The sequence below is a fragment of the Zosterops lateralis genome, assembly GCF_965231275.1.
Source record: "Zosterops lateralis genome assembly, chromosome: 1".
NCBI lineage: Eukaryota > Metazoa > Chordata > Aves > Passeriformes > Zosteropidae > Zosterops > Zosterops lateralis.
The window spans coordinates 54,614,865-55,146,165 of NC_139762.1; the positions used below are offsets into that span (position 1 = coordinate 54,614,865).

At 37.9% G+C, this 531,301-nt stretch overlaps 3 protein-coding genes across 13 annotated transcripts; 1 reads left to right on the plus strand and 2 right to left on the minus strand.

The window, feature by feature from the left end:
* Nucleotides 1-135,054: 135,054 nt before the first annotated feature.
* Nucleotides 135,055-452,566, minus strand: SUGCT (succinyl-CoA:glutarate-CoA transferase). Of its 8 annotated transcripts, none has more exons than XR_014589484.1 (15): nucleotides 451,393-452,560; nucleotides 447,736-447,787; nucleotides 447,566-447,639; nucleotides 445,361-445,446; nucleotides 444,491-444,541; nucleotides 439,889-440,009; nucleotides 415,796-415,887; nucleotides 407,742-407,885; nucleotides 391,565-391,660; nucleotides 336,840-336,911; nucleotides 332,100-332,197; nucleotides 320,313-320,415; nucleotides 184,720-184,783; nucleotides 156,171-156,272; nucleotides 135,282-135,394 (listed from the first exon to the last, which is right to left on the minus strand). XR_014589484.1 is itself a non-coding variant. In XM_083856369.1 (14 exons), the coding sequence occupies exons 1-14, from the start codon at nucleotides 451,874-451,876 to the stop codon at nucleotides 135,231-135,233; spliced, it is 1,701 nt and encodes a 566-aa protein (XP_083712495.1). In that variant the 5' UTR covers nucleotides 451,877-452,558; the 3' UTR covers nucleotides 135,055-135,230. The 8 variants fall into 8 exon arrangements, 6 of the variants coding, with proteins under 6 accessions (XP_083712495.1, XP_083712499.1, XP_083712498.1 ...); XR_014589485.1 differs by lacking the exon at nucleotides 156,171-156,272 and adding an exon at nucleotides 183,934-184,001 and having other exon boundaries at nucleotides 135,284-135,394; nucleotides 451,393-452,559; XM_083856369.1 differs by lacking the exon at nucleotides 156,171-156,272 and having other exon boundaries at nucleotides 135,055-135,394; nucleotides 451,393-452,558.
* A 1,765-nt stretch (nucleotides 452,567-454,331) lies between these two features.
* On the plus strand, nucleotides 454,332-465,101 carry MPLKIP (M-phase specific PLK1 interacting protein; the record flags this gene model as incomplete). The annotated part of the gene is made up of 2 exons (XM_083856438.1): nucleotides 454,332-454,685; nucleotides 459,506-465,101. 2 exons carry the CDS (start codon nucleotides 454,332-454,334, stop codon nucleotides 459,707-459,709), a joined length of 558 nt encoding a protein of 185 aa, XP_083712564.1. The 3' UTR covers nucleotides 459,710-465,101.
* Nucleotides 465,102-477,451: 12,350 nt separating this feature from the next.
* CDK13 (cyclin dependent kinase 13) lies at nucleotides 477,452-520,693 on the minus strand (the record flags this gene model as incomplete). Of its 4 annotated transcripts, none has more annotated exons than XM_083870591.1 (14): nucleotides 477,452-478,844; nucleotides 479,976-480,536; nucleotides 483,513-483,664; nucleotides 485,713-485,844; nucleotides 486,770-486,886; nucleotides 488,978-489,055; nucleotides 489,173-489,274; nucleotides 491,946-492,002; nucleotides 494,484-494,673; nucleotides 502,980-503,150; nucleotides 505,136-505,275; nucleotides 505,534-505,701; nucleotides 508,888-509,496; nucleotides 519,501-520,693. In XM_083870591.1, 14 exons carry the CDS (start codon nucleotides 520,691-520,693, stop codon nucleotides 477,988-477,990), a joined length of 4,527 nt encoding a protein of 1,508 aa, XP_083726717.1. In that variant the 3' UTR covers nucleotides 477,452-477,987. The 4 variants fall into 4 exon arrangements, with proteins under 4 accessions (XP_083726717.1, XP_083726719.1, XP_083726718.1 ...); XM_083870593.1 differs by having other exon boundaries at nucleotides 479,976-480,356; nucleotides 483,459-483,664; XM_083870592.1 differs by having other exon boundaries at nucleotides 479,976-480,359; nucleotides 483,459-483,664.
* Nucleotides 520,694-531,301: the final 10,608 nt, after the last annotated feature.

Sequence of the window (531,301 nt, forward strand, 5' to 3'; positions counted from 1 at the left end):
ACACTTTGCAATCTGCACTTGGCCAGGAAAATTATTTTTAAAAACCTTGAACTATGAGTTATGATAGAGCACAAATGGAAACCAAGTAATTTCTTACAGAGACCCCAAGTATAGAATAGTGAAACAGTTAATGACTGATTGAAAGAGACTGTGTGCTTTTTCTGGATGACTCTGAAGTAAGAGTTGCTGAATATAGGGTCTCACTTTAACTGCATCATTAAAAGTTCAAGGGAAAAGTTATGAATAGAAGGTATTGACTATTTTTCCTCATCTCTATTATGAGAAACTCTTTCCTAGGTCCTCACACAGCCCTTCATCAACACAATAGTCTTTCATTTATGAGAGTACTGAGGAAACCTGAACTCTTTCTACCAGTTCTTCTTGCACTTATGGTCAGTCAGATCCATCCAGAACTGGTCATGCCTAAGTAACTTTGCAAATGTAGGTTCTTTTGACAGTTAAATATTCTGAAGTCTCTGTTTAAACCTACATCTATTCACAAAACATGAATCAAAACCCACAAATATACACTGTTAGAAGAACATCCTATAAGTATAAACCTAGGCTTTTAGCCATGCAAAATGCCCAATTACCTTCTATTCCAAGTGTAAAAAATGTTTCCAAGGGGAACATAACTTTATTTTGATGGCTTTGTACAACTTTTCAACTTCTTTTCTAAAACAGCACAGTTTGGGTTCAGCATATGGATTGTGAATGCTGTCCATTCGCTCTCCCCTTGAGCTCAGGAAAGAACAAGTATTTGACATGGTTTTCAAAAGCTCACACAACACTGCCAGGGCAGATGTATCTATTTGCTCCTCTTCTCTAACCCTGTGCTCTCTCACTCCCTGGTTCTCAGATGACCACAGTGGGACTGGAGGAGCAGGAGTCACACTGCAATAGAATTTTACAAGAAATCTTCTTTTGGGTTGAGGTTAGGGGTGGGAGGAATAGTTATGCCCTAGGCAAAAGGGTGCAGACAAGAACTGATTTGCAAGCAGCTGATGTTGTACAGGCAGTGTCTTCCCATGTGCAAAGAGAATGAAAATATCAAGCTGATCACTACCGTAAATCAGTGTCCTGACAGCTTTTTTAGGTTTGCTTATCATAGTAAATAAACACATCCAGTAGCATGCAGAGCAGGATCAAACCTGTAGCAGCCAACTATTGTGACTGTGTATTAAAAGCAGTAGAAGCAACGATAAATTAAAAAATAACGTCTATCATGAAAATCAAGTATTGGGAGGAAAGCCTCCAGATTTAGGGTTGACTATGCATTTTTGCTTCAAGCTTTGTGATAAAGCTTTCAAATAAATCTCACATTTGATAGGGTTTTCCCCCTATATTTTAACTTCCTGTGTTGCATGACGCAGGAATAAAAGAGATTTTACAAAGTCCCCAGAAGACTGGCATACTTTCCTCTTTCCTGAGAGCATTAAATGAGGTGATATCATGCCCACATGCCCTACTTATTTTTATTAATTTGTAATTATTTTTTTAATCACCATTTATCATGGTCACAGGTAATCCTACACCTGCCGAAACCCACTTAAACATGCAGAGTCAGGCATATAAAATCATAGATGTTATTTGTTTATTTAATCAGACATTCTTTTATGATTATACTTAATAGTTAGGACTTCAGAAGTATATTACTTCTTGTGAAAAGCTTCTCATTAATCTTAGGTTGTTGCATTTGCTCCATAATAAGAAAGTATACATTTAATTTTGAGAGAAAAAGTTATCTTTGGATCCATTATAAATTCAGACCTTCACAATTAGACACACTTGCAAAATACATCCCACACCTACACCTGCGGGTGAACCTCAGACCTGGATAGGATGGGTTATGTTATGATACTTCAACTCAGAAATAATGTCTTCACTTCATAGAAGCTTTATCCTCCTTTTTGGAGGATAAAAACCTTACTGGACAGCTTTGGAGGCAGAGTGTGTTAGCTGCTGTTGAGAACCTCCGGGCAGTTACTACGACCTCCCAGAAGTGTAAGCCTAGAAATGTCCAGGGATGTCCTGGTGGTTTCAAACTGAATTAAATAAGCTTCTCCATTTTCTGACAGCCTCTAGCAAACTACTGTCTAGCACCACAGAACCAAGCTGAGTCTGAAGGGTCCATCTCTGTAACTATATGCTGTACAAAGTATCCCACATAATAGACTATGCAGCAAAGCAACTTTCATCTGTGTTATTTTGGCTTATCAATGTGTAACAGCTGGGTGCTACTTGTATGAGCTACCTGTAGCAAAGAGAACTACTGTTTTGTCTTTCTTCAATACTTGGAATGGATGCTCCTCTTGTGCCTCCTTTCACATTCAATACTCCTTTAAAAAATTAGGGATTGGAGGAACTCCAAGAATTCTAACACCATGGCATTATCATAATTTGTGAGACTTCTAGGAAAGTCCATTCAAAATTTGTAACAAAGTCATGATAACAGATGAGTTCACACTGGATTAAAAAAGACCAAGAAAAAAGAAAAGAAAGTTTATTCTCTTTTGTGGGATTTGTTTTCTTTTTTACTTATTTGCCTGGGGAACTTAGCTTAATTTGTAAGAGGTAATTAGAACTTTGACATTATATGCTTGAAGTTCTTCATATTGTTAAAGGCTTTCTAGTTCAGGACTTTAGACAATATAAGTAATCCTACCTTCAAGCTAAGTCTTTTAAGTGAAACAATCTGATTCTTAGATCCCTTTCCTCAGCAAGCCAAAACTGTATTTTCTCCAAATGACTTTTTAGTTACATATTTTTTTTCCCTTTGGATCAGAGGCATACATTAGTTTGTTCCTAGGCAGTCTTTTCTAAGGGTGTCACTGTTCTCAAATTCCAGCCTTTTAGAATTCCAGACTTTTTGTACCCAAAGGCTACCTTGTCCATAGAAGAAAAATGTGGCTTTCCTTCCAAAGCTGTCTTTGCATTAGAAATTCAGTGTTGCATGGTAAACTACTGTTGACAGCAGGTTTTCAGTGAAGTTTGTAACTAAACACACAAAGAGACGTGGAGAACATTGCCAAAGCAGACTCAACTGTGTCCTTGCTGTTTGAATGTCTGCCGAGGGGTGTGAAAAGGGAAACCAGCAAGTTAATCAGCTCAATTTCCCCACTGAAACAAAAGTCTAGGCCACAGGAATGCCTCCCTTCCTCCTTCCAGTTTTCTATAATAGTCAATTAAACTACTTAAGGCCAAGCATTGAAGCAGCATCATGCACACTTCACAGGTGAGCTTTGATTGCAGATGGAAATGGCAAACCTGAGTTAACATTGTTTTTTATTACTTTTGTCTCCTCAAATTTCTAAGCAGAAAAGGGAGGATAAAGCATATTTGAATCTTCCTACTCACATCTGGATTTACTACCCACCTTTCCATAGCATGCACTTGTGCATTCTCTCAAGCACAGGCTCTATACAAGTGTGAGTCAGACTGGGAAACTTGTCAATGCCAGGTGAGATATGAAGAAAAAAGCATACAGCTTTATTTGGGGTTTGGCATTTTGTTTCTATTTTCCAACCCTTGAAGCTCAGTGCAACTATATATGGGAATGAAGACTGTGTGATATAAAAGTAAAAGGAAGCAAATAAATGTAGTTTTCCCACGATATTTTCCTTCTAGCAAACTTCTCAGACCTGAAGCAAACTTTTAGTTTGAGTAGCCTTCAGGGAACCAACTTGCTGCCCTGCCATCCTCAAATGGCTCTGTGTATAACGCTGTAATCCCTGTGAGCAGATCAATTATGCACTGGTGGAGAAGCTTAGCAAGCCTACACAAAAAGGCAGGACCTGTCTCAATAGTCAATCTAGGCATTCCTGTCTGAACACAGGGGAAAAAAATGAAGTATAGCATCCCTTCTATCTGTCTTTTGTATTTGCAGTATAATTTACTGATCTTTTTACTCTCCTTATTGCTGTTGAGATAGGTGTCTCCTGAGATGTCTATTATTGCAGGCATTGCAATCAGCTCTCCTGCTAACAACTGTTCACTGAAGCCTTTTACACAATCCCACTTTTCTTCACTTCTGACAGTGAAAAATTATTATTTCTTGAATTGTTTACTGTTTTCTTATGTGGGCTGAATAATATGTTATCACTAATTTCAATAAGATGGGTTTCATTATTTCCAAGAGTGCAATTTTTAAGGGGAAGCAGAAATATATTAAGTCGTGTTTGACAAGATACAAGTTTAGTAATCTTTCTTGCTATAGCTCCAAGGCTTTCTAGTCTCCATGAAAAGACACTCAAATTATGGCCTTTGAGTTATCATGTAAGCTTTTTATATGTAACTTGTCAGAGTTAGTCAAAAGTTCTGTTTGACTCAATTTCTGGATGCCTGCTTTGAAAGCTGATTATTAAATTACCAAGGTGCTGGTCAGATGTGACTGCAGCCATTCTGTGTTGCAGAGATCAAGCTAATTCATAGCATTGGAAAAGAAATCAGGTCCTAGACCTCTCAGATTTCCCAAAAATGAATGGATACATTTAGCTTAATTTCTCTGCACATCAGTTTCCAGGATCCAAACACTTCCTTTGTTTCACTGGTATGGTGAAGAAAGAATCCTTGACACAATTTGAAAATGCACTGATAAGGATTATTTTTTTTAAATCACTTTTTGAGGAAATTAAAAATGCAGTATTTGAAGCACAGTCTGAATGCATGAAACTGTCTTGAACAACAACAAAAAGTATTAATTGTGATTAGTTGGAAACTCCAGGACTAGTATCCATCAATAAATATTGAAAAGGTTATGCAGAAAAAGACAAGCACAGGACTGTGCAATTGCATAAATCTTTTTCAACATAGGTACATAAGGCACTGACCCAAGTTCATTCTGACAGCCTTACAGAATGCGATTTCCAACCACTTGAGTAATTGAATATGCAAACTTAGTAATATCCTATGTTAGCAGAGGAAAGCTTTATGCACAAACTTTACACCGTTGAACTTGGAAGACCCCAAGAAAATTGTGATGACTGTGTTAAGCACTGTATGGGCATAATCATAATCTCTATGCTAGTAAGGCCCTGTACTGTTAAATGTTATTACAAGGAAAAAAAGTGACACCAAGGCCACAAAGATATATATTTTTCTTTACTCTTCACCTTCTCAGACTTTTTAATTTTGATTTCTTTATGTTTAAACAGTCACCACTTTATTTGTGGCAAAGAACATACTTTAAACTTTTCTGGCACCTAGAGTCAAAGACAGTGTATTTAAATTTAAATTTAAATAAATAGATCTATCTCAATATCTTGACAAAAAGTACTCTAGCTTTTTTGCCTTATTCCAGGAGAAAGAGTCCATTCCCCATAGAGATTTACATTAATATATTAATATTGAATTTGTCACTGTTGTATGGCTAAATAAAAGCAGCTTTAAACTAGTTTTGTTTCTATATTGCTACGGTTGTGCCCATGAAGATGGGGTTGTTCAGAGACACCTTTTGTTCCCTGCAGATAATTCTGAAAGAGGCTATACATGTTTCTCTACTGCTTTTTGTGTTCAGAGCCATTGTGTAAAACTGTAAAAATGTATCATCTGGCATCCCTATTGACCTGTGTCTTCACACTGCTTAGATTGCTGCTAAAAACTATGTACTGGATTAAATAGATTAGTATTTTTCTAAATGAGGTGACTCATTGCTTTTAGAAATAATAAAATCACCCATTAATGAACTAAGTTCTATTATAAACACACAATCTGTACACATACAAAGGTGAGCTACTAAATACTTTTGAAAATTCCACTTGCAGTGGATTCTGCTTTAGAATATTTTTTGTCATAGCATTTTTTCTGTCATCCCTTTAGTTCCATATTATAATTGGAACTAAAAAAAAATGCAGGAGAAAACAGTTCGAAATTATTCCAACTGCAATATGAATGCACTTAGATGTTTTGAAATTAAAAAACACCCAGACTTACTTGTAGTATAGAGCACAAACTGTGTTTTAGTGTATCTAGTTATGAGCAGATAGTGTAATGTGACTAAAAGCTATGGCTGCTTATTCTTTGAAGCTGCAGTTGAAGAACAAAATAAATTTGTTTAACAGATGGGGGAGGAGAGGGGGAAGTGGGGACAGGGAGGTGGGGAGTGGACAGGGAAAAGGGAGACCAGATAAACAAAACTTAATGAATTCTGAAGAAATAAAGCTCCCTGGTAAAACCCCGACTGACATTTTTAAACAGACTAGAATAAGAAAGAAAATAGGGTCAAAATACAGTCAGGAAAGAAAAGTAGGACAGAAAGGGGATTTAGAAGTTTAGAATACTTTGTGAAAATTAGAGATGGACCATAGCGAGAAGGCTTGATCCAGATACCTCTAAATTTTGGAGGACCCTTAATAGCTTGAACAGGATTTGAGTTCTACCAAATTGCTTTTTTATAAAGGACTTACAGCCAAACTCCACTTCCAAGCTCTGGGATAGTTTGAGAGTGTCTTTTGATTCACATCCTGAATCTTCCACCCATGTCTGCTGGAAATCTTACATTAACACAATTGTTGAAAAACAGTGTGGTGAGCCAAGATTCTGTTTTCACCAGTTCGGTCTCCTGAGCTGTTCTAGGCCACCACTTTCGTCTGCTGGAAATAGTGTGTGAGGTTTGACCTGGTCAGTTTGAACGCCTTTCTGCAGCACACAGACAGAGGTTTTATTGTAAGCTTCCTTTTTCAGGACTTCAGTCCCTCCTACACAGTTCAGTAACCAGTTAATTTATATATTCTGCCTGAAGCACTCCCTCTGGCTTCATAATACAATCTCTGAAATGAAGAAAACGTACCTAAAAGCAGATACAGCCATTCCCAGGCCACTTATTCAGCTCTAGGCTGCCTGCTGGTGTGAAGACACTTGTAGCCATCTCAGTGTCCCACAGCAGTCTGCTACTCTGAATGATGGTCAGCCCTCTGCTGTGCTCTCCAAGCAGCCACCTTCCCAGCACACAGCACTTTGCTACATCAGTTTTTCCACTGTATTCCCTCCGGCATCCCTGTTCTTTCCAGGTCACTTTGGAATCGGCCTGCTTGCAAACAGGTTTTATACTTGGGGAGAAAAAAGAGAGAAGGAGGATGGGTTGGTTGAAACAAGTAGCTTATGACTACTAGAGATAATTTCTACTTTTTTTTTTTTTTTTTTTTTTTTTTTTTTTTTTTTTTCTTGTGTAAAGTTCAAATAGTGGCTTAGGAAGATGTAAACTCCAATTCCTTCTTTTCCCTGCAACTTTAGTGATTCTGGTGGCTTCTGTACCCTGTGAATTTTCTGATGTGTACTGTGGGAAAGCTCACACCAGCTCCCTTTCTCATGTGGGGACATTGACAAGGCCTCTGCTTTTTCTGCTACCTAATTCCTCTAGCAAACTTACCTGAAGTAAGCCAGTAGATCCAAAATTATTTGGGGGACATATGGTCATGGACAGTGCAATGAAAATAATAGAGCTGAAGATCAATATAATTATTATACAACACCATTCTCAGCTCCCCAAAATGCCTACACAAACAAACCATGCAAGAGGAATTGAAAGGACTTTTGGTCTCGTTTAGGTTTAAGAAGTTTCCAATGTACTCCATATGTAGCACCCCTACAGAAAGGTGAACAATAGGGACTGGCACTTAAGTTGATCACCCAGCATGTTTGCTAAGCAGCTTTTTCTTAGTTCCTAACTCTTACATACTAACAGTTAACTCCCTCATATCATGAAGGTATTTGCAGATATATTGGTAAAATAATACTAAACTAATATAGTGCCTTTTTTTTTTCCTATAAATAATGTGTTGTGCTGCCACAGGTTTGTACCTCTGCATGCAGGAGTGGAAAACAGATTTCCTGTATTTCTAGAAGGTTTACCATCTCAAAAAGTTGAACTGAAAAATTGAAGCATTAAGCTTTTCCCACAAGCAAGAAACGAGCCTGTGTAACCTAACTGGGACTACAAATTTTTTAAAAGAAATATTCAACTTTGAGATTATTTTTTCTTTTAAAATATAAACTGTTCTACATTTTCAAATGGATAATAGCTTTAAATTAAAAAGAAAATAATGAATGTAAATTTGAATGTTTTTACAATTTTTTTATAACACTAATTTTTTTAACAGGAAGATTCATCAAATCTTATATATAAACTGAGGCTCCAGTATAGGTTCAGTTACAGGGAACTACTCTTTCAGATAACTTCAACAGCAAATCCCACAAAATTCTGGAGTTACCATTTCTATCATGCTTCTATCAACTCAAAACTGCAGCAGACTTATTGTTTTATATTTTAATGTTGCACAATTTTTAAAGCTGCAGTCATTTTTTGTATTTTGTACATAAAAAATATTTTAAATGGGGCATCCCTTACCTAATTCTGAAGGGATAGGAAAAGAAATAAGTATTTCCTTTTCTCAGAAAAATAGTCACATTCATTTTTGGGCACATTTCAGTTTTAGAAAGAGTCCCATCAGAGACTTATGGAGGTCCTTCTGCAGTGTTTTCCTGGATGCCTGTCATAGACTTATTATTCCTGTACCTCCCTTGTGATCCTAGTGAGATTAACTCGGGAGTGAAAACCTCGAGCAGTATTTCCCACAGAAACTGGCTGGCAGCTGAAGAAAGGCTGATGCTTTTTTTTAGGATGGGAGTACAATGTAAGAAAGACAATAACCTGCAACTTTTGGTTGCCTTTTCTTATTATGATTTTTATTTATTACCTTCTGAGCAATTCCTTTTAAGAAAATATGTTTTATGAAAACACTCTGGCAGGAATATCAGAATATGTTTTTGAATCTCTAAGGAGATTTTGTCTCATGATTCATCCTGCACAGTCTGATTCCAAATTATAGCTTTTTATGTTCAAATATTTTCTTATGTAAGCAGGAATTCATATACTCATGGCATGGGAAAAATGTGGTAAATCATATTCCAATGCACACATACAACCTGTCATGTTTAACTCCCAAGGATTTTTAAATAGCCCAAAGGAAAACACAAATAAAATGAAATGCAAATAAAGCTAATTCTGGAAGTAGAAAGAAAAATACTGTTCCCCACATATATTCCTGAAATTTCTCCAATTGTTTATTATATAATACTTAGATATAGATTGTCATAGTTTTATTGACAACAATGACCAGCAGTTAATTTTCAAACCCTACATGTAATTCACCAATCCTCAAAATCTTTCTGTAATAAGAAAACAAATTTTATTTTAGAAAGATTTAAAAAATCTCATCAAAAAGTACAGTGAACTACTTCATTATGGCTAAACTTGAAATCAGTGAGAATCAGTTCTGAAACCTCTAAGAGTCATCTCCAGCATTGAAGCCATTGGTTTCTTTAATTGTGTGTGGGAAAGGTGGTGGATTAACCTCTAGAAGGGCCAACCCCAGCTTCCCTCTCTAAACAGACTGGAAGCTCAAGGAGGACACACTCTGCTTGGGCACATCTAAGCCTTTCACTGACCAACATGAGTGTGCTGCCATTGCAGCCAGCACAAGGAGGATTTTGCTCTCCACCCCTCACTTCCTTTTCTGCAGTAGAAACAGGTTTCTTTGGAAACGCATCCAGCTACTGAGCCTTACTCCTTGCTCCTTCCCCTGTTCCTCAAAAATTCCCCTAATCATTTAATAAGATTAGAGTATGTTTAACTCAAAGAGCTATTAAATTTGGATTTCATCCCATCTCAAGGCTTGCTTTTGCCACAAGGCCTACCAAACACTGCTAGACAGTAACACGCAGCCAAGAAGATAGATTCATTGGTTGATAGCTATTCTGTAAATGAGCTCATCCTCCCACTATTCAATTCTACCAATTTCTTCATCCACATGTTGTTTCTTGTAATTCATCCAGGTTTTAATCTTCTGGAAGCTTTTTTCCATGAGCTCTTTTCAATATCTTGGCATTATCTGTATGAGAATCCCAGCTCCAGAAAGGGGGTCAAGGGTGCTCCTGCAACATAAACCTGTACTTTGTTCCCCACAAAATTACTGTCCTATTATAATACAAAACAATAACTGATGCCATTATAATCAAATCTTAGTAGTTCTCTTTGCTGTCTTTAAATGTGTTCTTATGGACTCCTCATCTCGCTGACGAGTGTTTTGATTTTTTTGCTAGTTCTTAAAGCTTTTTATCTGATGATAGAGAAATAATTTTCCTCACAGCTGACTGGGCTCTGCAAGACATTTATCTTCACAGAACTACCATAGGCCTGTAAAGGATCCTAAGGGCTCCTCTAGCCCCTGATCCAGTCCATAACACACCCACTAATCCACAGTAGTTCCAAAAGTCCATTATTGACAGATGTTCATCAAGCATAGCACTGAAAACTCATCCAAAGTGTCTATGAACAACATAAATTTTTCAGCAGTCTACAGAAATTCACCAGTATCCTTACTGTTAGAAAAGTTTTCCTAACATCTAATCTGTGCAATATAAACTCGTTATTTCTACTACATGGACATGCTAAAAAAAGAGTTCTTTGCAGTTTGCATCGGTCTTCCAATTATTTGAAGACTTCCATCATATCTTTATCTTTTCTACTTTAGATTAAACAGGCCCAAATTAATGCAATCACTTAATTTAAGTCCATCACTTGGAATGCCTTAAGTCATCTGACTGTTGCCTATAGGATCCTACAGGATGCTCCCACAAGCTTTCTTTACATCCAATGGAGTCAATGCCACTGGCCACAGCTGAGCCCATCAGCAACAGTGGCAGAGTCTCTGGGAAAATATATGAGAAGAGGAAAAATACTGCAGCCCAACTGCACATGGAAGAGATGAATGAGGATATTGAGAGAAACAGCTCTGCAGACTCCAAGTTTAGTGAGGAAAAGGGGGAAAGAGGTGCTCCAGGCATCACAGCAGATATTCCTTTGTAGTCTGTGGTGCAGATCATGGCAAACCAGCCTGTGTCCCTGTAGCATATGGAGGATCACAGTGGAGCAGAATCCACCTGTAGCCCCTGGAGGATCTCCTTTTGGAGCAGGTGGATGCCTGAGAGAGGCTGTGACCCTGTGGGAAACCTGTGCTGAAGTAGGTTTGTTGGCACAACCTGTTGACACACGAAGATAGGAGCCCATATTGCAGCAGGTTTGCTGGGAGTATCTACTATACTATAGTAGATAATCTAAATCTACCCCTTTTCACAGTAATTTCAAGGTAAAATTCCTGACCCCATGGAAAGGACTCACGCTGGAGCAGTTTGGGAAAAGCAGCAGCCCATGGGAAGGACTCACATTGGAGAAGATCATGAAGGACTGTCTCCTGTTAGTGGAATCCCATGCTGGAGGGAGAGTGAGTGACAAGGTGTGATGAACTGAATGTGACTCCAATTCCCCATCTCCCCGTGCTACTAGTAGGAAAGAGGTAGGGAAATCAGGAGTGAGGCTGAGTCCAGAAATAAGGGAGGAAAGGGGGGAACTGATTTTAAGATTTGAGTTTATTTTTCATTACCTTACTCTGATTTCGATTTGCAATAAATTGAATAAATGTCATTAGTGTGTCCCAGTCAAGTCTGTTTTGCCCTGTTGTTATGTCATCTCCTGATAAGACTCAGGACTTTCATTATATTTTGTCTCCGCTGAGCAGTTGAGGAGCAATCGGAGAGAGACTTTGGTGAGGATCTGGCAACCAATCAAGATCAACCAACCACACTCGTTTAAGGAAATCTGGCTTAATAGGGATGAACACTCAGTCCTTTTTAAAAAAAAAAGTCTATCAGATCAAATAGATCTTGATTTTGGCACCATAAGGCCACTAAATCTTTCTCAGTTTGGAGTCTCTTTAAATGTGTGTTTCCTGGGTTTTTTTGTATTTTCTTTTACAAATGTCTGGGTTTGGGAAAACTGTTTTTCTACACTTCTTTCTACTGTACATCTTTCATAAAGGCAAAAATGAAAAAAAAAATATTCAGAAATTAATCAAATACCTATTCAAGCTCCCAACCCCAAAATTCTCCATGTCTTGTAAAATTATGCATAAACTAAAAGCATAAGTAAACTAACATTGAGTTAGGGCAAAGATATGTGCACTTAAATATTTTCTTTTCCCAAAGTTTTGTAAGGCTGTTGGAGATAGAAGTAGAGAGAGGTGGCATCTAATTTTGTTATTTATTTTCTTGACTCAAGATTTGTGACTCTTCAAAAAATTTTTCAGTTTGAATATGAAACATTCCTGCATGCATTAATACACTTAAATTTCAAATCTTAGCAAGTTTTATTCCTCCACTGATCCATTTTGCAATCATCAAAATTTATTTTACAAGTTTTTATAATCCAAACACCAATGCATATCTAATTAATCTCAACATTCCTACAATAACATGAGATATTAAAATAAAGACAAAGATACCATAATAGATAGTCTAAATCTGCTCCTTCTCGCAGTAATTTCAAGGTAAAATTCCTTGAACACCACAGGTTCAAAAGATTATTTTAAAAGTTTGGAAAAGAAATAAAAAACTTACATGATGGAGAATAAAAAGGAATCATCACTTTTGTCCTGTTTCATCAACAGAGAAACTGGTCTCCTTAGCTCAGAAAAGAAAAGTCAAACATTAGCAGAACAATACAATCTCATTATCAAGAGTTCTGAATTTCTGTTCTAAGTAAAAATATCTAGGGTTTTTTTGTTTTATTTTTTGGAGGGGAGGGTTGTGGGTTTTTTGGGGTTGTTTTGTTTTGTTTTGTTTTGTTTTGTTTTGTGAGTGTGGGGGTTTTTTCACATGTATTCTCATAACTTACAGAATAAGAGCCCACTGCTAGTTCCTCTGAATCAGAATTTTATCTGGTTTTATATACTTTTTCACATCTTTGAAAATCAGAAACTATGAAAATAGAAGCATTGTATCCTCTGAAATACAAGAAATCAGAAGCTGTCTGTGAATTCCCTGAATATTACAATTAATTGTGTTTAGTGTAATGCTTTTCCACCCCTAACTCCAAGCATTATAACCCCTTTCCCTGGGGCCTAAGATACCTGTTCCAATTTCAGACAAACTCTTCACTTCTAGAATAAATGGCAGCAACTGTTATTACTGACTGTAATGTCACCACATGTATCTGTCACCATTTCATTATCTATACAAACAAGAAAATTGAAGACAGGCAAGAAATATATATGTGACTACCACTTAAATCCTTGGGAATGGAATCATTTTCTGTCATGACTATTTTTAGTGAAGCTTGTTTCCAATCAAAGGCAAGAAGCATTATCAAGGAAATAACTTATCCTAGCATCACATTACTGGTCATTTCTAGACAAATCATTGTTGCTTCAGAAAATAACATTATCGGAGGTCCCAAGATCCTTTTCATTCACCTACTAAGAGTTTCTCTCATTTAAGAGAAAAGACAGGGATCTTTCAGAGGCAAAGATCTTACTTACTCTTACTTTCTTCCAACTTGTCCTCTTGAATTTAGGCAGTTTAAGGGAACAATGACTGCTGACAAGTTCCTTATTACCAGCAATTAATGGCCAGTTTGTTAATTAGTGCCCTGAGGCAAAATTAATGTAGCGTTTCCAGCAGAACCCAAAACAAAAACATAGAATATTTTTGGATATGGGCTAACAGTTCCGTTTTATTCAGTATTTTTCTTAACAAGGACAGATTTTCCTGTCCAAACCAGTGGACTGCAAAGTGCACATACTGGGAAAAGAAATCAGCTTCATTAAAAGGAAAAATAATAATAAACTGGCTGTGGTCTTTTTCCTGACCCAGAACATGGCAAGTTCCCAGTACAATCAGGAAAGAATAAAATTCAAAAAGAAGATGGAAAAAAAAAAGGAGGATGTGAAAGTGTTTTCTCTGCCTTTTCAGTGAAAACTCCAATCAATCTCAGAGGTTTCCTGACAGATTCTTTCCCTACCCCCGATTATTCACAGACAAATCATCATTGGACCAGATGACCCACTGTCCTCTCTTCCAACCTTACCCATTCTGTTATTCTGTAAACCATCAACTACTGAAAATGCCTTCAATGATCTAACAACTTTCTTTTCTCTTGCAAAAAATCCAAACCAAAACATCCCACAAACTCGTGGAGTTTCAGCTCAGAACTGCTGTTTGCTTTGAGGATATCTCTGCTTATTACAAAATTATGAACTTTACAAAGGAAAATTCAGAAATTATCACATTCTCTACTCTGTCCCCCACTTTCCCCTGACCTCTCTGAGCTGTGATCTTCACCTTTTTCTCCTCTAATGAGCAGAGACATACAGGACATCTCTCTTATGAGTAAGGGTTCACCTGGAGCAGTGTCTACACTGGGCATCAGAACTTTTTGGGATTTCCTATAGGTTTCCCAACAGTGTGGTACTCTGTGTCCTCCAGAGAAGGAACAGAAACAATTCTTGAGCTGGTTGTAAAACCTACTTCCAGTTTTAAAGAAAACAAAAAATCCTCTAACAACCACATGGCAGAGGATCACGAAACTTTCTAGGAGTGACCTCCATTGTCACCATTTCTACATCCGCTAGACTGTTCCTCATGTTTCACTGAGACAGTTAAATAAGGCAAAACTCCTGCTGGCCTCTGCTGTATGTAAAAGACACCTTAAAGGCCACGGATTTCTCAACTTTCCATAAGGCTAACAGCCAGAAATGAGAGCTGACCCATCTGGCTCCTCTATGAGCCACGCAGACAGTGGAGCCGAGGCAGCCGTGCCAGTGAGAATGACTCTGAACAGCTCACAGTGAGGTTTCTCCAACAGAGAGGCTGAATTTTCATGCTGCAACAGCTCATTTCATGACTCTCCAGGAAGAGGTGGGCTACAGCTGGCAGCTATAGTCACTTCAGGCATTGATGAGAACATACTCCCTATCACTGAGTGATAAAACCTTACAAAAAAAAGTAGAATACTATAAATATGATTTTTTTTTTTTACTATGGCATAGTCAGGCTGATTTAACTTCAGACTTTGTATCAGCCAAACACAACTTTCAGACATGAAACATTTATAAATGTCTGCATTTAATTACAATGGTAAAACTTCTTAAAATAATTCTCTAAACATGTTAAACCACAAGAAATGCAATCAAAGTTGTACCACATTTTTAAAAATTGCACAAGTTTTTAATTGTATAAACTATATTAAATTTTAATACCAGCCAAGATGTACTTAGAACAAAACCAAAAAGGCTGGTTGGTGATTGAGTGGATACTTTCCCCACAGAGGGGTTCATGAAGTATAATGTCAGAAGTCTTCAGAGAGTAATCAGGGTTTCATTTGTTTGGTTAATGTATTCATTACTGACGAGAACTGCGCTATATATAAAAGAAAAATAATCAAGAGCCATCTTTTACATACTTTTCTCCCCATCCCATCTCCTAATGAATTGTAAATCATTTAAGTTATGGATGACATAACGATTAACTTAAGGTAGTCTATGTATTTTTATATATGTATTTATAGTTTATAACACAATAAAAAATTAGGATTTTTAGGATTTCTCTGTTACTCTTTCCTTTTGGGTTTTTTATGAGAGTGTCTTTGTGAAGAAAGCATTGTCATCTGATAATATGTCAAGAATTGGCAACACTGATATTGTTTTGACACAATGATTTGGCATAAATTTCTGAGTCCATTTATGTAACATCAACTACATTTATAAAAGCAAAGAAGAATAGCCTAAGAACTCTCATGTGATTTATGTACAATTTACTCCCCAAAAGTGCAGCCTTAAAAATCTGGAGTTTCACCATCTTACCATTCATTTTTAAATAGGAGGTATTTTCTTCATCCAGTTACGGTTTTTATCCATGGTCAGTGTGGGGTTGACACATTACAGTGGGAGTGGAACTGGCAGGAATGGACAGTGGACTGGCCTCAACTGGTTATCCAGAAGGCATCAACTTAAGACCCTGGGAGACAGGACACTAAGAAAGGAGACACCTAGACAAGTTCAGGCGAGAAGAATGGGATCATGGGAGCTATGCTAATTAAGTTGTTTCATATTGGGCAATGTTTCCAGTTAGAGTAGATGATTGGCAGAGTTTGACATATTTGGTAATGTTCTTAATTCACATTTGTGCTTGGTTCTGGACCTCAACCCTTGCCCTATATATTGCTGAGCTTATCTGGTTGCTTTGTCTTCGAGGATCATCCCATACCATGCACGGCTTTTGTTCTGTTGTTATTTTCACTCATTTATTAAAGTTCTTATTTTTCAGATAGCCCTCATCATTCCCATTCCTATCTTTTTAGCCACTCCCAGCTGGTCTGGTCCTGAGATTGCGCAGGGGCAATGCGACATGTTACGTGTGAACTGTAAAGCAAGACAGGTCTATTTCTCAGATCTGATGTTCAATAGGAGGTCTCAACCAAAGCCTGAAGCTAGAAAGGACATCTAAAGAGGTACTAAAGTCTTACTTTGATTCTGACTGTAGTTTCTGTAAGGATTTTGTCAGGTGGCCTAAAGAAAGAGGCTTATGCAAACACAGAAGGGTTCTGCAAAACCACTATAATGTTCTCCAAGGAGTATTTGATAACACTTTGTTTATTAAACATGCTAGTAACAACCATGCTATTGACTAATTAAAGGTATCAAAAGCTAGCTAAATTGTAGCACATCTTACATGTAAGCACACAAAAAATTTTTCCAATACAATGTTCAGGGGGCAGATGTCAGACTAGTTTTGCCAAACCATACACTTTCATGAAGCAAATGACCCGTTTCTGTTTTGTCTTCACTTAAGGAGTGTGTATTAGGTTAATTGACATAACTTTATAGTCCTGACATCTCATGTTTGAAGCATAAACTCAAGTCTAATCTTTGCCACTGGGTTAGATAATTTTGGAAGACTGAACTGAGATAGTCTGAACTCTCCTCAAATAGTGAGGACGTCACACTGAATGCTCCCAAAACATAGGATGAATAGTGTTTTTCAAGGGTTGGCACTGGGACCAGTGCTGTTTAACAGCTCTTTCAGTGACTTTGACAGTGGGATTGATTGCACCCTCAGCAGGTGTGCCCACTGCACCAGCCTGTGTGGTGCAGTCACTGGAGGAAAGGGATAATGCCACCCAGAGGGACCTTGAAAGGTTTGAGACATGAGCCAGTGCAGACCCCATTAAGTTCAACAAAGCAGAGCACAAGGTCCTGCACATGGCTCAAATTGATCCCACAAATGAATATAGGATGGTTGAAGAATGATTTGGGAGCAACCCTGAATAAAAGGACTTGGTGATATTGGTTGACAAAAAGCAGGATGTGACCTGTCAGAGTGCACTGGCAGCCCAGAAAGGCAACAGTGTCCTGGGCTGCATCAAAAGCAGTGTGGCTAGCAGGGAATGGGAGGGGATGATCTCACTTTATTCTGCTCTGGTGAGACCCCATCTGGAGTTTGGCATCCAGGTGTGGGGTCCCCACCATAAGGATATGAAACTGCTAGAGTGGGTCTAGAGGCAAGCCACAAAGGTACTCAGAGGGCTGAAGTACCTCTCCCATGAAGGCAAGACAAGAAAGCTGGGGTTTTTCATCCTGAAAAAGAGAAGACTCCCATTATAGCAGCCTTTCAGTACCTAAAGGGGGCTTATAAAAAAGCTGGAGAGGGTTTATACAAGGGCATGTAGTGCTAGAATAAGGGGGAATGGCTCTAAACTGAAAAAGGGGAGATTCCCTTCAGACATTAGGAAATTCTTTAGTGTGAGGATGTTGAGACACTGGAATAGGTTGCCCAAATAATCTGTGGATGTCCCATCCCTGGAAGAATTTGAGGCCAGGAAGGACTGGACTTTGAGAAACCTGGTCCAGTGGAAGGTGTCTCTGCTCATGGCAGGGGGCTGGAACCAGACGATCTTTATGGTATCTCCAAACCCAAACCCCTCTATGATAGAAGTTCATGAAACTTTTGTTCAAGTAGCCTATTCATGCTCTGTTAATTAGATGTTCCAGCTTCACAATAGAAAAATATGGCACAAAGCTACACAAAACAGAAGTGGCAGGGAAATGACAAAATTTTTTACACATAGAAGAGAATTTGACTCAGAGAATCCACACCACAGAACTGGATTTATTGAAAATAACTTTGTTGGAGAATAGAAGAGCAACTGGACAGCAAGACAGACCTACTGTGACAGAATGATAATGATAGGCTGGAATTTTGGGAGAGTTGCATCAGGAGTGAAGGATGACATATGGCTTCCTTCTTATTCAAAGATGATCCATTTCCTAGCTGGACATAGCAACTCTAAACTATAGTGATTTTAATATTGTTTGCTGAAACAAGCACAATTGTACTTTTCATTTTGAGAGTGGGGGAAGAAAAATGCCTTTTCAGTTTTTGATGCCTTTATCCTGTTATGTGAAGCATGAGAAATTCAATTAAATCATGTAGGCCTATACACAGGTAAGTCATCCCTGTGAAATGTGTACTACTCCATGCAAAAAAAGTTGTCTATTTTGTCTGGGATATTTATCTATTGTTATTATTATTAATGTTAATATTATGAATGTTAATATTGAGTCATATGGTAAATACCTGGATAATGCTTCTATCTCTGTCTCCATGCAGTTGATCTGTTCAAGGGATTACAAAGAAAACTTTAGTTAGCAGAAAGGGTATGTTGAAAATATAGCGATAGCTACAGTCTAACCTGCCTCCACCCGTCCACCCACGCAGCTACCTGTATCAGTCAGGAAATAGGTGACTAATATTTGCTCACTTTTGGGAATTTGTTTAACATTACTGAATGATTCATAGAAACAGAGATGTGGAATAATAACAAGTTTTAAGCATAAATGCAAAATAAAGAAATCCTTTCATTCAACAGATACACATTATTTGGTATAGAATATAACTGGGTTGTCAGCCATGATATCCTCTCCTCTCCTCTCCTCTCCTCTCCTCTCCTCTCCTCTCCTCTCCTCTCCTCTCCTCTCTGATAATGGCTAAATGGCTGTGGAGCTATGCTCTAAAAGTGCATTTCAGCTCCAGACTGTAATTATAGTGCATGTACCCATCTGCCCTTCAGTTAAGATATAACTGACAAAAAAAGACTTGCTACTTGAGATTAAGTGACTGAGTAAGCAAAACATCAATTTTTTTCTAGCTTCAGAGTGGTTCTGTCATTTCATCAGAGCATGGGCATGTGAACTGGGCTTTACACATGTGCTTTGTCCCATTGAACCCTTTAAGCTGGAGAAGACCTTTAAGATTATCAAGTCCGACTGTAAATTCAGCACTGCCAAGTCCAATACTAAATCGTTTCTCTCAGTGCCACATCCACGTGTTTTTACATACTTTCAGGGATTATGTCTCACTTACTTCCCTGGGCAGCCTGTTCCAGACCTTGACAACCTTTCTGGGGAAGAACTTTTTCATAATGATTAAGCTAAACCTCCTCTGGCATAGCTTGAGGCCATATCCTCTCATCCAATCACTTGTTACCTGAGAGAGGAGACCTACCTTCAGCTCTTTTTACAACATTCTTTTAAGTAGTTGTAGAGAATTATAAGGTCCCAGCTGCAGCTCCCTCAGCCACTTCTCAGCAGACTTGTCCTCCAGACCCTTCACCATGTTTATAGCCCCTCTCTGGGCACACTCCAGCAGCTCAATATCTTGTGGTCAGAGGCCAAAAACTGAACTCAATATTCAATGTATTTTGCCTTGTACTGTGTAATTGAAGAAACTGTGATTCCCCAAGTGTCCTTATAGAATACACCTGTTCTTCCTCTTCCTTTGCATCTTCAAGGTAGCACTTCAATTATGTGATTTTAAGAATACCAAAATTTGTCTTGTTTTATAGAAATCTACTGACTTCTGTGATGAATTTTTCCTCTCACACAGAAGCTGGTGACCACTCTCAGCCTCTCTGTATAGTTATGCACTCTTTGTTTCAGTCCTGTTGTAGATATGTTTCTTGGTATCCTTTCCTGAATTAATCTGGGGAAAGCTTAACGCAGGAGAAGATGTGTGGCAGTTTCAATAAGGCAAGTATGCTTATTCCTTCAGGACCACTGAGGTTCATGTTCAGACTTGATAATGCCAGCAATAATGAAAATTCATAGTGAATTTTTCAATTCAACATTGAAAAATGTTTTCAATCTGTGGTCTTTCCTAGCTGAATAACCATTAAAAAAAACCTGAGGCAAAAAGAGCATTGGGTTTTCTTGTATGTTCACTCCACTAAGTGTCCCAAAAGATTCTCAGGAAAAGTCCAAGTAATTATTTAGGCATTCAACAAAACTCTCAAAAAGTATTGACATTCCTACAAGTACCTTGTAGGAATTTGGATGGTAAATCCTGCCTAGGTGAACTGGTTGCTGTGTCTGTAATCCAACTTGAGTGAATCAGTAGGTACACAGTATAAATAAGTGTCCTGGTTTGAGGCAAATTCATGAGAAAACCACTAAAAGGGTTCCTCCAGAAAGCAAACTCAAGCGGCCCCTCTCCCAACTGGTTTGTGAAAAAGATTTCTTCAGAGAGAAGCGGAAAAACACCTGTTTATTCAACAGGCAAAGCACTCCCCAGCACAAAAAATGAACAAAACTAAACAACAAAATCTGCTCCGAAGAGATGACAAATTCAGAAAGTCCCTTTTGTGGGTTGTAGCTCAGCTTCCTCAGTGTGTTACCAGTCCCTCTGGTGCTGGAAAATGCTGTGGCTTGGGCCAGGCCCCCAGTGGGCTGTGAGCTCCTGGTGCTCTTCTGGGCTTTCAGTGCAGAGCAGGTTCAAAACAGTTCCCAGAAAAAGAAAATCCACAGTTCAGGGAATTTCTTTGCCTCATCTAGCTAAAAACTAACTAAAAGCAAAGGAGAGCTCTCTCTCTCTGTGTCCACTGCAGAAAACACAGTCCAGGAGAAGGATGCAGGGGAGCAAGTGCAGCCTCTAATAACAGACTTTGCACCTCTTCTCTTCCCCTTCACTCTCAGAATCAGTCTTCAATTTGCAGAACTCAATATCCAGCACAAACAGAACCGATGACTGGGGATACAAGCATCATCATATAGTCACCCCAGGACATTCCACATCTTATCCCCATATGTCAGCTTACTACCAAAACTAATATATATTCTAACTCTACACACACATACATTATATGTACATATATATACAGTATACAACTATATACAGACAATGGCAGTGACATTCAGCAAACAGTGATATTTACACATGGTTCTCACCCAACAATCAGATCTCCCTGAGGTACACATCATGTTGTTCCATCTTTCTGCATTTTCTACCATGTGCAACCTGGTCCCTGAGCAAAGACAACACCACAGATGTGTTTGTCTGTACTCGAGGCAGAATTGATCCAAACTGTTTTCCCTAACAAACCTCTGACATGCACCACTGGGACTTTGTCTGCTGTATGCAGGGGCTCAGATTGGGCAGAGCCTGCTTCTTGGGTGGAGTCCTGGATGTTAACTAACCAGGTGGCCTTTGCTAGATGTTGCTCCCAATTCTTGAAAGATCACTCACCCAGTGATTTCAAGGTGGTTTTTAACAGTCCATTGTACCTCTCCACTTTGCCTGCAGCTGGTGCATGGTAGGGGATATGGTACACCCACCCAATACCATGTTCCCTAGACCAGGTGTTGATAAGGCTGTAAGACCAATAAAGACTCATTCTCCAGACAAAGTAATCACTGAAATGAGAAATGATTAATTATATAAAGATTTGTTGATGTCAATTCTGAATTTTTTGAGATATTTGTATGAATAAACAATAAGAATAATATCAAACTTGTGCATGCATTCTAACACCTGTAGGCCTTAGAAGAGATTCTGTAATACTGAGAAATTTTGAAAAATTCTGAAGGTGCTTGGCATTTCCCAATAAAACCTGATGTGAGAGGAGTATTTGGCACTTGCTGGCCTACAGTATATCTGCTAGTAATTGAAAGATAGAATCAGTACAGCTCATAAAGGTGAAAATAATAGGAATAAATGGATTTAGGTTTATGGTGAAGTTGATAGCAATACAAACTTTGGATCTGTTGCAGTGAACAGCAGTGATGAGGGTAATGAGAATGAGAAAAGTTCAGAATTAAGAATAAGCAAATTTTTATTTCCAGACCGTAACTACACATGCCAAGAACACTGCAAATTCAGCAGAACATACCTCTGAAGTAAGTTTCCTCAGCAGAGATTACTGTCACCTTGTGGCTTCAATTGTTCTCCATATTATAAATGCTGTTTTAATTTATTCCAGTAACATTGTGATTATTGTACAGGGTATTTTTATATTAAATGTTTGACATTTAAGCCTTATACACCAGAAATTATAATACTTTTAATCATTTTTTTCTGGGTATTATTAATACTACAGATATGGATGGTGGTTTGTCATGGACTGGGAACAGGGGAGTAAGATCCTGCTCTTACATTCAACCAGCAGCTTTAGAAGTCCTGTGGTTAGAAGATGACTGAGAAAAGACCAAGATGGAGAAAGCATCTCTGAGTGGTGGGGTCACACAAACCTTGATAGTGTCAATTGCCCTTGGATAGGATTTGTTACACACATGGTGATGTATTCAAATGACAGCCCTTTGATTTGCACTTCAAAGTAGTGGACTATTTTCCAGTATCACTAATTCTTAACTGCAGTGCTTTATCCTCCTGTCCTGTTCTCCAGTTTCTACCAAGTATTCTCAAAATCACTTTGTCACTCTCTTTCATCACTTCTTTGAGACACATCTATGTGATATTCTCCAGATTATCACATAATACAGAAAGTTGAAGCAGAAGTTCATAAATCAACCTATTTTAAGGTGTTTTCCTGTATTCCTATAGACCAATGCAACATGGTAAAATTCCAGAGCAAACTGAAGAACACCTCAGTGTGCAAAGCAATTGCACAAGTCCGATCCTTCCTCCACACCAGGCTCATTACAAAAGTGAGGCACACCAACACAGCTTTAGTGAAAACTTCTGAGCCCAGCTGTGGTAGAGATGCCAACAGCCATTCTTCCTGTAGTTCCACACATCCAGCACATCCTCCAAGGCAGATGAGTAGTATTGTTAGGAAATGGTTACTGAAATGGATGGGATTGTAAGGCTAGCTTCCAAACAAGAAAGCTACACGATATGGACTATACATAACAGCCCAGTTTAGCACCTCTAGTAAATCTGAGGATTAGTACATTTCTGCCTGACAGTTGAGCCATACTAACTAACTCAGCGTATGTGCTTCACCAAAAAGAGTAGGTGATGTTTGTTACCTTCAATGCAGGGTGACTCAAAAAGTACCCAAGCTAATGTCTTTCTCCTTTTCCCATGGGCTGTATGTGTATGCATCATTTACTGTGACCTTGGACAATGCACAAGATAATACACCTTGGTATTGAAGCTTCTGTTGTCACCTTACGTATCTAGTAAGACTGAAAAATCTGAAATTTTGGGGTATTTCCCTGTTTTATGTGCAACACAGGTTTTCTTGCGGTGCTTGATAATAAAATTCAGATCTCCAAAGTATTCATCAATAGACTGTGCTTACCTAATCTCATAATTTTTAGCTAGCCAAAGTGAGGTATGTTCATATAGAGTAATATTCAGGAGTATACCTCAGAATACACTTCTTCCCTCAGGTATAACTATTTTGAACAACAAGACAAGTCTTTTTGGGCATAACGTTAAAATATGATCATTCCCTCCCAGGAATGCTTTGAAGTAAAGTGTTTATCCTTAGTTAGATTTACAAATGTCTAACACAAATACATAACTTCCCAAGATGTATGTTATGCTTCAACAAAACGATTAGTTATGAAATTGTGCATTAATAAAAACAGTTGGTTCTCTTTGTAGCTCAATTCCTTTTGCCCTTACTCTATATACAATAATGTCAAATAGCTCTCTGTTGTACTTCTGAATGACTATAGCTACACTATAATCATAATATGTGAATTTATATTATGCATGAAAGATCATGACCTATGAGGAAGTCAGTTTCTTTTCATGCATGTACTCCTTAAGAGTTGGAACTTAGGGAAGTGAGGCAAAAAGAGAAAAAACAGGCTCTGCATTGCTACTGTGAGGGCACCCAGGACAATTTTTCCTTTCCTCAACTTTCTGGCTGTGTCATGTTTTTGTTCAGTGACCCCACTTTCCATGCCCCTATAATTTTAACTCCCCTTTTCTTTTGGCATGTGTGCATTTCCCCCTGCAGCCTCAACTTACTCTTTTCACATCCCTTTCAGGATTATGGGGTGTTGAAACTGCGATGGCTCAGAGAGTCACTGGGCAGCTGGAATTGCAGCAGAGCTGAGCACTACTGGGGGAGGACAGAGGGCTTAGGCAAGGTATGATGCTGAGCTCTGGGGTTGGGAGACTGCCTCGCAGCCTTACAGGCCACCAGGGCAGCTTTGGAACTTCTGACCCTGTTTTTTTGATTCTGGCTGAGCACTTTCTCCCAGTCAAGTTTTTTTAACTTTCTTCTGTAATCATCTGAGAAAAAACTGAAGGATTTTTTTTCATTTGAAAAAAAAAGACAAAAGAAGGTAGATATAGGCAGATTTTCACCAAATCACATAGTTTCTCAAATAAGGCTCTAGGAAATAGTTATCTCTAATGATAAAATAATAGGAACAGAAAGACTTCTGGTGGGCTGCTTGTGGTTAGACTTGGTTAGAGTGGTACCATAGATAGCAGATTTGGAGGAAGTTTACCCTCCCAAAGAGAAACAAACTTCTTTGGTGTTCCAAAGTTTTCCCTCTTTTTTGCTACTTGCTGGAAGTTATACTTGATGATACTCAGAAGGAATTGTACTGGTTGGTGGCCAAATAAAGGTTCAGATACATAAAGCTAATGTAATATGGTTCAGATATATAAAGATTCTGAAAAAGAAACTATCATTCTCATCTCCCATGGCTTTATCAATGTAAAAAACCTTCAATATATGAAAAATTTTGATTTTCAAATTTGTATTACTTGTTTTAATCATGGCACTGTAATACTTCTTTATCTGGGTTTGTTTTAATAATGTCTGATTCAGTTATGCTGAAAATGCAGCTCTTCTGTAGTAATGAGGCAGTTTGTCCCTTTTATTACAAGATTTCTCTTGGTCCCAGATTTATGGATCAGTGTTGTTTTCTTGTGTGAGATTTTCTTGCAGTCAGGCTATTTGTCTGAACTTCTTTTCCTGTTAAGGAAAGGTAATACAGTTTGCTGAAGTATGAGTCATCTCATCCTTCAGTAGATTTCTAATGCAGGTCAGATGAATAATTTTTCTTGGTACCTGCTTGTCCCTGCTGACAATAAAAAGAATCTGAAAGAGCAGCTCTGATATATCCCATACATATTGTGTCTAAAGCTACTTGAGATGAAACTCACTTCCAGTGTTTGTGGAAAATGTACACAATATATCAACATGAATTGGTTTCTGGCTGAAACGGAAGCTATGGGAACACAGCCTTCCAGCAGAGGTCTGTCCTCCAGTAAGGGAGTCCACGTAATCACCTTGGTGACTTTTGTCTCTTCAATAGGTTTGTTGTGTACCAACCCTATGCAGAAAGGCTTCCTGCTATGTTTCAGGGGAAATAAAAAAGAGTATTTAGCCTGATGAATTTCATTAAGCGTATGGCACTTTTCCAGCAAAACCTCTCATGCCTCTTCTATTTAATTGGAAAAATCCTGGCCTATTTTAGTTGGGGCATTTGCTAACCTGTAGGAGCAGTAGCAGTAACATCTGACTTAGATGTCGGCCATAATTCTGAATAGCTGAACTTGGGGCACCTGCATGGTACCTAATTAATGCAAAGAGTTACGTTGTGGGCTTAATTAAGCAGTAACAGACCATTCAGTAATGTTAATGCACACACAGAGAATCAAAAATACTAACTAATCTGCAGTGGTTCGGCTTTCCAATGGGTGCAGTTCCGGCCAGCCCTGCCGCCACTACATCCAGGGGCTCACTTTGCCAGAGGCGTGGGCAAACTCGACCAAGGTGCGGATGGTGCGCAGAATAGAAAGGCGGGACTCTCAAGAGGTGCAACAAGGGGATGCGTGTCCCCGAGGCAGCGCTCCGAAGAGAGACGCTGGCCTCAAGATGGCACGGCTTTTTATTGAGTAGGTTCGGGGGTGGGATCGTGTGGGACCAATTAAAACTCTTTGCCAACGTATAATGAGGGGATGCACAACTTTTGAACCAGTAACAGGTAACTTGGGGAGGAGGAATACATAATGAGGGGGTGGGGAAGTTATATAACTTAAAGATTGACAGGTAACCGAAAAGTGGTAAACAACTATTATGGGATGGGGTTACCAGGACAACCAAGATTTTGGCGGGAAGGTTTGAGGGGGGGGGGGAAGGAAAGTCTGAGGGAAGGAGAGAAGGAGAGGGAAGGAGAGGCCATCTTAAACAATAGAAATAAATACAAAATTATAAAACACAAATTATAAAACCAAACTGGAGCAGTAAAAACCCAATTGGAATTGAATTTAAGCACCACCACACTAATCTGACCTGCAGCTTCCTTCATCATTTATGATTAAACATTTGAGAATACAGAAAAATGCATAAGGGGCTGATCAGATGCAGCCCTTTAAAATAAAAATATGGACTACATGAACTGAAGACCAAAACTGTAAGACTTGGAACCTTCCTCTTTGAATATTAATCAACACTGGCTCCTAAAGAAAATGTGTCCTAACTGTCAAAAGAGCTAGAGATTTTCTAAAAGTCACAGTCTTAAGTGTTTCTGCTAGCAAAAAAGACATTCTGTTACCAATTCCATTCATAATCACAATTTTGCAGTCAGAATTGTTGCATTTTCCCCACACTATAATTTGTAATACTTTTCATGGATTTGTTCTGCACTTAGACCTTCCTTAAGGAAATGGAAATATATCCAGTGGCTTGCATAACACAAAGGAATCATGAGAGAATTTATAATTGGCCTTCCATGGAATCTCTCAGGTTGGAAGTGATCTTAGATAGGCATCTGCTCTAACATCCCCCTTAGAGTTAAGAGGGAATTCAGCATTTAGACCAGGTTGCTCAGGGCTTTGTTGAGTCAGATGTTTAAAGCCTCCATGGCAAAAACTCCACAACTTCCTGGGCAGCCTATCCCAGTGCTTTGCTATCCTCACAGAGATCCTTGGACAATTTGTTCCAGTTGGAACTTCTCTTTTAGTCTGGGACTGTTGTTTCTCATTTATCTACCATGCCCCTACATTAGGGGAATTTGCATTCTTGCTAACTTCCCTGTGGATATGGACAGACTGCTGTAAGATGTTCCCAAAGCCATCTTGTCCATAGGTTGAACAACCTCTCCTGAAGCTTCTGCTCACAGGGCAGGTGTGCCAGCCCTGACCATTCTGTTGGCCTTCACTCATCTCACTTCAGTTTACCAATGTCTTGCACTGGGAACAAGAACTGGGAGTATTCAAAATGTGATCTAATGAACATCAGATAAAGGTGAGTAATCATTTTCCTTTGTCAATTGGCTTCAATTTCGTTAACGTAGCTCAGTAAGCCAGGAGACTGACACATGCTTAGACACAAACATACCAGACTGTCCTGCTGCACCTCAAGGATTTGCAGGCAAACACTGGTTTGGAGCCAAAAATAGCATCTTTGTCAGAGAGTCTTGGATTTTTTATGACAAAATATGTCAAACCTACCTTGCTGTCTGACATCAACCTCAATAATTCAGATGATCTCACACTGAGCAAATCTATTGTATACCACATGTTCCAAGTTTATTATTCCTATGCAAGTATAAAATGACTTTGATGGTTCCCCTTTTTCTTTGGCTAAAGGGTAAGACATACCTAAGAAAACCTTCCCTAAATAAAAAAAAAATATTTCCACACAGTTGTCCATTATTGACAGAAACTGGCTAGAAAACTGTTTAAAAGAAGAAACCCAGAAAATACTGGATGAGCTCTAATTATCTTAACAGGAAACCTAGCCCCTGATAAGTCACAGGTGCACTAATTACCTAAGCAGAGAAAGAGCCTTGCCCTTAATGGCTCACAGCTGTTATAAAGAGAAGTGTGATAAAAGGAGATGGGGTTGGCTGGCCTTCTCCTCTTTCTCTTATGGAATAAAAAGAGCTAACTGGATAGGGAGGGTAAGAAACTTTCATCTCTTCTCTTGTCAAGTAGGAAGAGCAACCTAGAAACAGAAGGTGAGAAACTTGCACCACACCTGTTCTCTCCTTCATTCTCATTGTTTTTATGCAGCTAAAGAGATTTGCTTGGTACCTCTGTGGCACCATTTTAAAAACTGCATCAGGTCAAGAGTTGCAGGAGTGGCAAACTTCTCCATGATCACAAAATGAAGGCAACAATTAAACCTTTTTTCCCCTGTCATACTGTAATAGTAAATCCAGTGCCAAATATCTCTTGGATTCACCTTTTTCTTCTGAGTGGGGAAAAAAAAAAAAAAAAAAAAAAAAAAAAAAGAAAAAAAAAATAAAAAAAAAAAAAAAAAAAGGAAACCCTATGATGTGCCTCAAAAATATTTAAGGATTAAGAAATCAGTACCAAAAAACACCTCTCATACTCATCCTGATGGACAAATTATGACTGGTGGGCTAGTGATAGTATTACTATCACTAGTGATAGTTTCTAAACCCTACAACACTGACAAAAGGAGGACTCATTGATGTTCAATGAGTTATCAAAGCACTAGAAAGTGATTTTAATGAGCAACAGGTGATACAGAGATACAGCTGGATAACGTGTTGAGGTTTGAATGATTTTTTTGTGGGATGATAAACCTAAAGCTCTTTCCCTCTTGTGGAAACCCCAGTTCCACCTAAAGTCACTTGTCACAAAGATACTGATGATATTTCCATCAGGTGGGCTTCACATTGATTAACGTCACACTACTCAAAAGCATAAGTAAAATGGCTCAGGTTCTTGTGTAGGATATGGGTTTATAATTGTAAAAGTGTTTAAGGCTCATGCATAGCAGAAGTCCCTGTGGGAAAGGCACAGCCCAGGCTGGACAGTTGGGAGTGAATTGAGGGGTGAGAGGCAGATGGGAGTGAGGAGAGTCAGTTGAGTGACAGCTGGAACTGAGATTGTGATTGGCTGGAGAGACACATGGACAGCGTATGAGCAGAAAGGTGATTGGATGATAGAAGCGTGGACAGCAGCACTGAGCTGGGCCAGCCAATGGGTGCCTTTCTTCTGTTGAGTTCTGTTTGGTCTCAGTTTGGTTTCAGTTATGTTGGGTAGAGATAAAAGGTATAAAAAGGATGCATGTTCTACAATAAAGGGGTCTCGTTCAGGTGCATAAGGGGGTCTGTGTTGCTTTGTTCCCCATTGTTACTTTCTTGCAACACACAGTTTCATATAAATAGAAGAAACAGAATACAAAATGGTGGTGAGCTTTATAAAACATGTTTTATTTATTTATTTTATTTATTTTTGTAGGACTGAATTCAGGAGAGAATCCCTTCTGGAGAGAATTGGAGAGACACTTGTGTTAGTATTTGCCTACTGGAAGGTGTGTACTTCAGCATTCCCTGAAATATGGCGTTAAGATTGAGATGGTACGTTGAATCCTTTGCTTGCTTGAAGATGTTGAACTAGCCAGAACAATCATTTTACTCATAAATGAGGTTTTTAAAACAGGTCCCATTATTTTGTAGCTTATCAATCAGTTTTTAAGTCACAGGCACTTTAAAAGACGCCTTGTGTAAGGTCATAGAAACAGGTTCTACTGACATCCACACCCAAGTTACTGGATTGTCTTAGCTTGCCAAGAAAATCCCAAGCAAACAAATAACAAAAAAACCACCCCAAAACACCAAACAAACCCCCAAAATTCAAAATCAAATACCCAAAACAAACACCAAACCCCCTCACCCTTCAAGATTAAAGAACTTTTAACTTAGATTTAGAAGCATAAATTTCAACAATGAAGTTTAAAAATGCCTCTCCACTTTCAAAAAACAGAAACTTGACATCATGCTCTAAATCATTTCCTCTTAAATAATAATGTAAACTAATGCTGACTCTCTGCAGACGTTAAATTAGGTGATCAACTGACGGACAGATGAAAACATCAAGCTGTGCTTTGCACAACTGGAAAATTCTACCTTTTTATTAAGCAATCTAAAAAATAATCATCCATTTCACTTCTGTTCCTCTTCCTTCCTTTCATAAACACTTCAATAACTTTGAAAAAAGATAATAAAAAGCAATTTGCAGAGTTGCTCTTATCTTTTACAGTAAAAATTCCTTTCATGGTTTGTTATACACACATGCACACAGATGTTTCATCAAGTTACCTTGTGGGTATGCTCAGATGTGTTTAATGTCTGGCAAATTGCAATGTCTGTTTATAGCAAACACTAAATAGAGAACACAGCAACTTGTGGAGTCCTGTTCCATTAGGAATGTAAAACTGTGTATTAGGAAACCACATTCTTGTATCTCTCTCTTTGGAAATACAGTACATCCTCCTGATTCATTCAACCTCAGAAAGACCCATATAGCCATAGTTCATGATTTCTTTGAGTTAAACATTAATGTTTATTTGAACTGGCTTTGATTCAACTATTTTTGCTTCAACAGTAATTTTGTAGCTCTACTTTTTTCTGGTGAGGCCACAAATACAAAATGGATGCAGGTTTTCAGTATCATGTCATAGGATTAATTGAGGCAAATTTCTGAGACCAGGAAAATGGCTAGCATGAGAAAAAGATGAAGGAATTGGTCATTTTTGCTCTGGGGGAGACAGGGAAGCAAAAACATAATGACAGCCTGCAAATAAGAAAGAAGCAGTTACAGAGATGATGGTGACCAAGGTTTTCCATATGCACTTGGAGTAACTTGAGAAAATGGGGCTTAATTTGCAGCAAAGTTTTCTCTACATGTCTATTTATAATGGTTATGAAGCACTGGAAAAGCTACCTAAAGGGACTGTAAAATATTATTTATAGGGAATTTTATGACCTGATCCAGAAATGTTGATTCCAAGCAAAGAACAGTGTATATTTTTTTAATGTTAGATGCATCGTGGCACAGACCATGCTTCATGAGCACTGCAGGGATTACTTCAGATGTGATTACTGCATTTCCAATTCCAAGAAGAGAAGGACAAGAGCTACTGAAATTTCCAGAAGAAATTCTCTGTTACGCTGATCCTACTGCTCAAATGAGCCTCTCTTTCAAGAGAGAAAAAGAAGCCAAGACTAAGCATGATCATGCAAATCCACTAACCGAAAAAAGTAAAGCAAACAGTAAAGGGAGATGTAGTGTAGGTTACTTCACCAAAAGAAACATCTCCCAAGTTCTTCAGCAGAAAATTACCAGGGAAACAGAGCAGTTGCATGGAGAGCCCAAACCTCCTGGCATCGTTGTCCAGTGGATAACAAGTATTGAGTTGTTAAGTATTATTTGATGAATTATTAGTTGTCATATGGGTTACAATAATCTGAAGGATGGCAGTTCACCCCGAGGACAGAAAGGGTTACATATCTCCGTCTCTCAGCAGTATCATGCTCAGGCTGAAACCTTGTCTTCATATCTAAGGCACTCTTAATTCCACCTACAAGCATCAGTGGCTTAACATTCACAAGCATCACAAGATAATGTAGTCACCCTGGACTTTGCAAACAAAATGCAGCACTTGTGTAACAAATAATAGAATCAATTAAATATAAAGCAGAAGTAATTAGACTTGTGTTTTTAAAGCTGTCTTTCAAAAAATGAAAATAAGAGAATCAGTTTTGATGAAGGCATGAGCTATCTTTTTAAAGACTCTACAGACCATCAGACCCCCAACAAATTAGGGATCTCCTACTTTAAAAAATTACCATGTAATTTCTGATACAATTAATAGCATTTCTCCCCATAAAGGCCAATACTAAATTATTTGGCAAGAAGTTACATGAAATTTGATAAAGTGTGACAGAATTTGGCCCTGAAGTAACTGTCTCACTAACTTGAAGAACTTGCTGCCTAAGCATACTAATTACATGTCCAGTAAATGAAGAATTATTTTTATTTCAATGAGTTCTCTTTGTGACATTATGAGAAATGAAATATAGGACCACACAATTACATTTCCTCTTTATTTGTTATTCTGATGTCAGTTTGTGACTTGAAGAAATGGGTATAAGAACAGAAGTAGATACCACCCACCATTTGATAAAAGTAGATGTTCCAATTCCTGATCACAATTGTAATGCGGAAAATACAGAAAAAAGCAGAACAGAAATAACTATTACTTTCATAGCACTTTTTTTTGAAGCTGTCAAAGCGATTAGCAAGCATGTATTAGTCTCATAACAGCCCTATGAAACACTTCAGATAAAATATTATTTTATGGAAAGAATTTTATCACAGTTAGTCCAACATGTGAACTTCTGTATAATATATAAATTCTTCTTTTGTTTTTCACTACCTGCTCCCTTTTCTGGGAGTGATTTTTATTTATTTTACATGATCAACTACACAGAGTTCATGTATTTCTGTACTGACTTCTTACAGCTAGCTCCAAACTGAACAAAAGTTTATGGGTATGAAACAAAGAATATGGCCTATGTAGAAACAAACACAGTATGAAGTAGCAATCCTACTAATCTCCCTGGAAGCCAGTAGGTGATAAATACCACATTCCTGCAGAATTACAACCTCTTGCTCCTTTTGAGGAGGAAGGGAGGGGAAAAGGAGGTCATCTGAGGTGACAGGAGAGGAATGCAATCAGAAGCCCCCATGACTCAGGGGTATAAAAAGAACTTGAGCCACACTCAAGAGACCCATCTCAATCCCCTCAATCACATAAGTGTAGGCCCTCTTAGAGAGTTAATACCTGCTCTGCAGAACTAGTTAAAGGATTACATATATTCTTGGAGTTTATAACTGCAAAAGCATAGGCTGAGACCAAACATAGCCTTAGCTTATTTTTTAAAAATTTTTTCAAATAATTTCATTTGCCTAATTTTGATGGAATATAAAATTTCTGTTTGTGTAATATTTATTATACCAACATTTTATAGTGTTTTACCACATGACAGATATCCATCTGCAGATTCCATATAGACTAGGCAAGTTTTCTGCCACAGCTGATGTGTTGTTCAAAAACAGTACAAGTAGTGAACATACTGGCAGTTTCTGGCCACATGATTTTTCCTATGCTGCACTTCTCTGAGAATTCCTATGAGAGATTTAATTCCTGAGGAACTGAATGGATAAGAGGGCAAAAGCATCACCTCTGAAGTTAGGCCAAAGGTCAGATGGGCCCTATCTGGCCTCCTGGGGTGCCAGTGTTCTCTGCTCCTTCAGCAGGGGGCATGAACCTGGTACTGATGATGTCAGAAATCCACTGCCACTGCTTAGCCATGAGGGTACCAGCCTGGCGTGATCAACCATGGCACTGCAAAGTCATCCTTGTAAATCTGGAATTTCCCATGAGAGCCCTTATGGGGTTACAAGCCTAAAGCCAGCTTTTGTCCTTGGCTTCCCCAGTGAGGGGTCCCACTGGACGTGGCAGGGCAGCCACCACCTGCACCAAGCAGGGCCCTTGTTACCCTCTTTTCACTTTGGCAGAAAGACCAGAGCATCTTGTGCTCTCCCATCTCCATTTCAGCTTTCACCTGTCCCTCTCATCTCATGCATTAGGCAACAGTCACAGCTACAGCATGGTCTGCACATACATTGTTAGAAACCCTCCATTTCAAGTGCTGACTTGGATTGGTGCCACACACCCCCTGGAAGCATCTGCATTTGAATTTAAAGGGGTGGGTGAGTGACAGCAAAACTAGCTTCTTCTTCTGAAAAGGCTTTGGCAGATCATTGGTTGTCATCAAACCTATTGCATTTCTTGCCCACTGCCAAAAATTCCACCTACATGCCTGATGGCAATTAGTCCTTTGTAGGTGCTAATGAATAAAAGCAGCACGCACACTTTACAGACTTTAAAAGAATATCCCAATCCATATATTAATTCCATATATAAACTCACACACACACAGTCCCCCCTTCCCCTATCCACATGCCACTGTGCACCCACACCCAAATTCGTGCTTAGAAAAAAAGCAGGTAGCAGTAAGATGATCATCCAACTGTGTGCAAGTAGGATTTTTTTCGTGAATCATTAGCTATTTCCCCAGAACTCATCTACTGAAAAAAGTACTGTTTTATGAATGCAGAAGGCATCCTACATTTGGGATAATGAAGTACATTCATTGCATGCTTGAACCTTTCAGAGGTCCAGACATTTCACACACTCCCTCTAACCATGATTTTTCTGTGGTGTCCAAAATCATCTGGGACACAACAGTATGACAAAACCAGCCTTCAGGAAAATATACCAATAATTTCCATAGAAGGGAAAATGAATAAAATAGGGGTACCATGAGACTTCACCACAGTACTTTCAAATCAACAAACTGAGCATTGCTTTCATGTTTTCTGTGTAATTATGGGGGTTCTGGTTTATGTCAATTTTGGAAGAGAAGGTATCAAAACAGTATGAGGTAATTCACTCTATATAAATCTAATTAAAATGTCATTTTAAACATTTCCCATCAGAAGAAAAAATCTTTTTTTTTTTCAAAAGAAAGCTATTTTAGAGAATTGCATCAACTCCAAACCCAAAAATTTAGGGGGAAACATTGCATTTTGACTTTCATGTTATTGTTACATAGATAGAATATAAATACAATTAATTTTGAAAGTCAAAACAAATTTAATTAAATATTATAGAAAATATTTAAGGCATCCTGAAAATGACTGCATTCTTTTTTCTCAGACTATTCCTTTTGCATGAAGTTTTCAATTCAAGTTTACAACATTTTCCTAAATAAAGGAATTTCCCAACTACTTTGTAGGGTGCTCATGAACTAATCAGGAGAGTTCAGTATCTTATTGTGATATTTCCAGACAAGATTTCACAGCCTCCAAAGTGCTTCAGAAGGTCAGCTCTAAGCCAGCACATTGATATTTCAGCCTCACTAGATTACAGATGGTTTTACCCTTTTTTGCTGGCTTAAGTGCAGGCAGGAGCAGTTGGAGAAGGCAGTCAATGGCTCAGGAGTGGAAGGAAAGTGGGCAGAAGCTGAGTGGCAGTGCCTGACATCAGCCATAGTGGACAGCAGCCATTGCTGCATCGCTTTGTTTGGACCAGCAAGTAGCAGGATCTTTCTGCCCAGTAGACCATAAGGAGGCAAGGAGCCTGTAGTGTTTCCAGAGCAGGTGAAGACAAATTCACATGCAACTGCAGAATAAAAAGCTTCTCTACAGCAGCCTCTGGTCATCCCTGCCACAGGGGCATGTAGCTTCTTTTGTCTTGCTGTTGCACCCGGGCAAATCTCTTGCTTTGTAAACAGTTTTCAGCATTTGTAAGCATTAAATATGAAGGGAAAGATGAGACAAAAGTCAAAATATACTTTTGTGAGAGGCCTGAGCTGCTATGTCTTCATATTTTAGTTTCTAGATGAGATCTGTAACTTTTCTGCCAAAACAATACTTTCTAGAATTAATCCGGACTGGGCAGGGAACCTTTTTTCCATTTTAATTTCTTTTCTTTCAGCTTGTAAGAAGATCACTGTCCTAGTCTATTCCAATCCATAGCATATGCAAAAGTGCACTGGGGATCAACAGTTTACACACTCTGGTTTTTTTAATCCCCTCTTCAGAAATTTCTCCTGCAACTTACACTTGCAGGTGAGAAAATCAGACAAAAAAATCTGACCATTTCTCTCTCATCAACGTCCATTGAATCAGCAACTTAAGCATACACAGGTGCCCATAAATAACAGTATCAAGGTAACACTGATGATAAACAGCCGAATGCTCTGAAAAGCACAAATTCACATTTCACTGGCAGACAGGACCTTACCACCAGGGTAGGCAATTGCGTACTTTCAGAGCGCCGCAACTGTAACTTTAAACCCATTCTTCAAAAAGGTATTTCCATCACAGGTGTTGAATCAATGTTTCTCCAAATAAGGTTTTATTAATATCCATTGGGGTAAAACCCAATAATGCAGGGATTGCTTGCAGGGCAATCCCACCTGTGGGACCTGTGTGCTTAGAGGATACCCCAAGGTTTTGGGTGCTCCTGCCATTGAGACAGGCTCCTCTACATGTGCTGCAGAGCTCCATGGATACAAAAAGCTCCAGCATGTCTGTCAGAATTCCTGGACCTAGATGTTGTTTTCTCTCAGCATAAAGAGCTAAACTCTCTGCCTTTTTTTGCTCTAGGATGCCCCAATTTTTGGGTTATACCACTCATTCCCTGGAAGGACATTTCCCACAGATAGCAGGTGGCCAAGAAGTCAGGGCTCTCACAGCCAGGGCAGCAGCAGGCAAGACACCAGATCTGTATCCTGATGGGCAGAACACACCACTCAAAGGAGGAAAACTGCTTTTGGAAATTATCGCAGGACATTTTTTTATTATTATTATTCAATGACTGTTTAATGTAAAATGCATTAAAAGCTTAGGGGCAAAAGATGAAAACATATGGAGTGAAGATATTTAGGCAAATTGACAAATACATCCCTACCCCCCTGGGGACAAAAGTCTTCAAAGCTCCTTGGATTTAAATAACCCTTCAGCTTTCATTGTCCCCTATTTTGTTCTAGAGAGTTTTGGGGAATATGACTGCTCAGAATATTCCATTTTATAAGGTTTTGAATATTCCCTGAGTTCCACTTATTTTAAAAATTGTCAAATTATCAAGGCCATAGATATAATCCTAGTGTTTACAGAAAACATAAACTTTTAACTGGCATACTCTAAGGGGAGTTCAGTTGCAGCTGGCATTTTATCTGTACTCTCCATTCAGAATCCCAAAACTACATGACTACATTTGTAATCTCCTGGTCTTTTTCAGTTTTAAAAGTTTGCTATTTTCCCCCTTGCCAAGTGGTTGGTAAAATGGAAAGTTACACATAAAACAAAGGCAAAGACATAAATTAAATCAATATTTCTGGAAATTGATTTATTTCAAAGTACTTTTAATATTTACACAATTCAATAAAATTTCATGTACAGTAACCACTCAAACCAACTGACTCATCCTGATGTCCACATGCTTTCCTTAAAACCAGAAAACTCCTTTTTAATGTTCAAAACATAACATTTTCCTGGAACAGATGCCTTATTTGAGCAAAGTGCCATATTTCTGTAATATTTAAAATGATGTTTCAGTTTAACCAAGATGCAAGTAAGAGTCAATGAGTAGGAAAAGTTATCGTGACAGGGTTTTCACCCAGTATCAATGAGATGACTGAAACATTCTGATAAAAAGTGTTTGATACCAAGTCATGACTGAACAATATGTTTTGCTTTCTTAGTTATTAGTTTAATTATTAGCTATGATTAAAAGAGTTGTCATTACAAAATAATGAGGTGAGTCTGTAACCTTGGGCTAATATCATCTTTTAATGATTCACTTGTAATTCTCTCTAACTTTTATAATCTACATCTTATCCCTCCTGCTTTTAAACTTTGTGACAAACTATCTATTCTAATAGCTAAAAAAAATCCAGCCCCCTGTGAAGAACTGCTTTTAAGTGGGTTTTTGCTTTTCTGTTTTCCAGCAGCAGCACATCTGTCCCTGAAAGGTTTTAAGTGTCTTTGTAATTGATACATGAGGAACCTCAAAAAGATTTATTTGCTTTGGCTCAGTTAAAGGCTTTGGTTTCTAGCGCTTGTTCAAACCTCCTGAAACTGCAAAAATAGATGGGGAATCTCAAAATGTTTCACTGTGTTTTTGTCACCTCCCTGTATTCAGTAGGAAATTTCACAAGAGCCTTCTTTACAGTAAACTGACATTTCTGTTAATGGATTTACTTCCTAACTGTAGACTTAGCTACAGACTTACCCTGGCCAGCTTAGCTGTAATCATCACAAGACATAGATGGAGGCCATAACAAGCTATCCGTATCCCACGTCTGCTCCTTTTGGAGTCTAACCCAAAAACCCAGGATTTCCACTGTGACCGTGACTTTTTTTCCTCAAAATTCTTGATCTTCTTGATCACCAATGTAGTTGAGAATTGAGTCACTAGTGTTTACTATCCAGATGTTTTCTAGGAATTTAAAATTACAGTTTAGAACATATTTTTCTTTTGGCAGCATATTTTCCCACTCAAATGACAAAATCATCATAAAGAGAAACAACTCAGGCCTCATGTGCTGGAGAAAACACATGGAGAAGGATCAGCACAATAGTGTCATGAGGTTGCAGCACATGTGCCATCTGGTCACAAGAGTGTAATGTCTAAGCTCCAAGACCATCTATGTTGACTAAAGGCATATCTGGGCACGTAGGCAAGGCACACATACACACACATATATATAAGGGTCCATATATTATGAGGATACATTAAGCATTGCTGGTTGGCAATGGACCATCCCTGTACCCTGGCCTGTGTTGCCTGCTCCCCAGATGGCTGATGCCAACAGTGCAATTGCCCAGCCCAGCCTCTGTCACCTCGAAGTCAACAAATTAATTGCTCAATCTTGAAAAGGCACGAAAAATCCATGTAGTTGTTTAATGTCTCAGAGCTGAGAATCCGATCTAATAAATCCTTCTAGAACAATGTAATCCTTTTAGTCCTTTGAAAATGGAGAAAACAAGAACTCCTTTTAATGCATCTTTAGTTTCCAAATCCTAATATATATGCAAGTTTTATATGTCTCTGTAGTTTTCTTTTTGCATAGAATATTAAAGAAGTTAATAGGTAGTCTAGAGTATCTAAAGATTTCTAAAGGTGGATGGCATGGACCAGTGCCAGAGAAACTTGGGCAGCTTTACACCAGGCAAGGAAACCAAATTATTTTTTAATAATATTCATATTTAGGATCACTACAGTTGGAAACTCAGAGTTATATTCTCTGGTTTTACCTGTGGAGGAATCTGCCTCAGAATACCCATATCCAGTAATTGTACTGGCAAGACCCACACTTAGCTGCCAATGATACGTCTCACAGTAATAATGAGACTGAAGTTACCTAGGAAAGAGAAGGCAACTTAGATCATCTGGATAGCTGATGTGGAACACTATGGTGTACATTGGACATTGGCAAAACAGAATAACAAGCTGAAGACAAAGAAAAGTTCTCACAAGAACACCTACATTTACATTTATTTAAATCTAACTGATTTATATCCAACAGATTTCACTTATCCCTCCAGGTATCTGGCTTGATTTTCACAAGCTCCAAATGCTCACACCTCCATTGTGTCTTCCATTAAATAGGAAAATACAAATGCTAGCAGTTGTTTTATAATCGCTAATACCTGTTTTCTTAGACCTCTAAAAAACAGTGTTATTCAGGCTTGTTTCTACTCTCATTGACATCAGCCTTAGGTATGTTTATACACATACTCTAAGATGATACATTAAGGCACAAACAAAATGAGATAAATAAATGAGGCTTTTGGACTGTTACTGAATATAACACCTGATGATAAGCTTTCTCCATTTACCCATTTCAAAGACAGATCTTGAAGTACTGTGCCAAATATGCATTTCCCAGCTTGCTGAAATCTGGAATCAGATCCAGAACAGAATTTAAACACTTTGGCTCACATTAGCTCACAGCAAAAACACCTTAATACAGACAAAGGCCCCAGGTAAACTGTAATCTTTCAACACAGTGCAGAGCAGTTCTAATCCTGGTGTATTAGTTCCTAACACTAAGTAATTGGAGTTCTTAAAAGAGCTCATCACACAAGTCACGTATAACAAATGAGGTAATTTTTTAGCAGATGTTTATTTTTGTCATTTATAGAAATACCAACAGAAAGTCTTATATCACCAGGTGAGTCAGCAGCAGTGAGATGTGTCATCATAAGAACTGCAGGGTATCTCCTTGTTTGGCTTCATTATCTAGTCATTGTTGCTAAGGGGAATTGAAAAAAAAAAAAAAAAATCTTCCTAGAGGGCAGGAAAACCCCATTACATCCCAGGATGATGAAGAAAGGAAACTACATCTTGTGTCATTGAAGCAAGACAGCCACCAAAGTACATACTGTGAAATGACACAGAGGGATTTCTCTGTAAGAAAACCCATGCAGTGATTAACTGTCACACACAGGAAGCAAGGATAACACATTCCCTCTTTAAACCAACTTGGTTATTTTAAGTATATCAGATCCTTTTCCTGTTTACCTCAAGGGTAGCAACAGCAGTCACAAAAGACAACTACAACCCTTCTTATGCTGAATTTTTCCCTTCCTCCGAGTAGTAAGAAACTTCCCAGAATTTACTAAAAGCTTCATGTTAGTGTTGTGAACGGGAGCTCTTGGATGATGGAAAGGGAAGTATTTCTCTGCTTACTTTACCATATTTGGACGTCCCTTAAAATCTGTGGGGTTTAAGTTCTGTTGTGAAATCAAAAATCTTTCCTCAGGAAGGCTCATATGCCTGCCCTGGCTTCACTAAAGTCAGCATAGCTCGTCTGAGCAGAACTCATTTAAAAGCATAATTCAAGACCTGTGGTTCAACTTCCATTTAGCACTGGCTAGATGTGGTGACAAGACTAGTCTATGGTTTCTGATCTTATTTCCTTTCTTGCCCTAAAATCACTCAAAGAAGTGTCTTTACAATTTGCCTAAGAGTAGGCTTCATTTTAGCAATTTTCAACTCAGAAGGGAAGAGGAGAGATGATATGGTTCAAAAGTTGAAAATTAAATTAAAGAAATTTAGACTGTAAATATATACAAACATTTAACAAGAAAAGCTTGTCGCCACTGAAGCAACTAATCCTTCATCCTTTTCTGTGTTTGAACATGGCCTATATCTGTCTTTAAGAAATATACAATCATTCCCAAGCTTCCAAACTGTGATACAGATCACACCAGTGTGCAAGCCATGCCAAAGCCAGGAACTGCCCTTGCTGGCTAGCCCTCGATATTGACATTAGGTATGGGAACACATTAAAAAACAATTGCACAGACACACACAGAGGAAAATTTAGTCTACCTTTCCTCAGGAGAAAATGTTACCCCCTGGAATGGGAGGTGATTCATACAGCCCAAAAAGATTTATCAAGTACAGAATCTAAAAGGTAAACTCTGAAGCATCTTTAGAAGGTCTGTCAGCAGGATACTTAGTCGGTCTTACTCAGTCACGAGTCAGAAGAAACTCCCGTGGAGGGGTATGCTAAATTTGCCTAATAGAAATGACTAAGAGAATAAACTCACAGGTCTCTTTTCAGATCCCTCTACCATTAAAGGCAAATCAACCACATGCCACAGAATTAAAATGTCTCTTCTCTTTTCTGACTGATGGATGACTCCCAGAGTGGAGGCTTAGACTTTATAACCCTCTACGGAGTCTGGCAATGAGGCATCTGAAATCTCTTTATCTATTTGAGCTTTATTCTGACCTTCAAAATTTGACAAGGGATGAACCATGAGATTCTACCACCACCAATTCTACTCTCCCCAGTTGCCATTAGAATAAAAAACACCCACAATTTCTGTATTTCCAACTTTCTTCTTGACCAGAAGTTGTAATTGAAAGTGGCTTAACATTTCATTAATCATTCTAATTAAAAAACCAAATCTGAACATAGAGCAAAAGCTGGACTTCAGTGTCAGGCTAAAACCTTTGCTCTGGCTGCCATGACCTGAATGCTATGGGGATCAAAAGATACTGATCTCTCTCAAAATATTCTGAAAAGTAGATCAAATGTCTGATTTTCATAAGAAAAAAAGTCCTCAGAATGGAGCGCCTATTAAAAAGAAGATATTTAACACAAATACTAACTTGAGATTGCAAGATTGTTCAGAACAGTCTCTTGCATAAGTACCTGAGAAACATTTCTTTTTTTTTTTTTTTTTTTTTTTTTTTTCTTCAGGAGCTGTTATTTTGAAACCAAGAAGTTTCCATCTCTGTATTTAGGTGCATGTGCTGGTTTTTTAAAGTGAAAAGTAACATGCATTCTATATGACTGTATGTATAAATATCTTTTAATACATTTAGTTCCCATCATCTCTTGTATCATCAATAAAAGAATAAATTAATAGTTTCCTCATATTTTCTCCAAATAAAAAGGAAAGGAAACTTTGATCCAGGATGAAGCAGAGGAATATTCTAAGCCTGTCAGAGTCTGTCCGAGGATGTGTTATGCCTCACAACTGTCTCCGATGGTTGAAGACCAAGACCCCCGGAGAGACTGGGGAGAGCCCCTGGCCTGGCTGAGGTGGGGCGCCTGCCGAGGACTGATACGCATCTCCACGAGAACGGAATGCAAGAACAATAGCAGCTCGTTACAGTGGACTGAGCTGACTATACTGACCGTGCTAGAAGGGTACAGCTTGCCGCTTGTTCCTGAGCACCCAACTTTGACGCAGGTGCCTGCACTGGCCCAGTGCCCTCTTTGGCTCCGTTCCACTCGCCTTGGTCCTTTTCCTGACCACCCTATAAAGACTCTGCGGATCCCGTGCACCCTTTGTGATCACCCCACTGGAGAAGATCGCGTCTATGGGCATCTCTACGTCTTGAGGACCTCCGACTCTCCACGTGGTAGCTATAATCCCCCTTCCCCTCTTTCTCTATCTTTCTCACTATTCTCTATTTTCTCTCCCTACTATCGCATTGTGGGCACTAAATAAAAGTGCATTTTTTGTTTAAGCAAACTGGTTTGTCCCCTGCTGTGTCTTTTGCGCTTTGAGATCTCCAAAACGAACCATCAGGTTCCCCGCATATGTTTGCGGACCCTGACATTTAAATTGGCGTCACGGACAGGATCTTGATAGACTGTGGAGTTGCGCGTTTTATATAGTTTGTAGAAGGGGAAGGACCCTCGTCTCAGCCGCACCTAGCACGCCACTTCGGTGAGCGCTGTTAGAAAGCAAGGGGGGCAAGGGAAAATTCCCGCAAACTGTATACACCCAGGCGAATAAGCACTCCCTGTCGTCAGGATATTTCAGAAACGATCTCACTGTGCAAAAGATGGGACTCTGTGTTTTAAGCTGCTTGGTGTAGTTGAGGAGACAACAGGCGTTTTTTGTGAAGAAGTGCCTCCCAAGCAGCTGGGTCTCCTCTCCCATTCCAGGGAAGCGAAGGGAAACACAGTATTAGCTGTGCCATTGTTTGTAACTTTAAGAATACCTCCCTGAGAGTGGTTTTTGTCCCTTCACAAAAAATGAGTGAAAATTCTAGTACAAAAGATAAGGATATTCTTTTTGCTTTGCTAACAAAGCATGGTGCTAGACCTTCTCCAGCCGGAGAAGAGTGGGCACAAGATAATTGGTTTAAGTGTGAAAACATTGTAGATAGAATATATTCTTTGCAACATGATGCTAAGTATAAACTGGGCAGAAATAAAACCATTCTTTGCTCAGTTTTGGGGGCCTGCCTTTCGGCAGCCATAGAAACCCATTTTAAACGGGTAAGTGAAGAGAGAGCAGAAATAGAATCCCTGCAAAAACAATTGGAACAGAAAAGAAATCAAGAGGGAGAAGTAATAGAATCCCTGCAAGATTTGGTAGAAGCTTTGCAAAAACAATTAGAACAGGAAAGAAATCAGAAATATTTGCTGGAGATTTCCCTTGCAGAAGAGCGGAGCAAAAATTCAAAACTTGTAGATTCACCAAAGGAAACAGGAGGAAAGGAGACATACAGCATTAAACAGATATACCCTCAGAAAGAATTAGTACACATGCAAAATTGTGGGGAACTCTGTTGCTCCAATTTGAGACCTCTTGTCAAAACAGAATTTAATTATATAAATGAAGAGGTTCATAACCTCCACATAACCACCAAAGGAACACCAAACACAGCCACTGAATTAGCTAAATTAAAGAAAGAATACTCCCGACTTTCTAGCAAATCAGAGACGGAGTATGTCTTTAGAGTTTCACTCACTGGGGGAGACCAAATTAAATTAAGTGAACAAGAAGCAAGTGGCTATTGGGGACATGGAATTTTCTTAACAACAAGGAATGCACATGTTCCATGGTCCCTGACACAGCGTGCAGCTTACTGGGCAGGGGGACTAAGCCCCCTTGAAAGGGGCGACCCTCTGGCAATAGTCGGCACCCCGGACCAACTCCTAGAAAACATACACAAAACTGCATGCTTGCAAATGATACATGAAAGAAAATTGATTTCTGACTGTGAGTCACCCATGCAACAGCCTGTCAAACCTGAGATTGTGACCCCCCTAATTCGAGGTTTGCTGGAGTCTCTTAAACCAACAGTAATTCTTTTTCAAAAAACAATAGCATCTACCACTCCGGTAGACAGGCTTGAAAGATTTCTTGGACACACAAGTGATCAAACCGGTTCCACTGACTCCACTGACTTCTCGCCTTTTGCTACTCCTAGCACACAATCTAACAGCAGTCATAACAGTGGAAAATACGGACCAGTGAAGCACTTAGAGGACAAACCCGAAAAACCCAGAGAAGTCAGGCACATTGCTTCTCCTAATGAAAAACCAGAAAAGGAAAGACAAATCCCTAACCAGCAGCAGTTGTGGTTGCTAGGGCTGAAAAGGGGACTACCTCGAGAAGTAATGGATAAATTGCCTTGTGATAAATTGGTTAAAATAAAATTGCTGCTTTTTGAAGCAACTGCTCACCAAGCCCTTGGCTTTATCCACCCAGCAGATCCTTTTCAGGCAGAATGGGGATTTGCCACCTCAGGATTGTCAGTACATATATGGCAAAGGGGTCCTGAAGGCCCGATTAGACCTGTCAGCTGTTACTCCTGTGGCTTTAAAGATGCTGAAAAGAGGTACACTACCTGGGAAAAAGGCTTGTTTGTGGTTAGCTTAGCTCTCATAGAAGTGGAGAAAATTGCACAGCAACAACCAATTGTTTTGAGAGGCCCCTTCAAAGTTAAGTCAGTCACTACTGGGACCCCCCCACCTGCCGGGGTGGCCCAGAGGGCCTCAGTAACACAGTGGTCTGCTCAGATTGAACATTATTGTAACATCTTAATAACTAAAGGAGCTGTGAAAAATCTAGCACTACAAGAAGCAGAAAACTTGGATAGCATCCAAGACAAACCTGCCTCAGCCATTACCCCTCCCTTTTCCCCCGAATAGCCAGCAAATCCTTGGTTTACTGATCCTTCTGCCTTTTGCCTGACAGCTCCAAGCATAATTCCCTCACTATGGGGACCAAGCGATTCCAGCAATCCAGCACATTGCCCTGGACAGTCTGTTTTGGTGGACCTCCCTACTGTAGGGGAAGTACCACTAATGCTGAAATCCCCTCTGAATAAATATACATGGGCAGCCTTTGATGCTCTAGGGAAAGAGCATCGAATAAATACAGGATGGGCAATTTTCATCATTCTAACCTCCTGCCTCCTCGTGGCAGATTCTGTTGTGCTTACTTTCCACAGGAGAACTCCGAGGGACATGAAGGCCGTATAAACCATGATAAATATTTTAAACAGAAATTTTAAATAGCATTGATTCAGAAATATTAATGAACAAATTGGTTGCCACAATCAAAGATTTGACCAAATTATAACAATTATTATAATTGTCCTTATTGGCTTTGAGGACACTTCAGTGATTGCTATTAAACATATTACCAAATTGGGAAAAGATAAATGTGAATGATAGCAAATTGGTAATTGATACACCTGATGCTACACAAAACAATATTTATTTGGCCCTTAGCTGCATCCAGGCACAGCTTTGGATGCAGATGGTTGTTGCCTCAATTATAAGGCAAGAAGAAGAAAGAATTCTTCCTACTGAAATTTGGAAAATAATTTGGAACAATTCAAATTATTTTCAAAGAGAATTCCAATCCTGGTGGAAATTAGTGAACTTTACCTACAACCCCAATACTAACACAGTTACAGCCTTTGTGTTAACAATAGGTAATGCTTCAGTACATTTGATATTCCCTATCATTGCATTAGGTATAAACCATGATGGAGCTATTCTCTATCCTTCCGAGCATAGAGAATGGGCCCGTCAAACTGGTGAGAAATGGCAAACTGTCAGTTTAGAATCTTGTGTTGTTAGGGAGCAGCAAGGTTTGATTTGTGAAAGTAATGCAATCATAGCTCAGGACATTTGTTTAGACACAGCAAAATATTTGTCATTTTGAAGTACATCCTAACGAAGCTCCTGGAACAGTGCTCATGTATATAAGCAATGGGTGTGCATGCTTTAGGACTGTCTGTGATGTTGTAGTTGTAGAAAATGCAATAGTAGATACTAAAAATCACTCAAATTTTTGTGTTTGTGATTTTACCACAATTACAGGATGTGACTTCTCTTATAAAGTCCCAGCCACGTCCTCCTTTTGATTTTGGTTTTGATTGGCCTTGTTTTAGTTAACATCCCTTTTGCAAAGGACACTCCTAAAGTTATTGACGTAAAATGCACTACCCAGACAGCGAAAGTTAAGCCTGTAACAGCAGTTTGATTTGAAATGGTTTGTTGTTTTGATTAATGTTGCTTTGTCTTAGTCATGTTAATTAAAAATTAAGGTTTGTTTTGTTTTGTTTTCTTTTTTGTTTTTGTTTGTTTAGAAATTATTATCATTTTAAAAATTTAAAGAATTTTGTGAAAGAAAATTGTTTTAAATTAAGTATTTGATTGAAAATTGTAATTGTTGATCTTAATTGATGGTATTATATTAATTATTTAGTAATTTGAGTTAATATTTTGAAAAATTGTTATATTAATTATTTGGTGATTTATGTTGATTATTTTGAAAAAAATTGTTAAAAATTGTTAAATCAATTTCTTTAATTTTTGTTTCATTTTTGCTTCTATTCCCTTTCTGTATTTTTCCTTCTTTCTCTCTCTGTCTCTCTGTCTCTCTGTCTCTCTCTCTCTCTCTCTCTCTCTTCTACACCCTCTCTATTGTCTCTGTTTTTCTGGGATATGCTGCCAATGTGGATGAGTCCTGAAGACTTCACGAGATTACGGAACCTGCTGATGGAAGAACACCTTCGTCGTCAGTCGTGAGTCACGGGGTGGTGTCAGAGTCTGTCCGAGGATGTGTTATGCCTCACAACTGTCTCCGATGGTTGAAGACCAAGACCCCCGGAGAGACTGGGGAGAGCCCCTGGCCTGGCTGAGGTGGGGCGCCTGCCGAGGACTGATACGCATCTCCACGAGAACGGAATGCAAGAACAATAGCAGCTCGTTACAGTGGACTGAGCTGACTATACTGACCGTGCTAGAAGGGTACAGCTTGCCGCTTGTTCCTGAGCACCCAACTTTGACGCAGGTGCCTGCACTGGCCCAGTGCCCTCTTTGGCTCCGTTCCACTCGCCTTGGTCCTTTTCCTGACCACCCTATAAAGACTCTGCGGATCCCGTGCACCCTTTGTGATCACCCCACTGGAGAAGATCGCGTCTATGGGCATCTCTACGTCTTGAGGACCTCCGACTCTCCACGTGGTAGCTATAATCCCCCTTCCCCTCTTTCTCTATCTTTCTCACTATTCTCTATTTTCTCTCCCTACTATCGCATTGTGGGCACTAAATAAAAGTGCATTTTTTGTTTAAGCAAACTGGTTTGTCCCCTGCTGTGTCTTTTGCGCTTTGAGATCTCCAAAACGAACCATCAGGTTCCCCGCATATGTTTGCGGACCCTGACAAAGCCTCAATTAATATTTTGGTTTTGTTCAAAGTTCAATACCTAAAATTAAGTACTTTAAGGAGATAATTTTGATTTCAGAAGAAAAATATTATAAATTTTTCTTCCAAATGATATATTGATGGAAAATCATCATATTCCTCTCTCTTACAGGAAATACTCACTGAAATTCTACTTTTTTCACCAAAATGCAGCGCATATTTATTTCTTTGTCAGTGATGTACAGAGGGAGGAACTATTTATCAAAGAAACAGATCAAACATTCAGAAGCTCTGAACATGAGGAAAGTGGAGAGGCAGGCCCTGATCTCTTCTATGTGGTGACCAAGAGAGCAGCATGAAGCTATCTTAGGGGAGATTTAAATTGGATATTAGGAAAAAATTCTTTACCCAGAGGGTGGCTGGGCACTGGTACAGGGTCCCCAGGGAAGTGTTCACAGCACCAATACTGACAGAGCTCAAGAAGCATTAGGGTTGTCAGGAGTTGGGCTTGATGACCCATACGGGTCCCTTCCAAATCACGATATTCTGTGATCCCATGACTCTATGAACATGAAAGGATAAATATTGCAATACTGAAAAGTTGGTTTTCCTTATTTTCTTTCACAGTCTTTCTGTGGGAACAAGATTTTTGCATATTCACACCTTGTCTAGGAAATGGAACTCAGTTCTTTTCATATATTATAAATCTTTCCCATGAAACTTTGGACTAGGCTCCAGAAGAATTCAAATTGTGAGTGCTTTCCACTCAGTAAGCACCCCTCATACATGTCTCAAGTATCCATACAGGCTGACACAAATAATCTTCACTGATCAAATACAACTATCTAAAGTAGGAGAAGAGCAAACACTCCTATTTACTCCACAAACTGTTAGAAAAATGAGATGCTCTAACAAGAAGGTGTGGTTGTACCAGGAGACTGGGATATCCTAAAAGATGATGCAGGTCACAGCGCAGAGTCACCACAGGAAGTCAGGCAGCATGAGGAGGACCCATCCTGGAGGAAGGCTTGGGGGATATGCAGAGGCTTCAGCTCTGGCCTTTTGTCGAAGAAACACTCTCACATGTGTTTGAATACTGCATCATTTCAGCAGAGAGGGAAAGGCTTCCAAGCTGCACAATTATGCTATTGTAATCACAAAGCACAGGCCAAATTAGACAGAGCAGCTCTGTTTTCCTGAATCTGGTTTTATAAGCTACATTCTAGCAGCGCTCCATTACGCTGCTATGCAGAAGTGTCTGGCATTGTTTCCACCACAAACAAATCTTTATGTCCTAAATTCATGCTGGACGGAAACTTGGCTTCCATGGCACAAACCTAAGAATTACATTTGTTTGCTTAAACAAATTTGAGGGAAAACATACTTGGCCATCTTTGAGCTATATGATGACAAGATGATTTAGATCTCCCATAAAAGATATAATTCTTTTTTTTCTCCTCACGCCAAACAATGATGCTTTCTTATAGCTGGACAGTTGCTGGCTAGGAGTACAAACCTGTCAAGAAAAGCCAACTCTCAGCTGTATTGATTAGGACAGCAGATGCTGAGCACCTCACAGGATGTGGTTCTTCCTTTGGAAAAGTGAGGACAAAGGTTTATCTCCTACATTTATAAGACTGCATTTTCATTTCACTAATGCTTCTCTGTGTAAAGCTAAATTGGAATTTATGTATTTTCACTATATTGTGTAAACGATTTTAACCTCCCTAAACAGTGCCTATTTAGAAACCACTACTATAATAATACATCCTTGAAAGAAACATCTGAAGAAAGATAAAACTGAAATATGTAAGAAATGCAACCAAAACTCAATTTTTCACTTTTACCTATCAAATGATAACTTATGCTTATGTAAAGTACAATCAAAAGAAAATGAAGATGACATTCTGCAGCCAGGATCAAAAAAAATCAGAACTTTAAGTAATTGAAGAGATACATACAATTTTTACTGATGTCTTTATAGAATATAATGTCTTATGTCATTTAGTTAAGCAAATTGTCTCTCACAGAAAAAAATTGTAGTCTAAATATATTCATAATTTTCTGTTTATAGAGCAGAAGTTGTATAATTTTGGGTTATCTACATGATTTCATATATTGATTCAATCCCATTAATAACTGGCACTAAGTATCACATAGGAATAGACAAAATTATAAATCATTAATAAAGCTTTCTCTGAAACAAGAGACAAAAGGGACCTTAGTAAATGCTTCATTATCATTCCGCCTTTATTATCTACTTCATTGTTTTTACCACTTTCATTTTTTCTTCATTTCATTCAGTTGTGATCTAGACTCTACAAAGCTGCATCAAAGAGAAGGTTAAATAGGTCCTTCATAGAACAAATGAATGCATATTCTCAGAGAAGTACACTGGATGATACTAGGAACAGATCCATTTGGATATATTTTAGACATTCTTCTTTTGAATGTCTTAAACTGACTTGTTTAAGCTTAAAAGCCATGGAGTCTGAAGACAATAGAAGCATATTTAGAAAACAGAAGGAAAAATTTAAAATTTATAAAATGCGTAACTTCACATGAAAAGCTGGAGCTCTTCTCCTTTACCGAAATCAAATCTGTAGTGTGTAGGTATAAGCAGAAAAGCCATGCAGTTCTTGCTCACCTGGGCCCTAACTGAGAACTTTCTCACAAACCACTTTTTAAAACTCAGCAATGCCTACAAGCTAATTATCTTTCCCAAAGTATCTCTTAAGATTTAATTTCCAGTACCAAGTATTTGTTCTTGGCATACTCAGAGGAACTCAGAAACACTGATTTAACAAACCAATGAATAACCTGCTACACTATGGCATACTATTAACAGAGAGACCATAATGGAATACCATTAACAGACAGAGTCAAGTCTCAACAAAATACTTTGTTTGCTCCTTGTTGTGTTTAAGCAAGTGCTTGCCATATAAAATAAATTCTGAGCAGTTTCCACTGTGGAGTTACTTGTTCTTAATGTCATCATTTGCTACAGCAGTGGCCAAAAGTGGATTTTCCATCCTGACTAGTTTGTAGTTTACTTTGTCACAGTAATTACCTATTACTCCCATGTATACCATTTGTTTAAAAGTTCCATGCCACATGCTTCTTTCCAAACCAAAGTGATGGTCTTTGCAGAAGACAAACCAAACAATGGGTTAGAAAGAAGAAATATACTGGTAGTCACTGAAACTCTCGCAATTGAAGGATCTTCAAGCCAGACATGCAATTGCTTTTGGATAGAAGAAGGGAATTAGGAGGCTGGATGGTGAGCTAAGAAGCTGACATTAGCCAAAAAAGGGCCTTGCAAGATGTTTGGAAAAGGTTACCCAGTTTTCCAAGCCACTAAGGATCACCTGGATCTCCCACTAGGCTTACAAGTATCTGTCTAAATTCACTGAGTCTTCCACACTTCTCTGATTTTGGGATACATACCCACACTCTTCCCCTTGCAAAGGCAGCACTTCTACATCTCACAAGCTTACTGTGCAAAAGCAACCTGTAGTCACCTTCTTCCTAGTGCTACAACCTTAGCAAGTACTGAGAAGCATGTTTTACTCATCAACTCAAAATACCGAGTCTCACTCTTCCTCCCTGGGACGTTTTTATATTCCACTATTTTTTCTGGCTTGCTTCTACTAAGAAATGCTACAGATCTCCTCTTCAAGAACCAGTCTTTAGTTAACTTCTCTGAACTTCTACCACTAACAACCATCCCTTTCAGGAGTGTTATTTTTCCCCTCTAGTCTCCTCTTAATTTTTTTTTTCCTCAAAAAAATTGACAGGGTGAGCAATTGATTTGTATCTTCTTCAAAAACTTCTCTTATTAGCCATTGCAATGTCTGATTCCATGATGTATGCACTGCTTGTTGCTTCTTCCTAAGAAGGGAAGTCAAAATTAATACAGTTGACATTCAGCTCTCCCTGAAAATAAAATCCTATTTCCCTTTGTGAAATGAAGTAAATATGTACATTAAATCTTCCATCACTAGCTAAAATAATTCATTACAGTTTCATACTGAAGGGAAATGAGGAACGTGAGCTCTACGTGAAAGCATGACAAAGTAACACCTGTGGATTTGATGTGATCCGCCCCTAATATTTGTGAGTAAACCAAGGGCAAAATGCAAGGTAATTTCCAGTCAGACAAAAAATAGGTCAGAGCAGCCTGCATTGATTTGCCCCCATGTTTCTAACAGTTCCACATGTTAAAAAAATAGTTTTTAAGTTAAATTTGAAACAGGGAAAGGGTATCTTGATAAGAAGCACGTGTGTGCACACCCACTTGCAGACACACACACATTTTCTTGACACAAACTGTCACCTGGATATTGGTTTCAATATTCAGCATCTCAGTTCTCTGCAAACATTTACAGAAAAACAGCATGCATGAAGTCCTGGGATCAGTAAAAGCCATGGCAAAACTCCCACAGAGCTTCAGCTATCCTCATTCTTGCACTCAACCTCAAGTCAATGTGTCTTTTTGTTCATTTTCTTGTTCCAATTCTTTCCTCTAATGATATTAACACAGGAGAAATAACTTCTTGTCAGCACAGCTCTACAGAAATTGGCAGGTTCTGTTTCAAGGCATTTATGCAAGCTTCTTCTTTGGTTTGATTAGACTATTCTTGCTTCAGCATTTGGACCCAGATCAAGAAAGAGATTTCAAATTCTGCCCACAGAATGTTCATGTAGCATCTGAATTGGAATGAGGTCATTCTGTCTTCATTTTCATGCCTTGAGGTTTGTTGCTAGCTTTAGAACTAGAAATCTGCAGCAACACTGAGCTTCTTTCACCTAGCTTCAGGACCAAATCATCTAACATCAGGAACTACTTACACTGGTGAATACATGCCAACAGCTATCATACAGTGGTATCTGAGATGGAGCATTTATTTCCTCTTTTAACCCTAAGGAAATATTATGATAACAAAATGTCGTCACTCCTGGAAAGTATTGACTTTTACATGATGACCACAGGATCCATTTTCAGACCAGCTTGTCTGAAATTCATTACACTAACCAAAGATTGGTGGGTTAGGCTTTTTTTCTGTTGTGTTCTAAGAAACTGAAACCATAAAAGCTTTGTGCCATGTGAAATTCAACAAGAGAAGCTCTGAGAAGCTCTTCTTAACTGTGCAGCTGTAGCCCAGACTAAGAGAGAGCCCAGACTAAATTTACAGAGATGTTGATTTGTGGGTCTCTCAAAATCAGTGGTCACTGCTGTAAAAGAGCCTATATGTCCTTCTAAAAAACATTTCAAGCTGGAACCAGTGAAACCCTGAAGCTTACTGTGAGGGCCCAGAACTCAGCTGGCATGTCCAATTTATTACTGCTGCCTAAATATCCTGAAGATGATCCCGAAGGTCTCTCAGAAGCACCAAAGTAACAACCAATACATTTTTTTGCTAATTTCTTGTTATTCTTATTTTCTTGTCACTCTCAGTTTCTAATTTTTGTTCTCCTTACAGCTGCTTCTCTCTGATCAATCTTCCTTCCTGTGTCACCATGCTAATCAAATACAGCACTGTCCTCCCAGTGATGCCATTTGTCAATTCATGTGCACATGATGCTCAAAGGCAGTTATGTGGCAGCATCACCTTAGACAAGAGCTAATGTTGCAGTATTTCAGACAAGAGCTCCTCCAGTGTCACCCCAGCTAGCAGTTTGGGTAAAAAACTCATCCCCATCAATTTGAATGGAAAATCCACAGTATTGCTTCACTTAGGCATTTAGGTATATGCAAAGGGCAGAGAAGTTTGGCACCCTGCAGAAGACTGTTGCTGACTTGGGCATGTAGGGCCTGGTTAGTGAGTGTTCCCATAGACTTGTAACTACACACATAACACCATTCTGTTTGACTTTTTCCCCCCTTGGTTCCATTTTCCAAATCAAAATTTAAAGGGTTGGATCTGACCTTCTCACCCTGAGAAACAGTGAAAGAGCTCAAGCAGGAATACCTGGCCAGTCACACTATTAAAACAAAAACAATTACTGCCTTATTTAACAAAACAAGCCACAATCTCAAAATGGTAGAGGCCGCCTATTTTGTTAGGGTCTTAATAGCATATTTTATGGTTCCCTGAGGAATAATTCTCCTTATTAAGAGAAACACTTATTAACCTTCATAATTTATTTGTGGCTTCACTAAACACACACATACTGTACTGTATGGCCATTAATCCTGGGAATGAACTTAATAATGATGGGTTCAGTTTAGCTCAGATAACCACCCAGATTTCTGGATACCTTTTTGAATATATATTAACTGTTTGAGACTCACTAATACACTTTTTCCAAAGTCTCTGTTACATGCCACTCTGTTTCTAGTCAGCCCTCCCAGAAGGTCCCTTTTCCTCCCATTATATTAGGTGAAGTGTTCAACTATTTCTCAGCTGGCACCACAACTTGCTTATTTGTATTTCTGAGATAAAGCCTTAGCTGTTAGCCGGAAGGTCCTAGAGAAATGCAGCCTGTATTGTAGTCCTAGACTTTGCCATCAAATATACATGTTGACTCTCTCCCATAAAACTTGTTTCAGTGTTCTTCTTCTCTGTAAGATGAGAATACTGGAAATACAGAAGCTACCCCATCTGACTACTATAAATTTGGCGTGTAGCTTGTCTGTGCTTAACCTCATATGGCTTTTGGTTGCATTTGATACAGGGTGTTATGTGTGTTTCTCCTGTCCCTATCACTGCAGGATTCTGAACCTGTTTAGGGCTCTAAACACAGACATATCATTAAAAATAGTGATTTATCTATGAAGCATTAAAAAAAAAATAAATCCCAGAAACATAGTCTTGCTACTAAAGAGAATGGATGCCCAAATATTGAGAAGTTGGTCTCTCTACTAATGCTTACTGTAATCTTTTTTTTTTTACTACTTCTTATTATTTTGACTTCTTCTGCTGCTTTTAACTAGTTATCACAATTGAATATGAAGAAGTCCTCCTTAACATATTCCATCATTTTCATAAAATGGACAAACCAAATACTAATGATGTTACTCCCAGAATTTACTGGCATAGTGATATTTCTGTGGAGCCTGTGGACAGAATAGCCATACCACGGCTATGTGAGCAATTACTGCTTGAACCAGAACTAACTTTAGAGAAAGCTATAGTTATTTCTAGCCAAATTGTGACTGCAGTAGCAAGGGCTAAAATAATTGCTCAAGAGGCTATAGACCATGTCCAAGCAGTTCATTCATTAATGGGCCTAAACTGGCATAAGCGTGGGAGGCGGAATGGTGGTAAACAGCACGTTTGATACATCTAGGAAGCATCATGCCATATTAACACCCTCTAATACTTCAAAGTCAAGCTTTGATTGTGAATCTCTGCTGTATATTGTCAACTGCACTCTCAAATAAAGCCATCGCCTGCAGGCAGCTTCTTGATGAAATTATGGGTATGATAAGGGTGAGATAAAAGAATCACAAATCTGTGCTTTCAGTTGTCACAGTCAAAGACACTTGCAGACATTGGATATTCAATTTCTACTAAAACAAAATCAATAATTAAGTGATCAAACAAAAACGCACTAATGCACCTGGGCTTCAAGCCTACAATGATTAAAAAAGAAAACTTCAAAAACTTGGTCAGATTAACCAATGTAACAAGCCTGACTAAATCTGGAGATGGGCTGAAATAGCAACACTGAAAGATGTGAACTGCACTGTTAACTAATAGAATAAGCACTTCACAGGACCTTATCAACACCACTGTAATTTATGCATCAATTATTAGCTTACCCCTTGGAATGACCAGGGAAGGAAATATGGAGCTCTTGTTACTGTCATCTTTGCCTGAAGATGTATAAAGGACAGATGAGCAAGAGAAACTTCTGAATGGCCTTGGGAAGAGAAGAAGGTTGACTAGTCTGGCCAAATCAGGAATGAACTTGCTTGTCCTGACAGCTCAAGTCCTTGACAGAAGGCTACACTTCACTTCACTTAACTGCACAAGAACAAAGACCCCAGTGGGACCATGCAAGAGGATGCTGCTGTTGGAAGTGAAGCACTTGATTCTGTTTAAGTACCCAAAAATGGTGAAGTTCTCTGTAGGTTGTACCAGCCAATATCAACTCTGGGTGAATGAGCAAGGCAAGATAAACATACACTGTGTTATGTGTTCAAATGCATTGGCTAACTTTCCTGCACCAAATTAAATAGAAGTCCTGAAGTGAAAACACTTCCATAGCTTGCTCATGGGAACAGGCAATTACCTAAGGTGGGGAGGCCATAGAGTCTTTGCTCCCTAGTAAATCACTCCATCTTGCTGAACAGTACAAAGTACATTACTGAGTAGGGGGAGAACATCTGAGAATACCTCACTCGCAGAAAATGCAGGAAGATCCCCTGACATAAGAGTGATGGGTCACCTCTGCCAAGCAGACTTGTAAGGGACACTGCTCTGTATCTCACTGAACACCAATGCCAGGTGCCTTCAACTTGTTCAGGCACTACTTAGTTGGCTGCAAGAGCAATGGCTCAGAATCAGATTCAAGTCCTAGGAAATCCTGTTACTTTGCCAGAGAAACAAGAAAGGAACTGTAACACTGCTGGCCCAGTTGTATCTGTTGTTCCTGACATGGTGTACTGGGACCTTTTGGAGCACCATCAAGAGAGCACGGAGTACACTACTGCTTGTAATAGGCTATGCCAGCCAACACCTAGAAATAGGCTTTTTTTTCTGCCTCACTTCTATAACTGTGAATCTATAAAATACTCCTGTGTTGTTAATTATGCTCCTATTTGCAATTCAAGCCTTGTTAGGTAAAACCTCCAAGAATAAAATAAACAGAGAAGGTAACTTGTTCTTTTTTCTCTATTTTCACAACAGTCAAAAAAGTGAAAGTAGGAAAACACAAAGGTTTTCCTAGAAATATTAATTTTTCACTGCAAATATGTTTTTAATTATTTTTAGTCATTGCTTCAACATTTTAAAACCTCTTGTCTTTTATGCACTTAGAAATTAGGGGGACATCATTCTCAGTAGCAATTACTACTTTCCATTGGAAGTGTAGACAAAATTACTCTGACAAGGAGTACTGAGTAAAACATGCAAATATTTGTTTTATTTATATCATGGTGATCACCACAGTATTCCCAGTGCACCTAAATATAGATGTAACCCTATATTATAATTTCACAAGTTCCTTTCCTGTTTGTTATTATACATGCTAACCACAAAAAAAGTTTTCTGATTGAAAACTCCGTGCACCACTACTATGTGAACATTGACTACAATTAATTAGTAATGGGCAATTGTTGTAGCTTACAGACATGCTATGTGTACACTGTACATATGCTATGTGTCACATAGTGTGTACACTATGTGTACACTGTACACATGCTATGTGTCACTGTACTGTGACACTGTACATAGTGTCTGCAAAGAATGAGTAACAGGATAAGATCAACGTTTTTCATGGATTTTTCGTGGATAAGGTTGACTGCGACTGTAAGTATTGTCAATAAATACATTAAAATGTCTCATTTAACACAAATCGCACCCTCTGTCCTAATTCTGGGAGGATAGAAATGGTCCTTTACTGACTTGTCCTGCTGGCTGGTGGTACAATAGGGTCATGAGCAATGCAGCCTAAGTAAATGGAGAAGACTGACATTTCTATTTATTTACAGAGGATAGCTTCCTTCCTTTGGTCTGCCTTTCTCCCTTCTTCACCCCCGCAGTCTAACCCTGCCCTGTCTGGTACGTGGGCATGTTATTTATCTTCCAAACATAACAAATAGAAGTTAACATTCACCAACTGTGACTTATCTGACAGCTCAGCACTCTGTTTCAAGTCGTTCACTGTTGCAACTTGATTTCCACAAAGCCCTGCGTCATACTGGGGCACCCTGCCAGGTCATAGGCTGCTCCATTTCTTCAAAATGGAAATTTGTTAAGTTTCTGAAGTCTTTCCTCCTTCTCTTATGCTGTTTCATGTATTAATGGAAGATCATGTCAAATGGTATTATTGCAGGGAACAGCAATTCATAGTTCAGAAAACTGTCGCTCCATTTTCAGTGTGAATTTTTGCTACTCTATTTGGCATAGGAATTCACTCAGTTCCTCTCCTGTGAGGATGCTGCTTTCCTAGTATTCTTCCTTGGACTAGAACAAAAATCTTCCTATATGGCTCAGATGTCAATTACTCCAGTCCAGGGGTAACATCCTCTCCCTCTCTCTACCCAGACTTGTTTCAGACATAGTAGGGCATGGATCCAGACTCCTGCTATGATCAATTACTTCCTGACCTTAGCTGCACTGTAGGAACTCTTTTTTTTTTCTTATTGTTTAAAGGGCCAATATATTTTATAGGTTTTCCCTTCCCCCTTTTAGACTTTGGAATAGATCAAGGACTACTTAGGACTCACAATGTAGCAATCCGTAACAGTGACAACAACAAAAATTGATGAAGAAGTACCTTTATGTTCCATATATGGATTTTTCATTATGGCAAAAGTTGTCTGCAAGTGTTTCTCTAAGACAGCTAGAAACATCTTATTTTGTTAAATGTCTGCTTATTTCAGGAAGAATAAAAACTTCTTAATCCCTTGGTATAACATCTAAGTCATCATGAGCCAAATTCCATACTCTGGAGGCTTTTGAAATCTACACAGCAATGGTCAGTTCCTTTCTTTGTTACTTGCTCACATATCCAATCTTCCTGTACTATTACCTCACACCAAAACCATGCCAGAACCTGCAGCTTGCAGGTACACTCCCAGATGCCTAAATCTGAAAGCAAGAGTGCCACATTGAATCCCACTGTGAGGCTGGAAAAGTGCACTACAGCCTTTTCTTGCTTTTAATGCCTCTGTACCACTTCAGAAATGCAAATGAACCTGAAAACCTTTTATGTAGCCATTTGGCTTCAACACCTAAAGGCTGCCCTATCTGCTGCACTGCAGGTTACAGCTGCCATACGCAGAGCCAGTTCTATATCACATCACTCTCATTATCTCCAGAGAATGTGAGAGCAGGGGAAGGAACCAATGGATGGACCATCACTAAACTACTGTTAGGAACATCCCCTAACAAGAATTTCATGATAGTTAGAGCTGCTCTTTGGAAATTGAGTCTTAAATGAAGGAGTTTCCCGCAGGTTGTAAGTCACCACAGAAAAGCAGAATAAAGCCCTGGCTTCCTTCATCAGTCATTTGCAAATCAAGATAAATAAATTTCTAATAGCATATTGCTGTGTTCTGTGCTATTTTCTGGTTATTGAACGGCTACTCTCTGTGCTATGGTGCAGTGTTGATGAAGAATGGATAGTTTGAATAAGGAGCATGAACTTGTTGGTTATTTCTATCTTTGTGTCCTACCTAACAATGGGAAGAAAAAGTTTCCTCTGTTGAAGTGGAATATATCCCCAGTCCTGCTGCATACACCTTTCACATGGAGCTCTGTATTATGAGGATGCAGTCACAACAATTGTCCTCCTTGTGTAACACAAAACTCCTTTCTCGATGCTGGGGCACCTGTTCTTGATGAGAGAAGCAGAAGAGTTATGGTCCTATCCATAACTTCATTTCACCAATGTCTCTTCCAAAACACCACCTCCTCTCTAATGGAGTACTTGGTGTTACTCAGATACAAGGAAAAGATCAACCAGCCCTGACTCACTTTATTTCTTGGTCCTTGCTTAGATAGAGGACAGCTGAACAAAACCTCAGTAAGGAGAAAAGGATGTGGCCTACAGTGATTAATTCTCTCCCACAAGTACAAGTCAGTGAGGGTGGTGCCTCACCATATGTACCAAACCCTTCTGTCTCTCTCTAGGGCAGGAAGTCCTCACCCATCTCCTGAAGAAGCAGGGCACCCCCTGCTGACCCTGCACCTCGGAGACAGGAGGTTTTGCATGTCCTCAAACCCAACTGAAAGAAACCCCAAACATATCACTGGAGGTCCAACACACAGTCTTAATTTTGTTGTTTTATGTGTATATTCTTTTCAATTTTCAGAGAAAGATGCTTCTCACAACTCAAGAGTTTAATCAGGTAGAAAGAAATATGATTGCTCTTTGCCATACTCAGCATCTTTGGGGAAATTGTCTGAAGTCACTGGTGGTGTAGCAGAGAAAAGCTGACTTTTACACACTGCTACTATGCCTTTTGACCGCTGTTATAGCTGAAAAATTGATCCAGATATTCTTCATAACAATGAGAATAATAATAATAGTGATTGATATGAAGACAGAAAAAAATTTACTTATTCCTTCTCTATGAGGAAGTAAGTTAGGAGTTTGGAGTTAGGAGTTTGCTTGATTCACAGTTCAAAGTACTCCTAATTTCTGTATGTCATTATATCTTTTGCCCATGTGGGATGTTGTTGAAGCAGATAATTAGCATTGTTCGCATCTAATCTGGCCATGTGCTCAACTCCAACGTTTACACATCTTGTCTCACCAATTAAAGGAATTTTTGGAAGTATAGAGTAAGACCATTATGCTTTATGCAGTATATAGGGAAAAAGAGGAGGGTTTATCTCTGTCTTTAACTTGGTTTGGAGCAATTTAGCTTGAGGACAACCAATGCACTTGTAAAATCTAAAATACTTCACAGATGCCAGGTCCCCAATAAATTCTGGAAATCAAGATGCACATTTTAATATTAACACTCTCAGCATTTTACATGACATGCTGGAGATACCAGAAAACTTCTAAATTCTTTCTTCTTGTATTTAATTTACTCCACATTTCTCATAGCAGAACTTTAAAGATCTGTCTTAGCAACAAGCAGAATAGGTGAGGGACAATTACAGCCCATAGGAAAAAATGTGGGAATGAAAAAATTTCATAAATCTAATCCAATCTGGACAATCTTGATTATTATGTATATCACATCCTCTCTTTTAATATAATATCATGTAATTCATTTAAATTCATTGCATATTACTAAAACTGAAGGAAAAACAGATTTGCTTTTATTCAGTTTATGACCTTTGGAAGAAGGGTCAGGCAACTCAGGAGGACTACAAGGATGTTTTGACATTAGGCAGGTACAAAATTACAAGGGCTAGAGCCCAACTAGAACTTAATCGGGCTTCTGCCATGGAAGAAAACAAAATTACATCCAATTACATCAGCAACACGAGGAGTGCTGGAGGGGATCTCCATCCTTTACTGGATGCAGAGGGGTACATAGTGACAAAGAATGAGGAAAAGGCTGAAGTTCTTCATGTCTTCTTTGCCTCAGCAAGACTAGGTGTTCCCAGACCCCTGAGATGGAAAAGAGAGATGTAGAGCAGAATGAAGCCCACATAACTCAGGATGAAACAGTCAGTGACTTGCTGTACCATTTAGACACACACAAGTCCCAAGGGTAGGATCCACCCAGCATTCAGAAGTGCTCACTGAGATGTGTTTCACCATTTATCAGCAGTTCTGACTTACTGGGGAGGTTCCAGATGGCTGAAGTCAGCAGATGTGCTACTCATCTACAAGAAGGGCCAGAAGAAGCATTCAGGGAGCAACAAGCCTGTCACCTGACCTGAGTGCCAGGGAAGGTTATGGAACAGATCACCTTGAGTGCCATCACATAGCACTTGCAGGACAACAAAGAGATCAGGCCCAGCTAGCACAGGTTTATGAAAGGCTATTTGATCGTCCTGCTCTCCTATGGCAAGATGAAGGAAAGGCTGTGGATGCTGTCTACCTGGATTTTAGTTAAGCCTTTGACACACTTTCGCACAACATTCTCTTAGAGAAATTGACTGTTCATGGCTTGGCTTGTGTAGTCTTCACAGAGTAAAATGCTGGCTGGATGGTCCCTTGTCACCACTGGCCACCCATCACTCTATTCACCAGAGAGTTGTGGTGAATGGAGTTACATCCAACTGGTGGCTGGTCACTTGTTGTGTTTCCAAGGCTCAGTATTGGGACCAGTCTTGTTTAATATCTTTATCAGTGATATCAGTGAGTGGAAAGAGAATGACCCTCAGTCAGTTTTTATGATAACACTAATCTGGGTGGGTGTGTTGGTCTGCTGGAAGGTAGGAAGGCTTCACAGAGGGATCTGACAGGCTAAAGCCAAGTGTAAAAGGTTCAACAAGGTGAAAGGCGCGGTTCTGCTTCTGGGCCAAAACAAGCCCATGCAGAGTTACAGGCTGTTGGCAGAATGGCTGGAAAGCTTCCCAGTGGAAAATGACCTGGAGATGTTGGTTGAAAGCAGCTGAACATGAGCCAGTGTGTGTCCAGATGGCCACACACTGAAGGCCAATGGCATCCTGGCCTGTATCAGCAGCAGTGTGGCCAGTGGAATCAGGGAAGAGATGGAGCCTCTGTACCCAGCACTGCTGAGCCACACCTCGAATACTGATCCAGTTTTAGGCCCCAGACTCCAAGAAGTGTCTGAGGGAATGGAGACTTTTTAGCCTGGACAAAAGACAGTCCAGGGAAGCTCTTTTCACTTTCTACAACTACCTGAAGGGAGCAAGGTGGGAGTCATTCTTCCAAGTAACAAGTGTTATGACAAGAGGAAAAGGTGTTAAGTTGTGCCAGGGAAAGTTTAGAACCAATATTTGGAAAAAAATCTTCACTGAAAGGGTTATCAAGCAGTGGAACAGGCTGCCCAGAGAACAAATTGAGTCACTATCCTTGGAGGGATTTAAAAGACATGCAAATGTGGTACTCAAAGGCATGGCTTACTGGTGAATTTGGCAGTGTCAGATTTGCAGTTGGACTTGATGATCTCAGAGGTCTTTTCCAACTTAAATTATTTATGATTCCATTATTAAGAGGAAGACAATCACAAACCTTATACCTTCTTTATTGTATTCAGCATGCCTTACAAAGGCATTTAGAGTTGCCATTCTATTTCACAAGTTACATTTTTCCCCTTGCTACATAAAAAACAGAAATACACAAAAGTTTTTAATATCAAACACAGTTTGATAATTGCTTGTTGTTAATATTTTTATTATTATTTGATAATTGAAAGTTTTAAAGTAGTAGAAGCTTCCAGTATTATCGTTCATGATTTTCAATTCAATCTAATTTTTGGTTTAGAATTTTATGCAAAATTGCAAAAAAAACTTTGAGCAGAAAAAATATCAAACAAAGCTATGGAATTAAGAGCTGTTTGAACTATGAAATATGACAGATGGAAAAAAAGACAGCCTCTTTCCTGATGATCAGTCAGACTGAGGGTTTGTCTGATCTTCTCTGCAAGACAATTCCACATTCTCCAATTCAGAAAGTCTTGCATCTGGTTCTCACATACTTTCTTCTGGGCGATGTGTTCTGCCTCAGTTAGTAGAAGTACAGTTCTCATGGTGGTTTACACATCAAAATTTGGATTTGATTAGCTGGTTTTGACTCACTAACCACCCTCAGTACTGAAAGTGACATCAGAAGCTCACCAAGCATCAGAAGAGGACTTGAATGTCTAGATTGGCATGCACCACAGAAAGAGGCAGCAACATCTACAGACATTACACACACCACGACGTGGTCACATTAACTTGATCCTCAGTGTAAGCATCATTTGTCAGATAAAACACGTCCAGGTCAAAGAAGTTCCAATAACCCAGGGCTGTGTACTCCTGCCCTCAGGTTATCATTGCCTGGGAGGAAAGAAGGGGTGTTTCCCAGCCAGCTGTGAAACCTTTAGAAAATAATGCTACCTGGCCATTGAAGCCAGAGGCAGGACCCACAGACCTTGCTCAACTTTGATAAATAGAGTCCATATGTCTTCAATGAATGGAAGGTGGAGACAGTGCCTTGGCCCATTCTTCAAAGCATTCCCCCTTTCTGACTAGAACTGCTTTGGTCTTGCCTGCATTCAACTTGAGCCAGCTGCTCTTCATCCAAGAGTTTATTTCCTGAAGGCATTCCAAAATCCTATGGCCAGTGTGAATATATTGTCAGATTAGACTATCTAATAGCCCTCTGTCTACCCTCGAAAACCTCAGAACTGCTGAAGTATTAGCACCTACAAGGCACAGCTGAGATTACAACCCATTCAGATTATGCACAGGAAGGCAGACCTGGTCTGCAATAGCTTACAGATGAAATTAATAAAGTAAAAGCAAAGGCCAGGGGAATATAGGATGGCCACAGGTTACTCTAAGAGCATCAGATATGTGTCACCATCCCACTATTTTATCTGCACTGTGAGACCCCTGGTATTTCTCCTCAATGAACTTTGTTTAAAAAAAATTACAGCTTCTGAGCCCTGAAAGTAACTCAGTCATAAAACTCTTTTTGCCCTGTAGAAATACAAGGTTTTCTAAATTAGATTATTTTAACAACCTAAATTATTTGTACCAAAAGTCCACCAACATTCTGGTTTGTGTAAAAGCTGCTTTTATGAAAATATTGCAACTATCCTAAATATATTCACCCAGCAATATTCCTTTAATCAGATTTTTTTTTCTTTTTTTTTCTCTAAGAAGAAATTCATTTAGCCATTTCTTGAAAGACTGTGTATTTTCAGATCAGAAGCAACAAGTTGATCAGACAGTAACAGGATTTAATTTTCTTTTTAAAATCATCTTCAGAAATTTCTGTCAAACACAATAAGCCTGCTCAAGTCAGAGATTTTCTCCCAGATATTTGGCAAATTGGAAAAGCATTCTTGTGGTCGGTATTAGGTCACTGAATCACTTCAGACAGAAAAAAAAGTAGTAATAACTAGCTCCAGTTTTCTAATTTTCACACACTCACTGTAGGCAACAAATATCACATCCTACTTGAATTTTCATTTCCTATTTTCCTATTTTCCTATCTTCCTATCTGTCTCATAGAATTAAATGCTAACCAGTCAACCAAAACTTCAATGCATTAATGTTCTCAATTTGCACAGATTAACATTAACCATTATCGTGTACAACCTGTTGATTTTATGTTTTAACTCATCAAAACTGAGAATGAAAGAACTGTTTCATGTCCTTCAGGACAAGCTCATGTACCAAAAATCATTAAACCTTTTTAATATATGCCTGCTGCTATTACATTTTTCCATGGGAACTTCTTTGGTCAGTGTTTACCTATGGTAGCTGTTTACCTACTTTGGTCAGTGTTTACCTATGGTGGCTGTTGTAATTTGGCTAAGAGGAAAAAGGTTCTTGACACAGGAAATACAATGGTGGGTGGTAAAGAGACACTTTAGGGTCTTCCATGCATCAAGTCAGGCCCACTGATGAAACACTGGTTTCGTCTCACTTGGCATCTTCCCAATTGACTTCCAAGTTGATCATCATAGAACCACAGATGCATGGACCCTTGCTAGCATCATTTTCCCTATTTTGAGCCACAGAACCTAATAAGGATCTCTCCCAGTGGCTTTACAACTTGAACTGTGGTCCTGGGGCAGGCATGCAGAGAGCTGAGCCACAGAAAGCACTGTGCCTTCTCATACCATGCCTTTGTTTTAGTTCCTGTTTATAAACACAAGTCCCTCATTTTAAAAGAAATAATAATCTATTAAACAATACTATACCTCTTTAGGATTTTTGCTATCACTGAAAATAGTATGGTTGGTATGTGTGAAAAATAAAGCTTATTGAACTCTGTATATGCAGAAAAACTAACTAATCATGAATAATAAGGAGTTGACAGTTTTAATCTTTTACCTTTTTTATAATATTTAGGTTTTCAAGCTTTTCTTTCCTTTATAAGTCAGATATTGTCCTCTTCTCAGAGGTGTCCTATTATCCCATGAGTTCAAAAATTAACAGTTATAAAACTGGAAGAACTTACAACATTTATTATTTCTGCAACCTTGCAGATCACTCTTCAAAATTTTAAGTCGGTGCCATGACAAACAGAGTATATGACCTTTACAGATGTCAGTGATTTTTAGTAGTGAATTTGCCATGGTGGGGGAGGTTAAAAGCAGAATAAGTTTATGAATAAACAGTTTTCAAGACTTTATAATTAGCCACTGGGCAAGATAACACAGAACTACTGAATGTCTTCTATACCCCTGCATTTATATTTTTAAAAAATGGAAATGGCTTTCTAAACAGATATATTTCCCTCATTACTCCAGCCAGCTGGAGAGCTGGTATGACTTTTGTTATGTCTAGCAATGGCTTTTGGATGGCTTTCTGTCTCTCATTTATTTCCTATACCTTTGGCTTAGAACATGCTCAATATTTTGGATGAGGGAGCAACCAGGCAAGTCATTAACTTTATAGATCAAAATAAATAATGTTCTAGTGTTTCAGTTATATTAGCTCTCCCCTTGTTCACACTCTGCTGAGGTGATGTTGGGACAATGGATGAGCCTTCTTGATCAAAGCTAAGAAAAAAAGAACTCCACAAAACAGTAATTGTCATGGCTACTGGATACTGCTCAAGAAATTCATGGGCTTTATTATATAAAAAGAAATTGAGTAATAAACATAATTATTTCAAGAAAGAACACAGATCAGGAACTAGAACACCATATCAGTGAACCCTCTAAAGTATAATTCTGTACAAAGGCCATAAAGACCAATAATAAATATGTTTTTCTTTCTTTTTTTCCTTCTCCTACTTCATCAGTCCCATTCTATACCAACATTTTATAATATTTTTGAGGAAGGATAGGAGAATTCTCAATCTCTTTATTACATTAAATTCATATTTAAAGAACAGACTAATGAAAATCCTACTTCCAGAGCACCTCAAATTTTGCAGGAAATATATACTTAGCTCCTGACTGTCATGGCTCAGTCCACATCCCATAACATGTAAAAGTTCAGAAAAAATGATGGTTAAAATGATGGACAAAAAATGATGGTTATTTGGTAAAGGAAACATTTGATTAAGAGCAGTGAGGGCATATATCTCTGTTCAAGAAATGCAACACAAGGCTGGTGTAATTGCACAGACTTCTGTAGGGCCAAACCAAGGCTAGACAGCACAGAAGCAGAATTTGGAACAGGAGGTTGGCAGCACTTATCCACATCTCAACACATTTTTCCACTAGGTCTTTCCCAGCAACAGTTCTACCTGATACTTTCCCGTCAAATGATAAAATTTTCAACATATGATTTTTCAGTTCTCTGTCTCAGTCCTTCCCTGCCTCTCCCCCCAGTGCTATGATCACTGGAAATAATATTAAAAGTTCAAGTCCTGAAAACACTTACTGCCATGATTAATTTTTACAGCTTAAGGAAATCCAATATGACATATAGTAATTTTACTTATTCATGCAAGTGACACTAAGAATAGTTAAGCTGGCACAATATTCAAATAATAGTGAGCTCGTATTCTCAAGAGTATGGAGGACTCAGCATTTTGCCAAAAGATCAAGAGAGACTCTCTGAATCACTCTCTGGTATAATCCATAGCTGTTTCTTTTAGGAACGTATCAGCAGTTTCCTTTTGACTTTGCTATTAATTAATAAATGTGAACCTGTGTCCTGATTTTCTGATGTAAAATATACTCCCCAGACTAGAGCAACCAAACATTGCACAAAGAGAAGGACTACGTTCACAGTCAGACCTCCGGTTCACTGGAAAATACGTTATCCACAGAGGTGTAGTTGTGCCAGTTAGAGGCTTTGCAAATATTGTAAAGCAAGTACTCTGAGAAGTTGGGAAGAGCACAGAAGTAGTTCAGCATGCCTGTCTGAAACGCAGGCATAGCAGGAGGATTTTCAGTTGGAAGGATCAGGTTGCGCTGGGCTTGCTTGCGCAGATGCTCTGGAGCCGCCCCAGTGAATCAATGGAACAGCTTTGGTAACTGCTCCCTAACGTAAATGAAATGCTTCTCCGTGTGGCTCCACGTTTTAAGTTTACTCCTGACCAAAGCTAATTCGGGTAACAATAATTAGCTCCTTTTCTCTCAAATGTCAAACCGCAACATTTGCTCTTCTGTTTCTGTTGCCACCAAAAAAAAAAAAAAATCCCTCTCTACTGTTTAATGTACCTTTAGCAAAATACTTAAGATAAAATAAGATAAGAAAAAGCTTCAAAACCACTGTAAGAGGCAGCAGAATGAGCTCAGAACCCAATTCTGTAAACATACCTACTTTTTACTCACACAGATCATTCCAATCTCAATAGGACTATCTACAGAAACAAACTGGTTCCCAGGTGCTTAGAAGTTAGCAGGGGTGGGCTATTACAAAACAACTGAAATTTGGGATTTAAGGACCTAATGAAAATACTTCACGCTTCAAAAAATACCTTCTGCATCCTTTAAGAGCTGTAAGGCCATCCCCAATAACCCACACTCTGTGGAACGTATTTCTTCTACTGACATATTACTGGAGGCAGGAGCCTTCCTGGCAGGGCAAACCTACTCCCTCTTACTCCTTCTTACCACAAGTGTGTTTGTACTCTAACAGGGGGCCTGGACATGCAGGGGGTAAGCATCAGTTGGCAAAGGGAGAAGTAATACTGGCTCCTACTTCCTCTTGCTCTAACAGCTTGAAAAACAACAGGAACATTGTGGTGCCCTGCAAACTGTAAACCCTGTCCCCCCACTCCAGCTTGGGGGAAGCAGAAGAAACGTGACTCAGGTGGCTCCTGCATAGGTGGATCCCATTCTGCTTCTCCTTATGCAGAACTGGGGTGAAAGCAAAGGTTTAGTCCAAAAAACATGGAGTTAGATATTCTCCAGGCAACACATTGGGCATCCTGTCAACCATAACACCAAAGCTTACTCCACACAGGGCACCAAGCAGTGGCCTAGGGAGTCATTTGCAGAGGTATACCAAAATGACAGGGTTGAAGGCTGATATATTCTGCTTGCAGCTGGCCTGAAAACTCAGAGTATTTGTACCAAGCATTACCTCCCTTTAAAAAATGCACATAACCTCTGCCATCAGTTTCCTATTTGTATATCCATGGGAAAAGTCATACAGGAGTAGTAATTCATCTCCCATTTAGAGATGTTATGCCCAGGCACTGAGAGTGTACAGGTCATTTATGAGCATACAGCTCATTTGCAGACCATTTATTACACCCATCCATCTCATGGCCTCTCCCTGGCCTTGCCAATACACAATAGCTACTTTTCTAGTTCTACCAAACTTCTTATTCCCAATGCATTGAGCAATGCATCCTCACAATATTCCTGTGAGGATATTATCACCATTTACAGAGGACTTGCCTATGGCTATACAATCTGTGGCAGACCTGGGAAGGAGACCAAGAAATCTGGTGCTTAAGCCCAGTGCAGTAACCACAGTGCTCTTCCTCTGCTCCCTTTTATGAGCTGGACATCTGTTTGCTGGTTGAGGACCACCAAACAAATATCACATGGTAATAAATGTTTACAATCACAACAGACCTGAGCTGGATTTGAACCAGCATATTAGAGGTGCAAAAGCCTCATGTACAGCCTATTATTAGTCCCCTGAGGTAGGTATTTCTCTGGTGAATGCTTGGTTACCCACCATAAAGATGAAGTTACCCACCATAAAGATGAGTTTGAGATGCCAACAGTCTCCAGAAGCAGGTATTACTGAATATTCTGAATTATTTGAGTTCAACAAAGAATTCACACGGTAAGGATGTGTGTCTGTATATGTGTGTTTGCATTCTCCTTTTTTTTTTTTTTTTTTTTTTCCCAAGGAAACATTAGAAATCAACCTTAAGGATATGAACTTAGTTTAAATGTCAGCTGAAAAACAGCTGCTTAAAAGAGATATGATCCATGAGCCAAAAAAGTGGGGCTGGGAGGAAGTTGAAATGAGAGATATTTAGTTTGCTAATGCTCCTGTGTGAGGATAAAAGAGTGAGATGTGGGGAATCTTCTCTGGCATGAGGTCCTGCAAAGTGTTCTGGAAGATTCAGGTTAGCAGAATATGATCTCCCCATATGGCAAGTTTGAAAAAGTGGTGAAAGAAGTCCAAGGATATGCAGCAGTGAGGTAACAGGGCCAGAAGGGTCAGGCACCTGTGACTTTCTAGCCACATTAAGTTTTTCAGAAGCTGCTTTTTGACTTAACAGAGTAGAGTTTTCCATCACATATGTGTAAAACATTTCATCCATTACAGGTTTCTTGGCTCTTCTAGATTGATTTTGTTCATGTGTGGGGAAATTTCAAGGAAGCAAAACAACAACAAAAAAGCTTCTGAAACTCATTTCTTCTCCTGTTTCAAGATTTATCACTCATCCCGTTGAAGCACATGACTTGTCTTGCATTTGAACGATCAGTTTTTCAGTGCTGCATGTTGTTTTGTGTCTGAAGGCTGCTTAGCACAATTAACATGCAGGGCTGCAGGAGACTTCACCTATCATTATGCATCTTAGGTAGTGCTATAATACAAAACTACTAATAAATCACTGCCTTCTCTCCACTATAAAACTTTACAGAGACAATGTGTGAACTCTGGCCACAGGCAGAAAAAATCCAACTGCCTATCCCTCCTCATATAAAAATGACTTAGAGCAGAGTTTACCCCAGATAGCTATAATCCACAAATAATCCTCACTTGCTGCAACAAAAATGACAGAAAAAAAAATATTCACTGTTGCAGCACAGCTGACTCCTTTACCTCCTAGTGTACTTGAGGAATGAGAGAAGGAGAGGATATGGGGGCTTCAGGCCAGCTATGTGGGACTCAGAGCTCCCCACAGACCTTGGACTGTTATTCAGGTTCAGGTCACCACCAAGGAGAGAATGAAAATGCAGCCTCTGAGGAGCCCAGTCAGGCCTGGGATTACACTTGAGGCCATTCAAGTATGGTACTGCAGTCTCCAGAGTGGGCCAGAATTCCTCATCTTCCACAAGTTCAGGTCAATGTTCAGGGTAACATATGGCCAAGCACAAGCAGTGACACTAAAATACCCTAAAAAAATAGGATGTCTGACTTCATAATGTATATATTACTCCCACAATAGATGTGAGAAGGGAGGATCTGACACCACTGATCCCTAATCCTAACCTCTTGAAATTCATCCCTATGTAAAAGCAAAGGTAATGCCCATCCCCATTTTTCTGTCACTAGGGATTAAATGATCTTATTGTGCCTATCCTCTGAGCTTGTACATGATATTCTTGTCATCTAAAGAACCTAGGGTTATCATGGTCTCTTGGCTCATCACTGCTTGCCTTCACCATTGTCGCCACTCTATTTAGTCCATTAGCAGCCCCCCATCAAGATAGCAAATTTTAAAAATTAATCAATTTTTATGCAGCACTTCAGAAAACCAGTTATCAAGACTTCCACAGCCAAACAGCCAAAGCCATAGGACCAGAGTTCACACCTATCCCATCCTAGAGTCTCTCCAGCTAGAAGAGGTGCAGGAAACACAAGCCAGACTTTATACATACTTTTGCCTCACCTTTTGAACTACCCTGATTTCACAAGTCCCTTAGTTTCAGGAACACGTTAGAAAAAAAAAAAGCTGCTGTTAAATGAAGCCAACTCCTCTCTCATCAACTCACTCCTGAATTTCTGGATGTGTTTTATCCTGAACAATGTCACAACACTGAGTGTCTTATGATACCACAAGAGATTCTTTCAGTTGGTATAGGCAATTTCACAGGCATCAGGAGAGGTACGTTAGTTTGCACACTTCTCCCTATCATGACTATGACTATTTTGCAGCAATGCCACTCACAGATCAAGATCTTGGTAAAAAAATCCGTTTGACACCAAACCCCATTACAGCTGATGGATGTTGCTGTTGGTTTTCTCTCCTTACAGCCTTGGCAGCAATGAACATCAGAGAGTGCAGTGGTTCGGCTTTCCAATGGGTGCAGCTCGGCCAGCCCTGCCGCCACTACATCCAGGGGCCACTTTGCCAGAGGCGTGGGCAAACTCGACCAAGGTGCGGACGGTGCGCAGAATAGAAAGGCGGGACTCTCAAGGTGTGCAACAAGGGGATGCGTGTCCCCGAGGCAGCGCTCCGAAGAGAGACGCTGGCCTCAAGATGGCACGGCTTTTTATTGAGTAGGTTCGGGGGTGGGATCGCGTGGGACCAATTACAACCTTTTGCCAACGTATAATGAGGGATGCAGAACTTTTGAACCAGTAACAGGTAACTTGGGGAGGAGGAATACATGATGAGGGGGTGGGGAAGTTATATAACTTAAAGATTGACAGGTAACCGAAAGGTGGTATACAACTATTATGGGATAGGGTTACCAGGACAACCAGGATTTTGGCGGGAAGGTCTGGGGGAAGGGGGGAAGGAAAGTCTGAGGGAAGGAGAGAAGGAGAGGGAAGGAGAGGCCATCTTAAACAATAGAAATAAATACAAAATTATAAAACACAAATTGTAAAACCAAACTGGAGCAGTAAAAACCCAATTGGAATTGAATTTAAGCACCACCACAAGAGAGGACCTGTACCACAAATCACGCTCTCCATCAACAGCAGCACCCACCAGACATGCACCAGTGCAGGCTCTTCCCTGTAGAAAATGCAAAGGGAAACACACAGACTGAATATTCTTCAGGGATTAAGGTTTACTTGCTTATTACAGAATTAATCTCTCAGACACATGGTGTAATTTTTGGGGTATCCTGTGCAGGGCAAAGAGTTGGACTTGATGATCTTGATGGTTTCCTTCTGACTCATTATGTTTTATAAGTCTATGATTCTATGACTGGTGAGTTGAGATCACCCACAAGCCCAGCAGCACCCCAGGGAACCACCAGGCAGCTGAGGGAATGGGGTGAGCCTGCTGATACCCCACCCAGCACTTCACCCACACAACCGTCTCAGCCTGGGCTGTGGGGCAGGCCAGAATTAAGGCCGTTCTCTGGCATTCCATGTTGTTTATGACAACACCCGCAAAGCATCACAAGTGGATACTATCAAGGATTACTATTTGTGTATTAGTGAGTCACAATACGCCAGATTCATAAGAGCCAGATGTCACAGCTGACCCAGACAAGGCACTCAGACAGATCCCACGCGTTTCATGTGTCAGCCTTATATCCATTCATAAAACAGCTCCTTCCCAAAATATAAGTCTTGGGAAAATTTAAGATCATTGTGCAATTCTAAGTCAAGTTTCAATCGGTTTCTTGGGTTTATTTTTCCCTTCTTTTTATTTTTTTTTCAACAGTGGTTGAAAGAAAGGAGGGGCAGGAAATGATGTCCATCACAGAGGAGGATATAAAAAATGAAAAATATGGGTAGTCTGGCTTGGAAAAATAACTTTTTTTCCCCCTGCTTTTCAAAATTCTACAGCTATAGAAACAATCTCCCGGACAAAGTCAGACAGATGTTTTTCTCTCCCCCCCTCCCTCTCTTTCTTTGGATGGAATGACTTTCTCAAGAGCACAGCTGAAAAACCTTTGGAAAAAAAAAAACCACACACACAGTCTCAGGCGTTGGAGGTGTCTGGGGCTGAGGATTACAGAAGTTCAAATTGGCTCCCCCTGTCAAAATTACAGCTGCACAAAAGATGGTACAATGTATCAGTCCAGGGCTCAAAAGGACTTTTTCCGGTTCTCAAGAACCTTGAGAAAATGCAGCTGCACTGTGCACAGCCAGGCTCCGCTGGCCCAGCCAGGGCCTAACCCTCCCACGCCCCACCCTACGACAAATTAGTAAGGGTGCCAGCCTGCTAAAGAACATGATTAAAGAATACCTTCCTGTGTGCACTTGTCATTTAGGGATGATTTACTGCCAGGGCGTACCCTTTGTGACTTCTTATAATATGTTTTCTTAGTTTTCACACTTCCCTCTTAAGACTTGAAATTTAATATGTATTCCAGCAGAGTTCTTGCTCCCTTGCCCCCCCTGACTCCCTCTCTCTCTCCTTCCAGCATATTATCTTTGTCCATCGCCCAGATGAAGTGAGCTGATTAAAATTTATGTGCATTGTCACTGAGGTGCTGTTTTAACCGTACAAATGTGTTACAAAGCTGTTGCACTACTCAAGCCCACCCCACCAGGCTGACCCTGCTAATCTCAAACTGCAGTCCTTGTCAGGTGATGACTGCTGAGAGATCCCTTTACAAGCTGCACCACGCCATGGTTTTGTGGCTCTGTGTGTGTGTGTGTTGATGTAAGGTTCCTGTGTGTTGCACTTGGACACTGCAGCCTCCACCAGTCAAATGCAGGTGCAGCAGTTCAGGGATCTACACATAGCATGGATATTCTCAGTACAGTTTGCCAGATATTTTTCCCTATCTGTTTTAAATGACACATTTCCCCTTCTTCCTCCTTAAAAAACATAGAGAGTTGACTGACTATGGAGAGCCAGCTACACACCTAGGTTAGCAACTCCTAAACAGATAGACCCACATAACATGGTCTGATTGTTGCTCATGCTGCAAATGCTGCTGTCTAACACACAAGAGCAACACAACCTCCTTCTAGCAAAGTCTCAATACTTTGGCTATAAATCATGTCAAGGTACTCAGAAACTATTAAGGAAATATAAATTATATTCTTCAGTGGGAAAGGCAGCTAAACTATTCATTTGAAATTCTCATTTTGATCTCTGGACAAAACAGCAGCAGACCTGAGAACACAAAGATCTTACTGATCACTGACTAGCTGCTCAAAATTTTTAGTCTGATTATTTTCTACAACTTCTGTTTCTGTACAGCAAGTTTTAAAAGAAATCTCTGTGATTTGCAGATGTGGGAGCACCTGTAAATTTTGGGTTCTTCCCTTGATGTTTGTTTAGGTCCAAAAAATTCTCCTTCCTCTAAACATTTTCTTCCTGAAATACTGACATTCTTTGTAATATATTTTGCCAAGAATTGATTAACTACTATTGTCTTCTTTCTTCTCATTCAATAGTACCAATTATACTGCTAAAAAAAAAAAATTCACCCTTCTTCCCCACCCGTCTAATCACATTCTTCTCTTCAAATCCTTCTTTCAGCTTTTCTGTACTCTGAGGAATTTTCTCACGCTTCCATTATAATCTCCACTTCTTCTTATATCCCTCTTCTTCCTTGTTTGTGTTCTCTGCCCACTTGCCTGAAATTGCTCTCTAAGATCCTTCTGGTGTCTTTCACACGTTGTTCCTGCCATCAAAAGTCTTCTTGACAATACAGACCCATTTCCCATCTAACTGAGCACCAAATGGTCATCCCCTTCTCACTCTTACTTCTGGGACATGTATCAGCCTGGAAACAGCCCATGTAAATCATGCTCATCTAGAGATGAATATTTAATATGTAAAATATTATATTCCTCTCGGGCTAGGTCATTTTCCTGATAACACACGCATTATCTGAACATCATTTCCTTTGATTTAAAATGCTGTCTCAGATTTCTTGTAACTTGTTTAAAATTAGCTATATATCAGAATTTTTCATTTTGCAGGAGAATAACTCTCATTCAGTCCATGGTTAGTGGCAAAGCATAACCATACCACTAGATACTCTGTGTCACTTTTGAAAAGGCACTTTCTTTTTCCCTGTAGTTTACCTCCCTCTGTAAAGTAGAGGACAGCAGCTCTTCTCCAAGCTAGCACTGATTAAGGAATCTTGTAATTTACTCTCATCTGTGTGGTCTATTTATAAATTCTTCAGAGACTTGGTATATCAAAGTACATTGCCAGGTACAATAAAACCTCCAGTCGGTCAATACTACTGTACCATTTCTATAACAACAATTTCATTAAATTCAATTATTATTTTTCCAGTGCTTTGAGCATGGAAAACACTGCATTTTTGCCAACAAGGTGCTTCGTTTGCTTTTGGTCAGGGCTGCTCTGCAGCAGGAGTACTAGTAGAATAAAAGAATAAATCATTCACCAGGAATTGTTCTATCAGATCCAGTTTTATTACTGTAGTCATCTGCATACAATTAAATATATTCAAAAATTTACAGTCTTTATTTTATATTATATATTCTGGATTACTCTCAAAACATCCTCAAATTCAGACCACTGTGTTTTACAGCAGCTACATTGTATAAAGCATACATTAAGTAGACTCCATAATACAGAATTTTTGATCAGTGATACAGAGAGCATATTGCACAAGGCATATGTTTTCTTTTTTTCCCCAAAAAAATTTTATCCTGAATTCAAAGCTCTTGGAAACATTTCGAAATGAAGGGGATTTTCTACTGCTGCTAGCTCATTTTAAAATTAAACATCAGCTGCCCCTTTTCCAGATCATATTTCCCTCATTGCTTTCTTAGGAGATACAGGATTAAATCTGATGCTTATTGAATTTATAGATTATTAACACTAGTTATACCCAGGGACAATGTCTACAGATTCCCCTACAATTTTTCTTCTAACTTCTGTGTATAAATTCAGTTCTCATGGAAGCAGTGAGGAGAAAAATCTGATATCACTGATTAAAGTTAATATAGTAGAAGCAGATGCTGTGCTAGCTTCTACTCAAATCTTTGCCAGTACTTCTAATTCAGTTTCTTTTATCCTCTCTTGCACCAAATCTTATCTCTTTTCTGACTAGCTCAGCGATTGTCTTTCGTTCCAACTTCTGTAAGAGAGCTCTGTAATTTTCCAAATGTCCTGTACAAACTAAAAAGGCTTCTAAATTTAAAAAAAAAAAAAAAATAAAAAAGTAAACATGCCTGTGATCAAAATTTGTGAAGGCCAAACCTTTCACTTGTCTCCAAGACCTGTCAAACATAGATGTGTCAACAGTGGTATTTTAGTAGGGTTGGCCCCCCTTGTTTACACCTATGCTGTGGGTATGTGTGGATGAAGCAGGGTCAGAGGCAGAAGTGCTGAATTCTATATTTATCTCTTACACCAAGTAGCAAACCATGCTACTGTGTGCTACTACACTTAGCATGTAGAAAAGTGCTACCAGGTCAAATAAATCACATTTTATCTTGTTGTAAAGCTGTAGATGGTGACTTGCAGGTTCAGCACTACTCTTTCCTTTACATCCATTGCTTACACCATAACTGAGAATTCTACATTGGCATTTTACAAGAATACTGAAATATAGGCCTCTTACACACTCTTAAATGCTGCACACTTCCTTTTATCATGTTTTCAGTGTCACATAACTTGCCAAGATAATCACTTGCACTAAAAAAGGCAGAAATGTATGGGGAAACAAGTTGCATGTGATCACATAGAGTCTATGTAAATGTGCATATTCATGGTGTACATGGGAACAAATAAGGGCAGGCAAGGCTGCTTAAATATTCCGCATTTTTGAGTTACTCAGATGCAAACAACACCAAGTGTAAGACAGTCATGCTAATTCTCAGGATTCATTTAGGGAAAGACACTCTATGCTCACTGTCAAATCCTGAGGAGAGTAGCACTATATGCGCTTTTGCTAGTGTTATCCTGATAGGGATTATGGACACAAAACCAAATTATCTCCAGTCAGCTTCTCTTTAGTAACCACCTCCGTGAACACTGTGCCTTATAGATGTGTTATAGCTTATTCTTCTTTCTCTTAGTAGTAAACACCTCAGCCTTGAATTACCTCACCAAGATTTACACAAGGGCAGTTACACACTGGATATGTGAAAGGCTGTTATGGAAGCCTTCTCTATTTGGAAAACACAACTAACAGATTTTAAATCAATAACAGAAAGCAAAAGTTAAACTTTAATTCAAGAAAAAAGAAATTCAATATTAATCATTGTGCGTATGCATACTCAACTAAGCCCTCTTTTTAGCCACTCATGTGGGAGTATTATCTTCTTGGCCCACTCCATCTGGGATGAAGAAAACCCACTACTTAATTTTATTTACTTGTGGCATTATCTGTGTGGTTTCTTAAATCTTATTGTAAAAGGGCGTGCCTCCAATCAAAGATGACATGGTGCTAATGTGGCTTGATGTTGTATAGTAATTACAGCATTCCAAAAAATGTTAAAATCCAAAAATGGACAAAGCCACTAGAATAAAACAATGATCTTGGTAACAGAGGTTTGAATAGTCCTTGCCTGAACAGAACTGGCAAGTATCATACGTTTCACCTTAAGCAGAATACCCAACCTACCTCAAAGCTTAATTTTTCAATGACATATCACAGCAATAAAATAACCTTTAATATTGAATGTATTTTATCTTCCAGCACTACCACAAAAAACTTCTGTTAATAACATTAAAGATAAGTTGGAAAATAGAATCTTCAGGAATTTACTTATTAGAAGATTTTTTAAACAGGAAAGTTGAATTCTCATTGGCTCCTATTCCTGTAGAATGTGCTAATACAGCTCCCTCCCTGCTGCTTACCACAGCTAAGGCTGCATCAATATGCCTATTATAGATGCCATATTTCCAGTACTTACAGCTCAGCTGTTAGTATTTTCCTTTGGACTAGCCATGGAAATTCAAGCCTGTAACCCAAAAGCATGTATAAATACTCTATTTCCTCACAGAAAACCTCTCTTGCCAGCTATTTAAACAGAGAGCTTTAGGAACAACAGCTAAAAGTGAGTCCCTACAATATTGGCTTTAACCACCTGCTACTGCAGGCAATTTCCAAGTATAACCCTAAACGTGACAATAGATCAGGCTACAGTATGGTCTGTTACAATGTAATTTTGAACTTTCAAATATTGCTGTTGAGCAGTAGTGTTTAAAATACCTTCGATCAAATCAGCATGCGATAGCCTACCACAGTTCCAAAGGAGAGTGGTAGAAAAATAGCCTTTGACTCAAGAGCTCTCAGATTAATTTGTGCTGTGGTCACACATGTAGCCACAGCAAGTTCACGGTGGTCACGGTTGCCAGACACATAACAGAGTTATAAAAAGTGAGCTTTTAAACGGTGGTTGCGCACAAAGTCCCTGGTGGCCACATTTGGAAATTGCTGGTTTGACAAATACAGCCCTTTAAGAGACTGGGAGCCTCAGTTCCTCTTTTGATTCAAAAACAAATTCATTTGGACAAGTCATCTTTACTTGCTATTCTTGCTTAACTTGCCAGTTCCTCCCTCAATTCAGCACCTCCCTCTGTGCAGTTCTGTGGGGTGGGCTTTTTCCATCAGTGACTGGAATTGACAGAAAGCCTAAACACTGCACAAGCATCTGTAGGAAAAGAAGAGGCGCCTTTGAAGTTAAACATTTACCAACTCTGTATCAGTTTTTCCCCTCTTCATTTGACAGTTCTTGGCAATGTCAGGGCTTGTATGAAAAGCACAGTTCTTAGTTGAATCCAAAACCAGTTCCACTCAAGAGCAGGTAGTGCAAGCTTTCTAAGAGCACCTCACAGATGTTGTTCAGCAGTGACCTTCATACCCCTCCCTGTGGATGGAAAAATAAAGAAATAAATCACAGCAATGTGTCAATTGGCAACACCCTGGTACCCACCTCAAAAATGTTCTGAGTCCCAGGACTGATGCCTAAGAGGCTCTTCTAATCCACTAAATACATGTTCTCAAATGACCTTTTGTACTGGAAAACTCACCAAATAAAAAAAAAAAAGTGACCCCTGCCTAGTCAGTTCTGGACCCCTTTATTGTGAGTCTCACTATAATGCCATTTAATGCCATTTAATACTAAATGTTTTAACAAAGTTGATCATTAAAGTCACTTTTCAAGGACTGAGCCATCAATGCATTTCAGTAGTTGCCTTTTCTCATAGAACAAATTATCTCTAGAAATGCAAAGTATTCTCCTCTTCCAGTAACAGATGGTCCTGCAACATTAGAGAACTGAGTCTTATCAATAACACTCTCAGCTACACAGGAAAAAAAGAAAGCTTCCTGAGTTACAGTGTAAAGTACCATTTACTGCCACAAGGGAATATCTGGAAATGCCAGAGCTCCTAGAGCATGCTGGTTTAAAACAGGAGATACAAGATCCTGGGGGAGGCAATTCATGGCAACTTTCCAACCTATGGAATGTTTCCATGGGGAGAACGGGAGGAAGAAGGAATGTGATTGTGAATTTAAAAGCAGTGTTGCAATCTGAAGGAGAGATAGGGTTTGGCTGATGGTGGCTGATGGCCTTACCCTGGGAGTGGCACAACTACAGAAGCGCTCCTGTGTTGCTGGGAACCCAGCAAGGGTACAGCTTGAGTGTATGATAAGAAAAAAAACACTGGAGAAGTAGCAAAAACTCTGATAAATGAAGAAACTTCTTTTCCCAGCGGCCCCCAAATGAAGGTACTTGTAATTTCCTTCTAAAAAGGGAAAAATGAGAGGAAGAGATGGAGGAATGGGACTCTTTCTCATTAAAATCCCTGTTTAGGCTGCCAACTACACACCCACATTCCAACCTCCTATTTAACACCCTGCCACAGGGTGGCTGAAGAACATATTACAGGAAACCCAAGGCCCTTGGTAGCATGTTATCTAAATGGACTATCACAGCTCTAATCCAACATGTGCCTGTCTTTGCACTGACCCTTGCAGAGGGCAGTAGTCACAGAGATGGCAGTGTAAAAATTGTAATGTTAACTTCAGTATCTGGAATATGGTTACTATTAGTGGGATTATACCCTCTCCTGTACTTCACACCACAGAGGTACTTCATTTCCCTTTGAAGCAGGAGCCCTTCCTGCTATCCTGCTTCCACACACATATCCTTGCTTTAACTCTGCTCACAAAAAAAGGGAAAGAAAAGGCACTAGACACTGCCAAATGAGACACAAAATGGTTTTGCTCTCGTGGGAAAGGCCTAGCATTTTTCAGCTAGCCCAAATATGTTCTATCAAATGCCCTTTTTATAGTTGAACTTCTTAGAAGAACCTAAAGATTTTCTTACAAGCAGTTCTTCTAAACTGAGTTTGCTCTCTTTCAAAAACAAATGCACAAGTGCTACCAGAATTATGTTATACAACTTTTCAATATTCCTACACTTGAGAAAAATCAAGTTCAAATCTGCTCTCTCCTACCACCCTTTAACGTCTTTTTCTCTCGCAGAAAAGCAGCTTAGTGAAAGTTCTGCAACTTTTCTTACATTTTAATACTTGTATCTCTTTTATGGAGTTGGTTTCAAAGCACACCTGTTTTTAGTAATCTCCTCCAGTGAAAATAATGCTTGCTTCTAAGCCAAATTCAAAATGGACTGCAGGTTGCCTGTGGAAAATCTCTTCTTGGTCTTAAGTAGAAATGTCATGTCCTTGGTTTGTTCTAGGTTAGTCCCCCAGCTATAGGTGCACGACCCTACTCTGAGCACAGCTGAAGACTAATTTTAGGCACCTGACCCTTACGATCCGATTGAAACTGCAGCTCTCTGTTAGTTGCCTGAACTTTCTATTTTATGGATGGAGAGACTTGTGTCAGGGTGGAATTTTCCATAACCCATGTGGTAAGAAAAAAAAACCACACAAAAAATAGCTGTGACAGCTATTTGTTACATTTGCCTTTATGAAGGGAGTGCAAAGACTTACCTGGACAGGTACTGAACCTGCAAGGTGCATTAGCAAGTAAGAAGTTCTCAGATTCCATGGGTGTTTAGGATGATAGACAGGGGTCAGGGTGTGAAGAAGCACCTTCTTGTGACCACCTAATACTTGCTGCTACTAGGAAAATTGCCATGCTAGCTAGAAGCAACAACCAACCTGGTGAGACATTGTTCAGAGAAGAGGTGCATAAACTTTAAAGAAAATTCTATTCTGATATCATTACTTTATTCTCTTTCTAATTAAAAAAACAATTGGCTTTTGGTTCAGTCAAATTTGGGGTTGATTTTTTTGTTTTGGTTAGTTGGGTTTTTTTTAATTTAAAAGTCCTTTTTTCACTTTGGGGAGGTCAGTGCTGGGACAAGGTCTAGCCATGGCCAGCAAAAGCTACCAGTATGCTAATCGTGGGAAATGGTAAAAAATGGGAACAATTTTTAAAATTTTTCTGACTTCACATTATGTAGGTTCTTTGCTCACAAACCTGAGTCCTGCCTTGAACTCCTTTGTTTCTTAAAATATTTGTGCTGCTAGTACTGTCTTTTTTGTACCAGAAACTAGTAAGAAACTGACAGGCATAGGGAAGACACAAGTTAACTTTCCAACTTGATAAAGGAATGGAGACTCCATGAATTCGTAAGAGGCTGTATTCTGATCTTTGCCAGTATCCAACACCAAAAGATCTTAAGATACCTTCAAAAGCAAAGAGAAGGAGATACATTATTACAAACCAGAATTAAAGCCCCTAATGAAAGCTTGAAGAGGGAGAATTCACATAATCCCCAGTCAGTTAGCTTCTAGCTGCACTTTTACCTAGGAATAAATGCATGCAAACTGAGCTTACCAACTCCCCTCATACATGACTATTAGCCCACTTCCAGTCACAAAACACATAAATTTGTTCCTTTACTGCTGTATCATTGAAGACAGCTGTTGTGAATCCTACTTTGAAGATTGCTCCCACTAGCAGTGCATACAGCCTTGACTCCTAACTCTAGGCTGAGTCAATAGTACCAAGGTGCCTAAAAATTAGAGGTTCCTTGATGGTTTTAGCTCACAGCACTCAGAAGCACAGTGTCCTGGGTTGCAGTGTAGGATGTACACAAAGTATTTATTCTATCACCATCTTCATGAACTGTTGAAACCAGGTGGGCTAGTGTTTTCCCAAGCCCCCTGCCTCTTCTGCTAATGGCCTTTGGAGTGTCTTCTGCTAATGACTTTTGGGGTGTCTTCTGCTAATGGCCCATGAGTCACAGGTAACTCCCTCCAGGGGTTATCTCTGTTAATGGGCCATCAAGGACCCATTTCACACTTCTCATGCTATTGTGAGATGCTCTGCCCAGGGGGAGGAGCCAAGCATTCTCACCTGAATATAAGCTGGTATGTGGGACAGGGCAAGGGCACTTATCCACTGGATTCCCAGAGGAGCAGGGCTGCCAGACCTTTCTCCAGGATCACTGCTTCAGGAAGAGCACCTCACCTGGACTGCTTCCACCATCCTGCTCAGGTTGTATTCTGACTCTGTCAGTGATCCTTCGTGTTATTGCATTTATTTTATTTTACTTTTACCTTTTTTTACCATTCTTCTTATTAAATTATATCTCTGACTTGGAGCCTCTCATTCGTTTTGCTTTCAAACCACAACACACAGTTAAACTCTTGCAGATCTGAGGATTAAGACACCCTGATGATATACAGAAAAAAGGTGTTTTTAAAAATTTCTCAAAGATAGTTGAGATTGATCTGTTATTGTCCAGAAGGTGTGCAGATAGTCCAGAAAAGAAGCAGTCAAAATTTTCTTATTAAACATATTATACTAAGAATTGAATCTCTCTAGATTTGAAAACAAGCAGCTTGGCTCAAATGTGGGGTGTTGGAGACTTTTAAACTAAATAGAGCAAATTCTCCTTCTGTATGTTTTCCTACATATTTAATCTAACTAATTTTCCTGTTATCATTGTGGTTATATTACTCTAGGTAATGTACATAGTAATTAAATTCATCAGTAGAATATACTGCATATAGAGCTTTTCTTTCCTGTCTGCCATATACCAACAGTACACACATTTTCTCATGTCTTAATCCAGTCAAAAGGGCAAGAAAATCTGTAAGTATAGGTTTTAGTGTCCACAATCCTGTTATCATTTCTACCTATTTTCTACCTATATATAAACGTGTGTTGTCCTTCCAAAACAACAGGTAGAGTTGATAAAATAAAAACAGTCTGAAAAAAAACCAAAAAAACCCAAACAAACAAACAAACAAACAAACAACAACAACAACAAAAACTTTTCAACCACCAAATATCTTCAGCATAGTAATGAAAAGTACTTAAAAGACTTTCAGTAGTGCTTCACTACTGAAAGTAGTGAACGTACTTCTCTAAACTTAAGGATTTGGCACCACATTTACTTTGGAACAATCCTTTCAGGTCTGTGCCCTTGGTGAATGATAAGAGCTAAAGTGGACTGCTGCTGCAGCTGCTAAACAACCACCTGAAAACAAAAAGAATAAAAGATGGTTTAATTGCAATCCTATGTAGCCAGTGCTGTCAGGCTCTCTCCCATACAATACGAAGTACACAGCTTTGGTCAACCCACTGAAGGCAGTTTTACCAGTTTCTCTGGCTGTGTTGAAGGTCTTCTAAGACACTGATTATATGAGTTATCAGGAGAATGGTGACAGGGAGGAATATGTGTGTAGGAAGATTATATTAAGGCACATGAAAAACGATGGTAAAATTCAGGAGGTGAAAAAAGGACAGATGGATTTTTTAGCAAATACTGTTGCTTCACATCTCCTTGGCTCCATAAGGGAAAACATTTTCTACTAAAAATAGTAGCTGAACTGAAAAGGTACCAATCTATATGAGGGTATAAAATGAGGTGTGAATTATTGAAAAAGGCAACTCAAACTGTGTTTGCCAGAAAACAGTCTGCATATCATACCAGAAGGATGAGGGTTAATCTGGTGGTAAATACAAGGTACATGCCTTGGGAAAAGATTTAAACAGCAGAATACCTAAATGATGAGGGGAAAATCTGGCAGTTGCACCTTCAACAACCTACTGAGCAAAAAAATATTGGTATAGTTTTTGCATTTACTGCTTAGAGCTCTACTTTGTTTGTTTGTTTGTTTTTGTTTTGGGGGTTGTTTGTTTGTGTGTGTGTTCGTTTGGGTTTTTTGTTGTTGTTGTTTGGTTTGGCTTTTTTTGTAAATAAACCTCTTTACATTTTCTTCTCTCTTTCTGTTCCCAGGCCAGTCAAAGCACTGTCTTATGGACAGCAGACTTCTGTTTGAAGAGGAATCACACAGGTAGATACACAAATGAGCAAGCACACACACCACACCAGGTCGATATGGCATCTATACATGGAATGGAATTATGCATGTATGCTGCTCTTGTGACAACCACAGTGTCTACCTTTTAGAAATTTATCTATCTCCTCTGGCACTGGGATGAGATAAGTGTGGCCTTGTCTTGGTTGAGTGTTTCTAAGTTTTGATGAACAGCATTTCAGGCCCAGAGATGAGTCATATATATATTTGTAAGTATGCCATGTAGACCCAAATGCTTAAGGGTAGGAGTACATCTAAGTACTTACATAATTTCAGTGGAATGTGTAGACAGAGAAGCACTACTAATTAAGATGTCATATTTTATATATCACCTGTGGAAATGCAAGGAGTTACTCTCAGGTACCAGGAGTAGCCAGGGTTCTGGCTGGGTACCATTTTGAAAACAGTTTCCTTCAGTCAAAATTTAGCCAATTAAATTAATGCACTACCTTGAAAAGCCTAAACCTCTGCTAGCATCTGTAGAGAAAGAACCACACAGTTGCTCCAGAGCTAGCAGTAGCAGCAATGGACAGGCATACAAGCAACTGGCAAGTGAATGCTATACATACTGCTGCCTGTGGTTCTGAGAGAATTAGAAGCATTTGCTGTGATGACATTTTCATTAACAAGTTTCCACTTTACTCACAAGGGAATATAAACCAGTTGTCTTCACTGGAAGAATCACATCATGGGATCAGGAAAACATTGGAAAGGAATAGACATAACATGGATGAATTTAATTTTAGAAAAGTTACATAAAGACTGTGGGATATTCATGGGAGAAGCTATTCAGATTCTTTCCTCTTCTTGAAAGGAAAACTCTCACTGTGGTGTAGATTTAAGGCTCTGGAGTGGGCACACATTTATTTCCAGTTTCTTTAATGTAATTGATGCAACAGACTCAGAGGAGGAAGACTGTTACAGGAGACAGGCAGTGGTGATGGAGAAGGCAGTAATGACCCAGTGACAGATCTATTAGTGCCTGGCTGTGTCACACAGACAGGCAAGCAGGGCACCAGCTGTCACAAAGCTGAGCAAGGGAAGGGTGACCTGCAGCAAAACCAGTCTGTGTACTGAGGGGAAAAGGTATCAAAAGCTTGATGAGCTACATGTCTTGAAAGGAAGACATGTTAATATTATTGAAGTAGTTGCTTTAAAAGAAGGTTTTCAATAGAAAAAAGAAGCAATCAGTTGTTAATCACAGATTCATTTTTATCTCTTTTCTCTAAGGATTTTCATAAACAAAAGAGATTAATTTCTAATTCCTTAGCAGAAGAATTCAATAATGTTAATTTTCTTGGTCTAGAAGCTGACACTGAAAATACATGCTTTAGCCCTCCCCACTTGCTCCAAGGCTAGAGAGAGCAAGGAACATGACATACCTTATTACAGCATTCTGACTAATGCAAAGCTGCAAGGTGCATTCATGAAATCTTCTTACTCTGGAGGTTGAATTAAAAAACCAAAACCAAAAAACACACATAAAAAAAGAAGAAAAATATAAAAATATGAGAAATCTGAGGGAGAGTTTTTCCCTTGGGGGTGGTCTGACTAAGAAATGACTAAGAGCTCTAAATGAGAAATTACAGTAAGCAAAAGAGCATCTTGGGGTATATCTGCAAGTAATTGGCGTAAGCGTAACTTTTAGTTAGGCTGATGACTAACATGCACATCACATAACTGTGTGCCATGGCTTTTCAGGTCAGCTCGTGGTGTGTAGGCTCACACTCTGGAAATCTCAGTGAAAACTACAAAGGTAACCAAGGATGTGCAGGCGGAGGAAGCACTAAAATTCAGGAGTAGAATGATAGAGAGTGATGGTGATATAAATCTTATTGGGTTGTATGATACATTGCTGGCCCATAGAGGCAAGAAGTTCACATACTCTGAAAGGATAGCAGACTTCAATAAAATTTGGAACTCTCACAAGGTATGGCAGATCTGGGGGAGATAATACACGGTGTGCTCATGTTTCAGGCTGTTGTGTTTGATTTATGAATCTGAAGGGATGGCTTGCACTAAGGCAATTGTCCTCATGGTTTATATGAGTTCAGTACCAAACTAAATATGCTTTCAGTTATGGATTTACCATAGCGTTTCTTCAATCATCTCAACCAAAATGATAGGATGTGTAATACACATTGTTACTTTTTTATAGTGTGTTTAAACCTAGTACAAGAGGGAAATGAAGACTATAATTTCAGTTGTTTACAACCAAGTCTGACTGGGAAACAAAAACACAGACCCTCGACTTTTTCTCATGGCATACTTTTGTGCAGGAAAATGTATTAGAAAGGACACATTATTTTCCTGACACCTCCATCATTATTGGAACTCTATTTCATGTGTCCATTTATTTTGAAAGGACCAGACCTAGGATTTACACAACAGTGCAAAACAATGCCTAAAGCTGAGCTTGTAAACCAAATTACATAGCACTTTGAATAGCACTTTAAGAACTACACTGGCTAGTTGAATGAGGGGGGGGGGGGGGTTTATTATTATTATTATTATTGATGATGATGATGATGTGTTCTTTGCTTCCTGTTGACATAGCAAAGGTATCATTTGAGACATGAGTCTGGGAAGTCACCAAAAAAAATCAGGCTGAGCAAAGTAGGTTCCCCCCTGCAATTTTTTCCTAATCTATCATACCTTACCAATGTCCCTGGGCAATTATTAGTACACGAATTCATCATCTGTGCCAAGCATGAAATTGGCACAACTGAATATGATGTCTCACATTTGCATTTCTTCTTCATTTTTAAGCCTACTTAAAGTGTTCCTTTTATTTAGGAATGAAGTAAGGAGTATGTTTTAAAGGATAGCCTCAACTAAACCCTTAAGTAATGAATGTGTTTTGAAAGATAGCTTCAAATAAACCTTGTAAAACAGCAGGAGTCAGGACTGAGAATCAGGCAAAAAATATCCATTGCCATATCTAAGTGAGCAAAGAAAAGTTAATCAGGTAGAGTAAAGAAGCCCCTGTGGTCTAAAACCGAGCAGCTCAGGACTCAAGATTAGGAGACCTAATATGTGGAGCTGTAATTCTTATTTTGACCATGCTGTTAAACAGGAGAGCAGTAGCTGAGACACTTGGGGTCACATCACTCAATTAAAAAAACAGCAGAAAAACAACCCCCCTTCCTTAGATAAAATAAATACTATTTTCTCATTTATTGGTTCAAAATGTTGCATGTTTTTTGTAAGTATTCAGATTCCAGTGGAAGGATTCTTTAAGTAGCAAAGTGTTGAAGTGCTTCATCCATACAGAAAAAATTAGCTTTTCTCTTAGGATGATAATCCTTCCATTCACTCCCCATTATCTCTTGTCTATTTATATTATAAACTCTTAAAGAACAGGGCCTACTCTTTTCCACATGTGTATGCAACATCCCTCATAGTTCATCTCCCATTTCAAATGGCACCTTTTATTCTAATGACAACTAAGCAACAAGAAATTGAAGAACTGTTCTGCAGATGCAAATGATTACTAAGGCCAGTCAGGGACAGAATGAGAAACAGAAATCAGGATTTTCCACTCTCATTTAATTCACAGATTCATAGACTTTCCAAGAAAAGGAGCAAGATGTCTTTTGGCAGTATGGCTTTGAGCATGTTCTTTAATCTCCAAATAAAAAAAAAGAAAAGCATTTTGACAAAGTTCAACCAAGAAAATAAAAATTAAACCTATAAAACTGTCTCAAGTTTGTGGATACTGTGAGCCTACTAAATGGCTGTTGAAACGACTGTAAGTCTCTCCAATGACTTTTGTGAACCCTCAGCAAAAACCTTTATGAACTCAAAGCCAGAGAAAGACTGGGAAGTTGGGGGGGAACCCTTTTGGTACACGTATTTTGCTCTGCCCTGGGATTCAGTTTCTGCACATAGATGAAAGAGAGTTCAAGATAAGATAGAAGGGAAGCTCCCTCCCATTACTTTATTTAACAATCAGAGGAATCTGAGAAACATTCTTGTATGAAATAAATCCTATCCTCACTTACACCCATGCAAATGAAAGCAGCATTTGGCTGCAAGACAAGTGTATTTCTTAACTATTTTGAGTGCCATATGCTATATGAGTGCCATATGTTAGCATTTCTTAACTATATATAGCCATTTCAAATGGTACGCTGAGTTAAAGGAGAGAGCACTGCCCTGATCTTCCCTTCACCTCTTCCACCTCTCCTCAGATCTCTCCTCTCCCCCTTCCTTTCCTTTTCTCTTCCCTCTACACTCCTCTCTGACAACACTCAGCTTCTTTCATCACTCTTCCTACTATTTTTTATTTAAAAAAAACAAACCAAAACAAAAAACAACAAAATAAACCCTCCTCCCCCCAAAAAGAAAGAAACCACTAAAACTTCAGTATTTTGTATTTCTTAAAAACCTTCTTCACCCTCCTTCCCATCAGACATCTGGTTCTTTGCTTGCCTCTCCCTTCCTCCATAGGGCATACAGCATGGATTCCCATCTTGGCAATGCCAGGGGGATGTACCACTCCTGGGGTAAGGGCAGCAGCTAAGGGAAAGGTACAGTCACTGATCCCATAACTCTCCACCCCATCATCTTAGCTGTTACTCTCCTCTCACTCCCTGCTCCCTGCCACTCTCCATTTCTTCAGGACATCTAGATTTCTTTCCTTTTCTTCCTTTCAGGGCTGGTTCAGCAGGTATATTCCTCCTGGCTACCACATTATTTTTTTGTTTTAAACTTCCTTTATTTCTTTCCCTTTCTTGGGTGGCTTTAGGAACAAGCTTTCCCTTTTCAAAACATAATGAGTAGGGCAGCCTGACTGGCATAAAAACACTGCAGGTTTGAACACTGTATGCTGCAGGTTAAACAGCTTCCAGCACACAGCTATGGGGCCTGGAACTCCACAAAATAAGAGAGAAATCACGTCTAAGAGTGTGTCCCTAGTCCTCAGTCTGTATCACCCTTTTGCACAGTTTGGCCATCAAAAAGGTAGTGGAGAGGCATTTTCTCTTCCAGAAAAGCACACGGTATAAAGTAGATGTGAACAGGCAGTGTCCAGAGATTGACACAACATAGAAACAGTGACACTACACAGAAACACAACCAAGCATAAGATGTGAAGGAGGAAAAACCTGCACCTGAGAAGGACCTAAGGAAAAAAACCATAAAATCTGCATGACTGCAAAGAAAAAATCTGAGATTTTTTCATCGGGCTGTGGTTTAACATAAGGTCACCTATTTTTGCTGTTGCTTTCTTTTCAATTTGATTGTGGTAATTAATAATTGGAGATATTTTGATTGCTGCGGTGGAACAAACACTTGAAAATGTTTGTCCCTCATAATCAACAATTCCACAAATCTATCCTTGGAAGCAGTGTAGTAAAAAATGAAATAAAAGTTTACAACACAAGGGAAAAGCCAGGCCCACCATGTTACAAATGTCCCTTCACAACCCATACCAAGTAAAGCAGAGAACAACAATTATCCAAGAAAGGATTAGGGCAGGGTAAAATTCAACTCAGTACACACTATGAGCACGAAATTACTTCAAAATTTATGCTTTTATAGCATAGGTCAAGATCAGTGCAATTCAAGGTGTATATATTTTTTTGTCCCACATGGGAATAGATGCCCCTGTTTCTATATGAAACATTTGCAGGCTGCTGATGCTGTCCCAACTCCTGATGGCAAATGTGAGCCCACCTAAACAGGCTGAAGCAATTGCTCTGCTCCAGCATTCTAAACCAGCTTCTTTCTGCCATCAGAGCCCTCCTTCTCCCTCAGGAGCTGGATGGAGCCCTTGATGAGAGGAGCCCTTGATGGAATAAATGTTCTCTATAAGCAGCTGTTCTGGGAAGAGGGAAACACTACAATATGTTGGAACCCAAATTGGATTTGTCTCCCTTCATCAGATCCCAATGATTTGCATAACACCACAGAGCAAGAACACTCACCTGAATATCACATTCTATTGAGGTTTAACTTACATTAATACCTTTCAAGGAATTATATTACATTACATGTAGCTGATGTATTTTCAAAAAATACTGTTATTTATTATTTGCATGTTTTATTGCCTTATAATTATAATCCAACAGTGCCATCCACTGCTTCTCCAAATAAACTTTGCTTACAGTTTCTTCCTGAAGTTTTCTTTCATAAGTCATGGCACTATAACTGAACAATTTGACTGTATATACATATAGAGCATATACGAATGTGTGGCCAGATGTGGGGATAAAAAACTTAAAGAGCAAAATCAAAATTGTAGTCTGGTGATGTTCATAAAAGATTACCAGAACTGTCAAACAAAACTTTTCTGCGCTGTAGATAACACCACATTTCATAGTTGGAAAAACCACACTCCAAAGTCATACCAAGAAAGCTGTGTGCATAATTGTATCATACTGCTTGAAGTCAATCCAATAAAATAATGCCTTTCAACTCAAACTTTTCCCAAATATAATCATTGAGCCTAAGGGAACAGAACACCCTATGCTGAGAAATGCCAAGTAATTCTTGCTGATTCTTTGGGATTGATGCTTTGGCTGACAGTGGTCATTACCCCAAAGAACCATAATTTCAACACTGCAATTTTCTGATATGTCCTGTGATGATTGGGCCTCCAGATCTATTAGATCATAAAGATTGATAAAGATGCATTGAAGGAAGTGGCAAGCATGTTCCCAGGACACCACTAATGGTAGTAAGAAATGGCCTTTCCAGCAGGAGAGGGTAAAAACATAGCTTGAGTTCAATCAAAGCATTGCTATTTTCTCATATTTTGTATGTGCCTTCATGCGATATATGAGATGTTGTACATGCATGTATACATACACATCTACATAGGTAAATATCCAAGTACCCACACAAACACCAACTTGCTGTTCTTCCACAGACACCTATAACTATACAAAGTAGCAATTACATGTACTTATTTTAAGTAGTTCTTAAAATTTTGCTTCTAGCTCTGTATTTGGGAGCTCTAGTTAGTATTTTTACTTTTGTCAAACTAACTCAAACTAAAAACTTATGTAAATGGTAAAAAATTCTTTTTTGTGAAAAATCATTACCATATAGGCCTACAAAGGTTTTCATGGTAGGACATAAAAGAAGCTTCAAGTCAAGCATTCATTGAATCAAAATATCAAGCAAGTGACCAACAAGGTCATTCCCAGATAGCAAAAGGCATGATTATCTTTCATTTTTTGTGCAAGTTGGATCTGAATTTGGGGGCCACTAACAAATGCTGCATTAAGCAGTTATTCTATCTCTGCCATGAAAACTTGATGCTGTGGTAACGGTTAAGCACAATTCACATAAGGAAGTTTCCAAATCAGTGGGCAACTAGATTGAAAACAAACAACAACAAAAATACTACAATTAAGGTTTTTGTGTTGTACTGCATAAAAACTCCTGGGCAGGGAACTACATCTGGAAATGAATCAGCAGCCTTAGTGTCAATAAAAGACAACTATTACATGTAGGTTTACCAACTTTGCAAGGATGCACATGGACACACACCACGTATCAGTTATTTACAAGTGATCAATTGACCACCTTAACAAAGATGAAACCAAAGCCAACATCGTTGTATATCTCCATTACTCTCCTTGACACTGAAAAGCAGGATGAAAATATACTGTTTAATTTGGTTTGCTAACCCATTTCTTAACAAAATACAACAATTCTCTGCACTTTAAATAATCTTCTGAAAGTAAATCATGACCAGAAAGGACTTACCAAATCTTGTCCCAGGGGATGAGAAAGAACTTCTGGATGTGTGCAACTGGGAGCAAAGTGATTTAGTGGTAGGTTTTTTTAAAAAACTAAAAGGATCATGTTTATACAAGTATTACTTCTGCCAATACCTCCCACTACAGTAAATTTATCTCACCCTTGAATCATCAATAGCACATGAAAAAAAATACAAGCATCTATCTGGACTATTCTGAGCCAAAACTCAGGCACATGGACTTGTATATTCTGTCATCAGGAAGAAAGCATTGCAGCACGTTCCTTCTATAGTTCAAAGGAATTAATGAGAAAATTATGAACACTTCAGTGTCAGCAAAGGGAGCTACAAAAACTGCCTGGGCTTACACTGCTCATGACCACAGCTTCACCATATGCAGTTAAAAAATAGTAACTCTGATTGACAATATTTATCAGTTTTGTTTATGTGAAACTAAAAGGAAGACTTGTAATACGCTGTAGAATGTCTAATCTGACACTGTATTGTATACTTGGAGGGAAAACAGTAACAAAATGTGGGCAAGTTCAGTAGCTAAATGCATGGTTTATGACTGAGAAAACTCTTTCAGAACAAAAGCTCTTTTTTTCCTATCATGTACCAGGGCCATGCTTTTAAAAGATGAAACCCAGTGTGTTTATGAGACCATAAAATTTTGGAAAATTATTCCTCAAATATACAGACATATATATACACACCTAACAAAAAGCCTTTTCAGTCCCAAAGGCCATGCAGAAAGAAGAAACAGCCTTCCCTTCCTGCTTCTTTTTATTTTGCTGGTCAGACAGACAGATTCTTTATATTACTCAACTATTTGTAGTGAGGAGAGTGGCAAAAAAATGCTACCACAGCTATGGCAGAGAGCACACTAATGCAGACATGAATCCAAAGGCCACATCCTTAGATGGCCTCAGCTGGAGCAGCTCTGTGGATCTGAAAAATGAGAAACTGAAAAATAAGCTCAACAAATTTCCACAGATCTTCAAAGAAGATCTTGTGGAAGACATGGCTGGCAGGGATCTGAAGACACTATTCAGCACATATTACTGACCAAAGGGAGGATCACATTTCCTTAACCAAAAGTCATTAAATACAATGGTTCAGGAACATTTTTCAGCTCATTCCTAAAATTTGCCAAAAGCAAGAGGGATATAAGGAAACACTTCATTCTCCTTATCTTCTTTTCAAAATACTCTCTGCTCACTGCCATCAGACTCTGGGACAGAAGAGGTTCTGGTCACCTGCTCTTCTTGTCATCTCTCCTGGAAGACTTTGAAATAGCCCCTTTAAACATACTTTGTCCCTCCCTTTGGCTCTAGAGTTTATAATTTCTAATGCAAATCTGTCTCTCTTTCATCAACAGAGTATGCAATAAAATCTCAAAGGCCACCAACATAACAAGTTGACAGCAAAGCCAGACTGGTAAAATGATTAATTTATGTACAGAGAGTTTACAATCTACCCGTAATGAGGCATCCAGCGTGTGCTCACAATCAGATGCAGCAAACAGATGTTGGGTATAAAGGCATATGAGAAACTAAAGTTCAGAGGAAAACACAGAAGTGGTGCCAAGGAATTTTTTTCCCCTTTTCATAAAGATTCAAGGAGATAAAAGTTCTCCTTCATATATCTGGCAGATTACAGTGCAAAAAGCTATAAATAATCAGGAGAGGTATTCCTGTCACTTGATCTTTAACATGCAATGGCTATCCTTCCCCTTCAGTGGGAGAAGGCAGCCTAGCTTGCACTGAGACCCCAGACTCCAAGGATCTGGGATTGTTTTGCCAACAAAGCTGGCACATAGAATACCAAAATCTGCTCTCAAATGCACCTGCATGGGTCACTCCACTAAAAATCACACAGTAATGTGGCTTAATCTTCCCAAGCACCAAGAATATTGCCACATCAATGACAGGAAGAGGAATACAGTCCACATAACAATGAAACAGCAGGTTTTAGCTGTAGAAATAACCTACCACAGAGTAATTTTTCCCTTTTAAACCCCAGGCAGGCAAGGAATCCATGGCAGGGTAAGCCTTATATTATCAATGTCAGTGACAGAGATCTGGCCTTGTAACCCATTATCCAGCCCAAGACCTTTATGAAGGTCTTCAGCTGGCAAAGAAACAATCACTAGAGAATCCCTGCACGACACTGATAGTCTTCACAGCTGTGCTTTGGACACATTGCAACTCAAGACAAATTAAAGATTGGAAGCTTTCTGTCTGCCCCAGCACATAGGAATACAAATTTTCAGGAGTCATCTGCACTTTCTGGGTTGTATTGAAACTCTAAATGGTAATCTCACCTTAGGTCACAAGGATGGGCTTTGTGTGGGATTTGCACTGCATGGTTACCACTGTCCAGCCCATATTTGACAAAGTTTCATCCACTCTGTGATCTAGACTGGCAGTTTCCATGAAGGTCAAATGGTATCTCTCACCTAGCAATTCCAGGCTGGCACTTATTTCTGTCAATGCCTCATCTGACAGCACCATGAAGAGCTTACCCTCAAGATTAAGCTTTTAGTTTAAAATACGTATTTCTCCCTCACTGTTGCTATGGGAAGATTTCTTTTTTTTCCATTTCTATATCTCCAGTATTTGTACAGATTTATACTGCTCCAATATATTTTTCAGTTTTATAGCTGTCAATGAAGATCAAGTTTAATCTTTATAACAAGCTACTGTACATATGCCTAGAAACTACAGGCAACATGTGCTCAGGTCCACACCTGTGAAACAAAATTACTGCAAACATGTTTTCTTTTCCTTTTCACTTTTTGAGTGGTGTCCTTTAAGTTTTGGTAGACACTCTGCAATTTGTTATTGCTGTGGGAGGGAACTGTTTTTGTTAACATGTTATAAATGCACAGCTATCAGGAGTTTAAGTAGTGGGAAAGGAAGGGCTGCTCCTCTTTGCTATCTCAGGAACTACAAAGTCCCTATATGGTGCCAAATTTTATCATTTTGCAGAGCATTGCTATAAATTTCTCACACTTAGCCATCTTATAAGGCAGCATTTGTATGGAGAATGGAAAATAAATAACAACCTCTCCCTCAGCTCAATAAAGGGTGTACACCTGCCTTTGATTTTGACAAATTTCATGTTTATAAGAACTGAAACAATAGGAGAATATGATTAATTTATAAAGAAAATATTATCGGCTAAGCATCATAGGTAGAATAAAATTGCTGGAGCAGAACTTAGTCTTCTCCCTTAGAGAAATAAATCAAAATATAATAGCTTCAAATACCAAACAGAAATGGTGGATTTAGTTACCTGAAGAAAACGATGATAATACCAGATTTTTAAAAAACTAATTGTAGGATATTTCTGATAGAGGCTGTGGATAAATCAATTATCAAAATGAGATTTCATGTTAAGGGGACTAGTTTCACATCTGTCAATTACTGAGAAGAATAAATGTCTTGATACTGTGACCTTTCCTTTCTGGTGTTCTACAGATACTGCATTAGACATACAACCAGCTTCACTTACATGTGTAATACCAGCAAGTTGAGTGGAAATGTAAAAAATGTTTGATTACTGTAGGGGAAAGACTCTTGTCACTCCTTTGAATCTGAATAAGTTTGCATTTACTGAAAGTTAATGACATCCTAAATGATTTGGTTCACTAAAGGAATATTATACCATTACCCATCATAAAAAGCAACCAGGGGTATTTTCCAAATCTCAGAGTCATTTAGAAGCTCAAATTTCATTTATTTGAATCATATTTAAAATAAGTCATGCACTCCTAAGGCCTTCAAATTGTTTTGAAAAGTGTAAACAGACTAGTTTCTTCTGAACCTTAAAAAAAGTGCATTTTAACTATCAGAAATGTCATTAAACAATTGGCAAATTTGCCTTTTTCTGTGTTTCCCTCTTAAAGTGCATGGGAAAAAAAAAGTTGTTAATGAACCTTTGAATAATATTTTACTATGAAGGGTTATTTTCTTAAATATTTGTATAAATGCATATACAATCAGATATAGGCACCAAAATTTCAGGTGAGGCATAGCAGAATCTATTGTTCTGACCTCTCCTTTCTGCAATTTGAAAAAAATGTGCTGATAATTGAAAAAAAAATTAGGACAGTTAAAGAAAAGATTAGTTTCGCATTAAATGACTATGTGAGTTCCACCAAAGTTGTAAGAGCATGCTCTGTTATATCAAAATGTCACTGATGTTATTAAGGAGTGATGGCAGCTGCTTCAAGTTTAAAATTGCAGCAAAGTCCCCACTGGACTCAGTTTGGACCCTATCAAAAACATTCCACTAAAAGGAGGTTTCTCTTCTGCAACCACAAGGGAAATGGCAGAAGAAAAAAAATTTTGTACAATCAGGACCTATGGTCATGTTTCCTGTTTGGGTTGCAAAATGTTGGCTTTCTTTTTCCCTGCAAAAAGCGAACAACTTTTACTTCCACATTAGAGACCTACCTTTCATTTTGAAGTGGGGGAAAAAAAGAAACAAATCCATTGTACATAGGGCAAGTTTAGATGCTTTGGTGTCCTTCCTACAAGGCTGCTGCCACAAAAGTCAATTCAATGCTGCTTTCAGTTTCCCAAACTTACCCTGTTTAGCACAGTTCCCTTGGTAATAAGGATTCAAGATTGTCAAACAGTCATTTTTTCATATCAGTTTCCTCCCAATGAATTTCAGCTTCCTTGTTCATTTTCAGCCAAATATGACAGAATGGTGGGTGTGAGATGAGTGAAAACTGGCATGTGGAGTCCATGTGGGAAAGGTTGCAGCACATACCTTTACCATACATTGGAGGATACAGAGAGTACACTCATGGAAATGAGGAGAGCAAGAAGAGAAGTCTCTTAGAGAGAAGCCTGTGGTAAGCAAGACTCTCTGGGTTGTGCTATTCATTAACTACTTGTTTTATGAAACGTGGATTTGACCTGGCCCTTGTTGCCATATAAACAATGTAGATCCTTCCCTATTCTTTGGAGTTGAGCATGACTGCTTTGTCTTTTCTTGGATGAACTCAATATTTCACATGCTATTAAAGGTGAGTCTCAAGTAAAAATGTGGTGGGCTTATGTATGTCTAACTAGGAATTTGCTTGGAATCAACACTTGCAATATTCCTTCTCAAGGCCTTGTAACTAATGGTCAACACAGATAATCACACAGATTTTCAAATCAAGACACTGATCTACCCTAACAGTGAGAGCAAAAAAATACTACCAGCAAAAAAGTTTTATAGGAGAAGCTAAGTCAAAATATAAAGAAAAAAGATTTTAAAAATAATAATCCACAGTCATATTTAGATGAAAACCAAGGAGAGCAAAGCCAGGCAGACTCTGCTTCCTCACATCCTAGACCAAAGCTCAGCCTCATCAGCACGTCCTGTGTGAACCAGACCCGGACAGCTCTCTCCTCTCTCTCTCCACAGAATGGTTTTAAAAAAAATATTTAGTGTCCTTTTGATCTTTTGGCTCTTTGCCTCGGCATGTCTTATGACTTGGGCCGGAACCTGGAAGAGCATCTTCCTAATTAATAGCTCAGGAATTATTTCAGACTGCCACCCACCAGGACTGTTTAGCTGGATGGATTGTGTGACCTTTCGGCTGCTTTTCTTCATCCTCTTCCCAGGGCGCTGCAAGGGACCAGTCTGTGGCTGTGCCCACAGAAATCTTGCCTACCCCAGGCAACCCCTGTTCTATAGTGACCCTAAAAAAGACATACTAGGGCCTGCACCCAGCTTTTGCTATGCTTCAGACACCAGCAATGCCCCATTCCCTCTTAAAATACTTTGTGTGGGGGGAGTAAACAGCTCTGTATTCAGGACCTAACAGATGAGCTCTTTCTAAGTCTCCCAACCTTTCAGACCATTACGACTGTCTGCTTCTAGTAAAGTGCTTTTATATACAGCATCACTTATAAAACAAACTGTTAATATTTATTTGTAAGGCTATATACAAATATGTGAAGATTCACAGACTGATATAAACCAGAAAACAATGTCCCTATGCATAACTTTGTTGTCAACACTTTTAGATGAAAACTGATTTTGATAATCTCTGGGTTTTCTTGTTATCCATCATATATATCTGTAAGGACCCTCAATTTCCAGATTATGGAAGCTTATTTTCCAAAGCACAAGCCCTTTTAAGGTATTTTTAATGGATCATCCAAAGCATAAGAGACCTAAAACGATTAGTCACTCCCAAAAAATCTTGACCATTTATGTAACCTTATTTTTCTAGTTGTGAATAATTGACCAATCTTGTGAACTCACACACTCAAATTCATGGCATTTCTTTGTAGGTTTGTCTGTCTGCTTGTCTGTCACACAACAGCTTGGGAATGCTGCATTTACTCCATTAAAAATGTTAGAGACTATTCCAGATGTTCCCAGCCAAGGAAAACCAGTACAACAGTAATGGGGAACACAAGGAACCTTTGTCATCTGCTCTGTGCTTCCACCACTCCCTCTCAGGTCAAAGGTTTGGCTGACAACATTCATTAATGCTTTCTGAAATAACAGTATCACTCCCTCATCTATTTTCATCCCATCTTTCCAATAGAGCTTATTATGTAGTCCCCCAACAAATAATGGGAGGAAGGATGTGGAAGGGAAGGGATACAAATGAAGGCCTTCACAGGAAAAGACAGTGGGAGACAAGTAGTAGAATGAGCAACCACAGTATGTACCTCTCTGTGGAAGTATGATTTGCAGTGTAACAGAGATGGAAAGCCCTGGAAAAGGGAAGTGTGGGGGAGGATTAGGGTGAAGAGTAACTCTGGACTGAAAGTCTCCAGGCCAGCAGGTACAAATGGAAATAACACAAACGCATATTATACGGAGTTCTGAAACCTTCCTTCAAAAGGAAGGTCAAAACTGACAGCTTAGAAGACTTGATGGTAAAATGTTGGAAACAAGGGCCAGTATTAATAGTTTTGGGAAAATATTTCCATGTTATTTGCAAAGAAAAAAAGTGTAAGTGTCATAAGAAGACCTACATAGTGTTTCACTTCATGGCTTTTCCTTTTCCCCACTGTCACTCAAGCTAAACCACACTTAGCCTTGAATCCTGATCCAGAGAGTTTTGCCTTTTCAGGATTCTTTCAACAGTGGGATAAATGCCTTCTCAGCCATGAGCTTACCACCTTCAGCAAAGAACCAAGAATATTTGCGGCCAACATTGTTTTACCCCCTAGCAAGAGACAACATTCAGTTTGTCACTACACATTTAGTCTAGGATGCCAAATTAGCCCAGTGCAGGAAACAGAGCCGCATACTTGACTTTTACATGTTTAACAAATGCTCTGAAGAAAACTTACCTAAGGTCTACACTACACAGAAGCCCACAGAAGATGAAACAACCTGATGGAGCTGATGACTGCATGCCTCCACTGATTATGCTTTCAAAACTTAGAACAGCGTGTACGTGTGAAAAGCGGATGGACATACTTGACATTTTGATATGGCAAAAAAGAAAACATACAGATGAACTTTCCATAAATACTGTGCAAATCTCTGTTTTGTCCACACAAATCTGATAAGTTTGTGCACAGCAAAGAACTTACAATGCTGCAAGCTGAATCATGCAATCGGAGTTTCACAAGTGGATGGTTTTACTGATGTGTTTGGAAGATAGATTGGAGACATGGGCTTTAAACTTTTGTCTCTCTAAGCCAATCCCAAAATGCTTTGTGGTTACACAGGTAAGCATAATTATTAACTTTACAAGTACTCCAATCCTGTTGCAGTATCCTGAAGGAATGTAAGAACTGTCTCTTTAGCACTACTGGTGTTGTATAGTATGAAACTTGCCTGAATAAGCAGCAATAAAGTCCGTTGCTCAGAAATTTTGATTTCTACCATTTAACAAATTACTATTACTAATTTAAAAAAATAAGTGATCATTTAATAAAGCATTTAGGTCTTCTAAAGTATTACAAACACTCATTAGGAGATCTCCTTTCTTGAACTGAGTATTCTAAACTGAGCACAGGGTTACACTTACCAAGTACACTTTTGATTTCAGCTGTCTGGAGCTTACACCATCTCCATGCACAAACTGTTCGTTCCAGCTGTGCAGTGCATTGCAAGGAGGTACATGTTAACCTGGTTAAACTCAAGACACTTGACACAAAAGATTTCCAACACGAAGAAACTCAGATGTCTCCTCTGCACTCCTATTTTGGGTTGGCCAGCAGCCCGGAGGAGCCCTAAGATGCACAGGGCAGCAAAAGATGGGCTAGAAGAATGTTTCTAATGTGTTTGGTCTAATACTAGATTTTATTTCCATCCAGAAGTCCTGCTTGAAATAGAAGGGTGGTTTTTGGGAGTGGTAGGTGTGCCTGTCACATGGAAGTGTACACTAAAGGAGCAGGCTGTTTAACTTACACTCTCTTCTTCATCACTTTTCTGCAGGACTAACATCTCTACTGAACTCTTCTTGTCAGATTATCCTCCTGACATATTCCTGGCAGTTCCTCTTTTGGCTGGCTTTGCCAGCCATCCTTCCCCATCTCTTTTTTTTTTAACTCTGAATACATTCAGATGCTTTTCTGTACTCAGATTAATTTTGAGCACTTCAGCCCGTGTATTTCACTTTCCATAATTCAAATCAGGATCTCACCTCAGATATTATCTGCTGCTTTTAAACTTGGCATTGTATTAGTAACACATGTTATTAATGGAGATTTTCTAAAGCAATAACTACTGGTGCCTGCATTTGGAGCCCAGTCATCTCAGTGCCCTTGGAAACCAGGCCCACCCTGCCCCAGATGAAGAAGTAAAACTAATGCTCAGAATTCAAAAAGCCTCTTTGGGTCCTCTTCACGCGTATACCAGTCACCTCATCTTTGAAGGAAGGAATCATCAAATCTCAATCTCATGGGCAGCTGAAAACATTGACCCTCAGTTCTGGTGGACATTGGGCTGGCTTTGGAATCTAGGATGGGACAAGTTCAGATGGCAACATTTTGTGTGCTGACAGTCTCTATGTTAGTACTGCAAGTAATGCAATGCATGTCTCCGCTTTTCCATTCACTGACCACCCATTTGCATGTAACTTATGGCACCATAAACAACTCAGAGACTTTCAGTCCTCTTGGCCGTACATGTGTTTTCCCCCAATGGTCAAAAAGCTCAAATATCAGAGGGAAGACAGACAGACAAAAGCATCTTCATACTAAAAGACCTCAGTTAAAGTTCCAGGCTGGGATTTTGACAGGATATTATGCTTGAATCCCACTGAAATGGGAACAGAGTATCTCACTTTCCTAAAGCATACAAGCCCAACAAAAGATGACAAAATCAAAGATGATAACAGTTTTTATAAGTCTCATTTCTTCCCAAAACAGTGTGAACAATGACACCAGGATGCTGGCATGGCTGAAGATTCAAGAAAATCAATGTTAACTTTAAACTGCCATTGTTGTTACTCCAAGCCCTTAATTTTTCCAGTCAAACTGGTTTGACACATTGGGAGGAGCTGTTCCAGTGGCAAAGCCACTGCTGACATTTAAGCAGCTGACAATACTTTTGCTCTTATAATAATACTTATAATACTTTTGCTTCTGACAGACTGAGAGAGTTGGGGTGGTTGTTGAGGAGGTTCTAGGAGACCTTACAGCAGCCTTCCAGTACCCAAAGGGAGCTTACAAGAAGGCTTTTTTTAAAAGGGCATGTAGTGATAGAAAAAGGGTAATGGCTTCAAGCTAAAGAAGGATAAATTTAGATTAGATATTAGGAAGAAATTCTTCATTGTGAGGCATTGGAACAGGTTGCCTGGAAAAGCTGTGGATGCCTCATTCCTGGAAGCATTTAATGCCTTGCTTGGATGGGGCTTTGAACAAACCAGTCTAGTGGATGGTGCCAACCCAAACCTTTCAATGATTCTATGATCACCATTGATGCTTTTATCCTATTCCTTTCAGGCTAAGGAGCAGCCATAAAGACTATGTGTGTTATAGTGTAAAATGTGGGGAAGGAACTCTTCCCCCTTTTGCCTGTGTACAATTTTTCCAATTTCATTTCTGCATCTTTACAATTTCTTCCATCCAACACTTAGTCCAGCCAGGGAGGGGAAGGTAAAAATGTAACGTAGGCTGCTTTCTTAGCTAAGCTCAACACATAACCTACAATTTCAGATTCAAGCAATAGCAGTAAACAGCCATTGTGTACAGGAATGATTACATAACAGAGCAGATGAGTTCAGGATGAAGGGAGAGGAACTTTCCTTCATAATGGAAAATTAACTCAGAAAAGGTGGAAATTTTACAAGGAAACATTAAAATGCAAAATGAATACCCTTTGGTACTTTGCCTCAGAATTTACCCTCCTCCAGCTTTATTCTGCAAATAGGAAGCAGGAAACAAAAATAAAAATATTTTTGGCATGAATAGAGTTAAAAGAAAAGAGGCAGAGGGAGGGGGCAGAATGACTGCTAAAAGTCGAAATTTCCACATCTGCTTTCAATTATACTTATGTCAAGTCATTTTATTATTTGACAAAACCAATCCAAGGAATTAAGCTTTTGTCGGATGCCTTGAAATGTCATTAAGTGTTCATACACAAACATACACACACAAATAAAGTCATGTTTTCCATCCAATATAAACGTGATTACAATCCTGAAGGAGAACAGGAGGAGCAAGATGTTACCAACTTGCAAACCGCCACTTCCCACTCTCCTGCCAACCTTGTCCTCTCACATAAGGCCAAAGCCAGGGCGAGGGCCCCCTTTCCCCAGCACAACCCAGGGTACATGGGCTGGGACCAGCAGGAGGAGGAAATGGGGAGCAAGCACTGCCGAGACAAGACTGGGAAGGAGGACGGGAGAAGTGTCCATTTACAAGTTATAATTTTGTCAACAATCCAAATTTGGTTTTAAATTAAATATTAGCAATAAACTCAGAGAGAAAAGATTTCCAAACTGCATGACAAAGGAAGTTCTGGGAGCATATGTCTTTTCAACAACTCAGCAGATGTCTCTCTTTCTGTCACAGTTATCCCAGCCCATCCATTTAAGGTTCTCTATACTTTTAAGACCTGGAGCCCTCAGACTGCTGTTTGTATATTAGCTCCAGAAGAAATCCCTATAGAACTTCTGATGCTTTTATACAACACAACGTATGGCTTTGGTGGAAGGAGTAGAATTCTTTAACACGTTCTGAAAAGAAATCAGTTCCAGTGGATGTGCCTCTCGCTAGGAACTCCAAAATGGGGATTTGACACCAAGAGTCAACTAGTCACTTTAAAAAAATTAGGAAACTAAAAAAAAAACCAGAAAAAAAAGTGCCTCTGATCATTTGATTTGTAGCTCATTTTAGAAAACACTGTTGCTTTACTGCTCAACAGGATTGTGATCCCATGATAACAGCTGAGGAAATAAAATCTCTGTTTCTTTTGGCATTTTCTCATTTCAGGATCTGCAGGCTTGGTGACATTTTTCAATCTTTGTGCTGATATTACTGCAGATATTTCTCTGACTTTTCAGTATCTTATCAAAAGGGCAGCCTGATGAGTCCACCACTGTCACCTACTTGGGCCATAAAGCATAATCCACATCCTGAAGATTTTCCTTCCTCTGCTCTACAGACTCTCCCATGCAAACTTTTGCTTCAGGAATTTTTTGACAGAATAAGGTCATAAGCAGTTCTTTCTTGAATGACAGTTAATGGTTTGCAAAATGAGATTTTCTCAGACAGCTTTCTTTTATACATTTGTATGTAATCTATTTTGTTCTCCTTGTAAGTATTGGCTGAAAGTCTTCTTATGCTGCTAATATTACCCCAGGTCCCACATCCCAGTCTTTGTTCCCTTGATTCCACATGCCAGCTCCAGATACAACAATGCTCATGCTTTTGTTTATCCTGCCTTTCCACAGCGACCCATGACCATTTTCCTTCCCATATCCTAAGTAACATACATGAAGTCCAAGCTCTGACAGATACGTTTATGACAGCAAATAGATGACTTGACTGCACTGCACACGGAAAAACAGGGTTGATCCCAAGCAGTAAAATACAGATCTTAGCACATGATCCTGAAACATATCCCAGTGATACTGCCATCACATCTGTGGTGTAAAGCATCAGGATTTATTTGAAACCAAATGAATAAATAAATAAATAAATCTCCAAGAAACTATCTTATGTTGGAAATTTAAAAAGTCTATCCTTATTAGTTTTCTAGAGGTCTTTTCTAGACAAAAGTGGGGAGGGGGGGAAGAACAAATTCAGGGGACATGATGGAAAATAAGTAAACAGACACTGCTTTAATATACATCTAATTTCACTAAGAATAGGAGCATGCAAGTCTAAGATATTAGAAATTAATAGAAGGAATAATTGCTTCTTGTTTGGTTGGGTGTTTTTACATTCTAAACAGGGAGGTGAGAAGACCTATCCCAAAATATATGCCTAAATAATATGTTTCTCTCAAAATCTCTCCTACTCACAACCTAATTAACAACTTCAAAATGACCCGTCAATTCTTGTAAAACCTGGCTCCAGATCTTACCCTGTAAAGTGGGCTGTCCATCCAGAGGTGTTTGAGGTCTTCCAGACAGATTGGAAAAGTTCATCCAACTTCTTGAAAAAAAGTCACTGCAACAGCATGATTTTACCTTCTCAACAAAACTCCAAATGGAAGAGAAGCTTCCTTTTGAAAGATCTTAATCAGCCAGGGGACACTGAACATCAGAAACTTGTTGCAGTGCAGCAACCCACCTACTTTTGCTGATTGGAAACATATAGAAAAAATACATTTATTTCCTCTTTGAGACTTTTGATATATCCCATCCCTAATTTCATAATGTATACTTATTTTTAAATACTTAAAGAGGCTGCAAAGTTTTCAGGATAAAGCATCTGTGGAGTGCTAGACACTGTCTACACAAAACATCCAGATGCTAATAGAATAGGAATAAGTGACTGTTTTAATAAAAATTACAAAACATATCAAAAGTGGGGGACCAGGAATTACTTAGACACATGGAACAATTGGAAGTCATTTACCATACTTGAGATGCTTGTGTGTTGCATAAAGCTTTCTCTGGTTACAAATACTGTTGTTTTTCACTGGAAGAAGAGAGGAGAAGGTAGAAATTTCCAGTGTGCTCTTGCTGATTGTGCTCACACCGTTTGTCTCTTTTGACTACTGCATAAACAATGGGTGAAAGCAAAAACACAGATCAGGGGTAAGTTTGAGACATTTAAGTCCAAGGTGTGTCTACATGCTCAGGCTGCAAGCACCGCACCAGAATATAAAAAAAATACTCAGAGAAGTCACTTGAACAGTAAGAGAGGAAAGGAAGATGAAACAAGAGGCAGGGGGGTAGCCCCCATCCCTCCCCCCCCCCCACCCCACCCCCCAAAAAAAAAAAAAAAATCAGGCAGAGAATGCAGCTCCAGAAGCTCTGGGTGGAAACATGGTCTGTAATTGTCTGTTGGACAATATGGCCCCAGGGCTTTGTTTGGGACCAAAAAACTGAACTGGGGGGTAGGGGACAGAGGGGAAATTTGTTTGTGGGTTGCATTCCTTTAATAATAAAATCATGACTCACTGAATGACTGACACAGTTATGAATTAAATGGTGGTATAGTGAGTTATCTCACACCTACCTTGGAACGCAGTCAGGAGGAAGAGTGTTTTTCAAGGGACAAAAAAAAATAGTCATTGAAATTGAAGGCTAGAACTAATGGGGAATTAAATCACAGTAAACATTCATGATGTACTTCTGAGTTTCGGTATGATCTCATATACCATATCACATTCACTCAGGAGTAGGGGCAGGGTAGGATGGTTCCAGAAATCCTCTTATTACAGCAAGGATTTGTGGTCTCACTTTACAAAGCAATATTTATTCAGCAAGGCTAAAACCAGTTGAATTCAAGGACTTGCATGAGTTCTCCTCTGCTGGAGAGAACTCAGTCTTTAACTGAAATAAAGTGTTGCTGCTTCACAATACAAATGCAGCACTGCTACCCTATTCCAAGTGAGGATGTGGCTGGGTCACATCAGGACAATGTGGAGATGGGTCCTTTTCAGGGACCCAGGCATGGCAGATGAGAAGCAACAGGGCGAACACAAATTAGGTGGATGTAACCCTTCTCTTTTCCTTTAATCTCTAACTCTTGGAGCCAAAGTTAGAGAGTGGTGATAATCCAGGAGAAAAGATAAAATTGGGAAGAGGATATTTGGAAGGGATGTCAGAAATTAAATGTTTTCACAGGACACACATTGGTGTTTTAGAGGTGGCTCAACCCAGCTAGACCACTATCAGACAGGAAAAACCTAAGTATCCTGACCTTTTAGAGCTACTCACGAGGATCTTTAAAATGGATGAGTTTGTATAGTGAATTCTCTACTCCTAGCCTGTTAACTAAACAGTGATTTGAAAATGGGCCAAGATGTGGGATGTTGAAGAACTGGGAAGACAGAGGGCAAAATACAAAATAAAATGAAAACCTAAAAATGCACCCTATTTTTATAAAATGAACATACTCCCTTGTGCCTGTAACACACAGAGACATCAAAGAAACCTGGTGGTCCCAAATAACTTTTTCTACCAATTTTGCAGCCCTGACTATTTACATACAAGTGAATTGACAGAAGTGGCTTTCCATGTTCTTCTCCCTAAGTGACTTGAGTCACATGGGGATGAATGAGATTTTTCCCACAAAGAAAACAAGTCATTTGACAAGAGGGGCAGCAGAATCTACCAGATCTGGAGCAAGCCATCTTATTTACTTCCATTGCATGATGTCAACTGCATGCACTGGCAGTGTGCCTGTCATGACTCCAAACTTAACAAGTGCTGCACTGGGAGACACTTCTGCATGTTCTTGGTCTTGTTCTCTTTGCTCAGAACAGATCCTGTCTCCAAGGATATATTCTCATGCATTTGTCAGCCCACAGCACTCCAGCTTATCTCCAGTACTCATTTGTCTCCTCTCACATGAGGCCTAACATCTCAGATGCATTCATTTTTCACGCTTTTAATTCTATTTCACAGTGAGGCAGTTGGAGCAATGCAAGGACCACTGCTCAGGTGATCATCTGGAAGCCTCAAGCTCTGTCACCCTGTCCAAGGCCAGTGCTCTGTCAATTGTATCTTCTTCATCTCAAGTTTAATGAAACTGAGACTTTGACTTCAGGAGACAGTCCTACCAGATTTGCTTACCAGCCCTATGAGCAGAACATGATCTTTTGAAGTGGAGCTTTATTCTGAGTACAACAAAGAGCACTCTGGTACACACATTCCTAACACATGTATAGTACCGTGGCCTCTCTTAAGACTCATGGGGTCAGAGGTTTCTGATCTAACCCTAAAACACAGAATAAGTTCAAATAGAGCAAAGTAGATACTATTTCTGCATATTCATTTATTAAATTCGTCTCTCCTATAGAGCCCTGTAAGGCTGTCTTCACTTTTTTACTAAATAGGTACATACTTTAAATTTTTTGCTCTAAAACAGTAGGCACACAAACAATAATCAAGGATTAACCAGGATGCTATACATTTAGATACTCAACAACAACCTATAGATATCTCATCTTCTTAAACAACTAATTTTCTATTTACCTAGTTAGAATTTTGGGTCAGAATTCCAATTGTTTTTTACTTACTGTGGTCTTTCTTTTTTTTCAATCGACTCTTAAAAGAAGTCGGAAAAAAAGCTAGATGAAAGCTTCAGTTTACCACTCTATCAACTGAATAATGAGGCTGGCACAAGTGAACAGAGATATTTTGCGGCTCTATAAGCAGAACTGGAGCCAGAATCCTCTTCATAATTCTGTTTGCTGCATCCTAAGCTGTTGTTATGGGAAATGAAGGTAAAATTCAGTAACTTTCACAAAATCATAGAATCATAGAATGGTTTGGATTGGAAGTGACCGTAAAGATCATACAGTTCCAGTGGAAAGGGACACTTTCCACTAGACCAGATTGCTCAGAGCCCCATCCAGCCTGGCCTTGAATATTTCCAAGGATAGGGCATTCACAGCTTCTCTGGGTAATCTGTTCCAGTGCCTCATCACCCTCTGAGAAAACTATTTTCCCCAACATCTAATCTAAACCTCTCATTTTTTTAGTTTAAAACCACTCTAGTCCTGTTGCTATCTGGGTCTATAATTACAAATTGCCTGATGCCAGCATAGTGTCTAGTTTTCACTTGAACATACATTTGTTATTAAAATTAGAGCCAGGCAAACCTAGAGCTAAAAAATCATCCAGTGTGTGTGCTATAGGGGGTTATCAACTTCATCATTCCCTTGCTGCTGCAAGTGAAATATGAATGAGCATAGGAATAAGGAGCCACACTATTCCAATGCTGAGATCCAGATTTAAAAGTACTTAGAACCTGAGGCCAGCTCCATTTCAATGCCAAACCAGGAAACTTCATACTCAAAGCAAGACCTGAACTGGAAAGGCCATGCCGGATGCTTTCAACCTGCCATTAGGAGCAGAAGAGGAGAGGCAGCTCAAGGGGCTGCTTGGCACCTAACATTTAAGGGGATTGCAGAGTAGGAGACCACAGGCAGGGGGATACTGCAGGATACTGGGGATACTACCAGTAGTACCCAGTAGTTCAACCAGGTGCCCGATGACACCTTACCTGCTGCTTGTGCCAGGTTACTGTGCTTTCCCACAGTGCTCTCCCCTTCTCTCTCTCACACTCCAGCATCCAAGTTCTCTGCTAGCACAGGCTGCTGGTGTTCTACACTGGATGAAGCAGACACCATCACTGTGCTCCAGCTTCCTGCTTGGGATGCAAACCTTTTCAGGTGCCTGTAAAGAAGACCAGCAGTCACAGTGCTAGCAGCAAGTCAGTGCTTCTCTAACCCTAAAACCTGCTGCCAAACCAAACAAAAACACCCAGTGTGCAAACACTGGATATCCATCAGGGAAAGAGGAGGAAAGAGACATTATCTGTCATTTCCCTCTGTCATCTGTACAGCTGTTAAGCAAATACCAACGAGTTAATTCTCTGGGTCTGTTGATAATATAAGAAGCACTTCCAACTCTAAAGGTTGCTAATGACCAACTGCATCCCTCAGCTGGAAAACACTTAAATCCCACTTCAGATGAACATTGTCACACTAGTGTAAAGGCTACACTTTGTAGGTGCTTTTTAATGCTTTTTTACCTCATCTTCTGTTTTGCATAATGCAGCAGCTTCCTCTCAGCCCATCCAATTTTGTGACCCCTGAGAGCTAAAATTCTCTTTTTTTGAAAAATCACCTTTTGTTGCCATCCAAAGGAACAGAATTCATGAACAGAAAGGCAGTCCCACTGTCAGACCTGCTAGAATAAAACATACGTAAGAAACTTTTCAAAGTTTCTCCTAAAAAAACCCTGTGAACCTGAAAGACCAAGTTTTCTGCAACTACTTTTTATGTATGACACTTGTCAAAAATCTGGGGAAAGTTTAGAGCAAACTGGGAGCTTTTGGATAAAACAGGTTTTCAAGAAACTGTACTGATTTGTAGAATCAGTGAGGATACATGGACAAGCGGCAGCTTTGGATTAAGCAGAAATCTTCTGGTTTTGATCAGAAGCTGACTTTACAGACTCCTCATACAGTCCTTCATAAGGACACCAGGGACCTGGCCTAAGCCATGTGTGCCTTCTTCAGGCCAAAGAAACACTGACAGACTTCATAACCAGGCACTTAGTCTGGACACCTGTCTATATTCAGGGAAGTCTCTGGCTTATTCCTACAGGAACTTCACTGCATTGCTAATCAAGCACACTCAATCACTCTCCTGCAACTCAGCTGAAAGCCCCACATCTATACTGGGAGACTACTGTCTTGCTCTTTGTGAGGAAAAATAAATAAATTAAAAATGTTTTTTTTTAGAAAGGCCTTGGATTCACTTCCATGAAGAGAATGTATCTATTTAATGAAATTAATTTTTTAAAAAAAATTAAATATCCGAACATTTTAATAAGAATGGAAAACTGATCTGTCCTCTGTAATCCTGTTGTTCTGCCTTGGGCCAGCACTTGCGATAAACATAGATATCCCACAGTATGATTTTTACAAACAGTATTAACAAACCCAGAACAGATGAAGCAAATGGCAGTGTATTCTATTGGGCTGTGTGGTGAAATTCATATACAATACTATGAAATTTACTTGCATGTAACATATCCTTCTCATGATACAATGTATATGCATTATTTTGTTTGTTTTCAGGGAATGGTGCAAAAGAGAGGGAACAAATATTTTTGCTCTAAAGGAAAATTGTGTTTATAATAATCTACAGAGTAACAGGGGTTGCTATGAACTCATCAGACCATCAGTACCTTCTCCAGGCTGCCTCTTTGCAGAGGCAGCATGCAGCTCAGAGCCTGCACAGCAGGCTGTCACCATCCTCACAGAGATCCCAGCAATGCACTAGAGATGTGGTTTCTCTTTCCAGGACATCCACTCCCCTGCACTAACAAAACTGCCAGCCAGCAAAGGGGGCTTTTACATCTGGGCAGGAGGATTTCCTCCAAACCTGGATTCAGACTTCAGAGCAGATCCCCAGAGCAGCCACAAATCTCACTACCACCAGTCAAAGGTAAAACTCATTTCTTTCTTTCCCTTCACCACATTGATACACATGAACATATTGTCTGGCAAATGGAAGTTACACAGCAATTTCAGCACAGGGAAAGAAAAAGATGGCTTAAAATAAAAAGGGTCCTGAAACATATGGGACATTATGCCTGCACATAAATAAATACATTAGGAGTAAGTATGTATTCCAGCAGTCTAAACCACGTAATTACCTCTAAGTGTAGATAGGCCACAACCCTGGTCTAAGTGATGAAATTTAAAATCTGCCATTACAAAACAGTGGCCTGAAACATTATATAAGTGACGTGAGTTAAGGATGGAGTAACAGTCTTTACACTCAATTTCCTGGCTTTCCTTGGTTTGCGTCACACCCTTAATGTTATTTCAACATTGCATTTTATCCTCTAAATTAAATGTACAGTAGGTGTTTTGTATTTAATTTCCTTACTGTTTTTTCCCCTCCTAATGGAAAAAGAATGGAAGAGATTCATGAAAGGTTATAAAACACACATTGTGTACTAGAGAGGCTGGAGTAGCTCTTTTGGAGCCTTTTCATTCTCCTGGGAAAATACATAATTAGGTAGTTTTTTAACATGTGTATTATATACTGAATTACATGTATTTATATATTTCTCAAAGGAGTATTGCTTACACAATAGCCTGGAGCAACTCTTCTGGAGCCATTTGGGTCTATCATGTAATTATGTACTTAAGACCCATTTATAGTAAATTTTGTTGTGCCTACATAGTAGGTTTTTATTTTTATTTAAGATTAATTTTAAGGCTTGTGAGGGGTGCTACACTGACAGCCATAGAGACTGCAGGCTTCTGTTTATTTACAGAAAGGGAAAACATGGGTAATGAAGATATCTGTGGACATCCCCAGACTACCCCTCCAAAATTTATCTTATCTCTGGCTTTGGGAAAAACTCTCCAAAGTAGGTGGTAAATGAGTCAGTATTCAGCTTTCTTAGCAATTTGTTATAGCAGGTTTGGGGATGAGGACATCCATCCGCCTGGAACTGGACTAATACCAAAAAATTATTTCACATAGGCTGCTAAGTATTTGCCATCTGCTAATCTGCAATTTATCTCATTTCATTTTCTCTTCTTATATAGGAAAAAAACCCACACTTGGAAGTTGGATTACTGTAAGAATTTAGGTGCTATGAATCAGACATAGGCCCTATAGAAAATGGTAATTACATATGTTTGTATTCTCCCAAGATACAGCTTTTTCAAAAAAAAGCTTCAAAAAAATTCTTCAAAAAATCAGAAATAATTTAAGACCTCTGTGGCTTTTTTTCTTTCCTGGGAAGAAAGAATGCAAAGCCAATATACTTTTCTGCTGAAATCATAAACAAATAAACTCTCTTTCCTCCTCCAAATATGCTAAATGACAATGTGATGCTGATAAGAAAGCACAGTGACAGCTGTAATGTAAATGCATGGATATGTGTAATTTTATGTCATTTAAAGTCCTAAGAAGGAAAATGGCTTGCTTTGAATGATAGAAAGTGGACATTACATCAAGCAGTAGTGCTGGACAAATAACAGACTTTCTTAACCAAAAAAAAGTTGATACCAACTCTGAAACTGTTTGATACCTCTCCTCCCAAATGTAATTCCATTTTACATGGATTTATTTTTCTTTTTAAACTATCTTGGTTATTTAAGATGTGTCTGTCAGATTTTTCTTTGTTGTTTCTTTTTTAACAGCCTTGTTTTAAACAAAGCATAAGAAAATATTTTTCAAAAATGTTGAAGGAATTTGCATTTCTCAAGTAACACTTTTTATTTAAAGTGTTGAAAAAGGCTTACCTTTCTACACAATTCTGTAGTATTCTACAGAATTCTCTTTCTTTAATTAAAATATGACTGGCATTCAGCCCAATATGTGATGTTTTAAAACCTTCTAAAACTAATTTTTGGGAAAACCTTATATACACAGAAAAGCCTTCATCACAGACTGCTAAGGAGCATTCAAGAGCAAAATACTCCTTTCCTTTTCTTAACACCATGCTGTGAGGGAAATGCATGGAAAGCAGGGTTAATGATGAAGGTCAGGACCAGAAAAGTTAGAGGTTTTTTATTCTCTCGGGGCAATGTTCTCTAGCAGAAATGTTGTACCTTTTCCTTACTGAGGTCTGGCAATGGCATGACACAGTAGCACACCATGGACAATGTGAATACAAGGCACATTTCCTATCCTACATAGAAGGAACATATGATGTGCAAGGAAAAGCAATCAAAACCCAGAGAAAATTACTATAATTGACACACTGCTGTCTGTGTACCACTGCAATCTTTTTTAAAGTTGTCTTTAGCTATGCATTTTACCAGATTAACTCTCAGTACAGAAAGTACCTTTGTGCACAGAGTACAAATTTCAGCAAGTTACATCTGACTAAAATCAAAGCTACCAAAGTACTATGTGTCAATCTGCTTCCCAGGAGGCTATTTCTGTGCCTGCTTCAGATTTTTATCTTCAGCTCTTTCTGCAATAGAAAGGTCCACCACCAAGTTTACAGGCATTTATTTTTTGAGTTTTAGGAAAGAGAGAAGTGCCTAAAATATCACTGAAAAATAAAGGAACAAGCCTGGAAAATTTCAGCTCAAAAGCCAAAGATTCCAAATGAAATTAATGACAGAAAAGAGTGGGTAAAAACAGAAAGGCTGTTAAGTTTCATGGGTGCTGTCATTCAAGAGGATGAAGAGCGCAAGCAGCAGACCCTACACTTAAAAACCAAAAGCTTGGCATCTTGACATCATCATGCCAACCTCCAAATCCCCAAATCCTCTGCACTCTGGTTTCTTTATCTGTTAAGTATGTACAATAGTGTTAGTCTAACTGCAGCATAGAAAGAAATGTTTAATCATGAGCATGAGCTTTAAAGATCATAAGATTTTTTAGCAACATTAAAAAAAGTCATTTTAGTTATTTAGAACCCCCTTCTTCTCTGTGCTGTTACTTTTGAGACTTTTCTGCCATTTTCAGTCAGGGAAGCTAGTTTTCCTTCCTGGAGTTACACGATTAAAAGCCTAATCTTGCATCCCTTCCTTACAAGAGGAATCTTATTGACATGAAAGGTCCTAAAATATCAAGTAGGCATTTTAGCATCAACAGTTACAACAAGCACAGGTGCAAGAGGTGCAGGAAACTTCCCCAGACCATTAAATGACACTTAAATAGAGCTAGAATTTATCACCAGTGCTTCATTTTCAGCAGGAGAATGTTCTTCTCATGTCAGGGGATGACCACCAGTGGCAGGACAAGTCTGTCACTGCTGTACCAGTGTGAGTGCTTAGGAACACAGGACCAGAATGAAACTATTTAGCCATGAAGTTTGGGTCACTATGGGTGCTGTAGAACATAGTCCCTCTCTTTGTCTACAAAAAGTACTGCATGCCCTTGTTGTTCCTACTGGGAGGCAGTTTTATAACCTCACTGTACTGAGGGGTAGAAATCATCTGATTTCCATTTTAATCCTACTCAGGGCCAAGTTTATGCCCACTTGTTCTTATGCAAATATTGCTCTTGGGTTTAAATAGCTTTTTCCCCTCTCTGGCATTTAGCCCTGGATGTATTTATAGAGTGCTGTCAAATAGTCTCTCAACTCTATTTTGCTAAACTAAACAAGCCAATCTCTTCTAGTTCCTTCCCATAGGATAGGATTTTCAATCTTTTAATATCCACAGTAGACTTTCCATATGTTCTAGTTTTATTTCAACTTTAACACAGTTATTTTAAAATAAGTATGCAATATTCCAAAACATGCTTTCCAGTGTTCTGTACAATGGTACAGGCCTTGACTACTGTCTTGCCCAACATACTTGACTTCTCTGCCATTTTATCTCTGTCACATCATCACCATGTTGCTAGCTAGAATAGGATGGACAGACCTAACCATGAAGTTTTAGCCCAAAACTCAGCCATACACAGTAGTAGCGCTGTTAGGTAAGCATTAAGTTTAGGGCATTTCCATGGTTAGGAAAGCATTTCCAATCCTCAGCACTCCAATTTCCTAATATGTTGAAAAGAGAATTTTCACTGGCACATGTGCAACATCTCCTTTTCAAGGTGAATGCTGACAATTAAGAAACAAGAAAGTAAGATGCTCCACCAAAGTTGATCTTTTCTCCTCCCCCAGCCTCCCCCAGCCCTAACTAGAAGAGGCTCTTTGTCCAGCTATCTGCTTTTATTTTGAAACTAGAGAAATATGAAGTTGTCACCAGATACTAGTCTTGATGAATCCATCTACATCCACAGATTTAGACAGGAATAGTTCAGCCCACTGTCTCTCCCTACCACTGCTGTCCCTGCATAGCAGAGCACCATTTGAAGTGCTGGAGGCTGGTGAACCTTTTGCTGTCACAACAGCAGTTCCAAGACTGCATTAGTTCTGCCCAGCTTTCCAGCATGCTTCCCTTCAAACCACAGCTAAGCTACAGGCACTCTGTTCTACTCTCAGCCACTCTGTGCCAAAATAAAAATCAGTCGAATGGAACAGAAACCCAGAGCAGTAGCCAGCTCGTGTTGCTCTCACCAGCTGTGACAGCCATGAAGTAGGAGTGGAGCAGCAGGTAACATGTGCACATACATGGCAGTGCTACAGCAGCAGCATAAACCCAAGTGCTATTGATGGGTGCACCACTCTCTCCTCTCTGCCACCCAACTGCTCCCCAAGGCCCTGAAGCATTTTGTCTTGATCTTAATTTTATCTTTCCCCTCTCCAGAACTAGTCCTCAAGCCAGTGCCCAAAGAGGCAATCTCTTGGTGACAAAGTAAATGTAGCTGCCCAAATACTACAGGTCTGATGAGCATTTAGCCTGAATAAGTATTTCTTCAAGAATCCTCAGCCACTCACCTTTACAGAGCATGTTTTAAGAATACAAACGTATTAATAGCATCCACAAGATGCTTCTCCTTAACGTTGTTTGCCCTGTGGTGCCAGTGAAGGATGCTTCTTAAGGAACTCACCAGGGAATGCATTTGGCAACAAGACATCAGCCTATGGTGCTAAGAGAATAGATAAGTTAAACAGCTAAGAGCAGATAAAAAACACAACAACGAGCAGTAGTAAAGCACTGTAAGTTACCAGTTATCAGCATTACTTGATGTGATCTAACTAACTGTGGTCTGTTTTCTCTTCTATTTCAACTCACATACACTGCCTTTACACCTTCACAGGCTTGGATTTCTTCAGAGTGTAAATGTAACTTTCAGTTAAAACATTCCTTTAATATTTTAACCACACATCACTGAGCAGTGCAAATATTTAACTTTCTCGTTTTTTATTCTTAAAGGAAAGAAACCATCATACAAGAAATAAAGAATTTGCTTCAGCATCACCAAATAAACAATAACATATGTCAAATATAGTTTACCTTGAAGTTCAGGCCTTAGATTCACCCATCCAATCAAGTAGGATGCTAAGTGCAGCTAATCAGGAATTTTGAACTTCCACAGCACTAGAAGGTGGCTCAAGTCCTATGAATACACATGAACACAGCACTGAAGAGAGCAGTGACCAACAGAACAGCAACAACAAATTATTAATGAAAATATTATTCTGATAGATTTTATAACAACACTTACAACAAGCAGAGCTCTTGCACACAAGTTGGATGCTGAGGGTAGCAACCAGATCCCCATCTTATAAATACAATACATATACTAAAACATTACTGTTTGATATATTATATGTTTTTAGTGATTGCATACAACTGCTCACCTCTATGTATTTTTTTTATATCTAGTGAACAGAAATTTTACTATTAAATTTTATGACCAATAATTTGAAGAGATAGAAAAGGATACCTTTATTTAAGAGATCTTGTTTGGGTCCTTTCAGGTCAATAACTTCCTTACTATTTTTTACAATATTTATTCGGTTACTAAATAAAATAAAAATGTGTTGTGTTTCCACTCTTAATTTTCAGTAAAATAAGAAGGTTAACATCACAGATTTGGATGAAATCAGAACTCATCTTGAACCAGAGATGATCTTCACTACAAGAAAGAGCAGAAAGAGCACATCAAACTTACAGATTTTCCTTTTTATTTCAAATGCCTTGTAACTTTTTGGAGGGTTGGTACAGGTGTTGTTTCAGGGTTTGAGTTTTTGGTTTTTTGCTCGCTCGTTTTATCGCTTTTAGTAAATCTGGGGAAATATTAGTTGAGTCACATGAATTTCACTGTATATTGTCCCAGCAGCAGCTGATATTTCTTTGAAGAATGATCTCTAACACAACATAAATATCTGGCAGTCATCTACACTGAAACTTGAAACACTCCAGAAATTCTAAGGAATGGATATATCAAAGATACTCTCAAATCTGGATGCTCAGTTCCCTTGCAAAGAATCTCTGAAAAAATATTCGTAAAAATTTGGAAACTCAGCATTCCAACACAAGAAATTTCCAAAAAATCCTGACAAAAGATTAAAGTCATTAGATGCAAGAATTCAAAATTTATACGCTTTTCTTTTTTATTCATCCTTCTTAAACGCATAAATAAAATCTGAAAATCTCTTTATTCCTAAAAACAGAGTCTTTATTCCTAAAAACAAAACCTGATTACAAAGAAATCTAAAAATCTGCCTACCATTATGGCTTGAAGTGTAAATTTCCATCTGGGAGAAATAGGCATTTGCTTTTTTTATCTCCTTATAGCCAATATTATAAAAGATTATCCATACATTTTAGGGCCTTTTATTGTCAAGTGTATGAGAATATATGCTTTCCCCTTCCTGGATTAGATAGTGAAATTAAAAGGCCTTTGTGAGATTTTTGATGTCCTTCAAACTTTCCTCTCTCATCTTTGGGGGACATCATCCTCCCCTCAAAAACAAACAAATAAAACAACAAAAACCCCATAGCAAACAACAACAACAACCACCAAAAAGCAAAAAAGTCACACTTGTAAATCACTCTAAGCAGTTGCCACTGATATTCAGACAAGTTTTATGAAGTTTTTATTACAAGAGAAGAGTGCTACTGAAGTATGTGCTTGATAAAGATGGTTCAGTTTCTGAGCTAATCTGATTTCTGGGACTTGTTCTACTCTATCTTATTGTGACTCACCAAATAGCTTTCCCAGCTTCCTCCTCCACCATAGCATAATTGAAACTCAAAAATGATAGTTATGGCACAGATCACTGCCATGAAGTGTGGAGTTTTTGCAGCACCACAGTTGTAATTGTCAAGCAGCACTAACAAGAGCTAAACAGCATAGAGGATTAGAAATGCTTTTGACTGCCTCATCTACCATTCTTATGCTTATGGGTCTCTCCACTGAGAAGAGCAGGATCTGAATCCAGGTCCTAGGTATTAGGTACATTGTATTATGGCTACTTATAATTATGGCTAACTATTGGGTAAAACTTGATGACTCCAAGCTGAATGGTGCAGTGGACACAGCTGAGAGGCAGGATGCCACTTAGGGAACCCTGAAAAAGCTCAAGAAGTGGGATCAGGTCAACCTCAATGCTCAACAAGGCCCGGGGCAAGATCCCCAGCCTGGGTCAGGGCAACCCCCGACATCAATGTAGGCTGGGGGATAAAGAGGTGAAGAAGGACTTGAAGATGCTGGTGGAAGAAAATCTGTACATGGCCTGGCAATGTGGGCTTACAGCACAGAAATCCAGCCGTGTCCTGGGCCACAGCAAAAGCAGCTTGACCAATAGGGTGGGGGAGGTGATTCTGCCATTCTACTCTGCTCTGTTGAGATCCCACCTGGAGTGCTGCACCCAGCTCTGAGGTCCTCAGTACAGAAAAGACAGTGGACCTCATTCACCTGTTCCAACTGAGGATGATCAGAGGGCTGGAGCACCTCTCCTGCAAGGAAAGGCTGAAAGACTTGTGGTTGTTCAGCCTAGAGCAAGAGAAGGCACCAGGAAACTTTATTGCAGCCTTTCAATACTGAAAGGCTTTTAAGAAAGTTGGGGACTGACCTTTTATTAGCGCATGTTTCAAAGGGACAAGGCACTACCATTTTAGAGGAACATGGGACAATTGTTTTAGACTAAACTAGGGTAGATTTGGACTAGATATATTGAAGAAATTTTTTTATTAATAAAATAATGAAAGACTGGGACAGGTTTCCCAGAGAGGTGGTTGATACGCCATCCCTGGAAACACCAAAGGTCAGGTTGGACAAAGCAACCTCATCAAGTTAAGGATGTTTCTGCTCATTGTGAGAGGGTTGGACTAGATGACATTTAAAGGTCCCTTCCAACCCAAACCCATAATTGGGTTTTGTGTTGAAAGCTCCTAAGCTATATTTTGTTATGAGGACGTATTTTTGTTTTAAAAGTCATTATGATAAAGAGCCTAAATGTACTCAGATGATAAATACAGGCTCAGTAAAAATTGACCATGCCTTTAAAATAAGTGTACATGTCTGATAACAGTTCATAAAAAAATATTGGTGTTCCTTTTCTTAATAGAATAAGCCAAAAGCAGGAAGGGAAGGGAAGGGAGGCACCAGGGAATCTTGGGATGTCGAATTTACTGTAAGTGGGCTCAATTTCCTAGTGTTCTTTGTCTTGCCAGGGGCAAGAAGGTTGAATAGCATTTCAGTGGGTATGGCTGCTGAAAAAGCAGAAAAGCAGTCTAAGGCATGAACAATACTCTTAATAACGCTTTATTTTTATGTTTTTCCACACAGATAAAAGACTCTGCTTTGCAGCCAGAGTGACAGATAGTTGCCACACCAATAGTTATCATACCAAATCAAATCTGTTTATCTTAATTTAAACAAGCTAGATTTCTAAAGGTTTTGTTATCCCTTGAGCTGGAAGAAGAACTTCTCTTATTTATATTAGTTGCTTAAAACTCCCCTGTGTTATGTGCTGCACAGTGGTATAGTAAGAGCGTTCCATCCCGAATCACTCACCATATAAACACAGGAGATACAGGAGATATTTTTCTTGCTTCTAGTAATACAGACTCAAATCAGGGAGTGACCTAAGCTTGCTCAAGGTCATATAGGAAACCTGTAGTACAGCTGCAGTATTTTTTTTTTTCTCTGACCTGTCAGATGCTGCTGTTGCTCTCTACCAACAGGATTGGTGTCACCCCTTGAAAGAGATTGAAGCTGTCACTACATGTTCATGGATGTAATGTTCACTTGCATTTGTCTGCCAGCCCTACCCACATGCAGCCCCAGATTTATTCCAAAGCATTAGGTCCCAGTGAAGCTGTTGCATTTGTATGCTGGAAGCATTCATAACACTTTAAAAGATAGTTCCTCCATAGCAGTCTCCTACCACAAAACCCAAGGTGCCAGTTTTCCATTGCAAGTGTAAGAGCTGCTCTAAAGGAATGCCTATGGATATTCCTTGAAACACGAACCCAGTGTAATTTTACAAATAAATTGAGATACGGTTCAATTCCCAGCACAGACTGGTTACTGTGCACAGTAGAAGGGAAAACTATTGACCAGGGCAGCTGATACAGCTGCAGTGATACAAATCCTTTAAGAAAAACCCATGCTAATGAATCCACTCTTCTCAGTAGTGCACTGTGAGTTTGGAGAACACAAAAAACACAACATGAATATTAATTAAACACAAGGTAAAGCTCTAAATATCTTTAACAGCAATCATGGCACTCTCGAAGGCCTGATTACCCATTGTGGATGTGTGGCCTCACCTGGCATGTTCCTCAAGATCTTCTTTCCATTACACCCCTGCTCATAGCCACTATCACCAACATTTCCAGAAGAGATATAGTTCCAACATGTATTTCAAGGAGAATTCTGGAAATAAGGATATGCCTGCCACTTCCACAGGCCATTAATTCTGGGACACAAAATCACTGAGTGCAAGCTCTTGGCATTTTAATGCTCTGAAAAGCACTGAAGAGCCAAAGTGAGTGCCTGTCCAGCTGCTTAGCAGAATCAAGGCCTTCATCACAGGCAGTATCACAGCCATTAAAATTAGGCGTGGGCTCATAAAAGTCTATTGCATGCCAAAGTTGCTTGATAGAAAGTAAACATTGACTGCATATTCTGTTACAGCACATGAACAGCAAGGTACTTTTTTAAGGCCAGTACAGCTATTACATATGTACTTTTTGTAAAAAAAGTCTGAGCTAGCAAAAGTCACTTCAAAATGTATCAAAGAATCATCACCACACTCATTTTAAGAGCAGGACTGACATAAGTGCTAGTGCAAAACATCAACAAAGCAGAGCATAAATCTTTTGAGCCCAGAAAAGACTCTTTAGAGAGGTTATTTTTCCTTCTATAGAGCAACAATGTAATCTTCAAGCAAACAGAACAAGTGAAGGAATGACTGACTGAAAGCCAGGCTTGTTTTTCACCAGTGTAAAAGCATTCACATCCTGGAACAAACAGTAAGTTATTCCCTTCCTTCATCTTCCTGTAATTACAGCTTTTGGAAAGAAAACCTATTTTGAAAGGATGATATCTTCATACATGTACATTCATTTTACATATAGTATACATACATATTCATATTCACATATATGAATGTCCATTGCAGGTAGAGGTGTTTATACTTATTGCCTCAACATTCCACCTTCTCTGTGAATCACAGTGATGCACACAACATCTGTTTCATCTTTTTAAGTATGTAGTTACTGTGATTAAATAATCACAGAATATTAAGGAGCTGGAACAGACCCATATGTGAGGCTGTTCTTTGGATCAGCAGGGAAATAAGGGACAAATCCAAAATAAAAGTTTGGGGAATCCTAACAAATTTTACACAGGCAAAAGCCTCTCCAGTAACACGAGGCTGATTACCAGCATGTGCTTGTTTACTGAGGCATGGATTGTTGTTTCAATTACCTTTAAATTCCCAGCATGCTGCAGCCTTCAAACCTCTGACACAAGGACTTCTACTAGTAAGGATCTGGGCAGCCTCCCTCCAGCCAGGGGGAAGCGTGAAGCATGGGAGATTTCAAAGCAGCAGACAGAAAAGGCTTTGCAGGGAAAAGGAGACAGATCTTTATACAGGACCAGAGCAGGCCAGGTATGTAAACATTTGCACAGCTATAAGCTGTGGGAGCACTCCCGTTGTAATCAACAAGATCTCTTAAACACGCTTAACATGAGGCTTGTGCTTACATACCTGGCATAAATGGAGACAGAACAAGCAACTGCGGGGCCTGCTTACAGGGGGCCTCTTCAGTGCACACCCACAGGGAGCAACGGGGCCAAAGACCCAGATCCACATGTTCCTAAAAGTGACTGATAGTTCTGGATGGTCAGTTAGGGTAAGGCTGATATTTACAGATATGGAAACAAATATCTAAGAATATATATATATTCTATATGTGTGCACATGTACACTTTTATATATATATATATATATATATATCAGGTCATAAGCTACTCATAATTTCTGAGATTCCCAAACCTAACACCAGATGCTGCTACAAACTGGGCCCTAAATATCAAGTACCAATGATGTTTAAGTGCTACTTAATTAAATTAGAAGAGAAATAGCATTCATGTGTCAATTCAGTCATTCAGAAGGATTTTATACATTCACAGCAAGAACATAACTTACTTTTTAAGCACTCCAAGTTTTCACCTGGTGGCTTTTTATTGGCAAAAATGCCTCATCTCTGCATTCAAACAAAAGAGCTGTTGTTTTATCTAGTCTTTTTAGGTTAGGTACCTACTGCCTAGATACACCCCATACCTTTCTCTTACATTCTGTAGCTCAGAGCATCATAGCACATAGGGCACTTGCTCCACAAAAGTGACCTTTGTTCTCAACAATATCCTACCAAGGACACTAATGGCAGAAGCCATCACAAACTGAGTTGATACTCTGAATGCTTCAGTGAAACAGAGACACATTAGTGAAATGCAGATTAGCATAAAATATATTTATTTGAGTCCCAAACAGACCTGTGAGGCTCAGTTATCTCCGAAACAGGAGCAGAACTTTGACCAGAGCTTTTTACGGATGGAAATACTAAAGCCTGCACTACATAAAAGGAATACCTGATGCATCACATACCATGAAAAAGAACAAGTTAAAATTAATAGACATATGGAATACACATGTGTAAGTAAAAATTGAGGGTTAGTTAATTACTCATATAGTATTATACAATCAATGAAGAGAGCCTAAAAGTCAGCTTGAGCTCCAGAATTTTCAAGTCAACAATAGTCCACTACTCATCTTGAAGAACTAGATTAATTGCATACAACAAAATGTTTTAATAACAGTATGTAACAAGAAAAAAAAAATAAAAAAAGAAGACAAAATTAATCAAGACACATAATCCAAACCTACCCAAATTTCTAGGTAATAACAAGGGAAAAAAGAGAAATATTATGTTTAGAATTTGATTTAAAAGATAATTCTTTTTTTTTCTTCAAGAAATTAAGTTTAAGGAATTTTTCCTTAACCAGAAACCAGAATCCCAAATAAAAATTTAGGTTTTTTCATGCATTAGCTGATTTCCTTCAATTTTTTTTTTAAACGACAACTACACCACATGCATTGAGTAGCATTTTAAAAACCAAAACAAACAAACAAACAACAACACAATAAAATCACCAAACCAACTCAAAACTCCCAACTCTTTCTTCTTCTTTTTATGAAGAAAGGTCAGGAAACACCAACCCCCTATTTCAGCATGCAATTTTTTTCCCTGCCTCTGTAACTCTTGCCAAAATCCATTCTTTATCTAAGGCAGATAAAGAATGTGTTTAATGTAAAGCACCTTATTTTTCTAAACACCCACGTAGCTTTCTGAAGGTTAACAGATGCATCAGAGGGAGTAACAAGACACTGAACTGTATCAGAAAGGTTTTCAAAGTTTGATTGCTTTGTTATACTGCTATTAGCTGCCATGCAACCAAACAAAACCAGTGCTTCTTTTGAGGAAAACTTTCGCCATCTACATCAAACTAAGAAGAGTGAAGTGTCATGATATAAGTTCACCACAGGTTACAGCAGCTTCTGTTTAGATATCTTCCAGGAATCTGTTTTCAAAGCAAAAATGTATGTCCTATAGTAAGAGAAATAGCACAACTTCACTCTAGCATCACTGTTACACCAGCTGTGTCCCTCTGACGTGGATGGATGCTTGTCTAGCAATGATACCAGAGTGGAAAGGATGGCTGTTGAGACCACACTCCACACTTCCACTGAATTTGGGACTAAATGTGCTCTTAAACAAACATGGCTTTGGCTGTGTTTCACTCTGAGGTTAAGTTTCCATCCTTCAACAACTAAGAAGTAGTATTGAAAGAAAGGACATTACTGTCTAGTGGTGAGTGCTGCCATAACATTTACCAAACTATGAGTTATAGCTCTCTAGTCATCAACTGTCTGCACAGAAGTGCCCTGCTGCACACTCCCATCAGTACCATGGATGGGCTTTCTCTGGGCCTGGTTCCTCCCACACAGTGGAAGGACCAAGTAAGCATAATCTGTGCAGTTACCAGGGGTAGAAAATGGAAAGCACAAGTCCAGCTACTGGAGTGATCAGTTTGAAGAAATAGACTTAGTTAAGTTCCCACTACCTCTGCTCTGATTTGGCAAGAGTTAAAGAAGTTAGAGAATTAGCAAAAACAAATGTCCTGTTATTTTAGAAAAGTTAAGTCCTAGAATGATTGCTGCCAGGGGGCCACAGCAACAGAAAAAACAAAAAGAGAGAGAGTCAGGGCAATTCTTTCCTATCAAGTTGGCATATACCCCAAAGATTGTTCAGCAATTCTCCAGGATCAGTGAGAAAAAGTCAGATGTGGGAACATAGCCTTGCCTTTGCAAGCATCAGCAACCTTGTAAACACTGAGTGTACGCGCTCTGAAGTGAGCCGGAACATGGAACCGGGCTGTGTTCCCAGCTGGTGTCAGTCCACCCACAGAAAGCTGAGCTGTGTGATACAGCTCTCCTCTTGGGACTGTGCTCCCAGGTACCACCAGGGCTTCCAGTTGCAACACAACTGCGTGCAAAGGCTCTGTGGGAATCTCCCTGTCAAGCCTGCATAGGCAGTTGTTCCCTAACTGCAGCAGCTGGAGGACACACAATTCTTTGTCACTGTCATAGATATCACTAGGGGTGAGAAACTAGACTTAGACAAGGCACCCATAAATTGCTCCACCACAGCACTCAAAGCACTGGAAGAAGCATATTTGCTCCTTTTCAGCAATAAAAATGTGTCATAGGAAGGTTAATTTTAAGTTAACCACACAGCACCATGAGGCAGAGGTAAAAGTTAGGACAGAAACCAAACAGTTAAGCTGCATTCCTCACGGAGTACTCATTAAAAGAAAAGCCCTTCTCTTTAACCAACTTCAAATCCAGTATTCTGCAAAAGTGAATTAGAGTGGCTGGAACAGAGCTTTTCTAAAGCAGTTTACATTGGACAGATCACAAGAACAATAATCACAAAACATGCTTTCTGTGAACCTTCCAAATTATCACATTTCTTCTTTTGACAACTGAAAACATTCATAGGGTAGGGGGAAAGTCTGAAATCTGAGGGATAAGTATAAGGCAGTTTTAAGAGCTGATGATCTGAAATAGGAACAAAAGCAAAAAGAAAAAAAAAAAAAAAAAAAAAAAAAAAAAAAAAAAAAAAAAAAAAAAAAAGACAGGCCTTTTGAGTATAGCCCAAACCCATAGTGATAGAAGAAATCAAATACTTTCTTGGTAACAAATTCCAAAAGCACAAGAAAGACAGCTACTTTCCTCAAAATTTATAGCTATGAGAAAAGACTAGTTATTCATATCACTGTAACATCCAAGTAAAATCAGTACTCATTTTTCTGATTAAACACACAGGAACGTCTGTTCAAGGTCAGTCCTTGCCCAGAGGCATTGCAAAGCAACTGGATAAACCAGAGAACAAGAGGAGGAGGTGTGATAAAGAGAAATCATGGGTGAAGCCAGTCAGCACAGAGCTCAGGGGATGCCCTTTTATGCCCTCAGATTACCTGCCTTAAATTTCTGAACATAAGTGTCAGGTGACACTTGTCATTGTAACCTGGTCTTTTTACACTTACACACCTGCAGTGTTGTTAATGCTTTGGCAGTTTTACTGACTTTCTTTCTCATCAGTAGGCACTCAGATTTGGCATGACAGAGTGACCCAAATCCTACAGCTAACAGCCAGCAGGACCTACCCTGCTCCACAGCCTAGAAGCTTTCCTTCATCCCTGCCTCGCTTTGAAAGGCATCTTGGCCTCTTGGCATCTTGGAAAGGAATCATCTCCTTTCCAAGAGAGAGACAACCCCAAATTTCAATTTCCAAATACCTCACTAGACCTCCCTCCACTGGGTCCTCCAAATTGCTGTTCCTACACCCCACGCCTGCACTGAATCCTCCCTGCAGACCTACTTCTCACCAGGGGTAAGGACTGTGACCCCAGCTGGCTCCTAACACACCCTGCTGTGTGCTCCTCCTCCCTGCAGTGCCCACCACCACCTTCCTTGCAGGGAATGGGAGGACACCACAGACACCCCTCACCTCTGCCTTCCTGCTCTGTTTTGGGCTTGCTCTCAAAGGAGTCAAACTGCAAGTCCATTGCTGGTATACCCACAGACAGCTGCTCTTCCAGAGCAAATCCTCTTTGCATTGGCAGCGTAGTCTGGAGATGTAAAAGCAAGGACACTTTTAGAAAAAGTATCTCTTGAGCCCAAATGCACTTTCACATACTTTTGGTCTCTTCAGGACTTTAAATGGGAAAACAAAGATTTGAGCATGATGGGCTTAAAGATAAGTTAATGACATTAGATTTGAACAATACCCTGAGTTCCTGATTTTTCTTTCTTTGGAAGCTGTTGCATTTCCACCCTGACTTGCATGGAAGCTGAACATTTAAACTGTATGGTTTGGTGTGACTGTGTAGGTCATTGAATTACTCTTCATTTTTCACTTTGAGTGCAGATTGCAAAACTGGGTATTTGTGAAATCAAATGGACTTTTTGTTTTGCTCTGACAGGCTGATTTCAGTAACTAATCAGCAAGGCTCAAATGACAGGTTTAGCACGTCTTCAGGAGTTATAAATTTCTTCTGCATTTCAATGTGCAAGGTTTCCACTTCTCATTGTTATCTGTTCTTCCAAAGTTCAAATATGTCAGTATTTTCTGGAATGCATATGAGCGTTACAAATAAAATCAGATTGAAGCTCATTTTCAAAAAGTTTGGCAATATTGAGACCTACTTTTAAGTGTAGGCAGATTTAATGTTCATTTGTGTCCAGGAAGTTCAGAGGGCTCCACACGCACACCTTGAAAGCAGAAACAAACCATCTGAAATTAATGAGGTAAGTGTGGGTTCCAATTTTTCTATCTGGGAAAGGTGGAGTGAAAAGTTCAAAACCAAAAGCTTTATAAAATCAGGACTATTAATTAAATGCTGAGCCAGAATGTTTCAAAGGCAAGGAAGTAATTCCATGTGCTCCACTTGGCATGGGATCAGGCCCTTCATTTGAAATTTTGCAGAGTGAGGAATATGGAAAACAACACAGTGTTACCTTCTGCTTTTTAAAGGGCAAAGTCTCTTGTCCACCCTTCTAGAGAAATTATCTTACTGGGAAAGCAGTGAGCACATATCTCCAGATCAGGGAACTGATCTAGAATAATTGCCCAGATAATTTGAACACATTCTCCAATGTGTTGAAATTCATTTACAGTTAGACGTCCCTGGGTTCCTCCCTGCCCTGGTTGCAGAGGTAGCTATGCCTGATGGTCTGTCCATGTGTCTCTCCTCCCCCATGTAATTTCACCCATCTGCTTGGTAACCACCAGGCACACTCCAGTGACCAAACAATGCAGTGCCTAAGGCCTTCCTGAAACCCTACTAAAATTCCTCCACAAGGCTATCCATGTCACTGCTAGTGTTCTCTGCCTTTTCACAGCTGGGATCATTCACCACACCTTTAAAGCTACCTGTCACTATTTGACCTACCACAAGGATCCATCTTAGCAACATGTATACGACAGATTTTTCTCAGTACACCAAGGCCATTCCCTTTCTTCTCAGTCTATCCCTTTCCCACTTTTATTTCTTCTCCTATACTTTGCATATATTTTATCATCTCTTTTCCCTTTCTTCTCTCTTCTCTTTTCTGTTTTCCTTTTTTTCTTGGTTTTTTTTTTTTCTTTTTCCTTTTCTTTTCTTATTTTCTCTTTTATCACTTGTCTTTATTTTTTCTACTTATTTTGTCTTGCCTTGCTTATATTTTTTCTCTGCCTTAGATGTAAAATCTTTTCCTTCAGCTTCTACTAGAGCTGTCAGTAGTTCTTCCTGGGAATATACATTGCAGCTAATCTCTTTAACCTTAAATTCACTATTCCAGTCAGAAAATGAGATTAACTTCCTGAACTTTTTGCAGTTGCTGCCAGAAAGGCCAAAGTCTAAAAGCTTGTGATCTCGTTTTTATACGCAAGCAACCACTAGGTACAAAGATACTATCTGTTTATACCCAAATGATCTGTGGAGGTCTTTCACAAGCCCTTTGGGGAGGCTTCTCTCTGTTTCAGTAATGGGAGATTGGGAAACTGCGGTTGTTCATATTGGTTTTACAGGAAAAATAGAGTGTCCTTACTTTGCAAAAGAATTTAACTTCTCTGCTATGCTGCAACACATGCATTTTTAAATCAACACAATGCCTCTGCAAGACAGACAATGGATTCCATCTGTCTAAACAGAGATGGCCTCTGCTATCAGGTCAGTTTGCAATCTTTACTTTGTCCTTCTGAATGGAAAGTACCAAACCACATACAGATAACCTAAAGGAAGGGAACAGGACTTGCCCAGCATCAAACAGGAAATCTGTGGTGTGCAGATTTTCTGATAGCCCTCAGTTTGCCCAATGACCACTGGACCAGTCCTCTTCATGTGAAACTAAATTTTTAAAAACTATAGGAGTCAAAAGAGCTCTGATAAATTCCATCCTTCCAAGAAGTACTGCTGTATCTGCTACTATTAGTCTTCATCCTCCCTTAAGGATTTTGTTCCTCTCTCCTTTTTCTGTGAAGAATTTGAAGAACTGTCTTTGATTTTACTTGTAGAAAGAGGTGGGGAATGCAGTTAAAACTGTTTTCAGTCACATAAAGCTTATTTTCATAGCACTGTAAATGTTCATATCCAACCTATTCAAATACATGCTGCATAACATGAAAGAGAACCCATTTTCAATTTAGCTAATAGCATCAGCTTGATCCCAGCATCCAGCTCCTGATATCAACAACCAGATATTTCAAAATCATCATTATAATTCATTTCCAATGTTTTCCTAGAAATAACTTCTAAAAATATCAGCTCCCTAAAGCTGAGAAAACCAAGCTGGACAAATTCCAGGCCTGTAAGGAAGCCTGGAATGACCTGCAGCAATGACCTGCATTTTGTTCCATGGACAAATATGTACAAGAGGTGTTGCCAGCTCTGTATCAAAAATCTTGCTATAGCTTCTTCTCAAAGAGGATCTAGGTACATTGTTCTATCATGATATTTTCTTTTGAATTTTTAAACCATTATTGATTATTTTAGGGTCTGACTGGAGTTTTTTGAGTGTTCCAGCTGGCAATAATCAACAGTTCTTGCAAAAAGCTACACAAAAAAGGTCAGAATTCCTCTCTTCCTCAAACACAGTTCAGTAAATGAGTATTCTACTGATGTCACAAATATTGCTAATTGCATTAAGGCAAGTACAAATACATATAAAGCCTTGTGTGGCATTTGATGCAAGAAATGCATCAATTTTTATATCGTGATTTAAAGTGAAAGTGCAGTGACCCTTCTGAAAGAATAAAAACCCTAATGATTTAAGGCTGAGAGCTTTTACCATAGGAACTTAAAGCAATGAGGCTTTGCATACCTGGAATGCACAAATTCATGGTACTGAGGTTCAGGCTACAACCCTACTGAAATCAATGTGAATGCCCCTTCATTGCCTTCAAAGGACAGTGGATTAGGTTTTTATTTGTCCAATATTTATGGCACAAAATAGATCTGTAATGTATTCAAACAATTTTCATGCTTTAGGAGAATTAATTCAATGGTCAGAGATACAATGTTTTGGAAATCTGTGCTCCAAAATTTCACAAATGCAGCTGTAAATACGAAGGAGAGAGGACAACCAGTGCGTTAGGAGGCAATTTGAAGAAAGCAAGTCCATAAAACCACAAAAAATGAGTCAGCAAACAAGACAGACTCTTCAAAAGTATGAACAATTGCAAATTTGTTAACAAATTAATGCTTCTACCTATTTAACATCATTGATTAAAAGTAACAGGCCTCACCAGGTCTTCAGATGAATTCAGGTAGTTCATATTGTTTTGCAACCAAGATCTGTGGTCCTTCAGTTTGGTCATGTAAACTTTTGTCAGCTCTGTTAAAATCAGAACTGTTCTACAGAGGTACAGGGAGACTTGGGCTGAACTCAAGGCCATGGGCCCTACTACCACACTACAGAATCTGGAGTTTTCTGTCAACAGGGATGAAACTAAGTGTCAAGCAGTGTTTTCTCTCTTTAATCCTAGTTATTCTTAAGCTTCTTTCTCTATCTTAACCTGTTCCCCATCAAACATGGAGAGTTTAGTAGAGTGGACATGATACAATGAGTGGGCAGAACTGCCTCCAAGTACAGGCAGCTGGACAATGTGGTTTGTTCCTGAAGTATTGAGAAAAAGGCCACCCAAGTAACATCTGTAGAGGCTTGTAGAGTAACTGCTTCATTATCCCATTTTTCTCTGACTAAACTGTATAAGCAGCACCATACACTCACGGGATGAACACAACTCATATATCCCTGGTGTCCCAAGGCCATCTGGCCTGAAGATGATAGGGGCACGAGACACTTAAACTGTGACTTGCAGAAACCTCTGCAGTAGCTTTCTTGAATCAGTGCTTCCATCTTTCTGCTAAAAGTCCTTACTGTTGGCTTTGGGAGACTGAAGGTTTTGATTAAAAGACCAAAAAAATTATCAGAGAACTGTCACTTTTCTCACATGTTTGCTTTAGTCAAGGCTCAATCCACCCAGGAGAAGAGAGTCTCAGTGGGAAATGTACACACTGCTCTGCATTTTTATACAGAACTTTTTAATGTGAAACTTTATCTTTACTTTATCTTACTTTACCTTCCATATTCTCCTAATATGGATCTCCAAGTAATGGGAGATACATATGCATTCCTCTACCAGGTTACACATCTTCAAATTTCTTTTTATACTTAAAAGATCTTTTGGCTAGTTTGGGGTAGTTGTTAGACAAATATTGAAATAGCTAGCTGACACAGAAGCAATTGCAGTGAAGTGAGCTCCTTCCCAGTTTGCTTCCCTGAGTACCTTGTAAATAAGCAGTGTGACACTGCTCACTGTAAATTAAACCATAATGAGTTTTTTTTAAGGCAGGCAGTTTAGTATACTCTTCACGCTATGATTTTTAATAATTTCTTGATAACTAAGAACTAATTGGTACTTAGTAATTCATTTTTAGTTGTAGCTCTAGGGAATAGAAAAAAAACTGAAAATCAACAGTTCATCTCTACCTTAAGCCTTGCCTGGGACCTCCTTCATTGTTTGGCACAGTCTGAGCCAAAAAAATAGATCTTCTTTCAAAAGTTTCTTTTGCCCTTGCCATATGTAATCCCAGGCATTTTTCTCATGTCTGTTCCAAATTCCAGTCACAATAGAAACATACAGTAATTTAATTGATTGGTTGTCAGCTTTTAAAAGGTGACTGCATCACTGTTTATCACTGTACTTTTATCCCATTGGCCAGTATCACAGAGACCTCTGTATAGGGAGGTTACTTGATCCTACAGGAACTGCTCTTGGGGTTTTTTCACCAGCTAATAATCTTTAGCATTTCATCAGGCCACATTAAACTCAATGTACAAGCAGTTAAGAAAAGTACTGTATCTGGCACTATTTAATGTCACTGACATGAAATGTGAGCAGCTGTGCCAGCATTCCTGAACTCTGAAAGTACTTTACCTTTCCTCTGTCTTTTGGAAATTAAATCCTTTTTAATATGTTTTGAGGAAATAGATACGTTTTAGTACAGTGCTGCTATGTTAGGAAGGTCAAAGGATTAACTGTGTCTTGTCACCAAGTTAGTAAAAGAAATCAAGATCATTTTAATCACAGAGCTGCCTATCTGCCTTTCATCTCCAGGTTCACCAGGGTTGAGGATTTACAGTGCTCTTTCTAGAGTGGCAGAGCTATAAGGCAATTTAACGAAAATGCTCTCTCCAGTTTTTGAGTACACATGCACACTCCCTGGAAGAACTATTTCTGACTGCTACTTTAGCCACAACATATTGTCACTAGACATGTTTGGGACAAGCTTTAATCTCTGAAGAAGCAAGACCAAAACTCTGATTAGCATAATCAGTCATCAATCTATTTCAAAGAATCTAGAAAAAAGGATTTTCAAATTTTGTATGTAAGTCAAGGATAGGGATGTTTTCCCTTTTTCTCTCTCTCTTTTTTTTTTTTTTTTTTTAATATTAAAAGATTAAAAAATGACAAAATAACATTTTTATTTTGATTTTATAGACTTGAGAAGAAAAAGAGCCTTTCCTTCTCTTCATCATAATTAAGTGGTTCTCTTTAACAGACCATTTTTCATAACAATATGGCTTCACTGGCCTTTGCACATTTGCTGATCACTGCTGAGGCTGGTGAGCTTCTGATAGTTAGTAGATTGTTCCTCCTGGCCACTAATGAAAAAACACCAATTTTGTATGTCACCTCCAGGGCACTCATTGCAGACAAGAATGCAAGGACTTCCCAAGTGCATGGGAAGATTCTGGGGAAGAGTTACCAGGAACAAGATCCATGCAGAAGTAAGAAAAATCCATTACTGTCCATTTAACTGTTATTTGATTGGATTTTTCTTTTGATGCACTAAAATATCCCTCAGTGAGATCCTCAGGCTATGCAAAATCCTCCTGACTCTGCCTGACCAGTTTTGCAGTCTTCCGGGCAATTTATACTCGGACTAGAGCTTTACTAGCTTGCATGAAAAAGAAAGGAAGACAGTTATATGAGGAGGGCTGGGGAAATTTTTTTGATAGTGAAGATAATACAAGAACAATGGGATCCTCCAATGCAGACAACAGAGCCAAAGTGGCCATGGACCATGGCATCAAGAACAGAAGCCAGAATGGAAAGCTCCTTTTCCAATGATAGCTAAAGCCCCCTGGCAAACACCTATAAGTAGATTCAGTTTGTAACTAGACAACAGGTGTGTCCTGTACCACTCTTTTGCTTTTGGGGGCTTTTTCTTCAATTTTTTTTAATACAGTCATGTATAAATCAAGTCAAATTAAAGCAATTACCACACACACTCTCACATCATGGCAGCACCAGAAGATTCTTTTCCAATTTAAGCAGAGAAAAACAAATATTTATTTCCAGAGGCAGCTGTGTATAGTCATCACAAACTACATTTCTTCCTCGAAAATGGAGGGATCACAGTTTATGAGTTTCAGAATCCCATGTGATGGCTGATTCCAAGTTTTGAGGTACAAGAGAAAACCATTTTGAAATTACAATATTGCCAAAATGCAACTGAGCTCTAGAAACACTCATGAAGATTCTTGGGAAGAGTGCAGTAAATTTCTTTATGAATATTTTTTCTGCATTTATTTGTTCATTTTTAAAGGCAATATGCTTTAAAAAGTTTAAATATTATCATGGTAATTATTTAAGTGTCTTCTAAATCATCCAAAACCAAAAGACCAAACATTATGAAAGGGTAAAACTTCATGATCAGATGTTGGAAGCTGTTGGAAGGACTTTCTAGCTTCCAGACACCCACCTATTTAAAGGCTTCCATTTATTTCTCACTTAAAGAGTAAGCATCAGTCTTCGTGTGAGTCTTTGACTTAAACACTGAGAAATGGTATCTGGATTGCTCCTGTTGCAGTAGTTATTGGAGGTGAGACAAAATAACGTCTCAATTATCCCTTTAGCCATTTGACTGTCAACACAACAAACTGCAAAGGAAAAACAGTAATGAAAAAAAGAAAGGGAAACACTGTTTGCGTGTGAACTCTGCACAAAATACTTTATGGAGTTTAAAGCCCAATATTCAGCTTATTTAAACCAGCATTACTATGTTAAAGTTAAAGCAGCTCTGCCAATTTACTGTAGCTAAGGATGTGGTGATTAGCTATTTCCGTTGCTTGGAAAAGCACAGGAAAAAACTTGATTTTTTTTTAAATCCTTTAACAAAACTGAGCAATATTTTACTAGACATTGTGTATGTGATTCTTAGAAATGTGAAGAAAAAACCCTTTGGAAAGTAAACCTAGAAAATTTATTTCTGAATATTACTGACAGCTTTCTTCATTAGTAAACAAAGTTTAGTTCAATATCAGATCATCCATTTTATATGAAGTGGAATTCAAACGTCTGCTTTTCTCATTAAAAAGGGGATGTTCCCCTTAGATTAAAAGGAAGGTGGACTATATCAAAACCTCTTCCAATTCAGTTTCAGTTCTTCCCCTATGGTGTCCCAATTCTCAGTTCTGACTTATTTCTATATTTATTTTAGAAGTCACTCTTCCAGGATCTCATGATGTCTTTAGCACATGGATGGAGTATGGTGTTCGGTGCCAGGAATGCAGTGCAGAAAAAAAAAGAAAAATTAAAAGAACTCAAAAACCAGAGAAAACAAGCAAAAAAAATGAGTGAAAACACTGGGCTTCAAAAATGAGCAACCACAGTGGGGGTCCACTGCAAGCTGATTATGTAATAATAACCTCATTTCTTCCCCCAGAAGGTAACGCAGAGTTGTGAAGTTCAAATGTAGTACAGAGGATTTGGTTGTTAGAGTGGAAAAAAAGTGACAAGCTAGTTATAATGTCAGGCCTGTTTCTGATACTTTGAGAGAAACATGGATATTGTGTGTTGAGTGTTGATTTTAGTTTTATTCAGTTCTAGGAATAGAAAGGCTTTGCCTTGCTATCAGTGTGCACACAACAAAGGTTAAACCCTTCCCATACACTGAGTTTACTTTAGCTGTAAATTATATACTGTCACAGAGGAGCCTGGGATGTCTTCTGTGAGTAAAGAACTGGTTTATAGACAAAAAATGGCTCTCTAATCTTTTCCTTACTATGTCTCATGGATCAAATTCTTCCACCTTCTTCCACTGCATGGTGCCTTACTCTCAAGAGCAACCCTACTGAAGGATACAGTATGACAAAATTTGAGGAAGATCTGTCAACTCTCACAATGTTTAAATCATGGGGGTTGGACTGAGTCAAAAGTGGGTACAGATTTCAACCTGCGCTTTCTCCATAATGAAGATGGTTTGGATGGTAACTAGAGTCCGATTTAGGGATCAGTACCTACCCACAGAACCAGACTGAGCTATCTGGAAAGTTTTGGTATTGGACATTCAGCATGTAGTTCTCTGTGAACGAGTGTTTAATGAAGAGTACTACCCTGAGCCTTTCTGAATAAAATTACAGAAGACTATTGAACCATACTTTGTCTCTCAGCTGGTCTTGGAAAAGGAATTTTTGATAACTGAAGAACTGTGACAATTTGAGCTTCTTTCTGCTAACACATTGAGATTGCCATGACTATGCAATGTAATATAAAGACAAAATAATAAAATAATTTTATATTAAAATACAAAGCAGCTTTCTGTGAGTGGATAGTCTAGTATACAGAATTTAAAGGTTCTGCTTCTTTTCACTAACATCATGTCTTTCCGGGGACAAATGTTTAGGCAATTACAGTAATTATGATATGGACTCCATTTTCCATGTGAAATGAGTAGTCACACAGGACTGTATAATTACATGTATTCCCAGCCCCAGCCCCAGCCCCCCCCAGTAAATCTTTCACTCAGACAGCATGAGATTGTTTCTTTGATTTGTTTATTATTTACATCACTGTCAAAATCATACAAACACACGTGGAAGAAAATTGGAAATTAAATTACGTGTTCTCTTTGAGTCCCATTAGGGAAACTGAAGGGAGCAAAGAGAGGACAAAATAATGTGAACTCAGTGCGAAGGAATGTAGCTAATGTTCCTTATCTGACCTCATGCTGAGCCACAGCACCAGTGCGAAGCAGCTCTTCTATAGCGTCATCCTCATACCCCAGCATGCTCTTCAGTATCTCCACTGTGTGCTGTCCAACAAGGGGAGGGGGTTTTGGATGTGACATAGCAAATTCACTGTATCTGACACCTGGTCCTGAGAAAAGAAAACAAAATCAAATAGGAGGCAAATTATTTTCCAGAGTACCAATATTTATATCGAATTGTCTGTGTTAGTTTAAAGGAAAGTACCTCAAAGTACCCCATTTTCACACCAGTTCTAATCGCAGCCCTTATCATAGAAATGTTATACTCTGAAATTACAGACTAAAAAAAGATTCCAGTTTGCAATAATATACCAATAAGCCAGTTTTAAATAGTTCACTCAAATGCAGAATTGCTGGATAATCACCAGTTTTAAGAAAGTCTTCTACTTTTTTCCAGTGATATATATACCAGGGTGCTTTGACTCATTATATCACCATCTTCCACTCTCTGCTACCTGAACAGCAATGCTCAGCCCACTCAGGATGCGATGCAGAAATCCCACATTTCTACAACACAATGCAGCATAAGCATAAGGACACCATGAAATGTCATGTTAGCACACTTTTACTGATGTCATAGCAGTGCACAGACAATGGGTAGCACCATCTCCAGTTGGCAGCAGCTCAAGTAACTCTGTAGTGTGCTCCATTTTCCTGCAGTGACACAGAACTGACAGCACGCATAGACATGGTATTTCCCAGCTTGGTTTACTTTTTTTTTTGTCAAAACTACAAGTAGCAATAGCCATAATAAAATCAACAATGATTTATTTGCTCTAGTAGAAATAATTTCAAAAGTGAAAATCTGGAAGCTGGCAATGATATGAAGATGTCTGTGTCTTCTATTGCAGGAAGTCAGATCTCACGTTTAGTGATGCTCTGTAGTGAACTGATTGCAGTGTAGTTCCCTGCAGAGAAGTAGCTATACCCCTACTACTGGACTCAGAAAGGAGAATGAGCCACAAATTTACACTGGGATCAGAAGTGAGGTACGTACTCAGCACAGGCATAGAAAGATTACCTGCCTCATAGAGTAAGAGACAATAATAGTTTCCTTAACTGCTAATTGAAAACTCTTCTTTAACACAAAACTGAAAAACCTTTGATCCTATTGGCAAAAGGATTCCTCTATTAATAGTAATGGCTTTTATTACATATTAAAAAGAATTTACAAAAAAGGTTGTATTTCATTCTATTTTTGCCTGTGAAACTACAGCTTTACTTCAAAATGCAAAGAAATACAAAGGACATTTCAAATGCCAGAACAATGTTTGTTTTATTTCTGAAGAAATAGAATACTGACCAACAAGGGAAGCAAACAACAGCATGAACTGATAAATTTACTACATGAAGCTACTACTTATTTGAGGAGAGATACTGACAAAGGTCAGTCAGGATGCCAAAACATGACATTTTGTTGTTTTTTGCCAGTCTTCATGAACTGTAATCAACTGTTTAATACAGTAAAGTATCCACCTCTGGGAAAGACAAAATAAGACAAAAGGTGCCTAGAAAAATATTTTTTTTCCAAGATGATTTGGTACATTTCTGATAAGTATGCTCCTGGAAGAAGTAAGGGTTGAACTTGATGATCTTAAAGGTCTTTTCCAACCCAGATGATTCCAGGATTCTACATATGGCCTCTGAGTTTAAAAAGGAAAGTAGCTAGAATTAGGGAACTGCAGACCAAATAATTTAACTTCAAGTTCCATTCAATACTGGAAAAAATATTCACGATGAAAATACTTAGCAGATGAGTAACAGCCAGCATGTACCTCTTAAGAACAAATAGTGTATGTGGTCTAGATACAGAAGTTTAGTTACTTAGACACTCTTTAGAGACACAGGTAAATGAGTAAACCCGGCCAGGTGAATTGTGATCACCAGTGTTTCTCCATCAAGGAAAGGGTGGACAAGCACCCTAGATGGGGAGCTTTATCATCCAGACATCAGGTCAGGTGAGAGGACCCTCTGTTATGGTTTAACTCCAACCAGCAGCCAAGCCCTACACAGCCACTTCCTCACTCCCGCACCACTGGGGTCAGAAAGACAATCAGAACAGGTAAAAGTAGAAAATTCACATGTTGAGATAAAGACAGGGAAAGTAAAAGCATGGCACACAAACAACAAGAATTCTCTTCTTCCCATGGGCAGGCAGGTGTTTAGCCACTTCCAGGAGAGCAGGGCCATGGAAGAGTGACTTGGGAAGACAAATGCCAACATTCCAAAAATCCCCCACAGTCATCCTTCTTTACCCCGCTTTATATACTGAGCTTGATGTCATACAATCTGGAATGTCACTTTGGTCAGTTGTGGTCACCTGTCCTGCTCATGTCTTCTCCCAACCTCCCATGTGCCCCCAGTACTACCAGTGTGGCAATATGAGAAGCAGGAAAGGCTTTATGAAAGCCCTGCTCAACAATTAGGAAAAAAAAAATCTCTATATTATCAATCATGTATTCAGCACAAATCTGAAACACAGTCCCATACCAGCCACTGTAAAGAAAATTGCCTCTACCCCAGACAATACCAGCACACCCTTCAACCAGTAGGACACCAAATCAAGATTTGACTTTCAGAAAAAATTCTCTGCTATTCTCCATAAACTGACTAAAGAAACAAGGACTAGATAACCCCAAAGCCAGGTGCAATACTGAGAGGGAAATCATATTCAGAGAATTGCTTCTTGGGATCTCTAAAACAGAACATTTTAAGTGAGCTCCAGAGGAATCTGTTCAGCATGAAGCACCTATCAATTTTTTTTTACCTGGATGGCTGATGGAACTTAGATCTTACCTGCTCAGCTTTCTGAGGACTTCAGAAGTTAAAACTTTCTGTGAAGCACATTTCACAATGACCTGGCTACATTGGAGAAATGATCTGATAAAAGAGGGTGAAATTCAATACCGTCAAGGGGAAGGAATTATGTTTCATTACATAAATAAAGGGCAGGGGACAAACAGGAAAGTAGGAATTGTGAGGGGTTATTCTAGATCACAAATTGAAGATGAGTCAACAACATCATACTGTTGCAAAAAAGGCAAGCATCATACAGGGGTGTACAAACAAGAGAGATGCCTGCAGGACACATGAAATAATCTTTTTGCTCTAGTTAGAGCTGGCAAGTCACAGCTGGAGCAGTGTCTGTTGTGGGGCCCCCACTGCACAGCCATCTGGAACACCTGAGAGCTTCCACAAGACAGCAACTGAAAATTTCACAGCAAACATGACAGATTGAACCAAATGGGATCATGGAATTAGAGAAAGGCTAGAGAAAAACACTTTCAAAACTGTTTTCAAAAAATGTAAAGAAACCCCACACCCCACCACTACCACTAAAATAAACCCTAACCCCACACTCCCCCCAAAATCCATGCAAACTTCCTGGAAGGAGGAAAGAAATCCTTTTTCATGTCCATGATGAGAAATACTTGACTTAAATTGCAACAGAGGAAACTGTAGGAAACAAAAAATAAACTTTTGTAATGGTAGGGGTAGCAAAATGCTGAAACAAGCCATGGGAGGAGGCTGTGGAGTTTGTATCAATCCAGTCTTTAGGAAGGAGATTTATTCTAGAATAGTTGATCCCCCTGGAGCTGATGGAATAGATCTCTCACAGACCCTTTCACCCACTAATATCTGTCCCTTTCACCCACTATAAAATGAAAGCTAATAAACAGTTCACATAATGGATAAGTTTTCTATTAACTTGTTCCTCTGATTCTAATAATTTCAAACACACTGAGTCCAATTTTCAGAGGAAACCTTCAGTGAGAGATCAGTAAATTTTAAACGGAAAGGTGACATCACTAGGCAATATTTGTATTAATTCCTCTGCTTAGGAGTGAGTAGGAGCCCTAGGAGGACAGAACTGGCACTAATCCAAGCCACAGGAATGATCTCTGTGCCAACTGAAATGTTTGTGATGATAATTTCAAAATAAAAATGCCCTTTAGAGATTTATTAGTCTAGAAATTCAACATAGCCACAAAACTATTATGCAATTTTTATTAAAAAAAATATATATAAAGCAATTTTATTCCAGGTGTATGTATCTGGGAGCTCTTTACACCAAGAAATCAGCAGACCCTTAAAGTTTAGTAGCTAAAGACTTTTCATCTGCTTGTGCAAACTTTTGCTAACATAAAAATTGTGGATCTCAAAGCCTGAGAGTTTTTGCAGTGATATTGAAAGATGCAGAATAAAATATCTAAAGAGAGAAAACCAAAACTGACATTGTGTTCAACAGACAGAATGCTTCATGCTTCTCAAAGAAAATTAATCTTACAAACTAGAGCACGCTAGAAAATTGCACAGCAATTATAAAACTGATGTCTTCCTTGAGCTTTTATTGTTTGATGCATAATTCATCATGCTGCTTTTCACTTTGATAGAGTTATAAAGTTATCTGCATTCATTCAAAGGAGTTACTTGCTAATGATCCATCATTAACGATTCTCTGTTCTTTCCTTGTGTAACTTCTACTTGGCTTCTGTGTCAATTAGGAGGGTGCAAAGCTTGCCAGTCAGGCTTCAGCAATCCCACGCTCCTACTGAACAACGCTCCAGGAAAGCAACCAGCAGAATGCTATGCAAATGCTAATTAAACACAACTGCCTTATGAGGAAACCATCCCTAGAGGCAGAGAGAGGTGAACTGCTTTAATTAAGGTCAAAAGCATTTGCATGTGGGTGAGTTACAAGAGCCTTGCAGATGAAAACAGGCCTTTGCTGGGGTAGGAGCAGGGTGACTGGTGAGAGGGTGTAAGGTGGTGGTCACCTGTGCATCCATGCTGTCAGCAGGACACTATACTCCATTTAGGCATGAAGTTAAGGGGACATTTATTGTCACCCCAAAAAAGCAATGAAAGAATGAGTGGTAGCTCTAATTTACCTTTGTCCTGTTAAATTAAAAGGAGTCTGTTTCTCTTTTTGCTATGATCATCACTGCCAGAAAAGCAAAGAGCTCTTTCACCACGTTTAGATTCACAGTTAATATTTTATTATTATTATCATCATTTTGATTTTGACACGTTGCTAAAATACATGCTGTGCATACCACATAACCTACAAGAATTAATAGTGTGACAACAAATCAAAATTTTTATCAGTTGCAACCGCAATGACAATTGTACAAAGACATCTTGAACACTTGAACTGAGCCTAATCATAATAAATTATTTTTCTTTGGGGCCTATCTACTATGGCACTGCTAAGCATCACACTGAGCTATTAACTAAAGACATACCAAACACATTAAAGCAAAAGAGAAAAATGAGATAAAACCACAGAAACAGGTCCCAAGGAAGGATTCTGCAAGAATGAAATGCCTTTAAACATTCACCATAAACAGGTGAAATATACAGCAGTCTTTGGAACATCCCTGGGCATTGCTGAGATTTGGGACTGCAGAAGCAAAGTCAGTTTCACTCTACAAGCAGCAGAAATTAAAGTTGAATTTGAATAATATTAACTGTATAAAGCATATTATATAAAAGTGGATAAAGGTAATAACTTGGCTTTGTCCTGACAAATTGCAGTCCTGCAGCATTGTCAAGCAGTCACCAGATAGCACATTTTCTACAGTAGAGCATATTGAAGCAATATAACTCTCAAACTATGTAGAAAAAATCAGGACTGGGGACAACCAAGCTCAGGAGAAAAGTCACGATTATTTGTTGTTATTCAAGTGGGACAAGGGAAAAAAAAAGGGAAAAGTCGAGCTAGTGAATGTGTATACATTCTGCTTGAAACATATGATCTACTTTTGCAAAAAAAAGAGCAATGAGAAACACAGCACCACTTGTTTGTTAGTTCTACCCTACCATACAGGGTATTCTATACAGATGTAGAGGAATCACATGAAAACAAACATTATTTGGTTTGCATTGTAAGTTTTTGGCTAGAGGGGCAACTTCTGGCAGGCACCAGAAATTTTCCCTATGTCCAATGATGCCAATGCCATCCAGCTCCAAGACAGATGGCCTGCTGAACAAGGCCAAGCCAGTCAGGGGCAGTGCTAGTAGATCTGGGGGTACATATTTAAGAAGGGGAACAAAACCTGCAGAACAGCAACCAGAAGACAGAAATCATAATGTGTGAGAGAAATAGCTCTGCAGATGCCAAGGACAGAGAGGAAGGAGGGGGAAGAGGTGCTCCAGGTATCAGAGCAGAGATTCCCTTGCAGCCTGTAGTGAAGACGATGGGGATGCTGCTGTGCCCCTGAAGCCCATTGGGGTCCATGGTGAAGCAGAGACCAATCTGCAGCCTCTGGGGGACCCCAAGCCAGAGCAGGTGGATGCCTGAAGGAGGCTGTGACCCCATTGGAAACCCACACTGGAGCAGGCCCCCAGTGGGACCGGGGGACTGGTGGAGAGAGGAGCCCATGCTGGAGCAGGTTTGCTGGCAGGACCTGTGACTCTCCTGATATCCACACTGTAGCAGACTGTTTGAAGGACTTCAAACCATGGAAGGGTTGTAGCAGTTCATGAAGAACTGCAGCCTTTGGGAAGGACTCATGTTGGAAGAGTTGGTAGAGGACTGTATCCCATGAAGAGAACTCCATGTGTGAGTCACACATAGAGTGTGAGTCCTGCCACTAAGGAGGAAGGAGCAGCAGAAATTTGTGAAGGACTGTTCACAAAACCCCATTCCCCACCCTCCAGCACCACTGTGGGAGAGAAGGTAGAGAACTGGGAGTAAAGTTAAGGCCAGGAAGAAGTGAAGGGTAGGGGGAAGGTGTGCTTAAAATATAGTTTTATTTCTCAATATCCTACTGTGACTTGATTGGAAATAGATTAATTATTCCCCAAGTTGAGTTTGTTTTGCTCATGACACCGAATTTTTTGTGTCCTTATCTCAACCCCTTCCCTTGACCAGCAGAGGAGGTAAGTGCTAGAGCAGCTTTGTCAGGCAGCTGGTGTCAAGCCACCACACAAACCAAACATGTATGCTTCTTTCAATAACACGGTGTTGCTACACAGCAGTTTTGCAATTCCAATGAAATATCATCAACAGTTAAGAATGATGGCCCAGAGCCAACATATTTGCACGCAGATCCCTTATATGCTACAGGTCAAGTGTTTTGGAGCATGCAATCAGTTGGTTATGAAACTGGCCTGAAGGAGATCAGCACAAAAGAAGCAACAATTTTTAAGGCAATGAAAAGGAAAGCAATACAAAATAAGTCCATGAGAGCAGCTTCATGGCTACTATGAAGAACATATGTGTGTTGGAAATTATGTGTGCAGGGATATATATGAGGAGTAGACCAGGGCAACTGCATTTTGAGTGTATGGTTTCTTCCCATTTGTCCCAGCCATGACTTCTGTCAATCTATTACTCCCAATTGAGAAGAGGGTGTGCCCAAGCACACAGCAGAGCACAGCTTGGCTACACCACTTTTCACCAGGCTTTTTCCACTTGATAAAACTCATAGCAGAAAATTACACAAGATAGAAAAGCTCAATATAAAGTACTTGCTAGTATGAGTAGTGCACACAGGCTTCAAAGTAAGCTCCAGGATTAATGACATGCTCCATCCTAACTGGAAAATTCTCATATTTTTCTTTTTCTTACCATAGATCTGAAAGTTTAGGAGCTTGGGAGATTTTTTGGGAATCTATTCAACTGCTGGGAAAAATATTTTTTTTTTACATTACATTAGAGCAGGTGATTTACCTTTTAAGAACAACTCAAACTGGAAAAAAGTAACTAAGGAAATAATAACATTCAAAGTCCTGCTCCTCCTTCCTTACTGTTGGTTCTACTTCCTCCCCCACTTAGAGCACAGTCATACAAAATGCTCACTTGGCATTCACCACACCTGTGGTGGAAAACTTTTGCAGGATTAGTAGGAATCAATAACTGAGACTGGAGAGGATGGACAAACTTACAAATGGTAGTTAAAAAAAAAAAAAAAAAAAAAGTAAACCTTGTTCTAGTTGCCACAGAAACACACATATAAATCATCAGTAAATCATACTAAACAGTAAAATTGGTATGGCCACAAATAGTGTCAATACTACATATCTACAAGCCACTTTTTCTCATTTGGACAATTCTGACTTCTGTGAAAGAGGTGTGAGGACAGTTCAACTGCACACAAGTCAAGAATTTTAAAACAGAAGCATTGTGAGAAGAATGACTTGACAGGCAGAGTGCAAATACATATTATCTGTGATAGCCATGATGAGTGTTTAAAAATGAGACCACTTTTAAACCAACACTTAGGCATTCAAAGCATCCCTACACAATTCTGAAAATCCTTTGCCAAGTACATTTATAAAAGTACTTTCACATCTGAAGCTGCATATAAAGAAATGCATTAAAAACCATTTTATGTATTTCCTATCAACCAACTTCCTAGATATAATCAGTGTAAATACCACTCAACATTTATATGACTCTTTACTTTTTCAGAGACACAATACTAACTGCTAGAGAAAAGGAAATAATTTATCAGTCATTCTGGTTGCATATTTGAGAGTAATCCCCACAATTTTGCAATCCAAGTAACATAATTTTGTGATAGGACTCTTGGCACCCAAAAGCTTTTAAGAAAGTTACAGTATGGTGGTGTCTATTCTTCCCACCTGCATCACCTCGCAAAGCTGAAAATTTGACCCAACTTTTTGTATAGACTCACGTGGTTCCACTCCTTCCTGAAACCCCCAAAGACCTCAAGAGAATATTTAAAGACAGGAAGGAAGACAACCAGTAAGGATACCCAGAGTTAGCAATTTTAAAGAAGCATAAATTCCCTGGGCAATAATCTGTGGCTCCATTTCCTAAGGAAACAAGTTTATGTGTCTGTGCTGTCTTTCTAATCATCTGTTTGTCTGCCTTGTCCCTGCCACACACAGTAACTTCTGAATCTGTCAATCTTGACATAAGTGTAGAAATCCCAAGATAAATAAAATTCTGAACAGTGTTGTGAAAAATGGCAACTGCTGAAGGACAGGTGCCCAAATTACTGCCCTGATGACATTAAAAAAAAACCCAAAGAATGCAGCTGTTATGTATTCTGTTTGGCGGCAAATGGCTTACCAGTAAGTACAGACACAGCTCTGTCTGATGCATCTAGCACATCCTGTACTCCTCCGGGGAGACAAGGCTTAAAGGACATGAGGATAGTTCAGATTATCATAAGGACTACACATAAAGTTTATCAAGAATATAAATTTGAAGGAAAATGATACTTAGTTCCAGAACTTCTTCTAAGTATCTTTTCTACAGTACTTGGAAGGTGTGTTCCAGGGGTTTTTATTGTTCTTGCAGGAAGCAGCTGAAGAACTATGTGGCAAAGAGGAGTTACTGGGAGAAACCCTGCAAAACTCCAAAAGGAAAATCCTGCAGGCATAAGCCTAAACTATTGAAAATCCAAGCTAAAAACATAATTCATCTTAAGTTATAACCTAATCAATACAAAATGCAATATATAATCCCACCACAGGATGCTTGTTAATCACAGGCTGTGTAGCTAATTCAGAAATTACAGAGTGAAGCTGAACTTGAACTACACAGGAGGTCAGATCATAGTATGATCACAATGGTCATTTCTAAGCAAAAAAAGTATGAATTTCTGAAATGCCCATGGTGGTTCCACGCACCAGGGCTATGGTTAAAAATGGTCTATATGAATCCCCTGTGACACTTACAAGGTCAAGCCACATTTAGTTTTGTGTTGCATATTTACTGTAAGCCCAAAGGCCTTAGCTGCTGTATCATATGGAGAGTAATTAGAGAGAACTGTGCTTACATGCATGGAACAATAAAAATAAAAATGCTTCCTAAAATGAGCCTCTTGTAAGGACAGAATATTGCTTAGTTGCAAAACACTCACATGATCTGGAAGGTGAATCATGCCCCCAGCTGAACAGGAAGGCAAGCAGCTCCTGGAGGCTCTCCTACTGAGCTTGGTGAAAACTATTTCCAAGCCCCATGCCTTGTGGTTAGAGTGAGCCTGTGTGTTGGAATAAGACACACCAGCCAACCCAGAAAGTGTCTGTATCTCCTCAGTACACCAATTTGTCCTTTCCTGTGTCCTGTCTCCTGCTATAAGTTAGATTCTTTGGCTCTTCAGAGACCCAAAAAGTAATCCTCTTGGCCAGCTGTGCATCATCAGGAGGGAGTGGGAGCAGATGAGCTCTTCCTTGCAGATGAGCTTTTCCTTACTCTTTAGGCAACCAGCTGAAGCCCAGATACATGAAGCTGATAATTCAGGGATGCCAGACAACGCACACTGAAGGACATGCATAGTCTAATCCAAAGTCTGGGTATAATTTGTCTTGCTTACTCAAGGGGCACTTTTTCTGGATAGGAGGCTTTAAGCTTTCTCCAAACAAATGGTGAAAATAACTAAAAATTAAAAACATTTGGGCCTTCCATTAAGACAAATTCAAAAGAATACTCAGAAAGCTCTCACAATACTCACAAGCCTGATATTACAGCTCTAGGGAACACTTTTCTGTGGCCTGTCTTTTAAGTATTTCCCTAGTTATTTCTGTACCCTTCTGTAAGCCTAGACATCAGAACACAGGACAGATTGTTTTGCAGGAGATAAATAATTTTACTATGTCCCTTTTTTATGCCCCTAAAGAGCAAACGAGCTCTTTTCAGTGCACCTTGTAATGGGAATTATTAGAATGATTATTTTTCATGGCTCCCATCATGCTTCTTTAAGTCTCTTTTCAAAACCAGAGGTGTTTGTTGCACAGTTCTATTCTGGCATTCCTGTCTGATAGTATTAAACCCCACTGTAACATCTCCTTTGACAGCAATGGTTGGCAGCCAGAATAGAAAGTGAACTGGATGGCAAATGGTTTGTGGCAGGAGCAGTTTACCAGATTGCTCTGCTTAAGTTCTCTAACCTCACCACAACCCACTTGTGTATTACTACAGGTTACTTATTCATTTATATAGGATGATTAATGTCTTGCAACATCCACCTTAGCCCATCAAGTGAAAGAAGCTGAAAAATGAAAGCCTTCCTCAGTCCGCCTGTATCAGAACTGCTTTCAGTCACTTTTTAAGACTTTTACATTGATTAATTCTTTCCTCCACAATTCCTTGTTTTAGCCAAAGGCTTAACTCTCAGAAGGAGTATATGATTTTTAAAAGGCAAAGATTAGACATTTAGATAGATGTCAATTCATATGTCTGTTATGTGCTGTATGGATATTGCCACGCTCCTTTATTCTATATGTCTTTAGATTGTTCCTCTGTGGCCACAATACACAGGCATATAAACCTCCACACTCAGAAAATTCAACAGTCAGTTGATACTTTCTTGCCTGGTTGATGACCCACACAGAATAAGTATCTTCAGAGCGAGTATTAAAACAATAGGAAAAGCCATCAGTTGCAGCACAGCCAAGGAAATTCCGTTGGTTGAAATTCTTCAGCACAGACGAGAGCCAGGTAACTCTGTTTGAGCACCATGGAAATATGTGGAACTCAATTTTCAAGCAAGGCATCTATGATTAAGTAGGGCTGAGCACTGTGCACAGCCTGATCATTCTTCCAAAAGCTCTCCCACTTCACCCTCCATTTACTTCTGCTGTCCCCTGTGTTGCAGAATGAGGCCCCTTCTACTGCACAGGGACTTTCCCTGGCAAAGGAAGATGGGAAGGGATTTGATACTTTGTTTCGGATTACTTGAAGAACTGCAAATTACATTTTTAGCTCTTTTTGGGTAAGGTGCCCAGACTCCTTGAGGCATAGGCTACTAAAAATGCTGGCTGAGTTTTGAAAAGCTCTGTGAAATCTGGGATGATTCTTTGAGTGTCATACTCGAGACATCTTTAAAGGGGCCCAGTTTCCAGTAAAAGCTTAGGATATTTGAAAATCTTCCCCTTTCAGGATGCCTCAATTAGACTGTGCAGAGACATCTGGTATTCAAAGTAGACACGAAGAGAGAGTATCTTTCCTTGAGCTGAGGAAAGTAAAATTCTAGACTTATAACTCCTCTCAGCCATTTCTTTTTTTTTTTTTTTTTTTTTTTTTTCCAATTTCATATTTAAAAGAAATCATCAGGGTAATCTTAAATTCTTTAAATGGAAGCAGTTTGCTTAAATCAGAGTCTGTAAATGGGGTTGGAGAGAGAGCCCACTGCAGATTAGGCTGGGTTTTTCCATTGATTTGTAATTTGTAAGTGACAACTTGATAATTCTGTCTCAGTGTGGAGGGCTGGGAACAGTTTTTCTTGCTTTCCATTGTCTGTTGCCAATCCCTGACATGTGATATTCAACTCAACTTCTTACAAATATCAAAGCAGTATGGGCAGTAGAAACAACCATGTCAAACTAAACAGCCTTCAGTATGGTTTTGGTTCCGCGGGTGTGCCAGCGCGAGCGTGTGAATGTCACTTAAGTATAGGCTGGTTCTCTATCAAACTTCTTGTGGTTTCTAACATTTGGCAGCCTTTATTCCATCAGAAGGATTTCAGTTTTGTGTTCTACCCTACAGTGGGCAAAAGAGTCAGAAATCATCTCTCCTCCTCCGCAAAGACTAGAGCAGGATTAACAACCAGAAATTTAAGTCAGACACACCCATGAAGAGGAATGAGGCACAAGGTTAGGAAGCCATCCAAAGAATGGTTGCCTACCTCCTCACTAAACTAAATTGAACTAAAGTCTCTTTTTGCTCAAGAAGACAACTGAGAAGCTGAGGAATAAAAATTAAAATCAAATTGAAACCAGCCATGCTTAACCAATACCTCACCTTAAATGTGAACAGATTAGTTTCATAAAATATTTCCCCATTCTCTCTTTTTCTTTCTCTTAATACTTTGACTGTTTCCTTCAGTTGGCCTTTAGATTGCAAAGCAAAATACTTTTACTGACATGGTTTTTAATTTTGAAGCCCAAATCTTAAGCAGCAGGTGCTTAGTTTTAATGGAGTTTTTCCATCACCAAATGTCTGGGATCATCAGTTGCACTTCCCTCCTACACAGCCCCTCACCTTTTATCCTTTGCCATTTGTTTTTGTGGATTTTCATTTAATGTATTTCTTCTGCTTTCAGCAATCTGCTTTTTCACTGCAAACCTTTCAAGCACTCTTCTTTATTTTACCTCATACAATTGGCAAGTGCTGTCTCCTAAAAATCCATATAAAATATGAAAGGCCTTGCTGCCTCTGGTCTTGCTATCTCTGACTTAATTTTCAGTAATGCTGTGTCTCCTTTACACTGCACTGGCAATTTGAAGGGGCCTTAGACTGGTTGTAAATATTTGCACCACAGGAACAATTGCATTTTTATTGCCAAAGATTCTACTGCTTCTCTGCACACACACACACACACACACACACACACACACACACGACCCACAAACCAAAATTAAAATAAATAAATAAATAAATAAATAAAGCAAGAAACAAAAAGAACAACAAAAAAATCAACTTTTATCACAATAACAGTTGGGTTTAGTTCATATAATTACTTTGAGCAAGTCTGTGTGTGGGCACATTTGTCCATACTAACGGGTTTCCTTTCCATTTAATTTTAGTTTTTTTGGTTGATTTGCTTTTAGTCAATTTTCTCTCATAATTTCCTTTTTTTGAGGTCATGTAAATTATTTTTTACAGGCCTAATCTTAAGGAAAATCCAAGGAAAAAGCATCCATACTCAGGCTGCAGTAGCATATATAAAAGCATGGATTAAAAGTAGCTGTGTCAATGGCAGTTTGTTGAAACAATAGGATTCACATAATGACACTGGAGCTGGAGATGCTGAATAAGTGAATGCCTGCTCTGCCATGGTGCTGGTAGATTGCTCCTGAACACGGAATTTAATGAAGTCTAATCATCACTCTAAACATCAGATTACAATTCCAGTATGAGGAACTGATTCCTTCTATCCAGAAATACCTTTTCAAAGTCTGTGTTTTAGTTAGTCTTTCAATTTTATTTGTATTTGACTATAAAAGAACAGTTTATTTTTTTATTTGCCTTTCTACTTCTTATCAGATACAGTTACCTATCAGTATATAGCTCTTGTCTAAAAAGAAATTAAATGCTGCAGAAATGACCAGAACCTTATTTGCTAATAACTTTTACACAGATTTGACTGAAAACTCTGTCTTTTAAAATATGAACTTGCATTGTGCAGCAGTAAATCACAAGGGCTCCCATAGGTTTCCCATAACTAAATTTTAATTGAGCTTTCCATTCCTAACAAGGCAGCCCAATTTCAGAAAGCCATACTAGCCACTTCCTAATCCACAAAGCTCAGAGGCTATCTTCAATACTGAGCATACAAAAATGTTTAATACTAACACAAATACCTTTCATAGATTATTCTGATTCTCAGGGTGATTTCTAAGCCAGCTGTTCTCAGACTGATTCAATGTGCAGATTTAATTTTAAACCAGAGTAATTCCCTAGTTACCTGCCCTATAACTAGATCTTACAGGTGTAGGGCCTGTTTGTAATGTTTGTTCATCTAGTTGCAGGGAAAAAATCATAAAATCAAATAATTTGTGTAGCTTTCTTGGATTCTAATGTGTTCTTCCTAACTTTCAGATAGTATATCAACAGAAGAATGCCAGGAATTACTTCATGCTTTATATATGTACCTGTTACAGATTATGTTCATTAATTTCAAAGCAGATGCTATTTTTGTTTAAAGGAATCCTTAATGGTACACTTTTTAAACATACAGCATGTATGTATTACATTCTGGCAAGAAAAAATGCTTGCTATGGGATAGAAAGATTTAAATCTACTTTGATTATAGATCTATTACAGTTTTGTTCTTTTCCACATAACTAGTGTCATTAGTTTCCAGCTCCTCCCAAAGCTTATTCTCTGTAGGGCAATTTTGATAGAGAAACAACACCAAGTACAAAGTAAAATGATGAAAATACATGAAACTCATCAGAAGAAACTAATCATCATCTAATAGTAAGGTCAACCATAGTACAGACTATTGAGCTGGGAATTCAAACAATTGGATTTTAACTGATCAAATCTGTGATCACAGGCAAGTCATACTCCATTGCCATATCTTTGTATTTCCTGTACAGTTGTGATAGATTTGTCTATTTAGATTATGAAATGTTAGGAACTCCAGTCACTGCTTACTATTTGTTTATACAGTGACTGAGAGAATGGCCTCACTTTGTATTGGAATGAAACACAATAATTTCCTTATATTCTGTCTCCCAGAGATGCTTCAGAGGAATATGAACCACTGTCCCAAGTTATATCTGATAAATTGCGCATTACTCTGTGGTGAGAAAGATTTCTTTCTAATCCAAAATACATCTGTCTTTCCATGCTGCAAGTGATATTTTCTGGGCAGAGAGCATACTAATTGCAGGATTAAATTCTTAGCTAACTCTTGGGTGGAAACAGTTTCCCATAATGTGGTAGAAAACACATGTTGGCCTCCGTCTGCAAACTCTTGAATATCATAGCCCTGATCTTGATCGGGATATTTAGGTACTCTATTGAACTATGTCTGCACAATATAATGCAATTAAAATTAAATAATGACTAGCTATCAGAAAGTATTATTGAGATTTTAGTGGCTCCAGTACTGCTTAGCATGGCTTAGTTACTCTTTGAAGGCAGAGACAATTGTGATGAATGTAATGAATTCGGCACCTCCTTCAAATAAATAGAACACAAACTTAGAACTGAAAAACAACCTGAGATTTCTGCTAAGCCTCTTAGGATCATTTTAACGTTACAAAGACACAGAGGTTTGAAACTTTTAAAATTTAAAGTATACCTTTGCATATAATATTTTCTGTAATATTTCTCATTTCTGTGGATGTACACATTATATACTATTCCCAAAGGTGAATGACTGACACTGCTGATATGACACAGATCCCATTGGCAAGCCTCTAGAACCAGCTGGCCCCCAGCATCTTTTCTTCCCATGGGTATGTAGAGCAGGCAGATACCAGACTGCCAAACACAAATGTGGAGGAAGTATTTCAGAAATTATTCTACATACAGCTCATCTTCTTAGGGCTGTCCAGTCAAAAGACATCTTGCTAACAAAATACTAAAATCCCCATATTGTTAAAATGTACTGAAAATGCTGGAGGTAAACACACTTTTCAAAAAAAGCTAGATTGTTTGATGAAGTTACTTGTTGTTTCAATCTAATTTTTGTGGTTGTGGTTGCAGTGCTAACACAAGCAGTACCATTTAATCAAGAGTTCTCTATTTTGAAATACTGAAGCAAATCCCTATGCCAGAAAGCATTAGTAAATCCAAGAGCAAAGTTAGCTTGTGAAGGAGGTGAAAGGAGTTGGATCAGGTGTGCAGTGGGTTGTGGCAAGAAATGTTCTTTATACTCAGGATATCACAAAAACAGATTTGTGTTTGGGAAAACACAACTCTTCTAGAGAACGGGATTAAATATTCTAGAGGAGAAGATAATGACTCCCATCTTTATCTTCTAATCCCAGCACTTTCTAACTCCTCTCTGCCCTTATGCTAAGGTGGCCTCACCAATCACGTGTTACTACAGAGAAGTCTGCCTTTCCAGCTAAGCCATTTCCATATTTCTCTGCTTGGCACTACTCTTTGGCCACGTTTGCCAGCTATAACCACACGTGGACAAACCTTCTCCCTTTCACAGAGACTATAAAAGCTAACATAAAAGCAGAAAAACATTCATAATGTCTTAGTACATAAGACCAGTCTCTGAAAATGGTTAAAAGTAGATGCTCTTGAAGGCATGAGAGAATACAGGAGGAACAGCCAATATTTCCCCATGACAGTTTTACAGCCTCTAGCAACTCACCATCTAGCTCCAGTATCCCACCCTCTTCTTATCCATACTGCCCCATTTTTCCCAAATCCCTCTCCCTGGTCTCCTATTTACCAATGCCTATTTAAACATCTTGAGGTTAATCAACACAAGGAACTTAATACACCATGAGATAATCTATCCCATATAGCTCAATTACTCATCAACTTTTAATGCTCTTTTTTGTTCCCAAATCCCACAATTCCCCACAGTATTTTCCACTGAAGCCTAAACCTTATTCTCACTTGCTCCTTTTTCCACTCCTTCTCCAAAACCTTTTACTGACCTTAAATATAGAATACTCTAAATGTCTGCTATTCCTCACTATTTACATTTTCCTGTTTGTTCATTAATCAATGTACTCCCTCATCTATTTCTTCCATAAAGCTGGCCAGTTGCACATCTTACACTGAAAGTAATGCTTGAGACAAAGGTTAGCAAGTGTTTCTGACTAAATTGACCACATTTGTTGAATTCTTCTTCTGGATATTTTAGATCTCTGCAGCTGAGATTTATCCTTAATGTTAAGCCAAGTAACCCCACTTTGCAGCGTGCACTTCACCAACATGTTTGAAGCAGGTGTGGGAAAATTCAGCACAGCACTAATGATTCCTAAAAGCGCTAACAGAACCTCAATTCATGATGAAAGATGTAATGCCAATTTAATACATAGAGAGAACTTTTTATAATTTTTGCCTGGGTCATCCAGTCTTCTTTAGAGGCTGACCACAAACCAAATGAAACTGGAATCAGATCAAGAAATCAAATACAGTGGACTTGTTTCATTTTACATTATTTTGAACTTTCAGGGAAACCATACCATTTATGTACATGCAACAGCAATCTTAGAGCACCACTGACTTCTGTATCAGATATGAGAAACAGCCTTTCTTGTCAGGGGAATCCAAATGCTGTTTCCTTGAGTGACTCAAAGGAAAAACTTGGCCAATGCATCTTTATTCATGCTCCTAGGTCAACCAAGAGGAGTTGACTCTTTTATGTAAAAAGTCTACATAGTCAGCTTCATGAGCACAGCACTGCAACAGACTAATCCAGGAGAGCAAATGCTTCCTCTCCATCTTTATTCTCAACCAGCTTTGACTAATAACATGACTAGAGAGAAATAAGACCACAGTTTTCACAAATGACTGCGTAGGAGCTCAGGATGCTTTTACTATTAGATCTGACCTGATTGTGGTAGCCCTAATTGAAAGAAATTGCACTCTCTGAAGCTCAGTTCTTAATATAGCTTCAAATGGGTAACCAAAATCAAAAAACCAAATCACTTATCAACATTGAAAAGTTTGTCCCAATTAGTATTTTTGTGCTCCAGATGATCTCTTTTGTAAAGACTTATGAATCCTTTTGAAAATATTATACAATATCAGTCTGAATTATCTTAAAATAATTGTTCTGTTCAGAGAACACATCTGATTTATATGGCGTATTTCCCATGACACGTGGAAAATGCTGTTGAAATCTATAGCAAACAACAGCATGCAGATAATCCGTACATCTGTATACAAGCAAACACACAAGTTTCACAGAAGATGCTCACATTGGATGTTTATAGATTGACAAAGACATAAAGGAATATTCTGATTTTTAAAAAATTATTTTTAATGAAAGCAGTGATGATTTCCTTAATTCCACTCATACTAACTCATATTTTACAATTAATTCCACCCATACTAACTTATATTTTACAACAAGTACAGTTTTTGGTGGAGCTCAGATCTGAGTTTTTAAATTAAGCTTTGACTCTCGCTATCCACATTTAAAGACCATAAACAGTGACGCTTTGAAATAAAAGATTTAGAACCAGATTCAAGAAATATTTAGTCATTTAAGCATAGTGTAAAATCAATTTAAAGGATTGTAAAAAATAACTTAGGAACCAACATATTTTGGTAAATCTTGCCTTTCATTTCTTTGAGTACAGAAATAAGGCCCCTTTCTGAGAGGCCACAAACTGATAATGTCAGGAAAGTAAATCACTGATGACTTAAAATCCTTTATTTGTGGTCGAGATAAAAATGTTAATGAATAGCACAAATAATGTGCTATTTTCATTTCAATCTAGTACCAAGTTGAAAATAACCTTTCAGGGAGAAACTGCAGCTAAAAGAAAGTTCTTAAGAAAGGAAGGAAAAAGAAAGGGGGAACGAGAAAGCAACTGTATCTATGGAAAAATAATGGAAGAAAATGCTATTATAATTTAGGAGAAGTGCTTATGTTCATCCACATCTGAATTCTCATCCAGATACATCAAAATCAATGGTAATAACAGTGACATGACCATGTGGAAAAATTCCTTGACTGCACTATAGTACGGTAGCATAGGAATGGGAATACATTGAAATCAACATCTTTCCAAGATCTGGAAATTTTAAATTAAGTGGTATAAACAGTGAAGGTCTATTAGGAGACTGATCTTCAAGGTGTACTGGTATTATATAGATGTATTCACACTTGCATTTACAATGAGATGATTGCAAGATAGATAGATAGATATAGATATTGATATAGATATAGATATATACAGCAAACATACAGTCACTTCCATTTTTAAGACACTAAGATTCTCGGGTGCTTGCTGTCCACATGGAGGATATTAACAACATGGTTTCAGGTTGCTACCTTCTCAAAAAAATCTGATTCTTATCAAATAACATCTTTGACATTCCCAGTACAAATCTGATGGGGAGCAACCATTAGATAGAAACATAAAATTCTAGCACTCACTTGCTATACAGCTTTACATAAAGCAGTTACTCTTTGTGATTGTGATCCACCAAACCATTTCAGCATCTGCTTAAACAACCCAGCCTCCTCAGCTGCAATGAGTGATGATCCTATTTGATGACTTAACTCTTAGGTTATTGTGAAGGTCTCAGTAACACTAGCATAGAGAGAGGAAGTTTTTAGAGCAGCTACAGCATTATAACTAATATGACCAATAAAATTTCCTCTAGAACAACAATAAACTTGTTATATGATCCATGCCAATCTGCCTGGCTGCAACAGGCTTGAGAATTTTACACTTAGTGAGTACCTTCCCTTCATGGTATGTGTCTTACTTAGCCCTACTCTTCATACTGACCACAGTCTGGCTAGGCATGCCATTGGCTCATTTGCACTGGTATATCCTGTTTCCTTTCCAAAACAAACTAGGGCAGGTGAGAGCAAGGTGCAATGAGAATGCAAACCACAGAGAGTGGGGATGTTTAGCCAGCCACATCTGTGAGCTGTGAATGTCCCTGGGTTGCAGAGAACAGGCTCTTAGAGATCAGACATAAAGAGCAGGAGAAGAGGCAGTGATAAACCAGAGCCTGGAACAAGTCATTTCTCCTCTGCAGGGGAGAAAGAATGACTCAATGATGAGTATGTATTCAAGGACAAGGAACTCAGTAATTGTGACCTTAGGGAAATTGCTCTTTGTCCCTGTGAAATGGGGATAACAGTTCTTAAGTGGTTCCCAAGATGAGGTTTATGATTTTATCTGTTGCTTTGATGAAATAATAATAGATCCATTAAAGTATCTTAGGCAAAACAGACCTGTATTTTGCAATTAGGTTTATGCAAAAAAATGTTTAACATTGCTACAAATGAAAAGCCAAACTTATTTTTAAATTTTGTATGAATAAAAGTAATTACTACTTGTGACAAAGATAAAATAGACTGCTATGATTACTAAGGACATACTGCAATACCAGAATGGACACTTCCTTGCTTCTTTCAAAGAGAAAAGCAAGGTCATTTTGAGCATTTTGCCCAGGCATTAGCTTTCTCCTATGGAGAAGAATTTCTAAGAAAAACCAGAACTTTATTACCAATACTGACTGAAAGTGCCAAATTATTTAGAGACATGTGAAACTGCTATCTTTTTGATGAAGGTACCTAGTCAGGAATGTGCCTAGTACCTGCCTATTAGATCAGAACAGAGTCCTTGAGGTGATTTTATGCAAGTAGCTTACAACTGCTTTCAGATGGATATGATTTAATAACTTTGAGAAAAGATTTTTGGCAATTCAGATCTCAATGGCTGTATTTTTGTCATACATGATAATGATCTAATCATCATGTTTCAATTAACACCTCTTACAGCACAACTTACTGTCCTTGTCTCAGTTTCCTCTCAACATACAGATGGCAGATTCTGAAAAGGATCAAATATTATGCAGTCTTCCAAAGAACACCTTGTACAAAGGATGAGATACTGAAAGCAAAGAAAATGAACCTTCATTTTAGCAGTGCGCCTTTAAGGAATAAATAACAAAGGCTAAAACAGCAACAGGAAACTTTTCCAAACTGGTTATGTTTAGCTGTTCTAATTCTGTATACTGCCCCAAAGAATTTGAATACTCATTGAAACCAAGGACCTTCTGTTACATAGGGAGACATAAAACATAATCCCATTGACTGTAAGCAAGTAACTTCCAAGAGATTAGCTAGAGCGATTTATTTGCAACAGGTTTGCTGCAATAATAACTTTTCAAGTTACAAACAAGTACACATTTGTCTTTTGCAAAACAGTTTCACTTCATTTTCTATCAGAGGGCCACCAATCCTTTGTGCCAGGATTTCATAAAATTAATAAATCTACCATAAATAAATCTTCCATAATCTTTGCTGCTTTTACTGACAAATGTAATAAACTACAGGATGCAAAACCCTGCAAGTCTACTGGGATTCATTTTCTTTTTTTTTCCTTGACAAGCTTTACAGAGTAGCACTTCTGAGACATGCTCATGTGCTGTAAACCTAATCCTTAGCAATTTCCCCTTTTCCCAAATAATCCAAATATTTTATGAATAGTGAAGGATTTCCTCTATCAGACAAGACTTGTTGTTTGTTTTGGGTTTTCTTCCCTATGTGAGTTCTTCTCAAGGAAATGCACTTTGAAATGATTGGATGTTCTCAGGCAGATTTTCAAAAGATACACTCCTAAGAAAACAGGTAAAACTTGACTAAAAAGGAGGTATTCTACAGTTTAAAGAGAACTGAGAAGAAATGAGAGAGAGAACTGAGAGAACTGAGACAAAACCTGATGGGACCTACAACCAAGGGAGTCTTTCTAACCCTCTCACAGGAGGCATTTCAGTGCCACTTTTTATGCTTTTATCTCTGCAAAAGATTTGCCTTTTTTGTTGTTGCAAATCACACATAGATTGATTTTTCAGCACTGATGAGCCAGTGAGGTCACAGAGGCTCCTAATATTTTCTGTCCCTAGACCTCCCCAAAATCTGGGTGATGCCCATCACTCCATCTGTAAGAGAAGGTGTTGTGTTTCTCATAGAACAATCATGCTTCTGCAGCCAGGCCTGCACCTCTGCCTCTGACCCCATCCTTTGCCTCCTGTAATTTTAGTTGGCAAGTGTGTTAGTGCACACACATTGGCCTACAGCAATGGGATGTCAAGTAATCTTGTGGAAACAATGCCAACACAATGGAAATCAAACTACACTATAGCATTGATCCATCTGCTAAAAAACTCTGATTTTTTTGCTATAGAAAGAGTAGTCTGAAATACAGCTCTTCAGCAAAAAGCACACTGATTCTTATCACCTTCCTCTTACACCACATAATGGCTCTAGTCACAACTTTACCTTATCCTTCTGCTGCAGAGAGACACCCTTGATTTGCTTGGGAAGTGGGGAATAGGGCATTGTAAGCACAACTATTCCATTATTTCTTGTTTATTCTGAAAGGACCAATAAAGGGATAAATGCAAATCTTGGCTGGAACAGCTGTAACAAAAAAAAGTTGAGTATGTTTTTTGATAGTTGGTCACCTTCAGGAAGTTCTTAGTTTAAAACTACCTCTTCATCAAGAAGACAGATTGCTTAAAATTTCTTTAAACTGACAAGAAACACTTAAGAAATTAACCAAATTGAAACAATTTTCATTTTGCTACGTATCCAGCTCCAAATTAAATATTACAGGAGCACTGAAAATCTGAAGAAAATGCCCCATGAGGCATAGAAAACAATTAGTGGGCAAAAAAGGAGGCACTGGTATTCAGTGCACCTCTCACCCTAGAAGTCCAAGCCAATTACAGTAGAAATAGTCAGTGATTCAGCACAAAGGTTCCTTGGCAGCCTAGTGAGGAAAAGGCACAACTCCAGCTGGGTCACTCAGAGAAAAAAAAAATGCAACAGTGCATCATAAGGGCAGGATTTGAGTTCGCAGCCCTTAAAAGGGGGGACATTCAATTCATATAATTTCTAAGAGGACCTTCTTAATTTATATTTGCTTACAAAACATAAACTGAAGAGTCATTTACTATCACAGGGTCAAAAAATCCTGCAACCATCAAGGGTCTCTCCCATAGCTTAAGGAATGATGCATTTATGGAGGGGCATACTCTGATACTTCTGGGAAGAACAGAGTGCAACCCAAAATTTAACCATCAGGGATTTTGTCATCCCTTCTCCTGAAAAAAAAAGGAAGGCCGGAAAGAGGAGCTCCAGATAGTTGCTCTGAATACATGTTGAAGGAGCCTTGATTTTAACTGATGACAGAAATTATCAGAAAAGGAAGCTTGGGAGTTGTTTGGGGTGTTGTGGGGGTTTTTTTGTGGGGTTTTTTGTGGGTTGTTTTTTTTGGGGGGGGGGGGGGGGTTGTTGGTTGTTTTTTTTTTTTTTTTCTGACAAGGGAGCCAAAATTTTGGCCATTGTCAGAGACAAGATGAGATGCAGACCTTCTATCTGCCATAGGCTGAGAACTCCAGTACTTGACTATGCATGAAACATTTGTAAAATTAATCTTGGAAGAGCTGTAAATTAGAAAAATTACAATGAAGATAAAATAGAGGAAGGAATCACAAAAAGTGGAGAGAGTACACAGCTATGGAGGCAAAACCAAACCAAACAAACAAAAACAAACAAAAACAAGCAAACAGAACCCCAACCACCAAAAAAGAACAGTTAACTGTTTAGGGCCCAAAATACTAGAAAGAGCAGGAGGAGGAGAGGAGAGTTTGATGTTAAAAGTGATGAAAAAGGTGACTGAGATGCTTACCACTGAGATTCAGAAAAAATACTGGAGTAAGCAGATGGGAGCTATGAAGCAGAGTCATCACCTGCAGCTGAGGAAGTTCTTGTGATCACAAGAATTTTTCATAATGTGGTCAGCCAACTGTGGTTGACTCGGTGAATAATGCAGTTAGGAACCGGAATGAGCTAAGGGACGGGGTGGTAGAGGCCGATAGCTGATTTGACAAAAGACAACAAGAAGAAAAAAGCTAATTTGAATGGATTATGTCTGAAAAAAGTCAACTGCATGGGCTTAAGCTTTGCACAGAAAGAAATGGAAAGCCACTCCAAGATACATTCTCAACTTCTGCAGTTGTCCAAGAAATGCTTTTAGCAATGAATTTATCTCGAAGATAAGCTGTAGACAGAAAAAAAATATTTATCTTTAAGGAGTATTTTAAGAGAATATGATGTATGTATGATCTTATTTGCCTAAAAATAAAAAGATAATATTAAAATAAAGGCTTTTTCTGTTTAAAAAAACCCAAACAAACTCCAAACAAATTTCTACCCTTCTAATAATAGAACCACAAAATACCACAATACAAATTCTTGTAAAACTATTGTCCTTACAGTGATACCAATGATTCCAGAAGTACAAGGTTCATAAATTTTCCAGTCCAGCTGGGAGAGTATGTGTATGTGTTCCTGTTCCCCAGCACTCATATAAAACATTTAGAACACAACCATTTTAAAGTGATACTGTCAATATTTAAATAATGCTAGATCTCTTAACTTTTTTTTTTTTTTTTTTTTTAATACAATTGTTTCAGAAAAACACTTGGCAATTTGGTAACTAAAAGAGAACAAGGGTTTTATTTCCTACTGCTCCAACATGGACTAACAGAAGAAGGCAGGTTTCACAAAAGTTTTCAGGGGAGGCTGTGTAATCTCCATCATTGAGGTTTTCAAGGCTTAACAGACAAAACCCCAAGCAACCTGGTCTGAATACAGCACTTAGCCTGCTCTGTCCAGCAGGATTCTGGAATACAGAACATCCATTATGAACATTTCCAATATTTACCTCCTGGCAGACCATCTTGGTAATGGACCCCTAGGCAAGCATGGTGTTCATGACTCACCTGAGCAAATAAGATTAAAGGACATGCAGAGGTAAACCTGGTAGTTGAACAACTTCATTTGATGAGGGAGTGAGAATGATAAACTCGGTACCTGACAAAGGGAAATGGGGTAAAATCTGACAAAGAAATAGCAGAAGGATCACAAGTAGTAATCTCCATCAATGTTGTCTTCTCTATTGCTCTGTACTGAACTTGTGTATCACATAAAAGATTTAAAATATGGTGTTACTTCACTTTTTATAAGATTCGGTTCTACCTGTGTCCTGGTTCTGGCCAGAACAGGGTTGATTTTGCAGTAGCCTGGAGGAAGCATGGCTAGGACCTGGAGGTTATTATGTACCACCTCAGACCATTGCCAGGGACAGTGGAGGGGACACTGTTCCAGGGAGAAGGGGCTCCTTCTAGTTGAGAGGATGTGGCAGAGGAAGCTGTCTGGTATTGTCTATTACTGAGGCTATTTTCCGTGTGAATATTTTCTTTTCTAATACCCTCTGTCATTACCATTGTTGCTGTTAATGCTTGTTTTCTTACCTCATTGCTGTTTCCAGTAAATTGTACTAAATCTCAGCCTGTGATCTTTACCCTTTATGCCTCAAATTGGAGGGAGAGAGCATGGTTTTAGTGAGAGTACTACACTGGAGATTACCATTCCTAACTCACGACAAGCGGCAATGTATGAGATTAACTGACTAGGCTTCAAATTGATTTTTTTCAATCAAATAAGGCTCTTCCTGTTTTCACTGGAGGAAAATGTGAAATATTTAAGGTTTTAAGGCTTAACGTTTCCCAAGGTGTCATGCAAAATTGTCTTCTTGAATCTCACAAGACTTATGGGGCCTGCAGTCCTTTCCCTTTTTCATGGGGGAAATCAGAGTGGGTGAAGTATCTTGTTAGCAGTAAATTGTGATTCTGGAGACCTCCTGGATGTCCCTGTCTCATCCTTCATTGTATGGTTGAGGCCTGTTCCATCATTCTTGGTTTCAATTAGGCCAGTAAGCAGTGCCTAAAAATCAATACACTTCTCAGAAGCACCTCAACCATGACATGCAAAAATTACTTCTTAAAAACTCACGTGTTTTAAATATACTAAATACTCGCAAACCTGAGAAAACAGAAACAGGTGAGCCTTTAAAAATTATGATTGTGCAGATTTTTCTCTCTGCCTATGGATTTACATTGCCCCTGCCATTTGCCACAAACATTAAACTTTCAATTGGAAGAAAAATTCTCAGCTACCTCTTTCATAAAAACCCATCAATCATTTGCAATGTTTTCTGACTGATAAATAGTAGAGCTGGTTCACTGAGCTATTTAAGTCATATTATTTACAGCTGGAGAAAAATGAGGAACAACATAGGGAGGCCAGAAAATATGATACATTCATGCAAACTAAATTAGATTTGTATATTTTTTTTACCATTAGTTTGAGAAGATAAAGGATAACATTTTCAAGTTTTACTTTGCTTGGCATTGCATTTATATTTTCAAATGAAAGATATTGAACACAACTTCACGAGTGTTAATAAGTTTCAGTGCTATTGCTGATGTGCTGAGACTAAATCCAGATGGAACTACTGAAGTATTGCTGTATTTGGAATGTCTATGCAGAGTCTTTTAAAACAACATTCAGTTGGACTTAATTTTTTTTTAATCATATGCTGTCAAATTATACACCACTGTGCAAAAACTTGTTAAGCTGACTCTTGAGAAAGCATCTTTGCAGGTTTTGGGGTGCTTTTGTTTTGTTCTCATTTGGTTTAGTTTTTTTTCTTGGGTTTCTTTTTAAGAGGGATTGGTGGGAAGAAGATAAATCGGCAACTCTGACATTTTCCTCTACAGTCTCACTGCTGTCCTCCTGTGTGCGCCAGATACTTTTGCAGTCTCGGTGGCTGCAATAATGACAGTACACAGACATGGAGAGGAGCTGGCAGCTGGGACTGGGTAAAAGACCATTCCTCACGTTGGCCTTGCACACACAGCTCTTCTCAGAGAGCACAAGGCAGAGAGATATTTCAGCTATCTGTTTGTACAGTTATAATTGGTTTTCAAATCCAGTATTTTGACCTGAGACTCACATTGGACTAAATCTGGCCACTGTATAGCATGTCTCAGCAAAGCTTCCCCACAAGCAGTTCTAATGAACAAACAGGGCTATTCTCCAGTAGCAGTCAATTCTTATGCTGCAATGCTTCCAGAATCACCACCAAGGGGTTCAGGAAGAAGAAAAGTTAAACAAGGGAAGCATAGTGGATCCATTGTATTCTGAACCTCCTGCCATTTTCCATCAGTTTCACATTAAAAAAAGGAACATTTGAAGGCATCTTCAGGGTACATACTTATTTTCAGTTATTGCTATTGTTTTTAAACTAGACAGAGGCTCAGCTGAACCAAGAAGTGCACAGACAATTGGAAGAAAACTACTCTTAATCCAAAGAGTTTACAGACTGAGTTTACACTACCGAACTGGGCAGGAGTAGAGTCTCAAAAATATGGCAATAGATATCAAAATACCTGCATTAAAATGAAAGGTGAAATTAATAGACAGAAAATGCTCAGCTTTTCCGCATAATCTAAGGTCTATGTTTAACCCTGGCAGACAGAACCTGCTCTTTTGCATCTCACACTCTTCCTTAAGAGATAGTTTTATGGGAGAAGAGTATATTGTCAAATCACCCATGACATAATCTCTTCTGTAAATTTTACCTTCACTACCAGAAGCAACTCAGGAGTTTCTCAGAAAACTAATCTTCAGTGAATAACTAAAATATTCATAGGAGCTGCAACCATTTGCTGAATGCTGACTTTTACTATTTCAATGCTTCTTCATGATCTTTATCAATTTTTGCTCCTGTATTGCACTTAAGATTACAGATTTCATGGGGAAGAGGACATTTATTTTATTTTATTTTATTTTATTTTATTTTATTTTATTTTATTTTATTTTATTTTATGTATGCTGAGGGAACAGCACATATGGGGATATGTTCTTCAAACATATATGTTATAATAAATAGATTAGTAACTTCATTATCACAGATAGTTTATCCTATACAGAATTCAGATTTCTAAGTTAACTTCTTCAGCAATTTCATGTCAATAAAATAAACAGAAATGCTTAATCTAATTATATTTAAGAATAGCCAGAAACTTTGAAGAGTTTAAGTAATGAGAAAAAAATATTCAGAAAGGTTACTTATTGCATTGTACAATAAGCTGACACATTACAAGAAACATCCATCTTGCATTAACAATAGGTATTTGAATCCTTCTTCTGGAAGGAACTCATAGCAAAATAAAAGTATAAATTCATTAATCATCTGTGTGCTGGAGGACATTAAAGAATTAATGCTTGCCTCATTTTATCTTGAACTAAACATTATGATGTTTTTCCGAGAGCAGGAGAAGTGAAGAGTACCAATTATGGTCCTCTCATTTAAACAAGATAGCATCTTTCTCTGATCAGACAACCCAAATGTATGCATGAAACCACTCTGTAACAGTCACAGTGAGTGTCAGTAACTCTGACTTCCAAGTCTGAAAAATGTATGCAAGTTAGTTAACAATGCATATTGTAGATGCAACCTCAAATAATTGTTTGCCAAGTAAAAATTTGGAATATGAAGAAAAATAATATTTCTCAGCTGTGGCGCTGGCTGTGGTTTTAGTTTGTTTTGCTTTTCCATTAGGAATCTGGTATTTGTGGCTGACATTTTTATTGCATTAATGGCAGGAAACAATACGAAAAGAATGCAGACAGAAGTGGAAAACATTAACAGAAACATTTAGACTCATTGCAGGAACATTCTAATTACGATGGTGAGTAATAGACATGTAACAGAAAAGGCCAGGTTCAGTAAGTGTTCATGGAATGAGCTTCACATTTTAAATTTGAGTTTCATGTCTAAAAAGCTGAAGACTTGCAAAATGTTGGAGAGCCTTTGTTCTCCATTTTACTAGATATGGGTCCCTTCAGTTCTGCAGACTACAAAGTACAGTAGCACAAGACAGCAAAAATTTAAAGCCATAATCTCAGTTGTATCATCACACGGCTTCCCTGAAAGTCTGATTATTAGAAAACATCTAGTCTTTAGTCTTTAATTTAAGGTGCTGTTGGCTGCTTTAAGTTGTTTGTCTTTGAAAAGACTGTCTGAGTTTCTGGCATTTGCAGTTAAAGGCTGAGACATGATGAAAATTTGGGGTCAATGTGTCATGCTTAATTTGTTATAAGAAGCACAGTATATTCTGTACTAATTGCATTTACTCACTGCCATATTTACTTTCATTAAAAAGCAATGACAAAAACAACATCACTATTTAGTTTTACTCAACAATGCAACGGATCTTGCCATTTGCTGAGAAACTGAACACACAAAAAAAATCCTTATCACATGATTCATGTACAGTTGGAGATGCATCTAGCTTTATCTTGTTAAATGAGGACAAGATCTAACCACCAGTGAAGTTAACAGAAGACTTCCCCTTACATTACAGCAGGCATTGGATTAAAGCATCGTTTTTTGGTGAGTCACAATTTGCTACAGCTGTCATTTTATCAGTGTTGCAGACCTTATTTGTGTGTTTCAATGCACACGTTTTTCTTATTTTGAGCTTTAGATGTTCTCTTGTGGGCTAGGAAGGATGACTTTTTCAGGAACTGATATATTTATTTTTTGAAGACAACAGAATGTGAAATGTGTTGAATTAAACATAAGCTAATTCAGCTGCAAAGGTTAGCAGCTAAACTTTGTAGAGCAGCTGCATTGAGTCCTACAAACCTGTAGAAGTTATTAACTGTACCTATTGACCAGTCCCACAGGTTCAACGGGACTACTCACTTCAGGAATTACTGATGTGCATGGTGTTTGCAGGATCAAAGCCCCACTATGAAGCAGAAAGAAAACATCCCCTTGGAGTGAGCTACCAAACAGAAAATACATGAGGGGGAAGGAACAAAGAGATATTTCAAGATGAGGTACGGCACTGAGAATAGATGAGTCATGGAAAAGATGCTAAGTGATTCATTAATAACAAGAAGCTTAGCCAATAAGGAATGTACAAGTATGAAACTAATGACTGTGCTTTTACAATTCTACCAAACTATTTGCTTTTGTAAACTTAACATAGGAATAATTTTCTCCCATTGTGAAAATTTATTATGCAATTAGTTGTCACTTTAATAAACTATATACACGGCTGTGATAATGGTTGCTCAAAATACTAAGGACTTTCCAGTTTTTGTTTTAAAAAAGAAAAACACTAGGAACTTCAAGTCCTGCCAATTTTTCCTCCCTGCCAAGTCCTATTAGCATAAATGAACGGTTTATTTTAAGAAATGCCTGATAAATTACTCTACACAATCAGTAATGAGGGTACTGTCAGCAAAGGAGAATCATTTCCAAAATTTACTTGGCACAAATGAGTAGCTGACTAGCTCACAATCATGTTACATGGCCTGAGGCCCTGTTTAATTCCATAAATCTGCCTGACCTTTTCAGGGTGAAAATTAGTGATTCTATAGAACAGGTAGCTGGGCAAACCTGGTCTGTTTGTGCATTTTCTCCTTTTTTTTAAAAAAATAACACAAACTATCTATAGGATAAGCTATTTCAATAGCTTCCTCTTTTTGGCATACTGAAGCTCCAACTTAAAGCTACTGCCATAGGTTGCATGTTAGAATCACCCATCTTTTTATCACAAATTACACGAAACAAAAAGACAAGACTTATACCATTTCTTAAGAAAAAAAAATGAGTCTCTGTCATGCTTCAATTAATCTCAACATTAGTGTGTTATCTAACAAATCAATTCTCTTTTCGTTTTAGAATATAGTTTCAAAACTAGTGAGGAATCCCTTGGCACAGATTATTGTGTCAATTAGCAACTGAAGCCAATAATCATTCATCATCTCTTCTAAAGAATCCCTGGTAAAAGTCCCTAAATACTTAATCATCATTGCTATGGAATTCATTACATTAAAGCAGGGAGAAAACCTTTCAAAGAAATAATTTAAGATAATAAGGTTTTTTTAAAAAGGTCTAAGAAATCACTTATGCTCTGCTCTCCCACCACTGCAAATTACTTCCAATTGTTATTCCTCTTTTTAAAAGGTTTGATTGTTACTACTCTGTCCAGTCTACTCTTCCAAGTCCCAAATGATAGTTTTCCCATACTCCCTTGCAGACTGCTTGACTAGTTCAAACATTTACTCCAATTTTCAGAATATTTTAAATATAATTTAATCTGCACATACTTTGTATATCATCTGCCAAGTTCTTCACATCTAACAATATGTTATATATGTAGTTAAACATTCGTATCCAAATACAATGTCTAACACAATACAAATATGCAGGCAGTCTGTATAAAGCACAGACAAAAATAAAAGGTCCCACAAGTCTCATGAAGTTTCATAGGAAAAGAATACACACCAACACCCTCCCAAGTGGTCTGATATGAACCCAAATTTGCTTGTCAGTGCACAGCTGTGGTGCTGTTAGTGAGATTTTGCACTACCTGCCATTTGACAAGGAAGGGTCTGGAGAGCTGAGGAAAACACCCTGAGAACAGGAGAGTGCTGTGCAGACTCGCTTCTGGGGCTGAACCCACACACTGGCAGACAGATCTAGAGTAAAAGTACTCTGTGACACATCCAAAGGTATCCATAACTACTATTAAATCCAGAGTGGGCTAACAGTCATGACACTTAGGGGCTTTTGTTCAACAAGGAGTTTCAGTCCTGAGATGACTGTAACAAAACCATTCTCTAGCAAGTTTTGCAAGGACACTTTCTCTTCTCTGGAAGAAGGATTTTAGCCATGGCAAAGTTCTCATTCTAAGAAACACACACAGGTTAAAATGTAGCCTGAAGTTTCAGAAAGTTTATCTCTGCATAAGTGTAACTGTGTGAAACAGCAAGAAATTATGTACTCAGAGACTCTAAAATCTCTCAAGCTTTCTCACTTTTCCATTTTAAGTTGATTCCAGGCAGCTGCCTAATGAAATGCTTCTTTTCTAGAGTGAGATTCAGAACACAAAACTTTACTTAATGTGTGTAAAGTACACAGCACACACTTTCTCAGAGCACTGAGGAGCAACAGAACAAACCTGCCAGGTCAGACACCTTCCTGGAAGGCTGCATTTCCTCTCTCAAGCTCAGGATTTGACATCAAAAGGGAGGAATGTTTTTCACTTTTTGCATTTTATCCTGAGGTTGCAAATGGTACAGGGGATAAGCAGAAACAAATCTGAAGTGTCCTTAATTTTTTTTTTCTAGTGTTATGTAAGACTCTATAAACTGCTTACAGATACACTGTAAAGGAATGGTGAGAACATTTACACCATTCCAGTGCTGAATTCTCCTGCAGCTACAACTGTACAGTCACCAGTTCTGACCACAGAACAGCTTCAAAATGGCCTGCAGAATAGTTCTGCTGAAAATCAATGAATCAAGACTATAACTTAATACTGCCATTGCCATGGCCATATGTATTTTTATCTTACTTTTCCTACAAGCAAACTATAACAAATTTTGAAATAAATGAGATGTTGAGCTTCTGTTGGCATAAAGAGTATACTAATTTCTTTTTTTTTTCTTTTTACTTCCCTTTTTATTGCTTATTTACTTTGATTTGGATTTTGATTTTTATGGGTTCTATCTTCAGATTTCCCTCTGCTAGTAACTTCAGCCTTTCGTTTCTATTATTGCTGCAAGTGGATTTTTAATGGCTGAACCAGACCTGTTCATCTTCACAATGGTATCAAATCATCAACTTTTTACTGATTTTTTACTAGTTCATTGCACAGTCTATTGTTTCCTTTTTGCATGGTAGACTTGGTTTATCTGTGTCAAGGTAAAAATTAGAAAGGGAGATGGTAGAGTGAAGGGAAAGAGATGCAGGAATGTGAAAGCTGAACAAGGCAAAGTGAGAACCCCTTACCAGTGCTGTTCTTGCTCACAAGCCCTTCATTGCCAGATTGACTCCTGTTGCCCTTTGAGCGTCCATGGTAATGTAGACCTATTTTAAGCTGATTTTGAAGTCTATTGCCAAGCATCCTAAGTTTTCAGACAGTCTGGTACTTCTGGCTTTGCAAAATATGCTTTCACATATGCCCTAGCTCCTGTTACTGTCTTTGTTTACATGTCCTCCAAGAAGTCTTACAGCAGCTGCAGCAGAAATCTTGTCTCTTGGTTTTATTTTTTTATTTTTCTTTGTTTTCTTCTTCAGATTTTTACCAGGGCTGGTATTTCATGAAGCTGTGCAATCTCCTTTGGTCAGTCAGAAGTCTGAGCACCTCAGATTGCTATTTCTTTGCTCCTATCTGGGCATACAGTCTTAGTTGAGATTTCATTCAGATCTATATTAGTAGGTCTGAAGTATATTTCAGGCACACTGTAGCACCCTCTAAATTTTCTAGGACTGCTGTTAGGTCTCCTTCAAAAAAAATCTATTTTGCATGTACAGTATATCCTTCACAGACTAAAACAGAGTAACTTCCTGTGATAAGGGCCCATTCAGACTGCCATGGTTAGTACAAAAGCTGATTTACTACTGCCTGGTCTTCATGGGGGTGTGTGAAGCCCACCATTGGAGATGCAGTTTTTGTCTTATAAAATCATGTCTAGAATTCTGAAAGGCATGTCTTGTTGAATGCATTTATCATATGCAGGGATTTTCTGGGGAAGTGCCTTATTTTCATATTGTACTGCTAAAGTTTTACAAAGAAAAAACCCGAGTATAAACCCACCATTTTGCCCAGTTCCTTCTAGCAGATTTTGGGCTAGTGCTGAAAGGTGAATTGAGGGAACTGCACATCAGAAAGCATGACTCTGTGTTTCCTTTTTATTTCTTGTCTTCAGTAAATGTTCTGGGCTGTTTGGTGTGCATTAGCACTGGGCCTAAGCTCCTTCAGAACAAAATAATTTTGCTTTAGCTACCCTATAGAGTCTTAGGAGCAGTACTTCCTCATTGTTTTAAAGACCTTGAGTAATTTCAGAAAAAAATCACTCTGTCTAATAGACATTGGACTGCTTTCATTTTGAGTGCTTTCCTAATTGCACTGACTTTTCCAGGGTCTTGCTGACATCTCTCCAGATGTCAACTAACAGAGAAAACACAGTTTTACTCAAGTTCTACATGTCCACATTCAACTTCATATTTTGCTTATTACATAGTGACATTGACTGTCTCTTTTGTCAGATCATTAATTTTTAATAGCTCTGTCATCAGCTTCAAGCCACATGCTTGGGAATCCTTCCCAGCTTCAATTTACATTACAACACCTTAGGAGTTGGGCACAGGTCAAAAGCCTTTACACCAAGCCATTATCTTCCAAAAGGTGTAGTCAGTGTCGTTACATGGCTCAAATCACAGAGTAGTAAAAGTCTTAGCCTGACAAATAGAGGTATAATAGCTTAGAGAATCTATTGTCTATTAGTGCTGACATACATACATGCAATTATATGTTTTAGGATTTGGCTAAAAGAAGACCCTCAGTTTACTCCAATTTTTCCTTAATAATTAGACATCTGAGTACTTCTCTGAAAGCTTCAATAGACATAATAATTTTGATTCTTGTAGAGTTACCAATTATTTGCTATTCTGCCATCATCAAAAACTGTATTTTAGTCATCTCACTGCATTGAGGTTTATTTCTGACTTCTAGTTCATTTTTGTGTGTCTGATTCCCTGAAGAATAACCTTACATTTTCTGAAAAGGAGAACATGCACAGAGAACACTCTCTCCTCTACCATGCTCAGGAAATTAATACCTTGCGTATGTAACATCTCTTGATTGTCAAACTTTTTCTCCACAGGCTCTATTTGCTCTTTGACTTCAAATACCTGCATCATGAATTCTAATTCTCCAGATTAAAATTGTCCAGTTTGGTAGGATTAGGCTGCTGATGGCTTCACCATCCAACTGGAGACAACTGATTAAGACCTCATAGAACAGTTCTGAAAATAAACGGGCTGACATCACTCTCCTGCGTCCTTCTGTGCAACTGATTTATCTGGACTTATGCAAGACAATCAGAAGACATCTTTATTTTAACTGTAATACCTATGTCCTCCATACCTGTTACCACTTTCTCTGTTTCCTGAGCTACAATACACTGGACAGAAGGTCTTGCTATGCTCTCTGTTTTTTCCATGTTTTTGCTGGGGACCAGATAGGGTTAGTACTGTCTTGTGTATTGTTTCACTCATTACATACCCTGAAACACAATACTTACATTCCTGTCCAGTTTGTCTTTGTCCTGTTTCTGAATTTCCTTTAGTTTGTCCCTGTTCTGCATGGATAACACTGTTTTGATCCTCTTGCTAGACAGTTCAGCTGCCCTTGCCATTTGAAGAAATTTATCTGTTTCTTTCAGCACCATCCCCTATATGCTGGAATCATTTGCCCCATATATGTTTCTGTCTCTCATTAAGTGATCTTTTATATCTCCAAAAGTATATGTGGATGCCAGATTATGTGACTGTGAGGCAGGCATATATTGCCCCTTATGTTTCTTGCATTCAGATAGAAACACAGTCACATTCCTCCTAGGGTTACAGTATATCAAATACCTTTATCAGCTGCTATGATGTTTTAGGTATTATTTGTACCAGCTATGTCTCATTCACTTCTCTTTTTCACCATAAGTGGTAGTAGAAATATTTTATTATACTTTTCTTGTCATTACGCTCCCCAGCCAATGCTTCATTCACTATATATTAGTACTGTTACGCTTGAGTAAGGATTTTTTATATGGGAATTCAGCTTTTTTAGTAGACTTAAAGTCTCATAACTGTTCATTGCCTCATGGCTGCTTCTTTTCTCTCTCTAAAGCTCCTGTTTTGTCTTTCAGTAATGCTTTATTCTTGTTGTTAGTGTCATCTGACTGATTATTGTATCACACTGTTCTTTACAGAGTGAAGATGAGAGTGCCCCGCTCTCTTACAGAGAGTGCCCCACATCTAAGAAGTCCAATGTACATTACATTACTTGCAGAGATCATTTAATTGGCATTAACATCCCAGCCACAAACACACAAACTGGCTCCTTGGTGACTTCTCCATATCCATTTTTCCTCTTAAAGTCAGTGTTTCTCTGTGCCAGCACCATGTCTTACTCAGCATGGATAAACTTTTGAGAAGACCAGAAAATAAGAACCTAATGAGCTTCTCTATATTGGTAAAGTAACCAATGACTTCTCTACACTGCATGCTGCCTCACAATAACTGCTATCTTTATTCCATGGTGGCTCCCTAGTCTCTCTTAAGAAGTATTCCAATGATTTATTTTAAACTAGTTGCTGAGAAAAATGTTTTAATACTTATACAAAGCACTGAAAGCTGAGTGTAAGACAAACTGTAAAAGAGTATCTCCTTTGAAACAATAAACCAGAGGGTTTGCCATTTAGGACCTTGAACACTGCAGCCAGAACCAAAAGGTGAAGCCAATGTATTATGTCACTGACTGATGACAGCCCCTATGACAAGCAGAATAAAAGGGGTGGGGGGGAATCCCCAAAAGATCTCTTTCTTTTTCAGATATTTGTGCATTAGCTGTTCTGCCTGCCCTGTAATTTCTATGACCTCCAAGCCTCCCAGGATTATGAATACCTATTGTTGACTTAATTGGCAGAAAAACAAGAAACATCTGCCAAACAAACCCAGTTTCTTAAACTCCAATGGTCTTGGACACACTATGACTGTGAGAGAGAACAATGCATTTTGTCTCTATGAAAAAGCCTGGAATAGATCTTTCCATAGTTCAGGGAGACACTCTCAGTGTAAATCAGAGAACCAATATACAGCACAAACTTCACAAAGGCTGTCTTGTTGTCAGGTGCCTGTATGGTCTCTAATATGGTCTCTGATATATATCCATAACACTGATGCTTGGCTGGAAGGGAAGGGTAAAATTAAGCTGATGAAATAAAAAGGTCTTTCTTGTTAGAAAATAAATTTTGAGATAGGTGGGTGGACACATAGGTGGACAGAAGGTCTAAGGAAGATGTAAATTAAGACTTTTAAAAATAGAAGACAACAAAATGGGATAGTTGAGTTGATATATAGGTATCATCTAGTCTAACTGCCCCACCACTTCAGCTGTCTACTGGAGGGCTGTATGTGCTGGTTGTGACTGTGTGGAGCTGACTCCATCAAGGTAGTGGTGGGTAGAAGCCTCCTTAAAGCATTTCTCAGGCTCCATCCTTCATGGTTTGCTGTCATCAGAAGTAGGAAACAGGGAAGTTCATGGTCCGATCTTTTGAATTTAGATTTCAGAAAACTATGAAGAAATGTAGGTTTCATTTTCCACATCATATTCTGGATTTCATGGCATTCACGAGGCAGAAGAAACTCTGTCTCATGGTACAGTTCTACAGCCCCCATTCTCCCCACAGAAGAGACGTCTCCTACATCAATAAACGCTCCTTGCATGAGGAACTGCAGGGTAGAAATAGGTACCTCCACGGCAGGTGGAGTGCCATGAGTTTCTCCTCCTCCTTAGAACTATTAGAAAATATTCCCAGAGGCATGAATAGATCACAGGATGACTATAATTTAAATATGTGATACAAGCAAATACATTCTTGTGTGTAAGGCAATATATTTCCATAGGAAAGGCAGGCATCGTGCAAAGCCCTGATGAGAGCTCACCTGTACCTATGGACATTTCTCATTTTTCAGGTTCAAGGAAGTCAACGTCCCTCTGGAGTGAATGCAGGCAAAAACTAACTAACCCCTGACTTATGGCCTAAAGAAGAAAATGACAATTGGAAGAAGCAATACAAATGCTTGGAAACCTACCATCACTTTCAAGAAAGGGATAAATTATTTGGGCCAAGGGAAAAAAAAGAGCTTTTGAAGTAAATAAAAAATATAGTAGAGAACACAAAACATTTGGGACTTCTTTCCAAGAAGAAAATAATCATCATAAACAGTGTAGTGGCAAATATTCATTGGTGAATTGGTGGGAAATCATGCATGCTCTTTATATCCCTGCATGCCCAGGGAACCAAAACCCTGCCTTTCATCTCTGGCATCACCAAAGTAGAGTCAGCAGCACAACCTAGTTAGATAGAACCACCAAACTTACTCAGCCATGCATCAACTCAACTGCAACCTTCAGATCACTGGCAAAAAGATTGAACAAAACTGGCCCTAGGATTGAGACCTGAGGAACACCACTGGTAGCTGGTCACCTGAGAGATGTTGCCCTGTTCACTGATGTTGCCATTCAGCCTCTCCTTCACCAAGTGCACATATGTTAGTGTTAGTCTATGCAATAAAGGAAGAAACATTTAAGGAGTAACATCCCTTCATGTTAAATTACATAATTCCCTCTAAACTAAATGGACAGTGTAAATGGCACTCTCAGCATATCCTTTTGTGCAGGATCTCCTTTAGTATACAATATACAGAGAGTGTATATGTCTACATTATAGATGTCTGGGACAAATTAAATTACTGAAAAAAAAATGCCAAAGAAACTAGGGTGGATGTGGAGGCAGTAAACTCTAATACCCAATATTGGAAAAATATAGAAAAACCCATAAATTTAACTTACCTACTTTTTTACACAGACAAAATAATTTTCAGTATCATATAGGTAACAAAACCACAATGCACAATATGTACAGCTTAAATCCATCCTTTAAGCCTTTGAAAAAGAAGTACAAATGAAAGAAAAAGTAATTGGCTATATTTTCCTCATTTTTCTGCCAATAGATGCAATAGCATTAGAAACATTCATTAGAAAAGATAATTTATCTCACATCCTGATGGTGAGTGGTTATATTAGAGTGTACGCTGGTGCATGTCTTAATAATTTGCATTTTTTCCTATTATATAGCTCTCTTATAGCTACACAGATGTGAATCCATTTGATCACCTGGGGTTTTATTGTAGGCTGAATGTTACCAGTGGAAGAAGATCACTTGTGAGTGAACCTTATATTCATTGTATCTTAGAATTCAGGGCAAATTTGTTTTCTCGACCAGCATGTCTCATTATTTTCCAGTTTCAATATCTAGGAAAGACTGGAAATAAGAGACCTGTGGAAGAAACAAATTTGTAATTAAAAGTCATAAATCTTGCAAAGGCTGAGTTTTACACCAATGACATCCACACTCAGAAATAACTCTGGAATTAAATTTAATCACATTTCTGCCTGAATCAGTGTCTTTGGGTAGATATTGTTAGTTAACTAGCTAAAAGCAGCAAGGCAGTAGAAATCAGCTATTATCCTAGTATGATGAGCAAACGAAAACACAGTCATTCCTCCCCAAACTTGGGTTCAAAAGTCCTGGTTACTAGGAGCAGGACTTCTTTCTTTTTATAAGATAGGATATGGTAATGGTTACATTATTAAAATATAAAACTAAATCTTGAACTACTAAAATCTCTTCTGGTAAAGATATTAAGCACTAGAACACAGAAATATTCAAATTATGATTGAGCTTTCAATCTTATTTCTTGGTTTTTTAAAGAGCCTCTTCAAATGGATCCTTTTAATATTTCTGTGTAATTATCAGTCACTATATTAAAAAGTGTATGATGGATTAAAATCTTTCATTTTGTTTTGCATATATTAGATTCCCCATTTTACTACATTTCAGTTTATTACTCAGAGTAAATTTCAAAAAATTGTATGACAAAGCTCCAAACAGAGTCTTCAGAGAAGAGCAGAGCACTTTTACTGAGGACATATCTTACTGCAAATAATACATTTGTTTAATTCATTCATCCTGAGTTTAAAAATTATCCACAATTTACTAAGGCATTTAATATCAACAATGTATTCACAACAAATCAGAGCATGTAAGTTCACTGAATGTATCTAATAGTTGAAATCTGGTTTAAAAATAAATAGTTTTTTTCCTGCTTTCAATTTATTTTTTCTCGGATATCAAAGATAAGTAAAATTACCCATAAATACTGTTCAAAGGTGAGAAGGTAAAAATTCAGTATGATACCAAGGATTAACTTTGTTTTAAATTACCAAATTTTCTTTATACAAGATTTTGTTAAAGAAAATTTTTAAAAAGAAAAACTTTTATATATTAAAAAAATTCAGATTTCTGAATTTTCTGAATCACCTCTATTTATAAATTATATGCCTCTAATGACCTAATTCTTCTCTCTCTCTACAGTTTAACACCAAACAGCCTCCTTGGGTTGTCAAGTGTAGAAGAGTTTATAATATATTCACATGTGATATACAAGTGTAATGCATAATAATAATAATAATAATAATAATATTAATAAATTATATTTTATTGAAGTATATTATTATATTTCATTGTAACCAGTGCCCAGTATAAGATTAAATTCCAAGAGTAAGACAAAACTTTAGATGTATAGCTTCCAAATACAATCAATGAAGCATTTTGATTCATTCTGTGTACACTTGGGGAAAAGAATACCAACCTATGAACACACCTGAAAATGAGAAGTATATGCTATGCCTCAAAATACAGGAACTGAGTCAAAACTTTTAATACATTAAAAAAACCCAAACAAACAAAACCAAAACAACAAATACAAAAAATACTGAAGTAAAAAAGTAAATTCAAATTCATGGAAATGGTAACATTGACTCATGGATATTGTTGGTAGGTGATGCTGCTTTTGGGTGGTGAATTTCTAGCAATGATAATCTGAAGGCCATATTAAAGTAGTAAACAGGGTATTACTTTCTTTCTTGAAGTCAACTGGAAGGAAGATTCCAAGGTGTCACCACACTAGCTAACACTTTGAAAAGCTTTAAATCTTCCAGAATAATAACTCTAAGAAGATGAATGACCTAACTGGAAGACACCAAGGGTTTTCTTTCAAATTCTGAGCTACTCCTGCAATTTGTTCTCCTCCAGTAGGTTTCTCTACATTGTCATCCTTACAAAAGTGCTTGAAGGGTATGTTAAAGTGCTCTCTTGCAATCTCATTGCCATGCAGCCGTGTCAAAACTACACTTTACCCATGCATTCTCACAACACTTTTAAAGGCAGTAAAAGCTAGAGCATGGTACCTGAATCTACAAAAAGCAAAAGGAGAGGTCAGCATTTCTGAAGGTTTTTTTCCTCAGGAAGTCCAAGCAAAAATGAGGAGTAGAAAAGTAAGCTATTAAACTCTACATTCAGTTTTGAGATAAAACAACTACTAAATTATACAGTGGGGACATTGATTTGTGAGTAGTGAGGGAGTCAGAAAGTAAAACTTTCCTTTCAGGATCTACAACACACATCCTTATTCCAGCCTTTCTTTTCAGAAGGTACCAAAGGCAAATACTACCAAGACAATGATCTGTGGCTCTTTTTTATATTTTCTATCGCCCTATGTATGAAAAAATGTGAAAACCAGAATGTTTCACATTACAGGAGAGTTTTCATCATAGATTCACTCATACAGGGATCTGTCTCATAATCAAAGCAATGCAGCTTAATTTTTTAGCACTAATCTTGTGATTTCTTTAGAATACTATTAAACTGCTATGAGTCTATACAAGTTTTTCCGTGTCTGGGCTTGAAATAGCAGATGTGTGCATGAAGTTGTGTGTTGTATAAACTGAATGACTGGAATTGGGTATTTGTGGATCATCAGCCTTAAAACTTTGTTTGCCCCACATGTTTATAAATTGTACTGCCTCTTTTCACAAATGGGCCTGATTTTCTGTTCCTTGTGATGTTTCTATAAAAAGCCTGCAAAGAATATTAAAAAGCTTGTTCTAATCTGCAAACTTCTGCTTCATTTTATCTCTGCATCTAGTTGAAAAACAATGAGGAACACTCCACTTACACCCAAATCAATTTTTTTTATCCTACCAAAGGGACAATCCCTAAATAACTTTAATTCAAAGCAATGAATTCACATTACATCTTAAAATCCATTCAGTTATCAATTCCATTTAATAGATCATTTATTTGCTTTTATATGGGTAATCTGCTTTTATTTTCTCTGTTCAGTGTAGTTTCAGAGAGCCAGACAAACAGGAGTTCTGTGTTTTCTTAGGGAATTCTGTTCTGTACCTTAACAAACTCTGTGTCAGGAAGATTTTTCTAATCAGGTCTCAACCCAATGCCGAGTCTTTCAATAGACCCTGGATTAAGCTAGTTCACATCTATTTGTCTTGGTTTACATTTTTTGCACAATGTGTTAGGATGGACAAGCTAGTTTTATTTGCCTAAAAAAAAATTTATGTTTAGCAAAAAAAAAAAAAAGTCAACATTTGAATCAAATTTGGTGACCACTAGCAGACAAATAAAAGTCCAGTTAAAAAAAAATAAAATAAATTGAATGCCTAGTCATAAAACATTGGAAAAATTCTTGGGAATTTCCTTCTCTCCCAGAATCACAAAAGAACTTCAGATTAGTTAGCAAAATGGCAGAGGGCAAAAGAGGTGGCAGCAATGCTTTATTTTTGATAGCCCAAAATATTAAGGCTTATCATTTAGAATATTCAAGACTCACGTCAAAATCACCATTTTAGTTTTTGATTCTGATGCAATATGGCATTAATTTCTGGGCTGGACTTTACTAGAAAGAGTGGTAAGTACAAGGAAGAGGAACAAACAAAATCTCAAGTTCACAGTGACTAAAAAAGATTTAAATATTTCCTACTTCAGAAGTTATACATAAATTTACTAATGTACAACAGGTACACACTATCTACTGGTGGTTGGCTCTTAATTAACTGAACAACTAAGTTAACTGTATAAGCCCTAATTTGCCCCTTATTTCTATCTAATGGTTTGTTTCATAAACTGCAAGGAAAAATAGCATCACATTTCAAAAATCATAAATATTACAATTTGGAAAAAAAAAAAGTAGTTAATTGTGAGTTCTATTATCTCAATCTTTTGCATGAAGAAGTGAGAACCATAACTTCATGGACTAACAGACAAGCCTAGAGTCAGTCAGGAAGTCTGTGATGCACTCTATACAACTGCAGTTTTTTCTGTATATATACAGTACACAGACTGCAATAAAAAAGACCAAGTTACAAAACTGTAACTGCACTGTGCTTACACAAATGACCGAAAAGATCTGGGCAATTTACCCTACATAGTTTGTGAAAAAGTTATCTAGATAAAATTTTGTTCATGTAAGTACTTTCATGGTAGGAAAAGTATTTAAACCTCACGAAAGATACAAAAAAGTATAGTTTCTCTATTAAACTGGAGATCATGATTTTTTAAAAAATAAATTAATCAAGCCTTTAAAGACAAATGCAAATATTTGGTGAATTTTCCATCTCTTGACAACTTCTGAAAAAGACCGTCTATAATCAAACATATGTGAAAGAGTTGAATTGATGATATTCTATGGTCCATGTGATATAAAAGGCAAAGCACATTACCTAATGGCCAGTGCTGATCACAAAATTGTTCAGTCTAGATTCACAGAAAAGTCCAATCACTCTTACTGTTGATGGGAAAACAGGGCTTGGGTCAAGATTATATGGAGGAAACACAAATGAGGATTAGTCTACTCAGTGTCCTAGGGATTAAGTACAATTGTCTAAATGTTTAAAACACATTTTTACATTTAATGAAACCAAGCCTTTCTTAACTGACAGCAGATTCCTTTTCTTATCCAATAATTATTAAAGATCATAAAGATATATTATATGAAAAATTTATGGATGTTGAAGTAATTTGGCTATTTTACAACACACCTGAGGCATGCAGACATATCTTTATAATCACACACCCTGAACTGTGTGAGCACCTGGCTGTGCTTGCTACAGAGTGAGGGTTAAGAAACTACTTTCTAAGTTATTGTTATTTATAAAGAATGAAGGGGGAAACACATTCAAACAGAAGACAAAACCACATCATTTTAGACGAAGTTGAATTTTAGGAAAATGACACTGGTGGGAAACTCATTAGTTTATTCAGCTATTCAGTCAATACTTCAGCTTCCCCCCGCTCCCTCCCCCCACTATGTGACAGCAATGAGTTACTCTTGAGTTAACTCTCCATCAGAATTACATCCAGTTTAAAGAAAATCCTAGTATAGCTTAGGACACATGGAGGAAAATACAAAGAAAATATTCTCTGGTAGTGAGAAGTATAATTACCAATCAACATTCAATACTTCAACCACAACTTTATTTGATTTATTATGTACAGAGCATGAAAATGTCCCCACTTGTCCCCTGAATTTTTTTTATTTTTCCTCCCTATATAGCAGTGCGAGATACTGGAAAAAAAATATGCGATGCAAGAAAAACAACTTTGATTGCCAGATCCTAAAGATCAACAAAGAAACCTAGGGTCTGATGGGAGAAGAGTCTGGCTCAGAGACCTAGAGCAGCAGTTTTAGAGAGCCATTGCTTGAGTCACACAGCCAGTACTGGTCCCAGTCAGTACTGCTATTCAGTTACTTTGAGACTGATGGAAAAGTCTTCCACTATTTCTTGATTCCCTCCAAGAGCTGAAGTCTGAACTAGGTAAGAAACAGCTGCCTCTTCTTCCTAAAAATAACTTTAAAAGTATTAAATGTGGCACTAAGACCATTCCAGAAGGTATAAAAAATTTTAAAAACGTGGTAGAGAAATACTGTGGAAACATATGACAGGAGCAAAAATATTAAAAGTTTTGTTATTCACATTTTACTTCAAAATGATTCTTAAAAGATTCCAAATTAAAGCATCATTCATTAAAAAGATGCCTAGCCTTTCCACATAATCCTGAAGCCAATAACATATTCCTGGCCATTTCCACTATCCCTTTCCTGCTTTTCAATCAGTATGAATATACTGTTTATATATTTATAAATATTTTGAAGTATTTTAGGTAAGATGTCATACAATATTTGTGTAAGTTCCTGTAATGGTCATGGACTCCTCAATACTGAAATCAGCTCTGTGAATGTAAAAGACATAGTCAGTCCTGATGACTAAAAAAGGTGAATGAGGTAACAGTAATGCTGGTGAAGCTGTTTGTCTCCAATGTACCATAAAGAGTGAAGTGAAATTAAAATTATTCAATCAACATTGGTTAAGCACATGAATGCATGCACACAGACACTCACACACATATGAAAAAAAACACCTGATGAGAAGCAGACAGGATCACAAGTTCAAGCAAAGGATCTCGAAAAAATTGTTGAGATTTTTTTATGTTGTTGTTCTTATATTGAATGATCTCCTAGCTGCAGAAAATAATGGCTTGGAGTACAGACTTCCTTAATTTCCTGCAAACTTCCTCCATGTGGAAGTCACTTTTCTCTGCTTTACATCTGCCCTACTGAAGCTTCCTCTGCTACACTTACATTAAGTGGTGAAAAAAGGTGGTATGTATCACTAACAGCCGTATTTGCTCCCTGTATTGAAATGCTCTGACCAAATACATCCTACTGTTGTTTCCTTAACTATAACTTGTCTTCCACATACATGAAGAAAACAGGTTTAAATACAAACATAACAAACAGAAATAAATATTTAAAATAACAGAGTTTTCCCAAGAAATTTCTTCCCTCAAGAATCAAAGTAGTTTTCAACTATTAAACAAGATCCAAAAAAACTGTAAACAATTAGTTTGGTAAGACATAGAGTGATTTTTCCAAGGTTAAGGAAGAAATCTGTGGCACAATAGGGAAGTTCTATTAGATTTCTTGCCTCTTTGTCTTATTTTTTAAAACCATTCTTCTAAGAGATTGATAGCAATTAGTCTCCATGGAACCATGACACCATTTAATGAATCATACAACAGGAAAAGCCTATCTCTGAAAAAAAAACTCTCCTTCCTCTTTCAGTAGTATATTTGTAATGCACAGTGACAGGAGAAGACCGGAAAAAGGGACATTTCTCCTGAGTGGGTTGATTAATTAACATAAGTTGCCTGAATTCAGTCCAAGAAATCTATGACAAGGAGGAATCCTGCACTATTTTTCCTAACTGAGCTTGGGGACTGAGTAGTCCCCCAAACACATCATCTCAAGAGCACAGAAGGAAATTATGAAGCCAGGTATGAAACTGGCCTTTCTGAGCAATAAAGTCATCCTTGATGCACATCATGGGCCAAAGGACAGGCATTGTGTTTATCAACTCAGGAAATGGGGATGAGAAGAACATACAATATAAACATTATCAAAACTAAGAATATTTGTTTTGTCTGGAAGAGGTGATTTACACAATTTCTACAGTTATATTGTTTCCTGTTTGATCAGAGTCTAGGCTTATATCCAAATCCCCAGTTTGCTAAGGCTTGGAAGGGGTCAGAAATGAAATTTAGTTCACAAAGGTTCCTGCTAGACAATAAATTCTAAAAAGGTTAGTTTGTTAGGGACAGCATTGTAATTTTTTCATTTAAAAAATAATATTACAAACACTGTTTTGACTTTGAACAAACAACCAGCAGCCTTTAAAAGTTAACATCAGAGACTAGATAATGCAGAAGCTAGGAGTATCATTATCTGAGTTTCCTAAACCTTATAAGTGGACTGTAATGGAAAATGTTTGGGAAAGTTTGCATCGCATCCATCAGTTTTTTCTATGTAATCAGTATGGGTTGGGAGCACCCATTGTGCTCCATATTGGCACTCAGAATACTCAGTGGCTTCCAGAAATCCACATACTACCACTCTTTGTAAAAGTTCCTTACTTGTTGGCAAAGTAGTTCAAGACTAACCCAGATGCTAAAACTTCTTGAAATTTTGTGCCTTTACTCATCTGTAGTGTCTCTTTGCCATCCAGTATCATCTGCAATTTGGCACTGTATAAAATATAAATTTTTTGTCCCCAAGAATACATTTTGTGCTCTATATTTCTCATTTGATTAAAGTGTGTCATTTCTCCTTCAGATCTCTGTGGAGAGGGCTAAGCACAACAAAGCTGAGGAAGAGATACTAATGTTAATCACAGAATAAGAACATAATTCAAGTTGGAAAGGACTTCAGGAGGACTCCACTCTTACTTGGATCAGGTCAGAGTCATGTCCTAGGTCAGATCAGGTTGTCCCTGGCTTTATCTGGCTGCTCCTTGAAAATGTCTAAGAACAGAGTCTGCAGACCTCCCTGGGCAACCTGCTCCACTGCCTGGCTGTTGTCACGATCAAAAAGATTTTCATGATGTACAGGCTGAATCTCTTTTGTCCATCATGCCCCCACCATGCACTGCTATGAAGAACCCAGCTCTTCACATTGATAATCTTCCTGTAGGTACTGGAGGGTTTCTCACAGGCTCCCAGAGGCTGCCTTTTCCCCTGGCTCTACATTTCCAGCTGAGGTGCTCCCACTGCTGATCATCTTTGGAGCACTGCCCTGAACTAAAAATTATGAGGTTGCCTTCAGGTACAGAAACAGAAAAGATTCATTAGTTCAGCCCTAGAATCAGATGAACCAGTTCTGGCAAGAATGACTCAAGCAGGGATCTCTCACAGTGTCGCACATTCTATATAAGATATGTCAAGTGTATTTGTATGTCAGTTCTAGAATAACATCATTACGTGAATATATGGAATTATAGAGATGCAACATTAATGAAACCACTGAACTATCACAGAACCACATTTTTCTTCAGAATGCTCTCACAGTATTTTACAGAGTCACTCTTAGTCAGAGTGACTTTTTCACATTCATTCTTGAATCTGAGATAACTTGATACTAGTAACCACAACACAATGTATTTGTGCATAAACTTTCGTGCATTTATGCATTTTCATGAATACTTGAAGCAAGAGATATCAAAATGCAAGATCTCCTTCTTTCCTACCATAAAGATACAGTCTGAAAAGAAAAACTACTTGAAAAATATTTATTGTAGTACAGCTTCTCCCACTCCCTTTTCACCAGTCTCTATAATGCACTTACCAGCACACAATATACCTTAGGCTGGGAATCACAAAAACAGCAAGGGGGAAAGGTGAGGAAAGAACCAAATTCAGCAATCATATCAAAAGATATTTAAACAAAGGAGGAGTATTAATTACAAAGTCCAACATTGAAAATGTAGCCTATACTAATGTCAATGGCAAAAATGTCTCAATTTCAAGCTGCAGGATCTACAGTGGAGGATTCATACACAGATTTGAATTGACTCTCAAACGGGGGGCATGCCTGGAGAAGGACTACTGCAAATCAATATGCTAGACAGAGGCCACCTGTAATACTTGGATCTGAAATTGGCATGCTTCACTTAATAAGTGCCTGTCACTGCACTCACAACTTTATTTGGCAGCAAAAGTCAGACCTCTGTCAAGAGCCTGAAGTGCGATGTCCAATTCAATTACTAAAGGACATACTAAAACCTGGCTTATATGGGTAAGAAATAGCAGCAATCTATTTTTATTTTGGGATTAGAATCTCCCCAATCTCTTTAAAGAAAAACATTTTCAGCTTATTCAGTTTCAAAATTTACTTTAATAACTTAATTTCTCTTAATAAGCAATCCTGAGACAGAAACTGAGAGCTTAGTAAATTGTTCTCAACCAAATACAAGACATTAAAATATAACCAAAAAAAAAAAAAAAACCTTCTATTTTTAACTGTCATTGAGAATAAATTATCTGCTGTAGGCTTTCTTTGCACACTTTTCCCTGTACTCTTCAGATATATCATTAAGCAGGACAAATCCAGGGTATTTCTATTACCTATCATCAACAGTGGCCAAATCGACTTTAGTTTTGGGACAGAGGAATGCACTGTCTTTCCAGTGATATCAATAGATCCATTCTGCTCACACTGAATGAATGTTCTTCCTCCTCTCCTCCCCTGTCTCTCCCCTCCTTATCCTCCCATGCCAGGAAAGGAAGGAATTCCACTTTACCTGCTCAAATATCCAATAATCATTTCAGCCATCTGTTTCAACACAAGAAACTCTTCATAGAAGTTCATCTAAATGGCAAACCATTAGAGACTAAGATGATTTATTTTAGTTCAGTGCAGTGACACTAGTTTAATAAAATAAAAAATAACTAAGGATTTGGGAAGTACTATGGCTTACCTATGTAAAAACTCACTCTCTTGCCAATACATTCTATCGCTGCCGACAGACATTAGAACATTTCTTTCATCTCTTTCCTCTTCTTGCAGTTTAAGCTATCCCCTTAAGGAGTATTTGCTTTCTCTAAGATAGATTATAAATTGTATGCAACATGAAAACCTTACACACTTCCTCTACCATCTGAAAGGCTCTTATTTCTATTTCTTAAAAAATAATTAAGTCAAAAACCTTTTATTTGTGTTTTCTTTTCTTTTAAACAGAAATATCACTAAAAGAAGCCTGGGTAATTTGCAAAATCAAATTAAATCAAAAACAGATTTACATATTCAAGTGGATGATTTAGAAGTAACATTTCTAGCAGTGGGAGTTTGCAAATATTATCAAATTCATGTTCATGTTGTGACAACTGACCAATGGAAACCCGAAGCTCTTCTGACACATGTTTTAACCCATTTTTCTCCTACTGGGATGACTATGAGCACAAATATCAGCCTATTTAAACTCTTATTCTAGTGAAGTGTAAAGATGCGTCATGTTCTCAGCTGAGTTCTGGAACCACCCAGGATGTCATGTAGCATTTAATTTAGCAAAAAGGATTAAACATCTAACCTGGAACAGCTATCTTCCCAGCTGTAGGATGATTCATTTCCATCACAAGTCCATTGTGTAGTACCTAGGAAAACAAAACAAAACAAAACATGTATGTAATATAAAACACAATCACTTCCTAAACTCAAGAGGGAAAAAAGAGATAAACATTATCATGTTCTTTCACAGACTTTCTGAAAATACAAGGAGCTAGAACACAAGTAGTCTGCTTAATGTGTAAAATGAAAGCTTTGATGTCTGACACTACTTTTTATTTATGCAGCTAAATAAATGCTTCACCAAGACTGCACATACTGTTGATCTAACTTATCTTTAAGCTCTTACAGTCATCATTAAGTATAAGAAACTGAGCTGCAAGCATGCTACAATTTCAACCACCAACAGAAAACTGGTGCCAACACAAATGATTATTAAAACCTTCACACCCTTTCATATTAACTTGCAGTATGTACTAAAGGCCTATACATAAACTATATTCTCTTGTTCGTTTTTGCACTGTTAGTTCTGAGCTTGTGATGCGAAAATGCTCATACTGTGATGTTTGAGCTCATACTGAAAAATGCTGTCTTAGTAGCTTTTACAAACATTTTGGAAAGATTAAATTATTTTGATGTTTTTACTGTTCTTTTGAGTGGGTATGCCATGCTTCAGGCCCTGTGTATATCTATACGGGATGATTATTCATCACAATTTTCAGATCCTTGTTATTAAACTTAGCAAGGTTATGATACCAAAACAAGGTATGATACCAAAACTGTCAAGTAACGAAGAAAAAGATATTCATACTAGCAAACTCGCTGCTCTTGTTTATATAATTTTGCACCCAAAGCCACTAAAAAATATTTATAATTTCTTTACCTATTATCCTTGTAACAGTGTACCCATATCATACAATCAGAATTATTTTTTAAAAATAAAGTCACCCACTAGGCAGTTACTTTCATATCCAATGTAACAAGTCAAGAACGTCTTGCCAAATGTATCAGCTATATAAAATGAAACGTGGGAGAAGTTTTTCAAGTGATCATGTAATACATCTACCTATTCACCTTGCACCATGAACAACACTAGCAGCCTTGACTATTAATGACAAGTGTTGGTCTAATTAATCTTTAAAATTTCAAGTTAATAAGATGAGAATTTTCTTCTGTAGTCTGCACCTTATTCTGCCTTTTTATTATGAGAATTTTTTCTCCTGATACACCATCTAAGTGTCTGTCTATTAAACATCTTTATTCTTGACTTTTCCCCAACTGAACACAGAAAACCAATCACTATCATCTTTATAACATTATTTTATGTACTGGAAGATTGTAATCACATCCTCTCTCAGTCTGCTCTTTTCTAGACTAAACAAAACTAATTCCTTTAGCCATTCTTTCCAGGTCAAATCTTGTGAACCCTTTATCTGTGCAGAATAGCCTACTTAAAAAATTCTCATTGCTGAACAGGTGGTGTCAAAAGGTCAGGTCAGCTTTTTCTTAGCTTGTAGGGGGAACTATTTAGCTGACATTTAGAAATCCAGATATTTCCGATAATAGATGCTGGTGGAACAATGTCTCTTCACTGGTCTAATTGCTTGGCGGTATACCAGATCATTAGTTCTATTTCTCTTTCAGAAGGTTAAAGGCAATTTCGGTAGATATTCAAGTGAGACATCCAGAATTTTTTTTTCCAAATGACAGAATTAGAAAATATAATTGCCTGATTTAATTAATATTTAGAATCTTTCCAGTCATGCCCTTAATCAAACAGTATTGAAAGTTTGGCCTCCTCTCTCCTCAACTTACTTACACGAGCTTGCTTTATGCATTTAATTGGTTATTTGGGACCTGAACACAAGAAAACACACTCATTTGAACATGAAATCCACAGCATGCTCTGGTGAAAAAGGAGTTTTTTAGAAGGCAAGTTAAAGCATGTACCTAAAAGTGGCTCAATTTGGTTAAAGAAAAACATACAAATTGTCTAGCAGCTACTCAGGGTTTCACAAAAATCATGTTTTTCTTTGTTCTGAGTCTCTAAATTCTTACTCTCATAAGACAGACCTAAATTGTTTTTAAAGACTTTTTTTGTTAGACACAAATTCCAGATCCCTTTTCTTCACAGAATGAACTACAAAACCCCTGAAGTATCTTTGAGGATCACCACTACTCCTTTTTTAAAGAATTTCTTAAGATGCAGTCAAGCTTCCTTTCCTTATTTATTTTCATTATTAGTATTGAATTTCCCTCTGAAATATATTCTTTGCTCAAAAAACATTGAAATTTCTATTAATCTTATTTCTATAGCAATTAAGCCTATATTGATATACTCAGTTCCAACTTTTCTTTTGAAGACAACAATCACCAAGCAATGACTGGTCAACAACTATGGCTTTTTTTTTTTTCCTACGTCAGGAATACTGTTTAAAATAACTGTGTAATTTCCCATTCCATGCATTCCACTATTAGGATTCCCAAAAACAAATTGAAAAAGAACTTCACCAACTTCTCATGTGCATTCTTAAAAAACATGAAGGATTACTGCATTCTAGCCTTGGGAGAAAACAACATTCATGTCCTTTATCATGAAAGACAAGGAAAACCAGAGGAAAAAGTAAGAGACACAACTCAATGGCTTTCTCCTCCATTGGCCTGTATAGCTGAAATGGTCATGATATTTCTGATGTGGTAGAGCCCTCTACTGTGTCTATATTCACCTGAGTTCATAATAAGGAACTGATGAACCAAAAGAATCATAAAAGATGATGGCAATCAGTAGATCAAATTTTTTTTTTTTTTCCATTTGGCTTATTTTGCAGGGTAGAAATACTATATGATCTGTTTCCACGAAAGATTTTCTGAATTAAATAATGTTTGTAAAATAATTTTACAGTGAGATCATTGTAAAGAAATCAGATGTACAATCTTCAGTCTTTCAGTACAAACCTTTTCATATGTATCAGGAAAGGTGTGGCAAGCAGGACTAGGGAAATGATTCTTCCCCTGTACTCAGTCTTTGTGAGGCCACACCTTGAGTGCTGCGTCCAGTTCTGGGCCCTTAGTTTAGGAGGGACATTGAGGCACTGAAACAAGTTTAGAGAAGGGCAACAAGGCTGATGAAGGATCTGGAGCACAAGCCCTATGAGGAGCAGCTGAGGGAGCTGGAGCTGTCAACCCTGGAGATAAGGACACTCAGGGGAGACCTATAACTACTTGAAAACAGGATGCAGTCAGGTGAGGGTTGGCCTCTTCTCCCAGGGAACCAGTAGCAGGAGAAGAGGACAGTCTCAAGCTGCTTCAGGGAAGGTTTAGGTTGGACGTTGTGATGTATTTCTTCAAAGAAAGGGTGATTAAATGCCGCCGTGCGCCTATCCGATGCGGCTAGCCCAGGCGCACGTGACAGTATACCAAAGCTTTGGGTTCTCCACCTAAGTCAGCTGCGACCTCGCTGCAATGGAGTTGGCGAAGACAGAGAGAGGACTCTCACAGAGTGGGTACAGGAAGGTTTATTCTCTGTCCCGGATCTCTGAGAGAGACCCTGAGACTGCTTGTGCACCGGCTTAAGTACAGGTAGATAAGTGGGTTGGAACAGGCTGCGGCAACCAATAACAGGGAACCAGGGAGTGGCATGCATGAGGGAAAACCCAATGGGGAGGTATCAGGAAAAGAGCGGGAAGGAGCCCAGCCAATCCCCAGGCCCAGGCCTCATGGAGATTGACAAGGGGGGAGCAGGGTGATGGACAGGACAGGTGGCGGGAAGGAGCAGCCTATCAGGAGCTGTCTCCGGGGTAGGCAGGGGAAGGGTTATATAACTGAGGAGTAAACAACAAAATGGAGGACAGGGAACAAGAACCAGGGGAGCCATCTTTAACCATAGGAAACAATGAGAACTGGGGTACAAAGAACTTTAACAGTACATAAAACCTCAAAAGAACACCCACAACTCCCCCTTTTTTATTAACTAAAAGAGCGGAAAAGCTCTTAAAAAGTCCTTTAGACGACTGTTTCCGCTTCTCTCAGTTCGTCTCTGAGCTCTTCCAGTTGACGAAGGGCGCCTTCAAGCTCTTCGAGCTCGATGTCCAATTCTGGATTGGTATCAAGGACATTCACCGAGGGGGAGGTGTTCTCTGAAACTAATCTTAATAACATTCTTTTAATCAAGGCGGCAGCAATAGAAACGATGACTATAACGAAAACAATAGTTAAACACGTTTCTATAACAGAACTGGACCATGAGGTTTTGGGAACCCCCCATTTGTCTAGCAGATTGCCTAGCCAGCCTCCGGTTTCCCTTTTGATGTCACCGACCATATCCCTAATTTTAACAATGGATTTATGGATGTCCTCCGCCTTGCTCGAGAGGTTGAAACAACACAACCCCTCGAACTCCTCGCATGTATGCTGATGGAGCAGCAGGAGATAATCGATGGCCGCCCTGTTTTGCAGGGTGGCCTGCCTCGTTATTTTCTCTTCTGCAAGGAGGTCCGAAAGCGCGTTAGATGTCAAATTTGCCTGTTTAGCTACCCAGCACTCCAATTCGGCCAATTCCCCCATATTTTTCGCAATGGAAACCCAGGGCAAGAAAATTGTGACGGCCGTGGCCTTGGCCCTGGACCAATGCAGTATCTCCGATTCGCAATCAGGGTGGAGGTTTGCCAGGCCTCTCTTTTTGATTGTTGCGTGCTGTGTGGAATTTTTTCTGATCCAATTGACAATTTGGGTTTTGTTGGGAGTAAACAGGCCTAACCGCCCGAGTGTACATGGGCCTCCGTACACAAGAGAGGGGATGCCGTTGTAAGCCCGATCACCACAAATCAAGAATGTTTTAGGGGGAAGGGTAAGGGGTTGGGAGCTGGAAATGGCGGCTACTTGGACCAGGGAGGAACACCATTTTCTGGCCCAGTAGTTGTCAGATACCTGTTTGATTTCCCGGTAATGTTTTTTAATGTTGGCCGCTGGCTGGAAAGCAAAGTGGATACAAAAGGTGGCTGGAGAGGACCCCAGGAGATCCAGCTCCTGAGGCTCTTGGGTAGTAACTGGGAGGTGGGAGGTCCACTCTTTCCAGAGCGCCAAAGGGTTCTTAATTAGGTGTGAATTATGATCGATCTCTTTCCAGTGATTGACTTGAACGGGCTTACGATTATACCTAGCACGGAAATCAATGAGTTGGGGGGGAAACTCACTTTCTACTGACGGGATCCCCACGAGGCATGATGACAGGGGATCTCCTGCTGAGGCGGAGGACAGACAGATATGGTCCTGTTTTAGGGATTTTGCTAAGGTTCTCCATACATTAGCTTTGGGTTGTGGGACCATCCAGGTGGTAACGTGTCCCACGAGGCAGGCTAGGAGCATCATCCGGATAGCGGTGGAGATGCTTGGGGGCCCTCCTCTCATGATGTAACGGGTGGTCCGGTCCATGGCTCTCCTGGGGGGAAAACTGAAAAACATTGAGTACAACTTAACTTGACTCAAACAGCCACTTTGGAATTCCTGGTTCCTCGTTATGGGTTATGTGGGAAAAGGGAAAGGAGTTTTCCTCCTTCTGCTCCGGGGGGAACATCCAAGGGGGTAAGGTGGAAACAACCCTAACCAGCGCTCTCTCTGCTGGGCTCTTCTTTTGCCAATCAGACTTTGGACCGGACTTCTTCTTCCTCCGCCAGGAGGCAACGGTGACTTGAGCCATTTGGGAGCCCTCCTTGGAGGGTTTGGGGACATAGGGCCTCACATTGCGGGAGGGGATCCATCGCAAGCCTGCGGGAGTGGAGACGCAGGCGTACCCGCGTCCCCAGGTAATTAACTCGTGAGGTCCCTCTGTCCTCAAAGACTCCGGATCTTTGATTAGGACTCTCGGCCTTTCGTGGGGCGCTAATCGTGTGCTCCCTCGAAAGTGCCTCGTCACCGGCGGGTTCATGGTTTCGAAGGAGCAGTTCAAAAAGTTTAGCGTAAAAAGGGCACGGGAGAGTCGAACTGCTGGTGGCTCGTTCTTAAAGATTGTGGTCTGCTGGCTGAGGACCCTCTTGATGTTCTGGTGGGTCCTTTCCACAATCGCCTGACCCGTTGGGGAATAGGGAATGCCCGTCTTATGCTCTATTCCCCACTGCTGCAGGAAGTCGCGGAACTCCCTGGAGACGTACGCCGGTCCATTATCAGTTTTTAGAGCCTTAGGGATACCCAGGAAGGAGAAGGCAAAGATCAGATGCCGTATGGCATCTGCCGACTTCTCCCCTGTGTGGGCAGAGGCATAGACTGCACCCGAGAAGGTGTCCACCGAGACGTGCACGAACTTCTGCCTCCCGAAGGGGGCGAAGTGCGTGACGTCTGTCTGCCACACCTCACAGCTGGACAGCCCACGAGGATTGACTCCTGTGGGCATAGGGGGGACCGAATTTTGTTGACACGTGGGACAGGTGGCCACAATCGCCTTGGCCTGATCACGGGTGAGATGGAACTCCCGGACCAGACCTGGCGCATTCTGATGGTGGAGCTGATGGCTGAGCTTTGCCTGCGCAAAGGTGTTGGGCAAAGGAACCGCCTCCACAGGGGCAGCAAGAGCGTCAGCCCTCCTGTTCCCCTCGGTGATGATTCCTGGCAGGTCCGTGTGTGACCTGATATGCATCACATAAAATGGCTGCTTCCGGTGGGAGATCAGCTTTACAAGTTTCGAAAGCAGCTCAAACAAGGCAATGTTGTCAACCTCCTGCAGGATGGAACTCTCTGCTCTGGATACTACTCCGGCTACGTACGCCGAATCGGTGACTAAATTGAACGGTTCAGAGAACCTCTCAAATGCCCGGACGACAGCGGCCAACTCTGCAACTTGAGGGGATCCCTCAACTTCAGTAACGTCTGACTCCCACTGCAGAGTCTTTGGATTCCTCCAAGTCATTACTGACTTATGAGTCCTCCCGGACGCGTCTGTGAAAATTGTCAGGGCATCGAGGGGCTTTTTGCTCTGAACTGATTTTAACTCCAATTGGAATATCGGGTCCGAATTGAAAATTTTGTGGGCAGGCCGAGTTATTGAAATTTGCCCAGAGTAACTATCCAAAGCAAATTGGAGTGATTCATTCTCCATCAGGAGGTGTTCCAGCATCGCCTTTGAAATTTGGCCCGATGACAACCGAATTGGCATGTGAATGCATTCAAAGTCACAACCGGCTAGGTCTCGAATTCGAAGCCTAGCCTTCCGGATAAGGTCGGCCATCAGCTCTTGTGGCCTCGTCATCCTCTTGGACCGATGGTGACTGAGGAAGACCCACTCTATCACCAAGAGAGGATCATTCCCGTCCCGGTCCTTCTTGGGTAATTTTTGGAGGACTTCGTCCCATTGGAAAATCAACCCCTGAAGGTGTGGCAGTCTTCCGAAGATGGCGAATCGGAAGGGCAGGTCAGGTCTGCACCTGTGGGCCTGCCTGGTGGACATTGCTTCCTGCACCCTTTCTAGGGCCAGTTTTGCCTCTGGGGTGAGTGACCTTGGGGAACTAAGCCCCTCTTCTCCCCCTTTCAGTAAACTGAAAAGGGGGGCCAGGTCCTCGGTAGAGAGACCCAGCCAAGGCCTCACCCAATTCAACGTCCCACACAGTTGCTGGACATCCGCTAGGGTCTCAATTTTGGTCTTTATCTCCAATTGTTGCGGCACAATGGTCCGCTGACTGATAATGAGCCCTAGGTACTTCCAGGGGGGCATTTTTTGAATCTTATCTTCCTGCAACTCGAACCCTGCAGCAGCCAGTGAAGCCACTGTGAGGTCGAGCGTGTGGGCCAGCAGGTCGTCGGTAGGGGCACACACCAAGACGTCATCCATGTAATGATGGATAACGGCTTGGTGCGCGGCTGCACGTACGGGAGCAAGCAAGGAGGAGACGTACCACTGGCATATAACTGGAGAGTTTTTCATGCCTTGAGGCAAAACCCGCCAGTGGTACCTCCTTCTTGGGGCTTCTCGGTTGATGGTCGGAACCGAGAAGGCGAAACGTGGGGCATCGTCCGGATGTAGGGGAATTTGGAAGAAACAGTCTTTTATATCAATCACTGCCAATTTCCAATTTTGGGGGAGCATGGTTGGGGAAGGCATCCCTGGTTGGAGGGACCCCATGTTTTCAATGACCTCATTAATTTTTCGGAGGTCGTGGAGGAGCCGCCACTTGGTCTTATCGGACTTTTGGATTACAAACACCGGGGAGTTCCACGGTGAAGTGGACTCCACGATGTGTCCTTTCCGCAGCTGCTCTTCCACGAGCTCATTGAGCGCCTTTAATTTTTGATTGGATAGTGGCCATTGTTCTACCCACACTGGTTCATTAGATAGCCAATTCAGCTTGAGGGTAGGGCGCTCTTCAATGGTCACTGTATTAACTTTGGGAGGGTCAGGAAAGCCAATTGTGACCCCCCACTGCTGCATGAGGTCCCGTCCCCACAGGGGTGTCTCATAATTCAAAACGAACGGGCGCACAGAGGCCAATTGCCCGTTCGGCCCCTCAATTTGTACCATGCTCTTTGACTGCTTAGCCAATTGCAGCCCTCCTACACCTGCAACGTGCTTTGCCACGTTCTGCAGCTCCCAATGTGACGGCCACAAACTCTCCGGGATGACCGTCACATCCGCTCCCGTATCCCAGACCCCTCTGATGTTCTTAGTTTCCCCACCCACACTGACCCTGCAAGTGTCTGTCGGCTTGGCTAGTGTGATCTTCCTTACCGGCAGAACACTCACAGGTCCCTCTTCTGCACAACTCATCCCCGTCGTCTTTGCTTCGTCCTCTACCTCCTGGCACACCGAGAGGAGAGGCTCTGGAATGAGTTGCGCGATGATCTGTCCTTTTGGTAGGAATGTGGGTGGGTGGTCTGTGTGCAGCCATAATTCAAAGCGGCCGGGGTCGGTGGTGATGACCCCGGGCGCGATGTTTATGTCCGGTGGTGTAAATTTACAATCCCCTACGACGACATACTTACAGCCGATCTGATCCCATGTGCCCCTGTCCTTCGAAACCACGACTGTGTGCCAATCCCGGTCCCGCAGATGAAGAGGCTCGGCCAGTTTGAGCCTAAAGGGCTCGTACCTGGAGTCCGTAGTCAAAGATCCTTCGGGCTCCGGCAGGAAGATCTTCTCCTGCGGCTTTCCGTCCTGGGGAGGAAGGTTCGTCATGTCCCTGATGGGAGTCTCGTCCTTGTCAATGGTCTTGCCTGGGCAAGAAGTCATGTCCGGTATTGTGCCTGACTGAGAAACAAAAGAAGAGAGGTTACTATCGGTGTTTTTCAGTTCCCCGGCAGCGCGGCCCTCCCTTTTTGTGTCATCGCGCTGGGGGCTTTCGCGCTCCTCCTCTAGTTTTTTGGAGGAGGCTTTCCCCCTTTCCCGTCTCCCCCCTTTTTCAAAAATTGCTGGAACTGGTCCCGCTTAGGACACTGGCTGGACCAGTGCCCTCTCTGTCCACAGAGAAAACATGGCCTGTCCGAGGCAGGCCTCCTCGGTGTTCGAGGCGTCTTGTTGGCGTTGTCCTGCTGTGACACTGCGGCGGCAACCTTCGGGGCAGATCTCCTCCGCTGCAGGGTCCTTCCTCTGGCGTTCGCGGCCATGGCGCTGACGGCCTTCAACATTTCATCCAGGGTGGGGTACTCCCCTGGAGCCTTCGGCACTCGAAGGATGGCCTCTCTGCTCTCCTCATTGGCATTTTTCATGGCCATCTCCTCGAGCACCGCCTCTCTGGCCTCCACCCTGGCGACCTGTTGTTCCACGGCAGCCGTCAGCCGCTCCACGAACGCTACGAAGGACTCATTGGGACCCTGCAAAATCTCCTCATAAGGAGTTAGTGGCCCCGCCGGCCGCATATCACAGAACGCCTTCTTGGCTAGATCTTTAACAATTTCCAAAACTGCCTCAGGGATGTTCTCTGCCTGATCAGATGGTGATTTCCAATCCCCCTCCCCCATCAGGTGGTCAAGGGTGATGGGGTCCCCACCATTGTCCGTAGACGTGACTGGATCCCTCAACAGGCTAGGCAGTGATCGTCCAAGCAGATCCTTCCAGGTGCTCTGCCAAAGCTTGAACTCTGTCTTATTCGACAGGCACCGGAAGATCTGCCTCAGGTCGTATGGGACGACCACTTGACCCGCTAACGAAGAATCTAACAGGCCTTGGAAGTATGGACTGTCACGTCCATACTCCTTAAGGGTCTTCATGAGATCCTTTATCACTGTCTGGGACATGGGTCTCCAGGTGGCTGTGCCAGCCGCCCTACCACGATGGCGGTAGGTGACTGGGGTGACCGTGGGAAAGCCACCCGGATCGGGGCTTCCGGTTTCCAGGTCTTCCCCTTCCAGACTCCAACTGTGGGAACCGGAAGGGTAGGCGTGGGAACCGGAAGAGGGGCGTGACCAGGCAGAGGGTGGAGCCGATGGAGTGGGCGTGTCTTCTGTGGGGGTGTAACTGGGAGGAGCGGTAGGTGGAGCAAGGGGAGGGAACTCCTTGTGGGAAAGGGGAGGGGTCTGGAGAAAGGGGTTGGTGCTTTTGATGGACGTCCCGAGGGTGGGGGAATGGGAGCGGGTAGGGAAGATGGAGGAAAGGGATGACGAACGGGCAAGACCCCGTCTGCCATTTTGTGGGGAAAGGAAAGGGTTCGGGGCGCCATCTTGCGCACCAGGGGTGCCGGGTTCAGCAAACGAGAACCTAACTTTGGGACGACAACCTTGGAGAGACTGGGGAAGGGAAGAGTCCGAGGCGGTCGGGGTACGCTCGCCTTGGCAGTCCCGAGCCGTCTGGCCAGGACAGCTCGGGCGGGGGGATTTGCTGGTCCTCAAGGGACCAGGGCTAGAGGATCCCTTGAGGATTCCCGGACGTGGAGAAGGGGGTCGGGCAGGAGGGGTAGGACGTGAACTCTGCAAACTCAGAGTGGACCCGCGAAGGCTCCCTTTCTGCACCTCCTCTAATCTTATACAGGCAGAACGTAGCTGCTTAGCCAAATTTAAAAATTCTTGTGCGGTCTTGTCTCCCGACCTGGCCAAATTCGTAAATTTTACATACACTGCCGTCCAAAATACAGCAGTGTCTATGAGTCGGGAGCCGGTTTTTGGAAAGTGCAGGAAAAGATACCTTATGAACCTTTTCAGGTCCCTTTTAGCGAACTGAACATGCATAACAATCAACAAACTTTTAACTCTAGAATAAACTTCTCTCTGGGGGCCACTGAGTCTCGCACCCATGACTCGAGCTGTTATCTGTGGCCACCAAATTCCCGAAAAGCCTCAAAATCAAAAACCAAACAAAACTCACAACCACCGCGCAACACAATCTCGGCCAGGCCACCAACCTCGGAACCGAGGGCGGCTAAAACAAAACTCCGAAAACCAAAACCAAGGCACAAACACAAAACCGACAAAGCAGAACCAAAGCTGAGGACGTCAGGCAAACCAAACCCGAAAAAGATAGAGGAGCAATCCCAAAAGCGGCGATCTCCCCCCCCCACCTCTCCGGGGGCTGCGCAGCCTAGGCGCTCAGGGGTTAACCCAGAGCACCCTTCCCCTGTGGAACCCTCCCCCTCCCTCGGGGGACAGTTCCTTCCCTGGGCAAGCTATACTTACCCCTGCCTGAGCGGTCCTCAGGAAAAGAATGAGGCTTCGGGGGAATACCAACTCCGAAGGGGCTCCCGGGTGCTGGAGTTGTCCCCTTCGTCCTCTGGGAGCGCACTGCAAGAGCAGCTGCTTCCACCAGAGGCACACAGTCCGCGGGTACCTCGAACCCCTCGCGGTCTCCCAAAAGGTAATCCAACGCAAGCCCGATGGCTTGCGTTCCGCGTCCTGTGCCGCAGCGACGATTCGCAGCCAATCAGAGGGGCCCCACGTTGGGCGCCACCCCTGCCGCCGTGCGCCTATCCGATGCGGCTAGCCCAGGCGCACGTGACAGTATACCAAAGCTTTGGGTTCTCCACCTAAGTCAGCTGCGACCTCGCTGCAATGGAGTTGGCGAAGACAGAGAGAGGACTCTCACAGAGTGGGTACAGGAAGGTTTATTCTCTGTCCCGGATCTCTGAGAGAGACCCTGAGACTGCTTGTGCACCGGCTTAAGTACAGGTAGATAAGTGGGTTGGAACAGGCTGCGGCAACCAATAACAGGGAACCAGGGAGTGGCATGCATGAGGGAAAACCCAATGGGGAGGTATCAGGAAAAGAGCGGGAAGGAGCCCAGCCAATCCCCAGGCCCAGGCCTCATGGAGATTGACAAGGGGGGAGCAGGGTGATGGACAGGACAGGTGGCGGGAAGGAGCAGCCTATCAGGAGCTGTCTCCGGGGTAGGCAGGGGAAGGGTTATATAACTGAGGAGTAAACAACAAAATGGAGGACAGGGAACAAGAACCAGGGGAGCCATCTTTAACCATAGGAAACAATGAGAACTGGGGTACAAAGAACTTTAACAGTACATAAAACCTCAAAAGAACACCCACAATTAAATATTGACTGGGCTGCCCAGGGAGCCAGTGGAGCCTCTGTCCCTGGAGGTGTTTAAGGAAAAACTGAATCCAACATAGTTGATGTGATGGTCTTTGGACTTATGATCTCAGAGGGTTTTTTTCAACCTAATTGACTGATTCTGTGATACCATTTCATTTTGTTCCGAATACAGACATAATTTCAACTCTGATGACACATAACTAGCCACCCATGACAACATGGTTTCCTCTTAAAACTGCCAGCGAAGTTTTAAGTTTACCTATTTCAATTCAACCTAAGGTAAGCTTCCAAATCCCTATCAAAGGAGATACTGGAATCAGAAACATAACAAACCTTGTAGCTCCCACCTCCCTCTTTCCCTGATCCAAATCTTAAAAGTTCTATTTAATCTGGAGCTATGCACTCAAAATATGTATTTGTACAGGTACTACTCTTTCACAGTTTCATCTAGAGTTTAATGAAGAGGATTTTCAGGGCCACAAAGGAAATGATGCAACCATTTTCTCCACATTTTTGTAGCCACAAGATAGTTGGCTGTTGGTAAATGTAATTACTACTCGTGCCTCCAAACCACAAAAAAGTAATAACAGTTTTTCCTGTACATGCTGAACATAGAGCAATGGCCATAATCACCCCCTGAAGAAGTAACAGCACGTGTTGTGAAGAAAATGCCATATTGGAATTGTATCCCATATCCTAAAAGTACCCCTTTCCAAATAAAAATATTTTGAGTCATTTGAAATTTGGAAAGGATATTAAATATATCCTTATCTGATGCCTGGTTCTGCTTGGTCTTGCATTCCTAGAATGTTGCTGCACATCGGAATGGTTTGCATGTCAGCATATTTCCCCTCCACCTTTTTCCCCACAGCAGAAATCCCAGTATATTCAAGTTCTGTTGCAAAGTTTGTCTTTCATCACTAATAACTTTACTATTCTTCTTTCCAAACACTTCTTTCCAAACAGTTTCGAATATACAGGGGTCACTTGGAGAAGGTATTAGCTCTCTATTATGCCTAAGTATTGTATTAATGAATCACATCTATCTCTACTTTATCTTCATCTATCTCCCATATTTGAGGTTTCTTACCATTTCATGAGACAGGACATAATTTAAAGAAAAGTTGCTTTCTTAACAAATTTTTGAATGAGTAAAATCTGGCTTTGTTGTTTCCAACTGCCTATTAATTTATGTCTTTTCTCCTATTCCCTAATTCTGACATAGGGAATGATGTATGTTATAGTCTCTTAGGTCCCTAGAACCACATCTGTGATATCTATAAATACAAACAGGAAAATCACAGTTCATTGGAATGTCCCTATTCTCTACTGCTGCTTTCTTCTAGGCCAGTGTCTTACAGACTGTTTTCTTCACGAAACTTTTTGGGTATTTTGTGCAAGTGAGGTGATGTCACAGCTTCATAGCTATTTGCTACCATATGCTATAGAAAAAATTACTTTTCATTGACATCCCTGGGGATGGGGTTTTGAGGCCTGATGTACACATCTTTATCCTCATACATGTCACATTATTCAAATACTTCATGCTTTTCTGCTGTATCTCTTGTTCTACTACAGAACACCTCACCTAGATTCCCTCTTGATTATCAAAATTTAATTTCCTTACCTTTTTATCTCTTGTCTTTGAAGAGTTTTTATATCCTCCAGCCTAGTGGCTCTTCAACATTGAACTTAGGTTTTACAGTGGCCATGACTTTAATCCAAAAAGACGCACTCTGATACAGGAGTTAAGAGCTTCTTATCAGCATTCTGCTATGTCACTTAAGTCAAGAACTTCCATTTGCATACTCTAGAACTAGATGTTTCAAAAGGCAATCACTAAGAGTGATGAGAAATTGCTTCCCTTACACTCCATCCCAATGTGACCTTTGACCAGCTGAAGGCAGTTGAATTCACCCATCATTACTACTTCATTAGGCTTAGAGAATTCTTTTATCTCCTTCAACATTTTAGACTCAATATCTCTTTCCTGATTACAAGACTCAACAGTATAGCCGTAATATAGCTCCCCCAGCTTTATGACCCAATATGTCCATCCTGTTCAGTTTATAGCAGGTATTACACTTTCCTATTAATTTTTGTCATTCCAGTGTTCTTCAGTAATGGCTAATATGTCAAGATCCTTCTTCTTTGCCAAGAATTTCAAGTGACCTTTTTTAATCTTACACATCTCATGTTGGTATAGAGATATGTATAGGTTTTGTATACATTTAGGGAAGCAGACAGTTGGCCAGATAATTTTTTATTTAACTCTAAAATTTGATGCTGTATTACCCTTTCCAGAATTTCTCCTCTTTCTGTTTTCCTGCACATTTGATTCTTGTCGTGTACAATTTTTGTATGACCGACATCACTAACAGATGTCTTAAAATGGTGTGAGCCCTCATATATCAACTTTTTGTCAACTCCTGCAAGGGACACACTCATTAATTTCCTGCACCAGCTATCTATTCTAACTACTATTTTAGGTAAGTCCTTCTACTGAGGTTCTTTCTCCGCAAAGCTCTGTGTAAGTATCCCAGTGGAGATCCTATTTGTCACCCATTAACTGAAATATCAAAAATCAGAAATTATGAAACCTGCACATTAGACTAAAAGTAGAGCTCAGTTCAGAAGGGAGCATAAAGTTGGTGAAATTGGATAGGTTTCCAGGATTATTTTAGTGGTTCGTAACACTGGAACAGAATATACGCGCCACAGTGACGTCTGCTCATGCACCCTATGAAAGTCTGCTCTTCCCAGATTCACCTTCTTCCACCCTGAGAACCTCCTCAAAAAACTGTTCCTGGGGCCAATATGAACAGGCAATTCCTCAGTAATTCAGTTTCCTAAATCATCTTTCAAATTTGTAATTGCAGTTAGATATGACCCTGACACTGAGAATAGTTCTCATATTAATGTTTTACTTCCCCTAGCACTTCCTGCTACAAAATTAAAAAGGTCATTAGTGCTAAGTCAGCCACAGTATAATGCACAAAAGAGACATTAAACAATCCAAAAAGTATTAAACAATGGAAACTTTTTCTGATAGAGCAAAAAACACTTTTGCCATTATCTAATCATCAACACATACTTATTTTTGAGAAAAAAATACTAAATTCAATTTATACATCACAGTCTAAGTAAATATGAGAAAGCTGCTAAATAAGTCCATATAAATCTCCTAAATTTTCATCAGACGTATTGAAAAGTAATGAAAGTAAAATAAGGTATTTTTATTCTAACAGCAGACCATATTACAGTAAAGAATCAGGTTTTTAAATCTTGTGGAGAAGGAAGTATTCCCGAGGGGTTTATTAGCATGTGATATGTTTAATATTTGTAAAGAATCACAAGGAGATTAAGAGAATAAATATTTATAACTTGGGCCAAAATATACATGGATACAAGTCTGTATTTAATCGCATAAATTCTCCGATTTTCAAGGTTGCAGACCAGACCCAGATTTCAAGGGGCTGTCTGGGTGCTTAAAAATCAGGTTGCTTCACTCAGATGACCAAGTATAGTTCCCTGACAACTTCTCGCACCATCAGTCTGGAGACGTGGCAGAGGAAACAATCTGTCCTTATTTGCAAAAAATACATATATTTTTCAGATGTGCTTTTTCCCTGAGAACTGGTGTGATTGTAAAACCATACTTTTGGTGGGTTTGAATGTGTAAATTCACAGAAATATTTTAGCAAAGATGGTTGGCTGTACTGCTGCTTGGGTAGAAGACCTGGCTCATGGTGGTAGCAAGATGAGGTGTGGCTGTTTTCAAAGCACTGGCTCTGTGACCAGAGTCTGTCTCCAACTGCAGCATAGCTTTCCTAACACTGATAACTCCACACTGACCACCTGGTGCTACAAAAACAGATTAATTTTATTACTGTGACAGTCTGAAATACTGACTGTTTCTTTCCCTTTTTTCAGTCAGAATTGCCAGTAATTTTCTGCTAGCAATGGTGTTAGAAACTACTGGGTTTTGATTCTGCTTTGGATTATTACAAATACTATATTCAACATTTAAATGTTATGTTTGTAGTTTATCTGAAAAAAAAAAGCTGGAAAAAACCCAATTACAATTAATATTTAAAGATGCAAGTGAATGCAAAATTTAAGAAGAGTATCCCAGACTGTACATAGATTATATTATTTTGGTGTCCAGAATGGCACATGAAAGGCTTTATTTTATTTTATTTTATTTTATTTTATTTTATTTTATTTTATTTTATTTTATTTTGATTTACCTCATATCAAACAGCAACAAAATAAGTTTCCAGACATTTTCTTTCATGGAAACTGATGTGTTAACAAAATGCAAGCGTATTTCCTAACTTATATTACTATAATAATAAGCTAGAACTGCCACACCTTCAAGCACTGTGTGCTGTAAGTGGGAGATTGGCGGGGCAAAAATACCAAGAACCTTTCCACTGCCATTGTTTTCATAACAACTCTGTGAATGTTTGTTACACTCATCAGGGATCATATACAGACTTGCCTACGGAGCTGGAGATGACAAAAATTCTGATAGGGCTTTGGATAACTGAAATTTTGCAGAAGTCACTTTTTGCCATGTGGTATTGAAGTAATTCACATGCAGATACAACTCTGAATTGAAAAATGACTGAGGTGTTTGTCCTCATGTAAGGAAATGTGAGGGAATTGTTATTTCAAAATGTACAATCTTCAACCAAACTGCACAGTGAACACTACTAAGAGTTGTTACAGAAATCACGCTTTTACAGATAGGCATGCATGTATATGTATATGTATACATATGTATACAGATAGGCATGTATGGCAAGAATAAACTTATAGACAAAAAAGATATCTCAATGCGCAGAAAGCCTCAAAAATTCACAAATTTACTATCAGGCTAATAGTACCATTAAACAACATCATTGTACATTATGTTAAAATATCACTTGATTTCTGATGGTCCTTGGGAGTGTCACTTGTTTTGCTAAATACAGTGTACATAATCAGTATATGTATTGTGACCTTGCACACCACACTGAGTTCCCAAGAGCCTTCTTTTAAGTACTCCAACCATCTTTTACCTCCCATGTAAGTGTTATGGTTTATTTATACATCAGTGTTTCAGTAGAGCTAGTCTGTCAGCTCAGATTACTTAACCCTTCCCAGGACTGCAAAACTTGCCCATCCTCAGAGGAATGCCACTTAACAGTGGCACCTGCTTAGTATTATAAAGTACATCCAGATGAGACCATCTCCCTGCACATCCTCAATCTACTGCAGGCAGAGATTCACCACACTTCTCATAAGTGGTTTATTCCTGCTTGGTCTTGCACTGACCTTTGTAGCCCTTTAGCAAAGGAACTGACTGTGGTTTGAAACAGAGCATTTTAAATTAAGTCAAAGGAATTCTGCATAGCAACATGTGCAGACAACACTGGTAAACTGTATAGATGCTGTTGAGTGTTGCTAGATGTCCTCGGCAGTCAAAGGAACTTTCATCAACAGAAACTCTGGCACATGGAGATTTTTCCTGATTTATACTCTGCCTCGTTAACATTAGCCTATGTAACAAATCCACTTAAGATAGAGAATTCCTAACCAAGGAATTGGGATTCATGAGTGCTAGATGCAAGATGTATGTGGAGAAGGTGAGAGTAAGTTCTCACTTTGTATCAGTATCTTCAACTCCTTTCCAGCAGTTCAGCACTTAAGTACTGTCATCTACGTTTCCACCATTAGCATTTAGTTATTAATTTTATTACCCTACCATAATATTTCTCTCCAAGTTCCTGTAAAGCAAAAAGAAACTAAAGCCAGGAACGTATTTCAGGGCTATGAGTGTTTACACAAAAGAAGTGATTTCTTTCAGAGACAATCATCATTAAAAAAACCCCAAAACAAATTTTTGAAAAATACTATATTTCGCAGTTATTTAGTAATTAGTGTGCATTTGTCTGTAAGAATTTAATATAAAAAGCCATTAGTATGTGAATACTACAGATGCCACTGTGAGCAAAACTATAACACCAGTTTTTAAATATGATGCTTCCAATGAACTTTGCAATACAACTTGCTACAGAAGCTGAGAGACCAAGATGGAAACAGAAGAAGGAAAATACAAAGGACAGATTTTTCCACTTAAAATCTTACACAAATTTGCACAAATACAGGCACCAAATAGTTCACCTGGGTGTCTTAGGGATGGATCCCATATCCATTTTTTGTTTTGTTTTTATTTTGTGTCTGGGATGGTTGCTGCCTACCACCCTCCCCCACCAGCACCCCCAGCCCTGGCTCTGGGAGTTTTGCAATGGACGAGAGCCAGCCTGGGATTTCCTGTGAGAGATGGGGGGGGCGAGGGGCGATTGCATCCTTCTAGTGAGGCGAGTCCTCTCCACAGCCAAGCAGTGAGATCTGTCTGACGAGAAATTCTTGTTGCCGTGTGACTTTTTGCCCTTTTTTATGTTATTTTCCTTTGGCATTGTAACTAGAGCTTACTGGCTTGCTTCTCTGCTTCTCTGCTGCTTGGGAGACCAGAGCCAGTGCCTGCTACACGGGGATCTGCGAGCATCCCGTTCCCCGCCAGCAACTGCCCTCTCTGCACAACCAGACGCCAGGATCAGCCCTCACAGGTGAGCTACCCAGGGGATTCCCTCCTGAGCCCTGCTGTTCTCTGCTGCTGCTTCAGAGCTTCTTGTGACACTGTAACCAATAACCCCACAGCTTCTGGCAGGGTCCAGACTTTTCTGCTACACTTTGTCATCCCAGATGTTCCTACCTCTGCCATTCCATCTTGCTGCTTCCAAGGGTTCCTGCTGCAGTCCATTCAGTTTCCCGAGCAGCACTGAGACTGGCTTCCCACTGTCAGTTTGCAAGGAAAAGCCCCTTCTCTCTTCCTCTCTTCGGCTCACCCACCGTTAACACCTGGCGGGATGGCTGGGCTCGCACCACAGCGCCCCCTGCAGCCGCAGGGGATCATCGCACCTGCCCTGCCCGGCCGGGAGCCACCAGCGCCCCTGCCGGCTGTGAGCGGAACTGCACCAAAGGGGAAAGTGCCTGCAGCTGAGAGAAGAATCTCACTGCATTTCTGGTTCTGTTTGTTCTTGCTGCTGTTGTTGCTGGATTTTCGCCTTGTAACCCTTATACATACTAGTAAAGAACCGTTATTCCTTTTTCCATATCTTTGCCTGAAAGTGCCTTAATTTAAAAGTTATAATAATTCAGAGGAAAGGGCGTCATATTTTTTATTCCAAGGGAGGCTCCCACCTTCCTTGGCAGACATCTGGGTAAATTCATATCTTCAAACATTATAATGTACTTTGTAAGTTATATCAACTTTGTCTCTTCAGGTTTGTGTTGAGGATTTCTTGTCTACCCCAGCAGTGACACCCGTTGCATAATAGACAATCAAAGGAAGGATTTCTCATTTTAAAAATGAACTCACATTGTGGGATTTCTTCTCTGTCATCCATATATAGGATAATTTTGGAAATTAACTGTATGATCCACATTCACTTCACATGCCATTAAACACTTGACTGAGGATTGCAAGATGGCAAACACATTTCCCTCATATAGGCAACAGAGAAAGACACATCCAGAGGGTAATTATGACTCTGATAACTGACTAAAATTATCATTACTATAATTATGACAGTACTTCATTAATGATGGAGCGATCTTACAATAAGAATATAACTACCTCAAAAATCTCAGCAAATGCTTGGTTTAGTACTGAGACATATCCAGGACTGTGTTTATCAATTCCTTGTCTGCAAAATAATATTTCCGCAATTTTTCAAAAGATAAAAGGCATGTGGGACACTAAAAGATACATAAAAGATATTGTGTTGGGCTGGTTTCAGTTCACTGGACATTAGTAATCTGCCTTTTGATTTACAGCAGCAGAGGTGAGACAGGTCGCCAAAATGAATTTTCACTATATAATAAAATCCTCAGTTTCTCTGGGATTCACTATCACAGCTTCCATGTAGCCATTGACACAGATGTTCCTTATCAGGGATGTTTCCTTTTTATGTATAATAGAATATTCACAGGCTTAGAGTCAATATTCTGTGGGTTGAAGGAAAAAGCAGTAATGCATTCAGAAAAATGTGCCCTGAATAAGTGGTGTCTAATGTGCTTAAGGACAGCTCAGATGTGTGTACAATCCAGTTTTCCCTTTCAGCACTGACAAATGCTCAATCTTCAGTCAAGCTCTACTTACAGGCAGTTGACGGTTGGGACCTGCCTACATTCTCCCTTAATCCATCAACACATACTTGAAGAGAAAAGAGATGCTCCATCTCCAGAAAAAAATCTGGAGTTTTTTCAAGTAGGCCTCATGGAGATACAGCTTACTTATTTGTCTTGCATAAACACATCAATCAAGAAGACATCAAAGAAAACAGAGCTGTCATAAATATGATGCTCGCTTTTTTGTTGGTATTATTATTGCTCAGCTATTCAAGGTGATGAAGTTTTGGTGAACTTCATGAAAATAAATCATGCTAAGCTAGGACCATTTTCAAACTTAAGAAACATAGTATCCACACAAAAAATTATTCAGAAATATTCCATGTATGTAATTGACACTCAAATGTAGACACAAGGTATTTATCTTATATTTACATTTTTTTTTTGATTACTAAATTGTAGGTGTTTAATTTTGATTGCAGTCTTTTAAGAAAAAAATGTAAATTAGTTAGAATCCAGCCTGCTTTCTCTGAGTTAGCTTCACAATGTGAACCACAGCATAGTAAATGGAGATTTGCTTAACAGACCTAAAATGCTTAATTCCTACTGTAAGTGGGAATAATTTTACAAGAAGATATCATTCATCTAGTTAGGTGTAAGTTCTAAGTGACAGGATCAAGGCATCCTTCAGGCATGTGGAATGTTTCCTTTGTACTGCTATGCTAGTGAGGTTGAATCAATGTGATATTGTCATGGAAGCCTGAATCTTTCTCTTGAAACTTTTCTGTTTGCAAAATTTGACAGAGTTTGAAACTGGTTTTAAATTCAGATACAATTGATATTTCAAATTTGAAATAAAATAACAGGCTTGAAAATATTTAATGTTTTAAAACCATTTCTTTTCTCTTAGAAAATATATGTAACCACAGAATTATTTGAGATGCAAATAGAGTAAACACAGAAACCTCTCCAGAACTACTTCTTAGTCCAGTTCTTGTTCTCATAGTAAATTACTAAGAGGAATCTAACAGCAAAAAAAGTCTTCTTTTTATACCAGTATAAATGGTTTGGTTTTATTTTTCAAATTTACAAAACAGCATTAGTTTTGATGGATTATGGATATGATTTGAATTATTATTTTGAATTCAGATTTATAAATAGTAAAACACACAACACACAATAGTTCATCAACCTTGTACTACTGTGAAGTACTGAGATGTCTTTTGAAGTGTAGCTTCTTTTGCTCTTTAATGCCAAGATTTGCAAATTAATTTGAGAAAAACAGGAGAACAGTATGTTAAAATTTGATGGCTGTCAATAAATGACAATAGAGATAAGTTAGCTTTCTCTTTAACTTTGTAAATATATCTCAAAAATGCTTCCCAAAATCATCACAAAGATTAACAAAAGTATCTATCACATGTAAAGACAGATGTCTAGAAATCAGAAATTAAAATTACTATCAATAATACTGTCAAGGAAGGAACTTAACGCAAAAAGAAAAAAAAGCATTTAAGCTTCAACTCAAAAAAGCAATAGCATAATTCACACTTAAAAATTAAGAAAAGCTAATTCTAATCAAAAAATTATCTCTATTAGCTTTAACTTCTCTTTATTGTGACACTGAATGGAAGCTTCAGAATACTATTTTCTATTTTTAATATTTTTCTTAATCTTTGAATATCACTAAATAAACCCTAAATGCTTCATAATCCTATCTTCTGCTTGAATGCACTGGTATCTCAAAGAATTCTTTTTAATTTTACTTGGTGATGATGGAAGAATCCTCTTCCTGTCACTAGAGATATAAAAGCAGACATAGCATTAAGTGCATGGTCCTCATTGAATAAAGTGCTTTTTGGTGTCTTGATTTAAACTCTGGTTATAATGAAAGGCAAACACAAGTGTTGTTTTCTCATCAAGACATTGGCAATCTGAGCAAAAGAGTTCAACTCCATCATTTTTAAATACACTGGTTGATTAATGGATTCTAGCAGACATAAAATTTTTTCTGGGATACTCTTAAAAATTTCTTGAGACTTTTTCTCTTATATACTTGAGACTTTTATATATAGCTAATTGTGTATCCTTGTATGCAGATTGTCAGATACATAGTTTTATGTAAAATGTACTTTTAAGATGCATTTCAGCCTTAAAAAAGAATTAGTAGAGACATCATTCTCAGTATTTGTTCCCTCAGCAATCTGAAAAGTCAATAAAAGATCTATGTCATTCGGCAGCACTGAATTGATGAGGTTTGCTGCCAGTGGTTGACCATGACATGCAGTGAGTGGGCAACTTGCACATGAGTCAGGCAGAAAGGGTTACAGTGAATGGAGTGACATCAGACTGGTGACCTGTCACTAGTGGGGCTCCATCCTTGGCCCTGTGCTCTTCAAATCTTCATAAATGACCTGGACAAAGCATTGGAAGGGATAGTAAGTAAGTTGGCAAATGATAGTAAATTGACAGAAGCTGTTGATTCCCTCAAAGGCAGAGAGGTCCTACAGAGAGAACTGGGCGAATTAGAGGGCTGGGAAGTCAGTGACTATATGAACCAACACAAGTGCTGGAGTCTGCACCTAGAATGGGGCAACCCTGAATTTGTGGACAGACTGGGAAATGAGAGGCTGGAGAGCAAAGGGAGGGATGAGAGGCCCCAAGGAAAGGCATCTGGGGGTCCTGATTGATGTCAAATTAGATATGAGTCAGCAGTGCCTGGCATCCAGGTGTGCCAAGTGTGTCCTGGGTGCATCAGGCACAACACTGACAGCTGTGCAAGGGAGGGGATTGCCCCTCTCTGCTCTGCACTGGGGAGGCCTTGCCTCGAGCCCTGTGTGCAGTTTTGGGTGCCAAAATATAACAAAGATACAAAGTTATTAGAGCGCATCCAAAGGAGTATATGAAGATGGAGAATGACATAGTAGTGGAACTATTAAAGGAGTGGCTGAGGTAATTTGTATTGCTCAATTTGGAGAAGAGAAGGCTGAGGGGAAACCTCATAGCAATCTACAGCTTTCTCATGAGGGGAAGCAGAGAGGCAGGCACTTCTCTATAGTGACCCATGATAGAACCTAAGGGAATAGCAGGAAGTTGTGTTAGGGAGGTGTAGGTTGGGTATTAGGAGAAGGCTCTTCACAGAGAGGGTGGCTGGACACTGGAACAGGCTCCCCAGGAAGCACCAAACTTGACAGAGTCCAAAAAGTGCTCTCAGGCGTATAAGGATGTCCTGTGCCAAGCCAGGACTTGGAGTTCAATGATTCTTGTGGGTCCCTTCCAACTCAAGATATTCTATGATTTTAACAAAGGTGACACTGTCTGAGGGACAGAACAAGGATTTAGAAGAGGGGCAGACATCCCCGTGGCTTCTGATCATATTTACGCCTGCTGATACTTAGTTTTATGTGCTAACATGATAAGGTCATGAAGAAAGTCTATGGTTGTTAAGGAAATGTTTTCCTCTTAAAGGAGAAGTCTCAAATTACATAAATCAGGGGGAAAATAATCTGAAATTATTTGACTTATAGACAATGAATACATTATTTCTAAATGTATTGACATTCAAATATTCTACAAGAAAAAGCCCAAAATCAAGTCTTCTTGCCCTAAATCAATTTCAATAAAATAAGTATCAAATCACAGGGCTTTGTCTATTTGCTTCACTGCTTAAGTTAATTTCACTATGGAGAATGAAAGTCCTAATTTTGGAAACCCATGACAATTTGACTGCAATTCAACTTCTTTAGGAAGGACAGTACTTGTGCTAATGTAACCTTATTAATAAGAACCAGAATTGACTTTGCTATCTTGATTACATCAATACTTGTAAGGTTTTCTAAAGCACTGAGGAGAGATTTGAATGGAGGGACTAGAGAGAAAGGAGTAAAAAATGAAGCAGGCACATGGTTTTAATTTGGAGTGGAGGGAGACTGTTATGAAATTTACTTGACTGCTGCAGGCAGTACTGGAGGATTAAATGGAAACTGGCTGAACCTCAGCTTCCAGTTTATAAAGAGCATTCACTCTATAAAGTTTCCTTATAGCACCTTTTTACATAATGAGCTTTAACTAAATTCTGTCAGCACGGAAAGTGGTTCATATGGTTTAAGATGTGTCTTACTTGAGGAATTCAGAAGATTTTCCTTTCAAAGGCAGAGAACAGTTTTAAAGGACAGCTTGACTTTTGAAGCAGTAGAAGATGTTGTACCTATCCCATTTCTCATGTTTTCAACTACAGGCCTGAAAAAAAAAATCTATGGCAGGATGTTGATCTTGTCAGCTATAATTATCTTTCATTTAATTATTCATATGCTATTTTACATAACTCTCAGCCCCTTGAGAAAGTGAGAATTTTCCCGATAGCTTTGGAATTGCTAAGGAAAAAAGGAAGGACAAAATATATAAACTGATGCAATTTACATTTAATTTTCTTAGTTTTCTTTACTTCTGTTCTAGGCTCAGAAAAAAAATTATCAATAATGGTAATTTCTGATATCTACTTTACTTATCAAGACAGCTGCCCCTCTTTTTCTTTCTGCATTCTTGATCTTCAAGAACTTCCAGCAGCCTCAATGCAGCAAAAGTACTAGTTATGAGGAAAAGCACACAAGGAGCATCAGGATTCATTTGACCTTTTCAAAGGATTTCCTTTGTAAGTACTATCCAAATTAAATACTTTATAAAAATTTGGTACTTAATGTCTTTTGATTGAGAAATCTATTATTGTCTTTAGAAAGACAAGGAAAGGCTATAGTATTGTAAAATATAGAGAAATGTATAATTTTATTTGTATTTAATTGTTACTTTTGCTCTTAGAGGGGCAACACGTTGTGACGTGGGAGCGGACCCTCACAGAGGACAGCATGCAGCAGCTTGGTGAAACACGGAATGCTCTTTTATTATTTGACTTTAATAGCTTATATACATTTTGTACAGAGGGCCAAGATTGGCCCAAAGAGGTTACAACCTCCTGACTCTATTGGCCAATATGAGCATTAGTTAAGTTCTCTCTCAGAGAACAAGAATGCAAAACATACAGATAAATTTTAAGAATACAATATTGTTTACATGAAGCAGCGTGAGAAGCTGCTGCAAAGACTCAAACACTTGAAACTAAGAAATGCAGGGATGACATTTAATATGTCATAATATGTCATATGTCATAATGCAGCAGAAGTTAAAACTGTATTTGAACAAAGGATTTGGCCAACGCAAACAGGTGATAAGTGAAGAAGGCATCAGCCAAAGAATATGATACTGACACATGTATTTGTTTGTTTATTTGTAATTTTGCACCCAGAATTATCCCCTTGAACTCCATATACAATCAGCAATTTTTTGGGTATACTAACTCAAAGGGGAAAGAATCAATTTTACAAGTGCAATATAAAATGTGATATTTATATTGTTTTCCAGTTGTAATCAGCACTATCTGATGTGCAAGTAATTTGTTGAATGCCAAAGACATTCCTGTCTGGCTAACAGTTGTTGGCTGATTTTGCTGAAAGCTGTGTGTCAGAACAAGAATCTGTTTGTGGTAAAATGGTTTGTGCAGGAAGGTAGGCAGCCTGCTTCCACATACTGCGCTGATGATGCCTCTTCACAGCAACCACATTTTCCATTTTGGAGTCTTGCTCTAAATCATCCTGAAGTCTCCACTGGGAAAACATGGGGGAAAGAGGGTATATCCTTACCTCAAAACCTCAGTTCCCAAATTCATTTATGTACTAAAATGAAAACAAGATGAAAATAGCTCTCTCAGCTAAATTCGTAATTTTTTATTTTAAGCAAACTAGTAGTCATATCCTATTTTTCTTTCTCAAAGATCTCAATATTCTTTGCACTAGATAAACAGGCCTCAGATGATGTTAAGCATTACCTTTTCCAAATATTCTATTGGGTTATGAAGAGACAGTGAAAGGGAGGGATGCGAAACAGAAGAATATGCTGCCATGTGTGCTGCTTTACAGAAACCTTGAATAAGAGCTTTAGCCCTCCCTAGCTGAATCACAGCTCCTCCTGGCAGCCCTTTAACTGAGGTGGTGGTCAGCATGCAGGATGGAAAAACTCAGCAAAGATGAGCCTGACCAATTCCCAGCTCAACTCCACCTGCTGAAATTGAAAGAGAAGTACCAACAGCAAACCCACCAATGCTTTTGTCTATCCCTTTCCCCTGATGGCCAACCCAGACCAGTGATGAAGGGAACACTAATATAATCATCCTGCTTGAAGAGATGCTTTATGCCCTTCAAGAATGTCCCTGTAAAATATGCAATCCAGCCCTTAGCTTCATGCCAGAGGAACTACAGGAACACACAGGAACTACATGGCACAAACTGGGAACAATCCCAGGTTTCCCAGTAGAGAGACCTAAGTCTTGACCATAAGACAATACTTTCTTTCTCCTCAGTCCTCTATTTTATTTTCAGTAATGTAGAAGATTTTAATCCCCTCATAACCCCATTAAAGTGCTGCATGCCAGTCCCTTGCCCATCATCAGCAGACCGCCCTACAGGCTGAAATCACTTCAGATGGCAATTTTTCAAGCCACTCTAATCAAAATGAAATATCTCTCAATTAATTATCCCTCTACAACCTGCATTCCAATCCCACTCCATAATTGACAATTACTTGCTCATTCTTCCTCACAAAGCCTGGAGTAAATTGGATAATTTTAGCATTTGTTTTATTTTGACTGTTCCTAAATTTAACGTGGGAAACTCTTTGCACCCACTCCCCCTTCCTGTTTTGGTAAAACAAGTTAGTTAGAACCAATGTCTTCACAATTAAATTTTCAACAACACACCAGGAAGGGCTTTGCCTCAGCTCTTTATTGATCTCATTATTACAAAAAGCATGTGGTTATAGCTATGTCTGGCACTTCATACTTTTTCTTGTGACTTTAGGAGGTACTAAACAACATATTCAAAATATCATATTTAATATAAAAAATACATATTAAGGCTTCTGCTCCAATTTCTTCCAGACCAACATGTTGCAAAGTATTTCCCAGTTCATATTAAACACACATGAGAACATTTGCACTTATGGTTAGGAATCAGATCTTGACCCTCTAAACTTGAATTGTTCCCTGATGAACACTCTGGTTCTAATTCCCTAAAAGGCCATGACCTGGTGTGTATCCAAGGTCAATTAAAATGAAGTCCTTAAAGCTTTTTCATATGAATTCTAACAAGTTTTCTAAGAATTATAGTCTCTGACTAAACTTTCTGCCGTTTAAGATTTTTTCCAATATGAGTTTCTGATTGTTCTGAGCAGCTGAGTGTGCTGTATTTTCTATCATTATTTCCCTGCAAAAAACAGCCCTTACGGCTTATCACCTTCCTCTTCATCACTCTCAGAATCAGAAGAATGAGAAGCATCAAAAATCTGGTCAGCCACCAAGGCCATTCTCTTACTTAGACCTACTTACTTCTTACAGAGCTGTTCCTGCTGAAGTTTTCCAGTCTCATTTGAATCTCCTATGGTTTCATTTGCAGGGTAATGGTTGAAATTCAGCAGCACTTCTCTTGCTGTTCAATCTACATTCTCCCTTTAAAAACCCTTCTTCATCGCCCATTACTTGACCATGTCCCACCACACTTAGGCTGCTTCTGTCTGAAGAGTTTTGCTGTACTATGTAACATCCCTATTCATGCAACCCAAGATGACAAATAATGTGGGGGAAAGTAAGACAAAGAAAAGACACAAAAGGCAAATTATGAAACACAAAAGACAAGGCACTAGAGAGCTTCTAGCTGGGTGACTTCAGATGATAACAAGGGAGAGAAAACCCCCCCACCAAAAACCAGAACTGAGATTTCAGACGAGAATTAGCAAATGTAGCCAAGAGGGGACTGCCAAAACTGACATACATAAATAACCCAGTTGAGATTAATCAACAACAGAGGATTAGAAAGGAAAATAGTGAGAGGACTGTGGGAATTGGATGTGAATCTTGAGGAAAGGCAACTGGAGACAAGAGCTGAAGGAGGTTATGTAAGGTAGAGCTAACAGAGAGCAGAAGCAATAGATTGGATAACTGATGTCTAATAGCAGGACTGTGACATGATAAAATATTTTCACTGAGCACCCATGTGAAACAGCCAGCCAGGTAAATCTCAATTGGAAATGTTATCAATCCCATTTGAAAAATCAAGGGACTGGAACAAAAGAGATTTCTATTATTCCAGTGAGATTAAAAGGCAGAAACACTGCTTTTGATTATTAGGTGCTCTTAGAATAACAATGTAGAACATGGAATGGTAATTATTACATACAGCAGGAATCAGTAAGAGAGGCAATATCTTTTATTAGCTCAACTGACACAGCTAGAACACAAAATCTCAGAAGCACACAAGCCTTTTTTAGTAATTTTTGTTAATTACTAGCTCTTTTTAATTGGTTTATGAATATTTTAGTATAAAGTTCTTTCTAGTGTTACAGCTATTACTTTAAAAATGGCATATAACTTGATAAAAGTGTTTTTGACTTATCCTCTGTACATTTAGTTTACATTATAGTCAAATCCTAAGCCACTGTAATTAAATCTTAAGTCACTGGCCTGACATAGTTTTAAACTAACTTTTTGATTTGTATATGGATTTTTCAGCTCACTTAAAATTTCCAAAATACAGCTTTTAACTGACAGTTGTCCTGGGCTAATCATCCATAAAAGCAGCCAGAATAGCTTTCACAAAGTGAAATTAAGATAATAAAGAAGATAAGCAGGAACATGCAGTATTTATCAGTATAAATTCTGTATTTATCGGTATTTTAGTGCACTTGTGCACTTGCAGTGCACCAAAGTATCAGGGACTTATTAAGCTAGTGGTTTAATAAGCTAGTTCCTTGGATTTGTGAGATTTTTTTTTTTAATCTTTAGTAAGACGGGAGTAATGATAAACTCTACTGTGCTGTCACACTGCAAGTTTTTTGCAAGTCAGACAGGCAATAACACTCCTGATATTCAGGAATGTCTGTACATACTCAGCTGGCATGCAGGTGTTCAGCTAATAAAACATAAATAGAAATTTGAGAGTTAGGCAGAAAGTTACCAGATGTTTCTAAGACATAATTAGGAGAACAAAAGTGAGAGATGCACAGATATTGGCAAAAAGAAACATCCATCATCTTTGCTTGTCTGGTATTTTGAAAGTTTACATGGTAAAAAGAATTCCTCTTTATGTTTAAAAACCAAGAGATTGTATACAATTTTAGGGAAAAGGATGTAGGAGACCCATATAAAACATATAAAAATAACAGTAGAACTGCAACACTATAAGGCAAGTAATTTTAAAAATGGGCAACTAAGTTGGAAGAAAGTTAATGGCTCAGTTTGAAATGTGCTGAGTAACGAAGACCAGTTGCTTTAAATATTCAGCCATGGTAACCACAAGAACAGTAGTGATTAGCAAGAATTTTCTAGGTAAATTGGAAATAAAATATTAATATCATAGGGTTGAAATCTGATCTAATTTCTACTCTCACAGCACTAGCATAACTCATCTGACATTGCTGAAAAAATGTACAGCTACAGTTCCTAAGTCCAAAATTCTGCTCCAAGCACAATTTGCAAGAACATAGAGGTTTTTATGCAGTAGCTTTACCAAGAAGCTCTTTAAAGTTTATAACTATGGTCCCCCAAGCATGTCTGTTGTTTCAATAACCCTGCCTTTATCAGTCCCATCAAAGCTGCTGTCCAGCATGAGGTTGCTAGGAACTATAATGAAGTGATGCTGCTGTGGATTTCCTTATAGCTCGAGATTTTCCACTACAAGGCAGGTGACTGCAATTTCCATCACATCAGGACAATTACTTTTAAGAACGGAAGGAACCTTCAACCTCCCTCCTTTTCCTCTACCCCTCCCAGCTTAGGTTGCATATCACAATCCACTAACTTTCAGAGAATACTTTGCTTGTGATTCTCAACATAACCAGTACTACAGGAAATTGAACTGCAAGACAGAAAAGTATTTTTTAAAGGAAATTCTCTTTGTAAACCAAAGGCTGGGAAACAGATCATGGAAAATACTGTGAATAAGCTTTTTGATTTTACCTTTTGGACAGATGATACTATGGGTCCCTATAAAACAAGTTTTCAGAAACAATCCTTAGAGAATACATAAAAAAATCATGGTTTCATTTTAGTACCAGAAAAGGTTGAGAAACATATTTTAATTTGTGCACAACTGCGAATCTCCAGAATATCACAAGGTTTTCATTCTTATGACAAACCTTGAACATACAGAAGATTTCTATTTTATATTGTGAACTCCCTAAGCAAAAAGTTGAAACTGTAAATCCACAACTAAAATAATTTCCTTCATGAAACAGAAAGTGAAGTCAAACTGTAAAGGCATTGGAATCCAAAGCTGTGCCAGGCACAGGTGTTCAGACTATCAGATATAACTATTATCATAACTCCTTTTTTCCTTGACTTTTTGAACCGCATCATGACTTTAAAGATTATCATGATGGCTATCCGACAATGGTAAGAACAAATATGGTGGCATTCATCTGCTCAGTTCTCATATTTGTTCTAAAGAAAAGGAATTACAACCCTTTACATTAGTGTAAGTAATACATAAAGGGCAATGCAGCAATGCAAAATATGAAAATTATTGCATTGTAATATTGCAAAAGCATATAGAGCTTCAATAAACTGTTGTCATTATCTGACTCTATATCATTTATTTATGCTGTATTTTCTTTAAAGGCTAAATACAACACCTAAATTCCAGAGCACAGTAACCTGGAAAAAAGAATATGATAGTATCCTCAAAATCTGTCTACATCAATTTTTTTTTTTCTGGAAGTCAACCTACAGCACAGTTATCTGACACTAGGTTATCACTGAAGCAGTAACAGAATCACTCCTACCTCAGCTGATGACAGCACATATCTCAACACATCCTGTTGAATTACTTGCAGAATAAGTTAGTCTTACATTGCAGACTTACATAAAATAGTAAGAGGAGTTTGAATGAGCAGCTCCACTTTGAATAGCAAAGAGGAGTTCCTAATTTTAAGCTAAAATGTTGTTGAAATGTAAGGTCGAAGTCAAGGAGCAGAACATGTCTACCTGATATCTGGCAAAAGTACTGGTCTCCAATTAACTACCAATAATGTCAATCAATTTCAGGAAAACAGGCCATACTAAGAAACTGTTACAGTAAACAGTCACAACAGAGATGTTAGGTTCCTGAGAAGAATGTTCTGGAGATGGTCTTTATTCCTTCCGGAAGCAAGTCTCACTGAAAAAGTTTGTCTCATTTATTTGACTGCTACACCATGTTGTATGCAAACAGGGCCCTTTTACCAAGTACTCACTGCATCTTAGACTGAATTATTTACTTTGAAGAATGGCTACATGGGGCTTAAATGTTTCCCTTTGATGTACAATGGGAATACTGGTAGACATTACTAGAAAATACTATTTTCTGTAAGCTAACTGCAATGTTGGAGTGATTCTTTGCAAACTGATTTAGTTCAGTGTTTTATTAGAAGTTATTGGAGAAAATCTTCAAATATTAATTAGAGAGCTGAGATATCCAAAATTAGGTGCCATAAAGGGGACCATATTCCAGAAAGCAGTTCCTTAGCATTTTCTTAGTATTTTTAACAGAAAATACATACATTATCATACTTTCATTTCTTTCTTTTTTCAAAGCATTATTTTTATTTATTGAGAATACTAATTCTTTTACATTTATGATACAATTTAGCAGGATGAAATTATAGAGAAAAACATAAACATAAATACAACTCACAGCGTATGGTTCTAAAGTAACCAAGTTCAGTCATTTTTAAATGGGAAAACATTAAACAAATCCCCAGATCATCTAAAATTATGGTCTTCAACATTATTTTTAGGATAGACAAGGTTTATTTTTCTAGATGTTGAACAACAATCCTCAACAGCAGCTCAGGGTATCTTCCTGCCAGCTATTGAACCCATCCTGCCTTGGTTAAACTGTAACCTCAAAACACTTCTAAAACTGCAACATTCTAGACTCTGGAATTCAACAATGAAATCTCCACTGACTTCAATGAAGTCAGGTTTTCACCTTCATTTTTACTTAATACTACATGCTGCATTTCTAGAGGCTTGTACTTCTAATAAGTCTACTGAGACCTAGTTTTTAAACATATTTCACTTGTATTCATCCAGCAGTTTGGAACAAAAGATTTCTACATCTTGAAATGAAATTTTCCTTCCTGTTTTCTTTCCTTCTAGTTTTTGCGATTGTGTTGTTAGGGAATGCTTGAGCTATTCAGGAGGTTTTGCTGCTAAACAGAGCGTATCAGCTCTTCTGACATTAAAAAGGAATAAAACCTTTCTTCTTTATGTGGCAACTCTGGTTAATCCATTATGAATCTACTTTAAAAATTATTTGAATCCTGTTTTCCTGGACAGTGATCAATCAGACTATGACAGATTTCAAAGCCAACATTTGCCTAGAAGCTGAAATAAAAGTAATAGGCAGAACAGCTATGTCTGCACCAAAAAATGCTTAAAGGTTGTTTTGTTTTGTTTGTCATCACAATGGTAATGTTTGGAAAATGTTCAGGGGACATTAAGAACATCTTTTTTACAATGGAACTACCACAAGTGTGAAGCTTAAAATAATGTAAAGTGTATGTCAAACAGGGAGTGTTGTAATAATGAACATTAAAATTGAAGCAAGCAAAAGTATGAATCCTCAAAATTTGGATCCTTTTTGAAGGATGGACATAAGAATTGCTATTTTGAAAAATCAGAAATTTACACTCCAACAGTAATCCATTCCTTAAAGCATGTATATGAAAAAAACAAACCAAAAATACTCCTACCAGCATGTGCTAGAACAAGCCTTTAGAATATTCAAATCTCAGAAAGCAATAGGACATTTTCTATTGCGTTGTGGTGGACAATATCCACTAAGCTCTGTTCATACCTTTTACTTCTTATTCAAGCAAACACTGAAAGTAAATAGATAGCACATGTGGGAACATAACTCAGGTACTGACCTCAGACCTAACCTTTTGGAAAAACAATTCAGGATTCCAGACTCAGGGTAATGAAAAAACATTATCTGAATCTTAGTCCTTTCAATATTTAAATATGATAATAGCATTTTAAGTACAATTTTAATATTTGATGAGTCTTTTTCTCAGAGTGATATGAAAATCTTCCATAATGCTGGAAAAAATTAATACAGTTTCTTTTATTTGCCCTTAAGTATGTCATTCAATAGCACAATAATAGTAGCGCAGAAATACAATTATTTTGTCATCATAACTAATGGTGCTATCAACTAAAACATTAGAGGCCATAAAATATAGATAAGACTAGTTGTAAATTCCCTGTCTTGAGTTATCAACTCTTCATGTTACCAATACCATACCTATATAAGATGGGTATAGCACAGCAGGACTATGAAGTTTATACTAGATGATCATCAGCTTTCACAATAGGGATTACCAGATGTAAAGCACCACAAGTACAAGAAGCTACAAGCAGCTATCAGTTGCAAGCTTATAAAAAGGCTACAACTTTTAGCAGCTCAATTTGCTTTGACACACATAAGGTGTGAGAGCAAGATTACTGTACTAGTACAGTACTGGTTCCTTCAGTACAGCTTCCTGTGTTTACAATGAAAACTTCAGTTTCAACTGTTCCATTGTTTAGACAAAGCTAGTACTGAAAACTTAGATTAAGTTCAACACTCACTGTTCATTGCAGTTAAGTGAAACTCATTTTTATAGCCAAAATTCCATAATTTTTGGTATTAGTATGTATATGAATCAAGCATAAAGATAAATTAAACAGCATCCTAAACACTAAATCAATTCTGCAAGTACAATTGACAGGAATATAGGCTGAAGCAGAGATCAGGTGGTCTCATCCCTAATAGTTACAAAACACCAATCAGAACCTGCATTTTAGCTGTAAATCCTGTAAAATGTACTTGTTAAACAAAATTAAAGGTTCTGCTACAACAAGAGAATGGGTGAAGGCAAAAGAGATTTCACTGACACTGAAAGAGACACAAATACAGAAGTACTAGCATCCATGAACTTAAATTCATCAGACACAGATATTGCAGGATCAAAGCAGGGTGCAGAAATAGATTGTATAGTACTCTAACGTATGCTTCTTGATTGTAAAATGAACAATCAAGATGATTGTTCATTCAAAATGTACAATCAAAATGATTGTACAAATTCATATAAACAATCAACTAGGTAAGTCAGCTGAAATAATGCAGCTGAAGATATGCATTAATTACTGATAGGCTGCAAAATACAAATATTGTTTATGTAGAGTACTGAACTTCTGTAACGAAAAAAATCACCTTTGATCACCCCAAGTTAATTGAGCACTGGCAGAAGATGCCAAACTCCTATTCCTGGATGTACACATGCTCTGTTTATCCACAGAAAGGAAATCCACCCTGGATAAGTTGATCCTAGCCAACTACCGCCCAGTATCAAATTTCCCACGAGCAAGCCCACAGAGAATCTAGTCGAAGGCCAAGGACATTCTAATCTGGTAGAAATTAACCTTTTAGACACAGCATAGTCTGGAGTTAAGCCAGGACACACAAAGGACACCACCTAGGAGACTGATGAATATTCTCCACCCATCAGTGGGCAAAGGACCGATATCCGTTCCCATCATCTTGGACCTCTGCAGTGAGAGTAGAGCTCTAAAATTATGAGTCCTTCCTGAAGAGGTACGCCCAGTCAGTAGTGACAGGAAACGACCTCCACCAATGGACTCCTCCAACTGTGTGGACAGTCACAGAAGCCAAGAACTGTGGAAATTACAATTATCCTAAATATCACATTGTTCACACAGCTTTTGTCTCATACCTCTACCCCACCCTACTCCTGCTTTATTTGGACTGTGAGCTCCTTAGCTACTGATGATGGACACCTCTTTGTTTACCCAGCATCCAGCACAAACAAGGACTTCTGTGGCAGTCCTTTGCATAATCGAATAAACACTCTTAATAATAACGGTATTTGCAAGGTTTCAAAACTATTAATTTCTCCTCAGTTTCTTTTCAATATCTACATAGAACAACAAGCTGAAACAATGCTAAATCAAGTCCTACCAATATGTAGACAGTAAAGAACTTTATCAGTAACCTCCCACATATATAACTACTGCCACAGCAGACCATCATAAGCAACAGCCAAGTACACTGGAAGAAGGACAGAGAAAAAATGTTCAGAAGCTGTAGCCACTTTACAATTTCTATGCATATCAATGGTTAGTTGGTGAGTACTGTAACAGTACACATTTTTAAACTGATCTCTGTTTTGACCAGAACCATCATAAATTTTCTGTCAGCCTAGACAAAGTACAATACTGCTCCGTAATAACTAACACTGTCAAGGCCCTTTAACTCCTCACTAAGCCAGCAGCAAGACATGGATATCCAGACATGGATATTTCAGAGACTCAAGAATCCTGACTGATGTTGAACATGGCATATTCCCTAGACTCATAGCTGCTACAGTAGATTCCACTTAATTTTCAAATCATGTTCAGATTGCAGTTTTATAATCAAGGCACTTAAGGGCCTTTCTTTACAAGAATGAACATGAACATATATTACACATATATGTGTATATATATGAAAAAACACAGTTATACAATGTTGGGGTTTGTCATTGTTTTGTACCTGTTTTATGTATATTTGTGCATGTTTTATGTACATTTCAGTTTATTGTACCCCAGTTTATGTTCCCCAAAATGGCTTCCCTGGGCCCTGTCCCTCAGACTCCATTTTGTTGTTTACCCTCTATGTTATATAACCCTCTGCCTACCCTCCCCGGAGACAGTCCCTGATTGGCCCGTCCTTCCCGCCACAGGCCCTGTCCATCACCCTCACCCCCCCATGTCAATCTCCCTGAGGCCTGAGCCTGGGGATTGGCTGGGCCCCTTCCCGCCTTTTCCCTGGCCTCTCCTGTGTGGTTCACCCCTCAGCCTTGCCACTCCCTGGTTCCCCCTCATTGGATGTTGACGCTGTTACCACACCCACTGATTGTACTATATAAGCCGGTGCACTGAGTTGCTCGGGGCTCTCGTTGGAGTGCCCGGGCGAGAATAAACTTCTCCGTTCCCAACCTCCCCGAGAGTCCCTCTCTTTCTTCGACACCGGCTTCGTGGCTGCGGATCAGGCGACTGGCCTAGGTGGAGGACCCCAAGCGGTTGGTGTACTGCCACGTTGCGCACAGGGCTAGCCTATCGGGCAAGCGCACGGCGGCAATACAAATTTTGTTCTGACTCGTAACAATAATAATAACAATAACAATGATGATGACGTTTAGATACCAGAGATACTAATCTGTAGTGAAAGGAATCCATGAAGGGGAAGAAAAAAAGCACTAAAAGAGAACACAGGCAGTGAGAGGAACTTTATCAATTATATAGTAGAATAGCTTTTACCACTGTATTTTAAAATTTCATTTCAATTTTGATCCACTAATTTACATGCATTTCTCTACTCTGTATTTAATACTTAGTTTAGAAAATAATCACACAGCTATTTCCAAAGAAGATAATACCATGTGTTTTTCAGCTGACATTTGAATAAACTTATGAATTTTTGAAACTCCTAATTATGTCTAGATTTGTAAAATTCCTTCACCAGTTATTTTCATGAAATATATAAGCTCATTTCAAAACTAAATTTCTTTGAGACTGGATGACCATGAAGATACAACAATCAGAGTGAGGAATAGTTTATCCTTTTCAAATACAAATCACGAAACTAAGGAATATAGGCAATAGTTATGCAATATCTAAGTTACACAATATAAACTTCAACTGACCAATTTGGAACAGTTGTTGATGAAAGATAAAACAGGCAAAGTGTTTAGAGTTGTTAACCTGATATATGGTACTTAGAGCAATAACAATATTCAAAACTATTGGAGATAAAACCCCCCTAATATTACGGAGTCTGTGCAGATCTTATATTGTTTGAATCTGAAATGTTAAGAAAATCACTTTGGTTTTAATTGTAACGTGTTTTATTTTCATAAAATACTGGAAAGAAAAATGAACAAACATCATAAACATTAGCAGTAGGATTTTTTGTGGTTGAATTTTTTTTAACATTACATACATGTGTCTATTATGAGAACATTCCAGAACACATCAGGCAGACTCAGACAAGATGCAAACTTTTTTTGCTCTGCTAGAGAAAATATTTAAGTTGTTTTTTTTGGGTTTTTTGTTGTTTTATTTTGTTTTGTTTTTTTAATAAAGGTGACTTCTACACATAAAGTATTTATATTGAAATTTTGTAGTATCTGGAAACACTTTCTGAGAACAAAACCTGGCAGGAGGAGCTGCAATGCTGTCAGGGCTGGATGAACTTGTATGGGAATTTGAGAATTACTGGAGAACTTATTTTAGAGATTGTATGTATATAATGATACAGACATCATGAATATAGCAAGAGCTGTATGAATCCTGAGGGCTGGTAAAAAGGTAATCTTACATGTGATATTATTTGTTTGTAGTTGTCTGGAATTGCAAAGGAAGGAAAGAAAGGGTTTTGAATATGGTTTAAATCATAAATTTATGGATCTCTTCAATAGTTGCTAGAAGTAAAAGTAAATGCTCAAGACTTCCAGAAAATCAAATAAAATTAATTAAAAATTAATCAAAGAATCCTGCAGTTGTCTCTATAAAAGATTGCCTTAGAGCCATTAGAGTCACTGAAAACATTTAGAGAGATCTTTGTAATGATTATATCCATCAGTGTCCATGTACAAATTCTGTCTTAGGCACATACAATTTGTTATCAGCAGAGTGGTAAGTGGTAAAGCATCCTTTTTTAGGGTGCTGTGAAGTGACAGAAAAAAAAAAAAAAAAAAAAAAAAAAAAAAAAAAAAAGAAAAGAGGAGCTTTTAATGTGATTATGATGTGACTAGGAGAAAGAGTTTTTAATAATGAGCTAGAGGAAAAAAATATGACAGAATTAATGTATTTACTTCTTAAGCATTGATACAAAGAAGTTTCATATGATTACTGATGAGTAAGGACACAGTCCTATTCCTGTGCCAAACACAAAAACCAACAAATAAATGTACCCGAGGAACAAATGTGATGACAGTTAAGACAGTACTGCCTTCCTCCCACAGGGACACTCTATCATGATCACTTCTGAAAGTGTACCTGAATATCTTCTCTGTGTGTATGAATGTAAGTGAATGTAAATATAATGAAAAAATATTGTCAAGCAGGAATAATGCTGGTTACCACAGCAAATTCAGGCGATAAACAGTTTTGCTAGATAAACTTAAAGCTGATGTGAAATGCAGGAGTAAACAGTCAACTAATCTCTCCAGACATACTTTAAAAAGACCTTAGTGATGAGGAAAAGTTGATTTACCAAAAAGTGATAGGCAAATATGGTTCACATAACTGTCCAAAATTTGGAATTATCTTGGGAGCTCGATCCCAATCCAAAGAAGCCAAAAGGCCTAGTGAATGACTGTCTCTTGAGAACTCTTCTCCAGGTAGACGTTCCCAGGATGAAACACATTTGTTTATTTTGTTTCTTGGTAACAGAAAATTCAGTCAATGGCGTCTGACTACCCATCCTGTTTCCAGTCCTCACAATATCTAGTAAGCTATTGGGAGAATTTTTTTTTCCTCCTGCTCAAGAAAATCACCCTTTAAAATGTCAGAGTGATTAACAAGAGAATTATGGACTCAGCTCAGCACCTCATCTGCTCAAATGCCACCTTTTGTGGTGTTTGGCTGTTCTCTTTTCCTGAAGGACACAGAAGGTGACAGTCTTGATCAGAAAAGAGGCACCCAAGTGCACTTGTTGGCACATAATCACAGACACTAACAATTTTCAATTTTAAAGTTAGCAAAAAAATGGTTTTATCTGAAAAAATGTGTAACTCAAGCCTTTCAGTGTTTGTGATGTTATATCTTGCTGAACATCATTAATTTGAATGATTATGTTTGTTGTGTATTGAGTGATTAAACATATTTGCGTCAAAAGAAAATCTTGTTAGTGTTATATGGAAAGGCTTCCTTTGTTCTGCTGAAACTCTGTCTTCATTAACCCCTCATATAAGTAAGGAGGATTTTATACATGAATATCTGGGCAAAGTGAAAATATCTTATTTCTTACAATCTGAATACCTTAGGCCATCATTCTGCCTAGGCCTCAGCACTGATCTCGTATCTGTTAATCAGGAAAAGGCAGACAGCTACCAGCTTTTCTGAGATCATAACTGTCTTGTAAGACGTGCCTCAAAAAATGACACGACTTACCTAAAAATGGAAGGTTTTCATTCAATACTCAGTTTATTTACTGGATACAATCAAAGTTCACAAGAGTTAAAGGCACCAGTATTATAATACACATATTTTTGAAGGGGAAGAAAGTCTACCATCACCAAAGATAAAAGCCAAGAATAGTCAAAATATTGTTCATGCTGTAGTATGGCATGTATGTCAAGAGGATGGAATGCATCTACTGATGATAGAGCTTTACCATATTAACCTGAAGTCAATGGGCAAAACTGATTAGAAGGATCAGAAGTAACAACAGTAAAGACAACAGCTCCATTTCATGGCAAATTTTGAGGTTTCATTAAATTATTTTATTCTGTACGATAAGAAATGCAAAATCTTTTGTGTATTTTTGTCAAAATTATATTGTAATCACAATCTGATTGAAACTTGAGCTTTATCATGAAATAAAAGAAAGAAAATATGTTTCTCTTTGTGTTGTGAGAGGAGGCAGTTGTAAAGCATTTTTTTTTGTGTTGATAGTGAAGTTGTAATGTCAAAAGATACAGATTCAAACTCCCCTTCTGCCCTGTTTAAAACATAATTAGTAATCCCCAAAACATTAATTAAGGTAAAAAGGTTTGATTGACTGACAAAACTGAGAATCAAAGAGACTGGCTTTAGTGTTCCAATTAAAATGGGACCCATAATGTAGCACAGACATAAAAGCATCTGTTTATGCTTAGAACTCTTTTAAAAGATATTAAATTATTATTCTGACAATAACTTACATTTGTACAATCTACATAATTTCAATGTTCATAATAGGATTTCTGGGGAACCCATAACAGGAAAAAAAAAAAAAAAAAGATAACTAGTTTGAGATTTACAAAGCTGCGCTCTTTATAACTTCACCTGGTTGGATTAATGTCTTCTGCTATGGGTGGTCATATGTTTTTGTAGAGTAGGATTCTGACACAGTCATTCTCAACTACTGAATAAATTATTCAAAAAATAAAGCTTAAATTTGAACATACAATCCTGTATACAAGAGATACTTTTGTCAAAGCAATGCAGGCCTCCTCTCAGCAACAAGGATGAATGCCCATAACCTGCTCCATTGAAATGATTTATAATATATATAAAAAGTGTGCTGCATTAATAAAAATACTTTGGTAACATAAGAAAAAGACTTACAAAAAATGTGATCAAGGAAGAGGGACAAGGAAGAATAAGGAGAAACACATTAACAAATAAACTTTTATATTTCTGTGTAAAAAATGCATATTAAACTCCAGGACTAAAGAAATGGGTAGAAAGAGGTCAAATTTTTCCTAAGTGGAATCTTTCAATTTCTCAGTTGTATCTTTGTGTATGCACAAGAGGCCAGACTGGAAAAAGAAACAGAACATGTTTTAATATAATAATTAGAATGATGGCCAAAAAGGAATTATTCCACTGAATTAACCAGATGGGTTTCCATGCCAAGCTATGATGCTTTTGAATTTCCATCCCTCAACACAAACAGACCAAATAATTTTTTTTTTCCCATAGCTATCCCAAATGAGCAGAAGTACAAAGTTATTTATTAAACATTTAAATAAAATTTTAAACACTGGAACTGCCATTAAATATGGCGACCATATGTATTAATTCTTGAAAACATAAAGCAAAATATAGATTTCCTTCTCTTGTTGGAAAAATTTTGATTGCTGACATAAGCAACAATTATTTTAAGTGGTAAATTATAGTGACTATTTTTTAAATATAAGAAGTTATGGGTACAATAAATGAGAGATGGAAGAAAACTGACAGATTCTGCGGATTGAGTCAAAAAAATCAAAAAGTCAAAAGACTTGTTTCTTTGGGGAAGGGTTAGATTTTCTTACCATTCCACAGGCATGTCATGTGAGATTTCTGTGATGGGTATTAAATTCTTGTCACAGAACTTATCAAAGAGAAAGAAACAATTTTTTTTACTCATTCCAGAGTGCTAGTAACTTCTGCTTTCAGCAACTGAAGGTCTTTGCTAGACAGTGTCCTTTTTCTAACATGAGGGAATGAAGTGTTCTGTCATTTGAGGATTCCATCTTTATTATAGGCCAGGAGATTGTGCCAGTAAGAATGTTATTTTTACAAAATAGTTCTTCTGCTTAGATTCCTACACAATATCTTTTTTCTTATTTTCTACTTTTCCTTCCTTGTCGACACTTTTCATAGAAGCCAATCTTTTATTTTGCAAGAGGGCAGAGTTCTTGGAAAGACCATGCAGCTCTTTCAGTAGGAAATTTGTGTTTCCAGGCTGACTAGAGACATAAAACAGATATAAGGAATTAAGTATTCATCCAACTACCCTGGCCCTTCTCTTCCTTTAGACAGCATTAAGTTTTCTGGGTTCACCACTTGCCATTCAGTGCACATCTAAGGCTTCAGCTCCAACTATCAAGTCTATGCTCGCTGTAGCTGGATTTTCAATCATTCAGTATGCTAAAGTGAATAAAAACAAGAAAAAAAATAGACCCCAGAATGATGGAATATGTATTAAAGTAGTTCATGGGCTCCACAAAATACCCATTAACAATGAGTTTTAAAGAAAACTTGAATTTTGGTCTCAGCACCATGGAATAAAAATAGCTGGGTTTTTTGTTTGATTGTTTGTTTGTTTGTTTGGTGGTGGTAGTGGTGGGGGGGTTTTTTTAGGGGGGGGGTTTGTGGGTTTGTTTTTGGGGGTTTTTTGCCTTCTGGCTGCCAAATGTGAATAAAACAAATTCTATATAAAAATCACATTTTAAGATTATTATTGTTCATGCTGATTTGTTCATGGCTTTTTTTTTTTTTTCAAAAAAAATTTGTCTCATCTATCATGGCAGAAATACGCAGACTGTTCAATAACATGGCTCTAAAATTTTGACCTTGGAGCTTGGAGAACTTTTCCTTACTTATCTATGCTACACAACTTAAAAATATCTTTTTCTACACAAGTCCCATAAGGTTAGAATTTAATTCAGTTTAAAAAGTCAATATATCTATCATATGGAAAAAAAATAGATCATATTTCATTTTGTGACATGAGAAACTCATAAGGCTGAAAAAGGCCACTGAAAGACTGGACACATCTATTTTAAAGACGCCATTTGCTTTGATATTAAAAATCATCTTTCTCTTGCCAAGTAAAGACAGAAAATATTCTGTTTACATTACAATCTTTTAATGAGGCTTTTAAAAATAAGTTAAAATTTATGAATCACTGGGAGCAAATGAAGATTTTAAACTATTTTTATAAACTCTATGTCAAGTTAATAAACATTATTTACTTTATTTATCTGTCAAGAGGAGCAACAAGAAAGCTGATGTCAAAAATCCAAACCTTGTTCATATCTGTATTGGGCTACTTTAAGGACAGGCTATCTCTTCAAAGGCTTTTCGTTTTTATTTCTGGCTAAATGAAAAGACTTTTCCACTGGGTGAGGAATTGAACAGAGCTGTCACATAGTTATTTGGAAAAAAATAGATGAAAACCATCCCCAGATTCAAAGAAAACTTTTCTTTTTCCTGTTAGCCCAAGCTTGCATGCCTTGCTCTCTTGTTGCATTGCATTGGCAGTATTTTGTGTTCTGATGCAAAAGTCTAATTCAGATGTAGATCCTTTTCCCTCTCATGTATATACACATACATACATAAACACACAAACACACACATACAAGGCGCTCAGAATATTTGGCCTCTTACCAAAACCCTTCTCTCTAGGATTCCTAGGAATTTTCACCTTTGACATTCCAGAAAGTACTACTAATATAATTACTTAAAAATTATGTTTGCATAAGTTAATTATAGAAAAAGGGGTGTGGTGTTTTTGAGATAATGCATGATTTTCAATCCACACATTACTTCAGGCAAAATTTGCTGTTCCCTGATGCGTTGACAAGATTGCTCAGAATGAGATACCATCTGACACTGTAAATCTGCATTTTAAACATAAATTGGCCTGTTCACACTGCCACTCTTTTAACTTCCAAAAACAGCTACCAAACTACCAAAGTGAACAGCTTCTGTGGAGGCAACAACTACATTTCTGGTTTTTTCCATGTTATTGGAATTGAAAGATAGACTATTTTTATGTGGGGTTTTTTGCAGTTTAATACACAGAAGACTTGAAATTATTGCTACTGTGAGACCTTTAACTATGAAAAAAACATTGGAATGTGACCAAAATCTTTGTTAGCAGTCAGGAATAGCCAACGGCATGGAAAACTGGTGTTACAATATGGCTTATGACAGTCAATGCCAATGCTGTTCATTGTGCCCACTTCCATCAGTAAGAACTTCCTACAGTGATCTATCATTTCTCTGCCTGCCAGTTATAATGTTTTAGCCATCCAAGATTTTCTTTTCCTAAACAAGCTGGTTTATGTATTTTATAAAAGATCATCATGACATAACTGCTTTAAGTTACATATTATATGATGAGGATTAATTATATTAATGAATATCCCATTAACATCTACCAACATATTGACTCTTCAGTAAAAGAATACATGAAATCAGTTTAAAATATAATTTCTTTGTGCCATCTACAGTGCACAATGTAAATAATACATCAGTGAGTATATAACCCATCAATTTTTCTTGAGTGTGAAGATGATGTTGATAAATCTTTCCTTGCCAAATCTCTTCCTGAAATAGGTCAGTTTGCCCCCAGTTATCCCTTAGCAGATAGTTTTACACATCTAAACTATAGAATATAGAAATATAGAGAAGTATATTTCATATATCTATAGTGAGGCCATTCATTCATTCTGTGTCTGTAAAGAGTCCTGACTGTGCTTAAGAGCTATAACAAAGTCATAGAAATGCTGGAAGAAGAGATTGCAGTTATAAAACACCTAAAACTTGGTCTTGCAATATGCTTCGATTTCCCACCACACTTAATGCTGCTGATGACCAGTGGAGTCTTGGATCAGAATCACTATAACCTATTGTAACAAGAACCAAACCCATTCCCAGCACACAGAAGAGGATGAAACAAAAGTTGAAAGGGAAAAGTTTTCTCCTTCACTTTTAAGATGTTAGAAATATTAAAGCATATAATTTTGTAATGGCTGTGTTTATTTCAGCAACAGTGGACTTCTTTCCTTCATTTTGAGTGCATGTACTAACCTCTTGTTTAAATGATCTATTTCTGACTGATGGGAAAAAAAAAAAAAAAAAAAAAAAAGCATTACTAACAGGTGGTTTAAATCTTTAGGTCAATCATAACAAAGTAACAACTTTTTCCAAGGATGTGACATCACCCTGTATCCAAAATTTACTCTTGCATTCTCTTTGAACAAGAGGGTGTTGCTGAATCTTTCATATATCTTTCGTTCTTGGGGCATGGACAGCAGATGCGCATTCCCCACTATCTCCACACTGAATGAGTGGAGATAACAGAGATAACAGAAGAGCAAGATATACTAAACAGCTGATCAACAATCACATAAACTGACAAGTATTCTTTTTTATTTCAGTTGGCGGAAAATCAACTATAAACATAGTGAAGATTTGTATTTTCCTCACTACCTGAGCAGTGTCAGACAACGGAATTGCAAAATGCCAACACAGCCCTTCTGCACAGTCAGGTTTTCTAGACAAAAATTATTTGAAGTCAGTAATAAGGCTGTTTAGAACCTTAACCATAACACAGTTCTTGATCTAGTCACTGAAATGATAAAGATTTGTTTGCATATTTGAGGTAAATTCAACTTGATTTTTTAATGCTGCTAACTAGTATGTGAGTGAGAATGTGAACTAAAGTTTATTATTTTCTATATTCATTTGTTATTTTTAGCTGAAGGCTGTTTCCAAGGAAATATAAGCTTTATGTTCAGGTAAAAGCCTACAATTTGGATAAATTATTTCACCAGCACAGAAGAGGCAGAACAGGTTCTATATTCACCTTCAAATTTTAACTGGAAGCAAATCTTGAAATCTGGTAAAAGTGTATACAGTGCATGTGAGTACACCATGCATGTGTGCTCACAAGTGGCACAGCTGCCACCCATTTTACTCTGTTTTATATCATGGCAATCCAAAGAAGTGATATGGCACAGCAGAGGTTCAGTGAGGAACCCAGGAAAGAACTTGCTGTGTTCAGGAGCGCTGGCATTCACTCATACCAGATTCTTTTTTCTCAGATTACAGGAATTAAGTCCAAGTTAGCCATAAAATTTTAATGCAAGTACTATGCTATGTCACCAACAACTTGTCCCTCTCCAACAACTGTCACAAATACCCTCCCATAATTCCTACAGGCAATGGTCTTACAGATAAACACCATTTCCAAGGCTCAGTGAAGTGCTTCCCTCCTGTTTTTGAAATGCATAAAGGACCAACTCTGCCCTCCACTTCTGACCACATTTATTCCTCTGCTTACTATTTTCTTCACCCGAGGCCTCTTCTCCATCTGTCCATCTGCAGCAGCTGGATGTCATTCTCTTTCTGGGGCTGCTCTATCGATCTGGTAGGATCCTGAATCCCTGAGTCACATCCTCTCCCTAAATCTTCCCTTCCTTTTTCTCTTTATTTCATTACTCTTCTGTGCAATGAGGATGGTACATGAAAAATTATATTGTTCTGTAACTGCACATTTGGAGATAAGGCATCCTACTTAAACTCAGAGATGAATTCACAAACATCATTTGCAAACTTGTTAGGGTTTTTTTAGGGCACTGTTCTATGAGGGTAGCAATAGCTTGTCAGTTAAAACCAGGAACCACAGCTGGCAAAAAACCATGAATTTCAAAAAGTCTTTAATTTATATACCCAAACTCCCTGCCACCATTTTTTCCTCATAGTACAAGAGCTGCAAGAAGTTTCAGAGAAGTAAATACAGAAGGATGCTTCAAATTCCAAAAACAAGCTCTCAAAAAATACATGAATTTACCCAAAGATTAAACCAGATTAAGCAGGATCTACATTTTAAAAGCTTTCCTGTAGGTGCATGGCTTGCTTTTTTTTTTTTCTTTCTTTTTTTCTTTTCTTACCTCCCCCCTTTTTTTTTTCCTTTCTGAAATCTTTCTGAGGAGTAAGTTTGTAATTATCTGACGAAGAACAAAATAGCAACTGTGTTTGGAAAGAATGCATATTTAGAGAGTGAGTACCTAAGAAAGAAGCTTTCATCACAAGATATATTCTGTGGAAACACAGTTTACCTTGTACTGTAAGCTACTTTAGTGCAACTCAAGCCCTGTCTTGACACTCAGTTTTCAACAAAAATAGACCATGACTATTCTTGCCAAGCAAGTCTCCCCTCAAAAACAACCTCCTTCCCTTTCCCACGAAAACCACAATCTCTGAATGACATAGTAAAACTAATTAAAAAAAAAAAAACGAAATTACTTTTTAGATTTTCCTTGAATTAAAGCAAAGCTTACAACAGATCATTTTCCAGCCACCCCACATAAGGAAAGAAGTTACTTGACAAACTGGATGAACATTAACATGTATTTGGGAACCCTTTACTCCCAGGCATCATGATGTAAAAGAATAAAAACAATTACTATGGTATGAAAGTGTGAAATATCAGTTTCCAATAACAGTTCCTTGATGCAGAAGAAAATTCCCATCAGCATAAGTATCAACATTTTCTATTACGGAGGCATTGTTGACATAACTCAAACTGTTTGTCTTTCCACTTAACGTGGATAGATGAGACTGAACTCTTAATTTCACTGCAGTTGCTAAGTACTAGCTCATTCTCCTTCTAAAGCCATCTTACTGAAATGAGCAACAAGAAGAGTTTTAATGCCAAATCTTTTGGGTTTGTGAGTGCTATCACACCAGACACTCTCCTGTGCAGTTTTACTCAGGGAAGGCTGGGGAACACTGTCCGGAAGCCGTTTATAGCTCCCTAATTCTGTGAGCACCTGGTTGAGACCTAGCCAAACATAGCTGCAGCACACCCTGACACCCTCCCCTTTCTTGCCTCCAGTATATGATGAAGGGGTGGTGGGACAATTGGGCACAGTGGCAAACAGCTTCATGCACCAAAGGGATTCTGAGGGGTCAGGTACAAGCAGGTTATAGGCCCTTTCATTTGCACACATGCAGCAGAGGTGGCTAGGGTGGTCTTAAGGAATTCAGTGCACCTAAATAGGTGCATCTGAAGAAAGAGGATCAAAAGCAACACGAATATAAAGCTTTTTGTGAACAGGGGTTTTATGATGTTGCTGTTACAAATAGCAAACAGGAAGTGATTAATGCTTGCACATTGCCATGGTACTATTACAAACATGACACTTCCAGCTTGAAGACTATATATGGAACACCTTTTTCCCCTTGCATTTAAAAATAGGGTATTTACACCATGTTAGCAGCCATCTGTCTTACAGATTTTCCTTTCTTCTCTGCTTATAGCATTGTAACCTACAATGTACCTTGTCCCTAATGCCATAAACATACCTTCAGATTGTTCTTGGGAAGAAAAGAAAAACACCAAAAAAACCCAAACAAAAAACTCTCAAAAAAACCCCAAGCAAACAAACAAACAAAAAAATAAATACCACAATGCCCTTCCTTCAAAAAATACAGTAATTCCATAGCAGGTGGAGCCAAAACCCCCTAAATTATCTCATTTTTTTATTCACTCTACACTATTCCCCGAACACAAACGTCAAATTGCAGGTGCATGCAAAATACTTCTGTTATGACAAGAGCTGCGTATCTTCATAACCAGTGCTTCTCATAACAATGTGTGAAATAAATGCTAACTGAAATAAAATGGAAAAAAGCCAAAAAAGTCCCAAGTGGAAGTCATGTATAGAAGAGGGACTAAACCATGTGAGAACAAAAGGTCACGTGGCTGATAGTCAAAAGGGATGCACCATTTCCCTTTATTTCTTAAACTTCGAGGGCTCCAGCAGTAGTGTTTGCATAGTAACAGGATTTGAGCTCACAATACTGATGTTACACTGCTGGTATCAAAATCATCTGAGTGACTCACCAAGTGAAGAAGAGAACACAACAAACAGGAATAAAGGTTAAGGAGCAGAAACTGTCAGATTCTTAAAGTACTGCAGCTAACAGAGTTTATATCCACAACCTATAAAAAAGCATAATTTTATCCAAGAATTTAGAAAACCCAAGGCTTCTCAGAAGAAAACCTCACTCTGTTCTTTTCTACCTTAATGTCTGTATCCAGGCCTTTGAACTTCAAAATTATAACCTTCCCCATAAACTCATTCTTAAAAAGCTATCAGTCTCAGACATAGCCAGAATGTTAATGTCCACTACCCCATGGAAATGTTCTACATCACTCTCTAACTTTCAGCCTAAATATACTCATGAACTGTTTTACTATGCCTTTACTTGCAAAAATGTATCTTCCAGTCCGAAACTTTCCCCTTTAATTTATTTATATGGACTAAAATTAATCACTATCATTTCTGTTTTGTTAACTTAAACAAGAAGTGCTCTTTATAAAGAGTATATATTGCTAGGAAAATGAAAGTCTGAATGCAGTACAAACTGGAAAAGCTTAAGGAATTAACTGTTACAGAAAAGAGAGCAGATGACAACACACAGGTACAAGCTTATTTGTGAGTTTATAACAGATGTTCTGGTTTCTAATCCATGCTGAAACAGTGCTACTGTATTGTACTTTCATTGCTTGTTACTTGCTTTAGTGAGAGAAAAGCAAGTAAAGGCATCCCTACTTCTCTGACAGTCACAAGCTCTGGCAAAACAGACATCAAAAAGTTTAATGATGTAAGGTCCCAGTGCATCTCCTTGGATACTCATAACATTCTAGCTAATGCAACAGAGAACTTAGAAAAGGACTTCTCAAACACTGCACTTTTATTCAGCCTCTTAAGAAATTTTTGCCTACACCACTTGTAGTACTTAGTACTTTTAATCTACAGTAGGTGGAGAAGTGCTGTGCCAATATGACCGTGAGGACAAGAACACTAGGCATTAGGGACAAGGTACATTGTAGGTTACAATGCTATAAGCAGAGAAGAAAGAAAAATCTGTAAGATAGATGGCTGCTAACTTGGTGTAATTTTTAATGGCAAGGGGGAAAAGGTGTTCTATATATAGTCTTCAAGTTGGAATATCCTAATCACCAAAATTATGATCAGAAATCATCCTCATAGTGTGTGCCAGTCTCCTTTTAAAAACATAATTCAACATGACATTTTGTCACTATAAATAAAATCTTGGCTATTTCCACCAGAAAAGGAAACTAATACAAATTGTAAAAAGAAACTAATAAAATAATTTAACATAGCCTTCTGACTGTAGCTAGATGCATTTTATTTTAGGATTTGACACATATTTACATTTATAAATTTATGAAAAAGGCAACTTCACAGAGTAAACTGTTCGCTGTACTCTTCTTTAACCCGCATGATTTGTATACAGAAGAAATCCTTTCCATGGACTTAAAGAGCTAAGGAAATAAGTCTTACTTTGAATTCATGGTATTGGGAAGCATCTTCCTCTGTGCTGAGTAATAAAGGTGAGGTCCAACCAACCCAAATTTAGTCAGATGGAAAGTGAGCACCCAATCTCACCTAGATATGCGGGATGAGCTGCCATCTAGAGGTGTCTCCACTCCTTTTGTCTTCACTGAAAATGGGGGCTATACAAACTGCTGAGACCATTGGCCTAACTCATAGCTAAAATCAGGCAAGATGACCTCCCACAACTCATGATATTTAAAAAGATGCCTTGCTTCGGGATTTTTTGGCAGTTATTTATATATTTGTGCCTTTACTCACATGCTGCATCTCAAAGTATTCTATTTGCTCTATGCTACAACGCACTGACAAGAACACCTATGAAAAATGCTAAAACATCCTGATTATGGACAAATGGTACATAGTAAGGGCCTTATCATTTATCCCCTTTGATTCTTTACCCTGTAAGCTCAACCTGAAGCACAAATTACAAAGTTCACTAACTTGCTAACTGTGAAGCAACTACACTCAATTTACAAGTCAAACATTGGACACATACCAAGGCTGGCGAGGGGGATTACAGTCTTTCATTTTTGAGAAACTGCCTTGTGATCTTTTTATGAAGACTTAATGCCATGACTATGAAGTTAACACTACCAAGCAAAATGTTTTAAGTAATCTCATCAGTAAGAGTCATTTAATAACACCTTTCCACTGAATCAGCCCAGAATCTTTTTCCTTCTCCTCATGGAAATCTTCCATATATTAATATTGCTGACTCAGCTTCCTTGTTAACTTAAGGAATAGCTGAACTCTACAGAGATACAATTCCTTAACTCTGTTTTGCAAGATCTTCCACAGATTTCATTACAAAGTAAAGTTTCTTGGTATGCTGGGGTTAAGGTGCAGTGGGAAGGGTGTGGGCAAACGGGGAAGGGAGATGACATTTTAAAATGCTTTATAAAACACCAGATGTTGCAGAACCAACAGAGTGGAACAATGTATTTCCAATTATCAAAAAGAAGAGAGTTGTTTGTCCACATTTTTAAAAACTCATGGGATACTTTTAAGTCACTTAGTTGTGGTCTTTCTGTGTGTGAAGAACACAGCAAACGCCCTTATAGATTTGATATTTAAATGACATGCACGACAAGGGAACAGCTTGATGTGGTTCAGCATTTGCTCTTGTTACACTCTGTACTATGCTGTACACATTCCAGTTGTGTGAATAATATGAAAATTATGCAAAAGCATTTTGCCTTTCTTCACATATCTTTCTTGTGCATGTTTGAGTTCTATAAAGTTGCCATTGGAATATTGTAAGGCAATGCTGGACATGTACTAGTGTACAGTTCCAATAACAGATGCTGGCAGCTGACAATATGTCCAACTTACTAACTTGCACTTACAGCTTCAGTTTCAAAAAACTTTTTAGCTGGAAGCCTATGAGCCATGTAGATTTCCTATTCCACAGCTGAGAGTAGGATAATATCTACATTTTTTTTATCAATGGGAGATCTAAATATTTTAACACTTAAGCAGGTCTTCCCTCTCGCCACTAGAGAAAAGACTACATACATTTAAAATTATTCCGCTCTTGAGAACAGAGCATGTTTAAAGAGCTGTTGCAGATATTTAATGTAACCTGACAGATATTTTTGTTTGGAAACAATTCTGTTTACACATTACATCACTTCAACATTGCTCTAGAAATGTTTTGTGGAGTCTAGGAGACAGAGATGGAAATCCTGAGCTCTGTGTTCACTCTCCCATTAACCAATCGTGCTCTTTTAGACAAGTCATATAATCTCTCTGCGCCTTGGATTTTCCATCTGTAAAAGGCAGCAGTTATAAATACTCACATGACAGAGGTGTTGTGAATGCCAAAAATATAGCAAAAATCTGAAAAGTGACTGTGCAAAAAGGCATCTTCTGACTCAATGAGCTTCTCCCTTGGTGAAAACCACATGTGAATTCACATGGCCTATACTCTATACAAGCCCCATTTTGAGCACTTAATGGGAACATCACTATAGAGTGGGCTTGAGTAGAGTATTGGGTTTTCTTCCCTAGAGGATACATAGCCACATGTGCTGACTTCAGAGGCAAAAATGTATATATATATATATTTTCACCCAATGCAGAACATAGCTGAGATTGATGCAGCTGCAGATTCTATTCCACCTTGTATTCCATTGATACAATTATTCACTGTTCTTTCACATAATGTGAGGAAACAGTGACGAAACATTATTGAAAGTGTCAAAGGCAAAAAATCTGAAGGTAGAGGGATAAAACAAGCCTTGAAGCAAATTGGACTGCACAGGTGAAAATAGCTTGGTCAACAGGATTTCTATAAGCAGGGTTAATTTCTGTTGCAAGCAACAATGATTTGATCATGAGTTACCAAGGATAACTAAGATGGAAGGTTTCAACACCATTTCTGCAGCAGCTTTTCAAAAATCTTTAATGTATTAATACTTGAGAAGTACTGTAAAATCCTGAGATGAAAGACAATGCAGAAAGTATTACAATGACCCTCCTTTGGGTTGCTGGTTTTGGGGTTGGTTGTTTTGGGGTTTTTTTGGTCATTTACAGGAAAACAAATCTTTGCTTCTTAAGAATTCATCTGCTCCTTATGTTCCCATTGTTTGTGTTTGTGACATAATCATTTCCACAGCAACTAATTAGGAGAAATCAAGAATTATAGCCTGAGAGGAGGCCTGTAAGGAGCAAATGAAATCATACATGGGTTACATAGAAGATTCCATTAAAAAATCTGGCTAAAAAAGTGCAACGAGGAAGGCACAAGCTAATTTGTTTAAACTGAAGAGCAAATTTTCATCTAAGACAAGGCTGTGGGTCTTATTCAATGACACACTTTTTTTTTTTCTTCTTTTTTTCTTTTCTTTTTTTTTCCCCCCACATGTAGTGCATGTTAAGAACCAGGAATGCCTGGACCAAGTAAAATCAAAAGTCCACGCCGTTCAGTCCATGCAGTGGCCAACGGAAGAATGTCTGGTTGTACAGAGGACAAATATGTGGAGACACTTTTCCAGCATATTCTCATGCCAAATTTTGGCCTGCAACTTCCATCTGGAGCTTCTTCAATGCAAGTGAATCAATCCCACTTCATGTGACACCCCCATAAAAAGCAGGCTAAAGTGTTCCTTTGCTGCCTCTTCTGGTGGCTTGGGATAAAGTGAAAGGAAGAAGTCCATTAATGTTCCCTATTAGAGAACATTAAGGACCTCTTTTAGATCTTTTAATGTTTTCTGGCATACTCAGTTAAGCTATTAGTATAGAGAACTGCTAAACATCAAAGTTATGGATGTCCGAGTAGTATTTAATTTAAAGCTATTTTTCCTGTGGTTGGAATGCAGGCTGAAAGGGGCACTGGAGCAACTGCCATCACTATCAGTTCAGCTCCATCTAAGGATGTTTGTCATAGAAATTTTGGCCATCCGGTGGCCCACCTACCCTTTTAGCAAAAGCTCAGGGAGGGATAATGACATGTATCAGTAAGATGAAATTACGACTGAGAAAATTCTGCTTTGGCACATTCTTTTAAAACCATTTTGGCTCCCCTCATAACAAACTGGTACTTTCCTCCAGAGCTGCTGAGCAGCTCTCCTTCTCACAGTCTCCAAGTCACAAAACATCACATCCTATATTGCTTTGTGTTTTAAACAAGCTTCAATACACTCACAGACAAGTCAATGTTAAGATCTATCAAATCAAAGTTCTTTCTCAAAGAAACAACACAAATAGCCAACTAGGAGGGCAATTATGCAGGTAATAAACCACCTCCTAAGGAAAATCAGTTTACAATATATTCTACTTTCTTCTTCCTGTCCCTTGTACTGTCCTTAGAGACAGGAGCCATTGGGAGTGAAATGTAGAGGGCAGGAATACCAAATGACCTCAGTGTTATGGGAATTCAATGAAAGGATATAACAAAATGGAGAGAGTATCCTTGCCTACATTTATTATGTAGTACTTGGCCCTTCAAATGAGTGAACATCATTGAGAGAGATAAAACTCCATTGTACAGGCTCCATTTCTGAGGTTAAAGGGAGGTTTTATTAAATGAATTCAAAGTTTTGCTTACTCACTATAAACATTTCAAGGATACACTGTGTCAAACAGCTTCTCATGTTAAAACCAATATATGACACTGATGTTTTCCATAATTTATCATTGATAGAACTGGAAGTGTAATGGCAGCGAGTTTTAACTTTCTGGGCAGACAAAGTCATTTTGATAATAGTGGCCACCAGAGACAGGAAGAAGTCTAAACATTCTTGATCTTTGGGGTTAGTGGGAATTCAGATGAATGTGAAGGACCACACATGTTCTCTTGGGAGAAGGGTGCTGGCAGCCTTGTGCAAAACACAGTCCTTTTTTGGCTCAGGCACAAAGGAACAGGAGAATCAGCTCTAAGAAAGTCACACTTCTGGACAGATGCAGATAATTGTAACTGTGTGTACCATATGTGGGGAATGGTAAGGAAGGGACTGAACACAAAAATCAAAAAAGAAAAGTGACAGAGCCCTAGAAAGTGGGTTCCTCCTGAAGCAAAAAGCCTTTAAATACCATTTACCAGGCCAAGTCAGCTCAGGAAACTCTCCCTGCTGCCAGCTGAACTCTCTGGCAGATGAAACAAAGAAAAAAAAATTAACAAAAGGGCATTAACAATAAAAGACAGGATTCAGTGTAGAATCTAGTGAAATTAAGCCTTTTCTATGTCAGCCTGCTCTTGTTAACCTAACTTGAACTCCCCACATGACTGCTTGGGTCAGGAAACAGAGCAGTTACAAGCAAAGAACCACTGCTGCACTAGGCAAGCAGGCAGCCCAGTTCAGAAAAGTATTTAACATTCATGTGCAGCTCTAGCGCTGTGAAAGTTGTCTGCTGAACAATTTACAGGTAGAGTGGTTTATTCTGCTACCAAAACAGTAAAGAGATAAAAACACGATCCTGAATGTGTTTCACAACTGTTTAAGTGCCACATCAGAAACCAAGGTTTACATTTCATTCCTCTATGATGTACTGGCAGGATGCAATCCTTCTCTAAGTGAAATTAATATTATCTTTGTCATTGATTACTTAGGGAATATACATTTGGTTTTGTGCACTTTCACCTAGAAGCTAGTTACAGCATCTTGCATCATAGATTACCTCAAAGTTTTCAATTTTTCCAGAAACAAAAAATGTTGAAGCATATTGAAATAATGAAAATATCGGTTTGGAAAGGATTGCTAACAATTGACCAAAAGGTTAATAACAGTTTAAAAACAGCTGAACTCTTCAAAATTTTCAACACAGTGTCCTGGCAAAACAAAATATCATTAAATATGCCTTTAAAAAAGAGAAATATCTAACATCAAAGAGTACTAGGCATTTATCCTCAAAGCAGTGCATTACAGGTGACCTCTATAGATTGAAAATAGGATTACATCAACAAACCTTTCACTTTTAAGTGGTGGATGGTGTGAGATGAAAGGGTGGTCTCCCTAACATGTTGCAGTGCTACTGGCTCAGGTTTAAAGGAGCTATGCAACTAGGTATTCCTTGTCACATTCTGATCTGCAGTGCTGACATGGATGCAACAGGCAAAAGCCTTTGAAAATGATACTCTCATATGATGAAAGAAACATGGAGAACTCTGAGCAAAGGGATGTGAGAAACATGAGAGTGAATACAGGTAAGGAGACAAAGAAGAACCTTTATGTAAATATGGCCATACACTTATGCCACCAGCAATAACTCATATCTGTAACATTGTGGCTTAACATCAGATAAAATGATATTAGAGTCTGAGATTTACACTTAATAGCTGCACTTGGTGTCTTCTTCTTTATGTAAAGGTTTCAAACATACAGCAAGCAAAGCATAGAAGTTTTCTTGTGGACTACATCTGACCAAAAAACCACAAACTATATATTCAAAGATTGAGCAAATCAATAAAAATAGACAACATTAATTAAAAGCTCCTTCCATCTTTGTATTCCCTTCCATAACTTGCATGGTCTGCTAGACATGCTAAGTTGGCTTGCACAGCTCCTACTTATTGAAGTCAGAAATTCCAGTTTACTTTGTATTCAGTAGGTTTCTTCCACCACCACCAAAAAAAAAAAAAAAGGAACTGACAACTTCCCAGCACTCTTTTTTGAAGGTTCAGTGCTTTCCCTGAGGAAGCATTCGGATTTGATAGACTTGAGACATGCCTACAGTGTCTAGAACAGACTCAGTTCTGTACATTGAGACTCAATATTGTATACGTAAAGCACTCAAATAACCCTACTTCAACAAGGTATTATTTTGGAAATAAATAAAAGTTAGGAGAGGAGAATCTTGAGCCACCAAGCTACAGGTACTGATTCAGCACTGCAAAGGTCGAGTAGGCTTATTAAACAAAATGTGAGCAGCAAGTTATCCAGCCAAGCATTTGGATAACTAAATGCAATACAAATACAATTCTAATAAATTTTTTAACTTCCTGCAATTAAACTACACTTCCCCAGAAGTGTCATATTGCATGCCATCAATCTCACTGTCCAAAAGAGTGATTGTAACAAAATGATCCATCATTGCCTTCCAGCACTATATGATGGTGGTACAGAATGGGTTAAATATATAGTCATAAAATCTTTGTATATGCCTTACTCAGTGATACAAAAGAGAAAAGAAAGCTTCTAAAAGTATTCTATTATAATGTTCAATATTTTTAAATGCTTTACAACACCCCTTCACCTCAGGGTTTGGTGGTACACTGACTGCAAGCCAGTTGCTAGTTCTGTATAAAGGAGGATAAACTTCTGTTGGCAGGACTTCCTTAATTCCTGAAAATTTTACTTTTGCTGGAAGAGATTTCAAACCTGACCACAACAGTTAAGGAAGAAACTTGCACTCCAGTATAAAATATACAAATCAGAAAACATATACAACTAACAAAAACAGTTTCAGTACTACTCGATGAGAGGTATTTGGTTCCCCCTCCAACATTCCAGTAATGTAAAACCAGCGTGTAAGGTAGAAAATAGTTTTTCAATTTCAGGAAACATCATTACTAGCTGCCAAAAGTCTATCCATATAATAAGAACTATTTGCTAAAGCTGAACACCTGCAGTTTTATAGAAGGCCTCCAAGGACAGCTGTAAGTATTCCAGTCTACTGATACAGCAGCCAATCAAAACCTGAAGGTTTTGTTTGAGAAAACAATATGTTTTTCTAGCTAGGTCTACATGCACATTTGCAGACATTTGATATGGACAGGTAGACAGATAGAAAGATGGACAGACACCTTAATCATGATATAATGCCCTGTATGCAAAAGACAAGGCTAGTGAATGATGTCTTAACTGAGTCCTGAAAGTGGACTTCTGCTCCCAAAATGCTCTTGGAAGCAGTCCAGACTGTTGGAACTTTACATCATAGCAAACCATCACACAAATATGTGTGTATTAGTTGCCTTCCCAAATACAAGGCAAATGATTGAATAGTAAAAAAAGATAAGTACAAAGGAAAAATCTTCCTCATAGTATGCATAAACAATATATCCAAACCCCTGTCTCTGCTGGTTTCCACAGCTGAAAGTGTGACCATCATTTCATGTATGAAAAAGATGTTCTTTTTATTATTTGGTATGCAACTTCAGTAGCAAAGCTTTGCTCCTGTTAGTTACACCCAGGCTGTTACTATAAAGGTTATGCTCCTTTAGGGGAAGTTTACCTAGAAAATATTCAGTCCTTCATGCTTAAAAGTCCACAGACAGTTGTGGACTACCTAACTATTCTTAATTGATCTCACATGGATGAGGTGACTACGACAGAGCATAACCAGAGTTTACGTATGGAGAGTTGGGAAGAAGTAGGACTCCTTTCTCACTGCATGAGTGAAAAAAAAAAAAAAATCCCACTATTCTGCTGTGATCCTTTTCAGCTGGTGATGGTTCTGCCTTAGATCTCAGGCTGTTTTAACCATTGCACAAATGTTTTGTACATAACATGGTACCTTCACCTCGAGTAACCAACCTGCAAATACTATCAGAAATGTTAGAATAAAGATACATTCGGAGAAAGAAAACATTTCTTTCCCCTGAAATTTTGTCTTGCTGTTTGGAGATGAGCTGAAACAACAGCTACTTAACCTGGGGCTCTGCTTCTCACCTCTTCTACAGGCAGAGGTCATGAGCACAGACAGTGCAACACAAAATTCTTTTAACCCCTTTCCACTGAATGAAGAAAACAGATTATCTCTGAAAATATGTTTCTGAGCACACAGTTTTGCAGCTGCCACTGGCTCCATGTGATGCAAAATGCAAGTAGCATGAATTTCAGAGAAATCAAAATTTGTCCTTTAATAATTCACTATGCAGAATCTAGAGGGCACATACCTGGACACACAAAAGAGTCTGAGACAGAAATAAATAAATAAATAAATAAATAAATAAATAAATAATAAAGAATTAAATACTCAATGATTTCAATAGATGTTTACGAAGTCAAGGCTAGCATTCATTCTTTTAATTCATTTCCTGAATTAAACCCAGAAATTCTTTCCAATGTACATCTATGTAAACAAGATCAGCTCAGCTCTTATCTCAATGTAAGAAGAACACACACCATCTCCCAAACTTAAAGGAAAAAATTAGTGCTGTTAATTGCTCTGAGAAAAAAATCAAATGTATTCCCTTGTTGGCCAGAAATTTAAAACTTCAGCCACTATGTGATCTCAAGCAACCTGGGGTCACTACACCTTTTGTACTAATGGAAAGATGTGAGTGTAGATGCAGTTTCAAGGAAAGTTCCAGTAACTGCACACTGTGAGAGCCTCCCTCTGTGCTGGCACTTGGGTCCCTTTCAGCCCTAAGTACAACCAAATGAGAGCAGAACAATCACTTACCAGAAGAACCACTGTAAAACTGATTTGAACCACAAGCTGATCTTTCTGATACGAAGACTGACTATCGTTTTTTTCAGAAAAAGGGGTTATACCAGATAAGTTAGCCTGCTTCCAAAAGTCAGGGTCAAATTTCCCTATATGGGAAAGGAAAGTCTAAAAGCAATTGAGAAACTTGAAAAAACACTCACTGGTACCTATTCTTATTTCATTTATTATGGGCCAAAATCTGCGTACTCATCTATAATATCAACTGATACAAAAATCACACTACCTGAATTTCAAAAAAATGCTTTTGGGTAAAACCCTTAGTCCTACCAAAGTAGTTACTACTGACTGACTACTTTCCTAAGACCAGATCTTATCCTTGGTATTTGGAGAAGCCCAAATTGCCCAAAATCTACATTGGATACCTGGAGATATCAGCCCAAAAAAAACACCAGACAAATAATGCAGTCTGCATTAAATAAACACACCTTTTGTTTTGCTTTGGGAGGGTTTTGGCTTTATCTTTTTTAACTCTATATTTCCAGTGAGATCTATTTATTACACGAAAACTGTTGCTCTCTCTATATTCTGCTGGAATGTGACACGTATCTCTTGTCCTAAACTCCATCAATGAACATATTTCACTATGGCTAAGACAGATCCACAGAATTTAAAAGAAACTATATTAATACTACAGAGGAATAGTTATCTATTTTATCAGTCACATCAGAACCCTGTTGTACAGCAAGGTACTGTAGAAACAGAAAAATTACAACATCCAAAGAAATTGATACGGTCTTTGCTGGACAATTTTCATACATTTTGATTTCAGGCAAGGAAGTCTATACCAGTACCATACCAAAACAAACAAACAAACAAAACCCCCAAACACCTCACAAACAACAACAACCAAACAAACAAAAGTTTCCCACAACAACTCATAATTTTTTTCACTCTGTAATTTTAAATTGTAAATATTTATAGTCCATTAGCATTCAGAAATTCTGTTACAGCTGACCATCCATTTTCTCCAGTAAAAGTAACAATTTATTTCTTGGGTCCAGGTTCAGTTAGAGCTCAGTGCGATGTTATTATGAACAGAATTAGTTAGGAAGAAAACCCTTTATACTACTGTGCACGTGTAAAAGTTGACTTTTACAGGAGCACCTGTGTCTAAAGGGTTAAGTTAAACAAATTATTTTAATTATGTTCAAGAATGTTTAAAACTTAAGACTAATGAAAGATTTCATTCCATAGTTTGATCACAACAAAAGCAGGAAATTCAGAGTTGACATTCCCACAGCAACCTATCCCACTACGTATATTCATTTCAACTGAGTCTTTTTTTCTATGACCTCATAATATACATGAAACGAAGGAAGGTGCTAGGAAAAAAATCCTAAAATTCTTATAAATCAGTGGTATGTTGTTAAGTTCTATTATTACAGCAGTAGCAGTTGAGTGGAGATATCATTCTGGATTAAAAAAAAAAAAAATACACATTGACATTTATGAATGCTATTGCCTGTGAACGCACATGCTCTACCAGCATTTCTGGTTGCTTGCCTTTCACATTAGGAGGGGTACCTTACCCAAACCTGGATGCAAGAAATACAGAATCTGACAGGGGGCTCCAGACAAATCTTACTTAATTTCATCCAGAGCTGTCTCCTGGAGGAGTACAATCATTTGTGTTCAAGCTCGAAACAAATAACCTGCCAACCCCCATCTGGCTCCATGCATACATAATCCAAATATTTCTGCAGTGTTTCCTCAGAATCAGAGCACAAGGAAATTCATTACAGCTGCTCCCCTGTGCTTCTACACTGCATCAGAGCAGGTTTATCTCAGCCTACAAGCTCTAGCTCTTCTGCATATTGACCTGCCCTGGACTAATTTCCTCTTGTCCTGCATTTCACGTTAGAGTGGATGCAGAGTCCAGATATGACTATTACAGACCTGGTACGTACATCCTAATAGGACTATTTGTATTGAAGGTAAATGTGTTGCAGAGCTGCCCTCGGGACTTTTTCAGGAATTGGCCCAAACCCAAAAAATCCAGTGCTGTGCTGCACCTCATAAGTCATCATTTTGTATTAACCATCAGACCTGAGCAGGTTTTGTATATGTTACCCAAACAGCTTGTGCTGGGAGACACTGCAAGGTCTCCACATAGTACTTCTCATGCTACATGACAACAATTTGTATTTTCTGAAACTTGAGTGCAAGTACTTCTACATCTGTATTTAGGCAAACAATTTCATATGATGCTGAAAGACAGACTAAGTATCAAGAACTCAAGTTTAAAAACGCATTAGATAAAATGAGTGAAAAGCATATATAAGAGAAATACTTTTAGCTGTAGAATATGGGTATTTCACACCTGAAAACTCAAAATGGCATCTCATAGCACCTCATAAAGCAAACCACGCACAGGTTACAGACATGCAGAAATAAAATGTAGCATACATAACCACCAAGCAGGGAAGGCAATACAAGTGACTTTGCATTTCTCTGTGCTAGCAATGGCTGGAAGTGATTCGGGGTTTAAGAGTAACTAAGAGGAATCTCAAAGCTCTCATGTCAGTGAAAATTGCTGCTCTTCCGAATTGAAAAGTTTGAGAAATTAATGAATACCAGCACAGCTCTGGCCATGCTCCATACATACCTCCAAGGTATATTGTAGTTATTATTTATCAGGAAGGTCTGTATCACCTTAAGATTTGGAGATTTATTTTTTTTTACTGGAATGGTGCATCAAAAGCCTCTGCACAAACCTAGAATCTGCATTTTGTTTCAGTGAAAAAGTCAAAATGTCACTCAAACCAAATCTTTTTAGCTGGAAACAAGGATCTACACAATCACACTTCTAACTTGAGTGAAATTAAAGGGTGAAAATTCTGACGCCACTTTGCACACTGCTCTCTTGGGTCTTCAGTACTGAGCTCTTGCTTTGCAGACTGAGGCACAATTAATTTCTTACTGGACAGAACTATGAACAAGAGCTTCCAGTCATGAACTATTTGTCATAACACTAACAGATTTTAAAACCAAAATATGCAGGTGGTGTACCATGAAACAAATCACACAATGAGGTGCACATGAAAAATCTGCTAATTGCAATTCTGGTCACCAGGAACTAGATAATTTTCTAGAACTCCTTACAGATCTCTCCTCATCAATGGTGGAAGTTCATTGTACAGATGAAAACTGTACCTAGTCCAAAATTGTTGCAATGTTGCCATTGCTATACTCTTTCAAAATATACTACAGTTTACACAGAACATAGAGACCAAATTAATTTTTTTTTTCATCTCTGCAATTTGGTATAGGTTTTTTTCCTTGCTCAGCTGCAAAAATGTTCATTATTTCTGAGTATTGTTAAATGGATTGGTTATCATCAGTATTTCAGGGAGATAATAATCTGCTGCTTCCAATGGGCAACTATATAGTGTTTTAGATGACCATTGCTCAAAATTTGGTTTCAGTTTTTTTGTTGGTCTGCTTCTGAAACAACTTGAAGACTATAGAAAAAACATGGTTGGGGAAAGGGTTAGGCTTAGGGTAAACAGAGAATATGATCTGATTTAAGACTACTGAAAGCAGGTGAAAGATTCCTACAAACTTTAATGGCCTTAACAATGTGCTGACATTGTATAACATAGAAATTGATTATACTGGTTATCATGCTATTGAAGACATGCTGATCTTTCTCCTGATATTTAAGCAAGTTTAGCTTTTTGTTATTGCATTACAGCAGCAGCATAGATAAACACTTGGTAAGGCAATTGCTACTCAAAAAATCTAGATGTGGAAGATTATGTGAGAAACGGAAGAAGGATGGAAGGTAGAAAACTGAATAAAAAGCACTAAATGTCCATGTAGGCAAAAGATAAATTTGCCTCACATAAAAATAGCTATCTATGACCTATTTTCCAATTCTGTCAGAATTTTATTAAAACCTAAAAGAGTTGTATACTGAAAGTATTACAGGAATTGTAAGAAAAAAGTGCAAATCATAAAAAGTGACTGATTTTTCGATCAATTCCAGTTACCAAGAGGCTTTGGATATTTTAGAATTATTAAATGTTGCACTGATACCCATATAATATCCTGGAAACAATAATCAAAAACATGTATAGATGAAGCATCCAGCCTGCAGATTTGGTTCGCCTAATGAGTCAAGATAACCATAATGTTTACAAACTCAGATAACTATTTCAAGCTGAAAGGAAAAGGGTTCTATTCACTCTGCTTCTTTCAGGTGCCAAAAAAAGATTATTTTAAAATGGTTTGTTTCCTCTTTCACATGACAGGAATTTAACACAGACTATATGGGCACTGACTGTGTAAACACAAATCGTTTTTAAGCATTGTAAATATATCAACACAGAAATTATGCGATTTTTTCTCATTGGAAAGGCAGCCAGCAAAACATAAAACTCATCAGAATCTAATAATTACATATAGAAGTATGTTTCCCACTTGCGATAAAGCCAACCTTAATAAAAAGTTCCATCTTGTATGGCTACATATAAATGTTTTTATGTAAAGCAAGGAAGTTAGTGAGGTGCCTACTTCACCTACAGACAGAAAATATAAGCTTTTATTCAGTATTTCTTTACAGAATTAGTGCAGCTGAATAATGGCCTTGGGTTGACCCAGAGGAAACAAACAAAAAAACAAAACAAAAGTCAAATCAGTTTATTTGAATTTGGTAAAAACTACTATAATATGATATGCAATGTTGTGAAAGTTTAGGAAAATTATGGACTTTTCAGATTCTGCAGGATAAGGAACAGTCAAATTAGAATTATTGGAACTCATGTCACTGGAAACAGCACTGAGCAATAAAGACTTTGTTTTATCTTTCCATTCCAATAAAAATGTCTGGAACTGATTTCAAAAATCCTAAATAACACATAGCAGCATACTAACAGTTCATATAAGAGCATTTTTATCTGGCATCCTTGGGCACCTTCCTTCCCTATTCCTATATGTTACTGTCTTGTAAAAACTAGTACAACATACACATTAAAATAATATCTTTTAACAGATATCATAATTCAAAAGTCTCATGATAGAAAATTCCTTCTAGATAACAGCATCTACAAAAGCAGTACTGACAGAACTCAATGACTAAATAAATGGATTTAGAACTTGAAAATTAACTCATAAATGCAGTAGATCACAAAACTTTAATTATAGTGTTGCTAAAAGCATAATATTTTTGGTATTCTATATAATGTATTTCTATTAAAATGGCCATTCTTCCATGATTTATTTCCACTTGTTTTCATCTTATAACATTCAGTAAAGAGGCATAATAGCACATTTAACTCCACTGCTTGTCTTTCCTTTGGACCGCTGTGGTGGATTCAGCACTTGGACCACTAAGTGATAACCACCTTACTCCTGACCTCACTTACTGAGACTAAGTCCCAGTGAATCCCAATGCTGCAGGAAATTCAGGCAAAAATAAAGTTCTAGAAGCTAGGAGATGGTGTGTGGGGTAAAGAGAAGATTGGTTGAAGTCTGGAAGCTGATAGATATGAATGTATGGTTGTGAGTTGTCACTGGCTGCCCTGGACAGGTCATTTCCACCCAAACTTACTATCTGCAAAAACGATTTCTATTTTCTTGAAAGGCAATCACGTTCCCAAACAGCACTGTGGATCTGGACTGAACTTTCTCTGTGACTTTACTTTAAAACAAGGAATTTACCATTTCCTCAAATTTTTGGAAGGATAAGTAGACTAAGGGCTTAGAGACTTGAAAAGATAGAACAAGGGGAGGGAAAGAACTTCTGATTCTCAATTCCAGTATCAAAATCAACTTAATGGTCTCCTAAAAGAAAATTAGGTTATTCCAAATATTTCATAAAGGAGAATTTAGTATTGATAACTTTCTCTTCTTGGGTGATTTTCCAAAGTCAAAAAGGAACAGATGTGGGATTTGAATTGATTTGAATACTTCAATAAAAGATAGATGAAACAGTAAAATATCCAAGATCATAATTCAATATTAAAAGGGAAAATAAGTACATCAATTTTGAGTTTTTTTCTGAAAAACTTTTTACAGAATAACTAGTTAGCTACAAAATTTTCAATCTTATCAACTTCCTATAAGAGGAGATGTTTGTATGTCCACAGAGAACGTGTGAAAGTTCAAATAGAAATTCTTATGTTTTCACTACATAATTTAAAGAGAACAGGAAGAGAAACAGATGGTAAGAAAAGATATGCAAAGAGGAAATCAACTTGCACAATTTCGTAACTACACCTTAATATAGCAGCGGTATCAGAAACTGAAGAGGTACAGCTGAACCTCATAATACAGCTTGCAACAGATGTATTTGTGCAATGCTCCAGTGACCATATCATACCTACAGTGTCGTTATACTTAGCTATGTACAAGTGAAAAGGGAATATAAACCGTATCAAAGCCTAAGGGCAGATAAAAGGGAATATTGTGCACTTCACTGACCTTTTCACTGGTAAGCCCATATCCAGGAAATACCTAATTTCAGTGGCAAAGAAAAGGTAGAATATATCAGCCTGTGATTTTATCAAAAGCATTAGAAACTCCTTAATAACATCAAATTTTCAGAAATATTTAGGGATTTCTAATTCTTAAAATTTATCTAAATGGAAATTTCTTTTTAAAAATAAAATGTCTTCTTAAGCTCACTAATGACTCTTAGCATATGCAGAAGCATTAATACAAATCTAAGACAAAGTAAACTACTTAATAGTTTTATTATTAGTTTACAGTCGTATTTTAGTGTAACTTGTATCCAAGCCTTGACTTAAATCAGACTTAATTGAGCAGCGATATAAACGAAAAGCAAAAAATGTGTCAAGAATGGAGAACTCTTCTGCCCTTGCTCTGGTAGTCAGTGTTCTTAACAGGAAGGAGAGATAACTGCTTTTACTGTCACCAGTGTACTATGCTGCAAAAATGCACAACCATTTGCTAAGGGTGTTCACTTTACCTTTCTAGAATTTAGATTCCTGTGTCACAAACTGGTGTTCAGAGGTCTGTCTTACTTTCAAACTATTTTTAGTAGTTATTTAAAAACTGTGGTAAGTCAAAATACATGTCTTCTGTGTAATCCAGAGATTAAATGAAAAAATCCACTTTAGTTTTTATTTTCTTTAAAAGACACTTAAAAAGAATGCTAGTGTTGCAGTATCAAATGAATTGTGTGGGAAAAAAAAATCAACCTAACCACAAACCCAAAATACACAGATGTAGGAATGGAATGCAGAGTGTTAGCAGCAGGGAAAAATAAAAAGAAAATTGCAAATGTATTCAGCAGATGAGGAGTATGGAAGAAAAGGAGGCTAATCACAATAAAAATTATGTTTGTATACATATTGATAATTCTAAGTGATTCATTAGAGCTGAATATGTGTTAGGCTTGACAAAGTATTGCAGGTTAGGATTGTTCCATTTGTTTTCTTTCTCTCAGGGAATTTTCTCCAGTATGTTCCTAAGAGACAATAAAGACCAGTACAGCAAGACAAAAGCAGTTGCCAGGTTCACAGGAACACTGTGGCTGGCCACTCTCTTAGCTGAAGGGGTTTCTCTCAGAGGAGCAAAGACACCCCGAGATTTGGGCTGGGGGAAGCGGCTGGGTGCAGGTCCGAGCTCTCTCTCACTGTTGGCATCGGGAAGGAAAGAGGCTGCGGTAACTGTGGGGAGAATGCGCCACCACTGTCAGGCTCCATCTCCTACAGAGATGTTCTCCTGCCATGAGTGAACCTCTCCTTGTGGGAGCAGCTGTTGCACTGGAACCTTATTAAAACTCTACCTCAATAGAAAAGAACTCTTCACCATCTTCTCAGGTGTCCCAAGGGAAACCCTGGGACCCCAAGCTCCTTTCTCCTTTAAGGGAGTCTCTCTCAGCCATGTTTGGGAGCTGGGCTGCTGCTGCCAAGTCGTCACCATTTCTCTGCCACTGCTCCGAGGTTTCTTTGCTACACTATAGGTAAGCACCTATAGCACCTGCAGCTCCTCCACAGCTGCTGAGTTTTTGGTACCTCTTGCTGCGCCAGGTGAGCCCCCCCAGCCATTCCAGCCGCTGGTGTGAGATTCCTGCTGCAGCCCATTCTCGCCATCCAGCCCATCCATCATTACCAGGTGAGGGAGACAAGACTAAACTGGGACCACAGCGCCCCCTGCAGCTGCGGGAGAATCACCGCACCTGCCCTGCCCGGCCAGGAGCCACCAGCGCCCCTGCTGGCTGTGAGCGGAACTGCACCAAAGGGCAAAGTGCCTGCAGCTGAGAGAAGGCTCTCACTGCATTTCTGGTTCTGTTTGTTCTTGCTGCTGTTGTGGTGGTTTGTCTTGTTACGTATATACTAGTAAAGAATTGTTACTCCTTTTCCAATATTATATACACATTTCCGGTATTATATATATAAATTCTGATACCCGGGCCCTGAAAGACTCGTAATTTCAAAGCTGTAGCAATTTGGAGGGAAGGGGGTCATATTTTCCATTCCTAGGGAGGTTCCCCCCTTCCTTGGCAGACACCTGTCTTTCAAACCAAGACACAAAGGTACAAGCCAAGGAAAGCAGGATAACATTTTTTTTTATTCAGTCCATTTTCACTTACAATATTTCTATTGGCTATGCTTAGATTGAAAGTGAGGTAAACTAGATTCTAGTATCAACTTTCAAAATACAATAGTGTAATTAGAAACAAGCAGAAAAATAGTCTATTACATATATTATTATAGGGGTTTTCTGGAATGCTACTCCTTTATGGTTGTGTCCATTTTTATCAACTCCTAAGTTGCATCTACTGTGTTTCAAATATTCATAGGGAAGGGGTTGTTGTGCTATCTGAAGTATGATATCTGAGTGTGGGAGGAGGGAAAATAGTAAGCGGTACCTTCAGAAAAGGGTCTGCCAAAGGTTTCACTCATCACACATCATATTTGGACACGCTAGTGGGAATATGTTATTGAGGATTCTACCAACAGCTGGATAATGGGACCAGGCATCAACCACGTGGTTGTCTTCAGAAGGCAGCACCACAGGAATCAAAGGATAAGGAAAACAAAAAATTTTTAAAAATCCTGGGATGGAACTGAGTGAGCCAAGTGTAGATAACCTGTTAAGAGCAAGAGGAGAAGCTACAGCTGGGTGACATTTTAGGAAAAGGAACAAGACCCTTATTTGGAAATACCAGAATGAACAATAATGGTTTATTAGCAAGTATGTGTGAAATGTAGCAGATGATATTAAATGAAGGTATGCAAGCTTAATGAGTGACTAGGTATTCACAGGGGAGAAAAGGAAAGAAAAACAATGTCTGTAAGAACGTGATATGAATGTAGAAGATGATTCTGACCTTTGACAGCAACAGGACAAGGGGTGAATTCATTGCACACCTACTAGAAATCAGGAGAAATTTTTTTCAGAAGTGAAATAAAATAAAGTAAAATTCCAAATTGAGGGAATTGACACATGTAAGCCAAAAATAAATAACAAGGACATGGCTCAAGGTAACACAGTGCCAATCTTATTTAAAGTTGCCTAAAAGCCTGATATGGTAAAAAAGAAATAAGCTGTCTGGGACAGGTTGTAATGCAAATAAGTAAAGCACCACAGGAATAAAAAGAGAATTTAGTTGTAACTCCAATACAATACATCACTCCATGAGTACTGAGCACATGGAGAGAGCTGACAAGTTTATTCATCAAAGTAAATGATATAAATGAACCTAAAAACACTAGGACAGTTTTATGGTGAGAAACAGAAAAGGGTATTGAAGGATACTATAGATATAGAACAGATAGAAGGAAATATAATAAACTTAAAGAAGAACTTTCTTGGTTCAGATGTACCCTTCCAGTTCAGAAATTCCTTTTTTACCATACTAGTGATTAAATGAAACCAAATTCTTTCATGTTAAGCATTTCCTAAGTACCATAATCATTGCTCCAGGAGTTATTATACACAGTCGCATGCAGAAACCCTTGACAATTTCCCTTTCTTTCTGGCCACAAAACAATGCTGTGTTCATTGCCTGACAGCATAAAATGTAGCATTAAGAGCAGAACTCATAAGATCCAAGAGCAACAGTTTCTTCTCATCTGACTTGCACAGAAAGGCCCAAGTAGGCTGAATATATTTTTCAGTATTGACAGAACTACTCACATATATTCCCTCCCAGTAGTATAATGGAATAGCCCAGACACATAAAGCAAATGTATCATGGCAAAAACTTTGACTTAATTCTCACTTGTCAGTTTTAACTTACTATAAGGGCAGAATGGGCACAAAATTGTGGAAAAAAAAATGAAAGAAGTCAGAATTCTTTAAGCAGAACAAGTCAACATTTACCTTGCATAAGCCTTTTAATCATGATCACTTGGAAATATTAGAAGCTGCTGGGAGGGCTAGTAGATAGTCATTCCACATAATAGCCCTGCTTTTGTTTAAAGGAGAGGTATACACTACAGAATTTGACATATCTTTGATATTTACACCTCCTGCACTTTACCCTTTTACTCCCTCTTTCCCAAATAACTCCACAGAACTCAGAGTATTGCTAGGCACACCATCCAAGGGATTAACAGTGCATCAGGCACTCTAAAAGCTAGCCTGACTGAAGCACATAGAATTATTCTATTTCTCTAATTAGTTGGAAACTAAAAACAAAGTAAGACTTCGCTGCTCTAGTGTGGCAGGGATGCACCTCAGAAGAAACACAATTATTATATCAAAATTTGCATCTTGTCTACCTTCACTGTATGAACTACATAGACCTTACCACATGCACTTAATTCTTACATATCTGCTGTACCAGCTTTAACAATGGTTGGCAGCTTGTAGCTCAAAAGAAGGTGAAGAACAAAGACTCTCCTATTTTCTGATGCCCTCTGACATTTGAATAATTTTTTTGTCTGTACACAAAGTTTAATTTTCATTCTTCTTTCTGTTGGAAATATAGTAAGGAGAATAATAAAATAAGATCAACAGCTGCAACAATCTATCCTTGCCTCCTATGTCCACAGGACTTAAGTTTTCAAAAATAAAAAAAAAAAAAAAAAAATAGAAAACTCAAATATTGTTAGGCTGGAAAAATGAAACATCTGATTTTATTCTCAATTCCCTTTCTTTCAAGCTGGTTCTTATTATAGTATTAGCCTGACAGGCCTAAAATCTGAAAAATTCTGTTTATTCCAAAATATCAGCAAGGAGAGCTTAACTTACTACTTTCTCTTGCCCATAAGCTTCAGATATGACAGGGAGGAATCTCTGTCAGCCAAAAGTAGAGTACTCAGCCTCTAAAACAAGCCAAATAACCATTTTTCATTCCTTAAACAGCAAAAAAAGAGTGTTTATTATGTAGATGGCTAATGAGAGATTACCAGCAATGGCCACCAGCTCAGTACCTCCAAATTTATGCAACTTTCAAAAAATGGCCTGACTTCCCAAAGCTAGAAGCAAACATGCCTTAGCCAGGGTTCCAAGACTTTGCCACTACTTCTGCAGTGACAAACACCAGTAAAGATTTTATTGTAAGCCCACAGGGAACACTTTTTAACTTGTACTCTTGCCCTCCCAAATTCCCCACATAAAAACTCTCAAAGCATAACCATGCCTTGGTTCCGTTCTCTATATAACAGTCACTTTTACTTTGTCTAAATAATTTCCCACTGATCATTCATGAAAACAGAATAATAACTTCAGTTTTACCTAAGTTTGTCTGGCATCAACTGTATTTTTTTGCACTACATTAAAAGACACAGAGAAAATTATTTTAAAAATCTCAAATTATTCTTACCACAGCCTAGATGATAGTCTCAATATAACTTGTATAAAAACTAAATAGATAATGTAATTATGTAACAATACACAAAAGAGGAATTTAAAAGATTATGCAATACTCAAAGCAAAGAACTGGAATTCAGGAAGATTTTATATATATAAATATTTATATTTATATATATATATCCAAGCAAAAAATTGGACAAGATTTCAAAAAGACACTTGTTCTCTGTGTTTTCTGAAGGGTCATGGTAGAGCCAGACAGAAAACCTTGGGCTATAAGTGAAAAGCAGATTGCATATTGAGTACAAACCTTCAAATATCCAGTCTTCACTCACCACAACTTACATGCTTTCTACCCTTTGTTTCTCAGACAGCTGCATTCATATTTGGCAAGGCACATACAAAATTTCACCCTATAGCAAGTGATGGAAACAATTAACTTCTCTAAGTCAAAGACCCACTCACTTCAATGACCTGCAAGGTCCTTGGCAAGTATTAGGCTGATGCTCACTCTGTTGTGCTCCAGGATCTGAGCTGTTTCACGGACGGTCTCAAAAAGGCAATTGCATAAGGAAAACTTCTGCATGGAGAAACACCACAATGTCATGGTGCATACTTAGCTTGTATATGAATTCTCAGACACTTTTTTCTAAACTTTTAATTTCAGATTTGGTTGCTCTTTCTCTATTTCTTTTCTCCACCATCACTCCTCCTGTTAGGAGGGTAAATGAGTCAAATAAACTGTGAACAAATACTTGAAAATAGACTCCATTACTGTTTAGTGTCTGGTAATTATGTGCAGGTTATTTAGTGTTCTTCAATCCCTTACTGAAAAGACTCTGTAAGCATTCCAGAAATTATGGAACTGTCTTGAAGTGCAAACAGCAAATCTCGTATTGATGTTTGAGATGCACTAATGACTTGACACCAGACACAAATATTGCAAATATGTCAGTTCCCTAATTTGAAGGGCATAATTACCACTGCCTCATGCATAGAAAGACATCTACTTCTTCAGGCTTCATGATCCAAGACACTCTGTTACAGACACATTTCTAAGCTGTTGCTAGATCATTGCAAGGTGAGCAAAAGGCTCCCCCCTCTCCACATAGCTGTATAGATGCTGCTCAAAATAACTTGTCCTCAGAAATGTGTGGCCCATTTATTTCTTCCCAACCCTAGAAATCAGAAGGAGATATAAGACTCAGATCCTATTTACCCCCATGCAGGGGGTAAATATCAACACACAAAATAGTGAAACTAATTTGGAAGTATATCACACATGTACTGCATTCCTCCACTTGTACCCATAGTGGCACTAACTTGATCTCTCTAGTTTTACTAGTTTATTCTCTTAATGTTCCCTATTAGAATAAATATTCATTCTAGCCAAGTCATACTGCACAGTTCTTAATGAACACAAGCATTACAAGGCCAAATGAAACCAGTGTTTTACATTTAAGAGATTCTTCCCCTCTAGCTTCACCTAAAAGACAGTGACAACAAACCTGAAATTAGCTATCTTATTGTCATTGATAGAAGTGGATGCCAAAAAAGTGGAAAGGAAGAGAGCATGGAAAGTAGACAGGAGAATGCAAAACTATCCATTTTAAAGCTTGTCTCAGATCATGTAAAGCTGGCACTGCATTTGGTAAATCCCTCTAGTGCTTCAGTGGAAAAATCACAGCAGGCAGCTGGAGACAACACTGAAGGCTGCTCTTTCTTGTGTGGTTTTTTTCTAGCAGCATATTGCCATACATGCAACATCTGTCCATTTCCACAGATTGTGGCTGTACAATCAGTTGAACTAAAACAGTTAAAGGAAAAAAACAAAAGGTAAGTTTCAAAGGGCAACAAATATCCAGGGGTCTTGGAATTCTGCAGGTGTGGGACTCCTGATTCTGGCTAGCTAATCCTGATGTAGAAAACATTGCAATCATTTTCAGAGCTTTCACATCTGTCTGGTTCCACCCAACCAGCATTCAAATTTCAAAAGCTTGAAAATCAAAGTTTTTTGAAAGTGATTTTTACAGCCTGGTCCCTGATCTTGCATAATAAATGTGGCAGGGAGAAAGAGGGGCAATCATCATTCAATAACACTGCATTATTATTATTATTTACACAGCAGTGTAAGTACCAGTGGGGTAGACCCACAGCACAGTCTCCAGGATGTATTTTTAAGGATAAAACACAAATTCCTCTTTCTATGACTGCTATGTTTTTTCTCCAAGAAATATCTAAACATTGCAAGTGTCAGCTCAGGCAGAAACCTCTTCCTCATGTGTTGGAAATCTGAGGCACTATGCAGATGTAACCCAGTATTTTTTAGGAAAACCATATGAGATTAAGCAGTACAAATCTGTTACACTACTATGTCTATATTGCTGCTTGTTTTTTAAATATTTTTCACTGTATCTCAGTGTTTCTGCCAGGAATATATTTGAGCCTGGTACAGTTAAAATACAAAAAATAAAACAAATAACTGTTCCAAAAAGCTCTCCAGGTCAGTAGATTAAATGGATAAATAGTGAAAAAGGAAGTAGGATTACCCCAATTTACACAAGGAGAATGAAACTCATAGCTCTATGTTCATTAGCACTGGGTTATCAAAAATAGTAAAACCCAGAAAAGCACCAGAAACAAGACCAGCCTAAGCACAAGCATTTTTTTTTTCCCTCAAACTCAAGCTCCTGTCATAATAAGGAAGTTACACTGGCAGTGGAAGGACAAGTTTGATCTAATAAAAAGATTTGCCTGAACTTCACTTAAGAAAGATGACTACCTTCCATATACTATTTAAGATGCTTTGCCACATATTTAATATTTCTTAGACTCACTGAAAATAAAAGTGCTCTCATGATGCTGAAATAATCGTTTATATTAAGAAAAACAAAAGGATCTTTTTTTTCAGTGCTATAGTAAAGGAGTTAAAAGCAGGAAATGATGCAAGCATGGATAGCATGAACATTTGTGCTGTGCTTTGGGATTCCTACAATAAAGGAAAGAAGTCCCAGCATGTCTTTTACACTGTAAACACTTATTTGGAGTTAGTCATTCAGACTAATACAAAAATATATTTGACAGGAAAATAAAAAAAATTAAAATTATATACTTCAAGTTTTGAAGTGCTTATTATAAATATTCATTAGGTTGATCAAGTGTTTGCATAAGTGATGAATTCAGGTTAAAAGAAAAGTATTTTAACAGCCTTTGGTCGGATTCAGTATTCTCCACCAATTGACATATAAACCAAAGAGGCTCAGCAGAGAAATGTTTGAACATGTTTCTACACATTTAATATCCAAATCATTATCACAAGTTAGAAGAAAAATAAATAATACTTTTATTCACAGGAATTTTATTTGCCAATGGCATTTTAGGACTTTTCTACAAAATTACACCCAGACTAAACAGAAATATAAACAAAAACAGAGAAAACAAAAGACACTAGATTAAAAGGAGAAAGCCCCTTAAAAACATTTAATCACTATACTTCAACTACTAATGTTGAAGGACTCAAAAAATTTCAAAACTTCTTAAACTTCATTGTGGTTCTTAGACAAAAAAAAACAGGTTTTTAATCCTTAAATGCAGGTGTTGTCCATTATGCTTCTAAGTAAACTTAACTCTAAGACACCTTTTCATCCTGCTGGCACTAACACTTCCTTCTTCACTTGAAAATAAAAAAGAAATAACAAGAAATTATGCCCCATAGCAAGGTGAGAATTGTGGCTCTTCATTAGTTAAAGAGCTGACAATTCCATTTCAAACTTTCTTGGTTAATGCTAATCATCCCCTATAACTGACAAGAAATTAATTAGTAAGAAACAAGCTGTATTTCATTACTGTATTTCAGTGTTGTTAGTTTTTATCAGACAAGTTTATCAAGCATAACTTTTTGTCACAGCCTCCATCAAAGCCTTTTATATCTAAACTTAACTATTTCACTTGGAAGCACATCCCTTTAAAATAAAATGTAGAACTCTAACAATAGGCTGTAAAAGGTGTATTCTGAAACTTTCAAACAACAGAATTTTAAGTTAACTGACATACAAAATCAGTGCTCTCATTAAATACACCACAAAGAGCAGAGCTGCAAAAGAGCAGCTGAGGACAGAAGGCATATGACTTGAGTGAAATCCTTAGCTATTAAGAAGCAATAGAAGAGAACATTGCCATTAGATCCTGTTTTCTAATAGTTTTTCAAGAGAAAAAAAAACTGCCTTTACTTGTAAATATATGTCATAATAAAAATAAATTCCATAAATTGCTTTAATACATTTTTTTAATTTCCAAGTAAGATCTATACTATTGATTAAGTTGGAAATTCAATATAGGACAAGCTGGCAATTGAAAAAATACCTTGTAATATAAAAATGTTTTGTTTATAATGGTTATGAAGTTGCAATCTCCTACACAACTGAATAACTGGGAAAATTTTTAAGTACACTACAACAGCACATCCAATTTGAAGACAACATTCACTAGGTTTTTAAAGTAAAATCTCTCTTGATCACAGTTCCTTTAAGCTTCAGTGGGCTCTCCTTAATCTTGGAATATTTTCATTTTTGAATTAGCACCAGGATCCTTGGAGCTATACATCTAGTGGGCATTTTTCACCATGTAAAAGAGAACCCAACTTTGCCAGAAACCTCAGGGTTTTTGTTTTTGTTTAAAATAAATAAATAAATAAATAAATAAATAAAATATTGCACTTCAATAGTGATAACTTTCTACGCATTAGATGATATATTAAGTCTATGTAGAAAACTATAATAAATAAGGAAAGGAAGAGCAAGATGGAAGCAAGATTTATGGGCTAGAAGAGCTATATTATTGAAAACTGTGAATGAGCTGTCTTTTCTTGTCTACTGCTATTTTATACTGAAAATCTATTAATTTGGAATGTTCTGGACTGAAGGAGAAGCAAATCTTGTGTACCTTACCAAAAACCAAAACAAATCCTTGATGCACTTTCTGCTACAGTTGTTCTATACTCTGTAACCCTCCCAGCAAAGCCCATCCATCTGACCACTTCATAATCAGACTTCTGACAGAAGCCTAAAGCAGGAGTTGGAATTTAATAAGTAACTGAAGTGTAATAAATTTAAAATATATATTTTCCCTACTTTTTCTGTCTCTAGTGAATGTTTCAAGAAATATAGTTGGATTTAAAACCAGGATAGTTCACCTCTTAGGGCAATGACATCATCTGTAGGTCAGTTTTTGAGGAGGCTAAACCAGACCTTATTACAAATAGGGAAAAAAATTTACTGTCAAGCTTTTTCAAACTGTCAGCTGGATACATGTCATTAAGAATAAGGTTGGGAGTTTTTTTCATTAACGTAGCCTTTAAAAGATTATGAGCCTCCACATATGGGGGCTACTTTTTGACAAAGAACTTTGAAATGAACATGTCAGTTGTGTGTGGTAAATTATATGCATGTATACATACTGTGTTTGGAGGACATTTGTAGGCATAGAGACACAAAAAATGGATTGCAAAAAGGGGAAGAGGAAGGATTTCAGTCCTAGAGTACAATCTACATTTTATTCATGTGAATAGTAGTCTTCACTTTGATTTAGAAAGAAGTTGCATTCTTCCCAAAAAGGAGCTATAGATACCAACCTCTAAGCACATTTACTTGTTACAGTTAGCCACATTTGAGTCCATCTTAAGACTAATTTCTGATGTATCAGTGTGTTAGTATTGTGTTATATGCATGTAATATAAACTTACATGAGTCACTTTTATTGATTTAAATTTTGACTGCAATACTTTTTTTGCATACATTTTTATAATGAATAGTAGGAACAGTGCTGCAAGCAAGCATTCACACATTTCTTTCATAAACATCAGCATTAAATGTTTACTTGAGCACGGAGGTTGGACTACATGACCTCCTGTGGACCCTTCCAACCTTAGCCATTCTGTGATTCTGGAATTCTGTGAATTACTGAGGTATTGTATTATATACTTACATATTTTAACCAATATTCTTAATGCTGCAATTACAGGAATCATTCCATTTTATGATCAGTTGATAAATTTAGAAATGCATATGTTTAAGTATCTGCCTGTGTAAAACTGCATAGGCAAAGGTTCCAGATTTTGGAAATGAGGTATACAAATCATGTGTTCCAAAAGGTAAGCAAGCGACCACCATTCAACTACCAGAGATAATTACAAATTATTCCCTATTTCTACCCTACCCCTTCAATCTTTAATACCACACAGAGAGCAACTTAATCTGAAAGGCTCTGGCACACTGAATTTTGAGACTCCATCAGAACATGATATTCAATACAACAGATAATTTGTTTGATAAGAAACAATGAATATTGCAGTGTGACTTGCTGCGCTTTCCCTGACACTGGCATACACAAATTTACACCAGCATGAAAACTATTGCAAAACATACATCAGGTCATTTGTTCATAAGCAAGTGAAAATAGTTCATCTATTCAGTAGACAAGGAGGAAATACTATAAGCCAAAGAGTGGACAGAAATCAGGATGCCCCAAAGCCTTCCTGGAGTCCTACCAAATAAACTTTAGTGTGGGGAGATTGGCTTTCCACAGCCAACGTTTTACAGTCCCTCTGGATTTGAGTGAGCAACCTTAAACAAAACCTTAAAGTACGTAGCTTTTAAAAGAGGGTGTTGGACTGAAATGCTTAACCATAAAGACCAGCTCATCTTTCTTTTAAATCAACAGTTGTGTCCACTTAAGAGGCACCAAAGGGGCACTGTGGTTTTCTTTTAAAGGTTTAAAAAGAGAAGCAGTGAAAGAAATATATGCTCATATTTCCTTAAAATTGCTTCTACTTCAGGAGCTTCTGAAGCACTGGACTGTTTTATTGAAATTGCCTCTTGGTAGTATAATAATGTTGCCAAAAATTACTGCTCACTGCAGTGATTAAAAAGTCACTCTTTTACTTAGAAAAGCTTTGAATTGTTTAGTCCCTCCCTGCAACAGTACCAAGTGAACAAAGGGCACGTTTTTAAAAAATAAATTAAGACAAATAACAAGCTTAGCACAATCAAATTGGACCCCTGTCTTGCCCCAGTAAATATTTCTAATACCACATACTTGTTCAGAGAGGGAAGAAGGGATTTCCCCTTAGTAACCCCGGGGAGGAGGGATGGAGGCAGAGAGAGAGAGAGAGAGAAAGAGAGAATGTAATTGTTCCCCATCTCATTGTATGTGTTACTAAGCCGTGATGCCAGCCACATGCTGATTATCTCTCCTGTTACATAAAGTGCTCTCCTGCGGTGCCAATTGCCTGCCTGTATCCTGTGGTCTGTATCCTGTTACATAAAATGTTATCCTGTACCGCCAATGTGCTGTGCCAAAGTGCTGTTCTTTGCTACCATGCTCCCAGTCTTTGGAGCTCAGACGCCCTTTGTTTTCATGCCTACTTCTGCCCACATCTTAAAAGCCACCTAATGATTAAAAGAAAACAAGAATACTTCTCACTAAACAGTGATGTTTTAGTTACACTGTAAAACAAGAAACAACACAAATTACTGTTGCTCAAAGAGACAAAGTTGCCACAAGGCCCTCTGTGACTCAGAGGTTGCACCTTCATACTAGTATCATTTTTGGGTCGATCTGAAAGATGGAGTTTTATTTGTCTCAACATATTCCAAAGGCAGTCCTGAGATCAGCTGTACTGCTTCTGATGAAAACACCCTTGGAGTAAGACACTGAGAATAGCTGCCCCGCACAACGTATTGCAATAACACATTGTCAAAGAGTTCTGCTGCTCCAGCAATCTGTAAACATGCTACATCATCCAAACAGTGCAGGAGTGATGATGTGTTACTGGAAAGATGGCAGCAGTATAAGAAGAGCACATCTACAAGCAGAGCACACCTGACTACAGGCTGACAGCCAACCCACTGGTTTTTTGGGTGGCCTAGCAGAAATAACACCGCTAAATCAGCTGCACTGGAACTACTGTTTCTGGCAACCAAAAAATGACAACTCTTACATGCACAAAGATAAAGCGTAGGTAAAGGGTCTCCTAGTTGAGGAGAGACAAGAGATATTGAATAATCAATTTTTTGTGAGGCCACAGAAAATAGAACTTTATCTCCCTTGTAGTCTTTTCTACGACAACACTTTGTAAGGAGGGAATAAGGGCCATCAAAACCATATATGAACTCCTTTATGAGGCTAAGGGGCATTTTAGTATAAATCCTACAATTTGTTAGTTTTGGTGCTTTTAAAATATTTCTCAGATCACAAATAACCATCTTGTGTTTGGTAACATGTTCATCAAATATCAATGCAATCTATTATAAGGAGCAAAGAAATCCCCCAAACAAGAGCAAAAATAGCTCTGCCTGGTCAGTTTCACTTATATAAGGACAGAGATTAACTCAAAGGATGAGATTTCAGCTTCACAGAATTGAACAGCCTCAATTCCAGTCACATGATGAAGGCTGGGGAAGGAAGATGCATTATTTCTCCATTCAAATGGTCCCTTGAGACTTACTACAAAGACACAGGGCAAAGTCCTGATGCCAGACATAAAGCGTGCAAAAGAGTTTGCAAATATCAGTTTCCCCACAGTTTTAAATCAGAGCTCATACTACAAGAGACAACTACAAAAAAAAAAAAAAAAAAAAAAAAAAAAAAAAAAAAAAAGGAAAGAAAAAGTGAGAGAGAGAGGGAAAAAGAAATTACAGCCTCAATGAAACCTTTTCACACTGTTAGTCTTACAAATTCTTATTGGTGGATTCTGTTTCTGTGAAAACATGAACAGTGTCTTGCAATATTTAAACAAAAAGTTTGCAAGAAAATAATGGCAAGGGTCTGCTTGAAAAGATTAAAAGAGTTCAAGAATCAAATAACATGAAGAAAATCCCAAATCCTGTCAAAAAACCTTTAGTTTATACAGAGAAACTAGCAGAAAAACAATATTCTTGCCTTCATCCAAAACCCACATCAGACACTTTCTATTTGTTACCACTAGCTTTGAATTAGGACAAACATTGCCTAATTTTTGTGCTACAATGACTCTCTTCAAGAAAATGCATTGGCTGTGAAGACAGTTTAATGGGGAAAAAAGGGAAAACATCAATGTAGTCTTATGGTATATAAACACTATGGAAGTGATTTTTTGTTGTTGTTTTTACTTGAAATAATGCAATCGGTGTGTCTTTTCTAAACAAAATTCCTGCTGTAATGCTCTTTCTCCTGCACTTTATATTGTGTCATACTATACCATACATTCTTTATACCCCGCTATTGCATACCTAGGGTCAAAGGCAGAAGATAGAGAAATTCCTGGAATAATATCCCCAATAAATTACTACTAACTATTATAATTCAACATGGGCATATAAACGGCACTTTAAAGAAAATTGAATTTGTTGAAAATTAAAGGAAATCTGGTGTTACTTTGAACAAGAGGCTCGCTGATTGTTTTCAGATTTCTATAATAAAATAGGCTTTTTTGTTTTATGTTTTACATACCCTCTGAGGAAAGGAATTGTACCTCAAAACATATGGGTGTTCAGAATCTTTATTTTTAAATACAATCCTCCATTCTCATAAAACCCTGATTGGAAGCCAAGGAATTTATAACAAGGTACATAACAGCAAGCCTGAAAGAAGGCTAAAGATGAAGAAAAACAGAGCTTTCACTCATTAATTAAAATAAATAAGAAGAGACCCCAGAAGTGAAAGTGACCTTAATCTAGGGACAAATATCTGTAGCTTAATTTAGTGACATCTTCTCACCATATGTGGGTGTATGGGCACTGAAATACACAAGAAGACAGACTAATAAACCAGCATTTATTTTGTGTAGCAGGCATGGTTTTTTTCAGTCTACGTCATAGTCCTTTCCTTTTATTGCTGTAATATGTTGCACTGAGAGCATGAAGAAAGGATTCTTATATCTGAATTTCAGGGAACATTTTCATGCACAGCTTTTCTTCTAAAATACATGTTCTGTTAGAACAACATGCCTTATTTTAAACTGTGTTATATAACCTAGAACGTTTTTAAATATGCTCTTATACACCATGACCAAGTGTGCCTCACTAGGATTCAGTGTATGCCTCAAGTGTATGTCAGATCTGTGTATTACACCACCTGTGAAGTGTGCTTCTAATCCACTAATGCACACATAAGCTTTTTATTATTGGGGAAATGCTTCATTTTACATTAAAAAAACGAAAAATTAAACACTCATTTTTGGTTGGGTTTATGCAGCTTCTCCTTTTATTACAAAAAGTAATTTTGGGTGAGGGGCAACAGCATGAAGATTATAATTTGGTTTTAATTAGATTGCTCAAAATGTTTTTTTTCTGTTGGCTGATGTATTTATTCTCTCTCTCTCTGCCCTTAACTGAAGAATCTTTAGTACTTATCTGTGCTGCATTCTGCATTTATCCTTTCATTAAAAGGTGAGACTAATATGCCAGAGAGGGCACAGACCTGTAGTTTAAGAGAAAAACTTGCCAATACAGTAAGAAGCAATTAAAAATACTGTCCCTTTAAAAGGAGATGTCCTGCCCCCTTTCCTTGCTCTACTGTCTATCACATTCTCATACATTAATACCTTATGTCAACACATCAGATTCTTCCCACATGAACAAGTTTATTCGAATGGAGATATGAAACCTCTGCCTGCATGACTAAGGAGAGCACTGGTGTGATTTTTATAAAGAGACTCACACCAGCAGTCAGAGTGTGCATGGTAGAGCTGAATAGTGAAAATCCACATCCAGAATCTGAGCTCTTATATTTGCAAGTGTTTTCTGATATTCCAGATCTGTCTCCTCTTTAAAATCCCTTTGGACCTAGCAACCACCAACTTTCTCGTGGATCTAAGAGCAGGTGAAGAGGAGAAACTGGAGAACACTGCAATTCAAGAACATTCATATTACATTAAGGCACCAGCAGTCTGCCTGCATGCACAAAAAGCTAGTTTGTACAATCAAAGTTGCACAGTTAAGCTACATGCACAACAGTTTTATGAACAATCCTGGACTTCACAAGTTTTGGAAGTTGGGCTCAGCAACTATAAAATTATACACTTGATATATATTAGTAAGTACAGTAAATAGAGTATAATCAGAACCGAATACAATGTACTATTTTTCACTGCTTTTTATTCTTACTTCCCTAGAGCTACAAAATGAGTTTCTAATGAGCTTTGGGTAGTCACATAAATAGAAAACTTAACGTTGTAATGCCTGATAGTGATCTAAACTGCTTAGATATGTTTTGTATTACACCACAAAACAGTGGTTTGTTCATGGAATGGAACAAAAAATTTCATGTTACTCATACTTTGGCCCTAGGCATGCATGTGTTGAAACCATAATCCCCCAACGTATTTCAGAATATGTTTGGACAACCTAGGTTTCTCTGTGAAAAAGGAAAAAACCCTATCCATTAAAACCATAAATTACTGAGACCTCAATGTTTAAGTGTAGCCTACAGCACATAAAGAAAAATTTCCAATACACTGTCTATTTTCACATTTAAAAAATAGTAAGGAAGATGAGAAGGATGTAATCAGGAGCCATATAGAAAGGCTGTAAAGTAGCTGTGTATGGAAAAGCATTCTATATAGCAGAAACAAAATATTCTATGTCAAGGCAGGAAATCTCCCGACTAAAATATCTTCAAACATGGTTGTACAGATATATACTGGTTTCACATGCAGGAGTTCTTCCTTAAGATTTGCAACAGCCATTTTGTTTTCCTCTGGTGGGGAAATAACCTGAAACATCAGGGAAGATTGACAATAACATAAAGCATTTTTCCCCAATCTAGCAAATCCCTACAGGTAGTAGGTAGAATCCTGTACACAAAGCATAAGCGTCATTACCTTTACACCACCTCTACAAGGCAGAAGGATTAACAGACGAGTGGACAGACAGGCTGACAGACCAATAGGGAGGTGAACAGAGACTAAATGAATTACCAAGAGTCAAACAATGAATGTGCTGCAGTCAAGAAATGGATCCAGATACCCCAAGTTCTTGTCTAGTGTTTCAAATACAATGTCATCTTCAAGAAGCGATACTTCTTTACCAGGTAAAACTAATACAGTACTTCTAGCTGTTAGCTGGTTTTTTTTGTAAAAGCTGAACCATGGAATCATTAAGGTTGGAATAGCCCTCTAAAGACCACTGAGTCCAACTGCGATCCCAGAACCACCAGGTTCACCACTAAACCATATCCCCAGGTACCACATCCATATGTTTTTTGAACACTTCCAGGGACAGCGTTTCCACCACTTCTCTGGGAAGCTGGTTCCAATGCCTGGAGACTCATTAGGTGAAGAAATTATTTCTAATATCCGATCCAAACCTTCAGTGGTTCAATTTAAGACCATTTCCTCTCATCCTGTCACTTGTTACCTGGGAGAAGATGTTGATACTCACCTCCTACAACCTCCTTTCAGGTTATTGTAGAGAGTGATATGGTCTCCCTTCAATCTCCTTTCCTCCAGGCTAAACACCAGCTCCCTCAGCCACTCCCCATCAGACTTGTGCTTCAGACCCTTCCCCAGCTCTATTCTCCAGGCTTTCTCTGGCACCTACATGTCTTTCTTGCAATGAGGGACACAAAACTGAACACAGGATTTGAGGTGCAGCCCCACCAGTGCCGAGTACAGAGGGACAATCGCTTTTCTGGTCCTGTTGGCCGCACTATTCCTGATATAGAGCAGGATGTCATTGGCCTTCTTGGCCACCTGAGCACAGCTGACTCATGTTCAGCAGCTGACAACCAGCACCACCAGGTCTTTTTCCACTGGGCAACTTTTCCAGCCACTCTTCTCCTGGTCTGGAGCTCTACAAGAAATTGTTGTGACCCAAGGCCATTCACCTTGTTGAGTTTTGGCCCATCAACACAGACTGCCCAGATTCCTGAAGCTTCAGTAGATTATTTTTGTAGCTGCTTAAATGCTTTTTTTATGCCTATGGACCAGAAATGGAGCTTAAAAACAAAGCACAGATTTGAGAATGTGTAGACATAAAAATCTATCTCAATGTTCTTCAAAAATATGGTTTTTATGCATTTCCTTCCATTTCCAAGCTGGGAGCTAGAAATAAAAATAAAAATAAAAATAATAATAATAAAAAAATCTTTAAAAAACCCTGCCCACCAGATTCCCATTAGCATTATGTTCTTGGTTTAATCCTTTTTGTTTTTCGCTTCTTTGAGGTAATTCAAGAAATAAGAAGCCTTTTTACTGTTTATATGAACATTGCTTGCAGGTAAATAGAAGAAATGCTAACATTTGATTAAAACTCACAGGATAAAATCATCAACTGCTAATCATAGAAGGCTTACTACAAGATGGTACATTAAAAGCAAGAAAAAAGTTGCGGTGATTAATTCTATTGTATTTTTATTACAGGAAAATAGAACAAAAAGTTGAAAATATTGCCTTGAAATTAAAAAATCTCCTTTGGGAAGGGCTCCATTTTGGTTTACATGGAGCACCATTTTACACAGCATTGGCTGTGAAAAGGGATTTTTCAACTGGTCTTTAATGGAATTTATGCCAGTTTTAAGGCCTTTTGCAAAGCCAAAGGAGCACAAAGAGCCTTGATGCAAATGAAAATCTGTTCTTTAATGTGCACACTACTCAAAGTAATAAAAGTTTTATTATTTTTTAAGTTATGTACACCCACTGTGCAATATCAAATACGTATGTTGTAAACACAGTGGACTGAGTTCAGACATGATGTAAGCATGTGTAACTCAAGCAACTTCAAAGGGACCACTTGTGAAACAGAATACTATTTAGCATGGCTGTGAGTTGCAGGATTCGTGCTAAATTCCTCAATCATGTTATTTTAAACAGATTTTTTTTTGAGCAGGATAGTGTTACACAGCATCAGAAATAAAGGAGAACTGGGACGTCAGTAATCTGTGGGGTCAAGTATCAAAAGAATTGTTTGACTTCATGCAAGACACACAAAACATTTCAAGCAGACTGAAAAGAGCAGGGAGGGAGCACATTGAGATGTCATTTCAGAACAAGAACTGCCACAGCTGCTTTAAACAAGAAAAAGCTAATAGTTCATATACACTAGTGGTGTATATAAGAAAAGCAATTATTGTTTGAGCAATGTATGGAGAAGAGAGTGCAAGGAGCAGGACCCATCAGTCTTGGAAGATGGGACCAAAATCAGAGAAATGTCATAGAACCAGACCAGACAGAACGCTGTCACATACAGTAATAACAGAGAGAAGCAAAGCAGGTAATAGGGGGTATTGATCTCATAGATCATTTACAGATCTCCACTCACTCTTAAACATTTCATCTTGCATCTATTGCACTGCTTGGCTGCATTCTTAGGAATCAAAATGCTTCTGGAAAATATACAGTGAAAGTGCAGTTTGTAACACAATTGCTTACTTTTTTTTCTTTTTTTTTTTTTTTTTTTTTTTTTTTTTTTTTTTTTTTTTTTGTGAAAGAAAACTAGAGCATTAGACAATTCACAACCACAAAGACATTTCATCATGGATCATCAATCTGCAGACTAGAAGCTTGAAATCAAGTGGAAAAGAAACTCAGCAGAGAAACCACAGGGAAGCAATATTGCTGGGGAAAAAAATACATTCCTGAATGGAACAAAAGAGATGGTCAAAGAGAAAAGACCTTTCTGATATAACTAAATGGGACTGAGCTTCTGACTTTTTACACAGAGGAGCCTCATTCCCAAATGTTACCTTTTTAGCAGTGTTGATCAATGAAGACCTCATATGGCAAAATTACTGCAATTTTTGTAAAGTTTTTCTGACTTATGGGACAAAGGCATGTGAAAGTTGGACAAATTATTGTATCCTTTCAAATCCCACCAAAATCACTGTTTTGCTGTAGAAAAACTCCAGAGGCACTTTATTTTGTTAATTTTTAAGTCACAAAAGCAGTTCAATTTCATGGAACAAGAGAGGATTTATTTCTTTCAGCAATAAGGGAAATGCTACAAGAGTTTTTTTTTCACAACATGAGCAAGTGGCTGACTTACTATTCCTCTTCTGTGAAAAAATACGGTGACAGGAATAATCTGTGCCCTGGGTAAGAATGTGAAAATCCAACATGAAGATGGTTAGCAACTCAGTTTGAAAAAATCACCTAAGATGTCTTGCCAATTTAAGATCAGGTGTGAATCTCAAAGTAACATGAAAAAGAAAATCTAGTAAATACTCATATAAATATAAAAGCTATCTCTTCAAATGCCAAGTATTAATATATGAGAACAGCCGTACATGATCACACTACACTGGAACATAACCGAGAGAGAGGACGACTCAAATACCAAATCACTTTTAAATCATATTTATTGGCCTCAACAGCATTACAGCTGATGTAACATTTGAATTTTGCCTATAGTAAAACTCTTCCTGCTTGAACGCGTTTGGTTGTCTCCATGCTTTGATGATATCCTGAAAGTTTGTACATCTTGCTACTTAACTGATATTTTTACCCAGTCAAAGACTGAAAAACCATGCAAAGTACAAGAGAGTAATGAAATCACACTTCTAAACACTGATTCTGGGTAATCGACACATAAATGAAGCTGTTTTGTCACACTTCATACCTTAGAATTGTGCCTGAGAGCACCTTCTCTTCAAAATGAATACAGGGATTATCCATGAAAATTTGACAGTGATCAAATAACTTTTGTATGCATAGTTCCCCATGGAATAATGTAGTGATGAGTGTATTAGTAAGTCTTTCATAGCAGCAAGTAGTGACATTTAATACTCATCTTAAAAAACATCAGCTATTTTTGGAGTCACTAAAGACTATCCAATAACTGACCTCAGGAAAAAGGGCTGTAGCTACATTTATATACTTGGCCCCTAAAAAAAGGAAATAAATGTTTGATGCTTTTTATACTGTCATACTTACACAACAGTGGATTTTCAATGTGTGGCCTGTTAGTGTAAAGGACTGAGCCTCCAGCTCCCATAGTTCTACAATTCCAGGCACTTCCAGTATCACAGAATATTATTCACTAAATGAAATATATACATATATGGAAAGATGAGCACACAGAGTTCTAACACTATTCTGTGTATACAACTTTGAGGTAACCACATATTAAAAAAGTATGTGATCACAAATAAGCTGATAACTAAGAGGCTGAAGCAGACCAAGTTTTATTTTAAAGACTGTATAATTTTGAATTCAGACTTATATTACAATGTGAAGAGACATATGCTACAATTTGAATTCTCAGTAATACAACACCTACTGGCTAACTGTCTTCTCTTCCTGGAATTCAGCAAAGGCAATTGCAGGGTTCTGTTCCTCCGGAAGAATAAATAATCCCCTGCACCAGTACAGGCTGGGGGCCAAACTGCTGGAAAGCAGCTCTGCAGGGAAGGACCTGTGGGTCCTGGTGGACAACAAGCTGTCCATGAGCCAGCAGTGCCCTTGTGGCCAAAATGGCCAAAGGTATCCTTGGGTTCATTAGGAAGAGCATTGCCAGCAGGTGGAGGGAGATGATCCTGACCCTTTTACTCAGCCTGGTGAGGTCACATCCGGAGTTTCCAGTTCTGGGCTCCTCAGGACAAGAGAGACATGGAGCTCCTGCAGTGAATCCAGCAGAGGGGATGAATATTAAGGGACTGGAGCATCTCTCTTACAAGGAAAGGCTGAGGTGGCTGGGCCTGTTCAGCCTTGAGAAGAGACAACTAAAAGGGGACCTCATTAATGTCTGTCAGTACCTGAAAGGAGGATGTCAAGAGGATGAGGCTCTTCTTAACAGTACCAAGCAACAGGACAAGAAGCAACAGGCAGAAACTGAGACACATGAAATTCCACCTGAACATGAGGAAGAATTTCTTTACTGTGTGGGTGACTGTGCACTGGAACAGATTGCCCAGAGAGGTTGTGGAGTCTCCTTCACTAGAGATATTCAAGAATGGTCTGGACACATTTCTGTGCCATGTCCTCTGGGATGACCTTGCTTAAGAAGGGAGGTTGGACCAGATGGCCACTGTGGTCAGTTCTGAATTTACCCATTCTGTGATTCTGTGATTAATTTTAAAAATTCTGAATGCCTTTGAATGGCAAATTCTTGTCTCTGTGTAATTTAGTATTCATCTATTTGCCAATACATTACCATTTTTATTGTCCTCTCATGCCAAAACAAACACTTCTCTGTGTATTTAAATGTCTTAAATATCACAATACTGAATCCTAAAATATTATAATAAGGAAGCCTATAAAGAGTAAGATGTCATTCTGAATTTTATTACTAATTCAGAGTGTTGAATGATTTGCATGATGCTTTACTTCTTCTGCAGTCTTGTTTGAAATAACAGTGTCAAAAGCATCCCAAGCTATTTAACAGAATGTCACTGTTTATGCTTTTACTTCTAAGTAGCAAGTAATGAAAGAAGAAAATCTAAATTTGCCCTCTTAGGTATAATTTCCTATGTGCTCTTTCTTGAAGGAACATATCAGAGAAATATGATTTTAAGGATTGACTCTAAGAAGAATTTAAATTATTCTTTGCTTTTAGCTTGATGATCATGCTACAAAGGGAAAGCTAGAGGTAGAATTCAATTCACATAACTCAACTACCCAAAGCAGCCTTCAAAATCATGACCCTGAAGCCAGAGCAGCTCTAAAGGGAGCAGGCAGATATTGGGGGCAGTATAAGAGGGCCTGTGGAGATCCAATCTAGCACCTCTCCTCTACTGTTCCCCATCATAGGGAGAATTCTGTTTGTTTGCAGGCCTCAGTCAGATGGGCAAAGCCAGAAGTGGAAAGAGAAGGGACAGGGAGGTCCCCTAGACAGCTGTTTGTGTGTGAAGTGCCACCAGTATACACTGGGAGGCATCTCAACTGCTTCCTTGCAAAAGGAATTTTGTAGCCTTGCAATCTGGGATTAAATATATACACAAATGACAACCAAGCATATATTGTTAGAGTAATTCAGAAGTCAACAGACTGCACAGCTAAAACTTTGAAACTTCTTGGTATTGAAAACAATTCTTAATGAGATGTATCAGTCAGGAAGACAAAGGAAGTAAGGGATGGCATGTCCTATCAGGTTCCCAGCCAGCCTGACTTGTTGTTCTCACTTTTTGAAAATCATCAATTTCTTAAAGAGACCAAGCCATCAAGTAGTTTTAACAATGATACTTGAATAGGTTTATTTTCCTGCTGCCTGAATAGATTTGTTTGTATTATTTTATTTTCATTTATTTGTTTATTGTTATTATTTATGTTCTGAAATATACTGTACAATAAACTTCATTCAGAGCACTTGCTGTGGATTGATCTTTTAGTGTATCACAAGTAAAATCTTAAACTCTCCCATGATTCAAAAGAAACTGGGGGGAGAGGGAAAGTGTGGATCATATTAACTTAATTCAGAGAAATGATGTAAAAACCCCAGGGATTAAACAGATGCATGCAGGTTCTCTCATACAGTCCCAAACCAGATCTGTGCTAACAAGATTAAATTTCATACCTTGGGATGTTTGGGAGTTCATTTTGCATGCCTCTATTCAGATAAATGTTCTTCTTTACTTCACTGGGTCTAACTGCATGAGCAACAATGGCTTGTGAGTTTGCATATGTAAAGGTGCCTCTATAAGGTATAATAAAATATGTCCAACCCTAATATATACTTTAAAAGAGTCTTTGAGGAAATTAGGATCAGAAAGGCTAGTACAGAATCTTAAGAGCAATAGGAATGAACCATTAAGTATGAAAATTTGTAAGTAGGAATGCTCAAAACAAAATAATGATTCACATTTGAAAAACACTACAACATAAAAATCATTACTTATGCAAAGAGAGGACTAGCTGCTATTTGAGAAAGTTAAATTATTTCCATTCTCCATGCAGGAAACCTTGGAAATTTACATACATTTATCATAGAATTACAATCTTGAGATTAATCCTTCAACATGGATTGCTGAATGATTCCATGTCATGCCTTGACAAGTGCCTAAAATTTTTTTAAGCAATGGTTTGTTTGCAAAATCAAAAATCGATTCTGCTAAAGTCTTGCATAGTAACCTTCTCCCTTTTTTTCAAATGTGTTTTGCTCTGCCATGACAGAAAAAAAAAGCCTCTTCCAGTTTTTGTAAGCAAAATAAACATTATTGGGGAAAAAACCCCCAAATCTATCTATCTATCTATCTATCTATCTATCTATCTATCTATCTATCTTTCTATCTTTCTATCTTTCTATCTTTCTATCTTTCTATCTTTCTATCTTTCTATCTTTCTATCTTTCTATCTTTCTATCAATATCAGAATGCAGATAAAAATAACAGCTGCATTTATCTCAGCAGCTAGTGGTATTTGCAGACTGGATTCTGCCTGAAGAATTCCAAAGTATTTCTACCTATTTCAGTGGAGCTAGACAAAGCAATGCACAAATAGAACAAAAGGAATAATCTAGTCTGGAATTCCATATCTTGAAATAATTAAAATTTAAATACATTAGCATTAATAAATAACACTTTAAGGAAAATTTATTGCATTTAGTCCCACTGCAAGCTTGAATTTTACAGCATCACTTCTGTAGAGTTCAACTGTTCTTGGAAGTCCTAGATAATAAAGAGGAACAAAGATATCCAGGTGAGGTAAAGGGTAAACTTTCAAAATCCTATAATATACCTCCTAGAAGAGTGAATTTGCATTGTATTTTTGCCTTGCATAGGCTGTAGATACACTGTCAAGCTCTGAAGTGACACTAAGAACAAGAAGTTGATGTTTGCTATTTTACTTGGAGCTTACATAATTTCTTTCACCTCATGGTATGCATGTTCCAAGAAAATCCAGATACTACAGAGAGTGAGTTCCCATCAACTACTCTGCAATCTTGCTAAAACAAAGAGACAGAACATGAGATGAAATAGGAAAAAGCACAGGTACAATTTATGAGGGCATTGGCACGGAATGTACACTTCTCCAAAATTAGCTAGGCATGCTTAGAAATGATAGAATGTTGTCTTCTCTGAAGCTGGCATAGATGATTTCAGTTATTATGAAGACCAGATGGTCTCATTACTTTTCATCAGCTATGTGATAAGCCAGAACTTCCTCAAGGCTTCAAATGCTTTCTCGGTGACTGGTGTAAATCATGTCAACAGAGAAAGGCTTGGGATGCTTAATTTCAGGTTTTATTGCTTCCTTGGTCACAGCAAGATACTCATCGATTCTGATGATCTGATCAGAAATTCCAATTCTGAAGGCATCTGGAGGTATTCCAAAGAAGTCTTCTTTTTGTAAGGAACACTTTCAGATATTGTGAACTAGCAGCCATAATTATGACTAAAAATGTCAGATTCAGTGCAAATTTCCAAGTAAAGTGTTCGCAGTTATTTCAGGACTGGCTACATTCAGGTTCACAAGTCACAAGAACAAGCATATTCACTGAAAATCAGCCTGTATGAACAACATCAAGATCTTCAGGAAAAGGCTGCTCACATGCTTGACAACCATTCAATGGTGCCTTATTCACTAGCTTCAGAATATCACAAGTACTTTCCTTTCTTCCTCGTTGTGGAAAGACGTGAACAGAGATTTAATTTCATTGGTGTTTTGGGGTTGTTTGCTTTTGCTTTCTGTTGGGTGGAGTCTGTTGGCTATTTCAAGATGAAAAACTGAAAAAATGAGCTGTATTTAAAGTGATTCTATTAGATTTTATTTTTTTTACCATGACCATTGCTAAATAGACGATGAATCATCTGCTACTGATCACTTGTTTTCTGTCCATCCCTGAAAACTCTTTCAGCTATAACAGATTTTATAAGACGACCTCTTTTTGTGTATTTCCATACAGAACAGTGGACAAGTTTGTTTGTATTATAACAGACATACTATCAATCCAGAAAGAGTTTTAACTTTCTTATACCAGTATAAAAATGTACTCAGTTGGTAAGAATTATTTCAATGTAAAAATAAAACTGTGACAGAGTATTCCAGATGGATCATTTTCATGTGAAACAGGAAGGCCTACAGAGAAACAGGTACTAAAATAATGAGTTTGTAAATTAATAGTGATTGCTATATGTCCCTTGATAGCACCTAAATCAACTGAAACTGTTAAAGGAAAAAAAGAGCAACTTTCACATATAATGGTAAAAATACTGCTAGTTACTTCCAAAACTCCTGCTTAGCCACTCTGAATTTAATTTGTTTATACTTAAAGAACTCTACCAGACTGAAGACATGACTCAATGTACAAATTTCATAGATATCAGAGAAAATTATGCATTGTGTTCATTATTTATATTGATTCTTTTCACTGCTCTTCCAGAGTCATATGCCTAACTCAGGTTGAGAAGAATAGCAGACTTTCTCAAATTAGAACAACATCAGAGTTTAGAAGTTTCTGTTAATTTTCTCAAGCCCAAAGAAGTGACTTCCCTTCATAGATGGAATTGTTGATGTTATTAGCTAAACTTCAATAATGCCTAAAGTCTTGCCTGTCCATTTTGGTTTTGTTTTGGGTTTTCTTGTGATTTTTTTGTTTCTTGTTTTTGGGGTTTTTTTTAAAAAAGTACTACAAGATGTTTGTAAGATGGACATTCAGTAAATGGGAATCTCTTGAAAGGCTATATGAGATACTTGCTACATACACACACTCTCTGTAAAATGCACTCCAAATGCTAATTCTCAACCATATACTTATCTACACATATATGGGTAACATTAATGCAGACAAACATTACTGCTAGGAAATGTTACCCATCATACTATAAATAGCTATCCCAAAGCATAGATACTTTTCAGTTGTAAAATCCTTAATCCTCCCAGATGGATTATGAAGGAGGGAGCAGGAGAGGGAAAAGGAGAAGGGGAAGAGGAAATGATGGGGAAATGGAATACCTCTAAAGAAACCAGTTCCACAAAGTCATAAACAGAGAAGATAAAAAGTGTTTAATTCAACACAGAGTCAACTTTTTCAATTGGGGAAGAAAAAAAATCCTGGCAAGAAACAAGTCCCTATGGCTTCAATTTTTCCCCAGATAATAACCATCAGATCCTCTGCTACTTCTTATGAGCACAATTTCCTCATTGTTAGCAGCTGTTCATTGGGTAGCATTGCACAACTGGCCAGGTGCATTACGGAGGGAGTGAAGGAGGAGAGGGGGTTGTCTGCCTCCAAACCATCAGATAGACTAACAATATTCTTCAATAAAGCAGTAACTGGCCCAATTCCTAAGCTACATTTGAGTTTTACTAAATGTAAATAAATAGCTGAGGGAAAAGGACCCCCCCCTTTGTCCTGGACGAAGTCAGAAACCTTCAGGCATTTGTAGGGTTGTTTTCTTGCCCCCACTTCCCCAGAAGTTGGGAACTGCAAGACTATGCGATCCTTTTTTTTCCTCCTAGCTTCCTGAGGATTCCCAGGAATGCCTCAGGGGGCTGGGCAGGCAACAAGCTGGCTCACATGGAGCCCTGTCACACTATACACTGCAGCAGCTGATATTAAAATGGACAAATAGAAGTTAGCCTGAAAGCTGTCTAAATTGATTGTCAATTTATATTTTCAACTTCTCTGTGCACTACTTAAAAGAATTCTTGATGTGATAAGCATTTATTTTTAGCAGTTTTTCCATATTTCAAAAACTGCAACTGTTTTTGCACTACTTTCACTGTATACTATTAAATGGATGATTCCATCATGACTTTGTACAGGAATAGTCAATGGATACAAGCTCAGGCACAGTAATGAGTAATGAGAGTAATGAGTATAGTAATGAGAACTACTGAAATACTTGAACTTAAAAAACACTTTATCAACGGTATATTGTCCTTACTACCCTGTGCAAAATACATAAGGCAGAAAAATGACTAGCACCCAAGAAAAGAATAATAAGAATAATAAAAATACTTATGGTATATGTAAATATGAAGATGTCTCAAATCTAAAGTTTTCTCTGTAACTGTTATTCTAACATAGGCCTCATTTTTTTTCTTAATTTTAAACTAGCTGATTTTTTACATTATAACTCAGTTGAAATGGCAAAGTTGTAAAAAAATCAGACTGAAACAACACTTTCAAGGAAAAATCTGAAAACAAGACATAATCCTAAAGGTCTAGGATCTAACACATAACATGATGAAAACTGAACATGAAAAACCTATTTTAACCCTGCTTTGACAGAGGATAATGTATCCCCGCAGGAACATTTGTGCTCGCAATACAAATGTATATCAAAACTCAGTGAATTGATTTGCTAATCAATTATGCTGTCTGCATAGACACACTTTCATACCTAGAACTCCAAAAGCTAAATTAGGTGAATAGAGGATGAAACACAAGGAGTCCCACTTGCTATACATACCATCCAATGCATGTCTTGCTGATCTCTAGCTACATGGATTCAGATTATAAAGTTCATAATACAGTAAGATCACACATACTCAGTTTTAGATTGATTTTACTGCTTTGATCTCTATGGAAAAGAGAGAAGTACGAATAGAGATACCTACAAACTATCACATAACTAATGGAAGACACAAGTTTTAAATAAAATCTGTCTTTACCACCACAAAAAGTTACCATCTTTTCATATTTCATCCACAAAATCATGTGCAAAAATTTTACCTAAATAGTATTTAAACAAACCTCTACCAAAAAATGGAAAGTTTGAAAGAATAGATTTTTTTTACCTGATATGCTGACTAAATTATCTTTGTTCGACTTCAAATGTTTTTCTATTGAATTTTTATCACTTTTATTGTATTTTTGGTTATTTTCCATCATATTATATGCATATTTAAACCACACTTTTCCACTGTTAAAACTGAAAGTTTCAGGTTGCTCACCTTTTTAGAAATCCCTAATAATGTTGCACTTGTGATGGGAACCAATAAACAGCTGTTAACAACAACGAGTTTGTGCACTTAAGAAGTAGCTAAATATCTGACAGCTATTCCCTTGAGAAGTACTAAAGTTGAGCAGTTCACTATTGTACTCAACTGAAATGCAAAGAGATTTGTTACCAAGTACAAGAGGATGACAAGAAATTGTTTAACCCATTGTCTTTAACATACTTTAAATGCTCGATTGAGATTTTCCTATTTGAATATGTAAATGAACAGTCTAATTAAATATCTCGATTCATGTTTGTATGGCTTAACTGGTGCTTCTGGATAAAGCAGACAAATCAGAATACCTATGTCAGTAGGTGCTAACAACTATAAATTTTCAACAATTTCTAAAGCCCAGTGACAAAGATTATTCAACCTAAGGTTTGATTTTGGCTCTAAAAATCTTATACCTCAAGGCATAAAGAATCTGATTTTTACTTTACTTTACTTTTACAGACTACACAAGACTTAATGGTTAATTTCACCTATTTGTAATTTAAATTAGATTAGTCAAGTCTTTCCTTTTAGATCATGAAATGAGTAGAAAGATTTATCTCAATCTAACCTATTTCTCCCAGCGGCCAAAGTGACTATATCTGTCTTTTAACAGGATGGTTACTAAACACTATCCTTAAGCTCTAGATTTCTATAGAGATCTTACTCTATAAGATTGGTACCTTTTGCTTCCAGCAGGATGCTGTCAGCCAGCTGCTACAGATATCAGCACCTCATTTCTCTGAGTTCATAAACATATTTCAAGTTCCACTCACTCTGGGTTCCAGGGTGGCTACCAGAAAATCCAGCAAGAAAGCAGACTACTGGCTAAGCAAAGGAATGTGCATTAATGATTGATGTCACTTACTTGAAACAGTCACATCCAGAGGGTAATGGTCAATGGCTCATAGTCCCAGTGGACATCAGTGACCAGTGGTGTTCATCAGGGGTCTGTATTGGGACCAGTGTTATTTAATATCCTCATTAATGACACAGACAAGTGCACCCCTCAGGAAATTTGCCAATGACACCAAGCTGAGTGGTGCAGTTGCCACACCTGAGGGATATGATCCACTGGGATCTGGGCAGGCTCAGTAAGTGACCACATGGGAACCCCATGGGGTTCAACAACACCAAATGCAAGGTTCTGCACCCGGGTCAAGGCAAACCCCCAGTATCAGCACAGCCTGGGGCATGAACAGATGGAGAGCAGCCTTGAGGAGAAGCACCTGGGGCTGCTGGTGGATGAGAGGCTGGACATGACTCAGCCATGTGCACTCACAGCCCAGAGAGACAAAGGTGTCCTGGGCTGCCTCCAAAGCAGCGTGGCCAGCAGGGCAAGGAGGAGATTTTGTTCCTCTGCTTTTCTCTGTGAGACCCCACTCAGAGTACTGAGTCCAGCTTTGGGGACCTCAGCACAGGAAGGACATTGACCTGTTGGAGCAAGTTCAGAGGAGGATCACCAAGATGATTAGAGGGTTGGAGCACCTCTCCTATAAAGAAAGGCTGAGAGAACTGGGTTTGTTCAGCCTAGAGAAGATAAGGCAGTTTCTGGGTGAGGTAAATGCTGCCTTCCAGTACAAAAAAGATGGAGAGGAACTTCTTACAAGAGCATATAGTGACAGAACAAGAAAGAATGGCTTAAAGCTAAGAGTAGGTTTATGTTAGATATTAGGAAAAAATTCTTATCTGTGAGGGTGGTGAGGCACTGGAACAGGTTGCCCAGGGAAGTTGCAGATGGCCTGTCCCTGGAAGTATTAAAGACCAGGCTGGATGGAACTCAGATCAAGTTGGTCTAGTGCAAGGTATCCCTGGGCACAGTGGGGGGTTGTAATTAAATGATCTTTAAGGTCTCTTCCAAATCATAACCCATGTTATGATAACATACCAGGAAATTAAAAGGAAGAAGTGATCCCCAGACTTGCCTCTACCCTGTTCCCACTCAAGAATCTATTGTTTCTCTGGATGGGCTCATCAGATGGGCTCATTCCTTTAATTCCATTAAAGGAATAACTGCCAGATTGTGCTGATTTTTCACAAAAGAAAACATGTTTTAGTATAAAATAATCTGATATGGAGCTACTTGAGACCAAGTCCACCAAAGAACTGCTTTGATGATTAAGGGACTGGAATACCCCTCATATGAGAAAAGGTTGAGAGTGCTGCAATTGTTTAGTTTGGAGAGAAGTCATATCAGGGTAAATGTGATCAATGGATACAAATCCCTGAAGGAAGGGTGTAAAGAAGAGAATGATGGGCTCTTTTCAGTGGTGCTCAGTGACAGAAAAGAGGTAAGAGGTACAAAGAGGAGGTGCTGTCTGAACATCAAGAAACATTTTTTACTGTGACGGTGACTGAGCATTGAAACAGGATGTGGAATCTGCCACCTCTGATGGATATATTCAAATCCACCAAGACATTATGCAGGGAAACTGATTGTAGGTGACCCTTCTTTAGCACAGGGATTGGACCAGAGGACCTCACAAAGTCCCTTTCAATGTCAAGCCTTCTGTGATTCTGCAACGGAATTCAAGAAAATGCTCTCAAATGGAGGTGATAACACAAAGTGAAATAAAATGCCATTCAAAAAAACCCAAATTAAGTTCTTGTTTCTGATACAGATACAACCTTTGCTGTAGCAAATGCACTCCAGATTTCTTGCTACTTGAGTCACACCGTCCCTTTTTCATGCTTCCTCAGGAAAGGAAGCCTAATTATATAAGAAACAGAGTAGATAAATTGGAGATTTGACAATCATTATTTCAGTCTTAGATCATCAGCTAAAATCTAGCTTATATCCAAAATATTTTAAAATCACTGTATGCTTGTTTTGTTATCTGTAATGAGTATGATTTTAATAATAGTGCATGCTCCATACTGCATAGGAACCAGTGACATAACTCTATCAAGAAGTTCTAATTTTCCCCACAATTTAAACAAAATGCAATCTCCATTCTCTAGCTTTCGTGGTGTTTCAAATAAAAAGTTGTGGCCCCACAATATTGCTCTCTGTCTAAGAGCAATACAAACACAAGTAAGGCCAAAGTTGTATATGAAAAACAAAATACTGGCCAGTTATTGCCTTGGTCATGACTATACACAATGGGTAATAATAAATGGAGGATTCTCAAAATATCCTTTTAAAGTCTGAACAGGATCAAAAACATTTAAACTGCACTAGTGGAATCTTTAAAACAGGATGTTACACTTAAGGTATAATGTAATGTGTTTGTCTTTCATGGAGCAATTAATCACTGGATGGAGTTAAGACCCAACCAAAACGGAAAGGTGTTTATTGCTGCAGCTGGTCATTAAATTATTTCTATAAAGCTTAAACACTGGATTTTATTGTTTTTATTACAGATCTGCTCCTATAAAAAATACATTTAAACTTTCCTTTTTAGATTTTGTGGCTAATTTCTTGTGCTTCTGTTAACCAAACAAAACCAAACCCAAAGAAACAGCATGTTATTCTGTTATCAGTGATAATAGGAACCAGAAAGATAGAAAAACATGTCACCTTGCATTCCAATATGTGTACCTTTTATCTATGGGAAAAAAACCATGAATGATGGCAGTAACTCAAAATAATCATGATGTGAGTTTATTTTTCTTTGGGTGGGAATTCCTTTCATTCAAGACAGATAGTTGATTTAAAAAATATTTCTTGATGTATGGAGGTCCTTCAGAAAATTCTTAAGTATCCTTAAAATACCTGTACATGAAGTACTTGTAATGAAGCATTTGTCATTTTGGATAGACACCTTGGCTGGTAGTAAAGGAATGAAAGAAACTTCTCCGCTACATTTAATCCTTCAAATGACTGCACTAAAGGAAACATCTGCAAGGAAATATCCACAGGACACTCATCCTCTTCACTGCACTATCAAAGGATTTGTTGTCTTGATTGCTTCAATGAGGTATTTTTAGCAGATGCAGGTGCTTTGTGGGATTATCTGTTTATATGAAGAGGACACATGAAGGCTCACAATTCTGATCTGAAGCAAAACCTAGGGACTTCCCCAAGAGAAAAATTGAATCCCAAATTTCATCACCCTTGGACCAATTACCATGATGAATGTCACAGAATTGCCACATGGGAAATAAAACCACAGAATGAGTTTGGGTGACATCTTAGGGAAGCAAACCTCTCGCTTGAACGTTTTCTGAAGAAAATGAACAGGCTACAAAGGGTAGCCTGAACTAATATAAGATACTGACTATATACCAATTTTGAAAAAAGCTTGCTAACTGCTATAAATGGCAGAACCAACACTGTCTGGCAATTGTGGCTAACAAAATAATGTTTTTTGGAATGAGTCAAAAGTATTGAGATAAAAGTTCACACCCTTTTTCCTGGTGCTGAGGAAAAGAACAGAACTCTTGTGATATATGCACAGAAATGTTAGTAGACAAAATTCACAGTTTAAATATATCTGGCTGCAAACAAATCAACAGCATACCATGTACACATTCTCTTAAGAAGCAGAAGCAAATACTATCAAGATTTATTCAAGACCTTTTTAATGTGCTACATGCACATCAATCAAGAGGAATTAATTCCTGATAAATTCATCCACAATTACTTCAATGCTTTCCATATGGTATTAAATCCATATTTTCTTTCCCTGGTATCCAAATGTAATTTGTTCTCAGTTGCAGCTAGAATTTAGAAAAATTACCGTCAAATATTAAACCTCCTAGAAATAGCTTTGTTAGTTTGACTCACAAACAGTTTTTAAGAGTAGTAAACATACACATAAATCAGAATTACAAACTAGTATAGTTCATGATTTGAGAATTTCAGGAAAAAATATTCTCAGGCCATCAAATTTCAGGGTGGAAATGGACAGTAATCGAACATTAGGAAAAGAGAAGTCAGCAAAGTCTCTTCCATATTGCAAAAAGCACGATTTTAACCTTTTGGAAACATTTTTTGGAATATGAGGAAAAAGTTATATATTTGACATCATATTGCTTATGGGAAAAGTAGAGTGGATTAAGCCACACCTGGTTCAAAATGGAAAAACTGTATTTGAAATGTCTGCAGAGCTCATTAGTACCTTGATACCAAATGATTCAAAGCTATCTTTGGCTTTGACTCAAGATGCTGTCCCCTAAGCATGGCGGCACAATAACAATCCAAAAAGCTCCACAGATGTATACTAGAAAATGATAGTGCTTCATTAATTACCAAAGTAAAAACTTGCTAAATAGAGGCCCATTTTAGAAAATAAAAAAGAAACAGACTGTTAAAGCCAGATGGGAAATAGACTATAGTGGCCATTCATTACCTTAACATTTGCAACCAAGAGGGAGTATTGCCAAAACAGTTTGTTCATTTGTATAAAGAACTCCATGCTTGTATAACTGCATTCAGTTATACTGAAAATTCATTATAACACATAGAGCATTTAAAAAAAAAAAGAGCAAATAATGCATAATTTAGGCAAAAACTTTGGTCAGCTTATAGCAAGATAGCAATGGATTGATAATTGATGCCTATGTACAACACATACAGCACTACCCAGCTACTTGAACTTCTACTCACTGTAAAAGGTAATGCTAGAAGCTTTACAATATGCCGACCAGCAGCACTGCTTTCTTCCTCATCCTCTGCTTGTAAAAATCATATTCAAAGTTTAAGCTTTACAAGTTCAAAGTGCAATGGGTAGTGGGGAGGGGGAGGGAGGGGGGGGAGGGTGGAGAAGTCCTCTACAAAAATAACAGAAAAACACTGGACTGCCATAGACCCAGAAATTGAAAATTTCACCCAATACTTTCCTTTATATCACAAAAATTCATGACATAAGATACAGCTCTTTGGTTTCTCAACATAGCTATGGTAACAAGACAGGCCAGAGGAATTTTCCCCTAGTTATGTCTTTTAAATTGAATCACTAATGAATTACTTTCTGATAACCCCTTAAACTCTCTCTAGCTCTAAAAATCCATAGACTACTTCAAAACCACTTTTTCTAGTTTTTTTTTTACTCACAGAGTACATCTCTATTTTTAACAGACATCATTAAAAAATGAACTGAGGTGACTGAATGATTTATGTAAACTACCTCTAGAACAGTATGTTGAGACAGAGGATTGCTGTTAATTTCCCCTTGTACCTTTAACTTTCTTTAAATCATTTTGATGCCTTCATTCGTTTATTCCTACATTTGGAAAGAAGAATAGACCTCGAACCTACTTAAGTCTACTGTGTGTCAAAGTTAAACTATACAATATATTAATGAGAAGGAAATTGTCAAATCTCTAGGTCTATAATCTCCTATATGTTCAAGGTTTTCCATACACACTTTCATCCCATTTGGTTGCTCAGAATCATGTTCTTCCCTCGTTAAAGACTTTTCACAGCCAGAAAATACTGCCAAAGAGATATTAATTAAAGTACATCTAACAACAGCTGCTGCAGTTGGAAGAATATGTGGGCTATTTGCACCAAGTAATCTGCTTGAGACACTGAAGAGGGCCATGTCTTAGTTTGAAAGACAGGGGTATGCCAAGGAAGGGGGGAACCTCCCTTGGAATGGAGGTCCAAATTACTACAACTGTGTACCTTGAACTATTACTTTCAACTCTGAAATTATGGGGCTTTCAGGCCCTGTGTATCAGAATATGTATACAATACCGAAAATGTGTATATAATATTGGAAAATAAATAACAGCTCTTTACCAGTATATATGTAACAAGACAAACAACCACAACAGCAGCAAGAACAAACAGAACCAGAAATGCAATGGCAGCCTTCCCTCGGCTGCAGGCACTTTCCCCTTTGTTGCAGTTCCGGTCACCACCGGCAGGGGTGCTGCTGGCTGCTGGCCGGGCAGGGCAGGTGCGATGATTCCCCCCGGCTGCAGGGGGCGCTGTGGCACGGCCCAGCTGCCTCTCCCCTGGTCAATGGCAGCGCTGCTGGGGGAAGAGATAGAAAGGGGATTCCTTTACAAACTCACAGACAGCAGCCGATCCCAGTGCCCCTCCAGATGGCAAAATGGGCTGTAGCAGGAAGCTTGGAGGAGCAGGCTGGAACAGCACAGGTGAGCAGACCACGGTGTGGCAAACAAAATGTAGCAGAAACTCCACAGCCATAGCAGGAGCTGTGTGGTATCTGGGAGGACATGGGGTGTTGGCTTAAAGTGTAGCCAAAAAGCCTGAAGCAGCAGCAGAAAAGAGCAGAGCTGGACAGTGGCAGCTGGGCTCCCCCTAACAGCCAGGAGACACTCACTTGGAAAAGGAGGGGAGGGGATTGGGGTCCTGGGTTTTCCCCTGCAGCACCTGAGTAGAGGGTGAGGGTCCTTTCAGTGAGATCAGGTATTGGAAAAAAAAGGTCCCAGTTCAATGGCCACTCTTATGAGCAAAGTCTCACTCACTGTAGAAGCAGTAAAGGGCTGGACTCAACAGCAGCGGTGAATTCTCCCTGCGGTAGCAGCAACTCGACCATTCCTCTCTGGTACCGAGAATGACAGAGAGCAAGGAACTGAGCCCATCCCCGTGACCACCCCAGCCAAAATCCTGCAGTATCTCTGCACTTCCCAAGAGCAAGCTCCCCAGCTGGGAGGGTAGACAACTGCACCCTTCCTCTAGCCACATCCTTTGTCTTTTAAGTATCAGTCATTCCCATTTCTTAGCCAACAAATGTGAGAAAATTCCCTGAGAGGAAGAAAAAGGGAAAAAAGAAAAAAATCCCAACTTCCAACAGGCCTTGACTTGTTGTTCTTGTTACATCTTGTTACATGCTCATAAAACATTATCATAAATATATCATTCTCAGCTTTTGCTGTTTGAATCTGTGTTCCAGTTTTGGGAGTGACGGAGCGTAACAAAGAAAATAGTTCCATTTCCCTCAATATAGGACCTAAAACCTATAATTCTATCCGTAGATTTTCTTCTTTCTGAAAAAGAGAGTTTCATGGGAAAATGCAAGCTTATATATTTCTTTAGTCCAATATATGCAATTGCACAATTTTTGTGCTTTCACTATGAAAAAAATGAGTTAAACAATACTAAGACATTTCATCCAGATTTACTCCTGGGAAGCTACATATTTAACAAACACAGCAAGTTAGCCAAGCTAAGGTCTTTTGTAATGCTAAACAGAGGTAATTAACCAGTTTCTGCCGAAACAAATTTTAAATGCTTTCTTCTCCACCTCATTGTGGTTTATCCATATAGATTCTGGCCATTCTCTTGGAATGGATCTAGCCAGAACTATCATACCAACCCAAATATAAGGTGACTTCAAATATAAGGTGACTTCAGATACAAGGCCACCCTCATTTTTCAAAGGCCACATAAAAAATCAGCAAAATTTATTAATAAAAAATAAATTCTCTCCTGGAACTTCTTAGACCGTCTTCTCCAGCTGCAGCTTCCAAAATCCTTCCTCCATGGTCAGCTTGACAGGCATGCTGAGGGAGGGCCGTCTGCACATCTGTTAATTGAGCTCTTCACATGCAGGGCCTGGACCAACCACACCAGTTGTGCGTGTCCACAGCTGGATCTGGACTTTGGCAGAGCAAACAGATGAGGAAGGTGAATAGATGGATGAATTCCAAGCCCTCCAAGCAACAAAGTAGACTACCAACCTCTACCTTTCTTCAAAACCTTGAACTGAGTGGGCCTGGGCTGCTGCCTGCACTACCACTGCCTGTGTGAGGCTGGGAGATTCAGAAGGCTCATCATATAAGTGGAGTTTAAGAGGAGGCCAGACAGTGAACTCCCAGAATCACAGAATATACTGAGTTGAAGGGACCCACAAGTCCAACTGTTAAGTGACCGGCCAGTACAGGGATAGAACCCACATCACACAACCTTGGTGTGATAAGCACTGTGTTCCAGCCAGCTGGGTTAATCTCACTTAGTTCATGCCTTCTCAATACAGGAGTAAGTTGTGGGATTTTTACCTTCAGTTTCGCCTTTCAAGCAAGCTTCATAGAAATGTAATGGAGTACCACTAAAAGCAGTACTTCTACATTTTGCCAAGCATGGGAAATGTTTTTTCTTCTTTTACTCCATACTCTGCCCCCTCCCAAAGTATATCTAAGCAAGCATAGTATTGTATCACTCCATGAATCTGTTGCTTCCAGATTCAAGCTTTTAATCTTCAAGTTAAATCCATTATAATTATTTCATTAGTTACTCATTTGTTGTTTTCTTCATTTCCCTTCACAGCTATGATTCTTGTTTAAATTTTCATAAATGTCATGGTCATATCTTAGCTAAGGGAATATAAGAACAATCCTGCACTTACTACCCATGTAATAACTACCAAGGTGAACTGAACTATAAAGACTAAGAAGCTGGCAAAATTAAATCCTCCAACTTCTGAAATAACAGCAGTCAGTTCACAGGCATATAAACATATAAAAACCTCCTTGTACCATTTACCTCCATATTACCAGTGCCAACCAGTGAAGATAAATTCAAGACACTGGATATGATCCTCCACATTCTCAGAATTCACTGTCAGGTATCTGGTATCTGAATACCTGTCAGGTATTTTGGTTATTGTGCCAAATAAGCTTCTTTAGGATAATTAGCTGAAAATAGTAAAATATGCACATACTATTTTCCAAAGTAAAGCTGATATCATTTCCTATGATCAGAATTTTATAGGAAATACACAATCAGAAGTGACAGAACTTCATCTATGGAATATAAAAATCAGCTGATCTCTGAGTGAAATCTGTGATTCCGGAGAAGCAATTAATTTTTTTAGATAATGCTATTTACATATAAAAGGGAAACTTTCCACAAAGAAAGGACAAAGACTGCTTGTTCATGAGCTTCCATAAAGATCCTGATCATACCAAAGCCATTTCCCTTTACAGACAGGTGGGCTAATGCCTGGCAAACAGCAGGGAAGAGTAAACATTTTAGTACTGGTATATGAACAATGTCAGTGATTTCTCAGATAGTATCTCGGAAATTTAATGACTACAGTGTGGCCCGGAAATGAGCTCTAACGAACAGCATTGAATCATTTCATCTTTAAACGCAGCAAGAACAAAGCCTAATAATTATCCACAGCAGCTTAAATTGAGAAAACCACAAATGAAATTGCCTTTTGAAAATCAGGGGTAAGGGCTAAGAAAAGTTGCAGCCAAAGGCTAAAAGAGTTAACTCAGGTCTCTGAATGTCAGACTCCTGCTTTCTAAGCACTGGCTCAGAGGTTTCGGATTCAAGTTGATGGCAGAAAAGCCAGCATGCTTTTATCAGATGTTAGTGTTTATAGAAGCAATACAAAACAGGATTTTGTTAAATGTATATATTATGCCAGATCAAACTATAAATTGAACCATCTGTGTCCAACTTAATCTCAGATACAGCAAGGAGATTATTTGAATTGTGTGTTTCCTTTTGTGACCTTTTTAGATGCGGCTTTGTATGAAAGGGGGAAGGGATAACTTCCTTAACTTTTTATTCCTAAGCATTGATGCCAATAGTCCAGTATAACAGCAATATCTTTTAAAATCACCCAGCTGAATAGCAAAAATCCTTCAGTTATTTCCCAGTATTGTTACACAGGGAGCTCTAAAAAATAAACTATAGTCATATAAATAGAGGCATGTAGTTTTAAGCATGCTACAAGCTATTCATGACATAAGTATTCAATTAAAACTGCTTTTATGAGCAATAATCACATTCTGAAAAGGCAAACATGAATAGTTTGTGGATATAGCCATAATGCCTGCAAAATTAACTTAAAAAAAGAGCAGGTAAACAAAGTTCCGTCTCTCTACGTAAATAAGAGATTGTTAAATTCTTTTGCCCCTGCCTCCAGGACACAAGGGACAGGAAGAAAAATTGAGAATTAAATTTTTATTATTTAAAAAATAAGGAAATTATTTGCGTTTATGCATTAACATTATCAAAAAAGCAATCTCGGTTTAACTGAAACTATGATTACAATAAACGTATTTCAGTTCCGGAAGTAATAGAACAGAATAGCTGTAGTTTCCAACAGTATAAATCTGGTTAACTGGCAACAGCATAGCACTTTAAAGAAGTAAGACAGAAACTTTTAGCTTTATAGGTCACCTCATATTTACTCTTGAGTTGCAAGTAATTTAGGCTAAAATTTCATGCTATCTACCTCTTCTCTAGAAGTACACGTTGGTTTAAGACCCACTCTTAAATCCATAGAAGCCATTTTTATTACACTGACAAAATATTTACGAAATAGCCAACAAAGTTTGCAAGGAACACCTCTTCCCCCATTCTCCTGACTCTCCCCTTTACTCTCTTTGCTTTGGTTTGTATTTCATTCTCAGCTCCTAACCCAATGCCTAGCATGCAAACTCTGACTACTTATGGTAATTTGTCATAAATAGAAGGAAGTCAAAGCTGAAAAGGGCTTACATAATATGGAGATGATCAATATTTTATGAGATGAATTGGATGGAGTGATAGAAGGAATTTCAGAAAAAAAAATTCTGGACCACAATATTTTTGTAGGTATTTTACAACATCTACAGAATATGTACAGTATACAGTATGAACCAGAAACAAGTCCTCTGAAATCCAGTTGCTTAAAAAGACCATGACAAGCCAGCTCCTTATCTGTTAAAAGGCATTTTCTAGTGTTTAATATCATACATAGCATGAGCTGTGGTATCACACCTGCCAGCAAAGCTGGACTTGGTATTGCTGTGCCATTAAATAAAGCTTCTTGAGGCCACATTCACCTCTTAGTGAATAATGTTGAATAAAATATTTACTAGATTTTATCCCTAAATTTATTTCATAAATTCTTCACTCTTCAGAAAGCAACAGATACAGAAACACAGTTTAAGGCATAAAACAGCATAAATAGACAAACTGGATCTTTAACATTGACTTGAGATGTGAGACCTAGCAGTCTTGTGGCTTTAACAAAAGCTTATTATTTACGTGCACAGAGTTTAGACAGTAAAGCTGGAGCTTTTCTGAGTCCTTGGTCACTTTCAAATGTGGCTATTTTTTTCTCATCTGTTCAACAGCGATTGTCTATATCCATCAATCCTTTCCTAGGCAATATTAAAAGTGCAAAGTGAAAATTAATTGGTCTCTTGATTTATCACAGGTCCTTCCTCATACAGACAAGAATATAAAATCAGTAGAAACTTTTAGGAGAATGAGGTATTCTTTCCTTAAATATATAATCAAGCACAAGGATGATAAAATTACAGGGGATATAATTTTCCTTTAGTCTTGAAATAAAGGAAATATTAATTCAGCCTGACGGCGTATCAGATGTTTCACACTTACCAATCCTGTTGTTTTTCTGCCCTACACCAGACCACTACTATTTCAGCAATTAAGACTAAACACACTTTTGTGACATGTAGGTGACCAGATATCCTTCACTGACATAGCTAGAGCCTTCACTCAACCCACTTGGTCACTATCAGTAGGTAGCGGTAATGAAACAAGTGTCAAGCCCATAGGTAGCAACACCTTCTGAGGTCAAATCTATATCATGACAGTGAAATAAATTAAAATTCGTTCTGAACAAAGATGGAGCATGATATGCTATAAAAGATTTAGGGCTTGAGGAATAAGGTCAGCGAGTGGCAAAATTCCCAAAAGCAGTTACTGACCAGTAGCTCCCTCCGCTTACTTCAAAGAGTACATATTTATATTGTTCCACTTAGTCAATTTGAAAGGAAAACCACAAAATGGCTGCCTTTGAGAATAAAAGCATCCACATTGCATGCTAGAATTAAACACTTAGGAAGTTTTACCGTCACTTCTTTTGCCAATGGGTTTTTTCTCAGAAAAAAAAAAAAATCCGAAGTTTTTAATTCAAAGCAGTTTTAGTCTCTAGCAGGGTTTGTAACTGTACATATAATTAACCTCAGAGGCTCAGAACACTCTGTGGTCCACAGTGGCTGAAAGCAGAAGAGATGCCATAATCAAAACTATGAAAGCACATGCAAGGCTGGCTGGAGAAGAAACACAGCAAAGGATCAAGAACACACTGCCCTTGGGTAGGATCTGTTGAGAGATAGAAAAGGCAGGAAGGATGAAGGCTGCATTTGCCTGAGGGAATACAGTAGCATGTATTTGACCTATCCTCCCTCTATTGCAGGACAGTTTGTAATAACGCTGCCATAATTTGCTTCAACTCCAAACTGTTTTTCCAATGAACTAGAGTCCTGAAAGGAAAAAAAAAGAAATAAAAATTCTCAGTCAAACCTTAATTTGAACTGCTTCTGAAATTTCAAAAAATGTAATCATTGCCCCTTCAAAATTAGATGCATTTCCTACCTCTATTAAAACAAGAAAGATCATTCCCAGAATACTATAAGAATGGTTGTTAAAGCACAACAACAACAAGAAAAGGTCAGATGCTTTACAAGAAAGTACATTATGAAATTTCCAGTATGGTTTTACAAACTTTGTAGAATCCAAACATCTTCTAACATAATCCAACCTTTTAGTAATAATAAAATAACAATACTTAACCCCCTTTTGGGGGTTGAATAAATACTAGAGTATTCCAGAGAATGATAAAAATGGAAGCTAATTATTTCCAGTTTTGATCTTGAGTCTGAATCAGATAAAATGAATTTTTATATTTTAAGGGGTATTTCTGGGTTTCTTCAGGTGAATCTAGTGATAAACAGTTTAGAGGTTATGTGACAGAGTATCAGTTATTTTGCAAGAGCCCAGTTTTGTGACCTTATTTTCATTGAACACTGTCTTGTGTGTATTGCTTTGCAGATTTAATGTCATTTCAGCATTTTTCAGGGTTTGGATATCTACATAAAAAAAGTACACAAGAGAGAGGAAGACAAAACAAACCACAAAACTTCCAGTTTTTCATGCAGACATTCAAAATAGACGTCCTGTACAGTGATCTACGTGTAACTTCTCTCAGCGCTATACGCTGCAAACTCCTGTCATTGTTACAATCCCAGTATCAAGACGAGGCTATTGGGTGTGAGTCTGTGATCCAACTACCTTTACTGCATACAGTCAAAAAAACCCCCACATGCTCTCCTTTGGTGCCTTCAAAGCACCACAGGAGAGTAGAGAGCACACTACCACCTTGGAGATAATCTCGTGTTTTCCACAACATAGTAGCTTTTTGCCTTGTTAGACTGGTTTGACAAAATTGCACAGATATCTGAGGTTTACTGGGGTTGCACAGCTTGAAAGAGACATCTGACATGTATAACAAAACATTAAACAGGCAGAGGCCCAGCAACAGGTTACCATGGTGCAGGAAGAGAGGAGGATTACATGGTATTCATTTGGAGGCGGGAACAGGGTCGGGAAATCATGTTTCGTTACAACTATGTTGTTCAAATTAGCCAAACTACCTTCTTCATTCAACCAATTCCTTTTTGAATACTGGCTCATAAAATAAAGTACCCCTCCTTTATATTTCCCTATTTATGATACAAATGAGGATTGTTGGAGATTTTGAAGAGGGAAAGAAAAAGGAAAGAAATCTTAACCAAAATGTGACCTTAGCAGATGCAATTCAATCTGATTTCCACTACATTAGCCTACGGATGCTTATGCAACTGCATAGCACAGCAACTGAGAGACAAAACAATGGAAGTTTTAAAGCTTATTTATTGCTCATTCCCAAAACATTCGATCGCCATCATACTTCAACTGCCAAATCTAAATTAGAGAGCTAAAAAAAAAACAAAAAAAGAAAGTACTCTTCAGGGGAACATTAGAGCTCTATAGAGAGGTGCAAGCTCAAGGAGATGGAGTATCTGGCTAGAGACCAACTCGCCTATAAGTCCAGACCAAGTGGACCCATATGGATACCTTTTAGAAAATTGTAAGTGGTTACAAGTAGAAAGATTCCCTCCCTTCCAGGTTCGGCCTCCTTTTTTGGCATTAGTAATTAAACTGTACTCACTGCTATTAGCAGATTACAGAAACTTCCACCAGAATCTAAACAATTTTCATATAATCTAATTACTTCCTTATTTATTCATGTTTATCCACAATTTCCCTCCTCTTTCAGTTGACTGCTATGTAATATTACAAAGCATAACAAAAGCTGATTTGCTACTAATTAAGTACACCAGGTTTTTTATGTGCTACATCTACAAATTTTTAGAAAATTAATAATTTGCACTTTTGCTAACATAATTATTTTATACAATGTTTGGCAACTAAGTTCTAAATCTGTGCTAGTGATCAATAATACATTTAAACTTTTACAAAAAAATTGGTGCAAGCCACACCTTTGTAATTTTTGCAGCTTTCTTTCCCTCTGTTTTCTTACTCAGTATGCAACTGTGCACTCCTTCCTTTCTTTCCTCTTATCTAACTATTGAACACATGCAGGACATTGTTCCAACTGTTAATACCAAAATCTCATAGAGTGCCTTCCGAAAGCCAGGATTTATCATAGATATCCATTGTAGAGGAAATTGCTCATTTACTTTGGTTGTAAATTTTCTTTTTTCCCATCAGTACTTTGCAGAGGAAATAAATTTGGGAACTTAATTATGTAAGACCATTACGCGCTCTCTGATCTATCTTTTGCATAAAATGAAAATTAATCATTTTTATACTTCCTAAAAATGAGTTTACTTTATAAAAATGAAAAAATATAAGGAGAATTATGCAAAGATAGCTATTAAAAAAACAAACAAAAAAACCCAAAACAAAAACCAACCCCACAACTAATCCCCTTTCTAGTGAATTTGAGAGGCCTTCACTTTAAGAAATTAGTATCTTCTTCTCTGAAACTAATTTTATATAATACTACAGTATTATATGCACATATGAATAAAAATTAAGTATAAATTCTAAAAACATAACATAGGAATGAAGTACTGTATCCATTTTCCAAAGACAAAAGAGTATTTCACAGAAGTTATTCATCACAAAAAATAATAATATTGCATTCCAGTTGCTCATAATGTTAGTCATAAAACACAGTGAAGACTAAGGATATTCTACAAGTTGTACCTGGTTAATTGCATGAGCCAATCCTAGAATCATGCTTAGCATTTATTTTACATTTCCTTCCATCACAACACAAAAATTTCTAAACTGACACATCTTCAGTTAGCATCTCATCATAAATTAACTTCAATATGTTCTTTCTTATGTTAACTAACACACCTTTTTACCTTTTGGAATGCACTGTTAAGTGAATTTCCTAATGTCAAACAGTACATCATCCTCAAAACCAAATTGGAAGCCATAATATTGCTGGACAGATTTATTCTTAATCCCTCAGATACCACAGTTCCCTACACAGCATGCAGTAAAGATCTGTCTGCATGATGAAGCTGGAAAATAAACCCCTCAAGAAAGGAAAGAAATAAGATAGGTGGGAGAAGAAAAGGGAGCAGGATGCAAACCCAGTGGAAGCTGGACTATGATTCAAAATGAGGTATGTTCTCCTCTCCTCCCCCTAAAAGAGTGTTATTGATAAAAACATTGCACAGACATATGTATTAGGATGAAGTCCTGGTTATCATTTATGCATTTAACATTATTAAACCATGCAGGCAAAAGGAGGGAAGCAAAAATCGAACAAACAGGGCAACCCCCATGACACATCCTGATGGCGATGGATGAACAATGAACTGAATACTTCCAGCTGGACAGGAGCATCATCTCCACACTGCGTGATGTGTTAGCAAAAAACCAAGCAGAGGTTTCTCATTTCAGTCCAGAGTTAGACAGTCAACTCCACTCTTTGAGAAAGCTGTTTTCATAGGAAAGCAGATTTGAAATACTAAATTCAAATACAGAAAAAGAATAAAACAAAATGTAAAAAAGCAGTTCAAAATCAATCACTGCCTGACAGAGTTGTCACAACACACTCTCTCTCTTCATTTTCTTAATGACATGAACGAAGAACACAATTCTCTGCTGAATAATTTTGATTCATTTGCATTCTGCTTGCATTTTCTTTATCCAACAGAAAGGTATACTATAAAGTTGAGTGAGACTTGGGTATTTTTATTCCCCAATCACTCTTTCTGTCAATTTTTTTATACTCTCTCGTTTTGCTTCAAGCTTCAGATGCAAGAAAACTTAAAAATAAATGGTAAACCCCAAATTGAAATCACCCTGTTTTACTACATTAACAATCAACCAGTGATATTTGGCACAATTCTAGTTCACAGCAGTTTAACCTTGCTGGTTTAAATACTGGTCACATTGTAGAAAAGAATCCAAACACACCAGAACCAAACAAAAACAAAAAATCCACACCAGCAAAGAAAATTTTGAAATATCCTGCATCTTCTCAGTATCTTTAAACTGCAGAAAAAATTAAGCAATACTTTACACACAAGAGATAACCATTTTTTATCCTGACTACCATTCAAATGATGTAAAGCCATTTCAGTGACCCACTGCTTCCATTTCCTGTACATAGGGATACTGACACTTACTTATCTCTTCAGCAAAAAAGCTTTGAGATGCAGTTATACAAAATGCTAGGGAATGGATAAATTATAGAGTTGGTTACTTCATTTTAAAGTATATACTTACATCAAACATAGCTGTAAAAACAGTCAAGTGGGAAACTGTGAAAAAACATTTGATCATTATAAAAATTAGTACACTATGTACTTCCAACTCCATCCTTGAAATTGTCTACAGTACTGCCCATGTTTTTGGTTACTTAGCAATACTCTATGAATTCTTGATATGACTTCCTCTTTAAAAGTTTTAAAAATTTGGTTACTGAGTTCACAGCCATGACCAAGAAAAAGGTATTCTTAAATTTAAGATTGATACAACTGCAGTACAGGGTAATTTTTCCTTCTTTTTGTGACTTTTGTACATACTGTTCTAGACACAAGAAAACAATCAGGTCAAACTCCTCAGAGGGGAAAGTGAAGCACTGAGTACAAACAGCAGCTGGGACAGCTACACTTCCCATGTGGTAAGTGTTATCCAGTGGCAATTATCATCATCAGAAATTCCCTTGTCTTTTGATGCTCTTTAATAACTGTAACCTGAACACCAACTAGGCAAAGTAAATTGAAATATTTCTTACTGTCTGTAGGTCAAAAGCAGAAAAATAGTGGAGGGAACTGCATTTTTTTGGAACCGTGGATAAAACATGTCCTATTACAATAGTAATATACTTCCCTATAGGCATTTTCCTGTTTCTAATTTTTTTCTTCCAGTAGCATGGATCTTAAGGGCAACACCTTGCCCACAGGGAGCATTTGCGCCGAAGCATCTTTTCTCTGAATGTGTCTGTCTTTCAATCTGCAACACTGTGGTCTAATTTTGAGAAACAGGATGTTTCTGACTTTAGCAGAGACTGCAAATGTTTTTTCCCGAAACTATTTTTATTAGTTCATCTAATAAAACCATCACTTTTCCCTCTGAAGCTCGTCTCTCAAAGTGAAGTACTCAGCCTCTTTCCAATGCTTTTGAACTACCTTAACTCAGTGGATATTTAGATGAACACTTTGCTCAGACTACCTACCACCTGAAACTTCTAAACTTCAGAGACAAATATATATGAAGAGGTATTTCTACCAAGCACTTAGGACTGATAACAGTTAATGTTTCCTCTTGTATAACTTTTCTCCAGTTTGTCCAGAGACAGATAGTAAAATCTTGGACAGACACTCAAATGAGACACTAACAGCAACATTCAGCTGAGTAGGAGAACATGTAAGGCTTCTACATCAAGTCTTACTCTTTCTGGAAAGATGACACAATAGCAATTTATTAAAAAAAAAAAATAATCATGGCTTCATTAACACATTGTACATTCTTATACTCAGCAGCAAATGGAAAAAATTCTGCTATAGCACCTATCAAGTCCTAATAACAAAAGGCAAATAGAGAAATTTATAAATACGTATAATACACACACAGATACATAGAGATATATAAACACATATATATTTACACATAATATATTAAAAAAAGGTAAACAGTAGTAATTGCTATTCCCAGGATGAACACAGAGGAAAAAATGAAATATAAGAAGAAAAGACAACTTCTCCACAAAAATGCCTTTCTGTGGCTTTCACATTACCTAGATCCATCTGTCAAAGCATATTCTGCAATAGGTTGTGTAACTGACACTTCAGAAATTATGGCTCTGATTCAGGAAAGACTTAGTCCATCCCTCTCCAGTTAAACATTTAAGTATTTTAAGTACATGCTGAAAGTCTTGCTGAAGTTACGGACTTGCCCAAGCAGTTTTCTAAAATGGAAAATGTTGACTTCAGTGAAGCTTATATGAACACATTTACTTCTGTGAATTAATGTCCTCTCTCATTTGAAAACAAGACCATGAATAACACACAAGACTGGGGATCAGTGATGACAACACAGCAAGTGTCAGAGGAAATGGGAGAGATTTGTCTTGATAATCTGCAACCAGTGTCAAAAGTGACAGATGCAAGACTTTACATAAATGCAACAGAAATTAGAGAATGTTTAAGGTACCAATGACTTCAGCCTCCAGAATGTGACACAAGGCAGCACATGTCCACAGTGAAGCTCCCACTGCAGATAAACACATCTCATCTTTAAACCAGCTCAGGCAAAAATAGTACCTGAACCAGGGTGTATGGTGCCTCTACAATTTAAGATAGAACTGATGCACATTGAAATTGCTTCCTCAAAGCTGACACCCAAGTATTTAGGAGCGGGTAAACATTGAATTGACAGCTGTGGGACTGTATTATATGTGCCTCCAATGTAAGGATCTATTATCAGAGAAACACCTTTCACATTTAAAATGCACTACACTGCAGGAATGAAAATTCACAAGTAATAAGTTCAAAGTGAAAAAATGCTTGAGTTACCCTTTAGGCAAAATATAGTACTTGTGAAGGAAAGAGAAAAGGCCACAGCAAAACAAGGCCGATTATATGACTTAGAATCTGTGCCAAAAACTGTCTTAGATGGGGAGTAACAACATAAGCAGTGGACCCTAACTTTTCTTTATATTGCAGCCTTGGAGCTGCCCACTTTAAGGATGCCAGATTCAGCATGCTGTTAAATCTCCAAGGAAAAGCCCACAAGAGGAGAAAATGACAAAAATCCACACTCATACCTGAAAAAATTATCTCTTCTTTAAAACCAATATTCAAGTTTAGTTAGCTTGCATTTCTTTAAAAAAAAAAAAAAAAAAAAAAAAAAAAAAAAAAAAAAAAAAAAGAGAAAAGCACAAGTTTGTCCTCTGTCTGCTTATTCCAACCCCCAAAAATCCCACCAAAAACAGTGTATGATAATAAATTAACTATAAGCAAAGCCATTTCATGGATTTACTTTTAGTCAAATATGAAGCAGCTTCAGTGCTTGAGAAAGAAATGAAACTTCCTTTATTGAAAAGCTTCCAAAATTCTGTGAATGAAATTTTAGCATTCTGCAGTGTGAATTCTTATCTTTGAAATATTCTATTAAGACAGTTCCCAGTTAGCAATATCATATGTATATATAAATTTAAAAAAAAAGAAATGACCAAGACTGATGTAACAACACAGATGTTACCAAGCCTAGAAGAAAATGATAGAGTGCTGTCTCCTTTCGTAGGCATTTTGTCATCCCAGTCTATATGTACATCTGTAGGTTAGATGCTGCTCATGGCAGCATCAGGAGAGGAATATTATCAAACAGTCATCTTTGAACAGGCTACCTTAGAAACAAATCTGGGGAAAAACTGAGGCAGAATTCTTCACTAAAAAAGTTGTAGTTTACATTCTGCTTCACACCTGGTCTACTCAAAATATGCTCAAGGAAGAACCAAGCACTGCTTTCTCCCATGGCTTTTATCTTGTACATGATAGAGGGTCAAGAATGGCAAAGTTAGCTAAAACCAGAGAAAGTGGAAATAATATCCAGGCCCCAGCTCCAATGTCCTGCAGGAACCTATCAATGAGGAATGCAGAATAAGGGCTCTGCTTCGTTGCTCTGCCGTTGGAAGGCTCCAGGCACAGCAGTGGGAAGATTGCAAGAAGGCAAAGGAGAAACAGAACTTAATTTCTGCCAGTCAATACACCTTCTTATGGCAAGACTTCTAAGAGGGAAGTGGATAAGACTCTTGATACCCTCACGACTCAATGGGATAAAACAGCTCCTACCAAGTATGGCAGTTCTCTCTACTTCCACTTCCCAGTGCCACACGCTATATGACCAGTCCAGCTAAAGTTGGTCTCTGTGTACTGGAACAGCATATTGCAAGGGGTGGGAGCTGCAGTTCTGTCATTATGAACCCTGAGTAAGGGCTATATTAAAAGACCAACACCACTACATGAAATTTTACTGTAGCTTTTTAATGCCAGTTACATGATGCAAATGTACATTTTGAACTTTGCTGCCTAGGAAAGGGTGGGGGGGAATTAATTTGTAAACAGCTGCATTTTCCAATTCATCTACCAACCAACTTGTTCTCCAAGGTTGGGTCTGTTACAGCAGTCATCATTTTACACTTGCTGGGAGTATGCCTAAGCATACACATGTACATGCATGTTTGAATGCATACACACACTAAAGTTATAATGCATGCGTAAATTTCATTCTATATTTATTCATTTGCTGTAAGCACCATTGCTAATGGAAAATAGACCATGTATCCTTCTTGAGGGAATGATTAGGACCACATGTTTCACTGACTCTTATGTTGAAGTCCTTGCCGATATTTTTGAAACCAAATTACTAACAGCATACTAAACTTATTTCCCTGGTGAAAACCACTGGCTACTAACTTAGTGAATATGAATACATTTGTCCCTAAACATGTAAGTAATCATCGTACAAAGCCAGAGGCCAAAAATGAATAGGTATGGGGCAGATGAGAGCAAGGTTCATATGCAATAGTAACATACTCTATAACCAAATGACTTTGTTTATCTGAGAAACTCAGTATTACATCACTTTTCCTAAAGAGAATATAAACAGGACATTTTTGAAGAAACAGTTACTTAATGTGCAACTTGTCACCACTATCAGCTTTAACATAATAAAATACATGTGGAAAATCCCTTGAAGCAAACCTTCTGCAAAGCAGATTCTTGCCTAGTCTGGGTCAGAGGGTGTGTATGTCTATGGAGGAAATGCTATCTCTCTCTCTCTTTCACACACCCACTCAGTGTAGGTCATACAGCAGAGCTCACTGTTGTGATGTTTCTGCTGTATGCGTGGCATCAGCTCCTTGAGGTAAAGAAATCACCATCATTTCTTAGGGACCATCTATGCCTTGTAAAGAAAACCAACAAATCACACTTCAACATATTAAATAGCAGCACTCGTTGAGATTTCAGCCAAAGATCTCTGAAGTGTTTGGCAGACAGTGAATAAAGCATATTTCAGCAAGGTAAATATTACTCTCCATATTTTGTAAGTATGGAAAACACAGCACTACCTAGCTGAATAATTTAACCAAGGTCAATCTGAAAAAACACAGAACTGACAAATATTATGATCAACCTCCAGACTCTACTTTTGGAACCACCAGACTTCAATCATTATGTTTAGATGGAAGTTTGTACAGTATGATCTGGAAAGGTATGAAGCATTTCTATGGGATAAAGCCCCTCATTTCTTTTTGACTCAACGTGCAATATTAGTACTAATATGCCAGGAATGGGCCAGCCAGAGCAATTTGCTCCAGATTTCATTTTAAGAGGATAAAAGAATTTTACCAGTAGGTTTATCATAACACACTCCTCCAGCTCCTGGGTAATCATTGTGTAGAAGACTGAAGAACCCCTCATGTGCTAATCACGTTTTCTATAGCTAAGCAACCTTCAGCCTAGACTGATAAACATCTCTCAGCACAGCTCTGTCAAGATTTTGACTGTACCAATTTTATGTACCAATTTCATCCTATCAGCACAGGTTGATAACTTTTTCAAACTCTGAGATGTAGAAATGCCAAAAAATAATGAGCAGGCAAGCATTCTACTCTTATTTATTTTAACTTCATAGCCTTAAAATTAGAGCTCTGGATAAAGAATACTATCTTTAAGCCACTCTAGTATTTTATCCCTTATGACGTCACAAATCTTGAAACTGTTGAAATTATTCTGAGCCACTCTAATCGTTCTCAAAGGTTACGACAGAAATAGAATAATCTGTTCCATTTCTTTAATCAAAAAAAATTATATAGCTGAATAATAGGAGCAATAGAGAAAGCAGGTGAGGAGATATCGAGATGTAAATTTTCCATTTACATACAGAAAATAAGTAATTTAATGCAATTACAAAATTAGTGTTGCAGAGTTGACATTTATTATATAGTAAAATCTCTCACAACATCACTGGCAAAAGAGAATTATAGGTGAGCAGCACCAATGGGTTAATAAAAGATGGTATGCTGTTAAGATAGAGCTTTTACAGGTTTGCATCTGAAAGTCATAACATAACCTTTTATTTCATGTGTCACTGTGACAGAAGGTTTTCAAGGCACAGTTCTTGAAATTGCAAGATGTTAAACAGATGTACTGTGTAGCCTTCCAGATTTAAATCATGAGAACTGCATCTGCAGCCTGTGTGTTGTATTCTGTTGTATCTCCATTTTTTTCCCTTATCAGCTCTGGATGCTTTAAATAAAACCGTCTGGTTTATGCGCTTTTTTTTCTTTAACTTTTTTTCCTAATACAGTGGACCCCAAAACTCACTTATTCCCTCCTTTTTTTTTCTTTTTTTTTCTTTTTTTTTTTTCTTTTTTTTTTTTTCTTCAGACTTAAAAAAAAATAGTTACTCAGAAATATCTCTTGGGCTGGAAATCTCTTTCTCCTTATTCTGCAGGTGCTGGCAAACTGATCCAATTTCTTAGTGTAAAAAAATCATCCACTGCAGAAAAAGGCAGAAGTGATACCAGTAAAGGAAAAAGTAGAGACAAACCTGCTGAACTTTCATCTTGAATATGCCTCTAAACTACTGAAACACTGAGTGCTCTACCTTCTCTATTTTAACTGTTGTTTGCACTCTAACAACTCTCTATTAAGAAATGTTTGCATAGTCATACAATTCAGCTTTCATGCCTACTCAGAGGCTACTACTTGTGTCTTTGAAACAATGAATGCAATCATACTTTAAATGTATCATTAGTAGATCCTCACAGACCTCTGGTAGACTTCTGGTCCAATTTCCCTGTAAAGCAGAGGTTGCTCAGAGTCTTGTTCAGGCACGTATTGACTGTCTCTAAGGATGAGGATTTCACAGCATATCTGATCTAAAACCTAACTGAAACCACTGCAAAACTTTTCTTCCTTATATCTAACCAGAATTTTCTTTGCTGCAACTTACACCCACTGCCTGTTATCATGTCAACATGCACTTATGTTGACTTACTTGCTATGACTTTACCTAATTAGTGCAACAAGGAATTAGTATTTCTCACAAGGGCACTCTGCTGACTCTTGTTCAGCTTGCTGTCTATGAAGATCCTTGAATCTTTATGTGTAAATCTGCATTCTACCCAGTCAATCCCTAAGCTGTAATACTGCTTGAGGCTTTTCTGTCTCAGGTGCAGGACTCCATATTTGCTTTTCTTGGACTTCACGAGGTTCCTGCTAGACCACTTGTCCAGCCTGTGAAAGTCCCTCTGAATAGCAGCTACACTCCAACATATCAACTTCTCTCCCCACTTTGGTGTCACTTGCAAACATGTTGAGGTTCACTCAGTCCCCTGTCCAAGTCATTAATGAGGAGCTTAAGCAATTTTGGCCCCAGTAGGGACCCCAGGGGAACAGATAGTATTTTACATAACATTGGGTTTACAGAGGCTGAACTCACAAACTACACTGTATGATCCATGAAACACTGCAGGAAATAAATGAAGTTTCCAATTAATAAAAATATTTAAATTCACTAAATTGTACAAATAATTTTGTGCTAGTGAGCATAGTACAATAGCTAGAATTTTCACTATATTACAACGGCATTTATGCATTTTTGCATTGATGCATATCCTTTAATTAACATTGCTGGTATTTTTCCTAAGTATTCAGTGCTACAGAGAAATGTGGCATGTAAATGAGTGCTGGAAACACACCTCTTGATCCAAAGAATTTTTAAAATCTCAATAAAATACACTAGAAAAATTTATAGTGTAGCGTATCAGCTACCACATCATTGAATTGAGTGCATCTAGATACTATGATTGCGATTTTCTGCAGAAAATAGGCAATATATATACTTACAGACACACACATATCTATAAAAAGGCCCGATGAATTTGCATTACTAATAGCAGCAAGAGGAACAGACAGTATTTCCAGAAGAGGGAAAGAGACTAGTCACATAGGGATGAACATCACAGCAAACAATTCCAAAAAAAAGACAACACAGCAACACCACCTAGCTTTTCATCCATGCAGGACACAGGCAAACCATTTGAGGCAGGCAGTCACAACAGAAACAAAAAAATTAAAGGCAATCTTTTATGGGGGAAGAATATATGAAATTCAATGATTAAATAGAAACTATTAAACATTGTAAAGTGTAGAGTAGTAAAGTGTAAAGAAAAAAACCCCATGAATAATCACACTGTTATGAATGCAACATTGCATGAGAAGCATGCTGGTTTGATGGATTGGGGTCAAAAATGCTCAGCACCTTTCAGATTCAACTCCCTGGAGCTGTATGAGTTTAGGAAAATGCTCAAGTAAGTAAGTGTAAGCAGGTGAAAATTCCATCTTGTTCTGAAAAGGGCATATATAAATTGTAGCTATCTCCTTCTTGGCATTTATTTTATTTAGGAACAAGAAAATATATTCCAAAGCTCTGCTATGCTAAACTGCTCATAGAACACTCCTTGCAGAAATGACTGATCCTCAGGTGTTTAAAGCAAGAAAATGCACAAATCAACACTCAGCTGCTGCCATTGTATACAAAGCTGTGAAGTTAGCCACACTTTAAAGCTGGAGCTTTAAATTATCAGTTTACTGGAGACAACCAACTTCACCCAATCTATGAAGAACCTTCTGCCCAAAAATGTATATTTATGAAATAAAGGTGTTCCTATTCTGCCTTCTGCTGTTACTCATCATTAGGCTTATCTTGATTTATGGCAGTATAAAACAGCACCAATTAAAAAAAAATAGAGAAGTGTCTTCAAATGTGTATGACATTTAACTGAGTTTAAGTCAGGTGTTAAAAATAAATTCAGCTGTTCCAAAAGGATGTATTACTTCCACAATATAAAAAAGGAATTATAAAGTTAGATTTTCCAGCCAAAAGTCAAAATTTCCTTTAAAATTTGTGGCTTAAAAGTAACATTTTACCAAAAATCTAGAATTTATCATAAACCTTCCAAAGGATATGGAAGGTCAGAATGCTCATAAATATATTTGTCGCAATAAATGAGCTAGATTTTATCAAAAAGATGAACTTTACATTTGGCATGAAGTTACTTTTAAAGTTTCTAAGTACCAGAGCCAGGTGAATAATTGATAACCAACCTCAGAGCTCCTCAGTATGAAGAAAAAGATCTAGTTTGTATGAGATGCATGAGATGTTCTAATTGAACTAAAGACAACATTTTATATATCTCTGCTGTGAACTACCTCCAGACTCCTTTGAACGACCCTCTTCCTGCTACCCTTGTCAAAAGTAGCAGTTTTCTTTCAGCTGTTTTGTAGGCAGTTCACTGGATCAGAAAAATAGATGACTTGGATTCATTTAACCTCACTACTGACATTATTCCTCTTTAAGGGAAAAAAAACCCCAACTTTAATGGTACCAACATCATAATAAAATATCCTACTATTTATGCTAGTGAGCATCCTTCTGAGTGAAGGGAAACATTTCTTCAGCTCTCACTTTTGGTCCAGGATACAGTATATTTAAAAAAAGCTTGATTGCCTTCTTGCTACTTTATTCACATTTAAACTTTTGACAATATTTATAATTATTTCATAAATTGCATATAAATTACAAATAATTTTATCTCTTCCAGAACCATACTTCTAGTGACTGCTTCACTAAAAAAATTAGTTCCATTCTATTTAGCATAATTGTTGTCTGAAGAAGTAAAAGCCTAAGACAGAGAATATAAAAGGAAAAAAAAAAAAAGAAAAAAGAGGAGAGCGGGGGCACCCAACAACCTGCTTTTTAGCTATTAAGCTAACAGAAGCAACAGTCAGGCCATAACATTAGTTTTTCAAGAAAGCAGTAAAGAAATGTTTATCTGTCAAATACTTCTCTGCTAGGAAAAGTACATATCAGCATGAGGCTACACACATTTGGAAAAATCTTTGCTTTGGTAACAGGAAACATTGTTAGGTCAGCAAATATGCTTAGTCTTTTACTTTCCTGAGAACAGCTGCAAGGACTCCAATACAGGGGACTGAGAAGGGAGAACTTCACTGTTTAACTCAACCAACTAAAACATGCAGGCACTAAACAGAGAAAACTTGATGGATATTATCAGCTACTGCAATCTCCTTACACACTTTTATTACTTTCTGTAACCTTTCTAGAGACTTTGAGAAAATCCTAAAATTAAACATGAAACAGGAATTTGGGGCACAATACCCTTAAGGAGATCATAACTTACTTCATAAGTATAAATAAGAAGATGGAAGTTTCTAAAAACAAATCTCACATTATCCCCTTTCATAATTTCTAAGCCAGTTCAATCAAGCTGCAATTATTTTACATGCAATTTTTGACTCAAAACTTCAGGCAGGTGTGATGTCTTATTAAGTAACCACACAAAGCAGCAGGCAAGATTCCTCTGCAGCAAGACTATGTTCTCTTATTCTATAATCAGTAAAAAAATTCCTAACTAATCTATATACATACAAATTTCAAGCCTTTAATTGCTACGCATAGATTTTATACTTTGGTATAACATCTATTGCTTCCCATTTAATTGGAAAATGTGTACAAAAAGCAGTAAAAAACATTCCTGACACAAATCTAGAAAAAATACCTCTATTACAAAATCCTAGAATCTATTTAAGAATTCTGTTACTTCTGTTGTGATCTGCTGAGAAGTCAAGACTTGGTAATTAGCACTAAATTCTCCACACAGTAAAGTAGCAACTTCTATAAACGAGTTTGTGATCTAATGTTAAATACTCATGTTGATGTTTTTTTCCAACCACCCAAAGGCTGGCCTACTGGAAGTTTCATCAGAAATAAAGGAAACAGTGAATTAACAAGTCACTGGCTATCTAATGCAATTTGTTGTCTTTTCAACATCCATATGGCTTGTGCATTAATTTTCAATTAAGGACATAGCCAAATACAAACCGTATTCATACTTAAGTAAACACTTTTTTCAGTTTCACCCATTGCCCCATGGAGTTCTGAGGTTTTTTAGATGGTCACTTAGACAGTTACATCAATTAAGATTGCAGCACTGGCTTTTGATCCTTTGATTTGACAAAGGCCAAACTGATGCAAAGGCAATAATGTCAAAGAGAATACAACTACAGTGTGAGGAGTGCATCTGTCTTCCCTTTTGAAGCAGCAGAAGGTTTGTATCTACAGAATTTGGTGTGTTCAAAACAAAAATTCACTTAAAACCACCAAGGAGTTTGGAAAAAGTGTTTTGTATTGTGAAATCCCAATGACACTTCCTTCTACACCCTCTCCTAGATGACTTGTGAAGATATAAACTATCTCCACATGCTTTCATTTCATGCTTATTTTTCCATCACTAGTCTAAAAAGTGAAACATACTCAGTGAGAATGAGTGCATTTGCATTTTGCTCTGAAATAGGAAATATGCATGGATTGAAGTCTTGTAGAAGAGCAAACATGTCACAAGAGCCCATAATTTGATTTTACTTTTATAAACCTGCTTCCAATAAAGGATAAAGTTAGATATCTACTTGATTAGCAATTGCCCTAGTCTTTCTGTGCCTTTAATTTCAATTACAATAGCTGTTTGGCTGAGAATAATTTTCATTTTTTAGTTTCTGAAAGGGTATATTCAGAGGATAAAAACGTGAAAGCATGTTACTGAAATTTCCAAATATTTTGAAATATCACTGTGGAGACACTAAATGTCACTTTCTTTTAATAACACATATTTATAACTGACACTCCTTTTAGCAGTGTATTTACTGAAGTTAGGCCTTAAGACCAAAAAAATGCAATTAAGAAATACCAGTCTATATCAAGTATATATATTGTGTTTTGAAACACGACTTAAAAATGCTCAAGTATGTACTCCTATTAAGTGCATATTCATACTCCCTAAAAATAAGAATGTATAACACTGAAAAATCCAACATGTTCTTACAATAAATAGGGCTTGCCATGCAAAGTATAACTCTTTTTTTTTTTTCAAATATAACAATTTATGGTGGAGAGTAAGCAATACAGAATACTGTATCAACAACTTAAGATCTCCCCAGAATATACCATGCAATAGGATGAGTTGGGTATGCTACATACAGAAAACATATATTATATAGACAGTTAAACAAAAGTTTCAGATTTAGTATTAAATTCACAAGTGAAATGTTAAAAACAAAGAGTCAATAGCTAGAAACACCTAAAGAAGAAAAGCAATGCCATGAAAGTAGTAGGAAAGCCATTTGCATTTTGTTACCATGTCTTGGTGTCAGGGTATACAGAAGAATCAAAAAAGGGGAGTTCAATTTGCTACTGCAGTTTTCAACATGAAAGAAATCACATATCCAAAACCAGTTCAGTAAAGTTATGGAAAGATGGGTGATTTCTAAGTCTTTTAAAACTAAGGGACCATAACAACATAAGAATTGGCAGGGGGAAAGAGGGAGGTAGTGTTTGCACACTCAACTTGTCAACAAATATTCTTCTCACTTCACAGTTTTTCAGGAGGATCAGGATAAAGAGGGAGAATTTTACAAAATCTGTTATTACATATCTGCTTTAAAGAGTTTCTCAGAGTCAAAGCCTGTATCTTGTTGACTGGCACACAGAGCAACTGTTTTAGAGAAACAGGTGTCTTGAGCATCACAGGAAGGGAGTAGAGAAATCCCAACTTCTCTTTCTCATTTGTGAACCTGTGCAAATACAGTATGTGGAGGAACAAGATGTGCAGACACAAAATGGTATTTCTGTTCATGTCTATTTTGGGTGTGACTTGAGGACTGCAGGAAAATGCATTACAGTTGCCTGTTCTGTGCCAAGAGAGCATCAGACTACATTTAGGAGAAGCTTCTCTCCAAAATCAAGCTCTTGGAAACACAGCAATCCCTCAAAACGGCCCTTGCAGGTTTTTAGCCTGCAAACTAAACTCTCAAAACTCTCTGATCACCAATCCATATAGCTCATCACAGAAGAATATAATGTTTGCAACATTGGTACATAACATGAGTGAGTAACTTAGCAGTGTTTGTTTGTTTTTAAGGAGGATTTTTTAACTTACTGTTTTTTTCTTAGAAATTAAACTGGGATCCATAGCGTAAATACCATCTGCTTGGCATCTCAATTTTTTTTTTTTTTTTTGTCTTTCTCTTAACATTTGTAAACTTGGCTTCAAACTCCTGAATTTTGTCTCTTTCTTCACTCACATGTGAATCAGGATTTCATATTTAATACTACCATCAATCACCTTTACTACACTACCTTCACACTGCAGTGACCTTTCATGTAATTTCATTTTTATTTTCTAATTCTGTGAGCTATGAGGAGTTTCAGGTCTCATCCTAAACAATTAAAATTCAGCTGAGTCTTCCCAAAGTTCTGTAAATCTGACCAAAATCTGGGGTTTTGTTGTTTAGAGTTTTTCAACTAACAATTAATCTAGATTGTTTTTCAGGACTTAAAAAAAGTTCTGAAGAACATCCCAGATCAACAATATTAATCAAGACTTATATGCAATTCCACAGAAGTTTTACACTTAAAACATACACTACAAAATCACATAATTTTTGATTTAAATGTTTATAATTAAATGCTATGGCTGCTAACTAGCCAACTGAAATAGTGTGAAGAAAATTTCAGCATGTGGCTGGCTGCTCTTAGTGTTGACATCTGAATGCTATAGAGGCAGTTTTAAACCTAGAATCAATTTAATACAACGGTTATGTTCCTGGCCTCACTGGCCATGGAGAGTGAGGAAACACTTCCTGCTTCTTCAAAAACTGTCTACTCGAATCATAATAGAAACCTACATGAAACCACTCAGAGATGAGATAGAAAATGCCAATGACAGAGAAAGCTTACCTGACTAATTAATGCCTTTTTGTGGTGGTTGGAAATCTGTATCTTCAAATACCCACTCCTAGTCAGCCCACACACTGGTCTTCTCATGGCTCAGATATTTCTCCTTGTTAGCAAGAGGCATAAAACTAAAACAGTACATTTTCTTTAAATGTTATTGCATAACTACAGTGTAAAATAAATATGTCAGCATCTCATCTGAAAATATCACCTTTTTTTTAAGCAGTGAGGGGGACTCCAAGATGAACTTAGGCTAACAAGTGCAGGAAATCTTGTAATTTGTCATCCTTGTAAAGGATGACAGGCCAGGGTCATGGTTTGAACTAAGATTTTAAAATCAAGTTGAGCACTCACGTAAAGCACCCGAAGACCAAATTATAAGTAAAGCCTGATTTGCACAGTTTTAGCACAGTTTCTGTTGTTGTCATTGGATTTTCCATTTTATTTTGTTCCTTGCTCGAATACCTGTATCATCATCCATAGCTACAATCATTTGAGATTCTGAATATGTGTTCTCCAGAATATCTTTAGTATTTTCATGCCTACAAAATTTAACTCAAACTACAAAGCTTCACCACGCTACTTATAAATGGATTAGTTTGTAATCAATATAAGTAATAAAGACCAAATCTAGCCCTTATGGTCTCTGAGAGAGACAAAAAAAATCTCCAGGCTATGTTCAAATGAACACCAAGAGAACTTACTGCATTTATTTGGAAAAAAAAATTATAAGAAACATTAAAGGCAACCCTTTGTTCAAGGAAGTTATACTGAAGCATGTCTAAAATTTAATCTAAAATCACAGTGTTATTGACTGTACTTAAAAATTTGCTTAGCAAATGAGGTCACATCTACTTAAGGAAAATATCTTAAAGCAAACCATGTTTTCTTACTTAATTTTATACATTTATTTGGTTCAAGTCAGGCAACCAATAGTCACAGATAGTCTCACAATTTCCATACTGTGGGAAAAGCAAAGAATGCCTATTTAAACTCACTATTACTTTGTGATGATGATTCAGTGAATGCTCAGATTAAATAAAAAGTAAAATCAACTTCTAAAGAATCAATTACTTCAGCAAATAAACTCACTTCAGGCTGAGAGACTTGATGAGATAGACATATACTTGTATTCCTTTCTTTCCCATACAAGTTAGAGTCTTAACACTCATCAAATGGCTCATAAAGGCAACATGTGGGTTAACTAAAAACTCTGTTTTGACCGCACAGTTACACAGTTCATACAAACAAAAATGAGGGCTGGGCTCCCACTCTGTAGGGAATATCTCAGAACTTACACATCATCTAGCTCAGTAGATCAATGTCTGATGGCCTTACCCTGAGCATACTCTGGTAGGATGAGATGCCAAATACAAATTCTTTGAAACCAACTGATGCCACTTTGATGAGCTGCAAGAATGAAGAACCAATGTGTAACTCCTGCAAGTACAGAAACTAATCCAAGAGTTAGGGGCACAAGGGACATGTATTATAGACTCCTAACAGTGAAGCCTAACAAAGACTGAGAGGTTTCAAAACCAGGATCTTTGCTCTATACCTAGGCATAGTTTTTTGACACATGTGATTCTAGAAGGAAATACCCAGAAAAGTTAGTCGACTCTTCATATACTTGAACAGCCATGACTGCAGTGTAATTTTTAAACACAACTGAGTATTTTATGAGAATGGATCTCTTTTTTGAGAACTTAATATTCTTCATAACCCACAAATACTTAGATTATGTTTTTCACAGTGAAAATAGTATTAGCTAAAGACATACCATTGGTATATATACACACTTAAAAGGACACTGAAAAATTGTTGCTCCTAAGCATCATTTGCTTGCCTGCACAAAGAAAATGCAATACAATCTAAGTGCATGCTCAACTTATTTCCTGTCAGGCTCTTCCATCATTCAGTAAAGATGTTCAAAAGTGGTATTATTTCTCAGAAGGTCTTATTTTAATATACCTCAGTTAAATCATATGATAAAAGATTTAATTTCCCAACTTCTCCAGTGCTCTAACATCAGAAGTTATACCTCACAGAAGCACGACTACTGAGTCTTTACAACACTTCTCAGAGTTCCAACTTCATGGCTAAGAAGCCAAAACAGAGAAAATTAAGAATAAACCCACTATGTTAGGTTTTTCAGCTATTTAAACAACATCACATTTTTCAGGTGCTCCAATAATACTTTAAACAGGTCCATTTTCATCCATGAGGACTCAGCACTGCTACATATTTTGAATGTGACATCACAAGGTAGGTACTCAAAACATGAGACATACACATGAAATTACTTTTAATACTTTGATTGAAGTGACTTCTCCAAAACCATGTGGGAACTGTGTGGCAGATGCAGGAAAAGATTCCTGTCTGGAATTCAACTTCATAAAAAGGAAGCTATATTCCTGCAACTTCTTACCTCTTTCACTTCTTTTTATACACTGAATCAAATGAATTAAGAATTTGACAGACAACAACCTGGTTCAGAAGGCAGACTAAATGCCCTTCTAATGATCAGTTAAGTCTATCCTGAATGCTTCAGGAAGATGGTACAGCAGAAAGAAATTACCTGTTTTAAAAATATCACAATGTGTATGAATTAGAGGTTCTACAGTCAAGTTGGTGGTGAGCTCTCATGTTGGTGTCATTCTTATTTACTGTAGCATTCTAGAAATCAAAATTCAAGCATGGAAAAACCCTAAACATTTGAACTAATGTAGTTAGACAATTTCTTATCTAGGTCTCAAGCCAAACTGGCACCTTAAGGCTCACATAATTCATAAAGGACTTGGGGAACATGAGCAACAGGTGAAAGCATGCACTGTGCAGGACTCCTGTCCTCCTTACTAATAGGCAGCTTCTTTCCACTAACCTTTAAAACAGGGAATGGAAAAGAGCATCTCTGTGACACTGCCTTTAACTTTCTGCTCAAGTCCCTTGGAAAAAGAACTAATTCTCTAAAATGGAGCCGAAGAGCTCCCAGGCAAAACCTAGTGGTCAGAATATGTTGATATGGTAAAAAAAAAAACTTATTTCTGAAAACTTTTTATCTCCCATGAGTAGGTCATTTTACCAGAAATGTTTCCAATGTACTTGAGATTTAAGTAGACAACCAGCACTGGAAATTCCATAAAGCTAAAGGCAAGTAAAAACAAAACCTCATTATAGGAATTGTTGAGCTACTCCTTTAATATTACTTTTCTTATCTAGACAATAGTTGTATATTAAATGTGTCTACAGACAAAATCCTGTCATTAATGTAAACATACAGTTTTTTTTCAAGATTTCTCCATTATAAGCCCTCCACAAGTCATTGTAACAGAGGCAGGCCATGCACAGATATGGCACATCATGGAACAGATTTCACTACAGCCAAAATTTAAAACACACATCCTATTACAATATTCCTCATACCAAAATACAAGTGCTGCTTCATTTTGAAACTTTCCTACAACATCTGGATATAGAACTCTCTCATCTACATATATACTGCATAATTGTGTATATGTGAAAATCACACACTACAAACAGTACTGGAATTGGATTTTCCATTTAACTTCTTTGAAATAAGGTTCCATTTCTTAATCCATTCCCCTTTAGAACAGAATCTGCTTTTAAAAAATTCCCACAGGCCAAAAGCTTGAAAACATTTGTAATTTAGTATTAGAGAGCTACTCTTGACAAAATTAAAGGCTTGCGTATGGCTGGTGGTGTGGTGTTTTTCACTGCACAGAATTTAAAAATTGAAATAAAAATTTGTCTGTCTTGAAACACCAAAGCCAGGCAGTATATGTTTTCAACTTAGCAAGAGAGGCAGGAATATGGCAGAATTTCTGATTCAACGTACAGTTTAATTTTAGATGTGTTCATCCAGTTGTTTCACTTTCAATGAATTGGAATTTTTAAATGTAAAAACATTCCATAGTAAGATTTCCAACCAGTTTTAGTATTTATTTAATAGACACATGCAAAGTTTGATTCCTCTCTCTTGTCTGTTATGAATTACTTCCAGACATATCATATTACCTCAGGCCTTCAATCAGCTTCTTTCAGTTGCAGAAACTTCTACATGTAAAAAACCTCCCTATAGTATTATGAACATGAATATAATTTCATTTGCCTTGGGACAGCCCTCGATACACCACAAAAGTGTATTTCAACAAAGAATAACAATTACAACATGGTCATATAAATAAAGAAAAAAAAGCAAACAAAATAACCTCCAACCAAAATCAAACCCAAACCAGCACCAAAACCCACAAATTATTTTAAAAAAATTAAGAACACAACAAAAAACCACCACCAAAGCAAAAACACCCTGCATTTTATAACTTTTGCTGGCTTATATGTGTAAGCTTTTACCAGATGCTAGGAAATTTTTTGCCAGGATGAATACGAAATGACTTCCAAAATAAGAAGCAAAATAAGAAGGTTTATGAAAAAAAAAAAAAAAAGCTACCATCTTCATAAGTTTCCACAAATAATAAATTTAAAACATCAAATAATTGGCAGCTATCAGATATTTCAATATTCAATTTACTGTGACTTATTTTTCTGAAGATAATCAGAGAAATGGCTAAAGAAACTGTAATGGCCTTCTGGGACAGGAAGACTAAGGTTTCAGTAAAAAATGTGAAATTAATTTTTATAGTGATGCAAAGTCAGGGAAGGGTTGTTAAGGGATGGCCTCTTGCCACAGGGTGGAGTTTTGTTATGGTATCCTTTTAGAGTCTGCAGGTGTTTGGCAGGAGCTGAAATCAGGGCCAGCTGTGATATTTCAGCTCCGATATTTCCCTCCCCGTATTTCTCAGAAGTGATGCATCAGGATGATGTCTTACACCTGATGTACTCAACTTGTGTGGTATGATTGTAACTGTTGGGGGGGCACAGGGGAAGTGCCACTGCATGGTTTTTGTTTTATTTTCAGCTGACAACATTCATATAGTAAAACTCATCAATATGAATGGATTTAATATAGTAAAACACCAGATTATAATTTATTAAACTGCCCATTTTTCTGGGTTGTTTTGTTGCTTCCCATGTATACCAGCTATTTAACTAAAGTAAGAACACTGTATAAAAGAATGTTGAAAGAAACTACAGTGCAAAAACGGGAAAGGCAATGTTCTAAAAAAAGAAAAAAACTTCAGTCGCCTCACTTAACCAGCAAAAATCTTTGTTCTTGCATACTTAGCTGCAGTACAGTGCGTACCTGTTTTTGTTTTATCTTTTGGGAGAATTTGAGTAGTTTCTATTAAAAATGGTATTCTCTTTTAAGCTTGTTTTGTTTGGAAAGCTTCAAACCACATTGTATTTCATACACATATTCCCCAGGGTATGTTAAATGGGACCATACTGAGGTCACTCGTAAGATTTTTAAATGTTTTAAGAATTCTTTTAATGTTTGCACTATCTTGGCCTGGTTAAAAGAGCACATTTTTTTAAAAATAGTTTTAAAAAGTTTCACTATATAAATTTTCATTAATGTAGTCTATACTGTTCTATTAAGCATTTGTAAGAACTTTCACAAACATTCCTTTCTCCCTCACATTTTTAAGAAATTTGTTCCCTTAACTAGTCAATCTCCTTTTTCTCTCAGCCGTTTTATCCATATATGCACAAATACACGCATACATCTCTCCACAGACTGATTGACTTACCAGTAAAAATGCCTGTGGTATTCATTTTAACTTCACAAATGAATAAGAGATTATAATCAGTGGGAAAAGTGGACATTTCACTCCATTCATGGAAAAACAGTATCACCTGGCACTCCAGCTTAGTAAGAAATTTCCTGTTTTTTGGCAGCTCACTTGGAGTACGGCTGAAGCTGTTAATGATATTAGCGAAGTGTCCTGGGATCAAAAAATATGTTGTTTTATCTCAGTTTATAGAAGGGGTTATATAAGCCACTCCCAGCCTTCAGAGCTCTGTGGTCCTTTTAGTTAAAATAAAATTTGAAAACACAACCTGCCTGTAGCCAATTGAGTTCCATTTGACTATTTCAATCATCTCCTGTAGTTGTCTTTCCACCTACTTCCTCACAGATGCTTCTAGCCATCCCTTGCATTATTCCAGCTCCCTCCTGGGATTTCTGTCTTCATCTGATACCAACCTAGAGCACCCTAGAGCACTGACAGCTGAGCTGATATCCATGCAGTGCATCTTGGTCACTAACAGTGCAAGATTACACTTATAATGAAAGGTGTTTGCATTATGGACATAAAATCCAAAGATCAAAGAGCAAGACAATCACAATAAATGAAGTAAATAAAATGCTTAGATCCAATCCTGATTGATGGTACAATATGGAAGATGTTAGCAAAGCCTGTGTATTATGTATTAGAATTAGATAAGAGTTGAGCTAAATGGAACTATCACTGGGTTTGATGTTTTTCTAGACTCTTCACAATGGTTGAAAGCAAATGGCACTGAGAAGCAGATAACTGTGCTATGATCAAACAGTGTTATGTAAAATTAAAGAGTTTAACATGTCATACAGTATCAGTATGCATGGTTATCATACGCAAGTTGAGTGACATCTTTCTTAGAACTGTATTTTCTGATCTAAACTGAGTCTGAGAAAACCACATTATATTGAGAGCACTGGGAAGAATTATTGCAAAGTTTTCATACTTGATGAAAATCTGGGTTCAGATTTACACATAAGAAAATGGGTGGATTGATGAATAGGTGGATAAAGAATTGGTTGGATAGTCACATCCAGAGGATGTTGGTCAATGTCTCAGTGAGACATGATTTGGTGACAAGTGGTGTCCTGCAGGGGAGCTTACTGGGACCAGTGCTATTTAATGTCTTCATCATTGACAGACAAAGGGACCAAGGGCACCCTCAGTAAGTTTGCAGTTGACACCAGGCTGAGTGGTGCAGTTGACACACCTGAAGGATGGAGTGCCATCCACAGGGACTCACATATGCTTGAGAAGTGAGCCCATGGGAAAATCACGAAATTCAACAAAGCCAAGTCCAAAGTTCTACACCTGGGTCAAGGCAACCCTCAGGATCAATATGCACTGGAGCATGAGAAGATTGAGAGCAGCCCTGCTGAGAACAAATACAGGGAGTTGGTAGATGAGAGCTTGGACATGAGCCAGAAATGTTTGCTTGCATTCCAGAAAGCAAAATGTGTCAAAGAACATGTGACCAGCCCGACAAGAGAGACATCCTTCCCTTCTACTGTGCTCTCATAAGATCCCACCTGGAGTATCGTGTCTAGCTCTGCACAATGCCTACAGTACAGGAAGGAGCAAGTTGGAGGAGTCCAGAAGAGTGCAGTGAAGATGATCAGAGGGCTGGATGGAGCACCTCTGCAATGAGGAAAGGCTGAGAGAACTAGGAATCTTCATCCTGGAAAAGAGAAGGTTCTAGAGAATCCCTATTGTGGCCTTTCAGTACTTAAAAGGTATTAAAGTAAATAAGAATTTTTAGTAAATAAGTAAATAAGTAAAGTAAAGTAAATAAGTAAATTAAGTAAATAGTAAATAAGAATTTTTAGCAGGATCTGCTGTGATAGGAGAAGGGTTAATGATTCTAAACTGAAAAAAGGTCAATTTAGATTAGCTATATTTAAGGTTTTTTTCAATGATGGTCAGAAAACACTGGAACAGGCTGCCCAGACAGGTGGTAAATGCCCCATCCCTGAAAATATTCAAGATCAGGCTGGATGGGGCTTCTGAGAAACCTGATCTTGTAGAAGATGCCCCTGCAGATTGCAGGGTTGTTGGAGTGGATGACCTTGCAAAGGTCCTTTCCAACTCAAAATATTTCATGATTCTGTGAAAAATCTTGCTGCAATTACTCTCTGTTCTTGTTGGTGGCTGCTGGTTTCTCCTACTACATCTGGGATTTCACAGTGCAGAGGATACCTAAATTACAGTCTCTCAGGCGATAAACTTCTTCCCCAGTCAGACAATGTCAGTCATTTTTTTTTTCCCCTGCTTTCTTTGACCTGAAAATACCTGTGAGAAAATGCTTCTTTTAGAAATGAAATATGAAATAAATGTATAACATGCAGCTATGCACAAATATTGGCATTAAATTTCCAACAGTAATGTTCAGGTGCCACATATTTCAGAGAAGAGTGTAGAAAAGAAGGCTTTAAAGCAGTTTCATGAGGAAGAGATTAACATGCCCCTTTACAGGAAAATATTTCAAAAAACATGCCATATCTAACTGTAAAGCACCATGAAACCTTTTATAGATAGGATAACTAAGTCAAGTAATAACCTGACATATATATTAAAATAACATATATAATTATAATAATATATATGTGAAAATATTATATAGGTGAATTCTAACAAAAGCAAGGTAGCCAAGATAACCTCTTTCCAATTTGGGAGGTAATAGCCCATGACATATGATGTTTTAAAAACAGTCCCTTTCAGAGTAGACTCAACTTCTTAAAATTCACAGCATCAAAAAAAAAAAGCACACAATATTTTTCCAATGTTGCCCCAAGTAGAGCCAAGTCTGAGTAAAATACTCTTGCTGTATGTTCTTCAAAGCCCAACCTTAATCCCTGTGAAAGTTATGAAGTGAAAAATTTGGCCCATGTATACTTTAAGGCATGAGACTATATCATTTTAACGAGAAAGAGCATATTTATTTAATAAAAAAAAGTTCTTTCCCTGCAGTCACCTAACAAATATTATTTTATGCCTCTATAATATAATAATATTTATAATAAACATATTTATTATAAACATATTCTTTTATGAAGGGATTGCTTTGCCTGCTCTTATTTTCCCAATGCTACAATCAGGGTCACAACACACACTTCTGAGAGCAGACATGGACATGTACAAAATCAGAAGAAAAAAACAAAACAGTCAATGATCAACCATTTTATCTTGTGATTCTCTTTAGTAAAAATCAACTTAGAGGAGATTCATCACACACTAGAATAGCCATAAAATACTCAGTTACAGTACTCACAACAGTATAACTCAGTTTATCTTGGGCCCTTAAACCTATCCAAAACCAGAGAGTAAAAAAGCACGGGAGGCATCAGGGAATGTGAAGATAATAAAACTTTACAGATACAAAAATATAAATATATTGGTTATAATTAAACATAAGTGTAATCTGGTGTAATATTTAACATTTGAAAGAGATACATAGATTAACTGTTTTCAGCTACTGAAACCAACACACCAAGGAAAGGGTAAGATTCATTCTTTATATGGATTTTGTGCTTCCTTTTTTTTTCCAGTCAAAATGTTGCCCACGCTTTTCAAACAGAATTGATTTAGGTTATCCATACTCCATACAGAAAATTAGTTCTTTTGGGGCCCCAAAAAAGGTGCTTTTATGCACATTTTTGTGATAAAACACAATTACATACTATATTGGGTTTTCTTTCTCTGTTTTACCAGCCAAATTTGAAATATAGACACGGAATACTTATGGTTTAATTTGTTGTGACAAAATCTGAGTTCCCAAGCATAAAATTCATTTAAGGATTTGCATTTATTTCTTTATATGACATACTATTGGCTAAAACTCAATCCATCGTAAACCTCTCAAATCCCATTTTAAAGTAGCCAAAATCAGGTCTGAGTGGCACGAGGAGTGATCATTACTCAGCATTCATAAAACACCTGTAATAACGTACAGAAGAGACTTGGTAAGGACCAACCTGAGGATCTGAGAACACTTGCTGCATGTTGTTGATTGGGCCATATGGAACCCCACTCCCTTCAAAGAGCTGCAACCACTCGATCGTCGCTTTTTCTGAAAACCTAAGGGCAAATAAGAATGAATGTGGTTTCAACACTCTACTTTCAGATTCCAAGGAACGTATATCATGTCTCCTTCTTCTCACATTGCTTCCATACTCCTCTCCACTGATTTCTCCCAGTCAGTGAATAAAATAACAAAAATGTACTACCTATGTTCTTCAGAAATGCAAAACCCAAAGACACAGGGGAAAAAACATCTCTAAAGTGACTTCTATTTCCATCTGATCATCCGAAGCAATGCAGAAATGATATAAAGCTAAATTAATAATAAGTTTTAAATAAGGATCAGTGGGTTTCCTCCCTTCCTTAATTATACTAATGCGCTTCACATTTGTTTCCCATTATGTATGTATTTAACAACAAAAAGATAGAGCGCAAGTACCATACAATACTACTCATTAAAAGCTGATGTAAAGCACCATAAAAAACATGCACCTGGATTAAAAACCACATTTTTAGGTCTGATAACAAGACTAGTCACGTATATATTTGTTGTACAACCTATCCTAGGGACACCCAGTTCAGTGCATATACACAGTGCCTGTATGCTGGTGAACACATTGCTCCAGGTCTTTGTATCACATGCAGAAAGCTCATTTTATTTCTAACACATTCAGTTTCATAACTAGTAACATCACTCTATTTCCCCCATTTTGTTAGATAGATTTTCTTTCCTCATCTGCCTAGTAAAATTGCATACATGAAGAAAACACCATAGAAATAATACCAGTCACTGAGAGATGCTATTTTCTGCAGTTATCTGGAATCCGGAATAAAAGGTGAACTTACTGGGAGATAGTATTTTAAATTTCAGGCAGATAAATACCACAGAGGTCTACCAGCTTATTAGAAATTAAAGACTGAGTTCATGATATACCCAACATCAAAAAGAAATTAGATGTAATTTAAAGACCTAAAAAAATGAAATTAATAAAAACCTTAAAAAAAAACCACTCAGTAACTGGCATTCTATAGCTACCAGTTTGCTGTTCCTTAAGGGTAATTTGGAACAATGTCAGTAACATTCAGCTTTACTTCTAGCACAAACTATGGATGGCACTTTCTCAGAGCTAGAAGCTCTATTCCTGAAGTCAATGAACAATTCTAGAAGAAATGGAAGGAGCAACCAAAAAAAAAGAAAAAAAAAGAATCAAAATAAAAGGCCTTAAGGGTGCAAAATATATTATACTATATACACATATATATATATATATATATTAAAAAATGAAGCAATGAAGCATAATGCAGCATAGCTTCTAAATAAAACATATATAAGAATATTGCACGGTCTAATTATACGTACATTGAATATTAAAGTAGTTTCATGGTAAAGATGCAGTTAGCCATAAAGATAGTGCTGCTCTTGGACCCAAACAGGGTCTATCCAATTTAGTACTCTCTTGCAACCACACCAAGAACCAGGTACATTGCAGGAAACTGGGGGAAAAGGTAATTCTAGAGAGGCGATAACCTTCCTTCCTCAGTGATTGGAGCTATTAAGAAACTATTATTTTAGTCTAAAATTCAATTTGTATGTTCCTTCAGTACTCTCCATTCAACAACAGTTCTCATAATCTGTATATTCTTGTTATTCATAGTCTTCTATTATTAAGGATTGGGGCTCAAACTACTGCACAATGTAAATAAGACTCAGATGCAAAACTATTTTCCCTTCAGTTACAGATGCTGTTTATATAAAACTATGCTGTTCCCTGCTAGCAACAGATATGCTTCATATTTCATGGCCCACTAAATCCCTTGTTATAAATGGAAAGTTTTTCTCAGCTACTACTTTTTGACACTTCAACTTCTACTCTCTCATTTCTAACAAGACAGGACAGCTGCAAGAGGAATCTTGGACTCAACTTCATAACAGACCACTGAAACTTCATAACCACTGGCGCTGAAATTATTGTAATTCTCAACGTATGTAATCACATTCAATTGATCTCTAAGTCCTGCTATGTTATGTTCCTCTACTTCTTTTTGAGAAGGAGTATATAAATATCTTCCTGCATCTAAAAACCCACAACTTTTGCATTTAAAGGATAGCCTAAAAATGAAGTCTTTTCAATGGGAGTGTCTATAATCTATATCTAGTTCCCAATGTTGTGGTAAATCTGAATAATTTTCAAGACATATATTCTTCTTCAGTTACACCATTGTGACTGACTCAATATATAGTGGAGTTGTACATGTATGTTGCAGAGCCTATGTAAATGTTAAGCAAAATTTCCATGATTCTATATGAATTTTTACTATTTTAGTTTGTGCTTAGGTTTTTCCTTACTACATAACGGGAAAAAACCAAAAACCAAACAACACAATTTCGTAGAAAAGAAGAGATTGTCTATTATCCTCAAGGGACACACACAGCATTTCCTCTTGAAATTGAAACTCTGTATCTAACTCTGATGTAGAATAGTTTCCTTATTTGTGTAAAAGAGAGGCTGTTGAGAGCATATTGTTAAGCAAACTTTAAAACAAAAACCAACCACTGCCAATAAAGGTCTAGTATTCAGATTCTGAGAGCAACAGTATGCAACTATTTTGGTCATTCAACTGTGTTTTATATATTGAAACATTTGCAGTACATCATTAAGGCAGAAATACTGTTTCAAAATCTGATAAAAGATAAAGCATGGATAAAAAAAGTTAATTTTTACCTCTGATGTCAGCTGCACAAACTTCAATTTTCCCTTTTTTCTTACCAACCTGTATGTATTATTTCTATTATTCCCCCAACTAAGTATAATTTGTGATAATACTTAGACAAATAATGTGAAGGTTATGGCTTCCTTTTTTCCTTGCCAAGGTCGGGATGAATAATAAACGGGAAACGTGGGTTTCAAGTTCAGATTTGGATGTTTATTATTTCTTATCTATTTACAGACTCGGGAGCTGTGAGCTTTAACTAGCAAGTTAGAGAAATGAGGTAAAATGGAGAGCTTCTAACTCTTTCCAAAGTTATTTAAGCGATAATTACCCAATAACAAGGTGATGCCTATATTATTTACAATTTTGACCCAATAATGACCACCCAAGGCCTGCAATGGGGACTTTTCTCACCCAGTTACAGAAAACCACCCAAACCCATGAAGAAGAAGGGCTTAGACAGTACCCAAATTCCTCAATCTAGACTCATATGTATTACTATATACCAAAATCTTAAATCTAAGTTTTTCACCCTGAGATCATGCAGTACTATTCAAACTACACACACACAACCCCCATGCTATCACTCAATCTGGAGAGCCTGTTCCAAGGCCTCAAGTCAAATGTGGTGCTTGCTTGAATGTCAGCACCTTTTAACACAGAAAGCCTGAAATTTTCAGCCTCCAGGGTTCCAACAAGATAAATACCATAACCTTTACTTAAAGTGAAGGACTGATGTTTAGGTTGCTAAGTATCCATTAACAACATGTCAGCACTCCAAAATAACAAGCAAAGACCCTCAGCAAAAACTTAGAAGAAGTAGAAGATTAACATTCTCTCCTGAAAATTAAATCTCTGTCATCAGGAATTTAGAAGGTCTAGCCAATCCTTTTTCTCTTAACACATTTTAAAATGCATCCCTATGTTTTTTCATTGTTTTTAATAAATCTCCTACTTCACATATTTTTTCAGTTAAGAAAAAGAAACTATTGACTTTCTTTATACATACACATACATAAATAAAATCACTGCGATGGAAACACATACAAGGCTAAACAATTGTCCATCTTCCAAAACTGAGCTAGTAGGGGAAAAAAAAGTCCAAGACTGTAGAGCATCCAAACTCTAAAACATGACACATGCAAGAAGATCTTTACCTCAGAGATATTCAGTGACTGCAGGAGAGCTCAACACTGCTCACATTACAGCTTCATATATTGGCAGATGGGTCCTTTTTCCTTTAAAATATTCCATCTGATATATATATATAATTCCATAAATGCCTGTGATTACCTGCGATTTATTTGCTGAAATGTTTTAAACCTGTAACTTAGCTTTCTGCAATTACTAACGGTATTTTAGAAGTCCAAAAGAATTTGCTTTTTACTGTACTACTTTGTGGCATTAAGCTCAAATTCAGGCTCTTTCGGACAGCACCTCTGAGAAAGGAAGGATATGTATCCCAATGAAGAACAAACCCATTGCTAGGGCATTTACTAAAAAGTCTGAACTGAGGCTTACTTCCTGAAGAGGTCAAAGTCTCCATGATGTCTTATTTGTATTTTAAGCAATACTTCAAGCCTCCTTTGCACTGAATTACACAGCACTCACGAAGATACTGGAGTATTGAAATGAGGCATCAAATTCCAGAACATTTAACATTAAACACATTTCTTCCTTTGAAATATCTTAAGAATATTTAAGTGTGGTATAAGCTGAAATAATTGAAATTGGAAGAAATCCAATTAGATATATTTTTCTTCAATGAGTAAATCTAGCAGGCATCATTAAATGAAAACATCTAAATTTAAACTATACACTCAGCAAATTCATCAAAAAAATTACAGCATAAAATAAGAAAAAACTTCCAAAAGAAAAAAAAGTTTTACGCCTTGTTTTCTTACATAAACTAAAAGTGTAGTTTTGCATCTCAAAAAGCAGGATCTATATTGCCTTCTGCTTTCTAACAAGGCCTAATTAAAAAAAAAAAAAAAAAAAAAAAAAAAAAAAAAAAAAAAGGTAAGAAATGGACCTTTACATGTAAAACTGAAAAAAGAATGTCTGCTTGACTTGTGCAAGTTAGATGAAATGGCATTAATGAGTTTGTGTATTTTAACAGTGCTTGGGTGTGTTTCCAGGTTTCTCATCCTGATAATTATTAAAGTAAAACATGTTTCCTTTTTTTTTAGGAATATTCTGTCTTCCAATGAAACAAAGACTTAAAAAGCTAGAATCCACTTTGTGTGTATTCCATTTTCTATGTTTCCTAGGAAACCTTCAATCCTTGCTACATCCTATGGGAAGGGCAAGCATGTTTCTCTAATGGATAAAACCATCCAATTCCACACAAAGTTTAGAAGAACTACTGAAGCAAAATACTGCTATTTTCTATAGGAAACTTATGGCAATTAATTTAGAGAAGTAATTTGGACAGCTACCAAATAGATATAACAGCAACCTCTAGGATTCGTAAGAGCTTTTTACACATGGTCAATTACAAAAAGCTCCTCTGTTCTTGCTAAATAGCGTTCCTGTGTTTTCTAGCACAAGACAAATCTGCATCACAGTTATTGTTTCATTTTGTTCTATCAACAGTCTCTTCGCTCCCAAATACCTAAAATATTTTCTCTCTTCACTACCAAACACCTCTTTAATCGTAGTTAAATGAGTAGGAGAGTTGGTACAGTTTCTTACAGTAGCATCTATGGAAGACACAATACAAAACAGAAGTCCTAGAAAATATTAGTTTGGAAAATTCAAAGAACTGATCATTACCCTTTAGTCCACAGCAAATATAGAATTAGTGTTTTTAAAGTGAGTACTGCAGTATTCACTCAATAGTCTGTAAATGTTAGTGACTCTGTTAGAGTCTACTGTCCTGTTACTGGTAAATCACTGGGAAAACCACAACAGACTAAATATTAAAATATTTGGGATCAACATGATTGTACTGACAGGTTTTGCTGAGAGATATTTCAACTGCTTTAAAAGGTGTCACATACAGTTGATTATAAGTGGTAGCTACATAAAATACTGTCCAGAGATTTGCAGGTACCACAAATCCACCGTGAAAATTCTATATTTCTGCATACTATAAATCTTGTTACCAGCTTTATAGAACTATTAATAAACCTTCACCTCTATGCACAAAATTTGTGCCGGAGATTATTGGACGTTCTTGTTCCACTATTGAGATTTGTATGCTGCTTTAAATCCATGTATGATTTTTAAGGCATGGCATACCAGACAGAGGGAAACACATCTATCTTGTAAAATGTCTTTCTTATGGCTACTGAGTAGTTAATCCAGGATGTAATTTTTCTAGTCAGATAACATTAAGCTATGCACTTTAGAAACATACTACTTTTCTCCAACCTTCCTCTGTTTTACCCAAATACAAAAAAAGGACCATAACTTTTATAGTTATGACAAAAGAAGTGCAAATTAACTGAAAATCAGCTAGGTATGCACACATCAGTAAAAGCACATTGGGAAGGACAAAAAGTTGCATTGATTTTGTTGCTGGTTTTCTTTTAACTCGAGGGGATTAAAGAGCTAATAAGGGTCAAGTCAAAAAGTTCATTTAAAATCCTTGATTTCAGCAGCCTCAAGTTAGAAATGTAAGTCATCAGAAAGGAGAGGGCAAGTTTTTTTTTCAGAAAGGATCTTGAACTTCACACGCATATGAAAATCTTAGAAGTTTATTTAACAGTTAGAAAAGAACACAGAAAATACACATTAACTTACCCAGTCCAAAAATTTTGCGTCTCCCTCATTTGTATACGCAGAAGTTAACATAAAATAACAATTCAAAATATAGCATTGTAAAGCAAAACATGGCAATTTGGTAGCTAATGTCTACACAGCTCAACCCTCTATGAGTGAGGTAGGTGACTGGGGAAAGTAAGCCTTACCAGCTGTGCCACACTGAAGTCAATTGTTTTTCAAACACCTGTCTTGCTGAAGCTGTAAACAACCAGACACTCATTCCTGTAATGTTATCAACAGTGACTTCAGTCAGCAAGGCTCTTGGTTTAGAAAAGGAAATGGTGGGGATAGGGAAGGAGATTTACAAAGACTGGGTGTGTCTCAATAAGTGTGAATTTAACAATGCTTCTCATCAGGCAAATTAAACATCTTGCAATACTCTTTCCCATTTAGTTGCTCTCCTCTTATGTTACTAGGTGGAAACTATTTAGCAACGACTATTAACGGAGGCTCGAGTTTCTCTGTGTTTCCTTCCTGCTCATTCCTTTTCCCCTCGCACTTTTATACGCAGCATGCAGCTGTACTGTACAGTCAAGAATGAGGGGTTTAAAATGTGAGTGCTAGGAATAGAAGTTCCACTCTGAATAATTTCCAGCCCTAGCAATTCTGAGTCTACAATAATTTAGTTAGAGCTGCAGGAGCACTAATCATGCTGAATTTATGCGTTCTTCTTTACGTGAAACTGCTTCAATTTAAAGGCTGAGGGCATGTCTGCTACTCACCCTTCACCTACACTCATACATCCCCAAACACTCTGTACCATTTACAGGTTAATTTCACAAACTACCTTGAAACACACATTTAGATGCCCTGTCTTAAAATGTTTCTACATTACAGAGTTGCATGTAGGATTAATATTCAAATTCTGGAGCAATTTGAAGAAGAAGGTCAACAGATTAAGACCCCTTTCTCAAAGCGACTTCTTTTAAAACTCGTATTATACTAGCTTTTGCACAGATGCATCTCAAATTTCATGTGCACTCTATATATGTGTGTCTCGACATATGCATGCATATATATACACCTACAAAATAATCTGCATTGTGTCTAGTACTATTGTGTTCTAGTGGAAGCAAAAGTAAAAGTGGAAGGGAGGTAGAGGGGTAGAGGTAGAGGGGGAACAGAGCAACAATTAAAACTTGGTTCTTTTGTTTCTGAGTTAGATGTACATCTAACTCACAGAGGTTTCCACTGGAAACTTAAAAAACAGAGTGCTCTGTAGTCTGTCAGTTCTCACATGAGCTGTGAGTCTCAGGGGCCTCAGTGGTAGCCATTGAACCTGACCTCCACCCAGGTAGGGTCATTTTAAATTGACTCTTGGCACATACACAAGAAAGGAAGGCAGAGGTAATTTTCTTTGGTCAGAGTTCTGCTTTCTTGTCATTTAGGGAAAATGTAATCTAAATAGACAGGAAATAGACAGGAAGATACAGAAGGCACCAAAACTTTTTTTTTTTTTTTTTTTTTTTTTTTAAATTTTTTTTTTTTTTTTTAAGAGTAGATGTGCAAATGTGGGATGAGAAAGAGGAAATAAGGTGAAGAGGGGGAAGGGGGCCTGTAGGAACTGTAGAAAGTGGGGGAAGATGATGGGGACAGAAAAAAAACAGCACAGAAGAAAGAGGACCAGAGATGGGAAAGGGACAATATCACCAGTAGCAAAACAAGTTCAAAATGTCGCACAGGCCTATATCCTTGTTCCTTGTGAATATCCTAACAATCAGCGGTCCTTGCAGCATTTTACTTATTTCCCCATAGACTATGAAAATGAAAAATACTCCATGTCTCGAGATGGAACTGTTTTCTGTAATCCCTCCTCTTGCTTCAGTATGAGAGCAGCATACCACTCCACAATGATTTACCTTCCCGTCATTTTTATTGAGATCTGACATTTTCTTTGGATATGTGAACGTATATATCCTTCCTTATTTGCTCTACAGAGGGAATTGAGATGTATAGCGAGCAAGCTGGATTAAATAGTTAAGCACAGGAATGTTTCACTCTTCATTTCTGTCAGAGAAGAAAGAGGATGAGAAAATTCTTCCTGAAATGAATGGAGCAATTCACACCTTTTAGAGCTGTTGTTTCAAGTTACATATATGCCTGAAGCCACATTCATCCCCATCTTGTATTCTCACTCACTTCAGTATATCTGACTTTGATGAATACAACATTTCACACTCATCTGAAAAGTCTTCTGTTTAAGGGTCAATTTCTTCTAAGTGCTGCATAATCCCCCTGGTTACCTAATTGCCTTGAAATCTGGTATGGTTACCACAGGTGGCCAGTAGAATTATTAGTCTAAATTAGAGGTCACTTGAGTCATGAATTCCCAAGAGAGAGCTTTTTCTTAAAAAACCCCAGCATTCCTTAACATTGACCAATGGTCCCAATGTTTCCTTTGTGAACACATCTAGAATAAAACTGTGACCAAAGACTCTCAGTTGCTCAATTTTTTACTCTAGCAAATGAAAGCCATCAAGCGTCTCCTTGGTATTCAGAGTTCAGATGCTTTCAAAAATTTCAGCTCCACACGTGAATTAAATGCTCAAGACTTCAGCAAGTCATTGACCCTGTGAGTAGGTCTGAACACCTCCTTCTATTCCTGTACAAAGCCTGGAAAACCCTTTTTCTTAAGATGATGAAGTAAAGAATCCTCCTTTTTGCACTTACTGAATGCTCAGAAGTTAGAAATTAATTGCACGTAGTCCATTTTGAAAAATAAGAAAAAATTGAAAAGAAAAGGTGAAACATAGCTCCAGAAACAGTTCAGAAAGGATAAGGGCAAGGGGGACAGGGTAGATAGATCAATGGAAATATGCTCTAGGCTCTGGTGGAACCATGGTTTATTAGGATTATAACAGCACCAAAGGCTTAAAAATATGCTTATATCTACTGTGTAACAGTGCTATATGTAAGCAACTGCAGAGTACCAAGTATCTGCTATACATGCTGCTTAAACACTAACAGGTATTTAGTGGAACAGGAAGAGTGTATAGACGGAAAATGGCAGCAGGAGAAGTTTGGGGAAAAAAGGAGTGGCTCATCTTTACAAAAGTACTGTACTTCACACAACTGTACTTCATTTGCTAGACTGAGAAAATCTATGTCTAAGAATATTTCTTCTAAGCTGATCCAGCTCATAGCTCCACAAATTAATTTTAAGGTGGACAGCAGTGCACATACACTGAGTCTGCAGGTGGTTTTGTCCAAGTAATGCACCTTAGGGTTATATTCTCCATGTGCTGGAAGCTGTAATACCATCAAGCAATCAGTGAATAAATTAAGGTATTTTTCAGTGAAATTCTATCATTACTATTTTGTCATTTCCCTTCATTTCTCAAGGGCTGACATTTTTCAGCACTGAGAAACTATCCATTTAATTCTCTAAGTAACTTCAAAAAAAACCACATATAATTTTACAAAAAACTGTGCATTAGTGAATTAAAACAAAGTTACCATGGAATGTGTGTGGGAACACATTCAACTTTCATTAGAACACCAAAGGTGTTTGTTATATCTGTGTTTTATAACTGATTGCCAGACGAATTCACAATAATATGACATAATAGAATACTTTAGAAATGTCTACTCCAAAAGTAGACATTTACATACTTGCACATAATATGCAGAAATTCAGCCTAAATTATAATAATAAAACAGAACACAAACTATGAGAAAAAATACATAAAGCAGTAATTAGAAGAGCAATAATATAATTTGATTAACTAATAGCTACAGATAAAAAACAAATTGTAATTTTGGCAATTCAAAGAACAGCTATTCCTTGAACTTCAGCTTCTTGTTCAGGCATAGGAAAAAAAATGACAACATCCAAAATTAACCAGAAGCCATGAGCTATGAAGTAACTGATTGATGTATGGCAAAATAGCCTTCTCATAAGGTACCAGGGTAGGTCACACAAATGCCATACTACATGAAGTCAAAGTATTAAGTCAACATGAACCAACTTTGAAACTAAAATTATGCATCAAGAATGTAAGAGCTCAAACCTAGGTCAGAAGATAAATTATGGCCTTTTAGGAGCTCAAAACTTACAGCAAGAGTGGCCTTGTTCTGCACTATCACAATCCATTTCTTATAGGAAGGTAAAAGAAGCATTCCAGAAGTTAATCAAGGACAGTTCCACCATAATCAATCAAAACTGCAAAGTCACCTGTTACTTTGTTTTTTCACCAGGGGCAGGACATCTGAAAATGGACAGGGAAGACAGAGACAAAAGTACAAGTGCAACTGGAAGAGGTAAAACAACTCTCTACACTCTTTAATGACTCATGATTCTGGTTCCCAATATCCAAAAAATGTGTGGGGTTAAGAGTGGGAGGTGTGGATGTGCTACTGAAACTCTTTTTCTTGAATGTTATGAAAAGGGGAGACATCTGATTTAATGCTTCTAACCCCCCTCTCCCCCCCACTAAAATTGCCTCAGTGATAACTGTTACACATTTCTTGACAAAGACTAATACTGGCCAAGTGTCAACATGATAGTAGAATTTTCTTGAATAATTAACCACCTCTTGTGCTCGTCCCCAGAAGTATGAGGTGCTGACAAAACCATCTTTGTGAAGGTTTACATAGATTATTCTTTCATTACATAAATTCATCATCCTCTCCACTGAACAGAAGAGCAGTCCACAGATATAAGGACTTCTCAAACAGAATGAGGAAGAAAATGAAGCTATTTTAACCTTTCAAATAAAATTTTTTTGAGTTTTCTCTTTTTAAAAAATTAAGTATTTAGTAGGATGATTCCCAAACAGAAAACTAAACACATATCCTTCCGATTTTAAAAGGAATGGCCCAGGGAGAATCTGTGGCACAGAGTACCATGATACAGAATCAGCAGTAAGGGAGTAGCAGAAAGTAGAACTTTCCTGGATACAGAAACACTCATTGAAAACTTTAAAATCCCATAGCAAAAGCAAATGGTGCTCCAAGCATTTTTTCCAGGTGCTATATTCATCCAGGGAAGTAGAAAGCACTGGTTTCACTAAAATTAATGTTAAAAAGAAGTTAAAATGGCTTCTTAAAACTTAAATCTGTGGTCTGTCTTCTTTAGTTCACACTATAGTCTGTATGCAAAAGGCAGACTATTTAACAACAGTAAGCTATTGCAATACTTTTAATAAAAACTAGAGTATCTCAAAAGAGTAAAATAAAATTTTCACATGATGAGGGTTTTTTTTACATCACTATCTGCATTAACAGATTAAATGTAGATTCTTTCCTTTTAATTAACTTACCGGGTTGATAATATATCAATAAGTTCTTTTCTGTTCTGGACTCTGAGTGTATTAGTTTTGTATCTGGAATCTTTACTAACTTCAGGCAAATTCAGGATCTAAGTAAAAATAAAGCTAAGTAAGAAATGTGCTTGACAAGCAGATATATATATATATTTATAGCTAACAAAATAATTACTGATTTAAAAAATCACTGATTTCCAATAATCACTACTTATCAATCATTCAATATAAAAAATAAAAAATTAAATATTACTCCTTTTTGTAAAAAGCCTCCTGGTTAATGTTACATAACAAGTAAAGGAAAAAGAGAGAAATCAGACTGAAGATCCAAATCTTAGCTAACAGCTTTCAGGATTAGCCAGGACAAATTCTTACCACAGAACACTAAAAAAGTAAGTTATTAACATGGAAATGGATAGATCTGTGGGATTATCCTGAACAAACTTATATGTTACAGAATAAGAAATATGTTTGTATTTCATACACTAGATATAGAAAAGATATGTCTAAGATTATTTCTTTCCACTTCAGTAATCTCGGGAAAAAAAAAAAAAATTCTATTGAAACACCATTGGTCTTCTTTAGTTTTTTTTTTTTTCCCAAAAGAATTAATAAAGAAAAGTGGTGGTATAGCCTCTAAAAGGAGAAATATATCTCTGATGTGTAACTGCCACATTGGAATTTTAAACAACATGTGAAGACAATGTGTATTATACTATAAAGGGAATTAAATATGCAGAATGAATCTTAGAATTTTGTACAGGCATTCATTAGAAAAAGCAGCTGTGTGGAAAATCAGTATCATTTACCGACTTGTGCCACAATGGCTTTCTATAGAACATATATAAACATAATTAAATGTGATTTCTAAAAAGACACCAATTACATCAGCTTCAGAAAAAAGGCAGCATAGAATCTTATAAAGAAAGAGACTGTCACATATTCTTCATTTATTTTTACTCACTAACACACAAAAGCTCAATTTTTCTTATGATGAGTCTTATAATCACTCTAAACATGCTAGATTTTTTAATAGGTCCATTTGTAAGAGGGCTTACAAAAAAATACAGTGTCTCAAACCTGAAGTTCCTATAGCTCATCATTCTATCTCTGCCTGTGGTCTGATGGTTCAGAAGTGTTCAACAACAGGGCCACTACATACAACATTTCCTTAATATTCATCCAAGCTCCAGTCCTCTTTTGATTAGGATATTTCTGAGTTGAAGGTGTTTTCTATATATTTAGCAATCATAAATGGATTTATGTTTTATTAACATGTTCAGTCACTCCTTGAATCCATATGCCTGTACTATCACATGAAAGTGATACATAAGTTGGTATCAGTCTCTCTGATATTTGCTTCAAACATAACATTCTACTAATTCCTCTGACACTGGTTTAGACCAAGGCCACAATCATTTAATGCCTCCTGACTTTGCCAGAGTGAATAAGGATACTGCTTCCTTTACAGGTGAATTGCTGTTGATGATATAAAACCATTAGCAAAAGAGACATTCTTTCAACAGATATTTAAAGATATTAAAAATAGACAGTCATCTTTGACATAATTCTCACCTGGAGTGACAAAATTAAGCATGGAAACAAGGTATCTGTTAGTTATGCTAGAACAATGGTGATGATACAAAGCTTTTCTGCAGATTGTTATTTGCAAGGTAACATGAAACATCAATCTAGCAACTTCCATCAATACTTAATTCACAGCATATTTTCTTTTCCTTCTGCATTTATATAACCTAGTTTATGGAAATCAAATTATATCATAATTTAGCATTAGAAAATAGCTAAATTTTTCTATTTGGAAGTTTTTCAATACTACTGGTACCCCTTAAAATTATTTCCTTTTTTTAATACTGATATTTTGGACTTAAAAATCACTGCTTTGGAAAAAAAATCCTGTAAAGTTGTTCAAAATAGATTATAGCAAATACTTATGTGAGCTTAAAAAAACAAGAAATTAATCAGAAAGCTATGGTTCCATCTGATGAGTTACAAGAAAAATGATCATATGGAGTTGCTCACTCCACTGTTTTAATTAATGTTACTGATTTCAGCTTTAACTTAATGTCCATCTGGTGTAAAGCTTCAGGTCTGTATATGTTCTCAATTTTTTGTGACTAGCAAATGCACACTTGAGAAGTTATTCATTAATGTACCATTCATCTTTTTGCATCATGTTGCCAATGTTATTTTCTTTATTTCACTATGAACATTTGCAATGAAAATAATGTTCTTTATTTGAGGCCTTGTTCAAGTTCTACATGCTTGCTCAGAGCTTACACTGTCTGTGTTTTGTCCTGCAACATTAGCAAATCTGTTTGTACTCTCCCTTGCTGTACACAGACCTTCAGTCTTCTGAAGACTCTCACTCAGTGCTCTTAAAAAGACCAAATCAGCCACAGGTCAGGATGTGCTGTTGTAACACTTGACCACAATGAAATGCATTTCAGCCAGCAGTGTTACAAAGTTTTTCTGCAATTACCCAAGTCCTCAAACAAGCTACAGTTAGTTGTCATTGATTTTGAAAATATCACAGTGAATTATTCCAGATTTTTCTTTCTACTTGCCTGAAAAGATAGAGTTGAAGCAGAATGTTTGCAATTGTTTACAGCTTGAGCCAGCTGTTACATCTCTAGAGTATGTGTCTTCAGGGCAACGACTTCCATACAGACTTTATTTTCAGCACCAACTCAGCTCAGAAGGATTCTCTAATAGTAATTCCAATGTTTGAATTAGTTGTCTCTGTATTTACTAAAGTTCACTAGAGTGTTGCAGGTCTTCCTGTAATAAAGTTCTTTACTGGCTTCCCCTCTTCATAGTGTTTTAAGCGCAAATCACCTCTGACTTAGCACAGAGCATATCTCTAATGGGTATTCATTCCAGCATTCCACTCACTTCCTCATAATTTCATTTCTGGACAATGCAAGAGCCCAAATCCATACCTACAATATCCCGATAAGGGTAAAAAGCTTTTTTTTTAAGCAACAAATATGGTAACTGGTGTATAGAGAAATCTAACAATTACTCAAAACTTTAACTATTTTTTCTGCTTTTTAAATACCTTTGAAATATAAGAAATCATCATTTTTCCATGCTCTGTACCTCTTATTTTCAATTGTGGGAACACCAGAACACATTTATACAGATTAAAAAAAAAAAAAAAACAACAAAATCAGCCTGCAGACAAGGGCTCATGTTCATCTCACTTAATATTTATCCTATACATTGTGGGGTAACACAAACCATTAAAATCTTGCTTCATCTTCTGGGGCTCAATTCACTCCTTAAGGATTACAGAGAGAATATGTAGCAGCAAGGCACACCATAGTTCTTTCAGCTGCACCCTAAAGTCAGGTAAAGTGCATGGTCTAAAGATTTAATGCCTGCTTGCTGATATCAAGATGTCAGAACCTACTGAGATGAAGATTCAGCTCTCTCTTACTCAAGGATGGCAGCATGACAAGCATTTGCCACACAATTCTTCACTTTAGATGATAAAGCTCCAAAAAGACATTTACAGCTATGTCCTGGGACACTCTGGAAAGATTTCCTTTATGAGTTAACGAGCTTTGAAAAAACTGAGTTTGGCAGGTAGACACTTATTCAGCTATTAGTCTTCATTCATATTAAGATAATGATGACTGTATTGGTGAGACACCTTTATGAAGAAGACCCACTGAGCAAATTTTGAAGAGGTTAAGAGCCAATTCAAGTAAGTGAAACCGGAACCCCTCCTCATAGCGAGGTGATGATACATACCCCAAACTAAAAGAGAATCAAAAGAGCCCTGTCCTCTTACTACATATTCCAGTTATTAGTGGTGAACTTCCACAGAAATGTGAAATATTTCTATTTCTCCATGAACAAATACTTCTCCATGAACAAATGGAGGGAAATAATGCTCAATTTCCTGAGTGTCATTAATTTATGTTAAGTATCCAAGTTCCTAGAGAAAAAACACAGTGGCCAAAATAGCTAGAACTGTCATTTTCAAAAATGTTGTCAAATGCTATATGCAAAAATTTACTTATTCCATCTTGCATGTTACTTTTATTTGGAAAGTTGATACATTTTACTTAGAACATTTTTTTTTAAGATTGTACTTCAATATCCTATTTCTTCACCACTCCAAAATCAGCCCAGAGTCCTGTAACATTTCTATTCTAAGTCCACAAGTTTGTCAGTGACCACAGATCAGCCATGGTAAATGCTCATCAAAAGGACAATGTGCTTGGGTACTGGTTCAAGGGGCAGAACAACAACCCATCCTCTAACTTTGCCTTGTTACTTCTTGATCATGTATTTTATGAGAAATAGTATCACATTTCTTCCTGAAAAAGGTGCCAGTGTGACTTATGTGACATTCACCATTCCAAAACTGGAAAGTTGTTAGGTTGTTCATTTTTTTGTTGTTGTTTTTTAGTTGATCAGATGTGCACAGACCTCAAAAGGGACTCTGTACCTACAAGTTTTAGAACAGGTGTGTTCTGAATTCAGGGCCAAAATACAGACCCCACATCAGTCCCTTAGATGATCACCCAGAGCTGCAGGGTTAGAATTTATACTCACCACTTATTTCCATTAAAAAAAAAAAAAAAAAAAAAAAAAAAAAAAAAAAAAAAAAAAAAAGAGAGAGAGAGCTCAAAGAAGAATCAGCATCTTAATTTTCCTATTGAGAATGGAGACTATTACATATTTCTGTACTCTTGCCTAACACACCTCGCACACAGTGACAAACTGACGATCATTTCCAGCTCCCACCACGATGTAGCCATCCTTAGTCTTAAAAGCCTGGAAGAACAAAGACAGGTGATAAGATACAACTAAACTATAAAATATTAGCACAGCTTCAAAGTGAAACTTTGTAAATAATGTTCAAATTACTTCCTTAAACATTTTCATTCAGACCCAATCTCTTGTTCTGTCAAAGTGGCTCAAAGTCATCTATCCACAAAGATGGATGAGGCCCTTTTTGAAATTCTTTTTCTAGAGTTGAGAAGTTATCTTGGCTAACAGTTTACTTGCTAAATATGTGTCATGAGCCACCCTAAAATTTAACTTGTCCCACATTCACAGGACTGAGAAAGATCACCATGATAATGCTTACTTGCCAGGAGGTATTTATTTGGTTTCTCTCTTAGCCTGAATCAGAGCAGACAGATGCACTGATGTCACAGATCCTGACCAAGCACACAAAAAAATAATTGCCAAATAGCAACTACAAATTAGAAACTCGCATGGGAATGAAAGGGATAGACTGCATCTTTACAGCTCTTCAGCTGGAGATAAGGCTACCTCCTTGGTCAGTGGTCTTAATATAGAGCTCATGGAGGAAATGGGACTTCTTTTCCAACTTTAAAGATGCAATTTTTACTTTTGACTTCATTACAGTGGCCTTACTGGCATATTTCATGGTGAACACAACATTGAACTGGGTAGGAAATAACAGCTTTCATTTCAGTCTAAACCATCTCACTTAGATTGTCACTGGAAAAAAGAAAATCTGTAATTGGCAACATCCTCGATTTTTACCACTGTGTTAGGGCATCTTCTAAAATCGGATATGCAATTCCTCTTTTCTCCACACCTCTGTCTCATACAAAGGTGTATAATGGCCATTTCAGTCATACATAGTACCAGTCCAATTTTTGCAAACATTTGGAAAAAATTCTTTCACCAATTATTTGACTTCAATGTAAGAGGCCAGCATAGGCTGGTGCAGTAATAGTGGCAACGTCTTGCAATCCTTTCTTGCAGAGAGCAAAATTAATCTTCTGTTTTCAGAAACCCTTTTTTCCCTTTTTTTTAATGAGTTATCATGTCCTCATGTAAAGGTGTGAATTTTCACAATAAATTTTGGTAAAATAACACACAGATACAGTCCTGGGATGGAAACACTTTAATAATCAAAATTTTTCTCATGCTACTTCTTCTTCACAGAGAACGATATTCTATCTCAACTTGCAATCTTTCATATAGACACAAATACATTCACTAAGACTCTTTTATCATCTGGCATAGTCAAAGTTTTAAAATTGTGTCCTCTGACATGCAGGTAACTGTACATCATAGTTAAAATATAACCCGTTTGCTCTTTCTTTGTTTCATTTCATGGTAAATAGTATTGTCTAGTTATAAGGTTTAGCAATTTGTTTTTCACAAATTTAATTAAGACAGCAAGAAAAGATAAAATTCAGCAAACAATTAGTCCCAAGCATGCAAGAAAGTACCACTGACCTGGACCCAATACAGCAAAAGTTTAGCAAGATACAGAATATAAAAGTACTACATATTCACACCGAAAACAGCAGTAAGCACAGAAAAATATTGGAGAAAATAATACCAAAAAGATTTGCATGGGAACACATGAACATTTCTTAGCTAAATATATTCATAAAGACTTCTCTCTAAAAAAATAATGGCATAGCCTGGTAAAAGAATATGTAAGACTCTTCCTCCCAGTAAATGGTGTTTAGTGGGAATAATTATGAATTAAAACTGTCAATATAAACTTACAGGTAAAATCTGTTTTATGAACACCCTGCCCAAATCTTGATTTGTCTTTGCTGATGTTCAGAGTTCTAAAACCAGCCTCATGCAAGTTACACAAATTATGGGTCAAACACTGTATGTATCAGTGTGCATATAGAACACAGTATAATTTTTATTGGTGCAACCACCTACTATTTCCTGTAAACAGAAGTCAGAATTCTTTTCTACATTCTTTTAAACTTCTAGTCTGGATGCCTGCTATAGTTTACAAAGCCTACAGTATATGTCACATGTACAGATCCCCCTCCTCAGCACTTCAAAAATGAATTTATATTGGTAGTATGAGCAAATCTTGGAGAGTTTATAATTTTTTTAGGAATATTTGTTGAGACACACATCTCTGTAAGAAGGCTGCAATCACACAATAGCTGCATACCACTATGAAACATGCATCTGTACCCACTGGCTGCCCATGAAGCAGCGGAAGTAATTCTAAATTTAAGGGCCTGGTTATTAGCATGTGTGCTTGAGTTGCTCTGTGGAATGTGTGGGAAAACTGTTTATTCTTAATTGCACTGTATGTCTAAAAAGCTAAAATAACAATCATGTCATCCTTACACAACAAAAATGGTATCATAATAAATGCAGCAGTGTCTTTTTCCAGGAAGCTTAACTCAAATGTCTTCAGCTGCTATTTTAAGCTTCCTATTACAAAACAGCTGATTATTTGCCAGTCATTGCTGCTGATAAAGCAGAAACTTCCAAATGTTACTAGCACAATATTGATGCCAACATTTAAGGGTGACAATGGTTTTATTCATCACCATAAAAGTACACACACTACAGGTTACCACACGTTACTGTCTAGTCACAGAAAGCTTCACAATCTTATTATACAAAGGAGAGTAAGGGCGAAGTGCAGACAGATTTTAATGAGATTTTGTTTTGATAAACTGCTGTCCATCACATTGAATCATTTCACATTAGCACAATAAAAGGCACTACACACACAAGGCAAAAGTCTTTTTTTCTGAAGAATGAGGCCTTCTGATAAGATTCTTCAGAGTACAATCATGAGTTAACCCGCTACTCCCATTAGGTATCCTGAGCCATAGCACATCATTTAGTGAAGACAAGAAACAAATATCAAGCAAAAAATTATTTGACATCTTATTCATGGAAAAGGCAGAGAAAGATTGTGAGCGCTTAAAGGTGTGGTGTAGCTTTTTCAGTGTGGTGCAAAAACTTGAGGGTTTCCAAGAAAATAACCTGTAAATTCCCACTGAATATCTAGTACATGACATCAACACATGCATGTTCAAAGGCAGATCTCAAGGACCAGTGTGCAGGCATCACCACCTCACCCTGTCAAATGGATGTTATTAAGACTCAGCACTTTTCCAACTTTGATCTTAGAACACAGTATATACCCGAGATACTTTGTGTATTAAAATACTTATAACTCCCTAAAGACATGGCATATAAACTCTATCTACCTTCAGGAATGTTTTACGTGGTTTACAAGTATTCTCCAAATCCAAATATGTTACACAGACTACACAATAAAGATGCAGGCCAAACTTAACCTAAGTTATTCCCAGAGGAAGCAAAGACTTGCTGAGATAATGAGACCAAAAGAGCCCTTTTTTTCCACTGCTCAAAGTCAACAGCCTTTCAAAAATTGCCAGCTTTGAAGGCATTAGTGAAAGACCATTAATGTTTTTATTTATTGCTTGCTTTATGAATTTTAAATCTATATGTTCTATAGCAATCATCAATCATGCACAAACATCTTTGCATGTTTCAATTTGCTTGTTGATTCCAATTCCACAAAAAAACCCCCTTGAAACCTTGAAAATATAAGGGACTAGTCAAAAGAAATGGCAATTCCAATAAAATTATCAGATGTTCTCAGTATTTGAGTCCAGAACACAGAAATCAAAACAACTAGAACATTGGCAATTGTGTATGGTAATGGTCAACTCTCCTTCATCAGGTATTTATACATATTCATAAGATCTCCTTGAGCCTCCTCTCTGACCCTTTAGTCTAAACAGTCCCTCCTCCTATGAAAGATGCTTCAAGCCCTTAATTATTGACCTGATTCAGTGTGAGCATGTTCTTGTCCCAAAAACCCCAGAATTAGACCCCATTGTGGACCCATAACTGGATTGAGTAGTTATTCATCCTCAGAGTTTGTAAGTAGAGTGAAGGATCACCTCTTTTGACTTGTTTTTCTTTTCCTCCTAATTTTCCTCCTAATATAGATCAGAACACTCTTTATCACAGGGACACATTGCTGGCTCATGTTCCATTTTTTGTTCACCAAGACCGCCAGGTCTTCCTGTACAAAGCTACTTTCCAGCAGGTCAGCCTCAGTCTGTACTGATGCATGGGATTATTTCCTATCATATGCAGGACTTCATACTTCTCTTTGTTGAATTCCATTAAGTTCTTAATGGCTTGACCCTCCAGGGTGTCACAGTCCCTCTGAATGGCAGCACAACCACATTCTTGGTGGTATGTATCTTGGTGGATTTTGTATCAACCACTCTTCTCCATTTTGTACATTCCACAGATTTTGGAGGCCAAACAATACTTGGAGAGACCAACAGAATGAAACATTGGCTTTTCCAAATTGTAGGATTATTCCATATTTAGGAGAGGTTAAAAGGACATGTTAATTATCTGGAAAAGTAATTATTTTCATTACCAGTTACCATATTGGCCTGTTTACTGATAATGGCTGTCATTGGTTGAAATATTGGAAAGTTTTGAGACGTCTCCTTAGTAGAACATTTGTACTACATCAGATATGGTAAAAATTATATATTAATCATATTTATGAGTTTTCTTATCTCATGTTCCAGTCTGAATAACAATTAGGATCTCTAGAGATACTTAAAATTCCTTTTCATTGGGAATACCTGATGTTAGATACCCTTGGATTTGAAGTATCTTTCAAGACAGTACTGCCTTTTGATTCATAAACTTAAATAGTAGCATCCCCTAAAAGCATCCAACAATGAATCATGAGGGGAACAACTGAAGATTTTGGGACAGTCAGTACGTATTGGCAACTTCTGGAACAGGATTTAAAGGGATTTAAATTTTTGCATGCATTCTAACTGCTCATGGTCTTATGGAGCAAGAGGCTGATTGCTTCAACTGGCATTATCAAACAGCTTCCTTAAGATATTGGAATGATGGTATCCTTGTATAAAGGATAAATACTAGATACAGCATTTCTGTAAGTTACATGTTGGTCAGCACAACAGGCAGCCCTCTCTAAAGGCATTACAGCAGAACACTCCTCTGAGCTCCCTCCCAGGGCTGACACAGGAGCAAGCAGCTTCATGTGGAGGCTGAATGAAACTTTGGGACCAGCTGGGATCAGTGCAGAACAAAGACACCTTCTTGTGAAGTCTTAAATATAACACCAGGAAAAGCCAAGCCAGTATTTTCAAACAAAGCTTTGAAATATATCATTAACAATTTTTTGAGATTGATTTCCAAGTGTCACTCCTTCCTTTCCTCTCCGTTTTCTCATTTACAGAATCAGTGAGACATTAGCTGACCATACCCAGGTCTTTCTTTACAAGCTTGAAGTACTTCCCTGGTATTAATGGTATAATTATCAATTCAATGTAAAGGTCATTTAAGGACAAACATTATCTAGTCTTAATGCAGATTAAAGGCTACAGTTAAGAAGGTGATGTATTCAGGATTTGACTGACCTGTAGAGGCTACCTTGTCCTTACAACCAAATGTATCTGCAGTATATATGGATTTTTCTCTCTCCAAACTGACCTAATGAACTTCAGTGTAGGAGATTCTCAATTTTGTTTCAGATCCAGAATCACTACATTCCTTCCAGATGGAATAAACTTCACACATAATTTCTCTACCTTTACACATTAATTTGAATAAAACATCAGCTGTGCCACAGAGCCATGGAGGAGTCACATTCTTTTTTTCTTTCAAGGGAACGGCACAATCCTTTCATAACAACTTAATATTTAATTACTGTAACAAATGGGAACAAGACCAAGCAGTTTGGTCAGTGGTAGTTCGAAGCAATACATATAAACCATAAAGACCACACACTTTGAAACTATTTGCCTACTTTGCACTCTCTTCCAGTGAAAGCAAACATTAAAAATAAAAAAATGTAAATTTCATGGACTGGATTAATGAACACTGAATGTTCTCGCCAAGCAAACTAAAGAAGGGCATTCCACACAAAGATTTCACTTTTCCTCTCTGATCTTTTCACCTACACTACTTGCCTCTTGCTTCCCTGCCATGCTGCAGGACATGCTACCTTGCAACTTCACCGCTACATCAGTCTACCAGACAGATTAGCATTAACAATATCTGCAAAAATTCTCTTGCCAAAAAAAAAAAGTTTGACTGGATGCCATGAGCTTCTAGGAAAGGCGTTTATGGCAAGAGTGGGAATGATTACTTTGGTCCCTGAGATGAGGCAGAACACCAGCACTGATGTCAAGGAAGGCACACCATACACTACCAGCCAGGGATACAATTGGCTTCTACAGAACTTACAACTCATTAGACAATTTCCCTGATCAGCCTTCAAGTTCTATATATGTGTGAATCCAGGAAAAAATGATGTTGTCTAACTGATACACAAGCAAAGCTGAATAACCACTAAAAGTGCTCTGAATGCACCTTCCTGAAAGGGGCAGCAAAGTTTACACAAAATCACAGCATCAAACAGGGATATCTGTATTTGGCAATATAAAGTATTACTCTTAACATTCCTCCAGGAAACAGAACAGCTTAGAACTGTTCTCCAGACCATGTCATGGTTTTTATCCAGTTGTTGTCTGATATGAGAATTATAAGCTGCTGGAAACAGACTGAATCCAAGGCTTCTCCAATTCCATCTCCTGTCCTAAGAAACAGATTGGAGACAGGATCTCTCTCTCCTTCACTTTTTATCTGGCCATATAGTATTTCCACTGTTCATTTCCCAATTGACTAGATGCAACACATAGGTCTGTAATCTAAAAGTACCAGTTGGGCAAACTATTTACCAAACAGACTTTTACATTTGTTACTTCATATTCAATAATATTAGAATGTTAACTTTGGATTGCATACCCTCATACTTGCAGACAAGACGTTTCTCCAGAATATCTCAAAGAACATATGCTACCAAGAAAATGAAACCATTTACTTCATTTTCTAATGCAATATACATTTAGACTCACCACCCAAAAACACATTTAAAAACTCTTGGAAGAACAGTGAACAGCTTTAAAGTGGGAAACTTGTCATTTTCCCAAAATTCTAAAATTTTAAATACCTAAACTATACCTTAATTAAAAATAAATTATCTGGTACTGTAAACAGCCCTTTAAACTGTTTCTTGCTGTTGAAAAATATCAGGCACAGAATCACATTCTCCATTGCCACATTAGTTTTCCAGTAGTTTTTCAACAATGAAATTACACACACACAGACGCACACACAAAATAAATAAACTTTAATCACAGTATCACACTGGAGCCAGTGTAATTAATGTTGTGTCAGCATTTCCATTTAAGCCACTATTTTTGAGAGTTTATAGCACAGCCATAAAAATTCAGTTAGGTTGAAATTAAGCAAACAAGGTCTTATACAGCAAGCAACATTTAAGTATATATACAGACAGCAGCCAGTTACTACTTATATGGGAATTAAAATAGACGCTTACTGATTTTAAAGGGCACTGCAGAGCCAGTTTTTAAACAATATTTTTCTCAACATTTATAATGTCTCAAAAGCCTGAATCCAAGCTATGTTTCCTTGCTCTTTTTCTTTCTCACACAATAGTTCACACAATTTCTTCCAATTTTGGGATCGTAAGCATTGTATTTTTGTTTCACTTTTAAAGTAAAAGAATGCAATGAAAACATTTCTTTCGAAAAACAACACACATGACCACAGCTTGATCCTGATACAGGCCTCCAGGCATTAGTGATGCAGAAATGACAAGTAATCATAAGCTATAGCTGTCTGGAAAATCTGAGTATTCAAATACGAGGTTTTAAAAATGCTGTTTAGAATGTAATTCTAAGTGAGGTCTTACTTCTGTTTTTAGTAGAACTCATCAGAGCAGGATTTGTGTCACTATTTCTGTCCCTTCTCCCTCTCTACTCTTTGATATTAAGTGTTATGTGGTACAGTTTTCCAAAGGTGAGTTTTTAATACTGACTACCTATTGGTGACTTATACTGAGTCAGGGACCATACTGAATCCCGCAATCAGTCTGGCACTCCAAGCTGCAGATCACCCAGCATGCACATTATTTAAAGTTCTCAATGTATGCCAAAAATTCATTGCCAGGCCGTAATAACAGTGCTGGTAAGATTTAAGAATAAGAAAAAAAAAAAAAAAAAAAAAAAAAAAAAAAAAAAAAAAAAAAGTGGAACACATAATTATGTCTAAAAAAGGTCAGAACCCCACTTCCTCTTAATTTTCCTGTAAAGTTCTATTAGGATTCCTAAAACCTATAAAACTGAGACTTCTGTTTTCTCCAGTAGTTTTTCAACCATCTCTGTTATTCTGAAAAATATTGAAACTTATTATCACATTACTGGAATTAAAATTCTATCTCCCTAAAATTTAGCATTATTTAGCATTATTTAAATTTTTAAATTTTGAAAATCATTAAAATTAGAAACCAAAATATAATGCCTTTTGTCAACTTACTATTTTCCTGGTCAATATTTAACCATTTTCATTCTATTACCTAATTTGTCAAATTATGTACTGACAAAGAGCAGAGGAATTCTGTGTAGTGGTAGCTACTATATTGGTTTTTATCACAGATCTTCATATCTACAGCTTGAAAAGGACTTTTGCATAACAAACATAATTATCCTTTACAAAAGAACATGTTCTGAAGAATCAACACAGTATAAATGTGCTTCTATTATCACACTCTAAAATCCACATGCACCTTTGTACAAAATCTCCTTGCAACCCTTGTAGCCCCAAAATATGATGAACACAGGTATGCCAGTAAAACTGTGTGAAAAGAGAATGGGAGGATACAAAAGGAAAAGCTGAAAATTCCAGTTTTCAAAACTGATCACCCATTTTCCCCCTTCAGATTTGAAAGGAAAAAACAATTAAATTTTCACTCACAGGTACTCATGTTGTTCTTTAACAAACTCTTCACTCTCATGAATTACTACATTTATTTTGAGGTTTCATCTTGCCTTATGCTACCATAATATTTTGTTGTTGTTGTTCTGGATGGCTGAGGGGCAGTCTGTTTCTCATACATGACAGTATGAACACCTAAAGGACAATCCTGATTTAATCATGAGAGATTCATAGGAGTCTGAGTTTATTTAGGGCAGAATTCTGACTCTAAAGACCAGCCAGTACCACAGAGTTTCAATTTCTTGGCATGACCAGCAAATTTACTTTTACTGTCAATCTAAACCCTTACTTTTCACTTTCCTAAAGAAAAGCCCAGTTGTAAACCAAAGTGGTGAATTCAAAGGTTAAGGACTATATATACCTCTGCCAAAGACTGTGACATCAGGAAAAGTGTAAAATTACTGCATTTTTGCAACATATAATTGCTATAAACTATTTTAAGTTATGAAAGTGTTACATTTTATACAGCCAATATTGCACTCCTGTTACTTGTTATGTCCTCATTGCTGATTTTTATCAGCATCAGTCCTTGCTCTTGATTCCTTGCTCTTCCCTGTTGACTGGTTGTCAGGAAACTCAAGAATTCTTATTCAACTCAGATTTTTAAAGAGCCTTCTTTATAGCAGGACAGAACATTAACAGCATCAGTGCACCTCAATCAACTGACAAGTGAGTGTGATCACACACTGTTTCTGCTGGAGCCTTTAGCAAAAACCACCATTGTTTCACACATTTTCATAAAAGACAGTTTAGAGAAAGTAACCCAAAGCAAATATACAAAGCATAATGTCAAATTAGTTTAATTAATTAGTCACATGTAGCAAAATAAGCGTAACACTATCCAGCGACTGCAATCCAAACATCACAGTGCAGTCGCACTACAGTCGACATGCAAACAGCAAAGATCTCCTGTAAGAGAGAACATCTCATAAAGAACGAATCAGTCTTGTCACAGAAATGTTCCCAGCTGCTGAGGGCACAAGTGGATGCTATGGCCAAGGGATGGTGCCAGCAAGTCTGGAGCAGCAGCCTGGCACCTGACCTTCATCATGCTTTCGCCTCCCTCTTTGCTGCGTCGGGGAAGTCAAAGGGCTGGTCTCCTAATGATCCAGATGGCCTTCTGGTGACACTGGGGTTGGCATCAAATGGGCAGCAGCAAGCCCAGCACACAGACCTGCCATTGTACTGGGAAGGACTAAAATGGGCTGCTGGCAGAAGCTTGGACTGTTCTTGCATCTCTGATGACAGCCTGAAGTGCTGCCTGCCCACTGTTCCCTGGAGTTGACTATGAAATGACCTTTCACAAAAAAAAAAGTTCTTGTCCCTAGATTATATGAAGCTGATATCTGATTGCCTCACTTGGAGAGGGGGAAGAAGGAGCAAAGAAGGAGAAGAGGTGAGCGGATTTATAAGGGCACTCACTTTTCCTCCCCACAGTGGGCTGATGAAAGCATAGGGATGTTTTAGACCTTCCTTTTAACAGTATCAAAAAATAATACATAGAGAAGAGTAACAAAATACATTTAAATACTAATTAGTATTTATTAGTCTCTGTACTATTTAGCACAGAGACAGTTCCAGTAACAGCGGGATTCCGGTATATTTAATTTCCTTCCAATATACATTTCCTTTCATAGTTACAAAGCTTGTGCATTTTATCAGACATTGACAAAGCAGTGCTTTCAAGTGGGAAGTGGGCTGCTAGAGAAAATTATGCAGGGAGGCATACCAATTTTCACAACATCAAGTTATGTACTGAAGCATAAGATTTTGGAGACAAAGAATGTGTTTCTCCAGCTATTTGATCCATCTTTTTCTTTTCAAAATCTGCACAAGTTAAAACAAAATACACTGAGTAAGCAAACAAAGCAACCTTAAGCTGCCATAAAGAATGAAAAATCAACTAAAATGAGTGAGGCATATGGTTGTGCACTGTACCTCAGCTTCCAGAGGAAAATGAAGAACCTATAGAGTAAGATTTGTATTCTTTTCACAGAATGCAAAGAAAACTTTGGGTTTCAAATATATAAAACAAGAGGACAGTCTTCCCTCACAGAAGTTTAAAACCCACTAAAAATCCTTTTGAACTTAAAACCTAAGGAAACAGAATAAATAACGGGAAGTCCATGGTGGTATATGATTGCCTACCCTGAGCGTTTGGGCATTTCAAGGTTTAGACTTGACAGTTTCTGTTCCTTTATAAGAAATTCTGCAGAAGTATCAAGGCCAACTCAGAATAAGGATAACTTCCACTTCTAGTGGAAGGTGTTCCTGCCCATGGCAAGGAGGTAAGAACTTTAAGATCTTTAAGGTCCCTCCCAACTCAAGCCATTCTATGATTCTGTGATAACTGACCTCATAATTGTCCTGGTTTTCATCAGATTGCAGAATGTGAACTGAATGTGAACCCCAAGAATTTTCCTGAGTTTTCCAAGCTGCTACAAGTACTTGTAAAATGGGATGCAGAATGAATACTCTGCTAATAGTACCCAGGCTGGGACCTAGGGGTATTTCAATAATACCTATGCACCACAGCATACATCCCTCTGAAGACCAGTGCTCATCTCCTGCTTGGATGTTTCTGAAAACCTCCTGCTGCTAGTCTGCTAGTTGACATCAAGGATCATGATCTTGGACAACAATGAGAAGAGAATGAAGATTTCCACTGATCATTATTACATTTACACTGTTAAAATATCACCTACAAGAAACAGTTTGCAGAAAGACACATAGCTTCAGAGGGCACCACTATGTTTTCCCTTTCTCTTCAGTTAGCAGAATGTAAACTTAGACATCACAAGGAACGTGATGTTAAAACAAATGTCACAAATGTGTGTTAAAACAAGGATCACATATGAGGTGGTAGAAGGCACAGGCATGTCAGAAGAAGGAAAGCAAAAGCATTATTATGTACTTGGGATCATATTTGCTCCCATCTAGACTACAAAAGATGTAGTGAATACTAAAAGTGAGAGGACTGGAATATTTTTCTGGACAACATTCCAACCAAAACACCTCTTCACATAAGAAAGGGAAGGAAGGACATGGGATTTCTGGGATGAGAATTCTGCAAACCCTAAGAAGTTGTCAGTCATTCTACTAACTGCTCTGCAGACTGTGCTTTCCACACAATTGTCCACAGCCAGATGTCCAAGAGGGAGGTTTGGCAGGAAGGAATTTTGTGGATACAGACCAGCATCAACTTGAATAATGACAGACACAGGAGTTCCTAAATTTTATTAGGTACACAGAAATAAGCAAACATCTGATTCAAAAGTGATGTACTTATTCTAAAGCTGACAGCTGATTTAAGAGTTAAATATGGATATCGACCTTTTGGGTGAGAACTTGATTCCAAGTGCCTTTGTTGTCTAGAGTAGCATAGGGTTGTCAAGAATCAAACAGAAGCACAGGAAAAAGTGTCACAACTTCAGAGGAAAATGTGGCTCTAAACACAAATTTGGATAAAAAAGTTATGATAATGTTCAGGAGACCAGTTTGTTTTCCTGGCCCAGCTGGTATTTAGGTGGAAATAAAATACAAGCCCTAGAACTGCTTATTTTTTTAGTATGGACAGAGTCATAAACATCCTGTAGCCAGATTACAGGCACAAACCTACTCCTAATGAAATCCATTCCTGCTCCCTTCAGATATGTCAGAAACCTAGGTTGTTTCTAAAGTGAGCAGACACATAGGAACTTTATTGTCAATTAAATTGGTTGACCATGCTATTTTGCCTCAACTGGCCAAGTTATACCAACAGCATGTAATTATATACTGATAAGAACAAAAAAAGTTTCTGCTGACAGGTGTTCTCACATTTTGCTTTTTTTTCTGGAGGCAGGGTGGCTGAGAATTGCTGGTCCATTAAACAACTAAACTTAGTGACTTCACGTGTGAGGCAGAAATAAAATAAGCTGCTAGTAAATTTTAAAATAATAGAAAAGATCGGATCTTCAGATTACCTCTTTGTCAGACATTCTTCTCCCATACCGCCATTCAGCAGCCTTTTATCTGGATAATCTCAACTTGACTAACAGGCAAGTATTATCCTTTCTAGATGAAGGCTGGGCAAAATTGTGGCTTCAACAGAACTCTCACACTTCCTTTTAAAAAAACACATGTAATTTCAGAGAAATCAACATTTTTCAACTCCCTGGCTTTGAAGAAGTCACTGAAATACCTAATTACACACTATGGGCACCAGAAAAGTAACTGGCCAAAACCAAGCAACAGTAAAGCAGCAGTAAAGCATGACAGCAAGTTTAGGTATCAAAGGTGTACCCTTCATCATTATGTCCTCGTTATGCACAGGCACACAAAGCTCTTTACAAAGGTCTAAGAGTGTGTCCTCCACGCTGGAGAGGAAACCATGCCAGATCTGCAAGAAGATGCATAAGGATTCTGCAGCTACTCGTCATATGGGGCATCAACTGTCTCCATATCTACACAAGAGACCTAGAAAAATATGCTGCTGACTTCTAAAGGCAATGAGCTACTCTTGAAATGCTTTTCACTGCATATCATGCCCTGAATTATCTGCTCTTCCTAAAATAAGAGTTGCATTCATGCTAACAGATGGAAAACATCATCATCTAAACTTGGATCCATGCCTTGCTACTGGCTTTTACAAAATCCATTAACATGGTTTAATTAGTTAAGTTTAAAACATTTTTGTATAGTGGCCTGTGGATGACAAGTTTTCCCACATTACACTGCAGAAAAGATATGGTGATGTATCTTAGGGAAGTACCTGTAGAGCTTTATGTGCTCAGCCCAGTGCCAGCATAGGCACAGGACTCTGGTCTGATATGCATGTGGATTTACAAGTAGGCGCTTCATGGTAAAAGTAACTATGCCAAAAAAATACAAAACCAAACCACCGCCCCCAAAAAAACCAAAACAAAATCAACAGAGAGAGCAGCTGAGAAAGAGATTCCATAACACATAGGTCTGTCACAACAACAGAATAAAGAATACTCTAAGTGGAAAAGGTTGCATCAGAAAATCAGAGGGAAATCCCCAGCCCTGGAACTCAGAGACATTCTCATAGACAGAGTATCATATACCTGTGTCAGAGAATATTTGAAGAATCCAAGGATGGGCATTGAGATCAAAAAGAGGGCAGCTTCCCTTCAAAAAGAGACAATCCCTATCAACGTATCATTAAAGAGATTACAGAACTAGAAGAGAGAAGGAGCTACTGAACCCCAGACATGAAAATCCAACATTCAACAATTCTCTGAGGCAACATTTTAAAGATTGAACTGCACTGTGGGTCTACCATGATACTATCATTCTACACAGCTGCTCAGTGACGCACTATCATTCATATTCACAAAGCAGTTTTCTTTGTCCCTCTGTCTCCATACCTTTTTTTTCATGTGTAGATCTTTCTAGTGATATCCACAGTTATACTGATGAGCAAAAGGTTTATCATAGAACACTTCAGCTCTCTCATCTCATGGGCTGTAATTTTTTAGACTGTGAGTCAGGGCCCTTTCCATTTCACTGAAACACCTAAGAGACTAGTTTATCTGCAATGTGAATTTCCTATACCTTTAGTAATTTCTACTCAAGAGAAGATGTAAACTACCATTGAAAACTGACTAGAACTCCACCTGTTGCAAGAAAGCTACAGTATTTTAGGTTCTTGGCTCTTCAACTGTCAGCTCTAGTCCAGTGAATCCTTCCAAATTTGAAAGAAAGTAAAAAAGGGTACAAGTCACTTAAATACTGCTGTGGCTTTTTGCTACAGTGACAGAATTGAAATGACTCTGAGAAAACTACAACCAGTCCTCTCTCAAGTCAGCCTCACCTTGTCAGACACTAGCTTTTATGCTTGAACTGTTTGGCAGGTCACTTCTGGCTCTTGAAGTGCAGAAGGCCTTTCCCTGTCTTGACAGGAAATTGCTAATCTTTCCCTTTGGAATCCTTGAAGCAATGTCCTTAGGCTAAAATGTCAAGAGAAGATTCTATATTATTGTCTATTCTCCTCTCCATTTTGCATCCACAGTCTGATATCCCTTAAAGCAGTTGCTGCTACCCTCATTACAATTTCCGAGAACTGAGAGTAGAACTTTTTAAGAAAAGTAGAACAAAAATAGGAGTTCAATTAATTGTATATACTTCAAAAACTCTGTACTACTTTCATCATTCTGTGTTAACAGTAATATTAACTACTTCCTTCATCAGTTAAGTGTTTGGGTTGGTTTTTTTTAATTGAGCTTCTGCAGGATTATAGACATTATAACTGGCCACAAAAGTTTCAACATTCCTGAAATCCAAGTGTGACACTGGCTTTTCTTCACGATTTCTCATTTCCATTTTAACAAAATGTTATGTAGCAGAGTTCTAAGGATAACTTTTGGAAAAAAAAACCCTATTTATTAGGATTTGTTTTATTTCAATTGGCAAGAAAACATAAAGAAAACAACTACAACTGATTCAAAAGCCTATTCACTGAACAAAGTCAAGCATTAAAATAAAATCATTGTTCTGGTTTCAGCTGCTAAGAGCAATATAACTCATCATTCAGGATCAAACCACCAATGTCTACTCATAACAGGGTATGGTTATGTAAAATTAAGGCTGGCACTGCACTGTGCTCAGATACTTGAGGTTTGGATCCTTAACTATGAACTTCCTCCCTTTTATGATCTTAAGCCAGAGAACAATGGCTGTGTTTTAATCTTGCCTTTTGTAATTTTCTTGGTCTTTTCTTTCAAGTGTTTACATACAATGATACAACCCTGAGTGATGCCACAAAGTAACACATCATCCAAATCTAGCTGTTTACCACAGATACTATGATATCATTCAAGGCTGAACAAATAAATTTTTTTCCAGTAGAATGATAATGATTCATTACAAAGACGTGATTTTTTTTTTTTTGTCATTCACCCATGTCTGCATCAGAAGGCATGCTTATGATTAAAGGCTGTAATATTGTGATTCACCAAATTTATTCAAAATTATTTTCAAATGTAAAAAGAAAAAGATATCTGGAAAGAACCTTCAGCAGCATTACCAAGTCCCTTTGTTCTTCTTATATTTTAAAGACTACATGACTGGAATTCTGCACTAGATTCTCTTCAGTCATTGCAAACTGGCTTGACTTTACTATAGTCAACAAACAATAACAAGACATCATTTCATTAAATAAAATCAATTTGCACAAGCTAACTGTCTCCTTAATCTAATAATTTCTTTTTTATTACAACACTGGTCATGCAAAATATAAGTGCATAAAAAAGACAATTATGAAGATGACAAAGAAAGTTAAACTCATCTGTTACTAATGAAAAAGGCTATAATAAAATAATTATTTAGAACTTTACATTTTCCAGAGGAACTTGTACAAAATACTGGTCTTTATTGAGCAACATAGAAGGGGGACTTCTCTTGTTGATTGGGCAGGAAAATAAATCCTTCTTCAAGCATACCTCCTTTTCACCTCAGACAGTCTAAGTGACAGGCTTCTAAAAACATGTCATAAATAACATTATGTCATAAATGCTAACCTACTGTTCAAAATTACAAATATTTACCTGATGTTTCACCTTCCTATTAGATATATTGTATCTGATTCCCATTCTACACCAAATATAAGTACATTATGTAAGGATTTAAGCTTCCTCAATTCTGTCAATGCCACTCAATCTTACAGATTCAAAACTATGATGCTGGTGCAGTTCAAAGCATGCTCTCTCTGTCTATTATTATTCTTGATCATAAATTTTTAAAATAAAAGGCCAAATGTCCAACAGAGGAAACAGTAAAGAACAAATAGATTATTGCTGCACAGATCATATATGCTGCCTTTAAATATGTAATAATGCTGGAGGAATAGACGAAGGTATAAATTAATCCACACAAGTAAGCCCTACTGCATTTGCATTCTTCATGGAAAAACAGACTAATTTCACACTGCACCTTGCTTTCCAACACACAGAACACAGCAATACAGATTTGCTTTTCTTAATGTATAGTACCATTATTGTGCAATGCAGAATGCAATCTTTCTATTTCTTTAAGTAGCTATTTATGTAGGAAGCTAAACCTAGTGCTAAAATAAAGTGTTGCTCTCTACAGAAGTGTAATGTAAGGCCTTAAGAAAGATAAGGCCCCACAGATTTGTTGATCAGCTCCAGAGATACTTTATTTCCAGGATGGAAGATATCACTAGTCATAGAGTTTCATGTAATCTCACTATTAGGAACCTTCCTGGAAAAACAAACAAACAAACAAACAAACAAACAAACAAACAAACAAAAAATTTCAATCACCCTTTCAAGCTACATTAAACAAAAGATGTTTAAATAAGTGGTTGAGGAACAGCTATGCAAAAGAATTCTAATCTGACACAGCTTCTCTCATTTATTTCAGAATAAAATTTGTACAGTCTTTTTTTTTAAACAAGCACAACCAACAGTTTATGTGGCAATCCAAATTGGCAGAAAATCTCGAATTATTTATTTTTATTAAGATAAATGGAGCTACAAACCCTTGGTGATCAAGAAGACAAGAAAAATCTAGAGGAAAGCTAATTTCAAAATTCTTTTACAATCTGTTTCTGCTAATGTCTTTAGATTTTGTACAAGAATATACATCTGAATTAAAAGGAGATTTCCATAATTATTTCAAGACATTAGCCATATACCTAGAATGGTATTAATTAATTAAAGATCTCATTAGACTTAATGTTTCTTTCTTTAAAAAAAATATCATGTTCTTGTTTAGACTTTAAATCTCTCTTCCTTTGGGGTAGGCACCATTATCCATTTACAGGAGCCTCTCGCACTGCCACATTATAAACCAACAATACTGCTGAAAACACCCCTGATCACTTTGTTGTTTTCCTTTGTTTTTCCTTGTTTTGTTCTTCCTCAGAAGCTAAAGAAATTATCTATATCTCAACACTTTACTTCTATCAACAGCTTAAGAAACAAGTCCAAGACCTTCCAGGCAGCGGAGCTATGGTTGATCCATGCAAGCAATTTTTCTGGTGGAATAAGAGTCTGCAGTGTAAGAAAAGTTATTTCATTGGTATAGTTTGAGTTCCTGAGATAGCTATATGCCAGGAAAGCAATCCCACTTTCCTGTTTCCAGCACAGCTTCAGCCAGTGTGGCTGTGTCAGCTGAACTGATTTTCCCACACATCTAACCAACAGGACTCTGCCACTAACACTTTAAGGTATAGCCCAGCTTAGCTTGTGAAGCAATTGCAAAGATCATCTTTTTCGATGTCTGCATGTGATACGATTTTGTGTGAGATGGAAAGGTTACTAAAAATCTGTCAACCCAAATGCCCTGTTTGTCAACTGGAGGAAGATACACAAATAGTCAAAGGAAAATGTTCCTGCATTTTCATCTTTTCATCATATGAAGGAGGATTAGAGGGTGGACTCTTTTTTTTTTTCTTTTTTTTTTTTCTTTTTTTTTTTTTTTCTTTTTTTTTTTTTAATTTACCAGTGTCTTGCTTGCATTAATTACAAGAAACATTTGAGTCAACTGTTCCTGGCTTGGATTAATTTCATGATTCAAATTATCCTGAATTTACAACACATTTGTGTATGTGTGTTTCATATTGGGACAGTTTTAATCTTAGTAAAGATTAAGAGCTTGAGTCTGCAACATTTGATTGTTTTCTGTTCCACTCTGTTCTCATATAATTAATACCTTTCAAAATTCAAAAGGCATATCAATTTGATTTACAGTCAAGAATTTAAAAAACAGGGGATTGGAGCTGGATTTTCTGATCCTCTTTATTCATGACGTAAGTACCGGCCAGCTTTGATGCCACTAAATTTTACATGCGCATCGAACTTGAAGAAAAAATTTTTGAACGTTTTTTTCTCCTACAAAAAGGATATGGAGGATATGGAAGAAGTGTCAGTTACTTGACACAGAATAAAACAGTTCTATGCAGCTGCAGTCTGCAATGAACATGACGAGAGGACATAGTCTCAAGCTGTGCCAGGGGACATGAGGAGGAACTTCTTCACAGAAGGAGTAATTGGGCTGCTCAGGGAGGTGGTGGAGTCACCATCCCCGGAGATGTTTAAGAAAAAACTGAATGTGGCACTGCTAGTGCCATGCTCTAGTCGACAAGGTGGAGTTTGGTCAAAGGTTGGACTCAATAATCTCAAAGGTCCTTTCCAACCTAATTGATTCTGCGATTCTGAATACAGAAAGCCATAGACGAGCAAAGGCGAGTAGCAAAATTTACCTATGTGCATGAGTCTTTCCTCTGTATAATTTCATTGGCTTCACAGACATACTGCTCCTATGGTTCCCAGTAACATTGTTACAAAATAGTCTCATGACAGTATTTCAAGAGAAATACTCCAGTAGTAAATTGAATCAAATGAAACCTGTCAGGATAAAATATTACAGTTCTTAAATAAACAAAAGCCTAGACATACAAGCTGGAGTTTGAAACACCCTTTACACATTCTTTTCTCATTATTTGCTCTGAAAAACAAGTTAGTTCATTCACTATGGGTCAGATGCCCAGTAACTCACAGAATCAGCACATAATATGACTCATAAGCAAGACCCAGAACTGCCACAGAAGCCAAGACATCTCATGTCCCAAGTTATTTTCAGATTCCTAGACTATCATCAAATTCTGATGATAAACATGTCCATGACAGTGATTTTTGTACAGCTGTCAAAACTTTTGTGAAGACTCAAATGTTTTTTGAAATATAATTAGGCTAGTGGATCAAATCATTATCAAATTACTCACCATCTTAACAAAAGTTTACCTGTCACATTTAATAATGAATTAGCTTTGATACACACATTTCATCAATCACAAAATACCAATATCATTTTATTAACTCCTTTCTATATCATGAAACACTATTTATGACTGTAACTTCAGCATCGACTGGAAACCTATATGCATACTCTTCTCATGAGGCTTAAAAAGTTATCATGAACGATTTCACCATGGTATGCTTCCCTCCTGGCAGAAGATAAAGCTGGCTCTGAGATTAAAAAGTCAGACTTGATTGCCTGTCTGAATCAATTCAATCAGGATTGTGACAATAGCATTCCTACTTCAGATGAAATTTTTGTTTATTAGTTGTATTTAGAGGTTTACCTGGCTATTGAGAATACAAATACGTAACAAGACATATTTCAATAAAAGCTTGAAATACTCTCTTATAAAAGCAGTTGAAAATCTAGGGCAATAGTCACTCCTGTGCACTAGAAAAACTGTGAGATTTACTGTTTTCTACTAGCATTGCAGAGAAAGGACTTAGCAGCATTTTCAATGCACAGAATTATGCTATGGTGGTATGTGGAACCAGATCCAAGGACCTGGACAACCCCCTGCAGTCCGTGGGATTTTACAGTGCAGCAATATAATGTTCTCCCACAAAATATTACTCTCTGAAGAGCCTGATAAATGTTTATCTTGGGCTCTCTTCCCTTCCTGTTTAAACAGTACAGTTTCTATACTCTTCAATAAATATTCTGGTTTAAATTTAACATTTTCATACCCAAGCTTCCAACATTTCTATGCTTCTGAAATTCATTCTATTGTATGCTGTAACTACACAAATGTTACTAGACAACATTGCTGGCTCAACTGTTAACAAATTCAGCTGTTCCTAAAACACCTGGGTCATACAACTCTGTCAGATGAATTCAGAGTTCAGGTTCACATTTTATTTCATCTTGCAACACAGTATCATTAATAAATTGCACCAAGCTGCACAGTTTGGATGAAGTCTAAATGCATTTTTTTTCAAATTGACAGGTCTTACTTTATTTGTGAGAGTATAAAACTTGCATGGGACTATTTAATTTGAAACAGAAGGACTTTAATGATGTTTGGATCTTCCACATCTTTGCATTTCCCACCAGGTCAGCAGCTGAAGGCCTTGAACTTCTGTACAAAATCTAATAAAATTATGGAAAATTACAGCAAATAGAAAATTAATACATCTTAAATATATTTCAAGACATGATGGAGTCCAAATGGGAAAAAAGAAAATAGGGAAATGCATGTAAGAAAAGGGGCAGGCTATGAGAAACAGGAACGAGAAATAATAAAGTATATTGGGAAAATAATTGAACAAGCTACACAGAGAGAAAAGATAACTGCTTTGAGAACAGTGATTGCTTAGGTTGCAATTTGACACAGTCACTCCTAAGTTACAGAAAAGTTGATGTCCAATCTGATGTCTCCAGAGGAAAGTCTGTGGTGTTCTCACCTCAGACCCTAGAAGATAGTAGTCCTCTACATTAGAAACACATACATTTCAGAAAATTGGACATTCCTGTTCAGGGAAATCTAGGACTTGAGCTGTTTGGGACCTGAACTTCCCGTCACCCCTATATGGGTGCATCCTGTTGAGCTCCAGTGAATCAACAATTTCTAGACAAATTCTAGAGGCTGCCAGTTTTTGTGGGTTTTTTTAATGTACTATGCTTTCAAAGTCTACCTTCCTTCTTCTTAATAACTGTTTACCATAAGTATTCAGAAACTGGATCCTTACTACTACAGATTTATACTTACTCTGTTTGAATACCCTAAGCAGTACTTGATAAGTTGGTTGCATTTGTAAAATAGTAATTAAACTGAAAAGAAAAAAAAAAATACATTCAAACACGTGAGCTATTAAGCTGAGAGAAAAATACTGCAATGGCTGAAAAGCAGCTGACCTTTGTTTTCTATTAGACATCATTATCAGGGGCTGTGTTGATCAAGTTGGGTAGGGTTTTTTCCTGCTAATCCTAGTTTATTCTCTATTTCTGCACCTATGCTTAGGGGTACAGTAGATACCCTGTCTACAGTAGTAGATAGAGATAGATGGCTTAGGTGCCATCTGATACATATGGTCAAAGTCAGATCCATCAGGATACTTCTAGGACTGAATTTTTTTCAGTGCAAAAAATGTTTGTCAACAGCAAAACTCACTGTAACACACAATCTCAAAGAATAAGATACATTTTAGGTAAAAATGAAATCAAAGTTGCAGTGATTTAAAACACTCATGATTTTTACTTTTTCAGAGTTAAACGTTTTCCTTTTGAAAGAAACTTCCATTTCAATTTTATTAATATGGCAAAATATGCTAAGTAACGGAAAAATAGAATCAAAGAGAAATATTACTTCAGTAGTTTTACCTTGTGAAAAACAGGATTTGCAATTCTCTTCTCTATGCTCCACCATGCCCCCCTACCTGCAGTTTAAAGCTGTATGGCTCTGTCCCATACAACCTGCAGCATTACATCATGCAGCCTTTTCTCAGTGCAGAGCTGAGGCACAGAAGGCCTGCAGCATTCACCTCTGCTACACTAATGGCTTTCACACCACTGTAAACTGAGCCAAGATGCACAACTAAACCACAACTACATTGGTGCAGGGGTTTGGCTCACACCTCAAGTAAGTCCTGATCTTTATTGTCCCCTTTTTTCCAAAGGGCTGGAGTCACATTCTTATTTCCCGTTTGCTCCCTATAAATTCTCCATTCACAAATGTATGAGTGAAGCATTGTCATGGAAACAGTAAAGACTAAAACTTTACTTTAAAAACAAAAGACTAAAACTTTACTTTAAAAACAATCTTGAAGAATTTTGGGCAGTTTTTCTCAGACCACAGCTGCTATATGTTGTCAGGCAGAGCCATGGTAGATTTCACTGTTTCAACATGGTGACCCTCTTTATACTACAGAAGGGTGGGAAGACTGTGGTCTTTCTGTTTCTTTTTCCCCATTTGTCCAGAATTCCTACCTGCTCCTCACTCCAAACTCTTTTGCTGGTGGACATAATTTTGCTGCCTTTTCCACTCAGCACCAATTTGTAAAACATTACTTTAATCAGCCACTGCTGCTGGCATCGCCCTCCCTATGAAATGGTATGACCAGAATAATGACAGGGATGATCTGCAGTGATTCTCCCTTCTCCTGCTGTTCCAACTGACAGTGCAACTGAGGAGAGGAGAACATTTTATTTATATGAAGCTCTGATCATAGGATCATTGGATAAGTCAGGTTGGAAGAAACTTCAGAAAGTCTCCAGCCTATCCTCCTGCTGGGACACTGAGATCAGAATGGGTGGCTTGGGAGTTTATTGAACCAGTTTTTGAAAGACTGCAAAGATGGAGGCTGCAACGCTTCTCCAGACAACTTGTTTCACTGACCAACCTTGTGGTGAAAATATCATTGTATTTGAATATCCTCCTACTGGAACATATTCTTAGGCTAAGCAATCCTCATAATAAGCATAAGGAACATAAACTTTTTATTTAAATATTGACCTTGACAAATGAGATGTAGTGCTGCTTAATGGAGAAAAACAAAGTAAACTGGTGACTTTTTGGGTACTTCTAATTAGACTTTTGCTACCTTGTGTCTGTCAACTTACTTAACTTCTGTCTCAGCTTCCTCATTTACATATAACGACATCTACTTACTCTGTAGAACATTTTGATGTATATAGAAAATGATAGGAAAGAGAGTAATTTTGATAATGATGGTTACAATCCTGATGTAAGTAATTACTATTGTTAAAGCAAAATATTAAACTATGCATATATATATGTGTGTGTGTGTGTACATATGTTTATGGACATACACATGTAGTTCCTAGCACAGCTATAACCATCTTATAAGTAACTATTTCTGAATTAACCTCATCCATAATACATATACATATATATTTAAAAACTACATAAAAATTATTCTGCCTTGTGCATGCATATGCATCTCCTCACTTAACTTTAAACTGTGATGCTCCTAAGAACAAAGTTTCCCTTCCATAAGACAAATTAAATTTCTTTACATTCTACACTCTCAGGGGAAGAAAAAAATAATTCTTGTTATTATTTTGTTTCCAAGGCCACTGAAAATAAAGGAACTGAGCAGTTTGATCAGAATTCCACAGCACTACTCCACCCCTATGACAGTGTATGTTGAATAATCTTTTGTTCTTACCCCCTTTGGAAGACCTTCCTAGATAGATTGTAAAATACCACAAAGGCTTAGCAAACCAAGCCTTCAGAAGAGTGATAGATAAAGCCTTTTATTCTATAAAGGGCTACACAGAGGATGATCTGAAGAAAGTATTTGTTACTTTGCAGCTTCTACAGAAATCATCTTCCTCCTAAACAAGGTTATAGTAGGAAGCCAAACAAAGCAGACAGATTATTAAAAGACAGAACAGTGAAGACAAAACCCTAATTCAACAAGCAATATAGAATCACAGTTCAAATTGTTAATAGAGGCCATGTTAAGCAACTGCTCCTCACTTAAATGCATTGCTTTATAAGGTCACCACTGAAAGTGCACTTGTACATTCTGGCTCCAAGGTCTACTCAAGTACATGGTACAGATTTCTTGCCAACTTTTACTACACAGACCTTATTATAGAACAAAAATATCACACCCATAATTAACAAATAGTAGACGTGCTGTATCACTAATGATGTTCATACCAAATTTTTTTTAGAGGAGTACACATTGCTTTCAAGCACACATATCTGTATAAAGCTTACAGAGTGATCCTTTTTAACCATTACTTTACACATTAAATTGGATGCTTTAATTGATATCTTTTATCAACCTCTTGCTCAAGACAATTAAGGAGTATTTTCTGTCTAATTGGAATGACAGGGAAAAACTAGTAAGAACAGAAAATTTATCAACTTATCTATCAGTGTAGATCTAAAATTATATAGATATAGATACACGTATGTATGTGTGTGTGTGTGTGTGTGTGTGTGTGTAAGAATGTGCTGATTGACCAAAATTCCACTTTTTTCTTAGAGGCTATTTCTTCATTACTACAGGAATAATAATATCCTCATTGGCCACGCCACTTTTTCTGAGTATCGAAAGAAAACAAAAAAACCCTGCTATCCACTAAATTTCTCTTCTACTCTTGCAAGCTTGTATGCTTCCCTATTGGATGGATTCACAGAAAAAGAGGTGGCCACAGGAGGGATGACTTCTGTTAGCTTAAAGAAAAAGCATTGAAGCCCAGTTCCAGATCTTCCTCCAACATTGCTCAAGCAGAGAGGATTTTTGGATAGACTCACTTTGAGTGAGGCACGGGAGAAAAGTACCTCTGATCACAAAGCACAGAATACAGGAGGAGTATAGCGTCTGGAGAAGGGCATAAAACTAGTGCCATAGGTTTCACAATAGGAGGACGAGTGATAGGACCTAAAAAGTTTGTTATGTGCTTCTGAGTATTTATAACATGATACTGTGAGTCAGGCAGCAAAGCACACAACACTAATGTAAATAGGATGAGATATAGATCAAGCCAGTAGAAAAACTAACATGTCAGAGACTTTCATCATGTTCAGAAGACAACAAATTGAGACGGACATTTCCAAAGTGATGGTGGACAGCTAATTAAAATATTTTCATTGCAGTGACCTCTTCTCACCCACACTGCTCCCAATGACAGTGGCAGCAGCAGGTACTGAGAACCTGCCTTTTTTAGTGGGGTGTTTAAATATGGCACTCCTGTTTGAAAAGCCTGACACTGCCTTCCATAGAAATTGATCCATTTGATTAAGCATAACAGATTCTGGACAAGTGAAAACATTTTGATGAATGCTTCCCAGAAGGAACATGGGGACAAAGAGGCAGTTTAAGGGAAGCTGTGAGAGAAACTCAGACTGAAAGGGAAGGGGAAAGGAAGGACACCGAGTCTGAGCCAAGCCCTAGTTACTGCTTTTAACATGTGCCTGGAAATGTATATATGTGAGTATAAGAGGGAAATGAGCCAGAACAAATAAAATTGTAAAGTAAATGCTAAACATGTTTTTCTTCTCCATCTCATGGGAGAATAAATATTTTATCCTGCTACAGTTCTATTATTTATCTTCTTCATACCACATCCAATTGGGGAAGTGAAACTGTTAAGACTTAATGTAAAGGTTTAAGGGAACTGTTTCATTTTGAGTTCAAATGCTACACTTTGGCAGTAGAACATCTGCTTCAAATGTTTCAAAGGCTCTTGACATTTACAATACTATGCCCTGAAAAAATCAAGCAACCGAGAGCATCAAAAACTGAACATTCTTTGCAGTGTCCCTTGCACACTCTATGTTCTCTTATATAAATGTACATTATAATGTTGTCTACATAATGTACCATTCTGCACTAAGAATTTTATTTCAACAATTTAGTAATACCACACTTCTTATTAGGGAGATAAAAATATCCCTCATTTCTTAGTATAAATAAAGCTGACAGGTTATACAAAAGAGGGGGGGGGAATGAAAAAAAAGAGATTTACAGGAACCACAATCTGCTAGCAGTGTCACTCTACAGCACTTTCATTGTGTGTCACTATTTGTCTGGATTTCACAGTTGTAATTTTTCAATAGTGAACACCCATTTTAAAAAGGATTTAAAATCATGGCTTTTCATACATTTTATGGGTGTTTCTAAGAGTACAAAACAAATAAAAGGAATGGAATTTTCTCATTGTAATAATTTTCTTATTTGCCTGCAAGTGACCTTAGAACTCATAAATTAAAAAAACTGCAGAAATACATTTTAATTTAATCTCTTATATAATAAAAGCAGCCAAAAACTCTTAGCATCAAAAGAATGCAATAAACACTTCAAGGCCAAATTTACTGTATTTGCTCACTCTAAATAATAAAAAAACCATCTTAAAAAATTGTTTGTCTTTAAAGGATAACAAATACAAATCACATGTCAAAATGATAACCAAAAAAAATCCCATCTTTAATGTGACAAAATAAGCAAAAAAATCCAAGCCCTACTCAAATTTGTATGTCCCATACAGACTAGGTGGATCAATACCAGGTACACATCTTATTTCATGAGAGTAAGATTGAACATCTGCGGGTTGCTCAGTGGTCCAAATAAATATTTCATTTACATTCAAATGCAAAATAGCAAAAGTGAGTCCCACTTAATTTCTACTAATCCATCAACTGCCTGTGAAAATCCTCAGTCCAAAGTGACACCCCATGCCAAAAAAACTCAAAAAAAGCAAAAGATTTTCTGGGTTAATCATCATTTGTAGAGACATATTCATTAAAACCACAGCAAGATGAAAAATGTACATACATGAATATGGTCTTTGGACTTAACTCATTCATTGTGTCCTTTTTGGATCACAATACCATTCAATAAAAGACATGAAATGCTAGAAAGGTCTTAAAAAGAGGCAGCTCTTCCCTGACTGGATGGTAATGGGACATTTTAAGGGTGCAGAGTGAAGAAGATGTTCATGTGTCAAAGGAAAATGCTTTCATTGCCTAGAGAAGAGTCACCCACATTTAATTATACTGGCACCAACACATTATCTCTAGAGTAAGAGTTGCTACAAAAGACTGTAAGACTGGTATACCTGGCCCAGGCTTTGGCTTTCCAGGAAAAAAAAAAAAAGCTCAAAAGGGCATATGCATAGAAAATTCAAGTCAGCGCTAATTTAGAACTCATGTTACACAACCAAATAAAGTGAGAAATTTTTCACACACTCAGGCAAATATCATAGCAGGGAAAAAGATGCTGACCAGGATGTGAATGATGCCAAGCCACTCTTCCAGAGAAGTCTGCAAAAACATCTTCATAAGAAGGATTCCAGTTTTCAAACACAGATGTTACCAAAAGAGGCTAAAAAAATGAGTTCAAGTTGTTGACTTAAAGGAAGCTTTCTTGATCGTGGTATCCTGCCAGTGTACTCAAAACATTACATTATGCCAAATATACCTTTTTTTCTCCTAGTGTTCAAACACGCAGGTTATTCTGGTCCTGCTGCCTATGTACCATTTTGTGAGATGTAGACATGATTGAGTATGAGATGTTCAACAGCAGATTCCAATCCTGTATTAGGTAATAAAGATATTACAGGGTACTAATGACCATTTATGTCTCTCCAGCACAAAATGAACCACAGAAGTCACTTGCTTTCAACTTCAGAGACATTGTGAAGAAATTAATTCCATCTGTATAAAAAACAAATTGAAAGTGTAGTCTAAAATAGTCTTATTTGTCCTATTTTTTTAAGCTTGGAAATGCCAAATTTAAGCAAAATTCTCAGTACCTTTTATCACTCATTACTCAGGTTGCTAGTTTGGGTCCATGCCAAACTGTTAAACCATAGATACCACATCCAAATAAGATGGGACACTTTTTTAATATATCTAAGCAAATGACACAGTAAAAGAAAGAGATGTTGACCAGGTTTTAAATGAAGCTGAGTCATCCTTCCAGAGAACTCTTCAAACAGCACTTTGTAATTCTAACTACTCCAAAAACTCCAGCATAAATGATATTCTATTTGGGATAAGAATCTCAACAATCTATCATATGATCAGATCAACTTTCTACAAGAGATGAATGAATATACATCAGCTAAGAAGAATGATATAGAAGCAAAATCAGAACAGCTTGTGCCAAGTGTTTCTTGGGAACAAGCTAATGTATTATGGTTACCACAGCAAAATATGAACCTCCACTTATTTAGGTCTAAATTTATTTTGTCCTTTTTGCTGTAACTAAAGAACTATAAGCAGGAGAAATGGAAGATACTGCAGTTATGGAACAAACTGGAAATTAAATACAAAGACTCTGAGCCAGCTTTCAGCTCAAGTATTGACTGTAGTCTAGCTGCCACTACAGAAACATTCCCTAGTGATATAGTAATACCAAAAATTAGAGCAACCTGTCTTAAAGTCCAAAAATAATGAGTACAATGATCAAAGGAAAGGAAAACATCTTTGGTCTTAGAAACAGGGGTTATTTCTTTGTTGATAAGTAGTATTTAACTTCACATAGGTTTTTCTTTCACATCTGTTTACTGATAATGGAATAATATTTTCAGATGAATCTATGTGAACAGTTTCTAGAGCTTTCCGAACTTGTGATCGATTTATTAATCACATTAATTAATTTTTAATTTATTTATGTTCTGTGCAACCAAAGTAGGTCTCTTCCAACTGAATATACTCTAAGTCTCGGCACCTTCAGTAAGAATTCATGTGAATCAGTTTATGTACATCTGTAAGTTTAGATGCATAAGGATGCTTTTTAAAATCATTGTTGATTGTACCTTTTCAACCACCAAGTTATTGCAAAAATATCTTCCTTTATATCTTTACACAACCAGTTTTTGTAATGTTTCTATGGACTGAGTGCAGAGAATACAGTCCTCAGGCCCTTGACATGTTGAGTTACCTAGGAAAAGAGGCCAGAATTTTTTTCTGTTCATAAACTTAATAAACTAAACCATTTTTTCCAGTTACTCATTTTCAGGATCACATGGCCAAAATCTGTATTTCTTGCAAACATACTCTCACTGAGTAGCACTCCCAGAAGTGTTCATACAGGTGCAAAAACTTCTGCAGTGGAAGAAAAAGCACATCTCTGTCAGTATTACACTCAACTTTTGATAAACTGATCAAACATACACATGGATAATCTTATCCAAATGTTAAAATGCCCCCAATATGAGGGCAATACACCACAAGTACAAGTGTAAGATATGAATACTGCCACAACTGATGTATTCACACTTCCAAGGGCTGACAACACCAACCAGACAAGCAGAATGTGAGTAAAGGACTTCCAGAAAATTTGCACTACTTTGAACAAAGTCAGACTGACTTAAGAACCAAGCAGTATCTAAACTGTTGAGGACCAAAGAATTTTTTGATAGCACTGTTATTAGACAAAAAAACTACACATGAAAATTGATTTTAAATTAAAACACACATAAATCATTATCTAAAGTTTAGGAATTTTATGGTTTTCAAATAACTTTTGATAAATACCGGCTCCATGAAATACTTATATTTTATTAGCCATGTGCACAAACAGCTACCATGTCCTATAAAAAATTGTACTATTGTCTTGAAAGACTTCAATAACCTTGCTTCTAAACTCATTTTTCTGAAGTCTCTAATCCAGACATGAAAAAATACACTCCAGGCTGAAACCCTACATTCAGAAGTTTTAGTCTGCAAGCCTTGTTTCAGTTTAATTTGGTTTAAATTCATCTTTTCATGTTGAAAAATTGACAAAAAAACTCTGTGGTTTTACTTTTTAGAAAAATACTCTTGTTTCTCAAAAATAACTTTGAATTTCCCTCTTCTATTTGACTTGTGAATGAATAGAACAAAATTTAATGTGAGGTTTTAGGTTAATTTACTCTCCAAGCTCTATCTGTGAACTGAAACCATTCTATAGAAGTCAATGACAAATTCACTCTATGCATATTTGTTGATTAAGAAATTAATACCATTGAAAAGACATATATATAAATGCTACTCTTCTATAAAGATGTCCAACATTGTTTAGTGTGTATAAATACAATATTCCAACAACATTTTTGATTTTCTCCAGCTATGTTCTTCTCTTCACCTTAGCAGTCTCCTCCATTTTCTACTCCAATTTAAATAGGCAGTAGTTATTTCTGTCCTGACAGCATATCCACATATCCCTCTGCCATATTGTATGCGGTCAATCAACAAGTCCACTACAGAAATTCATAATGTCTAAAACCATTATGTTAGTCTGAGATATAATGAAAAATGAGTTGTGAAGCCTTAAGAAAAAATTAAAGCCACACGACTTACTTTTTGTTAAAGGATTGAATTAACTCTTTATAACTTGCAGTCCTGCTCCACCTAGACTGAGAATTTTCTTACAATTCACATGTAATTCAGGAATCATACCAGAAGTTAGGAAAGTCATTATTCTGTACTTGGCACACAGCTGTAGCTAAGCAGTTTACTCTGTGGAATGCTCCAACTGGCAGATGCTATCACGCTTTAAAGCATTAACCAATGAGCCTCCTCCTTTTGCCAGTTAAAAAAATTAATATGCACTACATATCATATGGAAACAAACTTTTCCTTCAGAAATCTCTCATGGTTGGGAACCTATCAGTACAGCTTAACTTCAACTGCTTTTTTTACTTTTACATATATTGTTAGTAAAACTTCCAAGGGGATCTATCTAAAATACTAGTTCTTGATTCCTGGCATTTAATGAAAAAACTTGAGTATTTGTGGCACTTTCATAGGTCCAGCTTTCTTCCCACTGGGATACACATTATAATTCAGAACCATTTAAATTACTACTTGCAAGAACAATTGAAAGGTAAATCATGAAAGACACAGAAAAAACATAAATTATTCAAGAGACCCTTCATGTATTGAAAGAGTTCTTTTTCTGTGTACAGAGGAGTAGCTTTTCTGATTATACTATTAAAAATGGCACTCTTGTAATTCAGATTTGCCTTTCTATAATTTTGCTTGTATTTCAGTATTTCGTTCCAACTAGGCTTGCCCCAGTTCAGGTCTAGATTTATGAATGTAAAAAAGAATACCACTCCATCAATTGTCACGTATACTACTTGAGGAGAAATGAGCCTGACTTAGCCTTGTTCCTCAAAGAGCCTACAAAGCAAAGAAACCTTGCAGCAAATTTTTCTCTACATGCAATTCTAGTTTAGACGTGACTATAAATAGTCAACAATATGGTTTTACAAGTATCCTTCAAAGTGCAACTTGCAAGCCTCATTTCCCAGTGATTTCTTTTAACAAGGCAGTGTTGGCCTTGCAGCACATCCGTCAATATCTTAAATTCATAGTGTAATGGGATATATTACATAACCATCACTCTACTAAATCAAAAAAACTTCAAAAGCAGAGAGACAGCAACACATCATCTGAAATGGAACGAGGTATTGGATAAGGTACAGCAGGGGAAAAAGGAATTTTAGAAGTCTCATCCATACATGCAAGAAGCAGTTTAAAATATATTTTAGAGTCACACACCTGCTTCAAGGTTCCAATAGGCTACACATCAAATGTTCACTAACCACTTCTTATTCATGTCCTGGTATGTCAATAGGATAATAAAATAATTCCCAATCAAGCAGTTACTTCTATTTGTCCTAATTATACAGAGTCTTTGGAGAAAATATTTTGGCGATATCTAAAAGAGTATAAATATTTTAAGCTTGGTCTAACCAATAAAATTATGCCTTGTGTTTGATTTTATTTCTCACCAAAAAAATCTGCAGCTGCTTAATTTTATGTCCATAGCACTCTGTCCAGTTGTTTATTTTTGGAATGACAGCAAGATGTGATAAGTGAAAGAAACCAAGGAAATAAGAGGTATCATACATACTTCATCTACATCAGATATGTAAATCTTATCCTTTTTCTATTCATTTGCTCCTTCCTGTACACCTGGATCACATTACCTTCATTATCCTTGTTATATGTTTCCATTATCCAACTGTCATGAGTTGATGCAGGTTTTCTTTTGGTTAATGGAATATCGCTTTGCTAGGACCTTAAAGTTCTCTGGTGAGGACAGGGACTTATTAGGGGGCAGGTTTTGGATTGACACACAGGTCTGACCACTCAGAAAACGGAATGTGACTTTTGGTAATACCCATACAAAAGCTGAAGCTGGGTTCGAGACCTTCTCTTTCCCATCGCCCCAGGGCCGGGCGCCCATCTGAGGCTGTGGCGGGGATTGGGGCCAGTCATGGCAGGACTGTGCCCCAGCCCCTGGCTGCCAGCACACCTGGCCTTGGAGGAAGATGGGATTCCACCTCCCACCCTACGCTGAGCCCCAGAGAGCAGCCCTGAACAGCTCACACCATCAGATCGAGGGTGGAAGAAAAGGCATCCACCAGCATCTCTCCCCACCCCTGCCCCAACCTGCATGGCTCTGAAACCTTTGGGCTGCCGCAGCAGAGATCAAATGACCAGCTTTAACTCTTTCCTGACACAGATTGAGATTTTCTTAAACTCTGACCCTTCTCAGAGATGAGAGAAAAGGCCAAATTGGAGACATGTAAAGGGACAATATCTAGATCTCAAAGTCAGTACAGGAAGAGTGACTTTTAAGTGATAGAGGTGACAAGTTGCTTTGGACTAGGCTGAAAATCTCCTATGGATTATGGTAACAGGCTGAATATGCTAAAATAATCTTTTACATCATGGGCTATAAATTGGGGAGATGATTTGTGGATTTGAGCAAAGGTATCTGTGATGAATCAAGTGAATCTTGAATTAGCAGCTGTGATTTTCGTGATCCCATGAGAGGCTGAACAGGGAGAGATGAGAAAAAGCCCTCTACCAGTGAAGAAGTGAGAAGACACCTCTGTTCCCTGAGTTGAAAAAGACTCTTTGCTTTTGAAATAGCTCATTTTTAAAAGGTACCATCCCAACTCTGTGAGTCTACGGCCCATCTGTGTGGTCATGGGAAAGGCTACATGATATGGGAAGTTCCACAACTGCAGAATTTCCTGGGCAGGCTGCTCTTGTGTGAGTTAGAAGCCACAAGCAGACTGTTTCTCTTGTGGAAAGTTACCAAACAACAGGAGACACCTTTCTCTCTCAAAGACTGAATGAAAGACTCTTTTATAAGTGGTACTGACCTGGAGTTCTGAGTTTTGCCTCTTTACATTGTTGGTAGAAAATGAACAGTTTGTAGTGGGAGAAAGGGTTGCATTTAGAAATTGGGGTTTTTTCTTTGCTTCTCTTAGTGTATGTTAATAAAATCTATCTGGCTTTTTTACTTCTAAGTTAAGCCTGCTTTTGCCTTTTTCTCCCAAAATCCTATGTCCCAGTTAGCAAACAAATTTGGCAAATGTAAAAGCACCACATAAATGGTGCTATGACTTGGATAAGCAAACCTAAACCACAACACCAACAAATAGAAATAGAAGTGCCAAATTCTTCCGTTTGATGAGCTCATTGGAGGTCATCTGACAAACTGAAGAATATACTTCCTTCCACTTACAGATATTTCTTGCTTTCTACTTGCATTTTTTAGAATAACAAAAAGTTCCTTTCCCATAGCTAATCTTCATTGTTTTGTAAGCCTGTTTTATGTAGCTTTAATTAATACTACTGCAGATTCTCAAAATCATTAATCATAATTCCTCTGTTTTCCTGCAGATTTTTGCAGAATGCCATAGAAACTTGGCAAATCACAGCAATACAATTTCCTTCTTTAATACTTATCCATAAAGATAAAAAGGAATCATGCACTCAGTCAAATGCCTGAGAAGGTATTTTAGTCTGATAAGAGGAGAAAAAGAAACTGACTTGTAAGTCCAGACACAAAAATCCCCTAATGAAGAATAAGTTTCCTAGCACTAGCCTGTAATTCAGTTCCTTTAGTAATAAAATAAATATAAGGTGAAGTGATTTAGGTATTCTTTTTTGTTACACTGAATAAACTGCAGTAACACCAAATACTTGGTTGCAATTTTATTAAGGAAAAAATTAAGAATGTACTAAACAAAGAAACAAGAGAATAAGTCAAATTTGAATGGGGAAAGGGCTAATTTGATCAAAGTTATGAAAACATCTGTTTTGACTACATATAGGAGTACACAGCTCTCTTTGTAGGACAAAAGGTGCCTGAACTGTGCAGCATCAGTGATTACATCACTCAGTTAAATTTAGGTTTTTTCTTTATTAGTTTTTTTATTCTGGTATCAACAAAGTTGACTGAGCAAAATTACATCCTCCTTTGCGCATCAAGATGAAAGCCTAGGTTTTCAATCTACATAAATGTCCATACTGCAAACTGTCACCTGAAATGATTTTCCTGTTTTAAACCACAAGTAACCTGAGTTGGCAATTCTTAGTTGCTCTCCACTGCATGTCCCTATATTTCTTTCTGGTCAACACTTACTCTTCAGAATATCACCATGTTGCCCCTCCAAAAAAAAAATCTGTTTAGCCTTCTCACAAAACCCTTGGAGGAGAGTCTGAGGCAGAATTATCTAACACAATCCATCTTAAAAACACAAAATCACTTACAAGAATACATAGCAAAGAAAACTCTTCAGATGAAAAATCGGTGTGTCTCTTGATGCAAACTGGTCATGGTATGTACCATGCCTGTAAATCAAATTAGCAAATTTAACAAACAACAGTTGGCAGGAAATGCACAGTACTCTTGCCCCTGGGCTGATGTCTTGTAAAATAAAACAGTGATTTATTAAATATATTTAACATACATGAGAGCAGTCATAACAGCCCTCCACAGGTTCAATTCACTTTTTTGTAAGAGACTGTTTGCTTTTCGGGTATAAGGTACTATCCATAGCAGATAAACACAAAGCTATACAGTTACTAAGCCTGGATATTTTGTTAAGGAACAGAAAATACATCCACTAAGAAATATTATTGAACAACCGGAGCAATCAAACAACATCTACAGTGCAGCTTACAGTTGCTTGTTCTGTCTTCACTATTCTATTAAGTCACTATTGCCTTGATTCACCAAGTTACTTAAGCATACGTCTAATCTTACGAACATGAATAATCCCCTGAAGTCAAATGACTATTAACTCAATTAAAGTTAGATACATGCTTAGGTACCTTGATGAATTGAAGCCCGTAATTGCCCACAGTTGTTTCTGCCAATTTTCTGCAAATAAAACCCCAGAGTTTTGCCAATGAAAATATGATACTATAATGTTTTATCACTGAAGAAATTAATTTCATTTAATATTTTTTCTTTTAAGTCTGTTTTACCTAGAACCACCTGTGGTTCTAGGTAAAGAGGTCATCAAAATAGTGCAACAAAAAATTGCATTTTAAATGTAAAATAAATATGAGGGTTTGGTTTCTCTTCCATTAATTTCTAGGAAAAAAAATCTTATAAAGTATGAAATATAAATCTTGGAAAAGACATAGGAGACTTGCTATTTCAAGTAGTTGATATTGAATTCATTGGCCAGAGTCATAAACTGATGATTGATGGAATGAGTATGAAAAGGAGTTTCACTTGAGATTTTCAAGATAGGAAGCTCTGCAGTTCTTGAAAGAATTAGGATCCTGGTCTTAATGCAGCACCCCATGAAGTCTAAGGAAAGATTTACATCAAATTTTGAAAGGTGGATTAAACTTTTACTTCTCACACACTATCATCTTCTGCTTTTTTTTTCAAAAAAAACCCCACCTACTTGGCAATACCTGTTCAAAGTTGGCATTTTTTAATTATTTCTAAAAGATAGGATTAGAAATAAAAGTGAAGGGAAGGAATATTAAAAAAGAAATATCTTTATGTATAAACAGAATGAAATCCTTGGAAAGTATGTTCTTTAGAACTATTAAAACCTTTATAAACATACTATTAAAAACACAGCAACTCTAAACAATTTATAACACCACAATTCACAGCCTTCCTGCCTGATCTAAGGCTAAGTCAGAAAACAGGTGCTCTTCTGTGGCTACAGGTTAACTAATTTGCACACGAAAGACATAATTATCAGTGGCCAAAAGGTGAGAAGCAAACATAGTTTGTTACCACATCTAAAAAGTCAGTATTCAAAAATTTGCCAATAGGAGCAGATTTTATTGGCAGAGTAATACTGTTGGAGATGAAGAACAGCATGGGTAAGTTGTCAAAAACGCCCACAAAGTATAAATAAAAAAAGGTTAAACTGAGAAGAGTTTGAGGGATTCCCATCCCTTATTTTCTGGGAAACATCCTTCAATAACACCTATACTAGACTCACACTTGCAAACTACAAACACACATGGCAGCAGTAGCCTAAAAATTTATTCCCTCATCTGGCATTTTTGATTAAAGGAATTGTAAAAGCTTTTCAATTCTTCATAATTAATTATTTGGACATATGCTTTTTACTTTTCTCCCTGGAAGTTTTAACATTTCCTTGTATAAAGACAACATAGGTATAGTTCACATATGCCCACAAGGCTTAAAAAAAGTAAAATACATGCATGCAGAAGGTAACTGGTTCTACTTTTGGAACTATATCCAAGGTTTCTGAATAAAATTCACAGTTGTATATGAACCACACATCCTGCTCTCACCAAGATTATCCACCAAAATAATTATCAACTTCAAAAAATAATAGAAATAGCTACAAAAATCACACTAGTGAGCATTTAAAAATTTGTTTCAAAGAGAAAAAGAGGTAACCTTGCACTCTCCATATATATATAAAGGAATATATACCTCCTACAAACTGATTTCTCAAAAATTTGCAATCAGAATTCAAGCCCTGTTCCTGGATCATATGGGAGAAATGGGAAAGTTTTCAGATATATGTATGTATAGAATTAATAAAGTAGGGGGAGAAAAAAGGTGTGGTGAAAAACTAATCTGTATTAGCTTAACCTGCCTACCCCTCCAGGATTACCTAGAAGAGGCAAATATGTTTGTTATTAATCTAACACAAGTATGACTTCATCAAGTGGACATTTCAAACTGTGTCCAATGCTCCTGAGAATACCCTTCCACAGCAAGTCCTGCTATGTGCAGCAACGTAACACACAAAGTATTTCTCATGGCAACATATGGTCACTTAATAATTACCATTTTGGGTTAACATACTTAACATACCTCTTAGAATGATTACTGGAAAAATCTGTTTGTTTCACTGAATTAAAAAGCCTATAAAGAAATACCGATCGTTTTGTTGTTACTACATTAACTCATAGCTTACCCTTGAGAAAACAGAGGAGGAAACTAACCTGATTTTCCTCTTTAAATTATGTTCTCTGAGCAACTTTAGTGTTAACATTTCTGCTAAGACTATCACGGCTTCCAATTTTCCCCTGAAGCTATGAAGTTCATGACCACAGTTTGTTAGAGTGATATACTGAACCTTAAACTTTTAAGAAAATGCCACAAACAAATCCAAATAAAGCATGCATGCACCTGCTCTCATACTTATTTTTTCTCTGCATTTGGTGAGGTTGTCAAGTTCTTTTGTTAAATAATAGCTTGAATCACATCCTGGTTTAAAAAACAAAATCTACAAATAGTTCCTTAAAAATCTCTGTCCTTTTCTTTCAAAAGTTTTATAACTAAACAGGGTTCAGCTCCTGCAATAACTCTACAGATTGTTTCCACCCACACGAAAAAAAAGCAGCCTACTTACTGTGCAATTTACACTCAAAAATGTGTAACACTATTTTCTAACTGAAAACAAAACCAATTGTGTGAAGTGCAGAGTTCATACTAACGTAGAGAAAATAAAATCCAATATATCTTGTTCAAACAGTAAGTGAAATCAGGAAAGCTCGCAAGAAACAGGAGGGGAAGTTCAACCCTCAACTGAACTGCTACAAATGGCAAAAAGTAAATTTAGGGCCTTGAGGGAGTGAGAGCAGAGAAGGATGTGAGGGCTGAAATCCTGCAGCAATTTTACAATTGCTTTTTACAAGTCATTCATTTCCAGATGACAAAAAACAACTTTGCAGACAAGGCAAGAACACCTGAAAAGGAATAAAAAGACACCTTCCCTACAAATTCGTCATCTTTTCATTTTTAATTGCCCTCATTATTGAAATTCAGAGAAACAGTAAGAACATGTAAAGGAGAAAATAAAGCATTTTAAACCCCTTCCTACTAGCCCATCCATGATCAGAGGGAAAATCACATTATTTGGATTTTTTTTTTTTAATTCTGAAATATATTCATTAAGACATGAGTTTCAGAATCTACACCATTTTTGCTCACCCCCATGTCCACACAGAGCCCCAAGCAAATAAATACTTTTCCTGTTTATGTAAAAAAATTATGCAGGATTTCCTGAGAACATGATTTTCAAATTAGAGACAAACCAAACTGAAGAGTATGTGTTTCCTTTACCACAGGAAATGTAGTGGATTTGGTTTAAAACTCAATTTATATATCAACTAAAAAGCTGGAAGTTCTTATCTGTGACTGAGTTGTGGCAGCTTTTGAAAGTTGAGGAAAACAATGCTCTAACAAGAATTTAGCTGTTGAAAATATCTTTTAGAAATGTTAAATTTAATAACTCTCCAGTGCATGTCTGGGATTTCTTTGTAATCTTCTTGAGCAATGTGCAATATTTTGGCAAAATCCCAGACCCTCTCAGTTAGTAGTAGTAGGGAAAAGGAAAGGTTATTAAGTGAATTTGTTGTCTCTCTTTTTTATAAGTTTTAGAAACTTTAAACATAAAAGAAATCTTGCTTTACATTAACTTCACCCTGTTGCTGCATTCCAAAAATTTAGTGCAGATCTGCATGTGCACCATCTGTATCTTTCCAAACCTGCCTTACCTGCCCTAAGCAATTACTGTGCATGTGCTGACCAGCTGTGAAGAAAGAGAGAGGGGGAAGGGGAAAGGGGAAACAACTGAGCTGCAGTTGCAGATGTGGAAAGGCAAAAGCTGAATTTCCTGGCTTACCCTGTGGCCCACTTAATGTCTCCAGTCAGATGACCAAAAGAGGCAAGTAAATTACACAGCAGCAGGCACTGGATGTCAAACAATAGATTATAGCCACACAATATTCCAATTTCCTTTTCTAATCACTGAAGCCTCAATGTGCTTGAGTTACATCCTAGCCTGGCAAATTTTTATGGTTGCTTCTCCACACATTTGATTTCTAAGAGAACTGAGCATGATGTTGCAGTCCATATACTCCTTCTTATTCTAAGAACTTGGTACTTTCAATTTTATTGACAGATTAATCTGACTGGGCAATACTGGCTTCAGAATGTTTCCCTTACTACTAACACGTGATTTAATGTGATACAGCTCAACACAATGTGATATCAATTAATTAAATCCCATTTATATGTAGCTGCATGAACAACAACCAAGAAATTTGATTTCTTGTAAAGAAATCTTTGATTTCTTATAAAGTAAAGCTTCTACATACTGAGAAGAGGCTTTTACAATCATTCCACTAGTTTTTAATACTTAATCTGCATTTGCACCAAGATACATTCTGTAAGTGAATATCAAGTACTGGGCTCATGGATGCTACAAAATTAAAGAAAAAATTTCTAGCTTGTCTGAGTTTATTCATAGTTTTTAGTACTCATATTACAAGAAAACAGAGAACTAGGATGATAAAAAGAAAATGCCAAACTTTTAGAACTCAAATATTACTTCCAGCATCCCTTTTTCTCTAACATATTTTCACAATTTTATTTTCTATCACTGACTGATGTTCTTAAAGTATCGACTCAAATACATTGAAAATAATGGCTATGATACAAATTACTGTTAAGCTAGAAAGCTTAGTCCAAATGGCATGCAGATATTCTTGTCTCTCATCCTTTTTTTGGTTACTTGCTTGAAGGGCATAGCTCTTACTTGGTATTTTAAAAGTTCTATCACACGCATTGGCAGCACTCTAATTTCTTGATGCTTCCCAGCTATAGCAGATACTTAGCTCATCAGCTCAAAAAAACAGCTGTCTGCAATATGGGTTCAGCTATTCCCCTATTCTACTACACTTCAAATATTTTTTAAAAATGCTGTGCTAATCCTTCAACAGTAAAAAAGCAGCAGTATATTAATTCACATGTGGCAAACACAGCGTCTTCCCTGCCTGAGCTGAAACTCCCATCACGCCATTACTCAATCAACTACTGCCAGTTCCACTGCAGCCGCTTCCACAATGGTTCCAGAGACATTCTGTCTGCAGCATTTCTAATTCTCATTACAACTCTTTTACATATATGCTTTAAGACATTATTAGAGTGTGATGTCAGAACAACTACAATGGATTTCAATAGCACTTTAAATTTAGTGGAGACTAGGTTTGTCTCTTAGCAGCCTTTCAGACATTAAAGGTCTACTTATTCCCTAGAAGATACGGATACAGAACTTGGGAGCAATGTTTTCAGGAATGTTTTGGGGGTAGGAATGTCAAAGGAAGCACGTCTTGAGAGAATCAAAGCAGACAGTACAGCAAATGATTACATTATGCCAATACTCAAAATCACTCAGATCTCCCAAAAATCATAATGCTGGCTTAAAAGCCATGAGATGCTCAAAAACAAAAACTATCAGCATTTTTCACTTTCAGTATTTTTGGAGCTTCAGGGAGAAGCTGCCTTTCCTTCCAAGTCCTGAGGAGTTGGTACATTACTCATGAGTCTGGTGAATCTTATATACATTACCAAAAAATATCATTTACATCCAGACAGTAAAGTCTTGCGAAATGAAGAACAGGGTCTTGATTCCCTCAAGGAACTGAAACCAATGATGCAAAAACCAAATAACTGAGTAAACTTCTACTAAAATGGAGATAGACAAAGTCTAGCATACTGCCAAGTCATCTTGGGTAATTACACAAAGGACTCAGCTGTCTTCCTTCTTTTTCCATCAAAGCAATTTTTGGAACTCATAATATAGGGAGAATTGGCACATTCATAAAGAGGCTTTAATTCCTATTTTCAGGTGAAATTCTTAAACCATAATACAGAAATTAATCAACAGGTCTTACCTATCCTTGAAGCCATACTAAACTTGCCCTTTTAAAGGATTCAATTGGTCTAAGATGCTCAGCACAGTAATCAATGCCATCTGAAACTAACTCGTGACCCTCTTGATTTCTGTGAACATTCACAATCTCCAGGAGCAACCCATCTGCAACACTATTTACTGTGTGCAATATGTTGCTATTTTAGTTGCTTGGTATTTGTATTAAAATAATAGCTACTGACTCTATTCTGCACCTACTGACTCCATTCTGTACTATACAAACATAAACACAGTGAATTCATTAACAAGGGTACAGTAGCACATGAACATGGCAACATACAATAAAATTTGAGCTAGATAATGAAAATGTGTTGAGAGCATACTTCTGAAAACACAATGTTTTCAAGTGCTCTGCTAAATCACTGGCTAAGATTTTTTTTCTAGAATCCCTGCAGTAGAGTCTGAGGAAACTACACACTATTATATTGGGGACAGAAGTGAGATACTAGAGATTAGAAATGTGCAAACACAGTGATCGAATTTAAAAAAATTAATAAAATCAAGCAAATTATATGCCAACACTTTCCTCCCAGCAGGATGCACGTACATTTGCCACCAAACAACCAGAGGAAGGGTAACAGCCAATATTGTCTTCCAAAGTTCAAATACATTGACTTAGGTGTCTGTCTTTGCACACCAGACTACAGGGAAGGACAGTACAATTTAAGTAAGACCACATAAGAAAACAAATTATCAACTGGTTGGATATCACCCAAAGGGGTTATAAATTATTTGTCAGTGTGAAAAAATACTATCAACTATTTATGGATCATTCTCATTATTCTCAATATTCTCATTAAAAACACAGATATTGAGAGAGGAAAGGATGTACATCAAACTTGAAGATCCACAAAACTTGAAGGAACTGAAAGTACTGGGTGGACTAGATAGAACTGAAAACATCTGCAGGTAACTGGGAGATGAAATCTGAAAGCAGAAGGTAAAATTCAACAATGAAAATCAGATGGGAGGTTCTACAATTAGGCATGAGTATTCACTGACATGAATAATTTACATGCAAGAGAAAAGAATCCAGAATTTACATGTTTCACAAACTGCATATGAATTAAACAAAGGCTCCTTTGCAATAGCAAGGTAATATTAAAGTGGCATTTCAGATCATCAGCAGAACCCACAAGATTCACAAAATATTCTTTCTGTTGTATTTTAGGATGATGAAACTGGAACTGGAGTAATGTACTGCATTAGGTTCTGGATGCCACAAAACTGTTGTGTTCCAAAAGGAAAGTACAGAGATTAACAGTAAATTCTAGAATGTGTGATCTAAGGGGAAAGACTAAGCAATCTGGGAACATTTAGCCTAGAGAAGTCTGAGACATACCAGCCTATAAGATCATAAAAGACTACTTTTATGTAGTAGTCTACATAAAAGGAAGTAGCAAGAGGAAGGAATGTGTCTTCCTATTAGAAAGCTTTTCTTAATGTCTGCTCTGAATATCCTTACCATATTGCTTCGTGTGCCACTGAGATAATGAACAGTGAAGCACTAGAATGACCTGCCTGAGGGGTTGTGGAGTCCCAGAATAAGTTAGGTAAATATCTTTGTAAAGCAATATTGTTAAAGATGATCTTACATGGAAAAGGGATAGCCCCATCCAAGACTGTTTATGATTGTTTCCTGCTTGCAGCATTGAAACTAGCTCCTGTACATCATACTGTTCAGTGCCATACAGACACAGCCTGAATGACACAAATAATCTCTTTTCAACATCTTATGAACAGGCTACTATTTAAATAGAGACCAAACAGGAGAAAAGTAGAAGAGGTCAGTTCTTTAAAAGATGGAGCAGGGGTATTCAAAAGTGCCCTACTCAAATCCCAAAACCAGTAATCAAATCTCAAAATATAGATAGAAATGTGATAAAAAACACAGCAGCAAAAATTCTGGAAATAACTACCACTCTGTTACTTGCTGTTATCTGGAACTGGTGATTTCAAGAAACTGCTCTATCTTATATTAAAAATGGATTGGGAGCACTCTCCCAAAAATCAGCGTCATATTAAACAAACTTGCAACACTTAAACCAGAAATAACACAGCTATTTTGCAAGCAAACACAGAGCTACATTTCCTAGTTTCAGTCCAACGTCTTGACTACAAATCATTTATTATATCTTTTTTAATGTGACAAAGACTTATACAACTTAAGTTTGAAGAAGGTATACAAGATGTATAGCAAACCAGTATAAAAAACACTGACATTCTCAGTTGCTTTCAGCACCTGGTACTTGAAAAAATAAACTATTTAACTGTTTTCTCATCATCATTATTACTCAAAACTGTTAAATGGCATTAAATAAATTACTTAAGAATCTCCAAGGGGTTTGAAAAGGTAACAGTGAAAAGACATCATAATTATGCAGGAGTGCTAAGAGGTTTCACTAATAATGTTCTCTTAAATGAGCTACCTGATCAGACTCTTAACACAAATAAACATACTATTGCTGCCCATGGCCTTTCTCATCATTCATGGATTAAATATATCAGTAAACACTGTAGGTATTAAACAAATCTCAGATTATTTCCTAATTTCAGCAGACATGTGACAACCATTTATACTTCCCATTTATCTCCCAACTTTGACTAAATGGTGAATAATGTCAACTGAGTATGTAAAAGTGGGTAACATCAGGGAAAAAAGTGAAATTATAGAAGTACTTCAGGGCATTCACTCCTATACTTAAAATCCTCAAATAAAATACTGTATGCACAGGAAAAAGATTATTCTTGGTTTTGTGGAAGCATTAAAATAAGACTCAGCATCCATTGTTCTAAGCCTCAAGCCAAATTAAAATGCAGTCTCTGCCCCAATGAACTAAGTTAATAACTTGTGTTTACTACAAAAGCATTTGTTGCATTGTTACAACTATTATTCATGGTCAAAACTCTCTAGACACTACCATAACCACATATGCCAAATATAAATTTGACAAGGTTAAAACTTGTCTCTGATTAGAAGAGACATGATGATACAGACTAACCTCAGTATTTGTAGTATTTTATATTCCTTGTCTTTATGTTAGGATTTAACTGTTACATTGATTCAGCTAATGTTTCTCTAGTGAAGGAAGTCACATCAACTTCCTATTTGTTTATTATTATGGCCATTCCACATGAAGCACAACTAATATCAACTGACAGCAAATTAAAGGATAACCTTTTGTCTGCTTTTTATTTTTATCTAGAAAAGAGCAGCCTTTCCACTAAGATAATTTAACTTCTAACCTTGGTAGCTTTCTAAAACATAAAATATGAAACACAAGTTGAGTCTTCCATATTGTTACAACTTTTTGAAATCTCGAGCTTCATCTACCTAGAAGCACTCAGGAAGAGAGAGATGACTAATGATGTAAAACAAACATGCCAAAAATTAAAAAGTTCATCAAGCCACACGGGGACATCCTCATTCAAAATTTGAGAACCCTCAACTTGCTGTAGTTGACATAAATCAAGATCATAGTCAAGAAGTTGCTTTGGCTTCTGCTACCTCAGAAGTCACTCCAGCAGAATAACCTCACTTCTGCAGGGCTTCAGTGGATTTGGAGTCATCAGTGTAACTGATAACTAACTATTGTGTAAAATAGTGAAACAAAACAAAAAACATGGAATACAGACAAAGGAAGCCCAAGAACCTTTTAACAGTACATCAAAAGGAAGCTCCAGCTGGTAAGCAATCACCAAAGTTTAGGCATAGAACTATATGCTGTTCTCCTGCCCTAGCAACAGAACACCTTAGATGAAGGGGACACTGCAATGTGTTGCTGTTAAAAAAGCTAAACCAAGTTATTCTTAGGTGCCATAAACACATGTGAAAGCTTTTTGTGTTACTCAGAAACATGCAGAATCCACTTAAGACACTTGGTGGATCTGGACATACCACTTGAAGAGGTGATCAAAGTGGAAATCTTATCAGAGATAAAATCAAAAAGATACAAGAGAAAATACAACTTTGAGGGAAACATGAATGAACTGACTTCACATAATCCAGGAATAGGAACATTGTAGATGTACATATATTTGCATATATAAAAACTTGCTAGACGCAACATGGTGATCAACTGCAATAACACATCACTAACTATATAACCAAAAACCTATCTCTAATTCCAGGTTCTATCTTCCTTACTGAAAACAGAGCTATTCCTTTTACTCCTCTCAGTGGGCATCAAAAACAACATAAACAAGACTGTAGCACGTTTTGCAAAACTTCTGGTGAATAGAAATTGGAAAAAACATCTGTCAAAACTATCCTAGATATAAATGAATGAAGATGAAGGTGTAGACTGGATAAAACTGGCTGAAGTTCCCTTGGGGATACAGATGTAAGATCAATTTCTCTAGCTTAATTTGTATAAAAAGAGCAAATTCCAGCCAGTGAGTACTGCTTGTTTTAGGTGATGGTCAGCAAGTATGATTTTGTCAAAACAGAGAACTACTTAAATTTTCTTTTTCTCTCACCTTCACCGTTATCTCTCTCAATACAACAGAATTACGACTTATTAAAATGTAAGGAAATCAAAACCATTTTGGTAATAATAGTGGTTTAATAATAGAAAAAGCCTTAGATTACAATTTTTAAGTTTTTTGCCATCAAATTTTATTACTGAAAGCATTAGTGCTGTGTTAGCATCATGCAACATTATCTCTGAATGTAACAAAGGGCATGAGAAACAACATTAAAAAGCATTGCATAGTTAAAGCTAATGTTCATAAGCAGATCTAGCATTCAAATCTTCAATACTTTAGAAAGACAACAGGACTGATACTTCTTAAGTTCATAAGTCATTTTTGAAGATAGAACAGAAGCCCTCTCACTACCCTTCTGACTGCACTCTCAGGAGAAACAGTGTACTGGAGTACCACAGTTGTGATTCCAGAGGAGCTAACCTTATTGTAACAGTAAGGCAGTAATTTTCAAGAAAACAATATAGCCCATACCAAATTTATTTGTAGACATCAGTGCTTGGAAATTAACTTAATGACCAGGTTTGATGACATGTCATCTCACTGTGAAAAGAAGAGATCATCCTGCAAAGTGGCAACCAGGTTGTGCACCAATTCTTTATGAAGCAGTGCTTAATATCAAATATATTTAGAGATATCAAACAAGCTTCACAAACACCACTCACAGATTCACCCACTCTGTGAACATCCTCACTGCATAACACAAACTCTCCCATCAAAGAAATGAAAATAGATGTAGTTTAAATAGCAACTCCATTCATTAAACTAACTCTGGAGAGTCCCGTTTCAGAGTTCCATGGAGATAAAGCACAGACTTCAAACATATGCATTAAATGGGAACAGAAATGCAATTCTCATGCTGGGAGAAAGAATGTCATGATAAGATGTGGGGAACAAGCCTTTCTTTAGGGAAGTAAATGCTATGTGAAAGTAAGTAGTTTACATTCTTGAGGACAATATGAAAAAGAGTGAAACAGCTTTGAACAGCTTTATGTTTCTGGTGGCAGATGGCTCCGTTTTGGCTGAACAGTGGTAAAAGTTCTTAATCTCAATTAAAAGGTGTCTATGAGTACAATGAACCTTCACACTGCTGAAAGAGAAGCATCACTCTATTAAAAGCAATTTCATAAGCAAGTGTTAATCCCCATGCAATGTAGCATTTATCATTTTTCATTCAAGTGCTCATTCCAAGAGGATTATCAGTTCCCCATCTTGCCCTCTGGCTGACTACACAGGGCAGTGAAACTCTTTATTCCATATGGAAGGGGAAAGGGAGGTTAGAGGAAGCTGTGATCTCCAGCTTCCAGTTTCACTGTAGCTGCTCCAAGCTGAAAGTGGGAAAGAGCACAGGCCAATGTTGCAGCAGGTGCTCTTCCATGGCAGTATGGGTATGGCTTCCCAGAAGCTGTCTAGCAGACACTAGCACATGCCGTACTACAAAGATGGGTGAAGGGAGGCAGGGGGAGAAAGAACTCTTTACTAATATTGGTCAGTTCAGATCCTATTGGCCCACCTCACTGAATACTCAGATGCACTTCCAACCTGTCCACATACAGGGCATTTTATTTCAGCTAGATTAAAATGATTCTAATTTAAGTCACTCCAATATTTAAGCATAGTTATGTGGCAAATATATGTAAGTATACAAATCCACTTGTGTAAGTTTCTGAAATGTGAGTTCCCTTTCCTAATTAGATCGGCACTTTTCTAAAGAACAGCTCTTTTAGTTATATAGAACTTAGAAAAAATCACATTTTGGGTGGAATTATATTAATCACATTATATTTTTGTTCTCCTTCAGGGCATAATGCTCTGATCTCTATATTCATGTCTCTCATCACAGTGTTACCAACTACATGCAGCTGACCTGGGTGCTTTTATATAACACATCTAGTCATGCAACAATGAATGCTATTGTAAGCAAAAATTGGCAAAGACAAGAGTTCTGGACTAAGTGGTGCACCAAACCCATCACCGAGATAATCATGTATGCAACACCTATATAAAGTCAAAAGTACGGGATATAGAAAAACAGTTAATAATGCTGGTAAATTGTATCCACCATCGTACATGGCTCTTCAGAAATAAATGCTGCAACAAAAACTAGATTACATGAATGACATCTAGTGGACATACTTTTCCTTAACAATCAACTTTTCTCAACCAAAATTGACACAAGCTTCGCACAGTAAAAACAGGCACCTATTTATGTATGTGTGTGCATATATATATGCAGGATGATCATGTCAGAAGCCATTGAGGGATACTGATACACAGATTTCTGAGTTCTCTTTCAGACTGTTTAAACATGTTTCAGCTTATGAGTGGCTGCGCTGTATAGTAATGTAATGTATAGTAATGACTATGAAACATATGCTAAGAAAAGGAAAAGCAAAGTTCATTATTCTGCCTCCAATAAACAGATTAGAAGAAAGCAGTGATCCAGCTGCAGTCACCATCTCCTCTGCAATCCCACAGATCCTATTTTCATCACCTTCCAGCCAGCTACAATGTGAAGGGCCCTCTTCGTGATCAGGGCTCTGTTAAACTGCTCTTCCTAAGAACTAAATTTGACATGAATATACAAATCTGCAATATTCAGTAGCCTTGTAACATGTTTGCTTTAAATAATACCAACTACATCTCGCTCCAGCAATGGGCAAATGTGGAGGAAACAATTAATAGTATACATAAAAGACAAACATCCACCAAATTACACTGAACATGAGTACACGTGTATTCCTATCCTAGTTTAATTAGAGTTTTTCTCATGTATCCACAGACAAGTGACAAATAAATAATCTTAATGTGCATTCAGTTTAAATGAGTGTAAAAAAATATGTCAGTACATGCACATATATAAGTACATATATAAGAATAGTCTCAGAACGAAATCAAAAGTGAGACTGTCTCACTTGTCAGCTATCTTTCCTTAACGCTAATTGTGATTATCCATGTCTGTTTTGTAAATTCAAAGTATAAGAGACATTAAAAAAATATCTTGCAGGCATTGCTTAAAATGAAATTGTACAGAAGGATTTCCTTCAGAAAAAAACCCAGTGTCAGGTTTTCAATTAAAAATACATTTTATTTCAATCTGAAAATTCCCTGTGTACAGGTAGAAGCTGCCTGTGTACATACAAGGTCAGCTTCCTTAAAATGCTGTCTCTGACAAGAGAGGATATATATCAATGAATTTATAACTACATCTCATATCATACCCTGAGAGCATATCTAAAACTGCCCAAGGCAAATCTACTGAACTGGTTTCAAGATAGCTGCTCTGCCAGGAGAGAGGCTTGACAACCCACTGGAGGACAATCTCTACAAAATTATCAGTATAATGTTGTCAGGTTTGAATAACGAGAATTAATTACTCATAAATGAGCAGCTTTCTACAGAGATTGCCACAGATGATTACTATACTTCTTCAATTACTAAAATGGCAAGGAAAAAAATCGATGCTCCAGCACTTCTTACCAAGCAGAGTGCCAATTCTAGTCCTCTATAATCACAGTAAGACCAAAACCTTTGTGCAGTCAGTGGTTAATCTCATCATACCATAGTAGGAAACTTCTGAAAAAAATCTAGTAAGGAGATATATAAATAGAAGCTTGCACAAAAACAAAGAAAAGGGAGAAATCCTGCAAATTATATTCTTGTTTTCTTGTTTTACAGAATCCATTTTGACACAAGCTTTGTTATGACACTCTTTCTTGTGCCTTGTAAGATGAAGACATAAAGGAAGCAGATAATTAAAAAACAAACCTATAGGTAAGTAGATCAAGGCCACTAAAGTATCATATGAGTAAAGACATTTATCATGAGGATGGCTCAACTATTCTTTGGAAATATTATTCACGTATTGTGATAGAACATGCTTTGTTGCTTGAGAACACAAAGCTTCTATTCAGTTGTTCTGTAAATATATTTAAATTTCATGTTTAGTGGTATTTTTGTTTCATTGCTTAGAAGAAAAAATACAGAAAATGGGCCCCAAAGGCAGTCTAAATAGTCCAGATGAGTATTATGTAGATAATATTCGCAGAGTAAGAAAGGTCATCTTGCATTGCCTGAATTAAAAACTTCCCCCTCCCACCCAAAAAAATCTGTATTTTAGTATATTTCCTGTGCATAAGTTCCATCTTCTCCTAGACTGGACTAATATAGAGCAGAAAGATTTTCTTTCATTTTGGATTTATTTAAGGAGAGTCTCATGCACAAAACAAAACTTTGCAAATATTCAAAGTCCTATTCTTTGTCGCTTTGATTCCGAGATTCATTAACTGCAGAAATATTCAACAAAACCACATAAAGACAGACAAGAAAATGAGTACATATCACCATTCTTGCATGGAATAAGCAGTTTGAAATTTCTAAATGATTGACATTATTCTGCTGTCCTCTTCACTGAAAGAAAAAAAAAAGGAGACTGAAGTAGAGAGATTCTCTAGAGCTGAGGTAGAAAAATTGGTGCACATTGTGCCTTTTTGTGAAAGCATCTCTGCCAGATGAATCAGGTCAATAATTGAATTTCTTTGTTCCTCTGATGAGACACAAGTGACATGTGTGGGATTTTCTTTGTAAGCCTCCTGGACAGCATGAAATTCTATAACCAAAAAGTATGAGATGCAAATGATAAAAAACATGCAGAGACATTTTATCTAAGACTGTACTCATCTTCCTAATACCTCATACCTTTCACTTTCTTGTGAGCTTACACTTTTTCATAATACATTTCAACTGACTTTGATACCAAGATAATTTCCTCATATGAAGGAAATTTTATGCCTAGCACAAGCCGAAGTTGATACTTAAAGAATCTAATTGATGCTCTAACACAAAAAACCATTAGTGTTGGATCTGATGAGTTATTACAATGCATAGGTTAGTCAACAGAAAAGGTAATTGGTTAAAATTGGTCTCAAGTTTTTAACTTCTATTTAGAATGGCTGTGCCCTTTGCATATTCTGAAAATATAGTGAACGATACTTGAGAAAGTCCTGTCAGTCTTAGGAACAAATCCGGAACAAAAATAATATCTTATCCATTAGATATCTGCAAGAACATGGTTTCTGTTTTCTAAATAGACTTCCATCATTACAGCCTGAGAGGAAACAGCCCTATACCTTTTGCTGAAACTTTGCCTCTGAAAGTACTGCCCAGTTGCCCAGGGTGTCTGATGGCAGGGTGACAAGCTGAAGCATGAAACATCTTTTAAACATTCCAGTTTGATAGACTTTCTCAGGAGAATGAATTCCAAGTGGGCCAACTGAAAGACGAAAATGTGAATGTCCAGATCTCAGGGATGGCACAGGCAAGAGAGCTACATTACTGAAACCACCAGAATGGGGAAGACCTTATCACCCCATGTGAAAAACAGTAAGAACTTTATTATTCAGCACAATTATGTAAACCGGATGCTTTTAAGTCCTGATTTCCTCTGGATAATCGTGGAGCAGCTGTTGCTAAACAAGGTCTCTCATTATTGAAACTGTTTTTTAAAAAAATGTACTAATGATATTTAATGTACAGCCCAGAACTTAAGGTTTGTGTTTTAACACTTGAAACCAAGCAAATCGGGATCCAATTACAATAACTATCACAGGAGTGACCAATTCCAGCTACATTGCTCTGATTAAATAGCAGATAGGCTTAAAGTAGGTAATTTCTCATGAAGGTTTCAGGACTCAAGAAACTATTTCTGATTTTGGCTGATAAGAATCTAGAGTAATTCATCTTTGTGGCACATTGCAAATTTCACCTCCATTGAAAATTTGTGGTAAACCTTTACAGTTAGTTTTACAAGAACCCTGGGAGACATTACATACTCGAAAGACATTTGAATCCTCTCCTTTGGCTTCTGGTAATGAACACATGGAACTGAAAACTCAGACATTTCAGATGATTATATCACAAAGTCAGCACATTATCAGCAAATGAGAAAAATCTTAAGAATATGAAAGCCTTGGCACACCAAACATCTCCAATCAGACTGGAATTAGATTTTCAAAGACATTAATAGTTTCAGGACAGAGAAAACCCATCTTCCCATTAATGCTTGATTTTTATGTTTTTTAATACAAAGGAAAGTAATAAAGGTCAATCTAGAGAGCACATTCAGGGACAAATTATGCTGCCAGTGTTCAGTCAAGAAGCAACAGGGAAAATTCAGTGAAATAACAGAGATACAGTTAAAGGTAATTTTGACATTGTAAATAGAAGAAAATAGAGCCATTTGCAAAGATATTTTGAACAAATTTATTCTGGTGAAGCTCAATGAAATAAAAGCTACCATACCATTCAATGTAGAACACTTACTGTAACAATTGTAAGAAAAAGAAAAAAAAAAAAAAAAAAAAAAAAAAAAAAAAAAAAAAAAAAAAAAAAAAAAACACCAAAACTTTTTATGTACATTTTTAGGATGCTTTTAACAGGGTTTTTTATTATTTTGGTCAGTGTTCTAGGGTGACTTTGATCAGAGATCTCTCACCCTGAAAGATGATGTAAGTTATTTTGATTTGGCCTTTTTAATATCTGTAATAGGATCTCATGTTTGCTCAATCCTCCATGACTTAACATAACCTTACACTTTTTACAGGACTGCATGCTCTGTATCACTTCATAATTTATTACCTGTATAAACACTCAAAATACAGCAAAAAAACCCAAAATAAAGGACACGTGAAAAAACAACCAACAGTTTGCTACCACCTAATCGTTCTGAAATATATATATATTAATTTTTCTGAAATGTGCTTTTCATTATTTGAACAAATTTTAGTTCACTTGTAGTTCACTTCAAGATAAAATATCTTGAAACAAAAAAAATTGTAAAAATTAATGTTGTGAAAGTTGTTAGCTTAGTAAGTAAAAGACAGCATATTCAATAAGTAGAATGAGGAATGAAAGTCAGGTTTCAGACATCAGTTCTGTATTACAAATTACTATATTACAAATGAGCTGTAGGAGAAACTAGAAAAACTAGTAGAATAGCAACAGTGACAGTTAAGTCAAGTTTATGAAGAGCTTTGCAATCTAAGTATAGCATAGGTTAGTAAAGGGAAAAAAACCATCTATACCACAAAATATTCTTATGGTTACAATCAGAATTGCAACCATGCTAGCTAATGCTATGTTAAGCCATAAACATAAACAGACAACTCCACCCATTTTAAAAATCCATCCTAATTATTGGTTTATGAACAAGAAAATTCAGATTAAAATTGTTTATATTATTGAGGTAATATTTCTAATACCTACTACAGAAACAGCACACAGAAACATAGAACTCATATTTTTAGTAGGATTTTTTAAAAATAATTTTATTTTCATAATGACTAATCAAGATTAGATCAAAAACCAGCTAAAACAACCTCCTAGACCTAAAGAGCTGTCTATGAAAAAAAGAAACAAAGGATACTCAATGCATGCTTTTCATTTTGACTGTGGAAAAAAAAGGCCAAAAGGACATAAAAGAATGCAAGTTTCATTATTCAGCCAAATGCCATATGGTGAAGATAAAATGCTTTGTTTAGTCAGGTTTTTGCGTTTGCTTATACAAACTTCAGATACTTCAGATCTGTTTTATACTTTCAACATACTAAAGTTCAAAAGACTTGTACCAAAAGGTCGCATCACAGAAACATAGCAGAATATAAATACTTGTGTAATGCTTGGTTACACTGGGTCATGAGAGCTGGTTCTAGAAAACACACCCATACTGCTACACCAGTAGCACTGGAGACAAGAATACTGCAGGACAAAACTCAGTCTTTCAGAAAGAGCCACAACACCTCCCCATTGGTCTGAGACAATGCGCCATTTGTTGTAGCTAATTCATAACAAGACAGCTGATTATGCAATACAAGTATTGGAAAAGGTCTCCTGACAAAACCAGCTCATTTTGGTTTTAGACCTGAGGAGGTCTGGCTGTGACCAGCTAGTGAGAGAGTTCTGCATAACAGTGGAAAAAATTAGCTTTGGATTTTATAGTCAATAGCAGCAAATCTTTCAATTATGATCACCATGATCTTCACCACTGGGAAGACTATCCACTAAATTTCCCTCACTTTCTCTAAAAAAAAGAAGAGGGTAAAGAAATTCAGCAGTATTTGGGTGGAGTTCTCACAGGCAAATTCTGGAAACTGCTTCTCTCAAGACTTAAAGGACTCTGGACATAAAATAAATACAAGGCTCTGCCTAGCTAGATGCAAACATGACTACTTGGTAAGAAACACCAGAAATATTAAATAAAGTATAGATTTTTTAAACTTAAATATATGCTCAAGTCTCTGTAAAGGCATAACCTCCATCTAAGAACACAAACAGCTAGAAAAGAACAAATTTTTTTGTTTACTAGAAGAGTTTACCGTACTGGTCAAAAGTAAGATAAAACTTGCAGTGAGATTTTTTTTTGCCTGTGCTTGTTTATATGATGAAGGTCATGTTATTTTAAGAAATGTCAACCCTTCATTAGATGTAGCAGAGTATGAATTCTGCTGAGGAAATCTGAGTTCTGGTTAATTCCTTTTGTCAACCTGTTGTCATACTGAGGCAGTCATTTGTAGCAAAATCAATAGAAAATTACAAATGTGTAGAACTGATAGATTATCTTGGTCATTTAGACTGCTCTTGTAGACTCACAGGATAAAACCACCAAAATTCAGCGGGAAAAGATTGAAAGATTTCTGTTTATAACCAGTGGAATGGAAGTCAGGTAACTTAAAAAAAAGGTTTCTCTGTTAGGTGAAAACCAATCAAGTCATCATGCTAGCTTTAAAGTCATCCAATTTCAGCAAACACCTTTGATCTATTTCAGTGTTCTGTTACTAATCTGCTGCTGATGAAGAAATATGCAAAATGCAGAAATGACAATGAACAACAGAACCTTGTCATACCTCAACACAGACACATTACAGCCTACAGGTCATGGGAAAAGTCAGTTCTCAGCCTCATAATACATCAAATAATTAATTCCAGGAGAAAAAATCCCAATGTTTTCTGCTTACCTGATATGGGACAATACTCCCATGAGCAGTACCCCAACGTTTTGCTTCAATTTTGCAATTAAGGTAATTAGCTGCTACATGAGTGAGACATGCAACCTGAAAATGGAAAAAAGCATAGTATTCAGGAAAGCTGAAACTTCATTGACAACTTCTCTGAGATTTCTTTCTATGTGCTTTAGATACATAAGTTAACATATTTATGTCACAAAAGTATCCTTTAGATATTATATATTCTGTACACTTTTTTAACATGAGAAAAACTCAAGCTACAGCTATATCATGGAAGTGCTTAAGTACAACTCAATAAACTCAAAAATTAACACATTCCCTATAACATTAGCAATGCTGGACATATGTAGCATTAAACTACCCTGAGAGATAAGAGAATGTTACACTAAATATTTTGCAGAATTGTCAGCTGCAGCAGTGTCTTGTGCAAAGTCTAGTGGGAAGCATGATGGCTTTAAAGGAAATGGAAGCACCATTTCCTGAACCTCAATCCCATGCTTAAATCACAAAGATTTTTTTCCTAAGTTACAAGATTATCTTTTAGTTTTCTCCTATGGTTTTCATTTTACATGTCTAAGTTATGGAAAATATTTCTGAATTCTTCAGCTCCCCACATGTTCTGTAATATTAATTAAGTCGTGGGCCTTAATAAATCATCTGCCTTTAGAAGATAAGGAGAGATTTAGCAAGTTATTAGTCAGACAGAACTGGAAAAATATTAACTTTTGGGAAAATACAGCATGCCAACTTAGGAATCAGAATGTAAGTTTTAATACATATTTTGTAAGTATGATTACATCTTAGGAAAAAGAAATTAACATTCATGATGCAGTAATGCATGAAGATCAGTGGTTCTGTTATAACCCCTAGCAGATTCTATATTCTTAATTCTTTGAGGGAATACAGTGTGTTACAATATCTGAAGCCAAGTAAAACAATAAAGCATTACAGTTACCATGGAAGGTTATCACTAATTCATCAGATACAATGCAATTGTTTTATTCTGTTAACCAGCTGCACCAGTAAGTGCAAGTGCTAGCCTGAACCATAGACCATGTGAAGAATTTTTTTCCAAAAATATTATTTTCTCCATATTTCTCCCAGTAGATGGAAGAAATTTGCTTTATACTATTTTGTACCTACTAATCAGTCTACTCTACAATAAAACACACAATGAATTCAGAGTCCACCCTTCATATTCCAATATGTGAATTATGTAAGAATTCCCAGGAAACAAAAGCCATTTAATTTTCTTATTCTTTCTCCATTTATTCTGAAAAGACAATGTGAATGTGTCACCATCATATTTAAAGAAAATATTTAACTGTAAATCATGGATTCAGTGATTTAGTACAGCAGAATACCTAAGAAAATATACAGCAAATAAGAGTCTAACTACTAACAAAGATTATATTTGTATACACTAACTAGAAATACAATTCCTTATTCCTGAGAACTGTTGGAAAATATTTTCTAGCCGGATTTCTGGTCCAGCTTTTTATAACCCAGTGTCACTTCATTTGGCTAAAATATTGAACCATGTCCGTCCTTTGGTACCCAGGAAAAATCTCAGCAGTTAAGGAAATGGAACTGGAAGTATCTAGAAAGAATTTTTTTCCTAGTTTGCGACTTTCTTCAGGAACATAGAATGAAACTCACCATGATTATAGAGAGAGAGTTAATGAGTTACAAGAGTGTGTTGTTGATTAGTAACACATAGCCTTGACCCATCGTTTCTGCCATTTTTCAATTTGGGGTCACACTCCATCATGATACTTTCTCTACCACAGCAAATGGCTCTGCAGTGATGATGAAATACTATTCATTAGATATTCTTCTGTATTAGTATGCAACACTACACAGCTGACACATCAACACAAATTTCACTGACAGGTGAGATCCATTACAACTGGCATTTATTCTAAAGACAAAGAATATGCATTTAACTTTCCACATTTTCCATACAAGAAATACTATATCAAACTTAACTCTGGGAAGGACATAGTGAATTAAAATGTAGTGAAACAGAATATTGATATTGAATGTAATTGAGCCAAGATTTCAAGCTATCCATTTGTTTCTACATTCTATGCTATAGAGTTAAGGATTGGAGTTTCATAAACAAAATTCTTCACAAAAAAACTTTTATCCCTAAAAATGTATCTTCTTAACATAGTGTTGCAAATTGCTTCAGCTTCCCTGATGAGATGAATGTAATATTTTCAGTAATGGAAAAAAAAAAAAAAAAAAACACATCTAGATTTCTCCAAAGCACTTGTTCACAGTACACTAAGAAAAAAGGGATTAAAACATTATGCTCACTAGATATTGACCTTTCACCACCAAAGCATCTGCTTCACTCTTGTTTCAGTAGCAAGAGATCGAAAATGCCAGGGAAGTCAGAGCTTATAAAGATGGCAATGTTGGAACTAACAGTTGCTCAAACTGAGTTCAAAGTCTCAGTTCAACTTGCTACTTAGTAGAAGAATAATTCCATTTCAGTCACTGTACTGACCATTTGCTTGAATGCATATGCCTATGTAGCCTATGAAACTGGTTTGCTTATTATGGCTTATAATGAGTTTTGCAATAAATCATGAAGGAAAAAAGCCTTTGGCTTCCTCTGACTTCCTTCTCTGATTTGGGTACCTTATTTATAGTCAAATTAGACAGAGAAAATTAATTATTAGCAGTAGCTGTAGTATCATCACCAAACAAATAAACTTGTATAGACCACAGTAAAGTAAATATATTGGTGTTCTGTGTTTTATATAAAAATGCACCATTGAGTGAACTCTGTGGCCTTTTGCCACATTCATAATAACTTTCTGACAAGTTCAGCAAACTTTGAAGATGATTCTACTTCTATGGTCCCATGAAACTTTCCCAGGACTACCATGCCTTTCCCTTTCTTCTCAGTCCTCTTCTGGCTCAGTTCATTTTCTTGGGTCTCTCCAAAGATTTAGCCCCACTAAAAAGGCACTGTCCAAAAAAACCTTTCAGCATACACAATTAATGTTATTAATAAATAACATGAAGAATTTATCTATCTATATCTTACAGATGTTAAGCAAACTGCTGAACTATAGGCATAAAAAAGATACCCCAAATGAACATTTTTATAGACATTATATCCTTTAGAAAAAGATGTTTGTAATAATGTAAGTCTACTCCAAATTCCCCTGTAATTCAAGACTCAGGACCTCACTGCTAGAGACACCTCTTGCAGTAGAAACATCTTTAATACAATCAATCTCTCAAACTGGAGTTTGGGTACAGATGTATGACATATGTAGTTAAGTATTTTTAAAATCTATACTTAAAACTGCCTTCCTGAAACCTTATAGACCCATTTATTTTCTCATTTAATTAAGAAATAATCCTTAAAAATAACCTTTGAACTTACACCATTAAAGCAGACATATTACCATGATACAGACATCTCTGTATTCATTTGCTTGCAGAGACACATCTATGCACTGTAAATATGCATTATCAAATATCTACAGATCAGCATTTCTGTATTTCACATCAGTAAAGGGAACACATATTTCAACATTCCTTTCTAATATTACTGTTGATGGCCAAATCCCATATTTGTGTTACAGACTTACTTAAATCAGAACAAAAAGAGAGCTGCATTAAGGCCTGAAAAGTTATGCTCAGATTATGATGGAATCAGACAGATGGGAAACAAGATATTAAAAGCCACAAGGTCAGCAGACAAAGAAAAGAGACAGAATTTCAAAAGATTTTTTTTCAAGATAGCACATCAAACATAATTTATTACAATGAGTTTGCTGAGTCAATCAATCATTTACATGAAATTTCAACAAGTGTATATGAGTAACAAAAGAAGACAGGTAACTGGAAAGAGAAAATAACATTTTAATTATATTCTTTACTTTCTTCTCCCTCCAATTTTGTGTCTGCTGTCGTGTCACATATCTTAACAATGCTTTGACTCTAAGCCAAGTTAATTTATTTCTGTCTCACTCTTTGTTTGCTTTTTCTTAAAGCAAGCATGTAGACTTATGAAGTTTGAGACTCAGGAATTTTACACTCGCATAGGTAAATTATTTTATACTATGTTACAGAAGTAGTAACACAATTATTAATATACAGCTTTGTAAAAAAAAATCATTCTAGAAAATTCCATTGCCTTCTGTTGTGCTGAAGCCAATAATCTTCCATTTACACGTATTCCATACTTCTGATGACATATTAAAAAAATCTTTACATGAGAACATAAAACCACAATCCACATATGGTGCATACTATAAAAGGTCTCTCAAAATCAGTGATCCTTTGCTAGTATTTACCTAATGACTGATTTTACTGGTTTATATTTTCCCTAATAAGTATTTTCACACTGATAATGTTTGATTAATTTTGCTTTTGCAGTTGTTCCCTATTGCCCTTAGGGAAGCTGCTTCCATGTACATGTGCATCAAGTGACCCTCAGCTCTTGCTCCTTGAGTCATTTTCGCATTATCCAAAAACTCAAAAACCGACATCAAAACCCAAAACCTCTATCAGGAAACCTCACTCTTCCAGCTAATTATGCAATTCCTAAGCATTGACCCAACTGTTTCAGTATGTGGCACTATACCAAATGAACAATGGTGTTCTATCAGTTTTTAAACAGGGAATTATGTTTCAAACTCCTCCAAGAATGAACTGGGCAGCAGTAAGCACAGTCTTGCACAGAGAAAAGGGAGCTGCCACAATTCAAGGCAGCCCATCATGCAGGGGTCCAGCAGTAAACCACAGCATTCCCAGGTGCTACCCAACAAATATCTCCTTACATTTGGGCTTTTAAGGGCTGTCCACCTAGCCCGAAGTTGAGAGACCTGCAGAAGCTAAAGAATCAGTTCAGGAATGGCATACACCTATAGGCAGGGCAGACATTCCCACCTTCAAATACACAGCAAAGCTACTGCCTACAATGGAGCAAGATTATACTGATTCATCCATGGTGTCCCTGCATCAAGGCAGCAGGTCTGGCCTGCAAAACTTAACTCAAAAAAAGTAAAACTACTATCACATAGGCCAAGGCTTAATATTCTTAAAAGAGAATTTTAGAAGAATGTCTGTGGTCATGTTATGAACACTATGCTCTGGGTAAAAAGTGTTTTCTACTCAGTGAGACAGATTTCTCTAAATGTAAAACTCCAGGAAATTATCATGAATTCACCCTTCACAAAAGAAAACTCCTGGCACTGAAGTATCCATAAATGGCATAATCCTAGCCACAACTACAATCTTGTTAAGATAAAATCAAATCTTTAATGACAAATAACTAGAATTTTAAAACAGGTAGCGCTTTGTTCTTGTACCTTCCAAGCAGACACTTAGGCAGGTATCCAAATCCATGCCAGCAATCACATGCAGCATGGGGGATTTGCTGATTCCAGTTAGCCACAAGAACACACAGCAAATCACAGTCACACAAAAGATGTGCTAGGAGGAGTTAATTAAAACAAAACAATTTTAAAAAGACCCAAACCATACAATAAGAAAATAAAAGGTAATGTATTTGAATACCTTATCTATAATATGAATTCTTAGAGGTTAAGATAGATAAAAAGAGCAAAACAGACTTGAGGGTACACAGTTGTGTAAATACTTTTTTTTGCCTGAAAATTATGTCTGATAACATCTTTTACTTTATTAAAAAAATTAGACTACATAAATAGAGAAACAGAGACATCTTCAAACACACAATGCATTTGCATTGTAGAGAACTGCTATGTTCAGTAAAATGAAACAACAAGAAAGAGCTGATCTAAAAATTCTTTTTAATGAGCTATTTAGAGCTTATAAAAGAGCAGAATGAATGCTTCTGTGCTTCCCAGAGGATGAAGATCAGCTCCTGATTAAGATTCACTTAGCATTAACAATAGCAAAGATTGATACAACAAACAGATGTAGGACTTGTAATTTCAAAAGTATGTACTATTCAGCACTGAGTTTCAAGTGTAAGTACATGTTAAATGGACTCCTATCTCTCCTCAGTCTCCAATCAAACAAGTAAACAAAACAAACAAACAAAACAACAAAAAATAAACTTCTACACATTCAGATGAATTTTAGGTGGAGGATCAAAAACAAAAATCCTGACCATAGAAGCTATTAGACAACAGTGGCATGAAAGAGAAAAAGGAAACCAAAAAAATGTTTCTTTTCAATGAGCTCCAGTTCAAGAAAGACACATTCTAAAAGGAAGAATAAATTTCATTTTCTTAATTCCAAAAAAAAATAGTCTTTTTTTTTTTTTTGCTGAAAGTGTAAAGAAAGATACTACTTCAATCACTGAAAAAATCTTGTTTCAGCTTCATTACAAAGGAACATCTCTAAGGAACCTGTTAGTTAAAACAACAACAATAATTTAAAAAAAAAAAAAAAAAAGCCTATTAAGGAGAGTATTAGGGCTAAAAATACTAAGAACTCCAAAGTTAGTCTGTATGCTCTGTGCAAAATCAAAAAACTGAAGACACTAGGTTTCTCATGAAGAAAAAAAAAGGAAAAAAAGAAAAAAGCCTATCAATGGATTTTCCCATAACATGATCCTGGAAACAGATGAATCATTTTTAAAGTAACTTTGAAAACAAATCCCTTTTCTTTTCCATGACATGGAAAATCCAGCCAAAACAGTTAAAACTTTGGCAGTGTTCTAACAAATGAAATAAGATGTTGATAACAGACGTATCAGACAACTTTAGCCATAAACTTCAATTATTTTCTTAAGACTTTATTATCTCTGAAGAAAGACTATATATGCATTGAAATATTAAATACATTGCATTCTGTATTTCACTACAGCTTTACTAAGTCCAGGCAATATTCAATTTACAAAAAGTTTATTCTGCTGCATTGTATACAGGTTTCTCTAACACTATAACACATTTTGTGTTGATTTCCTGGAGTCTTGATTTCCTGGAGCTGAATGATGGTGATGATAGAGTTGAGTGTTCATGGGTAAGAATCAAGAAGGCCAACAGGGCAGACACCCTGGTGGCAGTCTTATAGACCACCCAGCCAGGACAAAGGGCAGATGGAATATTCTGTGAGCAGCTGGGAGAAGTCTCACAATTGCTCTCCCTTGTTCTTATGAGGAACTTCCACATACTAGACGTCTTGAAAATACAACACAACAAAGAGGTCTAGGAGGTCTCTGGAGTGTGTGGAAGATGATTTCCTGATGCACTTGGTGAGAGCCAACTAGGGAAAGAGCCCTCTGGACCTGTTGTTTGTGAACAGAGAGGGAATTCTGGGTGGGGGTGGAAGGTTGTCTTATGCATAGCAGTCATGAAATGACAGAATTTTTAATCCTTGCAGAATGGAGAGGGCAGTCAGGAGAACTGTTACCTTGGAATTCCAGAGGGAATACTTTGGCCTGTTTAGGAGATTGGTTGAGAGAGTCCCTTGGGAAGAAGTCCTGCAGGACAAAGGAATCTAGGAAGGCTGCATATTCTGCAGGAAGGAATACCAAAAAGTTCAGGCATAGGATCATCATGCCACACATGCCAAATAACCAGGGGATCAGGCTCAGCCAGTATAGGTTTATGAAAGGCAGGTCATACTTGATCAACCTGATCCCTATGGCAAGACAACTCATTTAACGGATGAGGGAAAGGCTGTGGCTGTTGTCTACCTGGACTTTAATAAAGCCTTTGACATTTTCTCACAGCCTTTTTCTGCTCATGGCTTGGATGGGTGCACTCTTCAATGGATAAAAAAACTGGCTGGATAGGTGGGCCTAGAGAGTGGCAGTGAATGGTGCTACATCTGGCCGGTCGCTGGTTCCCCAGGGCTCAGTATTTGGGCCAGTTCTGTTTAACATCTTTAGCAATACACTGGACAAGGGGACCAAATGCACCCTCAGTCAGTTTGCAGACAACACCAAGTTGGGCAGCAGTGATGATCTGGTGGGGGGTAGGAAGGCCCTGCAGAGGGACGTGGATGGGCTGGATCAATGGACCAAAGACACTGGCATGAGGTTCAACAAGAACTGCTGGATCCTGCACTTGGGTCATAATAACCCCAGGCATCACTACAGGCTGTGAGAAAGTGGCTCAGCAGAAAAGGACCTGGGTGTGCTGATTAACAGCAGTTGAACTTGAGCCAGCATTGTGCCCAGGTGCCAAGGCCAATGGCATCCTGCTCTGGATCAAGAATAGTGAGGGCAAACAGGACCAGGGCAGTGCTCTGTCATCAGAACTGGTGCGGCCTCAAATCCTGTGCTCACTTTTGAGCGCCTCACTACCAGAAAGATATTGAGGTGCTGAAGCATGGGGAGAAAGGCAATGAAGCTGGTGAAGGATCTTGAGCACAAGTCTTGTAAGAAGCAGCTGTGGGAGATTGCATTGTTCAGACTGGAGCAAAGGAGGCTCAGAGATGACCCTTATTGCTCTCTACAACTTCTTGAAAGGAGGCTGTAGTGAAACAGGGGGGGCCAGTCTCTTCTCCCAGGCAACAAGTGATAGTACAAGAGGAAAAGGCCTCTGAACCCAGGAGGTTTAGATTAGATAATAGGAAAGATTTTTTTCACAGAAAAGGTTGTCAGCCATTGAAACCAGCTGCCCAGGGAAGTGGTAGAGTCACTGTATCTGGGGATATTTAACAGACATGGCACTTAGGGGCATGCTTTAGTGGTAGACTTGGCAGTGCTGAGTTACTTGATGATCTTAAAGTTCTTTTCCAACCTAAATGATTCTTTTCTATTCTAAAAATAGTAGCTATGTTTGACAGCTGAGAACAGAAACAACAAAGCATAAAAATATGATAAAGACAAACAGATTTTGCTCTTACAAAATTTAATTATCTCTGAAGACAGGCATCAGAATAACTATAGCAATTTTTATTTTTGTTTGCAATAGTGTAGTATCCACAGACTCCAAATTGGATGCTATATACACTTTTTGAAGGACACTTCACTGAAGAAGTTCCAGCTGACTGGAAATTAGCAAATGTAAAGGGAATCGACAAGAAGCATCTGAAGGATGTCTCAGGGAACTACAGGCCTGTCAGCCTCAGCTCGGGCCGCGGTTATGGAAGAGATCATCCTAAGTGCCAATACATGGCACATGCAGGACAATCAGGGGATCAAGTCCAGCAACCATGCATTTATAACTGGTCCTGCTTGACCAATCTGATCTTCTTCTATGACCAAGTGACCCACTTAGTAGATGAGGGAAAGGCTGTGGATGTAGTCTATCTAGACTTCAGTAAAGCATTTGACAGTCTCCCACAGCATCCTCCTAAATGGGTGAACACCTCAGTAAATAAAAACCAGGCTGGATGGCCAGGCTTGGAGTGTTACGGTGAATGGAACTAAATCCACCTGGTGATGGGTCACTAATGGTGTTCCCCAGGGCTCAGTTTTGGGGCTGGTTAAACACCTTTTTTTGATGATCTGGACCTGGGGATTTGGAGCACCCTCAGTAAATTTGCAGAAAATGCTAAGTTGGATTGGAGTGTTGATTTGCTTAAGAGTAGGAAGGCTCTGCAGGGAAACCTGGACAGACTCGATCTGTGAGCCGAGGACAACATCATGAGGACAAAGGGGAAGTGCTGGGTCCTGCATTCGAGTCCCAGCAACCCCATGAAGCCTGACAAGCCTGGGGAAGAGTGGCTCAAGAGCTGCTCAGCAGAAAAGGACCGGGGGGGGGCTCAGTATGAGCCAGCAGTGTGCCCAGGTGGCCAAGAAGATCAATGGCATTCTGGCCTCTGTGAAGAACAGTGTGGCCAGCAGGACCAGGGCAGTGATCACCCTCCTGCCCTCAGCACTGGTGAGGCCACACCTTGAGTCCTGTGTTTAGTTCTGGGCCTCTCACTTCAGAAAGGACATTGAGGTGCTAGGGCATGACCACAGAAGGCTTGTGAAAGGTCTGGAAAATGTGTCTTATGAGGAATGGCTGAGAGAGCTGGGGTTGTTTATTCTCGAGAAGAGGGGACTCAGAAGGGACCTCATTGCTCTCTGCAAGTACCTGACAGGAAGTTATAGTGAGGTGGGGGCCAGTCTCTTCTACTGTGCCTGCAGTAAGAGGACCAGAGGACACAGCCTTAAGATTAAGAGACAAGGGAGATTAAGATACTAGAAAAAAAATTTCAGTGTTAGGGTGGTCGGGCATTGGAATTGGTTGCCCAGGGTGGAGTTACCATCCCTGGAGATGTCTAAGAGGTGGCTGGATCTGGATGATGTGATTTAGTGGTTTAGGGGTTATAGTGGTAGTCTTGGGTTGACAACTGGACTTGATGATCTTAAGGGTCTCTTTCAACCTTGATGATTCTACGACTTTAGATGTTTAATGGATACCTGTTTTAGAAGTCCAAAATTAAGGTCTGAACACATTTTTTATAGCTTTCACTATAACATAATAAGTAATTATGACTTTTGGCCTAATCACATGTCACTTCTCTAAAGAGTTTGCCATCTAACTGATTAGCCAAAACCAATACTGAATACAGAAACAATACCGTGCTGAAGGCAAAGAGAAATTCTGGCAGCTTCTTCAGGAAGAATTCAGGACTTCACCAGACCAAAGGAAGTCATTAGTTCAAATGTGTTCCAGCATCATCCTTTACTTCACCTTTTTTTTTTTTTTTAAATAAATTACAGTCTACAGAGAAATGTTAATGACAGTTATCTGAAGTAATCAAACTAAGTAGTGTTGAACCCTTAGCTAGCGTTCTGTCACCATACCCCAAAATGCCACACTTGTTAAGGTTTATTAGATTTCCAGAGGTTCAACAGCACATAAAAATCAGCTGTCTTGCTAACTTAAAATTTTCCATGACATAAAACTAAAACCTCTTCCATCAAGTTACAACCCTTTTACTTGTTATTTATATAATAAATGGAGCCAAATTTGTCAAAAGGCTCTATACTAATTTGATGAACTTATAGAATGACTTCTGAAAACTTCTATGAGTTTAGAGGAGCAGGTGAGCTTTTGGGGTACACTAAATGTGTTTATTCTGCTAGTAGTTGCTTAAATAATTCCCCTTTCTTTTCATTTACCCAAGTTATCCTTGTCCTAATACTCAGCATGATTCTGACATCTGATCTGCTGGTAATAAACATCTTGATTCCATTCCCAAGATTACACCCTTATTTAAAGGTCACCTAAATTAAAGACTCATTAAAAGAAATGTCTTCCTTTGTCTTCAAACTCTCTCCTCTACCCACTCTAGGCAGCCATTTTTATTTTTTTTAGTAATAAAGAGGCATTATTTTTTCTATCTCCTTTCTAGTCTTTCTCTAATTAATGACAGAGGCAGATCAACACAGGAAAATGAAGCTGCAACTCATTCAGGCTTGGTTTCTTTAGCACAAGAACAAAAAGACACAGAATTTACAGTTAGGTAGCATTTAAAGAATAAATTCCCTAGCAATCTGAATATGTACTCTGTTTACAGAGTAAAGACAGCCTCTAAATAAAACCAATATCCAGTTGGAGGATGTTCTACCAATGACTGCATAACTAATCATTAGAAATCATAACACACATTCCACAGAGGCCAATATTAAATTGAGTTACTGTCGTGTGTGTATGGTCTTCTGGTCTATTCAATCAAATTCTGGCTGCTTAAACCCCAGAGGGATAAGTTCTGTTCTTAGTTATACAGCTGTCCTCAATGGAAATTATCAAGAATACAGGCCAAGAAATGTTTTTAGTGCAATATATGTTTAAAGAAATGTTCAACATTAATTCAAATTTTGTTATTTTTCCATATGAGAGCTATACAGTGAAAGAGATGACATCTTCATACAGCGCATGCTCGTTTTTTTACTATGATGGTGATTAAGAATACTATGTTTTGCAAAGATGATGCTTTATAAGCTTGTAAAAAACCCACTTATTCAAACCATACCCAAAAACAAGACAACTGTGTAACAGTCCTCATAGGCCTCCAAAATCACCAGAAGCAACAACCTCTAAAAAGGATGATTTTCTTTTGATATTCAGTCAACTCATGACTCTCAGCAAGCAGAGAAGCAACAAGATACAGTCAAGACATCTGAGTATTTAAGTTTCAAGATTGATATTTCCACACAACTTGCTGCTCAGGGATTCTATGATGCCATGTATGTGTTACAGGCAGTATGCAACTCTTAGCAGTTTCACCTATACTTAATAACTGCTAAAAGATATGCCATGAAAGCCCTGAAATAGATAGCACTGAAAGCACCTTAAATAGATAAGCCTTAAACAGAATCACCTAGTCATTTCAATATTTTAAGAAGATTAAGTGTTTGCTGTGGCAAATACAAACTAAAACATAGTAAATAGAAGCAGAGAATGTCTGATAACAATCATATTATACAAACAGTATTAATCACATTATCCTGTCTGTGGAATCTGGGAAAAAATATACTTCAAAATTGCAGAAATATTAAATGTAAAGTATTTCTTGCAGATTTTTAATCCAAACAAAACCAACTTATTACAGTATTTGTTGGAGCCTGGTTGTAATTAAATACAGGAAGGATATTAAAACTTCCAAGAGATTTTTTTAAGCCACAACAGAAGAAAAGGCACAATTGCATAATTGGAACCAAATCCAAACCCCACTTCCTTCTTATTTATCAGTATCATCTAAAGGACACTATTTAGTTGCTGAAAGGTCTGGAGCTTACAACTGTGAATCATCTAAAAGTCAAAAATTTCAAAGGAATCGTACAACATGGGTTAAAAGCTTATAGATGAGAGATACAGAAAGTTTCTGCTCACTGCAAAACCACATCCTAAGAGTTACCGTATCTCTTGTTCAAAAAAATCCTAGAATTCTATTTTGTTGTGGAGAAAGAAATATTCTTTGGTCCTAATAAGTATTTAAAACACAGAATTTGAAAGAAAGATACATATTTTAAGGTATTCTAAAAACAATGATTTTTTTCAGAGAACAGGATCTCACTTATAATTTGGTTCTACACAGATCACAAATACAAAACTAACTTGCCAGTCAGTAGGACAGCTCTTTAAAAAGTTTCAGATCAGTTTTCTTGGCAGTTGAATTCAGTTCAATGCTCTTTGTTATATGCACGTCTGTGCAGGAAATTAGTATCAAAAGCATTCTTTGGCCCTCCTCTCCACAAAACAAAACCAACAAACAAACAAACACCACCAAACAAAAACCTCTTGCATTTCTACAAGGAATACAGAAAAGTCACAGTGTAGATACTATCAGATGGACATAGGTAGGCCCATAGGATAGATGGACATTTAGATGTTAAGTTTTCGGTTATAAAATAAACCAAGCAGTTTTCAAGATTTTCTAATTAACTGAGTGACTTAACCCCTGGGGTTTTTATTCCTTTCTGACACAGTCAAAGTCATCAACACTGAACAATGAAGACAGGTTCACAATTTTCAGTTCAGATGAAGGGATGAACAAAAGATCCAAGCACACTGCTGTATTAGCTCAGTGCATGAAATGCTGGCAAAACCAGCAAGAAGTTTCATACAAGACACTGCTGTCGCAACACTATAAATAGAATGGTTGAGTACACATAGAAGATTCCTTTTTTCTCATTAAAAATCACTTCACTTCAGCAAAACTCATGCTGAAGGAAAAGTTATTACTATGTGTCTGTTTCACCTCTAGATCCTACCATTAATCAACACCAACAAGAGCCTAATAAACCAGAAGTCTAAAATTTTAGGTTCCTTATTTCTTTGGCAGCATCCGTGAGAAACGTCAAAAAGTCCTTCTTTTAAACATTCATCACACGAGGAAAAGCTAGCTTTAGATACCTCGTTGGGAGGTAAAACCAAAAGCTCTTTGGAAACATGTATATTTAAAGACCCAGATTGTATCACAGTAATTGTCTAACTTCCTTTAAAAAAAATACATTACCATCAGAATTGCAAGAGTAATTTATGTATTTACCTTAATTCTCAGACTTGTACTACTCTTTCTTAGTAGAGACACTCACCCTTATAGACTTATAAGTAACCACCAGTCTTACAAAGGAAGGAAAACCAACTTAGAAACTAGATGTTCTGAGAGAGACTCAGCTGCCACTTATGTTTTTCTTCATTTTAACACATCTTTTTAATGGGATTAATCATGTTTTTATTTTTTTTTTTTACTTTAGAACCTCATCCATATATGCTTCTTCCAATTTAACAGTTGTTCTCGTTACAGTCTTGGGACAACACCCTAAAATTAATTTGGACTGAAGCAACAGGATAAAAGAGCTGTTTTCTGAATATCATCTTTTATCCATACTCTGTTCCAATATACTAAATTATCTGAATTTCATTTACCCAACACTGAAGTAAATAAAAACATTTATTTTTCAATAGGAGTGTGCATTTATGGAACTAATTCTTCATAACTTTTAGATAAATATAATCTGATAATGAGCAGGGAAGGGCTAATATTTAAAAAAAAAAAAAAAAAACCAAAAAAAAAACAAAACACTAAAAACCACCTAGCTTTTTCTTGACCATTTAATCCTGCTTCAACTAATGATGTAGAAGACAAACACCATGTCACATGCTTTGCTCATTAACATCTATCCAGGTCATCAATCTCTTCCTTGTGTATGCTAGTAAGTGGCCTAAAGGATGATAATGTAGAAGTTCAGATGGAAATTTTGCAATATAAGAATACATCTGTGTATAGACAAATCTATCCTGATCAAGGAAAAAGGTTATAAAGGCAAATGAGGTAACAAAATAAACTGAACTAAGACAGCTATTGAAACACCTAACTTCAACTCTTCTTGCTTTCAGCATTCAACAAAAGATTGAATAATAATCAAGAAGACTTTGTTAAAAAAAAAAAAAGGCCAAAAACAGTCGAACAAGGAATTAAACACACACACACACACCCCTCCCAGAATTATTCTGGAAATTAATAAAAATTATTAGAAGTACTTTTAGAAAATTAGAAATTTAAATGAAATTAAAGGAGCAGCTGCCGTAATATATATCACTATAAAACCTTAAACAGAACCCCTCCCCACATACATATATATACACAAAACATTTAATAAGCAATTAATACACATTTAAAATATTTTTCTAAACTGCTTTTTTTAAACATTTTTCCAATACAGATACATTTGCAAATATATTTAAGTATAATTAAGTTCAGTTCTTACAAACATTTGTTCCAAAGCAAATGAAAAGTTATTTATTGATTTAAGCAATGATTTCACCTCCTCTCTGATTTCAGTAGTTATTCAGACAAAAGCAGTAGGCACTAAAACAAGAGCAACCTCAATCATTAGTCTTGATCATTGTTATCATACAATGATATAGATGTCCAACTTTTTGCTCACACCTGGGCCAACTTTTAGCACAATGGGCACTGTCATTTCTCAACTGTACTGACAGGTATAATGTGCTGAAAAATACAACCGAATAAAGATGAAAACAACACAGCACTGTAGTTGCTTTAATTAGGACTGCATATAATTTTGATGTACATTTTAAAACGTAAACAAAAATTCCTCTGTACCATGTGCCCAGTTGGTACCAGCAAGTACCTACATCAGCCATCTGATCATATGCAGTTCATATCAATGTCACTTGCTTTTTAGAAATTATAAATCACTGCATCAATGGTGTTCAAATATTCAAAGAAGAGTTAAAGTTCTCAGTATTTGTAGTATATGCTATAGCTTTCATTATCAAAACAACATTCCCTTCAATGCCTAGGAAAAATGCTGCATCTTCAAGCTTACTTCATTCTTTAACTCCCAGACCTAAAAGGCAGACCTCCTGGATTACATTACTTTGAAACTTGGGTGATCCTTTAATACTCTGGGTGATTTTGCACAAATTATTCCATTGCTCTAGAATAACCTTACCCAGTGCCAAAGCCTTCTTTTCAACATTGGTTTTGCCACTTAGGCTTGTCTGTCTCCAATTACTCACTACAACTGTTACAATCTCAGTGATACTAAAACCCTTGACTAACATGTGTTTTCAAAAAACATGGCAGTCCTTCACAAAAAGTGAAAACCAAACTTAGTGCAGTAATAACAACAACCACGTCATATAAAATGGGTGGCAGGTTAAGAGAATGATCACTGATTTCATTATTATTGTTGTCATACTAACTAATGCACATTTATTTATATGTAAATGGTATTCTTAGGTTCAAACATCTACACAACAAAAAGCAATTTTTTTACCACTCCTACCTGAGTTGACAAGAGATTGCAGTCAATGTGTAGTCCTTTTCCTGTCTTATACCTCTGAAGTAAGCCAGCCATAATCGCTCCACATGTATACAACCCAGTAGCAAGGTCTGTCATTGCTACTCCTGATCTAACTGGCTCACCATCCTAAACAAAAAGAAAACACCCCAAAATGAAACAAGACAAACAAAACAATAAACAAATAAAAAATTAAAATCAGGAAAACAAGCAGAGACAATACAATTGTGCAGGGCTGGGATTTAACCATCATGACACAGACATGGTGGGATGACTCCTGTGACTGGAGTGTTGGAATGGAGGCTCTTTAGGAAGGCTCTTTAGGCAAGACAGGCAAAGGAGACAAGGAGGCAGTGTTTCCCTCTATGTCAATGACCAGCTGGAGCACATGGAGTTTCACTGGGAATGGATGAAAAGCTGACTGAGAGCACAGGGAGAGCAATTGCAGGTAACTATAATCCTGCCATATCCCAATCCAGGGAGACAGAGTGGATGGGACCCTAGATAGATCGTAGTGGCCTCACATGCACAAGTCCTGTTCTTCATGGGGGCTTCAATCACCACAATATCTGTTGGAGAGACAACAACACAGAACCACATGCTGTAGGAAATTATCAGGTCCAAGACCATCTAGGGAGCCTGAAGGCACATAAACCCATTGTATTTGATGACATACATCTGCAGGACCCGAGGGATTTGACAGTGGGAATGGCTAAGCCACCATCCATCATATTTGAGAAGTCATGGTAGTCCCAGGAAGCTCCCACTGACTGGAAAAAGGGAAACATAACCCTGATATTTTAAAAGGGCAAAAAAGAAGACCCAGGGAACTATGGGCCCACCAGTGTCCTCTTCCAATCCAGAAGGATAATGGAGCAGATTCTCCTGGAAGCTATGCTAAGGCACTTGGAATATAAGCAGGTGATTTGTGACAGCCAACATGGCTTCACTATGGCAAATGTGGACAAATTTTACTGGACAAATTTAGTGGCCTTCTGTGATGGGGTTACAGCAGTAGTAGATCTGGGAAGAGTGAGTGACATCATCTGCTTGGACTTGTGCAAAGGATTTGACACCGTCCCACATGAGATGCTTGTCTCTAAATAGGCCACTTGGTAGATAAGGAATTGGTTGGATGGTTGCACTCAGTTGCAGTTAGTGCAAGAAATTAATATCTTTGAGTGAAGTGATATATAAAAACTCCCATGGAAAACCAGGTATTCTTGCAGCATGTACACAAAGCTGCCACTTCATGATGCCACGTGCTGCAAATCATGAAGGATTTATTATGCAGCTTTTTGTCCCTAATAACATAATGCTTAAACTCACCAGTGCAAAAAGAAAAGAGATAATGTAAGAGACAAGAGAAGCTAGTGAAGACTGAACTTTATTATGTTTAGAAGCCAAAGGCCTAAACAATTCCCACAGTACACTGACACAGGTGTCTGTTTAAAAGGCAGAGCCATACTGCTTCATTCTTCTCACTCCCTTTTTCTCCCTCTTCACAGTCCCTCCCCAAGTCCAAGCTCAGTTTTGTATTTTTCACTATACACACTCCAGGATTCTAGGAAGAAAACAAAAGCGAATTTTTGTTTACATATGTAAATATTACATACGTAAATACATGCAAATTCATGACCTTGTAACTGAAGTCACTGAAAAGTTGTTTGTTCAAATATCCTTTTTCTGTTTGTCATCCCTTTTCTAGCACCAAGGGAAGAATCTTCATGTTACATCATGTGTTTCAGAACTTCTGTAATCATTGGCATGACATACATCCCCTCTGAAATCAATGGCAAAATGAACTTCTAATTTCAGCCCAGCTAGGCTTTTATCATAGTGGTTCTTCTGAAATATTCTCCATTTCCTACTCTGAAAAGCTTGAGCTCAGGCAATTAGACTATCACAGAAGTTCCTTATTTTGAAGTCCTAATGTTTGTTTGTTTGTTTGTTTTTAAGCTTTGAAGAAAAATAGCAGTGCAAAAGTAATGAGACTTCCAGAGTTCTGTCACCCAAGTAAGCCTACCATAAGACAACTTAAAATCATCACAATTGATAGATAACAGCTATCTGTCAAGTTACCATAAATGTATTTAAACTAATGTACAATAAATTCAATAAAATTGAATTTACAGAATTCTTTTAATTAGCAATGTCTAAACTGTTAAGTGTAATTATTGTAATAATAATCTTCTAAGTAAGACTACAAGAATTGTTTCCTGATAATTATTTTTAAAAAAGTCTTAGCTTCATGCAAGAAAATCATTAACCATCATTTTTCTTTTGCACTCCAAAAGGATTTACACAAGTCTGCTATCAAGTCATATATATCATTATATTTTTCTTGTAAAAATCTTATTATCAATTGTATCAATAGAGCAATTCTGAAATAAAAGACAGTAGGACAATATTTTCTACATCAGATGGAAAAGGCTGTTATTTTATTCATATCATGAAATTGACTAAATATTACAAAAACTGTATAAAATACAACAACTTAAAAAAAATTAGTTATGCTCATTCAAACTGCAGTAAGGATTAGTCTGTGACTATCTATAGCCTAGATATCCATAGGATGATATGTAAACTACACAATATTAAGGTAAACACTGCTTTAGGAAGTAGTACTTTTTTGAAGAATCTCTTATTTCTTCCTTCTTCAGACTCTACACTAAGCTATTTCAGCTTCCCAATAGAAAACACAACTCAAAGGTTCCATCTGTTTACCAGTCTCATTGTACCCAGCTCTGGGGAAAAACAGGAAAGTTCTACACACAGCCTTACCAAGAAAACTAATTAGCCCATGAGAAAGTTTTTCCTCCTCAGAGCTACCACAGAGAAATAAAAGAAAAAACAAAACAAACAAAAACCCCAAACAAACAAAAAACCCCACACATACAAAAACACCCAACCAAAACAAAACAAAAAACCCAACTCATATTACCTGCTGCAAGTAATCAGTTTGTTAAATTGTTCTTTCTTTATTATAGACTCTTCATTACATTCACTGGGTTGAGAAGAAACCAAAAAGACTTGAGATTTTGCAAAGAGATGTGCTGCAACTTTATTAGTTTGAAAACACTTTCCACTGTTTTCAGCGTGTCACCCTTGAAGAGGAACACCACATTTTGAAGCTGGAGAAATTCGGATTATTTTAATAGGTTGTTATATATGAATTCCAGTACCTTCCTCATCAAGTACTAAACTACTTAATGTTTAAAAGCAAACATTTCCTTTGCTTCAGTAAAAAGTTCACTTTTATTTCTAAAAATACTTCCGCAATTTCCCTTTACAGAACACTCCCATAAACTCCTAGCACTATACTGCTATATTATTTTTAACAAGTTGTATTTGCTTTATCCTAACAGTCTCGTCTACAATTCTGAACCAGTCCACACAATTTCTAGCCATTCTTGGTCTTTCTATCAAGACTCATGACTAGCTGCCATGTCTCACCATTTAAGCAGCTTTAATCAGCTCCTGTGCCATAAACCAGTCTTTCCGTGGCAGGATGCACAGGTGTAAGTACTGTGAAATGGATTTATTCAGGCTTTTATCACTATCCTGCAAGAGATATGAAGCTGCTTTATATGAAGGATAAAGCTACACACACAGAGAAATATCTTCCTTTAGACAGAGCTTCTGCCAGCACAGCAGTATTTTTGTGCAGCTAACATTTTACCAGTTACCTGGGCAAAGTAAGGATCTATACAGTATCTTTTATTCAAGCAAGTTATTTCAAAAGTGACAAATACCACCCCCCCTGATAGGATATTATTGTTCTGGTAGGAAGACCAAATGTAGTCCAAGCCACGGAGAACGTGTGTAAAGGAAACAAAGCTGCCTTCCAGCCGCAAGGGCTGGCTTGAACACTAAACTAGGTGCAGCATCAGGGGTGCCCTTTCCTCATTTGAAAGGATAAAGATCAGCGGAGTAGACCTTTTGTTTTTAAATCACTGCGTTTTGCTATTGCTCAATCTTATAGTTTACATTTTTATTCCTAATTTTTGCTGTTTGCTAAATTCCTTACAATTTGTCAACATACTCTGGCCCAGATATAGCCACATGTTTTAGAAGCTTCCTTTCCTGAGTTTTTGGGTTCTTTTTCCCTTTCAACATAATTTCTCTTCCCAAACTTACATCAATAATACAAAAATCATCCATTTCAAATGAAAATTGTTTTGAAATGACATGCTTAATAAAAACATTCTAAGTCCAGTAGTCTTTGCAGATGTGAAATAATTGCTGAAGCTAATATGAACCAGCAATGGCTGTATTTTTCAACAGCTCTGAGCTATATATACCATGTGTATTCTTTCATAACAGCTTGTTTGGTACTAAACCAAATAACAGTCTCTCTGGATTGCAGATTAAATGCTGTCTCATATTCAGTAAAACAAAAATGTTTTTTCCACAAGGAAGAATACACCACCATAAGGGTACTTCGAATATTGAAGACCACATGTTACATTCCACTAGGAGATGGAACGGGATTTGTAACCAAACTGGGCATTATTTAATTAATTTCAAGTTATTGCCTTGGTGAGTCATAGAAATTCTCATCAAAGACACATTCATCTGGCACTGATATATCTGAATATATTAAGTAAAAGCTTTCTGCTCATCAAATATGAAACTTGAAAGTGATGTTTAACCAGGAAATATCTATAAATTATGTTGCCCAGGACTATAAAAGAATCATCAGTGCAAAGTTTGTCCTTTAGCGCATTTTAATTTATATAAAGAAAACTTGAATGTGCCCTGAAGCAACTACTTTCATTCAAAATGGGTTTGTATTAGCAATTTACACAAAACAGATTTCCTTCATAAACACATTAGAGTTTCAAATTTCACAGGTGTGATATACTTCTGATATAGAAGTAATCAAGTACATGTGTAAGAGCTTGAATCACATGCAGGTTTCTGTATACAAAAAACATAATATAAAGACACAATTTACTTGGGTTTGTACAATCAGCAAAAACAACACTAGCACAAATGTAGCTGGTTTTGCCAATAATTTTGCAATATTTCAGAAGTTATAGCTTAATTTCAAGGTTCAAAATATCACTCAAAAGCATTTCTAAGTTATTACCATTAAGTGATACAAGGGGAAAAAAAAGGCAAGCTGTTAATTATTTTTTTTTTAAATAGGCAGGAATATATACTGCTATTTGATTATACATTTTTGTATATATCAGATACAGGACAAAATTTTAGTACCCTATTATTAAAATGTTTTCTAAGTAACTGTAAATATGTATACCTAAATATAAATATGTACACCTCAACATTAAACACCTCAGGCATGTATGTAGATTCTTTCTTGTTGCTGCTCAGATTCATTACAATTTGTCTGCTGCATCACCTGTTGCATCTAAGACCATCCTGCAAGAACATTCAATGGTTTGCTTACCAAAGGGATGTTTCCAAAGAGCACTGTTGCACTGATGATGTTATGCTGATTATCTATAATATCTATAGCTATAGCTACTGCAATTAAATACAAAACCAATACCATCTATTATAACTTTCCCTTTTTTTTTTCATTTCCAGTTTATAAGAGTGGCCTTTTCTATTTTATTATTTTAAAAAATCAGACTCTATTCTACCTATTCAAATGAACTTACTACTTTTAGCACATTAATTCTATGTTATCTAGTCAACAAATAAATTAAGCTTCATTAAAAAAAAAAACATGAAAGAGTAAAATTTTTTTTTCTTTACTTTGGCCAATTTTCTACATGTCAACTGAAACAAGGTTTTCTACCTTTGTTCAGACTTAGTTTTGTGAAATTTTTAACACAATTCTGTCATATGAACATAAATGTAAAAAAATGGAAGATTTTACTATTAATGATACTTTGCTATGTTAAAGTAACTTTCAAACAAGCATACAATATGATTTTACAGCCACTTGTATAAGTTTTCACTACAACAACAAAAAGTACATTTGTTTCTTTGGAGTCATTGATTACTTAAGTGTTTGAAACAATACTCTCCCTCTATATACGAAAAAATGGTTTTGAGAAACTGAGGAAATACCACATAAACAACTTCAAATAAAGAAAAAGAAGCAATTTTAGCATGTTTATTTTAATCATGTGAAGCAGTGACTAAGTTTGAATGAATTTTTAGAAGCCCCCAATGAACAGACAAAGCTGTTTCTGACAATGACTAAATGATTCCTACAATTACGTTACCTCAAGTCTTGGTGAGGTGATGTGAACATCTGGTTTTCCAGCGTAGATCTTAACATAATCTTTTAATAAAATCCATCTTCATAACAGTCACTGAGGACTATTACTTTTATAATATAACTTGCATGCAATTATTCAGTATAACAGTTATTTATTCTGTCATTCATGCATCATTGAAAAGCTATACAAAAGTCCTCTGTTTTTCAAACTTTCTACTTTCCTTTATTCATGTTGTACTAACAACATCTGCCCCTTTCTAAAAGTTTTCATACTCTTAATTTTTATTGGTATATTTTGAGGTGTGCATGAAGTTTCTGGCATTGTGTTGGAAGTATTAACCTCCATTCTACAGACAAAATGTTGAATTTACTTACACTACAGTTACTGTGATCAGTCATTACTTAGGGCATATGTGCACTATATATTTGAAGGGAAGTGCTTGTAAGAACTGCACTCAATTTCATGTCTTCTCATGTTCTCTGATGGGACATCCTATGAGTATGTACCAATAACACAGCAGAAATGGACGGTCTCAGGGAACTAGGCACAACATGTTTCAGCTTACTCAGTCCAAAAATGCTTGATTTTGGTTTTCTTTCCCTAATAAAAAGGACAACTCTGGTAACAAGAGTTGCCAGAAGTACAAACCTCTGATGTTTGCCATTGCTCTCAGTAGAAAACAAGTTTATTGGCAGAATATCAACCCTACAATAGAGTTGTGTCCAGATCACGTGTGGTTAGCTTTCAACAATCTACTCAAACATGTACAGCTGACACTAAGTAAAGAAACTTCATTAATTCCTTATTTATCTAGAACATGCAAGTACCCTACTCGCAAGATCTGCACTGCTGCTTCCAGAGTACCAGGAGCACCACCACAGAACAGTATCTAGCATTTATAATGCACAGAACAGACTTGCAACACTACCTCACTTGAAAAGGGACATTTGGGGACCATATTGCCTGCATCTGTAGGTGATTCAAGACAGCTTAATTAAATGCTTATTTGACCAGCCTCTTTCTGAGGTGAAGACACACGTTCTGAGTACCTCTAGGATCCAGATACTAAACTACTGTTATGCTTCCTGCACTGCCACTACTACCAAAGATCTTGGGTGTCACTAGGAATAGGCAGCACATAAAGCTTTTCCAGAAATGCATGGCATCTGTCTGCCTACTTGCAGGCAGAATGACTGAAAGCACCCAGTTTTTGTCAGATTTATCTAGATAGCTTCACAATTTCTGCTTTTACAAAGGGAATATCAATATCCAAGCATCAGTGAGACTTCATACTCATAGGTATGGTTCTACCATCCAGCTATCAACAACATGCCTACTCCAGGCTCTTGAAGTGACCACAAGTGGCCACTAACGGTTTATCATCATTGCCAATTTATTCACAGGAGATTCAAGGTTTTTCTTTTTTTCTTTAATTTTCTGTTTCTTGAGCACTTTTCTTCATCTGCCTGGAATATATAAGTACTATTATTTTCTTTGATTCCCAGAGATAAGGCCTCTTGTTGGAGTCAGGAGGGTTTGCATAAAGGATCACAGAATCGCAGAATGTGTGTAGGTTGGAAGAGACCTTCAAGATCATCAAGTCCAACCCAGCCCTAATATCTCAACTAAACCATGGCATCGAGTGCCATATCCAGTCTTTTTCAAAACATATCCAGGGATGGTGACTTTACCACCTCCCCGGGCAGACCATTCCAGGACTTAATCACTCTTTCCATGAAGATTGAAGGTGTGCTAGCATAGGCTGACTTGTTCCATGTAGCAGCCAGTTTTGGTATACAGCACAAAGATTCTATGACATTTTTAAGTTGTGCACTATACCTCATGCCCTGTGATATGCATGAGACCAGAAACAGCAGCAGCAATGGAGTCATATCCACCTCTCTGAACCATTGGACCAGTCTGACCATAACCTAAAAGAAACAGAACAATTAGTAATTCAATCAAGGACAAGTACAATGAAAACTATTATTGCTCCTCAGCTTTTTTTAACAAGCTGTCCGGATTGTACAATCACTGAATGCTATTATATTCTATTTATTCCTGCACATTTTTAGGAGTAAAGGATTTGGGCTTATCTTCTGTGGGTTGAGGATGTGTTTGATCTTAATTCCAGACAGACTTGTATCCCTTAAAATTAAATTGAATTAAAAAATTTAAAATTTCCTTTTTAATTCACTGTGTCAGCTGAGGTTGGACTCACGTTATTTCAGAGAATCTACAGTATCTCTACAGGCCTACAATTGCTGTCCAACAGGGCCCATCTTGCCTGTGTTATCTCCACTCTGCCCTAAGGATACCTTGAATACCCCAAACAATACTAAAAGCATGACACTATGGTTTGATACACGAATTGTTCCCCCCTCATTTCTGTTACTTTATTCTGTATCTAAACAGAGCTACCTTCAAAACAAAACACTGTTTATAAGAGATGGCAAGGCTTTAGCAAGTACCTAGAATCTGTTTGCCAAGAGTTAGCACCAATAAAATCCAAAATACTGAGAATTTTTACTGAACTACCTAAATATATTGTTCAGCTGTATAATTAACTTAAAATCAACAGCTGTGGCCAGAAGGATGCTGTCTTAATTTTCTTTGAAATAGTCATCATGTTCTTACAAGAACAACCACAAAATCTTCCAACTGACGAGGTCTTGCACAAGCAGCTGCAGAGGTCACTGGAACCAGTGACCACCATCACAAAGGGTGGCAGTCAACAGGGAAGGATCAACATATTTGATTGATGGTTTCTAATATTCCTAATAATGGCAGAGCCCTTGATAATCATATTTAAGCACTTGTCCTCCTCAAAGAGGAAGCCCATTTGAAGCTATTCTCGTGCTCTTTTCTGACATCTCTAAGAGAAATCCCTTGGAGCAGTTACAAGATATTTGTCACAGACAAGATTCCTTTAACTTTAATTTAACTGTAGTTTTAAAACAACATTTGTGATTAATTCTTACCTGTGAGGACAGTGTTCAAATTACATTATATCAACATATACTGCAACGTAAAAATTCCTGATTCTCCCAGATTCCTTTTCATAATTTGCCTGGAATAATCTTCTTTATTATCTTCTTTAACAGACTGAACAGACAGTCTGTTCAGTACACGTGACAGTCTAAACACTGGCTTTGTGAATTAAAGCAGACAATTAAAAATCATTTTTCATTGAGCTAATCTACCTCAGTTCCTCCACTTGCATAATTCATTAATTACTCCTAATGTATAGTATGAGAGGATTATGATGACTGAAAACTGGAGTTAAAGCACTTTGCTACTCCAATTAATAAATAATACCAAGGAAAACAAAATCCACTTATCACACATACTTCCCCATTATACCACAAACTATCTCAATTGCCTGATCTTTTTCTGGAGACATGAGATCCATGTTGAACAAAGCTGTGGAGGAACTCAACTTCTACACTCATTGTCACAGGTAATATCAGAATACTACAGCCAATTCACTGAAGCTCAATGTAGCTTCAAAACAAACAATTTGCTAGAGAACAGTCAACGCTTTTCTTATGGTCAAATCTTTGTCACTACTCACAAGAGATAAGAAAAAGCCTACCAGTTTACCCAGCTTTATTTGAAATCTGACAACAGCCGACTTTGAAATTCCAAAGACAATTCACAGCATTTCCTTTCATATTTACACTCTTAAGTTTGGAGCAAAGAACAGTGTATTCAAATATAAGAGGACTAGCAAATAAAATATGCTGGATTCACTCAAAAATGTTCCAAAGAGCTCTAACTAGGCATACATCATTATCTCATTGGAATGAACTGTAGAATTAAAACCAGTTTACTGTGTGGGGCCACTTCAAAAACAAAATCTTGCTCAATAAAAAAAAAGTACTGAAAACAACTTTAATTGAATAGTGAAAAGCATATTGAAGTAAGTGAGAACTACATACTGGCCTCAATTACTAACAAAGAAAAGACATCTCAACACATCTACTCACACAAATGTTTTCACGAACACCAAACATCTGAAAATTAAACATTTAGTATGTAAACAGAACAACTATACAACAATTTGCAATGTTCTTCTGGTAAGGACAAACATCCAACCCTCAAACACTGAATTCAGGCAAAAAGATGGTCATTTTTCTAGAGGAGTTTCACAAATAAAATTTTTAAACTCCTTTTCACACATTATAACAGCCAGGTTTCAAAATAAAAGGCATTATTTAATGGCTTTCTGGTTAAGTTTAGAACTTGTATGGAGTATTTAATTAGTCTTCATAGGTCACAATAAATTAAAAAGAAAGAAATACATAATTCTGCTTTTGAATTCTGAGTGGACAAAGCTTGTGTGGGGACAAAATCTGCTGTCATTGGAAATTTTTTGCTCCAGGAACTATATATATATACAAGGTTCCTGTAGGAAAAAGTAGAGTTAAATGAGAAATAGCTATTGCTAAAAATGAAAGATCTCATTATCCAGACAAAAAACAAAGGCTGAACGTTATTTTCATGGCGAATGGAGCAACCCAGTGCAGATGTTCCAGAAATAACTATGAACACAAACACAAAAAGCTTGAAGAAGAGTCAAGAGAAAATATTCAGCTTGGTACACAGGTTTTACAGTAACTGTAATATATGCACATATATACATATGAACATACATGTGTTCACAAATATAAATATATAAAATAACTCCCTGGAGATAAAAATGCCCCCTAAAGTTTATGTTTGTCTGAATACCCTGTGTTCTCTAATACTTAATTCATTGTGAAAAGCATAGATTTGCAATTAAACCCTCAAACCTAAATATAGACTCCTGTTAAATAAAATGTAGTTAGTGGTTTAAAGTTTAGATATAATGAAAAATATGGCAAAAAAGATAATGCCAGTTGAATATAGAGAGAATAGATTTAACAGTGATGGTCTTGGAAGATAAGATAAGGCAGCTGATTACACTCCTGCTCCCCTTTAGTGGAGCTTATCACCAGCTCCAGTGATACCAGCTACAGTCAATATTTAAATAGTCTCTACCAGTAAAGAATTTATTTTAGATCCTTAAGTCCAGTGTAAGTATTTTTATTTTGCTGAATAGATTTCAGAGAGACAAAAAAAATTAAATTTTAATTTAATAGAACTAAGTGTTTTCTAAATTATTTCAGCTTGACAGGCAGCATCCTAGATTCTAAATCTCATGTAAATCTTTAGATTTGTATAAAACAGAATCTGCAAGGAACAAAAGAAAGTTGCACCACACTAAACCCCTATCCAACTCCCAAAATCCCCATTCTATACCTTGACATGATTTCTTCTGATACCTTTCACATCCTGACGTGTATAGAATTCAAAATCATTGCAGTATGAGCCAGGGTTCTCTACTGCAAAATGTACATCAGTTTCACAATCAAACTGACTGCAAGACAATAATCCCCAGTTAGATCTCCAACTGCTTCCTAAAAATTGTTATTGTCAAAGCATTATTTAATCTGCCTAGCAAGCTTATGAAATAGCCAGAAACAGAGAATCACAGAGAATCACAGAATGGGTGGGGTTGGAAGGGACCACAATGGGTCCTCTGGTCCAGCCTTCCTGCTCAAGCAGGGTCATGCTAGAGCAGATGGCATAGGATTGTGTTCAGATGGTTTTTGAGTATCTGGAGTGAACGAGATTGAGGGTGTTGGGAAATTTTTTCCAGTGCTTGATCACCAGCACAATAAAAAACTTATTCCTCATATTCTTGGGGAACTTCCTGTGTATCAATTTCTTCCCATTGCCTCATGTCCTGTTGCTTAGCACCATCAAGAGCCTGGCTCCATCCTCCTGGCACCCTCCCTTCAGGTGCTTAGAGACATTGATGAGGGCCTCTCTCAGTTGTCTCTTCTTAAGTCTGAACAGGCCCAGTTCCTACAGCTGTCCGTGTAAGAGAGATGGTCCAGTCCCTTAATCACCTTTATAGTCCTCCAATGGACCCACTCCAGGAGCTCCAGGTCACTGTTTTGCTGAGGAGCCCAGAACTGGATGCAGCACTTCAGATGTGGCCTCATGAGGGCTGAGTAGAGGGGCAGGATCACCTCCACTGACCTGCTGGCAATGCAAATATCAATCTTAATGCACTCGAGGAGAACATTGGCTGCCTTGGCCACAAGGGCACTGCTGGCTCATGGAGAGCTTGTTGTCCACCAGGACCCACAGGTCATGAGAAGTATGAAAGGACTGGCACTGGCTACTCTGTGTCAGTTTAAGGGAAACATGGGCCTTTACCAGAGGCATACAAAGCAAATGCCACAGCTTTCCACCTGCAATCCCGTACCCCTAGCTCAAACATGAAGGAAGAAAGAGACTTTAGCCAATTGGAAAGTTCTGAAAAACAGAGGATGTTAAATAGAGCCAGTAAAGATATATTTGCACATGAAAGTTTTTAAATAATTTTCTTAACCAGGATCTCTACTATCATTCTTCATTAGTCTACAGCATTACACAGTGTATGAATATTCAAAATGAGACATGTTTAATGTGACATAAAAAATCAACATCCTTCTGTTCCTACATCTACTTTTCTTTTAATGTTTGGGTAAATATGACAACGTTTTATAAAATAAGGTGGCTAATACGTAATAATGCAGCTCACAGCTGTTCTAAAATATCTCCAGCTGCTTGATGACCAAATCTTTGATATGGAGAAACATAAGAAGACTTAAAGTGCCTAAAAATATTTCCCTAGCAAGACTGAAAAATAATCATGTCAAGATAAACAGTAAATTATAATAGCACTAAGACACTCATCACTACCTGGGGGCATTGCAGAAGTAACTTTATGCAAGACATTAATTGCAGCTGACTGAAGATTTATTTGGTAAAATGATTTGAAACATATAAATTTCCTGTGAATATTGGCAGTAGATACACATTCTAATTAAATCTAAGAGTGAGATTGCTAGTATTATCCAATCAAATTACATTGGTATTAATACACCATAAGACATTCCTCAATGGGAAATAAATCTTAGCTACTTTTCTAGGGTTGGTGGGACATTCCTGAATGATGAAAGGGGGCCAATTATTCTCAAACATGAAAGTTACTTCTAACACAGCTTACAGTTCTGGGCTTAGTATGCAGGAGCCATGTGATGGCACTCAAGGTTTGGAACACAGTGCAGGAAAAATTATAATATTTTCAGGCATCATGTGGGACAAAAGTTTGGGGAAAAAAATAACATGTCATAACAAACTACTGTTAGTTTATCCACTTTAAAATGGTCAATGTATTTATCACATAAGAGAGACATAATTTGCTTTACAATCTGCTCTAAATAATTTGTTTCTGAGACACAGAAATAAATATTATGAAGCAAGAAAGGTCAGGCTGAAGATTACGAAAAAAAGTAATAACAGTAGAAGTTGCTGGACTACACAAAAGTGTTACTACCCAAATTGCCAAATGTTCAAAAATGTTGCACTAAATTTAAAAATGCTAGCAAAAAACCACTCAACCCACACCTGTTTCCAGAAAGAACTCTGTTAGAAAAACAGACTAATGTCTTCTAATACTTTCTAATACCATGTCAGCTACAACGTAGCTTTATTTCATTTTTGCCAGACAAAAGTGGGATTTTTAGATACATTTATGGCAGGCGTTCTTCATAAAATTTCAGAAAGCAGGCAAAGCAATTAAACAACTTTGTCCCAGACAAAATTTCATATGTCTGTAGATTCTATGCTATTTCAAGATACGTACAGAACAGACATTTGGACACCTTATTTCCTTGCCTATGAGTTACTGATGATACAATAACAGAATTCTTAACATGAATAAAACAATTCATTTTGGCTAGGAGCTCCCTGAAAGCATCTGGGATAAACAGGCACTGCTGTGTTGCAGTATCATCACTTTAGGGACAATCACTCTAAAAGAAGTATTTTTACATAGGTTAGTTTAGATTCATTTGGGATTTTTATGAAGACTAAAAAAATGTTTCTATATTTCTCAGCTTGTTGTGCATTTGATTGGTATTTCATGAAATTTAACAGCCCAGGATAGTGGGTCACAAACAATTTGCACCTTCAAAAAAACAACTAAGAAAGAAGTAAATCTCACAAAATTACTCAATGCATAGAAACTGGAAAAGGGGAACGAAAACTCATTCAACACCTGAAATTGCTATTCTCACTTCTTCAATACAATGTGCTTTCAAGCTAATGGTGGTCTCATAATTAAATCTACAGGACAGCCTGAGTATGATTTTCTGTGTCATAAAAAGAAAGGTCAGCATTTCTCATTATGACCTATGTTCAAAATATTTGTATCACATGCAAGAGAAAACCAAAAGCCATAATTTCTGCACTTCTTCATGATTTGATAGCATGATAAAACTTTATAAGGCCAAATATAAAACACATTGTACTAAAAGGATAGAAAAAAGCAACACGGAGCCATGTTGTCAACACAGAGCAACTCCCTGTAGTTCAATTCCCAGATGACAAATGACATTACAAAAGTCAGGCTGTATAGGATATTCTGAGCAAAACATAGAAAAAATATGTTCAACATAGGCATTTCTACAAATAGGAACTAAACATTGTCACAAATTCAATCCAGATAGATGGCTATCCCTGCTTAATAACAAATTAATGAGAAACACCTTTTGGCTTGTTCTACTGCCAAAAGAAAATATTCAATTAAAGATAGTTTACATCTTTACTTAATAAAGATTAATGAAACAAGCAGAAGAACACAGGCAATTCTCTGCGATGACAAAAGCCAAAATCTAACAGGCGCATTATATGAAACTGCATTGTCAGAGCTGCCAAATGCGTTAGCAAAACGAGTAACGACTTTTAGAAAATGCTTGCCATGTGTTGGTCAGAAGGAAAGGAAGTACAACTTCCTGAATAGGCAGGCTTACAGGAGATCAGAAGAGATATAAGAAAGGTGAAGTCAGAGCAAACTGTCAAGAGAGATGAAAGGATGTTAAAAAAAAATAAGCTTTAAATCAGCAAGCATAAAATCTGACCAATCTGATAAAAACATTTCATTTCCCAACTGATGATTGCAAATGCGTACAATATTTATTGCTTTTACACATGTTGATTTAGACATTCTAACCCCGTCTTTTGAATGAAATCAGGTGTTAAAAGTTGGAAGGCATAGATAAAACAAAGTTGTTAAATCAAACACAAAATGCTATGCTAAGATTTAGCTACTGAAAGTCTAGAAGAGGACAAACAACAGCCTCTGCCAGTTTTTCAACTCCATTCAATTTTCATGTGATCTGGGTAGCCAGCCTCACACAACTCCTCTTAAGGCACCAACCATACTTCTGGGACAGCCAAAGGCCATTTCAACCAACACAAGTTTGGTTTTCAAAAGGCTTTTAATCAGTCTGCAAACTTCTAGGCCATATTTTCTAGCTTTATAACATGCCAAATATCAGTTACAAGAAAGCAGTCCTTCCCTCTATAGCGCAAACTGTAATTACTCCAGAGACGCTATCACTTTCTTTTGCTTAAGTCAATGAAAGTTTAAGTTGTCACTCTGAATTTCAAGGCAGAAGCAGCTTCCCAGTCTAAGTGGGGTCATTCTTCTACATGATCTAAGAAATGAAATGTGTCACAATGACCATTTCTGAAAACAAAATTTCAATTAAAAGCTTTTTGATGATACTGAGATTACTCCCCAAATTTCACTCCCCATCTTAAAGGAGGCTAATAGACACCCAAATTCCCCATCGCTAATTCTGGGTTTACACAAATATTCTCAGCTGAACACACTTAAAACTAAAAAATCACTTCTCATTCCATGCTTGGTACAGATACAGCTGATATTAAGACTACAAATATTTATATAGTGAAAGCTAATATTAAAATAGTGAAGTGAATTACTCCCAGCAGTGTAGCAATGTTCCCCAGAACATCCAGGCTGCAAAACTTGCACAGAAATTAGTTAAATACTGAGGCAAGCTGTCTGTCCTAACCTCTGTGTGTCCTTATCTACTTTGCTAGGACTGCTCTACCCATCCAACTCTGCCACATTATTACAACTCAGGTAAGGGAGCAAATATTTGTGAGAAATATCTGGCTAATCTAGAAATGAGTCAGGAGTCAACAGAAAGACACCACACTTCAGCTCAACAGATATTAATAAACTTACTACTTCTTATAGCAAAAAAAATCATGAAAAATTAAGAACAATATATCTGCAAGGTGTATTTTCTATGAATATTTATGATGCTATAGCAAAGCAGTATAGTGCTAGGATAGCCTCAGAGAAGTCTTATGATAAGGACATGATTATCTATTGACCCCATGACAGAAATGTAAGGTAATTGCTTAATTACACAATTATTTCTCATCTGAAACAGGTGATGTACATTCTAAAGCGGGTATTACCTGAACAGACATCCATTTGCTGTGACTGGGCATAGTTATGTTGACAGACAAATCTGTGCAGCAGTGTCCAATGAAGGAGCTGACCTTGACCAAACACTTCCCCTGGAGGTGGCATCTCCATGGCTGGGAATATTATATACCATGACCCTGAATTCTCCCTCTAAGATCAAATACATAGTGCCTCAGGGGCAGAAGTTGAAGAAATGTATCAAATGAACTCAAAGTCAGTATGTAATTGTTTTTTTAACTTTCCAAATATTTCCTCAAAAATTTTCAAAACAAATCTATAAAGTTTAATCCTGAAAAAGGATTAAGTCATATGGAATGCAACATAGTCTTAGAATTCCAGGCTGTCATTTCAAACCTTTCAATAACTTCAGTGATATTTTTGAGCCTGATTTTAGTTTAGTCTACACACACGAAACATGTAAACAGAGGAGATGTAATAAAATTCATGTTTTGGAAATAAAGGTATTTATTCTTTTCCATTTTAATCTTAAAAGAAGGTCAATTCATCAATAAATTCATTCCCATATATTTTAAGGTCATTATTTTAATTTGACAGAAATAAAAGAAACTGACAATCATATAGTATATGTTCTGAGCAGGCATATGATATATAGCACCCCTTCTTATTGTACAAAGAATATAGTTTTATATGAATAAGCAACTTCATAAAGGTTCCATAAAATAATTTTGGAAGATGCAGTCCCTTTAAAAAGTTACAAAATTTTGGCCTCCTATTTTCCTGTTGAAATGGTGGTCAGGTCACTGTAAGACATGATCACCACGGCACCAGGTTAATCCTTACCCTGACTTTGCAATACCCACAAGGACTCCATTGGAAAAGAAAGCCATCCTCCTCTTAGAAAGCTTTTCTAAATGTTTAATAGGAATCTTTTTTTGCAGAAATTCTAACAGCTACTTCTTGTCCTATGTATAACAGATTACTCTTTTCTCTTTACAAGACCTTTTACTTACAAGAAGACTTATCCACAAACCTATTCTCATTACATCCTTACTTCACAGTAACATTTGCTACTTCCTATGTCCAAGTTTTCTCTACAAGACGACTTGCAGCTCAATGGGTTTAGCTGTTGGCACAAACACTGAGATATAAAATGCTGTTAATGATCAGGTATATACAAAACTGCCAGATACTGACACTATTTTGGTTTCCAAAAATGATAAAAACCAGGCTGTTTTTCAATAGTTTGTCTTCTACACCCAAGACTGTTTTCTTTCTGTTTGCTAGCTACTGACAGTATTTTATTTTATAACAGTATTCTAAAAACACAAGTAATGAAAACCATATGCTTACTTGGAAAACATTTTCAGGTCAACAGCAGCTACTTAGAGTCTTCCTACAAATCTAACAACACCCACAGACAATACCCTGAAAGGGCACAACAAAGACACTGGATCTTTTCACCATTTTAATTAGTTGCTTCTTTGGTGAAATCACAAAACCTCACCATTTGAAACAATGAAACAAACCAAAGAAAAACTCCTGCAATCTTCATGAAGTCCATCAGACAAGGAAAAAAGATTAACAAAACAAGATAAAGCAGATAATAATGCTATTAGACAGAAGATTCCCTAAAAAATTATTCATTTGGAAACAAGCAGAGAAATTTTTAGTAATAACAAAATATTTCATGATCTTTTCATTATCAAAGTCTTCTCTTTGGACTATTAAAACTCAAACACAATAAATACTGCTTTGTAAAAGCCTGCTGCGTGGCTTCTTAAAATGCCCAAAATCTTCCAGCTTTATTTCTGTTAACTTAGCTAGGCACCAGTCCAAGCATAATAGCTTCTGAAAAATAAATATTAAACCATCAGTGAGTGTCTTCAGAGTTGTACTGTGCTGTTCATATCCAGGATTTTCAGTATCTAATCTGGTTTCATTCACTGTAAATTAACCCAGTGTTAAATCTTACAACTCACAGGCTCTCTGTCTGATATTGTATTCTTCATTAGGACAGAATTCAAAATTCTGAAGTTTTCGAGTTTTTTACAAAATACTGCTACCTAGATAGAAGAACAAGCAATAGAGTGAAAAGGCATAAGAAAAACATTACTTTCATGCACTGTTGAAAGTCAATATTTAATATTAAAGTGAGGAAGAATTATGACTGGTTTATTAAAATTTTTATATGCTTCATATTGAACAAAGAACGGGAACACACTGTTTCAGAAAAGCACTCATTTTCAACTGTTTCTTGTTCCTAAACTCACCATATTTTGGACATTCAGGCTATGTGTGACTGAAAAAAATAATAGTGGAAAAATCAGCTAAGCCCTCATGCTAGGATGCTAAATGCCAGTCCAAAAGGGTAGCTCAATCAAACAGGAAAAAAAAAAAAATCAATGCACTCTAGCTGTTGCTAGTGTGTTGATAACAGAAGCAGCAAAATACAAAGACTTACTGTCACTCAGCTAAAAGACCCACCTTCCTGAAGGTGTACAGCAGATCTGAATCCTGCAAGAATATCAATCCAACCAACAGAAAAGGGATTCTGTCAGCTCCCATATATTTCTCAGTAACCCTTTTTTTGATTTGCCACCTCTCAGTCTTCACCCTTTTCATACTTGTTTGGTTACTGACACACTTCAAAAGTTTGGTCTCTGTCAATGCCAGAGCCCTTTATTATTTTAGAAGTACTGGAAAAACCAAATATAGGGCAAATGCAGCTTTCCAGACCAAACTACACTTCATACTAGAATGCAAAACCATTTACGGAGAAACATCTCCAAGAACAATTTTACCAGCAAAAGAGAAGTTTTGTCAATATAATAAAGTATTTGCTAATGGCTTCTGCCAAAACAACTAAACCAGTGAGCATTAGCACCTCTTCACAATCCTGTCCAGCACAGCTGCGCTGACAGAAGCCTGTTGTATAGAAAACAGCCTCTTGCTCAGTTCCAAAAAGTTTGTCAACCAGCTGAATTTTACAGAATCCACTTTTGAATAGACTTGTTTCGGCCTATGCTAATTTTGCAAGCAGGAGAGAAAAACATAAACCCACCAGCAACAGGAACGTGCTTTAAGTAGGAAAACTAACATTTGGTTCTGCATCTTGACACAGCACAACTACATTAATCCTGTAGAAGGAGATATCTTGAAGTTTGGTTTTATGGTAAAACACCCAAAAATTGCAGCTTTGTAGTACTTATATTTCAATCACTCTAGAAATGAATATGTAGGAATTTTTTCCGTGGATGGCAGGGACAAGGAACTCTGCACATCTGAGATGCTCTAGAAACACGCGGCTTTATTATTACAAGGGTCGTGGGTAAAGCGGGCCTGCTTCAGCCACCAGCCTCGGCTGGAGCAAAGCCCTAAAAAGAGAATGGGGGGAGAGAGTGGTGGAAGAGAGCTAAGGGGTAAAAACGGGGCAGGAGCAGGGGAAAAACGTGGGGAGAAAGCAGGAGCAAGGGAGGAGAGAGAGAGGAGAGGAGGTGGGCCAAGAGAGATAAGGGAAGAAGGGTGAGAGGGCCAAAGGAGAGAGGTAAGGGCAAAAGGTAGGAGAACCAGGACAAGACAAGAGAGGGGAGAAAAGGGGAGAAGAGCGGAGAAGAGAGGAGAAGAGCGGGGAAGAGCAGACAAGAGCGGGGAGGAGAGGACAAGAGACAGGACAAGAGCGGGGAGGAGAGGACAAGAGAGGACAAGAGAGGACAAGAGAGGACAAGAGAGGACAAGAGAGCGATCCTCTTGTTACAATACAATATATCCTTTTTTCTGTTGAATATTCTAATTCACATTGACCAACCGGCGTGAGATACAAAACCTACAAACTTTGCATGCAGCCTATAAGAATGACTGCATTACCATGTCATTTTACTCTCTATAGACTTCTTTCTTATGCATTTGTTCCTGGATGTCTTTGCCAAGGTGGAAAGGCAACATTCTTGTCCTTTTGTCAGCTTAATCACCGTCTTCCTGCCTGCCAGGCTTACATCTCGAAACTGGCTTTCATTCCTATTTCACTCAGGTTTTACATCTACAGTATTTCTTGCCATGCAGTCATATTCATAAGTCCTTCCTGTCCCATCTTTCCCAACATGAATACATATTTTTGTGTATAGTACAGGTTAAAAAACATTGTTGCCATCACCATTAGAAAAGCAGAAAACCTCCAAATTCAAGTCCATTTTGTTTCTCCTCCAATTAAAAGCTACCAAGTTTAATTGCTCTGCAACACACCTCGGTCTAATCTAGCTTGTTCACATTTTACTCTGCAACCTCTTGGCAACTCATGTTGTCCAAAGGGGCTCTAAATGTGTACTTAAAGGGAGTTTTAGCATAGAGCTAAAACGTTTAAGCATAGAGCAGAACAGGAATATGAAAACAAATGGAGACTCAAGTCCAGCAAGCTCCATATTCTGTCTCCAGAAACGGAAATAGATAGATAGATAGATAGATAGATAGATAGATAGACAGACAGACAGACAGACAGATGACAAGATGAAGAGGATAAGCCTAATACGATTCCTGAGTACTATCCAGGTTCCAACAGTTTACAGCTGATAAGTCTTCCTGATTACATAGACAAAGTTAATCAAAATTTCCCAAATCAACTGCTTAGGGGTAAGAGACACAGAAAACCTTTGCAATTTTCAGGCATTTTAGGTAGGCAGACACTTCAAAATACCTGATCACAACATATGCAAATATATAAACCAAAAAGAAAACGGAGTATTTTGAAAAACATTACAGTATTTTTAACACACAGTCCCAAAAAATTCAAATCCTATGAATCAGGCTTTAAAAATATATAATTCTTATAAAGAAATATGAAAATTTGTGAACAATAAAAGCAGAAGTAATTCAAATAGTCCCATTAATTCTCATCTGTTTGCAAGTCTGATTAGCAGTAGAGTCATTGTTTCCCAGTCTTCATCACAATCATCAGGACTTTTTTTCAGTAAAAGTAGATATCAACACAAAATAAAACAACTCTTTATTAAGAAAAAACATCAAATACGTTACTAATCCCAGTAAAGAGAAAAAATAGGCCTGGGTCTAATAGACCTATTTAATGCTTCTTTTTTTTTGTCTAGAAAAGCATGAGGTAAAAAACTCCTTGCACATGGATCATTTTTGATACAAAACAGCTGGAAATATTTAGGAGATCTTCAAAAAGAAGAAGCAGCAGCAATCAATATCAAATTCTTTCTATACCATCAGAAGGTACACCCTGTTTGTGTAGCTGTGTTTCAGTAGAATAGTAATTGACACCATGAGCTAAAAATAGAAATGAAAAGCTCCCATTGGTCCTTCTCATTTACTTCTGAATAAAGCAGTCAACTGTGGAAAGCTACAAAAATATTTGCTTTATTTTAAATATGAATAACATTCACAAATTCACATGTTTGGTATTTCAGTTTATACTCCATATACTGAGTACCCTGGTAAGTGCCAATCCTAAGGCATCAGACTGGTTTGGAACGGGTCTTGTGCCAAGCACAAGGAGGTTTGGGACTGCACAGGTTACCTTCTACAAGACAGAGAGGCACAAAACTATCTAAATACGTACTGCCAAAATGAAGTAAGTCCTTAAAACATGATATTTAAGGGCTATTTTCAGAAGCATCAGCTACAGTGCTGCCTCACTTAGGATCAATGGACATCTACTTCCAGAATTTCCTTTGTAAAGGAAGGAAATTTTTCCTAAACCATGGTAAATGGCTCAATCAGTTTGGTCACAAAAGTAATGCAGCTCTAATACTTGAGGTCCAATTTACCCCGCTGGTTTAGACAGAGCTCTTGTTTTTGTTTCTGCACAACACCATTAAATGATGTAAACGTACTCTTACTGGCCTCAAAAGCTCCCTTTTGTAAAGGAAAGAATCTACATAAACAGATCAAAGTAGTTCTCTCAGGGAATTTATCTAGCAGAACTCTGTACCACCTCAAACCACCACAGATAGACCAATGCGCTGCTGTGGTGATTGATTCCTTTCTTAGAAACAAGAACTATTTCTTCATTCACAAGACCAAGTGGCTTCTTTTTTTTTTTCCTCTAAGTTGTGAAAAAGTACTTTTTTGACATCACTGAAGCAGTATTTGGATATGTGAATTTCTGCCAAATAATTTCCCCATATAATAATTTCCCCATATAGGCAATCACTTTGCCTCTTTACACTGAAGTTTTCTAGTTTGATGGCTTAGCCAAAAGGAAAAATTGGCACAAAAACTCAAATGGCATTTGATTCATTTTTCAGGCCAAGGCATAAATCCGTTTAGATGTCTAGAAAGAAATCAGGTATCTTGAACTTATGAGATAATACAATATTCTATCTCTTCCACATTAAGGTTTTTTTAAATATTAAATTGTAAAAACTCTGCTTGCAAACAGTGTATAATACAAATAGAGATTAAAATTGTCTCATCAGTTTCTTTAGTGGCTTTATTCATATGGTGAAAGGGGGAAGAAAGGAATCATAGTTTGAAAAACTGTTCTACTGCCTGGAAGCATCAAGGGAACCAGCTCCTTGCCTTTTATTTACACCAAGCAAACTTTCAGTCATAACAATTAACTTCTTTAGGAGGCTATGGCTTTACAATATTTAACACTTGTGCTATATAAGTCAAAACTGTTCCCAATTCTTGCAGAAATTCATATTTAGAATTAATACAGTCCTAAAAGCCTCAGTCAATTTGCTCATATATTGATGGCCACCTCAGTAATGAGGTGAGTAATTTACTCATGAGATGCATAATAAATTCTTAGAGCTCCTGCTGTATGCCATAAAGCTGGTTCTTTACTGCATGAGGAACCAGTTACCAATCTACACAAATATGCAGTTTACACTGAGAATTACAAAGCAGCATATTGGTGCAGTGCAGACGAGCACCAAAATATTCAATGTCCGTATAATTTTTTATTCTGTATGCTGCACATGTAGTCTCAATTACTTAAATCTCTGAAAACAGAGACAATCCTCTCCTCCAGCTGTCAGGTCTGAACCCTTATTTTAATTACTATCTCCCAAATTTTTTTCTTGAGATTTTCTTTTCTTAACGCACTCATTCTTTGAATTCCAAGTAGTATTTTGGCTAATTTTATGTATTAAGCAAAGGATTTTTGATGCTTTCACATACTATCAGAATCTTCATTTCAAAACTGCTCTGTGAAAATGTACAGAATGTTTTAGAAAGAGATGGTTACATGGCCAGCCACAGTACTTCCTTCTGATTACAGCAGCATTTTTTAAAGAAAAAACCTGATGTTCCAAGCTACCTTTTATACACAGTGTTTTTTATTTATAGATTGTTCTCTCAACTCTCTTCAGTTTTCCACATAGTTTTTGAAATGTGGTACCTAGAGGAAGACTTGACCTTCCAACCTTACCAGTGTGGAGCAAGGTAGAGAAACAGTCCTCTAGGCCATATTCATCTTTACATAATCCCATATGACATTAGTCCTTCATCTAATGACATCATCACTGACTCGTGTTCAACTTTGACCATTCTCCATCCTTACAATCAAGTCTTCTGAGAACCCTCTTCTAACCCAGTGTTCCCTGTCAATATATTAAAATTACTTGACTATTTGTGATGAAGCATGGTACATTGCATTTGTTCCAATCTTTAAATTCTACCCTTCCTCTTTTATTTATGTAAACAAATTGGTCAAGGTAAACTTTAATTCTAATCCTGTTGTATAAGTTGACTCCCTTCAGCTTTGTGGGTTTTAAGAGCTGCATAGAGCTCTCAGGCCACCAAAAATGGATTTTTTACATTAAGATTTCATCACATGACTGTGCATGGGGCTGTGTTGACACAGAGACTGTTAGGAAGGGTTCCAATTTCAGCTGAATTCCATCTTCAGTAAGAAAACCCAAACAGAGGCCAGCCCTCCATGACTCTTCTGAGAGCTGGCCACTCCCCCAGAAAATATTCTAAAGGACAGTATAAGGCTGTAAGTGAAGTGATGCCTTTTACCCGTAAATCACCCCCAGGTTTTTCCTGCCTCTCAAATCTAAACCCCACAAGCCCCCAGTAGCACATGACGGCATCAGAATTTTTGACTCATGCACATTGTAATATATCACCTATATTAAGAAAAAAAAAAATCCAGCAACGACAGTTCTGAAGCATTTTCTTCCATTAAGTCATGAAGTATCTATATTAAGCTATAAGAGAGCTTCTAATCCCTCTTGAACCAAGTTTTTTTTTATTTATTTATTGTACATCACATTTTCCTAGCGTTTCTGCAAAAGCATTACTCAAGTGTCAGAAACTTTGCTACAGTCAAAACATATAACGCAAGTTTTATTAGCCTTATATAGACAACCAATTATATTGTCTTAAAAATAATTTGTGTACCTGCTATTTAACTTATCAAAAAATGGTCTCAGACTATTTTTTCTCTAGACCTTGATAAACTTCTCTTAAGTGCCCATGCAGATAAATTCAAGCTATCAAAAAAATGGTAGATCAACTCTTTAATCCAACTGCATAATGCAAAAAAACTAACAGATTAGAGAAGTTTAATTTTCTTTTCCAATGGTGGAAGGCTCTATTTTTATCAAATCAAACTCAGATAGAAGCTTCATATTTTTCCCCTCCAAATTCTTTATTCAATCATTTTGAGCACTTAAGTTCATACCTCAAGACTTACAAACTTGTGATTTTTGTGTTTGCTTAAGAGCTGTACAACATTCACAATTTTTCAGACCTCTCTCATTTTAAAATATGTTAAAAACTACTGGAAGCATGATACCCAGTTTGTTCTGACAATGCCTCTTTTACACATCAGACAATGCATTATTTTTCATTAATAGAAAACAATACATTTATTGAAAAAATACTCCATGAACATCTTTTACTGAATACTGGCACCACAATACTCAATATTCATTTTTGCACTTTCCAAATTCCTTAACTAACACATTCTCCAAATTTTAATATACTTAAAAGTCAGTTATAACTGTAATTATAGGTTAATACTCCTAATTTCCAATTCATTCTGCACATTATCCGGCTTGAATGCTTGAATTGGCTATTTGACTCAACCAGATATTTTGCAATGCAGGTGGTTTTTTTAATCTTCCTTTTTTTTTCCTTTTCTTTCCCCCAAATTGTTGTGCCTATTTTTTTTTTGTTTTGTTTGCTTTTTGTAATTTAAAAAAGAACTTTTTTTGGCAATTTTGGGTCACATATTTTAAAAACTGTTGAACAGATTAATGCTCAAGACCATTCATGTAGCTGTTATTATTTAGTTACAACTACAACAATTGCCTGAGTCAGCTTCGGAATACAACCTGATTTTTTACTAATATGCTATCAACAAATAATTTACACCATCAAGAAACTATTTTGCTCAATGATTTTTTTAAACTGAAGCTATCATTTTTTTGGCAGGTAATCTGTCTGTATCAGGTAACTATATCCAGACTTAAACCATACAGAAGCTACAAAAACATTGATAATCAAGAGAATGAGTGGGGATGAAGACACACACACACACTCTCTCAAAGTTATGTGTAATTATATGGGCTGGAAACATTTGGTAAGAAGGAGGCTAAAAACTGTACCTAATCCAGGCAATTCCACATCTTACCACAGTTAGTTCACAAATTAAAGGATCTGAAAAACACTCTGGCCAGCCTTTGCCCAGCAAAACACACTGCGGTTGTCTTTTCTTTCCTGTTGTGAAAATGCTAGAGAAAAAGTAGGATATGCATCAAAAACTATAATATTACATCTTCTCATTGAAAGCCACTACAAATTATCCGTGCAAAAGAAGATACTGGGAAGTACCAAATGCTTGTTCTTTTAAGTTATTACGAAACCTTATGTAAATGGGTGGAGTGAAGAACTGTTTTCCTTCTCATAACTCAGCCAGAATCACTCAAGAGACACAGAGGAATGACTTACTGTTTTGAAATGTGTTCACTTATGTATATTTACAACCTTATGTACATTAAATAAAAGCTACATATACAACAATTCTAGATTCAGACCCATAGAAAACTCCGGTGACCCACAACCTTCTGTAAAACTTTTGTTACTCTTTCCACCTAATTTTTGCCTCTTCAGCAATATACTGTTTCACAACAAACAAGCAGTCTAGTGTGATCAAAGCGTATGTCAATCCAGAGTTAAGACTAAGTTTTGTGACATAGAGAATGCAAATCTCTAAGAAATATAAACTGTTATAGTAACATAAAGTTAACAAAAAATATCAATTCCAAAAACTTCACAGCTACTTTTGGTTGAAACTAAGTATATTTTCATGGCAGATTTTTTACAATTATCCCTATGTATAGTGACAGATCCCAAAGAGTCATGATCAGTGGCACAGGGTCTAGCAGGAGGCCTGTCACAAGTGGTGGCTCCAAGGCTTAGTACTGGGCCCAGTACTGTTTAACTTGTTCATCTTGTTCACATCATCAGTGACTCAGGTGAAGGGGCAGATGCCTCCTCAGAAAGTTCCCTGGTGGCACAAAGCTGGGAGGAGTGGCTGATACCACAGAAGGCTTCAAAATGGTCTTTGAAAGGGCCTTGAGAGAGTCAGGAGAGAAGAACTGGAAGATGGAGAGATGGGCAGAAGGCAGTGCCTGAAATTCAACAAAGGCAGTTGCAGGGTCCTGTTCCTTTGGAAGAATAACTCCCTGCACCGGTACAGGCTGGGGGTCAAACCACTGGCAAGTAGCTCTGCAGAGAAGGACTTGTGGGCCAAAGGTATCCTCAGGTGCATTAGGAAGAGCATTGCCAGCAGGCTGTGGGAAGTGATCCTGACTCTCTACTCAGCCCTGGTAAGGCAATATCTGGAGTGCTGTGTCCAGTTCTGGGCTCCTCAGCAGAACAGTGACCTGGAGCTCCTGGAGTGGGACCACTGGAGGTTAACAGAGAGGAATAAGGGACTGGAGCATCTCCCTCATGAGGACAGGCTGAGAGAGTTGGGCCTGTTCAGCCTTGAAAAGGAACAACTGAGAGGACACCTCATTAATATGTATAGATATCTAACAGGGGAGTGCCACGAGGATGGAGCCAGGCTCTTCTCAGTGATACCAAGAAATAGGGCAAGAGGCAATGGGCAGAGACTGATGCACTGGAAGATGCATCAAGTAACCAATCACTGGAACAGATTGCCTGGAGAGGTTATTGTGTCTCCCACACTGGAGATATTCAAGAGCCATCTGGAGACAACCCTATGTCGTGTACTCTAAGATGACCCTGCTTGAGCCAGGGGGCTGGATCCTATGACACTTTCAATCTTACTTATTCTGTGATTCTGTAATTCTGTATTCAACTTCTTTCATGCATAAATACACTAATGAGTCTTTACAGAAGTAAAATTTCCTTAAAAGGCAGAAAATTAAGCATCACATCTATATTCTAAGAAATAAAATGACATCAAGTACTAAAACGAGATTTTTTAATACCACCAGCAACATACAAAGCAACCTGCATATGATATAAAGTATTACTTCCTAGAAAACAAGGAGTAAAGAAAACCTGCACAAAAAGAGGAGCAATCACAATTCACATAGATTAGTAGAGCAAAGGGCTGGGGTAGAGAATCTGAGAGGAGTACTTTTCATCATTTATAAACAAACTATAAAATTCTTTCAAAACATACTACCTGCAAAGGCTTAAAAAAAAAAAAAAAAAAAAAAAAAAAAAAAAAAAAAAGAAAATGAAAAAAAAGGGGGTTTGATTTGGAAACCATCTTCTCCTTTTAAACAGTGCCCTCTCCTGTTCAGGAATAATCTGTGACTTTCCTAGCGAGAGCATCACGAAGACCATACAGAAATGGTCACTCCCTCGTGACCTGTACATAATTTTCTTTAACCGTCCAATTTTCCAGAACTTAAACCAATCTCAACCACAGAGAATTCTACCCTCTAGCAGACTAAAACTCCCTCCCAACTTGGCATCATCCTCAAACTTACTGTGGGTGCACCCAATTCCCGTGTCCACATCATCAATAACTTTATTAAATAGAACTGGTCCCAGTATTGAACCCTGGGGAACTCCACTTATAACTAGCTACAAATTGGATGTAGCACCATTCACCACCACACTGTGAGCCCAGACATCCAGCCAGTTCTTCACCCAGGGAGTGTGCATCAGTCCAAGCTGTGGGCTGCCAGCTTCTCCAGGAGAATGCTGCAGGAGACAGTATCAAAGGCTTGCTGAAGTCCAGACAACATCCACAGCCTTTCCCCCAGCCACTAGGTGGGCACCTGGTCATAAAAGGAGATCAGGTTGGTCAAATAGGACCTGCCTTTCACAAACTGGGCTGGCTGGGTCTGATCCTCTGGATATCCTGTATATGCAATGTAATGCACTCAAGATAATCTGTTCCATAACTTTCCAGTCAGGCTGACAGCCTGTAGTTCCCTGAATCCTCCTTCTGGCCTTTCTTGTGGATGGGCATCATACTGATCAACCTCTTTTGGTCTAGGACCTCCCTAGTTAGCCAGGACTGATGATAAGTGATGGAGAGCAGCTTAGTGAGCTCTTCTGCCAGCTCCCTCACTACCCTTGGGTGAAACCCATCTTGCTCCATGGACTTGTGAGTGTTTGACTGGCACAGCAGGTCACAAACTAATTCCTCATGGATTACATGGGTTGTATTCTGCTCCCCATCCCTGTGTACCAGCTCAGAGAGCAGGCTGATAACCCATCTTTCTCTTGAAGACTGACTCAAAAGAGGCATTAACTGCTCAGCCTTATCCTTGGTTGCAAAATTCCTCTTTTCATCCCATAGTGATTTTTCCTTGGAAACTTTCCTTGGCCATTCTTCTGCTGCTAATGTATTTATAAAAGCATTTTCTATTATCTTTTACAGAGGTGGCCAGATTGAGTTCCAGAAGAGCTTTTGTCTTCCTGATTTTCTTTCTATGTGACCTAACAACATCCTTGTACTTACTCTTCCTGAGTTGCCTGCCACTTCTTCCTAAGGGCATAAACTCTTTTTCTTTTACTTAATTCCCTAAGTTCCAGCAAAAGCTCCTTATTCAGTCAGACCAGTCTTCTTCCCTGATAGCTTGTCTTTCGGCACACAGGGACAGACTGCTCCTGTGCCTTTATAATTTCCCTCTTCGAGTATGTCCAGCCATTCTGGACCCCTTTGTTTCTGAGGGCTCTTTCCCAAGGAACTCTCTGAACCAGCATCCTGGACAAGCCAAAGTCCACCATTCTGAAGTCCAAGGTAGAGGTTTTGTTGACCCCTTTCTTACTTCACCAAGAATTGAATACTCCATTATGTCATGGTCGCTGTGCCAAAGATGTCATTTCCCACCAGCCCTTTTCTGTTTGCAAAGGGCAGGTCTAGCAGGGCACCTCCCTTGCTAAGCTCACTTACCAGTTGTGTCTGGAAGTTGTCTTCCAGACAGTCAAGAAACCTCCTAGACTTCCTCCTCTCCACTGTGTTGAGTTTTCAGCACACATCCCACAAATTAGTCCCCCACAAGAACAAGGGCTAGCAATTGTGAAACATCAGCCAGATGCTTACAAAATAGTTCATCCATCCCTTCATCCTGGTTGGATTGTCTATAACAGACTCCCATCAGAATGTCTGCCTTGTTGGTTTTCCCCCTGATTCTTACCCATAGATACTCAAGCTTGTCATCATTATCCTGGAACTCTATACAGTTGAAACCTTCCCTAACGTACAGAGCCACTCCATCACCTCTCCTTCCTCACTTAAACTATCATTTAAGATTTCAAGTTGCTTTATGGATGCCTGACAAACATCACTTAGCTCTTACCTCCCAAACACTTTCAACTTCAAGTTGTCATAGTCTATGAATAAGGCTCATGTGTTTTCCATTATAGAACATAACTGTAAGCTATGCATTTACACAAAGCTCTAAACAGCAAGATTATGTGATTTTTGTCCAACTTGTCTTCCAAGCAGTGAAAGCAGAAGCAAGTGACCTCCAAGTATAAAGGTGCTGTTTGATCATACAAGTATATGGTTAGAAAAGCACAGGTTGACCTGGAGTTGGACTTGGAAAAAGACACAAAAGGCAACATGAAAGAACTCTGCAAGCAAATCAGCAGGAGAAGGAAGACCAGGGAAGACATAGACCTACAGCAAAATGAACAAAGGCCATGAAGGTGGATGCATTTAATGCTTTTTTAACTCAGTATTTGCCAAAAAAAACATGGCTCTCAGGAGTCCTAGGTCCTTGAGACTAGGGGAGAAGTCTGCAGCAAGGGATACCCTCAGTTGAGGGGGTACTTAAAACATATAAAAGTATGCATCCTTGTAGCAGAGGACAACAGTATTTTGTGTGCACTGGGAAGAGTCAAGCAGGCCAAGGGGGTAGATCTTTCCCCTCTTCTCAGCACTGTTGAGGCCACATCTGTAGTCCTGTGCCCAGCTCTGGGCTACTCAGTACAAGGCAGACATCGACTTATTGAGGCAAGCACAGTGTCACAAAGTTGATTAAGAGATTTGAGCATCTGACACAAAATGAGAGGGTGTTGTACCTCACACAGATTGTTTGGATGTAATTTTAATTATTTTTCATTGTTACGGGTACAAAAAAAGCAAACAAAAAATGCAAACCCACTTGACAAATTCCCTTTGTGAGATTATATGCACAAGCAAATATGAAAAACATTGTAGTAACTAGCAACTGAACAATCTAAATAGGTATTTAAACAAGATTCTCAGCAAGCCTTGAATATAATTGTTTTTCTGCTCTTGACATTTTCAGATGTTTGCCACACAAATATGATAAATACATCACGAAAGACAAAAAAGCTATTTGATTTCTATTAACTGACATCCATACCCAGTAACCAAAAAACTAAAGCCATTTATTCTGCAGAAATTGAAGTGCAAAGCAGATTTGTAACTAAGATTTTAACTAGTCTAAAAATATCTGTAATTTCTGCTGTTATTTAATTGCATTTTAATATTAGACTGTTCATTTTAGTGCTTGATTAAGATTTTTGGTTGATTTCTGTTGGGAGTTTTTTAAGCAGTTTTTCAGACTTAAAATTATTTTTAGATGAGTATCAGGAACTGCATGCATGTGTCTACTTCCTATCCCTTCTTCCCTGCTTTTACAAAGTATATACAACTCTTTTACTGTTTCAGTTACCAGGCAGTAGACTGTAAAAAAGTCATGTAAAGCTTCCATGAACAGGTAACTGCACAAATCTGAAGTGAGAGTTACTTCAGGGCAGCAAAAACACTGAGATTACCAGATTTAAAACACACAATATGTAAATTCATTCGGTAAAACTGCTGGGAGATAATTTAAAATAAAAAGAAATCTCAGTTTTCAGCTAGCTTAAAGCAAAATCCAAGGAGGCCAGCCCATCCTGGCTCCTTTGAAATCAATACAAACGTGTCAGGCTGGCACAGCAACAACAGTGAACAGCTACGAAGCTGTTGACATGGTTGCTTCCTCAAACATTTTCTATGCCTGTTTTTGAATTGAACTGACTTAAATTCTCAATTTATCTTAACTGACATCAAAGTAACATACTTCTATACAACCACATGACTTTTATAACACTTTGACTGAAACAAAGGAAATAATGAACATAAAGAATTGAAAATAAAATACCTGTTATTGAGCAGTACACTATGTGAGGAGCAATCTTTTTAGTGTCTTCATAACCTAGACCCATTTCAGCCAGCTTCCCAGGGACAAAGTTTTCCACAAAAACATCAGATGCTGCTGCAAGCTTTAGAAAAGAAAACAACAAGTAAAATCTGTTAAATTAGCTCCCAAAAGTTGAATAAATTCCTACGTAACTTAATTTTAAAATCTTGGTAATCAAAATGACTCTGATCTTCCCGACAAAAGAAAATTGACAAGCCTACAGGGACATTTTTTTGCCTGTCAGACTGTGCATTTCTGCAAAATACATATTAGAGATGCTGCATATCTAGAAAGAAGACTGTCAAAATCCTGAAGTGATTAGACAAAACTGTGATATTGTCAGTGTCACATCAATTTCCTAAGGTTTGACAATAGTTTACAGAACAATCTTCAAACACATTCTTTCTACCCCCTTTTTCTCAAGAAAGAAAACTGAAGTGATATTATTCATAACATCCATTATTCATGTTTTCTCTATAACAGAAATATTTTTAATTATTTTTCATTTTCAAGTCATTGATTACAATTACCATAACAAGGCCATATATCCAACTTCCTATATGTAGAATAAGGAGCCCAACAACACCTACATTAAGAAATTAAAATAAAGATCTTAAAGACACATCAAATATAATAGTGCTGTCAAGCTCTCCAATGACTTTTTTTCATTGGTTTCAAATGAATGAGTCCAAAAATCTATTGATGTTAAGATTAACATATAACCTTGATTTGCTTTAAATTCCATCCTCTCTTACAAAAATTATAAGCAGATATACATATGAAAATTTCAGTAAGACTAAGACAAGCTGACTCCTGAAGCATGAGAACTACATGTTAAAAGATAGATGTATGCCTTGAGGGACTTGTAGGCTTTCTGCCTCATAAATTGTGGGGTGTGTGTGAGTGCACAGGAATTTAGGAAATGTTCCCTGACAGGTACACATGTTTGTGCACCCATTTTTAAGCATAACTAATATATTAATTGCTTAATGCTATTTGCAGCCAATCAAGGAATCACAGTCTCTGAAACTGCCATGTCACTGTCTAATTACACAGTGTGTTAGACAAGCTTCTATAAACAAGTGTCATCGTAACAGAAATCACAATGCCTTTATGAAAGATAAAGTTTAGGAGGTTTTATTGTCTAATTAAATCCATCATAGTTCATACATAAATACTTTTCAAGCTGGTAATGCTACAGCTTAAGCCTAATTCATTCAAGAGATGAAATTGGTTACAACTTGCACATTACTTTCGCTGTGATTTTATAGTCTATGAAAATTACAGCGATTGGATGGGCTAAAACAGTTGGAAGTTGTTGTCCATGTTATATTGAAGAACTACCATCTCCTACAAGTCACTGAGGAAGAAAGCATGACACACAGTAATGTAGCATGAAAAGCACCATACTTCTGGACTGAGTAACATATGTGAAATGGCAAAAATGATAAGTGAGGATTTAATGATTTAGGCCCAGTTTAGCCAGGTATATGCTCTCAGACAAAAAAGTTTTCAAGACACATTACAAGGGCTGTGCCAGCTCTGCATGTAAAGTTTTCACTGGAAATAGTTTTTAATGTATAAAGGCAGCAGTTTACATGTCGCACTGATGCTCATTGAACCAACAATTCTGCCATTGTGGAAAACTGGATACATAGTCTGAGCCAAACAAACTTAATGTTCTTAAAACTCAGAGAGATTTTCATTCTCAATGGGGTTTTATGTCCACTGTCAACTAAAATTTCATACTTCAAGCCCTAAAATTCCACTAAACATCACTTGTATTTTAACACCTACTAATAGAGCAATACAACACTGTACTACGTGTTCCAGAGAGGACAGTGATAGGCTCAAGGTCTATGCCTCAGGAAATAATAAACAGCACAGGCCATGCCAAAGTAGCCATTAAATTGCATAAAAAATAATGATGCTACTAAATTTATACAGGAAATCATGCATACCTTTTGGAAGTTTTGGTTGGTGTTTTTTGGGGTTTTTTTTTGCTTGGAGTTTTTTTTGTGTTTTACGTGTTTTGGTTTTTACAAGAACTCTACAGAGGAGAATCTGCATACACATACATATAAACAAATATATATATATATATATATATGAGTAGCTTGCTTTATCAAGTAAGAGAGGGATGCATGGGATGCATTGACTATCAGCCAGAAATAGTGGAAAAGAAGAAGTGCCATTAGCTCCCAGCCAATAAGTCCCAAGTTCTTCATGAATAAAAAAAATATTAAAAATTCATTGGTTAAGGCTAAATAATTCACAGGAGAGAAGTATGCTCAAGGCTCTTAAAATGAGTTTCTGACAATAACTGATCAATAATGTTCCAAAGAGATACTACAAAAATATGTCAGAGTACGCGACTGGCACATATACAATCACTGAAGAGAAAAAAAATAACTTTCATTCAGGAAGACAGACTAATATTTGGAAGGCAGTTAACAGTCAGCCAAAAACACTAGAAGGGAAGAAATGGCTACAAGTGATATAGAATAAAGAAATGAAGAAGACACAGGAATAATTTTGTGAAAATCAAGTAATCATGTATGAAAGAATAGACCCTTGAAAAAATATTTCGTAGCGCTGTGCCAAAGGATGAAAAACAGCCAGGACTCCTGATTAATAGAATTCTTAAGCTCACTTGATAATACTGACTAATTATCACGTCTGTGCTTTTGTCATATACCTGAAGATTCTCTACATCTGTTTCTAACATGATTCTAAATTGAGAATTGCCCTCTTCCACCTATAAAAAATATATGTGGGGAAAAAATCTATTCTAACCATGATACCTTGCTTAATAAAGGTAAAAAATTATAACCTTACTACATTTCTTTGTAACTTTTACACTAGTGACAGAACTCATATTTATGTATGAGTAAGCAGTGTCACAAACTTCAATTTATACTTTTCATCAGCTACTTTGAAGACATGGACACTACTTGTCATAGTAACAAATACAATGCTGAACAACAATGTTCAATTCTATACACATTTGTTCTGATGATAGCAGGAGACAACTGAAAATAAAAGCCTGTTATAAATAACTTCCCTTTTGACAAAACCCCAAATCTGAAGTTCCACTTCAGATGAATAATGTAATGTCAAGACTTCTGCACCAAACACTTTCAAAATATATCACTCAAATTCAAGCAGAATGATGAAAAGCTCCACAAGTAGTGTGACAAACAGAGCCTCATCAGTTCTCAGTGTTGCTATATGACAGGTAGGGATGGCATTGATTTTAGGAACACAAAGTTATAGTGGCTATTAAAGCAACTTTATAAAATAATAGAAAATATAAGAAATTATTTTGTCACAGGCAGTCTCCTCATTTTTATAGCTAGTGTGGTAAATATTTAACAGGTGATGCCATTTTTTCCTCCACCTCATCTTGACTCGTAGGCCCAGCTGCCTCAAACACCTTCAGCCCACACATGTGAAATCAGTGGACATTTTCAGTAGTTTTTCTTTCACCACTTTTAAAGGTCAAGTAATAAATTAGTCTTCTTCCATGAGAGGAAAAATTTTATAGCACCTAATTAGAATATGACTAGTTTATCCAAAAAGATGTCTGTGTTATACCACACAAAATTTTTCCAAACAAGAATTTATGTTTCCAAATTTTTTAGAAGCTAAACATACAACTCCATAACAAATCAACAATAAATGGCTCTGTTCTGCTAAAAGAAAAGGCACCATAGAATCCTTGTCTTATAATCTCCAAAGTTTCCATATGAAGTACCTTTGCATAGCTAACAAATCTAAAGCATAATCTATTTCCATTTCATGCAACATTCCCAACAAATTCCACCTACTGCATGACACATACTGTCACTGTGAAAAAGAGACAAGAACTGATACTGAAACAAACAGTAACAGAAGTCAGCTGCTACTACTGCAGGGCTTAAAAATGCAGCATTAGCAAGTAGCAGATCTTGCATTTCTCAACAAGTAATAAATAAAGGAATGACAAAACACAAGTTTGATGAAATGTGATGCTCTTATTATTTTTAAATAGAGAAATGGATCACCTTAAAAGATCCTGAAGTCAAATACTGAAAAAGAAACAAATACTAAGTTTCACCTACAGGACAATGTTTTTCAGGAAGATGTAAAGCAACTGAAGTCATGAATACACTGTAACATTCAAAAAATTGCATTTATTGGAGCATAGCATCTCCTCTTAGCTGCTCACTGACTTCATCTGATTAGTCCATCTTGAATTTTTCTAATGCAGTGGTATAGCAAGATCAGTAGTAGTACAGCAGCAGTAACAGGAAAGGAACAGGCTATTAGACCATTTCTTCACAATACTTCATTTGAAGATTTTGATTACATATTCATGTAAATTTAAATCCGAAGTCATTACAAGTTACACTGCACATTGAGTCCAAAAGCACAGAGTACAGAAGTTATATACTGTAATTTACAAAATTTACTGCACACTTAGATTTTTTAAATTAATACTTGAAAGGCAGAGTTTAATCCTTATTACTTAGGATCACAACAATACAAAATAAAAACACCTTGCATGCTATCAAAACCTACCTCTTTGATTAGCTTTACTCCTTTTGAATGCTTCATGTTGATAGCTATACTCTGGGGATTAAAAACAAATACAACAGTAATTTATGTGAAAAATTATGTGAAAGGGTTATCAGCTTCTTCTAACCATAACCAACAGTCAAATTTCACACCATAGCTAACTGGGATAAATAAATGTTAACACATAGCCCGCCTCCTTCTGCAAAAAAAAAAAAAAAAAAAAAAAAAAAAAAAAAAAAAAAAAAAAATTTCTCTCAGCAAAGCAAGCTGAACTTTATCTCATTAATGAATCAGACAAGCACCAAAACCAGTCTGACAGATATGCAGCCTGTTCACTATATATTGACACAGGACCCACTACTGCAAGTACAGAGGAGAACACCAGAAATATTTGTTTCAATGGTAAAAAGCCATTAAACAATTCAATTCACATATGTCATGAAACTTCATGTTAATCCCAAAGTTTCAAAAGCTGGATTTAGCCACCCTCACTGTGGTAGAGTGGCAGCACTCCTCCTGCCAGCTGACACAGGTCAACTGAGCTGAGGCACCTGAAAAAAATGATCATTCAAATAAAATAGCCCTTCCTTTCAGCAGGTTTCATTTTCAGTTAATTAGTGCCAGCAACTGAAGATCCACAGAAGCACTCTTGCTTTTTCATTTTGCCTCAGCTGCCCACAGCACTGTACCAGAGATTCTCAACTTTTTTTGTTCTAAAAACTTACAGGCTTTCTCATGAAATTTTTTCATCATAACATTAGGTCAATAAGTATTGCTCCATTATATATGTTAAGAATCAAAGTAAGAAGTGTAATATATTCGGTTATAATTACAGAAAACATAGTCTCATGTTCAGTCCCACACTCCATTTACCTTTTTATTTCTATTGACACTGAGAAAATAAATACTTTCTGTCCCAGCAAAAGGTGGGCCCCAGGCTCTTGTGTCATCACCAGCTCCTGAAAGAAATACCATCACATATTCATAGTTGCCCAGTATCACACACTCAACAAATAAGAATAAAAAACCTTTCCTCCAATATCACATTTAAGTCACCTAAGCTTCATCTAGCAGGCAAGACAAATATTAGTTCAATATATATATATTACGATATTTATATCAAAAACCATCTAAAAGTAATTGTAATTAAGTGAAGTGAATAAAGTTTTTGCTAGTGTTGGGATTCCATTTAGTCTTTAAAATACTAATACAGCCACACACCACTAGTGTATTTGCAGGTTTTTTGTGGGCTGCTATATTAGTTGTTTTCCTGAGGAGGCTGGGGAAAGGGAAATTGGGAGGGTTTTTTGTAGTTTGTTTGTTTTAACTTAAAGTAGAGCTACAATGCAATTCTTTTAGTCAATCCTGAAGAGTTTAGTAGAGGTTCTTGCCTGCACCAAGTCACACATCAAGACACCACTGATAGACAACAACTGATTAAGTTGCTTGCTGAACAGTACCAACTAAAAGAAGCACTTGCTACGGCTGGTACAGTGCCCCACCTCCAGCTCTGCCAGAAATCCTCCCATAAATGTGCTGCCAACACTGGCAGCACTGTATCATTTATGCCTAATTTCAAATGTTAACCTTTCTTAAACATCATGAAGACTAGCAATCTATTTTAAATAGAATAAAAGCTAAATTCAATTTCAGATACAATCACTGTCCTGGGTGTTAGCAAGCATGTGCATTCCTGTACCTGTTTTGATATCTAGACTTCATCTACTTGTTGATTTGACATAACTGAAAACTTTCCTTAGTGAGGCAGCAGGGAAGACTGATACTGGCATAGATACAGAAACAAACTGAAGAATCTTGGGTGTCACATTACATAGCCACTGTCATAATTATGCTATACACTATAGTACCACAAAAGTCTACAGCCATTTAAGATCTACAGTGGCAAAAGTTATGCAAATATATAAATTGCTTATCAACATTTTTACTGTTTAATATCTCAAAAGACTATTTTGGTTCAAGCAAGATGCTTAGGGGGGCAGGGGCGATCTCTTCTCTGTGTGAGTACTTCAAGTGACACAAAGTAAAACGTTTCAGTAATACTTTCCATGTAGAACACTAGTGGGGTTACTGTTCTTTTTGGATCAATACTCCTGTGAAAACAGAGATCCTCTCACAGAAAGAGAAGATTACTCACATTCCAAAATGTTTGAAGTTTAGAATTCTGATGCTGCCCTTCTCCTTTGATCACAAACAGTGCAAAGCTCCAAAACCATTACTTCATACTTAATTGCTGATATTGCTCCATCCCTACTACCTGAATGTTTGGAATCCCACCAGTGTTGGTCTAATCTGACATTACAAAATTGATGTACCTTTGCCTGGTCACAAAAGTGAAAACCTTCATAACAATGGTCAGTAAATACAGATGACCTATAGATTGATGTGGCAAAAGCTTTATCAGACATTCACTGTTTCATTAAATGTTTCAAACATTCAATATTTTCTATTAGAAATAAAATATAGAAAATGTAGTATGTTTAGTATCTCAATTTATTTTACAAATTATTATAAACTGTTATGTTATAAAATATAGGAAGTATAATACTGTTTAGCATCTCAATTATTTTCACCAACTAGTAATATCAAAAGAGAGAAACTTAAAATATGGAAACTTAAAGGAAAGAATACATTACATAATGTGCAGCTGCTATGGCATAACTGCACACCTCAAATACATAATGATGTACAAAACTTAGAGCCAAGCAGGGGACTACTTCTAAAAAAGACCCAAATGCCATGCAATTTGTTAATTTGTTATTCTTCTTATACAGTCTTACAAACTAAAAAAGTGTAGCTATACCACAAGAATGAAGCATTTTTTCACCATTACCCAATCCTTAGCAACTCTTTGGATAAGAAGTGCATATGCTGAGTGGAAGAGGTAAACCATTGGGTTAAGCTAAAAATACACAAAATTTAATTAGAAGCCAATTTCCAAATGTCCTTACTTTATACACACACACTATATTTGTGTGTAAATATATATATATGTATATACATACATACACTTAATATCCAGTTCTTCTTATATCTAAAATAAACAAATAAAAATCTTACCTGGTTTTTCCACTTTGATAACTTCAGCCCCTAGATCTCCCAAATTCATTGTAGCAAATGGTCCTGCAAGAACCCTTTAACATGAAAAAAAAAAAACTGTTTTCTTAGTTTTTCCAATGAGAACAATTGCATTTAGATACACGGTTATAAACAACAGACAAAACACAAACCTTGTTAAATCAAGAATTTTCACACCATCCAATGGCTTTACATTACTAGCACCTGACAGGAAAGAAAAAACAGTGACTTAGATCTCAAAAAACCAAACACATTGTTTTCATGACACTCATTATCCTCCCTCATCTCCCTCCCTACTGAATGATAAGAAAGCTTTCTGAACAAGCTGGTTATTAGGTGCATATTACATTAGTGAAGTCTTTCAAAGTTGGAAAACCTCATGTATGACATTTCAGAACCTATTCTAACTCCCAAGCAAGTCTACAATAAAGCTACTTTAGCGATATTTTATATGTGCCTTCCACAAACACTGAAACAGCTTTTAAAGACTAATCTGAAGAAAGATACAACAAAAGCATTTTAGCAAGCAATATCAGAAAGGCACAAGCTAAAAGTAAGGGTACTAGACCAACCAGGAAGCATAGTAGAACGCACAAAGTGTTTTGACCTGTGTAGACCCATCCACTTGCATCACACACACAAAAAAAGAATATCCCCATTATAAAATTTAAGGCAGAATATATGAGCCAAGGAAATACTCTTTCAATGGCAGCTGCACATGCAAAATAATTATTAAAAAAACACAATGCTTTCTTCCTTTCCCTCATGCTTTCCAACCAGGTTTAACAACAGTAATGGCAATAAACATCACAGACAGAGCAAGTAATCTATTTCTTTGGTGGCTTTGCGCTATCTTCTTCTCCCTCAGTCTTTAATTGTAGGCTAGAGATGCAAACATTTCATCACCCTGTGTGGACACTCATTCAGACTATTTGGAAGATGGTCTCATATCACACACAGAACAAAAGCACCTGGCCAGTAACACCACTAAAATGACACATACCAACTTGTGGCAAGCATCTCTTTTTGGTACTTATCCTGGTTAGAGAGATGCAAAACGTGGCAGGGGGGGTGAGGGGGTGGGAATCAAACAAACCACATTCATACAAAGCCTGCAGGGCAGTGTGGTGTATCTCCTATATCATGCAGCAGTGCATGCCTGTTATTACCTGATCCACGTTCCCTCCATTAGACCTGAACCATCTTTCAGTGACCCTCATAACTCTCCTTCCTACATATGGGAAGAAGGAGATGTATATCAAGAGAGAGATTTTTAAAAGCTACAGAGAAGCAGCATTAGAAATTCAAGGCTTCTGCTAAAACATTTGCATTAACTGTACTGCTCTCAATGAGGGCACTTGCATCCCACTGTTCATCTTTAAGAAATTTTCCTCCATTATTACTACTTACTACAGAGAGATTTCCATTTTAACAGGTTTTGTGCTTTAATACAATACCCAGACTGAGCAGCATGTTGAGAACATGCACATCTAGGAACGGCCATGTGTTTTGCACTTTTAAAGCTGTTTGGAAAATCTCATGCTGCTACTTCTCTTCAGTGCTCCACACCTCTGAGTTCCAGACACTGAAAAATAGTTGTGGCAGGTAAACACCACAGAGCATCCAGCATAATTTCAGTCTTATCAAGCTGAGTGCACAATTTGCTCCACAAAAACACTACTCTTTTTTTCCAAAAATATGTAAAAAGCTTTACTGAAGCTCTCCAAAAATTAAAATATGTAATTTCAGTTTAAAAAATCCACCTTCCTCTATTATTTCCACACTTTTCAGAGCTGCTCTTTAATAGCTCACCTATTCTCATCCTGAGCCAATATTTAGGGCTACTCACAGATACACTACCAGAACAACAGCAATTTTTCAGAGCCAACAGGTTCTCTACCTGCAGCCAAGTTATAGGAATCAATAAAGATATTTCGCAAAAAAGCCTGTAAAATGTTAAGATCAAGCATAAAGATGTATGTATGGATAATTAAAACTCATGAACCCTTACTAATGATCATATCACTCACATTATGGCACCATCTAACACTCCATTCAGGATTAGGACTCTTCCATAGCTGGAACAGAATAGGAGAGCACAACTGTTGCTCTGAAGACAAACAGACCATTGTGGTTTGTTTTTTGGGTTTTTTTGTTTGTTTGTTTTTTAATACCAGTAAATAACATACCCATGATGATGAAGAAATGCAAGAAAGAAGAGAGATCAGAAGTTTGCTTTTGAAAATCAAGAACAGACCTGTTAGTCTCTTCAGAATAGAGGGACACAGATGTTATATATATACACATATATATACACATACATATGTATATATACGTGTGTGTATATGTGTATATATGATCTAGATTATATACGCAGTGTGACACTAATTTGCTGAAATAACTACAGTAGAAAGCCTTTTGACACCCACAGTTCCGGTACATGAATCCTGAATAGGGGAGTGCTATCTATTGTAGGAACAAAAAAACCCAAAAACACATCATAAACACAAGAGATCAGAATTGATCAGCATTAACTAGAAACATCTCCTGGGTTTTTTATCTTCATCACTAGCTTCCCAAGCAGGCACATACCCAAAGTTAGACAGTCTAAATTTTCTAAAATGCAAACTCACATTTCCTCTTTTGTTTTTGCTTTTATTTATACCAGTAACTCGATGACTGAATGAAAAATCACTCTCCCAGCTCTAACTATATCCTCTGTATAAACTCTTGATTCCCATTATGTTTTAATTTATTGTCAATTAGACTGTCAAATGTATCTTTCATAAATAACATTTATTAAGAATAGACCCGCTCACTCTCAATATGATTTACACTCTTTATTTAAGCTCAGCTTGTCCCAAGGTTGGCCTAGCCTAACAATACGAATAAGCAACCAACAGAGAGATCGTTCCATAATACAGAAATTAATTCTTGTGTCATACTCCAAAAATATTTCCTTTATACTTGTGACAGAAGAGGGCACCTAGAAAAGAGCAAAATAATTTTTGCAACAACGCAAATTAACAGATCCTATTCCAATTACTTTCAATTCCAAAACACATGACTGCTCAAGTCTATTGTCTCTACTGGGACTGCACAATCAGTATTTTTTCACTTTATCCATCGCTACCGTGGACTAATTCACAATCAATGGGTACACTCCATCCCGGCACACACTCGGTATGTTCATAGTGGAGGGCAGAACTGCAAACTTCCTCCGATTCTAACGCCACCAACGCTATTGTTATTTCTCTACGCTGTTATTGCTGTTTCTCTATGTTATTTAATAACACAGAAACTTGAAGCCAGAGAGCGATCGCTTTGCTGCAGAGCTTGGGTTTATTTCACTCCATTAAGAAGAAAAAAAAAAAAAAAAAAAAAAAAAAAAAAAAAAGGCACAATTGCACACAGTTAGACTTTGGTAACCTTGCAAAAAGATGGGGCCCCGGAGCAGGGCATTCCAGGAGCCAGGGCTGCCCGGGGAGCCGACACGCTCGGTGTGTCAGGAGCGGCTGCGGGCAGCGCTCTCGGCCGCGGGGCAAAGTCCGAGCCCCCGAGTCTGCCCGGGGCAGCGCCCGCCCGGCCGCGCAGGGACCCCCTGGCCATTCCCTCCAGGACCCTCCCGCAGGTGTTTCACTCCCAAACCTCGGCGGAGCGGCTCCCACCCCCGCCCCAGCGGACCAACTCAGCCCGGCGGGATCACAGGGACAGAGGAGCCCGACGCGGCGGCAGGCGGGATGCGGAGGAGGAGGAGGAGGAGGAGGAGGAGGAGGAGGAGGAGGAGGGGGCGCGGCACGGCTCGGTACCTGCCGGGGAAGCGCCTCCGCTGCGCGCCCCGCCGGCGCTGCCCGGGGAAGGCGAGGCAGAGGCGGCGCTCAGGGCTCTGGCGCTGCCGGCGGCAGCCGCGGGGCACCGGCCCCTCCAGAGCCCTCCGCAACATCGGCTCCCTTTTCCCAGCCCGGCGCGCAGCATCCCCGCCACTGGAGCCAGCAGCCGGCGCTGGGCGCAAGCGCCGCCGCCACCGCCCCCTTCCTTTCCCTTCCCTCCCGCTCCCGGGACAGCCCTGGATCCCCGCGGCGGGGGCGCGCAGGCGCGGGCGGGGCCGGGGCCGGTTCCACTCCCGGCGGGGCGCTGCAGTTCAGGGACCGCGGTTCTTCTCGGCTGTCCCATGGAGCGCTCCTGCCTGGGCTCCACTGAGCAGGGAAGCGTCCGGCAGATGTTTGCGGCGGGAATTCCGCTGTTTGATGGCTGGAAATTTGTACTCCCAGTTCCGCGTACAGAACGTGACATACGACATTGCCGAGGTGGAATAAAAGTAGACACAGCCCCAACACCCCAAGGGTTTCCCCCCTTAGGGAGGCGGGCGGCCCTACAGGATGTCGGTACCTTCACTCAGCAGCAGGAGGGGGATCCCGCTCAGTTCGCCCTCACTGAAGGTGCAATTGTGATAGATGTGATGTATAAATTCGCCTATAAAATATTGTATTCAAAGCTTGGATTATTAAAAAGCTACTCGGGGCGTCTCCGGGATTCCAAGGCCCATTGTGCAGCTGTGAAACCACAAAATTTGCAACAGAAACGACAGGGCCTGGCTGGAGATGGCCCCTTCATCAAGGATGGACTTCCACTTCATGGCTACTCAAGACCTGATATCAGTTTTGGTGGAGGATCCGGAGGATGATCAAATCAGCCCCCCAAAGGAAGAGTCCGGGAAGATTCTTGAGACCTCTTTCATACTTTCAAAACCTTACTTGGGAATAAAGAAATGCATGAACATTTGGACTTTCCATAGACTTGGCCTCCGGACAGAAAAACTGTATAAAAGCTGTAGGAGACCCAGCATTCTTGGGCAAGGTTGGATGGCACCCTTGATGCTGTCACTCTGTCCATCCAGCATTCCATCGATGTTGTCCGATTTTACTGGGGCCTTTTAATTTGGTCTTGGAAAATTGCTAAATAAATTCTTTTATTTTGGATTGGCTTCTAATAATTTATAACACAATGTCACTGACACTCTTCAGCTGCATCTTCAGCTGGGGGTAGTTATGGAAGGGTAGGCTTGAACTGACCCTGGAGCAACTCTTCTCTGAAGGAAGGGCCCTCAGACTATTTTTAGTCTGTGTTAGGACAGAGCACAGGCAGCCTGTTACAGGAACACCATCGTGTCTTCTTGCCTCTCTAATGGGATAAAAAAGCCTGCACAGAGGTTCGGCATTTATTTATAAGAAATACGTGAGGATAAGAAAACTGCTGACAATACTGCTGACTACCTGAAAACGAGCATGACAAACAGCACAGGCTTAAGGCATGTCACATTAAATGCTGGGGCAGAACACAGGGACAATCTACACGACAGGTTTGTTGACTGGACATGCTGGATAACAAAAAGTATTACATGGATGCTTAAAGATCTGTCAACAAGAAGAAATTAATCAGCATAATCACCCCAGTATAACTCGACAGGCGCACAACGATATGTATTTCTAATTCATGTGGTGTGAAAAGGGTTTAAGTTAAACTGTACTTTTTTGGAAGGAGACAGATCGGATTATTTACATTGATAATTTACATTGATAAACTGTCTTGTTTGTGGCATTCCTTGTGTGCACAATAAAATCAGACAGTCTTCCAAACTTAAGGATTATAAAAAAATTTAGATGAGCAGGTGTAGTCTCTTTCCATTTCAAAATTTAAAAGACATTGCCTCATTTTTCACAGAGACATTGTATAACAGTGGGGAGGTGAGTTCCCTGTGAATATAAAATTAGTTGTTGTCATTGAAAAAAGAAAAAAAAAAAAAAAAAAAAAAAAAAACACCAAAAAAAACCCACCACCTGTTTAAAGTCAAAGAAAAGACTGGTGTATAAAGCATAGAAACTTTCTGCTTATTTTAATAGTTAACTTTTGTTCACTGCTCTTCTGAAAGCCCTTTTTAATTTTCCTGTGTTGCAATGTCCTAAAACTGAACAGTGCTTTGTTGTACTGACAGAAAATAATAATAGTAATAAAATCTTTACCTTTTTTTTTTACAGAGCTGTTGAGGATTTGGATTAATTTTCTACCTGAGTAGAAAGCAGGGATGGTAATAAATAACATTGTTAAATTGACTTTGTGCTAAATAAGAAGTTCTCCTACAAAATAGCATTTTACTACGAGTTTGTATGAGTGGTACCTTTGCCTGAGGTGCCACTCACTCAATTGCTGGCGGTTCAAACCGGCTGTGAGGAAAACCCTTTTCTCCTTAAATGTCACTTGTGTCTCTTCACTGGGGACACGCAGCGTTTGCAGGCCCAGACATTGAGACTCTAGAACAAAGGCGCGCGATAAACATACCTAAAGTGACACGAAATGTGAGGTAAACACTCGCTTTGCTTTACAGGAGCTCGTTTCGTTGTTTTTTAGCAGCTGTACAGCCGCGGACACGCACTGACAGCCAGGCCGTGAGCCCATCGCCTCAGGCCTCTCCCGAGACCCTGCTCCCGATCCCTCCCATCCAGCTGAAAGCCCGCGGGATCCCTGCGGCTCGGCGCGCCGAGTCGCTGTGCCGCCTCCCGCTCCGGGCCGGGATGGGATGGGATGGGATGGGATGGGACGGGCGGCCCCACGCCCTCTCCGCCGCGGAACGTTTAGAGGCCGGAACCCGCCGCCCGCCTGACGGGGAGGAGGTGGGGGAAGAGAGAAGAGCGGACGCGGCGCCGCCGCCGCCATTGCCCGGGTCCCGCTCCCGCCGCCGCCATTCTCGGCCATGTACCGGCCGGGGTTCCGCGCACCGACACCTCCCTACGCGGGCGGCGGCTTCCGGAGCCCTCCCTCCGGCGGGGGGCCGCTGCCGCCCTCTCCGCGGGGCTACGGGAGTCCCCACCACACGCCGCCCTACGGGCCCCGGCCCGGGCCGTACGGCGGCGGCCCCTCGCCGCGGGGCCCCGCGTTCCACGGGCGGTTCGGGAGCCCCTCGCCGGGGCCGCAGAGCCCGCGCAGGCCGCAGGGCGGCAGTCCCCGGTACCCGGCCCCCTACGGCGGCGCCTCCCCGGCCGGAGCGCCTCTGCACCCGCCGCCGCAGCACAAGCGCTCGCCCGGCGGCTTCCAGAGGCACTTCCAGGTATGAGGCAGGGCGGAGAGGGACGTGGGGATGGAGGGAAGGAAGGAGGGAGCTGCTGCTGCCGCTGCTTTTAAGCGGGGCCCGTAGTTGGCTGGGGAAGGCACGCTGGGGGCTTGTGCCAGCGCAGCATCCACCGCCAGCAGGGTTTTCATGGGAGAGCGAGGCCCGAACCGCCCTGGGCAACATCAGCTTTCCCCCCGCAGCGGAGAGGACAGGCAGCTGTGAGATGAGGAGAGGGAAGAGGGCTCAGGCCTGGCGAGGTGTGAAGACACAAAAGTGCAACTTTCTTTTTCATATTCTGGCGTATGAAGGTAGAGCTTTAAGCACCGGGCAGAAACGGCAGCAAACACTTTCTCCTGTACGTGCTCCCTTTGATCAGGTTTCTTTAATGCAGCGCTGAGGCGTGGGGTGTTTTTACTCCGCCGTGCCTCCGTCGTGGGAGCCGCGCTGCCGACACCCCATCCACACTCTTCAGGGACACGGTCAGGGAAAAGCAGTGCTCTGTTAAAGAGAATTAACCTGAGGCTCCTTTAAGCAGGAATGAGAGCATCTGTTGTGGCAAAAGACTCATTTTACAGTCTTTGCTCTGCACTGAAAGCTTCTGTTTGTAGAGTTTTCCTGAAAGCCATTAACAACAGGTTCTGGGAGTTAAGCTTTTTTCCAGCTCTGTTGGTTGTAGCATGTGCCCAGTGCACACAGGGATGGCAGGATAACAGTTTCTGGATATAACTGGCTTTATGCAGTATTAGAGAAACCTTAAAAGTGTGACAAGGGACACGTTCAGTACAATGATAAGGGTTTTTGTTTTGGTTTTTTTTGTGCTCTTATTGGTACTCGAAGGATGAAAGTCTGATAATGAAGTCTCGTCTTAATAGAGATAAGTGAAATCTTAATGTGCCTGCACTGCATTGCCACGTGCCCACTGAAGACTAGTATTTTGTTATTTTCTTATCATACAGTTAACTCAGGAATCTCATAGTGGTGGAAGGAGATCATTATAAAATTTATACATTTTCTTCAGTGCAACAGTAGAGACTCTCCTGGTGTGGAAGCCAGATTTCATAACCTCAGTGCCTTTTGAAAAAGATAAGCATGTGGCATTTCTGCATTTTTAATGTCATTGATGTCTAATTTCCCTTCAAAAGATCATTCTTTGGCTGTTCAGTTAAGTGTTTTTTTCAAAGCCTGCCTTAGAATTAATTGAGCAGAAGAATATGCAGGAATCCTTTTGTCTTTAGTTTTAGTCAGAACTATTTCATGTCAGGAGCTGAGGAGAGGAACCCTCCATAGGCTCCATTCTGGATGTAAGAAACCTGACATAAAGTCAGGTTACATTCTGAGGTAAGAAACATGACATAAGGAAGGTACAGGTATGAATCCAGTCTCAGACTGTCACAACATCTTCCCTTCTCCCTTTTCCCTCTTTAGACCTTGTGAGCAGTTTAGGAGCCTGATGGCAATTCCTCCAGGGATTCAAAGGATATTTGATGTGTGTAGCTTTGCCCAGGACTAGAGACAAGTGTGTCTGCACTTTTACGTGTGTGCACATGAGCTGTTCTGCCTGGGAGGGCAGCAGGGGCAATCACAGAGGGAGTTAATATCATAAACCACAAGTCCTCATCTGCTTTGGTGTGGGCAGGGATCTCTGCCCATGAGGCCATAAATAGGTTCAGGTAGAAGGCCTTTCTGCATTTTCTAAGCATCAGATTTCTCGTGAGGCACCTGCATTGTCCCCTCTCCTCTGCAGATCCTGTTAAGTGAACTCCAATGCTTTGACATTTATGATGCTACACTCACTTTTGAGATTAAAGTCTTAAGTCGCCCTTTAAAATTGCATTGGAAAATCCAAAAGATAATTTATATTTAGTTTAGTGTTATATTAATGTCATACCATTAGCATTCTGTACTCACTTTATGCTTGCAGACTTTCATTCTTTGGAACAAACAGAAAACTTGAAGAAGAACATACTGAGCTTATTTTTTCTGACATGGCTAACTCAACCTTTATGTGACCAGCAGTTTACCACACTTTCTGTTTTTTCTACAGAGATGCTTCTGCTTTATATTTTAGGAAAACATGTTTCTGGGAACAAGGGAGAATACCTTTAAACTGTAAGAGAGTAAGTTTACATTGGATATTAGGGAGCTCTTTACTGTGAGGATGGTGATGCATGGGGCAGGTTGCCCAGAGAAGCTGTGGATGCTCCATTCCTGGCAGTGTTCAAGGCTGGGCTGGATGGGGCTCTGAGCAACCTGCCCTCAGAAGGAAGGTTGGAACTAGATGATCTTTGAGGTCCCTTCCAACCCAAACCATTCTGTGGTTTGACTTTGTTGTATTTCTTATCTCGGCTTAGAATTCACGTAGTGGTAATGTTTCATTCCCTAGACTCAGCAGGAATTACTGAACTAGCTGCTAGCAGCAGCTGTGGAGTGGTGTGAATCAAAAATCATTATAAAAAGTAAAACAAATGCTACCCTTTTGAAATGGTACAGTTGTAATTTTTGTGGCTTACTCATATGCCAGCCAGCTGTAATTACATCAGGTGAGGCAAGCTGATGAAGGGAGTGACTGTCCCCATTTTCAAGGCATATTACTCCATTCAGTAACTTTTTAATGAATAGCACTAAAATAAATTATTTTCTACTCCAAACAGAGATTTGTTATCTGAAGAAGAAGTACTGAGAATAGATTTACTGGTTTTTTAAGGAAAGTTTATAGAGAAAGGGCGGTTGGCATTAGTGACAACTAATGGAAAGTTTTTTTTAAACTACCTTTGGTACCAGATAGTGCCTCTTGCACTGAATGGTTTCACTTCTACAGGTAGGGCTGATTTCCTTTTCCACAGGCCTGTCATGTGAATAATCACGTTTTGATTTTCTTCCCTATAAAAAAATTCAGAGGGAGGAAAAAAAGCATATGATAACTAGTATTCTAAACTTAAATAATCTGCATTCTTAAATTTAACATGTACTGAAGGCTGTCAGTCTTGTATTACATAATAATAAATTTCCTAGATTTCAAAAATACTAAAATGTCAGTGTAATGTCACTGCTACTGGTGACCTGCTTCATGTTGTAGTGAAACTTAAGATTATTAAATAAATCCATACAAATGAGACTTACCATTGAATTATTTTGCTCCTTCACTGAGTACTGCAGATCGTTATAGCAGCTCATGTTTCTTTTGCCTTCTGCAGATTAAACACAGCAATAAATGTGCTCCACATTCAGTCTGTTTTACAATGCCAAAGTTAAAAGGTCTTCATTAAATGTGGTGGTTTAGAGATGGTGGGGTTTTGTGTTTATTTAGGACAGAGTGCACTGGGTACTGCTGTTTCACTACCAAATGTGGGTGCTTAACATAAATGGCACTGTTGCTAGAGCATGTCAGCTTCCTCTAGGAAACTCCATGCCCCTTAGAAAGTTTTTTAGATGTATTGTGAGGTGATTCTCTGACCCTCATGGGGTTTGATGCAGTATAGTAATTCACAACCTTTTAGAAATTCTGCTGTTTTGGGATCATCATCTTAGCTCCATAACAGCTGCAAAGAATCATTAGGAACAAGTGCCCTATAAATAAGACATGGATGTTCCCACATTTGATCATGTGCCCATTGTCATCAAATTTCAGGAGCTCCTGAAAAGTTCTTGCTGGGAACATCAGCACGTTCCTGCCACAGGTGTTAGCAGGAATAGGTTCAAGCTGTTGGAGTGAAATCTATTCTTCTGGCTAAACATTGGGTCTTTCACTTTGTGGCACCATTTCACAGTTTTTCTTAGAAATTGTTTCATGTGATCTGTTTACATAGATGCTGTTAGAGCTTCCTAGTAAAAATCAAATACCATCACTGCTGATCCAAAAGTTCAGGGGTGGCAGGGCTGTGGGGGAAAGCAGCCATTAATCAAGTGCTTTTACCCTGCTTTACAAAATCTGATAACCGGCCTCAAAGCGTGCTGTGCTCTAACCATACAGAATGCAGTAGGCATGCTTATAGATTACTGTGCATCTGTACTATGGGTTGCTCTACTTTGGTTAAAACAAATTAATTTAAATAAATACAGCTTTAGACAGAACTTCACATTTTATAGGAGTGAATCTGAGGAGAACAGTGGATGATGCTAACAGGAGAAAATTATTATCAGAGTTCCTTTATATACCAGCACTCTTTCAGCTTCAGACTTGTAGGAGCTTTACAGAAGCAGTTGTTGTGATCCTTGATGTTAAAAAAAAAAAAAAATCAAATATGAAAAGCTCCCTTCAAAAGTCAGTACCCACTAAATCACTCATTACTACTGAGATTGTATATAAAATCATCTGTTCTCAAATTTCACAGAACACTGGTTTGGTTAAAAGAGGATTTTTTTCCCCAATGAATTCTTTGTAGCTGTTTGCATTATACAATGCTGTGTTCAATCTGTAAGTACTTAATGTTTGACTTCTTCTCTTGTTAATATTGTCAACTCTTCCTCAGCCTCTGATTTGTTGTTCAGCTTTTGTTAGACATGTTGTTGACAGGTTATGAAAAACAGCATGAGCTGCTTTTCTGCAGCTATGGGCCAGAGTGATGTAAACAAGTATTTGGGAGAAGGCTGTGGTGGTGCTTTTTTCTTATCCTGGTAAATCATCACTCATAAGTAAAATACATTAAAGTTAATATTTCCTGAGGAAGATGCAAGTGAGGTGTAGTAAGTAAAATTAATAATCAGCTTCAGAGCTCTACTACAGTAGAAGGAAACATTTTTAATTTATTTTTAATTTTTTTTTCTTAGTTTGAATTAGACTATTAAATGTTTCTTTACCTGATGGTTTTCTTCCAAAGGGATCACCCAGGACATCTACTCCATTTGGTACAGCGCATGGCAGAGAGAAAAGAGTGTCTAATGATGTGGAAAACTATTACAGACCTTCAATGCTTGAGGACCCATGGGCTGGCCTAGAGCCAGTTTCTGTTACAGACATAAACCAGCAATACAGCAGTGAGCAAACAACATGCACTGGTAAAAAAGGGAGGTATTTCAGCTAACACTTTTAAAGGCCAGATAACTCCATCTTGTCAGGAAAACTTTGGGACAGAATCTTTACACTTACACAAGATGAACAATAATCAAGACCTTAGATAATACTTTTATTTCATCACATGTCCACCCTTTTATCCTACCTTTTTAATTGCATTGGATATTTTTATGTATGGGAGACAAATGGAGTGGTAGGAAAACTTATATTTCTGGCTATGTGGAAGTGCCTACCAGCTGAAGGACAAAGTGTTCTTTAATCACCAGCGACTGATCTGTGACTGTTAAAACAAGTTTCCATATACTTACCTCTCCCATGCCAGATTGTTAGCCTTTTATTGTAAAGTCTCTTAGGGAGTGGTATTTTTTATGTTTCAACGTTTTTAGAATGAAATAACTTGGAAATAAAATAAAGTTTTGTAAATCCTTGTTTTGTAATGTATAAAGAATATTTTAGGAGCTTTGTTAAGGTGTACACGTTAACACAGTAGTTCACAACACTGAAATTAGGTGACTTCTGTAAATGTGTTTGTATCCTGTAGTTAATGTCTGGTTTTGTGCATAGTGATTTTTGTTATTTGCAGTGTAATGTGAAGTTGAAACATGACTTACAGCCATCTCAGGAAACAGATGTATTGGTTTTGGAAAGTCTAATTTGTTGAGCAAACTCTTGAGTCACAAGCTTAATTCTGGAATTTGCTTTTGTGTTTAAAAAAATACATATTTGGATCAGTATTAGAAATTTCTGGATTATAGTAACAAGTCTGTTCAGTGAAACTTAAGTCTAAAGGACATACAAAACATCAAGCTTAAATAAATGCAAATGTTCTTTCTGGATCCACCTGCTAGAATAGTACAGAATGAATGACAGTTTTTGTTATACAGTTGACATTAGTACATGCATAGCATCTTTTTTTAATCTGTTTTATATTTTTTAATTATTTTTCATTTTTACTTACAGCATAATTGTCAGGAGAATTGTTTTGTGTGTGTATGTGCTATATTTTTATACTGAAGAGGGAAGCAATGGGTTGGGTTTTTTTAGAGCTTGTCTTTACATGGAAGATCCATGGTTAAAACCAGGAGTGAATATCATAATTTAGAATAAAAAAGAAATAGTTCCAGCTGCAGGCATGTTCTTAACTTGCCATGTTAAGTCTGTAGTAGTTAGATAAATTTTTGTTGAACATACAATTATTTGTTTGTTGATCTTGGCTTTTAAGCCAAGGTAGAGTGTAAAAACTTTGTTAAATATAACCATTAGTTTGGTTTTCAAAACACATGTTCTTTTAAGTTTCTTTCATACTCAAAACATATTTTTGTAGTCCTGAGGTATGGTATGATAGAAAAGCACAGGAAATCCCATTAAACTGTTCTTAGTAACTTGTCTTTTGCTGAGGTAGACTAGTCCTCTGTACTCTTCATCTGTTTCAGCATGTGTTAGGTTAATACTCCTTCAGGACCAACTTTAAACTGTAAGAGGGAGTTAATATGGTGAAATGTGCTGAGTCTTTTGTACTCTTAGGACCACAATCTAAAGTATGTCACTTCTGTTTCCCCCCAGTTCACCCCAGATCAGTATTATATCCAAAAAGGCTGCCTTGAGAACTGAGAACATAATGCCTGCTGGATATCAAGAATGGTTAAATCTTCATCCCAGAATCAAAAAATGGTCCCTTAAATGGCAGCTATCAGTATTGTTTTCTGTAATAGGTACCAGCAAAACTGAGATGACTTGACAAATTGTAGTCTTTAGAATTTATACATAAGTTAATCAATGTCAATGTAAAAATTGAAGTGTAAATTTTTCTTCCCTTTTTTTTTTTTTTTTTTTTAATCTTGTTAGGTGCTGTAAAACTCACAGGAAAAAAAAAAAGTTGTACTGTGCTTAACTGAGTGCCCTGTTTTGTTGGTGTTTCCCATGTGATTGAAATGCAATTTATTTTTTTTGCAATATATTGTGATTTTGGAGAAAAAAATATGATTTTATTTAAGAGAGTGAAGCTGTGATATGCTCTCAGTTAGACATGAGAAGAGTCTGGGTTTGGAATGGAAAAAGGAAAGGTGAGTGATTCCTGAGAGAAAAGAGACTGTTAGAGGTGGGACTTCATACACAGTAGCCAGTATGAGCTGCCCTTGCACGTTGCAAAGATGGATTTTTCCACTTTGACATTGCAGTTTCTGCAGGCATCAAAGCCAGACTCCTCTGGTACTAACTCTTTAACTCCTGGAACCAGGTGTCAGACATCAGTGAAGGTAAATATTCCCCAAAGAGAACTGAGTAAATAATCTTGAAGCACTGTTTAATCCATGCAGACCTTCCACAATACTGTCTGTTAAACTGCTGCTTCAGTGCACCTCGGGATATGACTCAACTATTTTAAGTACATCATACTGCTAAAGGCTACAGTCATTTGGTCAAGAATCAGCAACAAATACTTAAAAAATATTCACCTTTCTAGCTTCTGGGAGAAATTCTGTAATTAGAGTAAAACTTAAACGTGTCATTGTTGAAGAGCTGTAAAATGCACGAACACATGTTCAGAACTATAAATATAATGTATTTAAAGCCAATTTAAACTTTGTCTTTTTGCCATGATATCCAGGAAGCTTAAGCACATACCTCCCTACCTCCCTACCAGTTTGGGGTTTTTTTTCTTTTTACCATTTGGCAAACCTTGGATGGAGAGAGGCTATATCACTCCCTCATTTGCTAATGAAGCCACTTCATAGTACCAGTCTGACTCTGGAAATAGAATTTGATGATAAAATGTGGAGCGCAAAATGCATCCTTTCTTCATGAGCCCACGAAACAAAATAGTGCTTATGCCTTGTTAATGAAGGGGTTCTTCTATATTGAACACACTGAGTCTGTGGGCATTGCTCTTTCTTCAACAGGCTTCTTAGATGTTAAGTTAGCTACTTTTTCAGAAGTTTGGGTTCATGCACTTTTCCATTGTTTTGTTTGCCTTCTATTTGTCTGTCAAGTCCATTTGACCTCCTCTCCTGTTGTTGTAAAAAAGTGTAACTCGTGACTAACGCTTCCAGCAAAAATTTAATTCACTTGGTGCTGTTTGCTCCTGTGTTTGAGTGAACTGCATCACTACTACATTAACAGTAATGAGAACTTAAATAAGCTGAGAACATGTAATGCAGCAACACACTGGGTGGGTAGTTACCTCAAGATGTGCACTATAATAGTTCAAACTTCAGGTTTTAGTTTTCATTCCAGCTTTATAATATGGAATATTCAGTCTTCTCTGGCACTCACTATACACATTGAAATTGTTAAATAATTTAGAATATTAAAATTTAAATTAAATGGGATTTTAAAAGTTCACGTTAAACTCCTCTTTAGAATTAGAAGTAATGCATTGAGATGTGGCATTTTCCTAATGTCAAAGCTGGGAACACCAGGTAAAATGTGTCTGGTCAGCAGAATGGGTGACTTCTTTTGCAGTCAGGTTGCTTTTCTTGTTAAGGACATCTTTATGTGCTCTTTTATATAAATTATTTCATTAGACATCAGAGGGGGTAAGCATTTGAAAAATGAATTATATGGAAATTCTACAAGTAGCTGTTCACCTTCCTCCTAAAGAAAAGGTTTTTTATAGTGTGTTTGATTTTCAAGCTGTGCTTCTGAGTAATCTTACTGAAGTCAGAGGATTTGCTTATGCAACTGGGATGTGTAAGTATCTAATGTTACAATTTGAAAATTCTTTCATTCATTTATCTGTCAGTCCTTTTTACCAGCACTGCAGTTTATTCTGCCTAGCAATTGCTCTGAATTCGAATTCATACCTTTGCTTTTATACATGACTGTCTTGCAGTGAATTAAACTAGTTCTTATAATGTTTTCCAAAATGCTCAAGAGTAAAGACTGTGTAGCATTAACCACGCTGTTTGATGCTGTATTAAACAACACTTAAACCTGGTATCCATGTGTATTTTGCCACAGTCTAATTGGTGTGTATTCAAGGTAGTTAAAAGCTTTTACTGTAGAGTCAATGGGCTCAAATCCTTGTTGTATGCATGAGGAAAATCCTATGAGTTCAAACTGCTGAACATGATGTTGATGCAACTGTTAATATAAATACCAGTAAAGGGAAGAACAAAACCTCTTTCCCTCTGATGCAAATCATTCTCTTCTCAAGCATCACAGAGCTAATGTTAAAACAAGGGGAGAGGAATCAAGCTAATTGACAGCTTCTGTGGATGAGTGCACAGCATAAAGCACAAATAACAGCTAACATAAGCTTTTAAAAGCATTGATTGCCAGCTAGGGAGTAGTATTATCAATAATTGTATTGTAAGTAGCAATTGCAGTGTTCTTAAATCAAATCACCACCTCCTGTGGCTTTATGAAGATTTTTAGGTTAACGTAAAAGACGGCTTTGAGCTGTATTCCCTTAAAAGAGTTGGAAATTAATGTTACTATTCCTACAGTTTGCAGAAGAGACTGTCACCACTTGTCTGTGAAGTTTTGGGGGTTTGGCTCTTTTTTTTTTAAGCTAAGGAAAAACAGGATTTGAAAATCTCAGGGATTATAAGATAAAAGAGAGAATTAACATCTGCAAAGGGTCCAAGAGTACAACTTGAGTTAATAACTATAAGAAGGCACTGAGAAGCTATTGGTGACTTGCCATTGCACTTTCCTAAGGCTGTTTCCCTTGTCTCTAAGTTTTTAATAGCCTCCTGATTGCTATGGCAATTAAATTACACTAAGGAAAATTACTGGGTTGTTCATTTCCACATGTTGGAAAGCTGTTTTCACACTGTGAGCTACAGGTTAAGAAACTGTAGTAACTGTTTGCAAATGATTGAGCTGCCAAATTGCCCTGTTGGAATTGAAGACAGCTTAACTATCAGCCATGTTCCTGTACTTAGAATAGTTTCTAAAATAAAATTCCAAGCATGTAGAAAGTTTGCACAAAGAACCTTTGAATCCCTGTTTTCAAGGTACCTATTGCATCTGGTAGCATTTTCTGACAGTATTTAATTTCTTCTCATAATTGCTGCATGTTTTGTACATTGGCTGTCCTGTAGCCTGTCATCCTCACTGCTGTGATGTGAGGAAGAAATAGTTACTGTCTGTACTTTGTGAATGTACTACTGATAACAGCCCAATTTAGTTTCTCTCTGCTATTAGATCATCCCAGTACATAGTCTACCAATTCAGTATAGATTCAACCAAATCTCTATGATCCTACATCTTGCAAAGTAGATTCTAGTACATTACTAAACATATCCACAAGGCTTTGTGTACTGAATATTTCAAGCAGTTTACAGGGACCTTCCACAAGTGGGTTGTTTTTCCTTAACATACACATCCCCACCCAACTATCCAGAGAAGATAACTTAGGTCATCTTACCCTAATTTTTCCTCTACAGAGATGTTTCTATTGTCTTCCATGGAAATAAGCACACCTTCCCTGTCCTTTCTATTGAAATAGGCTCACTCCGCCCTTCAGGGCTCTGCTGGAGGGTTTGATGGAATCGGTGTCATCCAATCACCGACCACACTCAGTCCCTACAGGTCCTGTTTGTTTACATTGCTGAAGATGACAGAATTATGACAAGGAGTCACACAGATCCCCCCTGACTCATCTAAATGAGCCTGCATTGGCTGAGCAGTGGACTTTGATGTGCAGTGAGAACTGTACAACACAGACATGACCTTGCTATAGTGGCAACCCTTCAGATTTGAAAAAAGCTACTACTGAACATACAAGTTTTGCTCAAATCTGTGTTAAGCATTGCAAATTCAGCAATAATAAACAGGCAAAGTCACTCTAAAGAGACCACAGAAAAAATGTGTAAGAAGGCGGCACAGGGAATGTGTTGCGTTGATCCCAGTTCTTTCTGGTAGCTTCCCAACACAACCATCTCTTAAATGCTTATATTTCCACTAAGGATATCCTCACTGATAGTACACCAAGTTGGATGGAGGAAAACTACCTCATGAAAGCATAAAATCAAGTATTCTTGCTCCAGCAGCCACAGGATGTATTATGTTTTTAAATCCATGAATAACAAGAAAGCAGATATGCATTTCTAAGAGAACTGAGTTTGGTGGGCAGCAGAAATAAAAAGGTCTGCCTAGGAACCTTTCCTATTTAATATACTTAATCACTTACTGCCAGTTAAAAAAGATAGCTCAACTTCAGTCCAGCACTGGTTACTTCAGTGCTAAATTCTACTAAGATGCTTTTGAACAACCCAAAGGTCTGCTACAGAGCAACTTCTTTCAGTCTTGAAACCCTTCAATGAGCAGAAGGAAAAACCAAGGTTCTGGTGTCATTCTAACTGTATTAATATATCAGAGCAAAGCAACAGAAGCACATCTAGTCAAAGCATATATCTTTAGCAGCAACTAGTCTGTTTCTAGGTAAGCATCCTAAAATAAATAATCCAGTTTCAGCCTGGCAAGGATCATCTCTTCAACTGACTTGCCCCTCCAGCACTTCCTGGCATGGAGGCACTCGGGTGAAAGGGTCTGCATCTTCAAAAACACACCATTTGCACCAGTCATTCTCAGTCATTTGTAATATCACAAAGCATCAGCACAGAACATGGGCAAGAGTTCAGAACATGTTAAAAGTGTCCCCATAAGGGGACACTTTTCACAAGCTGAAGAAAGGCAAGACCTGCATTCATTCCCTCGCTCTGTTTCTTCACAGGCTGCACAACATTGTGGCCAAGCCTTGCATTTTCTCTGGAGTCACTTTACACCAGTTATTCCCAACATTCTTTCTGTGACTGATGCTTCATTTAAACAAGATACTTCTCCCTTAAAAGGCTTCCAATCTTTTGTGACTTAAAGCCACCCGTAAATTATTATTTTTAATGTATTGATTTATTATGAAATAAGCATTTATTATTCAGAGCTATGTGTATCAAAAGAAGATTTTTCTATTTTGAATTATCACTGTTCCTCTAGTTCTGACAAAGCAAATACAAATGTTTCCAAATCATACAGATTAAGATTGAATAGTTTAAAATGTGTTTCAAACTAAGCTTGCTGATGGCTGGAACAAGAAAGTTAATTCCAGTGAGCTTTTCCAGCAGTGCATCTTAGGGTGGGACCTGCCAGTGACCATATTTTTTATAAGAGCGTTGTTGCTGCAACATAAATTGAAAGCAATTTACAAAGGTACTTCAATCTGTAACGTCTGCTGCTTTTTCTGCCTGCAGTTTTCACACTCCTGCTTCATTATTTTTGTTCTGAGGTCCTGTTGAATTTTCAGTTACTACTTGTTTTTACTAGTTGCAAGTTTTAAGGATCTTTCAAAATGGTAAAAAATGGTTTTTAAGTAGTATCTATACATATTGAATCTTAAAGAGTAAGTGAAATTAATAACTTGGATGATTCTAGTTCTGAAGAGGTATGGGATACAGACCTTTTCAGTATCCATGAAATAAAAGCAGTAAGTGAAATACACTTTTTACTAAGAAATGCTACACAGATTTTGTCAAATCCCTAATCTCACTGTCCATCAGTTGGTGGTAGAGAGAAGCATATCCTCTGAAGTCCTGCACAATGTTATGTCTGAATCTCACCTGGCAATTCCCACATAAAGCCACCAGTTCTGTTTAAACCACAACAAAGACACTTAATATTTAAAGATTTGCCTTTGTGGTATCCCAGGTGGAAAGAGTTAAAACAATTCACAGCTTTTTCTTGGAATTTCCCTCTCCTCTCCAGAGAGGTCTGTTCTGGAGTCATGTAAACAGACATCTGCTTGCTGTCACTTCATCCTTCTTTTAAATTCATAAAAACTGGAAGAATCCCAGGGAGAGTTTCAGATCAGGCCACTTTCAGCCACCAGCCCTTCATTGCTTTCATCTGGTAAAAAGGAAGATGAAGTGCTGGGGCTCATACATATTTCATGAACCTTCTGGCTACAAGTATTGTTAAACTTTGAAGTTAATAATACAATCTATTCTGTCTGAAAATAGTATCAAACCAAATTTATTTTTCATATAAAAAGTGGACAAAATTGTACAACTTTTGTATACCTAAAGTGTGTAAAGAAAACGGTTAAGTACAGTAAGCTTATGGTAAAAAGACCATTAAACAAACCCACAAGTTTTCTAGGCAAAGTCTGGTAATTTATTGGAAGTCTCTCCATCTCTTATGCTTCTGTTTGGAGATACAGACAACCTCTTTACATCTGATTTAGAAATCAGGGCTCATCTTTTTGATTACCTTGCCTCTCTGTTACTCCAGACAGGCAAGTGTGGAAGACCTGAGCAAACAGGGGAGCAGTGATTCATAGTTGTAGAAACAGCTTTAATCTCTATATCCAGCTTAACAGAAATTCATCTTAGAGATGTAACCATTGCTTTTAATATAAAGCTAAACCAACACATTAATTGTATTTCATTAAGCATCACATCAGTCTTGCTCTTAACAGAAGAATGAGTATGCAAGGACTGAATAGATGAGAATTTCAGTGATTTCTTTGATAATCTACTTGTTTGTAGACTCTCTCCAGGAGAGAGTCTTCTGCGACCAAAATATGTATGCCAAATTATACACATTTTTTTTTAAATGGAAGGTGGTTTTATTAAAACCCCTCAGCATTCAGTTTAAAAGGGAAATTCTGACACTGGATAATTAAATGGAAATCCCTGCTGAAGTTAACAGGGGTTCTGGTTTTTGTCCTTAGTCTGAACTAAAATCTGTAGTGACTGTAGGAACAATTTCAACCTAAGATGATAGTTTTAAGTTTTCATTCACAACACCATACCAATGGAGTCCCCAATCTCCTTAGAAAACCAATATTTGCTCTACTGAATTTCACTGCATATGGAAATGATTTATGCTGTAATTAGAAGCATAGCCCTTTCCAGTGGAAGATTATCAAGCAATTATTATAGAACAAACCAGTCTTTAGTTCACTAGGCATTAATTTAACCAGACCTTTTTTATTTTTTTAATGACCAGTATCTTCATAACTGATTGATGCCTAATCCGGTGCAGCACTTGCTCTCTCAATCTCCTGTGGTTCAGCTTTTCAGATTAATGAGTCAGAAAGCCAATTGTGACAGTATTATAAAATGTATCATAATAAACCTTCCATGCTTCAAAACAGAAAAATAATCCACAAATTAATTTCCAGAGTTCAGGTCTCAGGTCCTGAGGGTGTTTTTGACTGGGGACTCTTTCTGGACAGGAGCTTTAAGTGACATCATCACTTTCTAAAGCATAGAACTGTCGCCATCATTACAAGTATTTTCATGCACTTTATTTTTTAAAAGCTACAGAAAATCAAGCCTAAAAATGGTTCCTAGTAGTAGTCAAGCTGTGCAAATGCTGAATTTGTATTCCAGCAATATGTAATACTTCACATGTTTTGCAAAACATGGCATGTATAATACAAGTGTTACAAACCTGATTTCTTGTTTTTTATGACTACCTACGGAGTGCTTAATGACAACTTGAGGCAGCTTTTACCTTCCCATTTACAAACAGTTTTAGAACTGCTCTGAAGAACAGTAGGAGCTGCCAGCTTCCCCCGTGCACTTTGGAGCATCCTACCAATAAAAAATCAAATCCCATTTGTTGGGTCTGTTTATGTGCTAAAGAATTAAAGAATGCTGCTGTGGATGTGTTTTCTCTCCTGTCCTGTGAAATCCTTCAACAGTTACACAACTTGTCAAGGCATTACAACTCATTGGTGCTTTCTTGGAAAGGGTGGAGCCCATGTCCTATTAAACACTGCACAGCAAACCAAGTGCTTGTGCATTTTTTATGTTGATTTTGTCTTGCCAAACTATTGTCTCTGCATTGTGTAGAAACTTGGTCAGTTACCACCATTTCCTATAGCAGGAGCTGTTTTAAATATCCATCACACTTAAAACACAAGAAATAGATTCCCTCAAATTGAGTATCAGTGAAACATCTATATTTAATGTTTTTTCTATTGTGCATATGAAATCCTGACTTTTTCCTGTTAAGTGCAGCCTCATGTTGTCAGAAGAAGGTTTTAAATATTTTTAGTCAATATAACTGATACATCTCATTCTCATAGCATTTTTCTTCCCAATTCTATTGAGGAAATTGATGATTTCACATAAATTAAAACTACCAGCTTCCTTATTTTATTATGGACCACAGTGACCAAATTTAGTTCTGTTGGATGCTCCTCACTCCCCTTCTGCTCTTGCAACCACAAACATGTCATATGGATTAAATATTTCCACAGAAATATACTTTAGCCAAGACAGGAGGAAGCTTCTTCTTGGGACTGCCTCTCAAACAATCCAGTATTTTTAGAACTTGATGGAAATACTTATTCAGTGCTTTGATTTACAGCTTCCCATAATGAAGGGGCATTGTGTAACAGTTTTTACAATACAAAAGCTCCATAATACTGAAACCTTAATACAGGACTGAGGAATGAAAAAGAAAAAAAACAGTGGAAGAGGCTGCAAGGTAGCAACAAATGGCAGGCACGTAAATAAAGCATGCAGAATGTTTTCCTGGATATGAAGAAATAATCTGCATTCTAATAGTTGAGACTAGCAAGAAATACCCAAACCCAAACTGAACTGGAGCTTCCCGGGAGATCAGTTGAAAGAGGTCATCTCCAATTCACCTGATGCTAGAAGCTGAAATAGGGTTGAATTTCTGATAGGTCTGCCAAGTTCTCTTCAATTTATTGGCTGTTTTGTCATTATTCCCAGAAGGCAACATTGTCATGGCAAGTATAGTTTGCAAATAAAAATTATTACTACTACTTGCATGTCTTGTTTCATTGTCTTGTGTAAATATATGTGCTTGCTTGGAAGTCTCACAGCAGGGTCTTCCATAACAAGAAGCAGTCTGGGGAGAAAAATGTATATAGCTTCTAAAATCTGCCAGGTTTAGAGTAATACTTTCCTGATGTGGAATTGCCAAACCATCTACAGATAAGTTTTGAACTATTATTTACTACTCCACTTCTCACATACAGCATTAATAGATTCCTGTTCATTTCTCATGTCATCTGTAGTTCTTAGTCCATTTCCTATCCCTTCCCCTCACAAACAATTTTTAGAAAAAATGTGATTTAAAAAATGGTCACAATTAGTCTTTGTTCTGCAAAGACAGCAGGAAAGTGCCTGTACAGTCAGAACATCCACTGCCTTCCTTGTCTTGAGGGTAAGGATTTCAGCCCAGGGATGACACAAGTTTTCAATAGTATTTATTTGTGGGGCAGGAAAGGTTACAGGACTGCATAGGGGTTCCTTTGGCTGCTGTTTTTGTGCACTGTGCAGGAAGGCAAGGAGTGACCTGCTCCTCTTCTGTAACTTCATGTATTTTTTTGCTACCGGGTTAGTTGCAAAGCAGAAATCCCAACTTCTCAATCCTGCATTGATTTGCAGGTGGTTTCTAACATCCAAATGCTCTCTGAAGGGCAATACCAGTAAAGAAAACCAGAAAATTTAAATAAACACACACACACACGCAAAAAAAAAAAAAAAAAAAAAAAAAAAAAAAAAAAAAAAAAAAAAAAAAAAAAAACACAACACCAAACCAGGTCTTGCTTTGAAACCATTCCTGGAGATCCTTTTTGCAGTTGGGTAAAGATGAAGGAGAATGAAAATAAAGAAGTCATGATTTCTTCTTTGCTCCAGGAAAATCACCTCCTAAAGTCAGGCTTCTGTTCTTCTGTTCAGTTCTCTGTACAGCCTGTTCCTTTCTCAGGGTGACCTGGAGACAGAGCAAGGAGAGAATGTGGCACTGGCAGCTCGTAGGGTGTTGCTCAGAAAGGCTCCCAAAGGCAGGGCAAGCAGACATCAGTGCTTCCCCACCACTGCCACCTGGGCAAAACCAAGATCCTCAAAAGGCCATAGAGACTGTGCTGTTCCCCATGATGGAAACTGCTGACATGCTTTACACATTTGTAAAACAGGTCTGAAAAGAATTGCAGGAGGAAAAGAGCAACTTGTGTTAGACATTGCTGCACATTAAACACTTGCTTCCAGTTATGTTCTCTAGCAGCTAATACCACAAGCTAGCACACAGGAGGGAGAACAGCAGAGGGACATCTGCACAAGTCAAGTCAAATACTAACCATTATTCCCCCAAGTTACCTTAAGGACAGCACGGAGCTGTCAGATCTGCTGGTGAGATCAAGGCTGATTTCTGTAATGGTTACCCTCAAGTATTCCCCTTTCTAACCAGCTATGTCTCCTCTACATTGTATTTTCTAATAGTGAAAAGAAAAAAAACTTCGCAAAGCCTCTGTGCAAAAAGTCCCATTAAATGTACATTCACCACGTTATGAGAACTTGCCATTATCAATAGTACGCCCAAAGTGCCCCCAGAGGAACTGCTGAAGAATTGAAGCTGTGCTGTGTGAAGTGATCCAAGTATTGCCCATTGGTAAGGGCTGCTCTAACTGAAGAAAAAGAAAACATCATAAGGCTGGAAGTTCCTCTTGACTGTGCCTTCTCTCCATAGGCAAATAAAAAAGCCCCAAATAAGCAGCCATAACAAGTAAACAGCTCTAAAAGCAAGACCCTCAAGCTCCATCAAAGTGAATGCAGTTGACTGGGAAAAGCAACAGTTACCTTAATTTGTCAAATGAAGTTCTCTCTGCCCATGTTTACTGCAACTGCAAAGTGCTCCAACTTTCATTTTCTTCCACATGGTGGGGGAGTTTGGTAGTTCTAATCCTGTTCATCCAGGAGGCCTATCAGGTTTTATAGGCATTCCTTAAAAATAGAAGCAACCTAATCCTGGTTCAGGTAATTTAAAAGAGATTTCTGCAAAAGTACATTGTTCTTTAAAGCTAGCAGGCAATAATTCACAGCTTTGACAAGAGGACTGGTTTCCTCTCGTCACCGATTTCCCAGACCCATTCCTTGCTCTGTCTGGATACAGGTTGTTCTGCAGTTACTTGTGTATCTCCTCTTTCACTTGATGCTATTTTACGTGCAGCTGAGGCTATCAGTTGACATGCAGATCCCACCAGAATTATTACTGTACCTTAATGCACAGGTGGCTACCCCTACAGCAGTAAGAGCTCAATGAAAGGGATGCCGCACCATTCTCAAATAATTTCAGGTTCGTGTTCCCACATAAACCAGACCCAACTTTGTCACAACTTTGTTATGAGCTGCAATAACAGCTTTCATGAGAAAAACTGAGCAGGCAAGTAGAATTGGTTACACACAAGTGCCAGATCTGCTACGTGCAAGTCAACACCCTGTGAAACACAGCCTGAGCTTGTCACCACAACTAAAGGTCAGGCTTTAATTGTAGCTGTCACCAAATTATTGTTTCCAGAGTGAGATGTTTTGGGCTGCAGCTACACATCTTGTCAGCCTAATGTCAAAGGACACCTGTGTAACTGCTGCTGGCCCCTGTAACTTCCAGCTGCATTTTCACTGCCCATCTGTTGACTTTATCAATGACAAGTAACAAAGCAGCACTCTGTCCAACCTCAAGTTTAAGAGAACTGAAGATGAGAGCAAGTGCCATATTTTTGGATGGAGGTATAGCATTTATTGAAAGATTCAAAAGGTTTCATTAGATTAACTAATACAGTAAGAAGAAAACAAGAAAAGCCTCAAGCACTCAAAGTACAGTTGCTTAAGCCAGGCCCCATTCACAGTGTCTCTTGGCTCTTTGGGTTTGATTTCCCATTGTGTCTAACACACACCCCCATCCCTTTTAAAGAGACAGTGGTGGAGAATATTAACTGCACATCTGCTTGGACACTGCAAAGAAAAAATGTCACGTTGTCCATTGCCCACCATCCTGAGCAGCTCACAGGCTGAAGCAGCAGCTTCTCAGCACTGGCAAAGCCCTTGTCCCACACCCACGTCCCAGCACCATCAGTGCTCGAAAGGATGCTCTGCTGCACCTTGGCTCCTGCATCACCCATGCTGCCAGCAAAGGCTCACACTGCCAGTCCCTGCAGGGCTCTTTTGAAACAGGACTGGAGCAGGAAATGGGTTTTATTAATAACTTGCAGAATTTATTTAATTTACACTGAAAACATTCTCAGTTTAACCCAATGTTCTTTTGAAATGCTATTTGACAAAACGAGGAGACTTCAATTTTCATGTATTTTATTTACAGGCAGCACAATACATTTTATATACAAATGGCTTAAAATAACAAAGAATAAGCAAGCTGAAGCATAACAATTTATTTTAAATTAAGTTGTCTCGAAATAACTCCTGCAATAAAGTTTCTTCACCCTGATAAGCAAGTTAATTTGATTTTAAGTCAACCCAAGGTCATTTTATTTTTAAATATGGCATTGAAATAAATTTTCTGGTGATTCCTTAATTTCGTGACACACTTCTGCAAATACAGAACATCCCAAAACTCTCAAAAAGGGTAATAGCCAAAATTTCCTCATGTAAAAAACACTGTAACAGAACAGAGTGGAGAAATCTATGTAAAACACTTGTGTTTTATTAATGAAAAGAAGAATGCAAGTAGTACATCTGACATTTTTCTCTCTCAGAAACAGAAGTCATGGTCCAAGACCTAATTTGCCTGCAGACAAGAGGTATCCTGTGTTACTTCAGTACTTCAGTTTTTACCACACAATTATCTATTAAATTCATCCAACTGTAAACTTCACCAAAACTGACTCTGCCTCCACCAAAACTGAAAGCAAAAGGAGGAGTGCTCAAAACCGTAAGAACTTACAATATGGCACTTACTGCCTCTGCTTCTAGAAAGCACCTGACACTACTGTGGGATGGAGAAAATTTGAGAGACCACATTTTATGGAAACGTAAGAAAATATAGAAGTTTGCCATTTAAAAAATATTTTTCCAATAAATTATATTAACATTTAAGGATACATGTATTTTTATATCTCTCCCCTAGTACTGCTTATTCTGTTCAGGATTATGACAACTAGCAATCCATAAAAGTGGTTTCCTTTTCCTTTGGCTGAATTTTTTTAAGCATTGTACTAGTCTAAGCATTTTAAGTCATGGTCATAAGCAGTCCAGTCGTGCTTGCTTTCTTCCTCTTGGTACAGCTAAAGACCACTTAATATAAATAATGAAGTACTTGCTATTTGATAGTCCATTATTACAGTATTTCACTATGTTTATTTAGAAATACAAACACACAACACTTACTTTTCGATGTAGTATCCAGGTCTTTGTAGCTCACTTTGGAATTGCAGCACGGAAAACATAAACCCAAAGGAATGAGGGAGAAAGTAGTAAAAGCCATGGCTCCACAGAAAAATAACACTGTTTTCAGAATGTTTACTACTGCATCAAAAATGCAAGAGCCACATGATGTAAAATGCCAAACTAGTGCAGACTCTGCTGAGTGGAGTTCACACAAAAGGGTAAAATGTTGCCATAAGCACCTCACCATGTGATTTTATTCAAAAGAAATGCTGACAGGTAATACACAGGTCTGGTACAAATGAATGTGGACTTACTGTCCTTAGATCCAGGCAGTTCCCTGGCTGCCAACCTGCCCAGACACAATTCCAGGCCAGGGGAGACTGGCTGCAGGCACCAATCCTCCTGCCACACCCTCAAGGGCAGGGTTCCCCACCTGCCCCCAGCCTCCAAGCAGCCCAGGAGGAAAGGAGTCAGCAAGAGAGCAAGAAGATTCCCTGGGTTGCAGAGAAGACAACCTTTTCAGAGTTACCACATATGGAAATATACAAATTATCCCAACACTGCCCACCAGGCAAATACAGTGTTTGAAGTCACAGGCTGGTAATCCTTAAGCTAGGGAAAAGTCACAGTACAGTATTTATCTCCTACAGAATGCCAGTCTTGCTTCTGATTAATCTGGAATTGTTTATTGCACCTCCTCTCTCCTCACCGTCAGGATTACTTGTGTTGGGGCTGTGGGGGCTTTTTCATTGCCAAAGACTGAAACCCATTTTGGTGGAAAAATGTCTGAGAGTACTGCCAGCCTGTAAGGAAACTGCACACACATTTACACAGGCAGAGGGGACCGACTTCTCTGCACTGAATGAAGCTAGCTAAATTGAAAATTTTGAAAATTTATGTCCAAAAGGGAAGGCAGGAGACAACTTCTTCCTTGTATTTCATATTGGAAGTCAATTAATTTAGTTCTCTGAGATCTACTTTCCATTTGACCTTACCTGTGATTTTAGCCAACTATTGCCTGCAGTTAGACTTGAAGTGCAGGTGAGTAACCCCAGACTGCACATCTTTAGTGAAGTAAGGGCATATACACTTTCAAAGTATTCTTCTTGATTCTAGGAAAAAAGAGCCAAACAACAAAAATCTGTGCATATATTTGTGGGTCTGGGTTTTAAAGATTAGTAAACAAAGAGCCTTAGCCAACACTGTCCATATATGAATGACACTAATGATTTTTATCTTTATAATTTTACTAGCAGAAAAATACTATGGGGATGTCCTTACTCAAGGAAAAAGTGGTCCAGTGCACTGTCATTTATGTGAAGCTTTTGCATTTTTTAAGCACAGACTGTTCAGGTTGTAAGTATTTTTTTCTGACCTGGCCACTTTTCTTTTTAGATGGCAGGATTTAGATTTTCTACTGTGTCTAGTGAAGGCAACTGCCAGACTTGGGGACAGTGTAAGCAAGAGGACTCTCTCCACTCCTTATCTGCCAGACCCTCAAACACCACACAGTTAGCAAAGAGAATTTGTCCATGCTCTGCAGTGTGGGAATGAGCCATATATGAATCGGGATTTTCAATTAAAACACCAACAAGCTTTGGTTTCTATTCTGAAAATCCAAAAAGTCATTGCCAAGACATTTGTAATAGTGTAAGTAGAAATTTTACTTCTTAAAAAGTAGTATTTCAACACTCAGTTACATAAGGTACCGATTTGTCAACTGGATAATCAGTTGGAAAATTGTTTCCAATATGGGCTTCAAGACGTCCTTTTACATACAGGCAAAAGATAACCATACCTCCTCTCTGCAGGAGAGAGACAGCTTGTCAGAAGAAACAAAAAAAACCATGCTGGAAGTTTGGAATTAGTATGAGGAGTGGCTCTTGGTAAGAATTTTAACTACAGTAATTTTAGTTGTTCCGAGACACTCATTCCAATTATAAAATGTTCTGTGGAATAGTAGATATAAAATCAATTAATTGGCACAATCACAAGTTTACAACAAATTACCACTAGTGTCAAACATTTTGCCATTGCTTTAAAAACTGGTCATTTTTCCTTTGGTTACTTCCTAAAATGCAGTACTTGGGGTAAAAAGACAAACAGTGTCAGCTTTTCACACAAAGTAAAGAAATTACTGCTGTTGACATTTAAGAGAAATAAAAACTATTTCGTCACTTCGTAAGGACATATAAAGTATAGTTTATTTGGCAGAGGAACTAAAACACTTACTACAACTCCAACAGGGAGCTAAGGAAAAACTACACTCTTCATTCTTCTCCTCACTTTCAACGTTTCTTATGAAGTTCAATTTGGAAATTGCAATTTCATCTAGGTAAGATCAAGTCTCTAAGTAACTGGCCCATGTGAAGTAAACACCACAAGATTATGACCTGTTTGAGTTTCTTATTATTATCTGAATTCTCTTGTTAATTACCTAGGTTTAGGCATTATGCTCATAGCGACCTATGAAGTACTTCCAAATTTTTGCAGACCTTAAGCTTACATGTTAAGGCACTTACCATTCAAGTAAAACAGTTTTTATATAAACAAGCGTGGGAGATGGAGAGAACATTTTACCAGAACGCCCATTTTTTTTTTCTTGAAAGAAAAAAAAAACGTTGACCAAATATTTATAAAATTTTGCATCAAGAGAAAGGTTGTGTTTTATTATCTGAAATGAGCACAAAGTACACCTTCCACAATAACACTGAAAGCAGTGCAAAGACTGACAGTGACCTTTGACTAAAGGCAGTTCTGTAAAAAGAAAAATACCAAATAAATCAGTGCCCTGCTTTGATTGTTGTAAAATTTTTTTTTACATAAAAGTTGGTCCAAACTTACAAAAAAAGCACAAATGTGCATAGTTCAGAAGATCTGAAAGAGTGCCATAAAAAGCTGATGTCCCTAAATTTAGCATCCACTTAAAACTGCCAAAATACAAAATAAAAGTCAGAACTAGAGTTTGTGAACATGTACAATCAAGTCATCTAGTTTTTAGACAGCATGAGTTGTAAGCATTTTTTCATTTTTCCTACTGTATGCAAGACCCTTTTCCACATAAAAATAAAGCTGTTGAATTAATATTATTCAAGTCTGTTGAATTGCTGCTTTAAACTGCAGCTAGGGGGGAAAAAAACAGTTTTTCCAGATAAAAATGATGTGCCTGAGGAAAAACAGATACTCAAAACGGTAATCCTCTGCCTCGCCCTCTCACTGCAGATGTGCTAATGTGTCCCCTGTATCCTTGGGAATAGCCAGGTCCTTGGGCAGGAGAAGTCCAAGTCTGTCCATGCATGTGGCCGATGCCAGTGGGATTTTCCTGTAAATTACTTCCATAGCTATAGTTGTGCATCTTTGTGGGCAAAGAGTGTGCACTCTCTGGCCCTGTGGAAGCATCACTGCTGCTCCCCAAAACCGGGATTGGGCCATGGCTGTATTCAAACCTGTGGTCTTTATCCCCACTGAACAGCATGGGGCCAGCGTTGAGGTAAATGTCTCCATAACCAGTTACTGAGCTGGGAAAGGATTCTGGAAAGGCCGACGGAGGAGGGGCAGCACCAGAGTGAGATGAAGCAGTACTGTAGTTATCCAAAGACTGGATCTCCGAGTTTCCAAGGAAACTCCTCCTTTCTAATACTCCTGATGATCCGCTTCCTATTCCATCGCTAGTGCTGTAACAGGCAGATGAGAAGGATGATGACCCAAAGTTATCCTTGTAGTCTGGGCCTGTTACATAGGAGTCTCGAGCCTGATAATCCACACTCGTTTGTACTGGCTCCTCCGTTGTTGCCTGAGCTTGATGCTGAGCCAACAGCTGCAGAAGAGCTGCTTTCACTCCTGCGTGAGGATCTGTTCCTGAAGAGTTACTTATAGGCAAATGCTGATTCTCTGTCCGATAATCAAGGTCTTCATCAGTCAGAGGCGGAGGCTCCGGTGGCTCGGGGGGACGCTGGTCTGGAGGCAAGATCCGAGGGCGCTCCTGCTCAGGGGTTCGGTTCAGAAGCCTCATCTCAGACTGCCTCACCAAATCCTCTTGACCTAAGGAGATGAAAAAGAAAAGCTCTGGAATAGAAGTATACAAATAACAGGACCAGAAATAAAAGGACTCCTTCCTGGAAAAACATTGTTTGTTGACTTCAATTCTCATGAATTCATTAGTTAAATTTAATCAGTAACTATATTGACTCTTTTGGACTAAATTTAGCAACAGCTCATTTGTGTCATGACCATGATGCAGGTCACTCCTTAAAGTAAAATTACCAGGCACTCAGTTAAAGAAAAACAGTACAAGCTCCTTAAAAAAAAAAAAAAAAAAAAAACCAAAAAAAAACCAAAAAAAAAAAAAAAAAAAAAAAAAAAAAAAAAAAAAAAAAAACACACACACCAGAACAAAACCCAAGCAACACAAACACTAAAAATTCAAAGGTTCAAGAAAGATTCACAGATAAGGATAGCAGTCTCAAGGGACAAAATGCCACCCTATCAAAGAACAGCAAAACTCAAGTTTTAAAATAAACATTAAAAAGCACACCTCTCAAACAACCCCCAAACCCCTCCAAGAACAGCCCCAAAGCACTTCAAAATATTTCTTTCAACAGCCGTGAACACCACAAAACAATACATGAACCACCATAATAAACCTGAATTTGCAACCCAAAAAGATTAACAGAGCTCTAAACTATGGGAAGACTATGGAAGCCACTACTGTACCTCAATGAAAACCTTTAGCTAGATGTGTGTGACAGTTACAGGTGATCACTGAATTTGACACTAAAGAACTACTCTACTCAACATTAAAACCCAAAATAACAATGTCTGGCCAAAATAAGCTATACCTAAACACACAGTCAAAACTGGCAAATTACATCTATGCATCTGCTAGAAAAGACTGTCTTCACCACTAAGAAAACCCCAACCCCCAAAATAATGATCAAAGTTTCATCACTAACACTTGTGTACCTCTCAGGCTGGGTATCATTGCTCTGTCTGCATGGCACCTGTTAGGCTAAGAGAGAAATTCTCTGATCCAGATGTAAAACGTGACCAAATCAATTTGAACTCCTATACTCACACAAATTCATATGGCACACATATTAATTCTCTACTCCCAAACTATTACATCTCCAGTGCTCCAGGTATTTGCTGGTTAGCAATAAAGGCCTTCAGTACCTGCAGACATGTATAATGACTTGATCAGATGTGGGTAGCCAGGTGCTGGAGATTCCACGTCGTCCCGGCTGACAGACGCAGGAGTAGCGGGCTCTGGAGGCTGCCTGAGTTGTAATGACATTTCATTTCCTGATCCATTTTCTTTCTCCTCCAATGCAAAATCTTTTTGTTTTGTTTGCTGAGCCTTTATTAACTGAGACAACAGAACAGCAAATGCACTCTGCACAGCTGCCTGGGCAGCATCAGTCTCAACTTTAGGCTGGCCCTGCTGAGCAGGTGGCACAGGGGGCTGCGTGACCATCGGCTGTTTCAGAGGCTCCTGCTCTGGAGGTGGTGGCGGAGGTGGCGGCGGCTGCTGCTGCTGTTCTGACTGTTTTTCACCTGCTGACAAAATTCCAGCAGGAAGATTTATTTTATTTAGTTGCTGCTGAGTCTCTGGGTTTACCTTAATATTCAATACTTGGGCAAACTGTGCCAAACTAACACTTGTTTTAGACTGCAGCAGGTTTAGCAGGATTGCCACTTCATTCTGGTTTAACTGCTGTCCAGTGCTTGTTTTTGCTAAAGACAAAAAAGGTGGTTTTAAGTATTATTTAGAACTGGAATATTTCAGAAACTCAAAAAAGACTAATCTAGCATGGCTGACAGGACTGGTAAAGCATGGGTTTGGAAAACACAGAAATGGAATGCATTTACATATTATCTGTCTTTGGGGAGTATCTATAGGAAATGGAACAGTAAGATCCAATATAACCAAAGTGACTTCCATGAGGTGCACACAGGCACTTGGACAGATGGAAAAGCACCAAGGTGGAGCTCAATTTTCCACAATATAACTAAACTGGGGCTCAAGGCCATCTGCTTCAGGCAGCTGTAAGACTTCCAATCCCCATAAAATTTCCTATCTTTGACATATCACAATCCTTTGTTTAAAAAGTAGCCATCTGCAAAATCCATTTACAAACATATTCCATTCTAATTTAGCATCTGGGTTTTAACACCTGCCCAAGTGACTGGCTCTAGGTGGCCTAGGAGCTCACAGTATAAACGCAAAAGGAAGTGCTGACTTTGAGGGACAAGAAGTCAATCACTCAGTAGCAGGAAATATGTGATAATATACAGTTAATTCAATTAAATGGAGTTTGCCACAAATAAGAGCAGATTCTGATGATGCAGGGGAATATGAATAAGGAAGTTTGAATATCAAAGTAGTTTCTCTGCTTCAAACACCCATTGTGGTGATTTATTTTGAAAGAAGTGAAGCAGCATGGATTGCAACACACCCTATGAGCAAATGACTTAGAGAAGAAAGCAGTTAAAAATTAGAAAATGAGTGTGTGAGCAGGCTGGCTGAGCTCTGAATTTTTCTAAACCCAGGTCAGCACAAACACATTCAGACCTCTTCTATCCTTGCCATTGTGCTATCTTACCAATATACTAATTCACAGCAAATATACTACCAATTCACAGCAAATCAGAAGCCATGCATGACACACAAAAATATTAAGTATTTGCCTTGAAAGATTTAAGAGCAGCACAGCTGGAAAGTGCTGCAAAACCCACAACTTTACTTGTGGATGTGCACCAGGATACGAGAACTTGGAACTTACTTAAGAGCAGGATCCAGGGACTTCAAAATTTTTATCTATGTATATGAATATAATCCACCTTCTATTCAGTAATACAAAAAAATATAACACAATTTCTTATGCCTTGTACTGCTGACTCTCATCCATATGTTGTGATTAATGAAGATTTTGTCATGTCTGAGGATGGTATACTCAACATTAAAACTTCTCTCAGACTCAGTAAAAATTCATCAGAAAAATGGCAAACAGGGAAACTAATCTACCTATTCCATACTCTTTGGTTAGCTTTAAGTTAATTCTAACAGGAAACTGTATTCTGGGAAATCTGTCATAACAAAATCAGTGAGCTCTGAACAGTTTCTGTTAAATTGCAAAATGCAATAAACAGGGGTCCCATTCATGAATCAGAACGTTAACAATTGATGCAGTGGCTTTTTAACCTCTCCTTTTAGGGTGCTTAGAAACAAATTCAAAAGTTTTGGCTAAAGCATGCATTTGGTCATGGAGTTATAGAATGTGTCTTATTAATAATATTATCTAAGGTGCATTATGGCTTCCAGAAGTGTTTTGTTTAATACAGGAAACGCTTCTATACTCCACTGAAAATTAAATTGTCTTGTTTTCTATCGAGATATATTTTTCTGTGTACATATGGGTAAACAGTAATATAGGTCTGAATGATTCCTCCTTTATTTGCTTAGTTTTTTTGCATAGTCAGTATTAATGACTAACAGTAGTCTCTCATCAGGCTACTATGTTATAAAAAAGCACAAAAAAGATAACAACTATCCTTTGGACTCTTTAAACTTCCAATTTAGTTTCACTGATGCGGAAAAAGTTACAGAAAGTCATTCTTGAAAACGCTGCCAAAATTTTAGCCTAAACAAATGGATTAACAGAATCTCACAGCTGGTTTACAGTGACCAGATGAATGAAGCAAGAAGCAATAAATTGCAATAAAATACGATCAAAATAACTACTTCAAATGTATCTTTACATAGAGTATTTGGAGCTCTGCTCTACTACTAAATTAAGGGTTGATTCAAGATGGTTAGTGTTAAAGAATTGTCAGCTGCTATGAATGCATAAACTGTGGTTTTTAGCCAAACACCTCTATCAGTGCCATAGGATTTATGGTTACTTTGCACAATCAAAAATGGTCTTACATTTAACTTTCAGGTATCCATTTGGTCTTGTTACTCTTTGTATTTCTACATATTTTGTAAGAACTATCACTCAACTGCTGAGTATCTCAAATGGTCTCCATACTGGAACCACTACTTTTTTTGTTCTATTTGTAAAACTTCTCTCAAGCAAGATACTTTGGTTAAGTTTCAGAATTACTGACAGTGCAATTCACAGAGGCAGAGACTTCATGTTACACCGGCTTCTGGGCAGGTGGTTTTGGTGTCTGGGGTTTGTTTTTGTATTTTTCAACTTGATTTAGCCCCAGCAACCTGGAAAGCTGAAATCTAACAGAACATGCAGATGGAATCTGTTCCGTTTGAAATGACAATTGTTCTAAACTCTGCCTTCTGATCAGTTTATCAATACCTAAAAGCTTATCCGATCTATGGAGATTGTGAGAAACTTCCAACAACCACTGGCTTGTGGAATTAGCAAAGAATTATAGATGAGCAAGAGCTAAAATCCTCTCAAAATACAGAGCAAGCAAGTTAGTTGCTCTGACCAGGCTGAAAAGTTAGGTAAAACTGGAAAGGAACATTTATGTTTCCAAAAGAAAAGGCAAATCTTTCGTAACAAAGATTAAACTTACAATACTGTTCCTCCCTCAAGAATCCAGGAGATGCCAATACTCTGCAAATAATATCTAAAATTTCTAGAGGTGCAATCCAAGTAGTAGATAATTATAAGAACTGAAAATATTACTGACCAAGTGCTACACTAGAGCTGCCCTGAGTTTTGAGTTGGGAAGAAGTTTGCATGCCTTGTGGGGTGTTGGTTCTGCTTTCATCCATGCCTAGAGACAGGTCCTTCCTAGGGACTTTCGCTGCTGTAGCATCATCAGTCATGCCCATCTGCTTCTGTCTTCTGCGTTTCTTACTCCACAGCTCATGGCAATCCTGCCACAAAGGAAGGCTGCAAAGAATGATTCGAGATAATCAGTTTTATCCCTGTTTTTAATTTTTTTTATCATAATGGTAAAACCACTTAAATCATACATAATGTAAGTTTTGAAAGGTGAACCTACTGGAACTCAGAAATGCATCAGGACACATTCAAAAGTCAGCAAAATCTCACACCTGCTTTTTCTGACTGAAAACTCTTTACTGAGTGCCTCTTTCAGAAGCACGAGTCCTCCTGACAGAAAAGGGGAAAAGGTATCTTAAAATTGTTTTCCTAATTATTTGTGTAATTCAAAACGTCAAAATCAATGCTGCACAGTTTCTATGAAATACAACTTGCATACTACCAGATAAGTTACTGATATGAAAGCATTTTTGTCAGGGTCCTTCTGTCTGCTTATAAAAGCACTGCTGGGTCATTAGGTCACAGACTTGTCCACAGTAACAGACATGGCTATCTAGTATTTACAGTGTACAGCTCAGGCAACCAATAAAGTAGGGGAGGGAAAAAAAGGGAAAAAGTTGCAGAAATAAGTTGCACGAATAAATATCACTTGTCACTAGTAAAACTGGGATACCAGGAAGAACAAGGGGATATCCTTTAAGACATATGAATGCAGAGGCAAAATTCTCCTAAGAAATTCATCTGCCACCAATTCAGTTCTTCCATTATAGTTCCTGCAGGCATCTCAATTCTGATTTCCCAAGGAATACAAAGACCCACAGAAATACTGAGATGGGCAGTAAAAATAGTGGTTTATGTTTTCCTATTACATATGAACTATCCTACCAGTTTCTGCCACCCAGGAACAAGGAAAAATTAGCTGACAAGGAAAAATGACAAGAGACACTGGAAAGGCAATTATGACAACCATTTCCTTCATTCTCTCCCTCCACCTGCCAAGTATTTTCTGAAAAACAACTGGAAGCAAGAACTCATTGTGAGAATTATCCTATGGTCCTTCCAATCAGCATGTCACTTTCTTTGGATTAACAGTTGCTCCTTCCCAAAACAGAACTTCAGTCTCTCAATAGAACAGTCAACACCTTCCTGTGCTGTGCCAGAAGTGAGTGTGGTTCCTCCTAATTTTTAAAGGACACCAGTGACTAGTTTGTTTTGAATTTCCATCTATCAGTTTCTAGAATGGACGTATTACCACATCCCTGAAAAAAGATTATCTTCCCATTCACTTACTTTAAAATGCACATAAGCAACATGCTGTACAAGTGGTCCTGAAACTTCAGCAAAGAGCTCGAGATTGCCAACTTTTGATTTTCACACAGTGATAGTCATATTCAGGCAATGAAACCTCTTTGGCTCATGTCTCAGTAATGTTTGCCCAGAGAGGCTGTGTAGTGTCCCTCACTGGAGATACTCAAAAACCACCTGGATACAATCCTGTGCCATGTGCTCTGGGATGACCCTGCTTGAGCACAGAGGCTGGACCAGATGACACACTGTGCTCCCTGCCCAAATAAATATCCTAATATGATTCCTACTGATTAAAATGACTGCAAAGTCACTGCAAAAATCCTACAGGACATTGCAATATATTTCCCCTAGAGAAACTCACAGCAACAACTCTGCACAATTTCACTTTTCCTGCCTGTAAAACCAAGGCTCTCATCTGGTTCATGAAATGATTTACTGTATTTCACTTTAACTCTCAGGTACCTGTGCAGAACTCTATACCCAGTGTCATCAAAGAGAGCAATTCATATTCATGGAGGACCTCAAAATCCCTGGAAAAAGCAGACACTGATAACCTGAGATAAAAAGGAAATTATGCTTTTTAAATATTAGAATCATTCACAGAAGAGTATTTTCTTTAAAGGTAGTAACTCAATAACCAGTTCTAGGAATGACAAATCAACTCAGTTGTCTGTTACATAAGAGTCACTCAGCTACACAAACATTTTACTGCAGAATCACCTTTCAACAACTGTATATGTCAACATTTCTGCCACCATCTCCTTTACTGAACCACAATGAACTTACTGAAATCAGTGCATGTTCACACTTCCTAGAGATCAGTAGCATTACTAGTGGAAATTACTTACTCTGGAGGAGGCATTTTAGATGGTTCCACATCTCGCAGAAACTCACACTGAAGAGCTTGTTCAGCTGTGCAGCGCTTGCTGGGATCCAGGGCAAGCATGTAATCAAATAAATCTAATGCAGCTGGTGGGATGCTACAAAAGTGCAAAACAGAGGAAAGCATCATAACTTTCTTGGATCATACACATCTGTGGAAAATTTTAATTAACACATCCCTTCCAAAATGAGCATTAAGTCCTCAGGTAACTTATATACTAACAAAACGCACCCAACAACCTGAGCTTGATAGTAAGAGGCAGAAATAAACTTTACCTTTTACTACCTGTGCTATTATATAACCCAAACCTTCTTTGCCTTGTGTTGTTTCATTGCTTGAAACCTTGTCCTTACAAAAAGCACACCCACATTTTAAAGCCAAGACTATAGTGTTATTTTAGATTTTGGAATTTACCATAAGGGAGTTGGACTTTTGACTTCACAGACAATAATTCTATTGCTTCAAAGATATTAGTCTCCTTAGTATGAACAGGATGATGCATTTCTCTTGAAGCCTACTGTCCCTTAAAAAGGGGAGCAACTCCTTTAAATTAAGCTTACAGCTGTTTTCCATACCTTTCACTTGTGATATATACAAAAAACTAGTCCAATGGTAGTACTTTAGAACATACAGTTCAGGTAACTCTTCTGTGTTGAAAGAGTTTATGACCCAAAAGACTCTAATGTTAACGAGACTACATATTTAGCCATAGCCAGTTTTACCAATAAAAACAATTAAGTACTCTGAGCTGTTTTTTGGACAGGATAACAAGCAGGTGTACCAAACAAATGTTTCCTTAAGTGAAAGTTGACAGGTGGGTGAAATGTTAGGGCCTTCTTTGCTCTTCTTGACGCTCCTATTAAATAAGGGTTAATACAAGCTCTGTAGGTATCATGGGAACCTAAAGCCATTTTTCTTTACACTTGATCTGTGCTTGTTCTCCAGAAAATACTGAAGTTCATAAAGTCTCCAGGAAAACTTAATGCTAAAAACAGTTGACTAAAATAATTCTTCATCCTTACAAAGCAAACTCTTCTCTCAGTTTTCGACGATACTGCTTCTTTGGTTTCATTGTGTTGAAATAAGCTAATTTTATAACATCAGGCCACACTGCTGGACAAGGACTTCCGCAAATTCGGCTGTACCAAAAAGAAGGGAAAAAAAGAGTATGAGATCCAAAACCACAAGTGAACACAGCTGTCATTTTTATTCTTGCAAGTACAGTGAAAACAAAAATAATTTTCATTTTTCATGTTCAGGTTATTTTTAGCTAAAATTTCTCCACTGTCAAATGCCCAACACTATTAAATAATGGTGAATTGTCTACAAAGGGCAATCACCCCACACAGACTAAACTTACTGTTTTCTGCCTCAGTCCAGCCCATACATCCTCTACAAAAATGTTTTGAAAAAGTTAACCAACAATATCTGAAGACTACTCCAGGTATCTGACTAGAAGAATTGAAAAGTTACTCTAAATGTGGACTATCATGGCCATAACTCCCAATCGCACTGAAGAAAGATATACCAAATAGCTGAAAAAGCAGTTTTCACTGAGAATTTATTTAATGCTGAAGACATAATTTTAAAAAAACTCAAACAATTTAGTGAGTCCTAAAGACAGAAACCACTAGAAAACCTCAGTATTTTTTACTTCAGTTGGGAGTTTTATGTCTCAAGCCTCATCTGCCTCCACAAATGGAGCTGCCCATACTTAGTCTTTTGCCTCACATTCCATCCCCATCCTTTTTTCCAGCCAAGGATAGCTAAGCACAAGTTGATCAACACCACACTTCTAAGCAGAAGAACTAATAAAGTACTTCCATATATGCAAGGTTTCAAATTCTGATGCAGGCAGTCATAAAAGGATATTTTACAAAGACATTTCCCTAGTTCAGCTCTCCTTTTTGTAAGATTTAAATGGCTAGTGTAAGTGACCTAATGATCTATTCATTATGCCCCAGGTGCTATGGAAACCAATCTGACTTTACACTGGCTGGGGTACGTAATTTTCAGGAGGGAGAATAAAAATAATAAATCTCTTACTATCAGAATGTACTTCAGCTCTATCTTTGATAAAGTTTGAAAGATAAATGTAGAATGGTTGACTGCAACACGATCACAGCAGAAATGTTGATAAAACTGGTATGTTATGTTTAAACAGCAAAAAATACATAGCATCAGCGAAGATGAGAAATGAGCTACAAACAGAAGTGTCCAGCAGAAGGACATCACAAAGTTTTAGGGTTTTGTACCAGAGATAAAACACAAAGAATGAGTAATGCAGAATTTTTCTTTCTCATGTGCTTCAATGCCATCTAGTGCTCAAAAACAAAAAAATCCTCAAGTCATGAGTTTAATTCTTCTTGTGCCAAAAATGACTGCTAGCTAATCTGCTGTGCACCTCCTAAAACCTTCATTTTTTCAGGCCAGCTAATAACACATTACACAGAAATATGCTACTGTTCAATTTGTTTTGAAAAACATCTCAATACATAACTGTAGTGTTTTTTATAAAGTTAATTTGACCATTTACTGTTCACTTTCTGTAGGTTCTGTAGGACTCATCCTCTTTTCCCCTTGTTTCTAGGAAGAGCACCTCTCCTCATTTACAATGTCAATTATAATATCAGAATCAAGAGCCAATTTTGCTTGCTGAATAAAGGGAAAGAAAAAGATACTCTGGTTCCACTGAATTTAGTATTTATCATTCTATGATTTATAGAGAATGAGGAAAGAAACAGAATTTTTATCTCCACCAAATGTCTGGCAGTTTATAAGGAAACAGAAATATTCCCACAAAAGTAATAAAAGCCCAGGTGTGTACATGGTAGGCTTGAAACAAGAACTCATGGACAGCAGCATGCCAAATACCCGTTCCTCCCAAATCCCACTTGTCCTTATTATTGTCCATGTTCTCATTTTGATTTGCTCCAAGTAAGTTGCAATATCATCTTAAAAATTACAAGCATTTTGATTACTCATTCTTTATAATTTCAGTAATAGGCAACTCCAGCTATTGTACAGAAACGCATCATGTACATTGCTAGGAACGCAGAACACTCACAAAAAACCTTCATGTCTGTGCCAAAGACACTTGTGTTACATGCCCCTCAGAACCTTTAACATCTCACTTGGGGCAGGAACCAAGCATTTCTAAGTATTTGCAGTGCACTATCTCAGATTGTAACACTAAGAAAAGAAACTTGTCAGTTTATGATGCTAGTTACCTTATGAGTTCCAGTTGAGCAAGTTCTTGATTTGCCTGAAATATTGGTTTTTTTGTAAAAAGTTCACCCAGGATACAGCTGTAAAACAGTTTTGCAGAATTCCATCATTATGGCTTTCAGTACAGATTGATAGAAACTTTAAGATTTATTTTTGACTTGTTTTTATCCTTGCTATGCTTCTATCCAAACTCTTACCCACAGCTCCAGACATCAATAGCTGGTGTGTATCTTTCTTCCCCAAGGAGAAGTTCGGGAGGCCGATACCATAATGTAATAACTTTGTTGGTATATGGTCGGCTGTTGGAAGGAGGAAAAAGAGAGGACTATCATTTTAGTATTATCAGCCTTCTGAAAAAAATGACACCTTAAGGAATTCTCTGATGCTGTTTAAGAACAGTACAATCTTTCACTCTCTTTTAATTTTAGTCCTGCAAAGCTGCAACACCACAAAAGCAAACACAATTGCCTGATGAAGGCTACAGAAAGTCAGACTGAAGATACAAATAATAATCACACAGCCACCTTGATGCTATGTGAATTCTGCACCTCCATTATTATTCAGAAAGCAATACTGTATATTTATGACATTGCTAGTCATTTCAGGAGCAGGACCTGCTTACATAAAACCACTACCTTCCTCCCAGCTATTGGCTATTACCATACTGAATATAATACCTCTACAAGTACTTTAAAAAGAAGAAAAGACACTTTTCCCTGTTTAAGTATGAGCAAAAGAGATAAAAGCCTTTTTCTGGAATGACATCATTCACCAATTTTGACTCCAAAGCCTGGAATGCTTCTAGTATCTTCCTATATTTAATTCTCCACACTGGTCACTGTGAATAATCCTTTCCATCTTCCCACTAAAGCAAAGATTTCTACTAACACAGACATAGATTTTTTTTTTTTTTTTTTTTTTTTTTTTATTGTTTTTTTTTTTTTTGTGCACAGGCTGAACTACAGCATCAACAGGTCGGAATGGAAAGTAGAAAAGAGATGTTTGATTTTGGTTTCATTTCAACCAGGGTGCTTTAAAAGTGATTCCAGAATTCTTTTAGTTTTTTTCAGTTTCTCACTGTTTCCAACACTAGGCGACTCCAAACAGAGTAACATTAACTATGGACAACCATAGAATGAAGTCTAACAAGCTCTTATAGCATTCTCAGTAGTACAGGTATCAATTCTCTAAAATCATCTGAGTTCTTTCATTAATGTGCGTAACTCCAATTCCTCTTTAAAAAGTAGCATATTTTGGAAACAATCCCATCATTTATCAAGTCTATTCCATGAGAAGTTTACATGGTATAGGCTATCTCTACAGATACATTGCTCATATGCGTTAGTATATGGTGGGTTTTTTTGAACAGTTGTCTTGTCATGCAATCTGTCATATCTCCTACTCCAAACACATTAAATCTACCAGAATAACATTTAAAGGAGCACAACTACATCAATGGGAATTTACTTAAAGTTCGTTTTTTTATCTTCCTCCCCATCCTACTAAGTTCCATACCCTTTCGAACAGTATTAACTTCTAAACAACAGTAAACCAAATGCAAAGTATGTGAATTGAAAACAGCAGCTATTATACACTCATTGATATACATTAATTAGATCTGTTACTGCAGGTTAGAAGGAAAATTAATGACAAATAATTGCCCAACATCTACTGAGATTCTAATTATTCCCCTCCGTTCAACTTACAATTCTATCAGCTAGTTTAATTAAATCTAAATCTTGGTTTCCTTTATGCATAATGGCATAATAACGTTGCTGTTTCATGTTAAGTAAAATGAGTTATTTGCATTATAAGGACACTGAACCTCTAATCCTTAATGTACAGTGAGTTTTACAAACAAAATTTGAATTAATTTAAAAACAGACATTAAAAAACCTGGTAAACCAGAGGGGGAAAAAAACATTAGGCTGGTTTGGTGCATGTTAAAACACATAGGATAACATACTTTTATTATTAAGTAGACCAAAACCAAAAAATACTTAGCTAGCAGATGCTTAAGATTATTTCACTTTATATTACGTATAAAATGTTATTATACTCAACAGTCTTCATAATTGTACTCAAGTATATTTTCCTGAAATTAGAGTTCTGAGACAACAGCTCAGTGAAACTAATATTAACATATTTATCAACAACCTAAGAGCTGTGTAGAAAACAATAAACCCATAAAGCTAGCATTATGGATATTATTTCCCAAGTTAAACATGCAGAAATAAAAATAAGCTCACGTATCCAACCATCTCTGCTTTCCAACCACCTCATGGACATACTACTGTAGTGAACATTCAGCCTGGAACTGAAAAGTCAGTTCCACATGACAAATACTACATTACAAAGTAAATAGTGAAGTCCTTAATCATAAAAAACTGTGCACCTGTTTCCTGGAGTATGAGCATAAGGAAGCCAAGAACAACAGAAGTACAAGTCACATGAAGTTTCAGAATAATTTTTATTTAAACTTGCATAGCTGTTTCCAGCAGATTCAACAATACTGACTGCCTATAGAATACAATGAACTTCTTGAAATGAAAAGTTAAATCTTACACAAAAGTAATGCTTATTGAATAAGAACTGTATGATACTTTGTGTCAGCAAAAAGAAAAAAAATTGCTTTCCCTAAATAATATCTTTCATATATCAACACAAGAAATACACCTCAGGTTTACAGGACCAGAAACTCAGGAGTGTAACTTAATTTCCAACCAATATATGGCCAATCTCTACCATTATTTATCCAGAACACCTGGAAAAGTAATACATTCACACAAAGAGACTTTTGTGGTTTTATGCAGTGTAAGACAACATGTATTCTTTTCACTTTCCTAAGCAATTACTTGTATTACATTACACTAACATCCTCTCTAAACAAAACAGTCTTCTGTCCCTCGTAATAGTTACACAAAAAGATTAAACTTCTGAATGCTTTTTCACAGTATAATTGTATCTTACCTTTCCTCAGAGTTGTACAGCCGAGCAAGCCCAAAATCTGCAAGCTTTATCTGCCCTCTGGTGGAAAAAGCAAAGAATTATTTAGTGGTTAATCCTGTTAAGCTTTCTTCCCCCCAAAATCAGGTAAAGTTTAAGAGTGAAACAGCTGCAGCTGATCTTCACCAAGCCACATTAATGAAGAGACAATGCTTTGCTATCTCTGCTGCTCTTCAGTAAGCAAAATTAGGTATGCTTATCAAGTGGCATTTACATTACTGGATGTTAGTCAAAATTCAGGTCTATACAATGAAATACTCCAGTCGATAACTACAGGGAAAAATGGAGGGAAGAAACTGCTAATTTCTCAGGCCTTACTGCTAGCACAAGCATTTGTACAGCAAACAACTATCAGCAGTCATACTTTCTTCCAGGAAGCCATCCAAGTCCTGTTCTGCACTTGTACATTTTAAATACAGCCTTTACATCAGGGTGACCAACAAGATAAGGGCTTCTATTTTTGTCAGCAGCCAACTTGCTGAATGACATAACCATTAACCCATTCCGAAGTTTTTCCATATATGAGAGGAAGAATAGAAGATCCAGAGCTCTTGCCTGGCAGTTCCCACAGCTAAGAGGCACTGCTCTATGACCAGAAACTCCCACGATTTGTAAAGTCTGGACGATTCAAAACAGAAAACTTCTCTAATATACAAAATGAATGTTGGACTGTTATGTGTGGTTCTCCTTTTCTGTACTGAAACTTAGTAACTCCCATCATTTTCAAATACATGTTATTTTACCAAATTATGGCAAGATTTGCTGCTAGTATGACGATTTTGTGATAACAGCATGTGCATGACCATTTTGTGATGATAAAATGTGTCACTGTTATTGTTTCCATCCACTTTTTAGGTTAGAGGTTATAGTTTCCATCCACTTTTCTCCTAAGACCTTTACTCTGATTTCCTGGAGAATATCTATGAACAAAGAAATGTTCCCCTCAAATTTACAAGCTTATTTCTGAGAACGTATTCATAGAAGATAAATGTATTTGCTCAAAAATTTGTTGAAGCTGCCTATATATCTGAGAAAGATATATAATCCACATGTTTGGCTTCAGGCTGTAACTGGTAAAAGGATTTTTGAACACTGATTAAAATTATTCAGATCTACTATAACATTTTTCTGCTACTGGTGGAAAAACCTATGGATACTCAGACACTATCCTAGGGGGAAAAAAACAAACTCTGCAACCTGGATTGGAGAGCACAGTAAAATAACAAGCTCCTCCTCTACCATAAGGCACTCTTCTCCATTGTCAAGTTACACCCAACTTCTGAGTTCCCAAAGGTGCACACAAAAACACTAACCCTGGAGATTAGCAGGTAATAAGATTAGGTGGGTGGACACATTGAGTAATGGGGAGAAACTCATACGTGTGTTTAAGAATCTGTATCATAATCTGGCAATGCTGCAGTAGGATACAGAGCTGAAAGCAGTCACTCTAAGGGAAAAAGCAGGAAGCAATAAAAATTTAATTTGGAAAAAGCTGGGAGAAAAATAGGCCTATCAAAATAGACCCTTGATCCATTTTTCCCAGTATTTCATCTCCAACAGCAGCAGTATATTTTTAGGGAGAACATGTGAACGCACTCCCTTTGGGGCTCATCTTCTTCATACTTAACCATGACCCACAATCATTGTGTTAAGAATGCTAAAATAGGGATCCCTGTCCATTTCCATTAGCAGACGTTAATGATTCTATCCTTGAATATGTCTCATCTTTTTTAAAACTCCTGACACTACCCAGAAAACTTCCTGTGACAACAAATTCCAGAATCTGACTACCTGCTCTTTTTTTTAAACGATACTCTTTTTTGCTGTTAAAAGCTTGCTCTTATGTTGCTCCCTGGATTTAGTACTCCAGGTTATGATGCTCAACAGTTGGTAATGAAGTCATCCACTATCTTCACAGTGGCTTTTTATTTGTTGTTGCTGCTGCACACAGAAAACACCACACTTACTAATGACTTGTAATTACAACGTGTTGAAGTAATAAGAAACAAACTATTCTCCCCCTTTGATTACAGCAACAACTGCAAGTTAAGGCATGTTTGAACATGCCTAATCAAATACCCTTTTAAAGCATTATCCTGACTGATGACGACAAGGACTTCAGAACTGTCACGAAGAACCAGCCTAGCCACACTTTGATCTTGAAATGAGATGGTAGAAAGAACACACATCATACACATCCTACAATTCTGTTTCAAGATATTTGAACTCAGATAATTTTCTCCTGGTACTCTAACTTAGCAGGATTAAAATTGAGTCTTCTCTTTTAACATAAATTAAGTTTAATATACAGCTGCAGGCTCCAGTTTTAAGCAGGAAAATTACTGGATTAGTATTTTGCAATTGATTTTAAAGAAACTAGGTAATTTAGAGAATAAGTTTTGCTAATGCCACCAATCAGGCAAACTGTGAAGACTGAAAGAACAATTTAAAGATGTTGTCAACATACAATTTTTGTTACATACTTTTAAGTAACATCCATACCTATTATTTAGTAGAATATTTGAACATTTGATATCTCTGTGCAAAAAGTTCTTCTTGTGGCAATAGGCCAAGCCTTCCATCAGCTGTCTCATAAAAGATTTAATATGATTTTCATTAAAATGAACCAAGCCAGATTCCAGCAGTCCCATCAAGTCATGGTCCATATATTCAAATACCAGGTAAAATGCACCTACAAAAAGAAAGGGAAAGGGTAGGAGAAACACAGACAGAAAAACTGATTTAACAGCAGTCCACAACATTGCTGGTGTGTACTTTTTAAAATCAGAAGCATTTTTCATACAACTGCTTAGATTTTCTGCAGTAAAAACTTTTAATAAATTGTTGTTCTATACAAACAATTATACTAGTCAAATGTTTGTGAAAAGAAAAATAATATTACCCCATGGTGCTTTAGTCTAGATAAATATGTGCTCTCCCTACAGCTCTCAATCACCACCCATTTTATTTCAAGAAAAATTAACTGTGTTAATATTACCTAAGTAAAGCTTGGAGAGAAATCTAGAAACAAAATATATACAAGCATTATTGTGCATTGTTGTTCATCTGTCATGACTCAGTGATTAATTTTTTTTTAAGATTTCTGAGCGACTGGGTCAGAAATAAGCTTGCCCTTCTCAGACTAAAAACACCTATAAGACAGAATAAAATGTGAAAGTAGAACTAACCCACTAGCAACAGCAGCTCTGCAAAGACTGACTTCATATTTTAAGTTGCCACACGCAGGAGAATCTGTACTTATCTCACATCAGTTTGTGTAATTCTACCAATAAAAGCTGTTAAAGCCAAGGGTCTGTGAAACATATAAGCACTCAAAGGGGAAAAGTGTTGAGTGATTCAGAAGTAGCAATAACCAATTTCCAACACAAGCATTCCCAGTACAATCTACTTTTTAGTACTTCATTCTTTCCCTTCTTCACCCTGGGACACACGGAACAGTGCAGCCTGCACAGAGCAAAGGAAGCAGAAACCACATTCAAGTGGGTCTGTCTATCTTGCATTTCCAAAACCTCCTTAAATCTACGACTACAAATAGCTTCTGCCCAACAAGAACTCATTACACGTTCTTGTTCCTAAAAAGGTATCAACTCCGAACTGGTGAAAGTTTTGGAGCAATAACGAGAAGTCAGCTTGACAGAAGCTGTACACATACACGGCCACATTCTAATGAACTGACTCCTTTTCTCATTTGGTGGCTGAAAAGGGAAAAAAGAATGCTGGGTCTATCTGCTATTCAGGAAGATTCCTCATACAGTAAGTGTTAAACTTCTAACAACCATCAGCACACATCAGCTAAAGCACAGGCCACTGCATAAGACATTTGAGAGTTCATTGTTTTTGACTTGGGTCCTTTTGTCCTGTTATATATTATACAACAGAGGAAGCAAAATACTCATCATAAAATACCACTGCTGTTGTGTACAGAGGGGGTGAAACAGGAGGTGAATCAAGCAGGTACAACACAATCCCACCCATCACTTCAGAAGGAGAGAGGGAAATATTAAGAGCTATGAATAATCAAAAGTCTGCTGTGTTACTATTTGCACAACTGAGTTCACCAATCCAGTTCACCAGTTCAGCATAGAAAAGCACAGAGGCTCCTAATCTTGGCCTCTTCAAATTAGATAGCTGGCAATCTGCTGTAAGATCTACTTAAATGACGACTGGAATATGAACCATGACATATTTTAAAATGCCTCAAAACACCTAATATTAGTACTGCAGTGTCAGAACAACCTAGATATGCCCTTCAGAGGATGTCAGCTCAACAAAACTGAATGAACACCAGTGAATCTTGGTACCTTCTTGCTCTGGAGTACAAGAGAAAGTTAACTCTGTCATGGCAGCTGGCTGCATGTCTGTATATGACAAGGAGAAAGACTGACTGTAGAATTGTTTAGTGAGGACAGCTGAACATTATAACCTCTTGCTTATATGCAAATCAGGGTCCATGCCTTGAGCAGTTCCCTGCTCTGTCACTAATTCTCAAGATTTTTTCACCAGCAATCACAATTGGTAAAACCTAATTCAAGAAGGAAAGCTGAACAACAACAGAGAAGATTCACAAAGTAGAGTAGTACTTGGGAGGTGACATCTGACTATTTACATTCTCTGCACGTAACATACATTAAAACAGGATAAATGCTAAATATTCCTTCAAGAGCAAATATACAGATTCATAACACTTCTGCATTCTTGCCTATTTCCTAATTACACGTTATTAAAATTCGTTTTAAAAAGAAAAGCTGGTAACCTTCTTCATTCAGTATGAGAAAATATGAAAATTAGTCAATTAACCTTGGCAATCTTACCATTCAAGTCTGATTTTCAGTATTATTCAAGCTATATTTAAAGGGACTGTAGCTGCAAAAAAGTTATCAAGCACTCCTAGACAAATGTGGTGCCCTTTTCTGACAGAGCTCTGTAGTTTCTGCCAACAAAATTGGTACATTATTCCACCTGATAATGTCAAATCTTCATCCCTTTTCATCACATTGGGAGATTTGATCCTCCATAAAAGGGAAAGCAACTAGTCATTCAGGAAGAAGGAAACAGACATGAAAGACACCACAACTGAACTATACACAGGCAGAAGTGTGCTTACTACAGCTAAGTCTGAATTCAAGTTCACAGCATACTGTAGTTCTATCATAACAAATGCCACACATTTCTCAAAAAAGTAAAACATAGCAGAAAAAAAAAGTTTCTTCTTAATAATTTCTTCTTTTATGAGGGTAAAACTTAGAGGTAACTTTTTGTAACTTAGAGGTTACATTTTAAAATTATCTTTTGTTTGATGCTAGCTTTGCGCAGTTCTCATTTTGGGAAGCAGTGTCATAAAAACACCTAAAGCCCTCTCACAGTAAAGTGCATGCAATTCAAATGAAGTCAGAATTACTTATATGACTTTAAAGTTCCTCATCTTACTGCTGTTGTGTTAAAGACCTGCACTTCCCACCTGTGGGGTGGGAGAAACCCTACAGTCCATTTCCACACACTGCAACAAAGCACTAACAGGGGGGTTATGTCCTGCATGGCCCATTTCCTTTGCTAACACCACAAAGCTCATCTACTTTCCTTCATCTACCAAGATAATGGGAAATCTTAATGTCACTACATGTTGACAGAGGAGCAGCTGGAACAGCTGAGCAGCAGTAGCACTGCCTGTTTCTGAATATGGGATAAGAGAAAGCAGCCAAATCTATCAGAGGTGCACAATAAATCTTTATTTATTGATGTTCAAATGGATAGAAATAATCCTCACCTTACTCCTTATGATTGCACTTGGGAAAATGCACCTTTCTGACCATTTTGTCAGTTAAGACTGATGGGGTTCAACAAGTGAGGTACCAATTTAGATTAATTGAAGGATTAACATATCTCCTCCTCTCAGTCATATGTTTCAGGTCATGGAGCTCTAACAAAAGCAGCTCCTTAACACGAAATGAGCTTGGGTATAATGCAGTAAGGGTTTGCATACAAGAGGGGTAAATCAACAAAACATGGCACTCATGATCTGCGAGAAACAGTGGATTTTCTGAGAGGTCAAAAAATCCTAACAAAACATACTTTGCATTTTTGTGACATGGGCAGGCTCTGGACTTCTTTGGACTGAATTCAAATCACACAGATCCAACAAAACAGGACACCATTTGTTCCCAAAGATACAAGTGGTTCAGACTGGGAGAGGAGGGTGGTAGTGCAAAGGAGACTGATCCAAAAGCCTCCATAGATGGAGATATATCTTCCAAATGTAATTAAAAAAAAAGGTGTTCAGTGTTACCCAAAATATCTGATTAGAGAGAGATCTGAGGACCCAGGTGACCCAGAATGCCTTATTGCATGTAAATTTAAATTCAATTCTAGTATAAATGCATTACAATAGTATCTTGAAATATAGAAATGCTTTAGAGAAACCCCAGTATCCCTGCCTCGTTCAGTGCACAGTATGTACAATGCTGAGTTGTGAAACACGTTTTCAACATTTGCTCTGTACTCAGTTTTCAAAATGAGACTCCATCAATTTTTCATTTTGCAATTAAGCTTCCTCCAGCTTCTTCCATGCAATCCATAGATTATTCTTATCCTTGATTGATTAAATGTAATTAGATTACATTTACTACTCTATTTCCTTAACATTTCTCTTCCAGTACTCATGATAATCTATTCCAAGAGCTTTAAACAGGATTTTTTCAAACACAACTTGAAAATTAAAGAAATTGTCCACCAATCCCTAAAGTTCCCTACATTTAAATTCTTTAAAGTTCCTTTACTAGACATTTGTCTTTTCTTTCAACTCAGGTTTTATTAATCTATTTCTAACTTCAAGAACAATAAATATAGCCATAGCTACTGAATTAATCACCTTAAGACTAAAGAAAACATTGCTGTTATACTACTTTTTTTACATTTTCACCCAATATTAAGTTTCTATTTAATGACAGTGTTATTCTCCCCTTTCAACTGCATTTTCCTCTTGCAGGAACTTCATATATGTTCTGAAATAGGGATACAAGCCAAGGGCATACAGATGCCCTGGGAGTAAATACTCTCCTTGTTTCATCACGTAATACGGGGAAATTAAAAAAAAAAAAAAAACAAAACAACACCCAAATGACTAAACCAAAACCTCAAAGCAGACAAACAAAAATCTTTGATTAATAATCAGAGATTTTTCTCATTTTGACATGGAGCAAGTTGAAAAGCCACCCAATTAGTCTGTACTCATTCCAGGCCAAAGCCCAGTACAGCATACACAAATAGGAAGCACCAGTTAAGCAGCCATGCTATTCCTGATAACTTAGCTCTAGTATGAAAACTATTTGGGTAAGTTTCTATCAGCTATTTTGGCAGCAGCAAGGCAAGCTGAAGAGCATTAGAGGTTTCTGAAATTCAGATCTCTGCTTTCACTCAGCTTCCTAGGAAATACAGACTAAACTAGCTACCATGTAATGTTGACTACATGACTGCTGTAACAGACTCCTTCCAAAACACAAGATTCTGGAATAAGAACTCCTTGACAGCTGTGAGAAAGTAACCTGTCAGTCACAGTACAAAGTACTGCAGAGTCGGTGTCCTCCTGCACTACAGTACTGTCAATGTAAATATCAAGTTCATACCTAAAAAAAAATTGCTGATTTGTACTACAAATCAATTCAAATTTGAATCTACAATAAACTTAGATCTCAAAATTAATTACAGAAACAAACATACATAAGCAGGTAATTCACACACACACAAACCCAGAAAAAAAACCCAAGCTGCAGTATTTTCCAGATCTCTTATTATTGGTCTCCATGCCAGGTTTTACATCCTCCCTCAGGTTAGCAAAAACACCTATCCCAGTCAAAAGGACGAAGGGATGTCAGGCAGTACACTTACTGTGTTTACATTCACAGCAACAAAAGCTAAGTCAGATATTTACCATTTGTTTAGTAAAAAGAGATCGTGTCAATCCCATAGCTAGATTGCTGAGCACTTGCAAACATCTCCCAGCTGTTAGAAGCAACTGAGAACTGAAGAACCATCTCAAGTGCCTGAAGTAAGAAGATATACACCAAAGTAATAAAAACGATACACTCACAAAGGAGAAAAACCAAAACTGACAACAGCCCAAAGTGAGAAGGGCATTTTCCCAGTAATTCATTTTATAACTGGGAAGGTGGCTCAACACACAAAAGACCAAATACAACCTCAGAGTCGTGAGTTCCCATCATTAAGTTTGGGTGTTCAGCTATCTCCCTCTGAATGATAGGTAGGTGAGAAAAGTTTACACAAGAAATATATAAAATGGGTACTCCTTGTGGTCACACCCAACATATATGTTTTATCTGTCAGGATTGTGCCTGAGAATCAAGATGTTACATTACTAATTAGCATTCAGTAATATCAGCAATGCCATTCTCCAGCTTCATCATTAAGCCCATCTCATGCATAATGAAGACTGCAAAGTGAAAAAACTTCTGATCTTCAGTATACAGACCCAGGTATCAAACCATTATCACCCACTCTGCTTTGTATACGCCCAATCCATACAAACAATTAAGCTGCCTAAGGTGCTGACTCCCGCTGATGAAGGGAAATGCACTTAGAAATTTTGTAACACACTGCTCCAACGTGTTACAATTCTTCCTCTAATAGTTAGTAGAGAAAAAATAAACCCAAAACTATCTAAAATGTTCATGTCTTTAAATTTATAGTCCAAGCTGGCCAGAATAAAATACAAATATAATTTCTTCCATTCGCTTTGAAAATAAAAAGATGTTGAAAATATTGAGACAGGCTTTAACATGGGGAACCAATAATACTCTCTCTTCCAGAGTTTTGAGTGTGTTATTTAAAAACACATAATGCAGCTGAAAATATCAGGACAAAGTTGTACAAGCTAAGCTATTGCAGTCCAATGTTACTATCTTAAGTAGTATCCATAAACAAAGTACTGTAAAGTGGGCCCAACACTTATATTATTGTCAGAAAACTGAATGTTCTGCATGTTCAGCTATTGAGATCCAACAAAAAAAACCCACACTGCCTTAAGTGAAAAAGCAAATGAGTACTATGTCAGGATATGGTACACAGCCTTAGAGACAAAATTAACTTCACTCATACTAACTAGAAAAACATGTGATAGCAAAAATGTTCTCATTCCATACTCTTTTAAGTGGGACATCAGCAGGGCTTTCCCAGTCATATTTCAAAGCTATGTAAGCACATAACATACATTAAACATAAGCATGTTCATCATATAGGCAAAACACCCTGCTTTTACTGTTAGCTCTGCCCACTGTAAGACATTACTACCACTTCTCTAATGGCTCCTTGTTAGGCAGCCTACTTTTGCATTTGCAACACTTTACTGTGGAAATGACCAAACTTCCTCCCACTTGCATTTGTTCCCTGCTATGAATCCCATCTCACAAAGAACTACTCATTAGAGAAATACAGAATACAGTGCCTGAAAAAAAACGCAACTTCCATCTTCTCAGAAGTTGTAACAGCAGTCTCATTATCCTGCTAATGTTTTCAAGAAATTATCAGAACTTACTCAACCATTAGAAATTAATTCTATTCTAGCATCTCCAGAGAAGCCCTTGCCCTTGTAAATTTTCAGAATATGTACTTGTTTTAATATGCTGTTAAATAAGAACAAGAAATTAAATCAGAATTAACATCAAAAGCACAAATAGAGACTTGTACAAAAAAAAAAAAAAAAGAAATTAATGAGACAGTTTGAAGTACAAAAAAATAATTTACTATTCAATTCTAAACATGGCACTAAACAGAAAGAAAGAAAATTCATTAATGAGTCATTATGTATTAAGGTCTTATTAGCCAAGTAGGTTGGACCTAATTAAAACTTAGAGCAAGATTCACATACAAGGACTAAACTGGTTGGTGCAGAGTGCCAGGATTTTGAGTGGGGCCTGACCACTGAACCTGCACAACTCTCGAGAAACTCCTGCTAGATACTTCCCACTTTTAATATGTCAGTGCTGTATACACTTTAAGGTATTATTATACTCTCTAAAGATGTTAGCAAAAAATATCCAAACTAATTCCTGCTTCATATCCACCTTCTGAATCATCACATCACCTGGTGTTCCAGCTGGCCATACAGCAATTACAGCATTTTCTACCTGCACTGCTGCTGTATAGAGACTCAGGGAAGAAGAGCAGGGAAGAAGGACAGGTATCACATTCCAAACACTATCCTAAGCCAAACAATGCAATAAATTGCCCACAGGACACTAAAATAACTCCAAAATGATAGGTTTGCAACACTTAGATCTAAAATGAAATGCCTCCAGTAGCAAAATACCACTCCAGTATCAAAAGTACCAAGCAACAACACTGCAAGATTTTCTCTCTTTGCTTGAATCTCTAGACTAAGGAGGTTGAAGCAATTCAAACAAGACTTAAAAGTGAGGGAACCAAGAGTAGAAGTCTGCATGCCTTCTCTTTGGAGAAAAACACTACCACTACACAAATCTTGCTCTTCATTCTTTTCATTTACTCTTCTTCTAGCCCACAAATCACACACGCTTAATCATCAAAAAAGCAACTGAAGAATGATTCAAATAAAACCAAAGCCTAAAATGAAAAACATCTCTTCAGCATTCAGCCTACTATACTCTAAGTGGCATGAGAAAGTACTAAAAAAATAAGAGGTTAAAAAGCTCACAATTAAGAGCTTCCATGGGTGTCAAGGAGTCAAACATCTGTTCCTCTACAGCAAGACCACAATCAAGCAATACATTTTTGTACCACACAAAATATTTGTGGAAAATGTTTCTATAAGCAAAATGCATAGCTGAGTTAAACAACTGTGTATATTATTTAAATCAAAATTAACATCTCTCATGAAGCATCACAGTTTGAAAACATATTTTTTAATGAAGAGTAACTTCAAACCAAGCATAGCAGAGTATTACATTAAGAACAGGGCCAGAAAGAGGAACCCCTGTTAGCATTACATACCTTTGTCCTTCTTGAAGTCCAAAGCATCTTCCTTATCCGTCACTATTTCCTTCATGTTGATAATGCTTTGATGGTTAAGCTGTCGAAGAATCTTAATCTCTCGAATAGCCGTAATTGGAAACCCTTCCTTTTCATTATCCAGCCGCACTTTCTTTAGTGCTACCATTTCCCCTAAGAGAAAATTTAAATAAAATCCATTAAGATTAGCAACCAAACCATGGGATTTAGTATTGATTTGTATGTTTGTTTTTTAAAACCCTGATTCTTGTACCAAGCACTATGCTGAACAGAAATCAGCATCACATACAGAAGCCAAACTACAAATGAGAATTTCCTCATTTGTATATAAGGACTATATGTACGTCCTTATATATATATAAGGATATTTGTGTACATATATATATACGGACATTTGTATATAAGGACTATAAGGACTATCCTTCCTCCTCCTGCACAGCTCACTCACATATCCCAATATTCCACACCATGTCCACCAGTAAAGAGTGATTATCAGCAGTAGCTTTAGAGACAGAGGCCTGTGACTGCTCTGAATTTCTGAATACTACATCACCACGGGTCAGAATGCATAGATCTAGCCAGAAACAGTATGCAGTTCAAGATATGAGGCAGATGATTAAAGAGTTCTCAAATTCATCAGTATACTTTCTACAAGTACAAGTGGCACTGCCATTTTTACAGTGAGGAGGTTTTCCCTTACTATTTTACTGCAGGGTGGGCTGGATCAAACTGGATTCTGCAAAATGGCAGAAGCATAATCTACTCATGATGAAGGATGCCTACAGACCACACATGCTTGTTCAATCGTTTTGTTCTTGGAAGTTTATTGCTGTGTCTGGGAAGTTAAAGACCAGATATCTTTGCTAGTTCTAAGAAGTACTTACCCTACACTAAGTTACAAGACACACTCACAATAGATCATATTCCAGCATGACACCACATCCACTTTCTCCAAAAGCCTATTACACAGCTTCTTCTAAGGTATCTCAAAGGCCATAACACCACTCTCCACATAGGATTTGAATCCAAAGCTAACTGATTTGCTTGCTGTATCTGCACAGATGCCTTCAATGTAGAAAGCAACAACTTCTATGGGAGGTTAAGAGATGACTGTGATGCACAAATAACCTGAAGTTTGCCAAAAAGGCAATATGATTACGGCAGGATTAAAACGCAAATGTGCAAAGAAGAGAATCTCAGGAGATCCTAACAACGATTTGCAAAGATTCTCAAGATAGAGGTAAAAATCTGTGACAGTTCAACTAGAACTAAAGTTTGCAAACTGAGACAAGAACAGGTAAAGAATGAAGAAGGAATTATAATTACACTGCTTATTCTTCTGGCAATCAGAAAGAAGGAACTGAGGCTGGTATGTGGTCCTATGGGATTATGATGAAGTAGAAAATGGTCCAGCATTCAAAGCATGCACAAATCAGCCAGAAGGGCAAGCAATCATGGAAAGAACTACTAACTGAACACAAAACCATCACACAACATACAGCACAAAGAAAGAATTTGGATAATCTATTTAGAACTAGTGGCAGTATTACGTATCCTACTGGTGACTGCTCGCTTATTTCAGCAATAGTTTAACATGAAATTAAAAAATAATGTCACTCTTGTGAAATCAGTTATATTGCAAAAATACCCCATGTGTAACTCCTCAGGACTGTATTGCACAGAAGCAGATTCTCTTCCTACTATGAACTAGTGACTACTGGAGTACAAACAACCGTGACCAAGTATTACACACAGGTTCTTTCACAGTTACATCCCTTTACAAACTTCATTACAGTTTGCCAACCTGTCTAGGGTGACATTTAGTTTCCCCAGGACATTTAGCCTCTCTTTACTAGTTCATACAGAGCACTAAAACTCAAAATATAAGAATTAGAATTTAGGACTACTCAGCTTGATTTCAGCCACAGCTTTACAGATAAATGATTTTCCAATGCAGCAAACAGTAATTCCTGATTTAGATAAAAGCTGGACTTAAAATTGAACACACCAACAACTAAAAACCTTCCTAACATAAGAGGGCAGAATACAAACAACAAATTTTACTCAACATAAAACAAAACCAAAACCATCCTGTTCATTTAAAATTGTAGGATTACATATACTTTTTTTGAACTTACCTGTATCTTTATCTCTGGCTTTGTAAACTTGCCCATAAGTGCCTTCACCAATAATACCGATGATATCAAATTTATCCACACAGCGCTTTCCCCAGTCTATTTCTTTTTCTTTCGTTTCACCATGTCGTGGTCCACATATTCTAGAAAGCAACAAATATTTTTAAGAATACAGCTAGTCTATCTAGGCACTGTCTTAACTTTGAAGACAGCCTCAACACTATTTGAAACATTATTAGTTAACTGTCTTATTACCAGTAAGTGGCAATAAACCATGCAGTTTGAGTCAACAGTAATATTAAAAATGTCAAAAAGCAAAACTCTTTGGACAAGAACATATTTTAAAGAAACTATTATTTCTACTTGCTTGGTAAGCTTTAAAAGAAGTTTAATAAACGTACTTTGGTCTTCTCTTGGTATGTAACTGAACTGCTGGTTTCTTTTCTTCAGGACTTTTGGGTACCTCAGCTCCTCCAGGCAACTCAGGTGGAAGTGGCAAGTCTGCAAGTAGGTGGCGAAGTTTCTTCTCTGTTTCTTTAACTGTCTTCACTGAAAGATTCTCTCTCAAGCTATTAAAAAAACACCACATTTTGCTAATAAGTTGAAGACGTAGAAATTTTTTTTAAAATACATTCTAGACTGTCAGTGCACCAACACTTGAAATCTCTGGTCTTAAAATCAGCAGGATTTGGATGAATGACTCACAAATAGCTCTATGGAAGATGCACAACTAAAAATCACAGTTCTAAAGAACTGTGAAATCAGACTCTTCTGGTGAAAGCTGAGGTCAGATGACACAGGGAGTCTTACCAGGCTAGACTTCTGCCACATAAGCTTCTTTCCAAGCTTATGGCCTAGACTATTAAAAATATTTAGAGCTCAGGTGCTGCCAGACATCGAAAGTACAGTGGGAAAATCGGTACTCTGACTTCTCATATGAGGGAGAAGATCTGACTAACCCAGCTCTCTCTAAAATCGGTCTCCACAGATAATGAGCTTCATGCTTACATTTACACTGCGGGGCATTGCAAGGCTGTCCACATCATCTCATTTACAAATTCTAATTGTACACATCTGCTGAAACATTCCAGATTCAACACATTTCTAGTGATCAGCATGCATATCAAGTGGGGAAAAAATAAATCAGATGAAAAAATGACAATGATTTTCTCACATGAGTTACTGATATCTGACTGATTTTTAACCAACCATAATTAGATAACAGATACTGCTCATCTGTCTTGAGAAGAATCCCCAAAAACACATAAACCATCTTTTAACAATTACACAGTGATCTTAGAAATGCTATTCCCATTCTAATGGGGAATCATAAAGGCTCCACTGTTTTTTTTCCTAAGTACATGGCTCCATTTTACCAGAACTTCTTTTGATTTAGCTAGATTTGTTCAGCTACTGCATATCCAGTAATTTTAAAGCCATGACCATCTCTAAACTTTATATAATTACACAATTGTTTCTCCCCTACAGGCTCTCACACAGTATTCACTCTTAATTTCCATCACTGTATCAATAAAACTTAAGTCATGCTTTGAGGGGACATTTTCCAAGTTAGCTGCATTTGCCAAATCACACTATTCATCCTTCTCTGTGATGGTTTTTCTATGACTTCTTACGTGTTTAGTTTCACAGATAAAGCAGGAACTTCGCTAAATGGAAAGATATTGCCAATTTCCATAACAGAGAATGCATACATTATTTCTTACTTTTCTTGCTATGAGTAATCCCTACATATTCAAATAAAGCATTCCAGTGTTTTGCATGTCTATGCTTCTCTCTGAAAGCTGAACACTTCTATGTCTTTTACCACTTCCTATACTGCCACTGCCCCATTTTAAAGAAGCATCACAAGGAAGCACAGACTGCCCTCACCACTAATGTAATGGTTAACATGCTATAAAGAACAAACCACCTTAGTGCAGTGCATGGCAATTAAAACCCCCTTATTTTTGAAGCTCATATATTAGTATTTTTCTCATAACTTTCCCCAAAACTTTCAATATCAGTGAAAGCATAACATATGAAAGGTTCTGACATAGATTTTAAAAGTGGCACATGAAAACAGAGGCAGCCAAGAGCAGCTAAATCACACATCATTGACAAGCAGGGCAATTTTCCCTTTCACCTAACCTGCACTGTGGTGTTGCAACACTAATGTTCCTTTAGGTCACTTGTTTGTGGGTTCATGAGATTCTTACTGAAGGAACCAGACAGTTCTGCATAGCACTGAGCTCAACCTTTCTTTATTGACACAACTTCCCCAGAGTAACTCAGATCCCAAGGTAAACACCTTTGCCCTCCTCCGCCATTAAAAAAATTGATCTTCTTCCTTTGATGACTTAAGCTTTATCATGACTTAAAATTTCTGATCTGAAGTTTATAACATCCTATAGGCAAAACTAAGCAAAGCATAAAAAATGTTCCATTACTTCTCATTAATCTTTCTAATGCAGCTGTCTGCAAGCAGTAGGCCTTTTGTTTTGAAAGGAGAATGAGCCCAGTGCTGAAAGAACCACTGGCTAATTGCAGCTGACCACCTTATTTTAGCAAACTTTAAAAAGGCAATCCATTAAAATACAATAATAATAATAATAAGCAACCAGCCAGCTTCAATATGAAATCTCATTTCATGTTGTTGCAATTAATACTGCAATGCCAGTCATTTTTAGTTAAACTAGATAAACTAGCTTTTAGTTAAAAGAGTAAATCTTGCTCACAGTATCAGGATTCTCATTTACGTAGAGGATGGCTCAGTCACAAATGTAAACGCAATCACACATTTGCTACACCATTATTACATTTGCTAGAGTTTAATGCTGAAGGGCAAGAAATTATTTTTTTCACAACTTAAAAAAATGTGTAGCTGTCTAATACTACATTAGGTTGTATTAATTTCCTAAGGACTTCTATGCATCCGTAATGTTTAATACAAATTAAAATTACCAGCAAACACAAGAAAACCATTTTTGCCTCTAGCTAAAAATTTCTGGCTTACTTGTGATTTCTTGCATACCTGTGAGAGACACGTAGCACCTTCAGTTCAACAAAACAAAAAACACCTTCTGTAACAGCATAATCTTCCAATACAAATCACAGCACAGATTCTCTGTCAGGACTACAGACTTAACATAGGCTGATGACAAATTCAGATGACACTTGGAACACAGAAATTAATTTCTTCACTACAGACCAATTTTACACTTCAAAATTAACTCAAATGACAAGCCATGAACCTCACTTCCATTATACACTCAAAATAATACCGATCTTTAAAATAAATTACATTAAAGTAATGCCCAGCTATAAAACAATTGCCTTTCAAAGGGAAGAGAATCTTTTCTTCAAATCCCAGCTAAATAAAGAATTTTCACATATTTCTACTGAATTCAATTTTTCCTCAGAAGTATGTATATTTTCACACCAAACTTGAAATCCTTGAATGCATCCTCTTAGTAGTCCCATAGCTATTATGTATCAGCCATTTTGAAAACACTTCCTTAGTAGACTTTTTATAGAAAGATTTTTCTTAGACCAAACTCTTCTTTTTTCAAGAACTAATTAAATTATTTTTAAGATCAAATTCCTCCAGCTCACTAATAATCACCAGTCAAACAGCCGAAGAGCAAGAACTAGCCTGATCTAGTATACAGTTTTGTATTTATTTTCCAAAGGAAATAACAACAACCATTATAAAAAGGAACAAACAATCCCAAAAGCAAATCTCTGTCCCAACTCACCTATCAGTTTCTTTATCTTCAGGCAGTGTGGGAGGCAAAGGCAAGGGTGGCAGTGTGGAGGTCGGTAGTGCAACAATTCGATCCTTCTCCTTGGCTGCTACACTTGGTGTACTCGGTTTGACTTTCTCTTTTATAGGGGCCGGCGGCTGTTTCACAACAGTCAATTTATTCTCTTTCACTGCTGCAGGCTTCTGTTTAGTAACTTTGTCCGCAATTAAGTTATTTTCCACTTTTGTTTCAGGAAGTGAGACCTTTGTTTTTGCCTTGTCGTTTTTCAGATTTACACTGCTGGTAGGAGAAGGTGTATGCTCAGTTTTGATTTTCTTCAGGTCCTTAACATTGTTCACTTGAGGTGTGCTTGCAGCAGTGTCAGTGTTTCCCTTAGTAGGTGTTGAAGTATTGGAAGCTTTTGCAGCACTGGCTTTGGCTGCCTCAGCAGCTCTTGCTTTCTTGTTTTTGTTCAGCTCAGCAGCCAGGCTGCTCTTCAGAGTCAATGTACTCGGAGAAATACTTGAATGACGACTTCTGGATCGAGACAATCTGTGTCTGCTACGAGACCTGGAGTGCCTTGATGAATAAGGACTTCTGCTTCGAGATTTTGCTGATCTCCTGTTTCAAAAAAGTAAAGATTTACCCAGGTAAATTAAGTCTAGCTGCTTTCCCAGCACATCTACCTTTTTGACAAATTGCATTTTTAAAATCAACTCTTATCACCATGTTCATAGAATAAACAGAAGTCTATGAAATAAGAAAGAACATGCATTAAAAAAATAAAAATCTATAGATAAGCAATCAAGATTCTACACCTTTCTGTCAGAAAACATTAAAACCCTTAGGTATAGTTTCTCCTCTCACAAAACTGCAAAATACAATACTTATATAAGGCAAGAAATGTTCTGCTTTCCTCACTATTTAAGAGATATTTTTCTCCTTAAAGAAAATATCAATGTATGCAACTTGTTCAAACACCTTTAGTATATACAGTATTTAAGAAAAATTCAACTGACTAAATAGTCAGAAGTCAACAAAATGAAATTAAAATTACAACAGCACGAGAGAAATCTAAGCAACACTGAAGCATTAATTGTAGGAACTTTTGAATCTTCACTCCCATATCATTAAAATATGTTAACTGACAAAAAAAATTGAATACTAAAAAAAAAAAAAAAAAAAAAAAAAAAGAATGGAATATTGAAGGCTGCAATGTAGTCAACTAAAAGACAGCTTTCCTTTTTTGAAATCTAATTGTACAACTACAAAAAGAACCAAAACAACCTCCCCCCAGAAAAAGCTCAAGTACCAGTATTTGTTACAGCCATTGACAAGCAAACACAACCCACAAATGGGCCTGTGCTGTAGCTGCATCTGAATGCAGACACTAATAGGAACAAGAAAAATATCTAAGCTGTCTACAAAATCATAGCAAGAAAATTGTCTAGAATATGGGGGGGGGGGGAAATCTTAAATTTCTTCTGCAAAACAATACCGTTTCATATGAATGACTTTTCATTCAAAATTTCAAAGGGATATTCTAATCTGCCTAGTACTAGTTTTGAGTCAGTTGTTCATTAAGAAATAAAGGGGAAAAACTGAGCTGAAAGGCATGGAACAAGTAAAGTAACCTAATCCACTGCTACCACACAGTAATGTTATAAAATGAATCAAATTAACTGTTGGGGTTTAAATCCATTTTATCATACCAAGAATAACAAGGATATTTATCAGACTTACAAGTATTTTCTTGATTAAAGTTCGAGCAAATTTATTCTGCTTATCATTTGAAGAGGAGGAAAAAGCATACTCAGGATTAAAAACACCTAGTATTCATCAGCTGAACAAAGAAAAAAGTATCAAGCAATAGCAAAAATAAGACCTCCTGAAGATTCAAGAATTTCAGAGTTCAAAAGATCACACCAGTGTATGGAGGCTGCCAAAGCTAAAGGAAATAAAAAACCCAGACCAAACCAACAACAACAAAAAAAGAGAAACCCCATAAACAAACAAAAAGCATGACAACTACAATCCTTATGATCAAGACTATCCATCTCACACCATATTTAATTTTACTGACAATTAAATCAATTCAGTTTTAATTATCAACACTAGAAATTATATCTCAATGCTTCAACTGAACAAATATTTAATTTAGTACAATAACATTTCTTTTGTGTGCAATACTGACTAATTTCTAAATTTACACTCTCTTCTTTTTATAATGCAAGAACTCTTACCCAATAAAAAGTTACTCAGATCAATCAATAGTGACTGAAAACAATGTATATGCACACTATATGGAACAGCACAAGCTTCAAAATTCTACAGGTAAAATTGATCCAAATGGCTAAAGACTCATGAAAGAAAAAAAAATAAAATCCCAGATGAAGATAACTCTTGGAAACTAGCACAGTTCAATTCTATGCCAGGAAGCAGACTTTATAGGATTTTCTGGCACAGCAGGATAACAAAAGGATAATAATAACAACAATAATCATAATCCTAAAATTTTCTACACTTTAATTTAAAGAAGTCTCACAATTCTCTTCTAACAATTTTTAACCAAAATCTAATGCTTGGTTCACTCAGTAAAGAGATATTAATGTTCATGTCTAATAAACACCAAATAGAATCATAATATTGGGCACAAAAATTCCATTGAAAACACATTTCTCCATTATGAATCCTGTTGCTGAAGTAATTTTTCTCGTTATTTTGAAAACATAAGTACTAAATCCTACACAATATTTTCAGAGGTTTGGCCAAACAGGAGTAAAACTAAAAAGATACAAAGTTCCATTATACTGAGTTAAGACAATGTAGCAGGGAGAATAAGGGAGAAAATCTAGAAAATACACACTTCAAAAGCTAGACCAGAGCTCTCCTCACACTGCTGTCTCATTTTTGGAGAAGAATCACTGAAGATCTCAAACAGAGATGTTACTGCTGCAGATCTGCACCCACCCTGGAATCAGTATAATTACATTTCTCCAGCATCAAGCACAAGCTAATAGTCCCTGTTAGTCCTAAACTGACTTCTATAAATGGTGCATCATTTGCAAGGATGTCACTGACCTGTCATGGAAAAAATTTCCTTGCACATCTTGTTTATGAATCGGCTATTTCAGACTGACTCTCTCTCTCTCCAATTACCTGCAGGACAATCTCCATCCCAAGTACTTCACTGCAACCTGTACTGAATTTAAAACATGCCCTAAAGGTCAATGAGCCCTATTTCTTTTATAAGTATGGTATGTTCATTTTGATTGATACCTAACAAAAAAAGTAATTGCATAGCTAACAAATACAGACAAAATTTCACATGCACTAGAAAAGAGAAGTAGCAGCTAAAACTAACACAGTGAGACACCATGCCTGATTCCAAGACTGGTTCTGTTCCACTTTGGTACAAAATAAAACAGGTTTGTTTCACTCACTGCTAAGGATAAAACAAAAAAACTTGTTCAAATCAGTGACAACTAATCTGATAATCTGATTAGCTACCATAACTCAGTGAAGAAGAGGCAGTTTTGAAAACCTAGAGCAAAAATAACCTAAACTTCTACAGTTCAAAAACAAATAAGAATTGACAGTGGATTGATGTCTGTACTTTACCAATACTAGTCAAGAGAGTTTGGGACATGAACATGAATTTATGCAAGCCCAGCTAAAAAAACACCAAACCCAATCACCGTCTACGGTGGTTTCACTCCACGTGACAACTGCACAACTTTTTCATGTCAGAACTGTATTCATGTGGGGACCACAGATATGCATTTACACCAATAGCTACATTTCAGTCCCAGTACCTAATACAGCCCTTAACATCGGATCAAAATTATAGCAGCCTAGTTATGAAATATGTTGACTGATTATAATCTCTGCACTGGTTTAAATTTTCCAAAAACTTTTCATTATTTATGTCAGAAAAAACTATTCTATTATCTATATGTAGTACCTTTAGCACCCCAAAAACCTTAGCAAGAATCCTTGCTGTACCTGAACCACTGAGCTGGACCCTGGAGAATACAGGAAAAACATTAACATTTTTCAACTATACAGACGAATCCTGAATTTGAAGTAAAAAGCAGATTTGTCAAAAGTACTAGTTATTGAAGTTACAATGATAAAACCTACTGTTTTCATAAGCCTAATAATCTTTTCAAACACTCAACTTGCACTTTCCTTCATCTATGTAGTTCACAAGTCCCAACAGACTAGACAACTCACGTACAAATTTTCACCTATAAAAATGGCACAAACCCAAAAAAATGGACACATTTACACACTTTCCTTTTACCTTACACAGTACTCAGAGTGGAGAAATATTGCCTTATACACAATAAAACCAGCCAGCTCACTCTGTTCAGACCTACCATTTGACATAAAAGATGAAGTCACAGCACAGAAAGGCTCTCACATGACAGGCAGTATCTGCCCTCTAATAGGACACTGACGGCCCTGTCAGACCCTGAAGAAACACCAGGAGAGACATCTGAGGTACACAGTCTAAATCTTCCAGCACTATTAAATGTGTGTGCATGCATATATACACATGTAAAATGCCTTGTCTGACATTTGACACCGACTATTTCAGAGGTAGGCAGCAGCTTGTTTTTAACAGTAAAAAGAAACAAAAGAACAGTGGCTACAACTGCACAGACCTGCACTGCAAAAAGCAAATACGTCGAACAATGCAATTCAAATTTCTCTTCCTAAAGTAAGGAGAGATTGGTAAGTTTACTAAACCTAAAGGCCACGTTTCACTCTCTTAAACAAAAGCACCAGCATGTGCTGCTAACACCCAAGTGGACAGGCTAGTAAGAAGCCTAAGTTACTAAGAAAGTAACTTCCCTTCGATGCTTCTCCCTGTTTGCATCCAGAAGTTCTGCCCCATTTCAGAGAACCTTTGCCACTTAAGCCATTAATAGTCTTCTATCAGCACCTTTAATTCACTTCACACAAGTGCAGATCCCTACAGAGAGGCAACTGCCACACTTCATGACACTTGTAAAATCTCTTCTGCTATATACAGATCAGTGTGGTTTTATATATGGAGGGGATAAAAAAAACCAAAACTGATGTACCTGAAGACCATAAGTATCAATGGTGTAAGTTCTAAGGCTGCTTCATTTCGTCCCTAGAGATGGCAACTAAGAAGCCTGTGAGCACAACTAGACTAGCTGGAAAGGGACATGGAAGAAATTACATTATAGCTATAAAATAAAAGGAAAAAACCAACCAACCAAACAAACAAACAAACAAAAAAAAGAAAACCCGTTAAGGTATTATCTACAAACCACATAGGAGAAGAGGCAAATTTAAAGAAAGTGACGGAAGAAGAAAGCACTAGTAAGGAAGTCACCCTGAAACCAAAACTCCACTTTTCAGACCAAGAAAAATAATGCCCTCAAAGATGAGGGGGAAAAAATATTGGTTTAGGTCTCACAGTTCTTTCTTTTTAATTTTTTGGTTTTGCCTGGTACCAAACATCTCATAAAACAAACAGGTATTCATTGTTTCTCTGCTTCTTACAATGCACTTAGTCATTTTAGAAAAAAGTACTTCAAGGTATCAAAACATTTTGAATTACAGTTTCAAAACTGTTACAACATTTCTTCTTCCTGATAGGCAACATTTTATTGCACTTCACTCACGCTAATAAATCAGCAAACAGTAAATTTACTGATTAATTTAACAAAGAGAAAAGTCTACTGTTACAATGCCACTTACATTCTTGAGCAGGGAATGAAAGAATTCCAAATAGTAGCTTAGAGTGCTATCTTTTACTGTCTTGGTATTTGAAACCAGAGAGGAAAGAAAACTGTTACCTACATCAGATTCTCAGGAATACATTTCATTCAGCTTACACGTTGTTTCTTGTCATGCTATTTTTCTAGTGTTTCTTTTTGTCCCCTTGCAATACCTCCTTAACACCAAAAAAGGAGTTACATTTTATTGACAAATCAGAACGATCATGTGTTATCTTCTCATGTTTCTAAACTTGAAAACCTCTTTTCTTCTTAACTGCCTCAAGAACAAGCTAAATCCATCATGCTGGTGGCCAGCTACAAGTTACCTAAGTACAAACAATTTTATAGCTGAAATACCTAAGGGTCTGTGAGCTGAACAAGGGAACTGATTTTGTCAGTAACTTTTTAACAAGGCAGAACACAAAGGGATTTATGAGAACACGAAGGCAAAACCCAAGAAACTTAACAGCTCAAAGGAGGTTAAAACAACCGCTGTACCCCAGCTCTTTCTTTAACCCACAGGTAATGCTGGACTACTGACTAAGCACTGCCATCCTTCCCTGCACAGCAAGTGTATTTGAAAAGAGACCTAAATTTAATCAACCGGCTTCACTACAGACCTTCCAAATCATTTACAATCCCTCTGTAACATAAACCACCTTGACAAAACACTTTAGCTCATAGTATAGCTTTTCCAGGTTGCTCTAGCAGGCAAACATATAGTACATTTATTTATGCCATTACAGTAATAGTATTCTTCCACTTGACACCTTATTCATTAAATTTATTTATTTTCTCTAGCCCCTAGTTCAAGGCTATATTCTATGGAGCTCTGTAACCAGCCTCCTACTCAGCTGCTTTGTACAGGAAGACAACATAACCTGCCCTCCTGATTCAAACTGTAAATCTTTAAAAGGGTCTCCAATACTCCAATACATACTGGCAAACTGAGCTGCGCTTTTGTTTCTTGAACCTGCTTTAAAACCCTCTATTTTCATATGAGAACTTCGCCTACAAAGAAATCAACAAGCAACAGGTCAAGTCAACTCAAAAATCTGTGTTTCAAGCACATTTGAAGTTAAATTTTTCAAATGAAATTTCCTTTTTCAAATAAGGAAAGAAGCAGCAGCAACAAGGAAAAGGAAAGGCACATGAGCAAAAGGCAAAGGCCAGCAAGGTGCACTGGAAAAATTAGCTACTCGAAACAGTGAAAACCTAGAGTGGTCCATTTTAAAATTCTGCAAATACAGTTTTACTAAACAAAAATTAAATTAAAAAAAATAATAACCTATTTTTACTAATCAAGGAGGGGGGCAGAACTCAAATTCCCTCTTAATCCTTTAAATTCAAAAGCAGTAGCATTACTGGAATTAAAGTTATTTTCATATCAGTGTATGGCACCTCGGCTTCTCCATTTACTAGCTGAATATGTATTTTACTCTTTTCCCTACACTTGTTGTGATTTTGCACATAAATGACCCATATCTTGCAGAGCCTCACTACTACAGACTTAGCTACCAATACAGACCGAGATGACTCTCTAGTACCAAAATGAAATCTGCTACAAGCAACATCTAAGCACACAGTAGTACTATGCTAGTAGTGCTCCACCCACTTACTCTTATCTAAGCACATGGGTAGGTGTATCCAAATTTGGAAAAATATGATTACTCATCTATACTGCTAACTGAATTAAATGTGTGATCACATAACATATGACCTGACTCAAGTTACAAAAAGTAGTTCTCCGGAAACTGGCTTAGCATGAAATTGTAGGAAGCATGAGACTGTGTCTGCTTTTTCTGTCAACCATAGGGTTTGCTTAAGATTTTTTTTTTTAATCCAGTCATTTTACCAGCAGAGAAATAAACACCTCATGCTTTTGGAAGAATATCCATTTTGAAAATATGCATGTGCTACTTTAGAACAGCTAGCTGTGTTACCCTATCCACAAAAAAATAGGGTAATACAAATCCACCAGCAGCAAGTAAAGTTTTGTCCAACAAGTGAATACAGCTCAGTTAATCTAAAACACAGACTTTTCTTGCTATTATAATGGAAAAGGCAGTAAGTCACTCAAAGAGAAATCACTAAATATGGAACACATATCCTGTGTCTTTGCTTTTCCTTGGAACCCAGAGCCAAACATCACCTAAAAACAGCAAAGTCAGTAGTGCAATTCAAACCTCACAGCAACAACACACTGTTGCTGCTCCAAACAAGCAAAGCTGACTTCACTTCTTTCTCTTCAGCTGTTTACTACAAGTCTCTCCCTAAGAAGCTCAGACATCTAGGTTAAAAAAATCACCACTAAGCACACAAGCTTTCCAAGCATGCTAGAACTGCTTCATAATATTTTTCTACATACCCAAATAACTGGGTAATTTACATAACATTAGAGAAGACACATATATGAGACATAAAACAACAAAAGCAAAAAGACTTGCAGGCTGAAATAGTCATATACAAAGTTCTTACTGTCCTAACATCATTAGAGCTGGATACAAGCCCAGAATTAAGCCTTTAAATCATCTAGATGCAGAACACCGGTGCTGTAAGAAGCTGTTGCCTCCGTGAAACAGTAATACTCTATCAAGTCTAAGGCCACTGTATCATTATCAAAGAGGACAGCAAAAATGTTCAGCATTTTGGCTGTAGTACTAAAAAGTCAAGCAAAAAGCGATTATGACATAGTTTTGAATGGTTTAAAAAAAAAGTATAAACCCCTTCCTATTTCCCCACTGTTACTGCAATACACATTACCATCAATAGCTGTATGGAAGGAAAAAATCACTGGCTTTCATTTCTCCACAACAGATAAACATTATCAACAACTGATTTTATCTTCACACTTTAGGTTTCTTTTGTTTTCTATGAAAGTGACATTTTTGCAATGAATGCCCTCTTAGGACCTTTCATTTCTACATATAGAAACCTCTCCTTTTCACTCACCCATTCCAATCTCTCTCCTGTAAATCTGACAGTCTGCATTTATTTGTCTGTAAGCAGCTGAAAACTGAACACAAATTACAATTCAACTGGATGGAGGAAGAAAGGCGGGGAGTCATAAAGCAAACTCCTAGAAACAGATCTGCAGGCACAAGAAAAACTTACTCACGACAGAGTGAATACCAAAATCGAGATTTAAACTCTCATGCTTCAAATCACAGGCCCACTACCAAGAGGAAAAGAACACTCCTACAAAACTCTACTACAGCCCAATTAGTCAGTGCATAAGACAGAACCCTGAACTTAACTGGGCAGTCAATCTGACTATTCCTAAATACTGAGCTATTCCTACTCATATACAAAATTCTGTGCATCATTATTAGCTTTCCTATTCCAGGATAAAGGCAACTACAGAAAATAAACTGATTACTAGGGCATTTAAATCAAACTATGCACATAATATTCCTGCTACACTATTATTCAGATCATTTTGAAAGTGTATCTTAACCACTTGTAACAGATTCTCACAGAAGAACAGCATGATGTTTTCAGATCAATTACAGTGTTTTCTTCTTGAAACACCCTACTGCTTACAAAATTACTCCATGCAACCACACCTTTAGATAATCACTATTCTTATCCCAAGGCACTTTGACTCTATCTCTCTGAACAAAGTAGGACACAGCTTTGTTACTTTGCTCTTTAAACAGCTTTTGACATACACCCAGGACAGCAGACTGTACCAAGAGTCAGTGAAACACGGATCAGCTTTATCCTGTTCCCTGGATACACTACAGGACACCCCAAATGGCGATCAACACAAAGAGCTTACTAAAAATGCCAGAGAACAGTTCTCAGACAACCCACCAGGTAATGCCTTGTAAACAAAATTCTTGTCAGTGGAACCACATATTGATGGATACATTTAAAATTGAAGTCCAAACATGAATTTAAGTAGGTCTACAAACGAGGAGGCGATACTAAGATTCCAATATAGGTATTAAAAATCTTTAGTTACAAACACATACCAAGCAAGTACTTTTAAATTTCCAATGTATTTTTCGGCACGTTAAAATATTCTGAAGAGCTTCAATTCCACACCTGCATCTGATTAGAAAGATAAAGCCCACGCTTCCTCTCCACATAAAATTCAAGAACTCAAGCAATGCTGACCTTTACACTCTGAGCTCCCATTAACACTGAAGAAAAATTATTTGCAAGCCTACAGTAATTATATACACGTGCATCACCTTGCCAGGAAAAGAGCTTATGTTTTTCATGGGTTATGTAAAGTACTAGACAATTTATCAAAACACAACACTGACTCAATTTTCTAGCAAGACAGAAAGTCCAAGTACTTCTATAGACCTCTAAAAAGAACAAGAAAACCCTTTAAACACAAACTGCCTGTCAGCTGGCTTTCTCTTTAGATTAGCAGAAATTAAACCAAACACAGATATATTCTATATGCATCCTATTTTACCCAGAAACAGGATACATAAAATGTACCACAGAACGTCTGTACTTTGTAAACAAAGATTTAAAAATCAAAGTCGGTCATTCAGAAAACCTGTCCTGCAAGGAGCATCTTCCTCCAGTCACTCTCACCTGAAAATGTTGTCCTTGAACATTTAAAAGCCTTTTTCTAGCCAGGTGGTCTCCCACAGAGAGAAACTGGCCGCAGAAGTGCTATAGGCACCCGCGTCTCCTTTTCTCCCCCAGAGACAGGACAGGAAGATCTCTCTGCTTGTTCCTCTCCCCTGCCCCTCACCCCAGCTTTCTGGCAGCAAAACGGCAAGAGGGAGGATTGCTCTGGATGCAAACCTCCCCGGCCTGCATTCCTGTCCCAGTCACTGCTCCCCTCCTCCACACCCCGCTCCCCCTCCATCCCGCCGTGGCCCCCGGGCCAGGACTCACCGAATAACGGGGCTGTAGGGGCTCCGCGACCGGCGCCAGCTGCTGTAGGGGCTGGGCGACACGTCCCCGCCGCGCTCGTAGGAGCTGTGCCGGCTGTAGCTGGGGGATCGGCGCCGGCTGTAGGGGCTGAGCGGCGAGCGGGCGCCCACGGGGCTGAGCGACTTGCGGCCGCGCTGGCTCTGCGAGGAGCGGTGCAGAGGAGGGCTGTCATCCCGGCCGGGGCTGGGCGACGAGCGCTGCCGCCGGTACGCCTTGGGCTCGGGCTTGTCGTCCCGGTAAGCCTTCGGAGGGTCCTTGTACGCCGACGGCGGCTCTTTAGCCGTTTTAGTCCGGCTCCGGTGCGATTTGCTCTCCCGGTCTTTCCTGCCGCTGCTGGGCGAGGCGAGGGAGCCCTTCCTGCGGCCGTCGCTGCCCCCGCCGCTGCTGCTGCCGCTCTTGAGTCCCTCCCGGTCTTGGCTCCCGGTGTGATTGTGGCGGCTGCGGGATTTGGAGGACGAGGAGGGCTCGGACGCCCCGCGAGTCGGCGCCGCCGCCCCCTCCTGCTGCGCCTTTTCCTCTCCCCGCCGGCGATGCTCCCGGTGCCGCTCCTTGGAGCGCCCGCTGCTGCCGCGGTGGTCCCGGCGGGAGCGCCCGCTCCGCTCGGCCTCGCCCCGCTGCCGCTGGGTCCCCCCGCCCGAGGAGGAGCCCGGGCTGCCCCCGCCGCTGCCCCCGCCGGCCGCGCCGCTGCCCAGCAGTCCCTCGGACTGGGAGCTCACGTCGTCGTATTCCTCCACCAGAGTGCTCAGCCCGCCGCTACCGCGCCGCTTCTCCGCCTCCTGGGTGCCCCCGCCGCCGCCGCCGCGGCCCCGCCGCCGCTTGTGCCGGGAGCCCGAGCGCCGCTTGCCCCGCGGCCGCTTCCGCTCCCCGCCGTCCCCGCAGCAGGAGGAGGCGCCGGTGGCCGCCAGGAAGAGCAGGGACTGCGGCGGCAGCGGCGGCTGCAGCAGCGGGGGCTGCAGGAGCGGCGGCTGCAGCAGCGGGAACAGCAGCGGGTGCGGGGCCGGCGGCGGCGGCTGCGGCTGGGCCGCGAAGCGCTTCCGTCTCCGGTGGTGCAGCCGCTTCTTGTCGGCCGCCGCCTCCACCGCCGCGCTGCCGCCGCTGGCCCAGCCCCGGCTGCCCCCGCTGCCGCCGGCCGCCGCGTCCGAGGTGCTCGGCATCGAGCCCGCTCACGGCCGAGGGCGCGGCCCAGGGAACCCGCCGCCGCCGCGCTCAGGGCGCCATGGGGACCCGGCGGCGCCGCGCACTCGCCCCGGGACGGGACGGACACCCGCGGGCCGCGCAGGGGCCTCGCTCGCTCCCGCACCGCCCGCCTCACATGGGGCCGCGCCGATACATACGGGGCCGGGCCGGGGCCGGCAGCGTCCCGCAGGCCGGCGCGGCCTCTCCGGCAACACGGAAGTAAAGTCTCTCCCGGCGGCGGCGGCTCCTCCTCACCGCATTCCGGGCCGCGGGCGCCGCCGCGCAGGGACACGGACACCGGGAGAGGAGAGGGCCTCCTCCGCCTCTTCCCTCGGCTGCTCCCGGCAGGGCGGCCGGGTCAGGCCAGGCCGGGCCGCCTCCGGGCCGGGTATGCGGGGCCCCGCGCGGCTCCGATCGCGGCTCTCCCGCCCGGCGGGGGCCGCACGTGTCGGGCCCTCCCTCCCGCGCCGCCGGTGTCCGGGAGCGCTCCCGCGGCCTCGGCCCCGCGCGGGTGACACACGCACCGGGGGACACGGACACGGCCCGGCTGCGCGCGGCGCATGCGCCGAGCCGGAGGCGGGCGGGGGAGGGGAAACGCGCCCCGCCAATCGCGCGCGGCGCCGCCGCCTTCGCCCGCATGCCCGAGAGCCGCCCTGCTCTCGCGAGACCTCGCCCAGCCCTCGCCCCACTTCCCGGCGCCTCTCGCGGTAAGCGCTCCTCTCGCGGTAACTGCGCCGCGGGCCCCGCGGGCGGCGGGAGGGGGCGGATCCCGTGCGGGGATCGGGGATGGCGCTCGGCGGGGACCGGGACCGGGAGCGAGACGGGACCTGGAGGGGCCTGGCCCGCCGGGAACCCTCCTTGTCTCTCTCCCGGCGCTGTCTGGAGGCAACGGGCACAAACTGATGCACAGGAAGTTCCGCCTGAACACGAGGAAGGAGTCTCCTCCTGTGTGGGTGCCTGATCTCCAGAATGGGTTGCCCAGAGGGGGCGGTGGAGCGGGGGCGTCCCTCACTGGAAGTGCTCCAGAACTGTCCGGGCGCAATCCTGTGTGGTGTGCTCTGGGATGCCCCGCTGAGCAGGGCGGTCGGAGCGGAGGACAGGACAGCCCGTGGTCCCTGCCCGCCTCCCCCGTTCTGTCCGCTGGGGCACTGCGGGCGCCCCTCGGGCTCTGGGGGTGCTGTAGGAAACCCTCCGGTCCCCTTTCCCCCAGGAAATCCCCTGGTTTTCCCTGCTTTTATTGTACGTAGCCCCTGGTTATTGGCGGGGGGGCGTGAGAGAAAACCCCTTCAGTTAAAATAGGTGTAGCTGTTCTGGAGCAGTGAAGCCATTTCGCTGCTTCATGAAAAAAAAATATTTTTTTCTGTCTTACACTACTGAGTGTAAGAGGAGGATAGTTGTACTATCCTAAGTACAACTTAGGATAATTTAGGTTTCATTCCAAACTTATTGATTTCATATTCTAATTCATATTCTTTTTTCTCCTTTTGTCTCTACCCTCTTGCCTTTTCATGGTTTTATTGAATTTCATGATTGGAGCTGCAGCTGCTGAGGGTGCCTCAACTCTGCTTTTTGGGCTGACAATCTGCTATTAGGCACGCCTGCTGTACCATCGTGAATGTTGTTGTGAGCACTTTAAAAGCAGAACCTATTGTCTTTCCCTAGGGATTTAATAGTTTTCCAGCCACCTTGGTAGCTAATTGTTGTTGGCTAGCTAACATATATACTGGTTACGTTTGTTTGTAAAACAGTGGGAAAAACGAGTTCCACTCTCTTAGAAAAATGTATGAGTTTAATAAAAAATTAAAAATAGGCAATTGGGAGACAGAAAAGCAAAAGTATCTCGGCCGAGGGTGCTTTGCACAAGGCCAGCCAGCAGCACACCTTCACCCTTTTAGATTGCTGTTTTTAAGAATCACTGTTTTATGTATTCAATAGACCCTAATGCATGATTCAAACATTCTCTTCGAGTTTTATCTGTTTCAAGTATCCCCAATCATTTTATCTGGTGGATTCATTTGTGGGTGGCTCCACTCTGTCTCGTAACGTGGGTCTCATGAATCTTTCTCCAGAGGTTTCTGGGTATTGTCATTAAGAAATGGAAAGTCAGCAGCCTTTATGCAGGGTTACAAGGTGACTCCCCCATACCTTCTGGTTTGGTCAGTTTAGATGTTACAAAGAGAAATAAACCTAGTCTTTTTACCGTTAACCCTATGGTACAATCAGAAAATATACATTTATTACCTTTCTAAACTCTATTAATAAAACATAATACTGTGCAATTATACATCTAGTATTCATTTTAATATTTGCAAAAAAGCCAACTTTATAATATGCATTTATAACAACACAATGCAAAAATAAAAGACCAAAACAAAGGAACTCACCTGTTTTTCACTGTTATATTTCAGCTCCTTGAATCACTGTTTCCTCTCCTTTTCTAAACCAAAGCAAAAATACTCTGCCTGTCCAGGTCCTGTGGATCATCTGCTATCCAGGAAATCTTTCACAAGTGTATTCAGTACTTCACCCTTCACCTCTCTCTTCCAGCTCACATTTCTCTAAAATGTCATCAAAGCATTCATTACATATTTCTCTAGTTGTACATGCACACACACACAGAGGCACGTGCACTTCCCTTCAGGCTTCCCGTTAAGGTGTGAGTTACTTGGAGAGCAACCAAGTTGGTTGTTTTCTATTCTCTAACAATGTGCCATAGGATGGTGAAGGAAAAAGTCTGACATGCTGGCCCACCTGCCATTTTTCCACCAGGAAAAAAAGGTCCCTGTCCAAGAAGGATTACTCTAACCTAGGCAGTGATTGCATTCATGCTTTGTCAAATTGTGGGGGTTTAGCAGCATCTTGTGCCTTATGGAAATACTGTTCATCTCCCTGCTGTTGGGGAGTAGCTTATTTTTCCATAGTGGTCTGGAGGCTGCTCTCAGCTTTGCTGACGTCCTTTTCTACTTACTTTGTGTGTTGTATATTCAGCAGCTATAAAGTGGTTCTCCAGGGCTGTTGCAGCACACTCAGTAAAGGCAGTGCACCATCAGGCCTCTGGCACACTGGGAGAAAAACAAAAACAACCCAGCAAGCCAAGAACCCTACATCACAGAGCCAGTTGTAGACACCGTGGAAAATTACACAGGGCAGGTCTGGACCAAGAAACATAGGCTGCAATTTCTAATTTATTCCCAAGCATTACCTGGCACTTCTGGAGGAGGGATATGTTATTTGAAAGAGTTGTGTCATTAACAGTAGAGTGCTGCTCTTTCTGCAACTGGGTGAGCCTTATGATTTGTCAGAGAAGCTTAACTAGAAGCTAAGCTGCTAATGACAGCAAGTTTGCTCTGCCTGGAAATGAGCTACACCAGGTTGAAGGGGCATGTGCCAACAGCAATCACATCACCTGTCTGTGGACAGGTGATGGCGGAATATGATTTGACAGTGGAAACCTATCCATAGATTCCTGACATAACAAAGCAGACCTAAAAAATCTTCCTTATGGAGAATAAAATCCTTCAGAAGCATTGAAGACATTAATCATATAGTGCCCATTATTGGATTCACAAAGAGCCAGAAAATTCAAGATGATTACAGCTTGTTTCCTCAAGGCTTAGTGTGGAAGGGGAAATGGTAGGGCGGGGAGTTCCAGATGAGCTTTTGGCAGTATCACCTGCAGTGCTGTCAGAACCAGTAGTCTATCAGAAAAAGTGCCACAGTAGCTTCTTTACTTGCTGGGAAGACAGAAAAGCAACAGAGCTTTTACCCCGAGGGAAAAAAAAAAAAAAAAAAAAAATAAAAAAAGACAAACAAACCAAATGCAGAGTTCAGTGTTCTCTTTGCAAAAGAGAGCTTGGAGTTCTTGACAGCTCTGACATGGAAAACAAGCAACTAGGCAGCAGGGCCTTGCTTCTTGCTGCTGCAGGCATGGGAAAACTGCAACTGTAATAGAATGCCTTCCAGGGCTGGAAAAGGCAGAAATGGGGCTGCAGTAGCCTCTTTGCTTCCTGGGAACACAGAAAAGCAACAGGGCATATGCCGCTAGCAAATCGACAAAAACAAGTACACAAACAGAATGCTGAGTGCAGTGTTCTCCCTGCAAAAGGGAGCTGGCAGTTGCTGACAGCTCTGCCATAGAAAAGAAGCAACTTGGCAGCAGGGCCTTGCTTCTCGCTGCTGCAGACATGGGAAAACTCCAAGTGCAGCAGAATGTCTTCCGGGGCTGGGAGAGGCATGAGTGGTCCTGCAGTAGCTTCTCTGCACTTGGAGAGCACAGAAAACACACAGGGCTCCTGCTCCAAGCAAAGCCACAGAACCCCCTCCAAGGCCACAAGCTCTGCGTGCAGCATTCTCTCGGAAGAGGAGAGCTTGGCGCTGCTGACAGCTCTGCCATGGAAAAGAAGCAACTAGGCCACAAGGCGTTTGTTCTTGGTGCTGAAAACATGGCAAAATTCCACCTCTATCAGAATGCCTTCCAAGGCTGGAAAACGCATGAACGGTGCTGCATAGTTTCTTTTCTTGCTGGCAACACCGAAAACACAGAGGGCTTTTGCCCCAAGAAGACTGACCAAAACAAACACAGAAATTTAAGGCTAAGCGCTGTATTCTCTCCAAAAGGGAGCTTTTAGTGATTTACAGTTGTGAAATGGAAAGATATCAACAAGCCAGGAAGGCTTTTGCTTTACCTCCTGCAGACATCGAAAACTGTATCTCTTGTAGAATCTCATCTAATGCTGGAAGAAGCCAACATATTGGTGCAGTAGCATCTTTGCTTGCTGGGAATAGAGTGAAAAAGTCAGGCTATTGTGACTGAGCAAACCAACAAGCACAGGCACACAAATTAGGCAAGTGTCTGCCACTTGCTGCTCTGCGACTGGTGGAAACTTGGATTTGCACCACGTTCAAGGGGCAGTCCTCTTTCTTATACAACCCACAAATTGCTGCCAGGTTGTGAGAAATGGATTTGTAGAGAATTTTCAAAGCCTGACTGAAAGTTCACATAGTCTTGTACATCTGCATGTAGACTTTGAGATAAGGTGTACTCACTTAGAAAGCCCACAGAATAGAGAAGACATTGTTGACAGGGAAATTGAACTGTAAACAAGTTTCATATAAAGGCCTTGTAAACAGACTAGATATTTTGGAGAATTAGAACTGTGAAAAATGCATTGTAGGCAGACTACATAGGGTAAAATAATAGGTGATTGCTGTTAGAAATATTAGTAGCATTGTGTGACAAAAGCCAATACGCTGAAAAACATTTATAATGTAACAAAGAAACAGTTTGACTTCTAATAGAATGGTGTTGAGTCTTACATCTCCTGTGTCTCACCCATGTACAAGGTTGATAATGGGGTAAAATCTTAAAAAATGCCTCTCAGTTACCTCATCTCTGTAGAGTTAGGTTTTTCCAACAGTTGAGGAATGCGATTCAGCTAATTTGTCAAGCGGTTGGAATGCTCTGAAGCACTAAGTGCCGCTGTGGGAAAGCAGAAACCCTAGGGATTTATAGTCCTCCTGCAAGGAAGGAGCAGTTGGAACCTCTGCCTGCGCTGCTGGTTTGACTCAGAGAGAGACCAATATTTTCACCTGCTGCATGACAACAGGTAGGCTTCAGGGAATGTGATAGGACACAAGATGTCCAAACAATCCAGAGATGTTTATAAGAGTTTTAAGGCTCTGATCAGATCTAATTCTCATGCCATACCCAAGCAAGGGCTTAAGACCTTTTATGCTCAGAGCAGAAAAAATTTCCTAATACAGATCCTGCATCTGCTTTTCCCATGTCTTTTTGAGACTCTGTAGGAGTCTCAAACTCCATAAGTCTTAAACTCTATGATGGAACCACTCCTTGCGATTTAACAGCTGCTAAGTTGCTCGAGGTGTGTCGTGTACTCATTGAAATTTTTAGTAAGCAGTCTAATTCAACCACATCTTCAGTAGTCCCCTCAGCCCCACTGCACCACTCCCAGCTGCTCCACCCTTAGCCACTAAAATTCTCTCCACTTAAAAGATAGTTTATGAGACTATAGTTTACGAAGACAAAGAATACCCATTTAACCCTAGACCTGTCAACCCTAAAAAAAGAACCAGACCTTTACCTCCCCACATGTGGCAGTGGCTGGAGTTCTAACTGTAGCTGCTACTACTGCTGCTGTGGAGGGTGCAAACCCACCACCATGTAGCCTCAGCCAGCAGGATTGTAGCCTGCACAGCATGCTGAAACTAGAGCACATCAAAATATCAACTAACACTGCGTAATAACCAAAACTCTATTAAAATTTGCCTTCTAATTTCATTAACCTGTGATTTATAATTTTTAACACAATCGTTACTAGAAGAATTTAGAGCTGTTCGTGTAAATATGGTGTCTTCCTACATTTCGATAACATAACAAGATTACATGATTTACTGAGAGTAATTAGTGAAGTCATAAATTTAACATTCCTTTGCTCCCATTAAAAGCAAACTTTGAACTTTATCTACAGTAGTTATTTAAAACTCAGCTATAATTGGTACATGAAACTCCACTATCACCTTTACCAGTTCTTTTACTCCACAGTTTTAACAAAGTAATTTTGTTGTGAATCTTTCAGTACTACTATTGAGTGATTCAAGTGTAATTATTTTTCCTTGCCACATTTAAATTAAAATTAGACTTAATATCAAAACAGTTTAAGTATATTAATAAACCACAAATACAGTAAACAGTAACTTACTCTTTAAAATAATTAAAACCCCTAACTTTGTAACTGTTTATATGCAAGGATTAATCTTATACACCCACTAACCTAACCAAATTACTTATATAAAATTCATAACACTATTATATAACTTAATTTTTTATTAGTTTAACCTTCAATATTTATATCCCATTACTTTTATTAAGGCAAACTCAAATCTATTGTACAAACAATCTTAAAAAGCTACAGCCCTTTAATGCCTCAAGTAAATCCATATTGCTGCTATATCAGTAGTTGTTTATTTATGTGCTGTTTTACCTTGACAAATGACTAATATAAAGCCTAAATGAATTTCTGTTAAAAATTTCTCATTTAAATTACAAGATACAACTATTTTATTACAAAAATAAGAACAATCTCTACTATTTTATTTCCATAAGTAACACTAAAGAATGAATATCAATTCCATATTATAACTGTTACTAGTTCTAAACTATTTAATACTTTCTCTTTTACTTTTTTAATTTAATGTCATATATAAATATCTAAGAAAATATGACCTCAATTTCTTAAGACAGTTACTACTAATATATTAATAATTCTAATTATGTTGTTAATATTATAATGTGAATTCACTGACTTTTTAAACAAGCAATACTTTACTCATTTACTATTCGTCTATAGTATGATTAATTGTTTAACTAAAGATAAATAACAAAGCCAGCTGCTTTTCAAACTTTTATATATCTTTATATAACTATCTACAAAACATGCATAATTAAAAAAAACAAACTTTACTAACTACTAGTACTGAGAAGTTTTTAGAATATATTAGGGAGACTCTCCTAGTTAAAGCCCAGACCCTAGCCAAATCCTAGTCTTACCTAGCCAGGAAATATGCCAAACCCAAGTATTTTGTGCACCAAAACTGTACTCAAATCATTTTAACTTACCAAATTTGAACCTATAATAATAACTAGACCTCCTTTTAAAATAAAGAATCATACCCAAGAATATTTTTCTATGCCCTTGCTTTAAAATGAGGCTTACTAGCTATTATAAACTTTAGATAATAGTACAGTATTTTAAAAATTGATAATACATTGTTTTAAATCACCATTCTATCTCTCATGTACTACTAATTGCATGTATTATCTAATTTATTCCTGCACAGTGTAAATATATTATTTTGTAAACATATTGTATTACTTTTTATGTTGTCTTTATATTCATAATGAAAAATCAGATTTTATCCCTAACAAAACAATACTACTTAAAAAATTTACATGTACAAAAGCAATTTCTAAAAGTTCTACATAAAAATCTTTATTAAGTACACACCAATAAAACCTAACTAATTTAATAACCTAAAGAAAAAATATGCCTATGTTTTATTACCAACAAGTCCAAAATAGTTACCTACTCATCTAGACAAACATCAATCACCTACAAAAACTTAAGACCCCCCAAAAAAATTTACCCAATTAACATCCAACCCTAACATCAGCCTCTAAAGATTTGTAATTTCACTCTCTAAAAATACCTGTAAAAAGAGCCTCAACAACAACTACATAACAACTAACAAACTTATGCCCTTAAAAAAATAATTTAAGTTTATACAATACCCAGTTTTCTTTTAAGAAAAATCTGTCCTTACTTCAAATTAAGAACATATTAGTCCTAAACAGATAGTCACTACTTTTAAACAGAAACTTAGTACAAAACTACTAAAAATAATAAGAAAAGTGTGTCATTCAGGATGGACTGTTGGTAGTATCACAGGTAAACCCCTGAACTTGACACACACAAATATTAGTAGACACCAGCAAATTTTTAAACACCTTTTGTAAAAATTGTAAAAGAGCTTTCTGAAGAGCATTCCCTTGGCAGCCTTTCAGTAGCACCATCAACACTGGCACTATATATATAACCTTGTCCACTAAAGGGACCATTATATTCTTGGGGGAGTCCAGCTCCAAAACTGAAAATGCCCAGTAATTTCTCCCACACAAAATATGCCAGGACAGAGAGCTGTTGGTGTTGCTGGTCTTGATGTTCCTCTGGCAGGGCTTCTCATAGCATAACCAACACCACTGCTATGCACTTCCCTTGCAAAGTAAGGGCACCATCACTGTCTCTCAGTATTCACAGTGCCCAGCTGCAAAATTGAAAATGTCCAGCAATAGGTCCCACACAAAAGGTGGCAGGACAAAAAGGTGTTGCTGGCTTTTACCTTCCCTCTGTCCCTGTTCAACAGCACCACCAGAGAGAGCTATGTCCTTGCCTTGCCAGCTAAAGGCACCATCACACATTCAAACTCACCTCAAGTGCAGCCTCAAAACTGAAAATGTCCAGCAACTGTTCTCACGCAAAAGGAGTCAGGACAGAAAACTGGCCTGCATCTTCTCCAGGCAGCCTCTCAACAGAACCACCAACCCTGGGGCTCCGTCTGTCTTATCAACTAAACATATCAGCATGTTCTCTAACCCTCTCCAGAGTCCAGCACTTGCTCCCATACAGAAAGTGCCAGGTCAGACCTCACCTTGCCCTTGCAGGTTTTGAACAGCACCAATACCACTGTGACTAGGCAAGTGCATGCCTGCTGCTCTTGCACTATCAGCTTGTGCGTCCTGTTTCTCTTGCTCAGTGCAAGTTTGGAGAGGAAGTCGACATCACTCTACCCTTAGCTCCATTTCCTCAGGGCATCTTGCTTATGCAAAAGAGCCTGTGCTTTAAAGGGGCTCCAGACTTGCTGTGCACTTTGGAGCTGTCTCCTCTCAGCTCTCCCTGCCTGCAGTACAAGCACCTCTCCTGCATCCCTGGCCAAGAAGCACAGCTGGGCAAGTTTTGAAAAGTAAAAAGTATGCTTGTCATTGACTCATGTAATACTTTTGAAAATATTCTACAATACTACACACTTCTACATTTGTGTGTGGTCAGTACTGATCCTCATTCTTCACGTTCTCACTATTCAGGAAACAGGGACTGTTTGGACTGTATTCCTGCTGCTACTCTTGGTGGCTTTTCTTTGCCATACTGCAAGGGATTTTTTTTCAAGCTAAACTGAAGAACTCATCAGCCTGCTCCTGCAATGTGTTAATGCTTGTGAGCATTGGCTCTGAAAAAGATACAGGAAAAAAAACCCCACCTAAAAACAAAATCCTATTTCCATTTGCATCCTTTTTTAATTTGTATCTTTAAAAGAGTTTTTAGAACTGAAAAAACCCTGGTATTTCAGGCAAATAATGGTCTCATTTTACTCAATGTTACTGAGTTCTGAGGTGAGGAGAGAGGGAAGCTGTTCTGGAATAAACCCACATCACTTGCCTAGTTCAGCTGCTGACCAACTCTAAAGCTCTGCACCTGCTGTACCACCTAAGCCTCATCTGCAGCTAAACCCTCATCCTCAAGAGACCAGCTCCAGGAGTGACCAGGAGTTAAAGGTGTTTCTAGCTCTCATTTTTGAATATCCAGATGCTCCTTGGCAGCCTGTTCAGAGCCCTAGCATCACAGGAACTCCAAATTTGCTCTACTACCTAAATCCTATGCAACTGTACTTTGCATCTTTCATATTTACAGGACAACCTACTCTATGATTTAAGCTTACCTTAAGAAAGTCATTACGAAATACCACAAAAAGCAAATTACAAAGATGGACACTACAGACCACTCTAGCATGTGAATTTACCTTTTCACCACCCAAGTCACGGTGTTTCATAGCTTGTAACTCATAAGGTTTAATATTGTGCAACTATGACCAAAATCCAAAAGAATTTATGTACCCAACAGGCAAGTAAACTCATACTTCCTCCTCCATCATGGTGCATTTACTACCTGGCAAAGCATGAAAGCCTCAGGACTTCAGCAGCTGTCGGACCCATGACAAATGTTTACTTGTACTAT

What these genes read in the sequence shown, in the direction of transcription:
- SUGCT (XM_083856369.1), bottom strand. Translation starts at nt 451,876, where the DNA reads ATGTCACGTTCTGTACGCGGAACTGGGAGTACAAATTTCCAGCCATCA. An exon ending in CGGAGGCGCTTCCCCGGCAG is followed by an intron (nt 447,788 to 451,392) that starts GTACCGAGCCGT and finishes CTTTCCTGTCAG; the next exon opens with GTGCTAGTAATGTAAAGCCA. An exon ending in ATTGATATATTATCAACCCG is followed by an intron (nt 320,416 to 332,099) that starts GTAAGTTAATTA and finishes ATTTGCCCTTAG; the next exon opens with GTTTTCAGAAAAAGCGACGA.